The sequence below is a fragment of the Canis lupus genome, chromosome 2 (assembly GCF_003254725.2).
Source record: "Canis lupus dingo isolate Sandy chromosome 2, ASM325472v2, whole genome shotgun sequence".
Taxonomy (NCBI): domain Eukaryota; kingdom Metazoa; phylum Chordata; class Mammalia; order Carnivora; family Canidae; genus Canis; species Canis lupus.
In genome coordinates, this window is record NC_064244.1 from 52,909,074 (window position 1) to 53,483,669 (window position 574,596).

At 41.3% G+C, this 574,596-nt stretch overlaps 15 protein-coding genes, 4 long non-coding RNA genes, 2 other non-coding genes and 3 pseudogenes across 57 annotated transcripts; 15 read left to right on the forward strand and 9 right to left on the reverse strand.

The window, feature by feature from the left end:
- The first annotated feature begins 434 nt into the window (after positions 1-434).
- Positions 435-31,375, forward strand: CENPH (centromere protein H). Its single transcript, XM_025448278.3, has 9 exons — positions 435-651; positions 16,152-16,207; positions 20,466-20,514; positions 20,894-20,968; positions 22,695-22,751; positions 26,214-26,277; positions 26,478-26,529; positions 26,978-27,141; positions 31,165-31,375. The coding sequence occupies exons 1-9, from the start codon at positions 509-511 to the stop codon at positions 31,255-31,257; spliced, it is 753 nt and encodes a 250-aa protein (XP_025304063.1). The 5' UTR covers positions 435-508; the 3' UTR covers positions 31,258-31,375.
- A 4,189-nt stretch (positions 31,376-35,564) lies between these two features.
- MRPS36 (mitochondrial ribosomal protein S36) lies at positions 35,565-44,333 on the forward strand. The gene is made up of 4 exons (XM_025447712.3): positions 35,565-35,752; positions 40,741-40,804; positions 42,394-42,581; positions 43,343-44,333. Exons 1-4 carry the CDS (start codon positions 35,711-35,713, stop codon positions 43,358-43,360), a joined length of 312 nt encoding a protein of 103 aa, XP_025303497.1. The 5' UTR covers positions 35,565-35,710; the 3' UTR covers positions 43,361-44,333.
- Positions 44,334-49,845: 5,512 nt separating this feature from the next.
- CDK7 (cyclin dependent kinase 7) lies at positions 49,846-113,498 on the forward strand. 10 transcript variants are annotated; one of them, XR_007406955.1, is made up of 13 exons: positions 49,850-50,056; positions 50,378-50,437; positions 57,507-57,540; positions 58,435-58,502; positions 59,852-59,920; positions 62,115-62,225; positions 63,255-63,373; positions 66,386-66,485; positions 77,836-77,922; positions 80,010-80,159; positions 82,489-82,636; positions 87,562-87,687; positions 113,173-113,498. XR_007406955.1 is itself a non-coding variant. In XM_049103651.1 (12 exons), exons 1-12 carry the CDS (start codon positions 49,991-49,993, stop codon positions 102,348-102,350), a joined length of 1,311 nt encoding a protein of 436 aa, XP_048959608.1. In that variant the 5' UTR covers positions 49,846-49,990; the 3' UTR covers positions 102,351-110,064. The 10 variants fall into 10 exon arrangements, 7 of the variants coding, with proteins under 7 accessions (XP_048959608.1, XP_048959612.1, XP_048959616.1 ...); XR_007406956.1 differs by lacking the exon at positions 113,173-113,498 and adding an exon at positions 97,761-101,283; XR_007406950.1 differs by lacking the exon at positions 113,173-113,498 and adding an exon at positions 88,764-92,501.
- Positions 68,387-69,249, reverse strand: LOC112660269 (40S ribosomal protein S3a-like). The gene has a single exon (XM_049103700.1). The coding sequence runs from the start codon at positions 69,225-69,227 to the stop codon at positions 68,436-68,438; it is 792 nt and encodes a 263-aa protein (XP_048959657.1). The 5' UTR covers positions 69,228-69,249; the 3' UTR covers positions 68,387-68,435.
- Positions 77,144-77,240, reverse strand: LOC112660720 (U6 spliceosomal RNA; annotated as a pseudogene).
- Positions 84,927-109,228, reverse strand: CCDC125 (coiled-coil domain containing 125). Of its 2 annotated transcripts, none has more exons than XM_049103645.1 (11): positions 108,925-109,228; positions 106,379-106,437; positions 104,719-104,805; positions 102,585-102,662; positions 101,816-101,901; positions 95,752-95,834; positions 93,716-93,831; positions 92,841-92,948; positions 91,524-91,683; positions 87,796-87,926; positions 84,927-86,759 (listed from the first exon to the last, which is right to left on the reverse strand). In XM_049103645.1, the coding sequence occupies exons 1-11, from the start codon at positions 109,226-109,228 to the stop codon at positions 86,454-86,456; spliced, it is 1,518 nt and encodes a 505-aa protein (XP_048959602.1). In that variant the 3' UTR covers positions 84,927-86,453. The 2 variants fall into 2 exon arrangements, with proteins under 2 accessions (XP_048959602.1, XP_035569628.2); XM_035713735.2 differs by having other exon boundaries at positions 91,524-91,698.
- Positions 100,520-100,716, reverse strand: LOC112660728 (U2 spliceosomal RNA). The gene has a single exon (XR_003137165.1). It is a non-coding gene; the product is annotated as a U2 spliceosomal RNA (small nuclear RNA).
- Positions 113,499-122,792: 9,294 nt separating the features above from the next.
- On the reverse strand, positions 122,793-139,398 carry AK6 (adenylate kinase 6). Its single transcript, XM_025447610.3, has 5 exons — positions 139,273-139,398; positions 138,259-138,351; positions 127,660-127,718; positions 127,202-127,347; positions 122,793-123,549 (listed from the first exon to the last, which is right to left on the reverse strand). Exons 1-5 carry the CDS (start codon positions 139,298-139,300, stop codon positions 123,357-123,359), a joined length of 519 nt encoding a protein of 172 aa, XP_025303395.1. The 5' UTR covers positions 139,301-139,398; the 3' UTR covers positions 122,793-123,356.
- Positions 136,266-139,322, reverse strand: TAF9 (TATA-box binding protein associated factor 9). The gene is made up of 3 exons (XM_025447608.3): positions 139,273-139,322; positions 138,259-138,351; positions 136,266-137,303 (listed from the first exon to the last, which is right to left on the reverse strand). Exon 3 carries the CDS (start codon positions 137,284-137,286, stop codon positions 136,489-136,491), a length of 798 nt encoding a protein of 265 aa, XP_025303393.1. The 5' UTR covers positions 137,287-137,303; positions 138,259-138,351; positions 139,273-139,322; the 3' UTR covers positions 136,266-136,488.
- Positions 139,399-139,600: 202 nt separating the features above from the next.
- RAD17 (RAD17 checkpoint clamp loader component) lies at positions 139,601-170,271 on the forward strand. 3 transcript variants are annotated; one of them, XM_035713933.2, is made up of 18 exons: positions 139,601-139,754; positions 140,059-140,379; positions 140,941-141,044; positions 144,084-144,332; positions 144,838-144,921; positions 150,532-150,688; positions 151,388-151,524; positions 152,600-152,652; positions 152,733-152,858; positions 152,949-153,018; positions 155,012-155,123; positions 157,938-158,123; positions 159,996-160,081; positions 160,201-160,347; positions 162,565-162,714; positions 164,446-164,566; positions 166,929-166,986; positions 169,515-170,271. In XM_035713933.2, exons 3-18 carry the CDS (start codon positions 141,003-141,005, stop codon positions 169,777-169,779), a joined length of 2,043 nt encoding a protein of 680 aa, XP_035569826.2. In that variant the 5' UTR covers positions 139,601-139,754; positions 140,059-140,379; positions 140,941-141,002; the 3' UTR covers positions 169,780-170,271. The 3 variants fall into 3 exon arrangements, with proteins under 3 accessions (XP_035569826.2, XP_048959570.1, XP_048959574.1); XM_049103613.1 differs by lacking the exon at positions 157,938-158,123; XM_049103617.1 differs by lacking the exon at positions 164,446-164,566 and having other exon boundaries at positions 169,515-169,606.
- Positions 170,272-170,541: 270 nt separating this feature from the next.
- Positions 170,542-191,364, forward strand: MARVELD2 (MARVEL domain containing 2). Of its 3 annotated transcripts, XM_025447007.3 has the most exons (9): positions 170,543-170,649; positions 173,114-173,165; positions 173,318-173,428; positions 174,289-175,437; positions 178,719-178,754; positions 184,710-184,858; positions 185,120-185,291; positions 188,718-188,768; positions 189,588-191,364. In XM_025447007.3, exons 4-9 carry the CDS (start codon positions 174,304-174,306, stop codon positions 189,708-189,710), a joined length of 1,665 nt encoding a protein of 554 aa, XP_025302792.3. In that variant the 5' UTR covers positions 170,543-170,649; positions 173,114-173,165; positions 173,318-173,428; positions 174,289-174,303; the 3' UTR covers positions 189,711-191,364. The 3 variants fall into 3 exon arrangements, with proteins under 3 accessions (XP_025302794.3, XP_025302792.3, XP_035569827.2); XM_035713934.2 differs by having other exon boundaries at positions 173,114-173,469; XM_025447009.3 differs by lacking the exon at positions 178,719-178,754 and having other exon boundaries at positions 170,542-170,649; positions 173,114-173,428.
- Positions 191,365-193,969: 2,605 nt separating this feature from the next.
- LOC118354115 (uncharacterized) lies at positions 193,970-201,797 on the forward strand. The gene is made up of 3 exons (XR_004814110.2): positions 193,970-194,542; positions 194,657-194,714; positions 199,415-201,797. It is a non-coding gene; the product is annotated as an uncharacterized LOC118354115 (long non-coding RNA).
- LOC118354116 (uncharacterized) lies at positions 201,223-225,533 on the reverse strand. 2 transcript variants are annotated; one of them, XR_007406970.1, is made up of 3 exons: positions 224,663-225,533; positions 211,059-211,141; positions 201,223-201,640 (listed from the first exon to the last, which is right to left on the reverse strand). It is a non-coding gene; the product is annotated as an uncharacterized LOC118354116 (long non-coding RNA). The 2 variants fall into 2 exon arrangements; XR_004814111.2 differs by lacking the exon at positions 224,663-225,533 and adding an exon at positions 217,563-217,639.
- Positions 204,081-206,129, forward strand: LOC112660434 (MICOS complex subunit MIC27-like; annotated as a pseudogene).
- A 3-nt stretch (positions 225,534-225,536) lies between the features above and the next one.
- On the forward strand, positions 225,537-280,323 carry OCLN (occludin). 9 transcript variants are annotated; one of them, XM_025447363.3, is made up of 9 exons: positions 225,537-225,687; positions 232,724-232,841; positions 236,745-237,420; positions 240,083-240,244; positions 260,246-260,391; positions 268,723-268,938; positions 273,264-273,435; positions 274,718-274,759; positions 277,398-280,323. In XM_025447363.3, exons 2-9 carry the CDS (start codon positions 232,792-232,794, stop codon positions 277,497-277,499), a joined length of 1,566 nt encoding a protein of 521 aa, XP_025303148.1. In that variant the 5' UTR covers positions 225,537-225,687; positions 232,724-232,791; the 3' UTR covers positions 277,500-280,323. The 9 variants fall into 9 exon arrangements, with proteins under 9 accessions (XP_025303148.1, XP_025303145.1, XP_025303146.1 ...); XM_025447360.3 differs by lacking the exon at positions 225,537-225,687 and adding an exon at positions 225,763-225,863; XM_025447361.3 differs by lacking the exon at positions 225,537-225,687 and adding an exon at positions 225,780-225,875.
- Positions 280,324-286,223: 5,900 nt separating this feature from the next.
- GTF2H2 (general transcription factor IIH subunit 2) lies at positions 286,224-312,233 on the forward strand. 3 transcript variants are annotated; one of them, XM_025447436.3, is made up of 17 exons: positions 286,224-286,330; positions 286,955-287,206; positions 289,301-289,383; positions 290,028-290,105; positions 290,647-290,683; positions 290,936-291,022; positions 294,161-294,211; positions 294,497-294,551; positions 298,109-298,214; positions 299,569-299,659; positions 299,826-299,913; positions 300,561-300,668; positions 302,666-302,729; positions 305,058-305,161; positions 306,133-306,235; positions 309,560-309,599; positions 311,630-312,233. In XM_025447436.3, the coding sequence occupies exons 3-17, from the start codon at positions 289,328-289,330 to the stop codon at positions 311,747-311,749; spliced, it is 1,188 nt and encodes a 395-aa protein (XP_025303221.1). In that variant the 5' UTR covers positions 286,224-286,330; positions 286,955-287,206; positions 289,301-289,327; the 3' UTR covers positions 311,750-312,233. The 3 variants fall into 3 exon arrangements, with proteins under 3 accessions (XP_025303221.1, XP_048959642.1, XP_025303222.1); XM_025447437.2 differs by lacking the exon at positions 286,224-286,330 and adding an exon at positions 286,444-286,583; XM_049103685.1 differs by lacking the exon at positions 286,955-287,206 and having other exon boundaries at positions 286,254-286,330.
- An 8,438-nt stretch (positions 312,234-320,671) lies between these two features.
- On the forward strand, positions 320,672-328,580 carry LOC118354118 (uncharacterized). Its single transcript, XR_004814113.2, has 2 exons — positions 320,672-320,948; positions 328,097-328,580. It is a non-coding gene; the product is annotated as an uncharacterized LOC118354118 (long non-coding RNA).
- On the reverse strand, positions 328,519-370,289 carry LOC112660143 (survival motor neuron protein). Of its 4 annotated transcripts, XM_025447539.3 has the most exons (10): positions 370,010-370,167; positions 357,027-357,098; positions 355,109-355,228; positions 353,568-353,768; positions 353,256-353,411; positions 350,764-350,853; positions 349,053-349,163; positions 341,465-341,516; positions 336,119-336,142; positions 328,519-328,871 (listed from the first exon to the last, which is right to left on the reverse strand). In XM_025447539.3, exons 1-10 carry the CDS (start codon positions 370,079-370,081, stop codon positions 328,813-328,815), a joined length of 957 nt encoding a protein of 318 aa, XP_025303324.3. In that variant the 5' UTR covers positions 370,082-370,167; the 3' UTR covers positions 328,519-328,812. The 4 variants fall into 4 exon arrangements, with proteins under 4 accessions (XP_025303324.3, XP_025303325.3, XP_048959692.1 ...); XM_025447540.3 differs by lacking the exon at positions 336,119-336,142; XM_049103735.1 differs by lacking the exons at positions 336,119-336,142; positions 341,465-341,516 and having other exon boundaries at positions 370,010-370,289.
- A 10,163-nt stretch (positions 370,290-380,452) lies between these two features.
- On the reverse strand, positions 380,453-387,783 carry LOC112674967 (small EDRK-rich factor 1). 5 transcript variants are annotated; one of them, XM_025472369.3, is made up of 4 exons: positions 387,503-387,683; positions 386,279-386,527; positions 383,822-383,930; positions 380,453-380,711 (listed from the first exon to the last, which is right to left on the reverse strand). In XM_025472369.3, exons 2-4 carry the CDS (start codon positions 386,325-386,327, stop codon positions 380,639-380,641), a joined length of 231 nt encoding a protein of 76 aa, XP_025328154.1. In that variant the 5' UTR covers positions 386,328-386,527; positions 387,503-387,683; the 3' UTR covers positions 380,453-380,638. The 5 variants fall into 5 exon arrangements, 4 of the variants coding, with proteins under 4 accessions (XP_025328154.1, XP_025328879.1, XP_048959717.1 ...); XR_007406987.1 differs by lacking the exon at positions 386,279-386,527 and adding an exon at positions 387,361-387,416 and having other exon boundaries at positions 380,688-380,711; positions 387,503-387,783; XM_025473094.3 differs by lacking the exons at positions 386,279-386,527; positions 387,503-387,683 and adding an exon at positions 384,850-385,022.
- Positions 385,067-386,900, forward strand: LOC118354120 (uncharacterized). The gene is made up of 3 exons (XR_007407006.1): positions 385,067-385,327; positions 385,441-385,517; positions 385,760-386,900. It is a non-coding gene; the product is annotated as an uncharacterized LOC118354120 (long non-coding RNA).
- A 257-nt stretch (positions 387,784-388,040) lies between the features above and the next one.
- On the forward strand, positions 388,041-476,671 carry BDP1 (B double prime 1, subunit of RNA polymerase III transcription initiation factor IIIB). 4 transcript variants are annotated; one of them, XM_025447331.3, is made up of 39 exons: positions 388,041-388,252; positions 391,565-391,841; positions 393,426-393,535; positions 394,836-394,895; positions 396,637-396,765; positions 397,968-398,101; positions 399,173-399,267; positions 406,360-406,414; positions 409,895-410,038; positions 412,921-413,202; positions 415,310-415,457; positions 418,711-418,869; positions 419,576-419,735; positions 421,661-421,752; positions 423,049-423,247; positions 424,009-424,121; positions 425,580-427,170; positions 428,337-428,518; positions 428,959-429,181; positions 432,381-432,559; positions 434,168-434,372; positions 435,393-435,532; positions 440,796-440,994; positions 441,271-441,461; positions 442,289-442,676; positions 446,308-446,430; positions 449,802-449,838; positions 450,316-450,408; positions 451,955-452,180; positions 453,332-453,489; positions 458,971-459,121; positions 459,348-459,528; positions 462,327-462,387; positions 462,707-462,893; positions 464,125-464,332; positions 468,389-468,428; positions 469,050-469,317; positions 469,963-470,209; positions 473,876-476,671. In XM_025447331.3, exons 1-39 carry the CDS (start codon positions 388,041-388,043, stop codon positions 474,005-474,007), a joined length of 7,779 nt encoding a protein of 2,592 aa, XP_025303116.3. In that variant the 3' UTR covers positions 474,008-476,671. The 4 variants fall into 4 exon arrangements, with proteins under 4 accessions (XP_025303116.3, XP_035569832.2, XP_035569833.2 ...); XM_035713939.2 differs by having other exon boundaries at positions 393,429-393,535; XM_035713940.2 differs by lacking the exon at positions 469,963-470,209.
- On the forward strand, positions 431,623-431,769 carry LOC112660699 (U4 spliceosomal RNA). The gene has a single exon (XR_003137143.1). It is a non-coding gene; the product is annotated as a U4 spliceosomal RNA (small nuclear RNA).
- An 8,207-nt stretch (positions 476,672-484,878) lies between the features above and the next one.
- Positions 484,879-558,169, forward strand: MCCC2 (methylcrotonyl-CoA carboxylase subunit 2). 2 transcript variants are annotated; one of them, XM_025447332.3, is made up of 17 exons: positions 484,879-485,212; positions 494,724-494,790; positions 501,292-501,376; positions 503,255-503,356; positions 509,634-509,761; positions 511,527-511,639; positions 523,631-523,744; positions 532,099-532,163; positions 538,096-538,195; positions 538,307-538,402; positions 542,665-542,737; positions 546,305-546,381; positions 547,049-547,115; positions 549,296-549,452; positions 550,338-550,452; positions 553,085-553,170; positions 556,089-558,169. In XM_025447332.3, the coding sequence occupies exons 1-17, from the start codon at positions 485,084-485,086 to the stop codon at positions 556,204-556,206; spliced, it is 1,692 nt and encodes a 563-aa protein (XP_025303117.1). In that variant the 5' UTR covers positions 484,879-485,083; the 3' UTR covers positions 556,207-558,169. The 2 variants fall into 2 exon arrangements, with proteins under 2 accessions (XP_025303117.1, XP_048959715.1); XM_049103758.1 differs by lacking the exon at positions 523,631-523,744 and having other exon boundaries at positions 484,913-485,212.
- On the forward strand, positions 505,508-509,594 carry LOC125753970 (ATP synthase subunit g, mitochondrial-like; annotated as a pseudogene).
- Positions 558,170-574,596: the final 16,427 nt, after the last annotated feature.

Below are 574,596 nucleotides of genomic sequence, written 5' to 3' on the forward strand. Positions count from 1 at the left end.
CTATGACCCGCTCACCACTCACCTGAAATAAAGCTTCACTGGGACACAGTCGACAAGCTGACGCCTGGGGCTCGGCTGCGAGTGCGAGTCTCGCCGACGGCGACGTCGCCAATCCCGGGTGGGCGTTGCGAGCTCGGCTCCAGCGGCTGCTCCAGGCCACCCGCCCGGCACACCGGGGCCCAAGGCCGCCAACATGGCTCAAAACACCCGCCGCCCCGCAGGGGCCCGGTCCCAGCGCCGGGCACGAACGACCATATTTGTCCGAGTTTTCCCTCCAGGCGGTTCCCGGGAGCCGCGGAGCGTCCCCAACGGCTGCAGCCGAAGCTTAAAACCTCAAGTCTTAACAGTGGTCGTCAGGATGGGAGGAGTAACCACGGCGACCAGGGCCGGGGCGGAAGGGGCGGGCCGGAGGCCGGAAGGGGCGGGGTGAGGCGGGAAGGCTTTCCGGGCCACGACTCGGTGGCGGGAAACTCGAGTCGGCCGGCGGTTTCTCTTGGCGCGCGTCAGAATGGAGCGGCGGCCGGGAGAGCAGGCGGCCGGCGAGCCCGCGGACTGCGGCGCGGGAGGCGGGGAAGGCGGGGACGACGAGCCCCCGCAGGGCGCCGGCGCCCAGGCAGCGCGTCCCGAGGCCCGCCTGACCCTGCTGCTCAGGTGCTTCCCGCGGCCGCCGTGGCCCCGAGCGCGCCCTTTGCCCCCACCCCCGGGGCCCGAGGCCGTCGGATTCCGCCGCGGTGGCTTCGTGGCTGCGTCCCTGCGTCGTCGAGGCTCCGTGGGCGCCGGCTCCATCCTCGCGGCGGAGGTTTGCTTCCCGGGACGGCCGGCGGGGCTCGGGGCTCGGGCTGCGCGGCGGCGAGCCTGCGGCCTAGTCCCCGCTCTGCTCGTCCACGCGCGCCGCGCGGTCCTGAGGCGCCCGTGAGGGCCCAGCCGCCTGGGAGACCTCGCCCCGCCCTCGTGATTTACGGTCAACACCCTTTTCGATCCAGAAGTTTCTTTTGTTCTATTTCCTGCCAGGGGGTTGATGTTTATACTGTTCTACTAAGCCTGGTGTGGCCCCTCAAGCTCAGAAGAGGTGTTTTTGTTTTGTTTTTTTTTTAAGATCTTATTTATTCATGAGACACACAGGCAGAGGGAGAAGCCGGCTCCATGCAGGGAGCCTGACGTGGGACTCGATCCCATGACCCCGGGGTCACGCCCTGAGGCGAAGGCAGAAGCTCCACCGCTGAGCTCCCCCCTCCGGGGGCCCAAGCGGAGAATAGTTTTTCTGTTTGTAAGGGTTTGGGATTGAAAAAAAAAAAAATTCCCGGGGGCATATTTACTAACACGTGAAAACGATACAAAATTCAAATTTCAGTGCCCTTACGGAAAGGTTTCTTGAAACACAGTTTTCCTGCCACAGGGTCGGAGTTGACAGTGACCGTGTGAATCATATATTTGTTGTTTTCCTCCTTTACAGAAAAAAAGGAAAGAGGAAAAAAAAAAGACTGTTCTAAATCACAGGGGATTTTTTTTCCCCTCCCTCCCCGAAGCATTGTGACTGTATTTCAGCTTTACCGCTACTGTAAAAGGTCTTGGCTAATCAACCTCACAGTCTCACTTTTTTTTTTTTTACAATGTCACTTTAAAAATTGTCTCCTACCTCCCGTATGACGTAAAATATTAAATATATAGGATCACCTTTCTTAAATCTCAGCTAAAAGGGAAAACTTTTTTTAGAGTGTGTTTTAAAATGCCAGCCTACTTTCTTAACCTGTAAGGAATTGTTCTTTTCGTTTGGAATTTCAAACATGAGGATCTTACACCATGATGCTTTAAAAATCCATCTCCTGCTACTTAGCTACTTACATAGGTCTCAGAGTCACTGAGCAGTTTCAGAATTATGAAACTACATGCAGCGGACAACAGCTAGTTAGCATTTTATCCATCAATTTTCTACTTGTTTTATTTATTCATGAGAGACACAGAAAGAGGCAGAGACCCAGGAAGAGGGAGAAGCAGGCTCCATGCAGGGAGCCGGATGGGGGTCATGACCTGGGCCCAAGGCAAACACTAAACCGCTGAGCCACCCAGACTGCCCATTTTCTTATTTTAATGTATGACTTTTCAATTAGTTACAATCGTAGGACAGCTAGGAAACCATATGAATGATGTATCCAAGGATTCGTATATTTGTTGTTTTTCTGTATCTCCTAAGAATGTTATAAACTTTTTAAACTTCTTAGAGTTAAATGTTATAGTGTTTGCAGTTTTTACCAGTTTAATGTTTTTTTTTTTTTTTTATGTAGCCCATATTTCTTCCAGTGTGGCATATTTTAAAAATCAGGATTTTAACTTTTCCTCATAATTGCTATTTTCCTACTGGAGTCCATGTTGCATCTTCCTCTGAGGCTTTTTTTCTTTTTTTTTTTTTTTTTTAAGATTTTATTTATTCATGAGACACAGAAAGAGAGAGGGAGGCAGTCTCCATGCAGGGAGCCTGATGTGGGACTGGGTCTCGGGTCTCCAGGATCACACCCCGGCCGGAAGGTGGCGCTAAACCGCTGAGACACCCCCCCCACCCCCCCCCCCACCCCCCCACCCCCCCCCACCCCCCCCCCCGCCCAGGGTGCCCTGGAGATTTCATTTTTAAACAATCTCTACACTCACTCACTGTGAGGCCCCAACTCACAGCTGGAACTGAGCCAGCCAGGAGCCCCATAAGTTTGGAGCATAGTTGACACAATGTTAGATAAGTTTCAAGTGTACAACTTAGTGATTTGAAAAGTTTATACATTTTGCTATGTTCCTGCATCTCTCCTATTGCATCACTTTTACAACATCATGGATTGTATTCCTTATGCTCTTTTTATTCCAGTCACTTAGTTATTCCGTAACTGGAAGCCTGTACCTCCCTCTTCTCTTCCCCTGTTTTGCCTATACACCCCACCCCCACCCCATCTTCTGCCTCTCTGGCACCTATCAGTTCTCTGGATTTATAGTGTTGATTCTACTTTTTGTTTACTTGTTTTTTAGATGCCATTTATATGTGGAATCATGGAATTTGCCTTTCTCTGATTTACTTAGCATAATACCTTCTAGGTCCATTGTGTTGTCTCAAATGACCCGACCTCATATTTTATGGTTGCATAATATTCCATGGTGTGTGTGTGTGTGTGTGTGTGTGTATATATATATATATATATATACCCAACTCTCCTTATCCATTCCAACTACTGATGGGTATTTAGGTTGCTTCCATGTCTTGGTTATTGTAAATAATGCTGCAGTAAACATTAGGGTACATACATCTTTTCAAGTTAGTATTTTTGTGTTCCTTCGTAAATGCCAAGTAGTGGAATTACTGGATCATAGAGTAGTTCTATTTTTAATTTTTCTTATCTGTTTTTTTGTTGAAGATTTTATTTATTCATGAGAGACACAGAAAGAGAGGCAGAGACAAAGGCAGAGGGAGAAGCAGGCTCCTCACAGGGAGTCCAATGCAGGACTCGATCCCAGGGCCCCAGGATCAAACTCTGAGCCAAAGGCAGATAATCAACCACTGAGCCACTCAGGCGTCCCTGGTTTTACTTTTTCAAGGAACCTCCATACTGTTTTCCAGAGTGGCTGTACTAATTTATATTCCCACCAATAGTACAGGAGGTTTCCTTTTTACTCTGCGTCCTTGCCAATACTTGTTTCTTGTCTTTTTATTTTAGCCATTCTGACAACTGTGAGTGATATCCCATTGTGGTTATAATGAGCATTTCTCTGTTCATTAGTTATGTTGAGCAGTATCTTTTCAGGTATTATTGGTCATCCATATGTTTTCTTCAGAAAAATGTCTATTCAGGGCAGCCCCGGTGGCCCAGCAGTTTAGCACCGCCTTCAGCTCTGGGTGTGATCCTGGTGACTGGGGATCCAGTCCCGCGTCGGGCTCCATGCATGGAGTCTGCTTCTCCCTCTGCCTGTGTCTCTGCCTCTCTCTGTCTCTGTGTCTCTCATGAATAAATCAATAAAATCCTTAAAAAAAAAAAGAAAAGAAAAATGTCTATTCAGGTCATCTGCCCATTTCTAAATCAGACTTTTTTTGATGTTGAGTTAGATAAGTTCTTTATATTTTTTGGATATTAACCCCTTATAAAATAAATCAATTGTAAATATCTTCTCCCATTCAGTAGGTCGTCTTTTCGTTTTGTTCATGGTTCCCATTGCTATGCTAAAACTTTTTATTATGATGTAGTCCCAGCAGTTTATTTTTGCTTTTGTTTTCCTTGTCTCAAGACACACACACACACACACACACATATATATATATATTTTAAGATCTTATGTATTTATTCATGAGAGACAGAGAAAGAGGCAGAGACACAGGCAGAGGGAGAAGTAGGCTCCCTGTAGGAAGCTGGATGCAGGACTGGATCCCAGGACCCCAGGATCACAACCCAAGCCAAAGGCAGACGCTCAATCACTGAGCCACCCAGGCATCCCCCCTATTGTATATTCTTCCTTTTTTTTTTTATTTTTTTTTAATTTTTTATTTATTTATTTATGATAGTCACAGAGAGAGAGAGAGAGAGGCAGAGACACAGGCAGAGGGAGAAGCAGGCTCCATGCACCGGGAGCCCGATGTGGGATTCGATCCCGGGTCTCCAGGATCGTGCCCTGGGCCAAAGGCAGGCGCCAAACCGCTGCGCCACCCAGGGATCCCATTGTATATTCTTCCTTTATCATAGATTAATTGACCATATTAATATGGGTTTATTTCTGGAGTCTCTGTTCTGTTCCATTAATCCATTTGTCTATTTTTGTGCCTGTACCATAATGTTTTGATCTCTCCTGCTTTATAGTATATCTTGAGATACGGAATCTTATACGGAATCTTGATAGTTCCAAGTTCATGCTTTGTTGTCAGGATTGCTTTGGCTATTTGGTATCTTCTGTGGTTCCATACAAATTTTATTTTGTTTTATAAGATTTTGTTTATTCCCTTGAGAGAGTGCAAGAGAGCACAAGTGGGGATGAGGGGGAAGAGGAGAAGCAGAGGGAGAAGCAGACTCCTTGCTGTGCAGGGAGCCCGATTTAGGGCTTAATCCCAGGACTCTGATCATGACCTGAGCCGAAGGCAGATGCTTAACTGACTGAACCACCCAGGTGCACCCCCACCCCCACCCTGCCACCGCATACAAATATTAGCGTTGATCGTTGTAGTTTAGTAGAAAGTGCTATTGGTATTTTGGTAGGGATTACTTTGAATCCGTAAATTGCTTTGGGTACTATGGATATTTTGGCATTATTCTTTTAATACATGAACCAGGACTATCTTCCCATTTGTGTCATCTTCATTTTTTTTCATCAGTGTTTTATAGTTTTCAGAGTACAGGTCTTTCACCTCTTTGGTCAAGTTTATTCCTGGGTATTTTATTTTATTTATTTTATTTTTGGTGCAATTGTAATGGTGGTGGTTTTTAAAATTTCTCTTTCTGTGACCTTGTTAATATATAGAAATGCTACTGATTTCTGTGTATGAATTTTGTACACTGCCACTTTTCTGAATTCATTTATTACTTCTAGTATATTTTTTGGTTGAGTCATTAGGGTTTTCTGTGTATAGTATCATGCTGTCTGCAAATTGTGACAGTTTAACTTCTTTACCAATATGGATGACTCTTATTTCTTGTCTGATTGCTGTGGAGAGGACTTCCAGTACTATGTTGAATAAAAGTAATGAGAGTGGAGGTGCCTAGGTGTGTCAGTCAGTTAAGCATCCAACTCTGGCTCAGGTCATTTCAAGCCCTGTCAAGCTCTAAGCTGAGCAGGGCGTCTGCTTGAGATTGTCTCTCTCTCTCCATCCACCCTCTAGCCTGTGCTTGTTCTCTCTCTCTCAAATTAATTCATTACTTTTTTTAAAAAAGTGGTGAGAACTGACATCCTTCTCTTGTTACTGACCTTAGAGGGAAAGCTCTCAGTTTTTCACCATTGAGTGTGATGTTAGCTGTGGGTTTTTTTTATATAAGGCCTTTATTGTGTTGAGGTATATTCCCTCTAACCCCATTTTGTTGAGAGCTTTTTTTTCTTTTTTTTTTACCATGAATGAATGTTGAATATTGTCAAGTGCTCTTTCTGCTCTATTGAGATGATCATATGATTTTTGTCCTTTATTTTGTAGGTGTGATATATGACATTGATTGATTGGCTAATATTGAATTACTCTTGTAGAATAAATCCCACCTGATCATGGTGAATTATTTTTTTAATGTGTTGTTGTATGTGGTTTGCTAATATTTTGTTGAGGATTTTTGCATCTTTGTTCACCTGGGATATATTGTAATTTTCTTTTTTTGTGGTGTCTTTGTCTGGTTTTGGTATCTGGGTAATGTGTCATAGAATGTATTTGGAAGTTTTCCTTTCTCTTCTTCTTCTTTTTTTTTTTTTTTTTGGATACTTTGAGAATAGGTATTAACTCTTCTTTATTTTTTTTAAGTTTTATTTTTTTATTTTTATTTATTTTTTTAATAAAATAATTTTTTATTGGTGTTCAACTTACCAACATACAGAATAACAACCAGTGCTCATCCCGTCAAGTGTCCCCCTCAGTGCCCGTCACCCACTCATCCCCACCCCCCGCCCTCCTCCCCTTCCACCACCCCTAGTTCGTTTCCCAGAGTTAGGAGTCTTTATGTTCTGTCTCCCTTTCTGATATTTCCCACACATTTCTTCTCCCTTCCCTTATATTCCCTTTCACTATTATTTATATTCCCCAAATGAATGAGAACATACACTGTTTGTCCTTCTCCGATTGACTTACTTCACTCAGCATAATACCCTCCAGTTCCATTCACGTTGAAGCAAATGGTGGGTATTTGTCGTTTCTTTTTTTTTTTTTTTCAATCTTTTTTTTTTTTTTTTTAATTTATTTATGATAGTCACAGAGAGAGAGAGAGAGGCAGAGACACAGGCAGAGGGAGAAGCAGGCTCCATGCACCGGGAGCCCGACGTGGGACTCGATCCCGGGTCTCCAGGATCGCGCCCTGGGCCAAAGGCAGGCGCCAAACCGCTGCGCCACCCAGGGATCCCGTATTTGTCGTTTCTAATGGCTGAGGAATATTCCATTGTATACATAAACCACATCTTCTTTATCCATTCCTCTTTTGATGGACACCGAGGCTCCTTCCACAGTTTGGCTATTGTGGACATTCCTGCTATAAACATTGGGGTGCAGGTGTCCCGGCGTTTCATTGCATCTGAATCTTTGGGGTGAATCCCCAACAGTGCAATTGCTGGGTCGTAGGGCAGATCTATTTTTAACTCTTTGAGGAACCTCCACACGGTTTTCCAGAGTGGCTGCACCAGTTCACATTCCCACCAACAGTGTAAGAGGGTTCCCTTTTCTCCACATCCTCTCCAACATTTGTTGTTTCCTGCCTTGTTAATTTTCCCCATTCTCACTGGTGTGAGGTGGTATCTCATCGTGGTTTTGATTTGTATTTCCCTGATGGCAAGTGATGCAGAGCATTTTCTCATGTGCTTGTTGGCCATGTCTATGTCTTCCTCTGTGAGATTTCTCTTCGTGTCTTTTGCCCAATTATTGGATTGTTTGTTTCTTTGGTGTTGAGTTTAAGAAGTTCTTTATAGATCTTGGAAACCAGCCCTTATCTGATACGTCATTTGCAAATATCTTCTCCCATTCTGTAGGTTGTCTTTTAGTTTTGTTGACTGTATCCTTTGCTGTGCAAAAGCTTCTTATCTTGATGAAGTCCCAATAGTTCATTTTTGCTTTTGTTTCTTTTGCCTTCGTGGATGGTTCTTGTGGCCAAGTTCAAGAAGGGTGTTGCCTGTGTTCTCCTCTAGGATTTTGATGGAATCTTGTCTCACATTTAGATCTTTCATCCATTTTGAGTTTATCTTTGTGTATGGTGTAAGAGAATGGTCTAGTTTCATTCTTCTGCATGTGGATGTCCAATTTTCCCAGCACCATTTATTGAAGAGACTGTCTTTCTTCCAATGGATAGTCTTTCCTCCTTTATCGAATATTAGTTGACCATAAAGTTCAGGGTCCACTTCTGGGTTCTCTATTCTGTTCCATTGATCTATGTGTCTGTTTTTGTGCCAGTACCACACTGTCTTGATGACCACAGCTTTGTAGTACAACCTGAAATCTGGCATTGTGATGCCCCCAGATATGGTTTTCTTTTTTAAAACTCCCCTGGCTATTCGGGGTCTTTTCTGATTCCACACAAATCTTAAAATAATTTGTTCTAACTCTCTGAAGAAAGTCCATGGTATTTTGATAGGGATTGCATTAAACATGTAAATTGCCCTGGGTAACATTGATATTTTCACAATATTAATTCTGCCAATCCATGAGCATGGAATATTTTTCCATCTCTTTGTGTCTTCCTCAATTTCTTTCAGAAGTGTTCTATAGTTTTTAGGGTATAGATCCTTTACCTCTTTGGTTAGGTTTATTCCTAGGTATCTTATGCTTTTGGGTGTAATTGTAAATGGGATTGACTCCTTAATTTCTCTTTCTTCAGTCTCATTGTTAGTGTATAGAAATGCCACTGACTTCTGGGCATTGATTTTGTATCCTGCCACGCTACCAAATTGCTGTATAAGTTCTAGCAATCTTGGGGTGGAGGCTTTTGGGTTTTCTATGTAGAGTATCATGTCATCGGCGAAGAGGGAGAGTTTGACTTCTTTGACAATTTGAATGCCTTTACTATCTTTTTGTTGTCTGATTGCTGAGGCTAAGACTTCCAATACTATGTTGAATAGCAGTGGTGAGAGTGGACATCCCTCTCTTGTTCCTGATCTTAGGGGAAAGGCTCCCAGTGCTTCCCCATTGAGAATGATATTTGCTGTGAGCTTTTCGTAGATGGCTTTTAAGATGTCGAAGAAAGTTCCCTCTATCCCTACACTCTGAAGAGTTTTGATCAGGAATGGATGCTGTATTTTGTCAAATGCTTTCTCTGCATCTAATGAGAGGATCATATGGTTCTTGGTTTTTCTCTTGCTGATATGATGAATCACATTGATTGTTTTACGAGTGTTGAACCAGCCTTGTGTCCCGGGGATAAATCCTACTTGGTCATGGTGAATAATTTTCTTAATGTGTTGTTGGATCCTATTGGCTAGTATCTTGTTGAGAATTTTTGCATCCATGTTCATCAGGGATATTGGTCTGTAATTCTCCTTTTTGGTGGGGTCTTTGTCTGGTTTTGGAATTAAGGTGATGCTGGCCTCATAGAACGAATTTGGAAGTACTCCATCTCTTTCTATCTTTCCAAACAGCTTTAGTAGTATAGGTATGATTTCTTCTTTAAATGTTTGATAGAATTCCCCTGGGAAGCCATCTGGCCCTGGACTCTTGTGTCTTGGGAGGTTTTTGATGACTGCTTCAATTTCCTCCCTGGTTATTGGCCTGTTCAGGTTTTCTATTTCTTCCTGTTCCAGTTTTGGTAGTTTGTGGCTTTCCTGGAATGCGTCCATTTCTTCTAGATTGCCTAATTTATTGGCGTATAGCTGTTCATAATATGTTTTTAAAATCGTTTGTATTTCCTTGGTGTTGGTAGTGATCTCTCCTTTCTCATTCATGATTTTATTAATTTGAGTCTCCTCTCTCTTCTTTTTAATAAGGTTGGCTAATGGTTTATCTATCTTATTAATTCTTTCAAAGAACCAACTCCTGGTTCTGTTGATCTGTTCCACAGTTCTTCTGGTCTCGATTTCCTTGAGTTCTGCTCGAATTTTAATTAACTCTCTTCTTCTGCTGGGCGTGGGGTCCATCTGCTGTTTTTTCTCTAGCTCCTTTATGTGTAAGGTTAGCTTTTGTATTTGAGTTCTTTCCAGTTTTTGAATGGATGCTTGTATTGCGATGTATTTCCCCCTTAGGACTGCTTTTGCTGCATCCCAAAGATTTTGAACAGTTGTATCTTCATTCTCATTAGTTTCCATGAATCTTTTTAATTCTTCCTTAATTTCCTGGTTGACCCTTTCATCTTTTAGCAGGATGGTCCTTAACCTCCATGTGTTTGAGGTCCTTCCAAACTTCTTGTTGTGATTTAGTTCTAATTTCAAGGCATTATGATCTGAGAATATGCAGGGGACGATCCCAATCTTTTGGTATCGGTTCAGACCCGATTTGTGACCCAGTATGTGGTCTACTCTGGAGAAAGCTCCACGTGCACTTGAGAAGAATGTGTATTCAGTTGAGTTTGGATGTAAAGTTCTGTAGATATCTGTGAAATCCATCTGGTCCAGTGTATCATTTAAAGCTCTCATTTCTTTGGAGATGTTGTGCTTAGAAGACCTATCGAGTATAGAAAGAGCTAGATTGAAGTCAACAAGTATAAGTGTATTATCTAAGTATTTCTTCACTTTGGTTATTAATTGGTTTAAATATTTGGCAGCTCCCACATTCGGGGCATATATATTGAGGATTGTTAAGTCCTCTTGTTGGATAGATCCTTTAAGTATGAGATAGTGTCCCTCTTCATCCCTCACTACAGTCTTCGGGATAAATTTTAGTTTATCTGATATAAGGATGGCTACCCCTGCTTTCTTTTGAGGACCATTTGAATGGTAAATGGTTCTCCAACCTTTTATTTTCAGGTTGTAGGTGTCCTTCTGTCTAAAATGAGTCTCTTGTAGACAGCAAATAGATGGGTCCTGCTTTTTTATCCAGTCTGAAACCCTGCGCCTGTTGATGGGGTCATTAAGCCCGTTCACGTTAAGAGTTACTATTGACAGATATGAGTTTAGTGTCATCATGATATCTATTCAGTCCTTGTTTTTGTGGATTGTTGCACTGAACTTCTTAAAGGGATTTTAAGAGTCCCCCTTAAAATTTCTTGCAGAGCTGGTTTGGAGGTCACATATTCTTTCAGTTCCTGCCTGTCTTGGAAGCTCTTTATCTCTCCTTCCATTTTGAATGAGAGCCTTGCTGGATAAAGTATTCTTGGTTGCATGTTCTTCTCATTTAGGACCCTGAATATATCCTGCCAGCCCTTTCTGGCCTGCCAGGTCTCTGTGGAGAGGTCTGCTGTTACCCTAATACTCCTCCCCATAAAAGTCAGGGATTTCTTGTCTCTTGCTGCTTTAAGGATCTTCTCTTTATCTTTGGAATTTGCAAGCTTCACTATTAGATGTCGAGGTGTTGAATGGTTTTTATTGATTTTTTTGGGGGGGGGAATCTCTATTTCCTGGATCTGAATGCCTGTTTCCCTTCCCAGATTAGGAAAGTTTTCAGCTATGATATGTTCAAATACATATTCTGGCCCTCTGTCCCTTTCGGCCCCCTCGGGAACCCCAATTAAATGTAGGTTTTTCTTCCTCAGGCTGTCGTTTATTTCCCTTAATCTAACCTCATGGTCTTTTAATTGTCTGTCTCTTTTTTCCTCAGTTTCCCTCTTTGCCATCAACTTGTCTTCTATGTCACTCACTCGTTCTTCCACCTTGTTAACCCTTGTCGTTAGACTTCTAGTTTGGATTGCATCTCATTCAATTGATTTTTAATTTCTGCCTGATTGGATCTAAATTCTGCAGTCATGAAGTCTCTTGAGTCCTTTATGCTTTTTTCTAGTAGCTGTATGATAGTGCTTCTGAATTGGCTTTCTGACATTGAATTGTAATCCAGATTTTGTAACTCTGGGAGAGAGGACTGTTTCTGATTCTTTCTTTTGAGGTGAGGTTTTCCTTCTAGTCATTTTGCTCAGTGCAGAATGGCCAAAAAGAAGTTGTATTGGGAAAAGGAGAAAAAGAGAAAGAAGGAAAGAAAAGAGAAAAAGAAAAAAGGAAGAAAAAAAAAAGAAGAAAAAGAATGAAAGGGAAAAAAGGGTGGGGGAAGCAAACAAATCAAAAAGCAAAAAAAAAGCCACGGGGGAGTATCTTCTGATTCTGTATACTTTAAGTCCCTTGACTTCCCCTGGAACTTGTCCTTCTAGCTGGTCTTCTGGGGGAGGGGCCTGTTGTGCTGATTTTCAGGTGTTAGCACTTGGGGGAGCTGCTCTGCCCCCAGCCTGGTGCGGGGCTCAGTGGGGGTTGTTTACCCCGTGAGGCCCCAGGAGGAACAACCGCAGTGGCCTGGCCAGGTCTGGAAACCTGGATTCAGCTCCCACAGGAATTCCGGAGCTCTCCATCTGCAGGGCCTGGAGGCTCCGGGGCGGGGCCGCTGATCTGCTCAGCTTGGGGCAGGAGCGTCCTTGCTGTCCTGAGCCCTCCCGGCCTTTGCCTGTCCCGGGGGGCGGCCGGATCCTGGGCTGTGTCCCTGCGCCCTGTGCTCCCGGCCTGCGCTGTTGGATTCGTGCTCCGGCCGTGCAGCCGCCTCTCCCCGGAGCCGCCGCCCGAGCCCCTCCAAGCTGCTCTGGTCCCACCGTGCGCGCTACAACCCTTAGGGAGCTCGGCGCACCCTCCCCGGGGCGCAGGTGTCTGTCAGTGTCCCAGGGAGCCCGAGGGCACCCCCGCCCTCCTGGGTCCTGCTCCAACTCCCCGTGAGCCCCTTTCCGCCCGGGAAGGTTGGTGCAGCTCCTGCGTCTCCGGGACGAGGCTCTCCTGTCCTGGGGACACTCGCCCCGGCCTCAGCCCGGCTCCTCGCGGGGCCCCTCCCCGTTGGAGGCCTTTTGTTTATTTCTTTTTTCCTCGTCTTCCTACCTTGATAGAAGCACGAACTCTTCTCACTGTAGCATGTCAGCTGTTCTCTCTTTAAATCTCAGGCCAAATTCGTAGGTTTTCAGGATGATTTGAAGGTTATCTAGGTAATTTGGTGAGGACAGGTGATTTGGGGACCCTACTCTTCCGCCATCTTGCCCCTCCTCCCTAACTCTTCTTTAAATGTCTGGTAGGATTCATCTGTGAATCGCTGTAGTCCGAAATTTTTTGTTTTTTTTTTTTCTTCAAAGATTTATTTACGTATTTGAGAGAGAGAAAGAGAGCATGATTGGGAGGGGCAAAGGCAGAAGGAGAGAGAATCTCAGGCTGACTCGACACTGAGTGGAGAGCCCGATGTGGGGCTTGATCTCACAACCCTGAGATCAGGACTGGATCCAAAACCAAGAGTTGGACACTTAACTGACTACACAAGCCAGGCACTCCTTTTGGTAGTTTTTGATTACCAATTCAATTTTCTTCTTTCTTTTTTTTTTTTTTTTTTTAAGATTTTCTTTATTTATTCATGAGCGACACAGAGAGAAAGAGAGGCAGAGACACAGGCAGAGGGAGAAGCAGGCTCCACACAGTGAGCCCGACATGGGACTGGATCCCCGGTCTCCAGGATCACACGCTGGGTTGCAGGTGGTGCTAAACCGCTGTGCCACTGGGGCTGCCCCCAATTCAATTTTCTTATATTGTAATTGACCTATTAAGGATTTTTAATTTCTTCCTGGTTCAGTTTTGGAAGATGTGTGTTTTGAGGAATTAGCTATTTCTTTTAGGTTGTCCATTATTTTGGCATATAATTTTTCATAGTATGCTCTTATAACCTTTTGTATTTCTGTGGTGTCGGTAGTTACTTCTCTTGATTCTGATTTTATTTATTTGGATCCTTTCTCTTTTTTTCTTGATGAGCCTGGCTAAGGGCTTATCAATTTTGTTCATCTTTTCAAAGAACTAGTTCTTTGGTTTCATTGCTTTTTTTTTTTTTTTATTGTCAGTGTGTCATTTACTTCTGCTCTGATCTGTATTATTTCTTTCTTCTACTCACTTTGGATTTTGTTCTTTTTCTTCTTCTTTTGCTCTCTTTCTTTGTGATTGATGAATCTAGTGTTTTGTTTGGCTTTTTTCTCTTTATTTTTTGTGTTTCTATCATTGTGGTTACCATGAGGTTCATATATAAGATCCAAATAAATAGCAGTCCATATTAATTTGGTGGTCATCCACAAGTTCAAACACATCCTAAAAAAAGCAAAAACATGGGGATCCCTGGGTGGCGCAGCGGTTTGGTGCCTGCCTTTGGCCCAGGGCGCGATCCTGGAGACCCGGGATCGAATCCCACATCGGGCTCCCGGTGCATGGAGCCTGCTTCTCCCTCTGCCTGTGTCTCTGCCTCTCTCTCTCTCTCTCTCTCTCTCTCTGTGTGTGACTATCATAAATAAATAAAAAAATTTAAAAAAAGCAAAAACAGTAAAAGAAAAAATCTCTTTTCCCCCTTCTTTCCCCTTTTTACTGCCTTCTCCACAGTTTATGTATATGTTGTCTTATTTTACATCTTCTTATTCATCTTTTTTTATGTCTAATTTGGACATTTCTTTTCCACTTAAAGAAGTCCCTTGTAACATTTCTTACAACACTGATTTAGTGGTGATAACTTCTTTATCTTTTGTTTGTCTAGGAAACTCAATCTCTCCTCAAATCTGAGTACCTTGCAGGTACTTGGTTGTAGTTTTTTTTTCCTTTCAGCACTATGAATTTATCATGCCACTCCTTTCTGGCCTGCAAAGTTTCTGCTGAAAAATCAGCTGATATCTTCATGTTTTCCCTTCTAGGTACTTTATGTTTTTTCTCTTGCTGCTTTAAAAATTCTCCTTTTATTTTTAAACTTCGACATTTCAATTTTTATGTGCTATGGTCTGGAACTCCTTGGATTTACCTGGTTTGGAACTCTGTGCTTCTTGGACTTGGATATCTATTTCTTCTCCTAGGTTAGGGAAGTTTTCAGCTATTATTCCTTTACATAACTTTTCTACGCCTTTCTCTCTCATCTTTTTCTGGATCCCATTAATGTAAATGTTTGCTTGATATTGTCCAAAAGATTTCTTAATCTATTTACATTTTTGAAACTTCTTGAGTTCTTCTGTTTGTATGCTGTCCATTACCCTGTCTTCCAGATCACTGATAGATTCTTCTGATCCTTTCATCTACTGTTGACTTTCGTGTGTGTGTGTATGTATGTGTGTGTGTTTTCAGTTATTGCATTCTTCAACTCTCATTGGTTTCTTTTAATATTTTCTGTCTTGTTATTGAAGGTCTCACTGAGTTCTTCCACTCTTTTCTCCAGCCCAGTGAGTATCTTTAAAATCATTACTTTAATTTTTTTTCAGGCTTACTGTTTACCTCTGACGAGATTGGGCGCGTTCAGGGTGGTATAGCCATAGACTACTGTTTACCTCTGTTTCATTTAGTTCTTTGTCTGAGTTTTCTTGTTCTTTCTTTTGGAGCATATTCCTCCATCTCCCCATTTTGCTTGAGTTTTTATGTTTGTTTCTATGGAGTAGGTAAACAGGTACTTCTCCTAAACTTGAAGGAGTCATCTTGTGTATGGTATCCCCTGTGCAGACTGTGTGTTTGGTGAGTTTTGCTGGCTGACTAGAGCTATGGCTGTATATATTAGTTACTTTTTCAAAACATGGCATGTTTCCATCTCTCTCCCTGTTTTTCTGTTCTATCTATCTTTGGTTATTCATTAGTGTTTAGTCAGCCCTTAGTTCTTCAGGAGGAATTGTGCAATTAATAGATGTAATTTGGTGTGTTCTGTGGAGAGGGACATAGTTTTCCTACATCACCATCTTCAACTGGAACACTCTATACCCACTTTAAATAAATTAGATCGGGCAGCCAGGGTGGCTCAGCGGTTTAGCACTGCCTTCAGCCCAGGGCCTGATCCTGGAGACCCAGGATGGAGTCCCATGTTGGGCTCCCTGTGTGGAGCCTGCTTCTCCCTCCCTTGTGTCTCTGCTTCCCTCTCTGTGTATCTCTCATGAATAAATAAAAATTTTTAAATAAATAAATAAATAAATAAATAAATAAATAAGGTCAAACTAGAAGACTTATTGCTGAGTTTACTTACACTCATTTTATTACATGAACTTCTGAAAAAGGTGAGTTGGTTTATCATATAGTAAAGAGTAAAACCTCTATAAATACTTTCTAGGGCATCTGACTGGTTTAGTCAGTAGAGCGTGCAACTCTTGGTGTCAGGGTTTTGAGTTCAAGCCCCATGTTTGGGGTACAGTTTACTTAAAAAAAAAAAAAAAAAAAACGGATACACAGGTGGCTCAGTGGTTAAGCATCTGCCTTTGGTTCAGGGCATGATCCTGGAGTCCCCGGATCGAATCCCACATCAGGCTCCCTGCATGGAGACTGCTTCTCTCTCTGCCCGTGTCTCTGCCTCTGTGTGTGTGTATCTCTCATGAATAAATAAATAAAATCTTAAAAAATATATATATATGACTTCTCTTTTCCAGGCTAAGAGCACAGACAAAACAACAACTCTTGGAATATAAATCAATGGTTGATGCAAGTAAGTATTTTCATTTTCAAATAAGTTTTTATGAGCGTGGTGATGAACAGTATTCTAGAGAAAAGAAAATCAACTTTACAAAAAGTTGCTTATTTAGGGAATGGGAGTGTCAGCATAATGCTGTACTATACTATGTAAGAAGCAAAAGACAGGCTTGCCCTGTCCCTTAGGAACTTGTTAGGAATTCAGGAAATAGAAACCCTAAATAATAATGCAAGACAATTAGGTTCTGTTAATCAGAGAATGGGAAATTTCTGTGGGAAGGATTCCTAGAACTTTATTATGAACAGCTTGGAGATTAAATTAGATCAAATGATTGTTAAGCCAGTGATTTAAGATCTATACTTTGAGAAACACTGGAAGATAGGAATGAGAGGCAGATTAGCTTAAAGATATGAATGATAATTTTGATTTTAAACCCTGAAAAAATTAAATTTTTAAAAAAATTTTATTGGGATCCCTGGGTGGCTCAGCGTTTAGCACCTGCCTTCCACCCAGGGCATGATCCTGGAGTCCTGGGATCGAGTCCCACGTCGGGTTCCCTGCATGGAGCCTGCTTCTCCCTCTGCCTGTGTCTCTGCCTATCTCTCTCTCTCTCTCTCTCTCTCTCCCATAAATAAATAAAATCTTAAAAAAAAATTTTTTTTTACTTATTTATTTGAGAGAGACCAAGAAAGAACAAGTATGAGGAGAGAGAGAGGGATACGCAGACTCCCCACTGAGCAGGGAGTTTGATGCAGAGCTCTATCCCAAGACCCTGGGATTGTGACCTGAGGTGAAAGCAGACTCTTAACTGACTGAGCCACCCTACCCCTGGAAAAATGTATATTTAACTTTTAAAATCCAGAAGCTTAGGGAGCAAGACAGTAGTAAAATAATGGTTTAAGGCTCTAAAGTAATAACTATTATTGTGACCTAATTTTTAAGCCCTTGGATCACAAAGAGAGGTTTTGTTGACTCTTTCTCTGTGAAATAGACTTAAAGAATAAATCCAAATAATACTTAGGTTGAAGCAAGAATTGCAGAAAACCCAAGGAGGCCACATAGATGATTTAGTCACTTCACCTGAATACATGTTTAACTTAGGAACTTTTTGGGCTCTGCTCAGATTCTTTTATAAGGCCATAGATCCAAAGGCAGTTCTAGTGTGTTGTCCATTTGATATTCCAGGCTTTCTAGTCTTTTTTATGCAAAACAACAACAACAACAAAAACCAGGACTATGAGAAATGGGCCCCCTGGCCTCTTTTCTGCTAGTATTAACTAGTAATTTATGAAACTGGCATATGAATCAGGCCTTCCTGTCTCCATTTTTTTTTTTTTAAGATTTATTTGTTTGTTTGTTTATTTATTTATTTATTTATTTATTTATTTATTTATTTATTAGAGAGAGAGAGAGAGGGACAGAGACACAGGCAGAGGGAGAAGCAGGCTCCTTGCAGGGAGCCCAATGTGGGACTCGATCCCGGGACTCCAGGATTGCGCCCTGGGCCAAGGCGCTAAACCGCTGAGCCACCCAGGGATCCCCGCCTTCCTGCCTCCAAAGCCATGACCTTCCATTATATCAATAATGCTTTCATCAAAAATGACCAGTAGGTCACTGCCTTCACCTGGAGGAATTAATGGTTTCGTTTCCAAAATCCATGCTTTTTGTATTAAACTATGATGTTTCATCATAGATGAAAGGTAGGATATGGCCAAATTCTTTGCTGGCATGGGAGCTCACATAATAAAAACAGAGTATCTTCTTAGAGGACAAGGTAGAGGGGGAAAGGTAGAAAGTAATTTGGACCATTGAGAAATTGTCTCTGTACATATTCCTGCATTCATTCAAATCATTTTTAAAGTATTCATTATGTCCTTGCTAGGGACACTTAACTAGGCATGGAGACGTGTTGAATAAGCCAGAATTTGCCTTAGTGGAGCTTAAGTTCTATGTAGCAAAACAGGTAAGGAAAGAAACCTTGGAAGATCATTATTAAGTGTGGTAAATGTGATGAAGGAAGTAATGGTGTGACAAGGAGGGGTTCCTTTAAATATTTTCATCACCAATGGTGTCTTTGAGATGACATGAGAATAAAATCCAAGTGTTAAGAAATTCTCCACCTTCTCATATAGTCCTTGTTTTCCATCTATATATCATCCCTTTTTTTTTTTTATATATCATCCCTTTTTAAAGGAATTATGAAATCTGAAAACTTGAGTAGGCTTTATAGCGCACACTGTAGAGTTTCTACAACTAAAGGAGATTATAGCTTCAAGGCAAGGAGTGAGGTTGTAATCTTCGAAGAAAGATATCAAAAGTTTGGGCGGCCCCCGTGGCGCAGAGGTTTAGCGCCTCCTGCAGCCCGGGGTGTGATCCTGGAGACCCCGGGATTGAGTCCCACGTCAGGCTCCCTGCATGGAGCTTGCTTCTCCCTCTGCCTGTGTCTCTGCCTCTCTCTCTCTCTGAATAAATAAATAAAGCTTAAAAAAAATTACTTTACCCTTAAAAGAATATGTTACTTTATTGCTTGAAGGATTTTTTTTTACAGCAAGTGTATCCATTTTCAGAGTACAATTTGTTGAATTTTGACAAATGTATATATCAATATAACCATTTCCATAATCAAGATATAGAATATTTCTGTTACACCTCCCTTGTTTGACTTCACAGTCAGTCCCTACCCTTACCCCCAGCAACCACCATTATAATTTCTGTTATTATAGATTTGCTTTCTAGAGTTGTGCTATTTAGTACAGTAGCCATTAGTTACATGTGGCCTTTAACTGTAGAGTTAAATTAATTAAAATTAATATTTTAAATTCAGTTCTTTAGTTACTCTAGTTACATATCAAATACTCAAAAGCCACATGTGTCTAGTGACTACCCTGTTGGCCAGCACAGATATTAAACATTTCTACCATCGCAGAAATTTCTCTTGGACAACACTGTTCCAGAATTTGATGTAAATAGCATTGTATGATATGTATTTATATGTGTGGTGTGTGTATCTGACAACTTTCTTTTAAATATTTATTTATTTATTTTTTTATGATAGTCACACAGAGAGAGAGAGAGGCAGACACACAGGCAGAGGGAGAAGCAGGCTCCATGCACCGGGAGCCCGACGTGGGATTCGATCCCGGGTCTCCAGGATCACGCCCTGGGCCAAAGGCAGGCGCCAAACCGCTGCGCCACCCAGGGATCCCGACAACTTTCTTTTAATAAGAGATTTAATTCATATAATATAAAATTCATTTTAAAATGTACAAGTTAAGGGGATCCCTGGGTGGCTCAGTGGTTTAGTGCCCGCCTTTCGCCCAGGGCGCCGGAGTCCCGGGATCAAGTCCCACGTCGGGCTCCTGGCATGGAGCCTGCTTCTCCCTCCTCCTGTGTCTCTGCCTCTCTCTCTCTCTCTATCATAAATAAATAAAATAAGTAAATCTTTAAAAAAAAATAAAAAAACATAAAATGTACAAGTTAAGTAGGTTTTAGTATATTCACAGTATTGGTAATTATTACCACTATCCAATTCCAGAACAGTCTCTCATGAATAAATAAAATATTTTAAAAAATAAAAGTCTTGAGATATAGAAATTTTAAAAAATATATCCTTAAATATTTCATATTTTTGAAAGTAATTGTACATTGTAATTTTACCTTTTGATTTCCGATTGTTTCTAACATATAGACATACAGGTGATCTTTTTGACATTGCTCATGTTAATATTTTACTCCTTTTCTATTTTCCATTATTCTGAAACTACCTTGTCCATATAGCAACTAGCTCCATGTGACCTTTGAACACTTGAAATGTGGTTAGTCCTTGAAAAGGACTATAAATGCAAAATACAGAAGAAAGGATTATAAAATATTTCATTAGTAATTTTAAATTAATTACATAAATAAAGATTTTATTTATTTATTCATGAGGGAGAGAGACAGAGACAGAGACACAGGCAGAGTTCGTGAAGCAAGCTCCATGTAGGGAACCCAATGTGGGACTCGATCCCAGGTCTCCAGAAATTAGGCCCTTGATTGCTAAACCGCTAAGCCACCTGGGCTGCCCTAATTACATATTTTAGATCTATTGGTTTTATGAAATAAGTTACATTGAAATATTTTTACTTGTTTGTTAATATGGAAATTAAAAATTAAAGTGTTGTTTACATTTGTAGCTTACTTTTTTTTCCCCCTCCCTGTGGCTTACGTTATATATCTTTTGGACAGTACTTTTTTAAACTCTTACTAACTTCAAAAAATTATTTCTTTGTAGATGAAGAAAAAACTCCAGAACAACTCATACAAGATAAGCATATTGAAGCGTATGTCATATTTTTGAATTTTGTTTTTTACTAACGTTTGATATTATTATCCATCTTATACCATTACCTTTCTTTATTTTTGTCTTTATTTTTCCAAGTAATTTTTCATGCATATACTGAGAAGTTGATACAGGGGATGGACTTAACATGTATCTGAGTGGTCACATTAGCTTCTGGCATTCCCCTTCACAAGATGACTAGTTAAGTATCTCAGAGGCATCTGTTTACCTAATCTATAAATGCATCAGGGTGGGGAGCCTGTAGAATAATTTTATCTGGATAGGGCCATTTTACTTTTTTCAAAGGTTTACTTTCTATATTTATGCCAACAGGGAATTTTTTTGATATTGCTGAAATTTTTTTGTTTATGCTTCGATAGTAAAATTGAAGACCTGGAAAAGGAAGTTGAAGAAGTGAAAACTGCTTTTGAAATGAAAAAGCTTGCATTAGACAGGTAATTATTACATTTTAGATATAAGCATTGTGAACTGAATGCAAAATGGGTATGATTTGAGGTGGAGGGAATATTTTAATTAGTCTAAATGACTCATCAAGTGAAATGATCATTAGGTAATGGGTAAACGAATTTTGTGCCCTGAGAGAAAAGTTATGTCATTCATTAATACCTTCATTTGAAGTAGTTACATAAGGTTGACTTAATAAGAAAATATCAGTCAAGGAAATAGAAGGGTGAGTTTAAATTTCATCCAGTGTTTCAAAGGATTATATGGATTCGATTATTGCAGTAACTATTAATCAAGTAAAAGAATTGTCACCAAGTTTAAATATATACATTTTCCTATTTTTTTAGAAGATTTTATTTTTAAGTCCTCTCTTCACCCAACATGGAGTTTGAACTCACAACCCCAAGATCAAGAGTCTCATGCTCTACTGATGGAGCTAGCCAGGCACCCTTAATATATTTTTATTTTTATTTTTTTTATTTTATTTTTTTTTTTAATAAATTTATTTTTTATTGGTGTTCAATTTGCCAACAAATAGTTAATATATTTTTAATACAGGTTTTGTATCTGTATTTTAAAATTCATTCAACAAATATTTGAGTTTCTACTATCTCTTAAGCTTTGTGGTAGGTGTTTGTATACATTCATTAATAAGACGTGATCTCTTAGATGTGTGATCTGAATTAATATCAATTAAGTGAATGACTTAAAATTACTTCCTTGTGTTTCTGGCCTTCCCAGATGAATTTCTTTTTTTTTTTTTTTTTCCAGATGAATTTCTTATTTAATTGAAAACTAGTTAAAGTCCTCTTGATTGCTTCTAGCAGTGAACATTTTTCCCTCTATCATTATATAGATAATATGTATTTTTCATGAATTTGTTTTAAGTAATCTCTGTGCCCTACCTGGGGCTTGAACTCACCACCTCTAAACCAAGTGTTGCATGCTGTAGAGACTGAGCCAGCCATGTGCCCTAGATCATATTTTTAAAGATGACTTCAGAGCTATTAAGATATCTCATTTTAATGAATTCATTTTTTGTGTGTGACAGAAAGGAAGAAGTGACTCTAACCTTTTCATTATTACTTATTAGCTATTTGGATTTAAAAGTAATTTATGCAGTTTGTTTTTATGTAGGTATCCTTTAAAGTTTACATTCAGGTATGGCTTTGTATTCCCCAACTCCATTTCAGGCCTGTGCTGATCTCTGTGGTGCCTTAATGCTTCCTCTCAGCCCTGCACGAAGGTGGATGGGTTGGAGAGCAAAGCTCAGGCTGATTTCCAGTCTAATCAGTCCCTCAGCCTAGCCGTGCACAACCACATCTTGTTATTTTTCCATTTCTGTGACTTCTTTATCAAAGTATTTCCCATACAGTAGTGTTTAAAAACCTTCTTATGGTTTACGTTACATTTAAAAAGAAATCAAAAGGGCGGTCCTGGTGGCTCAGCGGTTTAGCGCCTGCTTTCCGCCCAGGGCGTGATCCTGGAGTCCTGGGATTGAGTCCCACGTCGGGCTTCCTGCATGGAGCCTGCTTCTCCCTCTGCCTGTGTCTCTGCCTTGCTCTCTCTCTGTGTCTCTCATGAATAAATAAATAAAATCTTTAAAAAAAATAAGAATAAATCAATCTTTAACTTGTCATGTTTACATTTTTCTTTTCAATGAACCACAAGTGTTATCCATGTTTTAAAATGCGAGCTTTTTTCCTTGCATTGTAGGATGCAGCTCTCGATTGCACTTCAAAAAAACCTGGAGAAAATTGACCCCAAGACTAGGTACGTTTTTTTTTTTTCTCTTTTGTCTTTTTTTCTGAATTTGTTAAAGCTGAGAATAAGATGGGAGATTTGCATAATGACTTGAGTTTTCTGATTTTTTTTAATTTGCTGTCAGTGCTAAACACCTTTTTCTGGGGAATAAGAAAATTGACAGAATTTTAGTGGGTCATATTCCGCATTATAATTTTTACAGTCTGGCTAACCTTTTGTTTGGATTGCAACACTAAGAAGCAATGGAGATTTTTAGCCAGCTAGTTTGAAAAAAAAATTTTTTTTAGTTTTTTAGTTTTATTTATTCATGAGAGACACAGAGACAGAGAGAGAGGCAGAGACACAGGCAGAGAGAGAAGCAGGCTCCATGCAGGTGGCCCGATGTGGGATTCGATCCCGGGTGTCCAGGATCAGGCCCTAGGCTGAAGGCGGTGCTAAACCGCTGAGCCACCCGGGCTGCCCTAGTTTGAAAATTTTGAAGGAATATTTTGAAAGTTAACTTTTGTTCAGTATTTACTGTAAAACAGGAATAGGGCTGTCTCATTTGTCCAATAACCCAGTGAGAGGAATGAGACAAGAAGTATATGCCTCGTTTTTCACTGGCAGAAATGAACTTGTATATGTTACAGTATTTGCCAAGGAATATAAAATTAAACTCTGGCAGTCAAGGTTCTCTATAATCTGGTCCTTTGTGTCTGGCCTCAGGGGCCTTACCTCCTTACCTGTGTTCTTATTTCTCAAAGTTCTAATAAAATCTTGTGATTAGGGATCCCTCAGTGGCGCAGCGGTTTGGCGCCTGCCTTTGGCCCAGGGCGCGATCCTGGAAACCGGGGATCGAATCCCACATCAGGCTCCCGGTGCATGGAGCCTGCTTCTCCCTCTGCCTATGTCTCTGCCTCTCTTCTCTCTCGTGACTATCATAAATAAAAAAAAAAAAAAAAATCTTGTGATTAAAAGATTCCCTACATTGTATCGTAAAAGTGCTAAGATGCATCTGGACACTTCCCCTTCCTGAGTATTTTAGTTCAGGCTGATAATGCGTTCTCCCTATATTCCATTTAACTCCAGGAATACATAAAACCTAAAATCTGAATTTGAGACCTCTAACAATTGCTCCTCCGTAGAGGGTGAGGTTTAAACAATCTTGAGTTAGGGGCGCCGGGATAGCTCAATGGTTGAATGTCTGCCATTAGCTCAGGTCATGATCCCAGAGTCCTGGGATCAAGTCCCACATCAGGCTCCCCATGGAAAGCCTGGTGTCCCTCTGCCTATGTCTCTGCCTCTCTCTCTCTCTAATGAATAAGTAAATAAAATCTTTTTTTTTTTAAGATTTTATTTATTTATTAGAGACACACAGAGAGAGAAAGAGGCAGAGACACAGGCAGAGGGAGAAGCAGGCCCCATGCAGGGAGCCCGACAATGGGATTCAATCCCAGGTCTCTAGGATCACACCCTGGGCTGAAGGGGGCGCTAAACTGCTGAGCCCCCGGGCTGCCCAGTAAATAAAATCTTTAAAAATAATGAATTAAAAAAAAAAAATATGAATTAAAGAGGTACAGGATTGACACCCAAAGGGAACAGAAAGGCCAAAAAGGCTGAGGTAGTGCCTTTAAGCAAGTTTTTTTTTTTTTTTTTTAAGATTTTATTCATTTATTCATGAGAGAGAGAGACAGAGACATAGGCAGAGGGAGAAGCAGGCTCCATGCAGGGAGCCTGACGTGGGACTCGATCCCAGGATTCCAGGATCACACCCTGGGCCGAAGGCAGGTGCCAAACCTCTGACCCACTCAGGGATCCCCTTTAAGCAAGTTTTTAAGTTTACAAACCAGTATAGCTGTAACTAGTAGAAAATGAGTTTAGCTTTCCCAGGTCTATGCAGAGATTCACATTTTCAGCCTCCTCAATAAACTTGTGCAGTGTTTCGTGCCTGGCTGATTATCAGAATGATTAGTATTTTTTTTTAAAGATTTATTTATTTATTATAGACACAGAGAGAGAGAGAGGCAGAGACACAGGAGGAGGGAGAAGCAAGCTCCATGCAGGAGCCCAACGCGGGACTCGATCCCAGGTCTCTAGGATCACGCCCTGGGCTGCAGGCAGCGCTAAACCGCTGCGCCACCGGGGCTGCCCCAGAATGATTAGTATTATCATGGTGATCACATTGCTGGTCCCATCCCAAACCTACTGACTCAGTCTCTGAAGACAAATGGGCATAGTCAGGGTCACCTGGTGATCCACATTTAACATCCTCCCAAGGGATGGTGGCACTTTGAAGTATAAGAGCCATTGTTCTTACCCAGTCTTATTTCACACTGTTTGGCTCCAGTTATACCAAACTAGTTGATGTAGGCAATCCAGGTAATTATTTCATGTGTTTAAGATCAAGGGTTTCCCTTGTTCTACTCTGTGCACAACTCTTTAAGTGGTTCATATTTATTACTGGTTATAATGAAGCCATATTATAGTTGTGGATTTATTTTTCTCTTTCAGCAGATTCTTTCCTCTTGGTGTTTTATTTGTTTTACTATCTTGGTCCCTGGCATATGTCTAGCATGTAGTAGGTACTCAGAAATACTTGCTGAAGACATGAGGGTAAAAAGCAGCTTGAATATTCAGTGAAACTATTATCTGTGGTGCTATAATGGTGAATACATGTACTATTATCTGTGGTGCTATAATGGTGAATACATGTCTTTATACATTTGTCAAACCCATAGAATGTACACCACCAAGAATGAACCCTACTGTAAATTATGGGATTTGAAAAAAAATAAAAATAAAAAATAAATAAATTATAGGATTTGGATGATAATATGTTAAATGTAGATTCATCATTTGTGATGAATGGACCTTTCTGGTGGAGGATGATGATAATTGAGGCTGTGTGTGGTAGGAGTCAGGGGCCTATGGGCTTACCTTCCATTCAGTTTTGGTGTGAACCTAAAATAGCTCTTAAAAATAAAGTCTATTATTAGGATATTTTTAGAAAGGTTCATACATACCTAAATTTCAGATTTTTTATTTTTCTAGGGAACTGCATCTCTAATTTTATTTTTGTTAATTTATTTTTTGCATCTAATTTAAATATTTATTTGTTTATTTGAGAGAAAGCACGAACACAGTGGGGAGGGGCAGAGGGAGAGAGAATCTTAAGCAGACTCTGGGCTGAGTGTAGAGCTCAATATGGGACTTGATCTCATGGCCCTGAGATCATGACCCAAGCTGAAACCAAGTCAGACACTTAACTGACTATGCCACCCAGGTGCCCCTGCATCTCTAATTTTAAACAGAAATTTACTTTACATCAAAGTTTTCTTAGTTTATTTTGTTAAAAGATAATTTTCTATTGAAGTATATAATAAATTTCATGAAAGGAAATATATAATTGATTTGTTCATTCATGATAATATTTACTTTTTTAATTTTATAATTTTAATTAAGGTTAACAAATCATTTTTTATTCCTTTTCAGTGTGCTCATGGATAACATGAAACATGTATTAAAACTAAACAAATTAATAATGAAATCACACCAGGTAACTGCACATTGGGTTGCTTATGCATTCTCATGATTTCAGTAACCTGTTGCTGGCAACTATATTGTATATAGTTATTTTTTGGTATGGAAATAAAGAGATTAAAAATTGGAGGTTGGGAAAACATGAATTAATAGATAAAATTGAGTGATGTAAGTGTTACAGGTTTGTTCTTAGGTAATGTGCCTTCACTTTTTCAGGAATCTTGGGATTTGGAGGAAAAACTGCTTGATGTTAGAAAGAAGAGATTAGGTATGTAGAACAGTTTTGTTTTTGTTTTCTGTAGAAAACATTTTCACTTACTGTAGAGATTGATAAGGCCAGTTATCTCAGCCATTGAGAAATTTCTTAATTTTCAAATTTTCTTAAAATTTTGCACATGGTCTCTTTAAAAATAGTATATAAAATGTATTTTGCTTGATTCAATTTTATTGTTTTAGAACTTTAAATCACAAAATTAATATATTCTCAGGGGAAAAAATCAAATAATACAGTAAAGTATAGTGTCAAAGTCAAAATATTGGTATTTTTCACCAAGCAAGTCATTTTCAGATCAAAATGGAACTGCAACCTGAAATGATGCCTATGAAATATTTTCTGTTGACTGAAACAGTCAGGAGCTATTCTGCTTCACTATTTTTCCAGACTCTTGTTTGTAGGAGTTGTTATATATAGTATCTTTTTTTTTTTAATCTAATAGAATTAAAACAATCTTCAGAAAATAAACTGTTAGAAATACAGACTGAAAAGAACAAACAGAAGGATGATTTGGCCAATATGGAAAATTCAAACAAGATAAAGGCCATGCAACGAAACCTGAAGATGGAGATACAAATTACTACAGTTATTCAAAACGTGTTCCAGGTAACATTTAGATAAATTAGGAAAGGAGGTAAAGAACTTGTTAAAAATGATGGTTCTGGGCAGCCCCTGTGGCCCAGCGGTTTAGTGCCGCCTTCAGCCCAGGGTGTGATCCTGGAGTCACGGGATCGAGTCCCACATCCGGCTTCCTGCATGGAGCCTGCTTCTCCCTCTGCCTGTGTCTCTGCCTCTCCGTGTGTGTGTGTGTGTCTGTCATAAATAAATAAATAAATAAATAAATAAATAAATAAATAAATAAATAATAAATAGTCTTTTTTTTTTTTTTAAAGATTTTATTTATTTATTCATGAGAGACACAGAGAGAGAGGCAGAGACACAGGTAGAGGGAGATGCAGGCCCCATACAGGGAGCCCGACGTGGGACTCGATCCTGGGACCCCAGGATCACGCCCTGGGCTGAAGGCGGGCGCTAAGCTGCTGAGCCACCCAGGGATCCCCCTAAAGTCTTTAAAAAAAATAAAATTGATGGGGACGCCTGGGTGGCTCAGCAGTTGAGTGTCTGCCTCCGGCTCAGGGCGTGATCCCAGCATCCTGGGATCGAGTCCCACATCGGGCTCCCCACAGGGAGGCTGCTTCTCCCTCTGCCTGTGTCTCTGCCTCTCTCTGTGTCTCTCATGAATAAATAAATAAAAATAAAATCTTAAAAATTTTTTTGTTAAAAAAATGATTGTTGGGATCCCTGGGTGGCGCAGCGGTTTGGCGCCGCCTGCCTTTGGCCTAGGGCGCGATCCTGGAGACCTAGGATCGAATCCCACGTCGGGCTCCCGGTGCATGGAGCCTGCTTCTCTCTGCCTGTGTCTCTGCCTCTCTTTCTCTGTGACTATCATAAATAAATAAAAATTAAAAAAAAAAAAATGATTGTTCTGTTACTTTCAGATTTGCTTTTAGTTAATCTTTGATCCTGAAAAAAATCATGAATTCAATACTAGATAGTAGTCTGTTTACATATATTTAGAACTTATGTGTACTTAATGTTCAAAGCTTTGACTTTTCATTGTGATTACATCTTAGGCATTTATAAGTGGGGTGATTTTTATCAGCTCTGTGGAGATAGGTTTAATGGTGGGGTGGAGAGTATTAGAACTTGAACTTGGAAGGTAAGGGAAAACATGGATGGAAGTGATGGGAATCTAGAATTATGATCCTACTGCAACTTAATAGTTGCAAATCTTGAACAAATTATTATTAAAGTTTTCTACATATCAGTTTCCCTGTTTAGAAAGAGAGCTTGTAAAAGCTAAAGAAGAGGGATCCCCGGGTGGCGCAGCGGTTTAGCGCCTGCCTTTGGCCCCGGGCGCGATCCTGGAGACCCAGGATCGAATCCCACGTCGGGCTCCCGGTGCATGGAGCCTGCTTCTCCCTCTGCCTATGTCTCTGCCTCTCTCTCTCTCTCTCTGTGTGACTATCATAAAAAAAAAAAAAAAAAAAAGCTAAAGAAGAGAATTCATGTTAATCTGTTTAGCATAATGTCTGGTCCAAGTAAATTCTCAGTTAATGTTGGTAGTTGTTAGTACATCACCTCTTAAACTTTATGTGTTCCTTTATTCTGAAGAGTTTTCATTGCTCTTTTGAATTATAAAATATCTCAAACTATAAAATACTTAAATTACCAGATTTCAATGATGAAGATATACAGTTAAAATTGCCTATTATCCGTGGAGCAAATATTATGTGTGAAGCATATCCTTGTAGAATATGAATTCTTTTATCTGACCATAAGAAAATCTTCCTAAAGTCTTTTTTTTTTTTTTTTTTTAATTTAAGAGAAGTGAACATAACCGGGGGGTAAGGGAGGGATAGCAGAAGTAGGGGGAAATAATCTCAAGCTAACTCCACACTGAGCATAGAGCTGTTGTGGGCTTGATCTCATGACCCTAAGATCTTGACCTGAGCGAAAACCAAGAGTTGGACACTTAACCAACTAAGCCACCCAGGTGCCCCTCTTCATCAGGTCTTAAATCTACTTTTTAATAGTAGTGGGTTACTAGGAGTAAGGAAGTCCACCACTAGCCTCCAGTGGAGGATTGCATTATAAGTACAGGATCACTTTAATTTTCTTTGGCATGTTGTTCCTGCTGCTTTGGTACTTGTATTATTTTGTCTTTTTTTTTTTAATTTTTATTTATTTATGATAGTCGCACAGAGAGAGAGAGAGAGGCAGAGACACAGGCAGAGGGAAAAGCAGGCTCCATGCACCGGGAGCCCGACGTGGAATTTGATCCCGGGTCTCCAGGATCGCGCCCTGGGCCAAAGGCAGGCGCCGAACCACTGCGCCACCCAGGGATCCCTATTTTGTCTTTCTTTTTTTTTTTTTTTTTTTAATTTTTTAATTTATTTATGATAGTCACAGAGAGAGAGAGAGAGAGAGGCAGAGGGAGAAGCAGGCTCCATGCACCGGGAGCCCGACGTGGGATTTGATCCCGGGTCTCCAGGATCGCGCCCTGGGCCAAAGGCAGGCGCCAAACCACTGTGCCACCCAGGGATCCCTATTTTGTCTTTCTTAATTTTTATTCATATCCTCTTAGTGTTAATTTTGATTTAGTGAAATCATTACTTTGTTAAGCAGAGTATAGCTTTGGCTACATAAGGAGCTCATGCCCCTAATGGGTTCAGTCATATTTGAATGCTTACTTCCTCTTGCTTTTGTAAATTTAATTAGATTTATATACACTAGCCCTATAGCAAGAATGTGCCATGTGTAGGCCAAAGGTTTAAATACTTTTATACATAAAAATACAATTCTAAAATCTATTTAAACAGAATTTGAATTAGTAACTTGGTATCAGGGGGATCCCTGGGTGGCTCAGTGGTTTAGCACCTGCATTTGGCCCAGGGCGCGGTCCTGGAGTCCTGGGATCGAGTCCCACGTCGGGCTCCCGGCATGGAGCCTGCTTCTCCCTCTGCCTGTGTCTCTGCCTCTCTCTCTATCTCTATCATGAATAAATAAATAAAATCTTAAAAAAAAAACGTAACTTGGTATCATTGAGCCATAGTTTTTTGTTGTTTTTTTTAATAAATAGGGCATAACAGTATGTTTAAACCATTTTTCACTGTAGAAGTGCAAACTGACTGAACCATAGCTACAGTCTTTTTTCTTTAATCTAGAATACATTGCAAAAATCCTTACTATGTAAAAGCTATCTACAAAAACTGATGCAGCCAAAAAAAATATTTTAAACATTGTACATGTTCCCTAGCATTATGGGGATTAAGGCTAGGCCCTTATTGAAAGTGGAAATGAGGATACAAGAATGTATTTTTTATTTTTTTAAATAGATTTTATTTATTCATTTATTTGAGAAAGAAAGAGAGCATGCATAAGTGGGAGGAGGGGGCAGACAGAGAGGGAGAGGGAATCTAAAGCAGCAAACTTCACTGAGGGTGGGCTGAGGAGGGCAGGGGTGGTTCTGTCTCACTACTGCAAGATTAGGACATGAGCCAAAACCAAGTCAGACCCTTAACTAACTGAGCCGCCCACATGCCCCAAGAATGTAAGTTTTTCATGGAGTAGATACCTACACCTAGTTTGGTAAAGATAAATTTGATAAGATTAGTGAAAAAAGGGGCCCCCGGGTGGCTCAGTCAGTTAAGTGCCTTTGGCGCAGGTCATGATCCCAGGGTCATTGGGCTCTCTGCTCAGTGACGAGCCTGCTTCTCCCTCCTCTTCCCCCACGCAATGCACAGCATTGTGATTATAGGTAACAATATTATTATATATTATATCCTTCAAAGTTGCTCTCACCACAAAAAAGAAATAATTTTGTGACACAATGGAGATGTAAGCTAATGCCATGGTCATCAAATCAACCCACTGTACACCTTCAACTTATATGAAACTGTGTCAATTATATCTCTATTAAAAAAATACAGTGTGTGTGCACATGTGTGCTCTCTTGTTTTCTCAAAATCTTTTTAAAAATTTAGTGAAAGGATTTTTAAAAATTTTGTTAAATTTTTAAACATACTTATAACTTTAAGATAATTTTTTTTTCTTTTTTTATTACAGAACCTCATATTAGGAAGTAAAGCCAATTGGGCAGAGGATCCTACCTTAAAGGAAATTGTTCTACAGCTTGAGAAGAATCTCGCCACAATCTAATAAGAATTGTGCTTTGACATTTTTGTTTCAGTCTTTGGTATCTCATTTAAGTGGCATATTTCAAACAAAAATCTTTTTAGTGTTTTTTAACTAGTATCATAAATCTTTTGTAGCTTAACACTATAACTTGGAATTTGTTCTTTTAAATATGATAAAGTGACTGGCATTCTCTAAAAATATCTGAAAATCTTAGCCTTGCAAGGGTCCCAAAAGACATGAATGTGGACATTTTTTTCTACGACATTCCTGGCGGTTCCAACTCTCATTTGGAGTACTTTTTCTTTTCTTCTTTTTTCTCTCCTTTTTTCTTTCTTTCCTTCTTTCTTTTTTGTAGTTTCAAGTTTTTATTTAAACTCCAGTTAGGGGCAGCCCCGGTGGCGCAGCGGTTTGGCGCTGCCTTCGGCCCAGGGCGTGATCCTGGAGACCGGGGATCGAGTCCCACATCGGGCTCCCTGCGTGGAGCCTGCTTCTCCCTCTGCCTGTGTCTCTGCCTCTCTCTCTGGGTCTCTCATGAATAAATAAATAAAATCTTTAAAAAAATAAAAATAAAAAAAATAAACTCCAGTTAGTTAACATACAGTGTAATATTAGTTTCAGGAGTAGAAGTCAGTGATTCATCACTATAGAACACTCCAGTGCTAATCACAAGTGCTCTCCTTAATACCCATCACCCATTTAACCCGTCTCCCCGTGCCCCATAATTTGGAATACTTCTGTGCGCTTTTGAAAAAAGTATCCACATCTTTGTTTTTTCCAACTATCAGTTGTATTTTATTGAAATCTCATTTTAGTTTCATCTCACCACAGATTATTTTTTCCCTCTCTTTTTTAAAAATATAGAGATATAATTGACATAGCTTCATATAAGTTGAAGGTATACAGTGGGTTGATTTGATGACCATGGCATTAGCTCACATCTCCATTGTGCCACATAATTATTTTTTTGTGGTGAGAACATTCTCTTCAAAGTCTCTTAGCAACTTTGAAGTATATAATATTGTTACCTATAATCACAATGCTGTGCATTCAATCTTCAAAAACTTACTCATCTTCTAACTGCTGCATGTTTGTACTCTGTGGCCAACATCTCTGCAAGTCCCTCATATTCCATCCACATCTTTATTTATTTACTTTCCCATCCACATTTTTTTTAAAGATTTTTATTTATTTATTCATGAGAGACACACAGAGAGAGAGGCAGAGAGAGAGGCAGGCTCCATACAGGGAGCCTGATGTGGGACTCAATTCTGGGACTCCAGGATCACGCCCTGGGCCAAAGCCAGGTGCTCCACCGCTGAGCCACCCAGGTGCCCCCCATCCACATTTTTAAACAGAAACCCAAATAAAGTACCTCAACCTTGAAAAATAAAAAAGATAAACCTATCCAAAGGGCTAATGCCTGTGGTTCTTGTAGAGTAATTGTGAATTTTTTATTTTGTATTTCTGTATTATGCTTTACTTTTAGAAGTTAAAAAGTAAATGTTACTTTGTCTTATGAAAAAATAGAACTTGCTGGCTGGCTCAGGTGATCACGTGACTCTTGATCTCGGAGTTTTGAATTCAAGCCCCATGTTGGGTATACAGGTTACTAAAACTATATATAAGTAAATTTAAAAAAATAGAACTTGCCATTTTTTACAGCATCCCATTCCTTTTTGGAGAAAGTTCTGATTTGAGTTCTTTATTACTTTGGAACTGTTGATCATTTTTATAGACAACGTAGTGTTTTCAACATTGTTTTTCTTTAAGATTTTACTGATTTATTAGAGAGAGAGAGAGAGAGAGAATGAGTGGGAGGAGAGGGAGAGGGATAAGCAGACTTCCCAGTGCACATGGAGTCCAAAGCAGGGCTCTGTCCCCCCACCCATGAGATCATGACCCAAGCTGAAACCAAGAATCAGAGGGTTAATCAACTGAGCCACCCAGGCAGGTGCCCCAACAAGTTATATATTTATTATGGAAAGGCATTCTGGAAAATACCTTCCTGATACAAAGATTCAGCATCATCTAAAAAACTGCATTTTCCTGAAATGATTTTAAAGTTTCTACTTGAGGGGTGCCTGGGTGGCTCATTAGGTTTAAGCATCTGCCTTTAGCTCAGGTAATGATCCTCCAGTCCCGGGATCAAGCCCCACATCTGCTTCTTCCTCTGCCCCTCACGTTGCTTGTGCTCTCCCTCTCTCTCAAATAAATAAAATCTTTTTAAAAAAAATAAAGTTTCTGGGGATCCCTGGGTGGCGCAGCGGTTTGGCGCCTGCCTTTGGCCCAGGGTGCGATCCTGGAGACCGGGGATCGAGTCCCACATCGGGCTCCCTGCATGGAGCCTGCTTCTCCCTCTGCCTATGTCTCTGCCTCTCTCTCTCTCTGTGTGACTATCATAAATAAATAAAATCTTTAAAAAAAAAAATAAAGTTTCTACTTGGGAAAGGTGTACATTATTTCCACGAAGGCTAATTTCACCAAGCCAAACATCACTGGGACAAGAAAGTATACTCCCACAACAGGGGAATGCTAGGTTTCATAGTGGGGGAAAGAATATGGGTATCTGCTGAAAAGCATAAAGTCCACCACAGTATGAAGTCTTGGTCTTAAATATTAACTTCCTTTTTGCACATAGAAGACACACTTCCCAAAGGAAAGTTAACAGTCTCATTCAGTCATCACAGTTTCAAAGTTCAGGATCTCACGATAGTCTTTCACATCAGGTCCAAATGTGGCTTTTCATGATCTGGAGATTAATGAACTGAATAAGACAAATTCTGTTGCTTCACACAGCCAGCATACTATACGGGACAAGGTTAGCAATTCTGAAATACTGCTTGGCAGATGATAGGAGGTGCCCTTTCCGAGGCAGGGGGAACACTTTTTGATTCGGTTCTTATACTGCTCACTGGAAGAAGGTTTTTGTTTTGTTAAGATTTTATTTATTCATGAGAGACACAGAGAGGCAGAGACACAGGCAGAGGGAGAAGGAGGCTCTCTGGGGGGAGCCCGATGTGGGACTCGATCCGGGGTCTGCAGGATCACACCCTGGGCTGAGGGCGGTGCTAAGCCGCTGAGCCACCCAGGCTGCCCTGGAAGAGGTTCTTTTGTGCTTTTTGACTCTGCTCTTTGCTAAGTTCTCCCTTTCCATTATTGGCCTTGGCCATATCTGAAGAAGGTATTAGAACTATGTCCTGAGCAGCTTTCTCAGCTGGGCACCCAAATACCATTTTACATCTCAGTCCGTCTTAAATTCTGGGCCTGCGGTGCTTTTGTTAGTATATTTTACTAACAGATTATTTTAAATGTGATTATTTTAAATGTGATTGGTGGTGAGGCTCAGTTTCTTCGTTTGGCTGGTTCATCTATATCAGAGGCCAGCAAACTATGGCTTACCAGCTGGCTGTTTTTATAATTGAAGTTTTATTGGAACAAAGCTTTGCCCATAGATGTACATATTATCTATGGCTGCTTTCCATTAACCCTAGCATATTTGAGTTGAACTGAGCGTCAGAGATTATATGCACTGGCACCCTATTTTTGTTTTTACAGTCACTGACTTAAACCAGATGACTTGTACAAAGTTTTCTATTAGGACTTGTCTCATTGCTTCCTAGTAGCTTATATAACTTTATATATAAAGATCTGTATTCTTAATTTTTTTACATCTGTATTCTTTATTTTTTGAAAAGCTTATTTACTCATGAGGGACAGAGAGAGACACAGACAGAGGGAGAAGCCGGATGAGGGACTCCATTCCTGAACCCTGGGATCAAGACCCGAGCCAAAGGCAACCACCGAGCCACCTAGGCGTCTTCACACCTGTGTTCTTTAAACTAGAAGTTAGATCTGCTTTATTACATGTAATTTCAATTTTTTTTTTTTGTAGTTTCAAATTTTTTTATCAAGAAAATTCACAAATTGTCTTAGGTACTTTTTACTGAATCACAACAAGAGGCCATCATGCATGGTGAGTTTTGCCTAAGGGTCTACAGCCAATGACAGAACAGGGGACCTGGAACTAGAAGGGAGTCAAAGGCCAGGTAACTAGGGACATTAAGAACCATAATACAGGGCAGCCCCGGTGGCCCAGCGGTTTAGCGCCGCCTTCCGCCCAGGGTGTGACCCCGGGGTGCCGGAATCGAGTCCCAAGTCCCAAGTCCATGCATGGAGCCTGCTTCTCCCTCTGCCTGTGTCTCTGCCTCTCTCTCTGTCTCAAAGTAAATAAATTATTAAAAAAAAAAAAAAAAAAAAAAAGCTCTCCGGGGAAGGAACAGCTGACACAAAGTCAGCAGGGGCAGGTGGGAGGGGCACGGGGGCGGGGCCAGCCCCAGCGGAGGAGGAGCCCGCTCGGCGCCGCTCGCCCCGCCCCGTGACGTCACGGGAGGCCCGCCCCCCGCCGCCCGCCGCCCGGGGCTCCCGTTATCCCCGCGCGGAGCGAGCGCCCCGGAAGCCTCCCCAGCCTGGGGTCATGATGGGCAGCAAGATGGCGTCCGCCAGCAGGGTCGTTCAGGTAAGGCGACTGGGTCGCTTTTTCGCGCCGTGGGCGGTAGGGATGGTGGCGATTATAGCAATGGCGGAGGCGGAGGCTGCGCGGTGACCCCGGCCCCCCCCCCTCCGGGTTCTGTGTGGGAACTGGACCTGTGGCCGTCGGGTCGGTCAGGGAGCCGGGGCCTGGAGCTGAGGGTTCGAGCCGGGCTGCCGGAGCGCGGGGCCCGGAGCAGCCGGGGGGCCCGGACCCGTACCCGCCCGGGGGCCCGGAGCAGCCGGGGGGCCCGCAGTCTGCGGGCTGGGCTGCCCTGGCCGTGGTCCGGCCAATGGGCGCGTGGCGCTGCCTGGACCGCCCCCGAGCAGCCAATGGGAAGGACGCGAACCCCGGGTCTGACCCGCGTCCCTTCAAGGTCTCGGGAATGGCCGGAGCCCCGGCCTGCCAGCCGCGTGCCCCCCGGCGTCGTCCTCAGCGATCCGAGCGTCCGGCTACCGGCTGGACGGGGGGACGGGGGACGGGGGGACGGGGGGGCAGAGGTGTTACTTAAGTGCAGCTGTCACGTCTTAACGATGCAGGTGTTGGTTTCCCAAGCTTGCTTTCTTTCCCGCTGAGTTTACTTCGGTAGCTAGAGGAGCCCTTTAATCCCCACGCCGCTCACGGCCGCTCACGGACTCCCGACCGCTTTCGTGTTCGCTTCTGCAGCGGTGATTGGGCTTCAGGGGGCGAAGCGGGCGAGTAAAGGGACCCCACGTCCACATTCGCGGTGGTTTCGCACAATCTGCTTTCAGCTCTGAAAGCGTATTATTGCATGGTTTTTGACTTTGATGTGAGACGTGCATTTCCCTCTTGCACAAGCACATCTCTTAGGACTTGTTCTCAAAGCTTTTTGAGTCTGGAAGATAATTCCAGATCTCAGCCTTCAGCCCCTCCGCAAGGAATGATCCTCACTCATTCCAGTTGGTAGATATTGAGCCTTGACCGATTGTCCTGCGAGGACAGGGAAGACCCCTTACAAAGGGCTCGTATCCATTATGTACAACCGTACCTATCTGTAATATATAGCTCAACTTAAAAACGGGTTAAAGAGTTGAAATTGCACAACACAAGACAGACAAACGAGCGATAAGCCTGTGAAAAGACTTTCTACTTCATTACTTAAAATACAAATTAAAATCAGGAAGTACTACTGCATCTCTCAAAGTTAAGCAAATTTTAAAAACTGCCCATACTAGGAGAGGACAGTGTGAAGAACCTAAAACTCTCATACATTGCTGGTAGGAGTATAATTATCCTCTAGCCACTTTGGAAATCTGTTTTGTGAGTCTCTAGTAGTTAAACATATCTACCTTATGACCTAGGAGTTTTACTCACAGGTTTATTACCCAAGAGAAATAAATGCATATATCTACAAAAAGACTTCTATAAAATGCCCAAATGCCAAGCATATATATTTGATGTTTGGGTTGATCATAATCAGAAAGATGATTTATCATTTACAAAATCATTTGACTGCATGAGATATGGGAAGAAGATGGGTAGTTGGATTCATTCAGGATTTGAGATTTACAGGTAAGGTGAAGATAATCCTCCAGCAAGGAGGTTGAGAGTGCTAGTAAGAGGACATTGGGTTCAAAGCTAGGTAAGAAAGGGGGTAAAGTCAGGGTGGAACCAATTGACTGGAATAAGGAACAATCAAGGAACTGAAGGGTTTGGTGAAGCTTACAATGGGAAGTAACAGAAAAGAGTTACACAGAGTTACGGAGTTAAAAGGTTGTAGTTGAGGTTAGATTTTAGGTTAAGATTTTAGGAACAATGCAGCTCCGAACTTAGTGAAGAACTAAAAGAGCTTTTCAAAAGTAAATACTGAAGTACAAGGAATGAAGAGGTAAATAGGCAACTCAAGTTTTGCTAAAGGAAATAGTGCATGAAAAGAGGAAAATGAAAAAAAAAATCACAGAACAATGAAGGAAAAGATTAAAAGGGTTCAGAGAAAGTCATAGAGGTAGAGAAAAACAGGAGGATGCAACTTTTGTATACTAAGTAGTCTCTGAAAAAGCAAATAGAACAAGTCTCAAAACCTAACCTAACCTAAAAGTTAATAAAACTTTCCTGATGTAAAAGAAGACTTAAACCTTTACCTTAAGCTTGAGAGAATTAACCAAGTGTGGTTGACCAATGGATGTATTCTGTAGATTCTTTAGATTTCTTTTTTAAAATTTACTTATTTATTTTAAAGATTTTATTTATTCATGAGAGACACAAAGGGGGGGGGGGCAGAGACACAGGCAGAGGGAGAAGCAGGCTCCCTGTGGGCAGCCCAAAGTGGAACTTGATCCCAGGACTCCAGGATCACGCCCTGAGTCAAAGGCAGTCCGTCAACTGCTGAGCCACCCAGACGTCCCTTACTTATTTATTTTAGAGAGAGAGAGAGAACACAAGTGCATGGGGGTAGCAGGGCAGAAAGAGAGGGAGCCTGTCCCATGCAGGACTTGATCCCAGGGCCCTGAGGTCATGAGCTGACACCAAGAGTTAGTCGCCCAACTGACTTAGCCACCCAACGGTCCCTAGAATCTTTAGATTTTAAAGGAGAAAAATAAAAAAAAATTCTTGGGTGATCCAGGCAACAAGATCAAGCACTTAGAACAAAAGTTATCAGTTTTCAACAATAATAGCTCATAAAAGAGGACACGTGGATAACATATTTAAGGTAGTTAAGGAAAGAAAAGGTGAGGAGGGCACTTGTGTGGCTCAGTCGGTTAAGCGTCTGTCTTTGGCTTGGGTCATGATCCTGGGGTCCTGGGATTGGCCTGAATTGGGCTCCCTACTCAGGAGGGAGTCTGCTTCTCCCTCTGCCCCTCCCCTCAGTCATGCTTCCACACTCATTCACGCTCTCTCTCTCTGGAATAAATAAGTAAAATTTAGAAGAAGAGATAAACCACAGATACATCCAGCTACACTGACCTTCAAGTTGTAAAGGCCACAAATCTTCTACACCTTTAATAACTCAGGGAATATTGTTCCCTGGTGCCCTTCCTACTAGATCTCCCAGAGAATGAGAGACAGCTGAGGAATACTTAGTTATACCTGGAGTTGTTTCAGTATAGGAAATGGATATGAACATTGAAAGTATGTGACTGCAACAACTAAGATTATATAATGGAGATACAGGTGAAAGACTTGTTGATAATATTATTCTGACTGTTTGGCTCTAATACCACTTTTAAAATGGAGGAATAAGGGGAAGAGTATACAAAAGGTAGAATATGGGACACTTGGGTAGTTCAGTGGTTGAGCATCCATCTTCGGCGTGATCCCGGATCCCGGGATCCTGAGCCTGCTTCTCCCCTCCCTCTGCCTGTGTCCTGCAGTACCTGGTTTCCAAATTGCTACATTTATGCAATTACCCATACCAACCTACTCAGTTAAGAAGTTAAAGATTTCTTAGTGTTAGTATTATTATCATTGCTTTTAGACTAAAGTATAGAGTCTAAGCACTATGAAAGTTACTTGGATTCGCCTTTTTATTCCCTTAGTTATGTTACCAACTCATATACAGTAACAGTTGCTTCTATGTGTTTATATTTAGAGTTTACTCTATTTTTTAAAAGATTTTTTGTTTATTTATTCATGAGAGACATAGGCAGAGACACAGGCAGAGAGAGAAGCAGGCTGCATGCAGGGGGCCCGATGTGGGACTCCATCCCCAGGCTTGGGATCATGACCTGAGCCGAAGGCAGACACCCAGCTGCTGAGCCACCCAGGCGTCCCTAGAGTTTTGTTTTTTAACATGAAAGACTTGAGTGTGCTCCTATGCTGTGGGAGACAACTCTATTCCAGCATTTTCTCACAGCAGCACAATTATGGTGGTGCTTTCAGGCCAATCCCAACAAGCCTATTTACTTCTGTACTCATATAAAATATATGTACTACGTATATCTAAATATTTTGCAGATAAACACACACTTCAATATACTAGTTACAGAGCAACTTAGAGATTACCTTAGGTGCAAATAGTACTGTTTTTGAGTCCTAGCATTGTCTCAGAAAATTTCATATTTAAAGGTCCCTATAAGTTCCTTCCTATAGTTCCTCTGGAATTTTAGGGATAAAACATTAATAGTCTGCAAATATCTGTTATAAATAGTATTCTAAAAATACATATTTCTGTGGGAATAGCCTTCAGACCAAAAGTGTTAACAAATGTTTAAATCTGTTTTACGTGGGTTTGGAGATTATAGTGTTTTCTTATTTGTGCTTTTTTCCGTTTCTTCCAAATATCTGCTAGTTATTGACATAATAGGAAAACAACACTCAATACAAGTCAGGATGGGGCACCTGGGTGGCTCAGTGGTTGGGCATCTGCTTTGGTTCAGGATATGACCCTGGGGTCATGGGATCAAGTCCCCTCAGGGAGTCTGCTTCTCCCTTTGCCTGTGTCTCTGCCTAATAAAATCTTTTTAAAAAAATAAAAGTCAGGAAACTTCCAATTCTTACCAAGCAGCTCAGCAATATATGTTATATAACATAAATGTATATCATCTTTTTAATAGGGCTGTTTTGAGGTCTGTTGGTAGTATAGTAAAATGTCTTATAATGTGTAAAGTCCAAAGTTATTATGAAGAGCAGATAAGATAAATGAATTAATAGTTCATAGACCAGTTTTCCTGATTGGAGAAGAGTAAAATAGTAAGATTTAAAGTTGCTGTTAATGGGGCGCCTGAGTGATGGGCAGTTGAGAATCTGCCTTTGGCTCAGGGCATGATCCCAGGGTCCTGGGAATGCGGGGAGTCTGCTTCTCCCTCTTCCTCTGCCCTCAACTCCCAAGCTTGTGCTCACTCTCTTGCTCTGTCTCAAATAAATAAATAAAATCTTTTAAAAAATAAGGTCGCTGTCAAATACTAAGTTTATTTTAACAAAGGTATCTATGAAGTTCAGTAGGTTGTTTCTTTTATAGTAAATGAGTCTATTTTAGTGCCTCATCTTTTTTTCCATGTATTTTATTTTCCCTTTAGGTAGTCAAGCCACATACACCATTAATAAGGTTCCCTGACAGAAGAGACAATCCTAAACCTAATGGTAAGTTGTACTTCAGATTTAAAAATAAATAAATAAATATGTACAGGCATATTTATATATGAATATTCTGTTACAGGCATTATTTCCCATTTTATTTTTTGTATTTTTTATTTTTTTATTTTTTATTTCCCATTTTAAAATCAGGGAGAGACCATTGTAGCTTAGATCACAATAGTATGCTAGGTGGCATGCAAGTAGAAATTAACTTGCTACCTCCATTTAAAAAGGTGGTGACTCAACAGAACATGTCTCTGAATTTTTTTTCTTTTTTCTTTTTTTAAGATTTTATTTATTTATTCATGAGAGACATGGAGAGAGAGAGAGAGAGAGAGAGAGAGAGAGAAAGAGAGGCAGGCAGAGGGAGAAGCAGGCTCCATGTAGGGAGCCCAGTGCAGTACTCGATCCCAGGACTCCAGGATCATGCCCTGGGCGGAAGGCAGATGCTAAACCTCTGAGCCACCCAGGGATTCCCTTTTCTTCTGTCTTGTTTTTTTTTCTTCTTCTTTTTTTTTTTTTTTTTTTTAAGATTTTATTTATTTATGAGAGACAGAGAGAGAGAGAGAGAGAGAGAGTCAGGCAGAGGGAGAAGCAGGCTCCATGCAGGGAGCCGGATGCGGGACTTGATCCCGGGACTCCAGGATCACGCCCTGGGCGGAAGGCAGACCCTAAACCTCTGAGCCACCCAGGGATCCCCTTTTATTCTCTCTTTTCTTTTTTTTTAAAGATTTTATTTATGAGAGACACAGAGAGACAGAGACACAGGCAGAGGGAGAAGCAGGCTCCATGCAGGGAGCCCGACGAGGACTCGACCTGGGTCTCCAGGATCATGCCCTGGGCCGAAGGCAGCGCTAAACTGCTGAGCCACCCAGGCTGCCCTCTTCTGTCTTTTTTTTTTTTTTTCTTCTGTCTTTTAAAAGACTCTCCCGCGTTTAGGTTGGGAGAGAGATTGTGAGGAACAGTATTTTTCTGCCAGCCGAACTTTTCTTTCATTCGCTTATTTATTCATTCATTCAGTAGGTAAGACTGCCTTACCCTGAGCAATCCTTGCCTATAAAGTAATTGAAAATCTAAACCAGTCCTATTTTCCTCTTACCCCTCCCTTTTATCTGATCTTTTATTTTATCCCTGTGTTTTTTTTAATTCCAGTATAGTTAACTTAGAGTGTCCAGTATAGTGATTTAACAATTCTCTACATTACTCAGTGATCATTATGATTATCCCTGTTTTTATTATAAGATATTTAATCATTAATTCAGGGAGGAGTTTAACAATTTTTTTTGAGTGTAATAATTTTTAACTGTAAATGCCACCATATGACAAAAGTTAAGTAATGTAGATGACCCATATGGGTTAAACTCCATTATCTAGAAATTTTATTATTTTACAGACTTGTTTGATTTAGTAATTCATTCACTTAAAGCTACTTTGTTTTATGAAATTAAATATAGCTACCCAACTGTTACTCAGTAACACCTCTTAGAACTACACTTAGCATTTGAAGAATGACTTGCTTGTTCAATAATAGATAACTCAAAGTAGTATTTTAAGACACCTGAACAATTTATTTCTCTAATTACTTTTTTTTTCAGTATCAGAAGTTTTGAGATCAGCAGGACTACCGTCTCATTCTTCTTCAATTTCACAGCATTCTAAGGGAAGTAAATCACCCGATTTGCTGATGCATCATGGTCCACCAGATACTGCAGAAATCATAAAAACATTACCTCAGAAATACAGAAGGAAACTTGTGTCTCAAGAAGAAATTGAATTTATCCAAGTACGTCATTGCTCTTTATCTTAGTACCTTGCAAAACACGTGAACATTTTTGGCTTTTGGAATTTCATAGACTGATTTACTTGCTCTTTCCATCACCTTGTCATGGCGGGTCCGTAGTTAAAACTAAGATAGTCAGGTTGGCCAAGACTATAAGAAATACACCATGTAACAAGCCCTCAGTAAAAGTACATGAAGGAATATATGTGTGGAAGTATAATATGGGAAGTAGCAATAGCTATAGCCACATGAAAAAAGCTCGGTAAAAAAAAAAAAAGAAAGAAAAAAGCTCGGTAGAGTCCTTGGTAGTTTTCCAAGGCAAGGTGTGAAGGGCTGCTGAGACCAAGAAATTTGAGGACCATCAATCAGGGTCAACTTTTGAGTCCCTTCCGGATCAGAAATTGTTTTTCCTTTTTTTTTTTTTTTTTTTTTAATTTTATTTATTTATTCATGAGAGACAGAGGCAGAGACACAGGCAGAGGGAGAAGCAGGCTCCATGCAGAGCCCGATGTGGGACTCGATCCTGGGACTCCAGGATCGTGCCCTGGGTGAAAGGGAGGCGCTGAACCACTGAGCCACCCAGGGATCCCAGAAATTGTTTATAATATTGATAGGAGTGCTTAAGAGGAATGAAAAACTGAAATCGTTTTTAAATACCTAAAGATCATTTGCTTAAAATGGTGTAAACTTGTATAGTGGCTGTGAAAGCATTTCTTCTGTAAAGTTAATACCTAATCTTTTTGCTTTGTTTTTTTCATTTTCAGCGTGGAGGTCCGGAATAATCACTGACAGTGTGGCTGCTGTTTGTCATCAGACAAAAGAATAGTCTTTACAATAAAGAACTTCCAAAATGGCACATGAGAAATTATACAGTAAACAACTTGAATAAATACTCTGTTAAAAAAAAAGAAAAAAAATATAGAAAATTTAGATGGACACTTGTATCTTCTAATATATGTTATCTTGGTCAGTTTCTTCACAAGCTTACCTAATTGCTTATATACTTATTAAAGTATACATTTTTAAATGTTAGCCTATTAATTTACTCTCGATTATCAAGTATTACCAGTGTTGAGCTATTAAAAGCATACAATATGTAGTAAACTATCATAGGTTTCCCATAATTTCACTTTTGTTTCAGACATGGAAAGATTTACCATATAGATTGCTGCTTTGGGGGAATGATTTTTCCTGAAACTGGATAAGGATTAGTGAAAGAATGACTCCATTATTTGTTCTTTATTTTTTTAACATTTTTTCATTCACAAAGTTACTGGAGTATAACTAGTTTAAAAAGCATATCCTACACTAGATGATAAAAATACAGTTAAGGTAAAACAGGGAACTTTGTGGTATTAAAACTGGGAGTTAACACAAAAGATTATTTGTAACCTATATTCAGAAGAAAATACCAGAGTTTAAAATGGAAAATAAGAGATCAAAATGAATATAATCTAGGAAGAGATGTTTGATTAGAAATTGCAACTTACTAGTGTTATTAAGGGTGTTAAGTCTTAAAAAAAAAGGGGGGGGTGTTAAGTCTTACTATTTGATTTATTTTACTGTTTTGTCATGTATGCAAATTCTGAAAACCACTTTCTCAAACTTAATGTCTGAAAGCCTCTTAAAATCAACCTAAATATTTACCTTATTAAAGCTATTTATGGAACTTTAGGGGCTTACAGTGCCAAGGGTATGCATTATTGTGAAACTAAAGCGTCACAAAGCTAAATAAATTTTCTTCCATACGTTGAATGATATCTAGAATATGCTTTAAAGAAGTCGTCCCTAATAAATAAAATAAATAAAATAAATAAATAAATAAATAAATAAATAAATAATAAAAAGTCATCCCTAATAGTAAGGGTAGCTTGTGGGCATTAGAGTCAAATTGTTATTGAATATTACTCAGTTGCCTGTGGATTAAACTTTACTTTTTTTGTTATTTCATAGTTGATCTGCTTTTCTTATAAATTCTCTATCGTGGCCTAGTATAAATGTTGCCCAAGTCGAATACGAAATAGGTGTTTGGTGACTCAGCAAAACAATGTGACTCATTATTTTTCTGTTATTATTTTAAAAACTTATTTGGAAAATATTCTAAAAGATTAGCACTATTTTCTTCTTTCTCCTTTTTTTCACTTCACTAAAAGGAAGCCAAGGTCGATTTTTTTGCTTTCCCAAACAGAGTGGGTTCAAGCAATGAAGAATGATTTGTGTGATACTGTGGGCCAGCAGTCAGAAACCCCATACTAGAACTGTCTGAAGGTCATCTTCATTACAGCTCCTACCATGAATGGTGCAATGAAAAACTATCACATTTACAGAATTTGTCAACTTAACTATGGCAAAAAGGCATCTTCAGTAGGAAATGGTGTCATAGGATGAGCTCCCAAAAAGGATAGATTAATAGCCAGTATTTTCACTTAGGAGTTAAGCACTTAAATGTACATAACCATGAGAAAATTGCCGAATTTGTTCAAGTTTCCGTTTTGCTCCCTAACAGTATATAATATAGGCAGGATCAATTATTGTGTATTATTCTGTAGCAAATCAAAACTTAATGACTGAAAACCCAAAATGTGGCTAAAACAATAATCACTTATTAGCTCATGATATCTCTGGGTCTGGAATTCTGGAGTAATTTGGCTGGACAGTTATGCTCAGTGTCTTTCAGAAGGTGCAGTCGGACTCCAGCCAGGGCTGCAGTTACCGAGGGCCTGCTTGGAGCTAGATGCTCTACCTCCAGGGTGGCTCACTCACTAGACTGGCAAGTTGATATTGGCTGTTGGCAGGAGGCCCCAGTTCCTCCCCACATAGTCCTCCTCACGGGGCGGCCTGATTGAATTCATGGCTTGATGGCTGATTTCCCCCAGAGTGAGTCATCTAAGCATGCAAGGCTGAAAGAGCAGTGCCTTTCTACCTAAGAGTTAGAAGCCCTGGGGCAGCCTGGGTGGCTCATTGGTTTAGCGCCGCCTTCAGTTCAGGGTGTGATCCTGGGGGTCCCGTGTCGAGCTCCCTGCATGGAGCCTGCTTCTCCCTCTGCCTGGGTCTCTGCTTCTCTCTGTCTCATGAATAAATAAATACAATCTTAAAAAAAAAAAGGTACATGCACTCAATTCTGACATATTCCACAAGTCACACAGAACAGTCTGTTTCACTGTGGGAATAGACTACACAAGTGCCCTGACAGCAGAAGGGAAGACGCATTGGGCCATCTTGGAGGCTAGCTAGTGCTCATATGTGCAAGTGCTTTGTAAACTGGACAATGCTATACAGATGCTGAATGGCATTTTATACATACGGTGACCTAATGAACCCAGAATAACACCTAAATAACTATATTTGTTACCATACTTAAAATGTCCCCAAATAGGAACTTATTTAGCATAGTCTAATGCAGTGATTATGAGTTCATTTGCCATAATACAGTTTGGAACCTCTAGCCATCACATTTATTTTAAAAAAATTTAATTTTTTTTTTAGATTTTTATTTATTTATTCATAGAGATGCAGAGAGAGAGAGAGAGGCAGAGACACAGGCAGAGGGAGAAGCAGGCTCCATGCAGAGCCTGATGTGGGACTCGATCCCGGGTCTCCAGGATCACGCCCTGGGCGGCAGGCGGTGCTAAACCGCTGCGCCACCGGGGCTTCCCAAAATTTTTAATTTTAAAATAAATTTCTGTGGTTTTGTTTCATTTAGTCTTGAGAGTCACAGAGAGGCAGAGACATAGGCAGAGGGGGAAGCAGGCTCCCTGTGAGGAGCTGGATGCAGGACTCGAGCCCAGGACCCCAGGATTAGGCCCTGAGCCAGATTCTCAAGCACTGAGTCCCCCAGGTTCCCCTAGACATCACATTTAGCTCACTATTTAGCTTAGTAGAAATCATTTGGTAGAAATAATTTCTACTACAAGTGAGGTTAGATTACCTGTTTATAAAGTGATGCCTTTTCAGAAGGAACTTTGACCTAAGTTCTATGATAACGTGTATCATTAGGTACATCTAGGTACCGTTAAGAGAAATGATAAAGATGGTATGCTTTGTGTCATGTATGAGGATTTTGCCTATGAAAACGTCAACTCAATAAAGACCCAAGTGGCGGGCAGCCCCGGTGGCACAGTGGTTTGGCGCCGCCTGCAGCTGGGGGCGTGATCCTGGAGACCCTGGATCAGTCCTGCGTCAGGCTCTCTGCATGGAGCCTGCTTCGTCTCTGCCTCTCATTCTCTCTCTGTGTCTCTATAAATAAATAAATAAAATCTTAAAAAAAAAAAAAGACCCAAGTGGCAAAGAGTTGGAAGGTGACTAGTAATAGTTATGTGATAACAAACTTAGCACTGTAAACATTATTCTGGGGGTTTTGTAATTGTAAAGCACTTAAAGCCTTGTGGCAACCCTTTCAGTAGTCCTATTACAAATGAGGAAACTAAGAATAAAGTCAAAGATTTTGCTCAAGTAGTGAGTCCGGTGACTGAATGCTCGTGAGGCCAGTATGCAAATATAAGTAGTCTAGATACAGAGCAAGAACTTACTCTGTATTACCTTGACTAAATCATGAACCTTAATATTCTCCCTTCAACACCTCTAACAATGAATATTCTCAACTCTTAGAAACATCAGATGCCTCAGCTCAAAACCTTGCAAGTATCATTTTTTCCTCCACAACCCATATCCAGTTTATCAGCAAATCTTTTTTTTAATGCCTTGCTTTTTTTTATTATTTTTTTATTTATGATAGTCACAGAGAGAGAGAGAGGCAGAGACATAGGCAGAGGGAGAAGCAGGCTCCATGCACCGGGAGCCCGACGTGGGATTCGATCCTGGGTCTCCAGGATCGTGGCCTGGGCCAAAGGCAGGCGCTAAACCACTGCGCCACCCAGGGATCCCTTATCAGCAAATCTTATTGCCTAGAAGCCAAATTGATAAGACATATAGCCATCTGGATAACTGCAATTATTCTTTCGCTGGCCTTGCTTTTTCTTGCCTAAGTCTATATTGTGGTCTTACAAAACAACCATAGTGAATTTTCTAAAACATTAAGTCAGATCATATCACTTTGCTAAAAAGTCTGCAGTGGCTTTTTCTTTTCTCTTTTCTCTGTCTCTCTTTGCAGTGTCTTTTTTAGTGATGTCTTTTAACACTCAATTTTTTAAATTTAATTAACATTTAATGTATTATTAGTTCCCGAGGTATAGGTTAGTGATTCATCAGTCTTATATATATCCAGTGCTCATTATATCATGTGCCCTCCTTAGGGTCCATCATCAGGTACCCCATCTCCCCACCTCCCACCCCCTTCAGTGACCCTCAGTTTGTGTCCTATGATTAAGAGTCTCTTATGGTTTGTCTCCCTCTCTGATTTCATCTTGTTTTATTTTTCCCTCCCTTCCCCTGTGATCATTATGTTTTTTAAATCTCACAAAAGTGAGATGATTATCTTTCTCTAATGGATTTCACTTAACATAGTACCGTCTAGTTCTATCCATGTCACTGTGAATGGCAAGATTTTTTTGATGGCTGAGTAGTATTCCATTGCATATATACACCACATCTTTATCCATTCATCTGTCGATGGAGAGCTGGGCTCTTTCCATAGTTCAGTTATTGTGGACATTGCTGCTATAACCACTGGGGTGCAGGTGCTCCTTTGGATCCCCACATTTGTATCTCTGGGGTAAATACCTACTAGTGCAATGATGAGTCATAAGGTAGCTCTATTTGCAAGCTTTTGAGGACCCTCCATACTGTTTTCCAGAGTGGCTGTACCCAGTTTGCGTTCCCACCAGCAGTGTAAGAGAGTTCCCCTTTCTCTGCATCCTCACCAACATCTGTCGCTTCCTGACTTGTTCATTTTAGTCATTCTGACTGGTGTGAGGCAGTATCTCATCGGGATTTTTATAGTTCCCTAATGCTGAGCGACATGGGGTATTTTTTCATGTGTCTGTTGGCCATCCATATGTCTTCTTTGGAGAAATGTCTGTTCGTGTCTTCTGCTCTTTTTTTTTTTAAGATTTTATTTATTTATTCATGAGAGACACAGAGAGAGAGGCAGACACACAGGCAGAGGGAGAAGCAGGCTCCATGCAGGGAGCTTGATGTGGGACTTGATCCTGGGACCCCAGGATCATGCTCTGGGCCAAAGGCAGGCACCAAGCCGCTGAGCCACCCAGGCACCCCTTCTGCTCATTTCTTGATTGGATTATTTGTTCTTTGGGTATTGGGTTTGATAAGTTCTTTACAGATTTTGGATATTAGTCGTTTATCTGATAAGACATTTGCCAATATCTTCTTCCATTCTGTGAGTTGTCTTTTGGTTTTCTCAACTGCTTTCCTTTGCTGTACAAAAGTTTTTCATCTTGACGAATTCCCAATAGTTCATTTTTGCCTGTTTCCCTTGCCTTTGGACACGTGTCTAGCAAGAAGTTGCTACTACCCAGGTCAAACACCCTATTTAAACTGCAAGCCCTTCCCAATCCCCTTTCCCTGCTTTATCTCTGTAGCACTTCACTGTATCCATCATAACACATTTTATCTCCTTCCATTGGAAAGCATGGATCTTTGTCTTTTTCCCTGCTGATCTGTCAGTCTACAACAGAGCCTGGCACATGGTAAGCACTCAATACACATTCCATGAGTAAGTGCGTTAATGTGTTTAATGTGTTGATTTGCATGAAAACAGGAGAATCAAGTTTGAGTACTGCTCATAGTTCGCACTCAATTGAGCACTTGGTATGTCTAAAGTTTCTGCGTGTCTCGAAACCAGTTATGTTCACAACCAGTTACGATGTGGCCTATTATTTCCATTTTACAGAGTGGAAAACGGATGGCCAGCAGTCTGTTCCACAGCACGAACTGCTTCGGTTGACCTGGATTTTGCTTCCTCGGGCCTGCACTGAGGTCTCCGGCCCAGCCCCTAACCACTGGGCTCTCCGTCTTCTAAGTAACCCGAGATTGTTGCAGCTCTAAGCGTCCATAGCAACAGCGGCGACGGAGGCCCCGGAGCAGGCTCCAGGAAGCCAGAGCGGGGATAGGTCAGGACTTCCGGTCTCGCACGCCTACTAAGCCCCGAGCCCAGAGCACCGTCTCGCCACGCTGACCTGCCCGAGGCAGGGGAGGAATCACCTGCGCTGAGAAGTTCTCAAGGTGACAAAGACACCTGCGCCAACGCTCCGCTCCCGGCACCAACCGGCTGCGGCGGGACAGGGCGGCGACGGCCCCGAAAAGCCAACGGACCTACGTCGCGCAGCTTCCGCCGGAACGCGCGGCGCGCCAGCCCAGACCGGAAGTGGGGGCGGAGCTACTAAAGCGCCGGCTCGCGCTCAGCGGAAGTGGCTGTTGGGGGCTTTAAGGTGGCTTTAAATTCCCGCCGTCTGGAAGGCTCTGCCCGGTCGGTTGGGGTCGGCTTCGCGCGCCGGATGGCGGTGGACGTGAAGTCGCGAGCGAAGCGTTATGAGAAGCTGGACTTCCTCGGGGAGGGACAGGTGAGGCTCTCGGGCGGGGCTCGGGGGGCCCTGGACCGACAGGACCCTGCGCGGCTTTTCGGGCGGGGGCGGGAGGCCTGGCCTGGCAGCCCCTTCGTGCGCGAGGCCGCCCCGCGGGCCCTGGAGCGGGGGCGGGGGGGGCGAGGATCGGCCTGGGGCGCCCCGAGGGTCGGCCTCGCCCCTGCCCGCCGCCGCCGGGCCGCCCCTAGAGCCCTGCGGGCCCGGTCCGAGCCTCCCGGTAGCTCAAAAGGCAAAAACACAGACCCCCCCCCCCAAAAAAAAGCCCCCAGGCACTTAGATGAGTTCTGTTTTTCTCTCTAGTTTGCCACGGTTTACAAGGCCCGAGACAAGAACACCAACCAAATTGTCGCCATTAAGAAGGTGAGTGACCGTCTGTGGTTGGCGCTCGGGTCTCGGAAGGTCGCACGCGCCGTTGTGTGGGGCCCCGACCTCCCCTGGCGCCTGTGTCCGCCACGCCTGCGCCCGCTGCTCGCGTCGGGGTTTCCTTGGAAGGCCTGCGTGAGCGTTGACGTTGATGTGTGTTGTTTAAGAATGATTTCGTTTTATTTTTGAGATGTTTTTTATTTATTCATGAGAGACACAGAGCGAGAGAGAGAGAGAGGCAGAGACCCAGGCAGAGGGAGAAGCAGGCCCCATGCGGGGAGCCCGACGTGGGGGTCACGCCCTGGCCGAATGCAGATGCTCAACCACTGAGCCGCCGGGGCGTCCCTAAAAATATTAAGTAGGGTTTTTTTTTTTTTTTTTTTTTTACTTGCATTCATTCAAGAAACTTGGGTCATATGTCGCTAATGTGCCTACCTGTCAGATGCTTTCCCTTACCCTGTTTTATGTTTTGTGGGGGTTTTTTTGTTTTTTTCATTTAGCCCTCCACCTGGCCGTGTGACGTGGGTAAAGGGTGTTTATTTTGCACCGGAGGTAGCTGAGACTAAGAGAGAGCGAGTAACTTGTCAGAATGACGCACATGCTAATTGCTCAAACTAGAATTTAAGTCCAGGCGTTCTGCTGCCAGGTTCTGGTTCTTTCCTGTGCTCCTGAAATTAGTGATCCTCTCGGAGAGAGACGGTTTTTGTCACATCTCCAGGCCTGTTTAGTGGGTGGGGTAGGTGACTTCTGCCTCCTTATGTTTATTATTATGTTTATTATTCCTCCTCTTGCTGTTTGAACCTGTTTCTCCTTCAAAATTCCTGACCCCTTTGAAGCCTATCCCCCTGATTCACCTGCACCTGACTCCTTGTTGTCCTCTCCATAATTATTCCTGCTATTAATATCTTTTTACTCTTTTTTTAAGAGTTTATTCAGGAGACAGAGAGAGAGAGAGGCAGAGACACAGGCAGAGGGAGAGGCAGGCTCCCTGTAGGGACCTGATGGGGACTCGCAGAACTTCAGGGTCATGTCCTGAGCTGAAGGCAGTCGCTGAACCGCTGAGGCACCCGGGCTGCCCTCTTTTTACGTTTTCTGATGTCCCTCCTCTCATTTCCAACTTGAATTGTGTCATCCAGCATTGTAGTTACTCCTGTGTAAAAGCCTTGTCTATTCTGACCCTTTCTGAAGTTAACTTTTCGATTCTACCCATGGTTCACTATATTAGCCACACTGACCTTTTTGTCCCCTGACAATTTAAATTCAGTTCATTCCTGGGATCATTAGATTTGCTTGCCTTCTGGTGAGTATATATTTCTCTAAAATTTGGCAAGTTTTAGATCTCATTCGACCATCTCTCTCACATAGAGGCCTCCACTAATTCCTATAGGTGTGCCTCCCTACTTTCAGAGTTCCTTGTTGTAGGTCTCCATTATCTTCATGACGTTTATCAAAATTTGAAATCCTCTTACCTGTAAGCTTATTGTCTGTTTACTTCCACTCAAATTATACTTAGAACCATGTCCAGTACATTTGTAGATATATGTTAAAAATGTACTACTTGGGACGCCTGGTGGCTCAGTGGTTGAGCGTAGGCCTCATGGGCCTTCGGCTCAGGTCATGATCCTGGGGTCTTGGGATTGAGTCCCGCATGGGGTTTCCTGCTCAGTGGGGAACCTGCTTCTCCCTCTGCTGCTCTCCCTCCTTCTGCTGTCTCTGACAAATAAATAAAACTAAAAATATGTGTTAACCTAGAAAAAAAAGTGTATTAACCTGACTGGTAAAATCTTTCCAGTGTTGTCATACTGAGTTCTGTAGTTGTCTGAAAGTCCTAGGGAGTTTGTTTTATTTTGGGATTTTTTTTTTTTTTTTTGCTTGTTTTTAAAGTAAATTGGGATTTAGAATTCATCTTGTTTCTTTTTGTAACATTTAAAAAAATGTTTTTATTTATTCATTTGAGGGGGGAGTGGCAGGGGGAGATGGAGAAGCAGGCTTGCCACTGAACAGGGAGCTATGCTAGGGTGATCCCAGCACCCAGGACATCATGACCTGAGCCCAAGGCAGACATTTAACCAACTGAGTCACACAGGTGCCCTTCCTGTTTCTCTTTGATAGACTTTTACCCCTTGAAGGTTACTCAAAATGGAATCTTCTTTTACATTTAATTTTTTTTTTTTTTTTAATTTTTATTTATTTATTTATGATAGGCACACAGTGAGAGAGAGAGAGGCAGAGACATAGGCAGAGGGAGAAGCAGGCTCCATGCACCGGAAGCCCGATGTGGGATTCGATCCTGGATCTCCAGGATCGCGCCCTGGGCCAAAGGCAGGAGCTAAACTGCTGTGCCACCCAGGGATCCCTACATTTAATTTTTATGTCAGATATGTCATCATTGTGGTTTTAATAAAAGTTAAAAGGCCTAGGCTTTTTAAGGTACTTGACTCTTAGCCCTGTCTTTCACTCCTTAGGGCAATCACTTACAACTCCTATAGTTTTCCTCTGGTATTTATTTATTTTTCATTAAATACTATGCTTATATCATTATTTCTTGAGTGCTCGCCTCTACTTCATTTTAGACATTATCTAGTTTTTTTTGTTGTAGTTTTATACTTGTTCATTTACTACTAACATTTAATGTTTAATTTTACAAGTAATGTATATTCTGTGTTCTTTCATCTATTGTATCTTAGGCTTTTAAAATACGTTTAGGGTAAGTGGAATATTTCATTTCTACTGAAATTAAAATTTTTTAAGGTTTTATTTATTTATTCATGAGAGAGACAGATCGAGAGGCAGAGACACAGGCAGAGGGAGAAGCAGGCTCCATACAGAGAGCCCGATGTGGGACTCCATCCCAGGTCTCCAGGAGCACGTGCTGGGTCAAAGGCAGACGCTCAACCGCTGAGCCACCCAAGCGTCCCTCTACTGAAATTTATAAAAAAATAAAATATCATTGATCTCTACCTCATCTCTTTAAAAAGATCATATGAAATTTATGCTGCCTGATTTATTTAACCAGTCCTCTATTGGTGGCCTTTTAGACTGTTTCTCTCAATAGCTAGCTAACTGACCCGCCATATATAAATATTCTTTTTTAGTTTGTTTTTCTGAATCAGTCTTATTTCTGGAATCTTCTACATGAAAACATGTAGATGTGGTTTATTTATGATCATCGGTGATTAGAATCCATCCTATAACTACGCTAAAATTTGTCCAAATTCTTGATACACCTTTAGGCTATTTTACTGTTATTTTTTATGTTTTCCCTTAATACAGTTCTACAGACATGCCTATTCGTGTGAGTTTCTTTAGAGAATATATCCATATTTGAAACCAACTGTAAATTATTGCTGTTTTAGGGAATATTCAGCATCAGCCTCCTCACGTATTGTCAGATTGTTCTTCAAAGTGGTTGGACTAATCTCCCTCGACTTTCTTACTATGTTTGTATTGTCAGATTTTACAACATTTGTCAATTACCTGGATCAAAATTGGCATATGATTATTTCAGTTAATATTTTTCTGGATACCAGTTGGATTGATCGTCTTTTTTTAGATTTATTGGCTTTTTAGACTTTTTCCTATCAGTTTTTCTGTTAGGGTGCTTGAATTTTTTTCTTCCTATTTGGTGGAATTTTTTATTATATTCTGGACATTGATCCTTTGTCAGAAATATTGCACTGCAGGTATCATCTCCCAGTCTTTGGCTAGACTTTTAGTTTATTATTTATTTATTTATTTATTCATTCATTCATTCATTCATTCATGAGAGACACACAGAGAGGGTACAGACACAGGCAGAGGGAGAAGCAGGCTCCATGTGGGGAGCCCGACATGGGACTCTATCCCAGGTCTCCAGGATCATGCTCTGGGCTGAAGGCGGCGCTAAACCACTGAGCCACCGGGGCTGCCCTGGACTTTTAGTTTATATATGCTGTCTTCTGGGGCACAGAAACTTATAATCCTGTTCTGACTGAATTTACCCATTTTTTTCCTTTATGGGTTTCCTCTTTGTCTGCTTGCCTATCTCCAGTTTTTAAAGTATTGCTTTTCACATTTAGGTCTTTATTACATCTGGAATTAAGTTTTCTATTTTGTGTAATATGAGGATTCAGTATTTTTTCCTTGTTGTGCCAGCATTATTGATAGTCTGTCCTTTACCTGGTGAGTTATGATGCCAAGTTCTCATTTAGTTGTAATGCCAGGTTCCAGTATGCACTTGGATCCATTTCTGAGCACTGTTTTCTTTTTTTTAAGATTATTTATTTATTTATTTATTTATTTATTTATTTATGATAGACATAGAGAGAGGCAGAGATACAGGAGGAGGGAGAAGCAGGCTCCATGCCGGGAGCCCGACCTGGGACTCGATCCCGGGACTCCAGGATCGCGCCCTGGGCCAAAGGCAGGCGCTAAACTGCTGAGCCACCCAGGGATCCCCTGTTTTTTTTTTTTTTTTTTCCCCATGGATTGATTTTTTTTTTCCTATCCCTGCTCAAATACTATAGTGTATTTAATTACTACTGTGTTTCAGAAGTCTTGAAATCTGATCAGTTTCACATACCTGTTTTTCTTCAAAATTACCTTGGCTACTTTATCTGCCATTTGGGAAATTTCAAACAATCAGGAGAAAATTTTTTTTTTCTAAAGATTTTATTTATTCATGAGAGATATAGAGAAAGAGGCAGACTCCATGCCGGGATCCCGATGTGGGAGTCGATCCCGGGACTCCAGGACTGTGCCCTGGGCCAAAGGCAGGCGTTAAACCGCTGAGCCATCCAGGGATCCCCAATCAGGAGAATTTGATATGAACTGATATGATACTAATAATGATAAACTGCTATGTCATTATTAATTTTGTTAAGTATGAAAATGGCATTTTGAATAAGTAAGAAAATATGTACTTTTTTTTTTTTTTTAAAGATTTTATTTTATTTTATTTTATTTATTCATGAGAGACACAGGCAGAGGGAGAAGCAGGCTCCATGCAGGGAGCCTGATGTGGGACTCAATCCCAGGACTCCAGGATCACACCCTGGGCCGAAGGCAGGTGCTAAACTGCTGAGCCACCTAGGGAATCCTGAAAATATCTACGTTTTAGAGATGCCTACTTAGGTACATGGGGATGAAATCTCATGAAATCTGTGGTTTGTTATAAGAAAGGGAAAGATGAATAATGAAGTAAGTGTGGCAAAATATTGATATTTAATCCTAGTGGTGAAGTAGATGGCTTCATGAAACTAATATATTTTTATTGTGTTTAGAGAATTAAAAAATTTTTAAATTGTTCTTAGCCCTTTATATTTCTGTGTAAAGTTTAAAATCGATTTGTCAATGTTCTTTAAAAAATGCTGTTGAGAGGAACGCCTGAGTGACTCCGTGGTTGAGCGTCTCAAGGCATGATCTGGGATCAAGTCCCTGCTTTGGGCTCCTCACATGGAGCCTGCTTCTCTCTCTGTGTCTCTCATGAATAAATAAATAAAATCTTAAAAAAAAAAAAAGTAAGTGTTTGTAGTATATTGCTGGGAGATAATCTGTAATTTATATCTTTTAATCTATTTTTATCATTATCAGGAATCTTATTTTTTAAATTTTAATTCCAGTATAGTTAACATATAGTGTTACATTAGTTCTAGGTCTACAGCACAGTGATTCAGCAATTCTGTACATTACTCAGTGCTCATCATGTGTAATCTTAATCCCCTTCACCTATTTTCCCTATCCACCTCTCCACCTGCCCCCCTGATAGCCATCTGTTTGTTCTCTATGGTTAAGAGTCTGTTTCTTGGTTTGTCTCTTTTTTCTTTGTTGGTTTGTTTGGTTTCTTAAATTCCACATATGAATGTAATCATAGTCTATTTGTCTTTCTCTTATTTCACTTAGTGAAATAAGATCCATGTTGTTGTACCTGGTAAGATTTCATTCTTTTTTGTTACTGAGTAATATTCCTGTGTATGTGTGTGTGTATATAATATCTTTATCCATTCATCTATTGATGGACACTTGTATTGCTTTTGTAGTTTGGCTTTTGTAAATAATGCTGCAATGAACATAGGGTGCATGTATCTTTTTGAGTTAGTGTTTTTATATTTTTTGGTAAATACACAGTAGGGGAATTACTGAAACCTGTGGTAATTACATTTTAATTTTTTGAGGAACCTCCATACTGTTTTTCACGGTGGCTACACCAGTTTGCATTTATCTGGGAGATATTTTTAAAGGTAGAATAGCTGTGTTTTTCCAGAAATAAATTTTGTTTTGGGTATTTTTGATTATGATTATATGTAGTCATTGTATAAAGCAGTGACTAAGAGACTGGTGTAAGCCTAAACCTATTAATGAAATTTCTTACGCTTTGTGTGTGTGTGTGTGGTTTTTATCTGTATTAATGGTGATGACAGTTTAGCCATTTTTTGTATCCATCATAATTTGCAATTTTTTTTCAATTTTTTTTTTTAAAGATTTTATTTATTTACTTAGAGCACAAGCAGGGAGAGTCTCAAAGAGGGAGAGGGAGAAGCAGACTTCCTGCTGAGCAGGGAGCCTGATGGGGCGCTTGTTCTCAGGACCCTAGGATCATGACCTGAGCTGAAGGCAGACACTTAACCAACTAAGCCAGTCAGGTGCCCTTGTAATTTTGCTTTTTGAAAATGTGTTCCTTAGGAGCATATTATGGGGCATAATAAACATGTAATTTTATGTTTATAACATCATTTATGTCCTCCCAAGTAAGCTAACTTGAAACAATTTTGTTGTTAATGTGCCCTCAGTTACAGTTCTACATTTAATCTTGCAAAGATAAAGGAGACCTTTATTTTCTTAATTCAGTTATTTGAATGTGTAATTGAAAAAGTTAAGGGGCAAGGAATAGTAGGTACTTGGTCCTTTCTTATATTGTTAATTTTGCCTTTCAAATTCATGATTTCCACTCCCTCTTTGTTTACTGGTTACATATAAGTCGCTACATGTTTTTGCTGTGGTCACATTTCTGAAGCGTTTATATGTTATGCGTTAAGTCTAAATAAGCTAACATATTTTTAATGTGTTGGTTCCTTCCCCCCTTTGCCAGATTAAACTTGGACATAGATCAGAAGCTAAAGATGGTGAGTATTTAATATAATCTGACAGAGCAGGAAAAGTTTTTATTCTCACTAAGGAAATAAGCAAAGTATTGGAATTATGAGAGATTCTAGATGGAGTTATTGCGGGATGCTGGAATAGTAAACTCAGGGTGGAGACTGAGGATAGAGACAGGATATTTGTGATACCCACCATTTGGATGTTAAGAGTATGTAAGTCATTCAAGTCATCTGAGTAAATGGAAGGCAACAAGGTTATAGTGGCTTGTCTTGCTGTTTTCATTACTCTTTAAGATGTTGTTTCAAGCAGTTTTTTATTTTTCTGGCCTTCTAATTTGAAAAATCAGGATACAAGGTCATGGAAGTACAGAAAGCTCACACTGAAATAGATGATGAATGGAAGAAAACATGTTTTTACCCTTCTTCCAAAGCCTTGTGTGCTAAGTCTTGTTTAGTCATCAAGAACTAGTTTTTATAAAACAGAACCCATCATCTGTCTATATATAATAGGCAGTACCAGAACTTATTTTTGAGTTCTATCCTTTGTATTGGGAAAGGTACTGTCTTACCACTATTTTGCTGTTAGCATCCAGAATCTGTTCCTAATATAACTGCAAGAAAGAGGAAGCTATTGACTTATTCCTTTAATGTTACACACTGACACATTGTTATTCCAGCAGTCTTCTCAAGTGATATGCTACAAAATGAATAATTATCATGGTCATTGTTAAGCTATTTTCAAAATAAAGCAATATAAAAGAAAACCAAATGTCAAACAATTTGTCCAATAGCCTGTATTTTTCTATGGAGTACTCACTGCCATTTCCTGAAAGACTAACTTGTCCCAAAAAATATGCTTGTAAGGAGATTTGAGATTTCAGAATTATTTTTCACATTTTGCTTTGCTTTTTCATCTAGGTATAAACAGAACAGCTTTAAGAGAGATAAAATTATTACAGGAGCTAAGCCATCCAAATATAATTGGTGTGAGTATGATATGAGTTGTTTCTGGGATCTGGGACCCTGCCATTTCTGAATGAGGTAGATATTGATTGAATGCTGAGCAAGATGAATTGTTTTAGGTTAGCCTTGCAAAAAAGCTTTACAGTTTATCAGGATAATATGTATTTTCTATTCTCTTTAGTCCTGTAGGCAGTTGTCTTAAAAGCATTAAATATTAAAACATTTAATATTGGCATATAGCCTAATTATGTCAAAAATCATTTTGAAGCCTAGAGAGCTTTAGCATGTATAAGACCTTGAGTAAGCTTCCCTATAACTCAGGTGCCATAATTCTTACCTCATAGGGTTGTGACAAGACTAGTTGATTTTTTTTTTTTAAGATTTTATTTATTTGAGAGAGAGAGACAGAGAGAGAGAGACAGAGACAGACATCACAAGCAGGGAGATAGAGGGAGAAGCAGACTCCCCACTAAGTGGGGAGCCTGATGCAGGACTGGGCCCCAGGATCATGACCTGAGCCAAAGGTGGATACTTAACCAACTGAACCACCCAGGCACCCCAGACTAGTTGATTGAATGCATATAAAGTACCTGGAAATAGAGCCTGACATAGAGAATGCATATATTGAATGATAGCTGCCATTGCTGTTTATAGGATTTTCTTAAAAACTGAGCACAGAATTGAAGATTGAGGTGAGATTTTCAATTATTTGTTTCTTAAACATAGCTCTCAAAATTTGGGGGGCGAGCTTAAGTATTTAGTGACTTTTTAAAAATAGTAAAGTTGAGGCGCGCCTACGTGGCTTAGTCGATTTCGTTTCTGACTTTGGCTTAGGTCATGATCTCCAACTCCCGGGATCTCCTGGGATCAAGCCTGGAGTCTGGCTCTCTGCTCAGCAGGGACTCTGCTTGTCCCTCTGCCTCTGCCCTTCCCCTTGCTGTGCTCTCTGTCTCTTAAATATTCTTCTTCTTTTTTTTTTTTTTTTTAAGATTTTATTTATTTATTCATGAGAGACATAGAGAGAGAGGCAGAAACACAGGCAGAGGGAGAAGCAGGTTCCATGCAGGGAGCCCCTTGTGGGACTCATGGAACTTCAGGATCATGCCCTGAGCTGAAGGCAGACACTCAACCGCTGAGCCACCCAGGCGTCCCTCTCTTAAATCTTAAAAAAAAAAAAAAAGTTTTACACCTCAAATTACTAATTCCTAGCAAGAAAAAGGATAAATGTCAAATTTAATAAAATCAGATTTAACAGTGTATTATCAGCAGTCTTCATGCTTGTTTAAATTTTTAAAAATTAGTTGGTACAGTATTTTCAAGTACTTTATAGAAAATCACATTATTTATTTATTTTTTGAATTTTGCTTTGCAGCTCCTTGATGCTTTTGGGCATAAATCTAATATTAGCCTTGTCTTTGATTTTATGGAAACTGATCTAGAGGTAAGATTAAGATTCCTAAGAGATTTTTTTTCTCTTTTTATCAAAAGAGAACCTGTTTATTTCCTACTTTCGAAGGTACTGTTATTCAAAGGAATATTTAATTTTTTTGGAATGTGAACGTACTCCTAAGTAAAGGATCTTCTGAATCATTTAGCCGTATTCCCAGTGTTAGATACAGAGATTTGGATTTCAAAACATTTCTATCTACCAAGCTCCCTCTACCTTATTGACATTATTTTTAGAGAAATGAGTATTAGGCCCTTGAGAATTTAGAGTTTCTTTTCCATATTATCACAGAATATCATCCTTTTGACAGCCAAGTTTTTTTTTTGTTTGTTTGTTTTTTTTTGAGAAAATGAGATCTTAGGCTTTTCCTTAATACTAATTAAGGAACCTCGAAAACTAACAACAACTGGAATTCTCATACACCGCTGGTGAGCATGCAGAATCGTACAGCCAGTTTGGAAAATAGTTTGGCAGTTTCTTAAACAGTGAAATACACTGCTAAAGAATGATCTAGCAATATGACTGCTAGGTATTTAAGAGAAATAAAAATATGTCTACCCAGAAATTAATTGGTACACAGATGTTCACTTTTGTTCATTATTGCCCAAACTTGAAACAATCCAAATATCTTTCATCTAGTTAATATAGAAACAAACTGTGGTACATCTTTAAAATGGAATACTGTTTGGGGATAAAAAGAAATAAATTGCTCATATATGTATATAACAGTAGAGAGGAATCTCATTACATAGATTGTGCTAAATGAAAGAACTCAGGCTCAGTCCAGGCTGTGTATTATATGATTCCATTTATATGATGTTCTGGAAAAGGCAAGAACTAAAGAAACAGAAATCAGGTCAGTGGTGGTCAGAGTTGGGAGTAGAGGGAAGTATTGGGCATAGAGGGGCCTGGGGCGATTGGGGTATGGGTGAGAGTTAAAAGAACTCTATCTTGATTATGATAATGGTTACACAACTGGATGTCTTTGTTAAAACTCATGGAACTGTGCACTAGAAAGGGCATATTTTGCCTAAATCTGATTTTTTTTTTTTTTTAAGAAATGGGATTGTTCTCTTAATTTCTCTGTTACTTCATTATTAGTATATGAAAATGCAACAGATTTCTATGTATTGATTTGTGTCCTGCAACGTTACTGAATTCATTTATCAATTCTAGTAGTTTTTTGGTGGAGTCTTTAAGGTTTCTTATGTATAGTATCATGTCATCTGCAAATACCAAAAGTTTACTTCTTGCCAATTTGGATACCTTTTATCTAAATATGATTTCCTTTTTTTTTTTTTTTTTAAGATTTTATTTATTTATTCATGAGAGATGCAGAGACACAAGGCAGAGGGAGAAGCAGGCTTCATGCAGGGAGCCCGATATGGGGCTCAATCCCGGGACTCAAGGATCATGCCCTAGGTCGAAGGCAGGTGTTAAATCACTGAGCCATTCAGACTGCCCCTCTAAATAGGATTTCTAAAAAAAGAAAATGATAACTTCTAGCTAACATATAAGCTTAGGAATAAACTGGCTTTTTTTTTTTTTCAATAAACTGGCTTTAAGCACAGTTCTCAAATAATGCATGAGAACTCAGTTGTGCACTTTAACTCAGCTCTATTTTCTTTGTTATCTTCCTTCATGGGCATAATTTCTCAATATAGTGGCTTATATCCTTAGAGTTTAATAATCTGTAAGGAAAGAAGGTGCTTTGTTCCCCTTGATTCTAGAAGTATTTGGCCTGTTTGATTAGCTTGGATCACATGTCCAACTCTAAAGCAGTCTTCTGGACAGCAGGCTTGAGTATGGTGGTTGGCTATGCCTGGGTCATGTATCTGCCTCTAGAGGCCACAGGTAGTGGTCAGTCCTGTTTTAAACAGGTGGTTTCCCAAAGGAATGTTGAATGCTATTATCAGAAGGGCTGTACATCCTGGGGCAAGCGAAACAACAGATGTTCACCATGTTAATGCCTTTTAAACAATGAAGTAGAAGAGAAAAAGCCCCAGCAGATACTTTCCCTAACTGGAAAATTCTGTTTCTGGAAATTCTGACACTGCTTCCTAAGGAGAGTTAGGCAGTGTTTCTTCAGATTCTCCCGTATGATGGATAAATTCATTATATGTCTGTGTGTGATTCTATATGATGTAATTTAATTGGAATAATTGTATTTTATATACTGGATTTACAGGTTATAATAAAGGATAATAGTCTTGTGCTGACCCCATCACACATCAAAGCCTACATGTTGATGACTCTTCAAGGGTTGGAATATTTACATCAACACTGGATTCTACATAGGGTAAGGTTTTTAACCAATTATGATTGACTTTTTACATTTTAGTCAAGTTTTATGTAACCAGTTATTACATAAATATTTGGTCTAAATACGTATATTATTAAAAATAAAGCCGGACCATTTTATCCCGTCTTCCTCTGGGTGTTCCCTTCAGTTATTCCACCAGGTGGTGCTAATGAGGACTGTAAAATACTATGTAAAATTTAGAAATGCAAGAGGCCCGGTTCTTCATTTTTTTCCATAGATGAATAGCTAATTTGCTGTGTCACCTGACCGAGGTTATAGTTTTTTCAAGGTCAGTAGCTGATAACCAACAGAGTATTAGAATCTAGGTCTTTTGGCTTTAAGTCCAGTATTCTTTATGCTATACTGTTGTGACAGGAAAAAAAAATACAGTGAGAGACTGGGTTAAATTATACATTGCTAAAATATTTTTAGAACAGCAATATTTCAGTAACTCTAAAATTCTGTGAAGTAATGAAATAAAGTTTCTGAAATGATTGAGTCAGTATTAGAAATATTTAGCTATTGAAACAAGGCTGACACTCTCTATAGGTAGATATTTTTAGGCACTCTATTTAGATAAATAGCTAAGAATATATAATTTATAGTCAGTAATTCTCGTACCTTAAACTTGGAATCCCTTTTAGGTTATTGCTAATATCTTTTTAGTATAGATTTTGAGGAATATGTTCCTCATTCTCTCTAAATGCATAATATTTTTATTTACTGAAGTTGCTGTGTATTACTGTTACTAAATTAATAGCAGCAATTATTTATTGAATTCCTCATTGTCATAGTAGGCTCGTTACAAAAAACACTAAATTTAATCCTCACAACAACCCTGTGAAGTAGGTAAATCCAAGGTCTCACTAAGTAATAAAACCAGTCTTTTGCTGTGGTAAGATTTTATATCTGATATGTTTAAATTTGAGGTTTTACCCTGTTTTGTTTTGTCAAGCCAACTAATTGTATTTTTATGGTATTCTCTCCCTCCTGCTTACTTGTTTATTTAAAACCTCCATGATACAGGATCTAAAACCAAACAACTTGTTGCTAGATGAAAATGGTGTTCTAAAACTAGCAGATTTTGGCCTGGCCAAATCATTTGGGAGCCCCAATAGAGCTTATACACATCAGGTTGTAACCAGGTAAGAATCACTTAAAAAACTGAAAGTTTATATTTTGCAGGATTAGTTTTTGTTTTTTTATTATTTTTTATTTTTTATTTTTATTTTTTTTTAGTTTTTGTTTTTTTAAAGTAAGCTTTTTGTAGGCCTAATAACATGGGGCTGAACTCAGGACCCTGAGATCTTGAGTCACATGCTCTACTCACTGAGCCAGCCAGGTGCCCCTATTGTATAGATATGAATCCCAAATGAGCATCGTTTGGCTTCTCTGAAATATCCCAGTAGAGTTAGGAATTGTTGGTGGTGTTTTACTAAAAATATGATTATGTTATGTTTATTTAACCACAATGAAATAATTACAGACATTTTTTCAGATGGAGTTGAACTAACTCAGTTTTCAGGCATTTGTCTAATAACTTTTGGGACTAATTTATACTACTTCTACAGTTTAGTTAGGTAAGTTGGAACTATAGTGGCTATTCTTTTACATATTCACCTGATTTGGGAGACCTGTGTTTATTTTATTGGTCAGTCACTGATTTATTTCATGTTTTATTTCACTCTGTGTGAATGAAAATGGTCTAAATAGAGCAACCCTGTCGGGACCTCTCTCACCCCTGAGAACTTTTTCTGTATTTAATAAAACTGTTACTGCTTTATTAAAAAAAAAAAAAAAGAAGAAGAAAGAAAAGTTTCTGAATAAAGCAGTGCATTGATATTTTGGTTTATCTTATTATTTGTACTTATGTTTTCTTTTATACTTTCTATGTAAAAAATAAAAAAAATCACATGAAATATATATGGACAGTAGGTTTTATAATTCTAGTCAGAATGTTTTTTTTTTTTTTAAGATTTTATTTATTTATTCATGAGAGATACACAGAGAGAGGCAGAGACATAAGCAGAGGGAGAAGCAGGCTCCATGGAGGGAGCCCAAAGAGGGACCCAGTCCCCAGAACCCAGGATCATGCTCTGGGCCAAACACATGTAGGCCTCAACAACTGAGCCACCCAGGCATCCCCAAATGTCATTTATTTATTTCCAAGATTCTTTAAGGATCTGAGAAGATCTTTAAATATTCTGTTCTTTTTAATAACTTTGTCACCTGGGGCACCTAAGTGGCTCAGTCTCAGTTAAGTGTCTGATTCTTGATTTTGGCTCAGGTTGGGAACTTAGGGTTGTGAGATCAAGCCCTGAGCCCTGCTTTGGGCTCTACCCTCAGTGGGTAGACTGCTTGGGAGTCTCTCTCTCCCTCTGCCCTACCCCTTGAGGTTTCCCCTCTCTCTCTCTCTGCCCCTCTCCCTACTTGTGCATGCATGCACGTGTGCGAGCTTGCTGTCTCTCAAAAGTAAATAAGTAAATCTCTCAAAAAAAAAGATAAATAACTTCGCACTTTCAAAATAGATCTCATTGGGTATCAATCACCTGAGCCTTAAGTAAGAAGTAAAGGATATAAGTGGTTATTGATGTACTTGATGGAGAGATACAGCACATTATTTAGGAACTCTTGGAACTGAAGAAAATGGACCCACGTATAAGTATTGTATACCAGTGCTTTATTTTTTTTTCTTTTTTAAAAGATTTTATTTATTTATTCATGAGAGAGAACAGAGAGAGAGAGGCAGAGACACAGGCAGAGGGAGAAGCAGGCTCCATGCAGGGAGCCCAATGTGGGATTCGATCTCGGGTCTCCAGGATCATGCCCTGGGCCAAAGGTGCTGCTAAACCGCTAAGCCACCCCGGGATGCCCTACCAGTGTTTTTCATATACCAGTTTCTGGTGTGTGTGTGTGTATGTATATATATGTGTGTGTGTATATATATATATATGTGTGTGTGTGTGTGTGTATTACCAAGTGCTAGTAATAGGTCAAGTTAAAATGAAGACTGAAAATTGTTAAATTATGATTTGGACATCACTAATCACCTTGACAAGAGCAATTTTGGTGGAGTAGTAGGATTAAAGCCTAATTGAAAGTTTTTTTTGTTCTTGTTTAAATTTAATTTTAATTTAAAACATTTTTATCTTAAGTAGACTTGCCACCCAATGTGGGGCTCGAACTCATGACGCCAAGATCAAGAGTCACATGCTCTATCAACTGAGCCAGCCACCCGCTGAAAGAGTTTAAAAAGATAAGAGAATAGTAATTGGAGACAGTAAAAACAGGCAGCTTTTCAGAATAACCAGAGAATGTAGAGATAGCTGCTAGAGGAAGTTGGGCCTAAAGAAGTTTTTGTTTGCTACTTTAATTTTTTGGTTTATTTTTTAAGACTGAAGAAATAATGGTATGTTTGTACGTTAGTGGGAAAAGTCTAGTGAAGAAGAAAACATTGATATTGGAAGAAGAGAATTTCAGTATCTTTGGAAATAGGCAAGAGAGCATGGTACCTAGTGCCCCAAGTTGACATACTGGCATTACAACAGTCCAGGACAGTTCATCTGTAGTTACAGATGAGAAGGCAGATGGTATAAATACAAATGACCATAGGTGAGTCCATGGAATTGTTTTTAATTTTTCTTTCTTTCTATTACTTGGATTCTTTTTAGTAAAGCTGGAAATAAGGTCATTGGCTTAGAGGATGAATGGTGTTGTGAGTTTCTGGAGGAAGTAGGCATTAATCATCAAGGAATGGGAGAGTAAATGGACCAAGGATGTGTTTAATTTCTAGTATGAAATTGCTTGGTTTTATAGCTAGTTTATCTTGAGTTAATCTATCCCTCAAAGTGAAGTTGATCAGTAGGATGATGTTTTGCTTAGGAGTTTTCTACAAGAAACACTTCAATAATTCCATTTTAAAATTACAGTTTTTTGGGGTGCCTAGGTGGCTGAGTCAGTTAAAGCATCTGCCTTTGGCTCAGGTCATGATACCAGGGTCCTGGGTTCAAGTCCCACATTGGACCCATGCTCTGTGGGGAGCCTTCTCCCTCTGCCTGCCACTCCTCCTTGTGTTTTCTCTGTCAAATAAGTAAATAAAATCTTTAAAAAAAAATAAAAGTAAACATAAAATTACAATCTTGCTTTTTGTTCTTCAGATGGTATCGGGCCCCTGAGTTACTCTTTGGAGCTAGAATGTATGGTGTAGGTGTCGACATGTGGGCTGTTGGCTGTATATTAGCAGAGTTGCTTCTAAGGGTAAGTCTAGGATTGATGTATATACTACAATATTGTAATAGGTATTTGTATAACTTGTGTAAGATTATCTTCCCATAGATAATTCTCAGAGAGGAGCACTGGTTTTCCAATAAAAAGCCAACAATAGACCAGTTAAAAAAAAAAAAAAGCTACCTCGGGGCACCTGGGTGGCTCAATTGGTTAAGTATCTGCCTTTGGCTCAGGTCATGATCCCAGGGTCCTGGGATTGAGCCCTGCATTGGGCTCCCTGCTCTGCTCAGCAGAGAGCCTGCTCCTCCCTCATCTGCTCTCCTTGTGTGCGTGCTCTTTCTCTGTTGCTTGTGCGCGCGTGCTCCCTCACTCACTCTGTCAAATAAATTTTAAAAATCTTAAAAAAGGGATCCCTGGGTGGCGCAGCGGTTTGGCGCCTGCCTTTGGCCCAGGGCGCGATCCTGGAGACCCGGGATCGGATCCCACGTCGGGCTCCCAGTGCATGGAGCCTGCTTCTCCCTCTGCCTGTGTCTCTGCCTCTCTCTCTCTCACTGTGTGCCTATCATGAATAAATAAAAAAAAATAAAAATAAAAATAAAAATCTTAAAAAAAAACAAAGCCACCTCCTCCATTGAAACTTTATTGGTTAATGTTAATGTGAAATGTGAAGACCTCTCATTTAGGACAGTAAAGATTTTATTATAGATCATTTCTGTAATCTGAAGTATAACTGTAATAAAACTCATCAGACTTACTAGCCATTGGCACTGTTGATTAAATCATTGTTAAAGTGGGGCACCTGCGTGGTTCAGTGGTTGAGCGTCTACCTTTGGCTCAGATCTTGATCCTGGGGTCCTGGAATTGAGTCCTGCATCAGGCTCCCTGCAGTGAACCTGCTTCTCCCTCTGCCTGTGTCTCTGCCTCTCTCTGTGTGTCTCTCATGAATAAGTAAAAAAAATTTTTAAAAAATCATTGTTAAAATTATGAGGAATTTGAAAGGCAGCTCTAATTGGTGAAGAATTATACCATTTTGCCATACTATTTGTCCTGAACGATTGAAGCTATTTCTTGTTTTATTTTTTTTTATTTTTTTTATTTTTTTTATTTTTTATTTTTTTAATTTATGATAGTCACAGAGAGAGAGAGAGAGAGGCAGAGACAGGCAGAGGGAGAAGCAGGCTCCATGCACCGGGAGCCCGACATGGGATTTGATCCCGGGTCTCCAGGATCGCGCACTGGGCCAAAGGCAGGCGCCAAACCGCTGCGCCACCCAGGGATCCCTTGTTTTATTTTTTTTTAATTTATTTTTTTAAATGTTTCCTGTTTTAAACTGTTCCTGTTTAAACAGGAAATGCTCTCCACACAGTTCTGAGTCTGTGGTGAGATCTTGCCATCCAAACAGATAATAATTGAATGCAGCTTAGTTCAAAAGGTTTGCTTTTATCAGCATTCAACCTTTCTTAAAGTGTTATTTTTCCTTCATAAATATTTTATAGCTTGAAAGACTACTTAAACTAGAAAACAGGAACAACAATAAATAAGCCTAATATGAAACCAAAGTATTCAGTATAGTTTGAATCATTTTGGAAGCAAATTGATCTACATTCTTAACATCCTCTGGATTGTTAAATGAAAAGGAATACACAAATGCTTATACTGGTGGATTGCATAAATCTGGTACTGTGTCCTTAAATAGCACAAATATACGTTTCAATTTATGATCTTTTTTTTTTTTAAAGTTTCCTTTTATTAACCATCTAGAACACTTCCATCCAGATCACTACAGCTTAAAATAGATCACTACCCTTTTGCAGCTATTTAGTAGCCAAGAGCAATGGATAAGATCCATACAATAGTTCTGAAAAGTTCACACGGTCAGTTCAAAACATCTGCTTCACCGAGCCTGATTATTTAAAAAGAATGATAAGAAATTAAACATCACAAATATGTTTTTATTGGTCACCATTAAATGTCTGAATTTTAAACAGATTCTTGGACTGGTGGTTCATATCCATCAGCTCGTTCAACTTTAGCACCGGTCTCATCCCCCGTAGCTTTTCCAGAACTACTACCTTCACCATGAAGCTCCATGAGTTTTCCCAATTCAAACTTGGGCTTCTTCAGCATTTTTACTTTTCTAACAAAAACATGGAGTGGATAAATAGACTGACAAGCTTTTTCTATATCTTTTCCGATGTTGTCTGGAATCAATTTATTGACCACTTCTTTCAAGTCATTTGTTTGCACCTCTCGGGTCATGATTTCCATCATCTTTTTCCGGATTTGGCGGACCTGTTGGTGCTGAGCGTAAGAGGTCTTCCGAATCTGATTATTGCGTTTTTTAGTAAAACCAACACAAAATATACGAAGCAAATAACCATCGGTAGTCTTTACATCAACATGAGCTTCAATCATGGTCTGCCATTTTTTGACCATGGAGCACATTTTGTCACGGGTAAGATCCATGCCATGAAAATTAGTCAGGCAGTTTTTGCCCTGCACATCCTCAGTGATTAGCTTGAATTTCCTAAATGCAACTTCATCATTCTGCAGATCAGCAAGGCTAACTTCAAAAACCCGACCCTTGAGACCATCAGACGCAATTTTGGTTCCTTGAGTTCTTGTGACTAGTGTTTTTCCAATATTTCTTATATTGAACATAGCTGGCGCTTTCACATCATACCAATCTTTCTTAGAAAATGGATCAACCACTTTCTTCTTGGCTCCCTTTTTGCCGCCTTTCGTAAGGCGCTTGTTCTTGCCGACCGCCATGGCGCTGCTGCGGGAGCCAAAAGGGTCAATTTATGATCTTTTTACATCCTTTTTCTTTTTTTTTTTTTTTCATCCTTTTTCTTAAACATACTTGGAGGCAATGACTAACAGAAAATCTAAACTTGGGTATTGGGGATCCCTGGGTGGCTCAGTGGTTTAGCGCCTGCCTTTGGCCCAGGGTGTGAACCTGAGTTCCCAGGATCGAGTCCCACATTGGGCTCCTTGTGTGGAGCCTGCTTCTCCCTCTGCCTGTGTCTCTGCCTCCTCTCTCTCTCTCTCTCTCTCTTATGAATAAATAAATAAAATCTTTAAAAAAGGGCAGCCCTGGTGGCGCAGCGGTTTAGTGCCGCCTGCAGCCCGGGGTTTGATCCTGGGGACCCTGGATCAAGTCCCATATCAGGCTCCCTGCATGGAGCCTGCTTCTCCCTCTGCCTGTGCCTCTGCCTCTCTCTCTCTTTCTCTCTCTCTCTGTCTCTAAGAATAAATAAAGAATTTATATTTAAAAAAATCTTTAAAAAAAATAAACTTGGGTATTATTTACTGAGCAACTGCCTTATATCTGGTCTACACAATTTTTTTTTTAAAGATTTTATTTATTCACGAGAATACACAGGAGAGAGAGAGGGGCAGAGACGCAGGCAGAGTAGAAGCAGACTCCATGCGGGGAGCCCGACGTGGGACTCAATCCCGGGTCTCCAGGATCACGCCTTGAGCTGTAGGTGGCGCTAAACCGCTGAGCCACCAGGGCTGCCCTGGTCTACACGATTTTAAAGATACCATTTTAGTTTATAAACAAGAAGTCTATAGTTTAGGGAGGACAATTTATGCCTTAGAGTAAGGTCACCTGGGCATCTTTCAGACCCGTAGTAGAGCCTTCTTTAGAGATAATATGGTGATACAAAAGTTTGATCAACCAACATGTGCCTGCCTGCCTTTTATTTCATTTAAATGATCAGGATGCAGAATTAATGTTTTGACATATGGTTGATCTTCAGCATGCTGTCATTCCAGTACTTGATTTTGGCTGTATCAGCTCAGACTGCAGCTTCCATTATTTGGTTTGGCATAGGCTCCTTGATACACAAGGTGCTAGAGGCTAAAGTGTTCCGGTTATTTAAAAACTATATTGTTAAAAAATAAATAAATAGGGCAGCCCCGGTGGAGCAGTGGTTTAGCGCCACCTGCAGCCCAGGGCGTGATCTGGAGACCCTGGATCGAGTCCCACGTCAGGCTCTCTGCATGGAGCCTGCTTCTCCCTCTGCTTGTGTCTCTGCCTTTCTCTCTCTCTCTCTGCATCTCTATGAATAAATAAATAAAATCTTAAAAAAAATAAAGAAATAAAATAAATAAATAAAAACTATATTGCTATCGCATTAAAAAATTACTGATTTTCTAATATTTGCTTTATGATTCCTGGCTCCCTATAAAGACATGAAAAAGAAAAAATAAATTTCTACAATATCAAAATTTTTTAAAGAGATGAATCTGAACACAAAAAGATTTATGAATGGAGTCAAATTTAAAAGAACCAGAGAGAAGTTCCTCTTGGTTTCCTTACTCATGGTACCCTTAAATTCAGTGTCTCTCTTCCTTTTAGGATTAATTTGATTCTTTTTCCTAAAACTAAAAAGATTTCATTCACATACTTAGTCATTTTTACTTTACTGTGTTGGTAAAATTTTGGTATCCTCTAGGAAGTTGTTGAAGAACAGGAAAAAAATAAGCACAGGCTCTTTCTTTGGTAATGCTTCTGTTTGCAATAATATGTGGATATGTTACTTGAACATGATTCACTTATGTTAACTAAATATGGATGACTCCCTAGTCCAAATTCCATATTTAGCAAATGCAAATCAATAAGACTATTAGTTGTTACGAATGAGATTATGGGGGACGTCTGGGTGGCTCAGTGGTTGGGCATTTGCCTTTGGTTCAGGGCGTGATCCCAGAGTTCTGGGATCGAATCCTGCCTTGGGCTTCCTACAGGGAGTTTGCTTTTCCCTCTGCCCGTGTCTCAGCCTCTCTCTGTCTCTCATGATTAAATAGATAAAATCCTTAAAAAGTGATTATGGAAGAGCCCCATTTGAACTTAAATATGTTATACAGATTATTAAATTTAACCATTCACATTACTAAATGAAAATTAAAAGTAGTTATTCATTACTAGAAAAAAAAAGTTTGTCTTGGGTTACATACTATATCTAGTACCTGCTGAGACATGCAGTGGATTTCTTCATTAATATTGCTTTGGTGTGGGCAGCCTTGGTGGCCCAGCGGTTTAGCACTGCCTTCAGCCCAAGGTGTGATCCTGGAGACTCAGGATCAAGTCCCATGTCGGGCTCCCTGCATGGAGCCTGCTTCTCCCTCTGCCTGTGTCTCTGCCCTTCTCTCTCTCTCATAAATAAATAAATAAGCAAATAAATACTTAGTGAACTTAAAACGAATTTAAAAATATTGCTTTGGTGCTTAATAGAGGGAAGACATTTTCAAAATAAAGTGATAATTGTATCTTAAAGATTTCAAGATGGCAGGGCAAGCACCATCCCCCATAAATTATCTCTAAAAAGATAATTTAGAGATGGCTCGGCTTTGAGCGCCTGCTTCAGCTCAGGGCATGATTCTGGGATCCTGCATCTAGTCCCACATTGGGCTCCTTGCAGGGAGCCTGCTTCTCCCTCTGCTGTGTCTCTGTCTCTTTGTGTGGTGTGGGGGTGTGTGTGTGTGTGTCTCATGAGTAAATGGATAAAATCTTAAAAAAAAAAAAAAAAAATATATATATATATATATATATTGCCATCTTTGAAACTAGGAGATGCCCTAAATACTATGCCAGCAGATGTAAAACCAGAAATTAAGAAGGCTAAAATTTTACAGAAAAAGATGCCAACTAAAGGCAGTTGTGGCTCGGCACACAGAATCCTGAAGGTGCTCAGTTATTGAGAAACACCTATGATCACTGATCATTGATGATGATAATGAAGTATAGGTCTAAAAACTTGGTCGAAAAAAATTTTTTATGGGCAGTTAATACCAGGATCCCCCTACACAGCCAGGTCCCTTCCCTTTTCCACCTTTATTGCCACCTGACTTATCCCTCTTCTAGAAAAGAAATTGAAACACAAATCTCCACGCATCACCATCTCAGACACAGTGGAGAATGTGAGTAAAAACATGCAGATGATATGAAAGTCTGTATGCTGAACTGTGAAACTTTCAATTTAATTCCCTGCCCAGCTCCCAGAACCCTTTAGCCTCGTAATACTCTGTAGTAACTCTTTAACGCAGACCAAAGAGTAGAGGATCCATTACTGGAAGAACTGAATGACCCCGAGAATAGACCCACAAATAATTGGCATTAAATTCCTCACCCAGTCTTTCTAGAGAAGGCCTGTGAGTTGTAATCGACGTTTTTAGTACCTTAACCTTGAGTATGAATAGTTAGCGATTACCACATAGTTATCAGGGATTTCCAGATATTTAATGAGTGCTTCCATCCTGTTGGAATTACCAGGTAATCAGCAAGGATCGTTAGATATTTGATGAAAGCATCCCACGTCAAAGACTAACTTAAAAAGAACCTTGGGAAAAATAGCAGAAGAAAATTAACTTTCCACCCTCGCCACATCTTCAGAAAACTAAGAGAGTATACTGCACCTGTAAAACAAGAACAGGATGCTCTATTACTAAAGGATCAAAGAATAAAAGATACTGAAGAATTTTCACATAGGATAACTAAAAGAAAATGAAAACAGGGGAAAGTATTCTTTTATCAAATAGGACCAAAAACTAAAACTAGCTGATTGATCCAGGATTGATCATAGAATATAACAAAAAACAGAAGAAAATGTAAGGACAGGAAATTCACAGGAAAATAGCCCAGCATTGATGGATGTAAATTGACTCAAAGTGCAAAAAGACCCATCCCAATACATCTTGAGAAATTTCAGAGTACCAGAGTTTAAGAAAAATATTTTATTTCCACAGAGAGAAAAGAGAAGTTACATAGAAATCATAATGAAGGTTTAGAGAAGAGAATGGCATCAGGCTTCCCAAAAGCAGCACTGAAATCTGGAAGGCAGTAGAATGCATTTTGAAGGAAATAATTTCCAACCTAGAATTGCATGCCCATTTGTATTTTCAGTTAGCTCTGAGAATAAATAGAATTTATTACACTAAAAATTTTACACCTTCCTTTCTTAGGAATTTCTTGGAAGCTGTGCTCTACTATTACATGAGAGTAAATCAAGAGAAAGATATGGGATTTAGAGAACATGAGATTCAACACAAAAAGGGGATGAATAGAATTCCACACCTGCAGCAGCTGTGCAGCAGGCTAGAGAGCAACTAGTCAAGATTGAAGCAGGAGGGACAAGAGCTTTAGCAGGGGAGTCTTAGGGGAAAAATGATCCTCAGTGTGCCTACCAACCAGCTGCAGCAGTTTTTAACACATGACCAGCTTTATTTTATAATTCTCTCACACCACATTTTTTTTCTGCCACAAATTCCAGACATGCCATCTTATTCATATTACTATTTCTCTAAAAGATAAGAATTTTTTATAATTATGATACCATTATTCTCTGAAGAAAAGGAAGTATAAATCAACATCTGGTCTATGTTCAGATTTCCCACTTTTTATCAGAAATGTGTTTTATAGTTGGTTTATTTTTGCAAACTTATTTGTAGAAATCCAAGTTCACACATTAAGCAGCTCATTATAATCATGGGGTGCCTGGCTGGCGTGGTCTGAGGAGTGTGTGACTTTTATTTATTTTTTTAAGATTTATCTCTTTTAGAGTGAATAGGAGGGGCAGGGTAAGAGAGAAAGAGAATCTCAAATAGATTCCACTGAGTGCAAAGCTTGATATAGGGCTTGGTATTATGAACCTGAGCTGAAACCACGAGTGGGACACCTAAATGACTGCAGCGCCCAGGCACCCCAGAGTGTGTGACTCTTGATCTCAGGGTCATGTGTTCGAGCACCATGGTGGGTGTAGAGATTACTTAAATATTTGGGGATCCCTGGGTGGCGCAGTGGAATATTTGGAAAAAAAATTTTTTGTACATCATACCAAAACACCCATTTTTTTTTTAAGATTTTATTTATTTAATCATGAAAGAGAGAGAGAGAGGCAGAGGGAGAAGCAGGCTCCCAGAGAGAGGCAGAGGGAGAAGCAGGCTCCCTACAGGAAGCCCGATGTGGGACTCGATCCCAGGACCCTGGGGTTATGACATGAGCTGAAGGCAGATGCTCAACCAGTGATCCACCCAGGCGTTCCCCAAACACCCATCCTTAAAATCTGATTAAATTGCTAGCTTGCCCAGGAAAGTAAGGTTATAATGATGAGTGTCCCATTCTTCAGATCTTACAGTATAATTTATATTAGTAGTCTGCAAAGTAGGAGATAATCTTTTCAGTATGAGAAGGAAATGTTAGGATGCCTAAAAATATTCATGCAGTGTTACTTAGTGTAACTTCAGGTTTCTTTTTTTTTTTTTTTTTTAAAGATTTTATTTATTTATTCATGATAGTCACAGAGAGAGAGAGAGAGAGAGAGGCAGAGACACAGGCAGAGGGAGAAGCAGGCTCCATGCACCGGGAGCCCGATGTGGGACTCGATCCCGGGTCTCCAGGATCGCGCCCTGGGCCAAAGGCAGGCGCCAAACCGCTGCGCCACCCAGGGATCCCTCAGGTTTCTTTTTTTGGATGTACATTTCATATACATAAATGGTCCAGTATTATATATAAGGATTGTATTAAGTCTGGATCCAGTCAGAAAATAGAAACCATACAGTGAAGAGAGGAAGTTTATTTTTTTTTTAATTTTTATTTACTTTTTAAAAGATTTTATTTATTCAGGAGAGACACACAGAGAGAGAGAGAAAGGCAGAGACACAGGCAGAGGGAGAAGCAGGCTCCATGCAGGGAGCCCAATGTGGAACTCGATCCCGGGTCTCCAGGATCAGGCCCTGGGCTGACAGTGGCGCTAAACCTGCTGAGCCACCCAGGCTGCCCAAGAGAGAAGTTTAATAAAAAGAAATATAAGTGATTGCAATAATGAATGATTGACTAATAAAAAGTAAAGAGAACGGTTCCTGGGTGGTGCATGTCTGGCTCTTGGTTTCTGCATAGGTCATGATCTTTGGGTTGTGAGATCGAGCCCCCCCCATTGGGCTCTGTGCTTGGTGCAGCATCTGCTTAAGACCCCCTCTGCCCCTCCCCTGCATACTGTTTATCTGTCGCTCTCTCAGTCTTTTAAAAAAAAAGAATTTTAATACAGGAATAGACAAGGAGCAGCCAACCTAAGACTGAGACAGCACCTACGGCAGAGGACTCTGGGACTGAGAGCTATTCTTTGAAGAGAGCACAGCGTGGCTTGCTGGATGACAGAAAAGTTCCTATAGAGCTGTGTTGGCAGACTGTGTTGAAAATCTGTCCTCTTGCATGCAGAGGAAAGCTCATCCGGGGCCGGGGGTTTCTGGAGGCAATCTTCTGTACAACCATCTGTAGAGGGAAGCTGCTTGGTGCATTGGGCGCTGAAAGAACTGCCCACAGGTGTGGGAACCTGTTGCTAGAGGAGCCGAGAGTGCTCCAGGAGCCGGCTGGTCGAGCCAGCTGGACCCAAGAAGCAAAAGTCTTCTCCTGTAGTGTTTCTCCAGCAGCTTCTGTTGACAGAGCTTCAGCTGGCAAAAGAAAAACATTTAAAGCCCCAAATGTGTTTTCTCATAAAAGGCAAGAAGGGTGAGATTGGAAAAAACTGATACTTGGCAGGGCTAAATGCTTTTTTGGCAGGGGTTGTTGGGGGTGGGTGGGAGGGGTCCACAGTAATAGAAATTTTGGAGACCTCGTACTTAATCTCATCTTCTCATTGAGTTTATAAACTTTTTTTCAAGGCCTCTAATAGTGTGAAAGTCCTCTTATTCACAGTGTAAACTCTTTTTTACCCTATTATTTACACAGATGTTTGAGAATGAAGTGGAAAATGTTTGTGTGTAGCAAGGATTTTTATTTTATTTATTTATATTTAAAAAAATTTTTTTTAAATTTATTTATGATAGTTACACAGAGAGAGCGAGAGAGAGAGAGGCAGAGACACAGGCAGAGGGAGAAGCAGGCTCCATGCACCGGGAGCCCGACATAGGATTCGATCCTGGGTCTCCAGGATCGCGCCCTGGGCCAAAGGCAGGCGCTAAACCACTGCGCCACTCAGGGATCCCCTATAGCAAGGATTTTAATTATTAGCATTTAATTTTTAGCTTGCGGTCACTTAGCCTTTTAAAATTTGCCATCCTACCTCTTCAAAGAAATAGAACGCCAAGATATTACTTAAATAAGATTTCTAATATAGATAGTGTTCTGCCTTCTAGCCTTTGCTCCTGTACTTCAACTAGAATAGTCTTCCTCCACCTTACACATTGCCTCTGGCTAATCTTCATCTTTCAACTTTCACTGCTGTTCCCCTAGGAAGCCTTCCTTGACCTGTCTGGAGTGCGTTAGGTGCTGTTCTGTGTGTGCTAGGACCCTGTGCTCTCAGTGAAAATGTCTGGTAAATGTCCCTTTCATGGTATTACCAGCATTCTCACATCCACCCTTGGGGAGAGCCAGGATGGTCTTGTTACCTTCTTTTTTTTTTTTTTAAAGCTCATGAAAGTCATTTAATTTCTTTGTGAAAAATAAGACATCAAAGAACAGATTACAGAAATGATGAGGTGGAAAAGGCTGAACCTATTTTAGCTGTTCTCCGGGGGCACAGGGGTGCTGGACGTGATTTTCATATGTCACCCGCCTCCCTGTGCCCCAGCAGGCCTGAGCTTGTATGAAATGGGACCATTTCCTTGGGTCCACCCGGCTGAGGGGTTCCCTCCCCTAGGTGCCTGACTTTCCCCCCTCACCACACTCCGGTTCCACATGGCGTAAAAACATGGAACGCTTCGCGAATTTGTGTGTCATCCTTGCCCAGGGGCCATTCTAATCTCTTTTGTATTGTTCCAATGTGCTGCCGAAGTGAGCACATTTTTTTTTTTTTTTTTTTTTGTAAATATGCTCCACGCCCAGTGTGGAGCCCAATGTGATGCTTAAACTCTCCACCCTGAGCTCAAGACCTGAGCTGAGATCAAGACACTCAAGCGACTGAACCATCCAAGTGCCCCTTTCTTGTTCCCTTCTTTAAATGCTTAGGGTTTAATTAATTAGCACAGTGCCTATTACCTGGTGTTTTTTTTTGTTTTTTTTTTTTAAAGATTTTCCTTACTTATTCATAAGAGACACAGAGAGGCAGAGACACAGGCTGAGGGAGAAGCAGGCTCCCTGTAGGGATCCTGACGCGGGACTTGATCCTGGATCCCGGGGTCACGCCCTGAGCCAAAGGCAGAGGCTCAACCACTGGGCCACCCAGGCATCCCTGCCTGGTGTTTACTAACGATTTGAGGAGTGAATAAAATGGGAAGCATGGTGGTAGGTTAGTAGTGGTAGGAGCTAATGCCACATCTAGTATGCTTCAGAGTACATTTTGATTTTTGTTAGTTTAGTTTTTTTGTTAAATTTATAATATTACTTGTATAACTATTACATACTACATTGAAATAACTGCATCTTACTCTGTTTCAGGTTCCTTTTTTGCCGGGAGATTCAGACCTTGATCAACTAACAAGAATATTTGAAACTTTGGGCACACCAACTGAGGAACAGTGGCCTGTAAGCCTTCATACATGTTCTTTGAAAGTTAGTTAGGATTATGTATGTTTCTGTCATGTAGGTATTACTTAAATGTATTCTTTGTCTTAATTTACTAGTAATATATATTCTGAAAAATTTATATCAAGTAGAAAGTTAAAACCAGTATACTGTCCAGCCTCCTTTGTAATGTTGCCCTTTCTCTATCCCAGTAATTCCCATTCCAGGTTAATCACTGTCAGTTTGCTGAAAAGTCTTGCAATGAGGATACATACACAAACCACATACACAGAGAGTTGCATCTTTTGTCTTTTCTTTAATAAAAATGGGACCATACCATATAATTTTTTTGCACCCAACTTGCTCTTTTTAGTTAGTATTTATTACTGATTTTTTTAAACAGCCTCATAATACTTCATTTGATGGGTATTTGGTGTTTGATTATCAACATCTTGGTGGATTTAGAGTATATTTCTAGAATTTTCACTAACAATTAAGATGTGTCAGTACTATAAATATATTTAACCCATTACATTGTCTACAAAAAAAGAAATCTGGGATCCCCGGGTGGCGCAGCGGTTGGGCGCCTGCCTTTGGCCCAGGGCAAGATCCTGGAGACCCAGGATCGAATCCCATGTCGGGCTCCCGGTGCATGGAGCCTGCTTCTCCCTCTGCCTGTGTCTCTGCCTCTCTCTCTCTCTGTGACTATCATAAATAAATAAAAATAAAAAAAAAAAAAAAAAAAAGAAATCTTAAATCTTGGTTAAAACTTACACCAATTTAAGTTGCTAAATTTTATGTATTGTAGTTCAGTAAGATAATCCCACTTGTTTATTCGTAAATAAAATTGTAAATTTTTAGATTTACATTTAATATACATTTAGAATAATGTGTGTAATAATTTTGTCAGAATTTTGGTAGGAATTGTATTACAGAGTTGAATCTTCAAATCCTTGAAGAAACCGGTCTCCTCATTTATGTAGAACTTTGATTTACTTTGCATAGTTGTATAGTTGTGGATTTTTTTTTGTTTGTTTTGTTTTGTTTTTTAAGATTTTGTTTTTAAGTAATCTCTACACCCAGCACGGGGCACAAATTTAAAACCCTGAAATCAGGAGTTGCACACCTCACTGCCTGCACCAGCCAAGTGCCCCAGTTGTGTAGCTTTTAGTATATGTGTCCTGCATGTTTTGTTAGATTTTCACATATTTCGTTGTTCAGTTATTCTTTTTTTTTTTTTCTTAAAGAAAGAGTGGGAGAGAGAGAGAAAGAGAGCACATGTGTGCAGGAGAGGGGCAGGGCAGAGGGAGAGAGAATTCTAAGCAGGCCCCACACTGTGTGGAACTTGATGCAAGGCTTGGGCTCCCAACCCTGAGATCATGACCCGAACCAAAAACAAAAGTTGGTTGCTTAACCAACTGGGCTGCCCAGGTGCCCACCCCCTTTTTTTTCTTTTGAGTTATTCTGAATGGCATTTTTAATTTCAGTATTCACTTTTGTTGGGCAGCCCGGATGGCTCAGCGGTTTAGCACCGCCTTCAGCCCAGGGCCTGATCCTGGAGACCCAGGATTGAGTCCCACATCGGGCTCTCTGCATGGAGCCTGCTTCTCCCTTTGCCTGTGTCTCTGTCTCTCTCTCTCTCTCTTGTGTCTCCCATGAATAAACAAATAAAATCTTAAAAAAAAAAAAGTATTCACTTTTGTTATAGTATATAGAACAAGTTGTTTTTTTGTATGTTTATCCTATACCATGTAACTGTGTTCTACTTAGTAGTTTTAGGAGTTTTTAAATAGATTTCTTGAAAATTTTTTTTTTTTAATTTTTATTTATTTATGATAGTCTCACAGAGAGAGAGAGAGAGAGGCAGAGACACAGGCAGAGGGAGAAGCAGGCTCCATGCAGGGAGCCCGATGTGGGATTCGATCCCGGGTCTCCAGGATCGCGCCCTGGGCCAAAGGCAGGCGCCAAACCGCTGCGCCACCCAGGGATCCCGATTTCTTGAAATTTTCTATATGGTTCATCATAGCCTCCATTTGACAGTTTTAGTTCTTCATTTGAGAACTATATGCCTTTCAATCTTTAAGTTTGAATTATAAATATTTTTACAGGACATGTGTAGTCTTCCAGATTTCGTGACATTTAAAAGTTTTCCTGGAATCCCGTTACAACACATCTTCATTGCAGCAGGAGACGACTTGCTAGATCTCATACAAGGCTTATTCTTATTTAACCCATGTACTCGAATTACGGCCACACAGGTATTTTAGCATGTATTTCTTATATTAGGAAATAAGGGGATAATCTTAATTCTGGCACTGATAAAATAAAAATGGAATTTAGTAAGATTTTCTAATATTCTTTAAATACTGTAAAGATGTGTTTTTGTTTTAAGGAATAACAAATTTTTTCTTGTCCTTAAGCTTACAAACACTATTCAGACTGGTATTTTTTTTTTTTTTCCAGACTGGTATTAAATTATATCATGCACACACGATAATGGGAGAATTTACTTTTGTTAAAATATGTAATATAAATACATATTTATTTCATAATTAATTGGCTTTTCAGGTAGTTTACCTAGAGAATAAAAAATAAGAAGTATTCTGTACTTGTTGAGATAATGGTATTTCAATTAGGTTTGTGCTAATCCTAATACCCAAAGTGTTTTGTTGTTTTTTTTTCCCCGTGAAATGCAATCCCAATATGCTTGCTGATCATTGTCATAGTCAAAAAATTATAATGGAGAAGAAAATAATATAGTTCTTTTTTTTTGCTTTTCTTTTTTAAAAATTTTATTTTTAAGTAATCTCTACACCCAGTATGGGGCTTGAACTTAAAACCCTGAGATCAGAAGCCACATGCTCTTCTAACTAACTGAGCCAGGGACCCTAAACATTGTATAGTTCTTCTTTTTTTTTTTTTTTTTTTCCATCGTATAGCTCAATACAACTATATGCTTACAAGAGATTGAAAGATAGTCTAAATAGAACAAACATTGATACCGACCCTTGTTTAAGGGAAATAAAAATCAAACTCAAAAAAAAATTACAAAGATCAAGAATATCTGCTCTTCAAAAAGAAGAAATGTTACCAAACGCAAAAATAAAAGACCTATAGATTGTGGGGGGAAACTCATTTTCTTTGTTTTAAATACAAGCACAAAACAAAAAAAGAATAATGTCACAAACACTTAAAATTAAGGCAGGGCAAAGCAGAAACGCAACACAGTACAATGATTTGGCTTCATAAAGTAAGACCCTGATTAAAATGAAATTTCACAAGCCTTCATATCTAAGAAACCATGTGTTAATGTACAATAAATATACCAAGGATACAAAGTGGAGTTTTTTTCACTTAAGTTTATTACAGAATACCAAATGATTGTCTAATGCATTCACTTTTATAGACCATCTCTTTTTGGCAGTACATGATGCTGCATTAATACAGCAATTGCATTGATACTTTACCATTAGAATGACTTTTCTCATTTCAAACAAGTACCTCATTGTTCTCTTTCCACCCATACACATGTACTTCTTACTTCTATCATAAGAAATTTGAGACTATTTCAGATTACCTAGAAAGTTGTTTTCATTAATAGTAAAAACTCAAAATTTATAGAAAAATACTAGTTGTGACAACTTGAGTTGTATTTTGATAGAATACATTTTAAAAAATGGGTTCTGGCTCATGGATATCTGTCTTAAAGTTGGAATGAGATAATCTTCCATTCTTAGATCTCTGATAGCTCAGAATAAGCTTAATTTAGTTATAGAACTATTATGATTCAGAAGCAGTATTTTAGAAATAGAACTCTTGAAGTCAGGAATGTCTTAAATAATGTGGGAGGAAATGCTTGAAAAGTTTATATGGGTTTAAGTTCCTAAAAGGAGTATCCAAAAGGAATATTGTAGTTACTGAACTATACTATGATGCAGATAAAGTAGAACTTGACAAGTTTGTCATTTGAAACTATTTTTATTGGAATTTTGGACCAAAGTAAAGGAAATATCTCATTGAACACTGAGCAGGTAATATATAGAAATAACTTTGTGCAGTTCCTTCCAAGTAAAATTTTTATTAATTTGCAGTGGATTGTTAAATTTTAAAACATCGTTTTCAACCTTTTGCATTTTTTATAAAACTATTTTAAAGAATTTTTATTTACATGATTTGGCATTCGAATGCATACAGATGTGACAAACGTTTTTTTTAAAACATGTTGTTTAAACAAAGTTTTTTTTAAAACATGTTGTTCTCTTTACGTGTTGAACCAGAGCCCCAAAGTGTAGAGTGCTGAATTATACAGTATCTTACTAAGGATATTTCATATAGTATAGGCTGTTTTAATGTAGAAAAGTTAGAAAGTAGTGTGTTTTTCTTAAGGTAATGAAATTATTAGCCGATCTTAACCTGTTACGTATTTATTTGTATAATTGGCTCATCGAAATTCTTGAAATTTCATTTTGGAAGTGGGGTATTCACATAGTGTTTTTAATGTTCCCAACAATTCTGGAGGTTAGATTTTCTTAAACACAGTTCACATATGTAAAACCCTACTTTCCTTGGTATCTTTTCTTTTTCAAGGCATTGAAAACTAAATATTTCAGTAATCGGCCAGGTCCAACACCTGGATGTCAGCTGCCAAGACCAAACTGTCCCCTGGAAACTTTAAAGGAGCAGTCAAATCCAGCTGTAGCAACAAAACGGAAGCGAACACAGGCCTTGGAACAAGGTAAAACTTTCATTTTCATAAAAAATGAAATAAATTCAGAAAACTCCCAAGTAGGTAATGTATAGCTAATGACCAAGGGGCAGCTAAGAAATGTAGGTTGTGAGCTATTTACTTTTCTCAGTGTGGTAGAGAATGTGTTATTTTAGCAATATTAGTTTCCATTGAAAATAATTAAATCAAGCTTTTTGAAAGGACGTGGGCACTTTTGGGTACACCTCAGAGTTGTGAGAACTTACCGTGTATACCTTATTTTCTTCATAAATTTTTACTAGTATACCGTATGCTTAATGTTTAATAAATTTTATTAGTAAATCAAAGCAAGTGAAATGAATGTAGTTGGAATGCATTGATTGGTTAGAATTGCCAAAAGATTAAATGTGAACCACCTCATTTTTTTTTCACCTAGGAGGATTACCCAAGAAGCTAATTTTTTAGTTACAGAGATCACTGGACAGTATTTTACTACTGAAGGAAATAGTCAAAAAGGCCAATAATGGAAAAATAGTAAACGTTAAGTAAATGTTATAGAAAGAATTTGTAAATATTCCACACATGTAAAATATGTAAAACTGGATTATTTTTATTAAATGTATTTTAAAACAAACAATTCTGATTTTTCTGATGAGAGTGCAAAAGTAAAATTAAAAGTTCAATTCTCTGAAATGTAGAATTGAAAATGGTTGAGGAAACCTTAATAAAAATAATCATCAGTTACATTGGTGATCTGGCCCATTTAGCATCACAGATTAAAAATAGAAGCAGCAGTAGTAGTAGCATCTACCTACTACCTAGAGTTAACAAATGTTAATATATACTAAATAGGAAAAAAAGAAAAAATTAAAAATGAAATTGAGGTCCCTTTAACATGTCATGCCATTCTTTTCCTTTTCACCTTCCCGAAGGGAGAGTGACTCTCAGGAAATGAGTGTGTCCTTCCATGATACTATACTGCTATTTTATAAAAATACATGTAGTAATACACAGTATTGTTTGGGGTCTTAAAATTTTATATGAGTCATAGACTGTATATCTCACACTTTTTTACTCAAAACTTTTTAAATTCCTTCCATGTTAATACATATAAGTGTAAGTTTAACAGCCATTTAGTGTATATATATACATATATATTTTAAATTTATATAACACTACATATTCTTGCTTTATTTATGGACTGTTATTTTTCTTTTGCTGCATAAAAGTTATAAATGTAGCAGCTTGAAATAACATAAATTTACTACCTCACAGATGTGTAAGTCAGATGTCTGACTTGGCCCAACTCTATTTTTTGCATAGCTTAAAATCAAGGTGTCAGCTGAACTGAGCTCTTATCTGAGTTTCTAGGGAAGGATATTCTTCCAAACTCATTCATTTCATGTAATTTTAATGCACATGCTTCCTGTCCTTCTTAGCTGTCAGCCTGGGGCCTTTCCCAGCTTCTTAAGACAGCCCATAGGCCTGGTCACATGGCGTCTCCCATCTACAAGCCAACAGCTATGCTTAGAATCTGTTTGGTTTCCTTGTTTGCTACCAAGAGAGAAACTTTAATGAACTTGCTTTCATTAAAAAGACAAAATAGACACCAAGATTTAAAACTTGTATGTATCAAAGGAGTGTGATAAGCACAGGGTGAAAACAACAGGAGAAATTATTTGCAAATCCTATATCTGATAAAAGATAGCTCAACAATAAAAAAAATTATAATAAAAAAATGGGCAAAGGACTTTAGAATAAACATTTCACCAGTCATTAGGGAAATGCAAGTCAAAACCACAATGAGATACCACTTCATACCTGTTAGGATCACTACTATCAAAAAAAAAAAAAAAAAATCGCAGAAAATACCAAGTGTTGGTTAGGATATGGAGAAATTGGGATCGTTGTGCACTATTGGTTGGAATGTAAAAGTGTCACTGCTTTGGAAAACAGCCTTTCCTTAAATTTTTAAAGAGCATCTTCATATGATCTGGCAATTTCACTTCTGAGTATATATCCCCCAAGATACACACAGCCATCACCAGTCTATGAAAGGATCTGTTTCACCCCATCATCTCTGTCATTCACATATTTTGTGATCTTTGCTAATTTGGTATCTCATTCTAATTTACATTTTTGAAATTTCTGTATGATTGAATAGTTCCTCACATTTGCTAAACCATATATGATCTAACTTGTGAACATGCTGATTTAGATTCTTTTGGAGTGTTCCAAATTTTATGTTTATATGAATTTGCATTATACACGTACATATTATACACACACATTAAAAAAGAACCTTTTTTTTTCCTTAAAGATTTATTTATTCATGAGAGACAGAGAGAGAGAGAGGCACAGACACAGGCAGAGGGAGAAGCAGGCTCCATGCAGGGAGGCTGATATGGGACTCAATCCTGGGTCTCCAGGATCACGCCGTGGGCTGCAGGGAGGCGCTAAACCGCTGAGCCACCTGGGCAGCCGTATTTGATTTCTTTTTTACACTTCCTGTTGTGGAACATTGCCACATCTTTCCCTTTTCTTACCTATTATTTCACATTAAGTTGTCATATGTATTAAATCTGTGTGTGGTCTTTATCCTATTCCATTGACCCGCTGGTTACCACATTGTTCTAAATAACGTAGCTTTATATTACTGTCAAGACAGTGCATTCTTAACATCTAGTAACAGTAGTTCCTCATCACTACTTCTTTCAAAATTTACTTGCCAGGTTTTCATCTTTTATTAGTATTTATTAATGCCAGTGGTGTTGCTTTAACACAACTATAAAACAGTTTATATTTTCTATTCCCTCATTTTGCCCTGTTGTTACCTCATCTACTTAAGTAATATTCAACACAGCCAAGCCGTGCATCTTCTTTTACTAGAGATCCTAACTAGATAAAAGTTTCTGATAATGTAATCCATTTCCTTTGACATGACAGTGATGTTATTAATGTAGCAGCATTCCCAGAAGGTTTTTTTTTTTCCCAAAGATTTTTATTTATTCATGATAGTCACAGAGAGAGAGAGAGAGGCAGAGACACAGGCAGAGGGAGAAGCAGGCTCCATGCAGGGAGCCCAATGTGGGACTCCATCCCGGGTCTCCAGGATCGCGCCCTGGGCCAAAGGCAGGCGCTAAACCGCTGTGCCACCCAGGGATCCCCCCAGAAGGTATTAAAGATCTTTACTATGTAACATTTATAGAAAGCAAGAAAAAATTAAATGGCTTAAAATTTAGCATTACAACAAGAAGTTAATTAATTCATAATGGTGCGAGTGCTAGAATTCTGTGTAGTTCTAGCTACAAAGTGCCACTGCACCAACAAAAAAAAGTTATAGAGGTAATTAACGGGGCTTGGAATATAGTTCTGCCAAAGTCCCACCATAATAACTTCATTGAAATTGAGGAAATTATTAGTTTTAAACTTCCTGTGACAAATGAACAATCCTGAAAAATACGATAAAACAAGATACACATATTTCAAAAAATTAAGTCACTCCTAGGCATTGCTATTTCTTAGAGCATTAATTTATATTGTTGCTTATGACAGAGATCCCTTTAAGTTAATCTAAAGTTAAATAACTTTTTCTTAAAAATCATTTTTGTTGTTTTTAAGATGTTGGCAAACACTGAAAATTTAAAATTTCCAAAGTATAGTAATGTCGTCAACACGATACTAATAAGTTTCTTGTAGAAAATGAGTATCTAAGTATTAAGCTGCCTTCTAAAACTTAAAAATACCCAGAAAATACAAAATTTCTGAAGATATTGCAACATTTGTACAGTCTTTTAAAGTCTCTCGATAGAAATAGCTCTTGGTTCTGATTTCAACTGGTTTATCTTCAAAATATGATATTTGATGGCAAAGAACAGGATCTCTTGAGAGTTCTTGTGCAGTTTTGAACTCTGTGAGGGTGCTGGATTGAACAAATGCAGCCCACGGAATTTAAAATTTGAACGCTTGAATATACAGGATCATGCAGTACAGGGAATTCTGAAGATTTCCCCCAGGACTTTAATGCAAAATTGTCTTTCATGGGATTTTTTTCCTTATTCACATTTGAGGTGGTGTTTTTCTCTTCCAGTGCCCGAGCAAGCATGTAACTAACTTTCCTTTGATGAGCCAGAGCTTCTTCTTTATCATTCAACTGCACATACAGAAAATAAAATTATGCCAGTTAGGGGTGTCTGGGGGAATCAGTCCTGTAAGTGTCTGACTCTTGGTTTCAGCTTGGGTCATAAGATTGAGCCCTGAGCCCCATGTTAAGCTCTCACTGAAGAGTCTGCTAGAGATTTTCTCTCCCTCTGCCCCTCCCCCAACTTGCACACACAGGGTCTCTAAAACAAACAGTCTTTAAAAAAATAAAAATATACCAGTTAATCAAAATCACATATTGTAGAGCTATAGTCAGAAGGATTTTTCTCAAAATGTTCTATCTTCAACCTGTCAGGTCCATCAATGAAAATACATTAATTAGGTGTCTACTGATCCCAAATAACATGCTACACATTCTAAGGATTTTTTTTTTTAAAGGAACAGAAAGCTTTCCTTATGCTCAAACTTTTGTAGGTCATCCGAAGAGGGGGAAAATATATGTACATGGTGCGTGTGCAGTATATGTGTATATAATATTAACATGTACTTATGTCTGTAAGAGAATGAAGTTATTTATGTGAAATTGTTTTTGTATATTTATATGAGAATAAACAACTTAAACACTTCTATAGATAAGTATGTTCATATAGCATGAGTCTTTTTAGTCATTCACGAAATGGGGATAACAGGACTGATTTTCAGGGTTGTAGTGATGATTAAAGGATATAATGTGTAAGTTGCCTTGTACACTTTAAAAGTTCCTAAGTAAATAGAAGGTCTTGTCGCGGATTGTATGTATAAGTGCAGATGACAGAGGTGCCTGCAGTTAATTACAGGGAGCCCCCTCTTTTCAGAGGTGAAGCTTTAAACTTGTGCAGGAAGAACATGGATGGGAGAAGTGGGAAGAGCATGCAGGGAATTTAAGGAGATGAAGATCAAAACTGGAGGATGGTACCTCAGCTGGGAAAAGGGCATAAAAGGCAAGTATAGAGTGCTAAAGAATTACATTTTTAAAAAGTTGAATTAATAGGAAGCAAAAGGACTAGCTTAACCAAAACCTCTAACAAAAGGAAAGCAAAGATACTAACCAACTCTATTAGCATCTTAAAGACTTGCTCAGGGTTATTCTGGTCATCCACCTTCTTAGAACTGTTTTCTGAAGGGAGCATCCCCAACAGTTTCTGCCCTAAGGTCTTCTTACTTCCTTGTGATGATAATCCTAAAATTGAACATGCAAATCCAACTGAGACATGAAAAGATACTTATTAATGTACTTCCAGGAAGAGAGGTAAGTATGAAGCAGGGATAATTCATTCGTAAATCAGCCAGAAGGTAGTTCTCTTCGTGAGTCCAGCATTACAGTGTAATGGGAGAGGAACGCAGACGTTAGAGCCAGGATGGCAAACGGAGGCTGAGAGGGTGGGTGCACAGCGTGAGGACCCAGGGCAGTGCCCTGCCGGCCACTCTGTCTCATCAAGCAGCTGCTCCCCAGAACAGCACGAAGCCCACGTTATCATTTCAGTCTTCAGAGGAGGCAGCAATCCAGTTACGTATGGGAAGTCTCCCAGTGTTGAATGTCATTTGTTATTTGAGAGCACAGTGCACAGCCAATAAAAACATGGCCTCAGAACTATGCAAATTCTGCAGAGACCTGGACTTGAATCCTCATTTAACTGCGTACTAAATGATGTTGGATAAGGTCTCTGAGCTTTGTTTCCTCACCTCTAGAATGAGAATAATAGCACCTATACTTCAGGATTGCTGTGTCATTAAATAACAAGAGCACAGCGGGTGGGGGTGGGGAGGAGTTGCTGGGAGAAGGGAATTTACCCATTAAACGGTCTGGGAAGATGAAAAGAAATGTTCTAGAGATGAAGGGTCATGATGGTTAGAAAACAATGTGGATGTAGTTAATGTTATTTAAAAATGGTTAAGATGGTAAATTTTATTTGTATTTTGTTACAAAAACATAGCACAGTTATGAAAACTAGCCCAGGTACCGATACGTTTAAAAATCCATATCCTGAAATGTATACACTGACGATGTTCTTCATAGAAAAACTGCAGATTTAAACAAACATCAAGAATGCCTTTGGAATGCTCCACAAATGGTCTTATGGAAAACTGAGAACAGATAAGAGACCTCTCCCTTTCCCCCTAATTCTGATAAACCACAGGGACTGGCGCTCACTCGTGACCTCCTCCAGCAACTGTGGCAAAAGGAGAAAAGCCAGACAAGCTGTGCTCATCAGCTTTGATGAGTGGATGAATCTGTGTCTCTGTGTGCAGTGTCTCTGTGTGCAGTGTAGAAAAAGAAATATGCTTATAACCTCTCTCAGAACTCCTCTAGGCTGCGTATCAGTGAGAAAAGTTGATGCCGCCTTCACATATTAACCACATAGAAGAAAATGACCTGTGACAGTCCTCCTGTTCCTCTTCAGATCATTGAACCACATGAATAAAATCAGTCTCATCACTAGGAAACTGACCAAAAAGCCGTTGACGCTTGTATGGACTTGGAAAGGCCTTTCCCAGAGGAATCAGTTACTAGGACTTCTGCTTCCAGTTTCTTCAGGGCCGTAATGGAAAACAGATCGAGAGCTTTACATATCAAAGTGTATTTTTTATGGAAAAGTTCTTAAGGTTCCTATCAGCTAAGGCAGGAGTTCTGGAATATGAAATGAATACATACTCAGGTACTGAAATGTCTATGAATCTACATGAATCCACCTCTTAGGGAAAACCCAGCTATTTTTCTACCAACCACTACCCTTGTGGCAAACTTCCATGCACAGGGGGTGGGGGTGGGGGTCCTTCTGTACAGGTGACAATGGAGCAGACTCCCTAAGATTAAGCATGCCTTTTCCTTCCTTTTCATTCTCCCATAATGCTTTTCCTTAACTTCTGTCAAAACAAGCAGTTAAGATCAGATTTCCAAAGGGATTTGACTTCACCTTCTATCACAGAACACCAAGGCTAGCCTCAAAACGACGATACCTTTGAAAATTTAGCAATCCAGCTCCTACTAGTTTAGAAGAGGTGCCCACAGGCACCTGGGCAGCTAAGTTGGTTAAGTGTCTGCCTTCAGTTCAGGTCACCATCCTGGAGTCCTGGGATCGAGCCCCACACTGGGCTCCCTGCTCAGAGGGAGCTCTCGCTCTCAAATCAATAAATCTTTAAAAAAAAAAAAAAAGTTGCCCGAAGATGACCTACACATTTGTTGTCCTTAACAGGACTAGATACTCTTCCATCGATTCCAAAAAGCTTAAGTATATGGACTGTGTGTGCTTATTTCTCTGGACGACTCACCCACCTTGAGCTGGACATTGAGGCCATGCATTCAGCTTTGACCAAGGCGTTAATTATTATAAGTATCAGCCATATAAAGAACTGATTTTGTATTTACCATAAATGACTGTTGGGGGCTGAGACATATGTTAGCCAGCGCAGTGATTTCTTTTGTAAGTCTCATGTCAGAAAAACTCTTACAGAAACTAATTTCAGGACGACGTGGACTGTCTCTTTAAGAAGGAATGTTCAGAAATAGGTTTTCCTGTGTTGCTCTGACTTCTATCTCGTGAAAAGTCTGTCCATAGCGCCTAACGATCTCCTACTTTCACAGTTCTTGTTTACTGCTTCTAATTTATTATCCCTGTAAGCTTAGCACTTTTTACCATTTCAACAAAGAGAAGGTAAAGTTTAGTTAAACTAAAATTTCAAACGCTTAACCAGTATACTGTAAGAAATACGTACTACTTGGAAAATAGGCATCTATTATGAAAAGTTTGATTTTAATATTATAAGATTCTTATTCCCCAAATTCATCTAAAAATGAGAGATACTGGAATTAAGATAATGGATTTTGACATATTAAAAAAATATTTAGAAATAGTCATCTCAGAATTTTAATACTAAAACATTTAGGGCAGCAGTTTAGTACTGCTTTCAGCCCAGGATGTGATTTTGGAGCCCCGGGATCAAGTCCCACGTCGGGCTCCTGGTGCATGGAGCCTGCTCCTCCCTCTGCCTGTGTCTCTGCCTCTCTCTCTGTGTTCCTCATGAATAAATAAAATCTTTTAAAAAAAAAATTTAAACTTACAAGCTTCACTGTAATTTTCTTGACTAATAAGTCTGAAATTGAGAGTTTTAAGTTGAAGCAATAGGAGCTGCAGTGAATAATATAAAAACTGGTATTGACCATTTAGAAAAACATTTCTAAAAAATAACAGCTGCTTTGATTATATTGAGTGATTTACTTCAACTGTAATTTTATTCTTTTATGCCATTTTTATAGATTTTGTTTACAATACTCAAAGATGACAATGAGCTTTTGATAGGTTTGTGAATCTAAACCTTAACTTCTGTTTCATTTTTATTTTATGAGCATTTTATTAGTATTTCCAACTTAAGATTTCTTCTTCAACCCCTCAGTATCTCTTCAGAATCACACATTTCAACAAAGTTTAGTTAGATATATTTAATGTTGGGTCTATTTTCATTATTGCCTCCTAGGCAGTTTCCCTTTAGTCACCTGGCACTCTAGAAACTTTTCCCATGAAATACAGTCTGGTTTAAATGAGACAAATGAGTAGTAAAAAAGAGATTCTACTGTTAATTTAAGGTTTTGGTGATCCTAATACCTCATCTGCATGTGTTACATTTAGTGACCCCATTCTTCTGTAATAAATCACAACTATCTTGCAATATTCAATTATATTCTCCATTGCATCAACTGTGCTTAATCAACTTTGATTATATCGAAAACAAAATTACACCCGATTATTGCCATAATTCATATTTAATAATTCATATTTACCATCCTCTTTAAGGTGCTTCCAATTTATCCATTTTGTTGGTTTTTTACACATTTTATCCATTTGTGTCAATCTTAGTGCCTGGTCATTTTTCCTCATTAATTGTTGCTCAAATGCAATTCTGAATGCATCTGCCATTATGTAAGCTTCGTCTTTACTCTTCTGTAAAAGTCCCAACTAGTTTAGAAAGAAAGTTTGAGAGGTTTCAGAAGCAAAACGTTAACAATTCTTGCCTGAATGCGGAGTCAGACTAGCAAATGTAATCTCCCCACCCGGCATGGGTCTGGTGCTGTCTGACCTCTTTCATCTGCTTAAACTAATTAGTACTCGCTGATTCCCCTCCATCTACAGTAGCCACCCACTCTGAACTAGATTACCAGAACTTTCCCGTGTGGTGCCTGACCAGTCCTTGTTATCCATTTCTTGGACTTCACCACATTACCTAGCCAGGCCCCGTGCGTGTCCTGCCCCAAGAGGGCTGGCATGTCAGTTCCGCCCTGGGCCATTCCAGACATCACTGAAAATAATTACAAGTATCACCTTTAGATACCTGCCATAACTGACCCGGACTGTGATCCATGTAGTCAATGCTTTTCTTAATGAATTGCTAATGTTTAATTGTTATTTTTCCTATATCTAAAGACTAAATCCCATACTTAAATAAAGGGAAAAATATTATTAAAATTATGTTCCATATGCTGTATTTATTATTATAACTAAAGATAATGGCAAAGGTTGTTTGTTTAAATGCCAAAGGTTGGTTGTTTAAAGGCATCTGCATGGAACTGCTAAACATTAAATGTCTGCTTCCTCTTTTCACAACAACCTAATAAGTAGTTATTAGTTTCTGTTTAACATGTGTCCATAGCTACACAGCTGGAAAATTCTAGAGCTAAGACTCAAAACCTAGGTTTGCGGTACTAAGGTTCCTTCCACTGTACCTTGCTGCTTTTCTAATAAACTTTATGTTCATCTCCCCATTTATCAGTGTTGTGGATCCTAGTGGCTTTAAGCATGAGTGTGATTTTTCTTCTAATAAAGTAATTTTTACATCTATTTATAGAGAAAAATATAAATTTAGGAAATATTAACTACAAACTTAGGCAAACAACTTCACGTTGCCACCTTATTGTACCAAGTGCTATTTGTATTTTGCAACCATGTGAATAAAATCCAGTTTATAAGTTAATTCTAGGACATAAAACTAAGTATAACATCCAAAGCTAATGCCTCCTAAAATGAAGCTAATTATTGCAGATATTTTCCTTTATTACTAGAGAAACAAAACCAAAGCTTTTAGTGTTTTGATAATACGATACCTCCTGTTTGAGTTTAAGAAGCATTTTCCGAGCAGATGCTGCCATTTGGGCACAGGCACAGGGACTCCCTCTGAGACCATGGCAGAGGCAGGATCCCAGCACAGCAAGCTGTAAATGCAAAAGTGTTACTCCTGTTACCAAGTGCCATACGGGGCCTGGCTGCACACAAACACCAGGATGCATGCACACATGCGCATTTCCATTCAAGCATCTAATTCAAAGAAACTGGAAAGAAAAATACAGCTAGAAGAAAGTGGAGACAAGGATTTCAGGAAGCAAGTGGAAAGTAACTACAAATGAAGAAAGAACATTATTACTTGCAATAAAACCATAAAGGAATTGTGTCTTGCTGCTTTTCCTTCTCCAAAACCTTAAGTTGGCACCAGTTTTCTATAGTTCTGTGTCCCTGGCAGTATTGTGACCTGATAAAGTAATATTAACACCGGGTGTTAGTTCTTGGGACTGAGCGTGGTCCTGCTGCCTAGCACGTACTCCTACCAGCTCCCACCAGAGAGGCGTGGATGCTCAGAGATGATGAATGACTTAGAATATGTCAGGAGAATAATCATCCTTCCACTTGTAAAAAATACCTGTGATCATGTAATGTGAGACACGGCTACCACAGCTTCTGCTAAAACTATGAAAATAAGTAAGAGGGGCAGGAGGTGGCCCACACATCCTGTGTCCCAGAATATAATGCATGCGCAGGTATGGTGCCAGTAAGGCTGAAGAACGGCCCTGGGGAAACATGGGCCTCTTACCCTTAGTCTCAAATTGCTAAGTATAATGCTATTCTAGAACATGTAGCAGATGGTGATGGGGAAAAGGAAAGTAGAAAATTTCCCTCTTTTCAACTTTCATACAGGCTTACCTACCTCAAGACTTGAAACCTCGGTAAAACCACTTTTATCATGGCATATGTTTTCCTGAGCTACCATCTGCTGTTTGACCTCAAGCATGGCAAGGGCCTCCAAATACTGTTGATTTAAAACTAGGAAAGGCCAAAGAAGAGAGCGTTAGTTATGAAATTACAGCAACAACATACACTCACTTCTAAGCAGTGCATATACACAGACATTGCCTATTAAGACGGGCCCCATCAAAAAAATCTGATGGAGGGCAGCCCGGGTGGCTCAGCGGTTTAGTGCCGCCTTTGGCCTAGGGTGTGATCCTGGAGACCCTGGGATCGAGTCCCATGTTGGGCTCCCTGCGTGGAGCCTGCTTCTCCCTCTGCCTGTGTCTCTCATGAATAAATAAATAAAAATCTTAAAAAAAAAAATCTGATGGAATAGTGGGTATCCAGGGAGATAACGTACATGAAACACTGGATTAAACATTACCATTTTTAACATTGAAGTATCTTCATTTTTGCAACTAAAGTCTGGTCTTCGTTTGCGCAAAGAAAATTTGTAGGATTTTCAAAGAGAAGAAAAAAATGCAAATTATTTGCCTTTGCTGGATAGGAAGACAACCAGATGCCGAGATCCCATACATCAACATCAGATGTACCAGTTACATAATTTTAGCTGACTTCACAAGAGGCTCTCAACCAAACATTTAGAACAAGAAGGGTACTGCTGTCTACTGAGCAGAAAATAACTTTACCCCCTCTTACTGCAGGATGAGTTGGTAGAGGGGGAGGGGATGTGGTCATGGGCACCTTCTGTCCTGAGCTCACCCAACACAGGAGAAGCCCCCCCATCTGCTCAGTCACTGCTGTTGAGAAGCACCATCTTCTGTGTGCAGTTCTCACCCATGGGCTCTGCCATAGTTCACTTACTGAACTACAGAAAGTGCCCATGACCTGATTTAGAACCTTGTCCCCTTCAAGCCACTACTTTAAAAGTTTCTGCTAAGAAGGAAGAATCAACATTTAAAATTTTATAAAAGGAAAAAAAATAAAAATAAAATTTTATAAAAGGGATCCCTGAGGGGCTTAGCAGTTTGGCGCCACCTTCAGCCCAGGGCGTGATCCTGGAGACCCGGGATCGAGTCCCACATCGGGCTCCCTGCATGGAGCCTGCTTCTCCCTCTGCCTGTGTCTCTGCCTCTCTCTGTGTCTCTCATAAATAAATAAATAAGATCTTTAAGAAAATAAAATTTTATAGAAAGTTGATGCCATCTTAATATTAAAAATACCTTAACTTTTCACATATGGTGGCTCATAACAAGGGATGTGTATATATACACATTTGTAAAAAATTTCAAGTTTTCAGAGTCATCTTAAAAATTTCTTAGTAATAAAGTCACAAGACATTTTTGAAAATACTGAATAATTATACAGTTACATACTTTTTCTACTAGTGTTCCAGTAAAACATATACCTACTCAGATTCCTCAAACATCAGGTGCTCTACCGTTTTACAATGAGTATAAAAACTAAAGGGTAAAGGGAGGATGGGGGGGAATAATAGATACAGGGTTTTGTTTTGGAGTGATGGAAATCTTTTGGAACTACATGGTTGCAAACGTTGTGAATGTTATGAATTACTTTTGAATGGTTTTGTTATTTGAATTTCACCTAAAAATTTTTCTTTTAATTACAAACACCCCAAATGATGCATTTCTTCTATTATCCTTACAGTGTATTACTTCAAAATAAGAGCACCTTGTCTATCATTATGTATGTTCTTAACAAGGGGCACTCTATTTAAAATTGATCTTTTATTTATTTTTTTTTTTAAAGATTTTACTTATTCATGAGAGAGAGACACGAGAGAGAGAGAGGCAGAGACACAGGCAGAGGGAGAAGCAAGCTCCATGCAGGGAGCCTGATGTGGGACTTTATCCTGGGTCTTCAGGATCACATCCTGGGCTGCAGGCGCCAGGGGCTGCGCCACCAAGGCTGCCCTAAAACTGATCTTTTAACATACTATTTTAAACAATCATCAAAGTATCACTCTCCACTTACGTGCATTTTCTGACTTGAGCATTTTAATTTCTTCTGTTTTCATGTTCAAAGCTTCTTGGAGGACTGCATTTTCACAGTTTAGCCTGGAAAAAAGTACCCTCCAAATAACTAAAACATTAACATTTCATGGTTGAATGGCAATATTTTTATCCTATAATTAAAACACAAAAACCCGAATAAAAATTTTCCTACTTCAAAACAGTGTAGAACTTATGTGAGTCACAAAACAAAAACAATTTAAAGGAGTGTGGTAAGATTTTGAACACACTCTTAATTCTCCTATATATTTAGCTGAGAAAGAATCAGAGGTATCTCAAATTAAAAAATAAAAAATAAAATAATAAAAACAGGCGGGGGCAGGTCCCTAGCTGGCTCAGTTGGTAGAGCATAGGACTCTTTATCTCAGGGTTCCTCAGTTAAAGCTCCACAATGAGTGTGGAGCCTGCTTAAAATAAAATAAAAATAGGGGAGCCTGGGTGGCTCAGCAGGTTAAGCATCTGTGTGACTCCTGATTTTAGCTCAGGTCATGATCTCAGGGTTGTGAGATCAAGCTCCATGTCAGGGTCCATGCTGGGCATGGAGCCTGCTTAAGATTATCTCTCTCCCTCTCCCCCTTAATTAATTAAAAATAATCAGGGGCACCTGGGTGGTTCAGTTAAGCATCTGACTTGAGGTTATGATATCAGGGTCGTGAGATGGAGCTCTGCGTCAGGCTCTGTGCCTAATGCGGAGTCAGCTTGGAACACTTCCTCACCCTCTGCCCTTTTCCTCTGCTCGTTCTCTCTCTCAAATAAATCTTTAAAAAAAAAGAGTTACTAAGAAAATAGATCTTAAAAGTCTCATCACGGATCCCTGTGTGCGCACGGTTGCGCCTGCCTTTGGCCCAGGGCGCGATCATGGAGACCCGGGATCGAATCCCACATCGGGCTCCCGGTGCAATGGAGCCTGCTTCTCCCTCGCTGTGTCTCTGCACCTCTCTTCTTCTCTACTATCATAAATAAATAATTAAAAAAAAAAAAAAGTTCTCATCACAAGAACTTTTTGTTCGCTATGTATAGTGACAAATGTTATCTAGACTGATCATTTTGCAAATATAAACAAATACTGAATTCATTATGGTGTATACCTGATACAAATATATCTCAATTATATCTGTTTTAAAATCAAGAAAGAAAAAAACAAAACAAGAAAGGAAAGATATGTGGGGGAAAATATACTGAATAAAAATGGGGGGTGGGGCAACTGGGTGGTTCAGTCGGTTAAGTGGCCAATTCTTGATGTTGGCTCAGGTCACGATCTTAGGGTCTCCGGGTCCTGACATAGAGCCCGGTATCTGCCTTCCTGCTGAGCAGAGTTTGCTTGAGATTCTCTCTCCCTCTGCCCCCCCATCCCAATAAATAAAATCTTTTTTAAAAAAAAATTGGGAGTTACTTACAAGAGTTCTAAATTGCCCAGTATTAGAGGCTTGATGTTTTTGTAATTGAAAACAACAGTCAGATTGGTCATTTTAAAACTTGATAGGTAAAAGTATCAGGATACTTTGTGGGGCATGTTATATGCGCTGCTCATAACTAGCCTTAGATCTTTAAAACAGTGGTTGGTCATGAAATTAAAGCTTTTCAATTAAAAGTGAAATGTAGATCTAAGGCATTCATTTTCCATGAATTACTTAACCAATTGATAAAATGTGAAATAGGTTTCTCAAGCAAGGTCTGCAGCACCTTTGTTAGTACAAATTCTTTTTTTTTTTTTTTTAGTACAAATTCTAAGACTGAAAATTAAAGACCGAGTGTCTTTAATTTTCAAACTGAATTCTAGTAGCTGTAAGGCTATGAGAAAATTCTTCAGGTGCTCACAAACATTTTACTAGATCCTCTTTAGCTATCTTATATATTATAGTTTTTAAATACCCACTTAGTCAAAAGTAAATAAATAGATAAAATTAAAAAAAAATCCTACTCAGTCAAATGCATTAACTTTTCTGTCTGGTTCACTCTCTTCTTGTGCAGACTTCATCATAAAGTATCTGTTGTCCTCTCTGCTTATTGGAGAATATACTAGAAGACAATTACTGACAAGTACAAATGTGTGTGTCTGAATCAAGATTTTTCTGGGTCTGTGCAGCCAAAACAAAATACGTAAACCAAGACAAAACTAGCAAATTGATAAAAATTAATATTTATGATACATTCTCTTGATGAGGCGCTTTTCATAGATTGCTGGTAGGCAAGTGGAGTGGTACAAGCCTCATAGAGAAGCATGTGATAACATCTCATAAATATACATATGAATTTACCTTTTGACCCAGCAATTCTGCTTCTAAGAATTTACCCTAAAAGTATGTCTCACAAAAGTATATATGTCAAGGCTGTTTATTGGAGCACTGTTTATAATTGCAAAATACTGGAAACAATCTAAGTGCCTATACATTGGAGAATGGTTGAGTACACATGGCCCACCCACACAGTGGGGTGGTTTCCCAGGATAAACTCTACTGTTAAGTAGAAAACACAGTGCAAAAGAGTATCTACAGCCAACCAACCATTCTTTGGTGTAAGAAAGAAGTTGTTAGAGAACAGACACATACGCACATTTCTGTTATCTACAGATGGTGAGAAAAGGAAGGATGGCAGGACATCGGGAATGCGGGGAGTAGGCATGCAGGGAGGAGGACATTCCTGAGTATACCTCTCAGAATACTTCTGACTTTTGGAAGCATGTCAGTGTTTTACAAAGTCAAAAATAAACAATATGAGTAAGTAAATCAAGAAGAATGGCAGAGAAAGGGCAGCCCCGGTGGCGCAGCGGTTTGGCGCCGCCTGCAGCCTGGAGTGTGATCCTGGAGACCGGGGATCCAGTCCCACATCGGGCTCCCTGCATGGAGCCTGCTTCTCCCTCTCCCTCTCTCTCTCTGTCTCTATGAATAAATAAATAAAATCTTAAAAAAAAAAAAAAAAAAAAAAAAAAGAATGGTGGAGAAAAGCCCAGAACACAGATAGAAACAAATAAATGAACAGTGTAACCATACTGAAGAGAAAAAAGAAACCAAATAGGTCTTAATTTTTTTTTAAAGAGTTATTTATTTGAGAGAGAGAAAGTGCAAGCAAGTGGGGGTGGGAGGGTAGGGGCAGAATAAGACGGGGAGAGAAGCTCAAGCCAATGACTCCTTGCAGAGTGCAGAGCCTGACGTAGGGCTGGATCTCACCACCCTTTTTTTTTTTTTTTTTTCAATCTCGCAACTCTTGAGATCATGACCGGAGCCAAAAACCAAGAGTCAGACCATCAACCAACAGTGCCTCCCATGTGCCCCCCACTTTTTTTTTTTTTTAAGGGAGAAAGTCTTAAGCAGACTCCACGTTGAGCATGGAGCTAGACACGGGGCTCGATCTCACAACCCTGAGATCGTGACCTGAGCCAAAACCAAGAGTCAGACCGTAACCCACTGCACCCTACCCAAGTGTCCCCCAAATTGGAAAATTTTAAGCAACAAGAGAAGTTATGATAGTAATGGCTTTTAACCAGCTGAATAATGCAAGAATTCATGAATCCATTTTGGTATAAATAAATGGGAGGAAAAAAAAGCCCTTTCTTGGAGTAAAATGCCAGCAAGTAAATGCAGAAGGACTAAGAGAATTAGCAAATTACCTTTTGGTAACTATCATAGTAATGACTGCTTCAGGCAGAAAAATCTGTGGATATAAAGACTAGTGGATGAAAATCTGATAAATCACAATCTCAGAGCATCTCCCCACAGATGCTGATTAATCACAAGGGGAATAAACAGTGACTTTATAGTGGAGAGTGAGGGTACACACCACACCTTAACCAAGTAGTCAAGATTCACAGGCTAGGAATGGGATAGATCAGCTTCACCGGCCTTCTGAGAACACAACATTGCTTCACTAATAATACTGCTCAAAATGCATGAACTAAATTAAATTCAGAAATATCAGAAATCTCCAATGTGGGATATGTAACCAGCCTGTCCTCAACTAATGGCGAGGACAAAGAAACACCGAATAACTACTTCAGATTTTTTTCTCCTGCCCCTCACTGTGGCCTCCCTCCCTCCTAATTGTTTCAGATTAAAGGGGACTCAAGTTTAGATGGGACAACCAAACGCAGTGCTTGGTTCTGGACTGCCTCCCAGAACACAGGAATGTTTTTTTTCTCTTTTGCTACAGGGGAATTTTTTTTAAGATTTTATTTATTTATAATAAATCTTAATGCCAAGAGACACAGAGAGAGACAGAGACACAGGCAGAGGGAGAAGCAGGCTCTATTCAGGGAGCCTGACATGGGACTCGATCCCGGGTCTCCAGGATCATGCCCTGGGCTCAAGATGGCGCTAAACCACTGAGCCACCCGGGCTGCCCAGCTATAGGGGTATTTTAATAGAATAATTAGCGAATCTAAATAAGGGCTAGAGATTAAATAAGTATTGGATTAATATCTTAATTTTGATAATTTTAGTATGATCATAAAAGTTCCCTTTTGTAACACAAAGTAAATATTTAGAGTAATGAGGCCTTATATGCAACTTAGTCTTAAATGGCTCAGATATCTTTATATGTTTAACTACAAAGAAAGAGGGAATGATAAATGTGGTAAAGAGTTCTACTTTGAAGAATCTTGGAGAAAGATATACAGGAAATCTTTGTACTATTCTTGCAACTTTTCTGTACGTGTTCAGTTCTCTTGTATTAAAAGGTAGTAATGAATTAAAAATTAGGTGCTAAAGTTATTTATAATAACCCCCAGTTATCAAATTAATTTCTCAATTTATAATATGTGTATCTTATAATTTAAAATTACCTAATAAATTCACACTAATAAAAACTGCCCAAAAGATTTGTTCGTAAAATGCCAGCACTACAATAACTTGGAAAACATGGCTCTTAGACTGCTTCTTACTGAGAAGAACAGATACTACACTTTATCTTAGCCAAAAGGCCGAGAAGCTATTACAGTGCTTTTTATTTTTTTATTTTTATTTTTTTACAATGCTTTTTAAAATAAAGTTTATAAGGGGGGACACCTGGTGCCTAGTCTGTTAAGCACCTGCCTTGGGCTCAGGTGCTGCATCAGGCTCTCTGCTCGGCGGGGAGCCTGCTTCTTCCTCTGCCTGCTGCTCTACCTACTTGTACACACACATGCTCTCTTTCTCTCCCTCTCTAATAAATACATAAAACCTTTAAAAAATATATAATATACACAATAAATGCATAATTTATAGAGGTGCCTGGCTGGCTCAGTTGGTATGCATACAACTCTTGATTTCGGGGTTGTCAGTGCAAGCCTCATGGTGAGCATAAAGCCTACTTAAAAAATATATAGTTTAGGGACGCCTGAGTGGCTTGGCGGTTAAGTGCCTGCCTTCGGCCCAGGGCGTGATTCTAGGGTCCCGGGATTGAGTCCCACATCGGGCTCCCTGCATGGAGCCTGCTTCTCCCTCTGCCTGTGTCTCTGCCTCTCTTAAGTGTCTCTCTCTGAGACACATAAAATTAAAGAGACATATAAAATTTAAAAAAATATATATATATATATATATAGTTTATACTATATTTAAAAAAAATACTAACAAAAATACGAAACCGGTATAAGTGGAAAAGAAGACTTTCATAATATTCACAGCTCACAAAAGAACACCTAAACTGGGATCCCTGGGTGGCGCAGCGGTTTGGCGCCTGCCTTTGGCCCAGGGCGCGATCCTGGAGACCCGGGATCGAATCCCACATCGGGCTCCCGGTGCATGGAGCCTGCTTCTCCCTCTGCCTATGTCTCTGCCTCTCTCTCTCTCTCTCTCTGTGACTATCATAAATAAAATAAAAAAAAAAAAAAAAAAAAAAAAGAACACCTAAACTATATTTGAATTCTACATACTTCATGGGGCGCCTGGCTGGCTCAGTCAGAAGAGTGATTCTTGACCTTGGGGTTAAGAGTTTGAGCCCCATGAGGGGAATAGAGATTACTCAAATAAACAAATATTAAAAATAATAAAAATATAAATTATACACACTTTAAAGATTTCCAAAGAAAAACTATAGAATAAGAATATACAAACCTGTCATATTTTTGGGTCCATGATTCCTCTATACTTTTAAATCTATTCTGATCAAATTCTATTTCCCACTGCAAGGCATTTACTTCCTATAGAAAGAAAATAGCACTTTTCATAAAAAATTACTACAAATCACTTTAGGACATTGTGAATAGCTGAAATAAATCACTTAACAGGAACAGGTTAAAGAGAAACTATTCAAAAAGAGTCTATGACATCTATAAACACCTATCTCACAGGCCACACATACAGCAGTCAAGAAAAGCTTGCTTCCTATAAGAAACTGCTCCAAATGTTACTGCGCAGAGCCTGGATTTCTCACGGCCGCCACCTGCAACCCATTTCAGACCCACAAGCAAAACACGCCTCGGAGTTTGAGGCCAGGACACTGCCATCAAGGGAAAGTACAAGAGGCAAAGGTACAAGCCCTTCCATGGGGATTCCTTACGACCATCTTCGTGATGATGTGATGGTCAGAAAGAGGCAGGCTCTGACAGGCAAGCAGAGAACGAAAAGAAGGAAAAAGAAGAAAAAGTGACGACCTGGCAAGCCTCCTACTGCCTTAGAATGAGGAAGTAAAAAATCTTAATTCTTGACCCTGTGTAACAACAGGTTTGGATTGGCTCCAAAAGGGAAGGGACTGTGTAAAACAGAAGCACAACCAACAGAGGGAATACACGAATAACATACCCTGTAGTGTGGTGACTTCTAAAGGAAATCCTATTTGAGACCTTAGTGGATAAGTCTACACTACACTAGAAGTGGCAAATACCTTCTCCAAGGATCTCTTTTGTTCCATAGTTTTTTGAAGCACCACTTGAGTGTGACTTGTGGCTTTGCCAAATATTGCCTAGGAAAAAATAAAAATCATTACCTGTATAAATTAAATTTCTCATTATTCCTTTTGCACAGTAAGGGTCACATTTTTATTTTAAGACCATAGAAAACACAGAATTTCCACAGAGACCACCTTTTATGGAAAATTTGATAGTTCCAGGGTCAGAAGATCTTGGTTTAAAAAAAAAAAAAAGAAGATCTTGGTTTGACTCTGATGAATAGGAGAATGAATGAATGAACGTTCCACACAAAGACTGGTGCATGAACAAATACAGCAGTGTTATTCATAAGAGCGCAAAAGAGGAAATAGTGTAGGTGCCCATCAAATGGTGAATGGATAAACAAGATGTGGTCTATCCATACAACGGAATATTGAACAATAAAAAAGAAGAAAACACTGACACATGCTACAGTATGCATGAGCCTCAAAAACATGTTAATTAAAGAAATCCAGACTTTTTTTTTTTTTTTAAAGAATCCAGACGCATATTAAAGCATTCCATTTGGGATCCCTGGGTGGCGCAGCGGTTTGGCGCCTGCCTTTGGCCCAGGGCGCGATCCTGGAGACCCGGGATCGAATCCCACGTCGGGCTCCCGGTGCATGGAGCCTGCTTCTCTCTCTGCCTGTGTCTCTGCCTCTCTCTCTCTCTGTGTGACTATCATAAATAAATAAAAATTTAAAAAAATAAAAATAAAAATAAAGCATTCCATTTATATGAAATAGAAAACACAAATCCGGGCAGCCCGGGTGGCTCAGCGGTTTAGTGCCACGTTCAGTCCGGGGCGTGATCCTGGAGACCCGGGATCGAGTCCCACGTCTGGCTCCCTGCTTGGAGCTGACTTCTCCCTCTGCCTGTGTCTCTGCCTCTCAATCTCTGTGTCTCTCATGAATAAATAAATAAAATCTTAAAAAAAAAAAAAAAAGAAAACACAAATCCAAAAGACAGGAAGGAGATTAGTGTTTGTCTGGGGTCGGGGATGGGAATAGGGAATGACTGCTAATAGGTTAGAGATTCCTTTGGGGAAATATTGAAAATACTCTAAAATTAGATCATGGGGATCCCTGGGTGGCTCAGTGGTTTGGCCTGCCTTTGGCCCAGGGCCTGATCCTGGAGTCCCAGGATCGAGTCCCACATCAGGCTCCCTGCATGGAGCCTGCTTCTCCCTCTCCCTCTGCCTCTCTCTCTCTCCTTCTGTGTCTTTCATAAATAAATAAAATCTTTTAAAAAATAAAATAAAAATAAAAATAAATAAAATAAAATAAGATCATGATGATAGTTATGCAACTCCAAGTTTAGCAAAAATATACTGAAAACAATTGAAATTCATGGCATATAAATTTCACCTCAATAGAAACTTTAGAATCTACACCTCAATAAAAAACAACTACATTAAGCACTGATGCTTTTATTGTTTTGTTTTGTTTTTTAATTTTAATTTATTTATGATAGTCACAGAGAGAGAGAGAGAGGCAGAGACACAGGCAGAGGGAGAAGCAGGCTCCATGCACCGGGAGCCCGATGTGGGACTCGATCCCGGGTCTCCAGGATCGCGCCCTGGGCCAAAGGCAGGCGCCAAACCGCTGCGCCACCCAGGGATCCCTTTATTGGTTTTTTTTAAAGATTTTATTTATTGGAGGGCAGGCCGGGTGGCTCAGCAATTTAGTGCCACCTTCAGCCCAGGGTGTGATCCTGGGGACCCAGGATCAAGTCCTGCGTCGGGCTCCCTGCATGGAGCCTGCTTATCTCTTTGCCTATGTATCTGCCTCTCTCTCTCTCTCTCCCACCCCCCCCATGAATAAATAAATAAAATCTTAAAAAAAAAAAAAAGATTTTATTTATTTGAGAACAGGAGCAAAGGGGGGTGTGGCAGAGGGAGAAGCTGACTCTGCTAAGCAGGGAGCCTGATGCAGGCCTGGATCCCAGGACCCTGGGATTGTGACCTGAGCAGAAGTAGACGCTAAGCAAACTGAACCACCCAGGTGCCCCGATGCTTTTGTTTTAAAACATAAAACCCTGTTACCTATGATTCGAATGTGTAAGTGACCAAATTTGAAAACAATTTCTTACCATGCTCTGAAGAATTTTCAGTGCTTCCTCTTTACCTTCAAGCTGTCTTTGCGATGCCTCAAGTTCAGTTTTTAAAATTTCTACCTCCTGAGGAGAGAAGTAAAAGTAGTCTACATATCTGTAAGATATGCAAGCCCAAAATGATCCATTTGGATAGTTTACATGTAAGCTCAACGTGCACTCTGACTCTAGGCACTCTGGCCTTACAAAAGAGGCTGGAAATTACTCCCAGCTTCCTAAGCAGCCCAGGCAGGCTTTAGACTGAGACTCACTGTCTGGCACCAGTTGTGACTGAAAGCCCAGATCATTTGCTTTTGCCCTTCTAGACCACACAGCTAATAATCTGAAAATAACCTTTAGAGCACCTAAAATAAGCTCATAATCATCCACAGAGCTACAATAGCTACTATCAGTTGGATTATGTCCTCCCCACCAAGTAAAAAGAAGTCCAAATCCTGACTCCTGGATTTGCAGACAGGGTCTTTGCAGACACAGCCAGATTACGGTTGGGTCACACCGGATTAGGGCAGGCCCCAATCCAATGACTGGTGTCCTGAGACAGAAAAATTTGGTCACAAACACACAAGGCGGCCACGTGACAAGAGAGGCAGAGACTGGAGTGATGCACCTGTAGGCCAAGGAATGCCAAGATCAGCAGGGCAAACACCGAGGCTTTGAGCTGTCAGAGGGCACATGGCCAACTGACACCCGGATTTCAGGTTCCTGGCTTCCAGAACAGAGAAAGGATACATCTCTGTAATTTAAGCTGCCTGTTTGTGGTGCTTTGCTACAGCAGCCCTAAGAAACAATTACAGTAGCTTACTGGCTTTCACTGGAAGAGTTACACATTAAGATGGGCTTCTCATTTCCCAGAAGACAGAGACCCCTGCACAGAAACTCCTACACCCGGCAAGCTGGACTATGGGTGCCTGGGATACCTGCTGGTCTCCTGACTTCAAAGAGGTTAAATTAAGTCCGTTTATTGCAAGCCACACACCCAGGGAAGAACGATAGAAGGAAGTGTGTAACCCTTTTCTCCAGGAGCAGATTAGAGAAGTGGTAAAAGATGAGGGGCGAAAGGCAAGCTGGAGGGCGTGCTTCCCTGAATGGCTCTCTTGAGAGATGAGAAGAATGAGAAATGGAGGAGGCCAGTTGAAAGTTAAGAGCTCGATATTGTGGCTCAAGAAATATCTGGAAAGCCACAACTGCCTTCCAGACAATTTTAGTATTACTTAAAGTATCAGTGGGCTTTGTTCACTGGAGAATTTTTTTTTTTTAAAGATGTCATTTAGGGCAGCCCCAGTGGCTCAGCAGTTTAGCACTGCCGTCAGCCCAGGGCGGGATCCTGGAGAACCAGGATCGAGTCCCACGTCAGGCTCCCTGCATGGAGCCTGCTTCTCTCTCTGCCTGTGTCTCTGCCTCTCTCTCTCTCTCTCTCATGAATAAATAAAATCTTAAAAAAAAAAAGATTTTATTTATTTGACAGAGCACATGCGAGGGGAGGGGCAGAGGGAGAAGCAGATTCTCCACTGAGCAGGAAGCCTGATATGGGGCTCAATCCCAGGCCCCAGATTATGACCTGAGCCGAAGGCAGATGCTCAACCAACTGAGCCACCCAGGCACCCCCACATGAGAATTTTTATTTAGCCAAAGTACTTACCTCTAAAGTATCATGAAGACGTTGCTTTAATTCGGCGTTTGACAATTCTGAATTTGAATCTATTAGGGAAAAACAAACAAAACAAATTTTTTTTAACTAGTTGAACACAGGACATCTGTTTACAAAATATCAAATACGATTTTTTGTCAGGAGGGAAGAATTGGAATAAACCAAATACTGATTAAAAAAAATAGGTTAAAACACTGCACTAATGAAAAGACACAAACTTTTGAAGAAAAACACTCTTTAAAAAAGGACGCTAAGAAAACTGTTAATGAACTGGTTAATTACTACATGCAAAACAGTAATTAACGTTGGTGAGTGAAGTAAATTTTGGTGTTTGGCTTAAGTACAATCAATACAGTGATATGAATATCTAAGAAATAACCTGAATTTAGTTTCTTTCCAAGGAGAATGACTAGAAGTCTCCTGTAACTTCAATTATTCTCTCCTTAATGTGATCAATTGAGACATTACACTGAGCTTCCCAGGAGCTTCATTTTCATTGTGGTCTCACTGGCAATAGAAAAACATGAAAGTGATAAATTACAAGCAAGATTAAGAAGAAGTGAAAGGAAGAAAAGATTTTTTTAGAAAGAGTATGTTGAGGGACATTAAAAAGTTTCAAAACCGTTTTTTCTTTGCTGTTCTGAACTCTCCATATGATGGTATCAAGGCAAAAACTAAATCTTGTTTTTACTCTGATGACACAAGGTTCCAGAGGGACAGGTGACACTGGGTTGGCAGTGACCAGTTCCGCTGTCGTAACACATGTGGTAGGCAGAATAATGGCCCTAACCATGAGCACACCTTAATCCCCAGAACCTGTGAATACATGGCAAAAGGGACTTTGTCCGTGTGATTAAGCTAAGGACTAGGGGTTTATCCTGGATTAACCAGGTGACCCCACCGTTCTAACAAGAGTCCTTCTAAATGAAAGAGGCAGGAAAGTCAGCGTCAGGGTGAAACAGCATGAGAAAGACTTGACCAGCCATGGCGGGCGTCGGAGATGGAGGAGGTTGGCCACAGACAAGGAGTGCATGCAGGCTCTAGCAGAAGCTGGAAAAGGCATGGGACTCTGGAGTCTCCAAAGGAACTCCAGGGGAGTTCCTCCAGGCGCAGTAAAACGTGTAAGATAATAAGTTATCTTATTATTATTTACAGTTGTGGTAATTGGGAAATTACCTATTAGCCATAAGAAACCAATAACAATATCCTTATGTAGGATGACACTAAGTTGAGATAAAAGACCCAACAAGACAGGAGCTCGTATCTCTACTGTTACATCTTGTTTATACCCCAGTGGTTTCCTCAGTTCTCATAAAGGCATCTTAGCATCATGTGCCGTTTTCAACATCTTGCTTGCAAAACTGAGCCCATCCTCTATGCATGATAAGGAACTGCAAGAAAAACAAGTAAATAATCCCATCATAATTTCAAGGATTTTGAAAGGTGGAGAAGATCCTCATGAACAACATAGTTTTTTTTTGTGAATCTGAAAAACATGTTTCTTAAATTATTCTCATGTTGTTCTAATTTGTGCTTGTTCCCCTTTGATGAGGGAACTTTTACAACATGGATTATAAAAGATTCAGCCAGACAAGAGCTGTGCCACCAAAAAAAAAAAAAAAAAAAAAAAAGGGCTGTGCCACCAAGGAGGCATGGAGTCACCCCGGGTTCCCAACCATTTTGGAGTTGTAACATTCTCTCACAATGATTCTGAATTTTATTCTTTCCTTAATATATAGCATAATTTTATATTTGGTTATGATAATCTTTTGAGGGCATCTAGCTGGCCCACTCAGTGGAATGTATGGCTCTCGATCTCAGGGTTACATTACCCCCATTGGGTGTAGAGATGACATTTGAACAAGATTAATCTTTAGGTGGAGGATTTCATGACATTCCTAAAAAAAACCCCAGAGGTACACATTTGCCTGGAGCACACCTTTCCCAGATAAGTATCAGGTTTGGACATCAGTTCATTCTGGGGCTCAGAAGCCACCTCTTTAGAGGTACGCCTGGCCCTTGCCTGAAATAGCATGCTCCCACCCCTCCAAATACTCCATGTCCCAGCACTTAGGACTGCCTGCTGTTACACAGCTGTTGACTGGTAGATTAATTTTTTCTCTCCTCCACTAGAATGTCAATTTCATGACACGGAGACTCTGTGGTTCATTCATGTACCCAGAGCCTCCACAGCCTCTGGCATCTAACAGGTACCCAGTAACTATATGAATTAAAAAAAAAAAAAAAAAAAGGCTGAGGCATACCGCTGAGTCATACACACACCAAGAGCAAGGTAGGTAATTGCTGGTATCACCAACATCTGTGTTAATATATGGAGTAATCACTATACTTCAGCATTTGTACAACACTTGGAAATAGAAGCACGGGCTACTTTTGTGTTGTCATCAATCCCGAGAGGTGAATAGAGATGAATTTCCAAACTCCACTGCAGTCACCTTTACCTTGTGCTGGAAGGGTGGAAGGACAGGGGATTCATAGGACAGGAGGGTCAAGGAGAGGGCACGAGGCATTCTTACCACTGCTACTCTGGCGTCCGTAGTAGGAAGGCCCGGATTCTTTAGGGCAAGTATCCTGCAAGCTCTTATGCCTAGAAGACTGAAAACTGGCCCTTCTTTCTTCCCCCTTTCCTGGAAGCGGGAGAGGGCTAAAGTTCTTTCCATCAGATCTTTTGCTAGATGTCGACAATTGGGAAACTTGCGCTTGGAAAACCGCACCAGGCCTCCTCCCGAGGCCATACCCTAAATCGCCATCCGCCAGGTCGTCCTCAGTTTCCCAGGGCTGCACCTCCGCCTCGCTCGGCAGCCTCGCCAGCCTGCTCATCGGCCAGATGCCTTAGTCACATAAGGCAGAACAGGTCACCTGCGGTTCAGAAGAGCACTTGTTTAGAACCATCAGTATGACAGGCTGGCCCTGGGGAGGGTGGGGAGGGTGTGCCAACTAGGCGGGCAGGCCTGTCCGCTTCAGGGTCTCTAACAGGTGAGGGCCTTGCAGGGAGGAAGAGACCCAGCCCTCCGATTTCAGAGGCTGCAGGGCACTGCAAGGAGGCAGGGAAGGCCTTGACTGAACCGCCGCTGATCAGGGAAAAGCGGCTCAGCCTTGGCCCAGGAAAGAGGAGGGCCGTGGTCTTGACAAGCCTGACGGCGGGAGGAAACTCAGGGCGGCCCCAGAAACCGGACATGCAGCCACTATGGAGCCCAGCCAGCCATGGTTCCCTCATGGCCCTTGTGCAGGTTGGGGGCGTGTGGCTCTCAGAGCCTCTCCTCCGGCTCTGCCCTGCTCATCCTGCTTCCGTGGGGGGTGGGGGGGCTCAGCAGTGGAGCGTCCGCCTTCAGCTCAGGCCGTGACCCCAGGGTCCTGGGATCGAGTCCCATGTCGGGCTCCCCGCAGGGGGCCTGCTTCTCCCTCCTGCCTGGGTCTCTGTGTCTCATGAATACATAAAATCTTTAAAAAACAGGGGGATCCCTGGGTGGCTCAGCGGTTTGGCGCCTGCCTTTGGCCCAGGGCGTGATCCTGGAGTCCCAGGATCAAGTCCCACGTCGGGCTCCCGACAGGGAGCCTGCTTCTCCCTCCTCCTGTGTCTCTGCTTCTCTCTCTCTCTCTATATATATATGTCTATCATAAATAAATAAATAAATAAATAAATAAATAAATAAATAAATCTTAAAAAAAAAATCTTAAAAAAAAAAAAACCCTTCCATATTTTTCCAAATCAGGCCACTAAAAGGGGGAAAGGTAGTGGGAAAGTGGGAGCTGAGTAAAATAGGAGTGGGTTCTAACCGGCCTATGATGCCTCCCCAAAGGTAGGGCAACCTGAAACTTCTCCCATGCTGGCGCCCAGGCCTGTCCAGTGGGCCAGCGTAGAAAGTAGGCTCTGTAAGAATAGAGAATTTTGTCTGTTTGCATCATCACTGCATTCCCAGTGCCGAAAACAGGATCTAAGACATCACTGGTGCTCAGAAATACTTCGTAAATAAGTGAGTGAAGGAAGGAATAAACAAATTGAAATCCTCGCCTACGGGGCAGAAAAACAGTCACCCCAGCAAGACTCCACTCTGAACACCGTGCGGCTAACTGCCTCCTCTCTTCCCAGAGGAAAACATTCCAGATCAAAATGCCATACAAGGGATCCCTGGGTGGCGCAGCGGTTTAGCGCCTGCCTTTGGCCCAGGGCGCGATCCTGGAGATCCAGGATCGAGTCCCACGTCGGGCTACCGGTGCATGGAGCCGGCCTCTCCCTCTGCCTTTGTCTCTGCCTCTCTCTCTCTCTCTGTGACTATCATAAAAAAAAAAAAAAAAAAAAATGCCATACAGTACACTGAGCCCTCCCTGTGTGCAGATCCCCGGCCCCTGCAGGCACCTGCCTGGTAGCTGGAGAGCATCTTAATGCTCAGCCTTGTTCCTCTCGTACCGACTATAGTTGAGAAGAACTTTCACCACCAGCCCTTTCAAAATAGCTGTTTTGATGTAGTTGTTTAGAAACATCTCATCCTTTTCTCAAGACTCAGGAAAAAAAAAAAATCTCTTCTAAATACCCTGCTGTTTAAATAATTGTTCACCAGGACTTTCAAAAATAATTAAGTCTTAGTCTTGCATTTTTTAGTGAGATGTTTCTTTTAATCTTCCACTATTATAACCACACAAAGATGCCAGGTAAATTTGATCATGTTTGAAGGGATTTCTGTTGTTTTTAGGATTAAAGTACCATATATTTCCTTTTTTTTTTAAAGATTTTATTTACTTGAGAGAAAGAGAGACAGCATGAGCAGGGGGAGGCGCAGAGGGAGAAGCAGGAGCCCCACTGAGCAAGGAGCCTGACGTGGGGCTCGATCCCAGGACCCCGGGATCATGACCTGAGCCGAAAGCAGATGCCTAACCAGCTGAGCCACCAGGCACCTCAGTACCATATATTTTCAATATTTGAAAGCAAAGACCCTTAAAGATTTGAAAAGATAACATCATAAAAGAAGGTACATGGATGGAAAGATGCTCAGTGTCATTAGCTGTCAGGGAATTGTACATTTAAACTACAGTGAGATTCTGGTGCATACCACTGTCAACTCTAAGTGCTGCTGCGGATGTGGGTACACAGAACTGGCAGAGGTGTAAGACGGTATGACTACTGTGGGAAAGTGTGACAGTTTCTTTGAAACAGGTGATCCAGCAATTGCAGTTCTGATATTTACCCAACAGAAATGGAAACATGTTCACACAAGGATGTATGCACAACTGGTCACAGCATTCCTCAAATTGGAAACAAACCCGAATGTCCATCAACAGAAAAACTGTATGATGAGTCCATACAATATAATATCTTCAGCAATAAATAATGAATGCCTAACGTATGTAACAATGTAAATGAATCTTAGAGTCATTATACAAACAGGAAGCACATGCCATGCAAAATCCTGGACAAACTAATATACCTAACAGACAACAGATCCTGGTTGCCTAGGGTGGGTGACAGGCTGACCTCAGGGAGCATGAGCAAACTCTCTGGGGGTGATAGAAGAGTCTTCTATCTTGACTGGATGAGATGGTTTGTCAAAACTCATCATCCTCACAATGGTGCATTTACTGTATGTAAATTATATCTCAATAATATGAAAAAAAAATTTAAACAAATAAGGGACCTTTATCTGGATTAGGGGACAAGAAGAGAAATGTGTTCATCAGTTATAAGAATATAACTCATAAATAGGAAAATTATTGGGATCCCTGGGTGGCTTAGCAGTTTAGCGCCCCCTTTGGCCCAGGGCATGATCCTGGAGTCTGAGGATCAAGTCCCACATCAGGCTCCCTGCGTGGAGCCTGCTTCTCCCTCTGCCTGTGTCTCTGCCTCTCTCTCTCTTTCTGTGACTCTCATGAATAAATAAAATCTTAAAAAAAAAAAAAAAAGAAAATTATTAAACTAGATGCTTTTTTTAAATATATTTTCCTTCTTTTTAAAAATTTTTAAATTTAGAGGCAGAGGGAGAAGCAGGCTCCATGCACCAAGAGCCCGATGTGGGATTCGATCCCAGGTCTCCAAGATCACACCCTGGGCCAAAGGCAGGCACTAAACCGCTGTGCCACCCAGGGATCCCCAAAACTAGATGCTTTAAATCAGCACCGGTTCTTTTCCAATGATGTAATAATAGCACGTGTTGCTTATTTTCTGTGTGCTAGGCACTATTTAAGTGTTTTATTTAGATCATCCTATTTAATCTTGACTTTGCAAGATAATACTGTTACTGTTCGGGGCAGCCCCTGTGGTGCAGCGGTTTAGTGCCGCCTGCAGCCTGGGGTGTGATCCTGAAGACCTGGGATCGAGTCCCACATCGGGCTTCCTGCATGGAGCCTGCTTCTTCCTCTGCCTGTGTCTCTGCCTCTCTCTCTCTCTGAATAAATAAATAAATAAATCTTAAAAAAAAAATACTGTTACTGTTCAAGTCTAGACAATTACACTTAAGCACAGAGAAGTTAAGTAATATAGCTAACAAGAGAGAGAACCAAATTCTGAATCTTGATCCCTAATGTCAGAGACTGTGACATTCTTAGCTGTCATTTGAGGAATGTGAGCTTAGTATCAGAATAAGCCACGTTCCTATTACTTATACAGAACTGAAAGTCATTTTTTCCCCCAAATTTTTTACAAAACCATCTTGGCTCCTTCACAAGTTCATTTCCAAAATAAGTAAGTCTATTTTTATTTGTCAAGATAGACAGGAAGTTATTTCCTGACTCAAAGGATAATCCCCTAAGAAGCTGTGCTTTACCTCTGGCAGATTCCTGCTCATCAGTGCACTCACACGCCAGTTAAGGAGGTGCAAGCAGGGCTAGGCAGCCGGCAGTGGAGAAAATGGAATTGGTCAACTCAAAGGGAAAAAGCAGCAAGAGGAAAGAGTAAGCAATCGCAGGATGAGCTAAGAACCTTTTGTGATGTGTCACATAAATTCAGGTATCTGGGTTCACGTGGCACACAGTGAACCTCCCATGACCCCAGTACTCTGCCGCTTTGAAAACTGTGACTTTGGGAACTGCTGGCTGTGTACTCTTACCACGTTTTACGTGCTAATATTCATATGTAATACAGACGGACTGACTTTTAGAACACATGCCTTCTAAGAAAGGGAAAACGTCTGAAATTACTGCTGTTCCATTCATTCCGTCCGTTTTAAACGTATTGAACGTTGACCACCAAGGGGGGCAGCAGGATGTGTGACAGAGAAGGTCTGAGTTCAAAATTTCATTCCACCACCCACTGCTCTGATCTTGGGCAGGTCCCTTAACTTCTTGGAGCATGTTTTCCAATCCCCAAAATGGCTTTAAACATTACTACTTTATAGGGTTATTCTGGGTGCCATCGATATATTTGAAGCTAATATTCAGTGAATTAGAGTATCAGTTTGTTAAAGGGGAGGCTTGGATAGGATGATGCTTTGGTGCTTCGGGGCTCCAAGATTCTAGACCAATACCGGCATTTCCCAGTGTGCCCCAGAACACTAGTTCTCACTGTTAGCTGTTGCCAGGAATGAGGGGGCCTGTCAGTTTTACTCTCCATGCTGGACGAGCTATCCACGACTTCCTCAAGTCACGCGGGCAGGTGGTCACCTGGGAAAGGCTAGAGGAGGAACGGCCTGCAACCAGCCGTCCGACTTCTGCGCCGCACAGCTCTCTGAGAAGTGACGGCCGAGTCCAAGGCCCAGTCTGGCTCCTCAGCCCGTCCACCCCGCAGGACTGACCGACGGCCTCACGCCTGCCTGTCAGGCTCCTCCTCCTCCCTGCCTGCTGGCCATGCTTGGCTGCCACTGTCAACACAACTGCATTCACGCTTCCAGCTGGATATCCTGCCAGCAACTCAAACACGGGCTTCAAAACAAACGCACTAAAAAACAAACAAAAAGAACAACGCACTGCCCACCCCCCCCCATCCCGAGTCCTCTGTCTCTGCAGGTGCCGGACCAGGCCAGAACGTTGGGATTGCCCTTGTCCTTGATCCCTTGAGCTGCCGTGCTCCAGGCCCACAGAATATCTCCAAACCAGATCCTTCTTTGGATATGAACTTTGCAGTCCCCACTGAGATTCTTGTCTCTCCTGGATCTAGCCTGCTGCCCCAGGCACGGGTCCAGTGGTGCCCCCTCTCTCACCCTAAGACACCCCGTGGCTCCCACGGCATAAAAGTGTCACCCTGAGACTCCAGTTCTGACTTCCCATTTCAGCTGTCACTGCTTCCTCTACAGGCCCTGTGCTGCCTTGAGGACGGCACCTGCACCCAGGCCTCGCCAGGGCAGCCCCGCTCACGCCTGCGCTGCTGCCCTTCACCCTGGGAATGCTGCGTCCTCAAGTCCCCCTCAGCTCGTGACAGCCACTCCCTACAGCAGCTCTCCTGACACCCCTGGGCCAGACGTGGCTTCTCCTACCCCTGCAGTGTCCCTTTTTATTTAATATTATTTTTAAGATTTAGAGAGAACGTGCAAGTGGGAGGAGGGGCAGAGGGAGAGAATGTTCGGGGAGACTCGGGGCTCAATCTCACGGTCCATGAGCTCATGATCTGAACAGAAACCAAGAGTCAGGCACTTGGCCACCCAGGCGCCCCATTTAAAAAAGTTTTTTTTTTTTTTTTTATTTAGGTCAACTCTACACCCAACATAGGTCTCAAACGCACGACCCCAGGATCAACAGTTGCGTGCTCTTCTGAGCGAGCCAGTCAGGCAACCCTGTACCTTTCCATTTTCTTAAAGATTGTATTTATTCCTGAGACACAGAGAGAGGCCGAGGCCCAGGCAGAGGGAGCAGGAGACGCCCGCGGGGTCCCGGGACCCGAGGCGGGACTCGATCCCGGGGCCCCCCGGTCACGCCCTGGGCGAGGCAGACGCCCAACCGCGGAGCCACCCGGCGTCCCTTCCCTGCACCTTTCTAACAGTCCTGCCTGGTATTTTTATTGCACTGGCCCCTCTGCAAGGAGTATCCTGGTCTCACCCGCCCAGAGACAGGCGTCGGGCGGAGCTGACAGGAAGCCGGCTCCTGCCCAGGGCGCTGGCGCTGGGAGCGTCCACACCCACCGGTGCTCACACGCCCGTTCCTGTCTGGCTCGGCAGGGGCGGCCCCTCGAACCCCCGCTGCCCGGCGAGGACCCGCCGCACCGCCCGGCCCGGCCTTTGTTTTTCGACTTTTTGAGAACCATGGCCTTAGCTGGCCGTGGAGCTGCAGAGACGGCGCCGGCGCGCCCGCGCTGACCGGAGGGCCCGCTGACCCAAGCCACGGGCACGGCCGCCACGGGCGTTAGCCGGGCTGCCCTGCGGCCCTCGGGGCGCGGCAAGGCGCTTCCCGCGCCGGGGCCCGAAGGCTCCGCACCAACAGGAGGCGGCGGCACGGCGGGAACAGCACCGCTCCCCCCCACTCCTGGCTTCCAACGTGAGAGGAACTCATGGCCCCTCACCTGGGGAAGGCGGCCCGAGCGCCAGGACTCCGCTCGGGCCCGTGCCCCCAGAGCGCCCGCCGCGGGGACCGGGTACCCCGCGCCCCCCGCTCGCCCCCAGCCCCCGGCGCGCCCCGCTCACCTGGCGCCCAGCCGCTCGCCCCGCGCCCCGCCCTCCTCCAGCCACGTGACCGCTCGCCCCGCCCATCCGGCCACGAAACCGCACCGACCGCCCCCGCGCCTCAAGTCACGTGACCGTGGGCAACCCACCCCCCCCTCAGCCGCTTGCCGCGCCCCCTCCAGCCACGTGACCGCGCGCCGCCCGGAGTGGAAGGAAGGGTGGGGCCGCCTGGGACGCCGCCGCCCGCCCAGCCCGGGGTTCGCCCCCCACGAGGGACCGAGTTAGGGACGGGCACGAGGCTTAGAGGGCGAGCGAGAGCCTGTGTGCCTCGACAAGGTAAAATGAGGCGGTTTAAACCAGAAGCGTCTATGGGGCCCGTAGGAGGAAGCCGCAGGCGAGCGGAAGTTTAGCGGCGCCCGTGGCCCGGGAGCGCGGGCTTGCTTCCCGCCGCGGGGCGTGAGGGGTGCGAGGGGGGCGGGGATGGGCCCTCGGGAGCGGCCCCCGGGAGCGGTGCCCACGGCCCTCAGGACGCGCGCCCTCGCGCCCCACCGGCCGCCGCAGCGGAGAGGATTTCCACGGTTATTTACGAATATCCAACGTTCACGCAGAAACTGACGGACGTGGCGGTGTCCGACCCTTGGCAGGACTTGAAATTTACTCGGCGTTGGAATAAACGAACAAGCCCCTTCTCCCCAGGAGCGGACTCCGTTTATCCCGCCTCGCGTCCGGACGCAGCCCGCGGGGCCCCGAGCGCGCGCCCAGCCCCTTCCGACTGGCGGAGCGCACGTGCGGGCGGGCGGGGGCCGTGGGGGCGACCCTTGCGAGCCGGAAGTGGCGTCGCTCACGTAGACCGGTCGCCTGGTCGCGGCAGCCGCCTTCCCGCTGAGGGGCCTCAGAACCGCACCCCCGGACGGACCCTGGCAGTGTTCTGTCAGACCTCCAGCGGGCGGAGCTTGGGACGCAGCCGCACGGAACGTTTACTTAAAAAATACCCGACTTCGTTTGCAAAACTGTGCGCGATGCTGCTGAGCCGTCGCATAACAAATGTGTGCTGAACGCCTTTAAGAACTCGTATCTGGGGACGCCCGGGGGGCTCAGTGGGTGAGCGCCTGCCCTCGGCCTGGGGCGTGACCCGTGATCCCGTGTGACGGGATCGAGTCCCCGCTTCGGGCTCCCTGCATGGAGCCTGCTTCTCCCTCTGCCTGGGTTTCTTCCCCTCTCTTTCTCCCCCTCTCTCATGGACAAATAAATAAGATCTTAAAAAAAAACAAACCTTGTATCTGTCCCTTTGAGTACTTCGAACCTAATATGTATTTTTTTATTTCCTAAAGATATTTATTTACTTGACAGAGAAGGGCAAGAGAGCAAGCGAGGAAGAACCACCCCAGGACCATGACCTGAGCCAAAGGTGCCCCTGATATCTGTTATTTAACAGCTTTATTTAGCTATTATCCACGTAGCATGCAATTCAAAGTATAGGACTCTGTGATTGTGCGCAGCCCTGGTGGCGCAGTGGTTTAGTGCCACCTGCAGCCCGGGGCGTGATCCTGGAGACCCGGGATCCAGTCCCGCATCGGGCTCCCTGCATGGAGCCTGTTTCTCCCTCTGCCTGTGTCTCTGCCTCTCTCTTTCTGTGTCTCTATGAATAAAAAATCTTTAAAAAAAAAAAAAAGGACTCTGTGATTATTAGTGGTTCACGGAGATGTGTAAGCATCAACACAACCAATTTTAGAATATTTCCATCACCCCAGAAAGAAACCCCTTATCCATTAGTAATCACTCGTCACTCTCCTTCAACTGGACCAAGCCCTGGAAGAACCACTACCCTCCTGTCTGCCTCTAAATAGCTGCCTGTTTTGGACATTTCCTTTTTTTTTCCCAAAGATTTTATTTATTAATAGAGACACAGCGAGAGAGAGAGGCAGAGACACAGGCAGAGGGAGAAGCAGGCTCCGTGCAGGGAGCCCGACGTGGGACTCGATTCCGGGTTTCCAGGACCGCCCTGGGCCAAAGGTGGCCCTGAGCCGCCCGGGCAGCCCTGTTTTGGACATTCCTTAAGTGGAGTCAAACAATTTAAAGTGTTTTGTGACTGGCTTCTTTCACCTAGCATTATGTTTTCAAGGTTTACCTATACTTCCTTTTTTTTTTTAAAGATTTAATTTATTCTTGAGAGACCGAGAAAGAGGCAGAGACACAGGCAGAAGGAGAAGCAGGCTCCATTCAGGGAGCCCGATGTGGGACTCGATCCTGGGCCTGGGGGATCACGACCTGAGCCACAGGCAGATACTCAACTGCTAACCCACCCAGGCGTCGCAATACTTCATTCTTTTTATGGCCAAATAATATTCCATTTTATGGATATACCACTTTTATTGGCCATTCATCAGTTGATGGACATTGGATTTTTTTTTTCCAGTTTATGGCTATTATGAATCACGCTGCTTACCAGGGACATGTGGGGCTCCACCCCAGGACCCTGAGATCATGACCTGAGCTGGAAGCAGTCACTTAACTGACTGAGCCACCCAGGTGCCCCTCTCCTTAGGTTTATTTTAAATTAGTCTTTTTATTTTTTATTTATTTTTAAATATTTTATTTATTTATTCAGAGACACAGAGAGAGAGAGGCAGAGACACAGACAGAGGGAGAAGCAGGCTCCATGTAGGGAGCCTGACGTGGGACTCCATCGTCTCCAGGATCACATCCCAGGCTACAGTTGGCACCAAACCGTTGTGCCACCGGGGCTGCCCTATATTAGTCTTTTTAATAAAAAAGTTAAGTAGGTTTGAATAAAACCAAGCAGTAAATTAGGTTATTTCTAAGACCTTCTTCAAATAACTGTAAGATGTTTAAAGAATTGTCAAGTTTCACCTAGGATTGAAATTAGTATATTTACAAAATTCCCAAAAGGTGTTGTATAGGTCCACATTAGACTCTCTATTAGATCATAATCTCCCTTCCGTTGAAGGAAAACTTATGATGAGTCAATTTCAGTGTTAAGATAATCAGCAATCGAAAAAAAAAAAAAAATAATCAGCAATCAGGATCCCTGGGTGGCTCAGCGGTTTGGCGCCTGCCTTTGGCCCAGGGCGCAGTCCTGGAGTCCCGGGATCGAGTCCCGCATCGGGCTCCCGGCATGGAGCCTGCTTCTCCCTCTGCCTGTGTCTCTGCCTCTCTCTCTCTCTGTGTGTCTATCATAAATAAATAAATTAAAAAAAAAAAAGATAATCAGCAATCATTTTATAATTCATTGAATCCCAGTAACGAATACTGTCTTTTCAAAACAGCTATTAGTTTCACTAAAAATAGTAACAAACACATATATGGTGCTAAGTATGTGCCAAACACCATTTAATCCTTACAAGAGTCCTATGAAGTAATTATCCTCATTTTTTGTGATATGACTCCAGGTAGTACTGGATAGCACCTTTGTAATATTATCCTAATCCGAGTTCTCTTTCTTCTCTACCTCCATACTCATTCTTTTTTTTTTTTTATTTAAAGATTTTATTTATTTATTCATGAGAGACACAGACAGAGGGAGAAGCAGGCTCCATGCAGGGAGCCCAACGTGGGACTCGATCTGGGGTCTCCAGGATCATACCCTGGGCTGCAGGTGATGCTAAACTGCTGCGCCACCGGGGCTACCCCTATACCCATTCTTCAAAGCCCTGCATCCTACATCATTTGTTCTTTTCTGATATTCATAGTCAGGAAGAGTTCTGTCTTTTGTCCTCTCCTGCTGTTAGAATCTCCAGTAAGGCACTTGCCACCATCTACCCGATTTGTTCAAAGTGTCCATTTGCTTGTATATATTCCTTGTATACTAGGTTACAATGGTCTGCAGGTCAAGAACTTACCCTGGGAGGCACTGCCCTTCAGTCATTTTTGGGGAATCTTGCACATATATAAGACAACCTATGGTTATTAAAATGAATCTGCTAAATGTTACGTTCCTATGAATTTTATCCAGAAATTGATTTGACAGATAGAATTGCTCATATGCAGAGTTCCATGTACATTAAGCAGCATAACTAAATGGGGTAGAGCCTGCTAAGGTAGAGTCCTGACTCTTGATACTTTCTAGCTGTGATCTTGGCTAAGTCACTGAAGTGACCTGGTTCCATCACATGTACTGGAAATAATAATACTTCAGATGTGTACTGAGAGAGTTCACTTTTTTTAAAGATTTTATTTGAAAGAGAGAGCATGGGGGAGAGGCAGAGGAAGAAGCAGACTCCCCCGTCCCCCCGCAATGATGTGGGATGTGGGGCTCAATCCCAGGATCCTGGCATCATGACCTGAGCAGAAGGCAGATGCTTAACCGACTGAACTACCCAGGTTCCCTGAGAGTTTACTTTTGAAATGTGAGTGTTGGACAGCCCAGGTGGCTCAGCAGTTTAGTGCCGCCTTTGGCCCAGGGCATGATACTGGAGACCCTGGGGTCAAGTCCCAGGTCGGGCTCCCTGCATGCAGCCTGCTTCTCCCTCTGCCTGTGTCTCTGCCTCTCTCTCTCTCTCTATCTCTCATGAATAAATAAATAAAATCTTTTAAAAAATGAAAAAAATGTGGAGTGCTTGTTATATGATAATATATATACATGCTATTCTCTTACCATTCTTGGCAACATTGTAATAGTAAAAAGCTGGAAACAACCTTAATGTCCATCATCAGTAGGGAACTGATTTAACCGATTATAGCCATCCTAAGTGGACTTCTGTGCAAATATTAAAGATATTAGGGATCCAGGGGCACCTAGCTGGCTCAATTGGAAGATCATGGGACTCTTAATCTCAGGGTTCAGTGTGACCCCCATATTGGGTGTAAAGATTGGTTAAATAAATAAAAAAAAAAAAAAAAAAGAAAAGGGATCCAAAGATGTAGGAATGACTGACTAATAGGTGTATGAAAACAGGCTCAAGGTGTATGGTGGTTAAGTAACTTAAACCTCTGACTTTTAATTTTGCCTCAGTTCATGTTCTCAGGGTCGAACTGACTTAGGATTCTCTCTCTCTGCTTCTGCCCCTTCACCCTCCCAGCCCGCCCCCAAATGAACCAAAATGAAGACCACTGAAGACAGAAATGAAATATGACTATTTTGTCCATAGGATGGCTACTAGACAGTAGCAAGTGTTGGCAAGGATGTGAAAAAAATGAAATCCCTATTGCATAGATGGTGGGAGTTAAATAATGCAACCACTTTGCAGAAACAGTTTGGTATTTCTTCAAAACGTTCAACTCAGTTGCAATATGACGCAGCAATTCCACTGTATACCCAAGAGAATTGAAAACCTACATACACAAAAGAACCTGTACACATATATTCGTAACATAATTCATAATACCCAGAATGGATACAACCCAATTGTGCAGCTGATGGAATGCGTAAACAAAATGTGGTACATACAGTGGAATATTATTTTTTAAGACTTATTTATTAAAAAAAAAAAAAAAAAAGACTTATTTATTCATGAGAGGCAGAGAGCAAAGTAGGCCCCCCGCAGGGAGCCCAATGCAGGACCTGATCCCCGATCCCAGGATCACGCCCTGACCCAAAGGCTCAACCGCTGAACCACCCAGGAGTCCCAAGTGGAATATAATTTGATCATAAAAAGGAATGAAGTGCTGTTCCAGCCTACAACATGGATGACCTTGAAAACATCATGCTAAGTTAGAGAAGCCAGACACATATTGTATGATTCCTTTTATATGAAATTCCCAGATATGCAAATCCATATAAACAAAGTAAATTCATGATTCCAAGGGGCTAGGAGAAGGGAAAAATGGGAAGTAATTGCTACTAGGACGGGACTACTTTTGGGTGTGGTAATAAAACTGTCATATGGAGTTAGGTAGTGACAGTTGATATGTAATGGCTGTACAATCTTTTTCTTTTTTTTTTTTTTTTGTTAAACATTTATTTATTCATGAGAGACAGAGAGACAGGCAGAGACACAGGCAGAGGGAGAAGCAGGCTCCCTGCAGGGAGCCCAATGCAAAACTCGATCCTGGGACTCTGGGATCACGCCCTGAGCTGAAGGCAGACGCCCAACCACTGAGACAACTAGACGTCCCATGGCTGTACAGTCTTATGAGCAGAATAGAAGCCAGTCAACTGTGCACTGTTAGATGGTGAATTCTATCTTAATTTAAAAGAACAGGGAGGTCCGTATGTTCTGGGATGATATACTCTAAAATACATTAAATGAGAAAAAATACATAACAGTGCACACAGTGTACTACCACATGCTTAAAGAAACTAATGTACACACAGTTCGCAGGCATAAAATCTCTGACATGGGAAAACCAGTAACATTACTCCGAAAGGGAGGGGATCTGGGTGGCCGAAGAATAGGGGTGGCCTGGAAGGGAAATGAACCTTCCCAGGATACCCTTTTGTATCTTTCGATTTTTTTTATTTTTATTTTATTTATTTTTATTATTTTTTCTTTCGATTTTTTTAGAAGATTTTATTTATTATTCATGAGACGGAGAGGCAGAGGCAGAGGAGGAAGCAGCAGGCTCCCTGAGGAGCAGGGAGCCCGATGCAGGACTCAATCCCAGAATCCTGGGATCACAACCTGAGCCACTCAGGTGCCCCACCTTTTTATTTATTTATTTATTTGTTTGTTTGTTTTAAAGATTTATTTATTTATTTATTTATTTATTCATGATAGACACAGAGATTGAGAGAGAGGCAGAGACACAGGAGGAGGGAGAAGCCAGCTCCATGCCAGGAGCCCGACACGGGACTTGATCCCGGGACCCCAGGATTGCGCCCTGGGCCAAAGGCAGGCGCCAAACCGCTGAGCCACCCAGGGATCCCCCTTTTTATTTTTATACAGAATATAAGTATTACCACTTGCTTGTGTGTTTTTATTTTTTTATTTTTATTTTTTTAAGATTTTATTTATTTATTCATGAGAGACACAGGCAGAGGGAGAAGCAGGCTCCATGCAGGGAGCCCAACGTGGGACTCGATCCCGGGGCTCCAGGATCATGTCCTTGGCCGAAGGCAAGCGCTAAACCGCTGAGCCACCCAGGGATCCCCCTGTTTCTTATTTTAAGGAAAGAAAGATGAAAAACTCTGATTTATCATTAGTCTTAAGGTTTTTTTTAAGGGATCATCTTCATTTTCTTCTATAATCAGCTGAGGAGATAGCCACCCATTTAGTCAGGTTTATTTATTCTTTAGCCGTTGAAGCATTTAAGATGACAGTTTTTACTCTAGATACTTAATGATACTGTATACACTATACTTGAGAATGTTTTGCTTTCTCATGGAGAAAGAAAGCCTAAATATAAATCTCTAGACTATCCATCTAGTAGTCCTGCAACACAATTTTAATAAGTTTTACTGATAACTGAACAATTCATTCAATATGGCAGGGATATGACAACCGTGGTTGTAAAGTAGCTGGTCTTGTAAGTCAGGAGCTATGATCCTTCACCCACTGCTCAATCCACTTCAGTATCTGATTGATGTTATCTTCTAGATCTTCTGGTTTATTACTGGGCAGCTGATGTACTATTTCTTCTTTGTAGGATGCTAATGCTTCCTCATAAAGAACTTGAAAAATTTCACACTGAATATTGTCTTTTAGTTTCTTCTCATTATAACCCCTGGAAGGCAATGAGAAGGTAAGAAAACAAAAAGCAAACTGAATGACATTAACTAGAATTTTAGGAACACACTAGAAACTGGACACATTTAAATACATGAAAAATCATGCAAAAATACTTCTTGTAGTCTATTTACCTCGAGAAGACGACTGGCAGCTGTATGAGTGACTTTTTTGGCAAGAGGGTTAACTAAGGTCCAGTGTTTACAGTTATCTTAATTTGCCCCCCACAATTTGTCGTCCACTCGATTAGCAAACATACCTACCCACCTCGTCAGATATTGAGCTATGAGATAAATATGTCTACAGCTGTGGTCCTAGATTTCAAAAGAATTAGAGTAGTTAAAATATAGATAAAATAACTAGATGGCATATAAAAATGAAATATTTGGGACACCTGGGTGGCTCAGTGGTCAAGCGCCTGCCTTTGGCCCAGGGCGTGATCCTGGAGTTCGGGATCGAGTCCCACATCGGTATCCCTGCAGGGAGCCCGCTTCTCCCTCTGCCTGTGTCTCTGCCTCTCTCTGTCTCTCATGAATAAATACGTAAAATCTTAAAAAAAAAAAAAAAAAAGAATCATGGGAGGCGACTGGCTGGGTCAGTTGATAGAACATGTGACTCTTGATCTTCGGGCTGTAAATCTGAGCCCCACATTGGGTGGAGAGATTACTTAAAAATAAAATCTCTAAAAAAAAAAAAGGCATATTTATGATAGGAATGCTATATATTAATTGGGTACTTGGTCATACAGATACATGTATCTACGCTTTCCCAATTCCAAAGATATTAAAAAATTAACACATGATCTTTACGCAGATATATTAAGCAACTAATTAGCTAATGAAAAAGATAAAAAAATATTCAAATTCAACTTTTGACAAGATTAAAATGAATTACTTAAAAGGTGATTAACTTTATGAAAACATAACCACAATGAGAGAAAACTTTTGCACATCATGTATCTGATAAGAGATTTGCATCTGAAATACAAAAAACTTATAACTTAATTAAAAAGGAAGAATAACCCAATTAAAAATTGGGCAAAGGATCTGAAGGGCTCTTTCTCCCAAGAACACATATAAAAATGGATAATACGCATATGAAAAAATGCTCAACATCATTAGTGAACAAGGAAAAGCAAATAAAAACCACAATGAGATACTACTTCATATCCACTGGGATGGCTACTATCAAAAAGACAAAACAGTGAGTGTTCACAAAGATGTGGAAATAAGAGTCTTCATACATTGCTCTTGGGAAGGTGAATTGGTACAGCCACTTGGAAACACAGTCTAACAGTTCCTCCAAAGGTTAAACATGGAGTTACAGTAACACCCAGCAGTCCTATTCTTAAATTCCATATCCAAGAAAAATGAACATATTATGCCCATACAAAACCAGAGGCATGGATGTTCATAGCAGTATTATTTATAACAGCCAAAAAAGGAAATTCAGACATCTATAATCTGATAAATGGATAAATAAAATATGGCATATCCATACAACGGAATATTATTTGGCAAAAAAAAAAAAAAACCAATGAGATACTGATATGTGCTGAACCCTGAAACATGCTAAATAAAAGAAGCCACGAAAGACCACATATTGGAAGATTTCATTTATATCAAATGTCCAGAACAGGGAAATCCACAGAAATAGGTAAATTAGCAGTTGCCTAGGACTGAGGGAATGGGGATATATGAGGGATTTTGCTAATGGGTATGGGTTTTTTGGGAGGAGGGGGACAGTGAGCTTTTTCTAACATTGGTTGTAATGATGGATGCATAATTCTGTGAATATACTTAAAACCATTGATTCGTATACTTCAAATGGAATTGTATGTATGTGAACTTATCTAAATAAAGCTGTTTTTTTAAAGGTGATTATTTGTAACTTTTTCAGTGGCTAAAAACAACAAACCCTAGCAAAAACAAACAAACAAAAAAACCCCAAAAAAACCCTAGCGCACTCATAGTTTTTTCAGACCCTAGTCAGTCTTGGCTATTTACATAAAACAATAATTTTAATATTTTATTTTTAAGTAATCTCTACATTCAAAGTGGGGGTCAAACTTACAACCCCAAGATCGAGTTGCATGCTCTACCAACTGAGCCAGGTGCCTCAAAACAGTAATTTTTCTAAAAGATTGTATTTACTTATTTGAGGGAGAGAGAGAGAGAATGAGGGGGGGATGGACAGAGGGAGAAGAAGAAGCAGACTCCCCACTGAGCAGGGAGCTGCATGTGGGACTTGATCCCAGGACCTCAAGATCACAGCCTGAGCCAAAGTCAGATGCTTAACTGACTGAAGCACCCAGGTGCCCTCCAAAATAATAATTGCTAATAAAAACTTTGAATTGCCTTGAGAAAAGGAATGTGTACCATTACGGTCTCTGTTAGTTCTCATTTAAAATACTTTTAATGGAAAAAAAATAAAATAAATAAAAAATAAAATAAAATATAAAATAAAATAAAATATTAAAATAAAATAAATAAAATACTTTTAATGGCTTTTCACTGCTGAAAGATTAAAGTTTTAGGTATAGCTCCAACGTTCCCTGTATATTTGCTGCCACACTCCTTGCTGCAAGGATTTTGCAAATATCCCATGCAGTGATGGCTAGTCCAAGCTGATTACCACCAGTGAGACCTACAAATTCTACACCTGGACTTAGAGGCAAACTTTTAGAGCTTTCCTTCTGAGACTGCCTTATAAGTCCCTCTAGAATCTCCATCTTACCCAGCTTGAATCAAAACACAGTGGAAAAATGTTTCCCATAAAAATATCTCTTTTTTGGTTATTCTGGATTAAGTCTGATGCTCTCGTGGAGGGACCAACTCAAATATATTTTAAAGGTTGTGGAATGTTGACATGTCATGTCTGTTTTTCATAAGCTCCCCTATTCACGTTGTGGGGATGATATGAGAGGTTAACGTTCACTCAGGAGTCAGAGTATGTTATTGGCTTCGCTGTTTTCCCAGCAAGGTTTTACACTGAGGAAAGAGCGCGATTAAACAGGGTTGCTGTAGGGACGCCTGGGTGGCTCAGTGGTTGAATGTCTGCCTTCGGCTCAGGATGTAACCCCAGGGTTCTGGGATCCCCCACAGGGAGCTGCTTCTCCCTCTGCCTGTGTCTCTGCCTCTCTCTCTCTGTGTCTCTCATGAATAAATAAAATCTTAAAAAAATATAGGGTTGCTCTATAGTATATTTTACTGAATCAAACTGTCAACTGCACTATTCATGTACCCAGTTATAAACTACTGCCTGTGTGTGTGTGTGTGTGTTTTAAATATTTTGTTTATTTACTCATGAGAGACACAGAGAGAGAGGCAGAGACACAGGCAGAGGGAGAAGCAGGCTCCATGCAGGGAGCCCGATGTGGGACTTGATCCCGGGACCCTGGGGTCACGCCCTGGGCTAAAGGTGGTGCCAAACCGCCGAGCCACCCAGGCTGCCCCTTGCCTGTGTTTTACACACACATCTTTTTCTCAAGAATTCAAAACCTTGGTACCATACAGACTTGGTTATATAACAAGACACAGAGAGCCAAACTTTCAAACAGAATCCTTGATCATGGTGGTACTAGCCAATTTCAGGAATCTGAATAAAGGTTTATATCATACTTTACAAATTCAGTGTTTTTCCTTTCTTACCTTGTTTCTAGTCTTTTGTACAGTACACTGTTATCTGCTTGCAGCACAAAAACTATATGGAACCAGCGTTCAGGGAAGAAATCACAACCATGGTAATCAACAATAACTCCACCTTCACTCATTTGGTTTTCTAATTCATCAACTACCTGTAAGAAAGGGGAAAAAAGAATGCTTAAAAAAAATGTCAACCTTCCTATTAAATTTTAAGTATACTTTATAGGGGCACCTGGGTGGCTCAGTTGGTTAAGCATCCAACTTTTGATTTTGGCTCAAGTAATGATCTCAGGGTTGTGAGATCAAGCCCTAGGTTTGGCTCTGTGCTGAACATGGAGTCTGCTTAAGATTCTCTCTCTCCCTCTCCTTCTGCTCCTGTCCCCCCGACCCCAACTCGTGCTCACTCTCTCCCCTTTAGAAACAAACAAGAGAAGTGTACCTTATTTTTTTAAAATTGTACTTACTCTGTCTTCATCTAAAATGGGGCAATCATACTCTTCATCGTAGCCATCATATAATTGCCCTAAAAGAGATTTACATTGGCTTACTAAAGTATTATTTACTAAGTAACTTTCAGAAGTCTTCAATCAATTTTAAACTCTAGGGAAAGAAATACATCAATTACTCTTTTATTTTTTTTTAAGATTTTATTTGTTCATGAGAGACACAGAAAGAGAGAGGCAGAGACACAGGTGGAGGGAGAAACAGGCTCCATGCAGGGAGCCCAACGTGGGACTCGATCCCAGGTCTCCAGGATCAGGCCCTGGGCTGAAGGCAGCGCTAAACCACTGAGCCACCCAGACTGCCCCAAATACCCTTTTAGAGACTGAGGAGGGCGCTAACATGAGAGCTATCACCTGGAGACCACATATAAAGAGCCCTGGTGGCGCAGCGGTTTACCGCCGCCTACAGCCTGGGGTGTGATCCTGGGGACCCTGGATCCAGTCCCACATGAGGCTCCCTGCATGGAGCCTGCTTCTCCCTCTGCCTGTTCCTCTGCCCCTCTCTCTCTCTGTCTCTATGAATAAATAAATAAAATTTTTAAAAAGTGCGATTCTGATAAATTTGAATTTTATCTAGAAGGAAATTGAATAGCAATCTATCTTTTACCAATTTTAGCTATCAAAATATCAAATTTATAGTATCAAATTTGTAAGGCTAAGGAGATGGAACTGAGTAAAAGCAACAACAGATTCTAGATTCTAAAAATGAACCTTCTGTCACAGAAGTCACATCTTCATAAGGTCTGGGTAAGGAGAGTCAAAATCTAGGTGTTCCTGAACAGTATTGTTACTTCTAGATTTCCAGTATCCCCAAAACCCACAGGTTAAATAAACATCTTACTTCAGGAGGCAAAACAAGAATAATGGGCAGTTATAAAGAAGGCAGATTTAAATCTCACATTAGAATTTTCCAACAGGGATACCTGGGTGGCTCAGTGGTTTAGCATCTGCCTTTGGCTCAGGGAGTGATTTTGGGTCCTGGGATCGAGTCCCGTATCGGGGTCCCTACAGGGAGCCTGCTTCTCCCTCTGCATGTGTCATCTCTGCCTCTCTGTGTCTCTCGTGAATAAATAAATAAAATTTTAAAAAAGAATTTTCCAACTAATCGAAACTGGCTTTCAAAGGAAGTCTTGCGGGCAGCCCAGGTGGCTCAGTGGCTTAGCGCCACCTTTAGCCCAGGGCCTGATCCTGGAGACCCAGGATCGAGTCCTGCGTCGGGCTCCCTGCATGGAGCCTGCTTCTCCCTCTGCCTGTGTTTCTGCCTCTCTCTGGGTCTCTCATGAATAAATAAATAAAATCTTAAAAAAAAGACAAAAAAAAGTCTTATTTTAGAAGGTGGGACACAGGGGCACCTAGGTGGCTCAGTTGTTTGAGCGTCTACCTTTTGCTCAGGTCCTGATCTCAGGGTCCAGCCCTGGGTCAAGCCCCACATCCAGCTCCCCGGGCTCCCTGTTCAGCAGGGAATCTGCTTGCTCTCTTCCTTTGCTCCTCCCTTCCACCCCTGCTTGTGCTCTCTCAAATAAATAAATCTTACAAAAAAAAAAAAAAAAGGGTGAGACATAATCCAACTCTAACCTGAATCTCTAAGATACATGCAGTAAGGCAGGCTTAGACCATCCTTTTAGCCATCTTTAAGAGCATGCTGTGGTCTTCCCACATCTTTCCCTTTGATATTTTGGCGAAAGTTAGGGGTGCCTAGGTGGCTCAGCTGGTTCAGCATCTGACTCTTGATTTTGGTTCGGGTCATGATCTCAGGGTTGCTCAGCAGAGTCAGCTCAAGATTCTCTGTCTCTCCTGGTCCCACCCGCCTTTATGCACATGCACACATTTTCTATCTCTAAAATAAATAAATGAATAAAATCTTAAAAATATTTTGGTGAAGGTTGAAATTAGGTTAAAATGAGTATGAAAAAAAAGGGAAAAAAATAAAAATAAAAATAAAATGAGTATGAATTCTAAAGTGACTCATGGGTAGTCCTGAGGACTGGTGGGAGGCACAGAGCAGCTGCAACTCTTTGTCCTGCCTGGAGGGTCTATGGACTGATTCTGGGCACACAAGCCACCTCCAGGCACCTTAGTCTGGCCTTTGCTTCCTAGATTATTGCTCTACTACCAGAAACTCTAGCTAAAACTGAACTGTCTTCATATTGGGAAAACTGGCTAACAGTTTAGAAAACTGTACCTATAAAGTAGGTAGATCAAAGAGCTAATTTTTTTAATTCCAAAGAAAACTTAGTGGAAAATTGAATCTTCATTTTTTTTTAGTTTCTTTTCTTTTTCTTTAAATTTTTATTTATTTATGATAGTCACACAGAGAGAGAGAGAGAGAGAGAGAGGCAGAGAGAGAAGCAGGCTCCATGCACCGGGAGAGAGAGAAGCAGGCTCCATGCACCGGGAGCCCGACGTGGGATTCAATCCCGGGTCTCCAGGATCGCGCCCTGGGCAAAAGGCAGGCGCCAAACCGCTGCGCCACCCAGGGATCCCCGAAAATTTAATCTTTAAAGGAATGATTCATTTGAGTCTGTGAATGACTGAATAAAATACATAAAATGTTAAATCTCTGTTCAATGAAAAAATATACCAAGAAAAATAACAGAAATTTTTGTAGTAGGACAAGATACTGAAACGTAGATTATATACTGACCTTCAAAACCCAGATAAAAATATGTAACTTAAAAAATAAGAGTTCACACAGGATGGAAAAGATATCTAGTAAACATACCATGAAAAATGTTGGACTTCCCCAGCTATTAAAGAGAAGCAAATTAAAATGAGCCTTTTTATGCCGGTTGCATTAATTACACAGTACACTGAAAATGTATTTTTAAGATAATTATAAAAAGAAAAACATTGTACTCATTCAGAGTTTCTCTACCATTTAACTTCTCACCTAAAAAAATTTTAAGTGATGAAGTGATAAAAAGCAATCAATAGGGAAATACTTAAATCTCAGTTTTCTAATTGGATGAAATATTATGTAATTAAAGTTAAGGAAATAAATATTAGTATTATGTAGCATAGACTAGATTGCACATGAGAAGTGCTTATGACACAAAAGGTAAAACAAAAAGCAGAATTCAAAGTTGTATGCCATAGGACCAAGGATTAGAAGAAAAACAAAAGGAAATGAATTAGGATTTGAAGTACTTTTTCTGTGTATTGTTTTTACAATGCCACAAAACCCAATACCTACTGCTGATTCTGTACTACGTTGGAATCCCTTTGTTCCTTCATATTTTAAACCCTTGACTCTCAAGACTAGTGAAATCATTAAAAATCTATGCTGTCGAGAATAAGACAGCTACTGCAATATTAACTTAGAATTAAAGTTTTTATACTGCAATGCTGAAATGCAGTATTTCTTAAATCATGTTAATGTAGTTGAATAATGTAATCCAAGCTTTCAAACATTCATTTAAAAAACACTTATCAAATACCATGTACAAGTGTCTGTAGACGTAGTAAGGATTTACTACTGCTCATTATGACCAAGGAGGCAAACAGTCTTTCCCTCAAAGAGTTTACAATAAAATGAAAAAGGAGAGATTAGATCAGTAACCTGGAAATTATACTAGGATAACATTTTAATGTTATGATTCATCATGTTATAAAAGCAAAAGCATGGACACCTATTATGTGGGAACATAAATATGGAATATTAGAGGAGGCTTCCTGGAGGAAGTGACTTTTAAGGGGAGACCAGAGCAGTTACCGGGGGAAAAAAGGTAGAGAAGACTATTTCCAACAGAGAAAAAAGATACGCAAAGCCAGAGAGGGTGGGGAAAAGTCTTTTAGACTAGTTAGAAAATAGGTGATAAAGGGTCAGGTTAATTGAAGCCAGATCAAAAAGGGCCTTTAAGGTTGCAGAGTTAGACTTTATTCTAAGGCAAAATAAAATCATTAAAGCAGATTAAGCATGAAATGACATTATCAATTACAAATATTTAAAAATAGTTTTGGTTTCTCTGCAGAAAATGAGTTGAAAGAAGGCCAGTCAGGAAGCAGGAATACCAGATCGTGGCTACTGCAGAATTTTAGGTGACTGATTATTACCATCTGTACCACAATGAGTGGAGAACTGGATTGTCAACTTCATTTCAAATTTCCCCAAAAAAGGGAAAAACGTATGTTACTTTAGAAAGTTTCAGTTGAAAGTGAAATGTAGAGTTGTATATGTATAGAGTCCTAATTTTAAAAAGATGAAAAGGCTTGAATTGATTAAATGACCAAAAGCTTAGAAAATTAAATCTATTTTCTAAACAAAGTTTTATGTTTATTTAAAGAGACCTTAGTTGTAGAAGAAAAATTGATTGTGGGACCAGAGTTAAATGGTAAGTTCTGGGCAGCCTGGCTGGCTCAGTGGTTTAGCGCTGCCTTCAGCCCAGGGTGTGATCCTGGAGAACTGGGATCAAGTCTCACATCAGACTCCCTGCGTCCCTGTGTGGAGCCTGCTTCTCCCTCTGCCTGTGTCTCTGCCCCCTCTCTCTCTCTCTCTCTCTCTGTCTGTCTCATGAATAAATAAATAAAATCTTAAAAAAAAAGGTAAGTTCTTAACTCGAAGATCTTTCCTGCTGTTGTTAGTCAAGCTATAAAAATCATTACATTTTCTTTAACTGCAATCCAAGAATTTATAAACTCACATAAAAGCTGTTAATGATATTGGGATGCTAGCTATTTTGATGCTGTTGCCACTACTTAAAACATTTTCAGATTTCTTACATTATACAATATTTTTTAAAGATTCTATTTGAGAGAGTGAGCGAGCTGAGAGCAGGAGCAGGGATGGGACAGGGGCCAAGGGAGAGGGAGAAGCAGACTCCCTGCTGAGCAGGGAGCCTGATGCGGGGCTCCATCTCAGGACGCCAGGGTTATGACCTGAGCCGAAGGCAGACTCTTAACCGAATGAGCCATCCAGGAGCTCCCCCCATGCCTACCATGGGACCTGAACTCACAATCCTGAGATGTGAGTATGCTCTGTTCACTGAGCTAGCCAGGTGCCCTCAGATTTCTTACTTTGGAAACATATTTACCACATTTACCTCAATCCAAGTTTTTATCTATAATGCAATTACCACAAGAAGTTAGTGGATTTAGAAGTTCTCAGTGCTTTGCTATCTGACCTTTTATTGTTTAGAGAAAAGCACAATGAATTCTACTTAGAAAAGTGAGCACTAAAGATGAGACATTTGAGTTGGGCCTTTTATGTATTTTTTAAATTTCTTAAAAGACTTTATTTATTTATATATTTGAGAGGGAGAGAGAAAGTGGAGAGGAGCAAGGGGAGGAGGGGCAGAGGGAGAAGCAGACTCCCAGCTGAGCAGGGAGTCCAATGCGAGACTGATTCCAGGACCTGGAGATCATGACCTGAGTCACCCAGGCGCCCTAGTTGGGGCAAGTTGGGGCCTTTTAGAGTTGTATATATACTAAATAAGGAAAAGCATCTATAGGTAAAGGGAATAGTACATATAACGACATGGAGATCAGTTCCCTTGGCTGAGGAACAGTAAGTGCGCTGTGCATAGACTGAAAGGGACCTCAGGGACTGGCTGCAGGGAAAGCTGAAGGTAAACTATGACCAGTTCATCAGCTATGTCATTATAGAGGATGAACTTTATCAGAAAAAAGTTCAAGTCTTGTTTATTCCTTCTCCTTTTTTAAAAAGGATATAATGAGGAGGGAAGGAATAGTTACTGAAGAGTGTAAGACTCAGCAGAAATGGGCTTGAAGATGGAATGGGGTACCATAGCAATTTTTCAGGCAAACCATCAAGATTTTCAGGGCAAGTGCATCTGTGTAGCGTTAGAATGCGTTTCTATGTGTGGGGAACAGGAATCAAAAGTGGGCAGGTAAGTATATGCTTCTTTTTCAGCCTATTAGTCTGGCAACTACCAAGGTAGTTGCCTTTAGTGGGTGTCTAGAAACTAGCCTCTTTTAAAAGGGAGTGACTAGTCTAGAGTGAAAGAGATTACTAAAGGGAACGGCAAAATCACAACACAGCTGGCGTGAAGTCAGAAGGAGGTACAGGGTGGGAGGGAGAGGATCACATGCAGACTGGGAGACAACAGCTACTGGAAAGGGTAGTTTCAAAGCCTTCCAAGGAAGGTAAAAAATTAGATAAAGACGAGGTTAGAGTGGGGCTGGCAAACTTTTTCTGTTAAAACGCCAGACAGTAAATACTTCAGGCTTTGTGGGCTAGTCTTCAGCTCACGTGGTTCCTATAAAAAACAGCAGCAGCTTGCCAACTTCTGGGGTAGAAAAAGATCACAAATTTAAGTGTTGAGGGCTCAGCTATGGTTTACAACCAGTTTCCAATGGATCCAAAGTTAATGTGATACTTTGTCTAGACCTGTGGGACTCCTGGGGTTTACCCACAGGGGCTGAAAACTGATAAACATGTGTAAGGAAAATTAAGGGTGTTGTTGCTAAGTGATTACATATGGGAAAGGCTATCAAGTGAGGAAGAATCTGAGACTGGAATAACAAAGGTAAAAAAAGCATTCTTAGCCACACCATATCAGGATTCCCAATATTATTGAACTAAATTCCCCACCTAATTTTTCCTGCCTTGGTTCCAAATGGCCTAAGAATGGTCTCTTACAAATAATACAGCAATTCAACAGGATTACTAGACTGGCAATAAACTCCATTTGGATAGATTTAAAACGAGGGTGGTTTTTGTTTTTGGTCTTTTTTTTTTTTTTTCTTTTAAAGATTTTATTTATTTATTCATAGAGACATAGCTAGGGAGAGAGAGAGAGAGGCAGAGACACAGGCAGAGGGAGAAGCAGGCACCATGCAGGGAGCCTGATGTGGGACTTGAGCCCGGGTCTCCAGGATCACGCCCTGGGCTGCAGGCGGCTGCCCTGGTCTTGTTTCTTTATACCAGGGTGTCCCAATCTCACTACTACTGACATTTTGAGCTTGGTAATTCTTTTATGGGAGTGGAGGATATTCTATGAATTGTAGGATGTTCAAAAGAATCCCTGGCCTCCACCCCAGTCTGACTATCAAGCCTCCAGAAATTGCCAAATATCCCCTGAAGGGCAAAATCACACCTGAGAGCCACTGCCTTATAGATGATTACATGGTTTCCCTTAAAATATATCACTATTTTTTTTTAAGATTTTATTTATTTATTCATGAGAGATACAAGGAGAGAGGCAGAGACATAGGCAGAGGGAGAAGCAGGCTCCATACAGGGAGCCTATGTGGAGCCTGATGTGGGACTCAATCCCAGAACCCCAGGATCATACCCTGGGCCGAAGGCGGATGTTCAACCACTGAGCCACCCAGGCATCCCAAAATATATCACTATTTGAGAAAAACGAGGACAGGTGTCTCAGTGTATTTTCTTTTTTTTTCTCAGTGTATTTTCTAATTAAGATTTTATTTTGGAATGTTCTATGGTTAAATTTTCAGATATATTCAAGTGGCATCCGTGAACAAAACCAGCCTGGTACATTATGAAAAACCTTATAAAGAACCACATCTAACACATATTAAGTCAGGCAGAAATCTTTCATATGGTATTGTTAAGGGGGGAACCCCAACTTTTCCTTTAAGGCTTAGATTCTAACTCATTAAATAATTTCAATAAAATCTAGAGAATGTTGGGTGCCTCCGTGGCTCAGTTGGTTAAGCATCTGCCTTCAGCTGGGTCACGATCCCCCTTTCATCGGGCTCCCTGCTTCTCCCTCTCCCTCTGCCCCTCCTCCCACTAGTACCCAGGCTTGCTCTCACATGGATAAATAAAATCTTTAAAAAAAATAAATGCTTTAAAAATACAGAGGACACCTGGGACTATACACCCTAAGGTGTACACACTGGCTAAAACAGTGTTGAGTACATGTATGAAAGGAACCAAACGTCTAGGGTTACTGTTCCTCTCAGTACTACTCATGATAGATTATACCAACTTCATTAAGTTTAGAAATGGTAAATTCAGGGGGTAAGATAAACAGGGAAGCTGAAATTGACAACTCTGTGACTCTGAAATCACTTGTGAAAGACGGAGTTCAACAGACAAAGGAAGAAAACCAGATTTTATACAGGTATAAAACGGAGACTGACTAGCCATGTAAAACAGCAAAAAAAACCCTAAATTTTAACTATACTTAAATACCAGACCTGGACTAAAAATACGAGCATGATACTATCAAATACATGAAAAAGCCAAGATGTACAAAAATAACCTGCAAAATGGGATAATGGGAAAAAAATTTTTAAGTTTTAAAATGGGGACATACTGGGAGGCATGAAGAGTCCTTAAATATAACCAGAGATAAATAGGACCTAGGAAGAAACTGAGTAACTGAAGAGAAATCCAAACAAATGAAGTGGACTCTCCAAAAAAGACACGGTTAAACTTCAGCAATCTCAATGAGGCCCTAAGAGTGATTTATACACCAGGGATGATACTGTGATCTAAATATCTGAAGGTACTAGAAGTACCGCTCTAGTGTTTATGAATAGACCACAACTTAAGTTGTCGTCACTGCTATTCCTGCTGGTGACACGTAAGAGAACTGCTTCTAAAAACATAACTGCCAAAGTACCAACGACCAAACTGATGAACAACAATTTTATTTTTCACACTTAAAGGCTAATGAATAACCATTACTAATCCTATTAAAGAAAACCCAACATCTCAATAGGAAAGGATAACTATATTTACTCATTAAATACCATTTAAGTTTTCTACAACACAACTTCAAAATACCCAGCATGCACGTTTAATCTCAGTACAATGGATTTAAGACCAAGTTTACAGGTTACAGCATCAAGGCTAGATTACAAATTATCATAGTCATCATCGTCATCATCATCGTCATCATCATCATCTTCTCGTTTTCTTTTCAATGCATTTGATGATTCATTGGAAGTATTTTGTGATGACACCATGTTTGTAGTGATAAGAATGTTTTTGGACCCAATTAATGATGGATTAATCAGAACATTCTGAACTGCGGATGTGGCAGGAATTGATGCTTTTACAGTTGGGGACTGTGATGTGGGCATCTGTACTGTAAACCTCTGCCCTGTGAGGGACATGGGAGTCCCTACTTTAGTTGACACTGACATGGTTTGTGGGGTTGGTGTACCAAGAGTGGGAGTACTTGGTCGGCTAGTAACAGAACCAACACTTAACCGTGGAACTGTTATTCTTCCCGCAGAAGTTGATGCCTTTTTTTGTAAAGACTTAAGTCTATAGTTTGGAGCCGTCAAGCAATATCTATCAGGTGGCAGCCTGGGGCCTGAATATGGCTTGATTAATGGCAAAGGAGTTTGATTTCTTTGCCTTGCAATATCCAATAAAAAATCTCTTGGGGGAGGAGAGGTAAAAGACTGATCAGCACGACACTGAATGGCAAGCCGCACATCGTCTGCATCAACAGTAGCCTTCTTAGCATGGCTTGAATAAATTTTTGCATCATCTAGGATTGTGGTCACATATCGGAACGCAAACTCCAACATCTGATTTATAACTCTTGGTTCATATTCTGTAATCCCCATATCCTTCAGGATTTGTGCCATCATCTGTGCATCTTTCGGCATGCTCTTGGGAGAAGCCATCTTGCCAGACTCCATGATATCTGTTGATCAGACTTTAGATCATTTGAAAAAAATACGTACATTAGATCAAACCTGAAATAGTTACTGTAGTAGCAACTGTCAGGAACTTTAAAAATTTTAAATACTGTTAAATTTTTGAAAATATATTTAAAATTTCTTAATGTCAAATCTTTTTAATGAGGCACACATCGAAGTTACCTTTACTTATTGAATTTCTATTCTGTACAAATCACAGAATAAAAAAAAAAAAACTAAAGACACAAATAAGGAGGTGACAAAAGAGCAGTGGAAAACTGGGTAAAATAAATAAAAACATTTATCACTGTAGAATAATGTGCAGTTGTGGTGGGCATGCAACTATCTAATCTGAAAAGAAACTGCAGAAATGTCATGTCGTACTGAGCTCCAAGTAACCTGTCCTTCCAGTGATATCTCTACTCATTGTCTCCACAGGTAGGCTTTGTACCATGCAAACCTTTATGTGTCTGCCCACCTCAAAAACATTCTCCCCAAGTCCCGTCCGTCTCTTTTAAGGAAGCCTTCCCAATTACTACCATTCAGAAAAACTCCTGGCCAATAGGGTGGGGCAGGATGAGGGATCAAGTTCAACATCACTGGGACAGAGTACCACACACTTTATTATTTTCTCTTTCCAGGGATCCCAACGGAGTATGGATTCCTTAACGGCACTCTATCTCAGCTTTTCTTTTCTTTCTTTTTTTTTTTTTAAGATTTTATTTATTTATTCATGAGAGACACAGAGAGAGGCAAAGACATAGGCAGAGGGAGAACCAGGCTCCATGCAGGGAGCCCGACGTGGGACTCGATCCCGGGACTCCAGGATCATGCCCTGGGCCACAGGCAAGCAAACTGCTGGGCCACCCGATCTGCCCTGTCTCGGCTTCTTGTGTCCCCTCACAAGGACAGCACCAAACACTCTACCATTGACTCTTGTTTGAAAAAAACCAACACCAAAGTATCCCTTACCTTCTTGAGCTAAATCACCCACATTAATGTATTTCAATCCTGATCTCGATGCAAGTTCTTTGCCTAGTGTGGTTTTTCCAACCCCCGGGGTACCTGTAAGACAAGCCACAGGACACTACTTACTGGTCGTGAAACATGCTCCTTAGACTTTACCGACCCATCTCCCCTTTTTAAGGTCTTAAGAAAAAAAAAAAGAAAAAAAAAACACTGAAATGAAAAATGTCCCAATTAATCCTCTGTGAACTAATACACTCTGCGGTCTTATCAAACGGCTCAAAAACCTGCCGCCTAACAGGATCTCACCGAGTGTCAAATGGTTTAGCACGAGGGGGGCCTGGGTGACTCGGATACCGACTTGCAGACCCGCCCGCCCCGAAACAGATTCTCCCAGAATCCCAGCTATCTCAAACTAATATCGTTTATTTGCTTTACTTTTTTTTTTTTTTTAGTTAAGAACTTATTCATAGAAAAAAACGTAACCAGTATGGAAGACAGCTATCGCCCCGGGAACTTCACAGTCGGAAAGCTTCCGATGCCAGCTCAACACACGAACACGCTGAAGATAATCGCCCTACGTTCATAAATATCCGAATCCTCTGACCCAAAAGCGACCGTCGGATACAAAGGGAAATGCAAAACGGCCCGGGAAGGCCTAAGGGAAGGCGCCGAGAACTAAGAGACCGGCCAAGGGTCGGCCCGGGCCTTACGTCATCTCGGCAAAAAAAAAAAAAAAAAAATTTACAAACAAAAACCAGAGTAGGTAAGATCCGGGAGTGTCCAGAAAGGGGACCCGGGCCGGTCCGCGCCCCCGAGCGGCCTGGAGCCGCGGAACCCCCGCCCCCACCCCCGCCCCGCAGCGGCCGGAGGACCGCCCAGCACCCCGGGACCCAGCACCGATCGGCACCCCCGGGGCGCCCCCCGCCTGCCCCCCCGCCTGCCCCGCCGCCCCACGGCACGCGGCGCCCGCCGCCTGCCTCGCCTGCCCGCCCCCCGCCAGCCCCCCGCGCGCCTGACCGGTGAGCAGGATGTTCGGGAGCAACATGGTCCTCGGCGCGCTGGCTCCGGCCGCCCGCGGCTGACGCACGGCACGCACAGCGGGAGGGGCCGGAAGGGGCGGGCTGCGGCGCGCGCCCGCGGCCCACGGCTCTTCACCGCCTCGCGCGGCGCTCGCGGCCCCCGCCCGCCGCCCGTGCCCGAGTGCCGCTCCGCGAGCCCCCGAGCGCACGCTGGCGGCGCGGACGCCGAGGCGCGGGGCGCAGGCCGGGGCCGCGCTCCAGGTCAGGCAGTGCGGGAGACGCCCCAGCCCGGCTCCGTCGGAGGCCGCCCTTCTCCGCGCGTCGCGGAAGCGCCGGCCGGCCCCGAAGGCCCCCGGGGGGCGGGACCTCCGACAGGCTCGGCGCTGGGCCCGAGCGGGGCCGGGAGCGGGTCCTTGGGCGGGAGCAGAGCCCGGGCTCGTCCGCTCCTCTCCGCCCACGAGGGGATGCAGCTCCCGGAAAGTAAGGCCGCCGCGGCCGCGGCCCCGCCGTGAATCCCGTGTCCGCCCCCGCGCCGGCCCGCGTCCCCGGCGCCCCTCCTCCGAGCTGCCCTTCCCTCCCCTTGCGGCCGAGCGGTGGGAGTGCACCCTGCTGGCCGCGGTCGGGGCTCGGCTCTCGCCGCCTCGGGGCCCCCGGCGGGCAGCGCCCGGGCCTCGGCTCCGCGGCGCGAGGGGGGAGGGGGTCGCTTCCACCGCCGGAACCTGACGTCACCCGGGACCCTCGGCTTCTTTCTGAAAGGAGGTAACTGTCGGTCTCGCTTTCACAGAGCGACTGGCGCCCCGGCCGTGAGAGCAGCCCTGCCGGCGGCGGCTCCTCCGTACGTGTTTTGTGCACCTTCAGAGCCGAGGCCCCTCGCACCGCGAGCGCTTGGTTTGGTCGCGCGTGGAAGCCTGCACGCCCTACACGCGCCGCCCGAGCGTCTCCGCCGCGGGTGCGCACCTGCCGGCCCCACGCCCCGAGCCCCCGGCTCAGCCCCCGGCTGCTGCGGACGCCGGGCTCGGTCGGGGTCGGAGACCCAGCGCGGCCCGCGGCTCTCCCCGTCGGTCACAAGGGTCATGAACGGTCAGGTTTAAAGTCTTTTCCCAAAGTAAGTACAAGTGGATTTGTTACCTGGTGAGGTTGCTGTTTGGGGTTGCTTTTTTTTTTTTTTTTTTTTTTTTGAAATTTTGCGGGGATTTGGGTAACCTGGAACTGTAATTTAAAATGAGGGAAATTAAAAATAAATAAAATAAAATGAGGGAAATTCAAACTTTCAGCACAGGAACCACGCAGAGAGAATTGTCTGGTTTTCTCACTGGTGACATGCCGAGTTTTTTTTTTTTTTTTTTCCACTTTCTCTAATACATTATTGAGTTCACGTGCTGTTGATACCCCTTGGGGGTTGACTCATTTATAGTAATTAAAAGTAGACTTTATTTATTTATTTATTTTTACTTATTTTTTTTAAAGTAAACTTTATTTTAGCATTTTGGACTCCTTCACCTATGCTGACGTCATCTCACTAGTTCTTTTTTTTTTTTTTTTTTGTCTCACTAGTTCTTGAGCCTTTATCATACTGCATATTAGGTTTATATCACTATATTTCTGTTTCCTATTTTTTCCTCATTTGAGTTTTTTTTTTCTCTCTCTCCTCTTTTGTTTTCCTTAGGTGAATTATACTTTAATGTACTACAGGTTGCATACTACGGATGGGAGCTATTACAGTTTATAATGTCAAAAACTTTTCTTAGACCAAAGGTATCTTCCACAAAGGTATGATATGCTAAAATGGCTATGTCATAATTGTCTCCAAATAATGATTTTTCTGCATGTTCTTAATGCCATTAAAGTAGCGATGCCCAGTAACGTTCTAATTAGTGGTCTAAAAATTGTAATAATAAATCGTGAAATGACTAAAAGCACGTTAATTTTTAAAAAATTTTTATTTATTTATGAAAGCCACAGAGAGAGAGAGAGAGAGAGAGAGAGGCAGAGACACAGGCAGAGGGAGAAGCAGGCCCCATGCACCAGGAGCCCAACGTGGGACTCGATCCCGGGTCTCCAGGATCACGCCCTGGGCCAAAGGCAGGCACCAAACCGCTGTGCCACCCAGGGATCCCAGCACAACGTTAATTTTTGAAAAAGTGTTTGCCATCTCTGTCACAAAGAAAGGCTGAAATCTCTTGAATGAAAAATCAGTAAAAAGAAATATATGAGTCACAGGTAGTGTTGATGCATGACAACAAGAGGTGTCGGGACAGGGGGAGGGAGGAGGGGGAAGCTCAGTGAGTTGAGCATCAGACTCTTGGTTTTGGTTCAGGTCATGATCTCTGGGGTTGTGGGATTGAGCTCTGCAGTGGATTGTGTGCTCAGTGCTGAGTCTGTTTAGGATTCTCTTCCTCTCTCTCCCTCCCCCTCTGCCCCTTTCCTCCCTGTCTGTCTCGCTCTTTCTCAAATAAATGAATAAGGAAAATCTTAAAAAAAACAGATAAAAATAAAGCTTAACCACAAGCCCTGCCTCGTAAAACTCATGTTTTATCAGCAAGGCTAGTGGTAGAGTAGGATGGGGGTCATTCAGTGTCATGGTCATTTACAGGGTAGTTATTTTCCTAGTGGTGGGTCCCTTTTTTCTCTGATTCTAAGTAAATTATTAAACTTCACTGTTTCTCCCTCCCCCCTCCCCAAGTAAATAGGAGTCCACGTTTATGTAAGAAACAAAATTATAAAATGTATAAGTAACTTGAGATCAGAATTGCAAGATCAGATTTGCTATCAAAAGGTTTAATATAACATATTTTTACATACTCTTTTTTTTTTTTTAAGATTTATTTATTTATTTTGAGAGAGTTTCAGTGAGCCAGGGGAGAGGCAGAGGAAGAGAGAGTCTTAAACAGGCTCTGCTCAATCTCACGACCCTAAGATCACCACCTGAGCTGAAACCAAGAGTCAAGGTTCAACCGTCTAGCCACCCAGGTACCCCTGCATACTCTAATTTTTTTTTTTTTTTTAAGATTTTGTTTATTTATTTGAGAGCGCACCAGCAGGAGCTGGGGGAAGGCAGAGGGAGAGGGAGAAGCACACTTCACAGGTGGGGCTCCATCCCAGGACTCTGAGATCACCACCTGAGCAGAAACTTAACCAACTGAGCCACTCATTCTTAAAAATGCCCGCATATTCTTAAAAATAGAAGAAAAGAGCCAAAATTGTAGTATTATGGACAGTCTTGAAGAATAAGAAATTAATTATTTGGCTATGACTGAAATTTTTCCCCATAGGTCTTCATTTCTTTTCTCACTGACAAGAATATTCTTAACCTTCTCTCCTTAAAGGGGGTGTGAAGTGTGACTTTCATTCCTAAAGTAGTTCTAACCCCCAGCTTGCTTTTCCTCAGCATTGTGTAACAAATCGTTCACAACTATGGTTGAGTATTCTTCAGGAGAAATATAATCTTGATTCCTCCCTACTAGCCAGCCAAGGAATTTCAAAATCCATGTACTAAGCTAAATTTTTAGATTTATAACATGGGAATGTTAAGAAAATTCATCTTAAAAATTTTAGTTGCTGGGGATCCCGGAGTGACTCAGTGGTTTAGCACCTGCCTTTGGCCCATGGCATGATCCTGGGGTCCCGGGATCGAGTCCCACATCGGGCTACCTGCATGGAACCTGCTTCTCCCTCTGCCTGTGTCTCTGCTTCTTGCTCTCTCTATCTCTCATGAATAAATAAATAAAATCTTTAAAAAAATAAATTTTTTGCTAAAAGAAAAGTTTTTAACACTCCTAAGTAGTTTTGGGTTTAAATTGTTTGATTCATCATCTTTCTCCGTGTGTATTTTGAAAGGATTCTTTAAAAAAGGTAATGATGGGGATCCCTGGGTGGCTCAGTGGTTTAGCTCCTGCCTTTGGCGCAGGGCGTGATCCTGGGGTCCCGGGATCCATTCCCGCGTCGGGCTCCCTGCATGGAGCCTGCTTCTCTCTCTGCCTGTGTCTCTGCCTCTCTCTCACTCTGTGTGTATCTTTCATGAATAAATAAAGAAAGAAAATCTTAAAAATAAATAGAAATTAAAAAATAAAAAAGGTAATGTTAGAGGGAAATGTAGAGAAAGATCAGCAATTTCTATAGACCAGAAGAACATGAGGTAGGACTCACTGACTTTCCTGCTCTTTTATCCCAGTTTTGTTTTCTTAGATGAATCTGGTAAACAAATCATCCTCCCTGGAAAGCCTGCTTCCCTTTTATGAAAATAGTATTTCCTTTATGGGCTGAAGAGTAATATAATCATGATTTACAAAATATTCATAGCATTAGGATTCTTAGGCTTTATCTTCTCCAAGTCCTAAAGATGCTAGGGATTATTTAGCTATATGCAATGGTTCTTGGTTTGTGAATGTATTAACCAGGACAGGGCAGGTTTACTCTTTGTACAGTTATATGTGGTTAAAATATTGTATTTCTTTGTTTTGCTTCTTTTTTGGTACATAATTTTAATATTCATGTTTCAGTCCTACAAATGAGCTTAAGAAGAATCAGTCTGTTTTATACTGGGAAGATTATTAGTAAAAAAATTAAGTTTGTATTCTATATTCCTTTATATGGCATTTGTCTTTGCCCTGGTCAAGTGGACAAATATGTATATGTACCAACCATGAAGTAAAAAAATAATATGTACTGTGGCAGTCTTAATTTAAAGAACTAGTTTCTGAGGTTTTTATTTAAAATGTTGCAAATATGTCAAAATTTTTTTTTTTGTAGAGTACTTATGTAGGGAATAAATGCAGATAATGTAATGCTTATATGATTTCTTTTTTTCAGGTAACAGACTGGGTAGACCCATCATTTGATGATTTTTCAGAGAGTACGTGCATCTCTATTACTGCCACATCATTAGGTGTGAATAATTCAAGTCACAGAAGGAAAAATGTGCCTTCGAGATTAGAAAGTAGCAGATTTCCAGCTAGAAAAAGAGAAAAGCCATCAGAACACGTTTATGGTCTCGAAAATTCAAAAGAATATCTGTCTGAAAATGAACCATGGGTGGATAAATACAAACCAGAAACTCAGGTACTGTATACAATGCAAACAGGCATACATAATTTAATTTCAGGAGGGAGAAGATTGTACATTTTTAGATTATTACTCATAAAAAGCTTTGAATTAATTAGAAAAAAGATAATTCCTAGTTTTTATTATGTTCTGTTTCTCAGCATTTCTCAAGTTACTTTGAAATTACCATTGGATATTTGTCTTAGATTTAATTTAATCCCAACACAGAATTGATCTGTTAATTTTTTTCTTAAATGTAATATCTTTCCCTATTCACATCCCAAAATGTATTTCAGGATTTCAAAAAATTACATAATTCCAAACCTGCCCCAAAGTCTCATACAATGGTGTCAGCATTAAGAATAGAATTTTTCAATATACAAAAGTGTAATAATAAAGACTGTTTCCCATAGCATGTTGTTTGCTAGTTTTTTCATTTAAAATGTTTGATTTAGATTAATATGTGCTGCTATATCAAAAATCCTTGAGTTAAAATGTTTTATTTTAAACTTGAAATTTTTAGCATGAACTTGCTGTGCATAAAAAGAAAATTGAAGAGGTTGAAACCTGGTTAAAAGCTAAAGTCATAGAAAGGCAACCAAAACAGGTAATTCAATAAGAAATGTGTTTTTAAAATATATAACATGACGTGTGTTTCTCTGATTTACAGGGGGTTGTAAGAAGCTAAGTTTTTTTTTTTTTAAGATTTTATTTATTTATTCATGACAGACACACAGAGAGGGAGAGAGAGAGGCAGAGACACAAGCAGAGGGAGAAGCAGGCTCCATGCAGCGAGCCTGATGTGGGACTCGATCCTGGGTCTCCAGGATCCGGCCCTGGGCTGAAGGCGGCGCTAAACCACTGAGCCACCCCGGCTCCCCGAAGAAGCTAAATTTTTATGGTGATTTTGTTAAGTCCAGATCACCTAAGATAAAAAAAGTTTCTGATTTGCTACTATAAACTTTGCTAAAGACTCAAAATTTTTGAGATATCTCCTTTACTTGTACCTCTTTTTCCTGCTTAAGTCTTATCATCATTATAAAGCATAATATGCCAGTTAGGGTGCTAGTATATTTAGCACATCAGATTATCTTACGCTGAAGCAAGCAGGCAAATTACATATTAGTTTTTGTACTAAATACAGCCTAAAACAGTCATCATTCATTTTAAGGCTGATGTTTTTTGTTTCACTTCCTAATTCTGTGATCACTCTTAGCCTCCAAGCTAGAATATTCTTTCTCTCTCTTAAACTTAACTTTATTTTGAGATTCTTCAAACATAAAAGAAAATAGAATAATAAATGAATACTATAATGCCCATTATGTACCCATCATTTCCACTCTTAAATATTTCGAAGTATTTATATAAAGTATTTTAAAATACGAATATGTGACATTTCTTTCAGACTTCTGGAAACATTAGTATGCCACTTTTTTCTTTTTTTTTAAGTAAAGCACTTTCATAATCAACTGTACCCTTATTCTGTCTAACAAAATTAATTATAATTCCTTGAGGTTACCTAATGTTTATTTCATATTCACATTTCTCCATTTGTCTGCAGAATGTTATATGTAGTATAGATTTATTATATGTAGTATAGTATAGTATAGATTTGTTACAACCAGGATCTAATCAAGGACCACACATTGCATTTGATTGTTAGATTTCTTAGGTCTTCTAAAATCTAGAATGGTCCCCTTTTACCCTCTTTTTCTCTAAGACATTGCCTTACTGAAGAGGCCAGCCCAGGTGACCTGTAGAACTGTCACATTCCAGATTTGTCAGGTTTCCTCTTGATGACTAGCTTGTTCTTCTATCCTGTATTTCCTATAGCCTGGAAATTTGACTCAAGGGTTTGATTAGACTCAAGTTGAACATTTTTGTAAGAATACTTTTAAAATACTATGTATATTTTATATTGTACCATACTATAAAACAGGTTTGGTTTTCCTGCTGTCTTTCATATTAAGTTTGATCACTAAATTAAGAAAATAGAAAACTTCGTCGTGAAATTATTTTCCCTGCTGCCACATAACATATGGGGAGTTAATTTGACAATGTTAAATGTCTGTTTCCCCAGCAGTCTTTCATGTAAGTGTAAGTGCTTTAGCATCCATTTTCAGTCCTTGCTTGAATTCAGTTATTTTGTTAAGATTGTGATGTGGGGGCAGCCCAGGTGGCTCAGCGGTTTAGCGCTGCATTCAGCCCAGGGGGTGATCCTGGAGTCCCGGGATCAAGTCCCACATTGGGCTCCCTGCAGGGAGCCTGCTTCTCCCTCTGCCTGTGTCTCTGCCTCTCTCTCTCTGTGTCTCTCATGAATAAATAAAATCTTAAAAAAAAAAAAAAGATTGTGATGTGGCTTTTTTTTTTTTTTTTTTTTAAGATTCTATTTATTTGGGCAGCCCTGGGTGGCTCTGTGGTTTCGCGCTGCCTTCAGTCCAGGGTGTGATCCAGGAGACCTGGGATCGAGTCCCATGTTGGGCTCCCTGCATGGAGCCTGCTTCTCCCTCTGCCTGTGTCTGTGACTCTCTCTCTCTCTCTCTCTCTCTCTGTGTCTCTCGTGAATAAATAAGTAAAATCTTAAAAAAAAAAATTCTATTTATTTGAGAGCCAGTGAGCATAAATGGTGGGGAGGGGGACAGAGGGAGAAGCCAACTCTGCTGAGTTAGGGAGCCCAACTCAGAACTTGATCCCATGACCCCAGGATCATTACTTGAGCAAAGGCAGATTCTTTTTTTTTTTTTTTTTTTTTTCAAAGGCAGATTCTTAACTGACTGGGCCACCCAGGCGCCCTGTGAAATGGTGATTTTTAAATTTTACTATTCTGTAATTGTTAGCTGGCATCTATCTTTTTCTTTCCCTTCCCTTCCCTTCCTTTTCTTTTTTCTTTTTTCTTTCTTTTCTTTTTTCTTTTCTTTTCTTTTTTTTCTTTTCTTTTCTTTATTTTTCTTCTCTTCTTTCTTTCTTTCTTTCTTTCTTTCTTTCTTCTTCTCTTTCTTTCCTTCTTCTTTCTTTCTTTCTTTCTTTCTTTCTTTCTTTCTTTCTTCTTTCTTTCTTTCTTTCTTTCTTTCTTTCTTTCTTTCTTTCTTTCTTTCTTTCTTTCTTTCTTTCTTCTAATTTTATGTATTTATTCATGAGAGACACAGGCAGAGGGAGAAGCAGGCTCCATGCAGGGAGCCCGACGTGGGACTCGATCCCGGGTCTCCAGGACCACACCCCGGGCTGAAGGCGGCGCTAAACCACTGAGCCACCTGGGCTGCCCATCTGGCATTTTTTTTTTTCTTTCTTTTTTGGCATTTTTCTATGAAGAATAGTTTGCCATCACTAACGGGCTAGTTACCTTTAAATACAGTTCCAAATGGAAACACAGGATAGATTTTAATTCATTGCCTTTAATTTTCAACTTTGACATGAAGGAGTTAGTGTTTTAGTTGCCTTTCATGTTAACAGACCTTTCTCTTTTTTAAATCGAGGTATTTTTCTGTCTGGTCTGTGGATTTAACCATTTGGTTTAGGGTTTAGATAATGTATTTAAGGTTGATTTGCAGTGTCAGCATTGGTATCCCTCCACTGGCTCATAAAAATCTCCCTTCTGTGAGTAGATTCTTGGGCAATTTCCCTGATGCACTTACATCCAGGCATTTTCTTAGCTCAGCTAATATTTTTATAATTTCAGTGTTCACTATGTTTTCTTACTTGCCAGTACCTTTTAAGTATAAACATTATCATGTTCTAAATCTATACATGTTATGGGATCCCTGGGTGGCGCAGCGGTTTGGCGCCTGCCTTTGGCCCAGGGCGCGATCTTGGAGACCCGAGATCGAATCCCACGTCGGGCTCCCGGTGCATGGAGCCTGCTTCTCCCTCTGCCTGTGTCTCTGCCTCTCTCTCTCTCACTGTGTGCCTATCATAAATTAAAAAAATAAATAAATAAATAAATCTATACATGTTACTGTTAATATTCTAATAAACTTAGGTGTGTGTGTATATGTTGGCATTTGGGAAAATATTTCCTCTACGGTTTTAAAAGCTTTCTTCCTCTAAGAATTTGGAATCTCATCAATCATATACTCTTTTTTATATAAAAATTCAATGATGTCAGTAATCTTAAGACATTTTATTCAAAAACATGTTTGATAACTTCAAGAATTTTCTTTGGGAAGCTAAAATTATTTTTTCTTAAATGTATTGTAAGTAAAAAAAAATGTAAGTACTTAAAATATTCGCTGAATTTAATTATTCAGGGAAACATCTTTCAAAATATAGTAAAACTATTATAATTTGATGGAAATGTACAGCATAAGGGATACAGTCAATATTGCAAGTGACTGTGTGGTGATACATGGTCCAGACTTACCACGATAATCATACTATAACACATAAAACTATCGAATCACTATGATGTACATTTGAAACTATCAGGTTGCTATATGTTATTTATATTTCACTTTAAAAAAATGAGGAAACTTAAAAAAAGGAAACTATTATAATGTAGATGATAGAAACATTAACAAAAGTCTTCATGTTTTAGTGTTGTGATAGACTATCTCCCACTTCTCTTACTGGAAGCAAAACTTACTATGTGGCTGTACTCACTATGTCAGAAAACAAGATGCTTCACTCTGTTATCTAAGAAACATATGTGGGTGTGCAGGCTTGATCTTCATCTTTTTTTTAAATAAAAGACTACTGCTTGAAAGTAGTCAGTTATCATTATTTACATTAGGTGTGTCCTGTAAAGTTACAAGAAACAATAAGCAAAGAGTGAATCATAGTTCCTAGGAGAAATAAGGAGTAAGGTTCCTACCAATATTTCTCTGTCCACATTTACCTCAAGTCATCAAAATATAAACTTGTTGGGCAGCCCCGGTGGCATAGCGGTTTGGCGCCGCCTGCAGCCCAGAGCGTGATCCTGGAGATCCAGGATCAAGTCCCATGTCGGGCTCCCTGCATGGAGCCTGCTTCTCCCTCTGCCTGTGTCTCTGCCTCTCTCTCTCCAGCTCTGTGTCTCTCATGAGTAAATAAAATAAAATCTTTAAAAAAAAAAAAAATTTATATATATATATATATAAACTTGTTTTATATTTGTTTTTAAAGAAACCATATTTGATATATATTATTGAATCATTAGTCATGGCCGGTATCACTATGACTCATGCACTCATACATTTTAAAAAGTGAGACTGGTTCTCTTCTGGGGCCAAGTACTAGGGCACTTATTTATAAGTTAGTAAAGGTAAACAGTTGAGCAAGGATTTCCTCACCAGAGAATGTAGGAAATCTTCTGATATTTTTTTAGCTTTAACTTTTTGTTTTTTAAACTTTAACTTTTTTTTAAGAGATTTTATTTATTCATGACAGACACACACAAAGAGAGAGAGGCAGAGACAGGCAGAGGGAAAGGCAGGCTCCATGCAGGGAGCCCGATGTGGGACTCGATTCCAGGTCTCCAGGATCATACCCCGGGCTGAATGTAGCGCCAAACCGCTGGGCCATCGGGGCTGCTCAAACTTTAACTTTTTTATGTGATTTATTATACAAGGAGATACTATTGTGACCTATAACCTATATAGTCTCTTGGAGTTCTAGCTCTGTAAAGTATGTTTCTTAATATACATTTCTTAAAGAATCATATTCTAACATCCTCCTGTAAGAATATTATACTTGTTTAGTACTAATGCATATAATCCAAAGAGATCAGGACTCCTGGTTGGCTCAGTGGTTGAGTGTCTGCCTTTGGTTCAGGGCGTGATCAAGTCCTGCATCGGGATACCCGTGGGGAGCCTGCCTCTCCTTCTGCCTGTGTCTCTGCCTCTCTCTCTGCCTCTCATGAATAAATAAAACCTTAAAAAAGAAATTCCAAAGAGATCTGTATTAAGGTAGAATTTTGAATTCAGGTAACGTCTATAAATACTTTATTCAGACATTACTTCCTTAATATAGCTGAAGTTTAGTTGTTTTGTCTAAGTAGTCCTTGGGAGGGACATAATATAAGAATTGAAGAATTATCAGCAGCTATGCTTAAAGTTTAGGAAATAAGATTATCCTGTTTTATCTAATGCTGGTATAATCCAGCTAACATCAGTGAAATATTAGGATATACCAGAGATTAAGTAAATATTTATAGAAGTAACTAGTATTTGAAAGAAAATTCAAACATAATAGTCTAGCATTCCAGTTACTTTGAATTTTGATTAATGTTTGTATTTGGTTTTAGGGTGGATCTATTTTATTAATAACAGGTCCTCCTGGATGTGGGAAAACGACAACTGTAAAAATACTATCAAAAGAGCATGGTATTCAAGTACAAGAGTGGAGTAATCCAATTTTACCAGACTTCCAAAAAGATGATTTCAAGGAGATATTTAATCCTGGTAAGGTTTGCTATGAAGGTAGTGGAAATAGTGGGAAAAGTATGTTTAAAGGTTTGAGACTTCCCATCTATATTCTTGAGATTCCTAAGATCCTTTTTTTTTCCCTAAGATCCTTTTGGGTATATGTTTTTATGAGGAAAATCCATGTTGTCACTCCTTTGCTAGATTGGCTTCTGCCCACTATCAATAGCTTCAGAAAATAGGAATAGCAGTCAAATGAAGCCATATGAGAGCATTTTCTTTCATACTTACCCATTTCAGAGAAAAAATTTCAGGAGAAGAGGGGAAGCTTTCTTCCAGTAGAGGAGAATGGGATTCTTTGAGAATTAAGTCTGACATTGATTCATCGTCAGCATACTCATTTGGAGTATCTTCATTGTGTAGGCAAAAACATATAAATGTTGTTACCAGTTGTGTGACTATTATATTGACAGCTGTTTCATGAAGTCAGTTAATTCTATATTATATTCATTGGTATAGAAAATACATTGTCCATGATGACTCTTGTCTTTTGAAATGAATATCCTATTTTAAATTTCTGCAGTTTTGCCTAAATAGAAAAAATCTACACTGTTGTGAGCTCCTTCAGGTATATGCGAATATGTTTAGAAACATGTGTTTACATACATATGTGTAATATGTATACATAATTTGTTGAAAGTGTTAAATATGTTTTTTTTTGTTTTGTTTTGTTTTCAGAATCAAGCTTCCATGTATTTCCCTACCAATCTCAGATAGCAGTTTTTAAGGAGTTTCTACTTAGAGCAACAAAATATAACAAACTACAAATGCTTGGAGATGATCTAAGAACTGATAAGAGGATAATTCTGGTTGAAGTATGGACAAATTTTGAGATCCTGCTGTAGCTATTGAGTAAATAATTGCAAGCTATATCTTACCGATAGTAGCATTAACTTTCTCCCTAGTATTAATGGTAGTAAAATATAACATGAAGGCTCCCTGATAGCAGAAACCTCAGGTCTTTTTCAGTAAACATGAATAGAGTGGCTATAGATTAATGAACTTTAAAACTATAATGGCTTAAGTGTAGAAAAGCAATAATTTGGATGTCTTAGTGAAAATACTGTAACTAGTAGTGACCCTAAGAAATTTGATCTGAAAATTGGGTTTCCCATTGATGCATTTTATTGTTTAAGATACCTACTTTTTCACATTTTCCTTAATTTCTATAAAAGTTTTAGTTATAGTACATTGAATAGGAAACATTTTTTCCCTTAATTTGGTAAATATGAATCTTGTATAAATTCACACAAGGAACAGCCCGGTGGCTCAGCGGTTTAGCACCGCCTTCAGCCCAGGGCCTGATCCTGGAGACCCAGGGTTGAGTCCCACATTGGGCTCCCTGCATGGAGCCTGCTTCTCTCTCTGCCTGTGACTCTGCTCCCCCGCCCCCCGCTCTGAATAAATAAATAAAATCTTTTTTTTTTTTTAAGATTTTATTTATTTATTCATAGACACAGCGAGAGAGAGAGAGAGAGAGAGGCAGAGACACAGGCCGAGGGAGAAGCAGGCTCCATGCAGGGAACCCGATGTGGGACTCGATCCCCGGTCTCCAGGATCACACCCCGGGCTGTAGGTGGCGCTGAACCACAGCACCACCAGGGTTGCCCTAAATAAATAAAATCTTAAAAAAAAAAAAAAAATTCACACAAGAATAGGGACACCCGGGTGGCTCAGTGGTTGAGTGTCTGCCTTTGGCCCAGGGCATGATCCTGGAGTGCTGAGAATGAGTCCCACATCAGGCTCCCTGCATGGAACCTGTTTCTGGTCCCTCTGTCTGTGTTTCTGCCTCTCTCTCTCTGTGTCTCTCATGAATAAATAAATAAAATCTTTAAAAAAGTTTTTTTTTTCCACAAAATAATAGAACTAATACTTACTATTTTTTAATAGGATTTACCTAACCAGTTTTACCGAGATTCTCATACTTTACATGAAATTCTCAGGTGAGTTTCCGTGAAGTCTCCTCAAACGTTGAATTAAATGGCAATAGTTTATAGTTCAACATTGCTGTATTTTATTTTAGGAGATATGTGCACACTGGTCGATGTCCTCTAATATTTATAATTTCTGACAGTCTCAGTGGAGATAATAATCAAAGGTTACTGTTTCCCAAAGAAATTCAGGAAGAGTGTGCTATAGCAAACATTAGGTAAGAGTAAACTTCTGCTTGTAGTGTTCATACATTGTATTTTTAAAATAATCATGTAACCACTACCTTTCTTCATAAAACTTTTGACAGTTTTAACCCTGTGGCACCAACAATTATGATGAAATTTCTTAATCGAATAGTGACAATGGAAGCTAACAAGGTAAGCCTCTTAAGAAACTAATTTGAATCTTATATTGTAATTTTATTTATTTATTTTAAAGATTTTATTTATTTATTAGAAACAGAGGCAGAGAGAGAAGCAAGCTCCATGCAGGGAGCCTGACATGGGACTTGATCCCAGGCCTCTAGGATCACACCCTGGGCCAAAGGTGGCACCAAACCGCTAAGCCATCGGGCCGCCCCTTATATTGTAACTTTAGAAAGCCACACTTGCAGAGTTAGAAACATATATTATTTCACTTTTTAGAATTAAAATACTTGATTATATTCAACAGGCCTGTCGTTCTAGAAAAGGCAGGAAATATTGATTTTAAAAATCCTTACCCTTTCTCTATTAAACCTAGCTTTGAAAAAAAAAAAAAAACCTAGCTTTGTCTTTCACATTGAGATAAATTTGTCTTTGCTTGACTTTAGTGCTCTAAATTGTGTCTACTATCAAGAAAATGTTTCCTGGCATCTAGGTACCTCATCAACAGTCCTACTCTACTTTTATCCTATTGTCAGGTTTTTTTATTGTGGTAAAAAAAACATACATAAAATTTACCATCTTAACCATTTATTTTCTGATGTTGTGGAGATATACTTATCATATAAGTTTAAAGTGTACAGCATATTGATTTGATATACTTACATATTGCACAATGATTACCACTGTGGCATTACACAACACCTCCATCACTTAATGTAATTACCATTTCTTTTTTGTGGTGCGAAGATCTACACTCTTAACAGTATTATTTAATATTTAATAATACAGTATTACCAACTATACCATCTTAATTATTTTTTAAGTGTACAGTTCAGTGTTCTATATATTAACATTGTTGTAAAACAGCTGTTGTCTTATTTATTTATTTACTTACTTAATTACTTATTTAATTTAAGGAGAAGCAGGTTCCACACAGGGAGCCCGATATGAGACTCGATCCTGGGACCCCAGGTTTATGCCCTGAGCCAAAGTCAGGTGCTCTATAGCTAAGCCACCCAGGTGTCCCGCTGTTGTTGTCATTTTTATTTATTTTTTTTTTTATTTTTTTTATTTTTATTTTTTTTTATTTATTTTTTATTTTTTATTTTTTTATGTTGTCATTTTTAGTGCATCATTTTTTTTTAAAGGTTTTATTTATTTATTAATAGGCACAGAGAGAGAGAGAGGCAGAGACACAGACAGAGGGAGAAGCAGACTCCATGCAGGGAGCCCGATGTGGGACTCGATCCCAGGTCTCCAGGATCACACTCCAGGCTGCAGGCGGCGCCAAACCGCTGCGCCACCAGGGCTGCCCTTCTGTCTTTCAAATAATGATGGAACTTCTCCCAGCAGCATGGTTCTAGGGGGCCCTACTGCTACAAATCGACTAGATGTTACATGAAACGGAATTTTTTTTTTTTTTTTTTTTGCACCCCTCAGATAGTAACTGAAGGAAATCTCCAAGGGAGTGGTTACTTTGAGGATTAAACAAAATTATGTTATGTACAACACTTAGTGGAGTAAATAAAAACTATTAATAGTAAAAAATTAGAAACAAATGGAGTCCAGTAATAGAAGAAGCAATTATTATGGTGCGGTATTATATCATTAGTGTTGTGAGAATATTTAGTAACGTGAGAAAATACAGTTTAATGTCAAAAAATAACAAGATGCAGGGGTGCCTGGCTGGCTCATTTGAAGATCATACAACTCTTGAACTCGGGGTCTTGAGTTGGAGCCACCACGTTGAGTGTAGAGATTACTTTAAATAAGTAAGGGCAGCCCCGGTGGCTCAGCGGTTTACCTGGGCTTCAGTCCAGGGCCTGATCCTGGAGACCTGGGATCGAGTCCCACATCGGGCTTCCTGCATGCATCCTGCTTCACCCTCTGCCTGTATTTCTGCCTCTCTCTCTCTCTATCTCTCATGAATAAATAAATAAATAAAATCTTAAAAAATAAAAAGACCTAGAAACTAGTTTTTTCAAGCTTTAATCTTTCATTTTAGAATGGAGGAAATACTATTGTCCCTGATAAAACTTCTCTGGAGTTGCTCTGTCAAGGATGTTCTGGTGATATCAGAAGTGCAATAAATAGCCTCCAGTTTTCTTCTTCGAAAGGTAACTGAAAGATAAATTTTTACAGCATTATTTGGGTAACTAACTTCCTCTTAATTGTTTGTGAAATGAAAATAAACCATTTTAACTTTTAATTAATATATATCTCCATCTACTGTTTGTTTTGAGACTTCTATAAAATCATGTATGTACTCATGCATACACGCACCCCTGTTAACATGTCATTGTATGTATCTGTATACCTGAGACAAAACCTGATGGTTTTGCTACTTTACTTTTTAAAGTTAATTTGGAGGGCAGCCCGGGTAGCTCAGCGGTTTATCGCCGCCTTCAGCACAGGGTGTGATCCTGGAGACCCAGGATCGAGTCCCACGTCAGGCTCCCTGCATGGAGTCTCCTTCTCCCTCTGCCTCTCTCTCTCATTCTCTCTCTCTCTCTCTCTCTCTGTGTCTCATGAATAAATAAAATTTTTTTTAAAAGTTAATTTAGATGAGACTTCTTGGGTGAAAATCCTCTGTCATTTACTGGTGATTAATCTTGCAAATGACAATCATTTTGTGTCTGCATATTCTCATCTTTTGTATGAGAACCTCTCTTAGAGTTGTGTGAAAAGTGAATGTGTATTCCAGTGGTTGATATAGATTAAGGAATGGGAAAAAAAAAAGGAGTCAATAAATGGTCAGCTATTAATGAATTTTATTTTTTTAAAGATTTTTTTATTCATGAGAGACACACAGAGAGAGGCAGAGACACAGGCAGAGGGAGAAGCAGGCCCCATGCAGGGAGCCCATTGTGGGACTCCATCCCAAGTCTCCAGGATCATGCCCCGGGCTGCAGGGGGGCACCAAACTGCTGTACCACTGGGGCTGCCCTGTTAATGAATTTTAATAAGTATTGTGCTAAGGGGCTCCTCGGTGGCTCAGTAGGTTAAGCATCCAACTCTTCAGCTCAGGTTGTGATTTCAGGGTTGTGAGATCAAGCCCCAGGTGGGGCTCTACACTGGACATGGAGCCTGCTTAAGGTTCTCTCTCTCCCTCTCACCGTCCCTGCTTTGTGCACGTGGGCATGCTCTCTCTCCAAAATAAATACATTTTTTAAAAAATATATAGTATTGTGTGTAGGTAGGTTTGCTTTTTATTTATTTTTAATTTATATATGATAAATTTAGCAAATTGATTTACCTTTATTGTAAAAAAGGGTGCAGTATCATGCCGTATAGAGATAGCATAGAGGCTCCTTAGTGGCTCAGTTGGTTAAGTGTCTGACTCTTTTGTTTTTATTCATGAGATAGACAGAGAGAGAGAGAGAGGCAGAGACACAGGCAGAGGGAGAAACAGGCTCCATGCAGGGAGCCCGACATGGGACTCGATCCTGAGTCTCCAAGATCACACCCCGGGCTGAAGGCGGCGCTAAACCACTGAGCCATCTGGGCTGCCCCAGTGTCTGACTCTTGATCTTAGTTCAGGTCTTGATCTCAGGGTCCTGAGTTCAAGCCCTGTGTTAGGCTCCACATTGGGCATGGAACCTACTTAAAAACAAAAGGGAACCTGAGTGGCTCAGTAGCTTGAGTGACCAACTCCTGGTCTTGGCTCAGGTCATGATCCTCTGGGTCATGGAATGGAGCCTCATGTGGGGCTTGGCACTCAGGGAGTCTGCTTGACGATTCTCTCCCTCTGCCCCCTCCCCCCACTCGCATGCTTGCATGCTTTCTCACTCGCTCTCTCAAATAAATCTTTAAAAAGTATATATAGAGAGATAGCACATGGTTTCTTGAACATTGTCCTCATCAGAAAACATTTAACCAAGCACCTTACTTGATATTTCACACTGAAGAATTGACCTTGAAAAATTAAAAGCCATCTTTGGAGCTCTCAAAATCTATTTGAAATCCTAGTATCTACCTACAAGTGAAACTTGTTTGTTTAGGTTACATCTTTCCTTTTCAAAATAACTGAGAGAAAAGTAAATAGGCAGCATAATACAACTGAAACTGGAATTCTCATTCAGGCACATAAATGTAAGTGGTGTTTAGTTCACTATTGGAATTATGGGTTGAGAAGTCTGAAGTAAGCCAATTTACAGTCCTAACTACCATTTATAATGTTATTATTCTGAGCTCAGAAATTTTGAAGGGAAGAAAATATTTTCTGAGTGGGTCAGGAACTGTATTTGCAATCATATATTTTCCCATTTAATTCTTGACCAGCTTAATGAGATAGACAATAAGAAAAATAAAACCCAGATCCTATGTTCTGTCTGCTCTTCCAGGTTACTTAAGTGATGCATTCTGGGTTTTGAAGGGTAGATTTACGAATGAAATGTCAAAACAGATCTATTCATAAATTGAAGACTGCCCAAATGAGTAGAGAGGTAATACAGAATAGCTGTTGAACATGCACTACAGAACTGTACGGCCTGGATTCAAATCACTCACTAGCTGATGATCTTGAGGCAGTTACTTAATCCCTTTATATCTCCTATCTTTAATGTGCGTAATAATAGTTCTCCCCTAATCAAGTTGTTTTAAGGATTTAATTGGCTAATACATATCATGCACCAAAAACAGTTCCTTGCACAAGCAGTACCATGAGAAATCAAAATGATAGGCCTGTATTAGAGAATATATCATTTCTATGTGTGAAACTTTGAAATCTATGTTGTGAGAGATTATATTCCATTTTAATAGCATAGCAACTCAAAGCCAACTCTTACTCAGTTCACATACTTTATAATTACCATTTATTAGAAAAATATATTTTAACTAAAATACTTAGTGTTACTGTATATAAAATATTGTCAGTTTTTTCATATTTTAATTTTATTTTCAATATTGTCTCTTGGGTGTATATTATTTAGGAGCAAACAGTTTATGGCCAAGGAAGAAAGGAATATCTTCAATAAAATCAGATGCTATGCTGTCAAAATCAAAACGAAGAAAAAAAACTGATACGATTTTTGAAAACCAAGAAGTCCAAGCTATTGGTGGCAAAGATGTTTCTCTCTTTCTCTTCAGAGCATTGGGGAAAATATTATATTGTAAAAGTAAGAGAATCCTATATGGTTTTTTTTTAATCTGTTAGTCTTACAACTGACATTAAATACCAATTTTTGAAAATGTCACTTATTTGGCAGGTAGGGCTAGGTCTGACACTGTTGGGCAAGGGCTAAGACAGAGCAGGTGAATGTATTTAGAGTATTTTTGGACTATGGACAGGATTAAATCTAAAAGCTGTAGACTCAATCCCTGACTGTAAATCTTTAAAAAGATAGTTTGCTGCAGGTAAGACATCAGGTTCTCTAGAATTTTAGCAACAATTGGTGGTAGTCCAAAGCACCCTTAGAACTGAACTCTGGACACAGGACCCTAGGCAAATTGTCAGGTAGCTTCAGGCTACTTTGTATCTCTTTACATTTCTCTTCACTATTGGCTCTGTCCCCCAACCTCCTGTTTCCCTCCTGTCTTTAATGCCTGCTTCACCTCAGTCCTTCCACCTGGATCACTGATGTCTAAGCTTCCAAATTGTTTCTCCTTTCAATAAAATCCCAAACTGGTTTTTTTATGTGGAAAATAACAGTTCTCAGGATGCCTGGGTGGCTCAATGGTTGAGCGTCTGCCTGTGGCTCAGGGCGTGATCCCAGAGTTCTGGGATCGAGTCCTGCATCGGGCTCCCCGCAGGGAGCCTGCTTCTCCCTCTACCTGTGTCTCTGCCTCTCTCTCTCTGTAGAGTCTCTCATGAATAAATAAATAAAATCTTAAAAAAAAAAAATTGTTCTCTATCTGCTGATCCTGAAGAAAGAGAATTAGGATTGGGGTGGTGGGGTCAGACATGCTTTTGTATCGATTGAAACAATTCATACAAAATTTCGAAGGAAACTATTGCCATAGTTGGGAATCGTTTTACCTGTTACAGCACTGAATAAATAATCATAATGGACCATTGAGAAAAGTTCTATGTGTACAATGTCCTTGATTTTCTCCCAGGTAGTTTTTCATACCTCTTGTAGAATAGCTGCTTTCCTGGGTCACAAATAGTATGTGAACCAAGCATTCACTGAAGTTTCATGTTTATCACACTTGTTCTTATCTGAGACTATTTTCTGGTTGCCAAAAACCCACTTGTTCTAAATGACTGTTTTTAATCTTCCTATAAAACTCTGGGTGCCTCCTATACCCATTTTCCATATTCTCATCTTCCTTGCCTCTTTGTCCTCTATTGTCTCTCTGTATTTCTGCTTCATTGTCTCTTCACTGCAGGCATCCTTCTTGTTTTAGGCTAATATTTCTCAGTTTCTTCTTTCCAGATGGTTGAAAATTTGGGATTTCTATATGGAAAACTTCATGCCACCCGAACCAAATGAAACAGGCATCACTTAGGTGAAAGTGAAGACATACCCCTGTCCTTGGATCCTCTTACCTCTGAATAGCCTCAGTGGCTATTCCCACCAATTATTTTCCTTCTACTCTTTGTTTTCCTTCTCAACATTCATTATAACTTCTTGTATCAGGGAACAGGGTTCCTGTTCTCTCATGCAGAAAGCAATCTCAGCCTACATAGTAGAGAAAACAGTAAAGATTTTTATATTGAGACTGAGGATCAAAGAAGAAAGCAGCTCAGAGCTGAAAAGGTGAAATGCTGCAGAGCACTTTGAGAATTGGAATATTTAGTTTAATAATCCAGGCATCAGAATTCTAATTTGAGTTAATAGTGATAATGAGGCAACTCACTGTATATATAGTAGCAAGGCACGGTAATAGTGAAGCAACTCACATAAGCCTCCAGTTACTTTGTTTTTTTAACATCTTAGTGTGTTTGGTATTATGTGCCTAAAGTGCTGAAAAAAATCTTCATATGGGTGGTTCTATGTAACTATAGGGTGGTGGTATTTTTAGTAATTCTAGAAATTTTTTTACAGGAGCATCTTTAACAGAATTAGATTCCCCTCGATTGCCTTCACATTTATCAGAGCATGAGCGAGATACCTTACTTGTTCAACCTGAGGTACAGTCTTTAATAACATTTAGTACTTCGTAGAGGATATATATTATTTACATTTGTGGCTATATACATTTAACCCCTACATTTTTAGCTAACTTATATGTTTATGCTTCTTTTTATAGGAAGTGGTAGAAATGTCACACATGCAAGGAGAGTTATTTAATTTATATCTTCACCAAAACTACATAGATTTCTTCGTGGAAGTAGATGATCTTGTGAGAGCCAGTGACTTTCTGAGTTTTGCAGATATCCTCAGCGGTGACTGGAATGTAAGACCATTTGAATTAACTGTTTTTGGTTATGAATGTTTCCTCAGATTTGAGAAAGTTTGCTTTTATTTCTCATTATTTGACATCTTACATAACATAATAATGAAATTAATTCATCCATCCCAGTGTTTGACAGTGGTCAATTTGACTTTCTTGGTGATAACACCAATCTTTTTTTTTTTTTTTTTTTAAAGATTTTATTTATTTATTCATAGAGACACACAGGCAGAGGGAGAAGCAGGCTCCATGCAGGGAACCCAACGTGGGACTCGATCCCGGGTCTCTAGGATCACACCCCAGGCTGCAGGCGGCGCTAAACCGCTGCGCCACCAGGGCTGCCCCACACCAATCTTTTCTAAAGTTATTTTCTGATTATAAAATTAATATATAGATTCAGAAATTTTGACAACCATTGGAAAGTAGAGGGAGAAGAAATATGCTTTTTATACTTTTACTTTTTAAATAATTTTTTTACAAATTTGAAATAATTCACTATAAAATTTGTGTTATTTCTTAACATTTTAGCACTGCTCTGATCAATGCAATAGCTACTAGCCACATATGACTATTTATATTAGGTTAAATTTAATTTTAAAGTTCAGTTTCTCAGTCACATTGGCCACATTTCCAGCATTTGATAGCTACCTGTGGCTAGCAACTACTGTGTTGAACAGCTACTGTGAATAGTTTATTAAATAACAAATATTTCTGTTATAGAAAGTTCTTTTGCATAACACTGTTTTGATAATGTTTCTGTGTTATAAATATTGAAATAGCATTAACAATTAAAATTAGGAAAGATATAATAAAAAACATGTATGATATGGTTTATTATATTTAGAGTTTCATTATTCAGCAGTTGCATTTAATTCTTCTTGTATTCTTTTTTACTTTGAAATTTTCTAACCTATAGACAAATTGAAAGAATAGTATGATGAATGTTTATATACTCTTAGCTTTTGCTCACCAGTTTTTCACATTTTACCACATTTGCATAACCTCTTTGCGTTTACACACTTGTTTTGGCTCAGTAGTTGGGAAAATATTGCAAACATCAGATCACTTAATGCTTAAGCATATATAAGGACATTGCCCTTTTTACAACCACATAGCATTTATCACACTTAAGAAAAATAACATTCATTAAGTAATATACGGTCCTTATTCTGACTTCTTTAATTGTCTCAAAAATGTATTTTAAGGGGCACCTAGCTAGCTCAGTCAGTAGAACATGCAACTCTTGATCTTTGGGGTTGTAAGTTTGTGCCCCACATTGGATGTAGGGATTACTTAAAATATTAACTTGATCTTGGCCAAAAGGCTGAGAAGCAATAAAAAATAAAGTCTTGGGATCCCTGGGTGGCGCAGCGGTTTAGCGCCTGTCTTTGGCCCAGGGCGTGATCCTGGAGACCCGGGATCGAATCCCACGTCGGGCTCCCGGTGCATGGTGCCTGCTTCTCCCTCTGCCTGTGTCTCTGCCTCTCTCTCGCTCTCTGTGACTATCATAAATAAATAAAAAATTTTAAAAAAAAAGTCTTTAAAAAAAATGTATTTCAGGCAGCCCCAGTGGCGCAGTGGTTTGGTGCCGCCTTCAGCCCGGGGTGGGATCCTGGAGACCCGGGATCAAGTCCCACGTCAGGCTACCGGCATGGAGCCTGCTTCTCCTTCTGCCTGTGCTTCTCTCTCTCTCTCATAAATAAATAAAATCTTAAAAAAAAAAAAAAATATATATATATATATATGTATATATGTATTTCAAGTTGTTTTCACCATCCACATTCAAAATCCAGCCAGAGTTCAAAAGATGCTACACAATTGATTGTTGTGGTTCAATTGAATTTGATTTAGGTAATTTTATAGCATATTATTTTTAGGGGTGTGGTAATACTAGAAAAAGGAAACATACACAAGGGGTATCTGGGTGCTTGGTTGGTTGAGCATCCAACTCTTGGTTTCAGCTTGAATTTGATCTCATGGGTTACCGGGAACCCTGCATCTGGCCTGCAGTTGGCAAAGAGTCTGGATTCTCTCCCTCCACTCCTCCCCCTACCCACGTGTGTGTGTGTGTGCGTGTGTGTGTGTGTGTGTGTGCTGTCTCTCTAAAATAATTTTTTTTAAAGTGAACATAAGTAAATATGATTAGCGGTTCTTTGACATCAGCAATACCAATTGTAAATCTCTTATTTTCTTTATTTTACACTTTGTCTCCTTTTTTAGACACGTTCTTTACTCAGGCAATATAGTACATCCATAGCTACGAGAGGTGTGATACATTCCAACAAGGCCCGAGGATTTGCTCATTGCCAAGGAGGAGGATCAAGTTTTCGACCCTTGCACAAACCCCAGTGGTTTATCATAAATAAAAAGGTAAAAAAAGAATTATATACTTTTCCTTTTTAAAGATTTTTTATTTATTTATTCATGAGAGACACAGAAAGAGAGGCAGAGACACAGGCAGAGGGAGAAGCAGGCTCCTTGCAGGGCGCCCAATATGGGACTCAGTCCCTGGACCCTGGGATCATGCCCCAAGCCGAAGGCAGATGCTCAACCACTGAGCCACCCAGGCATCCTGAGTTACATAACTTTTAATAGGTGAACTTCATGGTATGTGAGTACATCTCAGTAAAGTCATTTTTTTTTTAAGTTTTGAAAAAGTGTTTTTTTATTAGTAAGAAATAGTTGCTAACACCCACAATTTTCTTAGAATTATAGTAAGACATATAAAGGACACTCTTCTTAAATGCCTCATTATTAAGGAAAAAAACACTCAAAATTTGCAAGCACATTATTTATTGGTTGACTGTTACTGAGTTCATACTATCATTATAATGATCTTTTAGTTTTAGTTGAAAATAGGGCACCTGGCTGGCTCAGTTGGAAGAGCATGTGATTCTTGATCTCAGGGTCTTGAATCAAGAATCAAGTCCCCATTGGGTGTAGAGATTCCTTTTTTTTTTTTTTTTACAAAAGAAAGAAAAAATAAAGCCTTGCTTTACCTCTAACCATCTGGACAGGATATTTATCTAATGTGCACTTAGTTTCCACAGCTTTAAATGTGGAGGATTGGATTAAAAATTTAAAAAGTAGCTGGCCCCAAAGTTGAATACTGCACACAGGAAGGTGTTTTTTTCATAAATTGTCAGTCTTTAAAAAATAAGTATAATAATTCAGATATGGATTTCTAGCTCAGAATTCCTGGACTCTCCTGAAAATAATGCAAAGTAAGGCAGCACTGGTCTGTATTTTTCATGGCGGCAATCTGATGAAGCCAAGTAGCATCTGTCCCTTGAAGGTGGGAGTGGTGGGTACTCCCCTCCCCAGCTGTCTCACTGGACTGATTTATATATGTGCCTGTCGCCTCCAGCATCTGAATTTGTGGCCCCTGAACTACATCATCTCTAACATGTCTTCCAAGTCATAAATCATACAGTTAAATATGAGCCTCTAATTCATTAACTGAGACATTTTTTCCAACAGATTTCTTCAAGAATCTCATGACGTGTAACAATTTATGTCCCTTATTGACTTGCTTTTCTCTTTACAGCATGTGTATTAATTTTGCCTTGTATTAATTTTGCCTTGTAGGGTTTTTGTTTGTTTTTTTAAAGATTTTATTTATTCATGAGAGAGAGAGAGAGGCAGAGACACAGGCAGAAGGAGAAGCAGGCTCCCTGTGGGGAGCCCAATGTGGGACTCAATCCCAGGACCCCTGGATCAGGACTTGAGCCAAAGGCAGATGCTCAACCACTGAGCCACCCGGGCGTCCCAAAGAAATTCTTTTACTGAGAAACAATATCCTCACATAGTTTGTGGTTATCCTTATAAAAAGAATTTCTTCGATTGTTAAGGGTTTTTTTTCCTTCTACCTTAAGTCTCTTAAAAAATTCTGATTGCTATTATGTAAAATATGGAATAGTCGTGTAGGTGGAATGCTTTATTATAAATAAGCTTAGGATAGTTACAAAAAAGATAAAGTCTTAAAAGTATGTGTCATGTAAACACACTTTGTAATATAGTAAACTTAGTGTTTCTAGGAATACATCTCCACGTTTTTTAATTTTATTTTTTGCTTCATCTTTTTTCTTTTCTTCTGTACAGTATCGAGAAAATTGCCTGGCAGCAAAAGCACTTTTTTCTGACTTCTGCTTACCAGCTTTATGCCTCCAAACTCAGCTGTTGCCATATCTTGTCTTGTTAACCATTCCAATGAGAAATCCAGGTAATAACATGAGTTTTTATTTATCCCAAGAAGTAGTGTTTTATAATTTTATCCTTCTGTAGGTCAACTCATTGCTGTATTCTAGTGAGGCTAAGTTGTTTTCCCTTCATTTTTTAATCCAGAATTAATACATGTTTTTGATTTAAAAAGGAAGGAAGAAGTCAGTACAGAAGTATATAAAGTAAAAATTACAAGTCCCCTATAACTACTGGCAATTCCTTTTGAAACATTGGTATGAACTCTACCAGACTTTTTTCTGTACAGAAACAAGTATTAGGCATACGCTTTGACATATATCACTTACCATGGATAGCATTCCATATTTTATAAGTGCTCAATCAGCTCCGGAGGTTGGGAAGTCCAAGCACATCTAGTGTCTAGTAAAGGTCTCCTTCCTACCTCACAGCCACCCTCTTGTATTCCTACATGGAGAAAGCAGAGCAGAGAGCACTCTCTCAGGTCTTTTTCATAAATATCAGAAATCCAAGGATCATTTTGTACTTTCTTTGCTCTAGTCCTGGAAATAGGAATTTCAAGGAGTGTTTGTTCCTTTTAGTGGAAGTGGTATTTAGAACTTGAGATCTGGCGGTGCCTGGCTGGCTCAGCCAATAGTGAGTGACTCTTGATCTAGGGTCTAGGGGTTGTGAGTTCAATCTCCGTGTTGTATGTAGAGCGTACTTAAAAAAAGAGAGAGAGAATTTAGGATCTGGGCACTAGGTATGTCATTGCTCCTAGAGTATCATTGTGTCTGAGCTGTTTCAGTGGAACAAAGCGGGAAGTGTGTATGTATAAACCATGAGTTCACACCAGGACATTCAATTTCAGTCCAACACCACAGAGTTTATTCTCACCTTCCCCAGTTTAGTATCTAGTACTGGTTTAGACTACCTTACATTGGAATTATCTGGAGAATCATTTACCCACTGGTTAAAAATTCAGATGATAGGATCGCAACTTAGTTTCCCATATCAAAAAGCTCTTTTTAAAAAGTCCCAATTCTGTTCTGTAGTGGATCTTTAAAAAGGTAAGTATTCAAGGTCAATCTCTACAAACTTTGAAAGTTTATAAATTCTGCAAAAAATAAGATGTTTTGGGAGTGCCTGGCTGGCTCAGTTGGTAGAGCATGCAACTCTTTTTTTAAAAAGTATGTATTTATTTATGAGAGAGAGAATTTGTACACACAAGACAGGTGGGGAAGAGGGGCGGGCAGAAGGAGCGGGGAGAGAGGATTTTAAGCAGACTCAGCACTGAGCACGGAGCCCTCGGGCTCCATCCCACAACACTTGGCATCATGACCTGATCTGAAACCAAGAGTCCGACGCTCAACCCACTGCACAACCCAAGTACCCCAAGAGCATGCAACTCTTGATCTTAGGGTGGGAGTTCAAGACCCACATTTGGTGTGGAGCCTACTTAAAAAAAAAAGACGTTTTAGTTTTTCTTTGTATCATTTCATGCCATTTCTTTATTTACCGTGTCATTTTCCCTGTCATTTTAGACATTTATTTTTTACTCCTTTCTCTTTGTCTTACACTCTGGTCCTCTGTTAGTGTTTGCTGGAATGCTTATAGCATTCCTCTGATAACTTTGTTCATTTTGCTCCATTTTCTCTTCTCTTGGATTACACAGTATTTATCAGTCTTGTTCAGGTTGACTGACTTTCTTCTGCCAGTTCAGACCTACTGTTGAGCCCCTGTAGCATGTCACTGTTCTAGGCGAGTGCTCACGTGGAGACGGCCCCTGATCATCACGGCTGGGCCCCTCTGCCCTGTGCGGGAGCTTGGGCAAGGGCCAGTGCATTCCAGGAAGAGGCAGGATTCTCAGCCTGCTGTGCTACTAGGATAAAGCTTCGTGCTACGGTTGGACAGAGGGAGTCCTGAATTCCTGGCTAGCCACAGGAAGTAGGGGGTCCTATGGGGCCTCGGCTGCACCCCCCACCCCGAGTGAAGTCTCCCTAGAAAATTACTCTGTAAGACCCAGCTGTCAGTTCTTTTGGGTGTATGTTCAGAAGTGGAATTGCTAGATCATATAGTAAATCTGTCTTTAATTTTTTGAGGAGCTACCTTACCATTTCTGTAGTGATTACACCCATTTTACATTTCTACCAGCAATGTCCAAGGGTTTCCGTTTCTCCATATCTTTGCAAAACCTTTTTTTTTTTCCTTTTTTTAAATAACAGACACCCTAAAGGATATGAAATGGTATCCTGTGGTTTTCATTTGATTTTTTTCCAGGGATTTATGATTTTGAGCATCCCTTCATATTTTTGTTGGCCTTTTTCTTGGGAGGGGGGGCACTTGTATATATTCTTCAGAGAGATGTCTTTTTAAAGTTTTTTTTTGTTGTTAATCTCTTGTTTCAGCTCAAATTTCTTTTATTCAAGATATTGGAAGGCTTCCTCTGAAGCGACACTTTGGAAGGTAAGCTGATTATTTTAATTTTCAAAGACTTGTTACTGAAATGTCCACTGACAGTTGTTCATTCAGTATACAGCCAGTAAAATTTATCTGTAAAATCTAAGAAATACATATTATTCCCCGTGGTTAATGACCATATGATTGCATTGTAGACCCATCATTTTATTACATGTAACAGCATATTTTCACTCACAAAGGAATATCAAGCCAAATAGAATCATGGAATCATAAAAGCAAAGGAATCTTTATGATCTTCCATTTAATAAATCTTGCATATCTAGAGACCCCTTTTCACCTTTTCTGCCCAGAGGTGTTCGTAGCCTGTGTTTAAAGCCTGCAGTGACCAGGAGCTACCACAAAATACTGCCTTTTTTTTTTTTTAACTTCTTTCTCTTAAAAGATTCAGACAAATTTTGTTAAAAAAATAAACATAAAAAAAAGAAAAAGTGGGATCCCTGGGTGGCGCAGCGGTTTGGCGCCTGCCTTTGGCCCAGGGCGCGATCCTGGAGACCCGGGATCGAATCCCACATCGGGCTCCCGGTGCATGGAGCCTGCTTCTCCCTCTGCCTGTGTCTCTGCCTCATTCTCTCTCTCTCTCTGTGACTATCACAAATAAATAAAAATTTTAAAAAAAATTAAAAAAAAAAAAAAAGAAAAAGTAAACATAGAGAGGTAAATCTGTATCTGTGCTGTTCATTTTATTACAAATCACTTCTAGGCTAATTTCAGTGATTAATACAACACCTATATTTCATTTCTACCTTGGTTATTTGTAAGGTCAAATTATATACTCAGGCTTTTGAAAATGTTTAATAAAAGGGCTTTTTAACTGCTATTACTGGTTCAACTACTTGATCTAACTTGGGAGACAGGATTTGTCAGTGCTTCTAATTGCAGTCATTCATGATGACCATATTTAGGGACGCCTGGCTGGCACTGTCAAGATAGAGTATGAGACTCTTGATCTTGGGGTTGTGAGTTCAGGCCCCACATTGGGTATAGAGATTACTTAAATAAGTAAATAAACAAACATGATTACCATATTTAACATCAATGATTCATGTTAATGATATTAAATATTAATATTTAGCTTGATAGGTTAATACTTAATAGTTCTATAGTTTCCTATAATACAACCTGTACCTTATTTTGTATATTCCAACTTTATCATAGTTTTCCTTGTAGCTTTAATCATTTTGGACATCAAATGCTATTTACATAAGATGTATTCCTAGAAATAAAGTTGCTAATCAGCAGATACACACTTTTCTGAAGCCTTTGCTGGATACTGCCAGATTGTTTCCAAGAATATTTTATCAATCTTATGTTCACTTACAATGTATCAGTATATTCTTTTCTCCTAACTCTTGACACTGCTGGGTTTTTATTAAAACCTTTTTAAAAGGTTTTGGGGTGCCTGGCTGGCTCAGTCAGAGGCGTAGGCCATTCTTGATCTCAGGGTTGTGTGTGTGAGCCCAATGTTGGGTTAAGATTACTTAATAAATAAAACATTAATAGGGGCACCTGGGTGGCTCAGTTGGTTAAGCACCTGCCTTTAGCTCAGGTCATGATCCCAGGGTCCTGGGTTTTAGTCCTTACTCCAAGTCCCTCCACAGCAGGGAAACTGCTTGTCTTTCCTCTGCCACTCCCCTTGTTTGTCCTCTCTCTCTCTCTCTCTCTGCCAAACAAATAAAATATTAAAAAAAAATTAAAAGTCACTGCCACTTTTAAAGATGATGGTAAAGTAATGATAGTTCATTACATTAACAGTTTTTAAAATTATTATTATTATTATTTTTTTTTTTTAGTTTTTAAAATTATTAATTAGGTTGAGCAATTTAGTTACCATTTGTATTTTTTATGTAAGTTGTCCATGTTTTATACTCCTCTTTCTATTTCTTTAGAGTGTGCAAGCGCATCCATGCTCACAAGGTTGGGGAGGGGCAGAGGGAGAGAGAGAGAGGGAATAATATTAAGAGAATATTAAAGACTCTGAGATAATGACCTGATCCAAAATCAGAAGCCCGTTGCTTAACCATCTGAGCCACCCAGGTGCCCCTACCCATTTTTCTATTCAATTTATTTTTTTCTTTTTTATTTGTAAACATTCCTTAATAAAGACGTTAATCAAGTCATTTGTTTTGTAAGTTGTAATGATTTTTTCATTTTGTCATTTACCTTGTGCTTTTGTTTATATAATTAAACTAAAGGGCTTGGGGCACCTCCGTGGCTCAGTGCTTGAGTGTCTATCTGCTTTTGGCTCCAGTCGTGATCCTGGGATCGAGTCTCGCATCAGGCTGATGCCAGGCAGGGAGCCTGCTTCTTCCTCTGCCCATGTCTCTGCCTCTCTCTGGAAGAAATAAATACTTTCTAAATAAGTAAATAATAAACTAAAGGGCTTGGCTAAACAGTGAGCAGAGTCCAGATAAATGAATGACTGGAGAAAACTTCATAATTCTCACATGCATGGTATAATTTAAAGGTATCCCCTTTTTTGGTTATTATTAATGCTTGTATTCTGAATCTGGCAGGTTGAAAATGGAAGCCCTGACAGACAGGGAACACGGACTGATAGACCCTGACAGTGGAGATGAAGCCCAGCTTAATGGAGGGCAGCCTGCAGAGGAAGCCCTGGGCGAACCCACTCAGACCGCTGAGCCTGAAACGTGCTGTCTGCCTTGGAGTCAAAATAGTGGAAGTGAACTGCCCGCCAGCCAGCCTCAGACGTTTTCAGGCCAAGGAGACGTGGAAGAAGAAGAGCTGGTAATAGAAGACTATGAAAGCGATGGGCCGTAGAAGCCGGCCTGCTGCTAATGGTGCCACCGGCAGATTCATGTTCATTTTACTCAGTTGTATCTGAACAAAGATAATACACTTTTCAAGTGAATGACAGTTTAATTCTCCACTCTTGTAGTATTTCAGCACAAGAAACTGACTTCTCTGTCATTTTGAAGTAAACAGAAGATCAAGCCTCAAATTTTTTTTCTAGTATTTATTTAGTCTTGTGTCTGGTGTTGGGAGAGGTCAGTGTGAATGAAGTGTGTTTGAACATTATGCCAAATATAAAAAAATGTGAAGGAATAATTTAGAATACTAAGACTTTATGGGGTTGTAAATACGAATTATGAAAGTTTAGTATGCAATTGAGTGTAAATAAATCTTGTGCCTTATCCAGTTTCTCTATGGTCTCTGACTTCTCAATACCATTTTTATATGCTGTACAGTGGACTACTTTAGATGCTTTTTGGAAAGTATTTAATTTATATCAAAATTAAAATGTTGAATTTCTTTTCGTTTCTTCTTTTAATATTTCCTAATATGTATTGCCGGCGAGGTATCATTGGTCATAGTGCATGCGTCTCCTTTATCCATTGTTAAGTTTTCAAAAAACCGGGAGAAACGGCAGCCTTGCGCCGGGCACTCCGGCAGGGTTAGGCCCACCTGTCCGGGCCTTTCCGGGGTGCGTGGGCGGCGCCTCGGCGGGCGGAGCTGGGCCCGGCGCCGCCGCAGCGAGGTGCGGGGCGGGCCCGCCCCTCCGGGCCGCGAGCGAGCGGGAGTCCGGCTGACAAAGCCGGGCGGGGCGCCCTGGCCTCGGCCCCGCCCCGGGAGCGGAGCCCGGTTTCCGTGCGGCGGGCGGCGTGCGCGCTCCTCCCGGCGGCCGCGCAGGTGAGTGGACCCGGGGGGAGGGGCCCGGCGGCCCCCACAGGTGCGCGGGTGGGGACCAGAGGCCCGCGGCGCTCGTCCCTCCGCCCCGCCGTAGCCTGCGGCCGAGGCCGGTCAGAGGGGAGGCCCGGGGGAGCGGGGCCGACGCGCAGGGGCTCCCGCAGCCCGCCTTCGCCGAGGAACGCGGGCGGGTGCGCGGGGGTGGGGGAGCCCGGCGCTGGGGGCAGGTGCGAGGGGCGGGGGGGGGAGCCCGGCGCCGGGGCAGGTGCGCCGCGGGCAGGTGCACGGGGCGGAGATCCCGGCGCTGGGGTCCTGGGATCCCGGCCTGCGCGCCGACTCAGTTCCGTTCGCTTTGGGGCGTCCCGTCGGCTCTGCAAAGGGGCTGGTGTGTGGGACGCGCGGACCCCAGGGTCCTGCCGATCGCGCCTGGGCCGTGAGCACCCCCGGGGCCTCCCGCTGCCCTGGGCCCTGCGGAGCCTCACGGCGCGCTAACCCGCCCCTGGGTCCGTGCGGCCTCCGGCTCCGGCTCCGAGCCCGGCGTCCCCGAGGAGGGCAGCCCGGTCCCCGGTGCCCGCCCCGACGGCCGCGGTGAGGGCGGGGTGGCCGACCCGTCGAAGAGCACGTCTTTTGTTATTCCATGATTCTTCACATTGACTTTCTGCTTTTTATTTAAAAATCATTTTTCTCCCTTAAACCTCGATAAGGTGTTCTAATCCAGATGCGCCACTCTGCACAGGTGAAGATAAGGTGAATCCATTAGAGCCCGGAGCACTCTTTTTTTTTTTTTTTTTTTTACTGGTGTGGGGAAGTAAGCGATGGGATCTCCTTTAGACGCATGTGCGTCAAACAGGTTGACGTCTGTAAGACTTGCTCACCTTACTTCTGTGTTTTTGGTTCGACTTTTCATAGCAAAACCGTATTTCAATTATTTATTTACCTATTTATGATAGTCATACAGAGAGAGAGAGAGAGAGGCAGAGACACAGGCAGAGGGAGAAGCAGGCCCCATGCACCGGGAGTCTCACGTGGGATTCGATCCCGGGTCTCCAGGATCACGCCCTGGGCCAAAGGCAGGCGCCAAACTGCTGCGCCACCCAGGGATCCCCTGATTGAAATTTTCTATAATTAAACCTTTCTAATCCCCTGCGTTAAAAAAAAAAAACCCGAATTCTTTCTATCTCCATTGCTACCACCATGGTCCACTGGACCAAGTCAGAGGCCTCTTGGCCCCTTGTCTCCCGGAGTATGCTGTGGACATAGCATCCAGACTGATCCTGCTAAAACACGTCACATCGTGTCACTGCTCTACTCAGAACGCGCTGTTGACTTCTCTCACTCCCAGCAAAAGCCAAAACCCTTCCCATTTGTTTTCGAGGCCCTAATAATTCAGGTGGACTTAATTCTGCCAATTACCCTCTCTCTCTCTGCTCTCCCCCTGGCCTGCAGGGCTTCATAGGTCTTGAACTTGCCAGGCACTCCTGCTGCAAGGCGTTTGCACTAGCTTTTCCATCTGCCTGGATCACTTCCCCTGATGCCTGCCTGGCCTCCTCCTTCCCCCCTTCATTTCTACATTCAGACGTCACGTTCTCTATGAAGACGTCCCAGGTCATTCTATTTAAAATTGTATAAACCCTGCCGGCAAAGTGCTTTTCTTAATCAGCATTCTTTGTTCCTTACCGTCCAGTCGGTGTATTTCATTTCCCTTATCTGTTTATCTGGAATCCTCCCTCCATCCCCCATTGAGATTTAAGTCCCATGAGTGCAGGAATTTCCGTTGGTTTTGTTCATGGATGCACTTTTAGGACGTCTGGTGTAATGGCAGGTGTTTGGTAAATATTCGTTGAGTGATAGGTTCCCATCTTACAATGTGAAACAAAGCCTTAGTGGGGCACTCGAGCTGGTCATGATCTCAGAGTTGTGAGATCCGAGCCCCACATCGGGCGTGGAGCCTGCTTAAGATTCTCTCTCTCCCCCTCCCTCTCCTTCTGCTCTCTCTCTCTCTCTCTCAGTTAAAAAAAAAAAAAAAAAAGCAAACAAACAAAAAAACCAAAGCCTTAGGAATTTCTAAGCGGTTCAACACCACAAAGGTGAGATGCTCCAGTTAAACTTTGAGACCTTCATGGTGCCAAGTACAGTGCTACGTGCCCAGTGCGTTTTCAGTAAGTGCTCGCTTCTAAGCAACGTGAGAGAGAAATTCATTGTGCCTTAAACCTCGTAGTTACATTAGCGAAGAGTGTCCTTCTTTTTGTCGACAGAAAGTGGCTGGTTTTGTGAAGGAAATCAACAGGTGTAGGAAAAGTGCTTTTTCTCTGCTTTATTTTTTATTTTTTATTGCTTAAAGCACTTTTTAAATTTTTTTGAAAAACAAGATGTGGGTTTTTTTGTATATTTTTTTTTTACTGGAGTTCGATTTGCCAACATATAGCATAACACCCAGTGCTCATCCCGTCTCTGCTTTATTTTTTAGGTGGATCAAAGCCCCTCTGAGATACTTTTGAGTGTCACCGTGCAGCAACAAGGTGCCTTTGGGTGACTGCTCTATAAAGATTTCCACACGTGATGTACATGGTGGCTCTGTGTTGTACTTTTGTGGAATCTTAACCTTCAGTGATTTTTTTCCCCCTCTCACAATTCAGTTTTTTAAATCTAATATCAAGTATTCATATTTTAGAGGGGAAGCCACAACTCCCCTAAACGGACTTTCCTGACTTCAGAAAAAAGGGCTTCAATCCCTGTGTGTAACGGACCGCGTCTCCCGGGCCATTCCAGAGCAGGATTTGAGGTGAGGGGAATGAAGAGTATTTGCTGACCCATCAGACTCTGGTATGCTCAACTATTAAATATTTTGATTTCGATGTTTCGGGAAAGGATTCTGCTTGGGGGTGTCTTGGGATCCTGCATTATTAAAATTCAGCTTCTTGTATGGTTTCTGCCCTTTGTTGTTCATAGGGCTCACAGGTAAATTAGACTTATCAATGTTTTCACTCAGAACTAAGATCTTGGGGATCCCTGGGTGGCTCAGCAGTTTAGTGCCTGCCTTCAGCCCCGGGTGTGATCCTGGAGACCAGGGATCGAGTCCCACATTGGGCTCCCTGCGTGGAGCCTGCTTCTCTCACTGCCTGTGTCTCTGCCTCTCTCTCTCTCTCTCTCTCTCTCTCTCTCTCTCTCTGTGTCTCTCATGAATAAATAAAATCTTAAAAAAAACAGAACTAAGATCTTAATTTTGACTGCCCTTAAAATCATAGAGAACAATGATGATATCCCTGGCTCCTATGTGAGGTATGTTTAAAATAGTTTATGTTCTCATTTTTACATGTCTCGACACAATCAGACATGATCATACTGGTTCCCTAAATATGGTCGTCTGCCATTAAGTGAATAAAATCAAGGGGATCCCTGGGGGGCTTAATGGTTTAGTGCCACCTTTGGCCCAGGTCGTGACCCCAGGGTCCCAGGATCGAGTCCCACCTCCGCCTCCCTGCATGGAGCCTGCTTCTCCCTCTGCCTTTCTGTCACTCTCTCTCTCTCTCTGTGTATCTCTTGTGAATAAATAAATAAAATCTTAAAAAAAATGAATAAAACCAAGCCTACCTGAAAGAATGACTCACTGGGCATGAGCGATGACTTTAATCTCGGCCACAGGTGTAAAGGTCACCAATGTCATCGGATGATGGAAGGTCCAGGAGTCGGGACAGGCACTACGATGGCGTCCCAAGGGAGTCCCCGTCCGGCGACGGCCCCACAGGTACCCTGCGGACGCTCGGCGACAGCGAGCTGGCGGTGAGCGCCGATCCCTTGCCGCCGCCCCCTCTCCCATTACAGCCGCCCTTCGGCCCAGACTTCTACTCAAGTGACACGGAGGAGCCGGCCATCGCCCCGGATCTCAAGCCCGTGAGGCGCTTCGTCCCGGAGTCCTGGAAGAACTTCTTCAGAGGGAAGGCGGCCCCGCGGTGGGGCAGGGCGGGGTCTGACGTCGGGTACATCTCGGACGGAGTGGAGTGCTCCCCGCCGGCCTCTCCTGCGAGGCCCGCCCGGCGGCCCGGCCGCGGCTCCCCGTCCCCGCCGGGCCCTCGCGGGGCGTCCCACGGAGACGCCGGCGACGCCGAGGCCGCCTGGGCCCCCGACGCCTGCAGTTGGCCGGGCGGCCGCGCGCGCTCGAGCAGCGAGCGGGAGGAGGACTTGCGCCTGAGGTACTCCTTCATGAAGTCGTGGGCCGGCCTGCTGCGCGTGCTGGGCGTGCTGGAGCTGCTGCTGGGCGCCGGCGTGTTCGCCTGCGTCACGGCCTACCTGTACAAGGACAGCGAGTGGTACAACCTGGTGGGCTACGGGCAGCCCTACGGCCTGGGCGGCGCGGGCGGCCTGGGCGGCCTGGGCGGCGGCTACTACTACGGGGGCCCCAGGACCCCCTTCGTGCTCGTGGTCGCCGGCCTGGCCTGGGTCAGCACGGTCGGCGTGCTGGTGCTCGGCATGACCACCTACTACCGGGCCATCCTCCTGGACTCCAGCTGGTGGCCCCTCACGGAGTTCGCCCTTAACGTCGCCCTGTTTATCCTGTACATGGCCGCGGCCATCGTGTACGTCAACGACACCAACCGCGGGGGCCTGTGCTCCTACCCGCTGTTCAACACGCCCATGAACGCGCTGCTCTGCCGGGTCGAGGGGGGCCAGGTCGCCGCCCTCATCTTCCTCTTCGGCATCACCATCGTCTACCTCATCGGAGCCTTGGTTTGCCTGAAGCTGTGGAGGCACGAGGTGGCCCGGAGGCACAGGCAGTACCTGGAGCCGCGGGAGGTGAGACCTGCGGGCCCTTCCCCTTCCCGGTGGGCCGCTCCCGCGAAACGCCTCGTCCTCAAGACAAGGTGTTTATAAAAGCCCTTGTGTTATTTTATTTCGTTTTATTTATTTTATTTGTTTATTAATTTATTTTTATTTTGTTTTGTTTTAATTTTATTTTACTTTATTTCATATATTTTGTTTTATTTTACTTATTTATTTGCTTTATTTTACTTTATTACATTTATTTTATTTTATTTGCTTTATTTTATTTCATTTATTTTTTTATTTTTGTTTTATTTGTTTTTTATTTATTTTATTTTATTTGCTTTATTTTACTTTATTTTACTTTATTTGTTTTTTTTATTTTATTTATTTTATTTGTTTTATTTTACTTTATTTTATTTATTTTATTTGCTTTATTTTACTTTGTTTTTTATTTTATTTCATTTTATTTGTTTTATTTTACTTTATTTTATTTTATTTGCTTTATTTTACTTTTATTTTATTTATTTCATTTCCTTTATTTTACTTTATTTTATTTGTTTTATTTTATTTTATGTATTTTACTTTATTTTATTTTATTTCATTTATTTTATTTTACTTTATTTTATGTTTTATTGTACTTTATTTTATTTGTCTTATTTTACTTTATTTTATTTTACTTTATTTTATTTATTTGTTATTTTATTTATTTTATCATTTTTAATTTTTTTTAAAGATTTTATTTATTTATTCATGAGAGATACAGAGAGAGAGGCAGAGACACAGGCAGAGGGAGAAGCAGGCTCCACACAGGGAGCCCAACATGGGACTCGATTCCGGGTCTCCAGGATCACGCCCTGGGCCAAAGGTAGGCGCCAAACTGCTGAGCCACCCAGGGATCCCCTCATTTTTCTTTTCTTTTTTCTTTTTAATTTTAATTTTAATTTTAATTTTTATTTTATACGATCTGAAATTCGAAACTCCTAGCTCCCCGTATCCAACCTGCTTTCCGTGGGACGGCCCATGCCACTGCCATGTCACTTGTCGTTGACACCCCAGGCAGGTCCCAGATGTGTAATCCGATCTATGGTTCATTGGCTGCACCATTGCCGCCGCGATGCCCAAGGGGAGCAAAACGGCTACCCGATTTCTGCATCGGAGAATAATACCGTTTTCAGTACAGTAAACGTGTCCTCGTGGAAGCAAAAGGTTGAAGACAGCGTGGATGCTTGAGTGCAGCAAAGGTTAATTAAAAATAAATTAAAAAAAAAAAACCTTTTCAGTTATCGGAGGAAAGTGTTCATTTACAGGTTACGATGAGTGCCGCTCTCTTTCGGTGACTAAAATTAAGAAGAATACAGGGATCCACATTTTTTCTTTTTCTTTTTTTTTTTTTTAAGATTTTATTTATCCATTCATGATAGACAGAGAGAGAGAGAGGCAGAGACACAGGCTGAGGGAGAAGGAGGCTCCACGCAGGGAGCCAACACGGGACTCGATCCCGGGACTCCAGGATCCTGTCCTACGCCAAAGGCAGGCGCCAAACCGCTGAGCCACCCAGGGATCCCCTTTTCTTTTTTTTTTAAGTGTTGAGGGCTGAGTTGCAGTGAACATGCACTGTGAACACTTGCCCAGGCATTTGGATGTTTTATTCTTATTTGGGGGTTGGGGGAAGATGAGTGTACCCAAATTAGAATGGGAGCCTGGCACTTGTTTTTATTTCTGGATTTAACTAATTAAATAGGAGAAATAATAATAATTAGTAATAATAATAATAATAATAATACCTGGAGGATCAGATTCTACAAAAGCCATATTTAAAATTATTTTATTTGAGTGCTCGCTTCGGCAGCACATATAATAAAATTATTTTATTTGAAGAGTAGCAAAAATGTTAAGAGTGTGTTCTTTTAGCTTCATTATACCCTGAAATAAGTTAATGTTTTGTTTTCTTCTAAGGAGGAGTGTGTAGCAGTAATTTCTTTCTTTCTTTTTTTTTTTTTTTTTAAGATTTTATTCACGGAGACAGAGAGAGACAGAGATACTGGCAGAGGGAGAAGCAGGCTCCCTGCAGGGAGCCTGATGGGGGACTCGACCTCAGGACCCCAGGATCACACCCTGAGCCAAAGGCAGATGTGCTTAACCACTGAGCCACCTAGGGGCCCCTGTATCAGAAATTTCTATATTACCAAAAATATCTTATTAATTTTTTCTTAATTTTAAGTCAATATATTGTGTGCGTTTTTCTTTTTGTGCTTTTCAAAGATTTCCTACATACTGTATAATTATAAATTTTATATATATATATATATATATATATATATATATATATAGGCAAACCTGTAGATAAAAATGAAATCCTGTCTTTATTCACTCAGTAACCTATTTATTTACTCACTGACCTATACATTTTGTGTCTAATCTTTTGCATGAATCTTATGCATAACAAGGAAAAACTTTCCTGGTTGTATGAAAGATACTTTAATGTGTTATAGGAAGAACCTCAACATTGTTTCAACGTGATCCATGCTCTCTTGTCACAAAATATATTAATCCCAGTAGAACTCCACATAGAATCAAGTTATTTCTAAAAATTCATCGCAGCACATTAAGCCTATTTCTTAAACTCACCTCTGCATACACAAAATAAAGAATTTAAAATTTTGGGACGCCTGGGGGTGCTCAGTCGTTGAGCCTTTGGTTCAGGGCGTGACCTCGGGGTTCCAGGATCGAGTCCCGCATCAGGCTCACTGCATGGGGGCTGCTTCTCCCTCTGCCTGTTTCTGCCTCTCTCTCTCTCTCTCTGTGTCTCTCATGAATAAATAAATAAAATCTTAAAAAAAAAAAAAAAGACTTGAGTTACCTCTCACGTGGGAGCTTGTGCCAGTCTCTGTGTTGCTGTGACTTCTTAAAAGTGAGAACTTATAACGGCCTGTAGGGTTTTTTTCCCCTATTAACTTTATGACTATGACTGTTTCAAACTAATTACACAAGGTAATAGGAGCCAAGAATAAATGTGGCCTCCAGCTGATTCAACGCGATTTGCCTGGTAGTCAGTCCCTGTCCTGTGTGTGATTCCAGCTGTGCTGTGTGTTCCCGCCTGGCAGGGAGTTAGAGTGAACCCCCACCCTCCACGTCTGGTAGCCCCTTGGACGACACCGGGATCCAGAGGAGTAGCGTCTGTCAAGTAGAGAAGCAACGTCTGTGAAATGGCAACTGGGCTTTAAATGCAAATGGATGAAAATATTTCCAACCAGCCCCATACCCTCTGAGAAAATCATTTTAACTCTTTTTTTTTTTTTTTTTTGTTCTAGGTAAGTGAACCATCATTGCCATCAAAAAGGAAAACGGTAAGAATAAGGATCGCATTATATTTGATGTCTAGATTTGCTAAATACTTTCTCCCCGGTCTGTTGACCTGTGGAGCAGATCCTCACTATGTCTCTGAAAGCGAATCTGTTACACTGAGTCTCGAACTGAATGTTGAGTTCAACTTTGAGCTTTTTTTCTCATTGTGAAAGGATCAAATTAGACATAAACACAATGTATATTGGGCAAGACCGTAAGTTCTTATACTTCTTGTAGCTTCTTTTCATTCTCTGGGTTAAAAAGATTATGCACATGAGCAATTGGCTCTCTTTATATTTAATACTTAATTTTTTTTAACTGAAGAACTGATTCTCTCGAACTTTCCATAGCCTTTTTAAAAGTTCTTTGCTGTCCTTTGCTGTCCTTTGCTGTCCTTTGCCGTCCTTCTCAGCTCACTTCCAGATGATGCCAAATTCTGTTGTGGCAGGAAGAAAATTCCTATTCCAGAATTGACTAACAGCACAGCAGTGGTCAAGGTATCTCACTTTCCTTGCCTTGATTTCTTGTCAAGTCGGAATAATAGCAATAAATCCCTACCTCACATGTCTGTTGAGAGGATTACATGAGATGCTGTCGTTACAATTATTTATGTATATGTAAATGCCTAATATATCTTAATCAAAATTTCACCTCATTGAAAAGTCCATTTTTTAAAATATTGGGCGTTATTTCTAAGTAAGAGGTTGAGAATCCAGCCTTTGGAACTTTTTCTTTGGAAAGGGAGTGCGTTTACTTGGTTTAGAATTCAAAGGGTCTCTAGTCCGAAGTCTTCTCTCATGCCAGTTCCTCAGCTTTACAGCTCTCCCGACTGGAAGGAACTGGTGTCATCAGGGCCTTGTGGTTCCTTTCAGATGTACGTTCATATTACCCATACGTGTAAATATATGCATGCACACACAGATGCTAGTACCTCATACACATGGATATGGCCCTTATATTTTCTTTCGTAACACTATGTTTCTAAGCTGTTTCCTTACTGGTACATAAAGAACTGGATTCTCTTTTTATAGCTAAATAGTATTGCATTGTATGAATGTGTACGCTTGTTTTGACTGCCAGGTTGCCTCATAGGTGAAAAACGATAATATCTAAGGTAGTTATAATGTGCATTTTTCTTATAAGGAGTGAGATTGAGCATTTTTCATGTATTATGTTGGCTTTTCCTTCCCTGTTAACTTTTTTGTATCCAGTCCATTTTTTTATTGAATTGCTCGTTTTTTGTTTTTGTTTTTTTAAGATTTTATTTATTTATTCATGAGAGGCACACAGAGGGGCAGAGACACAGGCAGAGGGAGAAGCAGGCTCCCTGCAGGGAGCCCGATGTGGGACTCGATCCCAGGACCCCGGGGTCATGCCCTGAGCCAAAGGCAGACGCCCAACTGCTGAGCCACCCAGGCATCCCTGGATTGCTTGTTTATAAAGTCCTTTAAGTGCGTACATTTTGAAAATACCTTTTATAGGTGGTTTTTTTTTGTTTTCAACTTTATTCTCCAGCACAAATATTATATGAAAATGTTTGGTTCACAGTAAAGTGAGGGATTTCTGGAGTGGACAGATGACACTTTGTCCAAGGGATTGTGGTGAATACATCTGTGTCGACATTCATTCCTTGAACAAGCTATGTCCCAATTAGATGGTGGGCTAGTGATATGAATACTATGTGGTGCATCATCTCCATTTCCTGGGAGTTTACAAATCTAGTGGAAAAGAAAACCATAGACAAAGTGTCTGTGTGTGTATGTGTGGAATAGAGAGTAAGCAAGAACTACAAAACTAAACTTGTTTCTCAAAAAAATAAAATAAAATAAAAGATTTATGTTCCCTGCTATTTCCTGGGGAAATCAATTTATTGATGATAATGTCTCAAACTCAGCATTTTTAATTGTCAGAGCATCTTTTGGGAATTGTAATTTTGTTTTAAAGATTTATTTATTTATTCATGAGAGACACACAGAGAGAGAGAGAGAGGCAGAGACACAGGCAGAGGGAGAAGCAGTCTCATGCAGGGAACCCGATGCGGGACTCGATCCCAGGACCCAGGGATCACGCCCTGAGCCGAAAGCAGATGCTCAACCACTGAGCCTCCCAGGCATCCCTTTTGGGAACTGTAATTAGACAGAGTTTTTAATGGGTCAGTTGCCTTAAATTACTTCTGACACTTAGGTTATCTGAATTGCAGTTTGCAGTGGAGCCTTGCCGAGATCCATAAATCTTTAGAAATCATGATACTTGAGCAGCCTTGACTAACCAAGGATGGGATAAATGAGGCTGGGCTCGGGTGGTCTACAGAAGACTGAGGACTTCCTCTATCCCAAGGCAATATGGACCTAGAGCTACACGCCAGTGCACTATGCATATTGTTCCTATGGTTACAGTGGTATTACTATGTGCCTGTGGCTTTTTCTTTGATCTTATTGTACTTTGTTTTAACTTCCTGATTCCCTTGTGCGTTAATTTTTGATATTTATATATTATTGCTGTCAGGATGTGCATTTCAGTTAGGCTTGTTGTAACTCAGTGGTACTCAATATCAGAGTAAGCTAAACGGATGCTCACTTTTAAACTATTATATAACAGGTAGATAGGCCAACAGACAGTAAGAAAGCAGCTGCCTTTAGGAGGGCCACCACCTAACTGTGGGAAGCCAGGGGAGAAGGAGACTTAACTTTTCATCATATACCCTATTGGCCTTTCAAATTATATGTCAGGTGTATGTATATATTACCTTTTCAAAAATTTTTTAAGTTTTTAACGATTTAAATTAATAAACAACTTCAAATAAAATTGACAAGCAAGGTAGAGCATATGTTTAAAGCATTAATAATACTAACCCTTTGAGATTTAAGCACAGCTTCCTTAATTTACTCTATGGCTGCCTTCCAGTATTAGTACAAAGACCTAGGTGAAGTTGACCAAATGAAGAGAGCCCTCCTCCCAGTTGGGAGTCATCATGGGAATGGCTTGGTCAGATGCTGGCCAATACTCATTCCCTGTTGCCAGTACTACTGCCTTAACCCTTCAGTAACTCCTGCCTCTCAGAGGGACTGACCTGGAAACCCGTGAACCCACCCTGGCCGGGAATGACCGTCATGGCTGCATGGCAGCCCGGTGAGAGTCCTAAAATAATGCTGATTGCGTGGAAAATACCCAGCTGAAAAGGACTTTAGAAGACAGTCCCTGAGGATGATATGAAACCTGCTTCCTCATGCTAGCACTCTGACTTGCTAACCCTGACATCAGATTATGCTATCACCTATTCACAAGACTTTCTAAAAGTTGACAGACAAATCAAGGCGTGACAAGTGAGTTTCAGGCGTACAACATGGTGATTCGACTTCTCTAGACGTTTATGCCGTGCTCACTGCGGCTGTAGCTGCCATCCGTCCCCACACAACTCTTACACGGACTACATTCCTTACGCTGGGCTTTTTATCCCTGTGACTTAAATAAGTTCACTGGAAGGGGACCCCCACCCCCCCCCCGCCACTCACTTTCACCCATTTTGCCCAACCCCCAACCGCCCTCCTCAGCGTGTTTGTTTTTTCTTTTTCTAATTTGAAAAGCTTAGTAATTATAACCATACCATTACTTAGCCTGGTGCTTAATTACTCTCTCTTACCCCCCTTGAGGTTTCCTTGATACCTGCTGACAAGACTCGTTTTCGCTAGAAGCAAAGAAAGGTCCCGTGAAACCTGGGGCTGTGTGTTTGTAGTCGGGAATACTGTTTGAGAGGGGCGCGTCCCAGGGCTGGAGCCTAGTGCAGCCTTCCAGGAAGAGCCTAAAGAGGTTTTGATTCTTTTGTCTTATCTGTACTTTCAGATCTTTTTTTTTTTTTTTTTCCTCAGTGAGGATTTCTGAACTGATGATCGGTGATATTTCACCCAAATACAGTGGAGAAAAATCTTAAGAGCACAAAAACAGAAAAATTTAAAGCAGATAAAATAGTCCCGGTGAAAATCATCTGACTTCTTAAAGCTCCCTTTTTATTTATTTATTTATTTATTTATTTATTTATTTATTTATTTATTTATTTTATTTATTTATTTTTTTTATTGGTGTTCAATTTACTAACATAGAGAATAACACCCAGTGCCTTTTTGTATTAAAAAGTGAATCTTAGAATCAGGGCTGGGCAAGTAAAGAAGATGAAGAGTTCCTGCTTGAAAAACTTTACCTAGGGGAAAAAAATTTTACCTGGGCAGAGTTTATGATTTTGACCCAGAAATCTGAGCTTGACACCTGGGGCTGCTGCCAAACTCAAGAGGGTTGGCTTGCTCCCTAGTGGCTCCCTCCACCAGCTGTGTGGCAGGTGGATTGTTAAATATTTAGAAGCTAAAGAGGGATGCCTTGAAATAGAAATCCATTTATTGAAGCCAAGAAGAGGCTCCCCTCATTTTATTTTACTGTTAAAGATTTTATTTTATTTGAGAGGGAGAGCACGAGGCAGCAGGGAGTGGGGGGTGCAGAGGGAGGGAGAAGTGGGCTCCCCACTGAGGAGGGAGCTAGATGCCAGACTCGATCCCAAGCTCCCAGGGTCATGACCTGAGCTGAAGGCGGACACTTAACCAACTGAGCCAGCCACCCAGGAGCCCCGAAGTTCTGGGTTTTAACCATGGCTTTTCCACTTCCTGGCTGTGAGGCCCTAGAAAATTTACTTAACCTCTCTGAATCTTACTGCTTCCAGCGTAAAATGGAAACCCCTGTCCCGGCTTCCACCAGCCTCACCGGTGTGGTTGGTGTTCTGGGCCCTGCCCATTGGGGTCCCTGAACAGCCTTTCCCCAAAGCTGCACATGCGTATCAGCCTGCCCTTTCCAGACTGGGTTCCCCTGGGTGTTGACACTCCTGCTTCCTGTCCGTCGGTATTTTAGCACTTGGAGGCCAGTGGCCCACAACTTCCTCTCCGGGCCTTTTCATCTTGTGCTATTTCTCCTGTTTTGAATGTACCATTTTTTAAAACAGATTTTTTTATTTTATTTTATTTGAGAGTGAGAGAGAGAGCGCGCACGCACAAGCAGGGGGAAGCAGCACAGGGAGATGGAGAAGCCGACTCGGGCTCCATCTCAGGACCCAGTGATCGTGACCTGAGCTAAAGGCAGATGCTTAACCAACTGAACCCCATAGGCACCCCTTGAATGTACCATTTTTTACCAAAAAGACCTCAAGGAACTTTCCCGTTGGGCAATCGGGGAGACTTCAATCAGAGCACCACAGGTTCAGGACTCTTGGAGAACTGAAAGGCCTCCACTGCCTTTCCTCCGGGTTGGCTTGCTTTCCTTTCTCAGGCAGTGAGAACAGTGTAACTTGCCTCCCTTTCCGACCTACTTGGGGACTCCGTGGGGTTGGTGCATATGCAGCTCCCCAGGACCCTTTTTTTCCCTCTTTCCACTTAAGGAGCCTTGTTCCACTCTTTCCCCTGAATTTCTATTTTTTTAAAAAGATTTTATTATTCATTCATGAAAGACAGAAAGGCAGAGACACAGGCAGAGGGAGAAGCAGGCTCCACGCAGGGAACCCGACATGGGACTCCATCCCGGGACTCCAGGATCACGCCCTGGGCCAAAGGCAGGCACTAAACTGCTGAGCCACCCAGGGATCCCCCTGAATTTCTAATTTTGAACTACGTTTTGTATTATCTTATAGCTAGTTGGGGGTATAAATCCTAAATAAAGTGTGTAAGACCCCACATTTAACATTTCATCACCCGCATGTGACACACACACAGCTGTTTACCTGTCAGGTGGTCCCCCTTACCTGCCACGAAGGCATTCAGAACAGCTTTGTGACCATAAAGCATGCGTTTCGCAAGTGAAATACTAATCGTGGCTTCCACCTTCTTCCCACTGTTTTCGTCTAAGAATAAATTCGTGGGTCTTTTTTTCCCCTTCTCCCTCTGCCTCTGTTTACAAATAAATCCTCTTTTTCTCCCAAATTGTAGTGTGAAGTGGCCATCACCGGTGACAGACAGAGAGACCAAGAGGTTAACTTCAAGGAACTGAGACCAACAAAAATGAAACCTGAATTCCTGAGTGGGCACATCCCTCCCGGCCACATCCCTAAACCCATTGTGATGCCCGACTATGTGGCGTGAGTGTCCAAACCCTTCTTCGAGGTAGAAAGAGAGAAACACCCCCACATGGGCGTTTCATCTTCCTGTTGGTCTCTAAGGCCATGCCCTCTGCTTAAAATCATTTCTATATAAACAGTTGTCTGTTGCCCAGGAGGTAATATATTGAACTGAAGATACTACTGCGTGGCCAGGGAGGAGCAAGCTAAGCTTGTTGCTGGTTCAGCCTGTTTTCAGTGAAAAAGTTACAACGTTGGTTAACTTTTCTCGCCCCCACTCAGAAAATACCCTGTGATTCAGACAGAAGATGATCGGGAGCGCTATAAGGCTGTGTTCCAAGACCAGTTCTCGGAGTACAAAGAGCTCTCTGCCGAAGTCCAGGCGGTCCTGAGGAAGTTTGATGAGCTGGATGCGGTGATGAGCAGATTGCCGCGTTGTTCAGAAAACCAACAGGTCAGTGCCTGCAGCCACCTGGGGGGAGCCGCCAGAGGAAGGATCGAATCTGACCTTCCCATGGGTGGCAGGGAGGCCACACGAACCCTGTGCCTTTGCTGTCTGTCTAGGAAAGTTATTTGAGATCCTCAGGGGCACACGAGTCAGGATTACGATTCACATTATGTAGTTTCCTGTCTTTTACCCTCAATTATTATTATTATTTTATAAGATTTTATTTATTCATGAGAGACACAGAGAAAGAGAGGCAGAGACACAGGCAGAGGGAGAAGCAGGCCCCCTGCAGGGAGCCCGATGTGGGACTTGATCCCAGGACTCCAGGATCACGCCCTGAGCCAAAGGCAGGTGCCAAACCGCTGAGCTACCCAGGCGTCCCTTTACCCTCAATTATTAAATAGTTTAAATAGTCATAAAACAATTGTTTTCTTTTTATTTTTTTAAAGATTTTATTTATTTATTCATGAGAGACACAGAGAGAGAGAGAGGCAGAGACACAAGATGAAAGAGAAGCAGACTCCATGCAGGGAGCCCGATCTGGGACTCAAACCCAGGACCCTGGAGTCATGCCCTGGACCAAAGGCAGACGCTCAACCCCTGAGCCACCCAGGGATCCCCTATTTTCTTATTTAAGTAAACTATGAGTTTGCCTCAGATGCATACTGAGTCTATCAGGGTCCCCAAGGAGACCGATGGCACGCTTAAACTAAGATCAGTCAAGAGAGATTTATCCACAAAGGGGGGAGCATCCAGTGGTCATGCCTTCTCTGCATTGTCCAGGGCTAAGTGATGGCCAAGTGGTCACTGCCCCAGATCCAAAGAGCGCATGGTACGTGAGGATGGATCATAGATCTGAGCTGCTGGGCCCAACCAGACTGGTCGCCGACATGGTGGCAGAGGAAACCAGGGGCTCCCTCCCTTTCTGTCCCGTTCTGGAGTTGGTGGGGGGTTTCTCATCTTAAGATTTCTGAAATGAGGAATGCCCTGATAATCAGCGGCATTTTTTTTTTTTTATCAGATGTACGTTTTTTTACTGAGACACAGTTCACATACCATAAAATTCACCCATTTATTTATTTATTTATTTGAAATATTTTATTTATTCATGAGAGACACAGAGAGAGGCAGAGACACAGGCAGAGAAGCAGGCTCCCCGTGGGGAGCCCAATGTGGACTTGAACCCAGGACCCTGGGGTCACGCTCTGAGCCAAAGGCAGACGCTCAACCACTGAGCCACCCAGGTGTCCCTTCAGTGTACATTTAAATCACTTTAAATTACAAAGTTCTCGGGATCCCTGGGTGGCGCAGCAGTTTAGCGCCTGCCTTTGGCCCACGGCGCGATCCTGGAGACCCGGGATCGAGTCCCACGTCGGGCTCCCGGTGCATGGAGCCTGCTTCTCCCTCTGCCTGTGTCTCTGCCTCTCTCTCTCTCTCTCTCTGTGACTATCATAAATAAATAAAAATTTTTAAAAAATTAATTAAAAAATTACAAAGTTCTCAGGCAGCCCAGGTGGCTCAGTGGTTTAGCGCTGCTTTCAGCCCAGGGCATGATCTTGGAGACCCGGGATCGAATCCCACGTCGGGCTCTGTGCATAGAGCCTGCTTCTCCCTCTGCCTGTGTCTCTGCCTCTCTCTGTGTGTGTATTCTCATGAATAAATAAATAAAATCCTTTAAAAATAAATAAATAAATTACAAAGTTCTCTAAGCGAAAATACCTAGACTAGTAGCATTTTCCCAATCTTGGAGCAAAGGAACGGTTTTGTCTATGAGACGCCAGTACCAGGAAGCAGGAGAAATCCAGCAAATATTGCAGGTCAAGGGTTGCTTAGTACCATTTGAAGGGTCAGTAAGGTCCACAGGTCCAAAAAGGTCCCCCAAATTTATAGGCCCTCAGAGGAGTGCAGGAAGGATTGAGCAAGGCTGTAGGAAACCGGTTGGGCCCATGCTGGGGAGAGCAAGCTGCTTAACAGACATGTCATGGAGCAATCCAATCGTGCCATGTAGTTTGAGCCTAGCCCACGGGGCTCTGGTTTGTGGGCTCTGTGTAGTAGACAAGGTCTCGGGCATGCGGGTCTGTCTTTGAGGACTGCCAGGGTCCCCATTAGAGAGGGGCTGAGACTGGGTCCTCCCACAATATTTCTATACAGCATCAACAACCGTCGTTTCCTCTGGTTTGCACACAGCATGGTAAGTACCTAAGTAGCCAAACGCGAGGGCCACAGCGAGTCTCAGAGTCTCATCACGTACGTCTCTAAAGTAGAGATAGTGACTATATCACGAAAGCCAACTTCTCATCAGGCATCCGCTGCAGCTGGCAAGGCCCATTCATTTCCTAACGGGGCCTCAGGAAGGTGTTCAGCACAGCGGGCTGGTGTGGAGGCACAAGTTCTCTCACAAACCTGGTTGTGTGCCCTTGAAAAGTTTACCGCATGACTTTCCTAAGCCTATAAAATAGGAATATTGCTTAAAATCATCTCTCTGGTCCTCGCTGTCTTTTTTTTTTTTTCTCCTCGCTGTCTTAAATTCAGTTTCTCTGACAGACTCTAGGAAAAGTTTTGCCGCCCTTACCTCTGCCTGCGTCTCCATCACAGCACCCCCTGGCCCCAGGCAGCCCGCCCACTCCCAGTTAAGGGCCTCTTCATACAGGTGACAACTGAATGAGCAGGGTCATTCTTGATGCTGGCATCGAGATCAAAGCACAATGAAGCTCACGCAGGAGGCTTTGAAGAACTAAAATATATTGCAAAAAGAATGTTGGGTGGGTGATGAGAAATGTTCTCAGGGTAGGCTTGTAGAACTAAAAATATTATATTTTATATTTTATTTATTATAGTGTCCGACAACTCGAGCGCACAAGTTTCCTTGGATAAATGAGGGCCTTGCTCTAGTAATCTGCTCCCTTTGGATAGACTGTTCAATCCATTAATAAATCTCATATGTACCGTAAAACTTAGAAGGAACCTTACTAGTTATTTTTTGAAAGTCGAATAGTCTCAACCGCTTAATCCCCGTGTGTAATGTGGTTATGACATACCAAGGACTGTACGAGGACCATTTCAAATATGTGAACCTTCTCACCACTTTATGAAGCACTTGGGGTTATTATTTCCACCTCAGTAAGGAAACGGAGTCTTAGGATAAAAGGCTTGAGCGTCAGACAAGTGGCAAGCAGTGGCCCTGGGATTCAGTTCAGGTTTCACGCGGGCGGGTCCTTCTCTCTTGTTCACCCCTAGATCCCAGTGCGTGGCGGGTAGTAAGCCCCCTAATCGTCATCCAGTTCATCGAATTCTAGTGCATGAATATTTTCATTATAGTCTTCAATACAAATTATTCCCTGTTTTAATTCCCAGTGTACGCTGAGATACTAGGAGACAATCTGTGTAAAAGCAAGTGTCTTAATTCAAGTATCTACAATATGTTATTTTTAGGAACATGAGAGAATTTCAAGAATCCATGAAGAGTTTAAGAAAAAAAAGAACGTGAGTAAAACCATTTTCTTCGGGATCCCTGGGTGGCTCAGCAGTTTAGTGCCTCCCTTCGGCCCAGGGCCTGATCCTGGAGACCCGGGATCAAGTCCCACAAAGTCCCACATCGGGCTCTCTGCATGGAGCCTGCTTCTCCCTCTGCCTGTTGTCTCTGTACTCCCCCCTCTACATCTCTAATGAATGAATAAATACAATCTTTTTAAAAAAATCATTTTCTTTTCAAAGTATGTTCCTCTCCAGATACAGTGATGTCAGCTGACAAACCTTAGAGTCTTTCAGCTAAAGTCGTTTGTTTTTAGTATTTCTTCAGATGCTACATACTAGAGAATAGGAGTGGCTCCTGAATGCTTTTTCTTCTCCTCTCTGTCCTGAACACATTCTGTTATAACCTGGTTTCTAGCAACCTAGAGAAAGGAGCACCAATATAGAACTTTTCACTGCCACTTCCTTCAAAAAAAATTATTTTATGTTTTTTACTCCATCCTTAATTGCATAGGTCAGTAGAGGCTGGAGAGAGCTTTTATTCATCTTTTCCGTATGTATTATTTGCTTTTAATATATTTTAAAGTACTGAAGGTTAAAGTTGTCTCAGCTCTCTGTATTTCCTACTCAACTTTGCTGTGAAACTAAAAGTTTTCTAAAAAATAAAATCTACTTTAACAATGCAGAGAGCATAACTGTTATTAGGAAGATTTTCAAACCTGTTGTAGAAAATCTGCTATGAAGGGTCAGTTTCTGGATGATAATCTACATTTTCTAGGTTCTTCACTGAGGAAACTAGAGTCTAAAATAATGGCTGTGTTTCTTTTCCAGGATCCCACGTTTCTGGGAAAAAAAGAACGCTGTGATTATCTGAAGAATAAACTTTCTCACATAAAGCAAAGAATCCAAGAATATGATAAAGTAATGAATTGGAATGTACAAGGTTATTCTTAAACCTTATTTGAAACCACTTTTTTAATATTAAGCTTAATATTTATTTACTGTCCTTTTCGTGCCAGTCTGTGCTGAGAAGCAAGTGCTTCCTGCATCGGCTTCTAGTTGATTTAGCTGGTATATCATGCCATGTTTGTACGATTTCACTTCAGACATTTCAAAACAAATTCGTATTTACCGAGGGCCTTTACTCAGGATGGAAGAAATGCTACATCTGTGTACGTTTTATATCTATCCTATTAAAATTTGTTTAGAGATCACATCCTCACAGCATGATGAGCACACAGAGTATCACTTCTGGTGCTGCTTTTTTTCATCTTTAACTCGGGCAGGCTCCTGGGATTTCTCTAGAACACATTTCTCTTCCAAGCCAAGGTGTCCTGCCTTCTCTTGAAAGGGCTTTGAATCCGAGATCAACATTTTCAAGTCTTATGATCTCAGGCAAGTTACCTCATCTCTCTGTGCCTATTTTCTGTAAAAATGGACCTAAGAGGAGTACCTACCTTGGAGAGGGTTGTTCTGAGGGTGAAATGAGTCCTGTCTGGAAAGCACTGAGTGGAGACCCCAGTACATTATACACAGTCCATCAGAGGGTGCAGACTGCAGAAGCGATCGTCACTTGAACAAACTGCCAAGGAAGGGTTCTTAATGAGCAAGCTCCAGCAGCTACCCAGGAGGCCCATGTGTCTCATGGATTTCTTTTTCTGCGATCGAGAACTCTTATCACCTGTTGCCAGAGGTGGATGCTTCCCTGTGGTCCTGGGCCCACTGAGGTCAGTATCACAGAGGTCCCCCGACCCCACAGCCTGGCCGTTCCTGTCCACGTCCAGGACAGGGATTGTGTGACCACTGTTGCCTCTCCTGCCCCTGTTGGCTGAGACTCCGTAATCCTACATTTACTTAGAATGTCCTTTTGATGTATTGTAATGCTTCACCTTCCCAAGCATTATCTTGGCTGCGACGCTTTATCTGCAAGAAGTGTTTTGTTTCTATTAGTACGAACAATGGACTACCTTAAAAAATGTTTTTAAAACGTCGTTGTTAATGGATCCTATTCGGCGGCATCTACCTTGCGGACAGATTCCTAGGCACAAAAGTATAACATAGCTGCCATCTGAACAATTACTGTTTAAATAATTTTCTAAAGCAATGAAACCAAAGAGAAGCAGTTGGAAAAGCCAGAGGCCTAAGAAGTGTTGGATATTGAATGGACTTCCTAGTTTTTCTTTATCACTGAAATCTCATTTAGTGTTTATTGTTGATATTTTAATGCAGCGGCTCTCAGAGTAAGCTTACAGCCCTAAGTGTCTTGAGAGGTGACCCCTAAGAAAGTGCAAGGCCCCTCTAGAAGCCCCTTAACTGAAACAGCTTCACTTTCTTTTTTATATGTTAGGGCCGCATGTTAACATTTCACTTAAGCACACCAATACTTTTTAAAAAGGGGAAAAAGAAAAAACCCAAAACCATGAAATAATGCCATTTTGATAGATTCTAAAGAGTTAGGTTCGTATAGAAATGAAGTGTTAAAGAAGTTTAACTTTGTGAAGCTTGATTCTACTATAATTGTAAGCGTTAATCTTTGAAAACTAATGTTGTAACTTTTTAAATTTTTTCATGTCAGTACCTGGGCATATTAAAATTTCGACGACTTGTTTTTTCTGCGTACCCTTTATTGTTTGTTTTTCTAGCATTCCTATGTTGACTGGGCATGTTCTGGAAAATATTCCCCATTATCAGAAAACAAACTGAAAGTCATCGGAAACCTGTAGGTCATGATGTTCAGGTGATGATTTCCTCCTCCCCCATTATTTGCAAAAATTCAAAGCCAAGGCCACTGTGTACCGCAAGCCGAGAGGCTTACAACAACAGACACGTATTGTCTCATGGTTCTTGGGGCAGAAGTCTGAAATCAAGGTGTCAGCAGAGCCAAGCCCTCTCAAACCTTATGGAAGTTACTTTGCTGGCAATCTTTGACGTTCCTTGACTTGTGTGTTTATCGCCCCAGTCCTCCACGTTCACGTTGCCTTTTCCCTGTGTCTCTGTCTTCACATGGCTGTCTCCTCTTAAGGACAGCAGTCATATTGGGTTACCCACCTACCTTCTGTCCAATGACCTCATCTTAACTAATCACTCCTAGAAACACCTTATTTCCAAGTAACATTCTTAATGTGCCAGAGGTTAGAACTTTTTTTGCGGGGGAGGATACAACCCAACCCAACAGCCACCATTAGCATGTTGTGAGATCCAGAAGCAAAGATAATATCCCTGTACATTTTTCTTTCTTGCATATGACTTTAACATGTATCCTGACTTTAAACTTAATATGAGAATGTGTCAATATACATAAAATTTAGAAGGAAGAGAAGTACGTATTCTTCACGCATTCCTTTGCCAGTTAGGTGCCAAATGCTTTTGTTGGCCAGATGCCGTTCTAGCACTGAAGATACAGGAGCTGGTGACACAGAGAACCTGAGGCTATTGTCCAGGGGGATCTGTGTGAGAAGAGCACGGCTTGGCGATGAAGCACCCGCTTTGGTTATGTGCATTTCTAGAAATGGTTTGTGTATTCAACCTGATGTTGAGATGCGCCAATGTTCAAAAGGTAGGCAACATAGGAAGAATCTGGAATTTTTTTTCTGATTTGCACCTTAAAAAAAAAAAAAAAACTATTGTAGAAAAAAATTTTAAGGGAAAGAAAAAAAGCTAGTAAGTAGAAAAGCTTAGAAAATAAAGAAGTCCCACCACTTTTGGGGCACCCAGCTGGCACAGTCAGTAGAGCATAGGACTCTTGATCTCAGGGTCGTGAGTTCAAGCCCCATGTTGAGGATTTATTTAAAAATAAATAAAGTCCCACTACTATCAATTCAACTCCCTGGTGGGATATACTGTTGGGAATATAACTTTCTGGGCTTTTTACGATACATATAATCATTTTTAAATTGTCTACTTTAATACTTTAAATGTTCTTTTTTTTTTTTTTTTTAGGATTTTATTTGAGAGACAGTGAGTGAGAGAGCCCACCAGCAGGAGCAGAGGGGGAGGAGGGAGAGGGAGAGGGAGAAGCAGGTTCCCCTCCTAGGCAAGGAACCTGATGTGGGGCTCGATCTTAGGACCCCAGGATCATGACCTGAGCTAAAGGCAGACTCGTTACCGGCTGAGCCACCCAGGCATCCCTTTAAAAGTGTTTTTAAAGAAAAGTATCTGAGAGATGACACCAGCATGTGATAGAGCAGTTCTCCTGCCCTAGAAAAGCTGGGAGTGGTCAAAGGTAGGAGGGATGGTGCAGCCTAGCAGATGGAGAAGGTGGACTTTTGAGCTCGCTACAACCAAGACTCCGTTCCTTCCTGTGTGATCTTGACCGTTGAACCTCTCGAAGCATCAGCTTCCTTATCTGTGACATGGTGATACCACTACTACCCGATGAAACTGTTGTAAAAACTAGAGCGATGTATGTCAGATACCAGGGAGGTGCTGGTTGGATAAGCCGTGGCTGGATATTCAAAATAAACTTTTCATTGAGTTTCATTGAGGTAGGTAACGAGTTGGCTGTTTTAAAGGTACAATATCAAAGTGACCATTTGATAATACCAGTAATAAAAGGCTTTTTCAGACAGTATATAGGTCGTGAGTTTATTGTCGAAAATTTAGAAAATGAAGCTAAGCTCATACTTCCCCTTCCAAACACACACAAAATTGCCAATACTTCTACCCCAGAGATAGTCCCCGGTAACACTTTGGAGCATATCCTTCCATTCTCATCTCACTCGGGCATGTACTTCTATACATACATAAAGAGTTTTGGTAGCCACAAAATGTTTTTTTGAATTATATAATATGTTGTGTTTTAACTAATAATAAGCCAGCTGATTCCATTTTTCTGAATTTAGAGTTTTTGTTCTCCATTTTAATGCAATTCATAATTGTTTTAAAGTTTTTGATGTTCACATTATAAAAAGCAAGGAATGGGCGTTAAATCTAGGTTCAAGCCGTGCAACTTTAGGCAAGTCACTTAACTCCTCTGAGCAATGGGAGCCGATGAGATTTAAAAAAAAAAAAATACCTGAAATCATACCGTGAATGAAAATTCTCAGACGCCTGGGTGGCTCAGTGGTTGAGCATCTCCCTTTGGCTCAGGTTATGACCCCGGGGTCCTGGGATCGAGTCCTGCATCGGGCTCCCTGCAGGAAGCTGGCTTCTCCCTCTGCCTGTGTCTCTGCCTCTCTCTGTGTGTCTCTCACGAATAAATAAATAAAATCTTTAAAAAAAAAAAAAGGAAAGAAAGTTATCTGTGAAAACGTTGACATTTAATTTTACATTTTTGGTTCTGATAATGTAGTTGGTAAGAACTTTTCATTAGCAGAAGTACAGTTTGTTATCAACAACGAGCTACTGATGAGTGCATTGATCCTATAATCCAGGCTTCTTTGGAAATCTGTATATTCTGGTGCAGCCTTTACCATCTCTACAATGGCTTTTGAAACATTCAAATAACATTTCCATTTCAACTGTTTGACTTGACAAAGCCACAAGGTTTGATGCCAGTTCCAAAGAATGAAAAGAGACGAGAAGGCTGGAGAACGGGAGACGTATCTTCCAACTAACACGGTGTAGATTTGGCACCTTCCTCTCTTCTTTACACCAAAGGGAAAAAAGGCCACCAGATATAAGAAGCTTATCACGCACCTCACCCCCGGATACGTATTTAAAGACGTAATTCTGTTTGCCCTGTGATTTGTTTAATGGATAACCCTACCGTTTCACTGCTTTGGAGAAATTACAAGTTTTGCAAGACGTTAGACCCCTCCTAGGCATTAACCAGGACAGTTGGGATTGTAAGTAGCGTGCAGTTTCTCTTTTTACACCCAGCACCCTTTTGTGCTATCAAGGAAAATGATATATCTATTTTTAATGTTTATTAGAAGTATCGTTAACATATGATGTATTAGTTTCAGGCGTACAACATAGGGATTCAGCAGTTTTAAACATTGCGGAATGCCTTCCATGGTAAGTGCAGTCACCACACAAAGTCACTACAATATTACTGACTTCGTTCCCTATGCTGTCCTCTTCATCTCTGTGACTTCTTTGGTTTCTAATGAGGTTTGTACCCTTATTTCCCCTCACCTATTTTGCCTATCCCCTCACCTCCACTCCCTGTAGCAACCACAAGTTTATTTTCTATATTCATTAGTTCCTGCTTGTCTTTAGCTTTCTTTTTTTTTTTAAGATTTTATTTATTTATTCATGAGAGAGAGAGAGAGAGAGAGAGGCAGAGACACAGAGGGAGAAGCAGGCTCCATGCAGGGAGCCCGACGTGGGACTCGATCCTGGGACCCCAGGATCATGTCCCGGGCCGAAGGCAGGCACCAAACCGCTGAGCCACCCAGGGATCCCCTTGTCTTTAGCTTCCACTTGTAAGTGAAGTTTTATGGTATTCTATGTCTTTCTCTGACTTAGTACACTTAGCATCATACCCTCTGGGTCCACGTTGTTGCAAATAGCAAGATTTCATTCTTTTTTTTTTTTTTAATGGCTGAGTTATATTTCGTTGTACATGTACACCACCACGTCTTATTTATCCATTCATCTATCGATGGACCCAGGTTGCTTTCCTATCTGGGCTGTTGTAAATAATGTTGCAATACATGTAGGGGTGCATATGTATTTTCAAGTTGGTGTGTTCACTTTCTTTGGATAAATACCCAGCAGTAGAATTATTGGGTCATATGGGACTTCTTTTTTAAAGATTTTATTTACTTATTCATGAAAGACACAGAGAGAGGCAGAGACACAGGCAGAGGGAGAAGCAGACTCCCTGTGGGGAGCCCAATGTGGGATTCGATCCCAGGACCCCAGGATCACACTGTGAGCCGGGAGGCAGACGCTCAACCGCTGAGCCACCCAAGCATCCCATGAGGTTTGTAAGTTTGAACACCATGATGGGTGTGGAGACTACTTAAAATTTTTAAAAAATTTTTTTAAAAGTCTATTCAGGTTCTCTACCCATTCTTAATCAGATGATTTGAGGTTTTGGTGTTGTATGAGTTCTTAATATATTTAGGATATTTACCCCTTTTCAGCTATATCGTGACTAAATATCCTCTCCCATTCAGTAGGTTGCTGAATTGCTGCTGAATTTAGTAGGTTTTCATTTTGTTTATGGTTTCCTTCACTGTGCAAAAGTTTTTTAGTTTAACGTAGCCCCAATTATTTATTTTTTGCTTTTGTTTCCCTTACATGGGACATATCCAGGAAAATATTGCTAAGGTCAATGTCCATGAGTACACTGCCTATGTTTTCTTTGAGGAGTCTAATGGCTTCAGGTCTCATATTTAACTCTTTAATCCATCTTGTGTGTATTTTTGTGTCTGGTCTAAGCGGTCCAGTTTCATTCTTTGCCTGTCGCTGTCCAGATTTCCCAGCACCACTTTTGGAGAGACTGTCTTTACTCCCATTGTATATCCTTTTTTTTTTTTTTTTAAGATTTTATTTATTCATGAGAAACACAGAGAGAGAGAGAGAGAGAGAGAGAGACAGGCAGAGGGAGAAGCAGGCTCCACGCAGGGAACCCGACATGGGACTCGATCCCGGAACTCCAGGATCATGCCCTGGGCCGAAGGCAGGCGCCAAACCACTGAGCCACCCAGAGATCCCCCTCATTGTATATTCTTGCCTTCATTGTCACAGACTGGCCATATAAGTGTGGGTTTATTGGGCTCTGTATCCTATTCCGTTGATCTGTGTATCTGCTTTTCTGTGCCAGTACCATCCTGTTTTGATTATCATAACTTTGTAGTATGGCTTGAAGGCTGGTGTTGCGATTCCTACAGCTTGTCTCTTCTTTCTCAAGATTGCTTTGGCTCCTCAGAGTCTTTTGTGACTTCGTAAGGATTTTGTTGTTATTGTTGTTCAGTAAAAACAATAGATATTTGTAATCACCATTTAAGAAAATTTTTTATTTATTCATGAGAGACACAGACAGAGGCAGAGACATAGGCAGAGGGAGCAGCAGGCTCCCCGCAGGGAGCCCGATGCGGGACTCGATCCCAGGACTCCAGGATCACGCCCTGGGCCAAAGGCAGACACTCAACCACTGAGCCACCCAGGTGTCCCCCTGTAATCACCATTTATGGGAGAATTTGGTTAGGAGGAATTAGCAGCCAGAGTGTTCTTAGTTGTAAGTGACAGAAACCAAAGTGGGTTGCTTTAAGGATAAGAGGAATTCACTAGCATCTGCTCTGTAGCTTGCAGCGTCGCTGGGATGGCTCAGGAGATGAATCGGAGGCTCTGCAGTAGGAGCAATGTCCAAAATGTCACCTCCCGTCCCCTCTGCTGAGCACAGCTCTGCTGCTCCTGATGCCCTGTGTGTGCCAAATGCACCACCAACTCTGCCATCCGTGGATGCCGGAAGGACTCGTGACTCGGATCCAGGTGATTCAGAGGGACAGGTGGCTTGAGGCAAGCGAGTCACGTGCCCTGCTCTGCTTACAAAGGAGAGACTAGGACAGCAAGGGCCGTTTAAGTTTCAGTACGTGGGCTGGGCCTCCCAACAGAGAAGCATCACTTGGGAAACTCGCCAAGTGAGTGAAGGGATTTGGATGCTGACAGCAAAGGAAAACAAATACCACCCACAGAATAGTAGTTGTCCTAATTGTGGACGTAGTCAGGGACTTACCCTACTATTTATGAATCATCCAGATACACAAAAGATGGCCAGTGCCAGGATGTCTTTAACCTTAGTGCTTCCAGGACTGAGAGAAAAGGGAGGAAGGGTCCCCACTAATTTCCTAGACATGGGAGCTGTGTTCCTGAACTCTAGGTTTGAAAATCAGAAAACACTATCACCCAAAAGGCATTTTAGTGCAGTAATTTCCTGGCCTTGCCAGAACAGGTCAAAATTTTCCTATTATATGCTCCAACACACCTGTACCTCTTGTGAAAACGAGTAGGAACGTTTACCAGAAGACATGTCCGAGAATGTTCTCAGCAGCTTTATACAGGGTAGCCCGAAACTGGCACCAGCCCAGATGCCTGTCAACAGGGGGGCTGTGGAGGGGCTCCTGGGCGGCTCAATCCTCTGAGCGTCCAACTCTTGCTTTCGGCTCAGGTTGTGATCTCGGGGCGTGAGATGGGGCCTCACCCTGGGCTCCCTGCTCATCAGGGAGTCTGCTTGGGATCCTCTCCCTTCGCCCCTCCCCTCACTCACATGCACTTTCTCTTTCTCTCTCTCTCAATAAATCAATAAAATTAGGGAAAAAACCCAGTAGAGTCGTGAAAATAAGAATAAATTATAATAGGGGCACCTGCATGGCTCAGTTGGGTAAGTGTCTGCCTTTGGCTTAGGTCATGATCCCAGGGTCCTGGGATGGAGTGCCCAGTCGAGCAGGGACTCTGCTTCTCCCTTTCCCGCTGCTTCTCCCTCTCCCTCTGCTTCTCCGTATCCCTCTGCTTCTCCCGTTCCCTCTGCCCACAATCCCGGCCCACCCACCCCCCACACTCTTGCACACGCATATGTTCTCTCTCTCTCACACACTCACTCAATCTATCTTGAGTAAATAACTAAAATCTTTCTTAAAAAAGAATAAATTATGATACAGTCATAGGATATGACTGAGCAATAAAAAAAAGGGGACGAATGCCTGTTACATGTAAAACACGACACACTGTTGAACAAAAGCTGGACAAGCATGCATGCTGCACAATTTGATATATCTAAAGCCTCCAAACGTGCAAAATTAAACAAGGATGACCTATAAATAGGGATGACTTCAGGAAAGCCAGTTATTTAATTTATTTATTCTTTGAAGTAGTCTCCACACCCAACCTGGGGCTTGAACTCACAACCCTGAGATCAGGGTCACATGCTCTACCAACTGAGCCAGGCAGGCGCCCCTTTAAAAAAAAAAAAATTTGTTTCAAGAGAGCCTGTTATTAACTGGAAAGGGGTTGGAGGGAGCATTCTGGGGTACAAGAATGTTCTATATACTGTTCTTGACGGTAGTTACATGGGTGCATATGTATTCAAATATTTATGTCACTCTACCCTTGAGGTTCACTCACTTTTTTTTTTTTTTTAAGATTTTATTTATTTAGGGGCAGCCCGGGTGGCTCAGTGGTTTAACGCCACCTTCAGCCTGGGGTGTGATCCTGGAGACCCGGGATCGAGTCCCACATCAGGCTCCCTGCATGGAGCCTGCTTCTCCCTCTGCCTGTGTCTCTGCCGATCTCTCGCTCTCTCTCTTTGTGTCTCTCATGAATAAATAAATAAATAAAATATTTAAAAAATAAAACAGGGATCCCTGGGTGGCGCAGCGGTTTAGCGCCTGCCTTTGGCCCAGGGCACGATCCTGGAGACCCGGGATCGAATCCCACGTCGGGCTCCCGGTGCATGGAGCCTGCTTCTCCCTCTGCCTCTGTCTCTGCCTCTCTCTCTCTCTCTCTCTCTCTCTCTCTCTGTGACTATCATAAATAAATAAAAATTAAAAAAATTTTTTTTAAATAAAACAAACCAAAAAAAAAGATTTTATTTATATGGGACTCGATCCTAGGTCTCCAGGATCACACCCCGGGCTGAAGGTGGCGCTAAACCGCTGAGCCACCCGGGCTGCCCAAGGTTCACTCACTTTTTGCAGATAACTTAATGTCTGTTCTATATTGATAAAAATAATTATTTTAAAATTTTAATCTCTGCTGGTGGAATTCAGAATGGAGATTACGTCTAAGAGATGGTGACGGCTGGGAAGAGTCATGACAGAGCCTCCTGGGGGTTACGCCTTGATCTGGATGCTTAGACCTGAGTATGTACCTGGATAAAAATCCATCCGGCTGAGCCCCTAAAATTAGCTCTTTTTAACTGTACCTACGCAATACCTCAATTTTTAACAATCATGTGTGTTTGAAGAAAAATATGTTCCCACTTTAGAGCATCGATATAAACGTAGAAATGCAATCCTTTCATAAAGTGAACTCTGCTTGGCATCCTGCTTGGTGTCCGGAGAGCATTTATAGCTACAGCAACACCCTAGTCTTACCAGTGTCGGCGTAATGGGTCCTGCTTGAAATCCAAGATTGTGTTTGTGACCTTGAACCAAGTCCCACCTCTGAGATGCCAGATACCAACCATTCCCTTCACCTTCTCCTCCAAAGCAGCTCCCAGACAGAAGACTCACAGACGAACGAACCTAAACATCCTTTCTCTTCGGACATTATGGTATCGGGGCCTGTGCGGTATCTCTGCGCAGTGTCCCCGACTGTCCGTAAGGAGTGAGAAGCGGCAGCCCCCTCGCCACCTAAGTCCTGTTTGTGTGGGAAGCCCGCCAGCGTGGTTGGTGTGCAAGCATGCAAGCGTGTCTGCGGGCTGCTCTTGCCCCAGGCAAGCCCACGGGACCAGGGGGCACGACTAGGCCCCGTGACCTTCAAAAGTACTTGGAAGGTGTGTTCCTTGACTGTGACTCAAGCACCTCCCGTGTACAAAGCAGAGGCTTTGCTCACACCACTTGTGAGACCTCTGCATGTTTCTTCCTTGCACGGAAGTCATTTGTGCGCCTTGTGCCCAGGAACTTTGTTGGAAGCTGCAGCAGAATGACTGAGTACCGGGCCCAAATCCTGCCAAGGCCGCTTACTTGCTGTGTGACCTTAGTGAAGTGACTGCACCTCCTTGTGCCTCAGGTTCCTTAATGTATAATGAGAATACGATCACTTTCCCCTTAAGGCCTTTGCAAAGATTAATTGAACTAAAATACGTGAGGCACACTTAGGACAGTGTCTTCATACATGGTAGTGGAGAAAACATTGATAAATTATTATTTTTCATAAAATGTGCTTTTTTTTTCTAACATTGTCTTTATGCCAATGAATTCTCTTTGCTCGTGATGGGGTACTTGCTTATTCACTCACCTGTTGCTGGATGCGGATTATTTCCATCCCTTGGCTATTATAGTGAATAATGTTACTATGACTATTGAGATGTTTGAATCCCCACTTTCGCTTGTTTGGGTTTTATATGTAGGGATGAGATCACTGGATCATACGGTAATTCTATGTTTGATTTTTTTTAGGAACCACTAAACTATTTTCCATGGTGGTTGCACCATCTTGGATTCCCACTAACAGTGCATGAGTTCCAATCTCTCCACATTCTTACCAACACTTGTTGCTTTATTTTTTCTTCAAATGGCCATCCTATTGGGTATGACGCAATATCTCATGATGGTTTTGATTTATGTTTCCCTAAGGGCTACTAACGTTGAGCATCTTTTCATGTGCTTATTGGTCACATGTGTATCTTCCACGGAGAAATGTCTGTTTAAGGCCTTTGCCCCCTGGCAGCCCGGGTTGCTCAATGGTTTGGCACCGCCTTCAGCCCAGGGCCTGATCCTGGCGACCCGGGATCGAGTCCCACATCAGGCTCCCTGCATGGAGCCAGTTTCTCCCGCTGCCTATGTCTCTGCCTCTCTCTCTCCCTGTGTCTCTCATGAATAAATAAATAAAATGTTTAAAAAAAAAAAGGCCTTTGCCCCTATTTTATTGGTTTGTTGTTGTTGTTGTTGAGTCATAAAAGTTCATTATGTATTCTGGACTTGATTTAGTTTTGAACTTGGCTGAATCCATACTTGTTCATCATAAAATCTATAAGACTCCAGAAAATACTCTTAATTATATTATCTTTAGAAGCACAATATTAAATAATATAATCTGATGGGTACCTTCAGACTCTGTGTTTCCTGTGTACCATGGTGCCCAAGCCTGCGGTTGGCCTCTGTACTCTAAGCTACATGTACTCAGTGTCCAAGAAGTGGTACAAAATGAAGGGAGAAGTTTCAGAGGTGTTCCCAGCTCAGAGTGGGCGAAGGAGTGCCCCAGTGTATTATTCAAAGGTCTTGTAGGTCAAAAGAGTCTGAAGCAAATAGAGTCTATGCTTGGTGAATATCCTGTAAGACATAAGAATGAAATTAGGAGTCCATTGTGGCAGAGCGCTTTCAGAGACATTGAGGGATGGACATTTAAATATATAAATATTGGGGATCCCTGGGTGGCTCAGCAGTTTAACGCCTGCCTTTGGCTCAGGATGTGATCCTGGAATCCCAGGATTGAGTCCCACATCAGGCTCCCTGTGTGGAGCCTGCTTCTCCCTCTACCTGTGTCTCTGCCTCTCTCTCTCTCTCTCTGTGTTTCTCATGAATAAATAAATAAAATCTTAAAAAAAAAAAAATATATATATATATATATATATATATATATATATATATATATATATATATATATAGACGCCTGAGGGGGCACAGCAGTTGAGCGTCTCTGCCTTCGACTCAGAGCGTGATCGCTGGATCTGGGATCAAGTCCCACATTGGGCTCCTTGTGGGGGGCCTGCTTTTCCCTCTGCCTGTGTCTCTGCCTTTCTCTGTGTGTCTCTCATGAATAAATAAAATCTTTTTTTTTAAATAAAATCTTAAATAAATGAATATATACATATTGACTAAGAGAATATGAAAGTAGTTATTCAGAAGTGAGTATTGGGGGCTAAAATTTAAAAACTTTAAAAAAATACCCAATTATCCTTTTCACCCTTGGAGCTGGATTTAGAAATGCTGTCTTTCTTTTCTTTTTTTTTTAAAGGATTTTATTTATTTAATCATGAGAGACACAGAGAGAGAGGCAGAGACACAGGCAGAGGGAGAAGCAGGCTCCTCGCAGGGAGCCCCATGGGGAACTCGATCCCGGGTCTCTGGGATCACACCCTGAGCCAAAGGCAGACGCTCAACCCCTGAGATACCCCGGCGTCCCTAGAAATGCTGTCTTATGGGAATATTGCAGGTGGCAGAGTTATTTTAAGAGGCAATGTAAATATTTAGTTTGTGCTGTGACCTTTGCCTTGTTTGTAGTCTAGTTTAAGCCTTTAGACTGAAGACAAGATACAAGCATTTAAGTGTTGAGAGAGCGGCGTGAACGTTACGGATAACTGCTGCGCAATGCTGACAAAGATGGACCCTTTCAAAATAGCAACACAGAAATTGGTTATATCTAATTTTATAGAAAGCGATTTTTATCTAGCTATTTCATTAGAATCATTCAACATCTGTTCCAAAGAAGAAGACGGAAAGTGATTTAAAAACTCTACCAAGGGGATCCCTGGGTGCCTCAGTGGTTGAGCGTCTGCCTTCAGCCCAGGGCGTGATCCTGGAGACCAGGGATCGAGTCCCACGTCGGGCTCCCTGCATGGAGCCTGCTTCTCCCGCTGCCTGTGTCTCTGCCTCTGCCTCTGTGTCTCTCATGAATAAATAAATAAAATCCTTTAAAAAATTTAAAAAGGACTGAAATCTCATGTATTTGTCTATCACGTATGCACTTTAATATATTAAACTGTAAAGAGAAAAGTGGAGTGGGGACAGAAGGCAAATATTTACTTATTAAATCTTTGCCAGGAGGAGGCTGAGAAGTAGAAAAAGCTCTGTAAATGTTTGTTTTTGTTTCCATTTAAAATCCCCAAACTTTGTTACTTTGCCAGGTTTGAAAGCATGCCTTTTCTGAGGGGCTGGGGTGGTGGAAATCGGAGGGTAAGGCCCGCCAGTTCAAAAGACCCGGAGCAGTGTTATTTCCTTTTCTTCACAAGCTTTAAAATCTGTGGACAGCTAACATGAGTTCCCAAGGCTAAAGAGAGGATGTGGCGTCACTACTTTTATTCTCCCCAACATCCAGTAAAACGAGTACCAGGTTTTCCATTCTCAATATTTCTCAAAACCCTCGCCTCCAGAGGCCTTCTATTCATTTATTCAGTCAATTTATTGACCACCTGGGCAGCCCCAATGGCGCAGCGGTTTAGTCCCACCTGCAGCCCGGGGTATGATCCTGGAGACCTGTGATCGAGTCCCACGTCCGGCTCTCTGCATGGAGCCTGCTTCTCCCTCTGCCTGGGCCTCTGCCTCTCTCTCTCTGTGTCTCTATGAATAAATAAATAAAATCTTAAAAAAAAATTTATTGGCCACCTACTCTGTGTCAGGCTCCAGTAGCCACTGGGGACCCTGGTAAAATCAGACTCTGGTGGAGAACCCAGTAGAGCTTAACGTTCCAGTTGATGGCTCCCCAAGGAAACCAAACCCAAAACACCATCACTCCACATGGCACCCATCATCCCCCCTCCCACCCCGCAGCACACACACTTCTCCCTTTAAAAAAAAAAATTATTTATTCATGAGAGACACAGAGAGAGAGGCAGAGACACAGGCAGGGGGAGCAGGCTCCATGCAGGGAGCCTGACTGTGGGACTCGATCTCGGGTCTCCAGGATCACGCCCCGAGCCAAAGGCAGACGCTCATCCACTGAGCCACCCAGGTGCCCCCACACTCCTCCCCTTTTTACAGATGAAGACGCACAGAGTTGGAATCGCTACATAACGAGCCTTAGGTCACAGAGTCGGCAATGGGCTGGAACTCTTTACAATTTTTATCCCTTAATCATCCAAAGAGTGTGGATCATCTGCCATCCGCTGGGCATCTCCCCAGGATACAGTGGTGAGCAGAAAGGAAAAGGTTCCTGCTGTCACGCAGTTTGTATTCGAGTGAAGCTAACCAATAGTAAATAGAGTATCAGAGAGGAATTGGGATGGCAGAGAGAGCAGCTGCATGGCTACCTAACACCGGGCCACTTTACACAATTTTTTTTTGTTTTTTTAATTCCAGGAAATTAACATCCAATGTTATATTGGTCTCAGGTGTTCAGTACAGCGTTCAGCCTTTCTCTTCAGTGCTCAGTGCTCATCAGGGTAAGAGTACTTCTAGGCAAGGCCACTTGCAGCCTCTGAACCTCTGTAAACGTACCTTGTGTTTTACACCTCAGTGCATTTTCCCGGCCGGAGTGATTAAGAGCAAAACCTTCAGTAGGATCAGACTACTTTTCCGGAACAGGCCAGAAAAGAAGCTGGATCTATTCGTTGTAATAAAGTACTACACACTGAATGGCTTAGAACAACAGAAATGTATTGTGGCGCAGCTCTGGAGGCTGGGCGTCCAAAATCAACGTGACCGCAGGGCCATGTTCCCTCTGAAACCCATGGGGGGGGAGTCTTTCTTTGTCTCTCTCCTCGGATCTGGTGGTTTGTGGCAATCCTGGGCCTTTCTCGGCTTCCAGCTACCAGCTACAGCACATGGATTTCCGCCTCTGTGGTCACATGGTGTCTTCCCTGCATCTCTATCTCTGTCTCGTCTCTTCTCATAAGGACAGGCAGCCGTGTTGGGTTCAGGACCCACCCGACCTAGTAGGACATGATTTTATCTCAACTCTATCTACAAGGTCTCTATTCCCAAATAAGGTTACATTCTAAGGTACCTGGAGGTTAGTCCATCCAATGTTGCCATGAAGATATATCTTATTTTCATATAGTCAAATTTATTGGTCTTTAGGAGGTTTTGACTCACTCTTAGAAAGGCCTTCCCTGATATGAAAATCTAGATGGAGAAGGTCACAGATATGGTGGCTGTTAGGATGGGAAAGCTGACACCCGTACCTGCAGGTCTGATATGTGCATCTATAACTGTGCATGCGGCTGAAGAAGAAGGATACAAAAAGCAGCTAGTAAAACCAGAGCAGCTCCCATATATACTGTACCACCTCTCCAGTCTAAATACATTGAAGAGCAGCCTGGTCGTTTACAAATGGGCTTTGCATCCATCTGCACTACAACTAGTCATCATATTGGCTGGTGCAAGGGTGCTTATGGGTTTGTGAAAAATGCGATAATGGATTCAGTACAATTTGGAAAAGATGTGTATGTCTATCTGAAGAATCCACCTCGAGATTTTCTTCCAAAAATTGGAGTGATTACTGTTTCAGGATTGGCAGGCTTGGTTTCAGCAAGAAAAGGTTCTAGGTTTTTTTTTAAATTATTATTATTTAAGATTTTATTTATTTATTCATGAGAGACAGAGAGAGAGAGGCAGAGACACAGGCAGACAGAGAAGCAGGCTCCCCACAGGTAGCCCGATGCGGTACTTGATCCTGGGACCCTGGGATCAGGCCCTGTGCCAAAGGCAGGTGCTGAACCACTGAGCCACCCAGGCATCCCAACTGGCTACTTTAGGAGCAGCTGTTTGCTCCTCCAGTCCAGTCAGTAATAATTGCAAAGGTAACTTGGAAAAAGGCATACACTACAAGTGAGCCAATTTATGAAGCAGTTAAATCATTGTGGACAAAAATCAACAAAAAAGAGTCCTTTCCTAAACCTAAAGAAAAATCTAAGTTAGGAAATTCTGCTGAAATAGAAATACCTGCAAAAACAACTGACAGCCTGAAATACTCAGTTTCTTTGCCAATTGAACTCATCTCCGAAACAGAAAATCAGAATCCACCTCAGGTGCTACACAGTTTATGCCTGACCCCAAGCTCATGGATCACGGGCAGTCCCACCCAGAAGATGTAGATATGTAAGGTACTAGAAGCTGAATAGTCTGCACAGAGAGCTGCAAGATGTATGAAGTTGAAAATAATGAAAAAAAAAATGATGGGGATCCCTGGGTGGTTCAGCAGTTTAGCGCCTGCCTTTGACCCAGAGCGTGATCCTGGGGTCCCGGGATGGAGTCCCACATCCTGCTCCCCATACGGAGCCTCCTTCTCCCTCTGCCTGTGTGTGTTTGTGTGCCTCTCTCTGAGTCTCTCATGAATAAGTAAATAAAATCTTTTTAAAAAATCATGTAAAGGGCAACTGTAACAGAGAGTATCACTTTTTTTTCCTTAGTATAACTTTTAAGCAAAGTTTTTCCTTCACATCTTTTTTTTTTTAATTTTTATTTATTTATGATAGTCACACAGAGAGAGAGGCAGAGACACAGGCAGAGAGAGAGAAGCAGGCTCCATGCACCGGGAGCCCGACGTGGGATTCGATCCCGGGTCTCCAGGATCGCGCCCTGGGCCAAAGGCAGGCGCCAAACCGCTGTGCCACCCAGGGATCCCTCCTTCACATCTTCTAATACAATGTACAGTTTGACCAGTCACATAAGGATTAAAACACAAATTGTAAATTTAATCCAAACAATATTAAATGGTTGGTGAAGAGGCAGAAGTAGAAGTTTTGGGATGGATTTCATAATTTTTAAGAATTTTTTATTAAAAAAATAGAGTGAATAGATAGATACTGATGAAATATGAATGTGTGTATATAAATGTTTATACAGATACACATACTTATTTGTTTTAGATTTTTCAAATTACTGTTACTTAATTAGAATGGGGTATAGAAGGACCATTTCTTTTTCTTTTCCTTTTTCTTTTTTAGGACCCTTCATTTTTCATCCCTCAGAGCTGGAATAAAATATCCATATTTTATGACCAAAACAAAAAACAAACAAAAAAAAAAAAAAGAAAGAAAGAAAGAAAAGAAAAGAAAAGAAAAGAAAAGAAAGAAAAAAAAGAAAGTCCTTCCCTTCTTTGAGACTAAAATAAAATTTTTCCATGGTTTATGTTTATGTTGTCATTTTTTATGAGTAATTCTGTGATCCATCTGAAATTTATTTGAGTGTACTGTAGCTCAACATATGCAATACCCCATGTCCCCCATAACCCCCCAAAACAAACACCAAAGAGCAAAAGAAAAGTGACAGATGGCAAACCAGGAAAAAAAATCTGTTACTCATAGTGCAAAGGGCTAATTTAATTAACATATAGAGTCTCTATAAATCAATAAAGATGAATAACACGATAGAAAATTTGCAAAGGGTTGGGGTTGTTCACTGAAAAATAACAAATGGCTCTTAAACACATGCAAAGATGCTCAGCTTACCTCACTGATATCAGATAATGCAAATTAAAATTATACCAAAATGCTATTTTGTCATTTATCAGAGTGCCAAAGATTTGATAACCCATTGGGTTTTCCCAAACGCAGAGTTTGGGAAACTGTCATTTACATTTTTATCAAAAGGAGTGCAAATCGCTATATCCTCTACAGGTGGCAATTTGGCAATTTCAATAAAAACTAAAATTGAACATATTCTCTGGGTGTCTAGAAGATGCCCTTGCAGTACCAGGAAGGAGAGCACATTCTTATCAGTGAAGATAGAAAGTTGATGCCAACGACGAGTCTGCACAAACAAATTTTACTATAACAACCCTTATATTCCATATTTCCCCCCACATAGTTCCTAGGTACTACCGCACAATTTACCACCCCTAGAAGGCCAAACTCCTTTCTTTACTCATTACCCTACAATTTATCATACTTTGTTAAAATTATATAATAAGAGGGGTGCCAGGTGACTCAGTTAAGCATCTGCCACAGGCTCAGATTGTGATCCCAGGGTCCTGTGGGATCAAGCCCCACATCCGGCTCCCTGCTCAGTGGGTTTTCTGGGGTTGTTTTTAGAGTGGATATAAGGTGGTATCTGTCAATTTGACTTGCATTTCCCTAATGATGAGTGATGTGGAGCATCTTTCCATGTGCATATCGGGCCATTTCTGTGTATTTGGCAAAATGCCCTGTGAAGTCCTTTGCCCATTTTTTAATTGGATTGTTTGTTTTCTGTTGTTGAGTTTTAGGACTTCTTTCTATAATCTGGATATTAGTCCCTTATCAGATCTACATTTCACAAATATTTTCTCCCATTCCTGGGTTGCCTTTTTACTCTATTGCTAGTGACCTTTGGCTCACAAAAGGTTTTAATTTTAATGAAATCCAACTCACCCATGTTTTCTTTTGTTGCCTATACCTCTGGTGTCATAGCTAAGAAACCACTGCCAAATCCAACGTCGTGAAACTTTTCTTCTATCTTTTCTTCTAAGTGTTTTGTAGTTATAGCTCTTATTTTCAGTCTTTCATCCATTTTGAGTTATTTTTTTTATATAGTATAATGTAGGCATGCAACTTCATTTCCTTGCCTATGGATATCCAGTTTCTCAATACCATTTGTTGAAAAAACCTTTCTTTTTCTTTTTTCTTTCTTTCTTTCTTTCTTTCTTTCTTTCTTTCTTTCTTTCTTTCTTTCATTTTATTTATTCATTTGAGATAGAGAACACAAGCAGGGGACAGAGGGAGAGGCAGAAGCAATCTCCCCTTGGAACAGGGAGCCCAATGCAGGGTTCAATGCCAGGACCCCGGGATCATGACCTGAGCGGAAGATGCTTAATTGACTGAGCCACCTAGGCTCCCTGAAAAGACTGTCCTTTCCCCGGTAATTAGTCTTGATGTCCTTTCTAAAATAGCAATATATTTTAAACAAAAAAATAAATGTCAATATTACATCACAACATGATACCACACTATAGACTAAGGGTATCATTAATATGCTTTTCCTCATACACAAATTAAGGAAGATATTTGCTAGGTACATAACATAAAATCACTTAGCATTTATTTGATAACGGAAGAATATGAGTTTGCTCACATTGATTTTCTATTGTAAAACAATGTCTTCTAAATTTAAAAATAACCCAGTGGTTTCGTTACATTTAATCTGGATCCCAGGTCATGTGTTATACAAGTAGCACAAATTCATGAAAAGCATGTAAACAATGAAATGTCATACGCACATTTCTAGGGAATTACCAAAACATCTGATTTAGCCATACAGGTGTAAAAGAGTTCTATTAGAATGCAAACCATACACATCTTAAAATCTGGTTCCTTGAAAATTATGTCTCCAAAATGTTAGTGGTACAAAAAAAAAAAAAGCCTTAAAAAACTATATGGTTAGCAAAGCAACACACAAAATCGACAATGATAAAGCTAGACTAGCAATAATTGACATTTCAAGGAAAGACTAAGCCAACCTAATACCTGGAGACCAGTCTGAGTCAACATTGATAATGCACCCTAACAAAACCTTCTAGCTGGAAAACTAAGGAATTCCAACTATCCGGGTAATTGCATAGTGGGAGCTTTGCAAATTGGCTGGCAACTCAACTGCTCAGCATGATGCTGGATCAAGTTCTGGGTAAACTTGAGTGAAGGGCCAATACTCTGGTTTATGAATAGCAAAGATGAGTTACCTTTAATTATTCTAATGACTAAACAATAAAAAATTCTGATGACTTGGTGTTCTACAAAAATTTACTCCTTAAAAAGAAAAAAGGAAGTCCTGCATTTTTTTTTTTAATTTTTATTTATTTATGATAGTCACAGAGAGAGAGAGGCACAGAGACACAGGCAGAGGGAGAAGCAGGCTCCATACACCGGGAGCCCGACGTGGGACTCGATCCCAGGTCTCCAGGATCGCGCCCTGGGCCAAAGGCAGGCGCCAAACCGCTGCGCCACCCAGGGATCCCCGGAAGTCCTGCATTTTTGAACGCAGGAATTTGGGATTAGTGGACACCCCTGGTAGGAGGTGCACTTAAGAGAGCAAAAGGAACTCGGAGAGGGTGTGTGATGTGGGGAAAGAGGAGGGAGTGGAGGACAGAAAAACAAGGTCGACTCTAAAGACCCTTCGAGAAGGATGAAGTAGCCTAAATAGTCTCAGTAAAAAACAGAGCTCTGTTGAGGCAAGCCTGAAAGAATGTGAAGGCTACACAGGGTGTGAGGATGCTGAAGTGCGCTAGGGTAGCAAGTAGAGTGCTCTTTGGAATTTAAAGCTGTTTGAAAAGCATTTTTAGGGGGAATGATGAGGGAATGTATTTAACAACTCGACAGATACCATTTTTACTTTTATCTTCCTTTCACAACAGATACTTTTATATTTATGTGATCCTTGTTTTTTTTTTTTTAATTTTAAGATTTTATTTATTCATGAGAGACACACAGAGAGAGGCAGAGACACTGACAGAGGAAGAAGCAGGCTCCCTGGGGGGGCCATTCGGACTGGATCCCTGGACCCTCGATCCAGGCACCCCCTGGAGTCACTACTTGAGCCAAAGGCAGATGGTCAACCACGGAGCCACCTGGGGCCCAAACTGTGTGTTCCTATCAGAAGCTAGAGGCGCAGGAACCACAGGCGCCCGTGGCATAGATCATGCGTTCATTAGTCTTGTATTCCCCCCAGACTGAGCTACATGAGCAGCTTAGAATTAAATATTGCATAAATAACTACTACTGGCACTTTCTACTTTCCAAACCTTTTATAATAATAATGGACGTTTCAATAAATATATAGTAAAAATAATGTGTGATAAAACCTTTTAATATAATAGACATTCTTTTATCATTACTGGTAAAGACAGATTAAATGACTCGCTTAAAGTCACATAGCAGGTTTCTGGAGCACCTGGGTAGTTCAGCTGGTTAAGCGACCAACTCTTGGTTTTGGCTCAGGTCAAGCTCTCAAGGTGCTGGGCTAGAGCACCACCCCCCCTTCTCTCCTTCTCCCTCTCCCTTTGCCCCGCCCCCAGCACACCTGCTCTTTCTCTTAAATAAATAAAGCTTAAAAAAATTACCTAGCTGGTGTAACTGGGTCTCCTGGCTTCTAGTCCAGTTCCCATGGGAAGTCTTCTTCTTTTCTTCGCTCTTGCTGCCGTGACTGATGTCACAGGGGAAGGAAAGGGAAGGGAGACGGTTCAGTCATCATTTCACCACTTCTTAGGAGGCCTAATATGGTTTTGTCCCTCGAGGATCCTGGTAGTGGTAGGTCACTAGGTGCGTCTATCTTTCAGCAATTGTATGTGTGTATAATGGATTACTCTTACCCATGTGTACTCTTACTTTGTTGAGTCATGCAATCCGCCAAAGGAAACCTCACATATTGTCTTCTTTCTTAATTTTATTTTTTTTAAAGATTTAAAAAATTATTTTGAGAGAGAGAAGCAGTGATGGAGAGGGGCAGAGGGAGAGGGAGAGGCAGACTTCCCACCAAGTGGGGAGCCCAACACGGACTCGATCCCGGACCCTGAGATCATGAGCTGAGCTAAGGCAGTCACTTAACCAACTGAGCCACCCAGGCGCCCCTCTATTTTATAGGTATAATACAAATCACACTCTAGAATAGTTCTCTTCTTGAGCTGTGATCCAGCTGGAAGCTGGTCACCCTGCTCCTCGGTAGTCAGCACCCATCCTACAACCTCATATCAAGTCCACACCCCGAAAAGGCAGAGCCAACAGGGCCAAGAACTGGAGCCTAGAGCTCACTCTGTATTTCCAGTTATGTGAGATAAAACCCTCTCTCACTGCCATATTATTTCAAGTGCTTCGAAAATGATGTGGTTGCATGGAGCTGAAACGGTCCTGATAGAGGCAATACACACACCTAATAAATGTCCGTTGATGAATATTTCTTTTGTGCCAGGAATAACCCTTCCAGGGTGGGAATCATCACCCTCATTTTCTAGATAGAGAAATGAAGCCTCAGCAGGTTAAGTGATTTGCTTCAGGCCACAGAACTGCCATATAGTGAATTTGGACATCGAACTAGGATCTTGTGGTGCTGTGAGTCCCTTACCTGCCACACAAGTGAAGGGAGGAAGGTCCTCATTTAGGACCAGTCCAGCTTCCAGCTGGTGGCTTGAGGTGTGAGTTCCTGAGACAATCATTGGCCAAAGAACCGGGATTATATTTAGCCATAAACCACACCCCGGAAACTGGGCTGGAGGCAGCCTGTCCTGAAGGCTCTAGCTGCTGGGGAGCGGGAACGGAAGACTGAAATAGATGTTGAGTGAGCAAAGGAAAGGAGTGACGAAAACTGGGAAATACTCGATTCTGTTTGGTGTTCCTGCACCAGCCACTGTGGTGGGTGTTGTGGACCTAAGGACCTCACAGTTTTGTAGAGGGGCAGGCATCTAAAAGGCACGGTCCCAGGGCCCCAGGGGGGCTCAGTCAGTTAAGTATCTGCTCAGGTCATGAGCCTGGGGTCGAGTCCCTGGTGGGGCTCCTTGCTCAGCAGGGAGTCTGCTCCTCCCTCTCTCTCTGCCCCTCCCTCTGCTCCAGCTCTTTTATGCTCTCTCTCTCAAATACATTTTTTTTTTTTTTATAATAGTCACACAGAGAGAGAGGCAGAGACATAGGCAGAGGGAGAAGCAGGCTCCATGCACCAGGAGCCCGACGTGGGATTCGACCCCAGGTCTCCAGGATCGCGCCCTGAGCCAAGGCCGGCACTAAACCGCTGCGCCACCCAGGGATCCCTGTCAAGTACATTTTAAAAAGATCTTTACAAAGCACGGTCCTATGATGATGGCGTGGATTTGGGTCAGAAAGGAGTGTATTTTTGAACCCCAGCCTTTTTTTTTTTAATTTTTTATTTATTTATGATAGTCACAGAGAGAGAGAGAGAGAGAGAGAGAGGCAGAGACACAGGCAGAGGGAGAAGCAGGACTCCATGCACCAGGTAGCCCAACGTGGGATTTGATCCCAGGTCTCCAGGATCGCGCCCTGGGTCAAAGGCAGGTGCCAAACCGCTGCGCCACCCAGGGATCCCTGAACCCCAGCCTTATCTAGCTGTGTAATTTGAAGCAAATCTTTATCATCTATGAAACTAGATTTTCTTATCTACAAGATGGGGTTAATATTTAACTCGTGATGTTGTAGTGACACAGAAAAGTTGGTTGATAGCACCTGCTATTTCTCTCCTTACAATGCCCAAGATGTACGGGGGCACAGAAAGAAAGGAAGTCATCTCCCGGCAGCCGAGTTCCGGAATCACAAGTTTGAGAGCACAGCCTCCAGGTGACACTTGGAATAATATCTACTTATTTCTGTCAAAAGGCTGTATTTTTTTACTTGACCTCATGTCAATAAAAATAGCCAAATTGCCCTACTGAAAATTCTTAAAGCTCAAAGCAACTTTGATTGTTGCAAGTGGCACTCTGATGACCTAATATTGTGCATAATTCCCTTGTACGGAAAGGAACAAATATTTGATATTCATCTTCATTGTTTGCTGTGGGTTGGTTTCCTGTTATTTTTTTCCCTCTGTCTAGAGGAAGGGAGTAAAGGAAACTTCCTGGTTAACTTGCTACTGTAAGGAACATGTTTGGAAAAAAAATAAGCACAGAGGGCAAGAGTAGAGTTTCTCTTTGCGATCATTACCAGGATAGTAATGGGGACAGTTTTTTGAAGTGTTGACGGTTGTCCATTTACTCAACGTAATAGAAGTGCAAAGTACCAGAAAGGGTGGCCCACCGGGAGCCCAGAAAAGTCAGAAGGGGAGCTCCCCTCCAATCCGCGTACAGTCTAGAAGGATGGGCCTCAGCATGTAATCCAAGTTAGAGAGTGATTTAACACTCAACAGCCCAAAGATTTAGGTACATTGAATTTTGGAATGTGTGCCGAATGGGGAGAAGCCACTTTTTATTTTACTTACTGATTTTTCTTTTTCTTTTCTTTTTTTTTTTTAAAGATTTTAATTATTTATTCATGAGACACACACACACAGAGAGAGAGAGAGAGAGAGAGAGAGAGACAGGCAGAGGGCAAAGCAAGCTCCATGAAGGGAGCTCGACGTGGGACTCGATCCCAGGTCTCCAGGATCACGCCCTGGGCTGAAGGCAGGCGCCAAACCCTGAGCCACCCGGGCTGCCCTTATTTTTATTTTCTTAAAGATTTTATTTATTTATTAATGAGAAACACAGAGAGAGAGGCAGAAACATAGGCAGAGGGAGAAGCAGGCTCCATGCACAGAGCCCGACGTGGGACTCGATCTTGGGACCCCAGGATCACACCTTGAGCCAAAGGCAGGTGCTCAACCACCTAGCCACCCAGGTGTCCCAAGAAGCCACTTTTTAAAGAAGAGGAGAAATTAAGGTTTGTTTGTTTGTTTGTTTGTTTGTTTTAATAGAACAAGTGGTAGCTCAGTCTGAAAGCCATGGCAGTGTTTTAATACATGAACCTGCAGACACAAGGGCAGGAGGAGAACATTCCAGAAAGAGGAATTAGGGTGAGCAAAGGGCAAGTCACAGAGACAGAGTAGGAAGAGCACCTGGGCGCCAGGTGAGCAGTTGCACCTAGAAGAGTGTTCTTAGGGGATCCCCAGGTAGCTCAGCGGTTTGGCCTCTGCCTTTGGCCCAGGGTGTGATCCTGGAGTCCTGGGATCAAGTCCCACATCGGGCTCCCTGCATGGAGCCTGCTTCTCCCTCTGCCTGTCTCTCTACCTGTCTCTCTCTGTGTCTCTCATAAATAAAAAGATAAAATCTTAAAAAAAAAAAAAGAAGAGCGCTCTTACCTTCAGCGCTCACACAGCCCTTACGTGTCCTTTTATTTTATTAGTTTTTACTTGTGTAAGTGTACATCTCATCGCCTGGGCTGCGTGAGGAGAGCCCCATACAAACCTACGCTTTGCTCTCTCCCAGCATCACCTGCCCTCCTCAGTAAGTAAACACTCGGCACCTATATCATGCAGGTAAGGGAAGTGGCTGACTTTTTAAAGGCAGCACAGAAAACAGTTGTATCACAAAAAGGAAACTTTCTGGGGTACCTGGGGGGGCTCAGCAGTTGAGCGTCTGCCTTCGGCTCAGGGTGTGACCCCGGGGTCCCAGGATCGAGTCCCACATCGGGCTCCCTGCAGGGAGCCTGCTTCTCCCTCTGCCTGTGTCTCTCTCTCTCTCTCTCTGTGTCTCATAAATAAATAAACAACAACAAGAATTTTTTAAGGGAAGGTACCACCTGATGCAAAGTTAGCATCATTCCTCCTGGGACAACTTCACAGCCTCCACGCCTCATGGTGACGTGGGGCACGAAGTCCAGGACACCACCTGTCTAGTGTTGTTGCCAATGAAGTTTCCTCAAATCTAACATTTGGCCTGAGGGAAGGGCATGCAAATCCCAATGGTGCGACATTCAACAGGACAACTGGACCAGATTCTTTTTAAAAACAACATTGTCACGAAAGACAAAACTGTTAATGAGACTGTTCAAGAATTAAAGAGACTGAAGAGACAGGACAATGAAATGCAAGGAATGATGGAGACTGGCTCCGGCATTTAAAACAACATCAGCGACAGGGGCGCCCATGTGGCTCAGTGGGCTGAGTGTGGCTGAGCTGGTTGAGGGTGGCCCAGGGGGTTGAGCGCCCCACTCTTGGTTTGGGGTCGGGTAGTGATCTGCATCCTGAGATGGGCCCTGCACCAGGCCCCGTGCTCAGCTGGAGCCTGCTTTTCTCACTCTCTCCCTCACCTTCTCCCCCTCCCGGCTCACGCCCGAGCTCTCTCTCTTTCTTCCTCTCAAATACATAATAAAATCTTCAAACAACAACAAACCATAAAAGACATTTTTAGAACAACTGGAGCTACGTGGGCCTGTCCTACATATGAGATAAGATTATGTATTAGTGTTCATTTTCGGGGGTCTGTTAACAGTGGGGTGGTTGTTGTGGTCTGAAGGCTTCTCTCTCCCCACTGGCCCCCCCCCCCACATTAAAAAAATCCTAAGCAACCTAGTGGTGTCGGGAGGTGGGGCCTTCGGGGGGGTGACCAGGTCTTGAGGGTGGACCCCTCCTGGATGATGAGCCTGCCCTCCCAGAAGGCCCCAGAGGGAGCTCGCCAGCCCTCTTCACTCCACCAAGAGAAAGCTGCTATTGGCAACCAGGGAGCCGGTTCTCTCCAGAACCTGACCTGCCCCTCTCCCCTGACCGTGCTGGCGCCCTGATCTCAGACTTCATGCTCCAAACCTGAGAAGTAAACTTGGGTTGTTCATATCACACCCCGTCTAGCGTACCGTGTCACAGCAGCACACCTGACTGTGGCTGTACATGTAAGACAACGTCTGGGTTCTTGGGGATTCTTGCTCAAGTTTGCGGGGTATACCACCCCCCCGTCTGAAAGTAAGTTTTAAGAGGCTGAACCAAAAAAGGATCAACAAGTATCAGTGGTTGAGAAAAAAATTACTATGCGTACATTAGCGTGTGCGTGTGTGTGTGTGCACACGCGTGCCCGCAAGGGCAAATATCAGCAGTCTTAGCAACTGGTGAATTTAGGGGAAGGCTATAGCCCATGGTGCTATGTTCTCGACTTTTTTGTTAGTTTGAATTTTCCAGCACGGTCACTTAGGAGAAAAGGAAACTCTTTTTTCTAATTGTCAAAAAGAACACATGCTCATTCACTGAGAAATTTCAAAAAACATAGAAAAAGTGTGAAAAATAGTCATATGATGATTGCAGAAGTCCCCTTGCTGTCGCCCTCTCGAGGCAGCTCGCACCAATCTTTCTAATTAAGATGAGTGTAGGAAGAGAAGTAGGAGGCGGTTCGCATTTCTGGAGATCCTATCCCTTGGTTTCCGATGGCCCTGGCCCTCTAGTTCGGTTTAGTCCTTTCTGTTCAGAAGCTACGCATTTCAAAGAGAAGCCCTCAAGTGTTACCCAAAAGTATTTTTAAAAAACCAAAAAACAAGAAAATGCTTACATCGACAATTACAATTCCCCCAAATGCTAAAACATAAATTTCTTGCTCTGAAAGAAAGCAAGAAATTTGCCTAAAACACTCCAAAGCCTTCCCGGTGGGTTAGATGAAAACACCCTCCACCTCGCACAGGCCTCAGCTCCCCTTCTCCTGGTCTCCTGTTCTTTGAAGGTGTAAAATGGCCCTCGATTTTGGTTTTGCCTTAGGATATTCCTGGCCCAGACCTCTGTAAGGCTGGCTCCTTCTCATCATTAAAGTCTCAGCTCAGATGTCACCTCCTCCAGCCACAGGTGTCCAGCCATCCTAGGTAGCTCCCATGCACTGCCTTTCCCGGCCTCTCTGTCCCTTCGCCCGTCTCACTTCCTCTTCCTCTTCTTCTTCTTCTTCCTTTTTTTTTTTTTTTTTTTTTGTTTTAAGTTAGTTAGCTAGTTTATTTGTTTATGTAAGCTCTACCCCCAAAGCAGGGCTCGAACTCCCAACCTGGAGATGGAGAGTCACATGTTCCTCCATGAAGTGAGACAGGTGCCCCGGCCCCTTTCACCTCTTTGTCTTCATCACTATTCGACATTATTCTCTTGTTCACTTTTGGTTTAATCATCTTTGCTTTAAGCCTTCTCCTACCTGAATGTCAGCCTCCGTGAGGGGCCCTGTGTGTCTTGAGTCCATTGTATCTCCAGGGCTTGGAACGGGGTCTGGTGTATAGTTGGGAGTGAGTAAATTTTTTTTTTTTTGAGTAAATATTTTTGAGTGACTACATATTCCCTTCCACGAACAGTTCGCAGACGTGCCACCCGGGCCACACCCTGTGTGGGGTAGTGCCAACATTTCAGGAGCCGTAGTGTTCCTGTCGTAGGCTCCTAAAGTTTCTGCTAATTGATCCCCAAACAAAATCAGAAAAGCTGCCCAGGAGAGGCTCCCAAACCGAATAAAAGGAGAATTGTAACTCATCGCCAACAAAATGTCAAGGGAAGCTTGTGATCGGCTAAGAGTTCCATCTCGGTTCCAGTGACCTTTCTAGGATTAGGATTTCTTGTGATAAGTTAAGGACTATTTCCAGTGCCTTTTTTTTTTTTTAAGATTAATTTATTTATCCTAGAGAGAGAGCATGAGTGGGAGGGGTGGGGGGTGCAGAGGGAGAGGGAGAGAACCCTCAAGCGGGGTCCCTGTTGAAAGCGGATCCTGACTCAGGGATGGATCCCAGGACCTCGAGACCACAACCTGAGCCAAAATCAAGGGTCAGACGCTCAACCCAGCGAGCCCCCCAGGCGTCCTTATTATTGGTATCTCTTTTAAGTTTGGGGACACAAGAGGTAAAGAGGCCCATGAAGTTACAATTAGATATAAGAACACAATGTTTGCAGTATTTGGTTAATGTTTACTTTTTCCTCTTTCTTTTTTTGAGCATGAAAGATTCAGGAAGGTCAGTTCCTGAAAGAACCTGCAAGACCAATTTCCCAGGGCAATGGATGACCGATACGGTTAAAACAGTAATCAGCCAAAAAAAAAAAAAAAACAAAAACAAATCAGCCCCACGTCTCTTTTCTGGCCTCCTCCGCATAATTGTGGCAGCGCTCTGTCTCAGATTGACGCCCTCCCTCTCTCCCTTCAGATGATGGTCTCAATTTACCCTGATCCTAGAAAGTTCTTTTCTGCTTGTATTCGAGGAATTTTTTTCACAAAACAAAACAAACTAAATGTAGGTCTCCAACCAACTGTTAAGAATGCCTCTAAAGTATTCTTTAGAACATTCATTATTGGGGCACCCGGGTGGCTCAGGGGTTGAGTGGCTGCCTCGGCTCAGGCCGTGACCCCGGGGTCCTGGGATCGAGTCCCGCATTGGGCTCCCCACCTGGAGCCTGCTTCTCCCTCTTCCTGTGTCTCTGCCTCTCTGTTTCTAACATGAATAAATAAATAAATAAAATCTTAAAAAAATAAAAATAAATAAAATGTTCATTATGGAAGATAAAGTCTCCACAAAAAGTGCATCGAACATACCTGTAGTTTTTGATAAATGTTATAAAAGTAATAGCCATGTGGCTTGCACCTGAGTAAATGGAATATTGCCAGCACCCCAAGCACATCTCACTCTTCTCTTCCACTCTTACCTTTATTTTCTTAAGAAAGATAACAATGAAAAAAAATTTTTTTTTAAATTTTAAAAATTTAAAAAAATAAAAAAAGAAAGATAACAATGTCTTTGCTTTTCTTTGTATTTTTGCCACTTAATGTTTAGAATTCCCAAGTGATACAAGGTAGTTTTGCCTGTTTTTGAACCTTATATAAATGGAGTCATACTGTGTTTTTTTGAGCGAGGGTTGGCTTGTTTATTTTGTTCAATATATTTGAAAGACTCAACACATTGTTGGAAGAATTGCTAATTGGCTCATTTTTATCCATAATACTCCATGGTAGACATTTTTTTAGGGTTGGATTTTTTGTTTTTTGGGTTTTTTCCCCCTATAGCTGCAACTCTGAGGTCTTTCTATGGGTAGGTGGTTTAAAGGAATTTGAGTATTTTTTTAGAGAGGAAAAAATAAAGCAGTTCTAGAGTATAGTAACACTGTTAAGACATTAGTTCTGGAATTAGATTACGTGGGCTGAATCCCAACTCTTAAAATTAGCAGACGTTTTGAGTAGACGAAGGAAAATTTCTGAGCTTTAGATATCTCCACACGGGGGAATTACTTGTAGCATAAGATCGTTCTAAGGATTAAAAAAAAAAAAAAAAAAAAAAGAAAGTCCATAAAACGGAACAGAGCCTGGCACAGGATAGTGATGGTGTTTGCAATTATTGTCACTCCACTTGTTGAAGTTCCCATCCAGGTACTCTCTCTGTTTAACCTTGGATCCTTCCAGGAGGATCTTGCTTAATACATAGGAATTTAGGCAATAAAGCTTTACTCACCATGTCTCATCATCCTCTCAGAAATTGCCTTCCCAGTGACTTCCTCAAGAATTCCTCCATAAATCTGTCCAAGGAAACCACCCTCCAGGGCCTGGGACTCTCATCATTCATGATTGGATGGGGAACCTAGAGGCCCTTTAGGCCAGGCCCTCACCAACTCCAGACTGAGTTGCCCTTGACCAAATGCCAATCATCGCATTCGTGCACTAAGCAGGTGAGGCATAGGAGAAATATTCTAATCCTGCTGTCTTCTCTCCTCTGAAACCTAGTTCTAGGGATGTAAGCCTTGAAATGCTGTGAAGGAATGTGCTGTTTTCAAGTGACAGGACATTATCTGAAAGATGGGCATGGCTCATGGCTCCACAGGTGTGTTAGAATGGGGAATCAGGGTTGTATTCATTTGCTCATCCAACAAATATTTATGGAAGAATCATGTGACAGGGATTGTTTGGGGCAGATGAGAGACAGCAATGACTTGTTAAATTTATGGAGACTCTCTTGTGGCCCAGGATATGATCTGTCTTGGTGAACGGCCCAAGTGCTGCTCAACAACCTTAGGAAGAGGGGCAGCCCGGGTGGCTCAGCGGTTTAGTGCCCACCTTCAGCTCAGGGCGTGATCCTGGAGACCCGGGATCAAGTCCTACATCAGGCTCCCTGCATGGAGCCTGCTTCTCCCTCTGACTGTGTCTCTGTGTGTGTGTGTCTCATGAATAAATAAATAAAATCTTTAAAAAATAATATTAAAAAAAGAATGTTTAAAAAAAAACAACAACCTTAGGAAGAGAGTGCTATATACCATCTATCCCATGTTTACAGTGGAGAAAAAAAGAGGCCTGTGAAGTTTAATTTCCCTGTGTGTTCATCTTATCCAGCTACTAAGTGGCAACATTGAGATCTGAACTCACATTTCTGATGCCATATTTTGAGCTCTGAACTTTCTCCTTTACAGAAAAGAAGGAAGAAAAATTGTTTTTTTTTAAATCTTATCATTCATTTGATTGCATGTAAAACCAACAAATTTCTAATCATAGGTCTTCCGAGAATAATATTTACTTGGTTTCTGAGTCATGAGAATTTTCATCAAATAATGTTCAATAGTGTACGATAGTTGAAAAACACTACTGAGTTGCGGAAGGAATAGTTGATCAAAAATAATTAAAACATTGCCACAACTTATGATCGCATGTCATGATTACATTGAGCATGGCATCGTGCCCCATTTAACAAACTTTATCTTGCTATTGAAGAATGATGTGTTTAAGTTTTCAGGCTGGCTTTTCTTTCTGAACATTTTCAACTACTAACTAATATGCACACCATTAGGAAAGAGTTAAAAGAACAACGTCTTTACATTTTTCAATGTTGTGAGTGTTGTTTGGGAAGTTAACCTGAATGGAATAAAAACACTACACAATATTTCTTTTTAAAAAAGTGTTTTATGGGATCCCTGGGTGGTGCAGCGGTTTGGCGCCTGCCTTTGGCCCAGGGCACGATCCTGGAGACCCGGGATCGAATCCCACGTCGGGCTCCCGGTGCATGGAGCCTGCTTCTCCCTCTGCCTCTGTCTCTGCCTCTCTCTCTCTCTCACTGTGTGCCTATCATAAATAAATAAAATAAAATAAAATAAAATAAAAAGTGTTTTATTTATTCACTCATGAGAGACACAGAGAGAGAGGGGGGCGGGCAGAGACAGAGGCAGAGGGAGAAGCAGGCTCCATGCAGGGAGCCTGATGCGGCACTCGATCCCAGGACCCCCAGCATCATGCCCTGAGCCAAAGGCAGATGATAACCTCTGAGCCACTCAGGAGTCCCATACACAATATTCCAATAGAAATTTAGCTCAGTGTTAAATTGAACTATATGAAAATGCCATTTTGTAGTTTAAAATGTTGATAAAACTTACCAATTCGTATAGTTTAACTTAATAAATCTGATTATTTCATTATCATGAATTCAGCAGTCACTGAAATGTAAGCTTTGCCAAGACAGGGACTTTTGGATTTTGTTCACTACTGTTGACGTGGTAAGCCCTCAGAAACTGGTTGGTGAATTAATTTGGGAAGCAAATGAAATATGGCAACTAACCCTCCACCCTAACACATGCCTTTGGGTTCAGGTTTAGTGTGGGAATAAGAAAAATAATATTTTATGCATAAATTAGTCCCTTTAAATTTTTTAAATTTATTTGAGAGAGAGAGAGAGAGCACAAGCTGGGAGGTGGGTAGAGGGAGAGGGGAAGCAGACTCCCCACTGAGCAGGAAGCCAGATGTGGGGCTCGATCCCAGGACCCTGAGCTCACGACCCAAGTGGAAGGCAGATGCTTAACTGACCGAACCACCCAGGCGCCCTTAAGTTAGTCTCTAAAAATAACAAGAAGTTTAATTTAAAAACCTAATTCACCCAAGAGAATTGAAAACGTATGTCCACACAAACACCTGCGTGTTCATAACAACATTATTGATAATGGTCAAACAATAGAAATAACCCAAATGTCCATCAACTGATGAAAGTTTAAACAACAGTGGTATATATCCATGCAATGCAATGAAATGAAATATTATTCAGCCATAAAAAAGGAATGGAGTACAGGCGGGTCCTGTAACATGAATGAACCTTGAAAACATTATGCTAAGAGGCCAAAAAAGGCCACTCTTGTGTTATCCATATAAAATCACATTATTGTATTAATGTATTATCCACATTAATGTATTACCCTGCAAAATGTCCAGAGTAGATAAATCAATAGAGACAGAAAGAAAGGTAGTGGTTGCCAGGGTCTGGAGGCAAGAGGCAATGGAGTGACTGCTAATGGCACAAAATTTCTGGAGTTATACAGTGGTGGTAATTGTACAACCTGCAGAATGTACAGAAAACCAGTGACTTGTATGAACACCTTTAAAAAATTCAGGATGAATTTTATGGTATGGTATGAGAAATACATTGCAACTCTTAAAAAGTGGGAAAAAAAACCCTGTAAGTTCTCTTCAGAACATGTCAAAGTACGCTATAAAATAATAGACGTGTTTATAAATCTGAGAGTATTAGGAAATGTTCCCTTGTTTAATTATAAACTGAATGGAATGTTTGGAGATTTCAGTAATCTGACAGCGAACATTAAGAGGATTAACCTGACTTCCCCAGTGTTAACAACACCAGTTTAAACTGCATCATTCAAAACCTACATGGTCATGCTAAAATAATTGTAGCACTGGCTTACACACACATACACACACACACACAATTAGATTAATTACGCATTAAGGCTGTCATCATTTCAAATACCTTATATTTATATTATGCTTTTACTTCCTTAAGTATTGAATTGTGCCTAAAGATCTGCCTATGGGAGAGTCACATCTGTAACCACTTAATTAAAGGCAGAGAAATGGGTGGGATTGGACAAAAATTAATTAGCAATGCTGACATTCCAGATTGGAACACAAAGCAGAGCAGGAATTTAAGAGACCTATATTCTAGCCTGAGAGTTAAATGCGAGAACTAAAACTGCAACATTCTGGAGTATAATTTTTTAAATTTAAATTTTAGGTAATAAATAAATAAATAAATAAATAAAATAAATTTTAGGTAGTTAACATACAGTGCAATATTGGTTTCTGGGGTAGAATTCAGGGATTTGTCACTTACGTACAACACCCAGGGCTCATCACAAGGGCCCTCCTCAATCTGCATCCCCCACCTAGCCCATCCCCCACTCCCCTCCCTCCTTCAACCTTCAGTTTGTTCTTTATCGATAAGACTCTCCTATGGTTTGTTTCCTTCTCTTTTTTTCTTTATGCCCTTCCCATATGTGCCTCTGTTATCTTTCTTACATTCCACATAGGAGTGAAATCATCTGGTATTTGTCTTTCACAGACTGACTTATTTCACTTAGCATAGTACCTCCTAGCTCCATCCATGTCGTTGCAAATGGCAAGATTTCATTCTTTTTCATGACTAGCAATGTTCATATATATATATTTATATTTCACATCTTTATCCGTTCATCAGTTGATGGCCATTGGGGCTCTCTCTATGGTTTGGCTATTGTTGATAGTGCGGCTGTAACATCAGGGTGTGTGTATCCCTTGGAATCTGTATTTTTGCATCCTGTGGGTCATTATCTAGTAGTGTCGTTGCTGGACAATAGGGTAGTTCTGTGTTTAACATTGAGGAACTTACAGTACAGTTTTATTTTTTTTAAAGATTTTATTTAGGGACGCCTGGGTGGCTCAGCGGTTGAGTGTCTGCCTTCAGCCCAGGGCGTGATCCTGGAGTCACGGGATCGAGTCCCACATCGGGCTCCCTGCATGGAGCCTGCTTCTCCCTCTGCCTGCGTCTCTGCCTCTCTTTCTCTGTGTCTCTCATGAATAAATAAATAAAATATTTTTAAAAAATAATAAAGATTTTATTTATTTATTCATGAGAGAGAGAGAGAGAGAGAGAGAGAGAGAGGCAGAGACGCAGGCAGAGGGAGAAGCAGGCTCCATGCAGTGAGCCTGACACGGGAGCCTGGGGCCTCCAGGATCACACCCTAGGCCTAAGGTGGTGTTAAACCCCTGAGCCAGCAGGGCTGCCCCATACAGTACAGTTTTAAAAACCAAATTGATATACTATATATATAAATAAAAGGATACATGGGGTGCCTGGGTGGTTCAGTCCTTAGGCTTACTGCCTTGGCTTAGGGGTCCAGGGATCAAGCCCCTCACTGGGGTCCCTGCCCAGCCGGAAGTCTGTTTCTCCCTCTCTCTCTGCTGTTCCCCCTGCTTGTGCTCTCTTGGTCAAATAAATAAAATCTTAAAAAAAAAATGCACGTTACCTGTTAGACCATGAATTTTCTTAAGTGGACACTCCAAGGGAACCAGCCTCCAAATCAAAAAATAAAACCTAGCACACAGAACGAGGGTGTTTTTACTCCCAAAGCCAAGAGAATATTAAAATGGTTTAAATCCCTTGGCGGGGGTGGGGAGAGTTTGCAACCTTGAGCTGGTGATAACGTGAACTCCAAAATGCACTTTATTTTGAGGGCAAATTTACCGAGGACACTGTATTCCTTCTCCACTTCATTTAACCACTGTGAGCGCTGCTCCGTTTGGTCTGGCTCTAGGATTCCGAAACAGTTCCTTAATTCACGAGCGACTTTTGAGATCTCCCAGTTACGGCTGCTTCTTTCCAACAAGAAAAAAATTTTTTTTTAGTTTGTTTGTTTATTTATTTATTTCACACACAGAGAGGCAGAGACACAGGCAGAAGCAGATTTTAACCAAAGTTTCAGAGCAGAAAAGTGTTGGGCACGGTCGTGCCTTTCGCGTCAGGAGGGCGCAGGAGGGCCGAGCACCCTTGGACCCCTGCAGGGTCGGTCCCCTCCGTCGGCCGCCCGGCGCCAAACGCCCCTCCGCCAAACGCCGGCCGCGCAGCCGGGGGTGCTGGGGGGTCACCCCCACCTCGGGAGCGCTTGGGGGGAGTCTACCCCCACCTCGGGGGCGCTCGGGGGTTCCACCCCCACTTTGGGGGCGCTCGGGGAGGCACTCCCATCTCGAGGTCCACCGCCACCTCGGGGGCACTCGGGGGACCACCCCCACCTCGGGGCGCCCGGGCCGCCAGGCTGCGCTGTCCCTTTAACTGCACCGGGCGAGGGTGTGCGGCGCAGGGCGGGGTCCTCCCGCCTCCTCCCCCACCGCTCCCTTCCCCCGCCCACCCGAGTTTCAGGTGAAGGGGTCACGGAGGGAGGAGGCGGCGCCCCGCGCTCTCCCGCCGGCGGCCACCGCCCCCTTCTCCGTCCCTGCGGGAGGCGGCGGGGCTCCGGGGTGCGGCCCGAGCGCAGGGGCCCGCGCGGCGCAACAGGTGAGGCGGACGCGGGGCCGCGCGGCTCCAGGTCGGGCGGGGCGCCGGTGCGCATGCCCGGGGACGGGGTGGGGGGGGGGAGGGGAGGGGGCGGGGGCGGGGGCCGGCGAGCGCCGAAGGGCTGGCCGCATTCCTCGGCTGGCTCCCGGCTGCGTGCGGGCCGCGCTCGGCGTCAGGTGCGCCGCCAAGTGAGCTGCGGGGCGGGGGCGGGGGGCGCGGGGCGGCCGGGGTCCCCGCGCGGGCTCGAGGCTCGGGTCCCGGAGGGGCGGGGGTGGCGCCCGGCGCGGGTTTCGGTGGCGGTTTCGCCTCCGGGCTGGGACTGGCGGGAGTCGGGGGGAGCGGGCACCCTTGGGCTTTGTGGGGGGCGGGCGGGCCGGCAGCGCGGTCGGCGGGCAGAGGGCGCGCCCGCCTCCTCGGGGTCCCGAGCGCGGGGCTGCAGCCGGGGGTGCGCTCGCCGGCCGGGGCGACCCCAGCGAGCCCGCCGCACCCAGCCGCGGGGCGTCGCGGGGGGAGAGGGGCGGCGGGCTCCGTCCGGGAGGCCCTGGAGCCGGGCCGGGCCGGCGGCGTCCGGTGGTGGCCGCGCCGCGAGCCCGCGTCCGTTTGAGCCTGGGGGGGCGGGGATTCGGCTCCGAGCGGGGCTGCGCTTCGAGGGAAGCTGTTCGCGCCGCGGCCCCGGAGCCGAGAGCCCGCCGGCGGGGCGCGCACCTGCCCGCGGCTGCGATCCCTGCGGCCCCGCCGCGCACCTACCTCGGGACGGCCCGGCTGGCCGTGCACCTGCCCGGGGCCGCGCACCTGCCTCGGGGCGGCCCGGCTGGTCGTGCACCTGCCCGGGGCTGCGACCCCTGCGGCCCCGCCGCGCTCCTGCCTCGGGGCGGCCCGGCTGGTCATGCACCTGCCCGGGGCCGCGACCCCTGCGCTCCCGGCCCCCAGCGCCCTGCAGAGCCCCGAGCCCCCGAGCCCGGGGGGCCGCCCACCTGGCCGAGCAGCCGCTGAGCCGGGGCGGGGAAGGGGCGGCCTTCCAGGGCCGCGGTGGCCCTCAGGCACAATAGACGTATTATTGGGATCCCTGGAAAAGAGGAACCTTCCCGTTAAGGCACTTGGGGCGATTGTTGCTGTGATTGAAAGTAGTCCTTTCAAGGACAGGTCGGTTTCTCAAGCCCCCCCCCCCCCCAACTTTATTTCGTTTGCACAGTACGAATGAATCGTGTGTTTTGTCTTCCTGTTGATTTAAGGTAGACCTTGCAAATGGCGCGACCACAGGAAGAGCGTCTGCCCCAAGCAGCACCTGCGTGGGGGCCTTGGCATTGATTTAGTAGGTGCTGCCCTGGTGAGATGATGGAGGGGAGGCTGGCAGGGGAGCGCCGGGCAGTCCTCCTCAGAGCCAGGCCCAGTCCTAAAAGACGCTTGTCCTCTGTATCCTTTCATGATCCAATTCTGAAAGGTAGATCTTACCAGAACTCCAGTTTACAGGTAAAACACCGCCAGGGGAAATACTACAAATGGTGTGGCTTGAAAATTGCTTCAGCTCCTCAGGGAGGCTCTGCTAGGAAAGAAGCAGCCCTTGAAATTCCACACCAGAGCAACTTGGGGCTTTTCTAGAACTCTGTACCTTTGACTAGTCCCTGCGCTCTCGTAAAATACTTCCATGTCTCGTTTGAGGTGACGGTAAACGTCCTGTTTTTCTCTTAAGGATCATGTTGGAATTACTGCCCTTTCAAAATTACAAGAGATTGCTCTTGACCACATAAATTAACTGATAGAACATCTTTGACCTGCCCAGAAGGGAAGTTTTCTTCAATTGCATTTTAAGGCTTACTTGATTAGAGTCCCGTGCAGGCTTTTTTCATCCAGGTTATTATTTATGGGAATACTGGGGTAAAAAGACTTGTGGAGTTTTGTTACAGCTTTTGTTTTAGCCTGGAGGCTAACCCCATGCTTCCTAATCTTGACTATGGTATGAATCACCTGGGGGTTTTATTAACACAGATTCTGATTCATGGGTCAGATGTGGGGCCTGGAATCCTGCTTTTCAACAATCTAACAAGTGATGTCCATATGGTTGTGTGTTTCACTCTTTTCTCTCCTTGAGATTCTAAGCACTTAACTAATCTGGTTGAGCATACAGGATTGTATTTAGCGAGCGCTAGTGTTGTGAAGAACCTAAAGGCATTCACAGCCGTGTAGAAATCCCATCTGGACAGTGTGGGCTCTTCGTTTTATAAATCAGATGTTGGTTGATCAGTCACTTTGTGCCAGGGATTTTAGTGACCAGGTGGAAGAGTAATGATCAAGACAGACATCCAGATGCTTGGTTTTTGTTTTTGTTTTTTTTTAAATATTTTATTTATTCATGAGAGACACAGAGAGAGAGAGAGAGAGGCAGAGACACAGGCAGAGGGAGAAGCAGGCTCCATGCAGGGAGCCTGATGTGGGACTCGATCCCGGGACCCTGGGGTGATGCCCTGAGCCGAAGGCAGGCGCTCAACTGCTGAGCTACTCAGGCATCCCGACATCTAGGTGCTTGTAAAGCTGTTATTCCAGTTGGGGTGGAGATGGTGGCCGTTTAAAAAATTTAAAAAAGAGAGAAGGAAAAAATAATAATAATTAGGAGGGAATTTGCTCTGAAAATACAGTGGGTTTGGTGGATGGAGTGGGTGACCGGGAGGGCACCTCTGAGGAGGGGGTATTTAAGAAAAGAGCTAAACAGCAGGTGTCTGCCCATTTGTAGATAGGGAATGTCAAGATCAAGGCCCTTCTGGGATAGATGCCTTTAATCAGGTAGCGATGCTGAAAATACATGGTGTGCTTAAAAATCATCTGGAGAGTTTAAAATGCAGGTTCCCATACAGAGCTTATCTATTGCAAAAGCTGCCTAATCTAAAAATTTTAGATAGTTTGCTAATTAGGTGCCAAAATATAAATAGAATCATTTAATACTAGGCACAACTTTTACAAATTTCTTTTCTTTTCTTTTTTTTTTTTAAAGATTTTATTTATTTATTCATGAGACACAGAGAGAGGCAGAGACACACACAGACAGAGGGAGAAGCAGGCTCCATGCAGGGAGCCCGATGCAGAACTCAATCCCAGGACCCCGGGATCACGACCTGAGCTGAAGGCAGATGCTCCACCACTGAGCCACCCAGGTGCCCCTAAAAAACTTCTCAAAGGCAAATTATTTGCTGTGTGTAATTGAAAAGAAATAGGCTCTTAAATATGATAAAGTTTTATCTTTTATTTAGTTGATTTAAATAAGTATTCAGGGGCATAGCATTTTCAGACTTTTGTCTTAGATTTCTTCTAGGACTGCTTTGGCCAGTAAACATTTTCAAGAGAACTTTTTTTTTTTTTTATGTTTTAACATTAATCTACTTTACATGTTTACTAAGAAGAGCCTCCTGTATCCCTTAAGCTCCTCTTAGTCAGCTGTTTGACTTATGTCCCTGTTACTCACATGGTACAGGTTCTGTGACCATGGCCATTGAGCCCCTTAGGCCAGGTCCTGTATCCTTTTCATTCATTTAGTTTTATCTTCCATTCAACATACATTTATTGAGCAAGTAATGTTAATATTGTCCTACTGGAGATTGGATAAGTCTGTTCTTGGTCTTTTTTTTTTTTTTTTTCCACCTTTGGCTGTGACTGTAAAGCACAGTCCCATACTGCCTTGAAGGAGACATCAGAGTTCCTTCATGCAGCACAGTCTCTCCAGACTATCAAACAACTTGAGCTTTGCATACATGGCCTGAGATCAAATTGTTACTTGTTATTTTTGAAGGGTGTGTGGAGTCAGGGTAAGGGAGAGGCTTCCTAACATTGATGTGAAATCTGATCCTGAGTATCTTTTCTTCAAAGAAAGGTTTGTAGGACTACAAAGACAGCTCTGCAGATACTTAAAGGCTGCTGTAGTGGTCCTTCTAATGTTGATTTGTCCAGGCCAAACATTTCCTGTTTTTTCAGTCATTTGTCTTAACACATGGTTTTTCTGGTTCTTGGTCAGTCAGTCTGTCACCCCCTGGAGAGGCACCTAGTTGGAACATGATGTACAGATCTCATGGTGATGCAGAAGGTTTGTTTTTTCTAGATCGAAGCGCTGTATGTGAATACTGCCAAAGTTTGGGGTAGCTTGTTAACTTTGTTGGAATTCTTACAAAGAAATGCACTTTTAAAAAATGAGTCTATGTTTGTAAAAGGATTTATTGGTGTCACCAGTATTTGAAAATGGATACAATGTACCTAAGTGCCTAAACACTGAAAAATGTCTCACTTTGAAGATAACCACCTTGCTGTGAATATTTTTGCTCATCTTTCTTAATATATCATCTTTTTTAATTATTCCAGCCTGGAGGTCAGGCTTATCCCCTGCGCTTGGGGATAGGAGAGTAGTGAGGTTCAAGGAAGAGAAGTAGAATTTGTCCCCACATATTGTGAGCTTTTAAAACCACTAGGTTGGGACGCCTGAGTGGCTCAGTGGTTTAGTGTCTGCCTTTGGCCCCAGGGTGTGATCCTGGAGTCCCTGGATCAAGTCCCACATTGGGGTGTCCGCAGGGAGCCTGCTTCTCCCTCTGCCTATGTCTCTGTCTCTCTCTCTCTGTGTCTCTCATGAATAAATAAATAAAATATTTTAAAAAAAAAACACTAGGTTTATTTTAGCTCATTGTTCCAGCCCTGCAGAGGATGTGATGTGCCTGCAGCCGGTGAGTTAGTTATCCTTTCTGGTGTTTTGTCACCTGCAGATCTGGGTATGCCAGCCCACCTTGTCTGTGGTCACCAAAACGACCTCCCTCTAGGTGGACATAAGTGGTCTGTTCTCTTGCCCTATTTCGATTCCACTCTTCAGTCCCAGAGGCGTCGGCCTGACCATGCCGTCTGTGCACAGGGATGTGCGGAAGATTCTCAGGCTTCATCTACCAGTTTGTTAATCTAGGAAAAGGACAGGAAGCCGATATGGCGTGACCTGTTCTTGATAAACTTCCTAAAGTTATTTGCTTCACGATATAAAATCTCTAGTGTTAGAGGAGATATGATGACTAACCTCTGAATCCAGGAAATAGCAGTTTGGAAAGGGATTTTGGTGTCTGAATTTTTGACAAAATTTGAACTTCATCCTTAGTCTGGATTAGTTTAGAATTTCTAAGAACCACCATGGAGGGGCGCCGGGCAGGCTCCGTCAGTAGAGTCTGTGACTTTTTTTTTTTTTTTTTTTTTTTTTGAGTCTGTGACTTGATTTCAGGGTGGTGAGTTTGAGCTCCACGTTGGGCATAGAGATTACTTAAACAACTATCACGGGGGCACCTGGGTGACTCGGTGGTTGAGTGTCTGCCTTCAGCTCGGGGCGTGATCCCAGGGTCCTGGGATCGAGTCCCACATCGGGCTCCCTGCGTTGGAGCCTGCTTCTCCCTCTGCCTAGTCTCAGTATGTGTGTCTCATGAATAAATAAATAAAATCTTAAAAAAAAACAAAACACAAAACCTACCATGGAGCCTGGAATTTTTGGCACAGTCTTGAATGAGTGAGCCCTCGCTACAGGGCTCAGATTCCTCTAAGGTCAGTTTGTCACTATTTGACATTCAGCTTCAGAACTGAAGTTGTACATTTAATATGATTAAATTCAGTTTTTCTTTTTAAAGATTTATTTATTAGTGTCCGTGCGCCCCTGTGCTCCTGAGTCGAGGTGGGGGGCAGAGGGAAAGTGAGAGAGAGAGTCTCAAGCGGACCCTGTGCCAAGGACAGAGGCTGACCAGGGACTTGATCTCCTGACCCTGAGATCACAACCTGAGCTGTGGAAGTCCAGAGTCAGTTGCTTAACCGACTGAGCCACCCCGATGCCCCTAATAGTGTTTAAATTCAGTGGTTTTTTTTTTTTTTTTTTTAATGTTCTTTTTCTGAACATCGTATTGGAAGCCAGTCTGGACTTTTACTCTTGCTGAACACTGTAACGTGCTAATGGCCAGAGTTGCCCATTTGTGTGTGCATCTGGGTGCTAGTTACACCCAGATCTTGGTGTCCCTAACATTCATAGATTCCCATCCTTGAAGTTTTACCTAATTACATTTGGGCAGTATTTTATCCTGAGAAATTTGGAATTGACTGTCCTTACGGATGTGAAGGATAGTTGCCATCGATTCTAAAGAACACAATTTAGAGAGTTTGAATTTCTTTACTTTTCCTAACAGAATACCTTATTTGCATGAACCTTATTTGAGAAGGAAAAAATATCCTACTGTTTAATATGCTCAGACTGTAGGTCTTGCTCAAGTGACCCTCGTTGCCCTCCACCCCCAGCTTCCTTCTCTATTGCTTTAAGTCTTGGTCCTTCTCTGCTTATCTCTGTTCTGTACTTGATCACGTAGCCCTAATAACTAAATAACTGCCTGTTATAGTTGTTTCTTTTTTGTGTGTGACCTTTCAAAGTACTTCTGCTGGTCCCCATGGTATAGTGTAGGTGCTTAATAAGTACTTGTTGATGGGGATGCCTGGGTGGTTCACTGGGTTGGTTAAGCACCCGACTCTTGATTTCGGCTCCGGTCATAATCTCAGTCATGATGTCAGGCTCTGTAGGGAGTATGCTTGAAATTCTTTCTCTCTCTGCTTCCCCTATTTGCATATGTGCTCGCTCTCAAAACAACAAAAAAGGTAAATACATGGTGTTGCCAAAAGTTTAAAAAAAAAACAATATATTTTAAGAAATATCTTTTATATTTCTTGTCCTTTGAAGGAATAGTTTGGAAAAATACCATTTTTTTAAATGTATGCTGTAAAAACTTAATGAAATTTTTATTACTACAACTTAGTAATTAAAGTCAGTATTTGTATGCCAGTGGCGTGCGAAGCATGGTGCTTGGTGCTGTGAGGACCACCAGGCCGGATGGTTCCTATGTACAGTGATTTCCTGTACTCAAGGAATTGATGGTCCCATTTGCAAGGATGGCAGTGAGAAGGACAAGAGGAATAATCAGGAGAAGTTAGTTGAGATATGGATCAGCAGGGAAACTGAGCTCAGTAATAATGCTGTTCCCCTACTTCCATTGCTTAGGTTGGCTTATTTTGGGGAGCTCTGGGATCCTGCTCGTCCTGAAGATCGGGTGATCATTGACATCAGCCATGTCATCGAGGCCTTTTGAGAGTCCACCTCCGTATAGACCTGATGAATTGTAAGTAATTCTTTAGTTTTTGTTGTTGTTATGAAGTCTGTCATATGTAAAAAAAAATATGTATAGTTGAAACATTCATCTGTTAAGTGTTTGCTGTATTGGGACACCTGGGTGGCTCAGTGATTGAGCATCTGCCTTCAGCTCAGGGCGTGATCCCAGGGTCCTGGGATTGAGTCCCGCATCGGGCTTCCCACAGGGAGCCTGCTCCTCCCTCTGCCTGTGTCTCTGCCTCTCTCTCTCTGTCTCTCATGAATAAATAAATAAAATCTTTAAAAAAATGTTTGCTATATTAATAACGTGTGTTTGTAAATTTAGATTGAAGCAAAGGGCATGAAATGGAAGTGCGTTTCCCTCTGAGGCTTAATGCCAGGATGCCACTGTTTGTCTGCAGAGGCGACTCTTGTCGCCTGTTGCAGTTGTTTGCTTCTGTATAGCTTAGGCTTAAACTCGTGTGTATATTTATTCCTTTTTTTTTTTTTTTGTCACAAACGATATGAAGCTTCTGTATTAATGCTTTGTTTAGGTGACTGATCCTGAAATTCACTCATTTTACTTTTATTGACATCCAGTTCACACACCACCCAATTCACCCATTTGGAGCAGACAGCTCAGTGGTGTTAGTGTATACGCAGAGTTATACGACCATTACCATGTCAATTTTATTTTATTTTTTTTATTTTTTATTTATTTTTATTTTTTTATTTATTTATGATAGGCACACAGTGAGAGAGAGAGAGGCAGAGACATAGGCAAAGGGAGAAGCAGGCTCCATGCACCGGGAGCCCGACGTGGGATTCGATCCTGGGTCTCCAGGATCGCGCCCTGGGCCAAAGGCAGGCGCCAAACCGCTGCGCCACCCAGGGATCCCACCATGTCAATTTTAGAACATTTTCATCACCCCCTTCCCAAAGGAACCCCTGTGGACTAGCACTCACTCCTTGTCCCATTGGCCACCATCACCACCCCAACCCTGCCCCAAGTACTGGGCCATCACCGATCTACTTTTTGTGTCTAGATTTGTCCGTTTTGGACACATTTCCTCTGAATGTGATCATGCAATATGTGGTCCTCTGGGGCTGATTCTTTTACTTGGCCTAATATTTTCCACATTGTCAGTTTTAAGAGTGATTCCTGCCATTATACAAAGCAAGAAGCAACCCTGAGGGTTCTTGGTGTCCCTAGTCATTTGGAAATTTAACAGTGAAAAATTTGAAATGGGTTATCACACGTTGATGGGGATTTTTTTCATTCAAGTAGTGTGTAGCCTCCACTCTTTGATGGCTGTCGTGGGAGTTATGCGTCTGTTACGCTGCCTCTTAACACCTGAGCATGGTAGGGACCCAGTTTGTGATGATGTGGTCTCAAAGTCATGCTAGAGAACATAGTAATCGGGCAGTGCTCTGTGAACCCCAGACTCCTTTTGTGTTGTTTTTGTAAACACCGGTGAAATACAACACACACATCAAAAAGAGCACAGAATGTGTGTATGAAATGATGAATAAAGACAAAGCAAAATCATCAGTGGAGAAAGACATCTCCAAGTCCTTCCGTGTGTCCCCTCCTTTCCCTGGAAACCACTGTTGTGACGAATGGCCAGCACTTTTCTCTCTTTTTTTAACCGTTTTATATATACTAAACAGTACATTTCAGTTTTACTTGTTATTAAATGTGGTTTTTTTTTGCCTCAGAGGAGTGCTACAGAAATAAAATGTGAGGGGCACCTGGTGTCTCAGTGAAACATCTGCCTTTGGCTCAGGTCATGATCCCGGGGTCCTAGGATGGAGCCCCATGTCGGGCTCCCTGCTCATGCACTCGCTGTCTTCTTTCTCAAATAAGTACATAAAAATTGAGAAATAAGAAAACATGAACCATATGTATAGTTTTGTTCTAACCATATTAAAAACACATTCTAATAATAGTTTTACTATTTATATAATATGTAATTGTAATATTTAATATTTAATGTAATATATACAGAATATCATTTCAATGTGTGATATGAACACTGACTGAGATAGTTTGCATTCATTTTTTTAATAGTTGGGTTTTTTTTTTTTTAAGATTTTATTTATTTATTCATGAGAGACACAGAGACACAGGCAGAGGGAGAAGCAGGCTCCCTGCGGGGAGCCCGATGCAGGACTCAATCCCACGACTCCAGGATCACAACCTGAGCCAAAGGAAGATGCTCAACTGCTGAGCCACCCAGGCATCCCTGTTACTGAGATCCTAAATGATACAATCATTTTTTAAAAATGATATAACCGTTGTGGAGAACATTTCCATATTGTCTCATTGAGCTCAAGGTAAAAAAAAAAAAAGAAATTGACTCAAAAATTCTCCTGTATACATAGCTTAGGAAGAGAAATGCTGTGTGTATGAGGACATGCATTCAAGGATTTTCAGAGCTGCGTTGTTCGTGACAGCTCCAGATGGAGACATCCCAAATATCCAAGTAGAATGAGTTATCGGATTTTCATACGTGCCATCTTCAAAGACCAGCTTATCAGTGTTCCTGCCAGTTTCTCCATTTCCTTGAATTCTGTGGTTGGCAGCCCCTGGTAGTAAGATGTCTTGCTTTTGAAAGAGAGAGAAGTGGCCCCAGGAAATAATGCAAAAACCAAAGGGGGTGAGGTGAGGTTAGGAATTGAATTTTGTTCCACCAGGACCCACATTTCTTAGATTCAGTGTGTCACACGTCAATGTGATGTTTATGGTTAAGTCACCAGAGTTGGAAAGGTATTTTTTTTTTTTATAAAGATCCAGTTAGGCATTGCCCTGATGAGCCCTCATTGAATATTTGATTTACTTTGTAGCTCTTAATTCACTAGAGATCTTGTAGTGACTTGTTTAATGTCTTATTGCCTCGCACCTGTGAAGGGCCTGGGTGAGACCCTCCTGTTGATTGTTGTGTCCCCGGTGCTTAGTGCACACATTAGCCTGGTGGTTCCAACCAATAGCTGTCACGTGGATGAATGAACGAATGTGCTTTCTCGGGTAGGAGGCTGAGGCTGCCAGGAATTGGACATGACCCTGGGCGGGCCACTGCAGTTGTCGTATCTGAAGGCACCGGTCTCAAGTCACACAAGCAGAAGGGTTGACATCATTGTTCTAAACTGCTTGGATCCCCTTCCCAAGGATTACAATTTAACTGGTGTGGAGTGCTCCCCATGGGGATTTTACACATTTCTCAGGTGATTCGAATTTGCAGAAAATTCTAGAACCTTTACTCCATAGACATTAGAGTGGTCCTTGTCCACGTCTGGTCTCTCAGACTCGCAGCAGCAGCCTCTGGAAACTTGTCCTACTCCAGACCTGCAGAATCAGCGACTTGGGGTAAGGGACCCACAATCTGTGTTTTAGCAAGTCCTCCTGGTGATTCTGACACACAGAAACCTTTCCTGTTGAGTGAGTGTCTCCGTAGCTTCAGGGAGCCATAACAGAGGACTGCAGACTGGGTAGCAGATAAACATGAGTTTATTTCTTACACTTGAGGCTGGAAGTCCAAGAACAGAGGCCTGCGTGGTAGGTTCTAGCGCAGGCTCTCTTCTGGGTTGCAGACTGCCAACTTGCTGTACCCTCACGTGGTGGAAGGGCCAGGACAGCTCTCTGGGGTCTCCTTTGGGAAGGCACTGTTCCCATTCGTGGGGGCTGCAGCTCATAACCTCGTCAGGACCTGCTTCCTGACACCATCATATTGTGGCTTAGGGGGTCGACATCTGAATATGGGGGGACGTAAAGTGTCCCATTGCACTGGGGTGGTCTTAACAGTTGTTGGGTTTTTGGTTTGTTTTTTGTGTGTGTGTGCCAATGGATGGTTTAAATTATTCCGCCTGTGTTATATGTGTTTTCTGCTTACCTCAAAACAATACTGACAGGAAAGTGTTTTCATGTGCATTTCAGCAAACCCAATCATTATGCACCGAGCAATGATGTGTACGGTGGGGACATGCACGTCCGACCCATGCTCTCTCAGCCGGCGTATTCTTTCTACCCAGAAGATGAAATTCTTCACTTCTACAAATGGACCTCTCCTCCAGGAGTAATTCGGATTCTGTCCATGCTTGTCATTGTGATGTGCATCGCCATATTTGCCTGTGTCGCGTCCACGCTCGCCTGGGATAGAGGCTATGGAACTGGCTTAATGGGTGGTAGCATAGGCTACCCTTACGGAAGTGGCTTCGGGAGCTACGGGACTGGCTACGGCTACGGGTTTGGCTACGGCTACGGCTACGGCGGCTACACGGATCCCAGAGCAGCAAAGGGCTTCCTCCTGGCCATGGTGGCCTTTTGTTTTATCGCTGCATTGGTGATATTTGTTACCAGCGTTATAAGGTCTGACATATCCAGAACCAGAAGGTACTACTTGACTGTAATAATACTGAGTGCCTTCCTGGGCGTCATGATGTTCATTGCTACAATTGTCTATATAATGGGAGTCAATCCAACTGCCCAGGCTTCTGGGTCTTTATACAGTTCACAGATATATGCCATGTGCAACCAGTTCTATGCATCTACAGCTACCGGACTCTACATGGATCAGTATTTGTATCACTACTGTGTGGTGGATCCCCAAGAGGTATGGGTGTCTTTGGTTCCCTGCTCCTGCTTTGGGTACAGGCTCTCGGGATGCTTAACAGAATCCCTTTGGGAACTTTTTAAAAAGGAGTGATGATAAGGCCTTACTTGTATTTAAATCAGAATCTGGAGAGGGGCTGGGTGTCATTATGAAGGTAGTATTAACATGTCCTATAACTCATCCACTTGAAATTTGGTTCAGAAATTTTAGTATGTTCAGAGTTGTGCAGCCATCACCCATAGTCGGCTTTAGAACATTTTCACTATCCTCAAAAGAAACCTCGTACGTGTTAGCAGTAACTTCTCATTTTTCTCTAACCCTTCCCAGATCTAGGCAACCACTAATCCTATTCTAGATTGGCTTATTCTGGATATTTCATATGTACAGAATCACACAGGATGTGGTCTTTTATAATTGGCTTCTTCCTTTTTTTTTTTTTTTTTTAAAGATTTTTATTTCTTTCTTCATGAGAGTCACACAGAGAGAGAGAGGCAGAGACACAGGCAGAGGGAGAAGCAGGCTCCATGCAGGGACCTGATGCGGGACTCGATCCTGGGACCCTGGGATCACGAGCTAACCTGAAGGCAGATGCTCAACCGCTGAGCCACCCAGGCGCCCCCCCCCCCTTTTTTTTTTTTTCTAAGTTTTATTTACCTCTGCACTCATCGAGGGCTTTGAGCTCACAACCCCAAGATCAAGAGTCACACCTCCCCGTGACCAAGTCATCCAGGCTGCCTCCATGATTGGTTTCTTTCATTTCACACTTGAGTTTTCAGGGGTCATGCATGTTTTGGCACATTGTATCAATTCCTTTTTATAGCTGAATACTATGCCATTATGGCTGCACCATAGTTTATTTATCCTTTCATCATTTGATGGACGTTCGGGCTACGTCCATATTAACTATTATGAATAACGCTCCGAACATTTGTATACAAGCTCTTGTGCAAACCCATATTTTAATTTCTCTTGAGGATATTCCTAGGGTAGAATTGCTGGGTCTTATGGTGTCTCTGTGTTTAAGCTCTTGAGGAACTGCCAAACCGTTTTCCAAACTGGTTGGTCTGTTTTACATTTACCAGAAATGGGTGAGGATTCCTGTTTCTACACATCCTCACCAACATTCTTTTTGTCTGTTTGGTTCTCTCCATGCTAATTAGTTAGTTAAGTTGCTAATATTTTCCTGATGGATTTCTAGTCTTTTTTTCCTACTGTTTTTTTTTTTTTTCCCCTCTCCTTCTACTGACTCAGGAATTCCTACTCTTTTACCTGAATGAGTCATTTTTAGGGGGGGTTAGATCATCTCCAGTAATTATCATTTATTTTGAAGGCTGAAATGTTTTCCCTCCATATGTAGGCTTTTCAGAATGTCTGTCATTGACATTCAGATCTTATCTCTGGTGGATAGGGCTGAGGGTTGGTACTCCTGTGTCACCACACCCCCTTCTCTCTTAGTCCTCTGAATGCCCCAAAACCTGTGTTCGCTGAAAAAGGGTACCACTTGTAGACAGCTGCACAGAGACCCACCTGGTGCTGTTAGCAGAATCTAGGCCGGGATCCTGGTGTCGGGCTCAATTTCAAGTGTCTCTAGGCCAGTGGGCCACTTCACATACTTAGCAGACCTTGGGAGAACTGTCAGGAGGAGGGTTTCCTTGTCACAGGGCCCTTCCTTGTATGCACACAGAAGCCTCCTACAACAGAAACCACCTGCCAGACCAAATGAATCATTCATCCATTTTCTCTCGTTCATAGTGTGGTTAGATCATGTCTGCATAATTTATGGTAAGGCACATCCTCTGTCAACTGGCACCCCATAAACGTGGTCATGTACTTAAAGCTACTTCTGAGAATAACATTTTCCAAGCCCTTTAGAAGGATACCAATGATTGAGTTAATTTACTGGCCATTTTCATCTGTTTATGAACATAAGGCCACCTGGTGCTCCAGTGTTGAAACTAGATTTCTATAACTTAAGATGGATTAGGGCGGCGGGGGGTGCTCAGTCCCATTCAGCGTCTGCCTTTGACTCAGGTCATGATCCTGGGCTCCTGGGATCGAGCCCCACTCAGGCTCCCTCCTCAGCGTGGAGCCTGCTTCTCCCTCTCCCTCTGCTACTCCTGCTGCTTGTGTGCTCTCTCTCTCTCTCTCTGTCTCTGTCTCTCTGTCAAATAAATAAAATCTTTAAAAAATATTTTTATATAAAAATTATTTATATTTTAAATATAAAAATATATTTTTTAAAGATTTTATTTATTTATTCATGAGAGAGAGAGAGGCAGAGACACAGGCAGAGAGAGAAGCAGGCTCCAAGCAGGGAGCCCGATGTGGGACTCGATCCCAGGACTCTAGGATCACGCCCTGGGCTGAAGGCAGCGCTAAACCGCTAAGCCACCCAGGCTGCCCAAAATCTTAAAAAATAAAATTTAGGTACAGTTAGTACCTAACTGTAAGCCTGTTCTGAGTATTGAGTCAAGTTGTGTATGTGTTGCTAGCCTCAGCCCAACTGTTGTGGGCTACCTTTTATATTTCTAAAATGTAACTCTATCAGTTGTATATCGCTTGAACTGCAGATAGGTTTTTAGGTTTTTATTGAGGGTGGATTAGGATAAAGTAAACAATTAGAATCTAACTAACTGTGTCAATATCCTTAATCTCTTTTTAGGCAATTGCCATTGTCCTGGGATTCATGGTGATTGTGGCTTTTGCTTTAATAATTTTCTTTGCTGTGAAAACTCGAAGAAAGATGGACCGGTATGACAAGTCGAATATATTGTGGGACAAGGAACATATTTATGATGAACAACCCCCCAATGTTGAAGAGTGGGTAAGTGTTAAAAAAAAAAAAAAAAGAGCAAATGTCCCATCTTTTATTAAACCCCCTCCCCCACGTTTCTCCCTCTAAACCTGACTTTTAGTGCTTTGTGAAACTATGTGCTTGGAATTATTGTTTGTATACATTGCAAAAATTGTGGACTCATGTTTTACTCAGAACTTAAGGAGGTGGGATGATAAGTGGAAATTGTTTTACTGCAAGGTGAAATCAGATTTTTTTTTTTTTTTAGATTTTATTTATTTTAGGGGGAGGGTAGTGTGTGCGAAAGCAGCGGTTGGAGTAGAAGGGGAGAGTCTCAAGCAGTCTCCACACTGAGCCCCTCAAGGTGCTCGATCTCATGACCTTGAGATTATGAGGTCAGTCAAATCAAGTCCGGATGCTTAGCCAACTAAGCCACCCAGGTGTCCCAGAGATCTCTATTTTTAGGAGGTATGCCTCCACACTGAAAAGAAGTGGCTTCTAAAGGAATCACACAGAAAGAACATGGTCTTGGCAAAACGAAACAACTCCCCTTCCCCTTTTATTTCCCTGGTTATCATTTTGGAGGAGAACACTTGCTCAGGGTGCTCGCTGTCTTGAGTTAAGAGGGGTGTTTCTGGAGTGGTAGCAGGTGGCATACGTCTCAAGTTTTTACACGGACGACAGCCTGACAAGTCACAGTGACTACTTCTGCGTGGATACTTACGGCAGACAGAGATTAGAGCAGTTCCCTTTTTTGCATAGACCGTGCTGTTATTTCTACCAGTATGTGTAGATGTGATTTGCAGAAAGTTTAGCGAGCCCCTCCCTCCAAAAAGAGCTTGGAAATTAGCTATTTAGCACGGAAATAGCAGGTGCGGATACCTCACGCGTCTTTAGAGATGTCTGGAATGAGACTTTATTTCTCAGGAACCTTGTTAGCAAGCAGTTGGAAGCATCCTCAGGAACTACCATCAGAGGTTTCTTTGCACAGACTGCCACAGAGGTTGGTGGGGAATCCTGGCCGCAGCTTCCAGGGTAGGTTTGTTCTGGCCAGTGGGAGTGGAGCAAAGAGGGCCAAGGGGGCGGGGCGCCCTGCTGGTCAGGTCAGGGTTAAAGACGCTGCTTATCTGGAAGCTTCTGTTAGCTCTGGCATTCTGTATGTCTGATTTTAAGAAATCTAGAACTGCAGATGAGATTTTCTTCTTGTTAAGGAGCCAAAACAAAAATAGTCTTTGAAAAATCAGGTGTGGTGTGTATAGGCTGCTTAGAGGGTCTTAGAGGGTGGGGCCTGGTTCCTGACCTTGCCTGAGGCCTGCCTGGGGTGTTTTTTTTTTTTCCTCCTCTGTTTCCTCCCCGGTAAAGCCTGAAGGTGTTAGGGAGTGTTTTCTTTCGACCTTTAGCTCCAGGCAAGGCCACCTGTAGATGGAATAGGACCGTCTATTGTGAATGGTGAAGTAAATGTTTCGCAGAGAGTTTCTGGGTGTGTCAGTTTTCACTGGCTGTTGGATTTGTTTACTTAAGGTTTCGAGAGCCTTAAAAAAAAATCCCCTAAACTAAAGAGAGACTAGTGCTGGTAAGATTGGAGTTGGTGGTGAACTTTGGCCTCTCATCTGAATTCTTTTTTACTGTCCTACGGTTTTAATCAGTTCTCAGTGCTTTTGATAATTGGGCAACAGATAGCCATAACGATTTATGGACATGATAATGATGATGAAGCAGCAAGGATTTTACTTTTATTTATTTGTTTATTTATTTATTGGATTTATTATTCTTAGTTTTATTTTTCAAGGATTTTGGTTATTTTTAATTTTATTTATTTATTTATTTTAAAGATTTTATTTATTCATGAGAGAGAGGCAGAGACACAGGCAGAGGGAGAAGTAGGCTCCCTGCGGGGAGCCCAATGTGCGGGACTTGATCCCAGGACTCCAGGATCATGACCTGAGCGGAGGGCAGACGCTCAACCACTGAGCCCCCCGAGGAGTCCCAACGGTTTTGTTTTTATCCCCCCCCCCTTTTTTCCCAAGATTTTATTTATTTATTAATGAGAGACCAGAGAGAGAGGCAGAGACACAGGCAGAGGGAGAGGCAGGCTCCATGCAGGGAGCCCAACGTGGGATTCGATCCCGGTACACCAGGGTCACGCCCTGAGCCGAAGGCAGATGGTCAACCGCTGAGCCACCCAGGCGTCCCAGGATGTTGTTTTAAAGTCATCTCTACACCCACTGTGGGGCTCGAACCCACAGCTGTAAGATCAAGAGTCACCTGCCTGCTGACCTGAGCCAGCCTGTCGCCTCAGCCCTGGCTGGTTGCTCACGTCGTTGCACCTTCTCGTAGATTCCCCAACAGAAATGCTTAAGATGTGTGCTATTAGAAATAAGCTCTTTGGAGGTGATTTCAGCCACAGGGTGTTTGGCTTTTCTATCCATTGTCCCCTCACCTGCCCAAGTGTGCTTTGCCGAACTCAGGACTTCCTTGTTTCTTCCGTTTCTTCCGTTTATTCCCTGTGCCCTCTTGTGCCATTCTGCTCACACGCATTTCACTCTGTTCACGTAGTAGATTTGTGTCCCCTTAGTTCCCGCGCTTCTGGGTCAGGCCACTTCGAAGAGTGGAGAGGTAGGTAGACAGGCTGGAGTGGGGCAGCAAAGCAAAGTTTATTGAACAAGAGTACAGAGCTCCCAGAGAGGAAGGGGGGACCCCCCCCCCTCACGGGTTACCCTCAGAACTTCTAAGTTTAGGGATTGTTATGAGCTCTTTGGTGGAACTCCGTTAAGCAATCAGGGCTTTGGTCACGTATGTGTCCACCTGTGGTTAATATCTCTTGTGCTGATGGTTTTGGGGTTTTATTTCGTGACATCTTAGGACTTCTGTCTTAACTGCCCCTTTTCCCATGAAATTGACAAATGCTTTGTGGTTCATTGTCTTATTTTAGGACATTTTGCAGAAGTCATTTCTGCAAAGGTTGCAAAAAATGGAATGCTAGTGCAATCCTAAGCCGCAGAACAGGTGTCAGCACTCTTACATTTTAGCTGCCCTGACTCCCTATCTGCCTCCTGGGGGTGCTGGCCCTGACCGCCTCACTGTCCAACCAACTCCTAACAATAGCTGCCGAGGTGAAAACGTTTGATGCTACATCTAAAGTGCCTGGTAGGATTCGCAATTGTTCTTCCTTTTGGTTTTTAGAAATCAATATCATAAAAAATGATCTTCTCTTAGAATAATAGAAAGAGGGCAGCCCCGGTGGCCCAGCAATTTAGCGCCGCCTTCAGCCCAGGGTGTGATCCTGGAGACCCGGGATCAAGTCCCAGGTTGGGCTCCCTGCATGGAGCCTGCTTCTCCCTCTGCCTGTTTCTGCCTCTCTCTCTCTCTGTGTCTGTCATGAATAGATAAATACAATCTTTAAAAAAAAAAGAATAATAGAAAACCTAGCATTGATTACTTGTACTAAGTGAGGATTAAAATGTGAATCGTAGGAGCTCCTAGGTGGCTCAGTGGGTTAAGTGTGTGCCTCTTGATTTTCTGACTTAGGTTAGGATCTCAGGGTTGTGAGATTTGAGGCCCACGTGGGGCTCCACACTGAGGGTGGAGCCTGCTTAAAATCCTCTCTCTAAAAAAGTTCTTTATCTTAAAAAAAAAGGGGGGGGGGATCCCTGGGTAGCTCAGTGGTTTGGTGCCTGCCTTCGGCCTAGGGCATGATCCTGGAGTCTCGAGATCGAGTCCCACATCAGGCTCCCTGCTTTTCCCTCTGCGTGTGTCTCTGCCTCTCTCTCTCTCTCTGTGTCTTTCATGAATAAATAAATAAAATCTTTAAAAATAAGTAAATAAAAATTAAAAAGTTTTAAAAAATAAATAGAAATATAAAATTTGAATTCTAATTGTAGGGAACTAAGATAAGATTTCTCTATATAGGCAATAACGGGATTTTTGTGTGTGTCGGGAGGAATGAGGAAGAAAAGCTTACGAGAGGAACAGTTAATTAGCTACTGAATATTAGTTTCTTTCTTCCCTATATAGTGGGGTAAGTCTAGACACACATTATTTTATTAGATCTTGCTACCTTTCCTGGATTTTTAAAATCTTTAGAATCAGACTCTCAAAAAAAAAAAAAAAAAAAAAGAATCAGGCTCTCCAGAGCAAAGACACCTCAAAAGTTGAGCCTTAAGCGTTTTAAGCACGTTTCGGCGCTTCAGTATTAATGTGTGGGGAAAATGTGCAACTCGCTCATTTCCTGCCTCTGAATCTCAAGCACAATGGTTTTTCTGCCTTCCTAGGGAGTCTTGGGGTTGTTGTTGGTTTTTTTTTTCTCCTTCCCTTTGCTGGATATCTTGTACTTTGTAAAATAAGCAGGCCCTGTTTGCACACAGTTGTGGGTGTTAACGTGGCCTTTGTAGTCAATCACTTAAGTTTGTACCAACATTGTTGTATGTTAGATGTTTGAAGTTCTTTTAATTAAAATTGCAGATGCTAATTTTTTTTCTGTTATACCCTCAAAATCCAGATTTAGATGGTGCTTTTTCTGAATTAAAAAAATACATTTAGGGGCAGCCCGGGTCGTTCAGCGGTTTAGTGCCACCTTTGGCCCAGGACGTGATCCTGGAGACCCTGGATCGAGTCCCTAGTCGGGCTCTCTGCATGGTGCCTGCTTCTCCCTCTGCCTGTGTCTCTGCCTTTCTGTCTGTGTGTCTCTCATGAATGAATAAATAAATAAATCTTTAAAAAATACATTTATTGGGGCGCCGGGGTGCCTCCGTTGGTTAAGCGTCTGCTTTATGCTCAGGTCATGATCCCAGGGTCCTGGGAGTGGACCCTGAATCAGCTCCCTGCTCAGCGGGGAGTCTGCTTGTCCCTCTGCCTCCCCAGCACTGGTGCGCTCTCGCTCTCTTTCTCTCTCTCTCAAATCAATAAAATCTTTAAAATACATATATTAATATTTATTTTTTAATGTATTTTTAAATTTTATTTTGTTTGGTAACTAGAAATTTTGAAAATACAGTGCAGTATAAGAACATTCTCCCACCCTGAGTTCCCATTCTGGTGTATTTTCTTTAATTCCTTCCCCCCAACCCCCACCCACCTTCTTACTCTAAATCAGAAGAAGTATGATTATGTTCCTTCTCAGTATAAAATCCTACTTTTTGATTCAACATCATGTTTTAGGCTTTTAATCACATCCTTAAATACTCCTCAAACGTGTTTTGATACTATTGACTTTATTGAAGTACAACGTGACTCTATCTGCACAGAGTAAAGTACAATAGGAACACCCAACTACAGGGCTTGGTGAATCTTTACACATACACATAACTCACCCAGATCAAGATATAGGTGATTCCCATGTCCACGGGTTCCTCCTGCCTTATCTCGGTATCTCCTGGAGGGTGGTAACCCCTCTCCTTCCTGTCATATCAGTTTTTTTTTTTTTTAAGATTTTCTTTATTTATTCATGAGAGATGCAGGGCGGGAGGGGGGGCAGAGAGACACAGGCACAGGGAGAAACATGCTCCATGCAGGGAGCCCGACGTGGGATTCAACCCCAGGTCTCCAGCCCTGGGCTGAAGGCGGTGGTGCTAAACTGCTGAGCCACCCGGGCTGCCCCACATCAATTGATTTTGTTTGTTCATGAACATCGGTAGGAATGAAATCATATAACATGTGCTTTTGTGTCCACTTAATGTAGTATCTGTGAGATTCGTTTTTGTTGTTGCATCTGTCAGTATGATACTGTTTTAATTTTTGTTTTTTTTTGGCAAGGTAGAAACTTTCCTGATTATCCCCCTTTAAAAAGCTTGGGGAGGGGCACCAGAGTGGTCCAGTTGGTTAAATGGCTGACTCTTGATCTCCGCTTAGGTTTTTTTTTTTTTTTTTTTTTTTTTTAAGGTTTTATTATTTATTCATGAGAGACACACAGGGAGAGGCAGAGACATAGATAGAGGGAGAGAGGCAGGCTCCTCTGGAGCCTGATGTGGGACCCGATCTCGGGACTCCAGGATCATGCCCTAAGCCGAAGGCAGACACCCAGCCACTGAGCCCCCCAAGTGTCCCTCCGCTTAGGTCTTGATCTCAGCTTAGGTCTCGATCACAGGATTGTGAATTCGAGCCCAGCATTGGGCTCCATGCTGGGCTTAGAGCCTACTTTAAGAACAAAGCAAAAGAACCAAACCAAAATGAGAAACCTGAGGTTAGAATGATTATTAAAAACAAAAAAACCAAACAGGTTTTCCCAAAGAGATGAAAGACCTGTACTCTGAAATATAAAACATTGATGAAAAAAATTGAAGTTGACACAAAGAAATAGACATTCCACGCTTATGAATTGGAAGAACAAATAATGCAAAGATGTCCGTATGACCCAAAGCAGTCTACACGTCTAATGGAATCTCTATCAAAATACCAACAGCATTTTTCACAGAAGTAGAACAGATAATCCTAAAATTTGTATGAACCCACAGAAGACCCCAGAAAGCCAAAGCAATCTTGAAGAAAAAAGACACTGGAGGCGTCACAATTTCAGACTTCAAGTTATAACTACAAACTGTCATAATCAAAACAGCATGATACTGGCCCACAAAATAGACCCATAGATCAATGGAACAGACTGGAGAGAGCCCAGAAAGAAACCTATGATTATCTGGTTAATTTATCTTCAACAAAGGAGGAAAGAATATGCAATGGGAAAAAGACAATCTCTTCAGCAATTGGTGTTGGGAAAACTGGACCACTTTCTTAAACCATACATAAAAAATGGTTTAAAGACCTAAATGTGAGAGTCAAAACTATAAAAATCCTAGAGGAGAACACAGGCAGTAATGTCTCTGACACCGGCTGTAGGAACATTTTTCTAGATATGTCTCCTGAGGCAAGGGAAACAAAAGCAAAAATAATTATTGGGACTATCTTAAAATAAAAAAGCTTCTATACAGTGAACAAAACAAAACTAAAAGGGAGCCTACAAAATGGGAGAAGATATTTGCAAATGACAACTGATAAAGTATCCAAAATCTATAGAGAAATTAGAACCAAAAAATCCAGTTTAAAAATGGGCAGTAGAGGTGTCTCGGTGGCTCACTTGCTTAAGCATCTGACTTTGGCTCAGGTCATGATCTCAAGGTTCAGAGATTGAGCCCTGCTCTGCGCTCAGTGTGGAGCCCGCTTCTCCCTCTGCCTCTGTCTCTGCCTATCTCTCTGTGTCTCTCATGAATAAATAAATAAAATCTGAAAAAAAAAAGCCTACAATGAAATATTATCTCATACCTGTCAGAACAGCTAAAATAAAAAACACAAGCAACAGGTGTTGGTGAGGCTCTGGTGAAAAAAACCCTGTTGCACTGTTGGTGGGGATGCAAACTGGTGCAACCATTGTGGGAAACGATATAGAAGTTCCTCAAAAAGTTAAAAAAAAATACAGCTACCCTATCCAACAATTGTACTACTGCGTATTTACTTAAAAAATACAAGACCACTCACTAATTCAAAGGGATACATGCGGGCAGCCCAGGTGGCTCAGCAGTTTGGCACCGCCTTCGGTCCAGGGCGTGATCCTGGAGTCCTGGGATCGAGTCCCACGTCGGGCTCCCTGCATGGAGCCTGCTTCTCCCTCTGCCTGTGTCTCCGCCTCTCTCTCTCTCTCTCTCATGAATAAATAAATAAAATCTTTAAAAAACCCCAAAAAACAAAGGGATACATGCACCTTTATGTTCATAGCAGCATTATTCACAATAGCCAAGATATGGAAGCTGCCCAGATGTCCATCTATTGAAGGAATATATGTTATGTATGTGTACACACAGGAATATTATTCGGCCGTAAAAAGAATGAAATCTTGCCATTTGCAATAATATAGGTAGAGCTAGAGGGTATAGTGCTAAGCAAAATAAGTCAGAGAAAGGCGAATGCCATATGATGTCATGTGGAATTAAAAAACAAAACAAATGAGCAAAGGGGAAAAAGACAAACCAAAAATGGCTATTTAAAAAAAAAATTGCAAGAGTATTTATATCTATATTTATATAAACATATATTTATATATTTATTGCAACTGGGTGTTGTCTGGAAGTCTAGAATCACTTTTTTTTTTTTTTTAAGATTTTTTTATTTTTATTTTTATTCATGAGAGAGAGAGAGGCAGAGATACAGGCAGAGGGAGAAGCAGGCAGGAAGCCTTATGTGGGACTCGATCCCGGGACTCTAGGATCATGCCCTGGGCCAAAGGCAGGTGCTAAACCACTGAGCCACTCAGGGATCCCCTTGAATCACTATATTGTATTCTTGGAACTAATATAATATTATATATTAACTAACTGGACTCAAAATTAAAAACTTAAAAATAATAAATAAAAATTTAAAAACAGGGTTTCAGGAACTCTCTCCTTTCCATCCTTGTATTCCCATTTGCTCATTTTTAGGTATCTTTCTCCACCCTTTCTCACTCCTTTTTTTTTTTTCTTTTTTTAAGATTTTATTTATCCAGCCCTGTCAGTTAGTGTTGTGAAACCTGGCAATGTCTTTGCTGTCTTTAGAGTTTCGCCATCTCTAAAACGGAGATGATCATTGTGCCTACCTCAGGGTGTTGTTCTAATGACTTAAATTTGTAAATACTTAGAATAATTAAGTCTGTCAGTACATAACACCTTTACCTAATTGCTTTTAGCAGCCGTATGGTATTACATAGGGATAGGATACCAGGATGCATTCCCCTATCTGTGGACATTTTGATTACTTCCAGTTGTTTGCTCTTAGAGTTAACAATGCAGTGAACATTTGAACACATGTCTTTATGCACTCTTGCTGGTATTTATATGATAGATTTTTTAAAAATTATTTATTTATTTATTCATGAGAGACACAGAGAGAGAGGCAGAGACACAGGCAGAGGGAGAAGCAGGCTCCATGCAGGGAGCCCGACATGGGACTCGATCCCAGGTCTCCAGGATCACGCCCTGGGCTGAAGGCGACGCTAAACCACTAAGCTGCCCAGGCTGCCCTATATGATAGATTTTGAAAAGTGTTCATCGAGTCTGCGAATTTTAAATTGTCAGGTACTGGGGCACCTGGGTGGCTCAGAGGTTGAGCGTCTGCCTTCGGCTCAGGTCATGATCCCGGGGTCCTGGGATCGAGTCCCACATCGGGCTCCCTGCAGGGATCCTGCTTCTCCCTCTGCCTATGTCTCTGCCTCTCTCTGTCTCATGAACAAATAAATAAAATCTTAAAAAAAAAAGTTCTTAGATCTAAAATTTTTAAAATTATAAAATCCAGAAATAGAGGAACTTTATACCAATCAAGGATGAGAAAACATTATGAACTGACATATGTTTAACTCAGCCCTCTGCACACGTTCGATCCACAACAAAAAAATAAAAATTTAAATATGGAAAAATCTTTTTATTTTTAAAAAATATTTATTTTTGAGAGAGAGCGAGTGGGGACAGGGGCAGGGGGAAAAGGGGGAGTGGGGAGCCTGATGCCAGGCTCGATCTCATGAACCCGAGATCACAACCTGAAACAAAAACCAGGAGTCAGATGCTTAACTAAATTCACGACGAGGTGCCCCGAAACTATAATTCAGACCTCAAAGATGTGAAAAAACTCTCTAGGAACAACACACAAAAAATACAGAAGCCATAAGCATACAAACGGAAAAATAGAAACTCTTGAAAAATAAAAACACTGTAAAAAAACAAACAAACCAATGATCTGTGAAGAAATATTAGCAATATATAAGACAAAATGTTGATATTCACAGTATGAAAACCTCTAATAACGGTGGACAAACCAAAAGAAAAACGAAGCCATGTTACAAATCAAGTAACAAAAATACAAAGTAGCAGATCACAAAGTTTTTAAAGTTAAAACAAAATTCAATTTTCAGTTATCAGATTGGTAAAAACTAGACTGGTAATGTCCAGAGCAGAGCAAAGGCAAAGATGTTGAGAAATGAGCTCTCTGATATACTGTCAGCAGAACAAAACAGCTTTTAAAAACAAGGCAATGTGGCCGTACCTGACTATTTTTTTTTTTTTAAGATTTTATTTATTATTCATGAGAGAGACAGAGAGAGAGGCAGAGACACAGGCAGAGGGAGAAGCAGGCTCCCTGCGGGGAGCCCGATGCGGGACTCAATCCCACGACTCTAGGATCACACCCTGGGCCAGAGGCAGACACTCAACCGCTGAGCCACCCAGATGCCCCTGAGTTGGTTATTTAGCTTTTCTCTCTCTTTAAAAAAAAAAAAAGAAATATTTTATTTATTTATTCACCAGAGACAGATAGAGGGAGGCAGAGAGAGGCAGAGGGAGAAGCAGGCTCCATACAGGGAGCCTGATGTGGGACTCCATCCCGGGTCTCCGGGACTCAGGGCATGCCCTGAGCTAAAGGCTGCGCCAAACCGCTGAGCCACCCGGGCTGCCCTGAGCTTCTCTCTCTTCTAGAAGTTTTTAAGGCTCTGACGTGGTGTAGTTTCCAGCATTTACCTATCAGTGTAGGAATTAGTGAGGATTATCTGGCCGGGGGTAGGGAAAGGGGTGGGATGCCTCATGTGTGTGCATCCTGTTACCTTGTCCTGTGTCATCAGCGTTGGGTGACTTTTGGCTTCCTTGGACTCTGATGAAGGTAATCACTTTGCCCGGGATGGCCTTGTCTTCATTTCATAGCTTCTTCATATGTAAGTGAAAGTAAAGTTTTTATCTACAGATTAAGCAAATGCCATGATGACTAGAGGGTTCAGGTCGGGACCAGCACGTAACTTAGTAACATATAGAAAATTTTAGTGAGAGTGAGGCGTGTGGTCAGGTGTTGGCAGTGCTGAGCCTGGCTAGGGAAGCTTGGGTAAGACTACTCAAAATATAAATATATTTAATGTTGGTTCTTCTCCTTCTTGGTGAGCTTGACACAAGATAAAACCGCACGTGCTTTCCCGAAGGTTGGCAGGCAGGCTCTGCATGTTATCTCTCTGCACAGAGGAGTGGCGGGGCAGGTGGGTGTGGGGCAGGTGACTGGGACAGGGTGGCACTGGTAATCAGCATTAGACATCTGAAGAAACTTGAATAGCTTTTTAATTTTTTTTAAAAGATTTTATCTATTCATGAGAGACACAGAGAGAGAGAGAGAGAAAGAGAGAGAGAGGCAGAGACCCAGGCAGAGGGAGAAGCAGGCTCCATGCAGGGAGCCCGACGTGGGACTCAATCCTGGGACCCCAGGATCACACCCCGGGCTGAAGGCAGGCGCTAAACCGCTGAGCCACCGGGGCTGCCCACTTTTTAATTTCCAACCAGTGCCAAGTTTCTTTGAGGCACAAGCCGTCCTGTGGGCTGCGGACTATGGGCATCCGAGGTTCTCACCCCAGGGACGGTTCTGCTGTCACCTGTGGCCTCAGAGTGAGCCAAATGTAACAAAAGCAGGCGAGCCCCATCCGTCCGGCACCAGGGTGCGTGACAGCGGGTCGGCGGGCAGGCCGGGGCATCCTGAGAGCCACGTTAGGGGGCTGCAGCGAACGGCAGGGGGGAGTAGAAGGTGCTAGAGCTAGTGGAGGCCTTCAGGCTGCCTGAAAGCAGAGATCCGTCCGTTTCCAGGGCTTCGGTTAGTGTGAACTGAGGGTATGGTGGCCTGGACGGGACAGTTGACGGTGACATGGAGGAAAAGTGTGAGCGCCCTCAGTGGTTTGCCACCCAGCAAGCCTCAGGGTCTCGTGGCAGGGGGGCAGTTAAGACAGCCTGTTGCCCTCCTCCCCCCCCCCCCCCCCCCCGCTGCCCGTGGTTTCTCGTTCTCAGGAGCCCTCACGTCTCCCCTACCAATGATGATGCCGCCGGGCACCCCGCTGAGAGCCGCCTGTCTCGGCCGAGCTGCGGCTCTAACACTGCAGTAGAAGGTTTCCTACCGCACCCCCAAGTGTGAACAGTCCTCGGAACTAAGGGAGCTGCAGAACTCCCTGGGCGCCCGGGGGGCTCAGTCGGGCAAGTCTTTCTTCCGGCCCATGATCCCGCGGTCCTGGGATTGAGCCCCACGTCAGGCTCCCCCAGGGCGTCTGCTTCTCCCTCTGCCCCGCACCCCGCTTACATTCTCTCTTTGTCTGAAATAAAATTGTAAAAAAAAAAAAAAAAATCTTGCCCGTTGGGCCGCGCGCGGTGGGTAGGGGACATCATGTTGGCTGCATCCTCGGGCCGTCGACGAAGATAATCAGACGCACAGGCCTGGTCCACGTCCTTCATCGGTGGGGTTCGCTCCCTGTGCAGCACCCGCCTTCCGCCCGCCCGGAGTGGACCGACAGCTGCTGGTACTTTCCCGAAGCAACTTGAGGTTCTGGTTGAGGGAGCGTCTGGTGTAAAGGAGCAGGAAACAGGAAAAACGAGTCGGGCCCCTTACTGTTGTGAGGGCGAGTCAGCCCGGGGGTGGACCTCAGGCAGCCAGAAGTGGAGGTGGTGCCCCGAGGTTGGGGTGCTGCCGCTCTGCTGTCTGCCGGGCTCCCCCTCCTAGTGCCCGGCAGGAAGGGCTTTCTGTGGCCCTCTGGACGGTGGTGCTCCCCCGAGGCACCCGGGGATGAAGCCCGTATGCCTTTCAGGTGGAATCCACGGTGATCGTGTGTCAACAGCAGCCCTAACAACCTTGCCCGAACGGCCGGGAAAGCTCTTCAGGTGGACCCGCCAGCAGCCCGGTGGGGCGGGGGGAGCAAGGGTGAGCCGACCCCCCCCCCCCGCCACGGGATCGTGGTGCCCGCATGGCGCGAGTACGCCCATGACCCAGGGGGCGTTTGTTGTGCCACAGGGAGTTTGTGCGGGGCGCCGGGGACTCAGAGTCGGGCGCCTGCCCTCGGCTCAGGGTGTGACCCGGGGTCCCGGGTTCAAGTCCCGCTTCGGGCTCCCCGCGTGGAGCCCGCTTCTCCCCCTGTCTGGGTCTCTGCCTCTCTCCCCATGTCTCTCATGAGTAAATAAATAAAATCTTAAAAAAAAGAAAAGAAAGAGCTGGTCTTGGGAGTCACGGGGACCAGGGTTCCCACCCTCCCTCTGCCATGTCCCCTTCCACCGATGAATTTGGCCTTCGAGGCTCAGTTTCTCCGCTTGAGTGCAGGGATGATCCTCTGTCTCCCCCATCCGGGGTGCCAACACAGTCAGGTTGTGTAGGCACGTGATCGTGACTTGGATGAACTTCCCCTTTCGTTCTTGGAGGTGGGGGACTGGTCATACTGCCACCACCCGCCGATGCAGGTTGCTGATTTCTTTTTTCCCCTGTGTCGTGTCAACGGGGAATGAAGACGGGGCGGGAAGGAAGGTGGAAGTGGCTGTCATTGCTCCTTTTTGGTTAATCCCAAAGGACACAGATTTCCGTGAAGACTAGCGTTCTCTGTATCCTTCGTTTTGGGAGAGAGAAGGTTCTCTTTCTGCGTGACCTTAACCTACCTTAACCTTATTGCGCCATTTGCGAGGTCACCAAGTCAGGGTGGGGGAGACAGTGGGGGAGGCCGCTCATAACCCAGTAGCTTAGGTCCCGAGATGGTGGAGACGGTTTGGTCACAGTGAGGAGGCCATGAGGACGGCCTCCTCCCAGCGGTTTAGCGCCGCCTTCGGCCCAGGGTGTGATCCTGGAGACCCAGGATCCAGTCCCACTTCGGGCTCCCTGCAGGGAGCCTGCCTCTCCCTCTGCCTGTGTGTGTCTCTCTCTCTCTCTCTCTCTCTCTCTCTCTCTCTCTCTGTCTCTATCGAATAAATAAATAAAATCGTTAAAAATAAATTTCCTGCAGGTCCTAGAACTGTGGGTTTCGTTCGTTTGTTCGTGGTCAGGAACCTGAGCTGCACATGGGCTGGCTGGGAACTGACGCCGTGACCCCACTGACGCTCGGAAATCCTGTGCTCGCACCAGGAAACACAGTCTGAGGACGCCTTGTATAGGCCCCTGATCCCTGGGCAGGCCCCACGGGGCTGCTGTCCCATGAACGCAGCAGGTTCTATGCTCACCTGGCGTGGGTACCACGAGAAAAGTAGGATTTTAGCTTCTTTTGGGAAAAATGAAGCGTAGTAAGGGGGAAAAAGTACCTTGCTCCTTGTTTTACAAACATATTTTGCCTCCGCTTCTAGGTTCTTAAGGTCCTTTTAAGGACAAAGGCTGCTGCTTATTTATCTTTCAGTCTGGCTGGGGAATTGGTTTTTTTTTAATCTGCAAGGCATCGTAAGTTTGCATATCATTCTCGGGGTGGGGGGGCATGTTAATAATTAACCTTCCCTGCATTGTTTGAACTTCAGTATAGGTCCTGCCAAAGCAAGCACTGCCTTGGAATTTTCTGTGCATGTGCATAAAAAGGGTTTGAGAAACAGGGGCCCCGTGCTTGTGGGTGACCTTAGGGGTCAAGCTGTCCAGTTCTGCTGACTCTGGGAGCCAAAGGTCAGCTCAGAGCAGCTCATTCGATAAGATGCTCTGATACCCACAACACGGAAGTCCGGCAGGAACAAATGAGGTCACTTTATGCAGCCAGCCCTGGGCTCCTGATAGGGCCTGTCCTGCGCTGGGCTCTGGAGACCCAGGGGAAGGGGGGGTGGTTGGGGGAGGGTTTAGCGGCAGCTTTTGCAAGACAGCCATGTATGTATGTATGTGCGTATTTATTTATTTAGATTTTTTTTTTTTAATTTGAGAGAGCTCGTGCATGCAGACATGAGCAGGACGGGCAGAGGGAGAGGGAGAGAATCTCATCAAACTCCACGCTGAGCGCAGAGCCCGATGCGGGCCTCAGTTCCCAGACCCTGAGTCGGATGCTTCGCCGGCCACACCCCCCAGGCACCCCTGAGCTGTGTATTGAAGTCCCATGCTCCCTTTTCCCTGGGGTAGGTCCTTGGAAAAGTTGTCGAGCTCCCTGAGTCATAGCTTCCTCATTTCTTCTTTTTTTTTTTTTTTTAAAGATTTTATTTACTTATTTATCAGAGCCACACAGAGAGAGGCAGAGACATAGGCAGAGGGAGAAGCAGGCTCCCTGCAAGGTGCCTGATGTGGGACTCGATCCCGGGACCCCAGGGTCATGCCCTGGGTCAAAGGTAGATGCTCAACCACTGAGCCCCCCAGGTGTCCCAGCTTCCTCATTTCTAAGAGGAGAATAATAGTATCTGCCTGTGAGGTGCCAACGGAGTGATCTGTGGTTTCATCGTTGGGCATATTGTAAGCAGGCGGGGAGTCGTGGCTTTCAGAGCAGTCCCTTGCCCCCCTGAAGTGAGAGACGCGGGTGCAGGCTGTTATCCTGGATGTGAACCATGGCTTTGCAGGCCTCGGTGCTCTGGTGGGAGGTTTGTGCACAGGTGCCCAGCGAGATAGGAAGACAGTGGGTGCCTCACCCAGCAGAGGCGTGTGCGCAAGTCCCCCAGGGGGTGTTGGCACTGCCACTGCTTGGTAGTGAGCCGGGACTGGACGCCCAAGTACGGATTCGCTAGCAAAGGAGGGGCACAGGGCAGTAGGGAGTCTGCAGGGACGCCCGGGCATCTGTTTTGCAAGATTTGGATTTGGGATTTGCCGCAGTCAATGGAGCTAGGTAGCTCTTGAGTTCAAGTTGCGACGAGGAAAAATGTGGAAGAGTATTATTAAATGGGTTTTTTAAGCAAAAGAAGTCTTCTTAAATTCCGTTGAAGTGTCCAGAATAAAAATAGGCCTTTGACTTGGCGGAGCATTTGCTGGTGAAGCTTGGCAATGGTGTGGAGTCTGTAGGAATTCAGTGGGAGCCAAGAGTGGGTCCCTCCCGTCTGTCCCTGCTGTGATGACATCCCAGCACACTCCCTCGCAGCCCACCCACTAACTGCCCCATTGCAGCCAAGCTCCACTCTCAGAAAGAATCGGTCCCAGTGCTCTCTGGCTTGAGGGACTCCATAAAGGACGCATCGTGTACTTCACGTGCTGGGTCAACAAACATCTCGGTATGTGTTCCTGCGACGGTAGGAAAGGAGCAGGGCGTGTTCCCGAGCGATGCTTGTCGGAAAACCAGGCGTACAGTGTGCGTGGTGCAGTGCGTGTTGATGCGGAACCTCACCGTGAGGATTTAATAGCAAAATAATCCCAATAGGAGTCTGCTCTCACCTTCAAATACTTAAAAGTCTTTGTGCAGACCCACTGGCTCAGATTTTGGAATCCTGCATCTTCTGAATTTTCACTGTGCCCACCGAGGTCCTGTGCTAAGTACAATATCATCGCATTGGACTGTAAAAAGAGCTTTCTGACAGAGTAGGTAGCTGGGCATCCGCCCGCCACGAATTTTTAGTTGTTGTCTAATTCCCGTATAGTGTTATATTAGTTTCAGGGGTACCACTTAATGATTCGGCAACTCTATATACATTACTCAGTGCTCACATCATAAGTAAAGCCACCCAACAACATTATTATGATCTAATTGTATTTTCTGTGCCGAACTTTCCATCTTCACGACTTATTTTGTAACTGGAAGTGTGTACCTCTTAATCCCCTTTATTTCACTTATTCTCCCCACCCACCCAGTCCCCTCTAGCAACCACAAGTTTGTTCCCTGTATTGAAGAGTCTGGTGTTTTTGGTCTCCTTTTTTTGTTTGTTTGTTTGTTCCTTGGTTTTACTTCTTAAATTTGATATATGAGTGAAGTCATATGGTATTTGTCATATGGTATGGTCTCTCTCTCTCTGATTTATTTGACCTAGCTAGACTAATAGGACTAGCATGATGCCCTCTAGGCCCATTCATGTTGTTGCAAATGGCCAGATCTCATTCTTTTTTTGTGGCTGAGTGATATTATTCTGTTGGATATATATATATATAGCCTCTATCTATCTATCTATCTATCTATCTATCTATCTATCTATCTATTTATTTCATGAGAGTCACAGAAAGAGAGGCAGAGGCACAGGCAGAGGGAGAAGCAGGCTCCCCATGGGAAGCCCAATGCAGGACTCGATCCCGGGACCCCAGGATCACACCCTGAGCCAAAGGCAGACGCTCAACTGCTGAGCCCCCCAAGCGTCCCCCACATCTTCTTTAATCCATTCATCTATCAGTTGACACTTGGGTTACTTCCATATCTTGGCTATTGTAAATAATGCTGTAGTAAACAGGTGCATATATCTTTTCAAATTAGTGTTTTTGTTTTCATTGGGCAAATAGCCAATAGTAGAATGACTGGATCATATGGCTTTTTGAAAATTCTTTGAGGAACCCCCATATGTTTTCCATAGTGGATGTACCAATTTGCGTTCTCTTCAGCAGTGCACAAGGGTTCCTTTTTCTCATCCTTACCAATTTCTTGTCGTCTTGGTTTTTTATTTATTGTTGTTATTTTATTATTTCTTTTTGATTTTCACCATTCTGGCAGGTGTAAGGTAATACCTCATTGTGGTTTTGATTTGGATTTCCCAATGAACAGTGATATTGAGCATCTTTTCGCGTCTCTTGCCCATCTGTTTATCTTCTTTGGGAAAATGTCTATCAGGTCCTCTGCCTGTTTTTAATCAGATTATTTGTTTTTTCTTGAGATTATTTTTTTGGATATTACTCCCTAATCAGATGTATCATTTGCAGATGCCGTCTCCCATTCAGTAGGTTGCCTTTTTGTTTTGTTGATAGTTTCCTTTGCTGTGCAAAAGTTTTTTTATTTTGGGATAGTCCCAGTAGTCTTGTTTTTGCTTTTGTTCGCCTTGCTTTAGGAGACACGTCTAGAAAAATGTTTCTATAGCTGATATCAAAGAGATTACTGCCTGTGTGCTCTTCTAGGAGTTTTATGGTATCCGGTCTCACAGTGAGATCTTTAAGCCTTTTTGAGTTTATTTTTGCGTTTGGTGTAAGAAAGCAGTCCAGTTTCATTCTTTGGATCATAGCTACCCAGTTTTCCCAGCCCTGTTTGTTGAAGGGTGACTGTCTTTGTCTCGTAGATTGACCATATAAGTGTGGGTTTATTTCTGGCCTCTCTCATCTGTTCTGTTCTACATGTCTGTTTGTTTTTTTTTTTTTTTTTTTTTTTTAAGATTTTATTTATTCATGAGACACACAGAGAGAGAGGCAGAGACACAGGCAGAGGGAGAAGCAGGATCCATGCAGGGAGCCTGACGTGGGACTCGATCCTGGGTCTCCAGGATCCCACCCTGGGCTGAAGGCGGCGCTAAACCGCTGAGCCACCCGGGCTGCCCTACGTGTCTGTTTTTATGCCAGTACCATACTGTTCTGATTACTTAAGCTTTTTTTTTCTGGATCTTGAAATCCAGAGTCATGATTCCTCTAGTTTTGTTCTTCTTTCTCAAGATTGCTTTGGCTGTTTTGGAGCCTTGGTGCCTCTATACCAATTTCAGTATTATTCTAGTTCTACAAACAATGCTGTTGATATTTCGATAGGGATCACATTACATCTGTAGATGCCTTTGGGTTGTATGGACATTGTAACAATAGTAGTTCTTCCAATCCATGATCATGAAATATCTTTCCATTTGTTTTTGTCATCTTCAGTTTCTTTAATCAGTTTTTTATGATTTTTGTAGTATGGCTCTTTCACCTCTTTGATTAAGTTTATTCCTAAGTATTTTATTCCTTTCAGTGCAATTATAAATGGGATTGTTTTCTTAATTTCTCTTTCTGCTGCTTCATTATTCGTGTATAGAAAGGCAACAGATGTCTATGATGATTTTGTATCCTGTGACTTTACTAAGTTCATTTATCAGTTCTAGTAGTTTTTGGTGGTCTTTAGAATTTTCTATATATAGTATCTTGTCATCTGCAGATAGTGAAAATTTACTTCTTACCAGTTGAATGTCTTTTATTTGTTTTTCTTGTCTGCTGCAGCTAGGACTTCCAGTACTATGTTGAATAAACATGGTAGTGTCCTTATTTCTTGAAGAAAAGAGATGGAGGCTTTCTAGAACTCGTAGTTGGCAGATGTAGAGTGAACCCAGGTAATCTCATGTCATTGTTTTCATTACCAAGCTAAACCAGTCACTTCCTTCTTATTTTTGAAAAGTTGTTCTTTTCCACATAAATATTTTTTGTGGAGTTATTTTTAATTTTTTCCCTACACCTTACTTCTGCTGCTTTGCAACAACTCAGTGACTTATCTGGCCTTAGCAGGGGTTTTTTTCGTAATCATTTGCAGAGTAATATCTAATAACATAAACATTATTAGGTGAAATTGAAAGTGTTGGATCTACCACATGAAATCTAACAGTTAATGTTGGGAATCTAGGGGTGCCTGACTGCCTCAGTCAGAAGAGCATGGCGGGCTCTTGATCTCAGGGTTGTGAGTTGAGCCCCGTGTTGGGTACAGAGATTACTAAAAAAATAAATTAAAAAAAAATGTGGGGAATCTAATTGGCTATGCTTGTGATATTTAAGATTTTCTCCCAAAGGTTCTTTGGGAAGTCTTTCATATTAGCAATGCGTTATCTCTAGTGTATAATACCTCTCAGGACAAAATCACTTACATATCAGAGTGGAATAGGAAGGAAAGCAGAGAGGGCAGACGATGATATTGTGACTTCACTGTGTAGGCTATTAGGAACAGAGCCATTGAGAACGCATGTTAAGGGAGAATAAACAAATGTCTTACTAAAGAACTATAGCAGAAATGAGTTTGAGCATCTTAAATTCTTCTGTGATTTTTAACATTCCATGTGTAGTGTGGCTGGATTAAGAAGAACTAGTGTCTTTTGTCCTAGATGAGTTGTTTTCCGAGGGTGGTGCCCAGACTGCAGCATAAGCATTACCCGAAAACTCGTTAGAAATGAAAATTCTTGGGGCGCGTGGGTGGCTCAGCGGTTGAGCATCTCCCTTTGGCCCAGGACGTGATCCCAGGGTCCTGGGATCAAGTCCTACATCTGGCTTTCCACAGGGAGCCTGCTTCTTTCCCTCTGCCTGTGTCTCTGCCTCTCTCTCTGTGTCTCTCATGAATAAATAAATAAAATCTTTAAAAAATAATAGTGATTTGACTGTTAATTCTAACAGTAACAGGACAGGTTAACAGTATTTAATGAGCCCAATAACTATTAGGTAATTCTCTATATATTAGTTATATATTATTATGAGTTACAGGCTCAATAATAATTGTGTCTCTCGGGGCTGTTTCTCTAGGTTAAAAACGTTTCTGCAGGCACACAAGACATGCCTCCTCCCCCTTCTGACTATGTGGAGAGAGTGGACAGTCCCATGGCGTACTCTTCCAATGGTAAAGTGAATGACAAGCGGTTGTATCCAGAGTCTTCCTATAAATCAACACCGTAAGTAGCATCTTCCTTCTTCAGATAGAATGACTCTTAAAAAAAAAAAAAAGAATATTTCCATATGTTGATAAATCTGTTTCTGTTTACCATTTACTTTAAAAAAAATTTTTTTAACATTTTCCAAAGGCTGGAACCTGATCTTTGGCATAGTTGGTGGAGACTTAGAAGATGAGGAGGGTGGGACTGTCAGCTGGTGGGATCTTCTTCCCCTTCTAAGCTGAAAGTGATTCTTTTCTCTTGCTGGTTTAATAGGAAAGGGGTACATTAGATTTTTTCTGCTCTAGAAAAGTTCTCTTTCCCATTGCCAGTTTTGAGGTTGAGGTGAGAGTGAAGGACATTACTGATACAAAGCAGAGCTGTGTGCGGTTTTGTTTCTTCTTGCCTGTAACTAGTAGATCTCATTAATGGAACCGAAAGATTGCTGGTTGATCCACCCCTAGCCACATACATTTTTGTGTAACTAGAAGCTTTGTTTGAATTCAGGAATTCTGAGATCTCACCTGCTGAGCTAGGTTCTTCACATTGCTGAAGGAAGTGAAACTGATAAAGCCTCTAAGTATAGATTTACAAGTAGTGTGAATAATCTCACAGTGAGTTTCTGGCCTGCAGTGGGTGCCATTATGGTTATTGAAATGGTGTCCCCATTGTGTTTTTTTTTTTTAAACATTTTATTTATTCATTCATGAGAAACAAAGAGAGAGAGAGAGAGAGAGGCAGAGACACAGGCAGAGGGAGAAGCAGGCTCCATGCAGGGAGCCCGACGTGGGACTCGATCCAGGTCCCCAGGATCAGGCCCTGGGCTGAAGGCAGCGCTAAGCCACTGAGCCACCTGGGCTCAAAAATTTCATTTTTAAGTAATACCTATACCCGCCATGGGGCTCCAAGTCATAACTGTGAGATCAAAAGTTGTATATTCCATCAACTGAGCCAGGCAGCCATCTCATATATAATTCTTGAACTCCAAATTCATTTGTAGACCAAAAGTAAAAAATAAATGTTCCCTATAACTGCTTTGATTGTTTCAAGGTAAAGGTGTATCTGCTGGAAAACTTTGTGTTGCTTCAAAGTTTTATCTCCCAACTCCTACCCTCCCTCCCCTTCCCTCCCATTTAGTGGTCCAGTTTATATAGAGATCCACCCTGAGTGCACAGTAGTTTGGGCACCTGGAACCCCTTAAGATGACACCAGCAGCTAACTTAATTATGGAATCAGTTTGAGACAATAGATTTTATTATTACCCTGGAATGGAATTTGGAAACAGATGACAATATATTTGGTTTTGATCTTCAGGCTTGACTTTGCTGTTGGTTTCTTTCTTTCATTGTTTTCTTTCTTTCTTTTTTTTTATTTTTTGTAAGATTTTATTTATTTATTCATGAGAGACACAGAGAGAGGCAGAGACACAGGCAGAGGGAGAAGCAGCCTCCATGCAGGGAGCCCGACATGGGACTGGATCCTGGGTCTCCAGGATCACACCCTTGGCTGCAGGCGGCGCTAAACTGCTGAGCCACCCAGGCATCCCTTGCTGTTAGTTTCAGTTGTGAATGATTTGGAGGAATTGGATTGGATTTTGACAAAAATGCAGAGCCCTTGAGGCTGTTAGAGGCAAAGGTATACATAGTAGAAGCACAATCCTTGTAAAAGTTTAAAGGTATGATTTGCACAACTTCCGTGCATACATAATACATATTTATAATGCATCTTGTCATCAGCCGTGCCTCCAAACTAATTGTAAAGCCTGAGTGACATAGCATTCTACATGTTGTCTCTTTTCATGAAAACCTAGATATTTTCACAAATTCATTTGGAACAATTTAAAAATCTTATTCTTAAAAAAAAATAAAATATAAATAAATAATAAATAAATAAATAAATAAATAAATAAATAAATAAATATCTTATTCTTGAATAAGCCAGTACATTTGTAGCATAAAATTTAAAAGAGAGGGGATCCCTGGGTGGCTCAACGGTTTAGCGCCTGCCTTTGGCCGAGGGCACGATCCTGGAGCCCCGGGATTGAGTCCCATGTTGGGCCCCCCCGTATGGAGCCTGCTTCTCCCTCTTCCTGTGTCTCTGCCTCTCTCTCTGTATGTCTATCATGAATAAATAAATAAATCTTTATTTATTAAAAACAAATAAATAAATAAATATAAATCTTTATTAAAAATTTATTTATTAAAAATAAATAAATAGGGGATCCCTGGGTGGTGCAGTGGTTTGGCGCCTGCCTTTGGCCCAGGGCGCGATCCTGGAGACCCAGGATCGAATCCCACGTCGGGCTCCCGGTGCATGGAGCCTGCTTCTCCCTCTGCCTGTGTCTCTGCCTCTCTTTCTCTCTCTGTGTGACTATCATAAATAAATAAAGAAAAAAATATTAAAAATAAATAAAAATAAATCTTTATTAAAAATAAATAAATAAATAAAAATAAATCTTTATTTATTAAAAATTTATTTAAAAAAATAAAAATAAAAGAGGGCAGCCTGGGTGGCTCAGCGGTTTAGTGCTGCCTTTGGCCCAGGGCCTGATCCTGGAGACCCGGGATCGAGTCCCATGTCAGGCTCCTTGCATGGTGCCTGCTTCTCCCTCTGTTTGTGTCTCTATTTCTCTCTCTCCTCTCTGTGTATTCTCAGAAATAAATAAGTCTTTTGAAAATAAATAAATAAATAAATAAATAATAAAATTTAAAAGAGACAAAGGGATAGCTTTTGTCCCCAGCTACCAAGATTCCTATTCCTAGAGGCAGCTGGCTTACCACTGTTTTTTTTGTTTGTTTGTTTTCAAGTATGGGGGTTGAAATTACAACTCTGAGATCAAAACCTGAGCTGATATTAAGAGTCAGACACTTAACCGACTGAGCCACCCAGGCGCCCACCAATTCCTTTTATAACTTTCCAGGGTGCCTAAATGGCTCAGTCAGTTAAGCGTCTGCCTTCAGCTCAGATTGTGATCCCCCTGGGGGATCCCTCTTCCTCTCTGTCTCTCAGGAATAAATAAAGTCCTTAAAAAAAACTACCTTCCAGAAGTTATTTTTCAATACTTATGCTGGCCAAAATGTACATTCGTTATATCTTCCTTTAAGAAATACTAGCACATTAAATGCATTATTAGCACTATGTCTTTGAGATTGTGCATATTAGTATACAAAAAGTTTAAGGATCTGTTTTATAGCTGCATGATATTCCACCAAATGGATATAGTGTAACCTTTGGGTCTCTTACTGATGCATACTTTTGCCAATGGTTTGATATTACACATTGCTGTAGAGAATAAACTTGTGCATTTATCTCTTTATATATGTGTGAATATATCTGGAGGAAAAAAAAATTTTTAGATTTTATGTATTTATTCCTGAGAGACACACAGAGCCAGAGACACAGGCAGAGGGAGAAGCAGGCACCCTGCAGGGACACTGATGTGGGACTCGATCCCAGGACCCAGAGTCACACCCTGAGCCAAAGGCAAATGCTCAACCACTGAGCCACCCAAGTGCCCCTGGAGGACAAATATTTAAAACAGAAGTGCTAAGCTGAAGGAAGTTTCCTATTTCAATATGAAAGTGTACTAAAAAAAAAAATCATACTCAAATTGTAGCCCCCTAAGGGGTATACCAATTTGTATTCCCAGCCTACACCTCAGAATTTTCTTGAAGGTCTGGAAAATGCACATGTGATGCTTAGTTTCAAAATCCAGAAGGAGAGGAAAATGGTGCTAAGGGATGTGGATGAGACATTATCTCCTGATTTATGTGCGCGAATGATGGAAGGAATTTGGAGCCTCTCGGGAATAATAGAAATTGCCAGGCATTACCCAAGGCAGAGTATCGTGTGCTCTGGAAGATTCAGAGCACATCCACTTGGTTGGAGTAGGGCTACACCTTCAGTCATAGGCTGTGTCTCCCCAGGCTTTCATAAAGGTGCCCACGAGTGCCTCTCCATGCTGTCATAGTGGATAGAGCAGAAGTTAGAACAGGAATGTTGTGTCTCAGGTCCATGGTAAGGATGAGGTCCTCAACACGAGGACTTCTTTCCCCGAAGCATAACACACATCCAGTAAAGAGTACTCGTCTTGGGCATACACCTTGATGGTTTTTCACGTGTGAACACTGAAGTTACCACTGCCACGCCAACAGAGAGATGTACAAGCACTCTGAACGGTCCTTGTGTGCCCTTCCTCACTGATATCCCCGTTCCCCTCCACCACAGTTTTGATGCCTTTAACTACCTGTTAGTTGTGTTTATTGTTGGGACTTCTTAGAAGTGGAATTATATGGTAATTACAGTTGCATCTGGCATCTTGCGCCTATCATCAACATGCCCTGTATCTTAGAATTTCAGTGCAATTAGAATTAATACTGGGTTAGGAGATGGCAAAATATAATTGAAAATGGTTTCTTTTCCACTTTTTCTAATTAAATTTAGGCAATATCCCCCTGGTAGGTACATTCTGTACTATTCTGTCCAAATCCAGGTGAATACATTGTTATAAGTTAAGGAAATTGGTCTTAATTTATAAGTATAAGCCATCCGGGTGGCTCAGTTGGTTATGCATCTACCTTGGCCTCAGGTCATGATCTCAGGGTCCTGGGATCGAGGCCCACCTTAGGCTCTCTGCTCAGCAGAGAGCCTGCTTCTCCCTCTCCCTCTGCATCTCCCTCTGCTTGTGTTCTCTTGCTCGCTCGCTCTCTCTCTCTGTCAAATAAATTAAATCTTAAAAAGTCATGGAAGTTGAATGTCAACATGCCACAGAGCCTTCAAGGCAGGCTGATACCTTGCCAATGAAACCTTGTATGGTGGCAGTAAATATGCAGCTAGCAGGATAATCTGTTAGGACTTTTATACAAGTCATAGGAATTCACTGGTTCCCATTAGGCCGAGGGATGGTCGAAGTTCAGGCATGGCATGAGCCAGGAACTCAGTAGGTGTCAGGGCTCCTGTTACTATGTGGGCTTTGTTGTTGGTACAGCCTCTATTAAAGGAAGACGGCAAAAAAAATAAAAATAAATAAAAAATAAATGAAGATGGTCGTCCACATTTTCCGGGCTACATTGAACTTCTGGCACAGGACATAGAAAATGGCATGTCCTTTCCCAAAGCTAACGTGTAAAATCTACTGAAAGATTCCTGATTGGCCCTTTTTGGATCATTGTTGTTCCCAAGTCTAGGGAGACAGTGTTCTTTGACTGACAGGGCTTAGATATTCCCCCCAGTAATGATGACAGTTTCAGAATACCATGTAGGGGTGCCTGGGTGGCTCAGTTAAGCATCTGACTTTGACTCAGGTCATGATCTCTGGGTCCTGGGATTGAGCCCTGCTCTGCAGGCTCAGTCGGTTGAGCACCCACTCTTGATTTTGGCTTTGGTTGTTGTCTCAGGGTCATGGGATCAAGCCCCATCTCCGGCTCCCCGCTTGGTGGGAAGTCTGTCTCCTTCTCCCTCTGTTGCTCTCTTGGTCTCTCTCTCTCAAATAAATAAATAATTTTTTAAAAAAAATTAAAAATAAAATAGTATGTACATAATGGACATTATTCTGATAGGACACTGATGTTGATCATGCCTTGTTTATCTTTCCTCACTGTTACTGGGTGTCATCAGAAAGCATTCCTGTGAATGTATTTTCAATTCAGTAATTATCTTGAACACCTGCCAGGTACACCGTAGTTGGCTAGGTGCCCTGGGAATGCCGAGTTCTTGTTCTCATGGAGGTGGCAATCTACCAGGGGCAGAAGACCGCACACAGTAGCTACACTGAGAGTCCGGGCAAGGTAGGAGCACCGATGGCATGTGCAGGTGTGTGTGTGTGAATAAAACAAGTGAATAAAAAAGAAAGACGTTGGGCAGCCCTGGTGGTGCAGCGGTTTGGTGCCGCCTGTAGCCTGGGGTGTGATCCTGGAGTCCCGGGATCGAGTCCCACATCGGGCTCCCTGCATGGAGCCTGCTTCTCCCTCTGCCTATGTCTCTGCCTCTCAGTCTCTCTCAGTCTCTCTCAGACACTCTCTCTCTCTCTCTCTCTCTCTCTCTCAATAATGAATGAATGAATCTTTAAAAAAAAAAAAAAGGGCTGTGAAAGGGTGAACTTTTGGACCTGGAGACTGAGGTGGATACCAGGGAAAACATGCAGCTGGTTGCCTCTTCAGGGTCGTGAGTATTATGACCTCATAGAATTTGTATCTAAGGGACGCCTGGGTGGCTCAGTGGTTGAGCATCGGCTTCTGGTTCAGGGCATGACCCCGGGGTCCTGGGATCGAGTCCCATATTGTTTTCCCTGCAGGGAGCCTGCTTCTCCCTCTGCCTATGTCTCTGCCTCTCTCTCTGTTATTCTCCCGTGAATAAATAAATAAAATTTAAAAAAAAATTTAAAAACCTGCACCTTACTGAAGTGTTAGTGCAGTCTTAAAAAAAGAAAAAGATTTTGTATATAAAAGTAGGTTCAGGGGATCCTTGGGTGGCTCAGCTGTTTCATGCCTGCCTTTGGCCCAGGGCGTGATCCTGGAGTCCCGGGATCGAGTCCCACGTCGGGCTCCCTGCATGGAGCCTGCTTCTCCCTCTGCCTGTGTCTCTGCCTCTCTCTCTATATATATATATATGTCTATCATAAATAAACAAAAATAAATCTTTAAAAAATATTAAGGGGATCCTTGGGTGGCGCAGCGGTTTAGCGCCTGCCTTTGGCCCAGGGCGCGATCCTGGAGACCCGGGATCGAATCCCACTTCGGGCTCCTGGTGCATGGAGCCTGCTTCTCCCTCTGCCTGTGTCTCTGCCTCTCTCTCTCTCTCACTGTGTACCTATCATAAATAAATAAAAAACAATTTAAAAAAATTAAAAGTAGGTTCAAAGATTATTGACAGTATACATAGCCCCGGAGGAAGCCTGCCTCTCCCTCTGCCTGTGTCTCTGCCGCTCTCTCTGTGTCTCTCATGACTAAATAAATAAAATCTTTAAAAACAAATTATGAGAGGAGGCCTGTCTTCATGTTTTAGGTTTTGGTTTTTTTGTATTTCTATTGCTGGGTAGCTTCCTCCCTCTCTAGCCCCTACTCCCTTAAACATACCTACTGCATTACCAACGTGAGAAGCGTAATACCTGGCAACTTTGGCAGAGTGTCTAGGAACTTGTTACTCATTGACTCGTGGAGAAAGTCACATTTTCCGTCCTTTAGATGTAGCATTGATACAGCGCGCAGGCCATGATAACCTGAATCCATTCAGGACGAAGACCTAAATCACAGGACCACCCCCACACCCCAACCACGCACATGCGTCCCAAAGCTTTAGGATTCTGTAAGAAATCAGGAAGTGTAATTTGAAATCTGAAGACTGTGACAATTTGAATCAAGCAGTTCTGGATCACCTAGAAAACAGAGCATATACCTCGTAGACAGAGCTCAAGATTATAGTTCCTGTAAGTCGAAAGCCATGAGACAACGTTTTCTAATCTTCACACGTTTTTTAATAGTTGATTTGAGTAGCAAGGCTGATGTTGGACAGTCTCGGGCATGTCCTTTGCCTTCCTTTCATTGCTCTTCTTTCTTTAGCTCTGCGACCAAGGAAAGTTAAGCTGTGCGTCACTGTTACTCAGAAGTACTTTACAGTTGCCATATTCCATGTTTGGCTTCATTTTCATGCTTGTGGCAGAAACATATGCAATGAAAAATCTGATGCAATATTAAGTAATTACACTAGGAAAATAAGTCTCATGGTAATCCTTCCATGCCATTCGGTCTACATGGCCATAAGATTAGCAAAAGCAGTCGTTTAAATGTTTAATATTTTAGTTTTCCAAGCTTGTATCTTGAAAATTGATGTAGAGGAGTCTAAAAATTAATACTTAAAATGCTTACCTCTGAGAACCAGCTTCTGAAGGTAGACGGGTACAGGTATTTGTCTTCACCACCCAGCATTCCAGGAAACTGGAAGAACCTGTAGAAAAGAATCCTGAGCATTCTGTTCCCCAACCACTTTTGGAGGGTTCAGTCCCTGGCTCAGGTCAGGTAAACACCTCCTTCAGATCAGCCTGGGCTTCCTACCTTCAGATCAGCCTGGGCTTCCTAAAGTCCCATCTTGGATCCATCTTGCTTAGAAGGTTCTACAAATGGGCTCCCCATACCCTGGAACCTTCAAGCTAGTGGCGCGTCCTAGAGGACTCGAGTGGGTGCCAGCCTGAACACGGGGACGTGCTGTGTGTTGGGTCCCTGAAGTGGTGAGTGAGAGCACCAGGGCCTACACGTCTCCTCGTGCTTCCTGTGCTGCTCTCTGGGCTCGCTCTGCCCTCCCTGGCCAGGGGCTGCAGCATACCTCGTGGTCCCTGAAATCTGATTGCTGTTTCGCTAGGGTCCCCGAAGTGGTGCAGGAGCTGCCCGCCACCTCCCCTGCGGATGACTTCAGGCAGCCTCGCTACAGCAGCAGCGGGCACTTGGAGCCACCTTCGAAGAGGGCCCCCTCGAAAGGAAGAACGGGAAGGCCCAAGAGGCTGGAGCAGGACCACTATGAGACAGACTACACGACGGGCGGCGAGTCGTGTGACGAGCTGGAGGAGGACTGGATCAGGTAGTGGGGGGCCTTGTGCTGGAGCCGCCCTGGGCCAACGCTTGCCGGCTCAGCTGGGGTCGGGGGGTGCGGTGTCATTTTGACAACCAGGACTGGGGAGGATTTTTTTTTTAAGATTTTTAAAAACTTATTTATTTGTCAGAAAGAGAGAGCGAGAGAGAGAGAACCCAAGTAGGGAAAGCAGCAGGCAGAGGGAGAAGCAGACTCCCCATGAACCTGAAGGCCGATGCAGAGCTCGATCCCAGGACTCTGCGATCATGACCTGAGCCAAAGGCAGATGCTCAACCATCTGAGCCACCCCAGTGTCCTAGATATTTTTATTCATTTCCAGAGAGACAGACAGAAAGCACAAGCAAGGGGAGAGGGAGAGGGAGAAGCAGACTCCCCCCTGAGCTGGGCGCCCCACATGGGGATCAATCCCAGGCCCTGAGCCAAAGGCAGATGCTTAATTGACTGAGCCGCTCAGGCGCCCCTGGAGATAATTTTTGGTTAGGTTTTTTTCCGTAGTACTCTTTTGAAATAAAGACTGACGTGGAGGGGATATGTTTGGCTGTGACTATGTCTTAAAGATACTTCGAGCGTCTTCCACAAAATGACCGATGAACTTCACCAGTGCTTTTACTCATACCAGTAGGCACCCAAGAAAGGTCTTCCAAATAAATAAGACACCAGTGTAGAGGAACTTCTGTTACTGATTATAAAATTCCCAGAGCAGTGCTATGGCTTTGTTTTGGCATTTACTTTTAAGTTAAGGTTTCACAATGAGACCAGAGATCCTTTTAAAAGTTTAATCCAGGGGCGCCGGGGTGGCCCAGTTGGTTAAGTGTCTGCCTTCAGCTCAGGTCCTGGGCTCAAGGCCTGTGTTGGGCCCTCTGCTGCTCCCCCTGCTTGTGCGTGCGCATGCTCTCTCTCTGTCAAGTACATAAATAAAATATTAAAAATAAATAAAATAAAATAAAATAAAATAAAATAAAATAAAATAAAATAAAAAAATAAAATAAAATAAAAAGTTTAATCCGGGAGACTTTGGCAAATAATTTTCTAAACAATTAACAATTTCGAGTTCTGGCCAAGGTTGTGGTCGAGTTATAATTCATCATCACCAAACTATACTCCTGTGTGATGTGTAGCCAGCCCTTTTATGCCCAAGTATTCTGAGAAATGGAATACCAATCAGAAACATTTGCAGTGTGAATGGTGGTTAATCAAAACATTGCTTCTCAGGGTGTTTGGAGGGATGAGTGGCGTAGTATAGTTTGAAATCTCCTCATTGGTGGTTCTCATACCTCACTTTCCCCTCTTCCCACAGGAATTCTCAGCCACGGACACCTGAGTAGCTCAGTTGGTTAAGCTTCTGACTGTTGGTTTCAACTCAGGTCACGAGATCGAGCTTCACACGGGGCTCCCTGTTCAATGGGGAGCCTGTTTGAGATTCTTTCCCTCTGCCCCTCTGACACACACTTAAGATAAATAACTAAATTTGCAAAAAAAAAAAAAAAAAAGTTCTTGGCCACGTTCAGCCATCTAGCTATAAAATATTTTCTTGTATCATGGAAGAAAAAAAAAAAACCTTTAAAAAACCTGATTCATATTTCTCTTTTGAGCAAATCATTTCATTTCTCTCCCTTTGTAAAATGAAGATATTAGGCCAATTTAGATGTAAAAGTTGAAATTCCATCTTGCTATAAAGTTCATTAGTCCTATGAAACAATTCAGAGTATTTTTTTCAGTGGATTATTAGGTAATAGCCTCACCGTGATCTGTAAAGAATAGCTAGTATGTTGAGAGATACAAATTATACAGAATTTGAGGGCTTTTTTCTTTTCTTTTTTTTTTTTTTTTTTGATGGTAATGTTTGCTTTATTTTTTTATAATAAATTTATTTTTTATTGGTGTTCAGTTTATCAACATAGAGAATAACACCCAGTGCTCATCCCGTCAAGTGCCCCCCTCAGTGCCCGTCACCCATTTACCCCCACCCCCCGCCCTCCTCCCCTTCCACCACCCCTAGTTCGTTTCCCAGAGTTAGGAGTCTTTATGTTCTGTCTCCCTTTCTGATATTTCCCACACATTTCTTCTCCCTTCCCGTATATTCCCTTTCACTATTATTTATATTCCCCAAATGAATGAGAACATATAATGTTTGTCCTTCTCTGATTGACTTACTTCACTCAGCATAATACCCTCCAGTTCCATCCACGTTGAAGCAAATGGTGGGTATTTGTTGTTTCTAATGGCTGAGTAAAAGGGCTTTTTTCAATTTAATGTATTGCCATATTATTTGTACAATGAGCATATATTTTTGTACACGTACATTTTTATTTTTTTATGTACATTTACATTTTAAAGTCTACTTTTATTTTATTTTTTTAAAGATTTTATTTATTTATTCATGAGAGATACAGAGAGAGAGAGGCAGAGACACAGGCAGAGAGAGAGAGGCAGGTCCACACACGGAGCCTGACATGGGTCTCGATCCCGGGTCTCCAGGATCACACCCTGGGCCGAAGGCAGGCACCAAACCGCTGAGCCACCCAGGTGTCCCTAAAGTCTACTTTTATAATCAAAGGACTTAAACTATTTCTGCTCAGGAAACAAGATCAATTTTTTAAAAGTCTAAAAACTGTACTTGGTAGCGGAAGACAACCAGCTGTCAGTAGCTGTTCTCCCCTGCAATGATGAAAATGTACTTTGTGTTCCAGAATTCCAGTTTTAAGACTTGAAATATAAATATTCTATTATCATGTGGTGTTGTATATTCAGAATGAGTTCCTATGACTTGGACCTTAAATTTCATAAATGATTTTCAGTTTTCTTTGTTTTTGAAGAACTTATTTATTTATTAGAGACAGCACAAGCAGGGGGAGCAGCAGAGGGAGAGGGGGAAGCAGGCTCCCCACTCAGAGCAGGAGCCTTATTCAGATCTCAATCCAGGACCCTGAGATCATGACCTGAGCTGAAGGCAGACACTTAACTGAGCCACTTGAGGTGCCCCTTCTGTTTTATTTCTAAAAATTATTTAAGCATAGTATTTATTTTTAAAGATTAATTTATTTTATTTATTATTATTTTTAATTTCTTTTTTTTTAAGATTTATTTATTTATTCATTCAGAGAGAGCAAAGAGAGAGGCAGAGACACAGGCAGAGGGAGAAGCAGGCTCCATGCAGGGAGCCCGATGCAGGACTCGATCCTGGGTCTCCAGGATCACACCCCGGGCTGCAGGCGGCGCTAAACCGCTGCACCACCGGGGCTGCCCTTATTTTTTTTTTTTTAAGATTAATTTATTTTAGAGTGTGTATATATGGATTGGGGGTGGGGCAGAGTGAGATAATCTCAAGCAGACTCCCCGTTGATTGTGGAGCTGTGACAGGGCTCCATCACAGGACCCTGAGATCATGAGAACCTGATCCAAAAATCAACTGGTGGCTTCTTAACTGACTGGGCTGCTCAGGTGCCCTCCCTCCTCCCCCAAGCATAGTATTTTTAAAACCATAAGCAGTGCTGTATAAAGTATAATCCTTTTTTTTTTTTTTTTTGAGAGAGAGACCGACCGTATGAACAAGGGGGAGGAGCAGAAAGAATGAGAGAGGATCTTAAGCAGACTCTGCTAAGCATGGTTCCAGAAGGGGTTTGATCTCACAACCCTGAGATCATGACTGGAGCCAAAATTAAGAGTTGGATGCTCTGGCAGCCCCGGTGGCACAGCGGTTTAGCGCTGCCTGCAGCCCGGGGTGTGGTCCTGGAGACCCGGGATCAAGTCCCACGTCGGGCTCCCTGCATGGAGCCTGCTTCTCTCTCTGCCTGTGTCTCTGCCTCTCTTTCGCTCTCTCTGAATAAATAAATAAATAAATCTTTACAAAAAAAAAAAATAAAAATGTGTTTTCTTTAAAAAAAAAGAAAAAAAAGGAGTTAGATGCTCAACTGACTGAGCCACCCAGATCCCCCTAAAGTATAATCATTTTTTTTTTTAATGATTTTACTTTTCTATTCATGAGAGACACAGAGGGAGAGGCAGAGACACAGGCAGAGGGAGAAGCAGGCTCTCTGCTGAGCGGGGAGCCTGATGCGGGACTCGATCCCAGGACCCTGGGATCACGACCTGAGCCAAGGGTAGACACTTAACCCCTGAGCCACTCAGGCATCCCAAATATAATCATTCTTAAGAGAAAACTTATTTTCATCCCACCTTCCCTCTCCCTGTATGCAACAGAAACAGGAGAATGTCATTTTCTACATCCCAAGAGCTCATTTTCTTTGATGATTAAACACTGGATTTTATGTCTGCCAGAGTCCTAAGTAGTCATTTTCTAACTCAATTTTTAGGGAATATCCACCTATCACTTCAGATCAACAAAGACAACTCTACAAGAGAAATTTTGACACTGGCCTGCAGGAATACAAGAGCTTACAAGCAGAACTTGATGAGATCAATAAAGAACTCTCTCGCCTGGATAAAGAATTGGATGACTATAGAGAAGAAAGTGAAGAGTACATGGTAAATTCAAACCTGAAAATTATATATTACATATGATATGATTTAATCTATGAAGATATCATGTCCTTTCTATTGTTGATTTAAATTTTGCTGGTCACTCTCAAATTGGTTTCATTGAATAATAACTGAAATCCAATCTTGGATGTGAAAGTCTTTCCAAATTGAAGAGTGCACTGATGTAGTTAACAAGTACAAAACAACAGGCTATGTACATATATCCCTTCCTACTTACAAAAACAAAAGAGCTATATTACTTTTTCTATTTTTAAACACAGGTCATTGTTTCTGTAAGATATTACACATTATAGGATTGTGTACAGAAAAATAAACTACCTTAAATATTGTCACTTGGTTGTCACCAAATATGAGTTGTTAAAATATCCCCTTCATGCAAAAATGCACCTAGACATGCACCATCTTTGATGAAAAATTATCTTATGTTTTACTTGCATCCTTATTGTTTTCTTACTCAACGGTAGTTTATGGTGGTGGTTTTTTTTTTCCCCCACTTGGCTGAAGTAATGTTTGTCCGTGAAAGTTACTCTTTTTAATCCCTTTCTATACTATACTCTTCAGGAAAAAAGTCACTTAAGGAATGGGGAATTATGCTTCAGCTCTTTAAAGGCAGTGTACTCACATACATTATTTAGAATTCTTGTGCATGAGAAATTGGTCCGTTCCTCCTGTTTATCTTAATCATTCATATATGTCACTATTGACTCAGTAGACGTCTATTTTATACTTTGGGTTATAATCTGCTACTTTATTTTGTTGGTCAAATTATTTTATATATACGTACTATATTAGCATGTATATAATATGGCAAATATGTATGTGATTAATATATACATGATAAATATGTATGTATTTTAGTGGGTGTGTATGTTAGTATATATAAGTTAATGTATATAGTAAGTTAGTTACTAGGAAGCTCAGACCAGTTTCATAATCTTAATGGGGTATAACCAGATGAGCGCTGTGCCTTACAGAAGGTCTCTCTGGTGTCGGCATGGCACCTGCAGCAGCCTGGGGAGAGATGAGAGGCAGCAAAACAAATAGCTACGGCACGGGAGGTATAAGTCATACATTTCTCTTTGCTGGCTTCCTTCAGCCCCTCTTGCTACCTATACTAGTTTTAAGAGCCTAAAGACTTAGTTATTTTAATTTCCTCTATTTGCGGCATTGTTGGCAGTTTTAGCCCCAAAATATAACCTCAGGCATGTTACTTTTGAAAGAGAAAATGCCCCTGCTAAACGTGTTCTATTGTGTTTCTCATTAATAGGCTGCTGCTGATGAGTACAATAGACTGAAGCAAGTTAAGGGAGTAAGTATCACATATCTGTAAGATTCCCTTCAGGAAGAATTTTTCTGTTATGTGTTTTTTTATTTAACCTTTGGAATGACTATGAGTACGGGTACCTTGTCACACAAACACTGGCTATGACAAAAGGCCCTAAAACTGCATGGTGAAAATGGTAGCAGAAATTAGAACCTTAATTTCTGTTGTTTGCAGCTACTTTAAACTTTTTTTTTTAATTTATCTTATTTTATTTATTTATGATAAGCACACAGTGAGAGAGAGAGAGAGGCAGAGACACAGGCAGAGGGAGAAACAGGCTCCATGCACCGGGAGCCCAATGTGGGATTCGATCCCGGGTCTCCAGGATCGCGCCCTGGGTCAAAGGCAGGCGCCAAACCGCTGCGCCACCCAGGGATCCCCTTTTTTTTTTAAATTATACATACAGAAACTTGCACGAGGCTACAACTTGGCAGATTTTCACCAAACGACCATATACCTAGCACTCAGATGAAGAAATGTATTTCTTAGAGTACCTGGAAACCCTCTCTTGTTGCCTCCTCCCAGTTTTTCCTCTCCCCACAGATAACCCCCATCCCAACTTCTAACATCATAGATGAGGTTTGCCTATTTTGAACTTTATGTAAATGGAATCATATAGTAGGGATTTTTTTAAAGGTTTTATTTATTTATTTATTCATGAGAGACACAGAGAGACAGAGACACAGGCAGAGGGAGAAGTAGGCTCCCTGTGGGGACCTGATGTGGGACTCGATCCCAGGACCCCGAGATCACACCCTGAGCCAAACGCAGCCTCTCAACCACTGAGCCACCAGCTGCCCCTAGTATGGGTTTTTCATGTGTCATTTCTTTCCTTTTTTTTTTTTTTTAACGATTTTATTTATTTATTTGAAAGAGGGAGTGTGCAAAAAAAGCAGGGGAAAAGGCAGAGGCAGTGGGAGAGGGACAAGCAGGCTCCATGCTAAGTGTGGAGCTCAACAAAGGGCTCGATCCCAGGACCTTGCTGGGATCTATCTATCTCATGACTTGAGCTGAAACCAAAAGTCGGATGCTTAACCGACTCAACCATCCGGGTGCCCCATATGTGATGTCTTTTGCTCCTTCTGAATATCCATTCATATTTTTTTGTGTGGCTATGGTTCATTTATTTTTGCTTTGTGAATAAAAGGTAACTTATTTATCCATTCTTTTGTTTGTCAGTGTTTGGTTTGTCCTCAAGTTAGGGCTTTTACAACTAATGCGGCTTTAAGTGTCTGTGTACGTGTGCACATGTTTGTTAGGTGTATACTTGGGAGTGAAATTTCAGGGTCATTGGGAAGTATCTGTCTAACCTTTGGTAAGTAGTGTCATAGTGTCAGACAGCTCTCCTGCTTTGCCACTTTATATTTCCAGTGAGCTGTGTAGTTTCCTTTTGCTCCATATCCTTGTTAATACTTGCCATTCATTATCAGTCATTCTTGGTTTATAACTTTTTTTCTTTAAAGATTGTATTTATTTGAGTGAGAGATTGAGAGAGAAAGAGCACAAGATAGGGGAGTGTCAAAGGGAGAAGCAGACACCTCACTGAGCAGAGACCATGATGCAGGACTCAATCCCAGGACCCTGGCATCAGGACCTGAGCCAAAGGCAGACACTCAACTGATTGAACCACAGGTGCCCCTAAAACTTTGTTTTTAAAAGATTTTTATATAAAAATTTTTAAAAATCACAAAACACCATAATTTTCAATGCAAGAGTTTAAAAGTATATACAGTGGGGGGCAGCCCCACTGCTAAACCGGGTGGCTCAAGTGGTTTAGTGCCACTTTCAGCCCAGGGCCTGATCCTGGGGACCTGGGATCGAGTCCCACGTCAGGCTCCCTGCATGGAGCCTGCTTCTCCCTCTGCCTGTGTCTCTGCCTCTCTCTCTCTCTCTCTCTGTCTCTCATGAATAAAAAAAAAAAAAAAATATTTAAAAAGAATATACAGTGGGGCACCTGCCTGGCTTAGTTGGTAAAACATGAGAGTCTTGGTCTCAGAGTTTTGAGTTCAAGCCTCACGGTGATTGTAGAGAGTACTTAAAAAATAAAAAACAAAAAGGAAAGAAAAAAGTGTCTTGTTCCCCATTTACCCATTTATTGTTTCCCAAGTCAACCAATATCACCAGTTTTTGTTTTACTAATTTTATTAAAGATTTTATTTTTAAGTAATCTCTACAATCAGTGTGGAGCTTGAACCCCCAACCTCAAGACCAAGATTCACATGCTCTACCAACTGAACGGGCCAAGCACCCGTGTTTTACTGATTTTTTTTTTAGATGATGTGTTAGCAAAAAGGTCAGTAAGTTTTTTGGGTCACTTTAGAAATCACTAGAAATAAGTGTATGCTTTGTAAAACTCAGGTTAGAAGATATGATTCAGGGTTGCCTGGGTGGCTCAGTTGGTTAAGCATCTGACTCTTAGCTCAGGTCTTAATCTCAGGGTCATGAGTTCAAGCCCCATGTTGGGCTCCATGCTCCATGTAGAACCTACTTCTAAAAAAGAAGAAGATAATGATTCAACTCCGTTGAAAAAAGAATCAACTGCCTATATGCCCAGAGAAACTGCCATATTTGTTTTTATTTTGTTAAATTTACCTTATTTATTTCTTCCTTTTTTTTTTTTTAGTCTCCAGATTACAAAAATAAGAGGAATTATTGCAAGCAGTTGAAGAGCAAATTGTCCCACATCAAGAAGATGGTTGGAGACTATGATAGACAGAAAACATAGAAGGCAGATGCCACACAGTTTGAGAGATTGTGAAGTATTTGACATATCTGCAACGTTGTCAGAAGGCAGAATGACTTTGGATTTCGAACCCAGGAGGCCAGATCTTTGTGATCATTACAAAGTTTTGGTAGCTTTAATATCATCAGTATTGAAGCATTTTACACATAGCTTTTGATAATCAACTGGGCTGAACACTCCCGATTAAGGATTCTGTGCTTTAGACTTTGGCTGTTGTGCTAAAGGACTGAGTATAGGTGGAGGTTTTCAGACCTTGGAAGAAGGTCCCACGGTGAACTTGTGCTGTGAACTTGCACACTTGGGGCAGTCTTTCCTTAATACCTAAGTGCACTCATTAGTTCGCGTAGGTGATCTCTCCATTCCTCCCAGAACTCTGCCTTCAGAACTATTATTTATCACCATTCCTTTTTTAGGTAAGGGAACCAGGTCCCTTCAGGGAAGTCTCGGAAGTGAAACTGCCTGTTTCCTGGCCTGCAATTTTGGTTATTAAGTCTGTTTTGTGACTTGAGTCCACAAATAAAGTCCCAGGCCTTCCATATGTTACTTACTATGGCTACTGCCTTCTACCAACCTCCCCGCTGATTGTTTTTTTTTCTCCTGTGTGTAAATGGTGTTAAAAGAACTTTTTATTGTTTTATGTTATCCAGATAATAAAGATCACATAAAAACAACAAATTGTGAAATTTAAAGATTGTAAATATGTGCTCACCTATTAAGAATCAAAATTTAAACCTCCTGGTTAGAATTCTGTTGTGTATTTTAAAGTACTTTGTAATCTTTTATGGTTTACATGCATTTTTGTTTTGTTTTGTTTTTAACCAACTAGACTTTTTCATTATATCAGAGTATTTGATGACATCGCTAATTCAGTTGTGACTTGAATTGTATCTTACAACAATGTTCAAGGTCTGTACATACTTTATAAGGTATTAAACCTGGTGTTTTCTTTCTTTCATACACCTGTTTGACATCAGTAGTGCTATTAATATTAAGTTTTGGAAAATTACACTCAGTTTTATCTGTTATTGTTTTCAACTATTTTGGGTGCTGTTGCTAAATCTCCCAGTCTTTTGGTTATCAGAAGGCTGATTTGTCTGGAAATAGAGTGCAATAACCTAAAATGTCAAATTATTTCAGATGGTGCCCTTGGTTTACCACTTTTTTTTTTAGTTTAAATTTTTATTAGTAAAGTAAAATGAGCTGATAGTGGTGGGCAGATAGCTAGTCCAGTTGATTGTGATTATCACCCCAGTTTAGAACTGTTTTTGTGAAAAATTTTGAAGAATAATCTTTAAATAATTTTTAGCATACAATTCAAACATTTAAGTATATATATATGTCTGAATCATTTTCCAAAGGTAAACCTTAAGATGTTTTCTATTATAACATTGATTCATTTCTTCAAATTGAAGAAATTCTTAATTGTCCATGTGCTGTACATATTACAAAAGGGAATCATTTGCAGTTTTCATACTTTTGGATTCACACCAAATGGTAAAGACTCTCGAGCAACCTAACTCCTTTTTTATGTACGCTAACATCTAAATTTCTCTGTTCTTGGAAGTCAGCGTACTTGGATTATGAAAGCGGCAAGCTTGCCAGTGTTCTGACAAAACTATTCAGCTGAATGAAGAAAATCAAATAGCATGAATTTCCATTGTAAAATTGTGTCATAAAATTGAACTTTGTTTTTTTTTTTTTTTATAAAATTGAACTTTGAATATAAAGCAAAATCATTTCTCAACTGTGGTACTTAAAGACCACTTGGGATTAATCAGCTGGATGTAATTTTGGCGAACCACTCACAGATTTCTGATTTGGAAAATAAAAGGTTAAGGTTAGGTGTCAGAGGTCTCTTTCATCTCTGACCTGAGATTCTTTAAAAAAAAAAAAAAAAAAAAGATTTTATTTATTTTTTCATGAGAGACACAGAGAGGAGAGAGAGAGAGGCAGAGGCACAGCCAGAGGGAGAAGCCTGCTCCATGCGGGGAGCCTGATGTGGGACTGGATCCCGGGACTCCAGGATCACACCCTGGGCCAAAGGCAGGTGCTAAACCTCTGAGCCACCCAGGGATCCCTGTGACCTGAGATTCTTATGTCCGCATTCAGCTTCCTACTATGAAGGATTGTTCCAGAAATTCCATTTTGAAAGCATGTGGTCCCGCTTATAAAGGTTAACTGCAGAGTGTGGTTCTTTTACATAGGTGATTCTGCATTAAAAGTAGGTAAGATCAGGGGCAGCTGGTGGAGCAGCAGTTTAGCGCTGCCTGCAGCCCAGGGCATAATCCTGGAGACCCTGGATCAAGTCCCATGTCAGGCTCTCTGCATGGAGCCTGCTTCTCCCTCTACCTGTGTCTCTGCCTCTCTCTCTCTCTGCATCTCTATGAATAAATAAATAAAATATTTAAAATAAAAAAGTAGGTAAGATCAATATTTTAATTTCTATTTTAAGAAACTTAAATATAGGAAACTATAAACATATGTCCACCCTTCAGAACAGGTGTTAGTTTTATCATATATGCCTTGTATTTTTGGAAATAGATTTAAGCCTATTAGCATTTATAGTAAAAGTTACATTGTATACACACACACTTATATGAAATTATTTAATCCTTATCACATTCTGTTGACATGTAATCATTTCTCATGTTCATTTAACAGGAAAACTGAGGATGTGCTAGATGAACTGGTCTGTCACACAGTAGCAAATGATTAAAGTAGGATTGGGATCTTGGTCTGTTGGAATATTTAGATTCTGTACTCCCACTCTAGGTTGACTATCAATAAATTCATGGGTTGAGTAAGATGGGATTGCTCTGTCTGGTATTAATAAAATACCATATTTTAAGTACATTTAATTGATGTAAAATGCTTCATATGAAATACTGAAAGTATATGTAAAGACCTGAACGAGTGTGCATGTGCACAGAAGGGTAGGAGCAGAAGAAGAGTTCTCCAATTGTGGTTTTCCAGCTGTCGGTTGAGGCTTTCAGAGTTCCTGACACAGAGACATCTTCCCTGCCTCATCACTGAGATATGACGTATCTCATCTGGACGTTTCTAAAGGCTCAGCTGGAGAAATCAGGATTGAGATCCAATCTCCTGGCAGCCTGTGGTTCTGCACTAATGTGACTTCTCTTCTGTGAAAGGATAGATGAGTCTCTCCTCCTGCATTTCCTATTGTTCATGTCCTTTAATGGGAACAGTTTTTATGAAGAAAAATGCCCAAGTAACCTGGGTAGTTTTTTTGTTTTTTGTTTTTTTAAGATTTTATTCATGAAAGACACAGAGTGGCAGAGATCCAGGCAGAGGGAGAAGTAGGCTCCCTGCAGGGACCCTGGGATCCCACCCTGAAACAAATGCAGATGCCCAACTGCTGAGCCACCCACACATCCCTAACCTGGGTAGTTTTTATTTTTTTTTATTTAAAATTTTTTTTCCTGTGTGGGTAGTTTTTAGATAGCACTGTTAAGAGTGCCATTTTGCAGTTAGAGAAAAGCATGGAAACAACCATGATTTGCAGGGGTGCGAGGGGGAGCAGGACTACCACAGAGTGTATGTGTGTCGTCCCCCCCCAAGATTTCTAGTTGCTGCCCCAGGACCTGCTGGCTTTTCCCAGCATGTGCTGTCCTGCTCTTGCTTTGCCCTGTGGCAGGTACTTGCTGCGTGACCTTGGACAGATTGCTAAGTCCTGCAGTTCACTTATTTGTGTGGGAGCTACTTGTACCTGGTATCGTAGTTGTTTTGAAGGTAGTTAATGTAGAACTTAGGACAATAGTCCTCGTCAGAAAGTAATAGACGTGGCAGTTACGCCTCTTGCCGAGAGCTGGAATGTCGAGACTCGAAAAAGCTTTTAAAAAGCGAATTATGTTTTAAGAGTCTATGTATCATCCCAGTCCTTGGTCTGTGCTGGGTGCAGTGTTTAGGGTATAAATTCTAGGGTTTTTTTTTTTCTTTTTCTTTTTTAATAATCTGAATTTTATTTTATTTTTATTTTTTTAGTTTTTATGATAGTCACAGAGAGAGAGAGAGAGGCAGAGACACAGGCAGGGGGAGAAGCAGACTCCATGCACCGGGAGCCCGATGTGGGATTCGATCCCAGGTCTCCAGGATCATGCCCTGGGCCAAAGGCAGGCGCCAAACCGCTATGCCACCCAGGGATCCCTCTTTTTTTTTTTTTTTTTTAATTCTAGGTTTGGCACCGTTGACTTGAGAGACGATAAACAAGTGCTTGACATATCAAAATAAGGATTATTCTATGCTGTTAAGAGCAATGGTGGAGGTTTTCAGTGAGTCTCTGCAGCGATTGAGGTTTCATCTAAAGGTATTGGAATAGGCGGGTTCGTCTCTCCCAATCTCCAAAGTTGTGCCCCCTGAATTCCAGTTTAGCAACACTGGCTGAGCTTTTCATCAATTTATTAACCCTGGGGTCTGTGTCCAGATACCCACGGGGAAAGAACACACCATTCATTTTTCACAGTTGTCCCTTAGTTCTACTAGTTAAAACATTAGGCTTGGTTTGATCCATTTCTTCTACCAATTTGTACACAATTAGAGTACTGTGGCAGGCTTAGTCATGGCAAGGGATTACCATGGAGTTACGCATGTTTTGCTTTGTTGCCACTCTTAGTTAAGATCTATGACTAGGCTAGCCCCGGTGGCGCAGCGGTTTAGCGCCGCCTGCAGCCCAGGGCGTGATCCTGGAGACCCTGGATCGAGTCCCACATCAGGCTCTCTGTATGATGCCTGCTTCTCCCTCTGCCTGTGTCTCTGCCTCTCTCTCTGTCTCTATGAATGGATAAATAAAATCTTTAAAAAAAAAAAAGATCTATGACTAAAATCTATACAGAGGAGAGTGAACTTCACAGTTGTGAGTTTGAACAATTCAGCCTCCACAAATAAACCTTACTGGGGACTTCTGTCTTTTCCCTGGTTTTTCATTAAAAAGAAAAAAAGGCCTTCCCTCGGGGTGCCTGGCTGGCTCAGTCGGTACAACATGGGACTTTTGATCTCTGGGTCCTGAGTTCAAGCCTCACATTGGGTGTGGAGCCTACATAAAATAAAAATAAAATGTTTAATTAAAAAAAGCCTTCCCAGACTGATGGATAGTGAAGATACACAAGATACATACTTGGGGCTTGGGGTTGTAGCCAGCTGTCCCATGGGAATGCATCCTGTCTTGGAACAGGATGGCCAACCAGAATGGAGGAAAAGAAAAAGGAAAAAGAGTTTGTGGAAGAAAGGGAGGATAGCAGGAAAGTAGAACAGGTAAGGAGAAAATGTGAGTCCTGTGAAGTCAAAGGTGTAGGGGAGGCAAAAATGAAAGATGACTGGCATTGGGAAAGAATCAGCAATGCCAATTTCTCTTCTTTTTTCTTTTTTTAAAATATTTTATTTAATTATTCATGAGAGGCACAGAGAAAGAGGCAGAGAAACAGGCAGAGAGAGAAGCAGGCTCCATATAGGGAGCCCGATGCAGGACTCGATCCCAGGACTCCAGGAACATGCCCTGGGCTGAAGGCAGGTGCCAAATCGCTGAACCACCCAGGTGTCCCAATTACTTTCCTTTTGAAGGACAACACGGAAAATAATAAGGCCTTTGTCTTGGGGTGGGGGAGGAAAACTAGCTGCTAACAGGGTCGCCACTATGCAATGTGCAAGCCCTGTAGGGTAGGTGAAGGCATCCCCATATTGTACATGGAACTTGCTTGTGGTCACCCAGCTAGTGCGGCAAGGCCTGATTTTATTTTATTTTTTATTTTTTATTTTTTTTAAGGCCTGATTTTAAACCCAGGTCTGGGGCAGTCCCGGTGGCGCAGCGGTTTAGCGCCACCTGCAGCCCAGGGCGTGATCCTGGAGACCCTGGATTGAGTCCCACGTTGGGCTGTGTGGAGCCTGCTTCTCCCTCTGCCTGTGTCTCTGCCTCTCATTCTCTCTGTGTCTCTATGAATAAATAAATAAAATCTTAAAAAAAAAAACAACCCAGGTCTGTTCTTTCCAGTATTAGGCAGCATGGCTTGTGTTTATGTTTTTGAAGGGAGCAGAACACAAAGGAAGATGTTGGCACCAACAAAGCAATAAAGGCAACACAGGGGGAGCCTATGCTGATGGGGAAGTAAAGAAGCTCCAGTTCTTGCCCTTCCTCTCCTAGATGTAACCTTTTCCTGATGCTCTGGATGCACTTTGCCTCTCCATTTCTCAAGTGTGGGAAATGCTAATGTATCTGCAAAAAAACCAAAAACACAACCCCCCCAAAAAAACCCCAACTTCAAAGTAGGTTAGTAAATGCATTATTTATTGTCTTACTGGAAACAGTATTTCATACTGTTCCAAGCTGCTCTGAAAGTTAGCTTCACAGGGGGGATTAGATACACAAAAATGGGGCGACAGGTAGCAACAGGTACACGTGCTTGCAAGCAGTTCTCGGATATACAATTATGTGTCACGCGGTATAATCAGTCTGTAAAAATTCAGCCTCATGCATTCCCATGTAGACGGGTGGAAAATCCCTTAGGTCATCTGAATCCACTGGGTTTCTGTCGTATTTGTTAAAAAATATTGCCCGCGGGCCTCTGACTGGTTTTCCACTTCTTGTTTGGCTTCTCCTTGAGGTCGCCTCAGCCAGACACCGAGGCTGACATCAGTAGAGCCTATTTTAAGGCACTGCACTTTGCACGCACAGGAGCAATTCCTGATCTGTCGGGGTCTCAAGCATCTCCAACCTGCCCCACACTGAGCCCCTCTTACCCCACCTCAGCCTCTTGAAGGTGCAGCTCTAACCTTTCCGTTGCTCCACTGAAAGCTTCTGGGTCTTGGATCCTTTTCCCTCACAGGCATCTGGCCCACCGACTGGATCTGGGATCCACCCTCCTCCCCGGCTGCCCTGCCTTACTACCCTGGTCCCAACCACCATCCTCCCTCCGACGTTGTTACACCCTTCAGAGCCCTCCCCCCGCCCCGCCCCATTTCAGCAGCCATCACCCCACCCGTCTTCTCAAGCAGTCCCAGAAGCACGTCCCTGCGTGTGCAGCCCAGGGCCTGAACTCCTGCGGCTCCCTCTGCCTGGGAGCTCCCGCCCTAGGGGTCAGAAGGGCTGATGCCCTTCCTCCGTGGGGTCGTGGTGCACCTGCCCTCCCAGTGAGGCCTCCTCCCACTACCTTCCTCTAGGCTGGGACCTTGGCCCTTCTATGCTCCGCTCTTCTCTCCTGGCTCTAGCACTTGGTGCAGGACGTTTTCCTCCATGAACATCTTCATGGCAGAAGAATTCCACGAAGGCAAGGATTAGCTTCTAAGTGCTGTGTACTCAGTGCGGAACTGGATCAGACCCGAAGCCGGGGCTCTTTTTTTTTTTTTTTCTTCCTTACAGCTCCAGCCCAGAGCAGCCCTACCTAGGAGCAGCCCTACCTGGAGCAGCCCTACCTGCAGCAGCCCTACCTAGGAGCAGCCCTACTTGCAGCAGCCCTACCTAGGAGCAGCCCTACCTAGGAGCAGCCCTACCTGGAGCAGCCCTACCTGCAGCAGCCCTACCTAGGAGCAGCCCTACCTGGAGCAGCCCTACCTGCAGCAGCCCTACCTAGGAGCAGCCCTACCTAGGAGCAGCCCTACCTGGAGCAGCCCTACCTGCAGCAGCCCTACCTAGGAGCAGCCCTACCTGCAGCAGCCCTACCTAGGAGCAGCCCTACCTAGGAGCAGCCCTACCTGCAGCAGCCCTACCTGCAGCAGCCCTACCTAGGAGCAGCCCTACCTAGGAGCAGCCCTACCTAGGAGCAGCCCTACCTGCAGCAGCCCTACCTAGGAGCAGCCCTACCTAGCCCGCCATGACCCAGGGTAGAGGCGTGGCCCAGCTCCCTCGACCGCCCGCCCCGCCCCTGGGGAGGGACCGGCAACAAGACCCCGGCCACATGCACTGGGCCCTGGGGACACAGGAATTCCCAAAGCAGCCAGCCTAGGAAGCAGCAATCAAGGGCCTGGGCAGCGGCAGGTGCCTGGATCTCGGGCGTTGGCGCCGACCTGGGGTTTCCGAGGGGGGGACGGCACCTGCCCCCGGGGGCGGCCGCAGGGCCTGGGCTGCGGGCCGGGGCAGCTCGCGCGGCGCTCCCAGCTGTCATCTCCCCCCGCGAAGGAACAGGACCGTGAGGGGAATCGAAATACCTAATCTGAACTCATAGCGCCTAATTGCATTATATATTTTGATTCTTAAATTGGACTAAAAACTATGCCGCGAAACCCTTGTCCACGTTTCACGGACCACGGCCCAGCGGGTCCCTAAGGAAGCGGCCGCGTGGCACAGGTGATCCTGCACCGAGACCCGGGAATACAGAGGCCCCTCTCCGGGCACCGCGTTCCCGGTGCACCCACAAAACAAAACAAAACAAAACAAAACCCAAAAACACCTGCAGGAGCAGGAGCAGGAGCAGGAGCAGGAGCAGGAGCAGCGGAGGAGCCCCCAGGGAAGCGCTGCGCGGCGAGGGTCTGGCCGAGGGTCAGAGGGTCGCCGCCGCGGCCGGAGACCTCCACGCCGACGTTTTAGGAAGAATACACAAACACCAAGGTCCTCAGATCCCGGGGAGCCCACGCTCCCCGCGGGCAGGAGGCGGGACAGGTGGTCCCTAACCCGGCCCGGGGATGCTCGGCCCCCTGCGCGCCCCGCCCCCGCGGCCCACGCTCGCGGCCCCCGGAACGTTCGTGCGTCGCCGCGGCGCGCGGGGGCAGGACTTCCGCGGCGTCCCCGGGGCGGCCTGGGCGGGACTTCCGGCAGAGCGGCGGCCTCCGGGAGCGGCGGGGCCGCGGCGGGAGCTGCCGGCGGAGCGGAGGTGGGGGCCGCGGTCGCGGGAGCGCGGGGCGGGGGCTGAGCGGCGCTACTGGAGTGCGGGTTGAGGGCGCGAGGGAGCGGGCGGCGGGGCGGGGGGCGGCAGCTTCCGTCGGCGGCTGCGGAGAAGCACCTGGCGCGGCCGCCCGGGGAACGGCTCTCCCCTCCTAGAGCCGAGCTCCAGCTTGGGGAGCTGTGGTCCTGGGTTCGAGTGTGACCGCGACGCCGTGAAGCTGCCTCTTGAGCCTCGGTTCCAGGTGGGGCAACAGGGATCGTGCGCATGCGCAGCAGGGCGCGGCCGGGCGGGGCGGGAGTGCGCGCTTGGCGGCGGGCGGCGTTGCTGCAGGTGTGGTTGGCTTGCAGCAGCGTCCTGAGCTCCCGGAGGTGACTACACCTAGGTAGGGGCTGCTCCAGGTAGGGCTGCTCCTAGGTAGGGCTGCTCCTAGGCTTGCGCTGGGGGCCGGAGCCCCGGGAAACGGAGCAGCTCTCGGAGGAGATGCGGACCTCAGGTCACCAAGGTCCTCTTTCCCCAGGAGGCTTACCTTCCTTCCAGCTTCCCTTGGAACATCGGCACTTCTGGGAGCTCAGTACCTGGGTCCTTATCCCTGTGGTTTCCCATTCATTGCAGGCAGCTCTAACTCGGCAGTCCTTGGATGCATCCGTGAGCGAGCCAGGAGTCTTCCTCTTTGCAGTTTCTGCTCATCGGTTCTCACTGGGTTGATGGACTTTCAGAAAATTAAGAGCAATAAACTAAGAATAAAATAACAGGTTGAAAATAAATAAATAAATAAATAAAACAGTTTGAATATTGGTATGATGGGGTGGCAGTAGTGACTTTCTAAGGATTTGAGTCTAAAAAGCATCAAGAACACTGTGTAAGGTATGTCCTTTTTATAATTCACGATAAATGCAATATCTTGTATGGAGGGTCAAAATGATCAATTTAGGGGCAGCCCGGGTGGGTCAGCGGTTTAGCACTGCTTTCAGCCCAGGGCCTGATCCTGGAGACCTGGAATCGAGTCCCGCGTTGGGCTTCCAGCATGGAGCCTGCTTCTCCCTCTGCCTGTGTCTCTGCCTCTCTCTCTGTGTCTCTCGTGAATAAATAAAATCTTTAAAAAAAAATCTTCAATTCAATCACTATTTGCTGTTACCACGTTCATCATCAAACTTACAAGCACCAGCACAGTGTGTTGAAATAACACAAATTTTGTGATTAAGTCACTTGTCATCATTTCAGACAGTCTACCAAAGAATATACTAAAGTAACTCACCAGAATTCCTGGAGCGAATAGATCTCTTTCAGTGCCAGGAAATGATTTGTCAATCCGTTGAGAGAGATAACGGGACTTTAGCAAGTAATACCTGATTTTAGCAGGTGCCGCAGAAAGCAGGGATGCCGTAAAAGCAGTCTCCAACTTGTCAGTAGATTTCTATTACGGAAGTCCGTTAATAGGTCAGTTCTTTAGATTTTAAAATGGATTTTTCTTTTTTAAAAGAAATTTTAAAAGATTTTACTTATTTTGAGAGAAGGAGGATGAGGCCAAGCATGAGCAAGGGGGAGGGTCAGAGAGGGAGGGAGACAGAGACCCTCTGTTGAGCAGGGAGCCGGATGTGGGGCTTGATCCCAGGATCTTGGGATCGCGACCTGAGCTAAAGGCCGATACTTAACTGACTGAGCCATCCAGGTGCCCTAAAATGTATTTTTCTATAGAAACCATGATGTAAGTGGAAAGTAAGGTCTTGCTTATGGTCGTTATTACAGAAATTAATTTTGCTCCTGTCAGTGATGGGATTTGTTTTGTCCTTAATGTCTTCTTGGCCCTTAGGATTCCTTTGATCCTTCATTTATGGAAGAAGGAAGCTGAAAGAAGAGTGTAGGTTGGGGAGGGAGATTCCATTTAGGAAGATGGAAGTGTGGATGTGACTGGGATGTTTATTACTTGGCTATGGTTAATAGAGTTCCCCACCACCAGTTTTATCCCTGATTGTTAAAGAAATACATGTTCATATGAAAAATACAAAAATACAGAAAGTAATAAAGAAGCAATAAACCAGTCACCCTTCATCTAGCTGAAACCATGTCCTATTTATTGAATTACTGAACATTTCCCTTTTTAATAGTTGAGTTTATAGTGTATGTTGAATATTGTTGTTTGAATTATTAGCTATAAGCATTTACCATTTATAAATAATAAATTTCCTTTTAAAACTCATGATTTTCATGGGGCACCAAGCTGACTCAGTCATAGAGCATGTGACTGTTGGTCTCAGAGTTATCAGTTCGAGCTCCACATTGGGCATAGAGCTTACTTAAAAAATTTTTTTGATGATGAGAAAATTCACACATACACAAAAGTGGACGGTACAGTGAGTCACCATGAGTCCATCACTCAGCTATAGTAACCATCACTTGTAGCTAATCTTGTTTCATCTATATCTTCACCACTTCCCGCAATTCTGTGGTCTTGTCCTATGACTATAATGCATTTTTGTTTTTAAAAATTGTAAAAAGAGGGGATCCCTGGGTGGCTCAGCGGTTTGGCGCCTGCCTTTGGCCTGGGGCATGGTCCTGGAGTCTCAGGATTGAGTCCCGCGTTGGGCTCCCAGCATGGAGCCTGCTTCTCCCTCTGCCTGCGTCTCTGCCTCTCTCTCTATGTCTATCGTGAATAAATAAAATCTTTTTTAAAAATAAATAAATAAATAATAAAAATTGTAAAAAGATGTTTATCTCTCGATGCCCAACTTGTGTGTGAATGTTCACATATATTTTTTAGGAATGGGGAAAAAAGTTCCATAAGGATTTTGTAAAGTATTTTCATTCAACAATTATTGAATAAATTGCAAAGAATTAGATGACCTTACATTCTGTTTGTTTTTTACTTTGTTTGCTTCCCTGTCTTTACTTTTCACATTGAAAAGTACGAATTTGGTGACAAGTATTTGTAGTAAACCCATAGTCTAATGAATTTTACAGGATATTGAATGATACATTTAAGAAAAAATGGATGAAGAACCTGAAAGAACTAAGCGATGGGAAGGAGGCTATGAAAGGACATGGTGAGTAGGGCATTATTACCCTCTTTTTTACACATTGTTTCTTATTGTTGTTCTACACCTTTATTTCTTCTCTTTCAGTCATTGGTTCTTTTAAATAAATTCATTAAAATATATTTAAGACATATTAAAATTTACCTGTTTCCAATTATAAGTCATTGATTTTTAGAAAATTTACTAAGTTGTGCAATCATCACCATAACTCATTTCTAGAAAATTTTTACCACCCCATTAAGATCCTTCATGCCCATTTGCGATCAATTTCATTCCTACCTCCAGCTGTAGACAACTACTAATCTATTTTTTGTCTCTACGCATTTGCCTTTTTTAGATGTTTCATGTAAATGTAATCATGTAATATGTGACCATTTATGTCTGGCTTCTTTCACATAACAGTATTTTCAAGGTTCATCCAAGCCGTAGCAGGGATCAGTAATGCATTCCTTTTTATTGCTGAATAACATATTGTATATCATGTTTTCATTCATCCACTCACCGGTTGATAGACATTTAGATTGATTACAACTTTGGGCTTTTACGAATAACATAGCTGTGAACATTCAGGTGCATATCTCTGTGGGGACTTGCGTTTTCATTTCTCTTGAGTTAATACATTTCTGGATTTTCAAACAAATTATTGCTTACAGGGAGATTCTTAAAGAAGATGAGTCAGGATCATTGAAAGCTACAATAGAAGACATTCTCTTCAAAGCAAAGAGAAAAAGGTATGTAACCTTTTTTAAGTGTGTTACAAAAAGTAAGTTATTATTATTATTTTTTAAGATTTTATTTATTCATGATAGACACAGAGAAAGAGAGAGAGATTGAGAGAGAGAGAGAGAGAGAGGCAGAGACACAGGCAGAGGGAGAAGCAGGCTCCATGCAGGGAGCCTGATGCGGAACTCGATCCCGGGACTCTAGGGTTGTGCCATTGGCTGATGGTAGGTGCTAAACTGCTGAGCCACCCAGGGATCCCCGTAAATTATTCTTTTAAAGCTTTCTGTCCACCTATACACACTCCTGAGTACTTCATTTCAGCTCTGTTCCAGGGAAACTGACCTTTAAACTCTTGAATTAGGGGAAGGGACCAGCAGCCTAGCACCTCAAAAGGGAAATGGGTCTTCAGGGACTATCCAAAATGCCTGTAATTATGTGGATCCCGTAAGTTAATTTACTTCACTAAACAATGCAGGTTAGTTGAAAAGTTACATTAGTTTTTTGGGTAATAGAGGACCTTCCATTAAACCGTTTGCATAATTTTAACAGAGTATTTGAACACCATGGACAAGTTCGGCTTGGAATGGTATGTTGATATTTTTTTTCTTTACCAGTACAGAACTAGATGGGTTAGAGAAACATTCTGTCTTGACAGAATTAATGTTAGTAATACAACAAACATTTTCTTTTTTTTTTTCTTTTTTTTTTTTTTTGACAACATTTTCAAAGAATATATTAAAAATATGTGTCTAGAATATGTAAGTAATAAATGCCATTTTTACTTTCTGGTCAAAAGTGTATTTGAAAATTGTCCTTATTTGTGGTTTATTTTTGGTAGATGCGTCATCTTTATGTGGTAGTCGATGGATCAAGAACAATGGAAGACCAAGATTTAAAGCCAAATAGATTGACTTGTACCCTAAAGGTATAGTAAAATGATTTTAATTTATACTAAATGTGAGAAAAGACACTGAATTCTAAAAGAAGTTTATTTTACTGTAACATCTTTATTAAGATACAGTTCACCTACCATAAAATTAATTTATTTAAAGTGTACTGTTAAAATTTCTTTCATATTACAGAGTTGTGCAACATTATTGCCACAATCAATTTTAGAGCATTTTTATCATTACAAAAAGAAAATGCAGGGGGGCCTGCCGGGCTCAGTCAGCAGCGTGAGTGACTCTTGATCTCAGGGTCGTGAGTTCGAGCCCCACGTCGGGTTTAGAGATTACTTAGATAAATAAAACTATAAAGAAAAAGAAAAAAACTATAACAAACTTTCTGTAATTTTGCCAAACAGTATTCCACTGTATACAACTTTGGGTTGTTTCTACTTTTGGGGGCCATAATGAGTAATGCTGCTGTGAGTATTCATGAACAGGTTTTTGTGTGGATCATGTTTTCCCTTCTAAAGTTTGATTTTAGCCTGGGTACTTGTGTTTAATCCACTTTTCTGTGACCTAAGAGAATAGTAGCTGGGATGACTTGGTGTGCACCAAAGGGGGGAAGCTCAGCATGGGTGGCGTGCAGACTCCATTGAACTTACAGAGCTCCATTTTATCTTCTGACACTCTATTGACTGGTCTGTGTCTCGTTTCACTAACTGGGCCAGGGAGGGAGGATATGATGCATTTCCATGAGGAGATAGTCCCAGACTTTGAACTCTTTCCATTAATTATGAAGCATGAGGCACCTGCTTCACAGGTGTTTAGTGGTTGAGCACCTGCCTTCAGCCCAGGGGGGGATCCTGGAGATCCGGGATCGAGTCCCACGTCTGGCTCCCTTCGAGGAGCCTGCTTCTCCCTCTGCCTGTGTCTCTGCTTCTCTCTCTCTCTCTCTCTGTGTCTCTCATGAATAAATAAATAAAATCTTAAAAAAAAAAATTAAGTGTGAAGCTTGGATTCTTCCCTTCTGACAAGGAATGTTAGTTCCTGATTTCTTTCCCTATTCATTCATAACTCCTGGCAGAAGAAGAAAAAGATAAGATATACTCTCTCTCTTCACTTCTCTACCAAAGTAAGAGTATTAGCGAGATTTCTTGGAACTTTTTTCAGTGAGGAATGGGGCTTCATGGGAATAGGATGAGGTAGAAGCCAGGTCCTACTCCCGGACTCCATTCTGCTCCAGATTCCTCTGCTGCTGCTCTTATACACAAGTTTTTTAAATTTACTAGGTTAGATTTGTGCTTTATGTTCTCTCTTGGTAAATGTGTGTGTTTATTGCAGTTTTGATCAATTCTCCACAGTTGAATGACAGAGCATTCTCTCTTTAACACACTCCAATTGGAGTGTTATCTACAACTACTTTTTCAAGGTCCACCATAACCTCCAGAATGTGAAATTCAACTCCTTTTTATCTTTAGCAGCAAGTAGTTGACCGCTCCTTCCTTCCCGAAAGGGACCCTTCTTTTGTTTTTTGTCTGTTTTTGTTTTTGTTCTTTTTTTAAGTAATCTTACTGGTGCTGTGGGGCTGGAGCTCACAACCCCGATCAGGATTCGCACAGTCTTAAGTATTGAGCTACCCAGCACGCCACCATCCTTCTTCTGACTTTGGTTACATGGAGTCTCTTTTATTTTCACCTCAGGCTCCTCTCTGCAATTTTAGCATGCTGGAGCGCCCGAGGACTGGCCATAGTTCTTTTTTTCTATCTCCCCTCCTCCCTATACCTTCCCATGAAGAAATGTTTTTACAGAATGCATTTTTTTGAGTTAATACAAACCAGAGCTAGGTAGGTGTTTAACCACATCATTTAGGAAAATGATACAACAAAAGGCTATTTATGCTCTTTTTTTTAAGTAATTTGTTTCTCTTTTTTTTTTTTTTTAAGATTTTATTCATTTATTCATGAGAAACACACAGAGAGAGGCAGAGACACAGGCAGAGGGAGAAGCAGGCTCCATGCGGGGAGCCTGATGCAGGACTCCATTCTAGAACCCCAGGATCACACCCTGAGCCAAAGGCAGACGCTCAACCGCTGAGCCACCCAGGTGTCCCTATTTATGCTCTTAATTTCTGTCCTCCCAGCCTAGTCAGGGTCTTGCTTTGTCACATGGTTATCCCTTTTCATTGTGTTTGGATTTACTCAAATCAGTCCCCTAATTAATAAACACATTCAAATTATTCCTAATTTATCAAAACCCATCGTCACTTCTCATTCTTGTTTCTGGCTTCATTGGATCTTTCCATGTTTATTTAGACTGATTGACTGATTGATTGATGAGAGACAGAGAGAGAGAGAGGCAGAGACACAGGCAGAGGGAGAGGCAGGCTCCATGCAGGAAGCCCGATGTGGGACTCGATCCCAGGACCCTGGGAACACAACCTGAGCTGAAGGTGGATGCTCAACCACTGAGCCCCCAGGTGTCCCAGATCTTTCCATGTGTAGATTATTTCTGTCTCATGTCCAAATGGTTCCATCTTTTACTTATCTTTTTATTTCTTTGAAGATTTATTTGAGAGAAAGCTAGTAAGAGAGTCAAGGAGGGGTAGACAGCATCTCCAGCAGACCCCCACCCAACACAGAACCTGACTTGGGGCTCAGTCCCATGACCCTGAGATCACCACCTGAAATTAAATCAAGAGTCAGACACTTAACCACCTGAGCCATCCAGGTGCCCCAGTTCCATCTTTTATTTTATTTTATTTTTTTAAGATTTTATTTATTTATTCATGAGAGAGAGAGAGAGAGAGGCAGAGACACAGGTAGAGGGAGAAGCAGGCTCCTCAAAGGGAGCCTGACGTGGGACTTGATCCCAGGTCTCCAGGATCACGCCCTGGGCCAAAGGCAGGCGCTAAACTGCTGAGCCACCCAGGGATCCACCCGGTTCCATCTTTTAAACCCAGTTCATAGCTTACCATTTTATATTCAGGCTTATTTAATATTGTGATTTTTATTTATTTGAATATTTTCAAATTTATTTTTGTTTATTTAATATTTTTACTAAATATTTGAACATCTCTAAGCCTAAAAATCATGATAAATGATAAATAGGTTTCATAAAACATATTCTGTATGGTTATTATTTTGCCCTTATCTAGTATTTTTGCTTTCTTTAAACAGTTGTTGGAATACTTCGTAGAAGAATATTTTGATCAAAATCCTATTAGCCAGGTATGTAGATAAGCGATGGAATTCAGAATTAGATTTCTGATATTACTGCCAGTTATATTTATTTTTAAAATGGTGGGCATACATTCTATGAATTATTTTAAGTGATCCATATTGTGTACCAGTTTCTGGTATATTTATCAACGAAAAGCAAGGCAACTCTAAAAGTTAAATAATGTACAGTGAACTCCTAGTTAAATTTCTGTCAAAGACATCATGAGAAAAAGTTTCTTACATGTTACTTATGCCTTTTATAATTAACTAATTTATTTTTGTTTTTATTTTGAGATTGGAATAATTGTAACAAAGAGTAAAAGAGCTGAAAAACTGACCGAACTCTCAGGTATGCATAAAATTACCTTTATAGGACTCAAGGACTCGGCTCTATTTATTCAACCTTGTAACCCTGTTCATAAGGTTGCCTAATAAGTAAAATGAAGACTTCTTTTATGCTTTCCATGTGAAACTTAATAACCTCTCCATTATATCCTCCATTAAATTCTTGGTATCTAAGATGAACTGCTTTAAATTCTGTACAGTAATGAACACTACTGCAGTGAATGTAAATGTTTATGACTTACACATTCTTATCCTGAAGGTATTAAGATAAAATTATTTTAACCATTCCCAAAATACACTTAGTCTTAAAAGTAATGTATTAAAAGTCAAATCTCAGGCAGCTCCGGTGGCGCAGCGGTTTAGCGCCCCCTGAAGCCCAGGGCGTGATCCTGGAGACCCTGGATCGAGTCCCATGTTGGGCTCTCTGCATGGAGCCTGCTTCTCCCTCTGCCTGTGTCTCTGCCTCTCTCTCTCTCTCTCTGCATCTCTGTGAATAAATAAATAAAATCTTTAAAAAAAATAAAAAAAATAAAAAGTCAAATCTCTAAAGAGCAAAGGGTTTAAAAATTGAATTGCAGTTATTGTTAATAATTCAGTTTTTCTGTTCGCATGACATGCCTAATTGAATTTTATTCTCTTCAAAGATAGTGCAGATTTTATTTGCTTTGGTATATGTGCTGTAATAAGTTCACATGACTAATTCTATTTTAGTTTCTGTGAAATACACTATCCCTTAAATCCAGTTCTCATCCTTTCATCCTCACCAGTACAGATTAGTGCAAAATGACATATATTCGACAGTAATGGTTGTTCACGATGGCAGTAAGGATTGATATGTATGTTAGGCTGCAGTGTTCAAGAAATTCAGTTGTGAATAACCAAAAAAAAAAAACAAAAAACAAAAACACACTAGCTTTATTTTTTTTTTATTTTTTTTTAAATTTTTATTTATTTATGATAGTCACAGAGAGAGAGAGAGGCAGAGACACAGGCAGAGGGAGAAGCAGGCTCCATGCACCGGGAGCCCAACATGGGATTCGATCCCGGGTCTCCAGGATCGCGCCCTGGGCCAAAGGCAGGAGCTAAACCGCTGTGCCACCCAGGGGTCCCTCACACTAGCTTTAACACATAAGGGAAATGATTGGCTCATCTCTGAAGGAGGGCTGAGTTCACCCATAGTCTTTTCCGGGGTTCTTGGCTGTTTGGCTTCATTCTCTGAATGTTTTCTGAGGTAAAAAGAAGTCTGTTATCAGCTCCATGTCCACATAACCCTTGTAGTCCTTAGCTTCAGCACAGGCCCCACAGGTCTCTGAATGGCCCTGCTTGTGATCTATCTGCCCATCGTTAAGCAAAGTGGCCAGAGGAAAGAAGTATTTTTTGGTGGGCCTGGGTTATTTGCCTGTACCTGCAGCAGGAAGGAAGCAGTGTAAGCAGCAGGATTATGATACTGTGAGGAAAGGATGGTTTCCCTAAGGAAGGGATGTATGGCCAACCCTCCTGCACCCTTCCCACATTCAGAGTAGTTTTTTCTGGATGCCAAGGAAGTCCTATGTAGAGGGATGCAAAATCCTCTGGATGTTCTGATAGGCCTGTTGATGGCACCCTTTATCTCTCTGATAGAATCACTGCTATAAACTACACCGATAATAACGTAGTATGTTCTTTTCCCGGACTTCCCGGACTTACAATACAATAGGAGAGGAACAAGATAGTTTGTATGGTACAGTAGAAAGAAAACTAGTAGGTAGAGAGCCAAGAGACTTAGGTTTAAGTGCTGATCTTGCCAATGGTTGGTATTTGTCTTTAGGCAGATCTTTAACTTGTTAGAATCATTTCTCACTTATGAAATGAGGGATTTGGACTTGGTGAGGTACTTTTCATTTCTAAAATTTTATGATTCCAAGAATAAATACTTAAAATGTGTATTAAATAATGGCAAATGCTTATTAGTATTTTAAAACTCTCTCATAAATAAGAACATGAAGAAGCTCCAAGTAGATGAATAGACAAAGATAATTCATACCAGGATAAAAACAGAAACAAAGAAGCTATTAAAAAAGAAATTTTAGCCAAAGAAGTGATCAAAAAAACAAAGCAAAACCGCTCAACAGTTTATTATTTTATATATTTTAAACGCACAAAATGAAGTTTAAAAAGCAGTGTATTGCTTGTGGATCCATGGAGAAACTGGTATTTATAATGCTGATAGATTGATGAATTTATTTTACATTTTTTGGAAAATATAAAAAAATAGTTGTTCCTTGGAATTTATACTTAAGAAACATGAAAGAAGAAAAATTCTCATTCTACAAATGCACTCTTTGTACAGTAGTGAGAGATTGGGAAATGTTCAACAGAGGGAGAGACAGAGAAAGAGGGAGAAAGAAGCAGGCTCCCTACTGGGAGCCTGATGCGGGACTCCATCCCAGGACCCCAGGATCACAGCCTGGGCCTAAGACAGATGCTCAACCACTGAGCTACCCAGGTGCCCCTCTAATGCTTTTTTTAATCCCCTAAAGAAAAATAGGGAATTGCAGTCATTCTTCTATCAGTGAATTTTTGCTTCACTAATAATAAATTTATACCTCCCTGCTCTGCCTCTTACTTTTCTACATAGAAATATAACCTTTTTTTTTTTTAAGATTTTTATTTATTCATTCATGAAAGACACAGAGAGAGAGAGAGGCAGAGACACAGACAGAGGGAGAAGCAGGCTCCATGCAGGGAGCCCGACGTAGGACTCGATCCTGGGTCTCCAGGATCAGGCCCTGGGCCGAAGGTGGTAAACTGCTGAGCCACCCAGCTGCCCGAAATATAACTTTTTGTAGTAAAAACCTTCTGTAGACACACTTGAAATGGCAGTTAAACTAAACATGAATAGCACAAATAATGTACATTATGGAATTGGAACAGCTGACCTCAATGGCCATTTGTAGGTTCGCATGTGAGTGGACAGCCACGTCTGTGTCACAACAGCTCCCTGGCTGCCAGAGTGTAAGATACAGCGTCATTTCAGGGATGTTAAAATGTAAAAGTATATGAGTCTGGAAAGGAAAAAGTTTTGTGCTTTAATAATATTTAAAATATCGGGGATCCCTGCGTGGCTCGGCGATTTGGCGCCTGCCTTTGGCCCAGGGCATGATCCTGGAGTCCTGGGATTGAGTCCCGCGTTGGGCTCCCTGCATGGAGCCCGCTTCTCCCTCTGCCTCTCTCTCTCTCTCTGTGTCTCTCATGAATAAATAAATGGAATCTTTAAAAATAATAATAATAATAATAAAATCAAACATGTGCTAATAGGGCACCTGGCTGGCTCAGTCAGTAGAACGTGCAACTCTTGGTTTCGGGTTCATGAGTTAAAAATAAAAAGTGTGCTAGTACATAGATACAGATCATTTTTATTCTATCTTTCAGTATGCATAAAAGTGCAATTTACTAAAAACATAAATTGAAGAGATTTCTGTTCTTTAACAACATATAGATAAGTAAATTTGGGGAGAAACAAATTTCTGTAATGTATATATAAAATGTTATTATAAGTAGATTATTCCATTTCTATTTTAGGAAATCCAAGGAAACATATAACATCTTTGAAGAAAGCTGTAGATATGACCTGCCACGGAGAACCCTCTCTCTATAACTCCTTAAGCATGGCTATGCAAACTCTAAAGTTGGTATTTTACATTTTTTATTTGTAATTGGTGTCAAATTTTTTTGAATGAATTGAGATGATAATGTATTAATAGGTGTCTCCATAAACTGAGCTGTAATGAAACTTAAGAGAAATAGGTAATGTTTCTGATGTTTAGTGTGGTGTCGGTTTCTAATTTTCATTTTACGTCTGAGTTAATAAGATTCTTGAAGGTTTTAGAAAAGTATAATTAAAACTGTAGCTATATTAGTTCAAAAGAAAATGTTGATGAAAAAACATATATATATATTTTTAAAGATTTATTTATTTATTCATGATAGAGAGAGAGGCAGAGACACAGGAGGAGGGAGAAGCAGGCTCCATGCTGGGAGCCTGACACGGGACTCGATCCCGGGACCCCAGGATCACGCCCTGGGCCAAAGGCAGGCACTAAACTGCCGAGCCACCCAGGGATCCCCTGAAAAAATATTCTGTTAAAAATTCATTGTATATGAAATTTAGTATGATTTAATAATTGAGTTTGTTGTAGATTTATTGACTTTTAACTTATTTTGTAGTACCTCTGCAAATCAATAGCACTTTTCTAGCAAGTTCAAATATGTGGAATATAGCTAAGACCAAAATATTCTGTTAGTGCTAGCTTATATATTTTTATCCCTGGATAGTGTGTCCTGATTTTTATACCTTTATATAACAGACGTTTTTCTAGTTTTGAAGTAGATGAAAAGGAGATAGCACCCACGTTAAAGGTAGGCACAAGAGCAGCATCCACAAATGAATTCTGAGAGCCCAACGATACAGATATTAGCAGGAAAGCTGTAAACAATTGAAAATTGCTCCAGAAAGCATAGAAAACAGTTCATCACATCTTAAAGTCTTATAAATTATGATATAATTGAATGATACACAAACACTAATGTTTATGAATGTTATGACTCTGAATCATCATGAGGTTAAATTATAGCCTTTAAAAAAGACGTATGTTACTATTGTCAAGACACACCTTAAAGTTGATCCGTGCAATATTGTTATCCTTTCCAGTGTACACTTTAGACTTCATACAAAACGAATCTACTAATTTGTAAGTTTGATTATGTCAGGAACCTTATTCATTCTTGCTTAACATTCTAGTCCCAGAACCTAAAAGAGTATTCAGTAAGAATCTATGGAAAGAATAAATGAATCAATATTTTTTGTAGCTTATTTTAGAAAAATTTACATTAGCACATTTAGAGATACTCAATTCATTCCTTTGTATTATTAAAACAAATGAGATATTCTGTGGTCTGAATATATAAACCACATGTACTGTTTGGGTAAATTTTTTATTAATTTGTTATACCTCATTGGAATATATTTTATCTTTCTGTAGACACATGCCTGGACATACAAGTAGAGAAGTCCTAATCATCTTTAGCAGCCTCACAACTTGTGATCCATCTAATATCTATGATCTAATCAAGGTAGAACCACTACATTTCTTTATAATCCAAACCAGATTTATAGCTCTGAAGAGAATTCGGTAGTGAATTTATTACTAGTTTTCAGAAAATTATTTTCTCAAATATACTAATTTTTGCATGTCTTTTTTCTGCCCCCAAACCCTTCACTTACATGGATTTTATGAAGACCCTCAAGGCAGCTAAAATTAGAGTTTCTGTCATTGGATTATCTGCAGAGGTTCGAGTTTGCACCGTACTTGCTCGTGAAACTGGCGGTATACATCTATATTCTTCAGTATTTATTTATAATTACTATGTAAGATGTAGCAGTTTATTAATTAGGATGTTTTCATCTGTTTTAAGGTACTAAACTTAAATCACTTCATGTCCTGAAATCTATAATATGGATAGTCCTCTTAAATGTATCACTGATTCTATAAGATATTGTCTCACAATGCATGGATTTTTTTCAGTAGTTATTTCAGTGTTTAGAGCATGCATTAATAACGTTTGAGACACTAGAAATGTCACTAATATGTAATACTTTGTAAAGATCTAATAACTTGGCTTTAATTCAATTGTAATTATAGTTATTCCCAGAGAAGTCAATTTAGAGATGTCATTTAAAGGATGTTTTTAAAAAATGATAATTTAACTTAAATACTCATTTTGAAAATGTACATTTTCAGATGTTAAAACTTTTATAGAATAACATAACTAAAATTATGAACTAAATTAGGAACTAAAATTGAGGGGTGCTTGGCTGGCTGAGTTGATAGAATGTGCAACATTCGATCTCGGGGTTGTGAGTTTGAGCCCCAAGATGGGCATAGAGATTACTTAAAATATTTTCTTAAAAAAATTACAATCGATACTTATGTTTGGAAAACTGATTTTTTTCTTTTACTTTTCATCTAATTAGGCACATACCATGTTATTTTAGATGAAAGCCATTACAAAGAATTACTGACACATCACGTTAGTCCTCCACCTGCTAGCTCAAGTTCTGAATGTTCACTTATTCGCATGGGTAAGTGTTTATTTTGTGTTATTTTCAAATGAATATTTAGGGACACTTTGGTGGCTCATTTGGCTAAGCATCTGACTTCTGCTCAAGTCATTATCTCCAGGTCCCCAGGTCAAGCCTGTGTTGATCTGAGCAGGGAGTCTGCTTGTCCTGTCTCTGCCCCTCCTCCTGCTCTTGCTCTTTCCATCTCTCTCTGAATAAATAAAATCTTTAAAAAAAATAATAAAATAAAATGGATATTTATTTTTAAAGATTTTATTTATTTGAGAGAGAGTGCACATGCAAGCACAGGGAGGGGCAGAGACAGAAGGAGAGAATCTCAAGCAGACTTCACACTGAGTGAGGCCGATCATGGCCCTGAGATCATGACCTGAGCTGAAATCAAGAGTTGGACACTTAACCAACTGAGCCATCCAGGTGCCTCTACTTAGTTGTTTCGATATGTAGATAGACTTAACATTTTATGTAATGAAGTTGTTTTTTATTTTTATTTTTATTTTTTTATTTTTAAAAGATTTTATTTATTCATTCATGAGAGACAGAGACACAGGCAGAGGTAGAAGCAGACTCCATGCAGGGAGCCTGACGAGGGACTCGATACCAGGTCTCCAGGACCAGGCCCTGGGCTGAAGGTGGCACCAAACCGCTGAGCCACTCTGGCTGCCCTGGTTTTTTTTTTTTTTTCTTAAGATTTTATTTATTTATTCCTGAGAGCCATAGAGAGAGGCCAGTGCGGGGGCGTGGGGGCAGAGACACAGGCAGAGGGAGAAGCAGGCTCCATGCAGGGAGCCCGATGTGGGACTCGATCCCGGGTCTCCAGGATCATGCCCTGGGCCGAAGGCGGTGCTAAACCGCTGAGCCACCCGGGCTGCCCTGAAATTTCTTTTTTATGGTTTCTGCTTCTTTTGGACGTGTTTCCAGAATTTAAAAATATGTATGGAGGGCGCTTGGGTGGCTCAGTTGGTTAAGCGTCTGCCTTCAGTTCAGGTCATGATCCCAAGGTCCTGGGATGGAGCCCCACATGGGGCTCCCTGCTCGGTGGGGAGCCTACTTCTCCCTCTCCCTCTGCCACTCCCCCTGCTTGTGTTCTCTTACTCTCTCTCTCTCAAATAAATAAGTAAATAAATAAAATCTTTTTTAAAAATTTGCATGGAAAACCAAGTACATGGGTTTAGGCATTCCAAAATTTTAAACGTAGAAGTATAGCTTATATAAAACGAAAGTGGACAACCATGTAATAGATCCCTGCATTGTGTCAGAAGTAGTTAAAAATTACCCACATTTTCTTTTTAAAAAGCACTATGTGTTATTTTATTTTATTTTTTTTTAATTTTTTTTTTTTATTTATTTATGATAGTCACACAGAGAGAGAGAGAGAGAGAGGCAGAGACATAGGCAGAAGGAGAAGCAGGCTCCATGCACCGGGAGCCCGACGTGGGATTCGATCCCGGGTCTCCAGGATCGCGCCCTGGGCCAAAGGCAGGCGCCAAACCGCTGCGCCACCCAGGGATCCCAGCACTATGTGTTATTAATTAGAATCTGTGATCTTTAGATCTAAAGATCTTTAGATCTGTAGACTCTGTGATCATATGTATGGATGGATCTTTCCTCCACATTCTCCACTTTTAATTTTTCTTTTTTTTAAATTAATTTGTTTATTCATGAACGATAGAGAGGGAGAGACACAGGCAGAGGAAGAAGCAGGCTCCATGTAGGGAGCCTGATGTGGGACTCGATCCTGGGTCCCCAGGATCACACCCTGGGCTGCAGGTGGTGCTAAACAGCTGCGCTACCCGGGCTGCCCTCTCCACTTTTAATTTTTCACATAACCTGGAATTACAGTCAATTTGACCTCACTATAATAAACAGATCTGAAGGGCAGTAGAATACAAGAAACGTACAATTTTGTGGGCTTTCTGGTAGGAACATTTTTAGGTTCCTAGTTCTAGAATTTTGATATTTGCTTGAAAAAAGAAAGTAATACATTTTCTTCTATCAAGGATTTCCGCAACATACCATCGCTTCTCTGTCTGACCAAGATGCAAAGCCCTCTTTCAGCATGGCGTAAGTAAAACCCTTAAAACTGTCAGTGGTTATGTTTTGACACTTTCAATTCTGTCCTGTAAGTTATAAATTTAAAAATATAAACTGAAGTTGGAGGGCTCGGGGTGTAATGGCGTATGTAAGAGGCTACCTTCTATGTAGCACTAGCAAGGAGTACGGACTCTGTCTGTAGAGTAATCTTTGGCAATTAGTGCTAAGTAAAACAGCAAGGTAGAGAAAAATGTGTAGTATGCTACTACTCATCTAAGAAGAAGGTGGAGACTTTTTTTTTTTTTAATATTTTATTTGGGCAACCCCAGTGGCAAAGTGGTTTGGCGCTGCCTGCAGCCGGGGGAGTGATCCTAGAGACCTGGGATTTAGTTCCACATCGGGCTCCCTGCATGGAGCCTGCTTCTCCCTCTGTCTGTGTCTCTGCCTCTCTCTCTCTCTGTCTCATGAATAAATAAATAAAATCTTTTATTTTAAAGATAGAGAGAGAGAGGCAGAGACACAGACAGAGGGAGAAGCAGGCTCCATGCAGGGAGCCCGATGTGGAACTAAATCCCAGGTCTCTAGGATCACTCCCCCGGCTGCAGGCAGCGCTAAACTGCTGAGCCACCCAGGCTGCCCAGAAGGTGGAGACTTGATTGAATATAATTATATGTTTATATTAATGACAAAAATAGTAATGGAAATAGAAAGTAAAATAAAAAAATGTATGCCTGGCTAGGGCATGGAGAAAGGCAAAGGGATGGCTCCTTGACGTTTCTGAACATACCTTGTTTTAACTTTACATAATCATAAAACAAAATTAAATTAAAGAAAGTAATTCTTAAAAATCACAAATAAGAGTTGTGTCCCCAGTTATCGGGGTACCATAGAGACTGAATGTCCCGTCTTCCCTCCTGCCACAAAACCAGACAAAGTACATGAAATAGTGATTTTCAGATGTGGACAACAGCCAGTGCAGGTAATGATCCTTGAAACACATGAAGTGGCCCCTGTGAGTGCAGCTTACTGCCTGGAGAGAATTTCCAGGCTGCAGTGCAGGGAGGGAAAATCTACTCAGAGCCTGGATTTCTTGCTCAGGTAAAGAAACAGAATTCAGAGTTTGGGGAGGCTGAAATGGCTGTAGTTTTCCAGGCACAGTACTAGAAAGTAAGGAGCTATACAGAGAGCTCTTGAGACCACAGAGAGACTTCCCCATGAGTCATCAGCTGAGTTATGATCGTCACATTCGTGTGGAAGCTACCTGAGGCCCACGAAAGAACCCCTGAAGAGGAGAGAGGTGGCCTAGTCCGTGGAGCTCACAGGAGGCATGCAATAGTTCATGTTCCCCCCAGTCAGTGTGGAGGGATCTCTTAACATTGGGCATTGAACAGAGTCCACAGTGAGGGAACCAAAATGACCCTAGACTAACAGCTGTTCTGGACAGCCTAATGAACTCGAAAGCAAGTTTTGAACAGATCAAACTATTTCCAAGTTACTTAACTATATTCTAGAAAAAGCCCCAACATGTTTAAGGGAATACCAGAAAGTCCAGCACCTAAAAGAAAGAAAAATTCATAATGTCTGGCAGCCAATCAGAAATGACCGGGTATGCAGAGAAGGTGGAAAATATCCTCCACAAGAAGGAGAGAATCAAAGAACAGAAACATACCCAAGAACAACACAGTTGATAGAATTAGTAGACAAAGTATTAAAACAGCTATTACGGGGGGGGGGGGGGAACCCAGCTATTATGAAAAAGACCTGAATCAAAGTTCTAGAGACAAATACAGTGTCTGAAGTGAAAAATATACTGGATGTGATTAACAGCAGATGTCACTAAAGAAAAGAGTGAATTCAGAGACATTAATGCACTTGGGGCACCTGGCTGGCTCAGTCGGGAGAGCATGAGACTCTTGATCTCAAGGTCATGAGTTTGAGCTCCACATTGGGCATGGAAATTACTTAAGAAAAAAAAAAAACAGTAAAGACATTAATGCAAACTATTTGAAACAAATGCAGAGAGGAAAAAAGGTAAAGAATGAACCTCGCCTAAGTAAGCTGTCAAACAACTTGATGATTTTATTTTATTTATTTAATTTTTTTAAAAAGATTTATTTATTCATGAGAGACACAGAGACCCAGGCAGAGGGAGAAGCAGGCTCCATGCAGGGAGCCCGATGTGGGACTTGATTCCCAGACTCCAGGATCACACCCTGGGCCGAAGGCAGGCGCTCAACCACTGAGCTACTCAGGGATCCCCAGCTTGATGATTTAAAATCAGGGTAGCATACTTTTTTTTTTTTTTTTTGCTATAACCATTCACATCTTTTTGTATCACTTTAATGTTTCCTCCCACAGGCACCTGGATAGCAACACGGAGCCAGGACTTACATTAGGAGGGTATTTCTGCCCTCAGTGTCGGGCAAAGTACTGTGAGCTTCCAGTTGAATGTAAAATCTGTGGTAAGAGACCAACTGTTCTCTGTCTAGTAAATTAATCTTGAATAACTTCTTACCTATATTGCTTTTTTTTGTTTTTAAGACTTTATTTATTTATTCATGAGAGATGGAGAGAGAGAGAGAGAGAGGGGCAGAGACACAGGCAGAGGGAAAAGCAGGCTCCACGCAGGAAGCTCGATGTGGGACTCAATCCCGGGTCTCCACGATGACACCCCGGAGCCAAAGGCAGGCACTGACCTGCTGAGCCACCCAGGGATTCCCTCCCCATATTGCTATTAAAGTAAATGTAGGGGATCCCTGGGTGGCTCAGCGGTTTAGCGCCTGCCTTTGGGCCAGGGCGCGATCCTGGAGTCCCGGGATCGAGTCCCACGTCAGGTTCCTGGCATGGAGCCTGCTTCTCCCTCTGCCTGTGTCTCTGCCTCTCTCTCACTCTCTATGTCTATCATAAATAAATAAATCTTAAAAAAAAAAAAGTAAATGTAAATGTTAAACTCCGCCTGTGTTTCTCAATTTAATCTGTGAGAATAGAAATGGCTAACTTTTTTTACTGAGTGCCCAGTACTCCATTTCTCAGAATAAACCTGGTATTCTGGAACAGTTTTCTGATTATCTTTCTGAAATGAGTATGTTCTTTAAAGGCTTTGCAGTAGATCTTATTGACGTTTCTGCAGCTCTTACCTTCATAAAATAAGTATATATAAGGGCAGGGAGGAATTCCAGGTAATAGAATTGTAGAGTTTTGTTTCATTTTTAAGGAAGCAAGTGGCCAACAGAGGTCACACAGTTAGTGACAGAAGTACGACTCTATCCTGGAATTTTCTTTTTAAAGCAATATGTAAATGAGGAAATGCATACCAGCAATCTTAAAAAAAAAAAAAGCAACCTTGAAAATATTTAACCTCTTATTTGACATTTCAGGCATTGTCTTAGTGAGCTCTGGACTATTAAACATGATTCCCTGCTTCATTTGTTAGGTCTTACTTTGGTGTCTGCTCCACATTTGGCAAGGTCTTACCATCATTTATTTCCTTTGGATCCTTTTCAAGAAATTCCTCTAGAAGAACATAATGGAGAAAGGTATATGAGTTTTGATTTCTATCTGTTACATGTGATACAGTAATGTTTGAATGCATTGTTACAACATTAAAAAAGATAGTCATATTAGGGATCCCTGGGTGGCGCAGCGGTTTGGCGCCTGCCTTTGGCTCAGGGCGCGATCCTGGAGACCCGGGATCGAATCCCACATCGGGCTCCCGGTGCATGGAGCCTGCTTCTCTCTCTGCCTGTGTCTCTGCCTCTCTCTCTCTCTCTCTCCGTGTGACTATCGTAAATAAATAAATTAAAAAAAAAAAAAAAAGATAGTCATATTGGACAAGACAACTTTTTTTTTTTTTTAAGATTTTATTTCAGAGAGGAGAGCCAGAGCATAAGCAGGGGGGAGGAGATAGAGGGAGAAGGAGAAGCAGACCCCCTATGGGGAGCCCGATGCCAGGCTTGATCCCAGGATCCTGGATCATGACCTGAGCCAAAGGCAGAGGCTTAACCAAGTGAGCTACCCAGGCGCACCACCCCCTCCTTTTTTTTTTTTTTTTTAAAGATTTTTATTTACTTATTTGACACAGAGAGAACCTGAGAGCACAAATGAGGGGAAGAGCAGAGGGAGAGGGAGAAGCAGACTCCCTGCAGAGCAGGGAGCCCCATGGGATGCAGGGCTCGTTCCCAGCACCCTGGGGTCATGACCCGAGCCAAAGGTGACACTTAACTAACCAGCTGAGCCACCCAGGAGCCCCAAGATTACGTCTAATATGGAAAATGAGATGGTACAATGCCTTGGTTATGACTGAAGTGACTCATTGCTAAACAGATCTGGATCTCTAGAAATCTATTAATTTCCCTAAGCCCATCTCTGTATATAGTACCTGTAGTTATATGCTGATCAGTCGGCTCTCCAAAACAACGAGAAAGCCCTGATTTGCAGCCTTAGGTTATTTCCGTGGTGTAAAACCATAGGATTTATTCAGAAGGTCTAGTATTAGCATAATAAGAGAAATAGAAGTTCAAATAAAGCGTAGGAAAGAAATAGCTAAAGGATATTTTCTACTATTGAAGGACGAAGCTTTGTAGATTGGAAGGGACCGTCTGGTGCCCCACACCATTAGGGAAAACAGACCCACACTGAAGTTCATTGTTGTGAAATTGTAGAATATGCAGCAAAACTCTAAACATTTCTAGATGAGGAAAATTAAGTCCCATATTCTGGAATTAAAATTGTTTTGCCTCTCAGTAATACTGGATACTGCCAGGGAGCGATTTCCTTCCAAATGTGGAGGGATGGTTGTTACTAATTTAAATTACAGGCCTAGGGGATCCCTGGGTGGCGCAGCGGTTTGGCGCCTGCCTTTGGCCCAGGGCGCGATCCTGGAGACCCGGGATCGAATCCCACATCGGGCTCTCGGTGCATGGAGCCTGCTTCTCCCTCTGCCTGTGTCTCTGCCTCTCTCTCTCTCTCTCTGTGTGACTATCATAAATAAATAAAAATTTAAAAAAAAATTTTATAAATTACAGGCCTAGCAAACCTATCAATTAGATGTAGGTAGAATAAAGACATTTTCAGATTTGTGAGGCCTCAAAAAAGGGGCTTTCTGGAGAACTGTGAAAGAGATGATTCAAAGAAACTGCGAAAGAGTATGACCTGAAGAGAATAGGAACATTGATCTAATTCAGATGTGGCTAGGATGATGATAAAAGGAGATTCCAGAATGATACTTTTATGTCAGATATGGGGAATAAATAGTCCAGCTTGGAGAGGGTCAGAATGTGCCAGGAGAGATGTCACCAAGAGGGTGAAAACTAGAATTTCTGATGTAGGTAAACACGTGAGGAGGTTTTTTTTTTTTTTTTTTTTGGTATTTTTTTTTATTGGAGTTCGATTTGCCAACATATAGCATAACACCCAGTGCTCATCCTGTCAAGTGTCCCCCTCAGTGCCCTTCACCCAGTCACCCCATTCCCCCCCGCCCCCCTTCCACTACCCCTTATTCATTTCCCAGAGTTAGTAGTCAGAGAGAGGACATTTTGGATTTCTCAGGGAATGGTTGGGGCTGAGTTGGCAACAATTACGTAGAAAACTAAGCAACAATATAGTTATTAACAACAATATAGTTATTAACTTCAGGAAAAAAATATGTTGAAGATGGGAAGAATTGTGTTATGTGGCTCAGCTGAATGTGTTTATATAGTCTTAACAAACTAAATGTAATGTTCTTCTACTCAAAATGATTTCATTATATAGAATTAAGAATGGTGTTAGTTATGTGTGTGTATATGCTATCGATTCAAGAGGGTTAAAAGAAAATTAAATTCCCATCTTCTACATTTGGAGGTTTACAGCCAATGCCAGAAAAAAAGAAAAAAAGCAATAGCACTGTAAACATAGGTAACTATCAGACTTTTAAAAGTTTTCACTGTTTGGGGAACTGGAAATGCAGTGGGAGTGGGTAGGGAGAGAGCTGCTAATTTTGTAAGCTTTGAAAACTTTTAACTTTTTAAACCATTCCTTCAACGTTAAGCCCTTAAGCATCCACACATAATTTAACTTCTCTTCTGTCCGTCTAGAATTGTACCAGCTGTCTGCTCCTCACTCTTGAGAGTCGCAAAGTGGTTGCTCAGATTATTTTCTTTTCTTTTATTTTGAAGAATATTTTTTTTATTTGAGAGAGAGCAAAAAAGAGACCATAGGCTGAGGGAGGAGCAGAGGGAGAGGGAGAAGCAGACTCCCTGCTGAGCCCCCCAACGGCAGGGCTCATCCCAGGACCCTGGGATCAGAACTTGAGCCAAAGGCAGACACTTAACTGACTGAGCCACTCAGGCGCCCCCCAAATCATTTTCTGTAAGGCTTTATTGCCTCACAGAATCCCAGTAGCGAAAGCATGCTCGTATTTAACCTTGAGGGAAATAATTTTTTTATTTTTTATTTATTTTTTAAAAAAAGATTTATGTATTTATGTATTTATTTATTTATGATAGACAGAGGGGGCGGGAGAGAAAGAGAGAGAGGCAGAGACACAGGAGGAGGGAGAAGCAGGCTCCATGCAGGTAGCCCAACGTGGAACTCGATCCCGGGACTCCAGGATCACGCCCTGGGCCAAAGCCTGGTGCCAAACCACTGAGCCATCCAGGGATCCCTGAAAATAATTTTTTTAAGTAGAATTTTGCTTATGAGATGTCCTTGGGATATACTGTAGAATTTTCTTAAGTTACTGGTATTCTTAATTCTGTCTTTCTCATAGAAGTTGTGTGTAAAGATAATTGTTAATTATAGGATTCTTGTTACTGAGATTTTGCTGAGCTGTTTTAATGAGTGAATTCCTAATAAAATGATTCTTAAACTTTCTTTTTCAGATTTTGTTATGGATGTCAGGGGGAATTGAAAGACCAGCATGTAAGTTCATGTGTTTTCTAAGTATTAAATAATTGTGTTTTTTTAAAGATTTTATTTATTTCTTCAGGAGAGACACAGAGAGAGGCAGAGACCCAGACAGAGGGAGAGGCAGGCTCCCTGCAGGGAGCTTGATGCAGGACTTGATCCCAGGACCGGGGTCACGCCCGGAGCCAAAGGCAGATGCTCAACCACTGAGCCACCCAGGCCTCCCTAAATATTAAACATTGTACAAGAAATATTGAGGAAATAGCATTAGAAGTTTTTGGTGCATTATTGAAAACCAGGCTCCTATCAGGTTATTCCTCGGAAGTATGATAACAGTAGGGAAAGATAAAATGGGAGCAAAATGGTTTCAGTAGTCTGCTTTATAGTTCTGCATTTTAATTTTTCTATAACAGTATTTTAGTACTTTAAACTGTCTTTTGTCTACAGGCTAAATGGTATTTAGTTTGAAATTAAAAGCTTGTTCTCCAAAAAAAAAAAAAAAAAAGCTTGTTCTCCGTATTGTGTTTTAGGCTCTGTCACAATTCATTTTTTTTTTTAATTTTTATTTATTATTTATGATAGTCACACGGAGAGAGAGAGAGAGGCAGAGACACAGGCAGAGGGAGAAGCAGGCTCCATGCACCGGGAGCCCGACGTGGGATTCGATCCCGGGTCTCCAGGATCGCGCCCTGGGCCAAAGGCAGGCGCCAAACCGCTGCGCCACCCAGGGATCCCTGTCACAATTCATTTTTAAGTTAATATTTAAGGTAGCTACTACAGACCAAAGGCTGTTCCCTCCCAATGTGCCAGTGAGAATATTTTTTAAATTTTTGAAGGGGACCAATTTGAATGTATACACTTATGTAAAGATGCAAATTAGACCACTATCTAGCTTTAAATTCTTATTAATTTAGTTAGGTATCCATATTTAAAACTATACTTTGTGCACTGTATAAAATATCGGTTGGAAGGATTGCTTGCTTGGTCTACTCTCACATTTCATAAAACAATTTTAGTAAGTTTCACATGCCCCTTTGACATCAGTAGCTTTATCCTGACTAGAGCCACCTTTGACTCATTTGACATTTCTTAACACATTGTTTTTACTTCTGTGCTTTTTGAGATGTAATAATTTTTTAATCTCTGTATGATGCTGCCTTGGAAATTTCACCCCAAGGCACAGTATCCAAATATGTAATATTGATAAAATAATGGGTTTTTTCTTTTTGCCTTATATGTGTCTTTTTCCATATTCTTTAATTGTTAAATAAAAGGAGAATATAACTTGTGCAGTTGTGAGGTCCTCTGTTTTTTTTTTTTTTAAAGATTTTATTTATTTATTCATGAGAGATCCAAAGAGAGAGAGAGAGAGACAGGCAGAGGGAGAAGCGGCTCCATGCGGTGACCCCAATGCAGAACTTGATCCCAAGTCCCTGGGATCACAACCCAAGCCGAAGGCAGATGCTCAACACACTGAGCCACTCAGGCATCCTTGTGCTTTTCTTTTTAATCAAATCAGAGAAATGACGTAAGCATTTGAAGTTAGCACTAGGGCAGCCCCGGTGGCGCAGCGGTTTAGCGCCGCCTGCAGTCCAGGGCGTGATCTGGAGACCCTGGATCGAGTCCCACGTCAGGCTCTCTGCATGGAGCCTGCTTCTCCCTCTGCCTGTGTCTCTGCCTCTCTCTCTGCATCTCTATGAATAAATAAATTAAATCTTTATAAAAAAAGAAATAGCACTAATTTCAAGCTCATGTATCTTCCTCAGATAGTTAATTAAAATGAAGTAATTGAAAATACCTTACAATACAAGAGACTTTAAGGAGTCAAAAACAAGGTAATTTTCTCATTTGTAAGGAATAGCGTTTTTTGGGGGAAAAATAATCATCTTAGATTTGAGAACAAATAGTACATTGGAAGTAATTAGGTAGATGCGTGGGGAAAATTGATAGAGAAAAGAACAAAGCAATTTGAATGTCTTCTAGCTGTGTGGTACTTAACTTTTGGAAACTCCTTTTTAAATTTTCTTTTCTGTTTTTCACTGCAGGTCTATGTTTGTGCCGTGTGCCAAAATGTTTTCTGTGTGGACTGTGATGTTTTTGTTCACGACTCTCTCCACTGCTGTCCTGGCTGTATTCATAAGATTCCAACATCTTCAGGTATTTGATTCCAGCAATTAGTAGACAGTGGATGCAATAAAAGGACATTTGCAACTGTAAATAAAATGAGTCTTCAGAAGAAGCTCCAATTAAAAATATGAAGATGGAAAATCTGATTTAAGAAGCTGTTTGGTAAGAAGACTTAGGATTGGGGTGCCTAGCTGGGTCCTTCATCAGAGCATAAGACTCTTGATCTCAGGGTTATGAGTTTGAGCCCCTTGTTGGATTACTAAAATAAACTTTTAAAGAGGGGAGGGGCGGGGGGAAAACAAAGAAAATGTGGGATTTTACTAAATTTTAAAATTTGTGTCCTTCACAGAAATGCCCAGAATACAATAGTACTTCACTTTTAATTTGGTTTTCTGTTGTTTTGAGTTATAATGTTTTCAAAGTCATTATACATTATTGTTTTTAAGTTACTTGTAATAATTAAATTGGTACGTTAATTTCATTGCTTTATAATTAAATACAGAATTGTTTATTTTTCTTCAATTTTAGTGTAAAAGGAAAATTAACTGTAAGTTCATAGGAGATGAAAATTAAGCAATAATTAGGCAATTATTACTGTTCCACCCACCTGAGGGGTCTCTGAGCTTAACTAAAGAATCATAATATACATCTCGTGCATCTACGACTATTTCATAGCTGTGACCAAAAGGGGTCTTTTTAGGTCTAAACATTCAGTCACAAGATGACCGCGGCCGCACATGGCACCAGTATACTGCAGGGGATATTGAAGAGGAGCCGCGGGCGGCCGGGAGGGCAGCATGGAGCAGTGCTCCTCAGCCGCAGCCCTGGAGCAGGTCACCCGGCTGCAGTTCAGGTGCCAGGTGACGGGTCCTTCACAGGCCGCCAGGGCCACTGTCTCTTGCATGAAGTCCCTGAGTACAACTTCCAGGGGCCCTACAGGGGACGTGTCTGTTTTGAGAGACCCCCCCCCCCCCTCAGAAGAGCCCCAGGCATGATGTTCCCAGCAGGTATTTATGGTACCTCCAGCCCAGATACACTTTAGTAGCCAGGAGTCATTTTACCACAGTTAAGTTGCCCGGAACCTAGGTGACACTCCTGTGTCCTTCCTCAGTTACCATGAGGGCTTAACTGAAGGGGACACTGGCAGTGAAGGAAAAGGTCTTGTTAACCCTTCCCTTCCCTGAGGTAGGCCTCTTGCATCCTCTGTGATGACTGGTTAAGTATTTTACGTAATGGAGCGTATCTACTACCACCGTGTTGTGGATTTGCCATCTGACCCTGGCCTACCTCTTCCTTCAGGCTAACAAAGTCAGAGTCGTGGTGTCTGTCTCCAGTAGCGTCACTAAGGCTCATAACCAGGGGCCATTTAACTTAATCCCCCTCAATTTTGCCACTGTTTTCACCAGAAAAACTTAGATGAGGATGTATGATAAGGTCCCTGTTTTGGGTTCAATTATAGGCAGAAATCTTTCCAGGGTATATCCCGTTGAGAGTACTTAGGTTTCCATAGCAAAGGTCTATTTTTTTTTTTTAAGATTTTATTTATTTATTAATGAGAGACACAGAGAGAGAAAGAGGCAGAGACACAGGCAGAGGGAGAAGCAGGCTCCATGCAGGGAGCCCGACGGGGGACTCGATCCGGGGTCTCCAGGATCATGCCCTGGGCCCAAGGCGGCGCTAAACCGCTGAGCCACCTGGGCTGCCCAGGTGTATGTATTTTAAATCTACAAACTTTACTCTAGATTGAGTTTCACTATGATGTTTATAATTTTATAAATAACAATTCTTAGTGAAGAACATTGTCAGAAAAGACACCGTGTAGGGCACTCGGGTGGCTCAGCGGTTGAGCATCTGCCTTCAGCCCAGGGCGTGACCCCGGGGTCCCCGGCGAGTCCCACATTGGGCTCCCTGCAGGGAGCCTGCTTCTCCCTCTACCTGAGTCTCTGCCTCTCTCTGTGTCTCTCATGAATAAATAAATCTTTAAAAAAAAAAATCAAAACAATGGAACCCTACCCTAGTGTGTATTCACAGATCCTGAACTGAGCCCAGACATACCCATTCTCAGTTGCAGGTGCATGCCCGCACGCACAGAGATGTAATGTGGCCAAATGAAAGTAAGAGATCCCTCTCCCATGAGTCCTCCTCTCAGCCTGGACCTAATGCTCTTTATGTGGAAGCAGCTTGCAGCTTGAGGTAACCAGGTAACTGCTGGCTTCCCTCCTCCTGTTCTGTCGGCAGAGGTTCGCAGGGGCTTGTAGGAGATGCCTTCAACGAGACCACCTGATTTAGAAGAATGGCCCTGAGCGGTCACCTCTCGCAAAGTTGCATCTATTAGAGACACCGCCTCCGTCCCTTCTCTAAAGGGGACATTGTAGAGAAAGTACTGGCTTGTTTAGGATGAAGGAACAGCCGTGGTGATCTGAGACTGTTGGTTCTGGTCGTTGTTTTCCCCCTCGGAACTTCACAATATACAATAGTGAAGGCGACAAACATTAGAGCTCCTCCTGCAGGGTGTGGCTTTCTCAGCTCAGCTATTGAATTCAGGAAGAGATTCCTTAATGCTTAGCATTCATTATGAAAAGTAGATTTATTTTAAGGACTTTTTAAACACCTACCTTTGGGATCCCTGGGTGGCGCAGCGGTTTAGGCCTGCCTTCAGCCCAGGGCGTGATCCTGGAGACCCGGGATCGAGTCCCACATCGGGCTCCCTACATGGAGTCTGCTTCTCTCTCTACCTGTGTCTCTGCCTCTCTCTGTGTCTCTCATGAATAAATAAATAAAATCTTTAAAATAAATAAATAATAAACACATACCTTTTACTTCATATTCTTTTCTTTATTTGGCCTGACAGTCATCATCCTTTAATTGAAGCATTGTAGTCCTTTTGTGTTTAATACGCCTGCTGATATATTTGGCTTTACGTCAACCATCTTACTCTGTGCTATTTGTTTCAACTATTTCTTCTAACCCTCCTTTTTTTTTTTTTTTTTTTTGTATTGACAGTCTTCCACCATTTTATGTCTTATGTAGTTTGGAAATTGTATGCTCTATTTTTATTCTTTTATCCTAAACTGTATAACACACAGCATCACTTCCCTAGGTCCTCTAGAAAGTAGAACCTGAGACAGAAATGGACATATTGGGAGGTGCTGGTCCAGGGACGTGAGTGTAGGGAAGTCAGGCAGGTCCTGATGTCATGTGACCCAGCATCGCCAGACCTGGTCCCGAGCTGTGAAGTCCTAGGTGTCCCCCAGCTTGCAGCGTGGAGTCAGAGTGCGGGACTTCTCAGGAGGTTTATAAAGAGAAACTGACCCTCTGAGCGGTCCTTTGAAGGGAAGAAGGAGGGCCGTGTGATTTCCTAACGTCTTCATCGCGCCTTACCCATTGGCCGAGGCCTGCCACACACAGCTGGGCCATTGTCGTCCGGCAGCTGCTCAGAAAGCCAGAGCTCGGGATCCCTGGGTGGCACAGTGGTTTAGCGCCTGCTTTTGGCCCAGGGCGCAATCCTGGAGACCCGGGATCGAATCCCACATTGGGCTCCCGGTGCATGGAGCCTGCTTCTCCCTCTGCCTGTGTCTCTGCCTCTCTCTCTCTCTCTGTGACTATCATGAATAAATAAATAAAATCTTTAAAAAGAAAAAAAAAGAAGAAAGCCAGAGCTCATGCCCAGGGGTGTGGCTTGGCAGCTGACTCTGGACGGTGGAGAGACAGCCGGGACACATAGGCGGGGTGTACTTCGATGGGGAGGCGGGCAAGGGCTGGGAAAGAAGTAAGCAGCCACCAGAATGTGAGGAGGCACCAGAAATTTGTGTTCTGGGGTACCTGGGTGTCTCAGTCGGGTAAGCATCCGACTCTTGATTTCGGCTCAGACCATGATCCTCAGGGTTGTGGGATCGAGCCGCGCGTCAAGTTCTGTGCTCAGTACAAAGTCTGCTTCAGATCATCTTTCCTTGTCCCTCTGCTCGCTCGCTCGCTCCCTTTCTCACACACACACAAAAAAATGTATGTCTGATACGTATAACATCAAGACTCCAAAGTTGATATATTCCCCCTCCCCTCCCCCAGGTAATACACCAAACCTCATTTACCTTTCTCCTCATTTCTGTATTATTGTTACTGTATATATAATGCTTTCCTTTGTTATTTGTATTATTACTTGTGTTAATCAATGAGTGTTTATTAAAATCTCACACATAGGGCAGCCCGGGTGGCTCAGCGGTTTGGTGCCGCCTTCAGTCCAGGGTGTGATCCTGGAGATCTGGGATCGAGTCCCATGTTGGGCTCCCTGCATGGAGCCTGCTTCTCCCTCTGCCTGTGTCTCTGCCTCTGTCTCTCATGAATAAATAAATAAAATCTTTAAAAAAATAAAATCTCACACATAGGCAGCTCTTTGTGTCCATGGGTCCTGTCCCCATGTTTTAATAAGACCTCCTTTTTGCATCCCCCCCAGGACATATTTACATATTTGAAAAAACATATTTACCACTTTTGTGGCTTTTCATTTCTTCCTACATCTCAGATTTATTTAGGATCATTTTCCTTCTACCTCAAGTACATCCTTTAGAATATACTAGGTAGTGCTCAGAGTATACCATGTGCTACCTGTTAATGTAAGGAAGAAGGAAAAATAAAATTATATGTTTGTATTAGTGCAAGGAAACACTGGAAGACAATAGAGAAAATCAGTAAACCCAAAAATTGGTTCAACAAACTCAACAAATCTTTAGCTAGATTGACCAAGAAAAAAAAGTCAAATTACTAGGCTCAAGCATGACAAACCTCACGTTGGGCATAGAGATTACTTAAAAAACAAAGAAACCAAAAACTATATTTTGGGGCACGTGGCTGGCTCAGTCGGTAGAGCATGTGGCTTGATCTTGGGGTTGTGAGTAGGCTTTTTTGGACAAAAAAGAAAAAGATGTCATCACTCTGGACCTGTTGAAAATAAAGATCGTACCATGAGTGCTGTGAACAGCTGGGACAACGAGCGACTGTTAATGGGCATACGGCCGCTTTCTGGAACGATGGAAATAATCTAAGACGGTGGTAGCAATGACTGTGCAACTCGGGGAGCCGACTAAAAACTACTGAATTGTACGCTCTGCTAGTCCAGGTGTGTGGTATGTGAAGTTTCTCTCAATAAGGCTCTTAAAAAACAAGATACCCAGGGAGCTCGTAAGGGTGGTTGTCTGAGGTGGTGCAAGGATGAGGGTGAGAATTCTTAAAAATGGTTTTATAGAGTTCAAGTTTTATGAGCCATATAAGCAAATTAGTCAAGAATAATGAAGTGTGTGGCATTCTGGGAAGCTGTAGTGAAGCCAGTGAAAAGAATGTAGTTGAAGGGGCCGAATCCTCACGCCAAAGCCCGCGCTCCTGGAGTAAGGGAAGAGGCGCCTTTCCACGTTCTCCCCTCCCCCCCGGGGGCGCCCTACTGCAGGGGTGACGGGCCCGGTGGAGGCTTTTATGAGCTTTAAATTCTTTATTTCCCCTGAATAAGTTGCTGTTTGAGACCCCTCAGGCCAGGGTCCTGGGAATCCGGCCCAGCCGCGTCGTTACTAATCCTCTAACCCTGGCACTCGGCCACCTCCCTGGGGCTCCTGGGCGTTGGGACGCGCCCCGAGAAAGGGCCACAAGCCCTAACCGGGGTCAGTGCACCCTCGGGCCCAGTGGCAGCCCTGTGAAGGGTAATGACGTGGCGGCGCTGAGAATGGCCGGAGGAGCTGGGAGGCGGCCGGGAGGTCCCCTCAGGGTCCCCCAAAGGCACCGGGCGCCGGGGTCCGGCTGAGGCAATGCCGCGGGCCTAACGGGGGCGGCGGGGACGCTGAGCCAGGAGGCCGAGAGGCTCGCGGGGTCCTGTGTGCCTCGGGGATTCTGTAGGTGCGCGTGGGTCACCCACGGGGTTTTTAGGGGAAGTGACAGTACTCAGCCCAGGCCTTTCTCGTCTGGGAACAGAGTTCCCCTCGTGCCATATATTTTGATGCTGAAACTGGGTTTTTAAATGAGTTCTAGGGGTTCCCGGGTGGCTCGGTTAAGCGCCCAGCTCTTGGTTTCAGCTCAGGTCATGACCTCAGGATTGTGGGGTCTGCTTGAGATTCTCCTCCTGGGGGTGCTGGGTGGGGTATGCAGCTGCCCTCGGCTCAGGTCAGGGTCCCGGGGTCCCGGCACCACCCGCATCGGTGCCCTGCCCAGCGGGGAGCCCGCTTCTCCTTCTGCCTCTGCTCTTCCCTGTGCTCCCGCCCGTGCTCTCTCGCTCGTGCTCTCACGAGTGAGAACTCGTTCACTCTCAAATAAAATCTTGTAAGAAGGGGATCCCTGGGTGGCTCAGCGGTTTAACGCCTGCCATTGGCCCAGGGCACAGTCCTGGAGTCCCGGGATCGAGTCCTGCGTCGGGCTCCCTGCATGGAGCCTGCTTCTCCCTCTGCCTCTCTCTCTCTCTCTCTCTCTCTCTCCCCCCGTCTATCATAAATAAATAAATCTTAAAAAAAAAAATCTTGTAAACGAAACAAAGGTTTTGCCTCTGCCCCTCCCCCCACCACGCTCACACACTCTCTCTCTGAAAATAAAATCCTAAATGAGTTCTAAGTGTCAAATAAGACACTGTATGACAACTATACTAGAATTAAAATAACTTTAAAAAGCCTGGAACTCATTAGGGAGGCCCGTTCTCGGCCGTCACAGACCTGCATCGGCCCCTGGGCTCGGGCCGCAGGTGGCATCTCTGCAGGTCCTCCGGGGACTGTGATCGACGCCGAGGTAGGAAGACCGCTGCCCCTCGTCGTGTAGCAGACGTGCCCAGAATTTAAAAGCAGGTTTTAGGGGATCCCTGGGTGGCTCAGCACCTTAGACCTGCCTCCGGCCTGGGGCGGGATCCTAATGTTCAGCGGATACAAGTATGTCCTTATAATAGACAAGAAGGTTCACAATCACATGTTAAAAACGGACCAGAAGGAATCGTGTGTCATCAGTAAATATGTAGAAGGTAGAATTTTACATTTAAAAGGATCCAATCCGGGCTGCCTGGGGGCGCAGCGGTTGAGCAAGCGTCTCCCTTCGGCCCAGGGCGTGACCCCGGGTCCCGGACCCTTCCCCGCAGGGAGCCTGCTTCTCCCTCTGCCTGTGTCTCTGCCTCTCTCTCCCATAAATAAATAAAATCTTGAAAAATAAAAATAAATAAACGAAGTTACATGCGTGTGACTTGAACCTACCAGGCGCCTTAGTGGGGAACAGACCGGGAGGCCAACGTCCACCCCGGACAAGCCCGCCCTGTTTCACGAACATCTCAGGAAGTGAGTTCAAGTCCCCTGCAAAGACGGAGCCGGTAGCTGAAGGATGTGGGGCATCCTGGAGTGTGACACGGTCACCGCCGGAGTCTGGGGCATGGGTGTCCACACTGGCTCCTCCAAGGCAGTTGAAACACTTCATTCACTGTATTTTTTTCCCAAGAGAAGGATCAACTGGGCCTGGGGCCAGCCCGTCGCAGGTCCCTGGGGCCTGGGCGGTCAGCTGTGGGCGCCGCTGGCTCGCTGGCCCGGGGTCCGCAGGGCTCCTGCCCCACTTGGGTGGTGCGGGCGCCAGGCCTAGCCCCAATGGGCCCTCCCGGCTGCGCCCCCCCCCCCCGCCGACACCCCCCCACCTCTGTCCTCAGGGCCCAAGGGGCTCGTGGGGTAGGTGTCTGGAGCCCAGGAGCCTGGGGAGCAGGTGCCGCAGGTGACAGATGGCCATGCGGGGCAGCGGCCTGCAGCGGACACCGGCCCGCCAGCTGGTGGCACCTGCGGGGATGGGTGCTGCCCCCGCAGGGAGGCTGAGACACTGAGCCCAAGGCTACCGCACTAGACCCGGTGTTAATTTTTTTTTTTTAATTTCTTCATGAGAGACACACAGAGAGAGGCAGAGACCCAGGCAGAGGGAGAGGCAGGCTCTGTGCAGGGAGCCCGATGTGGGACTTGATCCCGGGTCTCCAGGATCAGGCCCTGGGCCGAAGGCAGGCGCCAAACCGCTGCGCCACCCAGGGATCCCTAATATTATTATTATTATTAAAGATTTTACGTATTTATTCCTGAGAGAGACAGAGCGAGGCCGAGCCCCAGGCAGAGGGAGCAGCAGGCGCCCCGCGGGCCCCGACGCGGGACTCGAACCCGGGACCCGGGTCACGGCCTGGGCCCCGCGCGGGCAGCCCAGGAGCCCCGAAGACTTTTGGTGGATCGATTTCTCCCCCGACTCCTCAGTCGTTCTCGAGGCGCGGGTCCTGGAAGCGCCCGGCCCGGTGGGCGGAGGTGCCCGGCGGCCCCTCGGTCCCCGCCCCGGGCTCGGTCGTGCACCGGCTCCACCGGCTCCGCGCGGGAAGGGGCGTGGCGGGGCGGGTCCCCGCGGGTCAGTGGGGCGCTGGTTCCGCGGGCGCCGACGCCACCCTGTCCCGGGCGGCCGCGCAGCCTTCGGGAAGCCCCGGACCCGCCGGGCCGCGCTCCGGGCACGCGGGGGGGGGGGGGGGGGCGGGGGGCGCTTTCACACCTCGCCCCGCTCCTCCTCCTCCTCCTCCTTCCTCCGTTTTAGAAACCAGTGTCCTCTGGGAGTGGAAAGGAAGGGGGAGGGGAGGGGGAGCGAGAAGGGAGGGGGGCAGGGGAGAAGGGAGGGGGGCCACGAGCCGCTCGCGATGCTCTAGTGCCGGGGCGTCGGCGTCGGGGTGTCAGACTGGACGCCACCTCCTGCTCGCCCTCTCCGTCCTCCTCATCCTGCCCCGCCCTCCCCGCCCTCCTCCCCCGCCCTCCTCCCCGCCCTCCCTCTGCACGGCTGGGCCCTGCCTGCGCTCGGCCTTCCTGGGGCTCGTGTCTCCGCGCCTCTCCCGCCGCGCCGTGACCTTGGGCGGAGGGCAGGGTGACCTTGGGCGGAGGGCAGGGTGCGCGGGAGGCGGGGAGGCGGGGCGGGGGGGCCGCGGGGGGCCGCTCCCCTCCCCGGCCCTGGGCGCCCCGCGGCCCCTGCAGGGTTCTCCGCAAAGCAGGGGGAGGCGGGCGCGGGGCGAGGGCGCGCGCTGGGCCCAGGGCGGCGGGGCCGGATCGAGTCCGTCGGCTCCCCGCGGGCGCCTCTGCTCCCTCTGCCTGGGCCCCGCCCCTCTCTGCGTCTCATGAATGAAAGAAAATGTATAAACTACCCTTGTCGCTGCTTCTACAAACGATGGACAAAGTGCGTCTCCCCGCACACCTACCGGGCGCCGCACTCCCAAGAGCATAAGGTGGCTCGAAGGTAAGGCCTGGGGAGAGCGCCCGGCCCCGGTGCCTCGGAAGCCTGTGGGCGGCCCCAAGCACGCGGCCGGGACACCCGGTGGCCAGGCCCCCCCACCCCCCCACCCCGGACACCCCGACTGACCCGGGCCTCCAGAGGAGGTGGCCGACGGGCAGCAGCGGATCACCCAGGTCCTTCGCATGATGACCACAGAAGGGTCACAGCCCACCCGTGGTGGAACTGGGCCTGACGTCCCTCGGCTGCCCAGACCACTTGTTGCTCTACCACCACTCAGAAGGAGCCTTAGTTTTGAACTAGAGTTTATCTTTTAAAAATTTTAAATAAAATTTTAAATTACAGTGTTTAATTTTTTATATATATATTTAAAGATTTTATTTATTCATGAGAGACCCAGAGAGAGAAGCACAGACCCAGGCAGACGGAGAAGCAGGCTCCCTGCAGGAGGCCCGACATAGGGACTCAATCCCGGGACCCCAGGGTCACGCCCTGAGCCCAAGGCAGCCACTGAGCCCTCCGGTGCCCCTCAACTTCCATTTGTAGGGAGTTCTGTTGTTTTGTTCAATAGCTGAAATACAAGTATCCCACTTCTCACAAGCCTTCATCCTCATCAGTCCTACAGAGGCCTCCATCACCACCTGTTTCTCTAACCTGTAGACCCCTGAGGTGCCAGTGGCCTAGTGGGTGAAGCAGCCGACTCTTGATTTCAGCTCAGGTCATGACCTGAGGTTGCAGGGAGCACTGAGCCAGGCTGCACCCCAAGCAGGGAGTCTGCTCCCCCCGACTCTCCCACAGCTTGTGTGCACTCACTGTCTCACTCTAAAATAAACACCTCTTAGAAGATCCAGGGAGGGGATCCCTGGGTGGCTCAGTGGTTTAGCGCCTGCCTTTGGCCCAGGGTGCGATCCTGGAGACCTGGGATTGGGTCCCACATCAGGCTCCCTGCATGGAGCCTGCTTCTCCCTCCTCCTGTGTGTCTCTGCCTCTCTCTCTCTCTCTATCATGAATAAATAAATACAAATAAATCTTAAAAAAAAAAAAAAAAGAAGAAGAAGAAGATCCAGGGAGGGTTTTCACTTTTACAAAGAAAGGAACAAAGATTGCCCAGCCTGCGTACCGCAGCAAGTCCTCGCGGGGCCGCCCAAGCTGAGAGGGGCCCCATGCGGAGTCCCCTTGGGCCATCAGTGGGCGTCTGCCCCCCACCCCCCCATCTGTTCTGCACTCTCGGTAGCAGGAGGTGATCCGAGCAGCCTCACAGAGGTCGTCTCTGGGGTCTGAGGAAGCTCAGAAAGTTTTCCATGTCGATCATTTGCTTCTTTGCTTTCTGCTGTTTTGGTTTATGAAAATGGGCCTGCTCTACTTTGGAGCAGCACAGGAAACCTGCATATTATTTTTTTTATTATGATTTCTCTGCTTGCCAGTAACTTAGTATAACTGATGTAGGAAAGACGTTGGGGTTTTGATCTGATGGCCAAGAAAGAATTCCTGAGACGTCTTTGATGCAAAAGGCTGTTTTGCTGTTGTTGTTTTTTAAAGATTTTATTTATTTATTCATGACAGAGAGAGAGAGAGGCAGAGACCCAGGCAGGGGAGCAGCAGGCTCCCCGCTGACGGCCCCTGGCAGCCTTTAGCCCGCAACGGACCGGGGGCCGGAACCTCCGCGATGTCCCTGCCGGCCACAGGACCGTGTGCTCTGCTCCTCCTCTCTGGTCCCGTCTGCACGGTGACATTCAGGACAGAACGGGGTGTCGTCTGATGGCGAGCAGGGACCCCGGGGACAGTGACCGCCCCAGGCTGACGGGGCAGCTTGGAGCTGAGGGGAGAAACACACGGCGACTCCTGGAGGCCGGGGCTCAGCAGCACCCGAGCGGCCTCAGTTTACAGAATGTGCCGTGGTTTGCAAGAAATAGGCGATCTTCCCGGGTCCCGACTTCTGGGGGCAACTCCCTACGGTCGTGCTGTTAAGGCTCCTCCAGAGGGAAGGACGGCTCAGCTGCGGGAGGCAAGGCCTCGGACCGGGCCCCGACTCCCCGGCCATCTGCCCACCTCGGGCCCTGCCACTCAACAATCTTCGGCCGTGAGTTCAGGCCTCACCCCACCAAGCGCCACCCCCTGTACCCCCCAGTCTCGCCCACCTAGGCCCCTCCGGGAGCCCGGGGGGATCAGAGGAGCCCGTTCAGGCGGTGGTGCCGGCTTTGCCAACACGGGCTGCTAGAAAGATCTCGGGCGGAGGAGCTGCCAGCAGCTGGGCGGGAGGGGCGGTGCTCGCTCCTTGGGTCTCACCAGGACCCCCAGTGACCAAGCTTTCCAGGTGCCTGCTGGGGCGACAGGTCTCTACAGAGCCCAGATCTACTACTGCAGGGAAGGTGGTGAAGGGGGCATTTGGACATGAAAAGCAACCACCTGATAAAACTAATACTTACTAAATAATTCAGACTTAAAGCAAAAAGAACCTAGAATTTTAAGCTTGACTGATGGGGTATACGCAAGCGCACGTTACAGCAAACTTCTCACATATGATCTACAAGACGGGTAGTGGCTGGTTTCCAGGAGGGGGCCAGGAGGCCGCGGATAGGAAGGGCAGGTTTGACTCCTCTTTCTCTTGCAGATCTTAAAAGTGGTATTTTAAAAACAAATAGAAAAAAAAAAAACAACAAATGTCAATAATCTCTCTAAAGCTTCCGACGAGGGCTTCTAGGGTAAGACAGGGCAGCAAAGTATGGCCTGAGCCTGTGCAGTCTGCGCTACGACTCTTTTTTTACATTTTTACATTTTTACATTCAAAAATAGGTGACAGAGACTATCCTAGATAACCTGCAAAGCTAAAATAACTCCGGCCCTTTACAAACAATGGAATACGGCCATGACAAAGTATTTTTATTTTTATTTATTTATTTATTTATTTATTTATTTATTTATTTTTATTTATTTATTTTTTTTAAAGAAACCAACCCCATCAACATCTTTTTTTTTTTTTTTTTCATTTATTTATGATAGTCACACAGAGAGAGAGAGGCAGAGACATAGGCAGAGGGAGAGGCAGGCTCCATGCACCGGGAACCTGACGTGGGATTTGATCCCGGGTCTCCAGGATCACGCCCTGGGCCAAAGGCAGGTGCTAAACCGCTGTGCCACCCAGGGATCCCGACAAAGTATTTTTAGACTAGAAGAGTACTGGGCCCTTTTATTCTAGTCCACATTGTTTCCACAGGACACCCAGGCCATCCCTCCGTGCCCTGGCGCTCAGCCTGACGTTTCTAAACTTCTCCCTTTCTGATCACATCTTCCAATCCTCTCCAACTCCCTAACCTTGCATGGTACCCACGTCGAAACATCTCCTACGATCCTCAACCTCTTATCCAAACGATACCTACAATTTCTCATTCTAACTCCATATTTTTCAAATTTTTACCATGACTTTCATTTCTTTTTATTTTTATTTATTTATTTTTTAAGATTTTATTTACTTATTCATAGAGACACACAGAGAGAGGCAGAGACCCAGGCAGAGGGAGAAGCAGGCTCCATACAGGGAGCCTGACGTGGGACTCGATCCCGGGTCTCCAAGATCACACCCTGGACTGCAGGCGGCGCTAAACCGCTGCACCACCAGGGCTGCCCTCATTTATTTTTTTTAAGATTGATTGATTTATGACACACAGAGAGAGAGGCAGAGATACAGACAGAGGGAGAAACAGGCTCCATGTAGGGAGCCCGACGCGGGACTTGATCCCGGGTCTCCAGGACCAGGCCCCGGGCTGAAGGGGGCGCTAAACCGCTAAACCAGCCGGGCTGCCCTACCATGACTTTCTTTTCTTTTCTTTTTAAAATTTATTTATTTATTCATAGAGACACACAGAGAGAGAGAGAGGCAGAGACACAGGCAGAGGGAGAAGCAGGCTCCATGCAGGGAGCCCGACACGGGACTCAATCCCGGGTCTCCAGGATCACACCCGGGGCTGCAGGCGGCGCCAAACCGCTGCACCATCGGGGCTGCCCCCTACCATGACTTCCAGTAAGAAATTTCATCTAAACAACTGACACATTCATAAACATGTATACAAATGGACCAAAGTTCACAAAAACTCTAAATGTTGTAAATGATTTTGCTAAAACCAAAATATAACCAATTCAGGAAAACAAAATTTCTTGAGAGGGATGCCTGGGTGGCTCACTGGGTTAAGCATCTTGGGGTCCCTGGATGAGTCCCACATCGGGCTCCCCACAGAGAGCCTGCTTCTCCCTCTGCCTGTGTCTCTGCCTCTCTGTGTCTCTCATGAATAAATAAAATAAAATAAAAATCTTTGAGAGAGTTGTTCGTATGGGGCTATATTCAGTTGTTCTTACGTTCTCTCCCACAAGGCTTTTCCCTTCATTCCACCTAAGCAGCTCTCAGGAGGGTTACCGATGAGCTCGACATCGCTCAATTCAATAAATACTTCTTGCTCCTCATCCATTACTTGTTAACAACAGTTGACCCAGTAGATGTGGCCCATCACTCCCTCCTCAAATGCTTCATTTGGCTTCCCGGGGACCCTTTCTGGTTTTCTCCTAACCACCGAGACTTCCTTCAGTCTCCTTTACTGCTTTTTCTCATGTCTGACCTCTGAACGCTAGGGGTATTCCAGAGTTCTCTGACATCTCTACGTAAATACCCTGCTTGGGAATCCCTGGGCGGCTCAGCGGTTTAGCGCCTGCCTTCGGCCCAGGGCATGATCCTGGAGTCCCGGGATCAAGTCCCACATCAGGCTCCCTGCATGGAGCCTGCTTCTCCCTCTGCCTGTGTCTCTGCCTCTCTCTCTCTCTCTCTGTGTCTTTCATGAATGAATAAATAAATAAATAAAATCTTAAAAAAAAAGAAAAGAAATACCCTGCTTGGAGATGTGGTCCTGATGAACAGCTTGAAATTCCAAGTCTATGCTAACTTAACTTCTACATTTTCATTTCTAGCCCAGTTCTCTCCTCTGAAATCTTTTATTTTTATTTTTTATTTTTTGGAGTTCAATTTGCCAACATATAGCATAACACCCAGTGCTCATCTCAAGTGCCCCCCTCAGTGCCCATCACCCAGTCACCCCAGCCCCCCGCCTACCTCCCCTTCCACTACCCCTTGTTCGTTTCCTAGAGTTATCTCCTCTGAAATCTTGAGTCATATCTAACTTCTCGTATTATGAGTTTCGACTCAGATTTCACCTGTCTAAACCCAGCTCCTATCCTTCCTTTCCCACAAGTACCCTTTATGCCAACTTCTCTATTAAATTCCACCTTTGTTCTTCCACTTGTTGAGGCCCCAAACCTAGGGAGTCATCCTTGATTTCTCTTGCTTCTTCCTATGTCATCTACTGGCAAAGGCTGAGCTCTACTTAAAAAATACACTCAGATCCAACCACTACTAAACACTAACCAGTCAGCCTGCTGCCTCTCTTGATACTTATGGTCTATTTTCAACACGTAGTAGTCATAAGACATTTTAAAATAAATCAGATCATGCTATACTTTTGGTTCAAAACTTTCCAATGGGGACACCTGAGTGCCTCACTGGTTTAGCGTTTGCCTTCAGCTCAGGGTGTGATCCCAGGATCCAGGATCAAGTCCTGCATCGGGCTCCCTGCAGGGAGCCTGCTTTCCCTCTACCTGTGTCTCTGCATCTCTCCTCCCTGTGTCTCTCATGAATAAATACATCTAAAAACAAAACAAAACTTTCCAATGGATCTCAGATGAATATAAACACAAAAGACCTTACAATGGCCTACATGTGACCTGACCCCTAGTTACCTCCCGTAATTCCAACACTTTAATCTCTCCTCCTCGCTCACTTCCATTCCAGCCACACTGGTTTCGCCATTCCCTGAACATGCCAAACTCACCCTTAGGGCCTTTGTACTTGTTTCCTTTGACAGAGAGGTGCTCTCTCTACTTATGTGAATGGCTCTCATTTCCTTCACATCCCTGCTCAGATGTTACCTCAGCTTCCCTGGCCATTCTTTTTTATGAATTTATTATTTTGGATTTTATTTATTTATTCATGAGACACACACACACACACACAGAGGCAGAGACACAGGCAGAGGGAGAAGCAGGCTCCATGCAGGGAACCCGACATGGGACTCGATCCTGCAGCTCCAGGATCAGGCCCTGGGCTGAAGGCAGCGCTAAACCGCTGAGCCACCCGGGCTGCCCTTTAAAAAAAAATTTTTTTAAGTAATCTCTACTACCAAAATGGGCTTGAACTTACAACCCTGAGATGAACAGTCACATACTTTCCTGATATCAGAGTCACATGACCGAGCTTGCCAGGTGCCCCTTGGCCATTCTTTTAAAAGCATCCACATTCCAACTGCACTCTGCCTAACGTCTTTCCCTACTTCATTTTTTTCTATAGCATGTATTACTATCTGGCACCTTATACATTTCACTTGTTTACCAGTGGTCCCGACCGCTGTAAGCAGGAACTTTCATCTTTTTTTTTTTTTTAATTGCTATCTCCAAGCATGTAGAAGAGTACCTAGCACATAAAACTGAGTAAATAATTGCTGAAGTGAATGACTTGCCTGAACCTACAACCACTTTCCAACTGTATTAGGTATTCTAATAGGGCTTCCCTGTAAGAGACTCTTAATCATAAGAAACAAAGTGAGGATCACTGGAGGGGAGGCGGGTGTGTGGATGGGGTAACTGGGTGATGGACATTAAGGAGGGCACATGATGTCATTAGCACTGGGTGTTACTTAAGACTGATGGATCCCTGACCTCTACCTCTGAAACCAGTAATACATTCCATGTTAATTGAATTTAAATACACACACACACACACACACACACACACACACAATAAAAGGGTTTCTAAAAATGTCGGAGAACGCAAGTAAGCTATCCTTGTAACTAAATTTAAGCTGGCACACTTACTTAGGCAATGAAATAAGTTTAAAATACTAGGTGTCAAGTAAAATAAAAATCTACTCACCTGTACAACAAGAAAGCTTAAGCTATAAAACACCCCACCCTGTGAAGTTTACTTACCAGGAATTGAATATTCATTTTATTCAACAAATGTGTACTGGGCAGCTACAACTATGTTAGGTACATTTAGTTTGTCTGGGTGAAACTTCTGAAGGAAACAGAACTTTTTATATTAACAACTTCTCCCACAGATAAAAAGGCGACAGAGAATCCCAGGCGCACGGATACCAAGCCTCAGACTCAACTGAAGCAACAGGATTCTCTATCCCTCCTGAGACTCTGAACTGATGGAGATACTGTCAAATGGACCATGGATGGAACTGCAAGGCCGTGGCGAAAGCACAAAAGCATGGGCAGCGACGTCAGGCAGGCATGATGACAATCTGACAAGATGACTTCCAAGAAGCAGAAAAGAGCCGTGGTCCCCGACTGGCTGGGTCCACCCGGCTTCACATGAGCTTTGTTTCCCAACCTTGGATTATCAACAACATTGCTTTATAATTGCTTATATCTTTACACTATTATCCCCTACCTAAACATGTTCGAGTAGTTCTCTTCCTATGTTTTTATACAGATTTGTCTCACCAGATATATTCTAAAGAAAAATACTCAGTCAAGGTTAAAAAAATTTATCATTTATTTTAAAGGCATTAATAAAAAGCTTAACACACTTTATACTAGGGAAGTTACAATATACAAATGTGCTGAGTCGAAATTTTCACAGGTTGACTTTTCTGTACTACATGTGACTGAGTTAATTACTCACATTTCCATTACTGAGTTATAACTGATGATTCCCTTGAAACACACAGCTTGTTATTTAAGCATAAGTCGCATACAACATGCGGAAATACAGGTGACTGTGCCACCCAACCAACTCTTCATGAAGAAAAAGATGAAATTTTGTTCACATTGACCGTGGCGCATCAAAATACCATTCTCCTTGGGAGAGAGCTGCACCTGAATCTGGGGGTAAAAAAGATCTAATATAAGTATGCAGTTTCAAAATCTATTTCTTATAAAATCAAAAGAAAAACAAAGCAATATACTCATCAAGATAAATAAAACTAGAAGAAAATATGCTAATATAAAGACTTAATGCAATACTAAATTCAATCTTTATGGGATAATTACACAAATTGTGAAATTCATAGAATATGCAAAATTATTCAAAAAAATTTAAGGAACACTGGTTCCTGTCCTAACAGGATTAAACACATTTATATAAAACAATGATCAAAACTATGTATTAAAGGGGAGCCTGGGTGGCTCAGTCAGTTAAGTGTCTGCCTTGGCTCAGGTCATGATGATGCCAGAGTCCCAGGATAGAGCTGCGTCCACTTTCTGCTCTGCAGAGAGTCTGCTTTTCCCTCTCAGTCTGCCCTCTCCCACTGCTTTGCCTCTGCTCGCGCTCACTTTCTTGCTTATTCTCTCTTTCAAATAAATAAATAAAATCTTTCGGGGGAAAAAAAAAATCATGTATTAAAAACAAAAAAACCAGGGCGCCTGGGTGGCTCAGTTGGTTCAGCATCTGCCTTTGGTTCAGGTCATGATCCTGGGGTCCTGGGATTGAGCCCAGAGTCCGGATCCCTGCTCAGTGGGAAGTATGCTTGTCCCTCTCCCTCTGCTCCTCAACCACCCCATCCTTCCCCTGCCCCCCGCTTATGCTCGCTTTTGCTCTCTCAAATCTTAAAAAAACAAGTGATTACAATACAAACATCATCCAACTATAATACAACTGGTAATTAAACCTAATCACCAAGAAATTAAAATACACTTTTCTAGAGTTGAAAACAAAACTCAAAGTTTTAGAGTACGTAGAAAATGGTAACGATTCTACGTAACAGAATCTACAGAATACATCACTGTCCAGAAAAAAATTCATTGTCCTATGATAATCTTTTAATAAATACATAAGAAGGAATCTGTAAATTTATAAGGAAAGCAAAAAGAGGAAATTAATTCCTGGTATATCATCTGGGTCCAATGGGTCCTATCTTAGTTTTTGAGTTTCTGTTTTGAGCAGTTCTAGTAACAATTTGTAAGGACTCATGACTCACTCTTTGTTAGAGGTCTGCCAAAGAACAGAGAAACTTTACTTAGAATAATAAACATAGGGCAGCCCAGGTGGCTCAGCAGTTCAGCGCCGCCTTCAGCCCAGGGTGTGATCCTGGAGACCCGGGATCGAGTCCCGCGTCGGGCTCCCTGCATGGAGCCTGCTTCTCCCTCTGCCTGTGTCTCTGCCTCTCTCTCTCTCATTGTGTCTCTCACGAATAAAAAAATAAAATGTTTAAAAAATTTTTTTAAAAAAAAGAATAGGGATAAAACTCCTTTTTTTTTTTTTTTTTTTTGGGATAAAACTCCTATCTTGCAATTATGCTATAATGCTACTGGATTCTTTTATAAATCTAAAATATAGAATTTTAGTGATTTTATCACTTATCTTGAATATTTTATTATTCTTCATCTCTGTATTTATTTTACTGTAGCTTCATTGTGGTAGCGAGCCTTTAAGATTGTCCCCAATGATACCTGCCTTCTGGTATGCATGCCCTTGTATACTCCCCTCCAGTTGACAGTGTCATCCTATTCCCGTGACTTCAGTGAGTTGGACTTACTTCTAAAGAATAGAAAAAGGTGGAAGGGACAGGGTGTGATGCAGAAACTGAGTTATTAAAGTGGGTGTGGGGAAGCCTGAGTAACTCAGCAGTTGAGCATTTGCCTTCAGTTCAGAGCATGATCCTGAAGTCTGGGGATCGAGTCCCGCATCGGACTCCCTGCATGTGGCCTGCTTCTCCCTCTGCCTGTGTCTCTGCCTCTCTGTGTCTCTCGTTAGTAAATAAATAAAATATTAAAAAAAAAATTTATAAAGTGGGTGTGGTGTTGCTCACTCTTTATCGGGTCACTCACTCTGGGGAATCCCGCTGCCATGATGTGACTCTCAGGCTGAGTATGGAAAGCCCCAAGAAGCTAGGGTACTCAGGTCTCCAAACAAAAAGGAGTGAGTGAGCTTGGAAGCAGATCCTCCAGCCCCAGCAAAAACTTGAGATGGCTGTAGTCTCATGAGAACCACCCAGCTAAGTGCTCGCTTCGGCAGCACATATACTAAAATTGGAGAACCACCCAGCTAATAAGCTGCTCCTGGACTCCTGATCAACAAAAACTAGAAATAATAAATGTGCCATTTTAAGGTGTAAATTTTGGGGTATTTTGTCATGTAACAATAGATAACATTCACTGATTATCTGCAGCTATGATTTTTAAAAAAAGACTGAAATAGTAAGAACATGCAAGGACAGAGTTCACCTAAAACAATGATGAAATAAATCATCACAAAAGATGATCATTATTGCATCATCCTTCCGTTTTCTTATTCTGTTGCCCAAAGTACAGATTTTCTTTCAAGAAGAAGTTTTAACAGAAGTAGGGAGACATTGTCCTTCATCCTTGTGGTCTTTTTTTTTTTTTTTAAGCCCTCCTTGAAAACAGAATTCAGACTTTTTTTTAAAGAATTTATTTAAAAAAAAAAATAAAAGAATTTATTTAGTTGAAAGAGAGCGAGTGAGCATGAGCACAAGCAGGGGGGCAGTGGAGGGGAGCAGAGGGAGAAGCAGACCTCCTACTGAGCAGGGAGCCCAACTCGCTTGATCCCAGGACCCCAGGATCATGACCTGAGCTGAAGGCAGATGCTTCACTGAGCCACTCAGGTGCCCCAAAAGTTCAGACTTTTTATTCTCTATAATAGCATAAAGAACAAAATTGGCAAAGGAAATATTTTCATAATTATTAAACCAATTAGAAGACGAATATGAAGAGACAGCAACATCTAGACCAGCAGTTAGAAAACTATGGCCTAATGTATTTACTACCCAGTCCTATAAGAGAAAAAAAATTTTTTTAAGAGAAAAAATTTTTAATTATTTCTCAGTCTTTTTATTATTTTAAAATATTTTATTTATTTATTCATGAGAGACACACAGAGAGAGGCAGAGACAGAAGGATAAGCAGGTTCCCTGTGGGGAGCTCCATGCGGGACTCGATCCCAGGACTCCGGGATCACGCCCTGGGCCAAAGGCAGAAGGCTCAACCACTAAGCCACTCCAGGTATCCCTTTTTCTTTTTTCTTTTTTTCTTTTCTTTTTTAAGATTTTATTTATTTATTCATAGAGACAGAGACAGAGAGAGAGAGAGAGAGAGAGAGAGAGAGAGAGAGAGGCAGAGACACAGGCAGAGGGAGAAGCAGGCTGCATGCAGGGAGCCTAACGTGGGACTCCGGCCTCCAGGACCACACCCCAGGCTGCAGGCGGCACTAAACCGCTGCGCCACAGGGGCTGCCCTATTTTTATTTTCTTTAAAATTTTCATTTATTTATTAGAGAGCACAGCAGGAAGGAGGCTCAGAGGGAGGGGAAGAAGGAGGCTCCCCACTGAGCAGGGAGCCCTATGTAGGGCTCGATCCCAGGACCCCAGGGTCATGACGTGAGCTGAAAGTAGACGCTTAACTGACTGAACTCAGGCATCCGTATTTTTAAAATTTTTAAAGTAATCTCTACACTCAATGTGGGGCTCAAATTCACGACTCAGATCAAGAGCCACATGCTCTTCTGAGTCAGCTGCCCCTAAGGAAAATTTGTGACCCCTACTGTAGACTAAGAGTGGTGGTGAACTTGTCCCTATAAGAAAAATCTCAGATGATGAGTCTTCAAATGGTATATACTACCTAGGTGCATTTTCTCCCAACTCAAGAAGTGATATATTTCTGAGGACAAAAAAGGAAGTACAGTAGTGTCATTCAATCCTTCAACAGGAAGGATTTCATTGTAATATTTTGTGGTAAAAATGTGAACTATCTTACTTTGTTAAAAAACATGATAGTATTCATCTTTTTTCCTGCCCCCTGCCAGTATTCACCTTTTATGATGCCTGTACACCCAAATTCACTTAATAAAGTTTGTGAGTGGACAAATATAAAAGACAGATGTGTATACAGAAGTAAATGGAAGCTAACAGATGTTACAGAAATGAAAAACAGTAATTAGACTGATCATTCTTACTGGTGCTAATGTAAAAATGAAATATTTTTGCTGTAATCCAACAAAGAAGGTAGCTATAATCTGTCCACTTAAAATTATGAGCCATGAAATTTCAAAAATGTTTTGATGAAATCCGTGAACAATCATCAAGGTAATGATAAGCTAGAACACAGTAAAAATGTACCTGAAATCTGGAATCAATATTTAGAAGATAAATATATTATAGGCTCATGTATAACAACTAGTGAACAGTTAGATGCATCCAAAGAATGTTACCCATTTGTGATACACACACATATTAAATATCGGGAAATATGGAATAAAAACTTGGGTTTGCGGTTTCTGAATTCTCACTGGAATTGCTAACAAAGTTATTTTCATTATCTCTATTCTTGGGTAAACTGCTTATAAAACAACTTAAATGCACTTGATTCTCATTATTCCTGGTAGTCATGTTCTAAAAAGTCATTTTGGGGGGTCGGGGTGGCAGGCTCCAGTGGAGCCCAACGTGAGGCTTGAACTCACAACCCTGAGATCAAGACCTGAGCTGAGATCACGAGTTGGACAGTTAACCAACTGAGCCACCCAGGTGCCCCTAAAAAGTCACTATAAACAATGAATCTGTGGGGTGCCTGGGTGGCTCAGCTAGTGAAGCATCTGCCTTCAGCTTAAATCATGATCTCAGGCTCCTGGGATCGAGTCCCATATCAGGCTCCCTGCTTAGTGGGGGTCGTTTTCTCCCTCTCCTTTTGCCCTTCCCCTCACACTCATACTCTCTCAAATGAATAAATATAATCTTAAAACAACAACACAACAATAAACTTGTGAATAATGAGCCATTGCTTTTAGAAGATATAAAGAGCTACGTTCAGGCAAGCCTCTAGTCACATTTCTATCAACTGATAAAAATACCTTTTAAAATGTTGTGTTTCTGTTGAAAGACACGTTACTTTATACTGAGGATTCATTAACACTGAATCACAGCCAAAAGCACTATAACTTATGCCTGAATAAAGCTTAACCAACACATGTATTTTTCTCTAAGGCACCTCACAGCCTTCTTGCACTTGGGAACATAATGTACAAAGTTTGGGGGTCACCTTAAAGAGAGAAAAGGCACAGAAATGTGAAAAATGTAGCACTAAAAAGCTGTGCAAGGAATGCTGGTTTATAGTATGAGATGAAAGATGGTGACAGCGGATCCCTGGGTGGCTCGGCGGTTTTGCGCCTGCCTTTGGCCCAGGGCATGATCCTGAAGTCCCGGGATGGAGTCCTACGTCGGGCTCCCGGCATGGAGCCTGCTTCTCTCTTTGCATCCCTCTCTCTCTCTCTCTCTCTCTCTATCATAAATAAATAAAAATAAATCTTTAAAAAAAAAAAAGAAAGATGGTGACAGATGGGTGCCTTGGTGGCTCAGAGATGAATACGGAGCGGTGCCTTGGTGGCTCAGTCAGTTAAGCATCCGACTCATGACTTTGGCTCAGGTCATGATCTCACGGTAGTGCACTGCACTCAGCGTGGAGTCTGCTTGGGATCTTCTTTCCCTCCCCTGGTGCACACGCACACTCTTTCTCTCCCTCTCTCTCTCTCCAAATAAATAAATGAAGTCTTTAAAAGAAGAAAGATGAAGACCAAGCACTGCTCAGCTCAACTGTGAATGTCTGTGTCAGAGGACTCCAATTTCTTGCCACTTTGCACTTGTCTGCAAATGATGGCAAAAGCAATGATTATTGATTTGGGCATTATAGATAAATTTCAGCAAGCAGGCAAATTTGCCTATACACAACCTGTGAATGAGAATCAACTATGTAAAATTTGAAAAACAAGAATTATTATTTTTTAAGATTTTATTTATTTATTCATGAGAGACACACAGAGAGAGGCAGAGAGACACAGGCAGAGGGAGAAGCAGGCTCCCTGTGGGGAGCTCAAGCGGAACTCGATCTCAGAACCCTGGGATCACAACCTGAGCCAGGTGCACCGAATAACAAGAATTTATTTATTTTTAAATTATTATTATTTTTTAAAGATTTTATTTATGAGAGACACAGAGAGAGAGAGAGAGAGAGAGAGAGAGGCAGAGACACAGGTAGAGGGAGAAGCAGGTTCCATGCAGGGAGCCTGACGTGGGACTTGATCCCAGGTCTCCATGATCACGCCCTGGACCGAAGGCAGCGCTAAACCACTGAGCCACCCGGGCTGCCCGAAAAACCAGAATTTAAAGAGAGTAAACAGAAATATGTAAAATTATAAAAGGAAAATAATCATATAGATATAGGAAATTAAACATTTCTGTCAAGATGGCAACAACGACTACACCAAAAATAAGATCAATAAAAGATAAACTAGAAACAAGTATTTGTAACTCCTATCCCAGTGGAATGGTTTCCATAACATATCAAGAATTCTTGCAAGTCAAAAAGGAAAAACATACATCCCAATTAAAAAGTGGGCAAAGGGCAGCCCTGGTGGCCCAGCGGTTTAGCACCTGCCTTCGGCCCAGGGAGTGATCCTGGAGACCGGGGATCGAGTCCCACATCGGGCTCCCTGCATGGAGCCTGCTTCTCCCTCTGCCTGTGTCCCTGCCTCTCTCTCTTGTGTCTCTCATAAAAAAATAAATAAAATCTTAAAAAAAAAAGTGGGCAAAGGTGACATTCATAAAGTTTTCAGCAAAAACCTATAGCTCTTAAACATATGAAAAGATACTGAACTTTATAATCATAAAAAGTTATAGTTATATAACCATTTCCAACTATTAGATTGACAATGATCCAAAGATTTCAGACATTAAATAGAATGTGGCCAAGAGCTTTTAAACAACATTGGTAAGAATATTAATAGTCTCTACTGAGAGTAACATGGCAAAAAACTATTAAGATTAAAGATGCATGTTCTCTTCAATCTAGCAGTGCTAATTCTAAAATCTAAATCTAGATTAGAATCCTAGATTCTATTGAGGTAATCCTAAATCTACACAAAGAATTGTGTAAAAGAATACTAACTGTGGCATTAAATAGCAAACAATTGGGAACAACCTAAAACTCCATCCATAAGAGCTCAATTAAAGAAGTATATAGTACACATCTCTATATAAAAAGATCATGCAATTTTAAAAAGCAAGGCAGTTTAATATGCTGGTATGGAGTATTCTCCAAAAAAACATGGAGGAAAACGCACTCACCACAGAGAACACTGTATGAATTACCTAGAAAAATGAAAAATTTACAAAGTTGAAAGATGTGATGATAGAAACATCTTAGATTATTTCAACTACGTATCATTTATTTTTACTCTCACTAAACATACACAGCACACACATACATACAAACACAAAACTTCGAAGGGTATGCTGTGAAATGTCCCTTGCATATGTACCCTTTAGTCCCACTTCAGAGCTACTTTGAGTATCACCTTGAGGTAACCATCAATGCACAGATGTATATGTATACAAACATTTACTTACATAAATGGCAGGTAGCCTAATATATTTCTGCACTGTTCTTCATTTACACATATCTTCCTATCAAATTGCTCAACATAACAAGCAATGATGTAGTTTTTTATTTATTTCAGAGACACAATGAGAGAGAGAGAGAGCGTGCGCGCGCGAGCACATGCGCAGAGTGCATGAGCTAGGAGGAAGAGCAGAAGGAGAAGGACAAGCAGACCATGTTGAGAGCAGAGCTCATCCCCATGGCCCCAAAATCATGACTTGAGCCGAAATCAAGAGTTGGAGGCCTAACTAAGAGACCCAGGCGCCCCAACAATGTAGTTTAAAAAATAATAATAATTAAAAGAATAAACTGAATACAAGTATCTCCATGCTTTTCAAAAGTTTGTGGTAGGCCACTCCGCTTTGTACTGAAGACCTACACTAGTAGCACCTGTTTTCACTAACCAAAAGAAATCCAAAGAGGATTTACGTTTTTGTGAAAAAGGCAAAAAACAAAAATCATGTTTGGCATGTGTTTTGTAGAGGCTGTTCTAGGGGCACTGCCAGGCTCCTTCCCAGGCATCTCAGTCAGCATCCAGCTGCTGTATTTATGAACTGTGAGCATCCGCGCTCCATTTAGTCTGTGCATCCGATAGCAAGTTGTGTACTAAGATACCAGAAAATCCTGAGTGGTTATTTTTGTCATTTAGGATACTAAAAAATTTTCCATTTAAAGTAATGGTAAATGGTAATTGCTTCTTGGCTTTATGCCATTTCAGATCATGAAAGGTTTCACAGAAATGCTCTACTTTCAGGTATTGGGGAAAACCTGTAATATGTTCAAAAATAGATTCAAACTACTTTAGATCATGTATTTTATAAATAACAATGGAAAAAGAAATAACTCTTAAATGATAACAAACATATTCTAGCAATTAGATAAGTGGGAAGAATAAAGGCATTATTAACTAGTTTATTCTTTGGGGAAAGCAATATGACAGCATACAGTGATCTCTACAGAATAAACTTAAGGGATACCTGGGTGGCCCTGTGGGGAGCCTGATGTGGGACTCAATCCCAAGACCCCAGGATCACGCCTGAATCGAAGGCAGATGCTCAAACACTGAGTCACTCAGGCTTCCCTCATTTCCTCTTTCCTATGACATCCTCTTGTCTATGCTCTAAGCCCATCCTAGACTTGAAGAACCTGTGCCAGATATCAAAGAAATAATTAAGACTAAGATGTAGTGCCTTGCCTCTAATGATAGAGGAAAGACGCATGCATAAATAATAACAGAAATAACTAGAGAGCAGACTCAAAGGGAGGAAATTACCATGGATGGGGGTGGATAATAAGGAGGCCAAGTGACATGAGGAACAGGGAAATGACAGTAGATCCACTTAGGCCTTGAAATACAATGACCTACTGGTCGGTCCGGCTTTATACAATCTCTGCCTGGAACATTTTAGCCCATTTAGGCCCTAATTTTGCCATTTACCTCTTTAGACTTGGCTGAATAACCTAGCTAAAGAACTTCAACTCAATGAAAACGCCTTTAATCAAAGAATGAATTATGGGTAACTATCCTTAAAAATTTTTTTTTTTAAGATTTTATTTTTAAGTAATCTCTATACTCAACATGGGGCTCGAACTCACAACCCCATGATCAAGAGTCACATGCTCTACCAACTAAGCCAGCCAAGTGCCCCTGGGTAATTATGTTTTTAAGTACGATGATTTATGTAATTTTAAAAATACTCCTCCCAGGAATGCAATGCTTGTTTTAAAACTTAAAAAATATTTTTCAAAATCTGCTTCTCAAGCAACATGGAAATATCCATCAGGAACCATAATGTCTACAATCTTCCATTACATAGTCCCAACAGACATTTACCGGAAGGCTATGAAAGAACAGAATCACATATAAAAAAGTACCCACTGCAACGTTATCCAGAATGCTAAAAACTACTAACTAAACAAACAGCGGCATAACGTGTAGGCAAACAATCCAACAGAAATAACATGTAAAAAACATTAAAATGTCATGTTAAGTGAGGATATAAACGTGTGCACAAAATGCTATGATGACATCTGTATAAAATATAGATGAATATGGACTGAAAGCGTAAGATAATCTGTGAAAAAGGAATGCAATGATAGACACACAGCTTTTACTAATTTAAAACACTGAACATTTTTCTTACATACTTTTCTTTTCTTTTTTTTTTTCTTACATACTTTTCAAACACAGAAAGCAGAAAAAATAGGACAATGAACACCCATGTGCACAGCACAAAGATTCAACAGTCATATATGCTTCCTGCACATTCACATACATTTTGCTAAACCATTTAAAAAGATATTCAAGACATTGTAACACTTCACTTATAAATACTTGAGTATATAAATTACTTTTATAAATTACTTTTATATTACTTATAAAATACTTTTATAAATTACAACACCCTCATCATAGCTTGTAAAATTAGCAATAATTATCTTATTTAATGAAACAAATGTGGCTCTATCCCCAATTATTTCCAGTGAAAGGAAAAGTAGATCTTTTCCCTAGATTCGATTAAATTCCACTTAAACTCTTTTGATCAAAACACTTCATAGATAATTCAGTCTATTTCATACTGAATCACAAATAAAAACCAAGTCTGGCTGCCCCACCACAGTGGTGCAATCTCATCGCTAATTCTAAGGATCTCTCTACCATAAAGATGTTTTTCTTTCCAAACCACTATTTGCTAAGATGATACTTTGACATCATGAGAGAATGTAGATCAACTTTTTATCAAATTGTTTTGACATCAAAATGTATTTAATACTACTAAATATAGAAAACCCTAAAGACTACATCACAAAACTACCAGGATTTATAAATGAATTCAGTAGTCACAGAATACAAAATCAATGACAGAAATCTGTTGCATTTCTATATGGTAATAATAAGCTAGCAGAAATACAAAATAAGAAACAATCCCATTTACGACTGCACCAAAATCAATAAAACCCTTAAGAATAAAATTAACCAAGGGGATTAAATAGATCTGTACACCATAAACTATAAAAAACCGATGAAAGAAATTGAAGATCACGCAAATGATCCATGCTCATGGACTGGGGGAATATATATATATATATATTTTTTTGGACTGGGGGAATATTAAATGTCTACACTACCCAAAGCAATCTATAAACATAATTATCAAAATATATAGCATCATCCACAGAACTATAACAAATAATCCTAAAATTTGTATGGAAACACAATAGACCTTGAATAGTTAAAGCAATCTTGAAAAAGACAAATCAAACTGGAGGCATCACAATCTCAGATTTCAAAACAGACTACAAAGCTGTACTGATCTAAACAGTACTGTACTGGCACACAAACAAAACACCAATGTCAATGGAACAGAACTGAGAAACCAGAAATAAGCCCACACTTACATGGAAATTATTATTTGACAGAGGAGGCAATAATATACAATGGAGAAAAGTCAATCTCTTGAACAAATGGTATTGGGAAAATGGTATTGGGAAAATTGGACAGCTATATACAGAAGAATGAAACTGAAGAATTATACTATACACAAAAATAAACTCAACACGAATTAAACACCTAAATGTGAGACCTGAACCATAAAATTCCTAGAAGAAAACAAAGGCAGAAATCACTCTGACATTAGGTTATAGAAACATTTTTCTAGATATGTCTCCTTTGGTAAGGCAAAGAAAAACAAAAATAAACTACTCAGATTACAGCAAAATAAAAAGGTTTTGCACAGTGAAAGAAACCCAACAAAACAAAAAGGAAACCTACTGAATGGGAGAAGATATTTGCAAATGATATATTTGATTAAGGGTTAATATCCAAAATATATAAAGAATGTGTACAACTCAACACACACACAAATCAAACAATCCAGTTGAAAAATGATAAGATGACAGGAAGACATAAAGATAGTCAACAGACAAATGAAAAGATGCTCAACATCACTAATCATCAGGGAAATGCATTTCAAAACCAGAATGAGATGCACCTCATAGCAGTTAGAATGGCTAAAATAAAAAACACAAGAAATAACAAATACTGGTATGGATGTGGAGAAAAAGGAACCCCCATGCACTGTTGTTGGCACTGCAAACTGATACAGCCACTATGGAAAACGGTATGGACATTCCTCAAAAAATTAAAAATGGAATTATCACATGATTCAGTAAGTCCACCGGTAGGTGGTAACCCAAAGAAAATGAAAACACTGATTCAAAAAGATATATGCATCCCTATGAATATTACAGCATTACCTACAGCAGTCAAGATATGGAAGCACCTTAACTGTTCATTGATAGGCAAAGGCATAAAGATGATGTGGTGCATACATACACACACACAATGGAATATTACTTGGACATAAAAGATTTCACCATTTGAGACAATAATGATGGATGTAGAGAGTGTAATGAGAATAAGTGAAATAAGTCAGTTGGAGAAAGATAAATACCATATGATTTCACTCATATGTGGAATTCAAGAAACAAAACCAATGATCAAAGAAAAAAGGAAACAAAAAACCCCACTTAAAAAAAAAGATTTATTTAGTTTAGAGAGAATAAGAGAGCGAACACATGAGCAAGAGGGGAAGAGGGACAAAGAGAAACTCAAGCAGACTGTGCACTGAACAGAGCTAGACATGGGGCTCGATCTCACAATCCTGACCCTGAGATGATGACCTGAGTCTAAACCATGAGTCAGACGCTTAACGGACTGTGCCACCCAGGTGCCCTAAAACAGACTCTTAAATATAGAAAGCAAACTTGTGGTTGACAGGGGGGTGGTTGATAAGGCCATGGGTGAAATGACTGAACCTGTGATGAGCACTGAACAGTGTGTACAATTGTTGAATCACTGTTTTACACCTGACACTAATATAACACTGTATGTTAAATGTACTTTAATTAAAAATGTATTTAAGTTTTCTTATTAACTTCTCCATTTTTTAACACTTCAATTTTTAAACATGTTTTCCACAAACTGTGAAACTTATATGAAAGATTCACTTTTATAATGATGGTAGACTTACTCCTTAATTGAAAGTGTGAGCACCTTCCTTCTTTTTGGTTTTGTTTGAAACCCTGTAAAGGCAACATAAAGGAATTTAAAACAATAGTATACACATATTATACAGATGTAAATAAACACTTTGTTCATATGACATTTTACTAACTCTATTTAACAAAGTATTATCAGAAAATAAGTTAACAGCCTTCAAATGTACTTCAAAAGTGATTCCAGAGCTAACAATTGGCCTGTAATTAAGAAATTTTCTTTCACATAGTCCCATGAAGTTCCTGAGTCAACTTACTAATTCTGTCAAGTAAAATACACACTGCATCATACTTGTTTACTAAAATAAAGCCATTGGAGAATACTACATACGAAACAACAGTTTAGAAATGAAAAAAAAGCAGGACATCTGTGTGGCTCAGTGTTTGAGTGTCTGCCTTCGGCTCAGGGCATGATCCCGGGATCCTGGGATGGAGTCCCTCATCGGGCTCCCCGCAGGGAGCCTGCTTCTCCCTCTGTGTCTCTCATGAAGAAATAAATAAAATCTTAAAAAAAAAAAAAAAAAAAAGCAAGATCAGCACTCAAATATTTGTTTTACCTGGTCAGACCTGATCCAAATGTCCTATTCCTCTCTTCTAGCTTCCAGGTCTCCTATGAGCTTCCCACTTTACTATTAATCTATACCTTAGAGGCTATAAGATATATTAAAAATAATTTGTTCTTAATAAGTATCCAAGTTATAGCCTATTTTGTTACTCTTAAGTCACTTGTATTCTGCTTGGATTTCTAGATTTCTAGAGGTTAAGAGGTGGACCCAAATCTTACCTGGCTGCTTTACTGGGAACAGGTTGCTAACGCAAAAGTTGTCTGGCACGTGATTCTGTAAAGCAATGGTTAAGTACTGCTTGCTGAAGAGTGCCTGGGTGACTCTCAGTCAGCTGAGTGTCCAACCCTTAATTTCGGCTCAGGTTATGATGATCTCAGGGTCATGAGATTGAGCCCTGTATCAAGCTGGGAAGGTAGTAAGGCCCAAGGCTCCCCCATGGGTCCTGTTCTCTGGGCTTTAATAAAACCACCTTTTTGTACCAAAACAAAACAAAACTAGCTGAGGGCAATGGTGGGTAAAAGATATTTAAGCTGTTAGAAAACATAATGAGCACTGGCTGCTTTATTTTTTAATTTTAATTTAATTTAAAAAATTTAAAAAGATTTTATTTATTTATTCACAAGAGAGACACACACACAGAGAGGCTGAGACACAGGCAGAGGAAGAAGCAGGCTCCATGTAGGGAGCCCGACGTGGGACTCGATCCTAGGTCTCCAGGATCACACCCTGGGCTGAAGGTGGCGTTAAATCGCTGAGCCACCCAGGGATGCCTTATTTTCTTTTTAAAAAATATTTTATTTATTTATTCATGAGAGACAAAGAGAGAGGGAGACAGAGGGAGAGCCTGGCTCCCCAAGAAGCATGACCTGAGGTAAAGGCAGATGCTTAACTGACTAAGCCACCTAGGTGCCCCTTATTTTTATTTTTTAAAGATTTTATTTATTTGATGGAGAGAGAGTTTGCACGTGGGTGAGAGAGCACAAGCAGGGGGAGCTACAGGCAGAGGAAAGGGAGAAGCAGGCTCCCTGTTCAAACCTAGGGACTCGATCCTAGGACCCCAGGATGATAACCCAAGTGAAGGCAGACACATAACACATTGAGTCACCCAGGTACCCCATGGCATTTTTATTTTTAAAGATTGTATTTATTTCTTTGAGAAAGCACAAGCTGGGGGGCGGGGAGGGCACTGAGGGAGAGGGACAAGCAGATTCCATGCTGAGTATAGAGCCTGATGCAGGACCCTGGGACATGACCTGAGTGGAAGGCAGACACTTAACCAACTAAGCCAGGCACCCCAATAATACTCCTAAAGGTAAAGATCTTTTCTTAGGAACAATTAGTCATAGATTGGTCCTTATTTTGTGGCAAATATTCTGGACAAGGTTGTATTCCCAAGTGTTGCTTGAACTCATGAAAAAAAACCTATAACATCTGCAATTTAATGGTTATCATAGTTAAACATCTAGAAAAAAATCTGCTAGGTTTTAATAATAGTACAATTAAGTACTTGACATAACGGTGCTTAAAAATATAATTTAACCAAGTCTAATTTTCATTCATGCCATACTTCAAGTTAAATATATTCAAAATGTTGGGAAGCCTGGGTGACTTAGTCGGTAAGTGTCCGACTGATTTTGGCTCAGGTCATGATCTCAAGATGACAGGACACTGAGCCCTGCATTGGACTCTATGCTCAGGGAGAAGTCTGCTTGATATTCTCTCTCCCCCTCTACTCTCACTTTTTAAATTTTTATTTATTTGAGAGAGAGAGAGCACGCGAGCATGAGCAGAGGGAGAGGCTCTATTCCAGGACCGAGATCATGACCTAAGCTGAAGGCAGATGCTTAACCAACTGAGCCACCTAGGCGCCTCTCCCCAAACAAATAAATAAATCTCTTAAAAAAAAAATAAAAAGGTTAGTACACTCATATTTTAACGGTTGCTAGATCTATCAAAATAGAAAATAAGACCGTAACAGTTTAAAGCTATGGGAAAATACCTATTTTGAAATGTCAATACATATGGAAATAATCATGGAAAGCCAGTCAGCCATCTCAAAAGCTATTAAAATGTTTATAGTTTTTTTTTTTTTTTTTAAGATTTATTCAGAGAGAGAGAGGCAGAGGCACAGGCAGAGGGAGAAACAGGCTCCATGCAGGAAGCCTGACATGGGACTCGATCTCGGGTCTCCAGGATCACGCCCTGGACTGAAGGTGCCACTGCACCACCGGAGCTGCCCAATGTTTATACTTTTTGATGAAATAACAGTACTTCTAGATATCAAAAGGAAATAATCTATAAGAAGTTTCATATATAAAAATGTTTATCTAATTATCAGAGGAAAAGCTTGCTAGTGTTCAGCATTCAGCTAACTATGAACTTTCTCTGAACCAGACATAATAGGAATCAGGCACTATCTCAGATACTAAAAGGAGAAGGAGAAGCAGGCTCCCCACTAAGTGCAGAGCAAGGACTCAATCTTACAAACGTGAATCATGACCTGAGCCCAAATAAGGGTTGGATGCTCAACCAACTGAGCCATCCAGGTGCCTCATAAGATGTCTTTATATAAAGAGAGAGGAACATAAACAATACATTTTCTAACACCACTCATACATACTTGAAGACAGAGAAATAGATTTGATAGGCTATAGAGCAAACTAATTTTAGTGGTGACCTATGGAAAAGGGTAGGAAGTGGGACTGGCTTTGGTCACCAATGGGATTTTTGTCTTATTTGTAATTTGTGAAATATAAAAAATTTATTTATTAAAAAAGATGTATACAGGGATGCCTGGGTGGCTCAGTGGTTGAGTGTCTGCCTTCGGTTCAGGGCGTGATCCTGGAGACCGGGGATTGAGTCCCACATCGGGCTCCCTGCATGGAGCCTGCTTCTTCCTCTGCCTGTGTCTCTGCCTCTCTCTCTGCCTCTCATGAATAAATAAATAAAATCTTAAAAAAAAAAAAGATTTATTTGAGAAAGAGAGCTATCACAAGGAAGGGGGGTAAGGGCAGAGGGAGAAACAGACTCCGCAATGAGCAGGGAGCCCAATGTGCGATGCCATCCCAGGACCCTGGGATCATGACCTGCACCGAAGGCAGACACTTAACCAACTGATCTACCCAGGTGGCGTAATTTGTGCAATTTTTAAATGACTTTATTTATTCATTCATGAGAGACACAGAGAGAAGGCACAGAGGCAGAGGGGGAAGCAGGCTCCCCACAGGTAGCCCGATGTGGAACTCAATCCCAGAACTCCGGGATCATGCCCTGAGCCGAAGGGAGACGTCCAACCACTGAACCACTCAGGCATACCTAATTTGTGCAATTTTTAGAAGGTAATGTGTTCATGTATCATTTATGATTAAGAAATACATATATTCTTTAAAGATATAAAACAAAGTAAACGGTATGAGAACAATATAAAAAAAAATAAACCATGTAATAAAGACTCCAGACAGAGGACAATAAAATATAACATGTGGCCCTGGACTCAATCCTGTTGCAGATGCAACACAGATGCATCTAGAAAACATTACGTTAAGTGAAAAAAGCCAAACACAAAGCACTATATATGGTATAATTTATTCAAAATGTCTACAACAAGCAAGTCCACAGAGAAAATAGGTCAGTCATTGCCTAGGCCTGGCAAAGTTGGAAAATAGAGTACGTGTTAGTATTTTTAGGGGAGGAGGATACATTATGAAGACATTCTGTAACTGACTGTAGTCATGGCTTTGTAATTGTGAACATACTAAAAACCCAAATCACTGAGCTGTACATTTTATAAGGTGAATTGTATGCTATGTAAACTCTATTTCAATAAAGCTTAAATAGAAAAAAAAATCAGAGGATATTTTCCAAAATGGATATTATACAAATGTCCATCAATGGTTAAAATAATAAATAGATTATGGTGAATGCAACAAAACTATAACTATAAACAACGTGTATTACTCTAAGTGTTGAGCAAAATAAGCCAGTCACAAAGGAGTTGTATATGTAAGTCTAAGTATAAAAGTTCCAAGAAGGGCAAAACTGATCTATGACGTTAGAAGTCAGAATATTCATGGAGATCCCTGGGTGGCTCAGCAGTTTAGCACCTGCCTTCAGCCCAGGGCATGATCCTAGAGTTCCAGGATCGAGTCCTACATCAGGCTACCTGCATGGAGCCTGCTTCTCCCTCTGCCTGTGTCTCTGCCTCTCTCTCTGTGTCTCTCATGAATAAATAAATAAAATCTTAAAAAAAAAAACAAAAAACGAAAATGGCTATCCTTGGGAAAGGGATTGGTAGTGACTAGGAGACATAAGGAACTTTAGGATTATGATAATATTCTTTTTAATCAAGCTGTTCACTTCTAATATATGCACTTTTCTTTTTTTTAAAAAGATTTTATTTCTTTATTCATGAGATAGAGAGAGAGAGGCAGAGACACAGGCAGAGACACAGGCAGAGAGAAGCAGGCTCCATGCAGGAAGCCTGACATGGGACTTAATCCCAGGACCCCAGGATCAGGCCCTGGGCTGAAGGCGGCATTAAACCGCTGCCCTATATGCACTTTTCTGCATACACATTTCAATAAAAAGTTTACAATACGACCAAATAAAACCTGAACCTATGCAAAATATGAAACTGAAATAAGTCAAAATATGGTGCATCTGGGTAAAAGAGCTCTCCTTTTAAAAAACTGTAAAGTAGGACAGTCTGGGTGGCTCACCGGTTTAGCGCCACCTTCAGTCCAGGGCGTGATCCTAGAGTCCCAAGATCGAGTCCCACGTCAGGCTCCCTGCATGGAGCCTGCTTCTCCCTCTGCCTGTGTCTCTCCCTCTCTCTCTCCCTCTCTCTCCCTCTCTCTCTCTCTCTCTCAATCTGTGTGTCTCTCAAGAATAAATAAAATCTTAAAAAAAATTTTGAAAAGTAAACACAAGTTACATCAAAAGTTTATGTATTACACATAATATATATATATATATATTTTTTAGATTTATTTGAGACAGAGCAAGTGAGAGTGTGTGTGCAAGCAAACACAGAGGGGAAGGGCGGAGAGAGAGGAAAAGGAAGGAGGTGGGAGGGACGGAGGGAGAGGGAGAGGGAAGGGAGGAGGAGAGAGGGAAAGAGAGAGAGAACAAATGAATCCCAAGCAAACCCTGCACTGAGCCTGATGCAGGGCTCAAGACTACAATCTGAGGTGAAACCAAGAGTCTGCTCCGTAGCCAACTGTGCCACCCAGGTGCCCCTACAAAATACTGTTCAAAGTATTTCATAATAAAAAAATACATGCAGGGAAAGGTGAAGTGGAGATAAGGGAAGCTTAGCAAGTTAAGTGATTGGTCTCAAATTACAAACTGTTAATTTGTCACGTTCCATTATCTTTTTGGTCATTAAAAGGGGAACTGCATCATACAATACAAACATATCAAGGTTACACAATAGCTCAAGATTAGCTTTTATTTTTTTTATTTTTACTTTTTTAAAGATTTTATTCATTTATTCATGAGAGACAGAGGAGAAAGGCAGAGACACAGGCAGAGGGAGAAGCAGGCCCCACGCAAGGAGCTCGATATGGGACTCGATCCCGGGTCTCCAGGCCCAGGCCCTGGACTGAAGGCGGCGCTAAACCGCCGAGCCACCCGGGCTGCCCCAAGATTAGCTTTTAAATAACAGTATTAATGGGAGCATGTACAGGTAATACATTTAAGTTACCTGTTTATTTTCTTTTACATATTAATTAATTATAAATTCAAGTACCTACAATATCATAATCTCAGCATGGTATAACAGCTTCCTTTTATTCATTCATTCATTCATTCATTCAACAGCTTCCTTCTAAAAAATTTATAAATTGTCGCTACATTGAGACACAAATTATGTTTCCATACTTGCTGTGGTGAAAATGAGACCTGTAATATTTTCTGCTAGGCTCATGGAGTAAAGAGAAGTAGTAAGACTTTGAATATTAGAAAAAATTAAGGAATAAAAATTTTAGATCACTTGACAAAATAGCTATCAGTGTATTTCCTTCAATTTGACTTCTTGGTTACTGGAAGGGAATTTATGAAGTATTTCTATATTCAAGTGGAGATCAAAGAAGCCCAGCTGAAAGAACTCCAGGCTGACAGCAACAACTGTGGACTGAACAAAAGTTCCTTCTAAAAGGGCTATTCTGAAGATTATGATTCTGACTTTGGAGGAAGTATGGTGATTAGCAGTGGAAAAAATCACATGTAAAATTCCTTAAATAAAAACTTACTAAAAAAAAAAAACTTACTGACTTTATTTACGTATTTATTTTTTTAAGAGATTTTATTTATTCATGAGAGACACAGAGAGAGGCAGAGACACAGGCAGAGGGAGAAGCAGGCTCCATGCAGGGAGCCTGATGTGGGACTCGATCCCGGGACCCCGGGGTCACGCCCTGAGCCGAAGGCAGGCGCTAAACAGCTGAGCCACCCAGGGATCCCCAGCTTATTGACTTTAAATTTAAAAAACTAAAAATTTCCTGCTAAATCATAATACAACATGTCTGCCACAGATTGATGTATAAAAGGACAAGTTTGGAGCTTCGGTCCCTAAAGTTCAGTTTGGGTTTTATCACCTCAGACCCTTCTCTATGCACAGAAACTCACACTCTTTGTCTTCTTTCTCTATCTCCTACAATGTATTTTTATTTCAAATTGAAAGAGAAAGACTAATGAGATTGGAAAATAATTTAGAAAGAGTATCATTAAATTAGAAAATGTATAATCACAAAATAACAAAATGAAAAAATTTTAAATGCGCTACAATTACACTTAGCAGGTATAATACAAGAATAATGTAAGCCTTAAATAACTGTATAGTTTTAAACTCAGGGGTAGTTTTCAACGCTTAGGATTTGTCAAACTTAACAAACCATTTTTAGTCACAAACAAAACAAAGTCAAAACAAACAAGCAAACAAAACAAAGTCACATAATCACAATGTGACTGTCAGAAAAGATGCTCAGTGATCACTTACCATATAGTAACCAGTATGATAGCCACTCATGTACCAAGAGATTAACATACTTCCCAAAGCATCAGCATCATCAAGAGAATCTGGACATATCGGAGGTGGTGGAGGAATTATCTGGAAATGGAGAAAGTCAATATTCTAAAGTCAATAAACAACTGAAGTCTGGACATCCATTTTACATAGAGAATGCTGGATTAGTGGTATCTTTTCCTACATTTCATGCCATTTCCTACTTAAAACTTAAAAAAAAAATCTGACATTTTGAAAAAGCTAACCAGTAACAACACAAAAGACCCAACAAAATTTAAATGAGTTAGAATCGGGACACCTGGGTGGCTCAGTGGTTGCGCATCTGCCTTTGGCTCAGGTTGTGATCCCCAGGTCCTGTGACTGAGTTCCATATCAGGCTCCCCATGGGGAACCTGCTTTTCCCTCTGCCTCTGCCTCTCTCATGAATAATAAAAATCTTTTTTTTTTTTTTTCCAAAGAAAGAATAAGAGGGCAGCCAGGTTGGCTCAGCAGTTTAGCGCCACCTTCAGTCCAGGGTCTAATCCTGGAGACCCAGGATGGAGTCCCGCGTCAGGCTCCCTGCATGGAGCCTGCTTCTCCCTCTGCCTGTGTCTCTGCCTTACACACACACTCTCTCTCTCTCTGTGTGTCTTTCATCAATAAATAAATAAAATCTTAAAAAAAAAAATTCAAAAGACAACAGATCACATAAAATGTTTAGATACTTTCATTTTTCAATTATTATCGTTCCATTACGAAGCTATGGGTAAAAGACCAAGAATATTATACTTTTGTCCCCCCCAAGATTTTATTTCTCTCTCTCTCTCCAAATAAATAAAGAGCATATACATGCATGCGAGTGGGCATAGGGGCAGATGGAGAAGGAGAGAATCTCAAGGAGACTCTGTACTGAGCATGGAGCCCATGAAGGGGCTCAATCCCACGACCCTGAGATTGCGACTTGAACCAAAATCAAGAATCGGATGCCCAGCAGACTGAGCCATCCATGTGTCACAAATATACTTTTATGGTTTTACTCGAAAAATACCCATACAACATTTTTTTTTCCCCATACAACATTTTAAGTAAAGGTCCTGTGTTGCTCCCACTGGAACACAAAGCATCTTATATCTAGTCTATCACTGATAACCAGAAGTCTACCATTAGATAGCCAAATAGTCTATGTGAAGTTAACATCCAAGCATATCTGGAAAGAGCAAACTATTAATCCTTTTTTTAAAAAAGATTTTATTTACTCATGAGCAACACACAGAGAGAGGCAGAGACAGGCAGAGGGAGAAGCAGGCTCCACAGTGGGAGCCTGACATGGGACTTGATCCCAGGATCACGATCTGAGCCAAAGGCAGATATTTAGCCACTGAGCCACTCAGCTGCCCGCTATTAATCCTTATTTATGGTGTAATTAAATCCTTTCAAATAGGAGTTACCTTCGTACAGAATGGGAAACAATTTCTGAGAGGAAGGAAGCAGGCAATATGGGCCTCAGAGTTGGGGCCAATAAGAGGACTGAGTCTGGGTAGCAGACGGGCATTAAAAACAAAAAACTGATGTTTAGTTCAAATTTTTACCCATTAGAATGTGACCATAGGGATAGTCTAAAATGACATTTCCCAACAACCTATGTGCTGCTAAATCCCCAAGAATGTATGAAAGCAAAATTTAATCTGAATCCTTTTGCACTTACTGGTGGTCCAGAAGGAAATGGAGGCAGCCAGCATGATAGGAAGTGTGGTGGTGGTGGAGGTGGTGGTGGGCCACTGAATTTTACACCAGGCTGTAAAGACAATTTCAAAGGAAGATTAATTTACCAATTTACACATGAAAGGGGGAAAAAGATTCAATACCACAGAGTCAAATAATCACCCAGAATAATATACATATCAAAAAAGATGAAATAGTTTCATATATCAAATAGTAAAGACTTACAAATCTAGATTTTCCTCATTTCCTTTCTATACTAAACATTCAGAAAGTAGTTCAAAATAAGAAAGATTCCTAATTACCTCATAAATCAGAGACAGCGGTATTTACTTATTCATTTATTTTAAAGATTTATTTATTTATTCATGAGAGAGAGAGACTGAGAGAGAGAGAGGCAGAGACACAAGCAGAGAGAGAAGCAGGCTCCGTGTAGGAGGCCTGATGCAGGACCTGATCCCAGATCCCAGGATCACGACCTGAGCCAAAGGCAGCAGCCCAACCGCTGAGCCACCCAGGTGTACCCCCCAACCCCCTCCTTTTTTAAAAATAAGAGACAGTGGTATTTAGCAAGATATTTCAATCATAAAAGACTATAGCGGGATCCCTGGGTGGCGCAGCGGTTTGGCGCCTGCCTTTGGCCCAGGGCGCAATCCTGGAGATCCAGGATCGAATCCCATGTCGGGCTCCCGGTACATGGAGCCTGCTTCTCCCTCTGCCTGTGTCTCTGCCTCTCTCTCTCTCTCTGTGACTATCATGAATAAATAAAAACGTAAAAAAAAAAAATAAATAAATAAAAAAAAATTAAAAAAAAAAGACTATAGCCCCTCACAATTTTGCTAATTAAGTTGTATAATCCTTTTTTTTTTTTTTTAAGATTTATTTATTTGACACACAGAGAGAACACAAGCAGTGGGAGCTGCAGGCAGAAAGAGAGGGAGACATAGGCTCCCTGCTGAGCAGGGAGCCTGATGTGGGGCTCGATCCCAGAACCCTGGAACTATGACCTGAGCCAAAGGCAGATACTTAACCAACTGAGCCAACCAGGCCCTAAACTGTATAATCTTTTTATGGATATCCTTTGAGTTACATATACTACTGTAAATCATATATTGTACAAAAATTAGTAAATCCCTCATTTAAAATTTTTTTTTTTTATTATTTATTTATGATAGGCACACAGTGAGAGAGAGAGGCAGAGACACAGGCAGAGGGAGAAGCAGGCTCCATGCACCGGGAGCCCTACGTGGGACTCGATCCTGGGTCTCCAGGATCGCGCCCTGGGCCAAAGGCAGGCGCCAAACCGCTGCGCCACCCAGGGATCCCAAATCCCTCATTTAATAAGAAAGATCAGCCCTCTGAAACCAATGAAGTATGATATATAAACCAAGAAATTTAATCATTCTCGAAATTGTAATATAGTATAAATCTAATAAGAAATCTCTCACACACACACAAAAAAAATCTCTCACAGAAAATCTTCAGAAAAAGCTTTAATAAGTTGTGATTTTTAATTTTATTTATTACTATTACTGTCTGAATACTATCACTGCCAGGAAGAAATCAATGCTTTATACAAAACAACTGTATAAACACACCTACTTGGGTTCTATGATATAACTTAAAAATCTTTTGTTACTTAAAACCAAAAGAACCATAAAGGAAAACAATATTTACACTTTCCTCTATAAAACAATCTGAGAGCACCTAAGGATTTAATCTATATATTAGATGTAAATATTGTGTTTTCTTCCAATTTTAATACACTTACTGAAGTGATGTGGAGAACTAGAGTATAACACCTAGACGGTAAAACACCATAATAGTTTCTAACTTAAGTTCACAAATTTATTAGTCTAATACTCAATCCTCCATAAAAAAATAGTTGGGAGGGACACCTGGGTGGCTCAGCTGTTGAGCATCTGTCTTTGGCTCAGGCCATGATCCTGGGGTTTGGGGATGGAGTCCTGCATCAGGCTCCCCACAGGGAGCCTGCTTCATCCTCTGCCTGTATCTCTGCCACTCTCTGTGTCTCTCATAGAGTAAGAATAAATAAATAAAATCTTAAAAAAAAAAAAAGTCAGGAAGGTATTTCAGTATAAACTACTCTGAATTACTATCTCATTTCCTTTGTAAAGAATTTTCAAGTGTGTGGATGCCTGGGTGGCTCAGTGGTTGAGCATCCGCCTTTGGCTCAGGGTGTGACCCCAGAGTCCCAGGATCGAGTCCCACACTGGGCTCCCTGCATGGAGCCTGCTTCTCCCTCTGCCGGTGTCTCTGCCTTTCTGTGTGTTTCATGAATAAATAAATAAAATCTTAAAAAAAATTTTTTTTTCAAGTGTAGATTTAGAATACCTACAAAAAACTACAAAAGTTTCATAGAAAAGCTAAAACTCATTTAATATAGTATTTTTTTTTTTTTTTAAGTTCTAGAATTATTAACTATTTTCTGGGAAACCTTTTCTGGGTAGAAATTACCTTTCCTGGTCCCAGTCCCGATCCTGACATTGGGGGTGGTGGAGGGAGAAAAGAGTTCCATGGAGCAGCTTTTGACTTGATGTTATTTGGTTTATTTCCAGGAGACCTGGAGGAGTTCTCACTTTCATCTGTTGAAATTTGACTTTCATTTTCATTCTTTAAAAAGAAAAAAATAGACGTATTCTTGTTATAAAGGTATCATTAAAAAAAATTAATGCTCAGTAGATCAAACTAACAACTAATTGTTTAATTTCTCATGCCCTCTTGCTTCTAAGAATTCTTTTTTTTTTTTTTTTTCTTCTGTATCCTTACCTCCTGAGTATCCTGTTCTACATTATTTGCTACTTCACAGGCTGGGGAAAGTAGATCAGACACATTTTGCTCCTCCCTATTTCCATATCCAGTATAAACCACAACGCAGGTTTCTCTCTTAAAATCAATTGAAGCAATGGTAGCTGGGTAAATGCACCCGTCTTCTGACCAAACAGCAGAACATTTGTCACCAACTTTCCACTAAAAAAGAAACCAAAGATATATACATGTACATATCTCTTTTAAAGAGGATAAACTGCAATCTTGTTTAGGTAGGGTATAGCAGGTTGTGGAGGGGACAGTCTCTGGCTAACTGATCTGGAAGGCAGAATGACATAATCAAAAAGGCTTGGGAGAAAAAAACAAATCTAAATTTCCCATATAAATATAATTGTTTACATACTCATGCCACATATTTGCCATAAATACAAATTCTGCAATTTTTATAATCATGGATAAGTTTCTTAATCTCTTTAGGTCTCATTTTCATCTGTTAAGTAATTATAATAAAATCTACCTCATATATATTTGCTGTGAAGAAAAGAAAGGGGAGAAAGTGTCTAAAGTGTACTACACTCTGGCTCAGCACATAGCGAGAGCTTATCAAAGTTACCTTTCTTCCCCCTTAGTAATGATAAAACTAAAGGAACAGATGAGACATCAAAATATTTAGCTTTCAGGTCCAGTGTTTTATTTTTATTTGTTTTAATATTTATTTATTTATTTATTTATTTATTTATTTATTTATTTATTTATTTATTTATTGAGAGAGGGGGGGGGAGGGGAGAGGCAGGCTCCATGCAGGGAGCCCAATGTGGGACTCGATCCCAGGTCTCCAGGGTCACACCCTGGGCTGCAGGCGGCGCTAAACCGCTAAACCGCTGCGCCACCAGGGCTGCCCAGGTCTAGTGTTTTATTTTTTAATTTTTTAATAATTAATTTATGATAGGCACACAGTGAGAGAGAGAGAGGCAGAGACACAGGCAGAGGGAGAAGCAGGCTCCATGCACCAGGAGCCCGACGTGGGATTTGATCCCGGGTCTCCAGGATGGTGCCCTGGGCCAAAGGCAGGCGCTAAACCGCTAAACCGCTGTGCCACCCAGGGATCCCGGTCTAGTGTTTTAAATAACAAAAGATTCTCCCCGATTTTTGGTTCCTGAATATTAGTTTAATGGTTTTTGACGGAAAAAAGAAAAAAAAAAAAAAGCATGGCCATCTATCAGTTTAAGCAGAACACTGCCAAGTCAGTTTCAGGCCCGAGTTTCAGGCTACTCCTCCCAAATAGCACTGGGTTCCTCAACCCCACCCCTCACAGAAAGTAAACACGATCTTCAATGTATCATTCCCACTTACTTCATTATATTCTTATTAACATGCATGTTTCTAAACTATAGAAAGTTTAATAGCTATCTTAGAAATGCTATGATTACATGTCAATGGAAAACATCATACTAATCATTTAAGTTAAAGAGATTTTCACTATTATTAAAAACAGTAACAAGAAATTCTTTGAAGTTCAAACTCAATGTTTTAAAAATAACCTGCTTCAGGGCTGTGGTAGCATTCTTTTTTTGGCTTTTATTCTTCTTAGCAGGCTTTCTTTTAGGTGTGCTTTTTGGTTTATCTGAAGCTTCAGAAATGTCACCATTCTTTAGCGCATGCTATGAAAACATGAATAGAAAGGTACATGTTAAAGGGTAAGACACGAAAGAAGTGTAACAATATAATCCGGTCACTGCAAGCTGATCTCAAGGCCCCATCAATTCAGACAGCCTCTATTTCCTCTTTTCATCTTCCCACATGCTACAGAAACTATTCTGGAGGGAATCATATATCCGATCAGCAGCCCTAAGGACCCTTTTAATCAAGTCCTCACTCTCAACCTTTTTGTAATATTATATTCTGTTGATTGTCTTGAAATTCATGACATTTTGGATGATATAGCAATGCAGAACTTCAAAACTTTATTACCTCTGTGATTGAGTCTTAAACTTGGGCATTCCCCAAAACAACTGTCCATCCTTCTTTATTTGCTTATGATCATCTATTCCTATCAACTATTATAACTTCTATATAAGCAGACTTTTTTTTAAAATTTAATTTATTTATTCATGAGAGACACAGAGAGAGAGAGAGAGAGAGGTAGAGACACAGGCAGAGAGAAGCAGGCTCCATGCAGGGAGTCCGACATGGGACTTGGGACTAGATCCTGGGTCTCCAGGACCACACCCTGGGCTGAAGGCGGCGCTAAACCGCTGAGCCACCCTGGCTGCCCTATAAGCAGACTTCTAAAACTATTATCCAGCAGTCATTTCTTCTTTATTAATCCAACATCTCCAAATACCAATTTCATATCTTTACATTTACTTTAAACTTAACACAATTAAAAGTAAACTATCGGGGTGCCTGGGTGGCTTAATTGGTTAAGTATCTGACTCTTGATTTCAGCTCTGGGCATGATCTCAGGGTTGTGAGATAGAGTTCCACATCAGGCTCTGTCCTCAGCATGGATAGAGTCTGCTTGGGATTCTTTCTCTCCTTCCCCTTTTCCTTCCCTCTGCTCGTTTGCTCTCTTTCTGAAAAAGTAAATCTTTAAAAATAAATAAAAATTAACTATCTTTTCCTCTACTCAGACTACTTCCCTCTGCAATATTGTCAATTCCATCCAATGCTGAAACCCACTTTAATCTGCATTTTACAGAACCTTGTATTAGCATGCTTCTACTCTAAGGGTATATAGAAAAGCATTACTGACAAATCTGAATTCCACTTCAAGGATAACATACAGGTTTGATCTTTACCTCATGAGGGAAAGAAGTGGACTTTCTACTTGGTGCTCTCTATGAGATTATGCTCTTTTCTTGGACTATTGATGGTCCATGCATCATGCTCAAAAAACTAAATACCTCGCATGGTAGGAAAGGGATGACGCTGGTCAACTGTGTAAATGTCTTTTTTGAGCCACAACAACAGAACTCATCCCCTAAAAGAATTGTATATTCCTATCATAATGAACTCACAGGATTTGGGGAGGATTAATTTAAGTAAAGCACTTAGAATGGTGCATAATATGTTGTAAACATTCTACAAGTGCTAATTATAAGACTATTGGTATTATTATTATTTCAATGAAGGCTTGTTAAATGAAAATTATAACTCAGGCTTCCCTTCCACTAATCTGAGTTAGAGGACTTCTATAGTTTGATACAATGCAAACACATTAAAAGTAATTAATGTTTAAAATTCTACTTCAGTTGCCTTTGTGAAAGGGATGACATCCAGAGAGCCTACCAACTTCTGAAGGAAGATGATCAGCTAAGTTAACTAACCAATGATATCTACTGGTCTTCAAAATTACAACTGAATAATATGTACTTTGACATCTAAGTATGTTATCAGTTAATTTTTTTCCCAAATGATTAACATGAGGAAATAAGGAAAAGAATAAATATTTCATACCTTAAATGAAGCCACAGCTTTATCATAAGCTTTTATCAATGCTGTATCATCCCAAATGTCAGAATCATCACTCTGGGAAGGGTAAAGAACAAAAATAATTAGTGTTTAAATGAATTTCATCAAAAAATGTACATTAGATAGCATCAAGAGCCATCTTACCCCACACATAATGAAATTACGCTACAAACAGGTATTTTAAATCCTAAATAAAACTACAAGAAGCCTACCTACTGGGATCCCTAGGTGGCGTAACGGTTTGGCGCCTGCCTTTGGCCCAGGGCGCGATCCTGGAGACCCGGGATCGAATCCCACATCGGGCTCCCGGTGTATGAAGCCTGCTTCTCCCTCTGCCTATGTCTCTGCCTCTCTCTCTCTGTGACTATCATAAATAAATAAATAAAAATTTAAAAAAAAAACCCTCTTATTTAAAAAAAAAAAAAAAAAAGAAGCCTACCTACTTAGAAAGTATGTGACATTATCCTCAAAGCTAGACCTATGTCAATGTTCTAAGATATATACTGAAAAATGAATGCTCCACAATTTAATGAGTAAGTCGATCTGACCAAGGGTCCATGTTTCAATCTTTTCTAAGAGCTGATAAAGGGTTTTGTTTGGCAGTGTGGGAAAATATCTGGCTATTCACTTGACTTTATACAGACTATAGTAATGTAATTCTGACCACAGAGTCTGTGGTCTAAAGAATATTCTTTTCCCCTTCATTTACACTATGTCTAGATCATTCAAAGAATTCCCAAAATGTTCAGGGGATTGCAAATTATCAATAGTGATCAATCAATTTTCATTTTTTAAAAAAATTTATTTATTTATTCATGAGAGACAGAGAGAGGCAGAGACACAGGCAGAGGGAGAAGCAGGCTCCATGCAGGGAGCCTGATGTGGGACTCGATCCCGGGGCTCCAGGATTACACCCTGGGCCCAAGGCAGGCGCGAAATCACTGAGCCACCCAGGGATCCCCCTCAATTTTCATTTTAAACAGGAGTGGTATTAAGTAATCTGGAAAACACTCAGGTATCAGTAATTCCTATTTTTACTTAAATTTAATTCAATTTAAGAAGTACTATTTTTGAATATCCATTATCTCCTAAGCACTGATTGCTGAGAAATATATGAAATCATCCTTTTTTTTTAAATATTTTATTCATTTATTCATGAGAGACACAGAGAGAGAGGCAGAGACACAGGCAGAGGGAGAAGCAGGCTCCATGCAGGGAGCCCGATGTGGGACTTGATCCCAGGTCTCCAGGATCACGCCCTGAGCCAAAGGCAGATAGATGCTCAACAACTGAGCCACCCAGGGATCCCATCCTACCTGTTCTCAAGAGAGATGGTCTAAATAGGAATTTAAAACAGTGTCACAAAAAAAAGAAAGTCACATGAAACAAAAAGAAAATATAAAACATATGATGTAATACTATGATGTGAAGTACAACAATAAACGTCTGAATTAAAAGAAACGAATTTTCTCTGTTTCAAGATACCAACTTAGCAAGGTCCTGAACTCATCTGCCAACACACCAAAAAAAAAATTTTTTTTTCAGCACACCAAAATTTACAGCTACATATGGAACAAATTCCTCTAAGGAGAAAACAATAAAAAGAAATACACCTAAAAACTAGTTAAGCAATTCCCATTAGGCAAATATGGAAAACAAACAAACAAACCCTACATTGAAGTGGTAAAAGAAACGGAGACACAGCCTTGCCATAAACCCCTCCCTGGTGCAGGGACCCATAATAGAGAAGAAACTCAAAACCCAGGGCTTCTCCCTGAAGGGCAAAGAGTTTGAAGCCCAAACTGAGCACCTCAACTTTTAAGACCTGCACCTGAGAGATGAGCCCCCAAAACATCTAGCTTTAAAATCTCGGGGAGGGTGGTGGGCTGCCTGGGTGGTTCAGCTATTAAACGTCTGGCTCTGATTTCAATTCAGGTCATGATCTCAGGGTTGTGAGATCAAGTCCCAAGTTGGGCTCTGGGATCAGCAGAGATTCTCTCCCTCTCCTTCCATTTCCCCCTCCCCTCCTCACCATGCACATGCTCTAATTAAAATGAAACAAAATGGGGATTCATGGAGTGCCTGGGAGACTCAGTTGGTTAAGTATCCAACTCTTGATCTCAGTTCAGGTCTTGATCTAAGGGTTGTAAGTTTAAGTCCCGCATTAAAAAACAATAAAGCACTCAGGTATCAGTTATTCCTATTTTTACTTTAATTCAATTTAAAAAGATATATTTTTGAACATCCATTATCTCCTAAGCATTCATTGCTGAGAGAGATATTTTTATTGGGGCACCTGGGTGGCTCAGATCATGATCTCAGGATCTAGCTCTGCACTCAGTAGGGGGGCCTGCTTGTGGATTCTCTCTCCCTCCTTCAATGGTTAAGGGGATAAATTCTGTTAGGTGTGTGCTTTTAAACCACAATTAAAACAATGTATTTTGATCTGTGAGGCTACAAGTCCAACTAGAATCAGGTTTATTCTATATAACAGCTTAAGATAAGTTTAGATACATAATGTTGGTAATGAGAAGATAAGTTACAAAACACCTGTAGTACCTAGGATTTGGTACAATGTTAATCAAGGAGTTCTAAAGAAGTCTGTAATAAAATTCATTTAGCTGTAAAACTAGTTTAGGGGATCCCTGGGTGGCGCAGCGGTTTGGCGCCTGCCTTTGGCCCAGGGCGCGATCCTGGAGACCCGGGATCGAATCCCACATCGGGCTCCCGGTGCATGGAGCCTGCTTCTCCCTCTGCCTGTGTCTCTGCCTCTCTCTCTCTCACTGTGTGCCTATCATAAATAAAAAAATAAATAAATAAAAAAAATAAAACTAGTTTAGGTGACTTTCCTGATAATATCCATTATATTAAGAAAAATAGGTTCCATGTAAAACTGTTAATCTCACTTAAAAAAAAAAAAAGATTTTTATTTATTCATGAGAGACACAGAGAGAGGCAGAGACACAGGCAGAGGGAGAAGCAGGCTCCCTGCAGGAAGCCCAATGCAGAACGCAATCCCAGGGCCCCAGGATCACAACCTGAGCCAACAGTAGACACTGAACCACTGAGCTACCCAGGTGTCCCTAATCTCACTTTTTGATATAAGTCTTTAAAGAAAATCATTAAATCATGGAATGCCTGGGTGGCTCAGCAGTTGCACATTTGCCTTCAGCTCAGGTCATGATCCTGGGGTACTGGGATTGAGTCCTGTATTGGGCTCCTTGCATGTAGCCTGGTTCTCCCTCTGCCTGTCTGTCTCTATCTCTGTGTCTCTCATGAATAAATAAGTAAATAAAACCTTTTAAAAAATCATTAAATCTTTGTGTAGATAAGAAAAGTAATCACAGAGGTAACTGATTTGTCCAAGGTTACACTTGGAGAGGGGAGATGTTCCTTTGAGATTTGGTGAAGGGCAAGAAAGCAAACAGAAATTAAGGATAATGAAGATATTTTAAAAAATCACATAATTAGAAGACATACCAATTTCCCTGCAGCTGCAAAATGTAGTTCTGATAAAGAAAATTCCACTGTATCAAAAGAAGGCTTTTTTTTTTTTTTTTAAAGTGAGCTCCATCCAATGTGGGCCTTGAACTCACTCAAGACCCTGAGATCGGGATCCCTGGGTGGCGCAGTGGTTTAGCGCGTGCCTTTGGCCCAGGGCGCGATCCTGGAGACCCGGGATCGAATCCCACGTCGGGCTCCCAGTGCATGGAGCCTGCTTCTCCCTCTGCCTATGTCTCTGCCTCTCTCTCTCTCTCACTGTGTGCCTATCATAAATAAATAAAATAAAATAAAATAAATAAAAAATAAAAAAAAAAAGACCCTGAGATCAAGACCTGAGCTGAGATCAAGAGTCAGACACTTAAATAATTGAGCCACTCAGGCACCCCAGGAGAGGGCATTCTTAAAAGTGAAACACAAACAACTCAAAATCTTCACATCACAACGGTTATTGTCAGATCAGGGAAAACAGGATATTTCAAAATGAAAAGAAAAGTCACTGCAGTTTTATACAAAGCTGTTATAACAAAAAATATTTTAGCTGATAAAACTTCCCAAATAACAATTACAAAAAGAAAACAGAGGCAGCCCAGGTGGCTCAGCGGTTTGGTGCTGCCTTTGGCCCAGGGTGTGATACTGGAGTCCCAGGATCAAGTCCCACTTCGGGGTCCCTGCATGGAGCCTGCTTCTCCCTCTACCTGTGTCTCTGCCTCTCTCTCCCTGTGTCTCTCATGAATAAATAAATAAAATCTTAAAAAAAAAAAATCAAGAAAGAAATGGAAGAAAAAATAACATTGCCTACAAGGTACCCAAAGAATACATTTGGCTGCAAATTTAAGAGGTACTGAAGAAAAAACAAAACAACAACAACAAAAAAAGAGGTACTGAAGAAAAGACATAAAAGAAAGAAGAAACAAGTGAAATGATAAATATGGATGACTAGCAAAGAATATTTAATGTGTATATAAATGGGGGTCCCAGAAGTATAAGAGCTTAAAAAACAAAAAACTCTAAAAAAATTTTTCAGAGCCTCATAACAAAAAAGACCAAGTCAATTACAAAATAAAGAAAATCAGTTATTATTAGACTTTCTCATAAAAATGTATGGGAAAAAATAGGAGTTGAAGATTTTGTGATGTACCCTACCTGTCCTTTGAGTACCAAGACTAATTTACAATGTGCAGAAACACTATACTCACTAGTGTTTGCAGAAAAATCTACTGAATATAAGCTTTATTTATTATTTTTTTTAAAGATTTTATTTATTTATGACAGACATAGAGAGAGAGAGATGCAGAGACACAGGCAGAGGGAGAGGCAGGCTCCATGCCAGGAGCCCAACACGGGACTCGATCCTGGGGCTCCAGGATCATGCCCCGGGCCAAAGGCAGGTGCCAAACTGCTGAGCCACCCAGGGATCCCCTGAATATAAGCTTTAATCAACGAAGATATGAATAGAGAAATCTTGGGTTTAAAAAGAAAAAATCCAGGGGGAATCCCTGGGCGGCGCAGCGGTTTGGCGCCTGCCTTCGGCCCAGGGTGTGATCCTGGAGTCCTGGGATCAAGTCCCATGTCGGGCTCCCTGCATGGAACCTGCTTCTCCCTCTGCCTGTGTCTCTGCCTCTCTCTCTGAATAAATAAATAAATAAAATCTTTTAAAAAAATTAAAAAGGGATCCCTGGGTGGCGCAGCGGTTTGGCGCCTGCCTTTGGCCCAGGGCGTGATCCTGGAGACCCACGATCGAATCCCATGTCAGGCTCCTGGTGCATGGAGCCTGCTTCTCCCTCTGCCTATGTCTCTGCCTCTCTCTCTCTCTCTGTATGACTATCTAAATAAAAAAAAAAAATTAAAAAAAAAATTTAAAAAAAATAAAGTAAAAAAAAAATAAATAAAAAAAATAAATAAATAAATTAAAAAGAGAAAATCCAATGCTGGTTAGCAACAAATACATTTAATTGCAGTTCTAAGAGAAAAGTAAAGTATATTTGACCCTTGAACAATGAAGGGTAGAGGGTAAGGGGCGCTGACTCCTCCCTAAACCCTCCCCTCATTCAAAAATCTGTGTAGAAAAAATTTTTAAGTGGGCTCTATACCCAACATGGGGTCGAAATCATGACCCAAAATCCAGAGTCACATGCTCTATTGACTAAGCCAACCAAGCACCCCTCTGTGTTTAACTTTTGACCTCCCAAAACCTTAACCACTAATAGCCTACTGTTGACTGAAAGCCTTAAGAGATAACATAAACATCCCATTAACACACATTTGGTATAAGTATTATACACTGTATTCTTACAATAAAGAAAATGTTAAAATCCTAAGGAAAATACATTTATAGTACTGTACTATATTTATGGCAAAAAAATTCACATATAGGTGGACATGCACAGCTCAAACCAGTGTTGTTCAAGAGTGAACATCTATTAAATTAATGAGCTGATTGTAAAACTCATATGGAAATACAAAGGACTAAGAATAGTCAAAACAATTTTGAAAAAACAAAGTAAATCTGGAGAACTTACATTATCTGACTTTCTAGAGGAATTTCTTTCCTAGAAAGATGATGTTAAGAGACTGAAAAACCACACCACACATTGGGAGAAAATATTTGCAAATTACCTAATTGGTAAAGGTTTTGTATCTAGCTAGCATATTTGAAGAACCTGCAAATATTGACAAAAAACAATCTAATTTTAAAATGCCAAAAAACAGACAAAAGGGGAAGCCTGGGTGCTCAGTGGTTAAGTGACTTCAGTTCAGGTCATGATCTCAGGGTTCTGAGATTGAGCCCCCTTAGGCTCCGTGCTCAGTGGGGAGTGTGCTTCACTTTGCTCATGCTCTTATATACATAGTAAGAGATAAAAAAATAACAAAAGATCTCAGTACTTTGTCAAAGAAGATAGTATATGCATAGTAAATAAGCACATAAAATGGTGATCAATATCACCAGTCATTAGGGAAATAATAGCAAAATTCCTGACACAGGGGTGCCTAGCTGGCTCAGTTCATGGAGCTTGCAACTCTTGATATCCGAGTTGTGAGGTGACCCTCACGTTGGGTATAGAGATTACTTAAAAAACAAAAACAAAAAACCCCACAAAACTTAAAAACAATAAAATCCTGAGATGGCAGTAACATCTGTTAGAATGTCTAAAATTAAAAAAAAAAAAAATAGAATGTCTAAAATTAATGAGAATAACCATTCCAAATATTAACAAAGATGTGGAAAAACTGGAAACATCACACATTGCTAGTCAAAATGTAAAATGGTACAACCACTTTGAAGAGGGGCTTGGCATCCCCCTACCCCCTTAAGGTTTAATTGGATTTATTTAATGGGTAGCATCCTATTTAACAAAGAGAAGGGTACTCCTAGGCAGCTTTTTTTAAAAGTGGGACACATCCAACACGGTGTTTGAACTCATGACCCTGATATCAAGAGTTACACGCTCTAACTGGTCAGCCAGGTGTACCCCCCAAGGCAGCTTCTTACTAGAGTTAAAATACAACTACTCCATGAGTAGATTTCCAAGAGAAATGAAAGCCTATGTCCATACAAAGTCTATTCCACTAATACAGCAGCTCTATTAGTAACAGTCCCCAAATGAAAACAATCCAAATGTCCTCAAACAAGTGAATAAACAAATCATAGTATATTAATGCAATGGGATACTATAGTAGTAAAAAGAAATGAACTACTATGTACAATTATTACTGTTTCAAGCTACTGAGTTTTGGGTGATGTGTTACACAGTAGCCAGAACAGGCCATGACACTGCCTTTACATTTCTGTTGCTTGGTCAGCACTAGTGGCCTCAGTTTCTCAAGTTCTGCCATCTTCTACAATTCTCAATAGCTGACACTTCTGCTGTGAGGTCTTCAGTAATCAGCAAATCCTGCTTCCAATATCTTTAACCCTTTATCTTCTTGCTTTAAAATCTAGCTTTCCCCAAAGATGCCTCTTTCTCTGCAGACATCTCAATGAAATATTTTCTCAATATCCCTCAAATCATTGTACCACAGATGGGAAAGCAACCTTCCTTGCTCCTCACATCCACTTTCAGAATTTTCTCTATCCTTCCTTCTTGAACAGTTTTCAAAATCCTGTTACCAGACTCCACTGTCTACTAATCTTCATGCAATCATCTACAGCCATCTGAGCCATCTTTCCTCATTCCCTGAGATTTATATGCCAGTATGCTCTCCAATGTTATTCCTATCATTCCTGATTATTTAAAAACCCATGGAGATGATCCCTGCAATACCCTATCACTGCAGGTCTTTAAACTCCTCCCTACCAATGATCTTGCACATCACTCAATCGCAGCTACTAACTTCTACGGTCCTTACTTACTGTAATCAATAACTATAACCCTTCCAAAAACTCAGTTTAAAGAATTCTACTCTCCTGGGCAGAAAACACGAACAGGTATTTCTTGGAAGACACAGAGAGCCAAAACACACATGAAAAATTGCTCAACATCACTCACCAATAGGCAAATGCAAATCAAAACCCCAACGATGTATCACCTCACATTCATAATGGCTAAATGAAAACCACAAGAAGCAAGGTTTGGTGAAGATGTGGAGAAAAAGAAATCCCCATGCACTGCTGGTGGGAATGCAAACTGGACCAGCCACCATGGAAAACAGTATGGAGATTTCTCAAAAAAGTTAAAAATAGAGCTCTTTCCCTCTCCCCAACCCCATGCCTCTGACAAAAAGAACTATCCTATGATCCAATTATTGCACTAGGTATTTACCCAAAGAATACAAAAAGACTAACTTGAAAGGATATATGCACCCCTACGTTTATTTTAAAAATCATTTTACTGGGGTGCCTGGGTGGCTCAGTCAGTTAAGCATCTGCCTCGGCTCAGGTCGTGATGTCAGGGTCCTGGGATGGAGCCCCACATTGTAGGGCTCCCTGCTCAGTGGGGAGTCTGCTTGTCCCTCTGCCCATTCCTCTGCTTGTGTGTGCATGTGCTCTTAAAGTCTAAAAAAAAGTCATTTTACTTCATCATAGGTGCACTCTTTAATCCCCATTACCACCCACCTCCCCTCTCATAACCATCAGTTTGTTCTCTATGGTAAGAGCCTTTCTGGGAGGGGAACTCTCTTACGCTGTTGGCAGGAATGCAAGTATAGCCACTCTGGAAAACAGTGTAGAGGTTCCTTGAGAATACCCTATAACCCAGCAACTGCACTACTGGGTATTTATCCCAAAGATACAGATGTAGTGAAATGATGGGAAACCTGCACCCAATGTTCACAGCAGCAATGTCCACAACAGTCAAATTGTGGAAGGAGTCACGATATCCTTCGACAGATGAATGGATAAAGAAGACATGGTCTATATATACAATGCATTATTACTCAGCCATTAGAAACGACCAATACCTTTCATTTATATCCATGTGGATGGAACTAGAGGATATTATGCTGAATGAAATAAGTTAATTGGAGAAAGACAATTATCAAATGATTTTAGTCTTATGTGGAATATAAGAAATAATGAAAGGGACCATAAGGGAAGGGGGGGGGAGAACTGAGTGGTGAAAAATTAGAGAGGAAGACAAACTATCAGAGATTTCTGACTCTGGAAAATGAAGGGTTGCAGAAGGGGAGGGGAGTTGGGGGATGGGTTAACTGGGTAACAGGTGTTAAGGAGAGCACATAATGTGATAAGCACTGGGTGTTATACTATATGTTGGCAAATTGAATTTAAATAAAAAATGGGACGCCTGGGTGGCTCAGTGGTTGAGTGTCTGTCTTCTGCTCAGGGCATGATCCCAGGGTCACAGGACTGAGTCCCACATTGGGCTCCCCGCATGGAGCCTGCTTCTCCCTTTGCCTGTGTCTCTGCCTCTCCCTCTCATTCTGTGTCTCTCAGGAATAAATAAAATCCTAAGTAAATAAATAAGAGCCTTTCTTTTTTTTTTTTTAATAAATATTTATTTATTTTATGATAGAGAGAGAGAGAGAGAGAGAGAGGCGCAGAGACACAGGAGGAGGGAGAAGCAGGCTCCATGCCGGGAGCCCGACGTGGGACTTGATCCCAGGTCTCCAGGATCATGCCCTGGGCCAAAGGCAGGCGCTAAACCGCTGAGCCACCCAGGGATCCCCAATAAGAGCCTTTCTTGATTTGTCTCTTGTTTCCTCTGTTTTGTCTTCTTCTTTTTTTAAAGTAAAAGGAGCTAGGTGTGGAACCCAATGTGGGGCTTAAACTCACAACTCTGAGATAGAGAACTGAGCTGAGATCAAGAGTCTGAAACACCCAGGTCCTCATTCGTTTTCTTAAATTCCATGTAAGAGTGAAATCATATGGTATCTGTCTTTCTCTGACCAATTCACTTAGTATTATACTCTCTACACCTACCCTTGTTGTTGCAATGGTAAGACTTCTTTCATTTTTATAGCTGAATAATACTCTGTTGTATATATAGCACATCTTTTTTTTAGTATATGTGCTGCCACAGTGAGCACAATACCACATTTTCTTTATCCATTCATCAGTAGACATCTGGGCTGCTTCCATAATGTGGCTACTGTAAATAATGCTGCAATAAACATAGAAGTGAAACACTGACGAAATAAATTCAAGATAACACAAAGAAATGGAAAAACATTTCATTTCATGCTTATGGGTTGGAAGAACAAATACCGTTAAAATGTCTTTACTACCCAAAGTAATCTACAGATCTAATGTAATCCCTACCAAAATACTAACAGAAAAAAAAAAAAATATCAACAGCATTTTTCACAGAACGAGAACAAACAACCCCAAAATTGTATGGTACTACAAGAGACCTTGAATAGCCAGAGCAATCTTGGAAAAGAAAAAAAAAAAAACAAAAAACTGGAGGTATCCCAATTCTAGATTTCAAGTTATGAAACAGAGTGGTAATAATTAAGACAGCATAAACTCACAATTGTGTGGTCAATTAACCCTTGACCAAGGAGAAATGAATATACAATGAAAAAAAGACAATCTCAAGATGCCTGGGTGGCTCAGCAGTTGGGCCTCTGCCTTTGGCTTAGGGAGTGACCCTGGGGTCCTGGGATCGAGTCCCACATTGGGCTCCCAGCAGGGAGCCTGCTTCTCCCTCTGCCTGTGTCTCTGCCTCTCTCTCTGGGTCTATCATGAATAAATAAATAAAATCTTTAAAAAAGAAAAAAATTGGGCAGCCCAGGTGGCTCAGTGGTTGAGCGCCTGCCTTCGGCCCAGGGCATGACCCCAGGGTCCTGGGATCGAGTCCCACGTCAGGCTCCCTGTATGGAGCCTGCTTTTCCCTCTGCCTCTCTCGCTCTGTGTGTGTCTCTCATGGATAAACAAATAAAATCTTAGAGAAAAAAATTAACTAGGGATACCTGGGTGGCTCAGTGGTTGAGCGCCTGCCTTCGGCCCAGGGCGTGACCCCGGGGTCCTGGGATCGAGTCCCATGTTGGGTTCCCTGCATGGAGCCTGCTTCTCCCTCTGCCTGCGTCTGTGCCTCTCTTTCTCTGTGTTTTTCATGAATAAATAAATAAAATCTTTTTAAAAATTAGCTAAAAACTAAAAAAAGAATGGGTGGAAGACATGAACAGTCATTTCTCCAAAGACAGATGAGGGATATGCAAATCAAAACCATAATGTGTACTGTGTGTGGCTAGCTCAGTGGGTAGAGTATGTGACCCTGGATCTTGGAGTCAAGAGTTTGACCCCCACATTGGGCATAGAGTTTACTTAAAAAACAAAACCATACATACAATGAGGTATCACCTCACCTGTCATTATCAGCTAAAATAAGAAACAGATGTGGGTTAGCATGTGCAGAAAATGGAACACCTTTGTACTGCTGGTGGGAATGCAAATTGGTGCAGCCACTATGGAAAACAGAACGCAGGTTCCTCAAAAAATTAAACAGAACTACCTTATGATCTGGGAATCACACTACTGGGTATTTACCCACCAAAATACAAAAACTCTTAAGTCACGGGAATACACGCACTCCTATGTTTATAGGTGCACGTATTAAAATAGCAGTATTTACGCTAGCCACACGGGAAGCGGCTCAAGTGTCCACTGATGGATGAACGGATAAAGAAAATGTGGCACGTATACACAGTGGAACATTATTTAGCCATAAAAAAGAATGAAGTATCAGGAACGGGGGCACCAAGCTGCTCAGTCAGTAGAAAATGCAATTCTTGATCTTAGGGTAAGGAGTTCAAGCCCCATGTTGGGCATGGAGCCTACTGAAAAGAAAACAAAGAACAGAGGAAAAAAAGGGACAAACCAACAAATAGACTCTTAACTATTGGGAACACACGACGGTTACCAGAGGGGAGAGGAGTTGGGGGATGGTGAAATAGGGGAAGAGGATGGACAGTAAGCTTACTGTGATGAGCCCTGAGTAAGGCAGAGACGTGCTGAACCCCTATGTTGTACAGCTGAAACTAATACAACACTCCATGTTAAGGACACTGGAATCAAAATAAAAAACTTAAAAAAAAAAATCCTCCTCTTTAACCATCCATCACCTTATAGCCTCTGCAACTTACGTCTTCTAGCAGCCGCATGATGTCAATCACTTCACTTCACTGGGACAAAACACTGATCCTCCAGCTTTTTAAACTCTTACTCTATCCTAAGGTCCTCACTCCGTCTCTTAGCTTAAATTCCAGGGTCGATTCTTCTTTTTTCTAGTTATTTTATTTTATTTTTAATTTATTTTATTTTAAAGATTTTATTTATTCACGAGAGGCAGAGAGAGAGAGAGAGACAGAGGCGGAGGGAGAAGCAGGCTCCGTGCAGGGAGCCCGACGCGGGACTCGATCCCGGGACCCCGGGAAACTTCCCGTCCTTACCGGATCTTTCCCACGGGCCCACGAAATGCTGAAACAGGCTTCTATCCTCTTACGAACAAGAAACTTAATTAGGAACCGCGTTTATTTCGCTCCCCCTCCGTCTATTGGCCAGTTCCTCTACCTTCAGGCTACAACTCGAAGTATTTACAGACGTTGCCCCAACTTTGTCCTCTCCCAATCCGAATCCACTCCAATCAGATTTTACCCAAGGTCGATCTTCCCCCTTAGAAACCCTTCTCCACCTGCCGTCTTCCCTGGCACACCTCAGTAAAAAGCAATTTCATCTTTTCAGCGCTTCAAGACAACCCCGGAGTTATCCCTAACCCTCCTCTCCATCATTTCAACGGCCTGCCTCACCGCGGCCGGCCCACGCACACTACACGCTCCCCGGTCAGGGAGAAGGGACACAAGGAGGTGGGGAGTCGGCTCGTGGCTACCAGGGAGCCCAAGGGGCACGAGGGGGCAGCTCGGGGCTAATGCTCCCAAACGTGTACAGGTGCAGCAACCGAGAAGGCCGCCGCGGCTGCCCCACCGCCGGGCCCGCGCGGGGGTGGGCGGGGACCACCGGGAGCCCGCTCGGGGCTCCCGGCCGAAGGCGGAGCCGTCGGAGGCCTCACCTGGCCAGTGCCGCGCCGGAACAGCACCGAGTCCTCGGGCTCCGGCAGCCCGCCGCCTCCGCCCATCGCCATGGCGCGGACACCGCCGGGTGCGCGGCGTGGGCTGCGTCTCCCTCGCAGTGACAACTTCCGGCGCTCGGGCCTCTGGGAGCGGAAGCGGAGGACGGTGGCCTGGGGGAGCCACGCGGCGTCCGCGTCCTCGTCCGCCTCCGCCCAGGTAGGAGCGCTCCCGCCGCTCCGCTCGGGCGCGTTGCTGTCCCGCCCCCTTTCAATTGCTTGATTTCACCGTTTCCTATGTTGGTAGAGTGATGCGAACAGGGTGTTTCTGTTTTAAACAAATTTCCAAAGAAAATAGTGTCCAGGCCCCCCCCCCCGCCCCGGGGCTCAGCGGGTGAGCACCTGCCTTCCACGCAGGTCGTGACCCCAGGTCCTGGGATCCAGTTCAGCGTTGGGCTCCCTCCAGGGAGCCTGCTCCTCCCTCCGCTGGGCCTCTGCCTCTCTCTCTCTCTCTCTCTCTCTGCGGCTCCCATGAATGAATGAATGAATGAATGTTTTTGTAAAGGAAAATAGTGTCCATTGCGGATAAATTAGGAAATATGGGTAAGAAATACAGAAGTTGGTTCACAGGTAACCTATAGCTACCATTTTTTTAAAAAAGCACTTTATAAAGTTTTATGTTAATTTTTGCAACCCCATAAAGGAAGGATTACTATTCCCATTTTAATGATAAAGGAAATTTACTGTGGTGCAGGTGTAACATAGACTACTACTCAGCAATTAGGGCAAAAAGGAATGAGAGGCCCCGGGCTGGCTCCATGGGTAGAGCGTGCAAGGCTGGATCTCGGGCCTCTGAGTTAGAGCCCCACCTTAGGTGGTAGACATTACTTTAATTTTTTTTATTTTTATATATTTTTAAGTAATGAACTATTGATGTCCAAAAAGAGAGAGAGGAGGGAACAGGCACAGAGCATCTACACAGCTGCCCGGATTTGAAATAGACTTCATGTCTTTATCCACTTCTTAACCCTAACATTTATGCTAATATCCGTTCTCCCAAGTCTTCTCCAGTAAATATTTAAAATTTAAAAAGGGGTCAGGAATCCCTGGGTGGCTCAGCGGTTTGGAGTCTGCCTTTGGCCCAGGGTGTGATCCTGGAGTCCCAGGATCGAGTCCCGCATGGGGCTCCCTGTGTGGAGCTTGCTTGTGTCTCTGTCTCTCTCTCTGTCTTTCATGAATCAATAAAATCTTTTTTTTTTTTTTAAAAGGGATCAAAATAAACAAACGGAACTGCAACGAGCTTTGCGCAATGAAGGAAACCAACAAAAGGAAAAGAAAACCTACCGAAAGGGCCTAGACGTTCTCACGTGATTTATCTGATGAGGGGTTAACATCCAAAATCTATAAAGAACTCCTACAACTCAATGTTAAAAAAAAATCACAAGCAAAAAAACCCAGAAATCCCATTAAAAATATGGTGAGGCAGTGCGTGGACATTTTTCCAAAGAACACCTACAGATGTCAACAGGTACATGAAAAGGTGACCAATATCACCAACCATCAGGAAAATGTAATTCAAACAAAAATTGAGCTATTAAAACAAAATAGCTATTTTCATTTATTTATTTATGATAGTCACACACAGAGAGAGAGAGAGAGGCAGAGACACAGAGGGAGAAGCAGGCTCCATGCACCGGGAGCCCGACATGGGATTCGAGCCTGGGTCTCCAGGATCATGCCCTGGGCCAAAGGCAGGCGCTAAACCGCTGCGCCACCCAGAGATCCCAGAATAACTATTTTCAAAAGACAAGAAATAACAAGTGAGATGGGGCACCTGGGTACTCAGGCGGTTAAGCGTCTGTCCCCGGCTCTGGTCGTGATCCCAGGGTCCTGGGATCCAGTCCTGCATCAGGCTCCCCACTCAGCAGGGAGTCGCCATCTCCTTCTCCCTCTGCCCCTCCCCCTGCTCATGTTGTCTTTCTCTTAAATATATATATATATATATATTTTTTTTTTTTAAGATTTTATTTATTTAAAGAGAGAGAGACAGAGACACAGAGGGAGAAGCATGCTCCATGCAGGGAGGCCGACATGGGACTTGATCCTGGGTCTCCAGGATCACACCCTGGGCTGAAGGCAGGCGCTAAACCGCTGAGCCACCCGGGCTGCCCAAATACGTGTATGCATGTATGTGTGTATATATATATGTATATATATATATTTTTTAAATGAGAGTAAGGATGTAAGAAAAGGGAATCTGGTGAGAATATAAATTGATGCAAACACTAGATGAGTGGATAAACATGTGTTTATACATGTATGCCTGATGGAATATAATTCAGCCATAAAAACAATGAAATCTTTCCATTTACAACAACATGGACAGACCCAGACAGTAGTACCATGCTAAGTGAAATAAGTCAGAGAAAGAAATACCACATGACTTCACTTATATATGAAAGCTAATAAACGAATGAAACATTCACAGAGAACTGACAATTGTCAGGGGATGGAGGGGAGGGGAGTATGGGGATAGAAAATGGTATAGAGAAGAAAAATGGGATCAAATGTCCCATGTTTAAGGAGGTGCATATTTCCCCCCTATCTTTACACGGATCAAGCAGGATTTTAGATCTTAGTAGGAATTTATCATTTACTTTTCCAGATTCTTTAGGTACTTAAGACTGCCATGTAGATTCCATGTACTGGTAATTTTTTTTTTTTTTAGTAATTTTCTTTAAAAAAATCTACCCAGGGCAACCTGGGTGGCTCAGCTGTTTAGCACTGCCTTCAGGTCCGGGTGTGATCCTGGAGACCTGGGATCGAGTCCCACATCGGGTTCTCTGTCTGTGTCTCTGCCTCTCTCTCTCTGTGTCTCTCATGAATAAATAAATAAAATCTTTAAAAAAAATAAAAAATCTACCCAAGGAAATTTGACAGCTTCCCTTTGGCTTCTATGGAGATCAGAAATACATGTGTTTTACAACCCAGCAATTGCACTAGGTATACACCCCAAAGATACAAGTGTAGTGATCCAAAGCGGCAGTGCACCCCAATGTTTATTGCATTAGTGCCCAAAATAGCTTTAAAATTCTTTCAACAAAGAATCTGCCATTCTAAATTTATTAAAATATTATTCCTCCTTGAAAACTTTATGCTAAGAGAAAAACCCAGACATCAAAGGCCAGATATTCCATTTACATAAATATCCAAAATAAGTAATCAATACAGATAAAAAGTGATTAGTTGCGAGGGGATGGGAGGAGGGAAAAACAGGGACTGCTAATGGGCACAAGGCTTCTTTTGGGGTGATGAGATGTTCTAGAATTAGTGGTGGTGGCTAAATAACAGGAAGAAGCCTGAGAAAAAAAGGCTATGTGAAGATGGAGATAGGAGTAATGCTGACACAAGCAAAATAATGCCCAAGGCTTCTGGAAGAGGCAAGCAAAGATTTTCCCATACAATCTTCAGAGGGCATGTGGTCCTGGTGACAACTTGCTTTTGGACTTCTGGCCTATAGAACTGTGACAGAATAAATTTTTGTTGTTGCAAATCACCAAGTTTGTGGTAATTATGACAACCCAAGGAAATTCTCCACATCCCTTAGTTATATGTTTGTTTACAAATGCTTACTTAGGTGAGCATTAAGAAAAACTATACAATTTTATACACTCTATGACCCAGAAATTCCACTCTTAAGTGTGTATTAGAAATAAATATTTATTTATGACCACTGAAAGATCTATCTATAGCATAATTATTCTTAAAAGCTCCAAACTAAGAGCAACCCAAACATCCACGAAAAGTAGAGTGGCGGGATCCCTGGGTGGCGCAGCGGTTTGGCGCCTGCCTTTGGCCCAGGGAGCGATCCCGGAGACCCGGGATCGAATCCCACATCGGGATCCCGGTGCATGGAGCCTGCTTCTCCCTCTGCCTGTGTCTCTGCCTCTCTCTCTCTCTCTCTGTGACTATCATAAATAAATAAAAATTAAAAAAAAAGGAAAGTAGAGTGGGTAACTAACTTATGGTATATTTATTTAACAGAATACTACACAGCAAAGAAAAAGATGGAGCTATAGACACACAAAAGACAAAGCATTCTCACAGACATGATGTTAAACAAATGAAACCAGACTCACCCTAGTGCATACTGTAGGATTCCACTAATGTGAAAATAAAAAATATGCAAAGCTAATCTTTTTTTTAAAATTATGATAGTCAGAGAGAGAGAGAGAGAGGTAGAGACATAGGCAGAGGGAGAAGCAGGCTCCATGCACTGGGATAGTCAGAGAGAGAGAGAGAGAGAGAGAGAGAGAGAGGCAGAGACATAGGCAGAGGGAGAAGCAGGCTCCATGCACCGGGAGCCTGACGTGGGATTCGATCCCGGGTCTCCAGGATCGCGCCCTGGGCCAAAGGCAGGCGCTAAACCGCTGCACCACCCAGGGATCCCTGCAAAGCTAATCTATAGTGATAGTCACAAGGGAGCCTGCTAGGGTGATAGAAATGCCTATGGATCTTTTTTCTAAAATAAAGATTTTATTTATTTATTCATGAGAGACACACAGAGAGAGAGGCAGAGACACAGGCAGAGGGAGAAGCAGGCTCCATGCAGGGAGCCCAATGTGGGACTCGATCCCAGGACTTCAGGATCACACCCTCAGCCAAAGGCAGATGCTCAACTGCTGAGCCACCCAGGCATACCATGTCTATGGATCTTGATCTGGGTAGAGTCTAGTACAAGTCAATAAAAATGTATACTTAATTATGCTCTTTATTATCATTTCACTGGGAAAAAATATCCAGGAACACAATTACTGGATTATATAGTATGTTTAGTTTTCTGAGTAACTAATTCATGGCTAAAATTATTACAGCTCATTTTCCCCAATTTTTTATAATGAGTTGGCACTGAATTTTTGGGGTTTGAAAGCTGGTAGAAAAAAAAAAAGCTGGTAGAAGTATGAATGGCATGAGCTTCATTTTACACTTCAGAACTTTACTCACCACCTTCATGATTTGCCTTATCATTCATGTATCTACATTTTTTAAATTTAATTTTAGCCTTGCAATGAGAGTAGTGGACTCTTTTAGGCTGCCCAGCATCCATTCACCCCACTTTCTGGCAAGAGAACCCCAGATTTGTTAGAAGAACCACCTATTCCTCACTGGATACACTCTTGGTTATATCATCTCAGATGCCTGCCCTCCCCTTTTTGAAGAGTAGGCATGTAACCCAAACAAGTTCATTTGGAGAAACTCTGAATGACATAAAGACTGAAAATAGTTGTCAAAATTTCACCCTGATAGCAACATTGTGAAAAAAAAATTCTCATAGTTCCTGGAGCTGTTCTAACTCTTGATCTTTCCAAAGCCTTGAGTCTTCAACTTTTCCTTAGACTCTGGAGTCTCTCATCCACTCAACTGTTGCAACTAACGTGTTTATTTATAATTAATGATTATTTGCAACTAGAAATTTCAATATATCATCAAATCACAGGGTTTTTTTTTTTAAAAAGATTTTTATTTATTTATTCATGAGAGATACAGAGAGAGAGGCAGAGACACAGGTAGAGGGAGAAGCAGGCTCCACCCAGGGAGCTCAATGCAGGACTCGATCCCAGGACCCCTGAATCTCAACCTGAGGCAAAGGCAGATGCTCAACCACTGAGCCCCAAGGTCTCCCAAAATCACGGGTTTGATGTGCTTGTATTTTTTCATACATTAAAGTACATAATCTACGTTAAATGTCCATTCATAAGCCACCTTAATAGTCATCTTGAGCAGAACAAGGCCAAATGAGCTTTTTGACCAGTAACTCCCCCCATTCCAATCCAAGGCCTTCACAAAAGCCTTACTCATGAAATGTATGTTTATAAAAACAAGTATTCAATAGGAGTTTGTCTCAATTATACTCAGGTTGGTAGCCAATTTCTTATAAACTAAAAAACTCTGTAGGGGCGCCTGGATGGCTCCAGTGGTTACTTTGGCTTGGGTCATGATACTGCAGTCCTGGGTTCAAGTCCCACATCAGGATCCCTGCTCAGCAGGGAGTCTGTCTCTTCCTCTCCCTCTGTCCCTCTCCCCTGCTCATGTTTGAGGGCTTGCTATCTCTCTCAAATTGAAAAAAAATAGTTTTAATTGTGTAAAAAAACTCCATTCAGTAATACTCAAGGAAATGTTCCCAGCATGGATACAATGGCAAGCAGAGTCATGTCCAATTGATAAAGTAGCATGGATGGTATCTGGCATGGAAAATATTTCTGTATGTTATAATCAAAATCAAATTTTGAAAACCTCGATTTTCCTGGGCAAATCGTTTAAAAGCAGGCTATTTGTGAACTTTTCATGCTCATTTTGTGGTATGTAAGAGTTTTTTGTTTTTAAGAAGCAAAGTTGTAAGGAAAAGCCTATATGAAGTTTTAAACCTTGCCGCGATTTATGGGAAAGTACATTTCAGCAACTTAGAGTCATTCTTCTTTTCCCACTGACATTTTCATGACTTGGCCATCTGTAAAGATAATTTATTCCAATAAGTGTTTACTAAACAGCAAGTACTTTAGTAGGTAAAGTCGCAGGAAGCGACTTTATTTTTTATTCAAAGATTCTATTTATTTATTTAATCATTCATTCATTCATTCATTCATGAGAGACACAGAGAGAGAGAGGCAGAGACCTGGGCAGAGGGAGAAGCAGGCTCCATGCAAGGATCCCAATGGGGGACTCGATCCTGGAGTCCTGGGATCAAGTCCTGCATCGGGTTCCCCACAGGGAGCCTACTTCTCCCTCTGCCCAGGTCTCTGCCTCTCTCTGTGTTTCTCATGAATAAATAAAATCTTAAAAAAAAATTTCCTTACTCCATTTTGTTCTAATGAAAAACTATGGCTGACAAGTTCATAAAGTTAATTTTTTCAATTTAATTAGGTTTTTTTTTTTTAAGATTTTATTTATTTATTCATAGAGACACACACACAGAGAGGCAGAGACACAGGCAGAGGGAGAAGCAGGCTCCATGCAGGGAGCCCGATGTGGGACTCGATCCCGGGTCTCCAGGATCACACCCTGGACTGCAGACGGCGCCAAACCGCTGCGCCACTGGAGCTGCCCAAATGTACGCATCTTAAATTCTGCCTCCCAAAGTCAATTTTATATTAGGTTTTCACTTTAGGGATTTTTACCCTCCTACTGCTTCATCGAGGTATGATTTACCAATAAAATTGTATATATTTAAGGTGTATGATGTATTTGACATATGTATACATTGTGAGGGGAGAGGCCTATTTTTAAAATATTTATTCATGAAACACAAAAAGAGACAGAGACATAGGCAGAGGGAGAAGCAGGCTCCATGCAGGGAGCCCGATGTGGGATTCAATCCTAGGACCCCAGCATCATGACCTAAGCCAGAGGAAGGCACTCAGCCTCTGAGCCACTCAGGCATCCCAAGGAGGGATAGCCTTTTTAAGGTTCAATAGTTTTTTGTTTTTTTTTAATATTTTTAAGTAGTCTCCACACCCAACATGGGGGTGGTATTCACAACCCTGAGATCAAGAGTCACATGCTCTACTGACTGAGCCAGCCAGGTGCCCCTTCAATTGTTTGTTTGTTTGTTTATACACATACACACACACACACACACACAGAGGCAAAGACACAGGCAGAGGGAGAAGCAAGCTCCGTGCAGGAAGCCTGACGTGGGACCTCGATCCCGGGTCTCCAGGATTACGACCTGGGCTGCAGGCGGCGCTAAACCACTGCGCCACCGGGGCGGCCCCCCTTCAATAGTTTTCAAACAGCTTTTTGACTCAAAGCTAAGGGCAGCTGTATGACTCCTGCCTTGAAACAGAAAAACTCTATACAAGGTACACTTGAAAATAAGTAACGATTCTCTTTCTACAAGGGAGTAACCTCTTCCCATCCATAAAAACATCCAGAAAAAGAACAAAATAGGGCAGTCCGGGTGGCTCAGTGATTTAGCACCGCCTCCAGCCCAGTGCCTGATCCTAGAGACCTGGGGTCGAGTCCCACGTCAGACACCCTGCATGGAACCTGCTTCTCCCTCTGCCTGTCTCTGCATCTCTCTCTCTCTGTGTCTCTCACAAATAAATCTTTAATATATATATATATATTTAAAAAGTCAGAAAACTTATCAACAATCAGCTACATTTTTCAAAAATGAGCTATAATGTAAGTGGGTAACAATTTCTTACACATACAATAGAAAAGATATTCAAAAGCGATCAAGTAATTGAGAAGCTGACCTGTTAACCACCTTGGGCAGTAGAAGCCGCTCCCTCTTATTTCTCAGCAGAACTAATGAAGATTGCTAATGCCTAAAGGGTGTTCCATGGAATTCAGTATTTTCTAAACAACATTGTAAAGCCAGCACTACTTCATCTAAGTAATTTTATCTTGCTTTAACAACATGCCAAAAGAATAACCTAAAATTCGTGCATAACTGACTGGAGGCCTGTATTTTCCCTTAATATCTCATTTTTCAGATATTAACAGAAATATCTTGACCAGTTACTATCTTTAGAAGTTTACCTATTTTAGTTACCTTGCTTAAATATACTACAAGAAACTAAAGTGTCAATATATTACATAATTATTTTTCTTCCTCTCAGATAAGTCTTCTGTCTGCCTTGAGGAAATATGTGGTCATGTTTTAGTTAAAAACCAAATGCACGGGGCAGCCCTGGTGGCGCGGCAGTTTAGTGCCGCCTGCAGCCTGGGGTGTGGTCCTGGAGGTCCGGGATCGAGTCCCACGTCGGGTTCCCTGCATGGAGCCTGCTTCTCTTTCTCTTTCCTGTGTCTCTGCCTCTCTCTGTGTGTCTCAATAAATAAAATCTTTAAAAAAACAAAACCAAATCCTTTATCTTAACAATTAATTCATTGTTAAGATGTAGTTTGGATTTAAGTCTTAATGATTAATTCCAATGTAGAGATCTTTCTTATCCTAATATCCATATTGTTTTGGAAATTATAGTTTTCCCCAGATTTGTAAGGATTACCTTTTAAAAGTTTAAAATTATTTCACTACATAAGGTATTTTAAACATAGAAATTGTGGGGCACCTGGGTGGTTCAGTCAGTTAAGCCTCTGCCTTTGGTCCAGGTCATGATCAGGAGTCCCCTCTCAGTGGGGAGTCTGCTTCTCTGATCCCTCTCACCTCTCATGTTCCCTCTCTCTCTCTCCTCAAAAATCTTTAAAAAAAAAAAAAAAAAGGAAATTGCTTTTTTTGTGATGAATATAGTATACAGCTGAAAGCATAACAAATTCTTTGTACTCATGACTTATCACTGTAGAAATTCTTGAGATAAGATTACAGAAATCAGATCCATAAAAAATCTTTGTGGTACAGACTTCATCTTTTATTGGAAAGTAACTTAAGCTGTTGTAATCCTTTTGCTCTTATTACTACCATCATATAAAGTTTGAAGACTTAACCCCAAAAAGTAGAACAAAATTTTACTTTAACTGAAAAGCTGTACCTAATGTGAAAAACTTCACATTTGCGTCTTTAAGTATTAAAGACAGTTTGGATTCCACTCCATTAATGGGTGGTATCATTGCTAAGTGACGTATCTCAAGATTATCAGGTTAATGTACTTCCATTTTTTTTTTTTTTTTTTTTTTTAGATTTTTTAATTTACTCATATGAGAGAGAGAGAGAAAGAGAGAGCCTGAGACACAGGCAGAGGGAGAAGCAGGCTCCATGCAGGGAGCCTGACGCAGGACTCGATCCCAGGACCTCAGGATCACACCCTGGGCCAAAGGCAGGCTCTAAACCACTAAGCCACCCAGGGGCCTCGTACTTCCATATTTTTAACCCTCAATTTTTTTTTTCCAGAGTCTTAGAACAGCCTTAGAAAATGGCACTCTTAAAACACAAAGAGTGAATCCTTTGTACATTGCACTAATAAACTATGTACTTGGGCAGCCTCGGTGGCTCAGCAGTTGAGCTTCTGTCTTTGGCTCAGGTCATGATCCTGGGGTCTAGGATGGAGTCCTGCATTGGACTCCCTACAGGAAGCCTACTCCTCCCTCTGGCTGTGTTTCTGCCTCTCTCTGTGTCTCTCATGAATAAATAAATAAAACCTTAAAAAAAAAGGCACTTATTCTAGACAATTTTAAAGCTGTAAGCAAAACTCTCACTGAGAGGTTTCTCAGTAAGTTACTCTTCATTTAGTTTGTATTCACTTAGTTGCTATTCCAGGTGGGACTGCACTATCTTGTAAATTCTTCAAGCAAACTAGTTAATTACAAAGCAACATGAGATAAATGTATTTTAAACTCTATTATACAATCAAGTTGACTTTAAGATTTACTTTAACAAAGTTTATGACAAAGATTCTAGATTTATAGGAGATTCTATTATCTCATCAGATTACTTCTCTATTAAATTATATAAATGCTCACTGATTAAAAAAAACATTCACCAATATGTCACATGCACAGTTAGTGTTTTATTATTTGAAGAATGCTTATGAAACATTACACTAAGTCAGGCTGAAAGGTAAAGTCTAAAATAGTTTTGTAAGGATATAACATATGATTGTTCGCTCCACAAAATTTTGACCTTAGAGCCTGATACACCTAGTTGGCAGTAGCACCCAGGTTTTTCCATAGTCATCATTTTTCTCTTGTCTGCATAGACTTCTTCTCATTAGCTGCCTTCTGCTTTTGTTGCATTATCTCAGAGTCCCTAAAATGGGGGAAAAGGGCTGTTAGGTTGTTATAGAGAAATTGGTTGTATGTTGTCACTTGTTTTCTATACATAACCCATTAAGCATATTAAAAAAACAAATTAAAAGATATAAAAGATTCATGTCTTTCTGTTTTCATGGCAACAGAATGGGAAAGCAAGGAATAGAAGGGCTCTGAAGCCACATCTTATTTTGAAAACCATCTCTATTGCTACCACATTCTTGGGCAAATAAGGACATTTCAAAATTAGAACAGTACTTATTTGGGTTGTTTTGTAAAATAGCTATCAATATATACATCTGACATTAGGTAGCTATCTACAGAAATAATGGCAATTACTCCTGGTTGTCAACAAAGTTAATGTTCTCTATTTTTCCCTGAAAGAAGAAGCATTTAAGTCTCATAGAAGAAGCATTTAAGTCTCATAGATATCCAAAATGGTACCCAGCGTTAGGATATTGCCGTAAGAAACTGAATTGCCTCATAGCAAACCTAAAAGCCTGATAGCAAATGATTTAAAAATGGGTTACACTAAAAAACAAAGGATATTAGGACATTTCCTTAACCTTTTGTGTCTCTGGCTGAACCTCCATATATCATATTAACTGTGAACTACAACCAGACTACCTGGGCTAGATGGTCCAGGAAATCCTTATTTTAAAAAATACATGAAATGGGGATCCCTGGGTGGCGCAGCGGTTTGGCGCCTGCCTTTGACCCAGGGCGCGATCCTGGAGACCCGGGATCGAATCCCACATCGGGCTCCCGGTGCATGGAGCCTGCTTCTCCCTCTGCCTGTGTCTCTGCCTCTCTCTCTCTCACTGTGTGCCTATCATAAATAAATTTAAAAAAAAAATAAAAAAAAAAAAAAATGTTTATAAAAAATACATGAAATGACTTTGTAACCAATCCCCACTATGTGCCACTTTGCTGGCTCTGGATTAAGTCCTATAGCAACTCTGTTATTATTCTCCTGATTCAGATTTAAAAAAAAAACCAAACTAAAAGCTTAGAGCTAAATAATTTGCCTCAAATCACATAAAATTCAAGTCTGTCCAATTTCTTCCTTTCCTTTTCCTTCCCTTTCCCTTTTCTTTCTCTCTCTCTCTCTTTCTTTCTTTCTCTCTCTCTTTCTTTCTTTTCAAGATTTTACTTATTTATTCATGAGAGACACAAAGAGAGAGGCAGAGACACAGGCAGAGGGAGAAGCAGGCTCCATGCAGGAAGCGCGCCATGGGAATCCATCCTGGGTCTCCAGGATCACACCCTGGGCTGAAGGCGGCGCTAAACCTCCGAGCCACTGGGGCTGCCCTTGTCCAATTTCAAAGTTCAAGCTCTTCCCAAAAATCACACAGATTTAGTTTAAGATTTTAATTCAGGGTGAGTAGCTCTGTCCATGACAGTAGACATTTCTGTAAAGCCAATAGCAAAGAGAATGAAGGAAAAACAAGACTACAAAGAAATGAAGTATCATGGAAAATAGTGATAGCTATTTTTCTGTTTGAAATGGAGCTCTGTTGTGCTTGCTGTACTCTTAGCAATGTTATTGAAGTTCAGAGCCTCAGCTTCCTATTCTATACATTGAGGCTAATGCTGCTTTTCAGGATAACAAGAGAGACAATACACGTAGAGTAGCCAGCACAGAGCTTTCTAACCTGTGGATATCCTTTTAACAGGGACTATTACTGAGCCAAGCTGGACTAGGGTTCTCCATTAAAAATTTCATGTTCATTGATTTGTACCACGCTCATTTTTACTCCAGTGTGGGTAAACAGAAATTGAAGGCAAACCTCATCACTTTAACATAGAAAGAGAGGTGATCATTAACCCAATGTGGGGCTTGAAGTCAGGCCTCAAGAGTTGCATGCTCCACTAATTGAGCTAGCCACGCGCCTCTAAACGATGATTCTTAACTATAGGTGCCCATCAGCATCACCTGAGGAGCTTTTTCTAAAGGCAGGTTTAACTTAGGCACAATAAGATATACCTAGAGCACCTGTTATGCCCAGCCCCAGACCAATTAAACCAGAACTGGATTTAAGGCACAGGCTTGAGTAGCCCTCAGGGTTTCCCCAGGTGGTTCTAATACGCAGGCTCGCGGACAACCGAGAAGCCCCACTGAAGCATGTCTGGTCAATTCTTCAAGTGACCTCCAAGTTGCACATAGACAAAATTTGATTTTAGAATAAAATTAAACTCGTTTATAAATATGCATTGAAAAAATTCAAGCTATACTCCCAAGGTATTTCTGTAGCAGTTTTGTATTATTTCTCACAAGTAATCATATATCAAGGCTGTGCACCTGCATTTTTCTCCAACACAAAGGATCTTCGGAAGACAAGATAGCTACATATACTTGTGTTTTCTTCAGAACCTTTATCCCTATGATTGAGTCAACCAGTCATCTTCACTAGTTTGGGTAGGGTGTCCACTTTGAAAACACTGTATCCCTAGCACTGAACAAGTGCCCTCCATAGGCAAGGCATTCGACTATTTTGCTAAATGAAGTTCTTAGGGTTGTAGTGATGAATCAGCATGAGATTCTCCTCAAGACTATAGTTTGAGGGACGCCAGGGTGGCTTAGTGGTCTCAGAATCGAGTCCTGCATCGGGCTCCGCATAGTGAGCCTGCTTCTCCCTCTGTCTTTCCCTCTGTGTCGCTCACGAATGAAAAAATAAAATAAGATCCTAAAAAAAAAAAAAAAAAAAAAGACTAGGGCAGCCCAGGTGTGCAGCGGTTTAGCGACGCCTGCAGCCCAGGGCATGATCCTGAAGACCCTGGATCGAGTCCCACATCAGGCTCTCTGTATGATGCCTGCTTCTCCCTTTGCCTGTGTCTCTGCCTGTCTCTATGAATAAATAAAATCTTAAAAAAAAAAAAAAAAGAAAGAAAGAAAGACTATAGCTTGAGAGCTGGCAATTTTTCACCCATGGTTCGGGATGGCTACATAATTCTGGCATGCGCCGCACAGATGTTCCACTGTCTACCCCTCTATGCAGGCTAAGACTAGTTCTACCAAGGACGGGGGGAAAAGAAAAAACATTTCTTTCCATTCTCCAAAATGACAGCTTCAGTGACTTGAAAATCCCATTAGTGTCACTCACTTACCTCTGCTTTCTCTGAGAGGTGGTCAAGCTATCTTCTTTTCTTTTTCCCTTGCTAATTTCCTGGGATTTCTTCATGTTTTTCTGGCGGGCGAGTTCTCGCTGGTTTCCTCCTACAAAAGTCAAACAGTCCTGCTCTAATTTTCCCATCTCAAAACTCCACACGAATCCCGTTAGGCCGCTCGTACTTTAGGAGATCCCTGGGTGGCTCAGCGGTTCAGCGCCTGCCTTTGGCCCGGGATGGAGTCCCGCATCGGGCTCCCTGCATGGAGCCTGCTTCTCCCTCTGCCTCTTTCTCTCTCATAGGAAAATAAATAAGAGTTTTTCAAAAAACAAAAAACCACTCGTTTAAAAACGCATCTGAAGTTGTAGCTGTCGAGCAGATGCGCCCGTGGGGTGGACGCCTAAGGCGAGTTATCCCGCCTGGCGGCGTGCTCTCGGGCTGTAAGCACAACGGGCATTCCGCTCCTCGGTCCACATGGCTCGCTGCTTCAAACTAAGCTCTAGTTTTTTTAAAAGATTTTATTTATTCATGAGACAGCGAGAGAGGCAAAGACCCAGGCAGTGGGAGAAGCAGGCTCCGTGCAGGGAGCCCGACGCGGGACTCGATCCCCGGACTCCGGGGTCACGCCCTGGGCCGAAGGCAGACGCTCCACCGCGGAGCCCCCCGGGCGTCCGCAGCTCTACCTTTTTGAAACGCGTGGACGGGAAGGAGGACGGACTGAAAGGGCCAAACAAAAGAACCAGGGAGCGGGCTCCGTCGGGGCTTCCCGTCCTTAAGGCCCCTCCGGGGCCGCGGTCCTCTAGTCCCCCCCTCCCGGGAGCGGCTCTCTACCGCGGACGCTCGCACCCCGGCAGCGGCGGCCCACGTCGGAGGCGCGGCCGAGGCTAAGCGTCCTGGTCCCCGGCGGACAGAGGACAGCGTCCCCCTCCCCAGCCCCCGCCAGCCCCGGCCCCCGCGCCCCGCCAGCCCCGCAGCGAGGCTTCCTCCGCGGACGCTCCCCGCCGCCCTCCGCCCGCCCGCACTCTCACGGGCCATGCCGACGGCGACCCCGCCGGGGAGAGAGCTCCGCGCGAGAGCAACCGCCTCCAGGCACGCTCAGCGGCCGTCCGCACCCGCCGCCCGGGAACCCGGAGCCCGCGCAGACCCTCCGCCGGGCTCCGCCCCCCGCGCCGCCCGTGGCCCCGCCCCCGCGCCGATCCTCCGCCGGGCCCCGCCCCCGCCGTCCGTGGCCCCGCCTCCCGCGAGCAGGGCGAGCGACTGCGCGTGCGCCACGGGGAGGCGGGGGCAGCCCCCGCCGCGGAGCTGGGGCTGGGACCTGCAGGCTCGCGGCGAGACGAGTCCGCGCCGGGGGCGCTCCCTGGAAGGCGGGCCGGGCGTCCGCGGACGTCACCCGCTGCGGGCCGAGCGCTGGTGCCTGGCCAGCCCTCATTTGTTTGCTAACGACAGAAACCACACTAAGTGCTGCTGTATCTAAGGGTTCGACGGAGGACGTTAACTTTCTCTCGAGTATGCCTTGCAGAAGCGGGAAGAGCGGGAAGGGGGCAGGACAGATTGAGGGGGACTCTGCAGCAGGCAGCTGTGGCTCTTGACACGTTTTCTTACGCTATTCCTACATCAAGCCTGTAAGGTAGACCTCATTGTTCTCATTTTACGGAGGAGATGGAGACCCTGAGACTAAGAGCGAGCGACCTAACAGGTAGGGACTCGTACAAGGGAGATTCAGATTTACGACGGACTCTTGAATCTGCTCATTTTCCCATTTGACCCCAGGGCCTTTGTCACGGTCGACACGACTTTGGGAGTTTTAGGTTACTGTCTCTGTGCTCGGTTGTGTGATGGGAAGGGAATGTGGGATTGGAAGAGAAGTGGCAGCGTTCTTACTTCTGTATGTGGTCTTAATGTCCAGTCTAATTGAGTTTTTTTTTTTTTTATGGCAAGTTGTTAAGGATACAGCTGATGTACACAAGAAAAGTTGGGATTGTCTGCCAGAGAAAACTGAAGATTTTTGAAGTTACTGTGATGCCATTATGAATTTACTCCACAAACTTGGGAGTGTAAGAAATACCTTAGGACTTTATTTTAAAGGATTTTGTTTATTTGAGACAGAGGGTGGGGTGGGTAGAGAGTGAATGTGCAGAGGGAGGAGCAGAGGAAGAAAGGATAGGTGGACTCTAAGCTGAGTGCAGAGCCTCCATTCCGGGCTGGACCTAATAACCCAGAGGTCGTGACTGGAACCAAAATCAAGAGTCTTTCGCTTAACCAACTGAGCCACCCAGGTGTGCCTGACTTTATAGTTCAATAATAAAATGAAATCCGACTTTGTTCCCATCCTGATACTAATGAGAAGTTAAATCTTTGTCATTGTCCTCTGCCTTAGCTATAGAATTGTGGGAATGCCCTAGAGTGTCAGGTGGAATCGGAATGTTTGGGGAAAGACAATGCATCATCAGAATATACCGTACAAAGCCCTGTGGTCCTGTCGGTGGTTCCAGGATTCCTGAGACATCTTCAGTAGGGGGTTCCTTTGTCTAGTTGTTGAACTTCTTTAAAAGCATCTGAAGTCCTGTTCACTCCCTCAGGGTACCGGAGGGAGCCCACAGAATCCAGAGACCTCTATTTTCTTTCCAGTCTTAGAGGAATCTCTTCTCTCTCCTATGCTTTCATCCTTGTTATTTAAACTTTGAAAAGCCCTTGTCTTTCTCCTGTCTTGATGACATAGCAAGGATTAATTAATAAAGGATTAGATTCCTTTGACATTTTGTTATTAACAGGATATTCTTGTAAAATCTTGTCCTTCAAAAAAAAAAAAAAAACAAAAAAAAAAACAAAAAAAAAACTTGTCTTTCCAAGAAAGAAGTCAGACCTGTCTGTTGCAATTGCAATGAGTCAGGGGATTTATATAGCCGGCAAGAACTGGCCCATACTGTGTAAAACCGATGTCATCTATGGCCATTTTTCCTCTCCTTATAGAAACCTTCCCTAACCATCCTACTAAAGCAAGCCAGCCTTCCCTTAATCTCTGTGATACTATCCTTTACGTTTCTTTTATAGCATTTAATAAATTCTTAAGTTATCTTGTTCTTTTGTTGTACTCTTTTTCCCTCCCCAACCCAGAACGCCTTGCTTATGGCTCCACTGCCATCTCCCGAAGCAGATTAGGGAATACTTATGTTAATTTACTACATAACTATATACTTTTAGCTATAATAATTTCTGAACAGGTACATTAAAAAGTAAACAAAGGTACAAAGTGAATGGTCTTCCTCCCATGACATGTTCCTCTTGGAGGAGGTCACTTACCAATTCCTTCACACCTGAATTTGTCATCTATGTTCTACTCACTTTAGAATATCTTTTTTTTCCTTTTTTTTTACGATTTTATTTATTTATTCATGAGAGAGAGAGGCAGAGACACAGGCAGAGGGAGGAGCAGGCTCCATGCAGGGGGCCCCATGAAAGACACCCCCCCCCCTCCAGGATCAGGCCCTGGGCTCAAGGCAGGTGCCCAACCGCTGAGCCCCCCAGGCGTCCCTACTCACTTTGGAGTTTCTAAGTTCTGGGGATGTGCTGGTGAACAGGCGCTACTCTGCAAGACCTTATTTTTGTAAAGTAAAAAAAAAAATTTTAAGTACTCTAACACCTCCCCGCCCCCCCCCCCCCAGGCGTGGGGCCTGAACTCACGACCCCCGGATCAAGAGTCCCACGCTCCTCTGGCTGAGCAGGCGGGCGCCGCCTGATTGCACCGGTCTCCTCACGGTTTGCGCCCAGCGGCTTGCAAGACTCCCTCTCTGCGCCCCCGCCAGTAACTCGCAGGGATTCCTGCGGCGGGGGTGGGACGGAGGAACGCTTCGCCGCGCAGTCCCATTTCCGGTTTGCTGGGGCCCCTGTAGCTTGACAGTTACCATGGCTCCGGGAGCCGTGCGTCTGACGTCCTTCCGCGGCGCTGGCTGATGGCGTCATCAGTTCCGGCTCCCCCCCGAGGGCGGGGAAGCGAGGTACGGCGGAGACTTAGCTCTCAGTGTGGCAGGGTCATGAAGAAGAGGCGGCGGCGGGAGGAAGGCGGCGGCGGCGGGGGTGCGAAGCTGCGGTAGCTGCCCGCGGGGCTGGTGGCGTGGCCGCGTGGAGAGGGCGTAGCTCTTAATCCCTTCCCCGGGCAGCGGCCGGGGCTCGGGGCTGAGAGCGGCCGCGGGGCCGCCTCCCCGGGCCCCCTGGCTCCGCCATGTTCCGCAGGGCACGCCTTAGCGTGAAGCCGAATGTCAGGCCTGCCGCAGGCGCCCGGGCTTCCACCGCCCCCACCGCGCACCGCAGGCCGGAGGCGCCCGGGCCCCAGGCCCCGGCGGCGGCCCCTTCCCCGAAGCCCGCGGAGTCCACGGATGTGCCGGCGGCCGCCTGCGGGGGGAGCGAGCCCCGGGCGGAGGCCCCCCGGAGCAGGTAAGCGCGCGCGGAGGGGCGCACCCCGGCGGGCCCGACCCGCGAGAGCCGACCGCAGGCTGCGCGGTGGAGGACTCCGCCGCCGGCACCCGCGCGCGGGAGGCCCTGGGAGCCCGCCGCGAGCTGCAGTGTGTGGCTCCGTCCGCAAGGCGTGGGCTGTGTGGTCGGGAGCGGCCCGCGTCCTCCGCAGCGGTGGGAGCTCCGGAGGGGACGACTTGGAAGCCCAAGGTGCCCACACGTGCTGTCGTTCATGGCACGGCTCGGGCGGCCTTCCCGTCGTTTCTCTCCCGCTGGAGTCCTCGGCGAGGAGCTGTAGTTCCTACAAATTTGAAAACACTCATTTCTCCCTAAAAGACCAGTGTGACTTCGGCTCTGCTGATTTGTGGCCGTGGAAGGGAGATGTTCCTTGCCTTTTTTTTTTTTTTTTTTAAGATGTTATTTATTTTTTAGTGAGAGACAGAGAGGCAGAGGGAGAAGCAGGCTCTCTGCGGGGAGCCCGATGTGGGACTCCATCCCGGGATCCCGGGGTCACGCCCTGGGCCGAAGGCAGGTGCTCAACCGCTGGGCCACCCGGGTGTCCCAGGATATGGATTTTCACTTTTTTTAAAAAAAGATTTTATTTATTTATTCATGAGAGAGACAGAGAGAGAGAGGCAGACACACAGAGAGAGAGGCAGAGACCCAGGCAGAGGGAGAAGCAGGCTCCATGCAGGGAGCCCGACGTGGGACTCGATCCCGGGACCTCGGGGTCACGCCCTGGGCTGAAAGGCAGGTGCTCAACCAATGAGCCACCCGGGTGTCCCAGGATACGGATTTTCACTTTTTTTTTTTTTTTTTTAAGATTTTATTTATTTATTCATGAGACACACAGAGAGAGAGGCAGAGACCCAGGCAGAGGGAGAAGCAGGCGCCATGCGGGGAGCCTGACACGGGACTTAGTCCTGGGTCTCCAGCATCAGGCCCTGGACTCAAGACAGTGCTAAACCGCTGAGCCACCCGGGCTGCCTCTTGTTCCTTGCTTTGGTTTGAGGGCCTGCCCCTTTAGAGTGGCCTTTCCGAAGGGAAAAAACATGTGCCAGGACCACATTTGGATTCAGGGTGTTTTTGTTTTTTCTTTATTTAACCGTTTACTAGACGTGGCCAGGCAGGATTTATTTACCTGTTAAAATGGAGATAACATTACCTGCTTTGGAGAGTTGTCGTGGAGTTTTAGGAAAAACCTGACAAGCTGTCTTGTGTAGGACCTTGCAGAATAGTTGTGTACAAAAAATTCATTGTTTAAAGTAAATGTGATGGTAGTGATTAACAAAGTAATTAAAGGTAAGACATGTTGGGCTATTAATAGCCTCTCTTTCTATAATATATACGTGAGGAGAACAATAAAACCTGACCCTATTAAATGACAATGAGATGGTGTAAATTCTCTGTATGCTCTGACAGGAAGGTGAAGATTTTATTCCTTTTTTTTGTCCAATCTTCCTCTGTTCGCCTAAACTGGTGCTGGGTACGGGGTGTTATTTTGCTAGCTTAGTGATGCTTTAGAGATTTCCAGGTTTCTTACATGAATATTTCTTTCAAACTTCTAAAAAAGGAAATACAGGTATTAGTCATTGTTAATAAAGTTGGCAGAGATCCTGTTAATTACACATTAGTGTGTGATGATTGTAATTTAATGAATTACTGAGGTTCTGTATTCGAGACATTTGAGGTTGAGGATATTTGGTTTTTGACAGTGGGCATTTATGGAGTACTTTAGATTTTTTTTGTTGTTTAGTATGGTGTTTTGTGTGTGTGTGTGTGTGTGTGTGTGTGTGTTTGCAGTTATAAATGTAAGTGGTAAAAACAAGAATGTAAGTTTTGTCCTTAAAGTTTCAATGAAAAAAAAAAGTTTCAATGAAATTGAGTGAAATGGCACATGATGCAAGGATCAGGTTATAAAGGCTGAGATAAGAATTTAAATTGGAGATTTCTTTGGGTGCCTGGCTGGTTTAGTAGGAAGAGTATGAGACTCTTGATCTTGGGATTTTAAGTTTGGGTCCTACATTGAGTGCAGAGATTACGGGGGGGCGCGGGGGGGCTTTCAAAAAGGAAATTTCTTGGAAAGGTTATTCTATAGTTTTAGGCATTTTCCATTTTTATATAAAACTAATTATAACATGAAAAATGTAGACTGCTTTTAATTCTTATCTAATTATCTCTTTGACTTAATTTGCTTTCAGGCCTTTTTGTTTTCTTTTTTTTTTTTTTTAAAGATTTTATTTATTTATTCATAGACAGAGACAGAGAGAGAGAGAGAGAGAGAGAGAGACAGGCAGAGGGAGAAGCAGGCTCCACGCAGGGAGCCTGATGTGGGACTCGATCCCAGGTCTCCAGATCAGGCCCTGGGCTGAAGGCGGCGCTAAACCGCTGAGCCACCAGGGCTGCCCCCAGGCCTTTTTGTTTTCTTTTCAAAGATTTTATTTATTTATTCACGAGAGACAGAGAGGGAGAGAGGCAGAGACACAGGCAGAGGGAGAAGCAGGCTCCATGCAGGGAGCCTGACGCGAGACTTGATCCTGGGACCCCAGGGTCACGCCCTGGGCCCAAGGTAGGGGCTAAACTGCTGAGCCACCCAGAGATCCCGTTTTCAGGCCATTTTTGAAATATGTATATCCAATCTGAGCTACATACCTAATATGTAATTTGGAGTGACTGAGTATTGTTTTTAAGTGGAGTTTGATAGCTGTGTGAGTAGTTATGCCCAACCAAAGATAAATGATTTCTGCCTCAGACATGTTTGGCTTGATTAATGTAGCTAAATGTATATTCTCAAATACTGCAGTAGAGATATTTTAGAAGTTTGAAGTTTTGTATATTTGGTTTGACTGATCTTAGGTTGATAGAGTAAAATTTCAGTAATTTAGATCAGTTCAGGGGGATGTCAGTATAAACTTTCTAGAAAAATGATTGTCAGTTATCTCATGATTCAAAATAGGGTGATTAAGCTTTAATTTGTAACTTGGCCTTTTGTTTTTCTTGAAGGAGTTAACACGAGCATGAAATTATATGTTCTAGTGCCCTAGGGGACTTGAAGTTCAAAAAAGATTAATAGTCTCTTTTTAGAATTTACATATCTGTTAAAAACATTTACTAAATACAATTTTTATTGCAGTCGTCAATCTGTATCTCAAGTCACTGATTTTTTTGATAATGAAATTTTACTGTTTTAGGTTTTCATTTGATTAAAAAAAAGATTTTCATTAGATTAGTTTTTGAAACTAGAATATAAAAGATCCATGGTGCCCTTTTTTTTCTTTTTTTAAATTTCAACAGTGATGAAAAGACTGACAGTGAGAATTATGTTGAAGAATCCAGTAAATCTTCCTCTACTGTTTCACAGAGAAGAAAGCGAATATCAAGTCCTCCTACTCTGGTTAAGCCTGGTGTCAGTGTTCCTTCAGAATCTCATCCCTTATCTACAGTTAATCAAGAAGTTCCACAGCCAAATCCTGTTTTAACAAAAGAGAAACAGCCATGTTCAGACAGATACCGAATTTATAAAGCTCAGAAACTAAGAGAAATGTTAAAAGAAGAATTGAGAAAAGAGAAGGTAAGGGAGAAAAAAAATTACTTTCTTGGCTAGAATTCCGTTTATATGTTCGTCAGGCATGATTTGGAGAAAAAATATCTATAGCATTTAATGGCGCGTAATCAATATCTCGTTAATTGATTAATAAGAACAATAGACTTAATTTCTCTAGTATGTTAATTTTTATATATTCATCTATATCTTTATTGTTTTTGGTGAAGGCCACAGATAGAAGTTGTGTACACACAGACACATGGAAAGCATACAAAGCATATTTATAAATTAAGCCTTTAATCTGATTTTTCATGATGTCCTAAGTGACACGAGTTATATTAATTTGAATTAAGATAGGTATACTTGAGCAGCGTGAATTCGTAATATTTTCTTAGGTGGCAATATGGAAATTATAAACGGCAAGAATTTGCATGTATGTGTATAGTAGAGTCCATCTTCTTTTTACCCTTGAAAATGGATTTTTCTGAGAGAACATGGTACCAATAGTGAACATGTAAGTCTACAGTTAAATACTTAGGATTTGAATCTTAGAGTCATCCTGTTATGGGACCTGTGCATTTAATTAACTTTTCTGTATCTTCATCTGCAAAGTAAGACTGAGGATGGTATGTATCTTATTGGAGGGTTGTAAAGATTAGATGACTTAATACATGTCAAACATATTTAGACTAGTGTCTGGCAAATAGAACCCAACACATGTCAGCTCTTTATTATAGGATGCCCTTTTTAATTAAGAGGAAGACACTTAGTCTGGTACTTTGTTTGTTATTTAATTCTATCATATTTGTGAAGTAGACGTCACTTTTTACACAGAAATAGCTTCACGGAGGTTATTTGCTTTTTATCAAACATCAAGGGGTTTTGAATGTATAACCTCTAAAATCTAAGTGTTTCAAGATGTTCTATGTTTATAGAATATGCTTAGGTAGATTTGTTCTGGGGAATTAAAAAATTAAAAATTTCCTTCAAGAATTTCATAAAATTCACAGAAATCCAGTTCATTACAGGGTCAACAAAAGCTATATGTTTATAAATTCTCAGTGAACTATTGTAGTTAGAAGACATTAGGGTGATTTTATATAATGAGGGTTTTTTACTTATTTTATTATTATTATTTTTATTATTTTTTTATATAATGAGCTTTTATCCAGTCCTAGACACTTTAGTTTTTAAGGTTTCTTTTCTATTCTTTTTTTTTTTTTTTTTTTTTTAAAGATTTTATTTTTTTTCTTCATGAGAGACACAGAGAGAGGAGGCAGAGACATAGGCAGAGGGAGAAGCAAGCTCCATGCAGGGAGCCCAATACAGGACTCTATCCCGGGACTCCAGGATCATGCCCTGGCACACAGGCAGGTGCTAAAACACTGAGCCATCCGGGCATCCCCCAGTTTCTAAGGTTTCTTGATGTTCTACAACTTCTTTATATTCAGTTTAGGAAAACTCTTCCTTAAATTATGAATGATTATGGTAGGAATAACAAATCACTTGGAATGAATGCAATAGTGGGCTATACCTTACATTCTAGTACATGTGAATTTCTTCTATATTTGTAAAATAAAAGTAGGTCTTCATTTGTGTTTGTGTGTCTAGAAGCAATGGAAAAACAAATATGCCATAAATGAAAGTCAGAAGCCACCAGATCGTTCAAAAATGACTATGAGAGATTTCATATATTACCTGCCAGATAACAACCCAATGACGTAAGTAAACTTTACTTGTTTTCCTTTCTTTGCGTGTGTTGTGATGTAAGTACCACTTTTAGAGTACAGTTTCCGTGTTTTCTAAAAGTGTGTTGACAAAATTTATAGCACATACCATGTTCTTTTAGGTAGAATTTTTTTCTTAATTTTATTTATTCATGAGAGAGACACACAGAGAGAGAGAGAGAGAGGCAGAGACAGAGAGAGAGAGAGGCAAAGACACAGGCATAGGGAGAAGCAGGCCCCTCTCAGGAGCCCGATGTGGGACTCAATCCCGGGTCCCCAGGATCATGCCCTGGGCCGAAGGCGGCGCTAAAATGCTGATCCACCCGGGCTGCCCTAGGTAGAATTTTTTAACAAAGTTTAGTGGTATTTCAGGTAACTTCTTTCTTGGGTTGGTATCCATCACCTCTGAGGTTAAAAATAAGTTTCATTATATTCCTAAGCTGTGTAAGACCAACTAAACAACTTTTCTCTAATTGCTATTACGGTTTCCATTCTTTATATACTATATATAACCCAATTCTAAAGGAATGGTCTAATTTTTATGTCCTATCTCCTAATTATAGTGGCATTTGATTAACAAATCCTCCAAGAAGAAAGCTTTTTTAACTAATTAATTTTAAAGATTTTATTTATTTGACAGCGTGCACACAAGCATGGGGAGCGGCAGGCAGAGGGAGGGGAGAAGCGGGTTCAGGGAGCCCAACTTGGGGCTCAATCCCAGGACCTTGATATTATGACCTGATTTGAAGGCAGATGCCCACCCAACTGAGCCACCCAAGGGCCCGGAACAAAGCTTCTTTAGTCAGAGTTAGCCTGTCTCATTGTTATGTTTGGTGGTTTTGTAGATGATGTAGGAATAGTAGCCTGTTTTCACTGTAGGCTTTTTCAGGTTTATCAGGTCTTTGGCCTATTGAAGGAAGGGCCAAACACCTAGGTTTTGAGTTATTTGACGTCTAGGATTTGGGAGACAAGCCATGTAAGTTGCTTTAGGCCTCAGGACTGGGAGAGACTCCCTTTACTAAAGAGTGGAGAGTAAAAACATTACTTACTTAGGCTGTTGCATATTATTTACACTTGAAGATAAAGGTTTTTGACTAAGAAATTGACTCCTGGACCATCCTGTCATTAATAATGATGTTATGGTGTATCATTTTATAAAAAGTAAGTTAAAATTTCTTTTTCTGTTGCTGGATGGAATAGGCATGATGTAAATTACCTTAAAATATTTTTTATGTTAAATATTAAATCTTTTACATATTTAAAAAAGAATATTCTTTCTTTTTTTTTTTTTTAGTTCCTCACTGGAGCAAGAAAAGAAAACTGAAAAATCATTGACACCAGTCCAGACAAGAGAGTAAGTGTTTTATCTTACTGTTTTTTTAATAAAATCTTTGGTGGGTAGAGTTTTTTTTTTTTTTGTTTTTTTTTTTGGTGGGTAGAGTTTTTAAAAAATGAAATCAAATGATATTTTTTGTTACAGTCAAGTTACATGTGCTAGGAATATTTAAATAGAATCACAAGAGTTAAAGTTAATGTGTGATTTAAATCAAGATGAAAGGTCCACACTATTTGTGTATTATATATGGAAATGACCAGTCATATGATTTCAGTTAAAGCTTTTAGTATTAAAAAGGATTTTGTTTTGTTTTAGAATAATACAATGGTACAAAACCCAAAAGGAACAAAAGTAGGCCTAGAAAAGTCTTCCAACTGTTTTCCGGTCATCTTGTTCTTCTATGGAGGCAACAAATGTTACCAGTTGTTTAATGTATCATTCTTATCCCATTCTGTGTCTATCCAAACAAGCTTCTATATATTTTGCTTTTTCCTTTTCTTTACCTTTCTTTTTATAGTTTGATGCCACTAGAGAATCTGTTTTTTTGGTATGAGCTTCTTGTTGCCTTCCACACTGCCCTGTAATGTTAGCTTACCACTAAGAAATGTCTCCAAGAGGCTTCCTAGGAAGTTACTGTAGTTTTGTAATTCAAGATGAAGGATTATGGAAAATTGCCAGAAACATTGGGATTTTTTGGTTGTTACTTCAAAGGTTATTAAGTAATGATTGCTATTTTGCTTAGAACTTATATTGTTTTAAAGCAGAATTCTCAGACTTTAGCAGTTAGTTGCATTTTTATAGATTAATAGGTTATGTTTGCTTCTGTGAAACCCCAGGAAAACCATGTAGTTGAATGGAAGGTAATTGGGAATCAGAGTCATTATTTGGAAAATTGTGTTTAGCTTCTTGCTATGCCTTTACTGTTGTGTAATCTAGAGCAAAGATTATTTATTACTGCAGACCTCAAGTGTGTTTGAAAATACCAATGCCCAAGAGTTGTTATGAAGAGTTAATAAATGATCTGGAAACTAACGCTTTATAACTGTAAGGTTTTTTTTTTTTTTAATTCCCCAATATCTGTTTGGTTTATCTGATACTCTGTTGAGACAGAAAGAATGAGAATTTAGACAGCCTGGGTGGCTCAGCGGTTTAGCACCACCTTCAGTCCAGGGCGTGATCCTGGGGACTAGGATTCGAGTCCCACATCGGGCTCCCTGCATGGAGCTTGTGTGCTTCTCCCTCTTCCTGTGTCTCTGCCTCTCTGTCTCTCTGTCTCTCTTGCTCTCCCCCTCTGTCTCTCATGAATAAATAAAATTTAAAAAACATTTTAAAAAAATGAAAATTTAATTCTCTATTTTCTTTTTTTTTTAAAGATTTTATAGACACACAGAGAGTGAGAGAGAGAGAGAGAGAGGCAGAGACAGAAGCAGGCCCCATGCAGGGAACGCAATGCGAGACTCAATCCCAGATCTCCAGGATCACGCCCTGGGCCGAAGGTGGCGCTAAACCGCTGAGCCACCCAGGCTGTTTAATTCTCTATTTTCAAAAGAGAATATAGAGTTCTTAATAAATGCTCCTGGATAGAATTAGAGAAATTCTTCTAGTCCTGTCCTTACCAGGTAGGATCTTTAATTACATTTTAGGGAAAGTTGGAAATAAATAGAATATTGGATTTGAAGTAATTTATTTCATGAGTTCATAGTATTCAGAAAATACTTGTCATGGATATATGAATTAACCTATCTTTTACATGTGGTAGACAAGAAGGTAAGAGTACTCCTGATACTGCAGATAATGAAGTACCAGAAGATGATGTGGATGATGGACCATTGCTGGTTCCTCGAGTAAAAGTGGCAGAAGATGGATCCATTATTTTGGATGAAGAAAGGTAAGTTAAAACAAACACAGATTGTGGTTTCAAACCTGAGAATAAATGTGCTTTGTCTAATCAGAGAGAGTGTTTCCACATCAGTTATTGTTGCTTAGACACTGATGTTTATATTTTTCTAATGGATGTTGTAAATGGAAAAGTGAGTTAGATTCATTTATAATTTTTAGCTGTTTTTATGCTATGTTTTATATGAGAAGACTGTACTTTTGACCTATCATCCATTAACCAACCACCATTGTTTTACTAACTTTACCGATAATTGAGATGAACTACTGAACTAATCATATGCTGGCCTCTGCTGATGGATAGGTATCAAAAATTGAGTCTCAAAGTCAAAATTCATGTTTTCATATTATTAACTAATACCATACTTTGTTGTCTGGAAATAAGTAATGAAAATGCAATGAATCATGGGTTTAATATTCTATAATTTCTGTTTTGACAAAGTTTAATTCACCTTGTAGTTTCATTTCTCAGTTACAACATTAAAATTTTCAAATTTGGCATTGTGAAATTTGTCCAAAGTATGTTATAAAAAGAAGATTAATCATAAGTAAGTAAATAAAAAAGGGTGATAGAAAGTCTTCTTACAGTTGGTTAAAATATCTTTTTTTATAAAAAAATCTTTTTTATAAATATAAAATTCTTTGATTAAACATTAAAACATTAATGCAATCCTATTAGTAATTATTTCTGTGTTTTCTCTTATATTGTGATGATATACTGGTCATTAAATAGTTAAAAACATTTAACTTATTTGTGTGCAGGAACATAGAACATAAATATCAGGTGCTTATATTCCTTTTTTTTTTTTTTTAATTTATTTTTTATTGGTGTTCAATTTACTAAGCTTATATTCTTGATATTCTTCTGGGTCTAGCATGATATGAAAATATATATTAAATATAGGAGACATGCCCAAGTTAATAAAACAAAAAATTTTTTTGGTGGCCCAAAGATAATTTATAAATTTTATATTGCTGTTAAGAATTTTGAGAAAGTGTTAGCATTTATTTTTATTCCTTGGCAATCACTTTTTAAGGGAAAATTAGCGGATTCTTAGAAAATATGCATACCTCATATATATATTATACTTTTGATATGAGTCTGCCATGGTAAATTTCAAAATATAACTATTCGAATGTCATTTTTTTTTCTTGTTTTTAGTGCAGATCTATTTAAAAATGTGTTTCTTTCAGTTTAACTGTAGAAGTTTTAAGGACAAAAGGACCCTGTGTTGTTGAGGAAAATGACCCTATATTTGAGCGTGGTTCTACAACTACATATTCCAGCTTTAGGAAAAACTATTATTCTAAACCATGGTCAAATAAAGGTAACTAATTTCATTTTAAATTGTGTAGGTTATTTATTTGAAATAAAGTGAATTATTTTCTTAAAGTAAATAAAATGCAAGCCATATTATTTTCTCTTTAGCTAATTTTATTGGTACCTTCCAGTGGGAACCCCCTCTCCTAATGCTTTGGAACACCAAATCTCTGGCTTTATCTTAGTACTCTTTTTAAGAATTAGCATTATGGTCATGCTGGAGTATTCCTCTCTGTCAAATCCTTATTTTATGGAAAATTAATATTTTTAAATACTCAATAATGTTATACTTTTATGGCATAATAAAAATTTTAAGAATAAAGACCAGGCTGTTAAAAAAGCCTGTAATACCTATTGAATGGTATTGCTTATTATTTTTACGGTTTTTATTTGAGGGGGAGAGAGAGAGAGAGCAATCAAGCAAGCATGAGCAGGGGAGAGGGTCAGAGGGAGAAGCAGACTCCCTGCTAGCAAAGCCTGATGTAGGGCTCAATCCCAGGACCCTGGGATCGTGACCTGAACCGAAGGAAGATGCTTAACTGACTGAGCCACTCAGGTGCCCCCTGGTATTGCATATTCTTATAAAAATAATTCATTTGAGGGGAAAAAAACATAACAGAATAATGAGGGCAGCAAGAAAGATTCTATGCTTTCTTCCTCTGACTTCCTCGATCCTATTCTGTTTGGGTTTCTTGTGTGTTTTTCTAGCTACTTTCTTACACATACTAATTAGCATATCTTGGTTGCTTCCATTAAAGCAGTAATATACTGACTGTGACTGACAGTTTTCTTAAGGACACTTTGAAACCAGAAGGCAGAATGTTGTCGTCATCTTTATTTTTTTTTATTCCAGTTGCTTTGGTATGAGTATACAAATTTCTTATATTAATTTCTGTATGAAAATTTAGAAATATTTTAAATTCTTGAAGTTCTTTGCAATAAAATTCACTAAATATTTCCTAAAGACTATTAAGTACTCTCATTTATTTTTAACCCAAAATGTATACTTAATCTAAGATTTTTTTCCTCTGAATCATTGAGTTTAATTTCATTCTTTGTAAATCTTTTATTTTTACAGAAACAGATATGTTTTTTTTAGCCATCAGCATGGTAGGAACTGACTTTTCTATGATCGGACAGCTTTTTCCTCACAGAGCAAGGATAGAAATTAAGGTAAAGTACACCCAGGATATTTGTTGATTGGAAAAGGACCAAAAATTACTAGGTTTTTTTTTTTTTTTTTACTTTTATGTAAACCTCAGTCAATTCTTGTTGTCTACTATGTTTTGGGTAGATCTTTCCCTTTTCATAGCTCAGAAAGTAATGCAGTATTACTCAATTCTAATATGAGTACAGTCTCCTTAGCTTTAGCATATTATTTGTTTTCTTGCCCATTTCTAAAATGGATTTGAGGGAGTACCCCTAAAACCACCAAATATAAGATAAAAGAAGAGCTGAATATTGGAGAGGGAAGATAAATGTACTAGAATTTTTGGGTTAAGAATGGCTTCTGAACACAATGTATTTCTGAATTTCCTAGGAAGGCATGAAGAGAAGTACGCTAAGTTAAATAATTCTTATTATCTCATCTAACCATTGTTTTCCTATGCTGCCTTAACTTTTGTTAAGTCAGTCAGGGACACTATTAACAACAATGATGCAAGTTAGTGCTTTATTATGTCTGAAAGAATGAGCATTCTCTATTTTATTCTTTTGGAGTGCACACTATGTTGCTGTAATGCATTTCTAATTTATGGTGAGATCTTTATTCAACCATGGGTTTTTTGCTTCATTAATTAAAAGAATACTATGAAAGATTTTTTCTTGAACTAGACTAGGCATGGATCCTTTACTAGTGGACCATTGTATAGTGTAATTGTTATTCTGTTTCTGCAAAAGATGAAGAATTGTTTATATTATTTATGTTCTTTTCCTAATGTTGATCTTTATAAAGAGAACAAAATGTTAAACTGTGAAGGCTAGAAATTGATTGTCTAGGGAGCTTTCTGATCTGAGTAATTAATGATAAATTTGTCACTAGACTATTTTTCTCAAATTATTTAGATTCCTCTCCTAAGGTTGGTGCAGTTCCAACAGGTCTTTGGGCAAAAGTATAGAAGAGTAAAAAGTAAAAATGGACTAGTCAGTTATATTGATTTTCAAATGTTGAACCAAAATTCTATTATTCCTTTGGTATGTTTAATTTTATTGTATTTTCGTGAGGGCTTTTTGCATATTTGTTTATGAGAAATATCTTGTAATTTTGTTTTTTTCAAACATTTTGTCTGTTTACTCCTGAGACACACAGAGAGAGAGGCAGAGACATAGGCAAAGGGGAAGCAGGCTCGTCACGGGGGAGCCTGATGCGGGATTTGATCCCACAACCCTGGGACCATGGCCTGAGCTGAAGGCAGATGCTCAACCACTGAGCCACCCAGGCATTCCTGTAGTTTTTTTAAATACCTTTGTCTAAAATGTTTTGGATTATTGTGGGGATAGAAATTGAGTTGGAACATGTTCCCTCTTTTATGTGAACAAATTTAAGATTAGTGGTATTTCTCCTTTAATGTTTGATAGAATTCAACAGTGAAACCATCTGGGCCTGTAATTTTCTTTGCAGGAAGAATTTGATTATACATTCCATTTCTTTAATATCTATAGGTATATTTAGATTTGCAGTTTCTTGTGTCAGTTTAGATGTTAAGCTGCTGAATTTATAGGCATGAAGTTTTTCATACTGTTTACTAATAATTTTAATGTTTTCCTCTTTGATTGATAATTGATATTTTCCTTCTCTCTCTCTCTCTCTCTCTTTTTCCTTTTTCTTGCTAAGGGTATTTTGACTTCCAAAAGTATTTTTAATGAATGACTTTTAACTATAAGTTTTTAGTTGCTTGTGTATTTTTATTTTTTTTAACTCTTTAACATTTCCTTTCTTTTATTTACTGTGCCTTTAATTTTCTCTATTTTTCTTGCTTCTTAAGATGAAAATTTGGAAAATTGATTTTAACCCCTTTTTCTTTTCTAATTAGACGTTCAAAGGTATACATTTTTATCTGAGCACTGCTTTTGTTGCATTTCATAAATTTTGAGGTTGTTTTTTCATTATTAAGTTAAAAGTATTTTCTAGTTTTCCTTGTGATTTCTTTCCTATTTTTTTTTTTTAAGATTTTATTTATTTATTCATGAGAGACACAGAGAGAGAGAGGCAGAGACATAGGCAGAGGGAGAAGCAGGCTCCCTGTGGGGAGCCTGATGCGGGACTCGATCCCAGGATCACGACCTGAGCCAAAGGCAGACATTCAACACTGAGCCACCCAGGTGTCCCCTTCCTTGTGATTTCTTTACATGTCAGTTATTTAGAAGTGTGTTAATTTCCAAATATTTGGGACATTGGTAAATATCTTACTGTTTTCTACCTTAATTCCATTGTGAGTGTGAAATAAGACGATCTGTAAGATTTCCATTTTCTGAGATTTATTTTAGAATCTTTTATACTTATCTTGGTCAGTATTCCTGGTGCACTTTAAATGAGTGTGTCCTCTAGTTGTTGGATGTTTTATCTAGTTCTCTATCAGTTAACTGAGAGAAGAATTGACATCTGCAACCATAATTACAGATTTGCCTGTTTCTGTGTTTATATCTATCAGTTTTTTTTGTTTTTTTTTAAGATTTTTTTTTGTTTTGTTTTGTTTTTAAGATTTAAAAAAATTTTGAGAGTGAGTGAGCAAGCACGAATGACGGGGAAGGGCAAAGGGCGAGGGAGAAGCAGGCTCTCCTGCTGAGCAGGGAGACCCAACGCAGGGCTCAATCCCAAAACCCTGAGATCATGACCTGTGCAGATGCTTAACTGACTGAGCCACCCAGGTGACCCTATTTATCAGTTTTTAATATATATTGAAGTTCATGTATATTGAAGTTCTTTGAGTGCATTGGCTTTTAATATTTTATCGAATTGATAATACATCATAAGTCCTTCTCTGATATATTTCACTTGGCATAACGTTTTCAGTGCCAATTCACGATGTTACAAATGGAAGGATTTCTTTACCACTAATATTCCTATACACACACCTATATGCCATATTTTCTTTATTCATTTGTCACTGGACACTAGATTGTCTTGGCTTTGTAAATAATGTTACAGTGAATGGGGGATAGTATATCTTTTCAAGAAGATGATTTTGTTTCTTTCAGGTAAAGATGCAGAGGTAAGATTGCTGTATCATGATAATTTTGTTTTATTTTTTTGAAGAATATCCACACTATTTTCCAGTGGCTACAGCAATTTATCCAGTTCTGATGCTCTGCTTTTTAATTTAATTTTGTTATAGGTTGCATTTCTGGCATGAAAAAATGTTAATTGAATTCTTACGTTGACCTTTGATTAAAAATAGCATGAGATGTCTGTTGTACATTTCCATGTAATAATTTAGTTCATTTACTTTAATGTAATAATTGATATGACTGAGTTTACGTCTGCCATCTCAATATTTTCCTCTTATCCTGTTTTTTACTCCTTGTTTGCTGCCTTCTTTTGGGTTATTCAGATAAATTGTATTTAATTTTTTCTTTTGTACAATTTCATTCTTTATACTTCATATTCCACAAGTAATAAACTCTTAAAAGTATATTCCAAAAAAAAATAAAATAAAATAAAAGTATATTCCATTTACCCTTCAGCCTTTGTGCTATTGTATATTTCACTTTTTACATAACCTAGTTTTATGTCGAACTTATTTTAAAGTCTTTTATCTTTAAAGGAAATGGAGTAGAAAAAGGAAACTAGTTTTAGTACATAGCCACGTTTAGTATTTAGCCACCATTTTTTTTTTAATTTTTATTTATTTATGATAGTCACAGAGAGAGAGAGAGAGAGAGAGAGAGAGGCAGAGACACAGGCAGAGGGAGAAGCAGGCTCCATGCACCAGGAGCCCGATGTGGGATTCGATCCCGGGTCTCCAGGATCGCGCCCTGGGCCAAAGGCAGGCGCCAAACCGCTGCGCCACCCAGGGATCCCTAGCCACCATTTTTTATGCTTATAATGTCTTACAGGTTTGAAAGGCAGATCTGCTGTTGAAAAATTCTCTCAACTTTGATTTATCTGAGGTCTCTATTTCAGCTTCACTTTTGCAGGATATTTTGCTGGATAGCCAAGTGATTTAACAGGATTAAAGGATTTTTCCTTTCAGTGTTTTAAAATTGTCATTCCATTGTACACTGACTTCCAGTGTTTCTGATTGAAGAATCGGTCATATTTATGTTATTCTTCCTCTGTGTGTGATACATTGTTTTGCTCTCTCTCTGGGATCCCACTTACATGTGTTAGTGTACATAAGATTATACTTCAGGGTACTACTAAAGCTCTGTTAGATTTTTTGTTGTTGTTATGTTTTGTATTTAACTTGGTTAGTTTCCATTACTGTATTCACAAGTTGACTGTCTTCTACTTTCTTTGATCTGCAGATAAGCATATTCAGTGAATGGTTCGTTTCTCATGTTCTATTTTTTATTTCTGTAATTTCCACTTGGTTATTTTTCTTAGTTTCCTTTCTTCTGCTGAGATTTCCCTATCTGTTCATTCTGTTATTTTCCTTTAAATCATTGAACACATTAATAACAGCTACTTTAATTTTTTTGTCTGCTAATTTCAATGTTTATGTCATGTTGAGATCTATTTCTGTTGAGTCTCCTTTTTTTTCCTCGTGTATCACATTTTTCTGTCTTTTCTCATGTTATGGAGTTTTGTAAATTGAGTACTAGACATTGTGGATGATATATTTGATAATGTCTGAATTATGTTTGTTTTTTTCCTTTAAGGAGTGTTAAATTTTATTCTAAAAGGCAGCCAATGTCTTCCCAGCTCTCCTTGTTCCTGTCAAGGCTTGGTTTTAGGCTTTAATAAGGCAAATCTAGATTGATCCTTATTCTGGGTTTCTCATCTGAACCATCAAAAAGAATTTGAATTACTTTTTTCTAAGTTCTCCAAGGACTGTCATATTAGTACTGTTCTAGGTGCATGGAAGAGAAGGTGACTCATTACATATAGTGTATTCTATAGGGGATTAGGGTCTAATTCTCATGGCTAGAACCCCAGTTGAGAAAGGCTGCTCCAAGACTGGTCCTTATCTCTAAGAGGTGGCTCTTCTGGTATCTGAAGTAAAGGTTTGGGTTTTAACTTTCCATTTGTGTGGGCTAGAATTCTGTTACCTCTGTGTGTTATGCTCTCATTCCTGGAGTTCTCTACTAGGCCACATGCTGTGGCATGTGGAACCCAGATGTAGAATAAGGACCCATGAGATACTTCTCCTGGGCTTGTGAGGCTCCCCTTTTATTTCCTTTTTTTTTTTTTTTTTTAATTTATTTATGATAGTCACACAGAGAGAGAGAGAGAGGCAGAGACACAGGCAGAGGGAGAAGCAGGCTCCATGCACCGGGGAGGCTCCCCTTTTAAATAGCAGTCTTTCTAGAATTCCTAATGATTCTCTACTTCCTTAGCTCAGTGAGAGCTCTCCTCTCTTTGACCTTTATTTCCTCTTCACTGTTTAGGAAATATAGCCCAGTCAGAGAGCCAGGGTGAATGTTGGTACATCTTAGGTATTTCCGTTCTCTCCGGAAATATGGGGTTGTAGTTTTGCTCTTGCTATTGTCCAGGGTTTGGAAATAGTTGATTCATTTATTTTGTTCAGTGGTAAAGTAATTTTTGGTGTGGCTGGATGTGTTGAGTAAGTCTATAACCAATTATTTTATCAGTGTTAGGGTTGGATATAATGGGATTTATTTTACAATCATGGAATTTAGTCTGGAAGAGTTTCTGTCTATAAATTCAATGAATAATAATACATTCTTTAAAAATGTCTTAAAATGTTATCAATTATATTCCCATTTAGGTAAAATATGCTGCAATATTGTTTTAAAATTGAATAATACCTAAAGCTTACTGACATTTCTCCTAGAATATTTAATTTAGTGATGATAGCCTGTCATTTGTGGAAGTAACTTTCAAGGAGTTTTTTTTTTTTTTTTTTTCAAGGCGATGTTTAAAGAATAATATCTTTGTAGGAGAAAGATGATAATTTTTGAAAAGTTGTATGTTACTTGGTAGTAAGATTTATGAAGAAAAGACTGGGAAAAAAGAGTAACAATTAGATAAAAAGATATTAAAATCCTGTGAAGTTGTTAGAGAAATTGGTGATTCTTCTCTCCAGGATATATATGCATGATTAGACATTCTCAAACACAAGTGTATACTCTCACACTTCATAATGACTTCAGGATTGATTGAACCTTAAACTTTAACCATCTCCATCTTAATGAAAGTAATCTGGAGTGCAACTTAGAATGGTGTGATCGTTTATTTTCAGAAAATCAAGAAATGTGCCTTAATATAAAGAAGACTCAAAAGATAAACTTAGCCTTACTAAAAATTATTTTGCTTCTTTACAGTCTCTCCTCAATGCCATAAAAATCATTAGAATAATAACATATTTAACTTGATGTGAAGAATATATTAGTTTTTAAAGTGCTAATACTAGTTAGCTTAATTGATAGTTTGATTTGTTACTAGGCTAGTTGGCTTTATTTTTTCGTATCTTCTATAAATCTAGCTTCCGTTGCTGATTTATGCTGTTGATTATAAGGAGGTTCAAAGAGTTCAGTATAAATCTTCATCCCTATTATTAAAACACTGAAGGTTTAAGTTGCTTGCCTATTGGCACAAACGTTATTTAGAAGAGAACCATTTGTTATTATAAGAATTTGTTTTAATACTTACTTTTAAATGTAATCTGCTTTTTTTTGAAGATCTTCAGATCTTTTTTCTTTTTAATGAATTTACTGATTTGAGAGAGAGATTACAAGTAGGGGGAGTGGCGGAGGGAGAGGGAGAAGCAGGCTCCCTACTGAGCATGGAGCCGGATCCGGAGCTCCATCCCAGGACTCTGACATCATTACCTGAGCTGAAGGCAGATGCTTAACTGACTGAATCACCCAGGTGTCCCATTTTTTATTTTTTTGAGAGAGAGAGAGAGAGAAAGAAAACGTGTGAGTGAGGAGGGGCAGAGGGAGAGTGAGAGAGAATCTCAAACAGACTTCACGCCCAGTGCAGAGCCTGATATGAGACTCTCTCTCATGACCCTGAGATCATGACCTGAGCAGAAATCAAGAGTCAGATGCCTAACCATTGAGCCACCCAGGCACCCCTATAATCTTCACTTTTTTAATGGGAGAAAATTACTATAGGCTTTTGTCTTCTTTTATTAACAGAATAAATTTAAACGTGAAGAGAAAACAAATGGATGGAGAATAGACAAAGCCTTTCGTAAGTATTAAGACCTCTTTTGAAACATTATCACTTGGAGATCTTAAAAAATGACCAATCTTTTATCTTTGGATTCATTGTGTTTTAGATTTGTTTTGTCTCTTTATTGTCATAGGAAGAATGAGACTGGAGATTTTTCTCTTCAGCAGTGCAGGTCTGGGAGCTGATAACAGATCTATAGGCAAGGGATTAGCTAAAACATCAGGAAGCCCAAGTAAGCCGAGTTCTGAGTTCCAGAAGTTAGAGGAACTGAAGATAACTATTTCTTTTTCTTTTTCTTTTTTTTTTAAGATTTATTTATTTATTTTAGAGAGAGATGGAGAGAGCTTCTCTAGGGGAGGGGCAGAGAGTGAGGGAGAGAGAGAATCTCAAGCTGTCTAACCCAGTGCTACCTTCCAGAACCCTGAGATCATGACCTGAGCCAAAATCAAGAGTTGAATGCTCAACTGACTGAGCCATCCATGTGTCCCTGAAGACACCATTTCTAATTTTTTTTTTTTGAGGGATCTGTATTCAAGGAGTTGTTTCTGAAGAACTTATACTATAGATGATTCCTTCTAGTGGTCATTCATTAATTTAACAATACTGAACACCTCCTGTGTGCTACTTAATGTTCTAGGCAGAGGATGTAATGGTAAACAGGGCATTTGAGAAACCTGTTTTAGATAGCTGAGAGGAGAAAATAAGCATGGTTAACTGCAGAAAGTGAGTAATTTCTAAGAAGAAGAAGAGGGAGTGAAGAGTGGATGTATAGATTGAGTGGTCAGGAAAGTTTTCTCTGAAAAGATGGCATTTTAATTTTGACCTGATTTGAAAGAGTGCTATACATTTTTCAGCTTTTAAGTAATAGCCTCATTAAAATTAACTTTTTTTTTGTCTGTTTGAGTCCAGAGGAAAACGTTAAGGGATCTGTACAGCAAAACAAAATTGAATGCATTGTTTAAAATAGTACCTATAAGGATGCCTGGCTAGCTCAGTCAGAAGAGCATGTGACTCTTGACTTTGGGATCATGCCTTAGAGCCCCATGTTGGCTGTACAGATTACTAAAAAAGTAAACTTAAAAAAAAAAAAGATTTGACACTTATTTAAAAAAATAATAAAGTAGTACTTATATTCTTTGTGTGGAAGACAGTTCTCAATGTTTCATTATAAATAAATGAACTCCATGTCCATTTGCTATAGTGCTAATCTGAGAACAAAACTTCTACTGAGGATTGATGTTATATAGCATGTGTGTTTACTTTATGAGTAGACACTAAGGTAGATGACTAGACTCTACACCCAGTGTTGTACGGGATTCTCAGGGACACCCTTCCTGGAGTGGCTCCTGGAAGAATTGTTTTGGTCCTCACCCCTCTCCATTTTGGAGAGGTGGTCCTGAAACTGTGTATTATGTTCAGTGCATTATAAGAAAAAAAGAATCCATATATCTGTAAAGGCTTTATGGGGTGTGGAGCCATTGTTAAAACCGTTATTGTAGCTACATTCACTGATTTGGGTGCTTTGTAGTGGAAAATTAAAAAAAATTAAGTCCCCCATTTTTTTTTCTTTTATAACTTCTGTGTTCAATTCCTTTGAAAATTATTTTATTTTTTAAAAGTTTATTTATTTAAGCAATTTCTAGTCCCAACGTGGGGCTTAAACTCCAACCCCAAGATTAAGAGCTGCATGTTCTACTGACTGAGTCACAGCCAGGTGCCCCATCCTCTGAGAATGATTTTAATGCTGTATTTTTCAGAATCATTGTTGTGGAGGGTCAGAACAGAAAAAGGCTGAATCCACAATAATCAGGGCCTTCAGGAATCCCAGGTTTGGGGTTGGTTTCTTGAGGCTAATTTACTTTTTTATGATATATATATGTTTTTGAGGCCATGTTGTAACCATCTTGGAATTAAACCAATCTTGGGGCTTATGTGTATAGAACATAATTTTCTCTACATTCATTGTAATTTTAGATGTAGATGTTAGACAAAGATTTGACTCCTGTAATGTTTTGATTCCTGATTTATTCATGGCTCTCTCTTCCTCTCCTCCGTCTTGTTCTCCTCCTCTCCTTCTCCTTTTTTTTTTTTTAAATGTTTTTTTTTTTTTTAATTTTTATTTATTTATGATAGTCACAGAGAGAGAGAGAGAGAGAGAGGCAGAGACACAGGCAGAGGGAGAAGCAGGCTCCATGCACCGGGAGCCTGATGTGGGATTCGATCCCGGGTCTCCAGGATCGCGCCCCAGGCCAAAGGCAGGCGCCAAACCGCTGCGCCACCCAGGGATCCCTCCTTCTCCTTTTTAAAAAAATTTTTTTAAAATATTTTATTTATTTATTCATGAGAGAGAAGCAGAGACATAGGCAGAAGGAGAAGCAGGTTCCATGCAGGGAGCCTGATGTGGGACTCGATCCCGGGACTCCAGGATCACACCCTGGGCCAAAGGCAGGCGCTAGACCACTGAGCCACCCAGGGATCCCTAAAAAATTTTTTTAAAGTAGGCTCCACACGTAACACGGCCTTGAACTCAAGACCTTGAGATCAAGAGTCACATGACTCAGTCTCCTGACTGAGCCTGCAAGGCACCCCATTCATGGCTCTTCCTTATGTAATGGATGTTGATAGGTATTTAGTAAATGTGATTCTGATCGCAATTCATTTGTTTACTTGTTTGCTTATACATGGGTAAATAGTGAAAGGGGTGTAATGAACAGAGGCCATGTGGTGGTGGAGAGGCTTTTGAGGAATTAGTCATCTAAGTTGTCTTAAAGTTGGTTGATAATATACTTACAGTGCAATTTATATTTTGAGTTTTGACAAAGAGTATACCTGTGTAACCACCACCTGAAACAAAGGTATGAAACATTTTCACCACTCTAGAAAGGCCCCTTGTATCCCTTTCTAGTCAGTTTCCACAGCCATCCTGATGCAGGGCAACCATCGTTTTTATTTGAATCATCATAGGTTAGTTGGCTTAGCCTGTACTAGAACTTCTTATTCATGGCATCGTACACTATGTACTCTTTTATTTTTTTATTTTTATTTTTTTGTACTCTTTTATATCTGACTTCTTTTAGCATTTTTAAGATTCTTACAATATCACTTATATCAGTATGTAGTTCCTTTTTAATTTTTTTTAAAGATTTATTTATGATAGAGAGAGAGAGAGAGAGATAGGCAGAGGGAGAAGCAGGCTCCATGCCGGGAGCCCGATGCGGGACTCCATCCTGGGACTCCAGGATCGCGCCCTGGGCCAAAGGCAGCTGCCGAACCGCTGAGCCACCCAGGGATCCCCCTTTTTAATTTTTTTTTAAACTACTGCAGCTTATTCCTCTTTATTGCTCAGTTTTCCTTTGTTTGACTGTAGTATAGTGACTAGAGTTGGTTATCCATTCTCCTGCTCATAAGCCCATTTGCTTTTGATGTCATATCATGATACTTTAATTCTTCTTTAAAAATAAAAACTTGAAGTTTCTTTTTCTTTCTTTTTTTAAACAGAGGAAAAGCGCCCTTTTGACTTCGATTTTTTTGCTCATTTGCTTCAGAAAGTTCTTGCTGAAGAAGAGAAAAGAAAACAAAAATCTGTTAAAAATCAGAGCGTAAAGGAGAAGAAATCCTCTAAACCACGGAAAAATGTAAAAGGTAGAGTAAAAGAAAGTGTGTTCTATTACTTAATAATAGACTTAGAGTCTTATCACTCAAGTCTTGAGCATTCCTTTGTAGTTCAGGTAGTTGAGATCATTAGGGCATCCAATAGGGGAGAATTGATTTTTCTTGGCTTTCGGTTATCTGGCCCAAAATAGTACTTCTTTGTAAATTTTATGATTGGCATGATGGGGTTATTTGTACATCTTTCTTGAACTAGAGTGTAGTTGTAGCTAGTAAAAGAGCATTGGAATTTGGAGGTGTCATGTTTGGTTACTTACTGTCATTTTCCTTTATAAAACTTGGTACAAAATTCTAATATTTAAAAACTGGAACTCCGATACTTCTGCTTTTGACTGAATTGTATTGTTTGAGTACAATTTATATCTAAGGGTTAATGTTGACCTATACTAGGTAGAAACTTGTTTATATGTAGGTTTTACTATTTTTAAACATATAATTTCTTAATTATTTGAATTGTGATCTAAGAGGACAGTGGTTATATTCTAGAGCTTTAAAGAATCATGGAACTGTAGAGAATTTTGTATGTTAGGTAGTCTGCATTCCAGACCCTTTCCATTTGTTGTCACTTGGAAATAGCCCTGGAGATATTGTTCCTTTTTCCTTGTGTCTCACAGTTTTAGTAGTGGCAGAGGCAGGACTTGAACCTGGGGCCGTAAGCGCCTGCTCTGGGGGTCTGCAAGACTACTGCTAGGTTTGATTTTTTGCTAGTAGACTCATAAGATCCAGCATATGGTTATACAGACAGCTGAGATTTGTTACAGTGAAAGGATATGGAATAAAATCAACAGAGAGAAAAGATGTGGCTCAAAGTCTAGGGGAATCTAGGTGCAAGCTTACAAGAGTCCTTTCCCCTAGAGTCACGCAGAATGTGCTTCATTTGTATAGCAGCAAGTCATGAAGAGATATGTAGCAAGTTGTCTATCAGCAAAGCTTGTTAGAAACTCAATATCCGGGCAGCCCGGTGGCTCAGCGGTTTAGCGCGCCACCTTCAGCTCAGGGCGTGATCCTGGGACGCGGGATCGAGTCCCATGTTGGGCTCCATGCATGGAGCCTGCTTCTCCCTCTGCCTGTGTCTCTGCCTCTCCATCTCTCTCTCTATATATATATCTCATGAATAAATAAGTAAAATCTTTAAAAAAAAAAAAAAAAAGAAACTCAATATCCAAGATTTTTATTGGACACTGGTCATGTAGACACCGTCTCTGCCTTGTACATACAGGAATTTGGAACTCGGATCCCTGGGTGGCGCAGCGGTTTGGCGCCTGCCTTTGGCCCAGGGCGCGATCCTGGAGACCCAGGATCGAATCCCATGTCGGGCTCCTGGTGCATGGAGCCTGCTTCTCCCTCTGCCTGTGTCTCTGCCTCTCTCTCTCTCTCTCTCTCTCTCTCTCTGTGACTATCATAAATAAATAAAAATTAAAAAAATACTAAAAAAAATATTTAAAAAAAAAAGGAATTTGGAACTCGCAGAACAAAAATAATTGTTTGGCATAAACCACATTGTTGGTACGAACATTTTATTTTATTTTTTATTTTTTAAAGATTTTATTAATTTATTCATAGAGACACGGAAAGAGAGAGGCAGAGACACAGGCAGAGGGAGAAGCAGGCTCCATGCAGGGAGCCTGATGCGGGACTGGATCCTGGGTCTCCGGGATCACACCCTGGACCGAAGGTGGCGCTAAACTGCTGAGCCACCGGGGCTGCCCAGTATGAACATTTGAGGCACAGTGAACCACTTTTGTGAATTCTCCTGACCTTACCTTTCTAGGCACAGCCCAAAGGCCAACCTTTTAAGCAGGTCTTTGAAGGGATAGCAGTGAGGTCTGCTGCATTAACTCTCTTCTACACAGAGTAATCCAGCATTTCTTTTTTCTGGAGCTTGATGTCTGTATCATTTAAAAAATAGTATTGGTAACTACAAAATTATTTCATTCTTTAGTCGTTTCTTTGACTTACTATATTTGGCTATGGGAGATAGATATATTAAAATAGATATATTAACATCATCCTATTACAGGTGATAGCATACATAACTCATTGTATCTTAATGTGAGAATTTTGAGATATATTATTGTAAGTCTCATAATTTCAAAATTACTGTTTATTACTCTGATAGAGAATCCAGTGTTACCTTTTCAGTTTTAAAATCTTGTTATGGCTTTTTTTTTCTTTTGAGCAAAAATAAATGACATTGAATTTTATTATTTTTTAAATTAAGTATTTTTAGAGAAGATGTCTTGGTTGACTGTGGTTGTGATGTTAAGTTTGCTTTTGATTGATGTCTCCATGGTGCTCTTTCTTACTTGATTTTTAAAAATTTATTGTTTTCATCTTTTGATACAGTTAACTGTTAATATCCCTTCATAAAAAGGGCACTAGAAATGGTTTAAAAATATTTGTTAGAAAGATTATTCATTGAAAAATAAATGATGTGGAAAATAAATTTGTTGAATTCTCTATTGTATCCTGCTCTCAAAATTGTCCAGATTTTCTAGGAATAACTATGAGTAAACACTTCTGTTCAAGTGTATGTGTGTCTTAGAGATATGTAATTATTTTTGCTTAATAAAAATGGTATCATACTATGTATATCTTCTTCTGCAGCTTGAGTTTTTTGTGCAACTATAGATTTTGAAATCTTTTACGTTACTGCTTATAAGTATACTTCATTATTTGTTGTGAGAAGTTTTATAGCATAAGTATATTAAAGGTTCTTGAGTCATTTCCAGTTGGCTGTTTTAGGTTGTCTTCAAACTTTTGCCCACATATCCTCGAGTATTTATCTTCTCCATCTTTAAGAATTTTTCTGTAGATTATTTCTATGTTTATAACAACATCTCTTATTTTCAAAGCGAAAAAAGTTGCCAGCGAAGGACGAAATGATGATCCAGATGTATCTCTGAGCACCAAAATTTCAGACCCAGAACCATCTCAAAAGGATGCTCAGATAGTTGAAGGACAACAAGAGTCTCAGACTTTAACAGGACAGGATTCAGAACAGATTGCATTAGAACCAGACCTAAATCAAAAGAAAAGAAGAAGAAAGAATCAGGATGAAGTTGGCAAACAAGTAAAAAATCTTCCAGAAAGTCCCACTGTTCAATCAGGTCATTCTACAGGAGAAAAATGCAAAAGTAAGTTTTTTAAATATATTAATAGTCCCTGTATTACTTAAGAAGATGTGTATTGTAGTATGATGTGTAATTTAAATACTGCTGGGTAGTAGCAACTAATAACGCTTAAATTTTGTATTTTATATTCATGTTACTGTGTTAAATCCTTGGGTTTTTTTTTTTTTTTTAAGATTTTATTTATTTATTCATGAGATACACAGAGAGGCAGAGACACAGGCAGAGGGTGAAGCCGGCTCCATGCAGAGAACCTGATGTGGGACTCAATCCGGGGTCTCCAGGATCAGGCTCTGAGCTGAAGGTGGCGCTAAACCACTGAGCCACCCAGGGATCCCTTATTTTTATTTTTTTAAAAAGACTTTATTCATGAGAGACACAGAGAGAAAGAAAGAGAGGCAGAGACACAGGCAGAGGGAGAAGCAGGTTCCATGCAGGGAGCCCGATGTGGGACTCGATCCTGGGACTCTGGGATCACACCCTGAGCCAAAGACAGATAGATGCTCAACCGCTGAGCCACCCAGGCATCCCTGGTTTTTAGTTTAAAGGAAAGAAGTTTATTGTCGAGTGGTAAGGAAACCAAGTAAACTGGGGAGATTTTCCCTAAAATATGTTTCTGGAGCCCAGGTGGCTTAGTCATTTAAGCATCTACCTCTTGATTTCAGCTCAGGTCTTGATCTTAGGTCTTGATTTTTTTTTTTTAAGATTTTAATTCATTCATGAGAGACAGAGACATAGGCAGAGTGAGAAGCAGGCTCCCCACATGGAGCCTGGGATCCCCACATTTTTTATTTTTTATTTTTAGTTAAAACCAAACAGTGATTAGAAATCATAACAGTGTATATAGTTAGCTGTATATTGCTTGTGTCTCTTAATAAATCATAGGTGTTCATGTTCTGCCTCTACAGAGCACCTCAGAGTCCACAATGAGTTGTTTAATTTCTCTAAAAGAACTACTAGAATAAGCTTTCTTTTCCTTCCTTCCTTCCTTCCTTCCTTCCTTCCTTCCTTCCTTCCTTCCTTCTCTTCCTTCTCTTCCTTCTCTTCCTTCTCTTCTCTTCCTTCTCTTCCTTCACTTTTAAATATTTTATTCATGAGACACAGAGAGAGGCAGAGGCATAGGCAGAGGGTGAAGCAGGCTCCATGCAGGAAGCCTGATGTGGGACTTGATCCCAGATCACGACCTGAGCCAAAGGATGACACTCAAGCACTGAGCCACCCGGGTGCCCCTCTTTTTTGTGTTTTTTTCTATTAAAGATATTACATAAAAAGCAGAAAAGCTCAGTAATTAGGAAGTTGGATTTTGGAAATCAAATAGACCTTGGTTTAGATTCCAGCTCTTTTATTTGCTAATTATGACCTTGGATAAGTCAGCTAAGATCTTGAACTCAGGTTCTTTTTCTCTGTGATGGTTTTTTTTTTTTTTTTTTTTTTTGTGATGGGTTTAACACCTTTTAATAGGTCTATTTTCAGTATTAAATGAGATAATGCATTTGTTGGACTTAAAATTTTTATCACTTAGTAAGTAATAAATGATAGCTCTTCCTGTGTTATTAATTACGATTCTTCAGAAGGAGAATAGGCAAGTCCACCTGTAGCTTCCTAACCATCTATATAGAAGTCAATTTAACCATTTAAAATTTAAGGAAGATGAAAGGAAAATGCTGCAGACTACCGAGGGAATTTGGGCTGATTCTCAAAACACAGTTACAACTTACACAGTTCTATGTTGATTAACTTTTCATTAATGTTCTAAAAATCGGGCAGCCCCGGTGGCGCAGTGGTTTAGTGCCGCCTGCAGCCTGGTGTGATCCTGGAGACCGGGGATCGAGTCCCACATCGGGCTTCCTGCATGGAGCCTGCTTCTCCCTCTGCCTGTGTCTCTGCCTCTCTCTTCGCTCTCTCTGAATGAATGAATAAATAAATCTTTAAAAAAAAAAAATGTTCTAAAAATCTCTGCGTTGCATATAGGAACTTAAATGTGGAATGGATGAATAATTTGTAGGGAAAAAGACCATTTTATATAACTTCATTTATGCTTTAAAAGGTAGACGTTAAAAAAAAAAGGTAGATGTTTTCATTTTTTAGAATAACATGCATTTTGTATTTGTAGATAAAGGTCAGTCTTTAAGGCCTGAGATAAATGAAGATGAAGGCAATAAGGAACAGAAACTTCCTTGCATACAAAACATTGATGACATTGTGGATTTATCCTCCATTGAAAAGGCTGAGAACAGAACTGACCCTATGCTTTTATCAAGGTATTTTTCTATACCCTTACTGGCTTCGTTTACATCTTCTGTTACTGAGAGGGGAGTGTGAAGTCTCCAACTCTAATTATGAATTTGCCTGTTACTCTTTTCTGCTCAATTTTTTTTTTCATGTCTTTTGAAGCTCCTGTTAGGTACCTACATATCTAAGATTGTTGTATCTTGATGAAATCACCCTTTTATCATTCGTGTGTGTTATTTGATATTGCTGTTTGTTTTCGTGCTTACTTTGCTACAGCTGTTGTCTTATGGTTGTTAGTGTTTGCATGGGTTTCTTTTTCCTTTTCCGTTTCCTTTTCCGTTTCCTTTTCCTTTTCCTTTTCCTTTCCTAGCGAGCACAAGGGTGGCACAAGTTAGAGGTGGAGAGAGAGGAAGAGAAAATCCCAAGCAGGCTCCACTCTCAGCACAGAGCCCGACACAGGGCTTGATATTATGACCCTGAGATTATGACCTAAGCTGAAATCAGAAGTGGGATGCTTAACCAGCTGAGCCATGCTGGTGCCTCTGACTGGCTTATTTTACTTAGCATAATGTTTTCAGGTTTCACCTGTGTTGCAGCATATGATGATGTTTTCTTCTTTTTTTATGGCTAAATAATATTCCATCGTGTGCATGTATCACATTTTCTTTATTCTTTCATCTGTCAGTGAACATTTAGATTGTTTCCATCTCTCAGCTCTTTTAAATATTACTCTAATAAACATTGGAATGCAGATAGCTATTTGAGGTCTTATTTCCATTTCTTATAGATAAATACCCAGAAGAGGGATTGATGAATCATATAGTTCTGTTTTTAATTTTTTGATATTTTATTATTTTTTTAAGGTAATCTCAACCCCCATTGTGGGGCTCATACACACAACCCCAAGATTGAGAGCCACATGCTCTACTGACTGAGCCAACCAGGCATCCCTCTATTTTTAATTTTTTGAGGAGCCTCCCTGCTCTTTGTCACAGTGGCTATGCTGTTTTACCTTCCCATCAGCAGTGCACAGAGATACCAGTTCTTTTTTTTTTTTCTTAAGATTTTATTTATTTATTCATGAGAGGCAGAGGCATAGAGAAGCAGGCTCCATGCAGGAAGCCCGATGTGGGACTCGATCCTGGAACTCTGGGATCACACCCTGAGCCAAAGGCAGACGCTCAACTGCTGAGCCACCCAGGTGTCCCAGATACCAGTTTTCCATGTCCTCACCAATACTTGTTATTTTCTATTTTCTTTGTGTTTTGAAAACGGTTATTCAGACCTGTGTGAGGTGATACTTCATTGTGGTTTTTGCTATGTATATATTTTTATTTAATTTATTTATTTATGAGACACAGAGTGAGAGAGGCAGAGACACAGGCAGAGGGAGAAGCAGGCTCTTTGCTGCCGAGAGCCTGATGTGGGACTCGATCCCAGGACCCCAGGATCACGCCCTGAGCCAAACGCAGGTGCTCAACCACTGAGCCACCCACGTGCCCCTTCATTATAGTTTTGATTTGCATTTCCTTAATTAGTGATATTGAGGATCTTTACATATACTTATTGGCTGTTTGTGTGTTGTCTTTGGAGAAATGTCTCTTCATTTCCTTTTCATATTTTTAATTAGGTTATTTTAATTGAATTATAGCATTCCTTTTATATTTTAGATATTAAGCTTGTGTCAGATAGTTTACAAATATTTTCTCCCATTCCATAGGTTGTCTTTTGATTTCGTTGATTATTTCCTTTGCTGTGCTGAAGCTGTTTAGTTTGATATTGTCCCACTTGTCTCTTTGTGCTAGTTTTTTCATCAGTTTGGAAGATTAATAGTTTCTTTGAAGCTGAGCCATGGACCTTGGGTCCTTAATTTGCTAAGTGATGGACATCTAAATTATGACTTCAGAGATACAACTAATTTCATAAACTACATGCAAAAGATACTATGCCTTTTTTTTAGGGGAAAAACAACCCTGTAGTGACTAATATCCTAACTGGTTTTATAAAACAATGAGCTGATTCTAAAATTATTAATCACACAAGAGCAAAGGGTCATGAGTAGTAAATACAATTTGAAAAACAATATTTCTGAGGAGGAAATACATTAATACTCTAAAGCTAGAGTAAAAACATATATATATTTTTTAAAAGTAAAAAAACAAAAAAAAAAGCTAGAGTAATTATAGCAGTGTATTACTGACCCAGGGACAAATTGACACAGGAAAACTGAATATAAAACCTAGGGAATAAAATGTAGGAATCTGTACATAGCAAAGATAGCAGTAGAAATTAGTGAATGAAGATTGAGTGAACTATTCATTAGATGTTAGATCTATCTAATATTAAGTAATACTAAATAATGTTAGATCCTTATTTCACCCTGCATGCTAAATTTCTGATTGATTAAAGGCTACACGTAAAAGGCAAATCTTTAAAACTTTTAGAGAAGGTGTTGGGAAGTATCTTTCTAAAGTCAAGGATTTCTTAAGATATAAAAAGCAAAACTTTAAAAGGTAAAATTGACGAATTTGATTGCAGTAAACTCAGATATTTGGTAAAAGTTTTTATAGAGAAAGTGAAAGACAAGCTACTGTTTGGGATTTTTTTTTTTTTTAATTTTTATTTATTTATGATAGTCACAGAGAGAGAGAGAGAGAGGCAGAGACATAGGCAGAGGGAGAAGCAGGCTCCATGCACCGGGAGCCCGACGTGGGATTCGATCCCGGGTCCCCAGGATCGCGCCCTGGGCCAAAGGCAGGCGCTAAACCGCTGCGCCACCCAGGGTTCCCTGTTTGGGATGTTTTATGGGTAATATCTAATCAAAAAATAATACTTAAAGAGCTCTTACTGATTAGTTGGGAAAAGACAATAGAAAAAATGAGGGGTGGGGAGTCATGCCCATTACCCTATTACCCCATTCCCAGTCCACCTCCCCTCTAGCAACCCTCAGGTTGTTCCCTATAGTAAAGTATTGTCAGCAGGCTCCATGCTCATTCTGGAGCCTGACTCAGGGCTCGATCTCATGATCTTGAGATATGATCTGAGCCTAAATCAAGAGTTGGATGCTTAACAGACCAAGCCACTCAGGCACTCCTGAAGGTACAGTTTTTAATAACATGGTACAAGATGGATCATAGAAAAGCCAAAATATTGATACTGATAATTCTAAAATATGAAATATCATTTTCCGAAGTGGCTTTATATATTAGAAAAGTATTTTAAGTAGTAATAAAACATGTATTACTAAGGATTCTATTCTTCCTGATGTTTTCATCTACTTAGTGGTCAACAAGATGCTGTGTCATCAGCAACTGAAGCTTCAGAATCAAGCCCTTCAGATTTGCCTTCATCAGAAGCTGTAATTAGTGCACTGTGTGAAGTGGATAATGCTGAAAGTAATTGTACAGAAGAAAGCAGTGTTGACCTAAAAAATAAATCACTGTAAGTATTTTACATGGTAGGATTTTAAAATTTATTTGCAAAATTGTAATGATTTCTTAAGAAATGATAATGTTTTCTTTAGGGATTAGAAAGGGATGGTACACCATTTAATGTATAGTTGTACCGTGGTCTGATTGTGACATAAAGGGTTATCACTTTATATTTGATTACAGAAAATTTTCTTTAATATCAAATGTATAATCATGATAGGAATTTTATGCATAGTGGTGACTTACACTGAAATTCTAAAATAATCTGCCTACAGCTCCCCCTGCTTATGTGTGTGCGTGCTGTCTCTCAATAAATTTAAAAAAAATTTTTAAGATTTTATTTATGTATTTGACAGAGAGATAGTGCTCAAGTAGGGGGAGTGAGAGAGGGAGAAGAACCTTGGGATCATGACCTGAGCTGAAGGCAGATACTTAACCAAATGAGCCACCCAGGTGCCCCTAAGTAAAATCTTAAAAAATATTGATGCTGAATAGCTTGTTTTTAACATCTGATAGAATAAATTAGTTACCTCTCTTGGCTCTTTCAGTTGTCTTTGCTATCCTTATTGTAAGTAAGCTTAAGGGACTTCTTTTCTACTTTTGAGTGGGTTTTTAAAGAATTATTTTGAGAATTTTGTTGGATTATACCTGCATATTAGTGCAATTTATTACATAATGTTCATTTTAAATAATGATAAATAATAATTGTTTTTTAGGGAAACTGATCAGTCCAGAAATGTTAAACTGGTAGGAAGAAGACAACTACAGAGACCTAAACCCAATTTATCAAGGGCAGTTGGGAAGAAAACTGTTCTTTCACAAGATAAAACAGATGCAGAGACCAAGACGTTACATGCAGAAACATCAAATGAAAAGGTACGGACTAAAAAACACTTTATGGAAAATAAAATCACAAAAATTTTTCCTAGTTGGGAGTAAAATTGTGTAACTTAAAATAAGTACATGGTAGTGTAACTGATACTAAAACAAAGATACAAGAACTTACATATGAATATTAAATGTGTCTTAATTATTTCCTGTTGATGCATTTAAGAACCTAGGACAAATCATTTCAATTATACTCATTAGCAACAGATCTCTCTCATTTATTTATATAAACTTCGTGTTAAAAACATTTTTAACCAGTTTTTACATAAAATTATATCCACAATCATTTCCCCAAACACAGACGTCCTTTATCCTTCACATAAACTTTGTCTTTCTTTTTATGTATGTAAACATTTTTGTAGTTTTTAATCATAACACAAAATATTTAAAACTTCTTTCTCTGAAACTACTTAATTAACATTTTCTTGGGCTTAATCTTTTAATAGCTGTATCAGATTAACACATTACTGATTTACCTAAGCATTTTTCTAATGGTAGTCATTTAATTTGTTTCCATTTTTTTAACTCCCATAAATAAGAGCAAATGATTTTGTAAATAGCAATTTCTTTTTTTTTTTTTAAGATTTTATTTATTTATTCATGATAGTCACAGAGAGAGAGAGAGAGAGAGAGAGAGAGAAAGAGAGGCAGAGACACAGGCAGAGGCAGAAGCAGGTTCCATGCAGGGAGCCCGACATGGGATTCGATCCCCGGTCTCCAGGATCGCGCCCTGGGCGAAAGGCAGGCGCTAAACCGCTGCGCCACCCAGGGATCCCTAAATAGCAATTTCTTTAGGAAAAAGGCAGAAGATAAATTTCCAAAGGAGATGTGATTAATGGGTCAGAGTATTTTAAATTTATTTGGCTTTTGTTATTGTCAAATGACAGTAAAAAAAAAGAATTTATTTACATTGCTATAGGCACTAAATGAATGTTCCTGTTTATGTATATTTCTGCTAGCATTATATTGTTTAAATTTTTGCTAAAATACATTTTAAAATACTAGCTTTATCCCCTTGTATGTGAAGTATCTTTTTTATTATACTTTTTATAATAAAATTATATTAGTATAATTTTCTGAAAATCAAGAAAATTGAGAAACTACAGATTCATATAAAAATTTTTTTTAAAGATTCATATAAAAATTAAGACAGGGCAGCCCCGATGGCTCAGCGGTTTGGTCCTGCCTTCAGCCCAGGGTGTGATCCTGGAGACCCGGGATTGAGTCCCATGTCAGGGTCTCTGCATGGAGCCTGCTTCTCCCTCTGCCTGTGTCTCTGCCTCTCTCTCTTTGTCTCTAATGAATAAATAAATAAATAAAATCTTAAAAAAAATTAAGACAAAAATTACTTGTAATTTCATTATCCAGATGCAAATAACCTTTTAGCAAATGTCCTTCCAGCTTTTCTATTACAAAATTTAGTATTGTTAATTCAGTTTTGTCCCCTTTGGTGCTTAACATTTCATGAATATTTTTCCATATTATTAAATATTCTTTGAAACTATGGTCTTCAGTGACTTCATAATAGTCTGTCAATGGGTATAACTGAATTTAACCATTTACTCATTATTGGATATTTTGTCTACTCCATAGTGTTTGGTATTTTATATAATGTTCTCGTGAACATTCTTGTACTTTGTCTGAATATTTACTTAGAATAGAGTCTTAGAAATGGTATTAGGGAATGAACATTTTTAAAGCTCTGGAAAGCAAAAGGCTTTCCAGAAAGGGTAGGCCAATTTTTGCTCCTGTCAGTAATAGATGGGATTATGTGTTTTATAATATTCACAACTGCATTGATGATTTTTAAAACTCTATGAACAAAAAATGAAATTCATTGTTTTTAATTTCCATTTATCAAATTTGGACTTTTCTATGTTAAGTTGATAAAATGTAAAAAATTGAATTTATAGAATCACATGGAAAAGGATAAAGTCAATACATTGGACATTTCTGGAATGGATAAAACAGAGAGAGAGAACCCAGAAGCTGAGACTGTTTCTAAGTAAGTATTTAGAAGTAGAGAAACTTGTAGCTTTTAAGAGTGATTGTAATAACTTCTCTACTGGATAATGTCTGAATTTTATTTCCAGTTAGTGTACTTAAGTCTTCTTTTAGGGGCACCTGAGTGGCTCAGCAATTGGGCATCTGCCTTTGGCTCAGAGCATGATCCTGGAGTCCTGGGATCAAGTCCCGCATCGGGCTCCCCACAGGGAGCCTGTTACTCCCTCTGCCTGTGTCTCTGCCTCTCTCTGTCTCTCATGAATAAATAAACAAAATCTTAAAAAAAAGTAGTCTTTTATTTATTTTTATTTTTTTATTTTATTTTTTATTTTTTTAATTTTTATTTATTTATGATAGTCACAGAGAGAGAAAGAGAGAGGCAGAGACATAGGCAGAGGGAGAAGCAGGCTCCATGCATCGGAAGCCCGATGTGGGATTCGATCCCTGGTCTCCAGGATCGCGCCCTGGGCCAAAGGCAGGCGCCAAACCGCTGCGCCACCCAGGGATCCCAAAAAAGTAGTCTTTTAACTATAAGTGTATTGAAACATTTCAGTAGTGTTCTTTGTGTTACTGGAGAAATAAATTATGATACAAATCCATTGAGTTAACAATTAAATTTCTTCCTCTACTTATTAACAAGATTTTAACAAAGTTTTGTTAGCTTAATTAATGGTTATGCTGGGTAGTTTTATTTACAGCAGGAGATGTCAAGAGGGAATATTTAACTTGGAATGTAGATTCTTATTCTAATATGAATCTGAGCCATTGGATTCTGGACTATATTTATGATCTTTGTGTAGTACCCTGGAGGTATACATGAAAAACTAGTATTCTTAGTGGAGAATAGTATTAAATATGTGTCAGGTATAGATTTTTTTCAGTTTTGTGAGCAAGTGATTTTTATATTTAGGGTTCCGGGATTATGTTTGTTCCAAAGTATTAGGGTATAGAAATGTATCTTTTTTTTTAAAAAAGATTTTATTTTATTTTTTTATTTATTCATGAGAGACACAGAGCAAGAGAGAGAGAGGCAGAGACACAGGCAGAGGGAGAAGCAGGCCCCATGCAGGGAGCCCGACATGGGATTCGATCCCGGGTCTCCAGGATCACACCCCGGCCTGCAGGCGGCACTAAACCACTGCGCCACCAGGGCTGCCCAGAAATGTATCTTTGAAGATGTTTTTGAGGACACTTGTTATTATATTTGTTTTCCAAATTGTTTACTTATACCTTGGAGAATGGAATACTGAAAACAAATATGGGATTTCAGAATAACCATGATTTTATTCTCTTGTAGTTCTAGCTTGAATGAAAAACTTTGTGTGCAGGAAGATGATCAAACAAAGGCTCTCAGACCAGCACGACTGAGGGGCCGATTGCAAAGGCCAAAGCCAAATGTACGTAAAGCTGCTGAAAGAAAAGAAATTCTTGCATCACAGGAAAAAATTGAGGCCAACGTAAAAAAGAATGAAAGTGAATCCTGTATTGCTAGAGAGGTAAGTACTCTGATTCATACCAGTTTTTTTTGTAAAACAACTGCTTAAGCCTTCTTTAACCCCCACCCATTTAAACCGCAAGACTATACAATTGTGTACATTGCGTATTTAAAACTCTCAGAGCCAGTAGCTCTGCTACTTGTAAAGCCACTTAATCACAATCTAGATTTTGAGTATTTTCATAATGGAGCATCTGCTTTGATGATACCTTATGTTTGACTTGACTCCCCCCCGTCCATCATTTAGATGTTTGAATTACACTTCTTTTTTGAAAATATAGCTAGGTAGGTGAATTTTAACTCTGGCTTAAACAGCTTCCTTCTAAAATAGAATTCCAATAACAAAGATTATAAATTTTAGGTTATTTACATAGTAACTAGTTTTTGTGTTAAGAGTAAGAATTCAGGTCATAGTTTGAGATTTGAATTTCTTTTGTTATAATTCTCAAAGTCTATACTGTAATGGTAATAATCAGAAGATAGACCCCTGGGAATAATTCTAACAGATGAGACTAGAGTGTGTAGTAACTTGTTTCTGATTAGGAGAGAAAGGATGGGGGTTTTGAGATAAGGTAGAAGGTGGCAGCTTATGAAATTTTTAAAGATATTTAAGTAATATTAAAAAGTGTCCCTTGAATATCATTATATAGTTTTGAAATGTTCAGCATTTTCCCTGTACTCAAATTGGATAAGATTTTCAATGCAACTTTTTTATAAATGGGTGGCTCATTGTGAAATCTTAAAAATATGTTTGTTATTAAGAGTCCTGAACAAATAGAAGATAAGTCAAGTAAAGATTTTGACTTTGAAGACATCATATCACAATCTGAGAAAGAAGATGATTTTTTTCAGATGAATGTTAATGAATGTCTAAGGTAAGCATCAACTTATTGGTTATGTAATCTTTGAATTTTGTATAAAGTTTTAGAAGTATTTGATTTGTTTATTAAAACAAAAGCAAGAAAAAATAAAAGCAAATCATACTGATTTGTTATCTGTATCAAATTACATAATATTCACAAATATAACTTCATTTTTCAAGGCAATTTATGTCATAGCTTTCATGCTAATTTCTGTTATGTGTGATTTGATGAGTTAATTTACTCATAAATTAGACCCGAATTAAAAAAAAAATTAGACCTGAATTAGCAATTAACAGTATCAGTTAACATGCATATTAGATTAAATGTATATGTCCAGATGTGAAATGCAGCTTATTATATTTGCTTCTTTGGATTAGATTGATCTACATATGACCTTTATTTAAGGTTCACAGAAATTTTATGTAGAAACTCATACGTCTCTTAGCCACATGTGGCTCTTTATATTTGTTATTTCCCCTCTGGATGGTACCTAACAAAATCAGTGGAACTATTAGAATACTTTTGAAAATGTCTTTGGAATGTTCAATGTATACAAAAGTAGTGAGAACAGAATAATGGGACTCTCACAAACTACTATGCAGTTTCAACTATTACTAGAATTTTAAGAATCTTTACATTTAAAGTCTGGGCTTTCTTATACTCTCTTGTTTATTTTTTTATTTATTTTTATTTATTTTTTACTCTTTTTTAAATTTTTATTTATTTATTTATTATTATTATTTTTTACTCTCTTGTTTAGATCATACTTCCTTCTATCTGGCTATTTGAGATGCTGCTCAAATCTGGCCATTTAATTTTGTTGCTTAACTCTTAAGACAAGGCATATATCTGGATGAAGGATAATAGGGGCAAAGAGGTAGGCATAGTAGGCACAGATTGGTCCAGCTCCAATGCAGAGGACTGGAGACTTGGCCAGTATTTGGGAAGGATCATATGCATGACAATTAGAAACTGTTCAGAGCCACTTGGCCACTACTCTAATTGACCTTACTGATTTCTCTTTATACATATCTCTGTATGAGTAGGTATATTTATTTTATTTTATTTTTCATTAAAGATTTTATTTATTTATTCATGAGAGAGACCGGCAAAGGGAGAAGCAGGCTCCTCACAGGAGCCCAGTGTGGGACTTGATCCTAGACCCAGGGATCACTATTCCCTGAGTCAAAGGCAGACACTCAACCGCTGAGCCACCTATCAGCCACCGTCCTGATATATTTATTTAAAAAATTTTAAATTTCAAAACATGGTGTTCCCCCCTCTTTTAATTTTTAGGTTTTACCCAGAGCTGCCTGAGGCATTAATTAATTAATTAATTAATTAATTAATTAATTAATTAATTTTATTTGAGAATTCCTGGTCTTTCAGTAGTATTTTCCCAACCATTCTCTCTTCAGCTGGCAATATGGTTTAAAATTTGATTGTGTGTCTTTCTTTTTTATTATTTAGTATTCAAGAGGATAATAAAGTCCCAGTTCTAAAGACTCGATTTCAGAAACCAAAACCAAATATAGGAAGAGGAGCTAGAAGAAGAGAAGTTTTCTCAAAGGAGGAGGTGTCAGAGGAGATTGTTGCATCTGAGCAGTTCACGGCACCTTTGAGGGAAACTGTGAGAGTGGAAGAAACCTTACCAAAGGAGAGAGTATCCGTAGAGGCTAGTACTACTAATACTACTAAGGAAATGGAGTCATATTTAAAAAAAACTGGAAGAGACAACTCTCCCAGAGAGAAGATACCAGAAATAATGGATAATAGTGTGGAAATGGAGACAGATTTGAAAGAAACTGGAAGGGAAGTTTCCCCAGGGGACAGTGTATCAGAGGTGTCTGATGTCACTGAGGAAAGAGTGATAAATTTGAAAGAAACTGAAAGAGCGGTTTCACCAAGAGATACTACATTGGAGGTATCTGAGCTCACTGAGGAAAGAGTGATAAATTTGGAGGAAACTGGAAGAGAGGTTTCCCCAAGGGATATTACATCGGAGGTATCTGAGCTTACTGAGGAAAGAGTGATAAATTTGGAAGAAACTGGAAGAGAGGGTTCCCCAAGGGATACTATATTGGAGGTATCTGAGCTCACTGAGGAAAGAGTGATAGATTTGGAAGAAACTGGAAGAGCGGTTTCTCCAAGGGATAGTATATCGGAGGTATCTGAGCTCACTGAAGAAAGAGTGATAAATTTGGAAGAAACTGGAAAAGACGTTTCTCCAAGGGATACTATATTGGAGGTATCTGAGCTCACTGAGGAAAGAGTGATAAATTTGGAAGAAACTGGAAAAGAGGTTTCTCCAAGGAATACTATATTGGAGGTATCTGAGCTCATGGAGGAAAGAGTGATAAATTTGGAAGAAACTGGAAGAGAGGCTTCCCCAAAGGATACTATATCGGAGGTATCTGAGCTCACTGAGGAAAGAGTGATAAATTTGGAAGAAACTGGAAGAAGAGAAATATCCTTACAGGAAAATGCACCAGAGGTCAGCACTACAGATGAAGTAGAAACAGGTTTAGAAGAAACTAGAAGCGAGATTTCTATAAGGGAGAATGTTCCAGAGATGGTTGATGCCACTGAGGAGAGAGAAATACATTTGGAAGAAACTGAAAAAGGAGAAATAGACATAGAAGGAGAAGTCAAGACTCAAGGTGAAATGGAGACAGACTGGAAAGAAATTGGAAAAGAAACTTCCCCAAGGGAAAAGGTACCAATGGATATCAGTGCCATAAGGGAAAAGGAGATTGATTTGAAAGAAACTGAAGAAAGAAACCTTTCTCTGATGGAAAAGGAATCAGGAAAGATAACTGCTATTGAAGAAACAGAAGCAGATTTGAAAGAAACTGGAGGAGACATTTCCTTGAGGGAAAGCAGATCAGAAGAGATTAGTCCTCCTGAAGAAATGGCTGCAGATTTGGAAAAAACTGGAAAAATAGACATTTCTTTAAGGAAAAATGGAGCAGAGGAGACTAAGACCTCAAGACAAACTGAGACTGGTTTAATACAAAGCAATAGTAGTTGCTGTAGCACTGTGCCTTCACTAAATATCAAAGTATGTATTTTTCTGGTCTTTATAAAATTTTGAACACTTTTTCATAGAAAATTATCAAAATGAAAATTGTGATTATTGCTTTTAAATCCCACAACATTTAAAATCTCTAAAAGCTTAAAGTCTTTCTCAGCTGTAAATTCTATGTTTTAGGACCTTAAACTATGTATCTTTAAAAAAATAATTTAAAATATTTAATTATGGAGAAGTAAACCATTCTTAATGTAAGTTTGAAGTTATTCTTTTAGCTAAAAGGAGTGTAGGGGGTTGGACTGAATTTGTGCTAACGCTAGTATGAACATACATTAGAATTATTTCTTTTGACCACATCTTTCTAAGTTTTTATTTATTTAGAGCAAGGGGAAGGAGTAGAAGGAGAAAGACAATCCCAAGCAGACTGCATTGAGCAGGGAGTCCAATGTGGGGTTCCATCTTATAACCCTGAGATCATGACCTGAGCCTAAACTAAGAGTTGGATGCTTAACTGACTGAGCCACTCAGGTGCCCCCCTACTCCACTTTTAAATTTTCTTATTTAAAATTTTTTTTCAAATTTTATTTTAGAAAGAGTGAGAATGAGTGTGAATGGGACAGGGGCAGAGAGATACAGAATCTCAAGCAGGCTCCATGGTCATCATGAAGCCCAGTGTGGGGCTTGATCCCACGACCTCGGGATCATGACCTGAGCTGAAATCAAGAGTTGGACTCCCAACTGACTGAGCCCCTAAAATTTCCTTTTGTTAAAAGTTTCCAGTTGAGGTACTTGGTTATTAGCTCAGTTGGTGGATCAATCATACAACCTTTTTTTTTTTTTTAAGATTTTATTTATTTATCCATGAGAGACACAGAGGGACACAGGAAGAGGGAGAAGCAGGCTCCATGCAGGGAGCCCGACGTGGGACTCGATCCCGATCCCGGGTCTCCAGAATCACACCCTGGGCTGAAGGCGGCGCCAAACCGCTGATCTACCCAGGCTGCCACCCCCCCTTTTTTTTAAGCATGTGACTCTTGATCTTGGGGTTGTAGGTTTGAGCCATATGTTGAGTATAGAGATTACTTAAAAATGAGATCTTTAAGAAAAAAAAGTTTCCAGTTACTGGAAGTTCACACTGTTGTGACATTTTCCATTTGTGCTGATTTACTTTGGTTGATTTCTATGACTTCCTCCAGAACATTAGCAGTGAAGTACTGTCCATGGTGCATACACCTGAAGAAGAAACAAATTCTGAAAAGGAACTATCAGATCACTTGAGCCGTTTGAAAACTTTGCAGATTTCTGAACCTGATAAAACAGAAGACCAGGGGATACTATCTTCAGATGTTCCAGAGCAGTTTTCAGATACTAATTTAAGGTACAAGTGTATTGATCTGTGTGCTTTTAAAGACAAAGCGTTTAGAGTTATAGTTTCAGATTGTGTGAAACTAAGTAAGGTTTTAAGACCTATCCTCTATAGCATAGTGTTCTAGATTTTAAGCTGGGTTTGGGATGATTGGAAGGGAATTTTAAGGTCGTCGTGACAGTAGATTGAGAGAATTAACTAACATCGGAATTTTACGTTATACACAATCCTATGTCAACGGTGTGAGAAAACCTGTATTTTTGCAAAGATGTTATTTGTAGGCTTATATTTGGATTGTAGTCATGTTTTTCAGGATCTACCAAATAGTCTAGTTTGTTTTCCTGTGAAGAATTAGAATTAATATTTACTGCTAGTTTCTCAAGTTGTCCTTCAACTCTGTTCTCATTGCCCCTTCAACTCATTCTAAAGGTTGATAATCCTTTTTCCAAAAGCAAATCTCTTCATCAAGAGCAGAAGCCACTTGAAGTTAGACCAGCACCTTTTGTGAGAAGTCGATTCAAAAGACCAAAACCAAACTTAGCAAGAGCAACTTTAAAGAGAGAGACTACAGAAGCAGAAAAACATGTACGTGGGAAGAAATTGGAAACTGATAAAACTGAGATAGTTGTGGTACCACAGAGCAGTGAAGAGATGAATACTTCCCCTTCTCAACATGTGAGTACTATTCAAGGTGGATGTTTTTTGTGTTAGCTCTTATGGTTATTAAAGTAAAAGAACTGGGAGTAACATTTCACAAATATTTTCTCTTGTAATTTCTGCTGCCTGTGGTACTGTTCTTGCTGTACTTAATGTCCCTCATATGCCATGTGGTTTTATAAGAATCTCGTAGGTCTCACAATGGGCAGATATGTCATGGGAAGGAATTTAAGAAGCCTAGGCTCCAGTTTTGACCCTTTATTCATCATGTGACCGTAGCCAATGATGCGGCTGGCTTCTTCACAGGAAAAACTGAGATTGATAGTCATTCTTTATTTTACTTGGTTGTTAAGGTGAAATAAAGAGTTAGAAGCTTGATGGGAATTAAAGGAGATATTTTATTTACTTTGTTAACTTGGTCCATAACAAATTAAGATCGTGTGATACAATATCATAAACTTTGAAAGGAAGTGTTAACACTCCTAAGTTGATTGTTCTAAGCATGTAAGTACTTTTTTTGGCCATATAGATGGAAACAGGTACATGAAGAGATACTCAACATCGCTGATCATCAGGAAAATGCAAATCAAAACCACAATAAGCTATCATCTTACATCAGACAGAATAATATCAGAAAGACAAGAAATAGCAAGTGTCGGCAAAGATGTGGAGAGAAACTGTCATGCACTATTAGTGGGAATGTAAATTGATGCAACCACTGTGGAAAACAGTGTGGATATTCTTTAAAAAATAAGGATCCAGGAATTCTAGTAGTGGACATTTGCCCAAAGAATATGGAAAGAGGGATCCCTGGGTGGCGCAGCGGTTTAGCGCCTGCCTTTGGCCCAGGGCACAATCCTGGAGACCCGGGATCGAATCCCACATCGGGCTCCCGGTGCATGGAGCCTGTTTCTCCCTCTGCCTGTGTCTCTGCCTCTCTCTCTCTCTCTCTCTGTGTGACTATCATAAATAAATAAATAAAAATAATAAAAAAAAAGAATATGGAAAGATTTGGGCAAATGTCCACTACTAGAATTCCTGGATCCTTATTTTTTAAAGAACATCCACACTGCTTTCCACAGTGGTTGCATCAATTTACATTCCCACTAATGGACCCTTATGTTTATCATAGTATTATTTACAGTAGACAAGATAGGAGGGCAACCGAAGTGTCTACCAATAGATGAATGGATAAGGAAAATGAGTTATGTATGTACAATGAAGTGTTACCCAGCCATTAAAAAAAAAAAAAAAAAAAGAGAGATGTTGCCATTTACAGTAACATGGATGGGCCTAGGAGTCCATTTTGCCAAGTGAAGTATTATGCTAAGAGAAATAAGCCAGACAGAGAAAGGCAAATACCATCTAATTTCACTTAACATGTGGACTCTAAAAAACAACAAAAAACCAGAAGCAGATTCAAATACAGAGAATAAACTGGTGGTTGCCAGAGGAGAAGAGGGTGGGAGGATGGAGGAAATAGGAAAAGGGGATTAAGAGATATAAACTTCCCAGGGCTCCTGGCTGACTTAGTTGGTAAACCATGCAACTCTTGATCTTCGGGTTATAAATTTGAACCCCATGTTAGGTGTAGAGATTACTTAAAATCTTCAAGAAGTACAAACTTTCAGTCCTGAAATAGGTCACAGAGAAAAAAAAGTATAGCATAGGGAATATAGTTAATAATATAGTAATTGTGAATGGTGGCAGGTAGTGACTATACTTACCATGGTGAATATTGAGTAATGTAAAATTGTTGAGTCACTGTGTTGTAAAACTAATAAAGCATGGTATGTCAACTATATTTCAATAATTAATAAAGACTAGTTCACAAAAAATAATAAAAGAATGAATTTTCTAAAAGTACCATTTTGGAGGATGGCTGGGTGGCTCAGTGGTTGAGCGTCTGCCTTTGGCTCAGGTGGTGATCCCAGTGTCTTGGGATCAAGTCCTGCACTGGGCTCCACAAAGGGAGCCTGCTTCTCCCTCTATGTCTCTGCCTCTCTCTCTCTCTCTCTCTCTCTCTCTCTCTCTCCCCGTGTCTCTCATGAATAAATAAATAAAATCTTGAAAAAAATGATTGTAGAAGAACCATTTTGGATTAAAATTCTTTTATGGTTTTATTTTGTTTTTTTAAAATATTTTATTTATTTATGAGAGACAGAGAGAGAGGGAGAGAGGCAAAGATAGGCAGAGGGAGAAGCAGGCTTCTCACACGGAGCCCAGTGTGGGACTCCATTCCAGGACCCAAGATCATGCTCTGAGCCGAAGGCAGCTGCTCAACCCGCTGAGCCACCCAGGCGTCCCAAAATTCTTCTTTTATGTTTTAAAGTAGCTTATTAGTTCTGGGGCTCCTGAGTAACTCGGTTGTTTAAGCATCTGACCCCTGATTTCAGCTCAGGTCTTTATTTCAGGATCGTGAGTTCAAGACTGGTGTGGATCTTACTTAAAAATAAATAAGCTTTGCACAATGGCAGTATCATAGCCAGTGAGGTTTATCTGAGGCGTGATTATTGCTAATTGAAATATAAAATAGAATAGCTTAGCTCTTACTATGTTTGACAATTTGTACTTTTTCTTCTTATATGTTAAGAGGTATAATTTTTTTTATTATTTTATCTGATTATAAAAATTTCCAATTGAAAAAATTTGTAATCTAAAATACGAGAGTCCATTGTAATGTCCCATTTCTCTCTCCCAAGCTAATCAATCATGTAGCTATTTTGAGTATATCCACCCAACCCTTTCTGTATAGGAATTTATATATAAATAATAAAATGTGTTGGTATTTTCATTGTTTTCCAAAAATGGCATAATAACTTTTCATTTTTTCACTTAATACAGTATTATTTTTGGATCCGTATATACAAATTTATCTTCTAAATGGCTCTGGACTTTTCCATTATAAACAAATTATAATTTATTTAATACTCTACTGATAGGTTTGTCTTGTTTCCAGTTTTTTATTTTGTTCTTGCTTTTTTGGAGGGCTATTAAATCGGTATAGTAAATATCCTTGTGTATAATTTTCTGTATACTTGAGTATTTTTATAAGATACATTTCTAAAAGTAGAAGTGCTGGGAATTAAAACTTTTGGTGGATACTGTTGTCTTCTATATAGACTTGACCAGTTTATTTTGCTAGTAGTATATAAAAGTTCTTGTTTCCCTATATTTTTATCAACCCTTGATGAAATTTTTCTTACCGGCCTTCTAGGGTGTGGCTTCCCTAACGACATCAAGAGAAAAAGACAAATCAGGTTACAGGCAGGAGGAGGCTGTGATATTACCATGTATACAGACTGAAAAGGACCTTTCACCTGCGAGTTCTTGTGATCCTGAAGAGAAGGCTCAGCCTACAAAGGCCCAGGAAAAGGAATTAGTTGTTTCTATGAGGTAAACAGTGATACTTCGAGAATCTAAACTATACTTAAAAAAAAAAAAAAAAAAAAAAAAGAAATTTGAGAGAGAAATCTTTCAAGTATTTCTTCTTTTTTTTTTTTAAAGATTTATTTATTCATTCATTCAGAGAGAGAGAGAGAGAGGCAGAGACACAGGCAGAGGGAGAAGCAGGCTCCATGCAGGAAGCCCAATGTGGGACTCGATTCCGGGGTCTCCAGGATCACACCCCAGGCTGCAGGCGGCGCTAAACCGCTGCGCCACCGGGGCTGCCCTATTTCTTCATTGTTATTCAGATCTGTTACTTTATTTCATTTCATTTATTTCTTTTATTTCTTTTACTTTATTTTATTTATTATTATTATTTTTAAAGATTTTATTTATCCATTCATGAGGGACACAGAGAGAGGCAGAGACACAGGCAGAGGGAGAAGCAGGCTCCATGCAGGGAGCCCGATGTGGGACTTGATCCTGGAACCCCAGGATCACACCGTGGGCTGAAGGCAGATGCTCAACCGCTGAGCCACCCAGGCGTCCCATGTTACTATATTTTAAAAGTGAATACCAAGCATACTTGACTGACTTTCTTTCTTTCTTTCTTTCTCTCTCTCTCTCTTTCTTTCTTTTTCCTTCCTTCCTTCCTTCCTTCCTTCCTTCCTTCCTTCCTTCCTTCCTTCCTTCCCTCCTTCCCTCCTTCCCTCCTTCCCTCCTTCCCTCCTTCCTCCTTCCTTCCTTCCTTCCTTCCTTCCTTCCTTCCTTCCTTCCTTCCTTCCTTCCTTCCTTCCTTCCTGATTTATTTTTTTGAGAGAGAGGTAAGTGCTCAGGGAGAGGGGCAGAGGGAGAGAGTCATAAGTAGACTCCACGCTAAGCTCAGAGTCCTACATGGGGATTGATCTCTTCACCCTGAGATTACAACTTGAGCTGAAACCAAGAGTTGAATGCTTAACTGACTGTGCCCCCCAGACGCTCCAAGGTTACTTCATTTATTTTTATTCATATGTCAGACTGCCTAAAATAGAAAACACATTGAGTTACACTTTTTAATGCTTCCCTGCTTGTATTCACTGTTAGCTACTTAAGGATTTATACAAATCATTGCATTTAAAAATACATGTTTGTAAGGATTATATTCATTATCTTCTTAAATATTGTAGTAGAAGACTTATTTACCATTTTAACCATTTTTTATGTATGTTATCTAGTGGCATTATCGTACATTTGCATTGTTTTGCAACAGTTACCTCATGTATCTCCTGAACATTTTCATCTTCTCAAACTAAAACTCTATCCATTAACAAGACCACCTCATCCCTCCTCTTCTATTCCCTGACAGCTACCTTTGTACTTTCTGTCTCTGTGAATTTGAATCTTTTAGCTACCTCATATAAATTCATAGCCTTTTGAAAATTAACTATTTTTTATTTTTATTTTTTTTTTTGAAAATTAACTATTTTTTAAATAAAAGAAGATATACTTATCAATATAATTTGGTTTTCCTCTAATTGCACAAAAATGTATAGTTTATGAAAGGAGACTCAAGTTTTATGATTTTAGTTTTCATTTTTTTACAATCTAGTTCCCTCTCTCCCTATCCTCTTTTTTTAGGGCTCAAAATACAAATACTTTCCAGCAAGAAGTGAAGGAAAGCATTATCCCACCTGCTCGAATAGTAAGGAGCCGACTTCAGAGACCCAGACCAAACATAAGAAAGACTGGACAGAGGCAGATAGGAAAAAGTGAAGCTGAAGGCATCCTTAAGGAAGAAAGAACAATTGTACAAAAAGATGAAACTAAAAAACTCTTGACTGTGGTGAGTTATTGTTACATAATTAAATTGAGCCTTTTAATGCATTTTGAAACACAAAATGACAACTCACACTGGGCTTAGAATATAGGTATCTGACACCTCTGCTCAATGAGTATATAACATACCTAGTTCTGTTCCAGATTTACCATTCTGGATTTTTTTTTAAAAGTGAAAATAGATATATTTTTTCCCTAACTAATGAACCTGTTCATTGTGAAAATGTTCAGTTAGTACAAAATATAATGATTATCCTGGTCATAACACCCTTAGGTAATCACTGAAAACCTTTTGACGTACCTTACTAGGTATATCTCCATGCATACATGTGTGTACACTAATGTAACTTTAAATAATAAAATCACTGGGGCACCTGGCTTACTTAGGTGGTAGAGCATGCAACTCTTGATCTTGGGTTTGTAAGTTTAAGCCCCACTGGGTATAGACATTACCTAAACATAAAATATTTTAAAAATTAATAAATAATTGTGTGCATGTTATTTGACTTATTTTTTACTTAATATATTAAATGACTTTTTATGTCAAGAACTATGGAGAGTACATCATTTTTCATTGCTGCATAACAGTTTGCTCTTTGATGGTTAAACCAATCTTTTATTGATGTATGTTTTGATACACATCAAAGTAGTGTAATGCCCTTTTCAACAGAGCTTGTTTCTTTGTCCTTTTTTAATTTACCAAGGGAAAATCTATATCTAGAGTGATTGTAATCCTTGTTTGGACCCTCTCTTACCCCTTGGTGGCAGGGTGGAGGGGGTCAGTGGGTGTTCACAACAGTTAGTTATTTAGTTTTTAAAGCATTGTGTAAAGATAGTAATTGCAGTAATTGAAACTTTTTCTCTGAATTAGACCATTTTCTTTTGGACAGCAAAGAATGAACAGTGCATACCTAGTTTGACTCCCAGTTTTGAAAAAACTCAGTACCATTCTTAATGATTGAAGTATTTTAGGAGATATGTTCATTTGTTAAAACAAAAACAAAAACCTATTTTTTTGTCATTTTAGCCAAATTCTCCAGTTGGAACTGAAATCGAAGTTGTATCCTCTAAAGTTTCAGAAGATAGAATTTATGAAAACCAGAGTCACATGGTTCCTGTAGAACCTCTTCATCTTAACAAAGTAAATGTTTTAGATGAAAAGATGAGGTGAGTTTGCTTTTTTTTTAAATTTTTTTTATTTTTTTTATTTTTATTTATTTATGATAGTCACACACAGAGAGAGAGAGAGGCAGAGAGACATAGGCAGAGGGAGAAGCAGGCTCCATGCACCGGGAGCCGACGTGGGATTTGATCCTGGGTCTCCAGGATCGCGTCCTAGGCCAAAGGCAGGCGCCAAACCGCTGCGCCACCCAGGGTTCCCGTGAGTTTGCTTTTAATCAGAAAAGCATAAAACTTTTTAAAGATCAACTTTAAAGATAAAGATAAAATTTTACATCAAGAAAATATTGTGAAAGGGTAAAGTAGTAGTTAATTATGAAATTGAATATTTTGGGCAGCCTGGGTGGCTCAGTGGTTTAGCGCTGCCTTTAGCCCGGAGCCGGATCCCAGAGAGATCTGGGGGGAAAATAATTTTTTTTAAAATATGCTTCTTCAGGGATTCATGGGTGGCGCAGCGGTTTAGCGCCTGCCTTTGGCCCAGGGCGCGATCCTGGAGACCCGGAATCGAATCCCATGTCGGGCTCCCGGTGTATGGAGCCTGCTTCTCCCTCTGCCTGTGTCTCTGCCTCTCTCTCTCTCTCTGTGACTATCATAAATAAATAAAAATAATTAAAAAAAAAATGCTTCTTCAAATACTATAAGAATTGTATGATTGATACTCTTAATTTATAATTTCTCCACAGTTTAGTGAGCATCTTCATTTTTTATTTTAAAACTAAATTCTTTTAAACTAAATTTAATAGGAGACAGAGGTTCTGTTTTTGTTTTGTTTTTTTTTTTAATATTTTATTTATTCATGAGATACACAGAGAGAGAGGCAGAGACACAGGCAGAGTGAGAAGCACCCTCCATGCAGGGAGCCCAATGTGGGATTTATCCTAGAACTCCAGGATTGTGATCTGAGCCAAAGGCAAATGTTCAACCCCTGAGCTACCCAGGCATCCCTAGACAGAAGTTCTTAAGTTCTTTGTATATTTACAAATTACAAATTTATATCCTACTTAAATTCATGAATAGGAAGTACTATGAATTACTTAATATATGCTGTATTTAGAATTGTGTCCCAAACCAAATGGTAAGAATGGTATCTTTTTTTTTTAAGAATGGTATCTTTTATTTTTTATTTTATTTTACTTTATTTTTTATTTTTATTTTTTTAGAATGGTATCTTTTAAATGAGTTACACTAGAAAGGTGTAGTTCAGTACTACCACTTTTATTTATTGCTTGTAATTTGCTTTATTATTATTGATACTACTTTAAAAAAAAAAAAGATTTATTTAGCATGCTCCTGTGTGAGTGAGTGGGGAGAGGGGCAGAGGGAGAAAAAGAATCTCAAGCAGATTCCCCAACGCAGAGCCCCATGCAGGGCTTGGTCTTACAACTCTGAAATCATAACTTGAGCCAGAATCAGGACTTAGACTCTTAACCAACTGAGCTACCCAGGTGCCCTGATACTACTTTTTGTTCAGCAGTGATCAAAGAATGCCTCATTGCAAGGGTACCAATGGAGAGAGGACCCCAAAAAAGTGAAGGAATAGCAGGTCCACGGGATGTCTGGGGGAGAGGGAACAGCAGTTCCAAAGTACTTAAGGCAAGAGCATGCCTGGCTTGTTTGAGGAATAGTAAAGGGGCTAGTGTGAAACAGGGAAAGAGAAGGGAGAGTAGTAGATGTAGGAAGGTGTAAAGGCTGACCGAGGAGAATGGCAGATGATATAGGACCATTGTAAGGAATTTGATTTTGACTCTAAGTGAGCCTTTAAAGAAGCAGTGACCTTCAAGGTCAGCCTTTCATATACTCTTATTTATAATTGACTAGGGAGACCTAGAGGATTTAAATGGCTTTTCAAAATAACATTGCCAAATTAGTTTTTAAACTTAAGTTTTTAGGATTTATGACTTTCAGACCAGCAGATTCCTGTAGTTACATAGGCAGACTATCCTAAAAGAAACTGCATATTTCAAGAGATTTTATTTTGAACTTCTGTGTCTTTTAATGAGAGAAATCAAACTTTTCAACACATTTTTAATTTATTTATTTTCTTTTTTAATTTTTTTTTTTTTTTAATTTTTATTTATTTATGATAGGCACACATTGAGAGAGAGAGGCAGAGACACAGGCAGAGGGAGAAGCAGGCTCCATGCACCGGGAGCCTGACGTGGGATTTGATCCCGGATCTCCAGGATCGCGCCCTGGGCCAAAGGCAGGCGCTAAACTGCTGCGCCACCCAGGGATCCCACACATTTTTAATTTAAACACGGTATTATTAGTTTTAGAGGTAGAGGTCAGTGATAAGTCTTATATCACACCCAGTGCTCATTATATCAGGTACCCTCCTTAACGCCCATCACCCAGACACCCATCCCCACACCCACCTCCCCTCCAACAACCCTTAGTTTGTTTCCTATGGTCAAGAGTCTCTTCTGGTTTGTCTCCCTCTCTGATTTCATTGTGTTTTACTTTTTTTCCTCCCTTCCCCCATGATCCTCTGTTTTGTTTGTTGAATTCCCCATATGAGTGAGATCAGATAATTGTCTTCCTCTGATTGGCTTATTGCGCTTAGCATAACACCTTCAGTTCCATCCACATCATTGCAAATCACAAGATTTCTTTTTTTTTGGTGGTGGAATAGTAGTCCATTGTATACACACACACAAATAACACACACACACATCATATCTTTATCTGTTCATCTGTTGATGGACATCTGGGCTCTTCCCCTAGTTTGGCTGTTGGGACATTGCTGCTATAAACATTGGGGTGCAAGTGCCCTTCAGATCACTATATTTGTATCTTTGGGGTAAATAACCAGTAGTGCAATTGCTGTGTGGTAGGGTAGCTCTGTTTTCCAGAGTGGCTGCAGCAGCTTACATTCCCACCAACAGTATAATAGGGTTTCCCTTTCTCCGCATCCTCACCACCGTCTGTCGTTTCCTGACTTGTTAATTTTAGTCATTCTGACTAGTGTGAGGTGGTATCTCAATGTGATTTTGATTTGTAGTTTTCTGATGCCGAGTGATGGGGAGCATTTTTTCGTGTGTTTGTTGGCCATTTGTATGTCTTTGGAGAAATGTCTGTTCATATCTTCTGACCATTTCTTGATTGGATTATTTGTCCTTTGGGTGTTGAGTTTGATAAGTTCTTTATAGATTTTGGATATCAGTCCTTTATCTGATAAGATATTTGCAAATGTCTTCTTCCATTCTGTAGATTGCCTTTTGGTTTTGTCAGCTGTTTGCTGTGCAGAAGTTTTTTCTCTTGATGAAGTCTCAATAGACGAAGTCCTAGTAGTCCATTTTTGCCTTTGTTTCCCTTGCCTTTGGAGACATGTCTAGCAAGAACTTGCTACAGTCAAGGTCAAGAAGGTTGCTGCCTGTGTTCTCTAGGATTTTGATGGATTCCTGTCTCATATTTATATCTTTCATCCATTTTGAGTCTCTTTTTGTGTGTGGTGTAAGGACTTAGTCTAATTTCGCATGGCTATCCAATTTTCCCAACACCATTTGTTGAGAGACGTTTATTTCCATTTTTTCCATGGGATGTTCTTTCCTGCTTTGTCAAAGATGAGTTGACCATAGAGTTGAGGGTTCATTTCTGGGTTCTCTGTTCTGTTCCATTGATTTGTGCATCTTGATGATCATGATCTTGTAATGTAGCTTGAAGTGAGGCATTATGATGCCATCAGCTTTGGTTTTCTTTTCCAGGATTCCTTTGGCTGTTCATGGTCTTCTGGTTCCATACAAATTTTAGGATTATTTGTTCCAGCTCTGTGAAAAAGTTGATGGTATTTTGATAGGGATTGCACTGAATGTATAGATTGCTCTAGGTAGCGTAGACATTTTAACAGCATTTGTTCTTCCATGAGCATGGAACGTTTTTCCATTTCTTTGTATCTTTCTCAATATCTTTCATGAGTGTTCTATGGTTTTCTGAGTACAGATTCTTGGCCTCTTTGGTTAGGTTTATTCCTAGGTATCTTACGGTTTTTGGTGTGGTTGTAAATGGGATCGATTCCTTAATTTCTCTTTGTTTTGTCTCATAGTATATAAATGCAACTGGAAGATATCAAACTTTTAATTTTTTATGGAAAACCACACTCCTTTTTTTTTTTTTTAAGATTTTATGTATTTATTCATGAGAGACTCAGAGAGGCAGAGACACAGGCAGAGGGAGAAGCAAGCTCCCTGTGGGTACCAATGTGGGACTCCATCCCAGGACCCTGGGATCACAACCTGAATCAAAGGCAGACACTCAACCACTGAGCCACTCAGGTGCCCAGAACAACCTTTTTCTCTTCATGAAATTTATACCACTTATTTGCTTTATCGTGAATGGTAATTTCTTCAGAGTAAAAATCTTTATAGTTTTAATGTTAGATTGTTCCTAAGTTCAGTATTGTCTTGTTCCTTTTGTTGTCAGTAGCATGTTAGGTTTATATATCTATTTTATTCTTATTTGCCTTTGTAGAATTGCACTTAAGATTAGTCTCTAGCATATATCTTTCATTGAACTCTTGATATGTATATACCTAATTTTCTTTATAATATCCAAGTTTATATTGGTTTTAAGCTTCCCAATTCAGAATTCAGATTCTTGTTAATTGTTAAAATATTTTCCAGGAAAATATTTTTAGCTGTTTAGGGGTTGTTTTGGGAGTTATACCTATTCTGTTGAAAGTCAAACCTTGTCTTTCTGATTTGGCAGATACGAATAGATTATTTTGAGATCCTATGACATGGCTGTCTGTAAACCCTTTTCCATAAATGAAAGGCCTGTGATGGAAGAACAGATTCTGGCTTTCAAGCTTGGTCTTGAACCAGAAGGGCCAACGATATTGTGACCATTGTATATTTGCTCATGCTTCAGAGCCCAGTTGAAGATACTTGTTTAAAGTGACTTTATGAAATCCATGTTTAACTACTTTCATTTTTTTGGTATCTAGTTGTTTCTTTGAAAAATTACATGAAGTACTATGATGCTACACACCAGAATCAATTAAAGTTAAAAAAAATATTAGTATTACTGTAAAACTATTTCCCAGACTCTACAGAAAATGGAAATTATAAAGGCTTTTGGAGTTTTTATATCAGCATGTGATTTCATTCTAAGTGCTTGGTTTTAAAGCCAATTTATATATAGTTGTTTGAAAATAGTATTGGTTTGTGTTCAAAATTGTTTGATATAACAGCTGTTACATCAATAAGGAATATTCTGATTTTGGTTTTTCATCATAATTTGTGCTTCATTTTAGAGATGAACCTAAAAGTTCGGTTCCTAGTCCAGCACATTTGGTAAGAAGGCAATTCCAAAAGGTTAAGCCAAATTTGGGAAGAGCACATGGTAAGAAAGAGGAACCAGACATTGGAAGAGACAGAGCAGATCAGAGTGAGGCAAGGAAGCCAGAAAATATTTTGCTGCAGCCAAGGGATTCTGACACCCATCTTCAAAAAGTAAGTTTGAAAAAAATACTTTTTTATCATTGGGTTCTGTTTTGTCAAGATCTTAAGAAGAAAATTTTTAAGAATACAAATTTTGTTTTTTGTACTGTAAATTTTATAAAAGTAGAATGACCTTCTAATATTATAAAAAGTTAGAAACCAGTCACACGTGTGTGTGTGTGTGTGTGTGTGTGTGTATAAGCTTAGAGCTTTAGGCACAGCTACTGAACCAAATTATCATAGAGATTGTTTCTATGGTAACATTAGCTGTTTCTTCTTAAATTTAAGGAAAAGGCTGGTTTTCTGATATCTTCGGAAGTTTCAGCAAGAAAAGATTGTATAGATTCCAAAGAGGCTAGTTTGGCAAAAAAAAATGCTCATTCAGAAGCTGGACCATCAGGAAGTGTTGGAGAAAAAACTGGAAGAGATAATTCTGTGTCTTTAGTTGTTGAGGAGCAATGTGTCAGTAAACTATCAAGGTAAAGTTTTATTTAACAAATACTTTCAGAATAAGAAATAAAAATAACTTACTCTTTATAGATATCCTACCTTAACTTATTGATAGAGTAAAAAGATCTGTTAACAGAAATGTAGATGGTTTTTTATTTACAGGTCTGTTCCTTTCCCACTTAGGATTTTTATTTACCTAAAGTTTACCTTTTTCTGATGTTCTTAGGAAGATATTTCTTTCCTACATTTACAGTTTCTGGATATTAAGTGTATTAGACATGAGCAGAAAAACCTGACCAAAGTAGTATCTATTCCCTAAATAATTAAGGTGATAGTTTGATTTGGGCCATAAACATAGGTGAAGGGTACTCATGTTCTATAGTTTTTAAGGGGAGTGAAAAGGAACTTAAATTCTAAAAAACAACTTTGTTCTGATGGATTTTCTGCCTTCCCTTCTTTATTTTAACCTGGTCTGTTTACCCACTAGGATACACCAATATCACTTTTTGATCCCATATTCTGTTTTACTGGATCATTTTCCTTTTCTCATTTTCTTCTAATAATTTCTAGTCTCATGTCTTATCCTCATTTAAATAGCAAGGAAAAAATGGCCCCAGAATTAAAAACTTACTATGAAAAATGTGTAGGTAGAACTAAGAATGAACTCTGAATAAGAAACTAGTAGTAATAGTACATTTCTTTCTTCATTTCACAGAGTAACTTTGACATAATGGATTGTGGGTGTTTTCATTTTAATGGCTTGAAGTGGGACTTCTTTCTAAGATTTGGTTTTCATTACAATATCTTTCTCCTTGTGCCTGTAATGACTATACTGTTATTTTGATTAAACGTCCAGCTCTCCACAGCTGTTAAAAGAATCAAATTACTCTAAAATTGGTCTGGAACGAAGAACAACTATCTCCTCTGCTTCAGAGTGTGAGGTAGATCATAGTGGAAGGAGAATGCATCGCAAGATGAAACCAAGTGTCACCAGAGGGCGTGGATCTAAACGAGTTCGAAGTAAGACCTCTAAGAAGGAACCTCGTGCTTCTAAGGCCACGCTGGTGACTCTTCGGGCTTCACAGGAAGAAGATGAAGATGATGCTGAAGATTTTGAGCCTGATTATGAAGACGAAAGTTACCATCTTGCCCCAGAAGAAGTAAACAAAGCTCCAGTGTTTGTTCCCATTGGTCTCAGATCTCCAGAACCTGTTTCTGCTCAAATAGAGGAAACAATGGAAGAGGTGGTTTGTTTTTTTGAATTCTTGAAACTTTGTCTTTTTTTCTTATAGTGTGTCTTATAGTATTGTTTCTTCTTAGTGATTATTTTGATTTGAAAAGTTTGTTCTCTAAATAACCTCTACTGTATGTAATTTATTTGAGGCCTGGTGGATATCTGAAGGAATAAGTAGAAGGAGGCTCCTGTGGTTACTTAAGCTTTATGACCCAGGCCCACTGTGAGGTAGTATAATAATAAGGAACAATTAGTTTCATTTAATATGTGGAAGTTGATTAATCTACTTTCTGATTAAGTTCTCTTTTTCATTTTGACAGGTGTTTTTTGTTAACTATCTGATAGGCTGAGGCTAAGTTTTAGTTGGTAAAGAAAGTAGAAGGGACGTATTACTTTTTTTTCTTTTTTTAATTGTGGTAAAATACACATAACATAAAATTTACTATCTTAGCTATTCTAAAGTGTGTAGTTTAGTGGTATTAAGTGTATTCATATTATTGTGCTGCACCATCACTACCATCTATCCACAGAACTTTTTTGTCTTGCAAAACTAAATCTTTACCCATTAAACAATATATTCCCATTACCTCCTCCCTTCTTGCTTATGGCAGGCACTATTCTATATTCATCTTTAGGACTTTAGGTACTTCATGTAACTAGAATCATACAGTATCTGTCCTCATCCATGTTGTAGCATGTGTCAGAATGTTCTTTCTTTAAGGTTGAATGATATTTCATCATGTACTATGCCACAGTTTATCTTTTCATCTGTCAATGGACAGTTGAATTGCTTCCATCTTTTCGGTACTGCAGAGAGTGGTGCTATGAACATGGGTGTACAAATGCCTTTTCTAAACCCTGTTCTCAGTTCTTTGGGGCATATACCTAGAAGTGGAGTCACTGTATTATATGGTAAAGTGTACACCGATTTTTACTCTTTTGAAAAACCTCCATACTGTTTCCATAACAGTTGCATCATTTTCCCTTCCTATCAGCAGTGTACAAGGTTTCTGATTTCTCCACATTCTTCTTTCTTCTTTCTTCTTTCTTCTTTTTTTCCCCCGGAGTAGCCATCCTAATGGATAGGAGGTGGAGGGACATAATATTTTAACTTATTTTGTTAAAAGAGCTCCTTTTTTGGCTTCTTGGATCTAGTATTCCAGCTTTGTTTCTGCCTCAATTTTCAGTAAATTACTCAGCTTAAAGAGCAGCGCAACTGCATGTCTTCTGTATTAAGGATTTGTGATAATTTCTGAGTCATTTGCAACAGAATTTGGAGCTGAGATAGTTGTGATGATGATAATAAAAGATGTAGGAGGGATCCCTGGGTGGTGCAGCGGTTTAGCACCTCCCTTTGGCCCAGGGCGTGATCCTGGAGACCCGGGATCGAATCCCACGTCGGGCTCCCGGTGCTTGGAGCCTGCATCTCCCTCTGCCTGTGTCTCTGCCCCCCCCCCCCCCTCTCTCTCTCTCTCTCTGTGACTATCATAAATAAATTTTAAAAATTAAAAAAAAAAATAAAAGAAGTAGGAAACTTAAACCAATTTAAGTAATGTTGAATCCAGAAGTAATAGATTATTGAACCTGTAAGTTCATATTTATGGTAAATGGAAGTCCACAGCCACCTTTATTTATTCACTGTTAATAATCACAAGGACAGCTGATTAATACTGCATAAAAAATGATTTAGCTGTATGTTTTGTGTTTTACAAATTTCATTGGTTGAAAGGCATATTGTTAAGTGAAAGAAGCCAGTTGCAAAAGAATCACATATAATTCCATTCACATGAAATGTCTTAAACAGGAAAATCTGTAGAGACAGAAAGTAAATTAGTGGTTTGGCTTAGGGATTTGGAGATGAGGGGTTAAGAGAGTGATAACTGGGGACGCCTGGGTGGCTCAGTGGTTGAGCATCTGCCTTGGGCCCAGGGCGTGATCCTGGAGACCCGGGATGAAGTCCCACATGGGCTCCATGTGAGAAGTCTGCTTCTCCCTCTGCCTGTGTCTCTGCCTCTCTCTCTGTATCTCTCATGAATAAATAAATAAAATCTTTAAAAAAAAAAAAAAAAAGTGAGGGCAGCCCAGATGGCTCAGCGGTTTAGCGCCGCCACCTTCAGCCCAGGGCCTGATCCTGGAGACCCAGGATCGAGTCCCACATTGGGCTCCCTGCATGAAGCCTGCTTCTCCCTCTGCCTGTGTCTCTGTCTCTCTTTCTCTCTGTGTCTCTCATGAATAAATAAAAATAAATAAAATCTTAAAAAAAAAGTGATAACTAATGGATATGGGGTTCTTGAAGTAATGAAAATGTTCTAAAAGTGGAATATCTACAATATTTCCATTTATCATTCATTCTCAACTCTTCAGAAAAATTTTTTTTCAAGTCACTTGAACCTTTTCATTGATCCCAGGTCTATAGAGTAGCAGCAAAGATTTTCTCTAATATTTGCTCCTGAAAAAAGGACGCATAAGTGTTACTATAGTAATTATATCATGAAGGCAGATTTTCATTCTTTTTTTTTTTTTTTTTTTAAGATTTTATTTATCCATTCATGATAGTCACACACAGAGAGGCAGAGACACAGGCAGAGGGAGAAGCAGGCTCCATGCAGGGAGCCTGACGTAGGATTCGATCCCAGGTCTCCAGGATCGCGCCCTGGGCCAAAGGCAGGCGCTAAACTGCTGCGCCACCCAGGGATCCCCAGATTTTCATTCTTGACTCTTTACTTTGTTTCTGTTGAATTGTACTTTTTTTTTTTTTTTTTCAAGATTTTATTTATTTGACAGAGCATGAGCAGGGGGAGTGGCCCACAGAGGGAGAGGGAGAAGCAGGCTGCCATTGAGCAGGGAGCTTGATGCCAGACTCGATCCCAGGACCCTGGGATCATGACCTGAGCAGAAGGTAGACGCTCAACCACCTGAGCCACCCAGGTGCCCCTGAATCATGATTTTTTTATACTTCTCTGTTAATAAGGGAGTAAGAGCCAGACTGTCTTGTATACAGTCAGGAGATAAATCTTAGTCCTTTAGTCCCCAGATTATAGGGGCCTTTGACCAAAAAGACTACTAAATGAGTAAATGTGAATGAATTCATTTTTTTCTTTTTTATGTCCATTGCTGTGGCTATCCTGGAGTTGTGGGAGAGGATAGTTGCCTTGGTGCAAGGGTGGGTTTCAACTTCTCTCTCTTAAACCATTGAGGAATGTATATAGTTAGATAGTTGCATGTCTGTTTTTCTCGGATTGTGAGTTCCTTGAGAGCAGAGACCAAACTTGCCTTACTCAGCTTTGTATCCTTGTATCTATTGCCCTCTAGTTTTTAGAAAGCACTCCATAAATAGATTGATGAGAGAAATTATGGGTAAGTAGACCAAAGTGGGGATAGTAGAAGTGAAATGCTAGGTACTAAGAAAATTGCCTTGGAAATTTTGCCTACTGTTTGTAAGGATCACAGACCCTTTGAAAACCTTAAATGTTTTAACTTTTGCCAAGTTGATGTCAATCTAAGAATTACTGTATTTCATTTTTAAATTGTGTATGAATGTGGATTGTTTCTTCAGTTTAACACTTTATTTTATCTTGTCATGGTGTTTTACTGACTGTGGTATGCCAAAATGAAATAATGAAACTTCTTGTTTTTGACAGCTTGAAATAACCGTGAACGCACCAGATATAGGATGCATAGCTGTTGTTGAACATCCACTCTCAAACACAGATGTGACTACTCAGGAAATGAAAGAAGAAGAAAGTTTAAAGGCATTATCTGTTGTAAGCATCCATTTTAATGTGTTTTGTTTTAACTCTTTGTTTTATTTCAAATGAATGGAAGTTTATTTTGAAAGCTTTAAGTTGGGCAGCCCCTGTGGCTCAGCGGTTTAGCGCCGCCTGCAGCCCGGGGTGTGATCCTGGAGACCCTGGATCGAGTCCCACGTCAGGCTCCCTGCTTGAAGCCTGCTTCTCCCTCTGCCTGTGTCTCTATCTCTCTCTCTCTCCTCTCTGTGTATACTCATGAATAAATAAAATCTTAAAAAAAAAAAAAAGAAAGCTTTACGTTTACAAACCATTCTTACTATAATTTCTGTCATTATAGGGAGCCATAGTAGAAACTGGTGAATAATCATGGATTTTGTATTTCGCTTGAAAGTATTGATTTTTGGTGTATGCATGAATAACTCTTAATATCCTTATAAACTGAGGTAAAGGTTCTGTTCCATTAAATCCATATTAAATACAAATTACTTAAAATATATTTAGTTGCATTTTGTTTGGTACTCTTCCTTATTTGATTAGTATTTATCTTGTTTTTGGAAATGAAGACTGGGAATTATACTCTTTAACAACTATTAAGATACAACTCACACACCATATAAGTCACCCATTGAAAGTGTACAATTTAGTGGGTTTTGGTATATTTATAGATATGTGCAAACATTGTCATGGTCAATTTTAGAGCATTTTTGTCACCTCAGAAAGAAACCTTGTGGCCACAAAGTAGTTGCTCCCTATTTCCTCCTACTGGTTACTAGATAACCAGTAATTTACTTTTTGTCTCTATAGATTTGTCTGTTCTGGATGTTTCATATAAATTAACTCATATGGTATGGACTTTTGTGCCTGACTTTTTTCACTTGGCATAATATTTTCAAGATTCAGCCATGTTCTAGCATGTATTAGTACTTTATTCCTTTTTTTGGTCAGGTAATACTCCATATGGATAATACCACATTTTGTTTATCTGTTCATGTATTCATGAACATTTAGGTCATTTCCATCTTTTGGCTATTATAAAGAATGCTACTGTAAACATTTATGTAGAAGTTTCTCTATTGACAGTACATTTTCATATTTCTTGGATACCTTCCCAGGAGTGTAATTGCTGGCTCATATGGTAACTCTGTGTTTAATAATTTGAGGAAGTAGCAAACTGTTTTCCAAAGCTGATGTACCATTTTAACATTCCCACTAGCAGTGTATAAAGGTTCCAATTTCACATCCTTGCAAACACTTTTTATTTGACTTTTTGGATCTAGCCATCTTTAGTGAATATGAAATGGTACCTTCCTGTGGTTTTGATTATTTGCATTCCCTAATGGCTAATGACATCAAGCATGTTTTCATGTGCTTATTGACCATTTGTAGATCATCTTTGTAGAAATGTCTATTCATAGCCTTTTCCCATTTTTTAAAATTCATGGTTTGTCTTTTTATTATTGAATTGTAAGAATTTTCTTACATTGTCTGGATACAAGTCTTTCGTCACTTACATGTTTGCAAATATTTTCTCCTATTCTGTGAATTGTCTTTTCATTTTCTTGATGGTTCACTTTATTTATTTATTTTTTAAAATTTTTATTTATTTATGATAGTCACAGAGAGAGAGAGAGGCAGAGACACAGGCAGAGGGAGAAGCAGGCTCCATGCACCGGGAGCCTGATGTGGGACTTGATCCCGGGTCTCCGGGATCACGCCCTGGGCCAAAGGCAGGCGCCAAACCGCTGCGCCACCCGGGGATCCTGATGGTTCACTTTAAAGTACAAGATTTCAAGCACCCGAGTGGCTCAGTAGTTGAGTGTCTGCCTTTGGCTCAGGTCGTGATCCCAGGGTGCTGGGATCGAGTCCCAGATTGGGCTCCTCACAGGGAGCCTGCTTCTCCCTCTCCCTTTGTCTCTGCCTCTCTCTCTCTTTGTCTCTCACAAATAAATAAGTAAAATCTTAAATAAAAAAGTTTTTAGTTATGAAGTCCAGTTTATCTTTTTTGTTTCTCATGCTTTTCTGTAATATCTAAGAATTCTTTGTGAAAGCCAAGGTCCTCAAGATTGACTCCAATTTTTCTTCTATTAGTTTTACTTATTTTTTATTTTTTTAGAGAGCACGCCTGCCGAGTTTGGGGGGCAGGAGCAGAGGGAGAGAGAGAATCTTAAGCTGGATGTAGAGCCTGACATGGAGTTCAATCTCACGACCCTGAAATCATGACCTAAGAAATTAAGAGTCAATGCTCAACTAACTGAGCCATCCTAATAGTTTTATAGATTTTCCTATAGTTTTTTTTTTTTAATCTATAGTTTTTTTTTTAAAGATTTTATTCATTTATTCATGAGAGATACACAGAGAGAGAGAAGCAGAGACACAGGCAGAGGGAGAAGCAGGCTCCATGCAGGGAGCCCGACGTGGGACTTGATCCTGGGTCTCCAGGATCACACCCTGGGCTGCAGGCGGCGCTAAACCTCTGCGCCACCAGGGCTGCCCAGATTTTCCTATAGTTTTACATTTAAGTCTAATCAATTTTGAATTAAATTTTGTATATGGTGTGAGGTTAGAGTCCTTCTTCATTGTGTGTAACTGTACAGTTGTTGCAGTATTTCTTTGAAAAGACTCCTCCTCCATTGAATTATCTTGGATTCGTGTCAAAAATCAGTTGACTGTATATCTGGATTCTCAGTTCTATTCCATTGATTTATATGTCTATCCTTGTACCAGTGATGCTCTATTGATTATGGTTGCTTAATGTTTTGGAATTAGAAAGAATATGTCATCCTACTTGATTCTTTGTTTAGGATTGTTTTGGCTGTTGTGGAGCTCTTGGCAATTCCATATGGATTTTAAAAACTTGTCATTTTGGCACATTATGTAAGATTCTGATTAGGATTACATTGAATCTGTAGATCACTTTGTGGCGGGGGCTAGTCCCCTCTTCACAATATTGTCTTCCAATGAATGAACATGAGTTTTTGCCCATTTACTTAGGTTTTGATTTTTTTCAACAGTGTTTCATAGTTTGCACAGTATAGACTTTGCACTTCCTTTGTTAAATTTATTATCAAGTATGTTATTTTTGATACTGTTGTGAATGGAACTGTATTTTCAATTTCGCTTTCAGGTTCTTTATTGCAAATGTAGAGAAATATGATTGATTTTTGTATATTGGTCTTACATCCTGGAACTTTGTTGAACTCTTTAGTTCTAGTAGCTTTTTTAGTTTATTCCTTAGACTTTTCTACATATAAGATCATGACATATGTTTAACAGTTTCCACTCCTTTATAATCAATAATATTGAAGAACTGTAAAAATCATGGTTTTTGAGACAGAACATATATTTGGGAAAATATGTAAGACATTGTTTATCTTTTCCTCTTTTAGGAAGTGAACACAGGTGAACATATCCAAGATGAAACAGGTAACTGTTAATAAGGGAACTGCTAAAACTACTTGGATAACACTAACAGGGTGATTTTGTATTGGTATTTGTTAGCAAATGAATCATTTTACTGGAGAGTTGAACAATATGTTCCACTGTTGAATGTGTTATATCCAGGAGAAACTTGGAATTCTTGGAATAATTATGAAGTGAGTTAAGAATTAAATGTTTAGTAAAGAAATATTACTTATTTCCTCTATCTGCACAGTTGTACTTTCTTTGAAGGTAGGAAGTTACTTAATGAGAAGGAGGCATTTTCAATGAGTAAAAGCTAACAATCAATGATTTCTTTTTTGTAGTAACAAAACATTGCCCTAGTAAGACATTAGTGGTATGGAGGATATTGAAACTTGTTGCTAGAGGATAAATATTTGAATTAAAAATGTTTTCTAAGTAAACAAACTTCAATTTTCAGCTTCATTTTTCTATTTTAATGTTGGTATATTTCCTCACAAGGTACCAATGATGGAAGCACTGAAGCTGCTATAACTTTACTTACAATGGGAGATCTAGTGTTGCAGTCAGAGATCGGTACAGAGCAGAGTGATGGTAAGGATGAAATATAAGTCCTACCAAAAAAAGCCTTTTATTTTTAAAGATTTTATTTATTTGAGAGAGAGAGAGAGAGAGCACGAGAGAGTGAACATGAGGGGGAAGGACAGAGAGAGGGATAAGGAGGCTCCCTGCTGAGCAGACAACTGGAAGCAGGACTTGATCCCAGGACCTTGGAATCATGACCTGAGTCGAAGGCAAATGCTTAACTGACTGAGCCAGCCAGGTGCTTCAAAAAAAGCCTTTTTTGGCTTTTAAGAAATTATACCCACATTTGACTAATAAGGCAGTATCTGCTTTTTACATTTGGCATAATTTTGGTTTTTTTCCAGAAAAAGGTAATATGTGTGTATTGATCCATCTAACTTACCCCTTTAGATGTAGTAGCCACCATTTCAAAGTAGTACACTTGGTTTATTTTAAAAAAGTTTTATTCCTGGAATAATACAGTGAGTCTTACACTTTATTCATCATAAACATGATAAACATAAGCATCATAAACATGGGTTAACTGATCTCATTGGTCACTGATCACTTTATACATGTTTACTTTAGCAAAGGAGTTCCTGCTTTGGATTGTCTTCACAGTTACCTGACAATCGAATATAGTATGAAGGGACAGTAGCAGTCATTGAAATAATCTAGTTGTGACTATTCTGTTACTTTGTACTGACCCAAAATATATGTCAACCCATAAGTATTAGACTAACCTTACGGAGAAGTTATTATCTTTACTGTCTGAGGACCCTTCTAGTTTACGTATACTAAATGGATAGTTATGCTAATTATATTCGTCCTCATTATTTTGTCTGGAGATGAGTTGCCTGCCATTTATTTGAGGCTTTAGACTTCTAGACCCATATCTATATATTTATCAAGGAGTTTTCTCGTTGGTTCCTTATATAGACTTATTTACTCTCTCATGTTTGTTTTTTTGTTTTTGTGGGTTTTTTTAATTTATTTTTATTTTTATTTATTTTATTATTTATTTTTATTTATTTACTTATTTACTCTCTCATGTTTGTTTTTTTGTTTTTGTGGGGTTTTTTTTTTGTTTTTTTTTGTTTTTTTTGAGTAAATTATACACCCAGTGTGGGGCTCAAACTCATGTCCCCAAGATCAAGAGTGACATATTCTACCAACTAAGCCATCCAGGTGCCCATATATAGTTCGTTTCTCAATGACAGAGTATTACTTTGGAGCTTGTCACAAATCTTTAGAAAATAATATGCAGGTTTTGAAAAATTGTAAATGAAGATAATCCTACCTTGAAACTTATTTGAGGCTATGTAGTTACTGAAGGTAACAGATTCATTTTTCCTTATAATAGCACAAAAATTATAGTCTTTAAGAATTATTAGGCTTAGAACAAGTCAAATCTCTGGCATAAAATATATGATACTATATTTAAATTTGGAGCCAAAAAGAGTAAACTTTAAAAATAATATAGAATTTTACAGTTGCTTAATGTAGAGGGATTTATTTTCTTTGGACACCTACTTGTATTGGGTCATTTTTAATTTTCTCTTTTTTTCTGTAATAGGAGTATGCGTACTTCTTGATGTTCATTCAAAGGATAAAAGCTGTGTTCCTTTTAGCCCACATAATGTAAATCACAAAATTATTCCTGAATGTCAGGAACTTTCTTCAGCTGTCAGTACTACATCTCCATCATCATTAGAAGAAAACAAGATTGTATTGGAAGAGCAAAGTACTAAAGAAGAAACTGATTTAGTGGAGAAAGTAAAGGAGAACGCTATATCAATCAGGTTTATTTTGCTTTCTTAAACTCTTGAGTTTTATAGTATGCAATTAATAAATACATTTTTAAAAAAGATTTTTATTTATTTATTCATGAGAGGCAGAGACATAGGCAGAGGGAGAAGCAGGCTCCCTGCAGGGAGCCTGATGGGGGGACTCCATCCCAGGACCCTGGGATCATGACCTGAGCCAAAGGCAGATGCTCACTCAACCAATGAGCCAACCCTAATAAATACATTTAAACCAACTATCAATTTAGTTAATAGCTTTTGAGTAATACTTGTATAAGTATGAAGTAGGCACTGCTAATTTCTCAGCCTTTAAAGTGAGGATTGGCTGGTTTGATTTCAGTGTAATGGTTTGCATTTTTTTTTAAAGATTTTATTTATTTATTTGAGAGTGTATGAGCATGAGCAGGGAAAGGGGGACAAGTGAGAGGGATAAGCAGACTCCCTGTTAGCAGGGAGCCTGACGGGGGGCTCGATCCCAGGACCCTGGGATCATGACCTGAGCCTAAGGCAGATGTTTAACCATCTGAGCCCTCCAGGTGCCCCTGGCTTGCCTTTTTTTTTTTTTTAATTTATTTTTTTAAAATAGACTCTACACTCATCATGGGGCTTGAATTCATGACTTTGAGATCAGAAGCCACAGTGTCTACCCACTGAGCCAGCCAGGCACCCCTACTGGTTTGCATATTAAAGTCAATGCAATGTGTGCATCTTTGAAGCTTTAGTGAAATAGTTTTATGTAAATATACTCTGTTTTCCAAATTTGGTCCAGATTCTCTTCCCTTCTCTAGACTTTTTTTTTTTTTTTTTAAGATTTTCTTTTCTTTACTCATGAGAGACACCGAGAGGGGCAGAGACAGAGGGGGAGGGAGAAGTAAGCTCCTTGCAGGGAGCCAGATGTGGGTGGGACTCGTGCCTGGACACCTGGATCACACACTGAGCTGAAGGCAGACGCTCAACCATTGAGCCACCCAGACATCCCCCTTCTAAATTTTGAATAAAATTACTGCTGTGTGTTTTCAGCATTAAAAAATGAACACTTAGAGATACTGTGGCACCTGAGTAGGTGACATATAACTATCATAATGTATGAAATGAGATGGAGTTCTTACATGGTTGATGAATTTTTCTCTCTTCCCCTCTTTTTCTAGGAATACAACTTCTGATGTGACCAGTAATTTGAGAATGAGAAGTAGATTTCCCAAGCCTAAACCAAATCTTAAGGCTTTGAGAACGAACAGGTTGAATGTTCATCAGGAAGTTCCCAATTTGTTTGTAAACAGAGGAGAAGTAATAGAAAGTCAAAGAGGTAAATTTTATTCCCTTAAATAGCTACAAAATTACTTTTACAAGAGAAATTGCATTAACATTTCAAGTGGAATATTCGGTTAAAGTTATCTTAATTTAGTATTAAAAGTTTCAAAATGGAGAGTGAACTATAAGATAAACACCAATAATTGCATCAACTAGCTTCATTATCATTTTGTGTTTTGTTGACCCAAAATAACACACGTTTGAACTGCATGAGTCCACTCTTCGTGGCTTTTTAAAAGTTTTTTAAAAATCTATTCATTTGAGAGAGAGAGAAAGCACAAGCAGGGGGAGGAAGAGGCCGAAGGAGAGGGAGAAGTAGACTCTGTGCTGACTTGGGAGCCCACTGTGGGGCTTGATCCCAGGACCTGGAGATCATGACCTGAGCCGAAGGCAGATGCCCAACTATCTGAGCCAACGACACACCCCAGATTTTTAAAAAGATTTTATTTATTTATTTAGAGCAAGAGTGGAGGGAGCAGGAGAAGGAGAGGGAATATGAGAATCCCAAGCAGACTCCATATGGAGTGTGGAGCCCCATGTGGGGCTTGATCTTGACCCTGAGATCATGACCTGAGCTGAAATCAAGAGTTGGATGCTTAACTGACTGAGCCACCCAGGTGCCCTTATACATGGATTTTTTTTTTAAATAAATGCAGTATAGTATTATAACTGTATTTGCTCTCTTCCTTATGATTTTCTTAACATTTTATTTGTTCTAGTTTACTTTATTGTAAGAGTACAGTATCTAATATACTTAACATGCAATTATGTGGTGGTTGACTATTTATGTCACCAATAAGGCATCTGGTCAATAGTATACTATTAGTGGTTAGGGTTTTTGAGAATCAAATATGCAGATTTTTATACTGCATGAGAGGTTTTCTGCACTCAAACCCCATGTTTTTCAAGAGTTAGCTATATTTACTTGATTAAACATTTTCTTGTGTATTTTTTTTTGTGTACATGAATATTCAAGCAAACATTTTTTTTTTAGAAAGATAAACGTGTGTGGCAAAGAATAAGACACTGTCCACAGGTTTAAAATTTAATAAACTTTGGTTCCCAGTCCCCTAACCTTATATCTAGTAGTAAACTGCCTTTATGTTTTTATTGTAGACTTCCAAAAGTGTTTTATACGTATAAGCATCTAAATGTGGGACCGGGTACAGTAGATACATTCACACGCACATATATACACACACATACATGTATAAAAATATATGTGTATTCTTTTCAGAACAAAAATATAAGCATACTATATCATACATTATATGTTCAGCACTTCTGTTTTATTTTAATTAATTAACTAATTTTTAAAAGATTATTAGAGAGAGCAAGCATGGGATCAAGAGGCAGAGGGAGAGGGAAAGAGAGTCCCATGCAATCTCTGGGCTGAGCATGGAGCCCTACACAGGACTCGATCCCATAATTTCAGGAGAATGACTTGAGCCAAAACTAAGAGTCAAACACTTATGCAACTGTGTTAGCCAGGCACCCCTTGTTCAGCTCGTAAAAATAACCGTTTTACTGAGATAATTCTATATAGTTAACCCATTTGAAGCGTATACTTATGGTGTTTAAAAGTTATGTAACCTTCACCATTAACAGTTGGAGCATGCACTCCCCATATCCTTCAACCCTTTTCTTTTTTTTTTTTTTTCTTCAACCCTTTTCAACCCTAGGCAACCAATAATCTACCTTCTGTAGCTTTGCCTATTTGGGACATTTCATTTAGATGAAATCATATAATATGTGGCCTTTTGTGTCTGGTTTCTTTTACTTAGCATATTTTCAAGGCTCATCTATGTTGTAGCATGTGTCAAATAGTCCATTTCTTTTTCTTGCCAAATATTCCATTATATAAATATACTACTTTTTGTTTACTCATTCATCTGTTGATGGGCATTTAGGTTGTTTTTTATCTTATGGCTATTAGAAGTAATGCTGCTAAGGACACTCGTGTAAGTTTTTGTGTGGACATAAGATTTCATTTGTCTTGGATTTATACCTACAAGTGGAATTGCTGGATCATATGGTAATTCTGTATTTCACTTTTTGAGGAACTGCCATACTGTTTCAAAAGAGGTAGCAATCAAGAAGCTTGGGTGGCTCAGTGGTTGACCACCTGCCTTTGGCTTAGGTGGTGATCCCAGGGTCCTGGGATCAAGTTCTGCATTGGGCTCCCTGCATGGAGCCTGCTTCTCCCTCTGCCTGTGTCTCTGCCTCTCTCTCTGTGTTTTCATGAACAAATAAACTGTTTTAAAACACAAAACACACCAAAAAAAACCCCGAAAGTAGCAACATTCTGTATTTCCTTTGGTTTTCTTTTTAAAAATATTTTTTTGTTTTATTTTTAAGTAATCTATACCCAGTGTGGGGCTTGAACTTGTAACTCACATCAAGAATCACATGGTCTACCAACAGAGCCAGCCAGGTACCCCACCATTGTCTGTTTTCACCAACATTCTGTGACGGTTTCAGTTTCTATATCCTCCTAGACACTTGTTATGAGATATGCCAGGGGACTTAAACTAGTATCTCATTGTGGTTTTGATTTCTATTTCCCTCATGGCCAATGATATTGAATATCTTTTCATGTGCTTATTTATTTTCTTTCTTTTTTTTTTAAGATTTTATTTATTCATGAGAGACAGAGAGAGAGGCAGAGACACTAGGCAGAAGGAGAAGCAGGCTCTATGCAGGGAGCCTGATGGTGGGATTCGATCCCTATCCTGGGTCTCTAGGATCACACCCCGGGCTGAAGGCGGCTCTAAACCACTGAGCCACCCAGGCTGCCTTTTGTGTTTTTTTTAAATTGAGTTCTTTATATAGTAGCACTCTGTATTTAAAGATTAGTATATTTTAAAAATCTTTCTGTGTGATCACCTAGTGCTTTCATTTTTTTTAATAGCCTCACTGTCTTGTGATGTACGTGTGGAATCCTACTCCTATACCAACCCCCACCATCTGCCAAGAGCCCAACTCTTTTATGTGCTAGTAAGAGCAGGACAAACAGTGCACTTAATAAGTTATCTAGATTGTCTTAAGCCCTGTAGGTAGAAGATCTGGATAGTTAGCATCATCTTTTCCCTACTTTGTGGTTCCTGATGTCTGGAATTTCCTTTCAACCAGGAACTCTGATGATTCAGTTAGTTAATTCATTACTTACTCTTAGTTCAGAAATACCCAGAAGCTATTTCAATGTGCAGGCTGAAGTTACCTTTTATATTTTTATTCAGTTTTTTAAAAATTTGAGTGTGGTCGATACACAGGGTTACATTAGTTTCAGGTGTACAATGTGGTGATTCAATAAGTTTGTATGTTATGCTATGCTTACACAAGTAGAGCTATCATTTCTCACTATATGATGCTATTACAATAACATTGACTGTATTCCCTATGCTATGCCTTTTATTCTCATGACTTATTCATTTTATAACTGGAAGCCTGTATCTTCCACTCTTTCACCCACTTTATCTATTCTCCTACTTCTTCCCCTCTGGAAGCCACCAGTTTGTTCTCTATTTGTAGATATGATTATGGTCTTCATTTGTTTCCTCACTTGCTTTTTTAAAGATTCCATATATGAGTGAAATTATACCGTATTTATTTCTCTGACTTACTTCACTTAACATAATACCTTCTAGGTCCATCCATCTATAGCTGTTGTCACAAATGGCCCAATCTCATCCTTTTAATGGCTTTGTAGTATTCCTGTTGTTTCCCATTTTGTGTAGATATCCCATCTTCCTTATCCATTCATGTGCTAATGGACACTTGGGTTGCTTCCGTATTTTGGCTATTGTAAGTAATGCTACAGTAAATGTCGGGGTGGTACATATATCTTTTGAATTAGTGTTTTTGGTTTCTTTGTGTAAATACCTACTAGTGGAATTTATTGAATGATATGGTATTTGTATTTTTAAGTTTTAGAGAAACAGCCTTACAGTTTTCCACAGCAGCTGCACCAATTTACATTCTCACTAATAGTACACAAGATGCCTTTTTTTCTACATCCCTATCCACACTTGTTATTTCTTGTGTGTATGTGTGTGTGTTTGTATTTAGCCATTCTTGTTGTGATATCTTGTGGTTTTGATTTGCGTTTCCTTGATGATTAGTGATGTTGAGCATCTTTTCATTTGCTGTCCATCTGTATGTCTTCTTTGGAAGAATGTCTGTGCAGATCCTATGCACCCCCCCCCCCTTTTTTTTTTTAACTAGGCTCCACTCCTAGAATGGAGTCCAGTGCAGGGCTTGAACTCATGACCCTGAGATCAAGACCTGAGCTGAGATAGTCAGACATTTAACCAACTGAGCCACCCAGGTGCCGCATCTGTGCCCATTTTTTAATCAAAATGTTTTGTTTTTTGCTGTTAAGTTGTGTAAGTTCTTTATATATGTTGTATATGAACCCCTTATCAGATATGCCATTTGCACATTTCTATTCAGTAGTTGACTTTTCATTTTGTGAATGATTTCCTTTTCTGTAAAGCTTTTTATTTTGATGTAGTCCCAATAGTTTATTTTTGCTTTTGTTTCCCTTGCTTCTGGAGACATATCTAGATAAATGTTGCTATAGCTGATGTAAGAGAAATTATTGCCTGTGGTTTTTTCCTAAGATTTTTATGGTTTCATCTCACATTTAGATCTCTAGTCCATTTGAGTTTACTTTTTGTGTGCAGAGTTAGAAGGTGGTCCAGTTTCATTCTTTGGCATGTAGCTTTCCAGTTTCCATTTCCATTTACTGAAGAGACTGTCTTTTCCCCATTGTATATTCTTGCTTCCTTTGTCCTAGATTAATTGGCCATATAGCTGTGGGTTTACTTCTGGACTCTTTTTTTCTTCCATTGATCTACTTTTGTGTCTTTATAATACTATTTTAATTACTATAGCTTTGTAGGATATCTTGAAATCTGTGATTGTCATACTTCTTAAGTTTGTTTTTCTTTTTCAAGATTACTTTGAGTCTTTAGAGTCTTTTGTGGTTTCATACAAATTTTAGTGTTATTTGATACAGTATTGTGATAATTGCTGTTGATATTTTAATAGCAAGTTGAAAGTAACTCTTTTATGTAGAAATCTTTTTTCTTCTTTTTGGGGCATTCTTTGCAAAATAACTCCCTCCCCAACACTTTGCCCAAGGTAGAACTAGCCAGACCTCATGTGTACCCTCCTCTAAACTTGTTTTGTAGGTGGATTTGTAATTACATTACTATCACCATAGAGTGGACATAAAATTGTTGTGGCAGCCACCAGTGAAACGTGCAGTGTAGGATTCATTAATCATCTGCTTTAACAATCTCATTGGCCAGTACCACTCTTCTTCCATGTGGATAAGCTTGATTTTTGGATTAAGAGAAATTTGGAAGAGCCACTGTATAGTGATCTGTCTTTGAATAGAGAACTTATTTCTTATATTGAGGTTTTAGCTGTATTACTTTAGACTACATCTTAAGTGTGTTTTTTGTTTAAGAACCTGAGAAAAATGTTTCTGAAGCAACGGAATTACAAGATAAAAGCCTTGGATCACTTACAGCAGCGGAAAATAAGGAGCAGAATAAATTGGCATGTGAACATGGTATTGAAGAGACTACTGTTTCTCAGGAAGCAAATCTAACTGAAAGGTAAAAGAGGTTCTGGGATTTTGTTTCAACTATAGTCATTAGCTACAGCTGTAAGAATTTGATTGGAAAAAGGGGGTTCTGTTGCATTAAAAATATTTTAGAAATTTGAACATTAAATCTTTGACTCACTTAGCTCTAAACATTATGCTGTAGTTGTCCACTTGATTTCAATACAGAACTGGAATACATACTCTGAAAGTCGAATATATATTAATTTCTTTTTCAGAAATGATGATCAAGAAGAGGAATCTCAAAAGGTTCAGATATTGTCAGTTGCTCCAGTTGTTTCCCCTGAGACAAGGCCCCATACTCTTGGTTCAGATATGGGTCTCACTGAGAGTTCTATCAAAGAGCCCCAGAGAGAGGACTCTGATGGAGACAGTATGCTTACATTTCATGTGTCAGAGGTAAAAGAATACCAATATAACATGGGGTGGCTGGGTGTTTATTCTCCATTTAAAAAAATATTAAGGTATAACTTACACACAGTAAACTTCACCCTTTTTAGTGTGTACTTCTACAAGTTGTGACAAACATATATAGTCATGTAAGCAACACATTAACAGTTCCATCATCCCTCAAATGCCCCAGGGCCCTTTTTAAGTCACACACTCCCTTGCCACCCCCACTGCTTGGCAATCATGGATCTGTTTTCTTTTCCTATAGTTTTGCCTTGCAAGAATGTATTGTGACTGAACTTTTATTGAGTGTGTCTTTAGTCTTTGGAACCTAGATAAAATAGCCAGTGAAAGTTATGAAAAAGGAAGTGTTTGTACAGAGTATTTACCTCCTGCTTGCTTGCCACTGAATCTGAGAAATACAGTCATGTTGCAGGTATTATTTTGAGATGTTACTACTACATGTTCGATACTGTGTAAGGTAGTGGGGAGGCAGAGTTGTGGGAAAACAGATTAGTAAATGAATGGTTGCTAAATGAATAGGTGCTATGAAGGCAAGTTGCATAAGACTGTAAAGGAGTGGTCCTCAACCCAATCCAGTAAAATCAGTCTCTGGAAGTAGGGTGTAGGCATTTGCTTTTTGTTGCTGTTAAAGTTACTCAGGTTATTCTGATGTGCAGCCAGGACTGAAAGAATCCTTGATCTAGAAGAACAGGTATGAATTAGCCAGGAAAAAGGAGAGGAACATATGTAAAAAATATGTAAGAAACATCATTTCATTTCAGGGACTATAAATAGTTATGAGTAGGATATAAATGAAGTAGTTCGAGGTGAATGAGCTGGGTAGCCTGGGAGCAGACCATAAACGGAATGTTTAGGACTTGTTACAAGAGTTTGGGCTATATCCAGAGTTAAGGGATTTTCCCTGACCCGCAAGTTGTTTATTTTAACTTTTTTATTTTGAAATAATTTCAAACTCATAGAAAAGTTGCAGAGATCTTATATAGAATTCCCATATATGGGAATCCTGGGTGGCTCGGGGCGTGATCCCAGAGCATTGGGCTCCCTGCAGGGAGCCTGCTTCTCCCTCTGCCCGTGTCTCTGCCTCTCTGTGTGTCTCTCATGAATAAATAAATAAAAATCTTTTAAAAATAAAAGAGAATTCTCATATGCCCTTTACTTAGGTTTGTTAATTATTAACATTTTACTTCATTTGCTTACTCTGTCTTGCTCTCCATTTATATAGATACATACTTGTAAGAAACTGAACCATTTGGAAGTTGCAGACATGAGCCTTTACCTATACATACTCCAGCTTATATCTAATATCAACAAGGATGTTTCTTACAGAGAAATGATAGTACTGTTGTCACACTCAGTATTACCATACTATCTAACAAGGATTTAAAAATAATATGTAATAACATAGTTTCAGTCAAGGCTCTCACATTGTACTTAGTAGTCCTCCTTATTCTCTTTTCATCTAGAGTAGTTCTTCCTGCCCTTTACCTTCTTTTGTGAACTTGACATTCCAGGGTAATTCACAATCTGGATTTTTGTGGTTGTTCCTCAGTATTAGATTCAGATTGAACATTTTGGCACAATTACTATTTAGTTGATGTGTTCTTCCTTTTGTATTACCTCAATAGGCATGTAAATGTCAGTTTGTCCCATTTTTGGTGATGTTGACTGGCAAGCTGGGCCTGCCAGATTTCTTCCAATAACAGCATGTTTTATGCACTGTGTTAGTAAGTAATTTGAGACTCGACAATCTTATACCTAGTACTTCTAGTATCCATTGATGATGCTTGCCGGAATCAGTTACTGACTTTGTTGGTTACAAAATGAAAGTTTTCAGATTTAAGCAGTGGAAAATTATAATAAGAATTGCAAAAAAAAAAAAAAAAAGAATTGCATTTTAGGGCAGCTCTGGTGGCTCAGCGGTTTAGTACTGCCTTCAGCCCAGGGCATGATCCTGGAGACCCCTCAAGTCCCACATCAGGCTCCCTGCATGGAGCCTGCTTCTCCCTCTGCCTGTGTCTCTGCCTCTCTCTCTCCCTGTGTCTCTCATGAATAAATAAATAAAATCTTTAAAAAAAAAAAAAGAATTGCATTTTAGAGAATACAGTGTTTGCAATTTTGTGGATAACAGATCGGAAGGAGCAATGCTGGAGGCAAGGAGAGACAGTTCGCTTCCATTCTGGTGTCACCTACTGATAGTACAAGAGCTGCTGTGCTGGGGATAGAGGGAAGGTTGAGGGGTTTGAATCTCCCTTTCTTGTTACTTTGAAAAAATTTCATAAAATTCACATATTCAACAATTTAGTTGTAATCCCTTTATGCATATATATGTTTATTTAAATGAATCAAAAGTGAGGTGCCTGGGTGGCTTATTTGGTTAAGTGTCTGCCTTCTGCTTGGGTCATGATTTCAGGGTCCTGGGATCAAGCCCTGCATCAGGCTCCCTGCTCAAAGGAGAGCCAGCTTCTCCATTTCTCTCTGCCTCTCCCCCCTGCTTTGTGCATGTTCTCTCTCTCTCTTTCTCTCTCTTCCCTCCCTCTCTCTCTCTTGCTCTCAAAGAGATAAATTTTAAAAAACCTTTAAATGAATCAGAAGTTACTGGTACAATTAAAAAGTTTCAAAACACTTGGAAAATTGTATATGGTTAAAGAGTTGCTGAGTTTTGAAACAATTCTTACTATATCCAGTTGTCTGGAAGACTTTTTAAAACTAGAATTTGGAAAAACAAAAACAAAAAAAACAACTAGAATTTGGTCTGCCTCATTCCTGCATTTTAATTTTTTTAGGGTACACCAACTATGCCAGAAATACAACAAGAGAATGTAATCAGTTCTCAAGACTTAACAGGTATGATAATTTGCTTTGATAAAGATCACAGAAGCGAATAGTTTGGCTTTTACTCCCATACCCCATTTGACTATGAAAAACAACATAATTTTTTAGTCTATGACAGTCTTAAAAACAAAAAAAAAATTGTTATTCAGAATTGCACATCCTCTCTATGGTTAACCATCTTATCCTTTATTAAATTACTTTTTATTTTTGTGGGTGTAATTTGTTTTTTATTTGTGGGGGTAAGTTATAGTGAGACTTTTTAGAAATGTAATAAATTAACAAATTAATGATTTTTATAGTTCATCTTTTCATTACTATTAAACTTTGATAGTGAATCTAGTTGCTAACGTACATCAAGATGGTGAGGATGAACAAGCGTTCATTTTAACTCTGGTGGAAATTCCAACCAATGCTGTAGAAGACTTTAATGATACCACTGCACAGTTAATGCCAAACCCTTTACTGCCAGCACCTATATTGATCAAATCCGTGAATACAGAAGGAAGGAGTGACTTGAGGTAATGATTGAGCTAAACTATTTTATTTTTTTTTATATTTTTTATTTTTTTAACTATTTTATTTTTTATTTAAATTCCATTTAACATACAGTGCAGTATTAATTCCCAGTGTACAATATAGTGATGTACACTTCCAGATATTACCTGGGAGTTAAACTGTTTTTACTAGGAGGAAAGAATTCATTACTTTATGAATTGAATAGTATTGACTGAATAAGCCATTCACAAGCATTATTGTAATTGTCCTGAAGATCTTATTTAATAGTTATGTGATAAGTTAGAGAAGAAGTTGTTGATTTTGTACCTGATAAAGCTGCCATTTAAACGTATAATAGTTTTGTATGAAACTTGTTTGGTATCTTAAATATTTTGAAAGCTAAAAAAAATTAGCAGTTGAGCTGAAGGCGGCGCTAAACCAGAGCCACTCAGGGATCCTGGGCTTTTTAAATTCTTTACTATAGGGCACCCTGGGTGGCTCAGCGGTTTAGCACCTGCCTTTGGCCCAGGGCATGATCCTGGAGACCTGGGATTGGGTCCCATGTCGGGCTCTCTGCATGGAGCCTGCTTCTCCCTCTGCCTCTCTCTCTCTCTCTCTCTCTCTTTCTCTTTCTGTCTCTCATGAATAAATAAATAAAATGTGTTTTAAAAAAACATATACTGGGATCCCTGGGTGGCGCAGCGGTTTGGCGCCTGCCTTTGGCCCGGGCCGCGATCCTGGAGACCCGGGATCGAATCCCACATCGGGCTCCCAGCATGGAGCCTGCTTCTCCCTCTGCCTGTGTCTCTGCCTCTCTGTCTCTCTCTGTGTGACTATCATGAATAAATAAATAAAATCTTAAAAAAAAAAAAAACATATACTGCATATAAAAAAATAAATTCTTTACTATAGAATTGATGTATTAAGACAGTCACTGGTTTAGGACACTTAATTGTCAAGTAGCATTAGATGTTGAAGTGTGTTTTTTTTTTTATAAGACATTTTAGATTAAAAGTTTAACTTGACAAAGAAAATGCTATTTCTATACCTTGGATTTAATTCAGTATTAATGGAATTCAGGTTGTGAGTTTTCAAGTATGAATTGATTGGAAAACTAACATTTTTGTGACCTTGGCTACATATATATTAATTACTTGGAAGTTTTTTGGCAGTTTTCTTTCGAATAGCTCAGCCTTTAACCTCATTAAGTAGATTCTAATTTGCTGATTTCATATGTATGCATTTTCTATGCAGTATGAATTTTCCAGTAACTTCATTTGGTCAAGATGCCATGTGTTTGTCTGATTCTGGAAAAGATGGTTCTGAAAAGCCTCCTCCTGCTAATTTGGATCTTACATCTAGGAAGAGATTTCACTGTACACTCGATGAAAGTGACCATGTTCCTCCTGCCAAGAAAACTTCACTCACTTCAGGAGATGATTGTCAAAATTACACCTCTGAGGTAAGAGAGAATCATCAAGCAAATAAGATGGCTATATTATAAGAGGTCCGTTTTTGTTTCTTGCTTAAGACTCTTTATATAAAGATAGTTCCAATACTTTTAACCATAAATAATCCATCTAAAACCAGTTTTGGATTATCACTTTCAACCAGTTCTAAATGAAAATTGATGGACATTAATCGGAAAATCCATCCCCAGTTCTGTTATTAGCTGAGAACAAGGCCAGAAGTGTCCTATAGGGGGTCCCTGTGTGGCTCAGCGGTTTAGAGCCTGCCTTTGGCCCAGGGTGTGATCCTGGAGTCCTGGGATCAAGTCCCACGTCGGGCTCCCTACATGGAGCCTGCTTCTCCCTCTGCCTGTGTCTCTGCCTATGTCTCTGCCTCTCTCAATCTGTGTCTCTTGTGAATAAATAAATAAATAAAATCTTAAAAAAAAAAAAAAGTATCCTGTAGAATTGGATCTTGGCTATACCCTTGAACAGCTGTGGGACCTGAGTAAAGATATGTTCTCTCCGTGAATGAGTTTCCTATTGTGTAAAATAGTAATAGTAGTATCACCACCACTGTTACCACAATGCTTAAAGCTATCCCTTGCTCTTAGGAAGAAAACCAGAACCTGTTTCTGTCTCTGATCTTACTTTGTCCCTCACTCTCTAACCATATTGAATTGATAATCTTTCCATTTTTTTTTTTTTAAGATTTTATTTATTCATGAGACAAAGAGAGGGGCAAAGACATAGCAGAGGGAGAAGGGGGGAGGCTCCCTACAGGGAGCCTGATGTAGGACTCAATTCCAGGACCCCGGGATCATGACCTGAGCCAAAGGCAGAAGTTCAACCATTGAGCCACCCAGGTGCCCCCATCTTTCAGTTTCTTGAATGCACCATACTTCTTCATGCCCCAGCATTATTTTTTTGGTCTCTTTCTGAGACATCTCTTTGCCAAACACAAACTTCTTTGTGTTTGACTAGCTAGTCATCACTACCTCAGAGATACCTGAAGATACTATGTAGATTTGATCAGCAGCCACTATGTTAACGGTTTCTTAGCACCTACTTGTTTTTGTTTCCAGTATGCATAATAATTTATCTCACTATGTAGCTACACTGTGGAAAAGTTAATTAACTTATTTTCGGAAAAGTTGATTTAGAATCTATATTCTCAGGGACAGTTGAAGACCAGACAACAGAGGCAGTGTATCCTTGTATATCTGATAGGTGGAAGATGGTATCCCAGAATGCTTTTAATTTCTCTTACTATGAGTAAGGTTGAATGTCTTTCATATGCTTAGGAGCCATTTGTATTCCTTTCTCAGTGAAATGACTCTATATTCTTTACCCACTTTTCATTTGTGTTGTTAATCTTTTTCCTAGAGGTTTAGAGGAACTCTGTGTATCGTATGTCCATGAACGAGTTGCATATATTTTTTCTCGGTTTGTCTTTTAACTACTTTTTGTGAATTTTTCTTCTTGCATACTTTTTTTGGTTGATTTTGGTTGGGGGGGGGGCATAAGATTTTATTTTCAAGTAATCTCTACGCATGTGGGGCTTGAATTTACAACCCCGAGATAAGAGTCTCATGAGCTACCCACTGAACCAGCCAGATGCCCTGATTTTTTAATCTGAAAAATTTCAAGCATTTAAAAGATAGAGAAGTATAATGTATCCCTGTGTATCAGTTAACCCAGTTTGATCAGTTTATCAGCATTCCTTACAAACATTATTATTATTCTCTTTTGTTTTAAAAGTATATTTAATGACATGAGAAAAGGATCACAGTACATTACTATATGCAAAACTAGGCCCCCAGTTTATAATATACCTTTAAAAATGATAGATATACGTTGATGTGACTATGTAAGAACAGTATAATGTCTTTTGATCTTGTGATTTTTATTTTTTAAACTTTGTTTTCAGCATTCTAACAATAAAAGGATGCTTATAAAAGGTTGAAGTTACAATTGTAAATTCTAGAATGCACACATACTGCATTCACATACACATACAAACTTTTTTTATTTTTATGTAATCCCATTTTTCAGTCTTTATGGCTTTAGGGGACTTTTTGTTATACATTCAAAGTCTGCCTCAAGATAAGTATAAATTCTTAGAGTTAACATTAATGATTTGGTTAGAATTTATTTTGGTGTTAGGAAGAGTGGAACCAACTTCATGTTCTCCAGGTGCCTACTGAATTGTCCCAGCACTCTTTGTTGAAAAACTCATCTTTTTCTCCACTGATTTAAAATTATACTTACTGGATATTAAATCCCATATTTGGGTATATTCCTGAATTTTCTTCTACTTTGAGATTCACCTATTTGTTCTGGGGCCAGTATCTCACTGTTTTAAGTTACAGTTTTTAAATGCTTTGCTATTTTATTCAGTTTGTTTGTTTGTTTCTCTTTCTTTCTTTCTTTCTTTCTTTCTTTCTTTCTTTCTTTCTTTCTTCTTTCTTCTTTCTTTCTTTCTCTTTCTTTCTTTTTTTTTTTAAGATTTTATTTATTTATTTATTCATGAAAGACACACAGAGAGAGAGGCAGAGACACAGGCAGAGGGAGAAACAGGCTCCATGCAGGGAGCCTGATGTGGGACTTGATCCCGGGACTCCAGGATCATGCCCTGGGCCAAAGGCAGGCACTAAATCCCTGAGCCACCAGGGATTCCCTGCTTTGCTATTTTAAATGGAAAGTTTCTCTGTCCCCTCCACATGACTTTTTTTTTTTCATGTTTTTCCTAGTTGGGTATATATTTCTAAATTTATATTAATTTTAGAATTCAATTGTTCTGAGCTTGAAAATAAAAAACCGTTTTGTTACTTATATTAGGATCATATTAACTTGACCAATTAACATAGAGAAAATTGGTGTCAGATTTGTGATGTTGGATTTTTTTAATCCAAAAACATAGTATGACTTTCCATTTGTGTAATTATTCTTTTATGTCTCAATGGTATTTTCAGCTCTTCTTTAAAATTCTGGTCCAGGGGTGCATGGGTGGCTCAGCAGTTGGGCATCTGCCTTTGGCTCAGGGCCTGATCCCAGGATCCAGGATCAAGTCCTGCATTGGGCTCCCTGCGAGGAGCCTACTTCTCCCTCTGCCTGTGTCTGCCCCTCTCTCTCTCTCTCTCTCTGTCTCTCTCTCATAAATAAATCTTAAATAAATAAATAAAATAAAATTCTGGTTCATTTCTTATTAGGTTATCTCCTAAGGAGAATTTTATCTTTTTTGTTGCCATTATCATTGAATTCTTTTCTATGTAGAGAGCTTACTGAATTCCCCTTATATACAGTACATTTTCACTTGATTCTGCTGGGCTTTCTAAGTAAATAGTCATATATCATCTGCAAATACAGTTTTAATTTGTCTTGTGTACTTTATATATCATTAATTTCTTTCTTTTTTCTATATTGCCTAATAAACTAAAAAAAATGTCAGAAAATAGTCCTGATAGTAGACATCTTTTTCTTATTCCTAATTTAAAAGGGAATATTTCCAGTGTTTATGATGTGGGATTCTGGTTTTTGAATTGTAGTAATTATAGTTTATGGTGTTAAGAAAATGCCTTTTTTTCAAGCATGAACATTTTTGGACACTTTCCCTACATTAAGACACTATTTTCTCCTCACTTCTTTTGAATTATATTAGATTTCTCATATTGAATCATCTTTGCATTCCTGAAAAAACTCTGCTTGATTATCATGTGTTAGTGTTTCGATGTGTTGCTGAATTATGCTTGTACTAATTCATTATATTTTTGTACTGGTTATAATTGGAATTAATATTAATTGGAATTGGAATTAATATTAATCTTGGTTTATAAAAAGCATTTGGAAATTCACCCCTCCTTCACTGTGCTCTGGAACAGTTTCAGTAACAGTAGCAATGTATTCTTCGTATATGTTTGGTAGAATTTCCAGGAGATATCTTTTACCCTATAGCTTTCTGTATCTCACATGCTTTCTTTATTTAAAAAAAAAAAAAAAAAAAAAGGCAAGAACGATTTACATGATAAATGGATTTTTAAATTATTTTTTTGTAAATTTACTTAAAACAGGTGTGCTCAAAGGAAATGATAAATGTTTCCGAGGAAACAGGTAAGTGAAATAAATTTTACTGTGATATTTTGCTATTTTTGGATTATTTTTGATGCATCTATTCAAATTTGGAATTAAAGAAGAGTCTTGCTTGCTTTCTCCAAGAATCTTGCTTTTATTATTAGAAGTTTTTCTTCTTAGCTGAGATCTTGGATTTGGCACTTTCATAGTCATAAGAAGCTACTTTAATCTTGTAATTAATAGAAAACCATGTGGCTACAGGATTTTCTATAAAAGCTTAACTATATTTTAGGAATTAGAAAGCTGAGCATAAAAAAGTTTTTATAGTTCTTTAGGTTTATCTAGAGATTAGAAAGTGATAACTCTCATTTTGCTAGTTGAAGATACATTTATGGAGAAAGATTTTCCAGATCAAAATATGTTGATATGTTGATACGGTTATTTTTTATCTGAATGCAGAAACTGTAACCATACTTTTTTTTACCAGCTACAATGTTCTTAATAGATAACTTACATATTAATTTATCATTTAGCCTACTCTTACTACAATAGGTTTATGGAAGAATGTCATGATTTTTCCTTCAAATGTTGCAGTTCAATTGGATGTATAAATTTCAGTATGTGTTCTCTGTGCTTACCAGTTGTCTTCATTTTTTGAAGGGGAGTCTTACACAGCACAAGATACCTTCCCTACCTCAGGAAGCACACATACAACTCCAGAACCTCAGAAAGAACAACTTGAACCAACTTTACAGAATATAGGATCTGGATCTCCTGATAAAGTAACAGATACACATACAGAAAAGAGTACATCACAGTTACCTCAGGATGAGAGGATTGTGTCTGATAAGGAAGAGAAAACTTGTGCTGCTTCAAAGTCTGAACAAGTGACTAGCATCACATCATCTTCAAAAACCCCATTAACCAGGTACCATGAGATTATCTTTAACAAATGTTTCTCTCCTTTTCTCTTTCTCAAAGCGTAAATGTAATATATATGCAACAGATATGACATATACGTAAAGACTAAGTTCAGTACTACGGATAGTGTTTTCTAAACATACTCCTCGGGATCCCTGGGTGGCGCAGCGGTTTAGCGCCTGCCTGCCTTTGGCCCAGGGCACGATCCTGGAGACCCGGGATTGAGTCCCACGTCGGGCTCCCGTCCCGGTGCATGGAGCCTGCTTCTCCCTCTGCCTGTGTCTCTGCCTCTCTCTCTCTCTTTCTGTGTGTGACTATCATTAATAAATAAAAAATAAAAATAAAAAAAATAAATATATTCCTCTGTCAGTAATGTAAAGGGAAGGAGTTTCATCTAAGGAAATTCAGTAATGTCAACATTTTGATAAGACTCTTCAGATAAATACAATATTCCATATAATAAGAGCTTGACTTTAACTGAGACTAACTTTTTAGATAGAAACTCTACATTGGCAGCTACTGGTACAATGATCAAAATAATAATGATATTTAGAAGATACGCTGGTGCCACTAAGGTGGTATCTGTCACATGTGCCATTTTAACCATCATGGAAGAAGTTGGTATTAAATATCTTTACGTTTGCATTTCTAGGCCTGGCAGGAGGCCCCTGGGATTCTTGTCTTTAATATGTTCAAGGAATAGTTTGGAGTCTGATGAACCTACTCATGTTTCTAATAAGAAACGCCTAAGGCCTCTTATACCTGCACCAAGACAGAATCTGAAAAGATCAAATCCACTCCATGAAAGCCAGAAAAAAGTCCATGAGTCCTCTGACCCGCTTCCATCTCCAAGTGTTGTGAATACTCAGTCTGAGAGTATTGACAGTTCAGCAGCTCAGGTGCGTGGTAACTGTTCTGTGTTACTATTTGTATGGAATGGGCTAGAAATCATACGCAACTAGGAAACACATGCCAATTGGTACTTTCATTTGGATGTCAGAAGTTATTTCAGAGCATCTCCTGTTTATCTCCTCCCCATCATACCTCACTATAAGAGAAGAAGATAAGCTGCTGAGGTAGGAAGTTCCAGCAGCTCCTTTAATATAAGGTCGTTTAAGCTAGCCATAAATGGATGCTGAATTGCCATTCCTTTAATGCAAAGAACTTTCTGACCTGTGGAAGCAAAACAGAACAGTGCTAGAGTTTTATTTGCATTTAGGGAGATGTCCTGATACCCATAAGAATTCAAGGAATGGGGGCAGCCCCGGTGGCTTAGCAGCTTAGCGCTGCCTTCAGCCCAGGCCGTGATCCTGGAGACCCGGGATCGAGTCCCACATCGGGCTCTCTGCATGGAGCCTGCTTCTCCCTCTGCCTGTGTCTCTGCCTTTCTCTCTCTCCCTCTTCTCTGTGTGTCTCAAATAAATAAAATCTAAAAAAAAAAAAAAAAAGGCAAGGAATGGTAAAGTTAGAATTTGTTTGCATGTTTCCTTTCTCTGCATTCTGAAGATGTTCATATGGCAATTTGTGGGAAGGAAAAATACATGAGCTAGTATTTCAAAAACTTTGAAAGAATATGGGTGTTGGTTACGTAGGATCTCCATGCAGAAAAGGCTGGTGACCATCTCTTGGATAGCGTGAGCCTCAAGAGGAATACTTGTACTTAATACAATAATAGAGAGTGGAAATGTAATTTCATTTGTTTAATTTGCACCTCTTTAGTTATTAGTGACTAGGTTTTTCCCATATGTTTACTAGGTTTTTTTCTCTTTGTTTTCTTTTTTGTTCCTGTCTTTCACTGATTTAGAGCTTTTGGGATCTAGGTAGTTTTCTTTACCAATTTATGTGAGATTCTTATGTAAGAAAGCCACATACCTCTTAGCTCTTTACTGCAAGTAATTTTTAAAAATTCATTTACTTTTTAATTTTTGTAGGGTTTTTAGTATATACATAAGCTTTATTTATTTATTTGTAAGACTTTATTTATTCATGAGAGACACAGAGAAAGAGAGGTACAGACACAGGCAGAGGGGGAGAAGCAGGCTCCATGCAGGGAGCCCAACATGGGACTCAATCCCGCGTCTCAAGGATCATGCCTTGGGGTGATGGCGGTAATAAACCTCGGATCCACCAGGGCTGCCCTACACATAAGCTTTAAATGTTTAGTCAGATCTGTTTTTTTCTTTACACTTTCTTTTTTTTTTTTTTTTTTAAGATTTTATTTATTCATGAAGGACAGACACACAGAGAGAGAGGGAGAGGGTGAGAAGCAGGCCCCATGCAGGGATCCAGACGTGGGACTCGATCTCTGATCTCCAGGATCAGGCTCTGGACTGAAGGCAGCGCTAAACCACTGAGCCACCCGGACTACCCTTCTTTACAATTTCTTATATTGCTTTTATGATTAGGAAGGTTTTTCTCCATAGATAATAAAACATTTAGTAATCAGTTTTAAAGCTAACCCTGTTCAGGGGTGCCTGGGTGGCTCCTTTGGTTAAGTGTCTGACTCTTTGTTTCAGTTCAGGTCGTCCCTCAGAGTCCTGAGATGGAGCTCTGTGGAACCTGCTTGGGATTCTCTCTCCCTCTGGCCCTGTCCTGCTTCCCTGTCTTGTGTGTGTGTGTGTGTGTGTGTGTGTGTGTACTCTTTCTAGAAAAAAAAAAAAAAACAAAAAAATCATGGTTCTTGGCTTCTGTAAAGAGTATGAGGCAAGACTCTAAACATTATTCTCAAATTGCTATTTTACTATTTTTGAAATAAGTAATGTATTCCAAGGTTTAAAATTCATGATTTACCAAAAAAGTTGACAGTATGAAGTTTTCCACGTCTGTCCTTTAGCTTCCTAGTTTCCCCTTTTTATAAGTGTATGGTATTAATCAGCTTCAGGTTTACTTTTCCAGACATACAATATGTGTATACAAATATAAATATTTTTTTGGATGCCTGGGTGGCTCAGCAGTTGAGCGTCTGCCTTTGACTCAGAGCGTGATCCTGAGGTCTGGGATCGAGTCCCCACATCGGGCTCCCTGCGAGGAACCTGCTTCCCCCCTCTGCCTATGTCTCTGCTTCTCTCTCTGTGTGTCTCTCACAAATAAATAAATCTTTAAAAATATATATATATAAATATTTTTCTTTTTTTCATAAATAATACCATACTGTTATCTTCCTTGCTGTTTTCACTATAACACTATGTCTTGGAGATCTTTTTTTCACTTTTGTCATTCTTCATAGATTTAATGAGCATATGAATGAGGTTGAGTACGTCTTCATATATTTGAATCATTTATGCATTCTCTATGAACCATCTGTCCAATATGTCTGATTTTTTTAAAAAAATTACATTATTACTCTTTTCCTTGATGATCTGTAGAAGCTCTTATATTAAAGAAAACCCTTGTGGGTCGCCTGGGTGGCTCAGTAAGTTAAGCGTCTGCCTTCAGCTCAGGTCATGGTCCCAGGGTCCTGGGATCAAGCCCCATATTGAGCTCTCTGCTCTGTGGGGAGCCTGCTTCTCCCTCTGCCTGCTGTTCCCCCTGCTTGTGTGCCTGCTCTCTCTCTGTCAAATAAATAAAATCTTAAAAAAAAAACCTTTGTGATAAAGATTGTAATTTTTTTAACCTATATGTCACTTGTCTTTTGATTTTATGTACAGTAGTTTTTGTCATGCAGAGATTTTTAAAAAATTTTTACATAGATGAATTTATTTTGGTGAGGTACAGGTTTGACTTTTTTTTTTTGAGATGGTTATACAGTTGTCCTACATTATTTATTAAATAACCTAACTATTCTCAGATACTGAATTTGCAGTTATATGCGTGGGGGTTATTTCTAGTCTTCATTTTTCATTAATACATAAGTCTGTTCTAATGCCAATACCACGTTGTCTTAATTTTTTTATAGATTTCTAGATAGGCTAACTTTTGCGACGCCTGGGTGGCTCAGCGGTTGAGCATCTGCCTTCAGCTCACGGTGTGATCCTGGAGTCCCGGGATCGAGCCCCACATTGGGCTCCTTGCATGGAGCCTGCTTCTCCCTCTACCTGTGTCTCTGCCTCTCTCTTTCTCTCTGTGTCTCTCATGAATAAATAAAATCTTAAAAAAAAAAAAAAGGCTAACTTTTGATAGGATTGCTTTATTTTGTAGTTGCCTGGGGATACTGTTCTGTTTTGTGGGTCTGTATATTCTTATGCAGATTATTAAAATTCTTCATTATAGTTTTGATAGTGTTACATTTTTCTGTATTAAATTTTTTTCATGGAAATTAGGGTAAAATAATGGATCATGTGTACACTATAATCTAATCGTGCCTATTATCATGTCCAGGCTTGTTGAGTCCAGTTTTGTTATTTTAACTAATGCTTCAAAGGTTATCTTATTCATAAAATGTTTACTATGTTTAGTATTATTTCCCTAACAGCATAGACATGAAATTTTTGGGTTAAAGCATATGAACATATTTAAAGCTCTTAATATTTATCACTGTATTGATTTTCAAAGAGAGAATCAATTTAGATGATCACTATCCAATACATAAATGTTATATTGCATATTTTTTTTAATTATCGTTTTAGGTTTCTTGTGATCGTCCCTTACCAAAAGAAGAATGTAAAAGTGTCCAAAACCGGGTACCTGAAGAGGAGCCAACCACAGTCTCTGAATATTTCTTTAATGATATCTTTATTGAAGTAGATGAAACAGAATAAAATTGTTTGTTTTTTTTTTGTTTGTTTTTTTTGTTTTTTTTTTTTTTTTGGTTTGGTTTGGTTTGGTTTGGTTTTGGCTTTGGTTTTTATATCTAGGATTTCCAGAGTCAAATTATCAACTAAGCAGTATTTAGAAAAGAACATCTATGGCTGTTTTTCTTTAGATTGATTTTGAATATTTAATGAACTTGATTTGAAGCTTTTATAATCAGTGGAAAACATTGCTGAGGTTCCTTTCATTCTGATTGATTTAGCATTTTGGAAATACAAAGCAATTAATAAGACTGTTCCTGAGACAGAAATAGCTTCTCTTGTTTACATTTTGACTCTTCCTGTGCTGAACACACATGGACATGTTGGAATATTATGGATAAATGTCTGTATAAATCACAGTGCCGACATATTTGGAGGTGGGATTGTATTTAACATGTAACAAACTTCTTTGGTAAAGGTTTTTTTCTGTTTTTTTGGTTTTGTTTGTTTTGTGTTTTGTTTGTTTTGCTGAAGGCCTTTTCAGTTGCCTCTCAGTATACGAGAGCATATTGTGAAACTCCACTTTAGTATGGTAAATGTTAAAAATTTTCTATTATCAGCTATTTGACTGGAAAATATGTATTTTTCTAATTCATGTTGATGTAACATTAGTCCTAATTGAACAAGTAGTATTTAAACTTATTTATAAAAATGAAACATCAAAAAATTTATTTATTTTTAAAGTTTTTTATTTAAAAGAATATTCAGTTTTAATTATTTTCACCACTCAGATTATGGGTAAAGAAGACATTGACAAATTTATGTTTGTCCCTTTCCCTCTTTAATTTTAAAGATATTTAAAGTTATATCACTAAAAGTATTTGGATAGTATATATGTTTTAGATGCAATTTTTTTTCTCATAGTTTAGTATATTGAATTTGTACTGTGAAGTTTTGTTTTTCTTGTTTTTTGGATAATCTCAGGATTTGTATGGGGAAAAAAACCTTTAATTTATGAGGGTGATTCACATAGAAAACTCAGTCCCTTTTACACACGTATACACTCACACACATTCCTTTTTTTAAAACTAATTTCTTGATAGCTTTTTTTATCCCCATTAAATTTTGATTAGGGAACACATAGGCCTTTAAGCACAGAACATAATTGTGATGTTAAAACAGAAAATTAAAAAAAAAAACAGAAAATAAGATGATAAGACTTTATTTAGTACAGTGATTATCATCAGTATTAATTTAAGGGTTGTTTTTAATTTTCAAATATTGTTATTTACTTATGTAATTCCATTTTCCACCCAAGGAAATCTTCGGTGGTTCCAATCAAACTTCTTAAAAACAGATTTATTCTTTTATTTGAAAAGCCTCAGAGCAGGAATCAGAAACATTTTCTGCAAAGTATTTTTGAATTTGTGGGCCACATGGCTTCTGTGGCAACTGTTCAGTTCTGCTGCTTCAGTGTGAAAACAGCTACAGACGATACGGAAGTGGTTGACATGGCTGGAATGGGCTTTTTAGTTTGACCCCTACTTTGGATGGTAATTTTCTTACCGTCAGGTGCTGACATTTTATCTATGACATATTATTTGTCATTGACAGTTATAAGTTGTGCATCACAATTAAAACTGTTGATTTCATTACAAAATGATCAGTATTTTAACTGGGAAAATATTTTAATGTTTAGATAATTGTGTTTGTATATTGAGAAAAATAGTGGCCAATTTTCAAGTTCATTAGTAAAATAGGATATGGCTCAGCAAGTGTAACAATAATCCTAAAATTGCTATCAAAGCATTTCTTATTCATTACTTTATAGTGAAATTTACAATTTAACTTTTTTGTCATAAAGGAGGATCTATAAATCTGAGTGGAAATTCTCAATTAGGTATGTGTTAATTTATTTCATGTGACTAATATGTCACAAAAATCATGGTAGTAAATCACATTACTATTTTAATGCCCTGTTTTTATAAATTTTTTAAGGTCTCATATTCTGAAAGAGTTTCTTTCATTTAATGTTAGTTTGGATGTTAGGTTGCCACAGTTAAACTATTATTTTATCCCTAGTGTAATATTTATTTTTTAACTTTGTTAATATCCATCTCTTGCTCATCTACAATGAATTAATTTTATGGAAGATGTAACTTCTCACTATATAAGAAATAATTCTATCTTTGGGCATTCATTGTGTAAGAGAATCAAGTCAGCCAAGCTAAATTGTCCTATCATATCCTTAAAGCTAATCTGGGGAAAATGAGAAACTCAATTATTGTATTTACTTTATAAGGTGGAAAGAATTAGCCACACCCTTTGTTTATATCTGATTCATGTAAAGATGATGTTGTGAAGAATTATTTTGTAAATCTTAAAGGAGGTATGAATAATGGTGTTTGTTTTCTTGACTTTTTGTCCTGAATACTTATATATTAGCAAGTGATCAACATGATGGTTTTAAAAGCCTAATTGTTGGTAAATGATTGAGGCACAGATCATACATAATACGAATATTCACTGTTTACCACCACATTATTTGAAATAGAAGTGACTATGTATACTCTTACTTGAAGGAGTTTTTGACAAAAAAGCAATATCTGTCATTTGTAAATTTTCTTGTTCTAAAGAAAGCAGTTATGTTCTATAGATATAAATTATGTAAATAAAAGTTATTTTATACTATTTCTGTTTTTTTCTTTTTCTTTTCTAATGACTTAAAGATATTAATGTTTAACCAAAACTCGTCCATTTTTCTCCTATAGTGTATACTTCCTTCCTTTCATAAAAATAGAACTGAAGAATTAATCTTTTGTCTTATATGCATGCTGTGAAGGAAATTTTTTTGATCTTGCAAGAGTAAAGAATAGACTTCCCCTCCGTCCCATTTAGGACCTGTGAAGGGTTGCTTTCTTGTTCATTTATTCCTTATATCATGAATTTTTAGGTAAAAGAACTCAATCTCTTGCTCTTTTTTCCTCCTACTTTGTTTTCTCTGTAGAGAAAGATAAATGGGAAACTTTAGTCCTGGATATAATAGAATCCTGGACTTTTGAAGTCGACAGAATTTTTATCTTGAATTTGGTCAGATTATCAGAAAGCTATATATATGCGCTGCCTCCATTCTGTCTGCTTGTGTTGAGGGACTTTACGTGAAATAGAATAAAAGCCTAAAGAAATTGTTATTTTTACTATAATGATATTACAGAGTTTTAAAAAATTATTTCACCCAATATCTTATGTATGAGAATCTATAGGAAATATTTCTCTTTGGCTTCAGTGCCAGGAATAACTGGGCTTCTGTACAACTGGTCTGATTTTTTTTTTTTAAGATTTGTTTTTTTTAAGTTTATTTGACAAAGAAAGAACACAAGCAGGGGGAGCAGGAGAGGGAGAAGCAAGCTCCCCATCAAGCTAGGAGCCGTACAGAGGGCGTGTTCCCAGGACCCTAAGATCATGACCTGAGCTGAAGGCAGATGGTGAACCGCCTGAGCCACCCAGGCACCCCTGGTCTGACTTTTTAAGAACTCACTTTTTTAAAACAACAGGCTGCCATTTATTATGTAGGCATGGTACTGACCTTTTAGTAATGCATTATTTCGCATTTTAAAAAATTAGTATACATGGCTTAAGTAGTGCTAGATTTCAAACAAGCTGTTTCTTCTGTTATTACCTACTTCTAAATATGGTTATTCTGTTATCTCTTGTTCACAAATATGAGACATTACATTGTTAATTGACTGTCACTGGTACTTAAGATTTTTGGGTTTCTTAAAACTCTCCCCTTCCTATATGTTAATCCTAAGGTTTAATCCATATTTGTTGTTACTGTATTAATCGTAATTATTCAGTGCTGTACCATTTTATGTACTAAGGTGACATTTATGGGACAAGCATTTGTTTTTCTTGGAGTTAATATTTGTTTCACTCTTTAATTTGCTTTTTTTACCCTCTTTTAACTTTCCACACCCTCTAGCAAGTCTGTAAAATGCCTCTGCGTATAATTTTGCACATAGTCAAACCATCACTTAAACTGTTTTCTCCTTTTTTTTTTCCTGGAAAACTTTCTAGAGATTGCTTTTCCTGTTGTGAACTAGATTAGGGGCTTTCCAGGTCTCTGTGTGCAACACAGCTGTCATCATGAGACTTCTCTGTGCCATTACTCTGTGAACCTCCTGCCTCTCTTTCCTGGTTTAGATGTTGTGTCTTGAGCCCATTTCACTGTCATTCCTTATTTGTTTGGGGAGGTACATGTTCCAACTATTTACTGCAAAAGGGTACATGGGTGGTAACATTACTTAATGTCTGAAATTTATTCTACTCTTAGTTGGGCTATGAATAGAATTCCTAAATAATTTGAAAATAATTTTTATGTCATTTTGAAGGCATGTTCCATCGTCTTCCAGTTGTCCGTGTTTAAAAGTTTCGTGCCATTCTGATTCTCTCTCCTTTGAATGTGGCTTGCCTGTTTACAGTGTTTTGACCTGCTATATTCTGCACACTAATGAACTTTGGTGTAAGCCTGTCCATCTTTCCTGCCCCTACATTCATGCTGCTGAATACTAATGGACCTTTTTAATAGGGAAACTCATTTACTTCCCTTCTGGGAAATGTTCTTGTATTATTGTTTTGATAATTTTGTCCCTTCCATTTTCACTGTTCTCATGTCTGTCCTTTCTATTAATCATTTTTTTTAGCACTTTTATTGGGTCTGTAAGTTATCTTTTCTATACTGTTTCCCATTTCTTCCTCCCTCTCTCCTTTCTTTTCTTCACTTTTGTTGTTGTTATCCTGTTTTGGGGAGGGGAAGAGTGTCTCAATTTTGATTTCTGGAGAAAAATGTAAGCATCTATTTCTTTTCAGAAGTGACTTTGGTAATCACAGAATGGGTAGAAAGAAGGCCAAGACAGTCTTGATGCTTCTAACACATTTGTAGAATTAAATCACAGAATGAGCCATCAGGTAAAACCATCATCCTTTGACTTGGTTCATAATTTTGAATCAACACTGTTTTCTTTATTAGTGTTTTTAAGGCATAGTTTGCATTTATTATTTTTTAAAGAAACATATTTATTTATTTGACAGATCGAGAGAGCACAAGCAGAGGGAGCAGCAGAGGAGAGAGAGAAGCAGACTCCCCTGCCGAGAAGGGAGCCTGATGTGGGGCTTGATCCCAGGACCCGGGATCATGACCTGAGCTGAAGGTACACTTCACTGACTGAGCCACCCAGGTGCCCCAGGCATAGTTTACATTTAATAAAATATACAGATCTTACATGTTCAACACCCTAGGAAGTTCCCTTAAACCCCTTCTCCTTGGTCATCCACAAAGAGTAGTTTCACCTGGTGTTAAACTTTGTGGAATCACATATGATGCATTTATTTTTTTTGTATCTGATTATTTTTGCTCAGTATGTTTTTGAGATTCATCCCTGTTAGTAGTTCTTTGCTTTTGTTGCTGAGTTGTATTCCATTTTATGAATATAACATATTATAATATGATCACACCGAATTTTCTTTCCATTTTCCTGTGGGATTGTTTGCAAATTTGGCTGTTTTTTTAAATAAAGCTATATAAACATTCTTTTGTAGACATGTTTTTATTTCTCTTATGTAAATACATAGTATCACCTCATTTGTGAGATACACTCCTAAGTACTTTTTTTTTTTTTTAAGATTTTTAAGTACTCTCTACACCAACATGGGGCTCAAACTTACAACCCCAAAATCAAGAGTTGCATGGTCTACCAACTGAGCCAGCCAGGTGCCCCAGTACTTGGTGTTCTTTGATGCCATTATAAATGGTCTTTAAAATGTTTATTTTCTAATTGTTTATTGCTGAGATATTAAGAAATAATTGATTTTTTTATTACAATTAAGATTTTAACAATGGTATTTTCTATAACATCCATTCATAGTCTTATGTTTTCAAACCAAGCCTGGCTCTATTAAAGCAGGCCTTTCAATATTATAGAATGCTATTTGACTATAGCAAACAGATTTAGAAACTCAATTATAATAAGATACACAGGATAAGCATAAACTATTAAAATTTTTAATAAGTATACATTAGATATAAACTTAAATTTAATGCCAACCAGGAAATAATTGCTAACCTCTCATTTAATAAATTTGGTGGCTAGCAGAGTATCTAGTCTCCTTATAACATGTTTTCCCATCCTAATAATTTCTCATTAAATGTCTACAAAGCTTGTAATCTCTAGCTTTGATTACATTTTCTAGCCAAAGTTTATTTTTTTAAAGGATTTTATATATTTATTCATGAGAGACATAGTGAGGCAGAGGCACAGGCAGAGGGAGAAGCAGGCTCCCTATAGGGAACCTAATGCAGGACTCGATCCCAGGACCCTGGGATCACAACCTGAGCCGAAGGCAGCTGCTCAACCACTGAGCCACCCAGGCATTCCTCTAGCCAAGGTTTAAATTGGAAATGAGGCTTAAAATTTTATTTCCACATTTCCTTCCCTTTTTATAGATTTAAAAAATTCTTAATCTCATTTTTACTTCCAAAAGCTTAGAAATTTTTTCATAATCCTGTTCTTGTTTCACAAGTGCAATGTTTTTTCATTTCTCTAAGGATGTTCCAGTTGCTTCTGTTCCTTGTACTGCTGGTTTCTTCTGAGGTTTTCTTGGTTGTGTTGGGGGTCTTTTTCATTTTGAAGACTTTGCTCCAATGCCTGTTGATCCTTGGCTATCCATGCATATGTTAGAGAAAGTTTCTAAAAAGTTGGGAGATTTTACAAGCTTCCTGAAGTGCAGATAGGACACGTTAATTTGTAGATTACACTGTAGGTGTATTATTTTCCAAGGTGCTTCTCCACTGGGAAGCCTCAAATATCACTCTATCCTTTCTGTGAGGTGGCAAGGTTTCTCCAGATGCCTTCCTATTAAAACCCAGTAGCCAACATTTTAGAACTCGGAGGAAAACGGGCATTGGGGAACAGAGCTTTCTTGACTTGGCCTCCAGACTTTTAGTTAATCTTGGTGATTTCAATCTGGCGCTTCACTCTTGCCTACTGTTCCTGTATTTGGAACATCCGAGGGCAGCCCCGGTGGCGCAGTGGTTTAGCGCCGTCTGCAGCCTAGGGCGTGATCCTGGAGACTGGGATTGAGTACCACGTCAGGCTCCCTGCATGGAGCCTGCTTCTCCCTCTGCCTGTGTCTCTGCACCTCTTTCTCTCTCTCTCTCTCTCTCTGTCTCTATGAATAAATAAATAAATTATCTTTAAAAAAAAAAAAAGAACATCCGAGATTCAGTTTCTCCAGATAAAATATATCTCCTAACTTCTGGGCAAAGTGGGAGTGAAAACCTAGGGTTCTAACTGCTTCTGACACAGATTTTCAAGTACTTTCATTGTTTCCTGGTTTCTACCACTGCTCCCCACACCCACCCACACCTTCCTCTTTTTCCAGTACCACCAATTCCCGAGCCTTGTAGGGATTTCCGGGAGGCAAATCAACTTGTTTACTTGTTTTTTTAATCTTCCAGTGCAAGCACTTAGATATCAGCTTCCTCTTTTCCTTCTAAATTTATTTTTCTGGGGATCCCTGGAAAAATATTTTCCGGGGATCCCTGGTGCTCGGCGGTTTGGCACCTGCCTTTGGCCCAGGGCGTGATCCTGGAGACCCAGGATCGAGTCCCGCATCGGGCTCCCGGCATGGAGCCTGCTTCTCCCTCTGCCTGTGTCTCTGCCTCTCTTTCTCTCTCTGTTTCTATCATGAATAAATAAATAAAATCTTTGGGGAAAAAAATTATTTTTCCTATTTTTTTGCCTGCTGTCTTCATATATCTCCATTATTATTATTATTATTATTATTATTATTATTATTATTATTATAGAGAGTGTATGTACCTGTACCTGTAAGGGGCAGGGGAGCAGAGAGAGAGGGAGGGAGAATCCCAAGCAGGCTTCATACCCAGTGTGGAGCCTGATGAGGGCCTGAATCTCATGACCCTGAGGTCATGACTTGAGACAAAATCAAGAGTTGGTCAGTTGCTTAACCAGCTGAGGCACCCAGGCATCCCATATCTCCTATTTTAATTGAAGGTAGGATATGGATTCTTTTTTATATTCCTTTGTTGCTTTGAGATCATTTATGAGAGAAAGAGGTAAAAACATCTTTATTTCCATTTTGTAAGTTGACATACTGTATTCCCTAAAAGAAAAAGTAAACTGAACACTATGAACAACTGTACGCCCACAAACTGGGTAACTAGATGAAATGGACAAATCCTACCAACACAAAAATCTACCAAGACTATTTCACAAAGAAAAAATTCGAATAGATCTATGGTAAGAAGATCGAATCAGTAATCAAAAACAATAACAATAACAACAACCAACACCAAAACAAAAGCCTCCTGACAAAGAAAAGCACTGGACTTTATGGCTTCACTGGTAAATCTTACCAAACATTTAAAAAAGAACTAATACCGAGGCACCTGGGTGGCTCAGAGGTTGAGTGTCTGCCTTCAGCTCAGGGTGTGATCCTGGGATCCCAGGATCCAGTCCCACATCGGGCTCCCAAAAGCATTCTTTGTTTCTTTTCCAAGATGATGATAATTCTTCATAAATTTCCTTTCTCCATATGGGCACCTTGGCTTTTAAAGTATCAATGGCAGGGCAGCCGCGTGGCTCAGCAGTTTACTGCTGCCTTCAGCCCAGGGCCTGATCCTGGAAACCCGGGATGGAGTCCCACATTGGGCTTCCCCTCTGGAGCCTGCTTCTCCCTCTGCCTGTGTCTCTGCCTCTCTCTCTCTCAGTCTCTCATGAATAAATAAAAATGAAATCTTGAAAAATAAATAAAATATCAGTGGCATAGCTCACAGCCTGGAGGGATGAGGCCCTATGGACCGAGGACACAGTAAAGATAATGCTCGCTTCTGATACTGGAACTAAGCCAAGTCTATGAAACACTGCTATGTGTTTGGCCATTTCTGCCTAATGTCACTACAGATCTTTCTGATTTCATTTTCTGCCATCGGTAGATATGCTTCATATTCTAAACTAATGAGTTTTTTTTCCCTTCAAAGTTGTTTCTTGTAGTCCCTACAAATAGACTGCACCACACAGTGAAGAAATCACCAATTGTGAGACTTCATCTATGGAGAGGTTCTCAGCAGTGAATTTTATTATATCTTTAGGTTTCTCTTCAACTTCATTCAGATCTTTCCTAAGTGGCTCCAGAGCACTACCCTCCACTAATGGGGGAGATAATGGCAATTTCATCTTCTGACTGAAGGTGGAGGAGCTGATCTCCAAGATCGACATACTCTTTTTTTTTTTTTTTTTAATTTTTATTTATTTATGATAGTCACAGAGAGAGAGAGAGGCAGAGACACAGGCAGAGGGAGAAGCAGGCTCCATGCACCGGGAGCCCGACGTGGGATTCGATCCCAGGTCTCCAGGATCGCGCCCTGGGCCAAAGGCAGGCGCCAAACCGCTGCGCCACCCAGGGATCCCTCGACATACTCTTGATGGACAGCAAATATCACCTAGTCAGAGCAATTAGGGAAGAAATAAAGAGAAATAAAAGGCATTCAAAGCGAAAAGGGAGAAGTAAAACAATCACTTTGCAGATGACAAATATGTAGAAAACCCTAAAGAACCTCCCCCTCCAAAACTCTATAACTAATGAACGAATTCAACAAAGCAGCAGGATATAAAGTCAACACACAAAAATCAGCTGCATTCCACACTAGTAACAGGTTGAAAAGGAAATTACGATGATAATCCCACTTACAACAATACTCAAGAGAATAAAATAGGATTAACCAAGGAGGTGTAAGATTTGCATGATGAAAACCACAAAACATTATGGAAAGAAATGAGACACAGGGGCACCCAGGGGGCTCAGCGGTTTAGCGCTGCCTTCAGCTTAGGGCATGATTCCCGGGGTTCTGGGATCGAGTCTGGCATCGGGCTCCCTGCATGGAGCCTGCTTCTCCCTCTGCCCGTGTCTCTGCCTCTCTCTCTCTCTGTCTCTCATGAATAAGTAAATACAATTAAAAAAAGAAAAAAGAAATTAGACACAAATACATGGGAACACATCTCGTGTCCATGGATTGTAAAACTTAATACTGTTAAGATGTCAACACTAACGATGGTGAGCAACAGATCAATGTAACCCCTATCAAAACCCGAGTGACTTTTTTTTTTTTTTTTTGCAGAAAACAGAAAAACCCATACTAAAGTTAATACGGAATCTCAAGAAGCCGATCGTAACTAGCCAAAAACAAAAACAAAACGAAACAAACAAAAACACTTGAAGACGAAGCTGGAAGACTCGCCAAGTTGTTAAGACCCAGCGCCAGAAGAGCAACTGACACAGGGGACACGGGAAAAAAAACATTTGTTGGATGAGTAAATATGCATCTCCTCTAAGGACTTTTGTTTCTTAGGACAGCCTGATTCCTGTTCGGTTGCCAGCTCTCCTATAAGGGTAAGATTTTTTCAAGTTCCCAGTCCCCTTCTATTAAGAGGGCAAAAAGGGCGCCTGGGGGGCCCAGAGGTTGAGCATCTGCCTTGGGCCCAGGTCGTGACCCCGGGGTCAAGTCCCGCATCGGGTTCCCTGCAGGGAGCCTGCTTATCCCTCTGCCTGTGTCTCTGCCTCTGTGTCTCATGAATAAATAAAATCTAAAAACAAAACAAAACAAAAAAAGGACAAAAAGAAAACAACAGGTAGAAAATGAACCCAAAGGGCACACCTAAGAAACGGAAGCCCGCCCCTCCAGCCCTGCCCTTCCGGAGGCGCAGCCCCGCCCGTGGCCCCGCTCCCGGGCCGCGCAGCTCCGGAACTCGCGTGGCGACCGGATCTCGCGGGACTGCGCCTCTGCCCCTGATTGGCCGAGCTCAGGGGGCGTGGCGCGCAGCGACGACCTTTGACGCCCGGCGTGCGCAGGCGCGCGCCATGGCTGGCGGGAGTCCGGGAGCGGTGTGGGTCGGCGGGGGCCGCGGGGAGGCTCGGTGAGGGGCCGCCTCCCGGAGCGGGGCAGCCGGAGCGGGGGAGGAGCAAGCGTGAGGCTGCCCGGGCGGCTCTGCGGCTAGCGCTAGCCGTCGCTCCGTGCCGGCCGTCATGTGGGCTGCCCTGAGGTTGGCCCCACGGCCGTGCGCCCGCGCCCTCATCCCCCGGCCACGCGCTTATCACGGCGACTCTCCGGGCAGGCTGGGCACCCAGCTAGACTTGGGCTCTGCCGTCTACCAGGTAGGCTGGGTCAGCGACCCCGGGGTCCCCGCCTGCACTTGTCGGCTTGCCCGGCCCTGTGCGTTGTTGCGGATCCCGCGTCGTGGTCCTGGGGCGCAGGGGCGGCCCTTGCAGTCTGCAGAACAATCGCAAACCCCGGGACGTTAGCCCGGGACGGTGTTTGCCTCTTGTTACACGTGCCGGCTGCCTGAAGCCTCGGACCCCGGACCTCCGGGGGCTCGGTGTTGGCGTTGCCCCGAAACCCCGGGACGGCCTGGCTTAGCCCGGGTCGCCCCGGGGTGCGCTTAATTGACGTCAGTTGAAAAGCTGTTCGTAGAACAACATGCTTATCTTTGAGCGGCCTTTCTTGGAACTGGTGTGGCAAGGTCAGAGACACAGCTCGTGAAGTATCCGAGCTGGAAAGTTTCAGTCCGTGTCCAGGGAGCCTTGAAGTCGTAACGGGCCGGGCAGCCCGGGGGGCTCAGCGATTCAGCGCCGCCTGCAGCCCAGGGCGTGACCCTAGGTCCCGGGATCCAGTCCCGCGTCGGGCTCCCTGCGTGCAGCCTGCTGTTCCCTCTGCCTGTGCCTCTACCTCTCTCTCTCTCTCTCTGTGTGTCTCTCATGAGTAAATAAATAACATCTTTAAAAAAAAAATCGTAAGGGTCATTTTCAGAAAAGATGTTTTACGCAGTTTCCTTAAATTGAAAGAAGATAGGCAGGGCGAGACAGAAACAGTACGGGAGAAGAGGCTTCCAGGAGTCTAGATTTTATTTATTTATTTTTGGGGGGGGAGGGGTCAGGAGAGAATGTTTAATTCGGAAATACTAAGTAGTGTCTGCGGTCAGGCAGTATGTTAGTTTTTTTTTTTTTTTTTTTTTTTTTAAGATTTTATTAATTCATGAGAGACACAGGCAGAGGGAGAAGCAGGCTCCATGCAGGGAGCCCGATGCAGGACTCGATCCCAGGACCCTGGGGTCACGACCTGGGCTGAAGGCAGGTGCTCAACTGCTGAGCCACCCGGGCTGCCCTATATGTTAGGTATTTGGTGTAGGTGTGTAAGCATGGAATTAGGTGCCTACATGTAGGGAGGATGGATAGGAAAGCAGGTGCATTGCGAAGCACAGCGTCTAAAGCTTGAAAAGGGAAGTTACAGAGAGCTGCAGGTTGGGGGCGATGAGTGAGTTGGATCTTGGTGGTTGGGCTGGCCAGCCTCCAGGCAGGGGAGGAGAGGCAAGACTGACCGGAGTCATGAAAGTGTCTAGTAGGTATGAGGACTTGGAAGTCATCACCAGGGTGTGGAATTGATGGAACAGATGAGATGAAATGGTGGAGGGCCTTGCTCTGCTGAAGCCACATTCAAATTTCACCTTGCAGACTGCTTGCGAAGGTACATAAGTAGGGAAGTAGCAAGATCCTGTAGATGTGTTAGGATCACCAGCGTGGAGGCTGTTCAAAGGATAGATCTCCCATTTTGAGCATGGCTTCTTGGCTGGGTGTTTTCCTGGTTGCCGTAGGCCTTTGGCTATTTTTTTTGGAGCTCCTGTAAGGTTGTTTTTGCTAGTTTTTGATCCTGTGGGGATGTCTCTGTGGGAGAATGAGGGCCTGGAGCTTGAGGCTCTGGAGCTTCACAGTCTGCCATTTCTTTTGGCTTCAGGTTAGGGCCTATGTTTTTGATGATGGCTGTTAACTAGGGATTAGGGAGTGTGGGCCTGAGTGTCAGGAAAGACAGAGAGTGCCTTTCTCTGTGTCAAATAATGTTCTGATCCATTCTGTGCCCTCGCAGTTGGAGGAGGGAAGTAGTTGTGGTCAGATGGAAAAGGCATTGGTGGGCAGCCCGCGTGGCTCAGGGGTTTAGCGCTGCCCTTGGCCCAGAGCCTGATCCTGAGGACCCAGGATCGAGTCCTACGTCGGGCTCCCTGCATGGAGCCTGCTTCTCCCTCTGTCTGTCTCTGCCTCTCTCTCTCCCTGTGTCTCTCATGAATAAGTAAATAAAATCTTTAAAGAAAAAAAAGAAAAGGCATTGGTGTAGTATTTCATGCTTGTTAAAAACTACCAACGTATTTCCACAGAGGAAAGAAAAAACCTGGAGGGAAATAACTTTTCCTTCTCTCCACATTGTCATCTAAGGATCTGTTTAGCCGGCCTTTGCTTCAGCAAGAGACGGCCCCAAGATCTCTGTGTCCGAAACAACAAATATTTCCTTTTTGCCATGCCATCTGTAGGTTGGCTGTGGCAGTTCTCTCTAGGCAGTGCATCAGATTCAGGTCTGCTCTATTTGTTTTTTATTCCAGATCCCAGACTGAAGGGACAGTGGCTACTGAGGGATGTTCCTCTCGTTATGGAAGTCTGAGGACAGTATGGAAACACTGTCCTTCTCAGAGCCTCTGCTTGCAGTTAGTACACTGTCACTTTTGCCCACATTCCACTGGTCAAAGCGAGTACAGTGGACAGATTTATAGACTGGAGGGGGGGGGAGTATAATCTCACATTAAACCTTAGCAGGGAGGGGAGGGATAGAAGAAATTTGAACAAGAAGTACTTTCAGCCTCATGCCCTCGAGGTGGCTGCTTAAGCTCCACTTATTAGGTAAGAGTTCAGGTAAAGGAGGAAGAAGGTGAGTAGGCAAAAGGACACCTTCACCTGCTTGTTCTCTTTTTTAAGAAGCCTTTCTAGAAGTCACGCCTAACAACTTCTGCCTCCATTTCACCAGTTAGAAATTTTTTTTTAAGATTTTATTTATTTATTCATGGAGAGAGACAGAGGCAGAGACACAGGGAGAGGGAGAAGCAGGGACCCCGATGCAAGACTTGATCCCGGAACCCCCGGATCATGCCCTGAGCCCAAGGCAGATGCTCAACCACTGAGCCACCCAGGCGTCCCTTCACTGGTTAGAATTTTTTTTTTTTTTAAACATATTTATTTATGACAGTCACAGAGAGAGAGGCAGGGACATAGGCAGAGGGAGAAGCAGGCTCCATGCACCGAGAGCCCGACGTGGGATTCGATCCCGGGTCTCCAGGACCGCGCCCTGGGCCAAAGGCAGGCGCCAAACCGCTGCGCCACCCAGGGATCCCCTTTCACTGGTTAGAATTAAATCACATGGCCACACATGTCTATGGAAGGAGGGCAGGATATGTTACTTTTCCAGCTGGGCATGTTCAGGGCTAGGGAGGAGAGGGCTTAGGGATTTGGAGATGACGGGTTAAGAGATGGGGGTACCTGGGTGTCCCAGTTTTCTCAGTGGCTAGGAATCTGTCCTGCCCACTGTCACTTCTCATGGCCGTGGGCCTTAGAAAGCCTTGGCAATTAGTGACAGTTTCCTTTATTTCTTGACTGGGAGGCTGGCTTAGCTAGGGTAAAGATCCCTTGTGTAACTAGCTGTAATTTCGATTGACTTTGTTCTAGATTGGGCAATGTTCTAGGCTGTAGTGGTGGTGTCTTGGGTGTGAGTACACTTTAGTAGAGCGTTACTTGTTTCCTTTGTGCCTGTGGGAACCACTTTTCATCACTTCTAGAACTCTGGTGCCTGTGTTTTACAAAGTTGATGGGAAACTGGGAGGTAACAGTGCGGGTGGAGGAGCTCAGCTACTTCTTGATGGGGGGAGGTGGATGATGATGACGACAAAAGAAGCTAAAGGCACAGCAGAATCCTATCAGCCTCTCCATCAGCAAGGGAAGGAGGACTGGTTAAAGGACACTGAGAGGACACACTTAGCATAGTGGGAGAAACCTATGGGACACACAGAACCTATCAAGACCAAAAAAGGTGGGAGAACTTACATTTCAGAAAAGACTTAAGAAACATCATCCACCTGTGGGTATATGGACCTTCCATAGAATCCTATTCAAATAAGCAAACTAAAAAAACATCCATCTGCCAGTTGAGGAAATGTCTTCACTAATGGATATTTGATGTTATTAGCAGATTATTGATAATCAAGAATGGCCCTCATCTTTTGGAGATTTGGAAACACTGACTACGGATGGAGTGCTATGTCTAGGATTTTCTTCAGAATAATTCAGGGTGGGGTGCCTAGGGGCTCAGTGGGTTGGGCATCTGGCTTCAGCCCGGGTCGGGGGATCCTGGGATGGAGTCTCGCCAGCTGGATCAGGCTCTCTGCTCAGTGGGCAGTCTGCTTGCCCCTCTCACTCTGCTCCCCCCACCCCCCTTGTGCTCTCTCTCTGCCTCACTCACTCTAAATGAATGAATGAATGAATGAATGAATGATTCAGGGTGGGGGGCAAGAAAAACAACTTCGGCCTTATATGGGTAATTGTTGAATGACATTGGCTGCATTCCATGCTAGTCTTTTTGTTTTTGTATATGTTTGAAAATTTCCATGGAAGAAAGTTAACTTTAAAAAAAATATATTTCATTTACTTATTTTCAAAGATTTTATTTATTCATGAGAGAGAGGTAGAGACACAGGCAGAGGGGGAAGCAGGGTCCCTGTGGGGACTCAATCCCTGGACCCTGGGATCATGCCCTGAGCCGAAGGCAGACGCTCCACCACTGAGCCACCCAGGCGTCCCTATTTATTTATTTGTAAACCCAGGCATCCCAGCGTTTTTCCATTAACAGTTAAGAACTCCATTTAAGAGGAGCGGAATATGTTAGCGAAACCCCTGCGTCTTTGCTTTGCCATGCTGTAACCTGTCTTTGTTTCCTAGTGTGTTGGGCTAAGCAGGGCTGAGCAGACGATAGAATGTCATAATGACTGGATGGACTAGCTCCAGAATTAGCCCCATATGTCACTGGAAAAAACCTTTTTTTCTTCATTTTATCAATTTTAAACTAACAGTAGGATTATTCCTAGGTAAATGTGTTACCCTTTCACATACCTTGTTGAGATAACAGGTATTCAGATTTTTTTTCCATTTGCATTACATTCCATTTATTTATTTATTTATTTATTGGGGGGGGCAGAGGGAGACAATCTTTATTTTAAAAATTTGTTTTTATTTTTTAAGTTTAAAATAAATTAACATATAATGTATTATTCATTTTAGAGGTAGAGGTCAGTGATTCATCAGTTGAATAGAACACCCAATGCTCATCACATCACATGCCCCCCCCTTAATGCCCATCACCCACTTAACCCATCCCTCCCACCCAACCTCCCCTCCAGCAACCCTGTTTGTCTCCTAGACTTAAGAGTCTCTTACGGTTTATCTCTATCTCGTCTTGTTTTATTTTTCCCTCCCTTCCCCTATGTTCATCTGTTTTATTTTGTTTTGTTTTGTTTTTAAGATTTTATTTATTTATTTATGATAGACATAGAGAGAGAGAGAGAGAGAGGTAGAGACACAGGAGGAGGGAGAAGCAGGCTCCATGCCGGGAGCCCAACGTGGGACTTGATCCCGAGCCTCCAGGATCGTGCCCTGGGCCAAAGGCAGGCACCAAACCACTGAGCCACCCAGGGATCCCTGATTCTGTGATTTTTGACAAAAGACTTGCTCATTGTGAGCTTAAGGCATTTGTGGAAATGAATCTCATCCAAACTGTTAACCTTGAATCTCTTTACTTGCTAGTGGTTGGATTAAAAAATAATCTGATAAATACATTGTATGAAAAGGCAGGCCATGTATATTGTTCAATATGTGACTCCAAGTTCAATGGAGGAACTTAATGGGGCACCTGGGTGGCTCACTCAGTTAAGCATCCAACTCTTGATTTCTGTCCAGGTCATGATCACGAGGTTGTAAGATCAAGCCCCACATCAGGCTCCACACTGGGCACAGAGCCTGCTTAATTAAGATTCTCTCTCTCTCTGGGGCAGCCCAGGGGGCCCAGCGGTTTAGTGCCACCTCAGCCCAGGTTGTGATCCTGGAGTCCTGGGTTCAAGTTCACCGTTGGGCTCCCTGCGAGGAGCCTGCTTTTCCCTCTGCCTGTGTCTCTGCCTCTCTTGCTCTATGTTTCTCATGAATAAATAATAAAATCTTTTTTTTTTTTTTAAAGCTCTCTCTAAAAAAAGAAAGATTCTCTCTCCATTTAAGAAACAAAACAGGGACGCCTGGCTGGCTCAGCGGTTGAGCGTCTGCCTTCGGCTCAGGGCATGATTCCACGGTCCCAGGATCGAGTCCCACATTGGGCTCCCTGCATGGAGCCTGCTTCTTCCTCTGCCTGTGTCTCTGCCTCTCTGTGTCTCTCTCATGAATAAATAAATAAAATCTTTAAAAAACAAAACAAAATAGGGGATCCCTGGGTGGCTCAGCGGTTTAGCGCCTGCCTTTGGCCCAGGGCACGATCCTGGAGGCCCGGGATCAAGTCCCACGTCGGGCTCCCGGCATGGAGCCTGCTTTTCCCTCCTCCTGTGTCTCTGCCTCTCTCTTTCTCTCTCTCTGTCTTTCATGAATAAATAAATAAAATCTTAAAAAAAAAAATCACAGAATCAGTCAGTCTGTGAATTGAAGAAATTACTGAGCTGAGAGTGGCAGAGAAAGTAGAATTCCAAACAATAGAGCATTTGGGAAGGCTGCCTCCCTGATGAAGGTGCTTCACCATCTGTGGGGATTCTTAAGATTAGGGTTCCTGAGGGGCGGGTGCCTGGCTGGCCTAGTCAGTACAGCATGCAACTCGACCCCAGGGGTTATGAGTTCAAGCCCCATTTTAGGCTGAGAGCATACTTTAAAAAAAGAAGGTTTCTGAAACAGCTACCTACGAGGTGGATTTTTAACCTTAGAATAAAGGTAGAAGTTGACAAGATGGACTTTAAGCAGAAAATAAGCAAAAAATGACTTTCCCTGGGCAGTGGAGTGATCTGCTTCCCTTTCTATTTGGCAACATGGTGGTGAGATCTTTTCCTCACCCTGTGTGCTGAGCAGCAGGTAGACTGAGGCCAGAGTAGCACCCATCTGTGAGCCCCAGGGTGGCAGTGGCAGCTCAGGGTCAGGTGAGAGAGCCCCACAGAGAAGATGCCCTTTGGCTCCAGGTAGGAGCTGCCCCCTGATTCTGTCCCAGAGCTCTTCTCTGCCCCTTGGTTTTGTTTATATAAGGCGCCCCTTCATTTTAAACGTTTTCTGCTGGGTCTCGCAGATGACAGAGGAGTTCAGGATGCAGCCCCCGCTTACTAGGACTAGTTCTTAACCCAGGAGGCTCTCCATACAAAGGTGGCTCCCTTTAGGCGTGAGATGTTAGGCTGTTTAAGTCTCTTCGTTCACGTCAAGTGGCACTGTACGTGTTGCTCTAATGCCACCTCTTGGTGACAGGCTGAACAGACATGCTTTGGTGCAAGAGCTTTGTTTCTTTCTAAGGCGATTCATAAAGCTAGGGGTTTCTGAATTTTCCAAATGTGAATGAAAAGGATCTGTATCGTGGGCTCAATAGGTGAGCAAAGTTCTTGGCTTCCACTGCTTCATGCTATTCATATCAGCAAACACTATGGTAATCTGAAGAGGTTCTGGTGATGAAAGAACTCTTGGCCTATTACCAAACCCCCTTTTGGGGTGGGTTTCCAGTTTGCCTTGAGTCGAACTTAGAAATGGAGACTATGGGCCAGTGTTTCTCTATTTTTGGTTGGCCATTTGAATCCTTGGGGAACTTTTATTTTATTTTTATTTTTAAAAAGATTTTGTGTATTTATTCATGAAAGACACAGAGAGAGGCAGAGACACAGGCAGAGGGAGAAGCAGGCTCCCTGCAGGGAGCCTGATGTGGGACTTGATCCTGGGACCCCAGGATCATGACCTGAGCTGAAGGCAGACGGTCAACCACTGAGCCACCCAGGCGTCCCTCTCAGGGAAATTTTAAAGTGCCTAATGCCCAGGCCATATGTGTGAATGATGACATCAGAATCTCTGAGGGTTTATTTTTATTTTTCGAAGCTTCCCAGTGATTCCAGTGTCCAGACAAGGTTGCGAAACAATGTTCTAGGCAGATTCTGGAGTTTACTCCTGGCAGGCTATCTGCCCTCAGACAGGGCTTGGGCCTGGAAGAGAAGTGATCACAGGGTGAGTAGACAGGGCTTTTTTTTTTTTTTTTTTTAAGATTTATTTATTTATGAGAGAGAGAGAGGCAGAGAAACAGCAGGAGGGAGAAGCAGGCTCCATGCCGGGAGCCCAATGTGGGACTCTATCCCGGGACTCCAGGATCATGGCCTGGGCTAAAGGGAGGCGCTAAACCGCTGAGCCACCCAGGGATTCCCAGTAGACTGGAACTGTTCAGGGGTTGGGACTTCCCTACTTAAGGGCAAAGATTCTTTCCCTTACAATATGCTGCTTCTCTCTTTTGTTTTCTGGATTTTGCAGAGCAAGAGAATGTAGCATAAACTTTGACCTTGGGAGCTCTTAGAGCTGTAGGAAATAAATAATAGAGCTCTACTATGCAGACTGTAAATTCATGTAATTTTGAACAGCTGGGGGACACCTGATTGGGTCAGCGGTTGAGCGTCTGCCTTTGGCTCAGGTCATGATCCTGGGGTCCTGGGATTGAGTCCCACATCTGGTTCCCCGCAGGGAGCCTGCCTGTGCCTCTGCCTTTCTGTGTCTCTCATAAATAAGTAAATAAAATCTTTTTTAAAAATTTTATTTTGAACAGCTGGAAGGCTGCTTAGTATCACATCATGTAAAAGGAACTAAACCACCAGAGATGTGAAAGACATGGTGGGAAGCAAAATGTGTTAGTGGATTAAACTCTGAATATTCAAAAATAACTAGCTACTTGTTTTAAAAGAATGAGCTGATCAAACAAAATTTACAGAACGGTGATGTGTTAGGCCCTCTACCCTTTTTCCACCTCTCACAGTTTATATTTTCCTGTATATTACTCTAGAAAATTTTTATTTTTATTATTTTTTAAAAGATTTTATTTATTCATGAGAGAGAGAGAGAGAGAGGCAGAGGGAGAAGCAGGCTTCATGTAGGGAGCCTGATGGGGGACTTGATCCCAGGTCTCCAGGATCACGCCCTGGGCCAAAGGCAGGCGCTAAACCACTGAGCCACCCAGGGATCCCCTAGAAAATTTTTCAAGACATGCAAACATAGAATCTTGTTCCTTTTAAAACAAAATAGGATCTGTTGTTTTCTTTGGGCTCTGTTTTTTAAGTATAATTTGTCAGTGTTTGTGCATTGGTTAGAAACTCCCTCAGGGCAGTGATTGATGGGACACAAAAGGTAAGATGGCATTCTAACTCTCAAAGGGCTTATGTTCCTTAAAACAGGGAAACAGAAATCAATTAACTTCACTTGATGCTTACGGAAAAAAGATGCTAAAATGAATAGGAGTGACCAGAAATGGGGTTAGAGATGAGAGGGAACATGGTGTCTGATTCAAAGAGGGTAAGATTTGGATTCATGGACCAGAGAGGGAAGGTAGTGGTGAAGAGGAGCTTGGGCAGAAATGGAGAGGCGAGAATGCCTCTTTCCCATCCGATGGAGTGACACACGATGGAGGCCACATGGGTGGCAGGTGGCCCCACGTGAAGCCACATGGAGTTGGCACATGATGTTCTCATCAACTCTTACTATGACTGGAAAAGAAAAGATAATCGTTTTCTAATATTACTCTCCCTTTCTGTCTTTGTTTCTGTTTTAGGAGAACTATGAACAGATGAAAGCACTAGTAGATCAACTCCATGAACGAGCAGAGAAAATAAGATTAGGTAAGCACTCAGTTATTCTTCATTTTATGCTGTTAATGAAGATGCTCCTTGATAGTTACTGGTTTTAGGAAAAACTAGTAGCAGCAGGCTTTGACTCTGGATGTTGCCATTTTATTTTTTCCTCTTACTTGGCCAATTTTTCTGCCCCTATAGCATTGCCACTATCTGGGGAACAGTAAAATATCAGGTCCATCACTTTTTAAAGTATTGCTTCTTGCAGTTTTATTTCAGTGATAGCATCCATTGAAATTTTTGTTTCTCCTGAAGCACTGGAAATATTTTCTGTTCGTTGTTTTTATTCATCCTATATACTAATTTTGTCTGATTATGCATTTTTTGCTTTGTTATATAACTTGGAAATAATTCTTATATGGGTTTATTGCTAATGAGATAAGAACTTTGCGGTGTCATTATTTTCTGTTTTTTTAGTTATCATTTTATTTTATGTATTTTACATTTTTTAAAAAAGATTTTATTTGTTTATTCATGAGAGACACAGAGAGACAGAGGCAGAGACACAGGCAGAGGGAGAAGCAGGCTCCGTGCAGGGAGCCCGATGTGAGACTCAATCCTGGGGACTCCGGGATCACGCCCTGAGCCGAAGGCAGCGCTAAACCACCGAGCCACCTGGGCTTCCCAGCATTTGTTTTTATTTAAGTTCGATTTGCCAACATACAGTATAATACTCAGTGCTCATCTCGTGCCCTCCTCAGTGCCTATTACCCAGTTAACCCATCCTCCACCCCACCCCCCACCTCCTTCTGCAACCCTTTGTCTCCCAGAGTTAGGAGTCTCTCATGGTTTGTCTTCCTCTCTCATTCTTCCCCACTCAGTTCCCCTCCTTCCTTTATAGTCCCTTTCAGTATGTCTTATATTTCACATATGAATGAAACCATATGATGACTGTCCTTCTCCGACTGACTTCAATCAGCATAATACCCTCCAGTTCCATCCACGTTGAAGCAAATGGTGGATATTCATCGTTTCTAATGGCTGAGTAATATTCCATTGTATACATAGACCGCATCTTCTTTATCCATCATCTGTCGAAGGATGTCGTGGCTCCTTCCACAGTTTGGCTATTGTGGACATTGCTGCTATAAACATTGGGGTGCAGGTGTCCTGCTGTTTCACTGCATCTGTATCTTTGGGGTAAATACCCAGCAGTGCCATTGCTGGGCCGTAGGGTAGCTCTGTTTTTAACTTCTTGAGGAACCTCCACACAGTTTTCCAGAGTGGCTGCACCAGTTTGCATTCCCACCAACAGTGCAAGAGGGTTCCCTCTTTTCCATATTTTCTGTTTTTAAGTTGTGAACATAATAGACCTCCTTTTGCTTGGAAGAAATTGCATCATGTGGGGAATGTAAAATATTAATTTATAAACAAATACCACATTGAACTCTACAGTGCCATATTGGTCAATGTGACAGTTTACTTTAGAAGCGTAGGTGACTTTGGGCAGCCCCGGTGGCTCAGCGGTTTAGTGCCGCCTTCAGCCCGGGGTGTGATCCTGGAGACCCAGGATCGAGTCCCGCATCAAGCTCCCTGCATGGAGCCTGCTTCTCCCTCTGCCTGTGTCTCTGCCTCTCTCTCTCTCTCTGTGTTTCTCATGAATAAATAAATTAAAAAAAAAAAAAAAAAAAGAAGCCTAGGTGACTTGAAACTGAAAGCCATTTCCAAAATAAGTTTCTTAATATATTATAAGTAGCTAACTTAGGGAGAGCTGTATGAATTTTATAGCCTTCATTTAAAAAGAGCTCTAGAGTGGGAGGATGGGGTAACTGGGTTATGGACATTAAGGAGAGCATGTATTTTAATGAGTACTGGGTCTTACATGAGACTGATGAATCTCTGACCTCTATCTCTGAAACCAGTAATACATTATATGTTAATTAGTTGCATTTAAATTTAAAAAATGAAACATGAAAAAAAGGAAAACTAAGTCACCTACCCACAGACCCTTCTTGATGATGCTTACCTCCTAATGCCTCATTCTCTTATGCTTTTTTCTTCAACACATTTATCACCACCTAATACTATATTGTATATTGACCTGCCTATTTCTTTTTTGCCAGCCTCCCCTTAGTGATAACATGCCCACAAGGAAAATAATTTTGCCTTGATTTCTCCTGGATTGTCCTTTTAGTTCTCAATGAGTGTAAAATAAATAAATGAGTAAGTGAGAAAAAAGAGTAAAAGAGTTCTTCCCAATGCTCTCAGAGATGACATCTGTTTTATATGTAAACCTGTGATTTAATAGTACTGTTGCCTTCTTAGGTATGATTTTATCACATTTAGAGGATACACTTCCAGGACCAGTCATTAGGGAATTAATTTAGAGAAATCTTGAGTTTCTCTTTAGCTTAAATAAAAATGTTATTTATATCATTTTTTTCTGTGAGGATTTTTTTTAATGATTTTTTATTTATTCATGAGATACACAGAGAGAGGGAGAGAGAGGCAGAGACACAGGCAGAGGGAGAAGCAGGCTCCACGCAGAGAGCCCGACACAGGACTCGATCCCAGGACTCCAGGATCATGCCCTGGGCCAAAGGCAGGTGCTAAAGCCATCCAGGGATCCCCCTTTCTGTGAGGATTTTGAGAGTGGAGGCAAGGTAATTATTTAATGGCAGATGGACAGAGAGCCCATCTACATAAAGTTGTCTATCCATTTGTGTAGTTTATTATTATTATTTTTTGTTTTTTTTCATTTGTGTAGTTTATTGGGGAAGAAATAAGATCAGTATTTTGGTCCTTTAGAATTTGAGAGTGAGCTAGACGCATTTGTTGCTCTAATAATAAAGCAACTTTGATCCACTTATTTAATCTTTCCTGTATATTTTAAGTAGTTCATTTGTAACTTGAGATTTAGGAGTGAATGTATGAATTATAGACATTACTCCAAACACACAATTTTGTCTTCTTTTGATGTAGTATATTAATCAGAATTAATTGAAAATATCCAAGAGTGGACACCCGGGTGGCTCAGTGGTTGAGCATCTGCCTTAGGCAGGTCGTGAACCTACAGTTGTGGGATGGAGTCCCACATGGGGCTCTCCACAGGGAGCCTGCTTCTCCCTCTGCCTGTGTCTCTGCCTCTCTCGGTGTCCCTCATGAATAAATAAATAAAATCTTAAAAAAAAAAAAAAAGAAAAAAGATCCGAGAGGAAACACATTTGGAATATCTTGATCTCTGTCATTTTTACTATAGCAGTTTAGATTTTCACATTTCTTCTCAGGAAACTTTCATCTCCCTTTTTGTTCCTGTATGAGCAAGTAGAGTTGCAGGAGGAGTGTGGGTGGACATTTGTGTGGGTGGACAAAGGATTACGCCTTTTACTGTGTATTTCAATGATATCCAGACTGAATACATTGATTAACAGAAGTTAATCAAAGGGCTATTATGAAAGATTCAGAAGTGCCTAGTTCTTATAAAGCTGGGTGATAATTACTTTATCAATATAGAAAAACACAAATAGTTTTGGTGACTGAAACCGGGTCTTTTAATGCCCTAAAGATAAGGCTTGTGTAGTTTTTTGTTTTGTTTTGTTTTTTAATTTTTATTTATTTATGATGGTCACAGAGAGAGAGAGAGAGAGAGAGAGAGAGTCAGAGACATAGGCAGAGGGAGAAGCAGGCTCCATGCACCGGGACCCTGACGTGGGATTCGATCCCGAGTCTCCAGGATCGCGCCCTGGGCCAAAGGCAGGCGCCAAACCGCTGCGCCACCCAGGGATCCCAGTTTTTTTTTTGTTTGTTTTTTTTGTTTTTTATGATAGTCACAGAGAGAGAGAGAGAGGCAGAGACACAGGCAGAGGGAGAAGCAGGCTCCATGCACCGGGAGCCCGATGTGGGATTCAATCCTGGATCTCCAGGATCGTGCCCTGGGCCAAAGGCAGGCGCCAAACCGCTGCGCCACCCAGGGATCCCCCTTTTTTTTTATTTTTTTAATTTATTTATGATAGTCACAGAGAGAGAGAGAGGCAGAGACACAGTTTTTTTTTTTTTTTTTAAGATTTTATTTATTTAATCATGAAAGAGAGAGGCAGAGGCACAGGCAGAGGGAGAAGCAGGCTCCATGCAGGGAGCCCGACGCGGGACCCGATCCCGGTTCTCCAGGATCACGCCCTGGGCTGAAGGCAGCGCTAAAACGCTGAGCCACCTGGGCTGCCTGCTTGTGTAGTTTTTGAAGATATTTAATTTAATTTTTTCAAAGATTTTATTTATTTATTAGGGCGGGAGCATGAGTGGAGGGAAGGACAGAGGGAGAGGGGCAAGTAGACACCCCGCTGAGCAAGGAGCCTAACTCAGGGCTCGACCCCAGCACCCTGAGCCACTCAGGCACCCCCGAAGACATTTTAAAATGGAAGTTAACTCACTCTGTGCATGTAGTTCTAGCAATGCGTGTAGCACAGTTGAAGTGACATTTGTGCTGTGTTGCCAGAGGCAGGCAGATGTGTTGTGACTGTCCCCTGGTAACAGCAATGAAAAGATCCCATAAACTCCAAAATGCTTCCTGATTTCAGGGATGTTAAAATGTGAACAAAATGTATGTATTGGAATCAGTATAATATGCTGTAGGAGATTGAAGGAAACTGGTTTTCCTCCTGTCTCCAAGTCTGTGGGAATAGGGACGGTGTAGGGTCTTTAAGAAGAATCTTTGGAAAACGAATGTGCTGTGTCACACTATTATCGTGGCTGCCCACATACCCTAGGCTAGTTTAAAAGCCAGAGGAAGGAGCTTAATTCTATGATATGAGAATCTGTATCAAGGATGACCCTCTTTCTGATTTTTCCTAATAAAACTGGAATTCACTAGCTATTCCAAATTGCAAATTGGAACTCTAGGCAGAATTAAGGAAAAGTGATATTGTCTTAAGTTGTTGCAAAAGAATGTGTGTGTATCTTATCACCTCAGTGATATGCCACCCTCTCCTGCCACCCCTCCCCTCCTGTCCTCTTTGTAGGCATTTATGTCACCCAACTCCCCAAAAACCCGCACCAAGGCCTGGCTTTCCTTTCAGTGCCTTAGGTTCATTTTTTCTTTAAATATTATTATTTTTTTAAAGATTTTATTTATTTATTTATTCATGAGAGAGACAGAGAGAGACGCAGGCAGAGGGAGAAGCAGGCTCCCTGCTCATGGGGAGCCAGATGGGAGACTTGATCCTGGGACTCCGGGATCACTCCCTGAGCCAAAGGCAGATGCTCAACCACTGAGCCACCCAGGTGCCCCTTAAACAATATTGTGATTTGACCTCATTACACTCTTTTGGAAGTAAAGTTTTGCCTCCCAGAGTTATTTTCATTTTAAAAGAAGGTGAGATGTGTGATAGAATTTTCTTGGTAAGCTTAAGGCAGATATAGTCTTAGAACTATGCCATCTTTCTCTTCAGGAAAAAAAAAAAAAAAAAAAAAAAAGATCCCCTGGATAGAGTAAAGAAGCCTGGTTTGAAAAGCAAGGTAATACTTGGGAGCTTGTTTTGAAAAAGACAAGAACTCGTTTTCTTTCCTAAAAAATAGAACCCCAAAGAAGTAGCTTTCTTAAATAGCCAAACACTTCATTAGCATGAGAGCACATTAAGATAAAATTCGTAGGCAGCAGTGAAACTGCACATACTGAGGGACTGTATGATCCTTCTGCTTCTGGTCTGATCCCTTGGCTTGCTGAGAGTGAGCTGTCCATATTCCTGAGCCAGTGAGCCAGCGGCCGTCCTTGTGGCCGGGTGGGCTTTGGTGTGCTGTGCACCTAGGCAGAGCCTCCCTGGTTACCCCGGCGGGCTCCTCACCTGCCCTCATGTCCTTGGTCTAGAACAGCAGGAAACCCCAAAGACCATCTGAGTGAAGATGCTAACACAAGTGGACTAAATTTTAGTTGATGTATTAGGTGTGCAACTGTCTCCCATTTGGAGACCGTGTGAAACGTGGGCCTCGTGCCTTTAGGCAAGTCCTGCGGTGCTTGTCGTGGAGGTCATTTCTAAAATAGTGCTTTTTGCCTGGTATACATGAAGGTTGGAATTTTTCAAATTTTGTAGTATGTAGCAGAGGCTAGGTATTTGTGATAGGTACTTAATAAATAACCACGAGGTGAGGAGGTATTTACAATGTGTTTACAACTTAGGAGTTGCAGAGAAGATAGTATGGTATTTAGGTAATCTATGCTATGACTTACTGTTATTTATTTACTTATTTATGTTACTACTTAAGTATTATGTTGTTTAAGTAATTTCCAATGAATTCAGAAAATGTATGAAATCAGAGATCAGTTTTATTTATTTATTTTTGTTTTTTGTTTTGTTTTATTTTTTTAAATTCCCATTTGTGTATATCAGAAAATAAAGCTTGTAAGTTGAGTGGATCTGAAAATTAGCCATTTCTCAAAAGACACTTTGAAGTTTTAAAATCGTGCTCTATTTGGTACTGTTTTATGTTTTTCTGGCCTTAAATTAATTGGAGACCTTACATGATGTCAATCTAATCGAATCATGCTTTTTATCATAGGAGGCAGCCAGAAAGCCCGAGAACGCCACATATCAAGAGGAAAACTTTTAGCCAGAGAAAGAGTGGACAATCTCATAGACCCAGGGTTGGTAAAGCCCGAGTGCTTAACTCCGTGTTCTCTCGTCTGTGGTACTTGCTTAGACAGTTTTATAAATAAATGATTTTAAATTCTGGTTCTTTCCGTAAGATTTGACAGTAAATGTTTATTGAGAGGCTACTAAGTGTCAGGCACTGTGCTAGGTGCTAGTGATAGGTCAGTGAACAAAACGGACAAAGGTTCTTGCCTAGATGCAGTTTACATTGTAGCAGGAGGGGATGGAAAATAAATGATTATTGTGGTAAGTTACATAGTATAGTAGGTGATAAATGTCATGGGGAAAAAGCAAGAACAGAGTAAGGGAAAGATGAGGGTCAAGTGGTAGTTTTAAGTAAGTTGGTGAGGGTATAGGCCTCATTGAGCAGATGACATCTGAGTAACAATTTGAAGGAGTAATGAGAGAGAGAGCCCTGAAAATACTGGTGTAAGGGTGTTACAGACAGAAGGAATGGCCAGTGCAAGGCCCGGAGGTGGGACTGTGTGGGGTATGTTGATAGACTCGAGAACCCTGGGTGCCAGTGGGTTAGGGGTTGAAGGCACAAAGGGGAAAGTAGTAGGAGATAGGGTTCAATTCTGTAAGATCTTGTAGGTCAGTGTAAGAATTTCAGCTTTTATCTGGGAGAAGTGAGGAGACTCTGTGGGGTTTTAAACAGGAGACTATTATGATCTATCTGACATGAATTTGAAAAGAGTTATTGTAGCTGCTGTTTTGGGAGAATACTGTGGGCAGCAGGGGTGGAAGCACCAAGATGAGATTAGAGAGCACTGTGGCAGTGATTTAAAGAAGATACAGTGATGACTTGGATGAGGGTCATAGTAGTGGAGGTGATGAGAATGTTAGGGACTAGACATGTTGTCAAGACAGAGCTAACCCAACGGATTACCTGAAGGATTGGAATGGGAGGTGGAGAGTGCAGGTGGAGAAAAGGGAATGAGGACCCCAAAAGAATTTCTTACGACATGTACCCGTACTCCCAACCTGGAGACGGGCACTGTTAACACGAGGTTTATATCCTTCTAGAATATTCTTGTGTGTATAGGTGTTAGACACATTTTCTAAAAAGACTTATTTATTTGCGAGACAGCACGAGCTGGGCGGGTGGAGGTGGACTCCCTACTGAGCAGGGAGCCTGCTGTGGGGCCAGTCTCATGACCCTGAGATCATGACCTGAGCCAGAACTGAGTTGAAGCCAGGAGTCGGTTGCTTAACTGACTGAGCCACCCAGGTACCCCTTTTTTTTAGACACTTTTTTTTTAACTAGAGAAACAGAATCATACTAAATGTGATATTTTATAACACCTTTTTCCTCCTACTTGCTGGATCTTGGACATTTAAGTAAGTGAAAGGCAGAGTAATAAATTGGCAAAGAGCCTGGTCTTTGGGGTTAAATTGCTTATTAAAACCCAGCTTTGCCACTTACTAGTTGTGTGACTTTAGACAAGTGACTTAATTTCTGTGCTCTAGTTTCCTCATGCATCATTGGGGATCATGATAGGCTCCACCACAGGCGGTGGTTCTGAGGAACAGATGCGTCAGGTTTCTGGAGCTCCTAAAAGAGAGCCTGGCGTGGGGTAGGAGCTTCCGTGAGTGTTAGGTGCTGGTCTCTTTCCCTACTAATAAACACATTTGTACAACATCTTTTAAAAATAGGTACCTCGTGTTCTGTTGTATGGCTATAACATGTAAATCCTCAACATATTCACACTAGATTTTGGGTCAATATTCTTTTTTTTGTAGATTTTGTATGTGTACAGCATGCATGCTTGAAACATTGGCTCATCACTCTTTTCCATGTATAACTGTTTAAATATGCTTTTTTTTTTTTTAATGACTTTAATTCAAGCGATATCCTTTCTTCCCTTCAGGTCTCCGTTTCTGGAATTATCTCAGTTTGCAGGTTACAAGTTATATGTTAATGAGGAGGTCCCTGCTGGTAGCATTATTACAGGCATTGGGAGAGTATCAGGGTGAGTATTCTACTTCAACTCGATAATGCACGTCACGGCTTTGCGTATGAATGTGCAAGTTTTCTGCTGTTTGTATTTTGTAGGACTAAGGCTTTCTACCCTGACGTGTATTAGATTGACCTGTGGAGCTTTAGAGACAAAGATTGAAGGAGGGAAAGAAAACCCAGCACAGGTCCTGGGTCTTGAATCCCAGCCTTCTTCCTTAATCAGAATCTTCAGGTGTGGGCTTGGCTTCTATCATTTTTCAAGGATCTCTTGCATATCTAGGGTGAAAAACCAGTGTCATAGAGAAGTTGTTCTTCAAGTGTGGCTCCCCAGGTAGCATTGGCATCACCTTAGAACTTGTTAGAAACATAGATTATGGTGAACTAGAAGTTTCTGGAAATAACTTTGCTGATGTTTGCTCTATCTCATTAAAGAGAGACCCCCCCTCCAAAGAAAATTTTGTCCTATTTACCGAGCACAGGATACCGAGGGGGATAAAGGAGTTCGCCCACGGTACATGCGCCCAGAAACGCAAAATCGCAGCCTGGGTGGCTCAGTGGTTTAGCGCCGCCTTCAACCCAGGGCGTGATCCTGTGGAGACCCGGGATCGAGTCCCAAGTCGGGCTCCCTGCATGGAGCCTGCTTTTCCCTCTGCCTGTTTCTCTGCCCCTCTCTCTGTGTTGTCTCTCATGAATAAATACATAAAATCTTTGGAAAAAAAAAAAAAAGAAACATAGATTACTAGGTCTTCTCATGAAGTTACCAAATTAGGGGCATGTAAGTGGCACAGTTGGTTAAGTGCCCAAGTCTTGATCTTAGGTCTGGTCTCGATCTCAGGGTTGTGAGTTCAAGCCCTTCATTGGGCTCCATGCTGGGAATGGAGCCTAGTTAAAAAGAAGTAACTAGGGCAGCCCGGGGGGCTCAGCGATTTAGTGCCGCCTTTGGCCCAGGTTGTGATCCTAGAGTCCTGGGATTGAGTCCCACATCTGGCTCCCTACATCGAGCCTGCTTCTCCCTCTGCCTGTCTCTGCCTCTCTCTCTCTCTCTCTGTCTCTCATGAATAAATAAAATCTTAAAAAAAAAAAAAAAAAAAGTAACTAAACCAAATTTTGAGGGTGGAACCAAGCAATCAGTGCTTTTAATAAGCCCTCCAAGCTTCTCGAATGCTAACATTTGAGAACCACTGTAGACTTAGGAAATCTTGATTGCTAGAAGTTAAATTTACTCGTGTATATTTATGTACGGCCTGACATTTACCATCTCAGGATAGCACGGCAGGCATTGTAATAAACACTTCCCACTGGTTAGTTGTAACCATCACCGCAGCTCTGTGAGAATGGGTATTATTGTCATCATCACCATTAGGCAGGTAAGGAAGCCTGGTAAATGACTTAGCAAGGTAAATAACTTACCTGAGATCAAGCCACTGGTGGAGCTCAGCTTGGACCTCAGGTGGTTGGATCCTGAGCCTGCTAAAGTTATATTTGACACAGATGGTGGTTTATGGTGTGTGTTCCTCCACCTTCTTCCTATGATTGGTGCCTTCGGGGGAGGTACAGCTACAGCCACTGGCCATTGTAGCTTCTTCCTTCCTGTATCCCCAACACTCCTCCACAACTCTTTGCAAGCTATGATTTGCTTAATATTCACCCAGCGTGAAGACTTTTTTTTTTCTTAGAGTCTTAGGGGATGCTTACAAATAAACCTTTAAAAAAAGAATAAACTTGGGAATCCCTGGGTGGCTCAGCCGTTTGGCGCCTGCCTTTGGCCCAGGGCGCGATCCTGGAGTCCTGGGATCGAGTCCCACATTGGGCTCCTGGCATGGAGCCTGCTTCTCCCTCCTCCTGTGTCTCTGCCTCTCTTTCTCTATCATAAATAAATAAATAAATCTTAAAAAAAATAAACAATGCAGCGCTAAACTAAATTCATAATCATGAAATAACTAAGTAAGTAGGGTAGGTACTGTGAATTCTATTCTCCAGTGATGATGATGGTCAACATGTTGGAACATGCCCTTCTACTTTTCCTGTGCATGTACTACTATTTCATTATTATTGATGCTTTTTGTGTTTTTCATGTTCATTTTTTTTTTCTTGGTGCCTTGTTCTCAGTTTATAAGGTTCTCAGTTTGGAAGGAAATTGAATTGCACTTAGGAATCGTATGAGTTCAGGAGTTATCAGCCTCAGTTAGAATCCTGGCTTCAGCATTTTGTAGCTGTTTCATTCACCTTTAGCAAATTCCTTGACCACTCACTACCTTGGTTTTCCCATCAGGAAAATATGATTCGTTATAAAATGAAACAGTCATAGTAGCTACCATTAGAGGGTTGTCCTGAAACAAGAGGAAGAAACGAGGAAACGAAGAGAAACACCTCTGTCCTTTAAGAGATTTACAATACAGTTGATACTCTTGCCACTGAGGGTAGACAGGCAGTTGTGGATAACAGAGTAGATAGAAGCTTTCTTCCTTGCAGCCTGGAAACTTCATAGAGCCAAAGCTATTTGGAAAGTCATTAAAAACTTTTATACCTTTATTGCTCTTTTTATATATTTTCCAGTAGTGTTAGGTATATTGATACAGGCTCCATGATCCATCCTTCCTTCCTTCCTTCCTTCCTTCCTTCCTTCCTTCCTTCCTTCCTTCCTTCCTTCCTTCCTTCCTTCCTTCCTTCCTAAGATTTTATTTATTTATTCATGAGAGACACACAGAGGAGAGAGAGGCAGAGACACAGGCAGAGGGAGAAACAGGCCCCATGCAGGGAGCCCGATGTGGAACTTGATCCCGGGACCCCAGGATCACACCCTGGGCCAAAGGCAGGCACTAAACTGCTGAGCCACCCACGGATCCCCTCCATGATCATTTCTTAATAGACCCCAAGAAATTTATTTTTATTTTTTATTTTTTTTAACATGTTTTTGTCTTTTTATTTATTTTTTTTAAAGATTTTATTTATTTATTTATGAGAGACATAGAGAGAGAGAGAGAGAGGCAGAGACACAGGCAGAGGGAGAAGCAGGCTCCATGCAGGGAGCCTGACATGGGACTCGATCCCGGGTCTCCAGGATCAGGCCCTGGTCCGAAGGCTGCGCTAAACCCTTGAGCCACCCGGGCTGCCCGACCTCAAGAAATTTAATGAGAAAACTTGTATAGAATTTATTTATAAACCATCTTAGTTTCATATTGAGCGTATGCATTTTTCCCACGAGACTCCTCTCCATTTTGGCCCAGGCCAAGGAAAGACTTCCCTTTTCCCTAGAAAAGGGGCTGTGCTAGTAGTGTTGGATATTATGACTGAAAAAGGTTCACTTATTTACTAGGTGTAAAGTCGCAGTTCATAATAGTTTAAATGGATCTTTTTTACGTAAATAGTGTGTTTGTATGTATCGTCACCACTCTTTCTCTGGCAAATGGTAGATGCTCAAACTAGTTTGAGGAAAACGAGGGATTTATTGACCCTTAACTGACAGGTGTGGGTATCGCTGGAACTTAGGAGTTCAAACAGTGTTGTCACAGACTGGTTTTTGGTTTTATTCCTAGATAAGCTTTTTAAACCCAGAGACAGAGCTAGCCATAGGCATTCCTGGTTTCTATTCCGGAGGATCAGTAGCTGAAGTAGGAGAGCTCGTATGGGGTTAGATTTGGGGTCCAAGCCCATTACTGAACCACAGGGTGGACTCTGGGTAGAAAGGCCTGGTTCTTGGATATACCTTTGAAGATAGGCTTTGGGGGTCAGTCCACATGAATTTGGTAAGAGGCAGTTTCTGAAAGAAAGTTTAGGGGATCCCTGGGTGGCGCAGCGGTTTGGTGCCTGCCTTTGGCCCAGGGCGCGATCCTGGAGACCTGGGATCGAATCCCACGTCGGGCTCTCGGTGCATGGAGCCTGCTTCTCCCTCTGCCTGTGTCTCTGCCTCTCTCTCTCTCTGTGTGTGTGACTATCATAAATAAATTAAAAAAATTATAAAAAAAAAAAAAAAAGTTTAGTCCTGGGGCAGCCCAGGTGTGAGTTCCACGTCACACTCCCTGCATGGAGCCTGCTTCTGCCTCTGCCTGTGTCTCTGCCTCTCTCTCTCTCTCTCTCTATCATGAATAAATAAATAAAATCTTAAAAAAAAAAAAGAAAGTTTAGTTCTGTCACCAAAGTAGTAGATCCTGGGTAGGTAGAACCAATAGGTGTACAGTGCAGGTCTTTTTGTGGACTCATTTTATTTTTCACTCTGTAACATGTCTGTGACCTTTTCATAAACAAGTGGCTCCGTCTCTTACGGAAGGTCACATGTCTAGCAAGTGGCAGAGCCAGAATTTCACCACAGCTTTTCTGACTCCATAGGTCCTTTCTGGTATCAGAGCTTGGTGAGCTTTTGCAGGGCCCCACCCCCAGGGCGGGAGAGCGTGAATATGCTCTGGGGGTATGAGATGATAGCCTTAGCAACCACTGTAAGCTTAAATTCCCTTTGAAGTCTAGTTTGTTTACTAAAGTCATGAAGAATTGGCATTCCACTTTAAAATATTAACTATAATGTGGATAAATGCTTTATAGTGGTTAACATTGGTGCTCTAATTGGCCACACACCCTGTGAGGGGAGCACAGTGCTACCTCAGGCCACTATTCAGCCACTCTTCCCTACTTTCTTTGCAAACAGGGATTCAATGACTTGATTTTTACAATTAAAAATAATATAAAGTGAGAGTTTTAAAAATAACCATAAATAGGGGTACCTGACTGGCTCAGTTGGTCGAGCATACGACTCTTGATCTCGGGGTTGTAAGTTTGAGCCCCATGTTGGGTGTAGAGATTGCTTAAAAATAAAATCTTAAAAAATAATAATAATATTGTAAACATAAAGAAGATTAAGTTTTATAAAGAACACACTGTTCACCCAAGTTTCCAGGCAGCCCCCTGACCTTCCCGTCTCCTGGCAATGGTAAGCAGTTTCCCTTACAGGTGGTCTGCGTTCACCATTCTGCTCTTTATGTGGTGTTTGTGGGTGTAACACTCAACCAACTGGTCTTGGTGAGAAAGTACCATTGATGATGCATTATAGTATATGTTTTCAATACACTCTTCTTATAGTTTTCTTTTATTGCTACTTTAAGCAAGATACTGTATTTTAAACATCTTTTAGTTTTATAGAAAAGCATGTGGTAGTAGCATTGAAAAACTTTTGAAAATGTAAAAAAAATAAATTCCTTTGGTGTGTCAACTTTCATTTTTGCAAAATAACCTTCCTACAAGGAAATTTAGTGGTTTACTATGATGGATTTTCTCACTCTTGAGACTTGGATTTTTTTTTTTTTTTTTTTTGTATCATTATCTTACTGTAAAAGAACCTTTATGAACTGTGGCTGAGGTTGTTAGTTTTTCACAGCTAATACAGCACTGATGACTGTTTACTTTTTAGAGATTATTTGAGAGAGAGCAAGCACACAAGCAAGGGGAGGGGCAAAGAGGGAGAAACAAACTCCCTGCTGAGCAGGAAACCTGACCCAGGGCTCAATCCCAGGACCCCAAGATCCTGACTTGAGTCAAAGGCAGATGCTTAATGGAGAGAGCCACTCAGGCACCCCCAGGACTGATGACTTTTTAAAAATCAAGTGTGAGTTTGTAAAGTTGTTCATAGTGATCATTTTTTATTACATAAGTGAGTGTGTGAACTGTGATTAAAGCTTGTTTTTGTATCATGAGATTGTCTGCTAATGATTGTCATTGGTGGAATGTACTAGAAGTTGAATGTTGTATTGGGGTGTCTTGTAATGAGATGTAATTGGCCTTTAGACTTTGAAAAAGGTCTGGGGTGACAGAACTTCCATCCTGGAACCATGGCCCAGTTCGTCCGTAACCTCGCTGAGAAGGCTCTGACACTGGTGAATGCTGCTGTCACTTACTTGAAGCCTCGATCGGCCACATTTGGGCACTATGCCAGGGTTGAGCTGGTTCTTCCAACCCCTGCTGAGATCCCTACAGCTATTTCAAGCTACAGCTTGAAAAAAATAGTCAAGAGTGCTCAAACTGGTAGCTTCAAACAGTTCACAGGGAAGCTCTGCTGAATGATTTGGTGGCCACCGAGGTGTGGATGTGGTTTTATGTCGGCGAGATCATAGGCAAGTGTGGCATCATTGTCTGTAATGTTTGAAGACCAATCTTTAACATCTCTATATGGCTTATTATTTGAGTGTTTTGGACCATGTGTGATCAGACTGATATTTGAATAAAATAAGATAATGTATTAAAAAAATAAGTAAACTTTGAAGAAGTCTCTCCTATTCTCTTCCTAATCAAATTCTACCTTTCAGAGTGGAATGCATGATTATTGCCAATGATGCCACCATCAAAGGAGGTACCTATTACCCAGTGACTGTGAAGAAACATTTACGGGCGCAAGAAATTGCAATGCAAAACAGGCTCCCCTGCATCTACTTGGGCAAGTCACAATAGTTATAAAATGAACTATTTTTAGCTGGTAAAATACAATACTGTTTAGAAGGTTATATATGATATCAGCAATGGGTATTTTTTAAAAACTGTTGATTTATTCCATAATTACAAAAGAAATAATTGTTCTTTGAGAACTAGTCCTAGTAAGCGGGGGCTGCGTCCTGAACTCCTCTGTCATCTGTGAGACCCAGCAGAAAACGTTTAAAATGAAGGGGCGCCTTATATAAACAAAACCAAGGGGCAGAGAAGAGCTCTGGGACAGAATCAGGGGGCAGCTCCTACCTGGAGCCAAAGGGCATCTTCTCTGTGGGGCTCTCTCACCTGACCCTGAGCTGCCACTGCCACCCTGGGGCTCACAGATGGGTGCTACTCTGGCCTCAGGCCCTGGCCTCCGTCTACCTGCTGCTCAGCACACAGGGTGAGGAAAAGATCTCACCACCATGTTGCCAAATAGAACCCATAATAACATCACAGGAATAACCTCTGACAGTATTTTCATGTATGCCAGTTTTTTCTTTACATGTGTGTGGATTTTTTCCTTCTATGTATTTTGTTTTTGTCTTAACCTTAAGGAGTTCAAACTATGAAAAAAATAATAGCTAATATTTATGTATCTCTTGAGTGCTAGGTACTTTGTTAAATACTTGAATAATTTCAGCAAATGCAGTTTAAAGAAATTAAATTTTTAATGAAAATAAATTTATATTTGAAATTAAAAATACATTTAAGTCTAAGAGTATTTCAAAAGCAACATAAAAGCAAGGCAGTTTAAAACTGATACCGCCTGGATATTGGATATTGGTTTAGGTTGATGAAATGCCAGCATGTGTATATTATTCATTTGTGTGGGTATTTAAACAGTCCTGACGTAGAGATTTTTTTTTTCCTGCAAAAGTGTATTTACCTGGTTGACTCACAATGTGAATTCTTTTTGTACGTGTAGAAAACAGCAAATGAGGCCCTACTGCTTACAGGTGCTGGGCCAAACTCCATAGGGGATGTTGTCTCTGTCTTGGGTAAAAGCTTGAATGAATTGGAGACAGCATGTCATGTATTAAATAACAATGAAGGTCTTAGTGTACGTAGGCAAGAGTAGTAGGCATTGGAACTAGCTAAGTTTTCGTAGCATTGCTATGTGCACTCACTCTGGGCTGAACTAGGTGTTTTACATACATTATTCATGTCATCCCAGGAACAGCTCCCTGGGAGAGCTAGTTTTGTCACTGTCATTTCACAGGTGAGGAAAGCGAGGCATAGGATGGCTAGGAAACATGCCAGTAATCATACAGCTATGAAGTCATCATGCTCTGTTCCAAATTTAGCAGACGCTCTTATCCCCCTCTCCGCTCTGCAGTAAAAACAGTCCCATGGCCAGTTATATGATAAATTTTCCCATGAATTCCGTAGGTATTTTTGTAGTGGTTTAAGAGAGGGAAAGTCACTTTTTTAGCTGAACTGGTTAAGAATATATGGTGTTTCTGAGGCTTGCACCCTCAAAGGAGAGAGTGTCCTAAACCTTTCAAGTGGAATTTTGCACAGGGAGGAGAGCCTAACAGATTTGGGGAAAACAGAGAAGTTTTTGGCTGTGTTGGAGAACTGAAGAAAGTTGCTGTAATAGCTTAGAATGGTGGGGCATATTTTTGGTGAATGTGATTAAGAACTGTTGTTGTCATTGACACATGTCTCTCTATGTATAGGGTATTTTGTTCACTCAGAGATGTACTTACTTCTGTCATTTCCCTTGTCTTCAGTTGATTCTGGAGGAGCAAACTTACCTTTCCAAGCAGATATATTTCCAGATCGAGATCACTTTGGCCGTATATTCTATAACCAGGCGATTATGTCTTCTCAAAATATTGCACAGGTAACTTATCATTAATGTACTGCTTTTTGTTCTAAATGCTTTTGCTAACTATGTTTGCTGAGATGACTTAAAACAGAACTTAATTATGGGCACACTTTTATACTGTCATAAAGGCTGTTCACCATAGGAAAAGAAGTTTTCAAAAGAAAGGGCACTGAGTAATTGCTTTTTTAGGATTATGCTCTGAGACACTCTAGTGCCTATATGAGGAGATAGGTGCAAGGAAGATTGCTGTAGCATTGACACAGCAAAAGTTAACAAACAATCTAAGTGGCCAGTATTGGGAGGTGAGTAATACAATTTTTAGCCGTTAAAATGAATGATGTAGAATTGCATGCATCAACATAAGTCTCAGAAAATAAATAAAAATAGAATACATAGTCACTTGCTTTGTATGTAGACAGTCACTGCCTGTCTCTCTCTGATTCTCTTTTATTTAATTTTATTTTATTTATTTATTCATGAGAGACCTAGAGAGAGAGAAAGGCAGAGACACAGGCAGAGGGAGAAGCAGGCTCCATTCAGGGAGCCCGACCTGGGACTCGATCCCAGGTCTCCAGGATCCCGCCCTGGGCCGAAGGTGGCACTAAACCGCTGAGCCACCAGGGCTGCCCTCTCTCTCATTCTCTATGTATGTCTTTCATGAATAAATAAATAAAATCTTAAAAAAATTTCTTTTTTAATAAATAAATAGAAACTTCACCTGTGCTCACTTTTGCACAGAGGGTCCTTCCATTACCTGATATGAGATTCTTACCGTGATCTTTAGAGAGGAAACCAGCCTATTTAATCTGGTATTATAACTTGTATAGTTGTATGGTCCTTGTGTTAGTTTCCTAGGGCTGCCATAACAAATTGCCACAAACTGAGGGGCTGAAAATAACAATTTATTCTCAAGTTTAGGAGGTTGGAAGTCTGAAATCAAGGAGGCATCTGTGCTGGGCTCTTTCAGAAGACTTTAGGGCAGGGGATCCCTGGGTGGCACAGCGGTTTGGCGCCTGCCTTTGGCCCAGGGCGCGATCCTGGAGACCCGGGATCGAATCGCACGTCGGGCTCCCGGTGCATGGAGCCTGCTTCTCCCTCTGCCTGTGTCTCTGCCTCTCTCTCTCCATGTCTATCATAAATAAATAAATCTTTAAAAAAAAAAAAAAAGAAGGCTTTAGGGCAGATTGTGTTCCTTGCCTCTGCCAGTTTCTTTTCTGGTGTTCCAGGTGTTTCTTTGGCTTGTGACTCTGTGGCTCTGATCTCTCTTATAAGGACACTTGTCATTGGATTTCAGGCCCACCCATAGAATCCAGAATGATCTTATCTCAAGATCCTTACCTTTATTACATCCTCAAAGACTCTTCTTCCAAATAAGGTCATAATCAAAGGTTCTAGGGATTCAGGTGTGGACATATTTTTGAGAGGCCATCATTCAATCCACTATAGACCAGCCACCCTGCATGCTTATTCTTTGCCCTGTCTTTCCACTTGTGTAGCTTGTAAACGGCCTACTGTAAACCAAGCACTTTTTTGGTAAATAAAACCAGGTAGGATTTCTGCTCCCGTGGAAGCTACAGCTTAAAGTGCTTTAAAAAAAAAAAAGGCTTTTTAAAATGAAAATGTTCATATATTTTTGAATAAGCAGTACCTGACCTGCCTATGATAAAAAAAAAAATTAAAAATGTCTAAAGGGCATTTGAATGCTTTCCCTTTTCCTGTTTTATTTTTGTTTTTTTTTTTCTTTCTTTTAAGATTTATTTACTTGATAGAGAGTGAGAGTGAGAGCATGAGTGGGGGAAGAGGCAGGTGGAGATACTCCTAGGACCTCAGGATCATGACCTGAGCTGAAGGCAGTCGCTCAACCACTGAGATACCTAGCGCCTCTTAGGTTTTTTTTTTTTTTTTTTTTTTTTTTTTAAAGATTTTTACTTATTCATTCATGAGAGACAGAGAGAGAGAGAGAGAGGCAGAGACACAGGCAGAGGGAGAGGCAGGCTCCATGCAGGGAGCCCGACATGGGACTTGATCCTGGGACTCCAGGATCACGCTCTGGGCCAAAGGCAGGCGCTAAACCGCTGAGCCACCCAGGGATCCCCTTAAACATTGTAATATCAGTATTTCTTTAGTTTAGCCACTTCTCTTATCATATCTTTTTTCTATTTCACTCTAGTAGGAAGTTTAGGGTAAAAGTTTACCTTCCTTATTCTGATGAACCTCTTGGAATTTGAGGAAAATTTCCAGTTGCTATTGTGAACTAGTCTCCATAGTGCCTGTTCTGATCTTTTCCTGAGTAGGTGACCTCTAACCCTCATGTCTGCACTGAAGCTCTTGCTTCTACTTCATTGAAGAAGTCAGGCTGTGTGTGAGCACTGTTGAACTACAACACTGTGGCTTTGCCTTCTTTTATCCCAGAAACAACTGTCCCTCTTCCTCTCCGAGCCTGAACTCGTCCTTTATGACCCTAATGCCAACCTCTCCTTTGTGCCTCATCATTTATCCCTTCTCTCTCACTTTAATTTTTTTCTCATCCACCTTTTATTCCCTCACAGCCAATAAACTACATTGACTTCTTCTGTTTTTAAAGGGTAAAGAAAAAGCATAAAAAATACTGCCAATAGAACAGAACCTTAACAACTGGCCCAGGACCTTTGTTTCTGACTGCTCACTCTCCCGCTAGCCTCCTAGAGACCAGATTCTCACTCCATGTGCCCCTTGGTCTTGTCATTTGCTCCCTTCCCAGAGATCCTCCTTAGGCTTCAGGCCTCTGGCCTTTCCTTGTTTCCCGCTGTCTCCATGTCATCCTCCCCACCCTACCCCACCCAGGAACTTGTCCTGAACAGTTTTATAAACGCTCAGGACCTACCTTTCATCTCCATGATCTTTGCTGACCTCCCATTTCACCTCTGCTTCCCCTTGGGTGTTCTGTCTGCGTGGATTTCCCATTAATACTTACAGGCTCAAACTAGACTTTGAGCACGTTTGCTTTTTCACTGACTGGTTCCTTCAGCCATGTCCCTGTTTTGTCTTGATGGTTCTTCCTTCTTGGTCTTATCCCTAGGATTGAAGCTTCAATGGCTTCCTGACTTCTGTTTCTGCCCCTACCTTATCCTCTCAGGTTAAAAATAAAAAAATCTATCTGTCTTCCTAATTTTTGTATTCCCAGGAGCTCCTTTGGTGCTGAGAGATAATCAATATATAATACACCTTGTCCTCTCTACTACATTCCTACTGCCATCACCACAGGTAGTTCAGAGCTGCGCTGCCAGTTATGCTGTGGCACTAGCTTCGCCTGCCCTATGTCCCCGACTACCTCATGTCTCCTTTTCTGTCCATTGTACGTGTTAACTGGAAAGTTATTCTTCATCTGGTTCCCTGGCTCTAAACCACAATTTCTACAAAGCAAACTTCAAATTTATTAGCCTGATACTTAAGACCCTTTGTGATCTGGTTCCAGTCATATGTTCTAGCCTTATTGCTCACTGTCAAGGGCTGTTGATCAGAACCAGTCACTGTAATTCACATGCCCCATGGCCTTTTGTGACTACCACTCAGGTCCATGCTGGGCCCTCCCTCCTGCATTCCTTACAGTCTGAGTTACTCTTCATTTTCCAAGTGCATCTCAGATGCTGTCTTTTCCAGGAAGACTTCCTAGAATCCCTTCCTGGAAGTAATCTTTTCCTCCCAACTCCCATAATTTCTGAGTTATACCTTATTAATGGCATTTATTCATTTTATATAGATGTGTCCTGACTAATTTTTTTTTTTAATTTATTTATGATAGTCACAGAGAGAGAGAGAGGCAGAGACACAGGCAGAGGGAGAAGCAGGCTCCATGCACCGGGAGCCTGATGTGGGATTCGATCCCGGGTCTCCAGGATCGCGCCCTGGGCCAAAGGCAGGCGCCAAACCGCTGCGCCACCCAGGGATCCCTGTCCTGACTAATTTTGCTGACTTGACTAAGCCACTTGAGATAAGAGACCATATCAGAAGATACTTCCTCCATATTTATTAAAAGAGTGAAATTCTTTGTAACTATTCAAGTGATACCTGACATACATACTGAGTACTAGTTCTTAAATTTTATTTTATTTTATTTTTTTTAAAGATTTTTATTTTTTTATTTTTGGGATAGAGAGAGAGAGGCAGACACACAGACAGAGGGAGAAGCAGGCTCCATGCAGGGAGCCTGACATGGGACTCGATCCCGGGACTCCAGGATCAGGCCCTGGGCTGAAGGTGGCGCCAAACTGCTGAGCCACCCGGACTGCCCTAGTTCTTAAATTTTAATGTATGCTTTATTATTTACTTAAAACTTTGACTTAGATGGCTTGATAAAAACAAGTTTTTATACTTGATTATTCCTTTTAAAGTTTTTGTTTATATACTTTATTACATAAAGCAATCACTTGTTGTTATTTTTTTTTTTTTTAATTTATTTATGATAGTCATACAGAGAGAGAGGCAGAGACACAGGCAGAGGGAGAAGCAGGCTCCATGCACCGGGAGCCTGACGTGGGATTCGATCCCGGGTCTCCAGGATCACGCCCTGGGCCAAAGGCAGGCGCCAAACCCCTGCGCCACCCAGGGATCCCAGCAATCACTTGTTGTAACTCCAGTTATGTTATATGTGCATTTTGGGTTTTGTTTTGTTTTTGTTTTTGTTTTTGAAAAACACTTGTTAGCATTTAGTGAGCCGCCCGCCTTGTGACTTCAAGCTACTAAGAGGCACACCCTTAGTCTTCTCCTCAGCTCTTCTACTGAAGAATTTGGCCTTCGTGATGGAAGAGATGCTTTTGGGACCTTTCCATTTCTTAAAACTCTGTAGTAGCCCAATCACACCACATCAGCGATAGGAGCAGTTCCACTCTGGTTTTTAGCAGCTTTTACCCATGTCTCCTCACTGATGAAGGTCCTCAGTTTATGAAGGTTGACAGTTGCACAGACGCTCTCATTCCTCTTTAAGTGGTAATGTCTCGTACCAGCTTCTTCGTGGTAACCTGGGGGTGAGATTTGTCTAAGGTGACCCTGTGGTGATACGTGCCACCAGCATTAGCCCAGCCTCCTGAGTGCTTGCCGATGTGGCTCTGGCCACAGCTCACAGGGCCCTGAAGTATCTGGGTCTTCCTCAGTCTAGATGTCGTGTCAGCAGTCCAGATAAAAGAGGGAGGCCGTCATGTGTGCATATTGATAGGGAGCACTAGCTTCCTTACTCATTCAGTTCCTGCTTTCCTACCCAAGGTTGGTTTTTGTTAAATGTTATTAACCTTTGCCTATTGTAAATTCACTTATCCACTTCTAAGATGTATGTATCTTGACAGCCCTATCTCTGTTGTTCCCTATATCTTTGCAGTGGTAAAAATGTAGACAGATTCCTACAGACCTAAAAGGCTTAACATTTTTGATTTTGCTCTCCAGGAGAAAAAATGGTTATATAAGGTACCTGCCTCTATTTCTCTTCTGTTTCATCTTTCCTTCCTTTCTGGTATGCTTTAGGACCTGTTTTTTTGTTTTTGAAGTTTAAAGATTTGGCATACTGGTGTCTGGTGGTCTTGCTTAGAGTCTCCTGTCCTGAGGAGACCTTCTGTGGGCTTTCTGCAAATCCATAGTGATGTCTTGATGATCTTGGGAACACACTTCTTTTATTTTCCAGACTATGGGTCCATGTTGCTGGCTTTTGAAGTGTGAGACTTCTAATTCTCTTCAGAGGTGGAATCTTTGTTTTCTTTAGGTCTCACATCACCATTAACTTTTAAAATTAGTAGTGGTCTGGTCTAGATGCATCTTTGCCACATCACCTCTTGTCCTGTTTGACTGTAATCTTTTAGTGCACCAGGAACAGAATATTCTTGATTTCTTCTTTCCTTCCTTCCCCTCGCTTCCCCCCTCTTGGCTTCAATCATTATTTTTAAAATTTATTTTCTTTGCTTCAGATGATAGTAATTGTTTTGAGGGGCTTAGTTAGGATAGGCATTGTATATCGCTATCTTTTTTTAATGATTTGTGTGTGTGTGTGTGTGTGTGTGTGTGTGTGTGAGAGAGAGCGAGCAGGGAAAGGGCAAGAGAGAGTGAGAATCTCAAGCAGACTTTGCTGAGCACAGAGCCCTAAGTGGGGCTTGATCTCATGACCTGAGATCAGGACCTGAGCTGAGATCAAGAGTTGGGCGCTCAACTGACTGTGCCACCTAGGTACCCCTGTTTTATTTTTCCTGGGTGCAAAAAAAGTTGGTTTTATTAAAGCACAAGGACAGGACCTGTGGGCAGAAAGAGCTGCTCATTATTTTTAAAATGCATTCCTGCCCATGAAGTCAGATAAGGCCTGCGGGGGATGAAATCACTCTGATGGCTTTGAGGCTGACAAACAGATTGGGGAAGAAACAGGACGTTCTGGGTAAGGTGGACTTTGTTTTCTGTGCACATTTCAGCCTATTTAGCACAGATAAGTACGAGTACTCCAGAATCAGTGGTGTGATCAGTCAGTATAATTGATAATGTTCTTAAATTTTGGACAGCTGTTGAATTAATGTGTGTATTTTGTGGCTTTTATTTTTTAATGGAGGCTCTGTAGGTAGGCGAAGGAAACAGTGTGATACAGGCATAATTGCTTTCTGCATTTGCTTTTAAAAAAAAAAGACCTTATTTAATTATTTGAGAGAAAGAAAGACAGGGCAGGAGTAGGTGTAGGGGCAGAGGGAGAGGGAGAAGCAGGCTCCCTGCTGGGTGCAGAGCCTGATACAGGGCCTGATCCCAGGATCCTGAGGTCATGACCTGAGCTGAAGTCAGACGCTTAACTGACTGAGCCACCCAGGCACCCCTACATTTTTTTTACAAATATTTATTTATTTATTTTAAAGAGTGGGTAAGGAGAGAGAGCAAGCAAGAGGAGGAACAGAGGAAGAGGGAGAGAGAGAGACTCAAGTAGTCTCCTTGCAGAGCCCCGAGCCCGATGCTGGGCTCAATCTCACAACCCTGAGGTCATGATCTGAAGTGAAATCAAGAGTCGGACACTTAACCTACTGAGCCACCCAGGCGCCCCTAAAAACATACTCTATTTTTTTTTTTTTACATACTGTATTTTTAATGGCTTTTCCATCAAGCAACTGAGACCTTCCTCCCTCTAAGTTCTATTACATTTATCATAACGTACCTTTGAACTGGAGGGTCTTATGCAATTTTTCAGTGGAAGGATGGAGGTCTAGAGTTCACATAGCTTTTCAGAATTAGGTATAAAACCTCTTGACTCTCTCAGAGACCCTTTCTATAGGGCAGGCTGCTGACCTACAATATGTAATTTGGTTTTGGTGCAATGAGAATCAGTCTCTATTTGTTCAGGCACGACCTGGAGGGTAATGAGATTTTGTCGAATGTTTTTGCAGACTCTTACCTCTGTGGTATAGTACCTTGTTTCCTTTTACTCAGAATTTCTGTGTGTTCTCTCTGTGGCAGTGACAGCAAGTAGTGTAATGGTCAGAAACACTGCACTCTTAACCTTCTTGCTGCTGTCTTGCTCTCGGTGCAAGTCTCGAATCACCTCACCCTGGTGAAATTTGGAAGTTTTTGGGTTCATCAGCCAAGAAGGAATTCTTGAGATGTCTTTGGTGCAGAAAGGTGGTTTTATTGAAGCCCAAGGACAGGACCTGTGGGCAGGAAGAGCTGCCCTGGGAGTGCGAGGAGTGACTGATTATGTACTTTTCCATTAGTAGGAGTGAGGGAGAGCATAAGTCTCCAAGGACTCTGGAAGGGAGGCTCTCAGGACCCCAAGGGGCTAGCTGCTGCCAAGATAAGGTTCCCTTTAAACATGAGGACACTAAGGCTGCCCCGAGTTCTCCAAGGAAGGTCATGGCCTGTGTGTCTCAGGATCTATCAGTGGGCTGCACGCTGTGAGGAGATTTAATTTAAGCTACATCTCTCTTGCCTTTGTTTCCCTCATCCACCCTGTTAGAGGGATCTCTTGGTTTGTACATGTCCCAGGAAGCCCTGCTCACAGGTGCCTGGGGGAGCTGTCATCTCTCAACAGAGTTCTTGGGGCTTCCCCTTTGTTCTGAAGCGGATAAGAAAGTCACTGTCCTGGGTCTCCTGATTGGGTGCCTGTGCTGAGCCTCCATTGCAAGCCAAATCTCTCCCCTGAGTGTGTGCAGAACAGGTGATGCCCTTGCACCTTACTTATGAACTTTTCATGTCCTCTTAGTAGACAGAGCAGCAGGATTTCCCTTCTGGGGTCCCACATCATTTGTCCAGTGTGGCTCAGCCTGTGAGATCTTTGTTGTACCCTAGATGAATGCTTTGGGACACAAAGTTATTGGAGCTGTTTGGCCCTGGGGTTCCTGTGCTTTGTGAGAAGAAGGAGCAGAAACAGTGGTCGGGCTCTTCTTGGGACATATTCACCCAGTTTCATGAGTGAGCATCTGCTTAGAATTAAATGATGAGAAGAGGAGATTCTGTAACAGTGGTGACTAATCTCTGTTCTTTTATTTCCTCTTTACTTCTATTGTCAGAATTTGCTTTAGAGATTTTAGTGTTTATGGGACACTCATGTCCAGAGTAGCCTGTTTCTTCTTGATGAAAAGTTTGAGAATTTTGAATGTTATATACTTAGTAATTCCAGCTCTTGTTTTTTAAATTTTATAACAGCTTTATTAAGATCTAATTCACACACCATACAACTTGCCCACTTAATATGTACAGTTCAATGGTTTTTAGGATATTCACAGAGTTCAGTCAATCTTAGAACATTATCATCACTCCAAAAGGAAATGCCGTATCCATTAACAGTTACTCCCCATTTCTATCTAATCTTTCCAGCCCCAGGAAGCCACTCATCTACATTCTGTCTCTACGGATTTGCCCATGACATATTTCATTTGAAAGGGATCATATAATAAGTGGTTCCTTTCATTTACTATGATGGTTTCAAGGTTTACCCATGTCTCTTCGTTTTTCATTACTCTCTGGGATTATGGTCTGTCTCCCCTCTGGAACAGAGGAATAATTTATAACAGATGTGCTGCAGAACAGCAACAACAGAGTACTTCTAAACAAAGATTGTCCCAAGGCTTCAGATTTGCCTCTGTTGCAGTTACTTAAGGTAGATGGTTTTTTTTTTTGTTTTGTTTTTTTGTTTTTTTGGTTTTTTTTTTGGTAGATGGTTTTTGATCTCTGTGTTAGTTATCTATCGCTGCAAAACAAATTAATCCCAAATTTGGTGGATTGATTGATTGATTTGAGAGAGCAAGCAAGCACAAACAGACTGGGGAAAGGGAGAAGTGGACTCTTCACTGAGTGGGGAACCCCATGTGGGGCTTGATCCCAGGACCCTGAGATCATGACCCGAGCCAAAGGCAGACGGTTAACCAACTGAGCCACCCAGGCACCCCCACAATTGGTACTTTAAAGTGCAGTTTATTACTCCGCAGTGTCTGTGGCACAGCTGAGCTGGTGTGGCTGCAGTCCTCTCCAGGCTGGACTGGGAAGGACCTGCCCCAGCTCTCTGCAGGCCTCACTGGGTTCCTTACGAGCTGTTGGCCAAAAGCATCCCTAGCTTCCTTCCCAAGTGGGCACCTGTATATAGAGAGCAAGTCAGCACGTGGTAGCTGGCTGCCTCAGAGCGAACAAGCAAGTGGGCAAGAGAGAGGGATGGCAAGGTGCAAGATGTGGTCTCATAGCTGGAACACCACAGTGACACTGGCTATAATCTGTGGGCTAGAAGTCTGTTACCCGATCCACCACACCCTAAGAGGGTGGGATTGGATGGACATGACTACTGAGAGCCAGGGATCATTGGGGCCACTGTCGGTGTGTGTGTGAGAAGTGGATCGTTGAGTTCCTTGGTTTTGGGAGTACTTGTGGGGGGAAAAAAAAAACCTATGCGAAGTGCCTTTAGGAATATGGTAAAATTTCCCTGGCGTAGATGCACTAATGTGTAAGCTCTTCACTTGTGAAACTTTTCTACTAAATTGGTAAATGTTTTCTCCCCCTGTGATAGCATGGCACTCAGCTTCATTTCCCTCATTATTGTCTTAGTACCTTTCAAAACCTGCATTCTTTTTTCTTGGTACCTCACCCACCCCACCTCCCATCCATCCTCTGAATATTTGCTGACAGTTGCTCTTTTTTCCTTTTGCTTTCAATTTGCTTTCATGGAACCTTGCTATGCCTGTTTGGTTATTTAGGTCTTACTTTTGAAATTTGTCCCTTTTTAGATTTTTGCCTCACTATAACTCTTCTCTATTTCCTTGCTTTTTTTGGTACTGAAATAGTTTGAGCTGTATCTGCTGTTCTTTACTCCTCAAGCCTTAAAGAAAAAGCCCATGAAATATTTCAAACATGCAGAAAATGTAGAGAATAGTGCAGTAACAATGGAACACTCGCGTACCCTCCACTGGGATTTACATAAAGTGTTTGCGTTTCATTTGTTTTTTCCCTCAGATTTTTAAAGAACTTATTTATTCACAGTTCATTGATTCATTCAAAATGATGTGTTGATGGATGTGTTGATTATTTGCATATCTTCGCTATTGTGAACACTGTTACCGTGGATATTTCCTGTGCTCCTTTCCTTGTGTGAGAGTTTTTCTTGCCATAGATATTTTGAAAATAAATTTCTGGATGATTGATAAGCAGAAACTATATGTGATAAGCATGTTTGTGATAATGTTGACAGTGAAATGTTGCAGCCATTTTTAATAACATACGTGAAGTAGAGAAGAATGCTTTTTGTGACAGCCATTTTGATAGAAAAATGTTAACTCCTGCTGTCCTGCGTCTTTGGATTCATACTATGTAGCATTTTTATTTCAAAATGGATCTTTGTATGACCGTAAGAAAACTGTTGGAATATTGGAATTAGTAGCAATAAGTGCTTTCACGTGGTAACTTAAAATAACCATTACAGGGGACCCCTGGGTGGTGCAGCGGTTTAGCCCCTGCCTTTGGCCCAGGCCGCGATCCTGGAGACCCGGGATCGAATCCCACGTTGGGCTTCCAGTGCATGGAACCTGCTTCTCCCTCTGCCTATGTCTCTGCCTTCTCTCTCTCTCTCTCTCTCTCTGTGTGTGACTATCGTAAATAAATAAATAAAAATAAATTAAAAAAAAAGAAAATAACCATTACATGTTTTTCTTATTTTTCTCTGATATTATTATTATTATTATTTTTTAAGATTTTATTTATTTATTCATGAGACAGAGAGAGGGAGAGAGGCCGAGACACAGGCAGAGGGAGAAGCAGGCTCCATGCAGGGAGCCTGACATGGGACTTGATCCTGGGTCTCCAGGATTACACCCTGGGCTGAAGGTGGCGCTAAACCGCTGCGCCACCGGGGCTGCCCTGATATTATTTATTTCTGCCCAAGGGTAATCAGCCAAACCTATATTCATTATTCTTTGTGTCTTACTAATCTCTAAGCAGGAGTTTTGTTTTGTTTTTTTTTTAAAGCTTTTTATGTAACATTTTAAATATATGTAAAAGTAGAGAAAACAGCACTGTGGACTCTCAGCATATGCATCACTTAGGTTCCACACAGCTGATTTGCTTTTGAATGCGATTTTCAACTGTATGCAGACGTTAGTTTTATATTTAGAACATACCATATTCTGGGTAACACAAGGTATTAACACTCATTTGGAGAATTATTTCTGTATTCTTATGAGGTAAGTGGTAATTATCGAGAAGGGTTATTATTAGTTTCAACAGAGTTTTGCTGACCTGTGGGTGGATTGCAGAGTTTCTTCTCTCCATTAGTTGATCAGGCTAATGTCCTAAAGAGCCAGTCTTCTCTCCAACAGGGAGACTGTCCATAGATTTTGTAAAAATGTGACCTAAATCCTTCAGAATGCTTTGGTAAAAGTAGTTAAGAACATACTCCAAACATTTAGAGGACCATTTTAAAAATGAAGTATAGGGACCAGCTAATAATATCCTCTGGTACTGCAACATTTATGGCTCGATAGACCCAGAGACTATAACTGTTTAAGCTGCACTTCATGGGTTTCTTGTATGCTTGGATTTCAGATAGCGGTGGTCATGGGCTCCTGTACAGCCGGTGGTGCTTATGTCCCTGCAATGGCTGATGAAAACGTCATTGTACGCAAGCAGGGTACCATTTTCTTGGCAGGACCCCCGTTGGTAAGAACATGGTCTTGATTGAGTGAGTGAATGAGTGAAGTTAAATATACATAATATAAAATTTACCCTTCTAACCATTTTTTAAACCAGTTTTAAAAAACAAAACATTGTTTTCAAAGATTTATTTATTTTTTATTTTTAAAGATTTTATTTATTTATTCATGAGAAACACAGAGAGGAGAGAGAGAGAGAGGCAGAGACACAGGCAGAGGGAGAAGCAGGCTCCATGCAGGGAGCCCGATGTGGGACTCGATTCCAGGTCTCCAGGATCACGCCCTGGGCTGAAGGTGGCGCTAAACCGCTGAACCAACCGGGCTGCCCTATTTATTTTTTTAGAGAGAGAGAGAGAGAGAACACAACCAGGGTGTGGCAAGGCAGAGGGAGAGAATCCTCAAACAGACTCCTCACTGAGTGCAGAGCCTGACATGAGGCTCGATCTCACAACCCTGAGATCATGACCTGAGTGGAAACCAAGAGTTGGATGCTTAACCGACTGAGCCACCCACACATCCCTATTCTTTTTATTTTTTATTTTTAAAGATTTTATTTATTTACTTATTTACTCATGAGACACACACACACACACACAGAGAGAGAGAGAGAGAGAGAGACAGGCACAGGCAGAGGGAGAGGGAGAAGCAGGCTGCCTGCAGGGAGCCTGACACGGGACTCGATCCTGGGTCTTCAGGATCAGGCCCTGGGCTGAAGGTGGCACTAAACCGCTGAGCCACCTGGGCTGCCCCCACACATCCCCATTCTAACCATTTTTAAGTGCACAGTTCTGTGGCACTAGTATATTCACATTATTGTGCAACCATCACCACCATCCATCTCCAGAACTTTCTTATATGCTCCAGCTGAAAATCTGTGCCCATTAAACATTAACTCCCGGGATGCCTGGGTGGCTCAGCGGTTAAGTGCCTGCCTCTGGCTTTTAAAGATTTTTAAATAAAATCTTATAAAAAACCAAAAAACATTAACTCCCTATTCTCTCCAATCTCCACTGCTCCTGGCTACTATAATTCTCTTTTTTCTATGAATTTGATTACTGTTAGGTACATTGTATAAGTGGAATCATACAATATCTATCCTTTGTGATTGGCATATTTTACTCAGGATAATGTCTTCAAGATTTACCATGTTGCTGCATACATGAGAACTTCCTTTTAAGGCTGAATAATATTCCATTGCATGTATATACAACATTTTGTTTATTAACTCATCCATGAGTGGACTTTTGAGTTGCTTCCAATTTGGGGCTATTATGAATAATGCTGTATGAGTGTTCAAATATATCTGTTTAAGTCCCTGCTTTCATTTTTTTGGGTATATGCTCAGAAGTGGAATTGCTGGATTGTGTTTAATTAATTATGTGTTTTAATTTTTTGAGAAGCCACTCATTTCATTTTATTGCTGAGTAATATTTCATTGTATGGATAGGCAGCATTTTGTTTATCCATTTATCATTGATAAATCATTGGGGTTGTTTCCAGTGTTTGGATATTATGAATAACGCTGCTATGCACATTCATATCCAAGTTTAAGTGGGTATGTTTTCCTTTATAATGTTTATATACTAGTGTGTACGATTGCTAGGTCACATGGTTTTTTAATATTTTATTTATTTATTCATGAAAGACAGAGACATAGACACAGGCAGAAGGAGAAGCAGGCTCCCTGCGGGGAGCCCTGATGGGGACTCAATCCCAGGACCCTGGGATCATGCCCTGAGCCAAAGGCAGACGCTCAACTGCTGAGCTACCCAGGTGTCCCTCATTTAGGTTTTGATTTGCATTTCCCTAATGTCTAATGATGTTGAGCGTCTTTCACGTGCTTGTTGGTTGTTTGTAGATCTTCTTTGGAGAGATATCTATTCAGCTCCTTTGCCCACTTTTTTTTTTAAAGATTTTTATTTATTTATTCATGAGAGACACAGAGAGGCAGAGACACAGGCAGAGAGAGAAGCAGGCTCCTGTAGGGAGCCTAATGTGGGACTTGATCCCAGGACCCTGGGATCATGCCCTGAGCCAAAGGCAGACACGCAATCACTGAGCCACCCAGGCATCCCCTTTGCCCACATTTTAAATTGGGCTATTTGTTGAATTGTGAGAATTCTTTATATGTTCTGGATACAAATATTTTCTTTCTGAGAATTATCTTCACTTTCTTTAGCGGTATCTTCCTTTGAAGCATGAAAATGTTTAATTTTGATAAAGTTCAGTTTATGCATTTTTTTCTTTGCTGTGCTTTTGGTGTAATATCTGTGAAAGTTTTGCCTGATGCAAGATCATGAAGATTTAATACTTTGGTTTCTTCTAAGTTTTAGCTCTTACTTTTAGATTCATAATTCATTTTTAGTTAGTTTGGGTAGGTTTAAGGAAGGAATCCACCATTGTTCTGTATGTTGATATGTAGTTGGCCCAGTATCATTTGTTGAATGGCTAATGAAATAAACTTTTACTTACTTTTTCTTCTACCTCAATTGTGCTTTTGTTTGACTCAGGGTCACTAGAAGTTGGTAAACAAGGTGCTTGCACATACTATGTCAACTTTTGTATAAAACGGGGCAGATTATACATTTGTAAGCTTGTGTATGCATAAAGAAACTCTGGAAAAGATACAATAAACATAGTTTTAATGCAGAGGAGTTGAAACAGGGCAGGAGAGAGACCTTTGCCTTTTTGTGTGTGTGCTGAACATAAACATTTTGAGACCTTTGACTTTCTGAGTCTTGTGAAAACATTACCTTTTCAAAAAGGTTAAGTTAAAAAAAAGAAGGAACAAGTTAGAATAGCTATGAGAAGTGCTCTAAATTTCTGATCCTAGTAATCTTTATGAATCACTGGTAGGGCAAGCTACATAATTTGCAGACCGCAGTGCAAAATGAAGGTCCAGGACCCCTTGTTCAAAAAGGAGGAAAAAGTACCTGTTAAAGGTACTAAAATATAAAACATTTTCCTTCTTTGGTACCTTTACCTGTTTTTTATTTGCTATTTAAGTACATGCTCCTTCAAGCATAGACTACTCCCCTTCTCAGGCATCTGTGCTTTCAGTGGGCCCACCATTCAACTCCTGGTGGACATGTGACCCCCCCAAGGATATGCAGCCTCCATGTTGGGTTGTGCTTGATATCCAGATGGGCAAGGGACGAAACGCTGTCCCTTAGCTCCCACCCGTACCTCCACTGAGTCACATGCTGGAGAATACACCTCAGCACCACCAGCCCAGGAAAGGGATGCTGCTGCTGTGCTCCACCGTGAGACACCAGGGAGTGCATACCTGATTCTGATCTTCCCTTTGCCCATACCAGGCCCCCATGGGGGATAGGTGTAATAGTTGCAAGACAGGGATGGGGAGGAGCAAATAGGACAGAGCCCTGGACCTAGGCACCAGATGGCAGGGAAGCAGGGGGCCAAGAACCTTTTACAGAAAGATGATGGGAGGCAGATGAGTAAGAGCCAAGGCTCTGAACCCCAACACAGACTCCCCATTGTGCCATCAGATTTCATTTACAGAACACATATTTAAAGATAAGATTAGGATTTCAGTAGGGTAACCATTGACCATTAAACGCCAAGCACAGAGCCCTTCTGAGAGTGAGATCCTGCAGCCTTACTGGTGAGCTACCTGTGTTGCAGGACTGAGGAGTAGATTATGTAATCTTGGGCTCTTCCCCATCTTCTCTTTGGTCAGCTCCATGCTGGTGATGTTCAGTAATGCCGTCTTTGCTATGCTTGTGTCACTTCAGTTGGATAAAGAGAGGGTAGATGAAGCCACACGTAATTACTACATCATACAACAAAATGTCCCATTATTTAAGTGAAATCTAAGAATATTATATAGGTAAGAAGAATGTCAAGGGTATTATAAAACCGTAATATCCACACAATGGAATATGGAAAAGAATGAAGTTCTGACACAACTACAGAACACAGCTACAACATAGATGAACCTTGAAAACATTATGTGAGACACAAAAGGAAAAAATATTGTAAAATTCCACTTCCGTGATATATATAGAATAAGCAAACTCATACAGACTGCAAGTAGGTAAGTGGTTGCCAGGGACCAAGAGGAGGGTAGAATGGAGAGTGACTGTAGTGAGTATGGGCTTTCTTTTGGGAGTGAGGAAACTTCTGGAATTAGGTGGAGTTGGTAGTTCCACAACCGTGTGAATATACAAAAAAAACCCCACTGAATTGTATTCTTCAAATGTGAATTTTATGGTACATGAATTGTCTCAGGAAGTAAGCTTATTGCTTCAAAAGTCTGACAAAAAAGTCACCTTTGGTTTTGGAATAGTAACACAAATGTATTAAAAAGTATGTTAAAAAGAGTTTGTGCCTGCTTTGATGTGAAGTATGTGTATTTTCCAAATGATTATGTTCATTTTAAATTTTACTGAGGATCAGGTAAGTTTGAAGAGCTGCCATTTTATTTTATTTATTTATATTTATTTATATATATATATTTTATAAATTTATTTTTTATTGGTGTTCAATTTGCCAACATATAGAATAACACCCAGTACTCATCCCATCAAGTGCCCCCCTCAGTGCCCGTCACCAGTCACCCCCACCCTCCGCCCACCTCCCCTTCTACCACCCCTAGTTCGTTTCCACGGTTAGGAGTCTCTCATGTTCTGTCTCCCTTTCTGATATTTCCCACTCATTTTTTCTCCTTTCCCCTTTATTCCCTATCACTATTTTTTATATTCCCCAAATGAATGAGACCATATGTTTGTCCTTCTCTGATTGACTTATTTCACTCAGCATAATACCCTCCAGTTCCATCCACGTCGAAGCAAATGGTGGGTATTTGTCGTTTCTATTTATTTATTTTTAAAGATTTTATTTATTTATCCACCAGAGACACACAGACAGAGCCAGAGATACAGGCAGAGGGAGAAGCAGGCTCCATGCAGGGAGCCCGAGTGGGACTCGATCCCAGGACTCCAGGATCCCGCCCTGAGCCAAAGGCAGATGCTCAACCACTGAGCCACCCAGGTGTCCCCAAGAGCTGCTATTTTAAATGTGATAAGAGTTTCAAGGCATTATTCAAAAGACCTGTGGTATCAGTTATTCTTTGATATTTTTCTAGCTATGAGTGATACTTATCATTGGTTAATGGTAGGAGAATTCATTTGGAATTTACCTTTGTCTAGTGAAGGGTACAGACCTTCAGTAGTTTTTAGGTGTTTTTTCTTAAGGAATGAGTAAAGATAGGACTAAAATTTGAACACGTCATTTTGGGACTGTGCGTAGCATCATAATACTGAAATAACACTAGCGGTTTTCAAGAGAAGAGTTTGTGGAAAGGGTGCACTTGCAGCCTAAGCAGGCTCCATGCAGTTTGGTCAGTGGATGCAAATTTACCTTAGCAAGGAGCAGTTTAGCAGCCAAAGTCGGCAGTCTTCCTAGACAACTGAACTCTGTTGTGTAGCCTACACTGAAAGACCATGTTTACAGGTTAAAAAAGAAAAAAAAAAGGAAGCAGCAGCAGAAATCTCATCTATCTGCTTGAGGCTTCTAAATTTTGACACTTGTTTTACTGAAAATTGCAAAAGATTCCATGCATAACGTCTGGTTGAGTTGTTATAGCTTTCCGTTGCTTAAAGTGGTTGGAAAAATGCATACCAATAAAACAAGCTTTTTTTTTTTTTTTTTTTTTAAGACAAGCTTTTGAAGAAGCTTTTTGTTCCTGTGTCTTCTGAACTTGTTTTGATATTTATCATCTTTGCACCTGTCACAGTATCAAGCATGTTGTGGGTGGTCAGTAAATATTAACCAATGACAAATCCTTATTTTATCAGTTGATATTAGTCAGATCCTTAGAAATAAACAGTCTATTGGTGCCTTATTCCTTTATACAACTTTAAATATCCAAACACCTCTTACAATTATTGTCTGGGCTGAAGGCTATTTTACACTGAATATTTTGGGAGGAAGAGAACCAAGAATTCAGTTCTGTGGGTGGAATAATTGGAGGTGAAAATTTTAATTGTTTCTCTGTGTGATAATATTTTGTTTAAGACAGAGTTTTTTTTTTTTAAGATTTTATTTATTTATTCATGAGAGACACACAGAGAGAGGCAGAGACACAGGCAGAGGGAGAAGCAGGCTCCATGCAGGGAGCCCGACGTGGGACTCGATCCCGGGTCTCTAGGATCAGGCCCTGGGCCGAAGGCAGCGCTAAACTGCTGAGCCACCCGGGTTGCCCAAGACAGAGCTTTTGATGTAGTGAATAATAAGTCCTTTCTGTGCTGCAATTTAGATAAATGTTCATTGTTCCAAAAGCTTTTCCTATTTGAAGAATAAGAAATCAATCAACCCAAAGAAGTAGGAATCAGTAAGCAACTCCTCTAAGGGGTCAGGTTGGCATTTGTTACTAAATGGTTTTTCTTTCTTTTCTGTTAGAATTTCTCAGGCTCTGATGAAGTCATTCTTAATATAGTACTTGAGGTCTTTCATTTTGATCATTTTCTGCTGAATCATTTTTTATTTTTTAAATTTTATTTAAATTCGATTAATTAACATATAGTATATTATTAGTTTCAGAGGTAGAGATCAGTGATTCATCAGTCTTGTATCACACCAGTGCTCATTATAGCATGTGCCCTCCTTAATGCCTATCACCCAGACACCCCATCCCCACATGCACCTCCCCTCCAGCAACCCTCAGTTTGTTTCCTATGATCAAGAGTCTCTTCTGGGGCAGCCTGGGTGGCTCAGTGGTTTGGCTCTGCCTTCAGCCCAGGGCGTGATCCTAGAGACCCAGGATCGAGTCCCGCATCGGGCTCCCTGCGTGGAGCCTGCTTGTCCCTCTGCCTGTGTTTCTGCCTCTCTCTCTCTCTCTCTCTGTTTCTCTTGTGAATGGATAAATAAAATCTTAAAAAAAAAAAAAAAAAAAGAGTCTCTTCTGGTTTGTCTCCCTCTCTGATTTCATCGTGTTTTATTTTTTCTTCTCTTCCCTTATGATCCTCTGTTTCTTAAACTCCACATATGAGTTAGATCATATGATGATTATCTTTCTCTGATTGACTTATTTTGCTTTGCATAATACCTTTTAGTTCCATCCATGTCTTTGCAAATGGCAAGATTTCATTTTTTTGATGGCTGAGTAGTACATTGCATATACACACAGACACACCACACAATACCACATCTTTGTCTGTTCATCTGTCGATGGACATCTGGGCTCTTCCCCTAGTTTGGCTGTTGGGACATTGCTGCTATAAACATTGGGGTGCAAGTGCCCTTCAGATCACTACATTTGTATCTTTGGGGTAAATAACCAGTAGTGCAATTGCTGGATCATAGGGTAGCTCTGTTTTTCAAAGTGGCTGCAGCAGCTTACATTCCCACCAACAGTATAATAGGGTTTCCCTTTCTCCACATCCTCACCAACATCTGTCATTTCCTGACTTGTTACTTTTTCTGCTGAATCTTAGATGTGGGTAATCTTAGAGATTTTTTGGCATCATTAAAGGTATTGCACTTTTAAGAGTTTGTGATAGTTACTGCAGTTTTTCCGGATGGTCCAAAAAAGGCATTAATTCATTAAGGGTACTGAACTTTTAGGGACGAATACAATACAGTTCCTGCCATCAAGGAATTCACAGTAGAAAGGAGCCAACAGAGGCACATGCAGATTACTGACATGCACAGTCTGCAGATGCCCTGTTGGAGGCGCATAAGGAGTATTCTTGGACCACAGATGAGCAAGCATTGTTCTCTTATTGCTTTGGAGTGTCATTAATGATGAAAAGTCCTGCACAGGTCAGGAAAGGTCACATGGGTTCCCCAGGTGAGTGACAGGGAGCAGGGAGCGCAGGCAGTGGGAAGAGCATATGCATAGCACAAAAGCTTTAACATGCATAAGGTAGGAGAAGGAGAGCAGGCAGTTTAGCCTGGAAATACCCCGATTCACTTCAGGTTCCATTGTTGCTCTGGAGCTGTGGGGAAGTTCCTTAGGCTGGCTTCAGATTTTTCATCTGTAGAGTAGAGACAGTTTTTTCTAGGTTTGCTGAGTAGTAGGTGGAATAAGAAAACAAAATCTGGGGGTGCCTAGGTGGCTCAGCTGGTTAAGTGTCCTGTCCACCTCTTGATCTCAGCTCAGGTCTTGATCTCAGGGTCTTGAGTCTGATCCCTGCACTGGGCTCCATGCTGGATGTGGAGCCTACTTAAAAACTTTTTTTTTTTTAATGTAAAAAAAGAGAAAGAAAATAAAACCTCTAGCTCTGTGGAAGAGGGAGTGGTAATAAGCATAGGCAGGTTAGAAGTCGTGCACGGTAGGTAAGCATTTTTACGTCTCAGTTGGGCACAACTCACCATGGACTTTTATCCTTGCTGTAGGTGAAAGCCGCAACCAAGGAAGAAGTGTCAGCTGAGGATCTTGGAGGTGCCGATCTGCATTGCAGGTGAGACTGAAGCACTTGTTTCTTTCAAGGATTCATTGCCATCTCTTTGTTGAAGAGAGAGTTTGATTATTTTTTCTAAGAATTAAACTTGCCAGATCCAACCGCAGTTTATCTGTTCTTGAGCTATTGTTAGGGTTCAGTTCTTTGAATTGTAGAGTTGTATTTCTAAGCTAGAACATCAGCTTTTACATTATAGCCTAAAAAGACTGGGGAGACAGGTATCTCCTTTCTTTTTTTTTTTTTAAGATTTTATTTATTTATTTATGAGACACCCAAAGAGAGAGGGAGTTACATAGGCAGAGGGAGAAGCAGACTCCCTGAGGGGAACCCGATGTGGGACTCGATCCCAGACCAGGATCACGCCCTGAGCCAAAGGCAGACGCTCAACCACTAAGCTGCCTAAGCGTCCCACATTTCTCATTTCTTTAACAAATATCCATCAAGCACCTGTTATGTGGCAGACACTGTTCTAGATGTTCAAGGTTATATGATAGACATTGTCTTTGACCTCAGGGAGCTTAACATGCTAGTCAGGGAGGTGGCTGATAAATAATTACCAAAAAATGATAAATGATATGTGTACATGTGTTAAGGCCTGTAAAGAAGTATAGGGAGAGCATATAGAAGGTCGATCCAGGAGATCCCTGGGTGGTTCAGTGGTTTAGCCGCTGCCTTTGGCCCAGGGCGTGCTCCTGGAGACCTGGGATCGAGTCCCACTTGGGCTCCCTGCATGGAGCCTGCTTCTCCCTCTGCCTGTGTTTCTGCCTCTCTCTCTCTCCCTCTGTATGTCTCTGATAAATAAATAAAATCTTAAAAAAAAAAAAAAAAAAAAAAGGCTGATCCAGCCCACTGGTGTGCAGGTCTTATGACTTTGGTTTTTGGGGTTTTTTAAAAGATTTTATTTTATTTTTAGAGAGCACAAGTAAGGAGGGACAGCAGGAGAGGGAGAGAGAGTAAATCCCAACCAGGCTTCATGCTTAGCATGAAGCTTGTTGTGAGGCTCAGTCTCATGACCCTGAGATCATGACCTGAGCCGAAGTCAGGAGTTGGATGCTCAATTGACTGAGCCACCCAGGAACCCCATGGCATTGTTAAATTAATATTTGTTAAGTGGAGCACAGAGTGCTGGATGGTGAGCAACAACAGACCACAGGAGAAATTGAAATGGACAAGTTTATTACTCACAGAACCTGGAGGAAGTCCATAGCATGCCTCGAGGGGCTACGCTGGGAGCTCAAGGCAGAGTACAGACAGGCAGAACCTGCGCACATTTTTCTTCTTCGGGTCTGTTATTGGAGCGGAGTGCCTGGGGGTTCCCAGGCCAAGGCTAGTTTAGTCAATTCAAGTTAAAAGATTGATATTTTGTTTGGTTCCCCATGGGTCTTATGCACATAAGGCATACAGGGAGGAGCTGGGAGGCAGAGGAGACTTGCTCACAAGGGTTGTTCGGGAAGTCACATGAGGACTTGGATGTGCTGGGAATCTGTGGCTGCTCTCTAGCACATATGCTTACACAAGTGGGCTGGAGGCAGTTGAATGTGCCTGCAGTCCGCTCAGCCAAACAACAGATGCTGAGGCAGCTGCACCATGGAGCGGCTTAGCTAAATGCTCAACATCAGGTAAATGCAGAAAAGCTGGTTCTCTGGGGAAGGAAAAAGTCCTGCTTTGTGGCATCTGCCAATGCCTATGGTGTAAATGATCCCACCAAGGCTGATTGCAAGGCCCCAGCAGGACACCACTGAGTGTGGAATCAGCAGGAGGTGCACACAGTTGGCTCTCATGAGTCAGTCCTGAGCTGGCTCCATCGTGTCCCTGGCCCATTCGTTAGAGGTTACTATTCAGGGGGTACAAAGACCTAGAGTTCTGTGAGGATTAAATGAGATGATAGGTGTAAACTGCTTGAAACAATACCTGCTTTAAATAAGTACCTATAAATCTTAACTGCCATTATTTTTATTGTTGTTGTTTATCATAACTTGTCATTAAAGAGTGGACTTATTTTTTTTATATAAATTTATTTTTTATTGGTGTTCAATTTGCCAACATATAGAATAGCACCCAGTGCTCATCCCATCAAGTGCCCCCCTCAGTGCCTGTCACCCAGCCACTCCCACCCCCCGCCCACCTCCCTTTCTACCACCCCTAGTTCGTTTCCCAGAGTTAGGAGTCTCTCATGTTCTGTCTCCCTTTCTGATATTTCCCAAGAATGGACTTATTTTTTTAAGAGCAATTAGGAAACCATTGAAGAGTTTTAAGGAGAGATGTGCCATTATCAAATATTTCATTAGAAAGTCACTCTGGCTGTTAAACAGAACATTTAGGGAGTTGGCATGAGTCTGCCTGAGGGACCAGTCAGGGAGTTTTATCAGTGGCAATAGGTGAGAGATGCTGGTGGCTTAGATGGTTCTGGTGGTAGTGCACGTATGGAAAGTGATCAGTTTTGAGCTCTGTTTTAGAGATAGGTTTGAAGGACTTGTTGGTGGATTTCATACAAAGGCTGTAGGAAAGTGAGGTGACAAAGATTTCACTTCCTAAGATTGGGAGGATGGGAGGAGGAGGAGATCTGGGGATGGGGTGGGGGGATCAGGTGTTTCTTTTGGACCTGATATATTTGAGGTGCTTGAGACATCCAAGTAGGCATGCTGGCTGAGTGGGCAGTTAATTGACGAGTCTGCAGCCAAAGTCAGTGCTGGATATCTTTTTTTGGGAATCGTCAGCATAGAAGTAGAATTTGAACCTATGGGAATAGATGATCTAGCTTACCTCAAGCTAAGTGTAGATAAAGAAGAGAGCCTTGGACCGTCCCTGAAGAAGCCAGGCATACCTGGCAAGGAGATCTAATCATTGAGCTCTGTGGCCTGCAGGTGCATAAACCTCTTTTTGTGCTGCCAGACCTCAAACCCAGGGAGGCAGGTGACTGTGGGAGCAGCCTGGTAGGTAGGTAGGTAAGAGAGACAGGTAAAACATTCTACTTTAGCATCAAAGAACACTGCTACGCCTTTAGAAACGTTATTTGAGGGATCTACACAAGCCTCAATTTTCTCTTCGTTCCTTTCTGAGTGTTCACCGTGGGTAAATTGATGGCACTAAGTATTGTGAGTAACATGGAACAATTTTACACCTGGTGTCTGCCCTCAAGGATTAATAATTTCATTATACAAATAAGAGAAATAAACAGAACTAAAAAACAATTACAAAAGTGAATCTGCTAGCATGCTGTCATTTTCCAGTTAGGAGAAGTGGTTAAGGGACGTGGCGTTTAGGTTGGCCAGGAAAAGCTCAAGGTGAGCCTGAGTGTGGAACAGAACACTTGTTTATTTACAGTGAGCAGAAGTGTACAGGTGGCCACACTGCATTGCTCTGATCACACTGACCATGGCAGGGATACAGTGGCTTGGGTGTTTCAGCTTAGAGGGACGAGAATGCAGGGAGAGTAGGGTGAGTGGGGTATGGGACAAAGTGGGCTGCCACTGCTTGTGGTTGCTTAACGAGGACGAGATGAAAGTATTTGAGGAGCATTAATTTAAAAAATTTTATCTTGACTATTCTAACAAAAGTCATCTGGTGCCCATAAAAGCTGTCGGCGGTATACCGAGTTAGGGGGGTAGCTTCTGGAATTCGTCTTCTGTTTGCTTTACTTACTACCTTGTGGCTGGACAAACTAGTTAACTTCATTGAGCCTCATGACTTCACATGCAAAGTGAAAATAAGAACAGTCCCCACCTCAGCACAGTGTCTGGTGCCTGGTAAGTGCCCTATTACCACTAGCTATGATTACTCATAATAACCTGTTTAAAATCACAGGACAGTGATTATGTGGTTACAGCTTTTTTTTGAACAGTGTAATAAGATTTAGTAGTCACAAATTGCTTTGGGTTTCTTCTCTTTCTAAATACATATTTAAGCCTCTCTCATTAGCCGTCCTGAGGAATTAATTTGACACAAAGACTTCCATAATACAGTGTTTCATCAGAGGCTTCCCTTTCCTGCTGTTTTGGTAAATACTAGGCAGTTTTTAAAAGAAAGCGTTTTCTTTTAAATATTGACTGATTTGCAAAGTAGTTCCTTCTGCTTCTGTTTGCTTTCTGAATTACTACAGTGTAGCTAGAGGTCTGCAGTTATAGCTGGTATGGTGTATGAAGCATTTAAAGGTATGGTTAGTCATAAAATGTCATGTTAAGTTCGAAAAACTGAAGGGCCTACCATTTGCAAAATGTTGCAGGGCTATAGCAAGGAGTAAACATGGTCTTTACTCTTCATTTAGAAGCACCCAATCCAGAGGTGGAGAGTGCCCTCAAACCAGCATGAGAACCCAGTCCTACGAAACCGCTGTCAAGGCATTTTCCCTAGACGAGACATCACAATTTAGATTGCAACAGATTTGTCCTTACTCATAAAATGAGCCAAAATTCTATTTTTTTCAGATAGATATTTTTGCCTTTACAGTCATTTTATTGATTTATTTTTTTAAAAGTTTATTTTTAAGTAATCTTTATCCCCATAGGGGGGATAAAGTGCGATTTGAACTTACAACCCTGAGATGAAGAGTTAGTTGCATGCTCCACTGACTGAGCCAGCCAGGTGCCCCTACAGTTACTGATTGATTAGTTGATTTTAGAGAGAGAGAGTGCGTGCACATGCACATACAAAGGGAGGAGGGGCAGAGGGAGACAGAATCCCAAACAGACTCAATCCCATGACCCTGAGATCATGGCCTGGGCCAAAACCAAGAGTCTGATGCTCATTCAGGTGTGCCACCCAGGTGCAGTTTCTTTTAATACCATATTATAGAATCGGTAAATCTCCATATGAGATAAAAAGCCATGTAATCAGAACAAAACTAATAACCAGAGCAAGCCCATGCTTCATTCACAGTGAATTTGAAATTGAACAGGAACGTCTGTGGCCCTTATCACAGTTCTGTTTTAGTGATACTCATTTTTGCCATTGATCTGAGAGACACAGTCTTCAAGCCTTTAGTTACCTGTGAAAGCTTACCCTTAAGGTGTAACCTTGTAAGGTAGGGACCTCAGCAGTCTCTCTGAAATGAGAGACCATAGTTGGATCTTTGTTAGGAGCTCAGTTAGTTACAGACCCTTTGTAGTTATGGACTACATCATGGAAGTGTGCCATCTGTGGTGTTGAACTGCCATCATATACAGTTTTGTTTGAGGTGCATGGGATGCACATTGAATAGAAGTCCTCGTCAGCAAGGCTCTCTGGTCTAGTAGAAGAAGGTCAATATTGAGAAATAGAAGGTGTGGATTCTTACACAGCTAGCTACTGGTAGTCCTAGGGCAAGGTACTTAATTTATGTAGACCTCAAGTTTTCCTCTTTGTAATAAAAGGATAATACTGTCTTGCCAGGGACACGATGAGAATCAAATCAGGTGATGTATGTTTATTTTATTTGTTTATTTTTTAAGATTTTATTTATTTATTCATAAGAGACCTCAAAGAGAGAGGCAGAGACACAGGCAGAGGGAGAAGCAGACTCCCTCTGGGGAGCCCGATGTGGGACTCGATCCCAGGACCCCGGCATCACACCTTGAGCCAAAAGCAGACGCTCAACCACTGAGCCACCCAGGCATCCCAAATTAGATGACATTTATTAAAGTATTTTGGAAGTAAAAATGATGTCATCTTTAGATGAGAGAGGGTCTTTGGGGTTTAAGATATTTATTTTCGGGGATCCCTGGGTGGCGCAGTGGTTTGGCGCCTGCCTTTGGCCCAGGGCGCGATCCTGGAGACCCGGGATCGAATCCCACATCGGGCTCTCGGTGCATGGAGCCTGCTTCTCCCTCTGCCTGTGTCTCTGCCTCTCTCTCTCTCTCTCTGTGTGACTATCATAAATAAATAAAAATTAAAAAAAAAAAAGATATTTATTTTCCTTTTTCCTGTTCTGATTATTTTAGTGTGCTTTACTCTGCAGAAAGTCTGGAGTAACTGATTACTATGCTTTGGATGATTATCATGCCCTTCACTTAACTAGGAAGATTGTGAAGAATCTAAATTATCAGAAGAAATTAGATGTGAGTTGGTTATGTTCTTGTATCTTTTATTTTCTTGAAAAGCATTTTGGCTTATGTTACCTTGAATTATGTCTTTAAATGGATTAATATGATTGTTTTATATTTCTGCAGGTTACTATAGAACCTTCTGAAGATCCTTTATTCCCTGCTGATGAATTGTATGGAATAGTTGGTACAAACCTTAAGAGGCAGTTTGATGTCCGAGAGGTGTGTCGTGTGAACTGTGAGCTATAAACCCTGCTGTCTGTCTCTTTATATTTGTATCCATCTTTTTTTTAACGTGTATCCATTTTTAAGGTTGAAATCGGTTTCCATACTTTCCTGCCTAGAGCCCCTTGTGGCTCTCAGTAGGGAGTGACATGTAAGGGGCAAGATCTCTTACTAGAAGGAAGAGGGGGATAAAAATCTCTTAATGGTTGGAAAGTTTTCGTTGCACAGTGGTGACGCTTGCTTTGTTCATCAATAGGACTCCCTATTCCTGTGGACGTTAGGAATGATGTAGGCAACTTTATTAATTTTCATCTATTTCTTTTTAGTGTTCTTATTTTGGGAAGTGGACGAAATGTCATTAAGTTGTTGAAAGGGAAAAAACGCACCCTTTCAGATCAATATGACCTTAACAGAGATTAGACTTTTGATGACACCTGAAGATGTTGCTATGGTTACAGATTGCTGACATGGTCTTCTTTGGTCTCGATTAATAATTTTCAGTGCATGCATATAGCATGTAGTCTTATTTTGTTCACTATCCATATCTGACAGTACTTTTTAAATGGGGAAATAATCTTAGTATCAGGTTCTGTGCCTTAATATTTGTTAGTTTTCCCTTTGACTATAAAACTATTGTGTGTTATTGTGTGAAAAATTATAGAAAATGCAGAAAAACATAAGATTGCTTATGATCCCACCCTCCAAAGAAAGCAGCGAATATTTTGGTGTTTTGGCTTATTGTGTATGTATACATTTTTACATAGCTGTGATAGTGTATACATACAAACATATGCATGTGTATTTTTATTTGTTTTTTAATTTTTTAATTAAGGTTTTATTTATTTGAGAGAGAGCACAAGAGGGTTGGTGGGGAGGACAGAGGGAGAGGGAGAAGCAGGCTCCCCACTGAACAGGGAGTGCAATGTGGTACTTGATCCCAGGACCCCGAGATCATGACCTGAGCCAAAGGCAGACTTTCAGTTGACTGAGCCACTCAGGTTCCCCCACATGTGTATTTTAAAAATTCTTTTTCCAGTTTAATTTATAAACATTTCTCTAATATTTAAAAGTTCTTCATGAAGCCTTTTACCATGACTAGGTCTTATTTGCTATAATATTACCTGGTGACACGGTAGGCACTCAGTAAATATTTTTTTTGAACAAATTGATGAATGTAATATCCCACCTGTGAATGTGCACATTTATTTTAGGCAATACCCCTATATTGTGGGTTCTTAACATCCTGGATTTTTATGGAACTCCAGCTGGTATTTCACTTTAGGAAGGTGACTTAGTTAATTGCAAGCTATAGAATTAGGATTTTAGCTTGCCTCTTCAGTTAATTACAGGCATAGAGAGTTTGGTACTTACAATCCAACGTGCTTGAAAAATGAGTTGTTGCAGATAGCCAGGTTTTCTAAATGGCTAAGAGTTCTTAGCTAAATGGCTACGAATCAAGCATAACCACTTTTTTCCATTTATTTGACAGTATTTATTGAATGCTTGTTCTGTGAAGGTATTGTCTGAGACACCAGGGGTACAGAAATCAGTAAAGCAGATGCAAATCCATGCCTTTATGGTAGTTCCATTTCATTTACATGGAGGTCTTTTTATAAAGATAGACTTTTTACCTTTTCTTTGTTCTTTTTTTTTTTTTTAAGATTTTATTTATTTATTCCTGAGAAATACAGAGAGAGACAGAGACATAGGCAGAGGGAGAAGCAGGCTCCCTGTGGGAAGCCCAATGTGGGACTTCATCCCTAGATGCTGAGATTAGGACCTGAGCCAAAGGCAGATGCTCAACCACTGAGCCACCTAGGTGCCCATCTTTTCTTTTCTTCTCTTTTCTTTTCCTTTTCTTTCTTTCTCTTTTCTTTTTCTTTTATTTATTTATTAGAGAGAGAGAGAGGAGGAGAGAGCACAAGCAAAGGGGAGGGACAGAGGAAAAGGGAGAAGCAGACCCCCAGCTGAGCAGGGAGTCTGACAACCTGGGGCTCTATCCCAGGACTGACTGAGTCACCAGGCGCCCCTAGACTTTTACCTTCTTAAATAGTATCCTAGACTTTCTACCTTTTGCTGATTCATATTCATCATTGTGATGATAATATGCTATGTTTTCCTTTTTCTTTTTTTTTTAAAGATTTGTTTATTTATGATAGACATAGAGAGAGAGAGAGAGAGAGAGAGAGGCAGAGACACAGGGGGAGGGAGAAGCAGGCTCCATGCAGGGAGCCTGACGTGGGACTCGATCCCGGGACTCCAGGATCGCTCCCCGGGCCAAAGGCAGGCGCTAAACTGCTGAGCCATCCAGGGATCCCCTATGTTTTTCTATAATTGCAAATAAGCCTTGTATGGAGGTCTTACTATGGAGCTAGAACTGTGATGTTCATTCAGAAAGCTGACTTGTAGTCCTTGTTTCCCTAGTCAGTGGTTCTGGATGGGACCTCTCTGAGCATTGCTTTCCACTTCTAGAAATAGGTATAGTACCAAATGCTATGTCTGTTCCCTGAAGTTTGAGTCTTTGTGAAGACGAGTTAATGTATCATATGTGGCTGGGTGGTGGTCATCCTATAGCAAATAGAAGATAGTTTCATACTAAGTGGCCCTAGTTTGCTGTGCTCTTTGAGTGGCTTTATTATTTATTTTTGTGTGAAAGAATGGTAGTTGTTATTTGTTGATTGTGTTTTAGAAGGTACCATTTTGGAGATACATAGTGTTTAGAACAGATAACTTACATTCCTGTTACATTATCGAATCTTTTAGAAAATAAAAAATAATTCCAGGTAAGCTCTTGCTTTTTGGAAAGAATGATGTTGGGAAGAATTCATTCATCATTCAGCCTTTGAATGTTAGAAACAAGGCTTTGATGGGGTTAACAGGAAAAAGGAAGTTTGAACTAAATAGAAAAATGGTGTGTATCATCAAAAATAGTTTCTGAACAAATCTGGAATATGTTTGGAACTCTTTGAAATAGTCCTGATGTATATGATGAGTCCCAAGGATAAACTGGTTAGTAATTACTCCTTTTAGATTAAATATGTATATATGTGGGATGATCCTTCAAGTATATCAGATACAGAATCAAGGAACCCTCATTGAAGCCTTAATAATAATAGCTACTTTTCAGTGAGGGCCAGGTGGTGTGCTTTAGTTAGCACTTTTTAAAGTATGATCCTTTTTTTTTTTTTTTAATTTTTATTTATTTATGATAGTCACACACAGATAGAGAGAGAGAGGCAGAGACACAGGCAGAGGGAGAAGCAGGCTCCATGCACCGGGAGCCCGACGTGGGATTCAATCCCAGGTCTCCAGGATCACGCCCTGGGCCAAAGGCAGGCGCCAAACCGCTGCGCCACCCAGGGATCCCCTTTTTTTTTTTTTTTAACTTTATAAGTTTTTATGTGCATACCACATCTTCTTTATCCATTCATCAGTCAGTGGCCATTTGGGCTCTCTCCATAGTTTGGCTATTGTAGATAATGTTGCTATAAACACCAGAGTGCACGTATTCCTTCGAATCAGTATTTTTGTATCCTTTGGGTAAATACCTAGTAATGCAATTGCTGGGTCATAGGATAGTTCATTTCTAACTTTTTGAGGAACCTCCATATTGTTTTTTAGAGTGGCTGCATCAGTTTGCAATCCTACCAACATTGTAAGAGGGTTCCCCTTACCTTTTTTTTTTTTTTTAACTAGATGAAAAAACTGAGGCTTAGAGGACTTTAGGGAATCAGCCTATGATTCTAGTTTCTCAGCAGTAGACCTGGGTGTCAGAGCTGGGTCTTCATTATCTTTTTAGGTTCATCACATCCTTATAACTTTGTCCCACCTTTGCAGAAGTGAGAACTGAGACTCTCTCTAGGACCACAAATCCTGTGTGATCCCTTCATTTGGAGGCTAAGTCTCCTCACTCTAAGCCTATACCTTGCTTTATGATTGAATCCCTGACCCTTAGCTAATATTTTTTAGTAGTTCCTGAAGCTGTGAGTCCACCTTCCAGCCCTTATAGTCTCTCTGATTTTCTGGTATGTTACATGGTTCTGTGGCTCTTACAGGGCAGTGTAAAACCAGGGCCCGGAGTGACTTGAGAGGATTAACCTCATGTATAAAGTGAAATTCTAGAGAGAAGACTTGCTGTGTAGGGTAAAATTCTGTGAGAGTGACAACTTAACAGGGAACTTGTTTTCCTTATGAATGTCTTAATGTAAAAATCTTTTTGTAATATGACCTTTCAGGGACATTGTTATTTTTCTTCTCAGGTCATTGCTAGAATCGTGGATGGAAGCAGATTCAGCGAGTTCAAAGCCTTATATGGAGACACTTTAGTTACAGGTATAAAGGAAAAGAGTTGAAAATAACATTTTTTTAAAAGATTTTATTTGTAAATAATCTCTATCCCCAATGTTGGGCTTGACCTCACAACCCTGCGATTAAGAGTCATATGCTCCACCGACTGAGCCAGCGAAGTACCCTGAACATTTTCTATGGCTTTGAGAATAGGTGATCTCTTGTCTCAAGGTATTGATGTACTTGGCGTGAGCTTTGTTATTTAGAGCAGCACAAGTGTGTGGGTCCTTATTCAGAAGGAGTTGTTTTGTGAAGGTTATGTGTAGCTCAATGGTTTCATAGATCGAGAGGGTTTATGATGATGACAGCTAGATGCTGTGGGATTGGACCTTGTCTGGGGCTTGGCATTCACTGTATAGAAAGCTTATTGGGGGGCCCTGGGTGGCTTAGTCGGTTAAGCATCCAACTCTTTTTTTTTTTTTTTTTTAGCATCCAACTCTTGATTTTGGCTGAGGTCATGATCTCACGGTTGTGAGATGCAGCCCCACGTCAGGCTCTACTGGGCATAGAGCTTGCATAAGATTCTTTTCCTCCCTCTCTATCTGCCCCTCGCCCCACTTCTCTCTCCTCTTAAAAAGAAAAAACAAGATTCTTATCACAGTAAAATTAGCAGAAATAATTGTAGTTCTTTTTGTTTCTCTGGATAATTTGTAGTATTTTTGAAAATTTCAGCACTGTTTCCTTGGTTCTTTAGTCTTTAATTCTAGCAGATTTTATGTGATGTAAGCTTCCTAGAAGGATGTAAAGTGAGCTACACCTTCCCATAACCTCTATGTAGGTCTAACAGTGAATCGTGTAAACACTAGATTGAGACTATAGGACAGAAAACCAAATCTGAAAAAAACAAAACGTTTTTAAAAGTTTATAAAAAGTTCATTCATCTAAAGTGTTGAGTTTGTAGGCTTTTGAAGAAAGGTATTTGAAACTGATGCTAGGCCCATAATAATCTATCTTGGCCAAATGGCAAAATGAATTTTGTGAATCTTATTAGGTCTTATGAAAGCTAGAAAATGTAGTAAGTAACCTGGAGACAACATATCAGAGGAAAAAAAACCTACAAAAAATCCAAATTGCAAATATACATTGAGGCTTAAGGATAAATCACAGCACTTTCTCCTGGTCTGATTTATGAACAACAAAAGGCTTCACACTGGGAGTGGAATTTATGTTTTTGTATTTGAGGTGTTTAAGTGATTAAAAGCTTTTTGTTTGATACATAGTCAGGATTTGTGACCAAACAGTTCAGGATGTAACCCTCATCCTGCAGCAGTTGGAAACAAGTCAGAGCTGTTTCTGCTTCTTTCCCAAAGATGGGTGAGGCTGTCTCTGCTGTCTGTTTTTATGAATTTGCCCCAGACTTGCTGACAGACTTGTGGTACCTTTGTCCCCTAGAGTACTTAAGGATATACGTAGCGCCTGTGCCCCTCCTTGACTGTGCTGGAGTTCAGATAAGATCAGAGAAAGGGAAGAGGCGTGAGGTGGAGAAGAGGGGCGCAGGGGGTGGTGAGAGGAGCAAGTATTGGCAGGGAGGGAGAAGAATGGATTTTCTGAGGATCAGGTATGTCTGGCAGCTGTAAAGTTTCCTCCTGCCTCTGCACTTACCTCACATAGGCCCTAGTAGTTTCTTGGACATTCTGCTTTCCATTTTGGCCCGAAGGAGTTTGGTGAAGGTACTTCCTCCGTGTCCCTGATATAGTGGGGCATGTTTCCTCCTTAGCAGGCCCTGTGCCTGGAGATCCTAGTCCAGGCTGAGGTTAAAAGTCTAGACAGCTCACAGGGCAGTAACACTTTAGGGGCAGTTACCACACTGCCAGGACAGGTGCAAGATTCCTCACTTTTTTTTTTTAATGGATTTTTTTTTTTTTTTAATTTATGATAGGCCCACAGTGAGAGAGAGAGAGAGGCAGAGACACAGGCAGAGGGAGAAGCAGGCTCCATGCACCGGGAGCCTGACGTGGGATTCGATCCCGGATCTCCAGGATCGCGCCCTGGGCCAAAGGCAGGCGCTAAACCGCTGCGCCACCCAGGGATCCCTCCTCACTGTTTTTGTGGGATGAGGGAAGTCAGAGTGGATGGCTAGACCTTGGGGGATCGTCACCCCTCTGTGTTGCCTCCGTGAGTGGCATTGCTGTTTAAGATGGACAGCGTTGGCTTTTGGCTGGGATTTTAGGACAGAAAGACCAAGAAAACCAAGACAAGGCCAGAATAAAGAAAGAAAACACATTTTTAATGACTCAGTGTTTCTGGTACATCAGTAGATTGACATTCTCTCTTGTCCATTAATTTTTCTTCAACAATTTTTTGAGCACCTGCTTTGTGTCACGTATCACACATGTGTCAGTGGCGGCCTGGACCTCCTGAGCTTGAAGACAGAGCCCGGTTCTGGGCCCTTTGGTTGCGTGCCTTCTTGGACCTTGGCTTCCAAGTATTTGACACCTACCTAGAGTCCTAAAGAGGCTTGTTGAAATTCAAGATCTCTCTAGCCACAGTGTTCAGGTTCACAAAACCTCCTGAAATTGCCTCGAGTGTCTCCCTCACATACTGACTACTGGTTCCCTCCCCCCCCCCCCTTTTTTTTAGATTTTTGTTTATTTATTCATGAGAGACAGAGAGAGGGAAAAGGAGACTCCTTGCAGGGAGCCCGATGTGGGACTCGAACCCAGATCCCAGGATCGCACCCTAAGCTAAAGGCAGACACTCAACCACTGAGCCCCCAGGCGTCCCCAGTTCCCTTCCTTTCCTTCTCCCTTACTCCGTGTGTCTGTGCGAATGGGCAGCGGGTGTTTGCAGCAGCGATGGGACTGGGAGTGACATTCATTCTTCTAAGCTTAGCCATTTTTTTACTTGAAACTCATGACCCTCTGGGCTTGACTGTGTTCCTGCCCTTTTTTTTTTTTTTTTAAAGATTTTATTTATTTATTCGTAGACACAGAGAGAGAGAGGCAGAGACACAGGCAGAGGGAGAAGCAGGCTCTCCATGCAGGGAACCTGATGTGGGACTCGATCCCCGGTCTCCAGGATCACACCCTAGGCTGCAGGCGGCGCCAAACCGCTGCACCACTGGGGCTGCCCTGTGTTCCTGTTTTTAAAAGCAAGTCTGCCTTTGCTGGCTTTATCCCCTTTACCACAAGTGTGTGTCATCGCCTCAGGCATTTTCAAGCAAGCCACTTACCTGAAACTGGTGGAGAGCTCTGAATGTGGGCCTTGAAGGGCCCTCCGTCTGGGATCCATTGCATTCCAGAATAGCCTCCGTCTGGGACTGAGTGGACATACGTTCCATGAATGGGCGACACCCTAATCCCATCATCTAACCAAACCAGCCAGTCAGACAAGTGACAGCCTTACCTGTGACACATCCAAGGAAGCAAAAAACCTAGACTCCAGGGCCTTAGAAATAAGAAACTGTGACAGGAGCTGTTCTGTACCCTAGATATGATCTCTACATTTTAAACTTTGAACTTTGATTTGAAATTACGGAAGCATAACCATGTCTGTCAGCTGTGTATTAAAAGCTCTCAGAAAAAATAAATATTTTTTCAATTTTCTTTTGAGGATTTGCTAGAATATTTGGATACCCCATAGGTATCATCGGAAATAATGGAGTTCTCTTTTCTGAATCGGCAAAAAAGGCAAGTACTGTTAATGTTAAACGTGTTGCAAGATTTTCTGTTTTAATTGAAACATAATTAACTTTTGAAGGTCAAGTAATGAATGAAAGTTTATGGCCTAAAAGCTTTAAAACTTTTAACCAAATGCCTTAGTAGGCTGAACACTGTGTGAACGTGCATGTGGACGTGTGTGTGTTAGTGTTTGAAATAGTTCTTACAGACATTTATATTAACCTGTCTTATCTAAAGCACTATTTAAAAAATCAAATGTCTTAGGAAAGTTCTTATGAGATCCTTGAATTACAAGCGCTGCGGATGACACGCACACATCCTTAGGCTCTGAGAATACTGTGGAGATTTGAAGTGGAAAACTAAAGAATTGCCTTGTAGCTCCCACAGATGAGCAGTTCTTCTCTTAGGTCTTTGGGTTTTAGTTGCAACCTGTTCAGAACACTAGCGATTGACCTTGTTCCTACAGCTGTGTGCCAGTGATCATACAGGTGACTGCAAAACAAGCGCAGTACACCAGGGTCACATGTGCCACTGACGGTGGGTCTGCGTGGTCGTATTGCTACTAGCCAAGCACAGGGGACTCTGTTATTGTTGACCCAAGTATGGTGTTTGCAGGGTGCATGCTTGGATGCAGGTTTGTTAACTCCTTTAAAAAGATGATCTCATGTGCTTACAGGGGGCTCACTTCATCCAGGTATGCTGCCAAAGGAATATTCCTCTGCTGTTCCTTCAAAACATCACTGGTAAGACAATAGCTTAATCAGTTTTGTTGCGTTATCCCAGAGCTGCACTGTGCATGCGGTATGACTCCGGTATTGGACCCTGTAGACCCAGGATGGTTCTGTCATAACAAAAAGGTCTATTGGATACTTTTCATAGAGTCTCTTTCAGGGTTAACACTTCATGAATCAAATATATGAGAAGTTTATCCGTATTTGGATAAAGCAGTTTCCGAGTTCCGCGTCATACAGTCTGGTGGCCTCCCTTCACCCCTCCACACGCATACCTGTCCCTCCAGCAGCAGCAGTAGCAGCAGCAGCAGCAGGGCTCTGTTCTCCGCCAGGAACGTTCTCTGATCTCACTGCCAGAAAGTGTTTTCTGACCCAGCTCTTTCCTAGCATTTTTTTTCCCAAAAGGATTTCAAGCACATGCTGTGGCTCCCCCTTTCCCTCATTGTTTTGTGTAGTTAATTCTGCCCTAGGTGACATATTATAAAAGGTCTACGCCCATCCTGAACAACAGTCTGGGGATTTGAGTTTGGCCTCCAGAGAATGGTATGATCAGTATCACCTCTCTGGATTTCATGTTTCACACATGATCTTAATGGGGTGCATGAAACGATCTTGAAGGTTTCTTATGGTTGTAGATTTCTTTTTCCCCAGAATTCTCTTGTTCTACTATTTGTATTGTATGTTGCAGTTAGATAATTGGTTAGCTGACCCCCCCCCGACCCCCCCCCCATCTTCTAAGTGATTCATAGTTATCTCAGGCTCAAAGGAAGGAGGGCTCTTAATTACTTGTTAGAATCAGGGAAGCCTTCACCAAAAAAAAAAAAAAACAACAACAAAAAAGAGTGGCTCATAGCAGTTAGCAGGGCTTTAAACCGTCTGGTGCTGCTCTTAAGTTTATGCTACTTGGTTAGATGAGTTTTGAGAGGCGTCATATCCAGACAGCAGCCTGAGGGGGCCTTAGGTGCCAAACCTTATTAAAGGGCAGATAAAAAGGATTCTGAGGCTTCACTAGTCCAGGAGCCTCGTTTCTAATAATGGTTCATGGTTTATTAACCAACAGTAAATTAATTATCTTCTTGGAAGATACACCTACATTGTGGTTTTTCGGTTTTTCAGTTCGATGGGGGCAGAGAACAGAGGTTGAGTTTGATTCTGCAACCTTGCATTTGAGAGACTTGTGTGACGTTCACGGAACTATGTATGCAGAGGGCAGTTGAATAAATCTTGAGCGCAGAAAATGTGTGTCAGCTGCAAGGTGAAAATGTAGGCGACCTCAGAATGTGTAGATGTTACTTAAAGCTGTGGGAAGAGATAAGAACACCCCGAGAGGAGAGAAGAGGGCTCAGCGACAGTGTTTGAGTAACTCTGCTTCCTTCCAGAGATGGGAGTAGAGGAAGGGAGCTCAATTGTGGTGTTTTTAACACTGGGAAGGGTTGGAGAAAGACAAGGGAGGTGGCACCGTCTTCTTGGAGGCAAAATCCTCCGCAGGGAACAGAGAGGCTGTGGGCTGCTGGGTGAGGGATGAGAGCTTGAAGATAGCTGGTGTTTAAGGTGGCTTTCTGTTTTTTTTTGTTTTGTTTTGGTTTTTTTAAATTCAATTTGCCGACATGTAGTATAACATCCAGTGCTCATCCCATCAAGTGCCCTCCTCAGTGGAATGTTTCAGGGAGTCAAGACAAGGCGGAAAGAGAAGCTGTGAGCTCTAGTGAGAGCCCTGCTCAGAGGGGCCGCAGGGAAGCACGTCGGGCCCGGCGAGGGCGAGGGCTGTCCCGTCAGTATGGTGGTTTCCGCAGCTTGTACAGGTGTCCCATAACGAGTGAGTCTGATGGGGGTATTGCGAGGGGAGGAGGAACGTGCCCAAGACCCAGAAGGCCCAATGCGGCCAAAGAGCAGCTTCAGCGGAGTCGGGAGCTTGAGGAAGTAGAGGAACCTTGTCATTGTGAAAAATTCTTGTACCTGGTGGTGGAGCCCCTGGCAGAGGCTCTTAGTGTCTCTGAAACATTGAAGTTTTAAGGCAGCACTCCAGAAGGAGCAGTGTCTGTACTGAAGCAGGCCCGTGAGCACCAGGCCTCAGAGCAGGGCTTGCCGCGGGCCTTGGTCTTCGGCTTGCCGTGTCACATTCTTTGATCACCAAGCCCCTGTGCTGAGACAATTTGTTGAGGATAAGTCTCTTTTCCTTTTGTCTCTCTTAGGATTTATGGTTGGTAGAGACTATGAAGCTGAAGGAATTGCCAAGGATGGTGCCAAGATGGTGGCCGCTGTGGCCTGTGCCAACGTGCCCAAGATAACTGTCATCATTGGAGGGTCTTATGGGGCTGGAAACTACGGGATGTGTGGCAGAGCATATAGGTTGGTGGTTGTCATGGTCTTCTCTGAAAGAATGAATCACACCTCAAGCATAAGTATAAATGGTCAGTTTGTTACCAGTTTATTTGAAACACAGAATGACATTCCCAGATCTTGATCGGTTATACAATAATTGGTATCATCTGGAGGGGTGAGATGAAATTTTCAGGCTAAATGTGCTACTTGGAAGAAATCCACAACAGGAATCAGGAAATATTTTGAAATGGCTGCTAATGACAATACTACATATCATAACTCGTGTGATGCAGCTGAAGTCTTGCTTTGTGGCGGGTGTGTAGTAGACATAAGTATATATATTGGAAAAGAAGGAAGGCTGGAAATCAATGAGCCAGGCAGCCAGCTCAGGAAGTTCAAAGAACAGCATGTTAAATGCAAGAAAAATAGAAAACAAGATGTTATTAAGATAGAACAATCAGGCCCAGAGTTGTCGTGTTTATAAAGATTAACAAATTTGGCAATCTCTCAGTAAAACTAAAAAAATAAAACAGAAAGGCTTTATTTATTTATTCTTTTTATCAGAAATGGAAAACAGGACATGACTGCAGATAACAAGGGGATAATTTGAATGTCTTTATGCTCAGTAAATTGAGATAAAATGAGAAAATGAAATTTATCAAAGCAGACAGCGCAATCACCTAGAGAATGTAGAAATCCCACTACATTGAGGCCGCACCTCTGGAGATGAGCCTGGGGTGGGTTCCAGGCTTGGGTGTGTTTTTTTGTTTTTTGATCCCCTTGTAATGTCCAGCTAGATAAAAGAACCACTCATTTAGAAGTAAACACAAGTTTACTGTGTTAATTCTAACACAGAACCTGTGCGAACCTCCATGAATTAATCTGATAGTTTTTTCTTCTGTCTCCCCACAGCCCAAGATTCCTCTACCTGTGGCCAAACGCTCGCATCTCAGTGATGGGAGGAGAGCAGGCGGCCAGTGTGTTGGCCACAGTAGCAGAGAACCAAAGAGCACTCAAAGGGAAACAGGTAAATGCCATTTCTCCTTCTTGTCTGGGTTTGGCCCTTAGCACCGAGCGCTCTCGCGGCCGGGGGCACATGCCCGGAACCCCCCGTGTTCAGGGGTGAGGGTCTCACGCCGGGGCCTGGCTTCCTTTAGAAGATGCTGACCTTGAGCAGTGTGACTTACATATGCTCTGTCTCTCTTCGCAGAGCCACCGTCTTTGAGGTCCCTTCATGTAATTTTTTCAGAATTTCCAAGAAAACACTTGAGAAACCCTGCCTGTGAGCACCCGAGGCATAGAGACGTTTGACTCTGAGTCGTTTGCAGTTAGTGAGACTTAAATAAATGTGACTTACACCTTTGATTTTATGACTGAGAGGAGTGGGACTTTGTTGTTTCAGTGTCTCCCTCACAGTGTGTTTGTGTGGGAGGGCTCAGTCCTCCAAGTGAGAAATGAGTGATGTTATCCTGTGCATATGATGAATGAAGGATCGCGGAGAGGTCACTGGCAGCTTGATGACAGGCAGGTCAGCAAGCGGCTTTTAGTTTCACTGTGTGTTAATGGTAGGCTCTTTAAGGGATTATTTTTTAGGTCTCGTCAGCAACATCAAACAAAAGGTACTGAGCACTCCACAGGGCCCGGCGTGCTCCCAATCACCCTAGAAAATTGACATGACTCAGAGAAAATGTGGTTCCTGCCCCCGTGAGGAGCTGACATCCTGGGGGCTGACACATTACAGTCTAGGGGTTGAGTGAACAACAAGAAAATTTATTAAGGCAAATTCTTCACTGCAAGTTTTCAAAGGGGATTCTTTTGTTTGTGTCTCAGAGATCCTTCTGCAGTTCCGAGTTCATTAGTTTTGTTTCTGAGAGAGCGCGTGTGTGCGTGAGTGCAGTGGGGGATGGGGAGGAGTGGTGGCCGGGCAGAGCCGAAGAGAATCCCAGTGCGGGGCTCAGTCCCATGGTCCTGAGATTGTGGCCTGAGCTGAAATCAAGAGTTGGAGGCTTAACCTACGGAATCACTCAGGTGCCTCTTCATTAATTTTTATGAGTTATAACTTAAAAACTATCTTCTGCAAGTATCGCACGTTCCGGTGGTTGGTGCGTGTTTCTGGAATGGTTTAGGTGTGCTGTTTTACCGTAACAGGGCATAGCGTGGACAGGGCTTTTCCTTCTAAGGCTGTCATTCCTCCCTTGAGGGATCCTCCAGTCAACTGTCCAGTTTGCAGAGTGGGGATAAAAGAAGGACAGGGCAGGGCTCTGCCTCTCTCAACGCATCCCACCCGTGCCCCACTTCCTCAGTTGTCTTCTCCAAGCGGCAGGAACTCTGCAGGCTTCACCCGAGGTTTCATACTCACTTCAGTACCGACTAGTATCCAAGCAAAACGAAAGGTTTCCGTGTGTGCGTGTGTTAGGGCTCGTGGGGGGTACGAAATGCTCCCGGATACATGTATCTCTAAGGATTTCATTTAGAGAGAGAGCATGTTAGCGTGAGTGGTGGGAGGGCAGAGGGACAAAGAGTCTCAAGCAGACCTGTGCTGAGCGCAGAGCCTGATGTGGGCTCCATCTCATGACCCTGAGATCCTGACCTGAGCCCAAATCAAGAGTTGGGCACTTAAGGGACTGAGCCACCCAGGCGCCTCTCTACCTGTTATTTTAAACCATATAGCCCAGTGCACTAGTCTCTCACTAACAAGTTCTTTGATTGCTTTGACAGACCAATATATAAATCGTTCTATTTTTATGTATGAAAGGAAAGTACAGGACTTTAGTGGTTCTCTCTCCAAATTCTTGACATATTAATGATATTAAACTATGAAGGTACATGAAAGAAGGTTGGATTTATTGAAATAACTCATTTGTTTTTGGTGTGAAATACTTTTTTATGTTGAAAATACTTTTTAGGGGGATGCCTGGGTGGCTCAGCAGTTGAGCATCTGCCTTCGGCCCAGGGTGTGATCCTGGAGACCCGCGATCGAGTCCTGCATCCCTCTGCCTGTGTCTCTGCCTCTCTCTCTTTGTGTATCTCTCATGAATAGATAAATAAAATCTAAAAAAAAAAAAAGAGAGAGAAATAGAATATATTTCAGGGTTTCAAAATTAGTTTGCATAAAGATTTTTACATCTGAATTAATTATCACTTGTTTCTGGCAATACTGGTGAGCAAGCCACTAAATTTTTAGTTAGGGAGAAATACCTCTCATCTATTTGGGTTTATTCAAGTTGTGGTTGATGTTTTACCCTTTAGGCCTTAAAATTCTTTGAATTTGGCTATTTTGAATGAAAATTCCCTACTTGGCCACCTTCAAAAGGAAGTGCTACATGTAAGGTCCCCCTTTCACTATGCTGTATAATTCACATCCATTGCTGGAGCCTGCTAGAACACAATACCCGTGGTTTTGAGTCTTACCCTAAAACGCCTCAGGCTGTTGTGTCTGGTAAGGGGGATGTCGCCCCAGACTCTCAAGTCTCAGGTAAGGGCCTGAGTGTTCGGGCATCTCTTATACTCCACATCTGTCACTGTGCAGATGTTGGTTGTGACATGATTACTCATGAAATGCTTGGCGCTTTTTTCTTGAGGTTCTCCTGAGTGGGTCTGTTGTTTTATTACAGTGGATTTACTTATGGCTTATGGTCCTTTTTTTTTTTTTTCTTCAGTTGTCCAGTGCTGATGAAGCAGCTTTAAAAGAGCCCATCATTAAGAAGTTTGAAGAAGAAGGAAACCCTTACTATTCCAGTGCAAGGTGGGGCCCAGGGCTGGGGTTCAGGGCAGCAGCCTTACACAGATCTGGGCAGTTGGGCTGGTCCAGCCTTCATGGGAACCAGACAGGAACGTTGGGACACATTTAATTTTGTACTGTGACCACTATCATGGGACTGTCTGCTGAGATACCACCCCTTCTCCTGGGCTGGGCTGGGGATCCACCATCATTGGTCTGATTCTGCAGTCTCCCCACCCATCTTCCTCATCCCACTTGTAGGTGAGGTCCCTGGACCCACAGAGGCTGAAACCTTTAATTCATTCTTCTATAATTTTTGCTTAAACACGTGGATTCCCATCATACCACCCCCTTTGATTACTTCGTGTTTACCCCATTTTGAATGTGAGAATGGTTGGACACTTGTTGGCGCTTGCTGACAAGGGTGTGTGTGTAAAGGGTGTGTGTGTATTCAGAAGGTGATTACTCACGGCCAGGGTCTGTGTGTCAACACCAAGTAATCCCTTCACATGCTGTTGTGGCTCTTGGTTCTGTTTGTTTCTTGCACGGCTCACCGAGGTAATCAGTGATCGTGGCCGGCCCGGGCTGGAGACTCGCTGGCGTGTGTGCACTCAGACTTTGTTTTCAGCAACGTTCATGTTCTTCATTCTGAGGCATAATCTCAGCTTCCTATCTTCCTTTTATCCCCTGGGCAGGTGGAATAAAGCATATAACTATTTGTGTCTTTTAAAATTGGGTTATGCGGTGATTTATGTCATTTACTGGTAAACCAAACTGGAAAGAGAAAAAAGAAATTAAAATTTATTTGAGTCATCTGAACACAACGTCTGTGGCAGGCGCTGCTCCTCGCGCTGGGGGCACAAGGGCTGAACATACTTATTCTCAAGAGTATAATCAAAAAAAAAAAAAAAAGTATAATCAGTTTCAGATTCAAAATAACACCATTTGACATCTTCAGAAAGCCCATTTCTCTTCCTATTAATATGAATTTTGCCAGCAAATTTATGGGTATATTTTGTTGTTGTAGGTCATTGATTCATTTAATTAAGATCAAAGTATTTTATAGTCTTTGGGACATTAAACACATTCTTTTTACCATCACTTAAATAGACTTCTGTAGTAGCCAGTAAAAGCAAAGAAGATATAGAAAAACCCCCAAAAAGGTATAAGAGAAAATAATAAATTGTAAGCTCGCCTATAGTTTTTTGTTTCTGCAGAAGATTTTGAGTAAAATTCACAAGGACAGTTGAAATATTAAACTTTGAAAAATAGTGCATCTTTTTTTTCAACCCAGGCTACGTCATCTTTTGAGAAAGACTGAATCCCTTATTATTTTCATACTTGCGTTAGTATTATTTTAATGGACTGTATTCAAGGCAGAAGAGCAAATGGCCTGGGTAGATTTATCTTTGGAGACAAATATCAGACACTAAGGTTTTCCTCTATAACCCAAAGATGATGAACCCTTCTGTGGAAACCCTTGGCGGCACGGGGACAACAATTTTCTTTCAAAATGAAAGGATTTTCAAGCCAGTTTATGACACCTTTGTTGGGTTGAATAAATCTTAGCTTCTCAATAAAATTCTGGTCTGCTTGGGCTCTGCTGACCAGAGGGTTGGAACCATCTTTTCAGAGAGCTCGTCTGTGATGAGCTACTGTGACCTGGGTTTCTCTCCATCCTTCATGTACATGCCTGGTTTCTTCTGCTAACTTCTTTTTATGATCAGAACTTTTTCAGGCATTTGATCAGGTCCTTTTACCCCTCTTACCTGGAGTGGTCTTTTTTTTTTTTTTTTTAAATTTTTATTTATTTATGATAGTCACAGAGAGAGAGAGAGAGGGGCACAGAGACATAGGCAGAGGGAGAAGCAGGCTCCATGCACCGGGAGCCTGATGTGGGATTCGATCCCGGGTCTCCAGGATCGCGCCCTGGGCCAAAGGCAGGCGCCAAACCGCTGCGCCACCCAGGGATCCCTGGAGTGGTCTTTTTAACGACCACCCCGAAGCAGCCCCGGCATCACTGTGCCTGCTGTATTATTCTGCTGTAGGCTTCAGAAGGGAGTGTCATCAATCGACCTGGTCATGCATGGCAACCATGGCCTTTCCTTATGGGCTGTTGATACTTCAGGGTCCCTATTATGAATGTTTTATGAGCAAAGATTTGATTCATGGCCTGTCGATGTAAGTATGGTTTAATAATTGATGCTATTGTCCAGATACCGAAGACAGTTTGTTTAAAGAAAGCCAAACTGCCACCTACTTAATGACCTTTAAAAAACAGTATTTCTCATTCGTGTTTCTTTATAAAATTGAGGTTGTCAGTGAAAAGCAAACACATTCCTACCTCAGAGTTTCTTTTGTAAGCAACTTCAAGCGACAACTTGTTTTCCTCTTGTAGCAAAAAATAAAGAACATATACAGAAGGTCATTTATTAAGAAAATGTAGTGGAGTCTATTCAGTAATTTTCATAGTTTCTTAAAAGTTTGGGAGTTTGGGGAAGATACACCTTTCCCAATAGAGACTTTGGTTTAAAGTTATTACCTGGGTTCATGTGCCTCTCCGTGTTACTACCAGGAACACAGGCAACTTGTACCCGGGTATGGACAGAAGAGGCACAGCAGGCATTTTCCTGGAATAAGTAAAAAAAATTTTTTTTTTTGTAAAAATGTTTTAAAATCAAGGATTATTTTGAGGTTCCTTGAAGCAGTTCCCAAAGTCAGAAGCTCACCCTGATGTGCTGGGAGGGCCTGGGATGAAAGTCCTGTCATTTTCCTTTCTCTCTCCTCCTCGTCTGAGTGTGGCCTCAGTCGTGAGAATGTAGCACACCAAAGTAGGTCCCTATGGTACCTGAGGAATAACCTCTGCAGCTCTGGGCATAAATTGTGCAAATGGTAATTTGGTGATAAATTCCTAATGACTTGTGTTTTGTTCTTTTTATCAGGCTATGGGATGATGGGATTATTGATCCAGTGGACACCAGACTGGTCCTAGGTCTCAGTCTTAGTGCAGCCCTCAACGCACCGATCCAGAAGACTGACTTTGGCATCTTCAGGATGTAACTGGAACATACGGCGTCTTCCGCTGGACATGTACCAAAAATTAATAGACTTAGTAGCCTTAAAATTTTAGACTTCTCCAACATGTGGCTATAAGAGTAAAATTGCTTTCTTAACACAGTACATTGTATTTTTCTACCTTAAAAAAAAATCAGTGAAGATATTTATTTGATGAACTTCAATTCCTTGTCAATTTTCCCAGAGAAATTTTTCTATGGTTCACCTTTGCCCCCCATAAAATGAAGAGAATGATTTACAGTTACCCTTCCTCACCCACGCATAGTGGGGAAAGTTCTGTAACCTATAAATTGCAGATATGATGGAGATTATTCACCGAAAGTTGCTTTTCCACTGAAATGAATGTTTTGCTGATTGTGCACGATGCGATTTTAACACAGTTTTTAAAAGCATCTGTTACTTTGCCTTTCAGCCATCATCCCACTCCTTCCCGTAACAGTCAGATTTGTTGCTGTCTGCGCTCGGGGTCCTGTTTGCTCCCTTCTCTCTTCATCCTCCTCCTCCTCCTCGGTTTCTACTGCCAACAGCTGCCTCCAAGGCTGACCTCCACGTTGCTGAAACCAGTGGGTTCTTTCATGGTTTTATTGGACTGAACTCTCTGCGCCATTAAGAGCGGTGGAATGCTTCCCCCTAGCAGCGCTCTCCTTAGCGTCCGGACCGTAACTCTAGGTTTTCTACCAACCTCTTAGGCCTTTATTGTTCCATCTCCTTTGCCAGGCCCTGTTCCTCTACCGATTTCTCTTACACTCCCTTTACCGTTTATCCTGATTTTTCACTAGTAAAAGATGAACAAATTCTTTAAAAGGTACAAAAATAACAGGGAAGTATCTCCTCATCCTTTTTTTTTAATTGTGATAAAATGTATGTATCATAAAATACAGCGTTTTCACCCTCTTAGGTGTTCTGTGGCCTGAAAACATTCACACGGTTATGCTACCATCGTCCGCATCCATCTCCACAACTTTTCAACATTCCGAGCTGAACGTCTGTTTTTGGTAACTCCCCGTTCCCTCTCCCCCAACCCCCGGCACTTTGCTCATTCTTAAATATATGTGTTTCTCATGGTTTGGTTTATTCTCGCTGGGTTGGTCTAGCCCTTTCTGGCTTTGGTTGCCGCCTGAATGCACCTGATTCCTGCCTCAACACATCTCCCTGAGCTCCAGACCTGTATGTCCCCTCCTGGTTTTCTGCACAATGATGGTCTTACAGGAGCCTCAGATTCAATCATCAGGGTCTGTTGATTTTGCCTCCTGTCTCTTGAATTCCCCATCACTTTTGTTCTCTGCCGCGGTGGGCTTTAGAAGCGGTCTGTGTCCAGTCGTAGCTTGCACTGCCTCTCCGTCGTGGGGAGAGTAGCTGGCCATGCTAGTCTCATTCCAAGTGCATGTCTGGTCAGGCTATCCCCTTGCTTCAATGTCTCACTGGCTCCCGGTGGAAATGCGAGACCCTCCATGGTCTCCAGGATTGTGGCCATCATGTCCCTTCGTCTGTCTCATCTCTTTGACTCTTCCTCACCCTTGGTGCTCCAGCTGCTCTGGACTTCTCATTCCCTGAACCTACAGAGTCGTCCCCCCCCCAAGGATCTGTCTGCTTGCACCATTCTACTTCCCCTTAAACATTTACCATTTTGTCCATGACTTCCCCGGGCTGGGTCAGACAGTATGTGCTCTTGTAAAACACCAGCCACTCTCTCTGTCTTTCGTATTTATGAGAAACACAAACATTTCTTTAATATTGCCCTCCTGTTAGGATGTAAGCTCTCTGAGAGCAAGGATCTCCTGCTTCGCCTGCCCCTCCAGTCCCTAGCACTTGTAGGTGCTTACATGATATGGTGAATGAATGAGAAATCCATACTTTAATGGATGTCATCAGACCACATTAAAATTGTGTGATTATATGATATGATGCAACTATCAGGTGCTTTCCTAATAAAATATTTCAAACATTGTGTGTGATGTTCCATTTAGGCAGCATTTGTGTATCAGAAGTCAGTTTAGGTTTTTTGAGATGTGCCCAGATAAGTGTTCACAGTTCAGGGGCAGGCCACATTTTCAGAAGGATATCGGAGGAGGTCCCCGAGAAGACCTGACTAGAGGACCTGACTGCTTCTTCACTCGCTAAAGGGAACAGTGCAGTGGGCGGCTCCACGCCCCTCCCCTTTCCTTGGAAAGCTCGTTCTGTAGAGGAAGCCATTTCAAGAGCGTAGCCTTGGGAGAGAGTAAGGCGACGTGGAGACCATCTGAACACAGTTGAGGCCTCTTTATAAAGAAGATTGGCCTGTGCGTGTGCGCAGAGGTGATCTCCTGTTGCTCAAGAGCGCTCTCCTCGCTCACCACTGTGGCATGGCCTGCTTCGCTCTCCCCTGGCCTCCCTGTTCTGGGGCCAGTTTTTGAATCAACAGAGTGATGTCGTGGGATGCCTGGGTGGCTCAGCGGTTTAGCGCCGCCTTCAGCCCAGGGCGTGATCCTGGGGTCCCCGGATCGAGTCCCACATCAGGCTCCCTGCATGGAGCATGCTTCTCCCTCTGCCTGTGTCCCTGCCTTTCGTGAATAAATAAATAAAATCTTTAAAAAAAAAAACGTGACGTATTTTAAAATAGGAAATTATACTAGAGTTGCAGTTAAAATTTATGTCCTTGTCAGAAAACGAAAATTTTCAAAAATCCGGAGTAGGCAATATTTATTGGTTATGAATCATCAACAAGTCAGAGATTGATGGATTTTTTTGGAATGTTTTTACCTGTCTAAAAATAGTTTCCTCTAAAAAGATTACAGTCCTCACCAATACCACAGCTAAAATAGTTAAATTATGTTAAATAGCTTATCCATATCCAAGAAAAAAAACTGTTCACTGAAATAGGCAGCATTTCTTGTCTCCTCCCTTGAAACTTTATCGAGACACAACTGACATCACAGGTAAGGAGAAGGTGTGCAGTTGTGATGATTCATATTTTGTGAAATGGTTACTACAGTGTGGTTACTTAACACGTTCACGTCCCGGAACTTTGTGTGTGTGTGTATAGGGAGAGTATTTTTGTTTTCCTACATTTCAGTTTTTATAAATGAGAATTGCAGTCGGGATAATAGGAGTAACTTAGAATTTTAAGTAGTATGCAACTAGTTAATTTAAATGAGCCACTGTAGCTACGTACAGAATCAGAGACAAAACTGCTTGTATTTTTCAGTTTTCAAGAAAAAATTTCAATTTAGAATGTGTTGAAATGTGTTTTTTTTTACACTATGAGAATGCGTTGTTGCATGGTGCTGAATGTGCAAGTAAAAAAATTACCATTTGCCAAATGTGCATGTTTATGTGTAAGGCACAACTAGAAAGGCTAGATATTAGCTTTAGAGGGGTAGTTAGGTTTTTTAATGATTTCGTAAGACTTTTCTGGGGGGAGAGGTCACGTAGACCTTGTTAGCTCTGAAATGTGCTCGGTATCCTGGAATGATGATTGCTGATTTTTCTGACCAAAACCAGTTCTTGCAAATCTTAATTACTGGTTCTGAAATTCAGTATTTGGAAAAACAGCTAGAGAATGGTCTCTGGTTATTTACAACATTTCTTCACAAATGTTAGAAATTAATGATCAGCATCCAATAGTGACAGGTTTTTATTGTCAACAGCATCTAATAATGACAGGTTTTTGTTGTTTTGACAAAAAGTACCGCCAACTACTTGAAAAAACATTTTTTAAATTCAAAGTGCCTCAAATTTGCTTGTATATAGAATTGGAATGCTGAGGATAAAGTTGCTCTTGGAGCTAAATGGAATTTCTATCCACCTTTGACCTTTCTAGGCAAAGGTGAGGTTTGTAATCCAGGTGAGGTTTGTAATCAAGTGTTAATTGTAAGACGTGAACTGGCCGTTTGGGCTAATTTCAAGAGGTTTCTATAGGAAATGTATCCTACATTTTCCAATAGCTTCATCGTACTGCTATGTTTTAAGGTAATTAAAAATAACGTTTGTTTTGGAATTCGTTATGATTTAAAATCCAGCATTTTTTTTTTTTTTTTTAGAAAACTTAGAGACAGTTAAGAAAGTGAAAATTCTCCATAATTTAACCACCCAGAGATAGCCGCTACTATTACTAATTTCATGGATAGACTGTACTATTATTTTTTTCAATCCTTGGGGATTTTTTTTCCACAAAAAAAATGTTATCTTCGTTTTCACAGAATGTAATGTAAATATATTGACATGTTTCCATGTCATGTGCCACTTCATCTACAGTTGTGATGTTGCATGATACTACGGTGTAAGGACGTCCTGTTTGATTTAACCTCTTCCGCGTTGTTGGGTGCTTACGTTGTTTCTGGGTTCTCACTGTGATGGGTAATGCTGCACTAAGTACCCTGTGGGGTCTTTACATAACTGATAATTCATATAAATTCTTAGGCCTGAGATTGTTGGATCAAAGTGTGTGTAGACTTTTAAGACCTATTGCTGGATTCTGTTCTACAAAAATATATTTGTGGTACACGTACTGCTGAATGTCATGATGACGCTGGTGCTTTCAGATGCTGCAGTAACTTCCAGTAGAATTTAACTTTTTAGGAAACTAGCATTATCGTTAAGTTTTAAAAGTTGTGCCTAGGTAACAAGGTCACTTTAGCAACAAGCCGCGAAGACTCCGCATAAACGTGTGGATGGCGTCACAGTTGTGGAAGGACTGGGCAAAGACAGGGAGGAGGCCAGCTGAGTGCTAGTTCTGCTACCAGAAAGTTCTGTGACCTTGAGGACGATGGGCGGGGACCAAATTCAGCCCCTCTGACCTAGCATTTGTTTCCTTACATCCCTCCAGTTACTCAAGTTTTCTCTCCACCTCCCCAGACCCCCCTTTATTGCTGCTACTTACAGAGGCGAGTGGGCTGAGGGGTGAGCACTGGAGGCAGGGCAAGGCCCTGGAAGGTGGGGATTTAACAGAACTTGAAGAGAAAACATGACCAGACCTGTTAGAAGTAAGCTGGGGAAAAAACAGGGTGTGCTAAGAACAATTATTATTATTAAAGCTTTTGTTTTAGAGAGAGAGCGCGCACTCTGTCCAGGACCCCGGGATCACGACCAGAGGCAGACACTTAGCCCACTGAGCCGCACAGGTGCCCTGTTCCTACGCAGCAGCTGGCCTGGTGACAGTGAGCTGCGGACCCTGCGCGGGAGGATGGGCTTTGTCAGGGTTTAGTTTTTTCAAATGAACACACTACTGAAGGCCTGCTGTGTCCGGCTCCGGGTGAGGGCGGTTCACACGCAAGGTAGGTGCGGCCTGGCCCCTTGCTGTGGAGCCTTGGGTCGTTCGTAACGGGGCTGTTGTCGCCTGCTCTGTGTCCCCACCCCACCCCGGGGTGTTAACCCTCTCCAGTGCCCTTCGTCAGACGGGAACAAAGAGCTGGGCCCTTGCTGGGGCCTGGCCCTGCCGACTTGAGCGGAAGGAGAGGGGGAGGCAGCGGCCGAGTTGGTCGGTGGCCGGTTAGGGGGTTAGAGGCCTGCGTCCCCGGCGCCTCTCTGGTTCCTAAGGCTCTGGGCGTGCGGGGCCCTGGCGCCTTGTATCCTCCGGTCTCTAAGTGAGCTTGCTGGAGTCAGGCTCCAGGGCTTGCAGCCACAAATAGGAGCTGGTAGCCTGTCCCGCAAGACAAAGGCTGAAATCTAAAGTTACTCTCTTTTCAACTGTGACGAAAGCTTTACTGCCTGTGTTTCAAAGACTTTTCAGGAGTGAAACCAGTGGGATATTGAAGCATATCACGTCCCCTGAGAAGTAGAGGGTATTGGCTTTCAAGTAAGAGCATAGTCAATCCATCTCACTGCCAGTGGGTCCAGTGTTAAAACTGCTATAAGGGAAGCTCCACTTCAACGTTTTGATCACTGAAATGTGTTGCTGAGCAAGATTTTAGGTTACTTTTAACTGAAACCTGGCTAAAATATCTGACAGGCTTCCATCGGCGATAATTTAAGAACAGCCATCCCAAAACCCAGAAGGCTGAACTGGGGATATCTTAAAGACCTGTATGATCTGTTGGGGAGCTGCCTTCTCCTAGGAATGCAAAACACTGTCCATAATCTCTTTTTTGAAATGTTAACAAATTTCATGTATTATGTGGATGTTATGTAAATGCTTGTGAGGCTCCTGTTTTTATTTTGGAGCGATTGGCATTTTAATTTTTACCCTGTCTTGATTTTGATGTGGTTTGTCTTCTAAGCCTCTCCATCCACCATGAGGGACATAGGCAAGAGAAGCAGAGGATCAAGTTCCTGGGCCAGAGCACTATCATAAGTAAAGGAGCAATGGAGTGTTTGAAGGAGTCATAAGTTACATCCATACCAGAATGGACTTAGTATTACTTACTGGACGCTGAGCTCAATTTGGATTTACGGGATCTGGGTTCTTGTTCAGATGGTGACAAACTAATCTTGAACTGGTCTTCTTTGCTTGTCTCAGTACAGGGTGGGACTTAATTAGTTCTCTACCCTGATTTCACATTAGAATTAGCTGAGGAGATTAAAAAAAATACTTGAATCGGAATCTTTGTGGAGTGATGGGATATTTTTGTAAAGCTCCCCCATCACTGCTCTAGAACAATGGTCCTCAAAATTCAGCGGATACCAGAATCTCCTGGAGGGTTTCCTAAAACACAGATTGCTGGATAAAGAACTAAATGACCGATTGCTGGGCTCCACCTCAGATTCTGCATTCCTAACACATTTCCCGCTGATGCTGATCATGCTTTGAAAACCCCTGACCAAAAAATAAAAGGAAAAGAAAAGAAAAGAAAAAAAACCCCTGACCGCGCCAAGTAGTCTTGATGTTCCTTCCTAGGTTGTAAAACATTAGGATTCTAAGATCAATTTCTGCTTTGGTAGTCTTCTCACTCTTGTATATTTTGGGTTAGGTCATTATCTCTCTCGTGCTCATTTTCAGGGTAGAATGAATTTGTCTTAAGAGCTTGGTTACTGGTTCGAAGCCAAGGCAAAGCATTAGAATCACCTGAGGAACTTGGCTTACAAAAAAAAAAAAAAAAATCCTGATGCCCGCACGGGACTCCAGGTTACTAAATCAGGCTCTCAGGGTGGGATGCAGTCATCAGTGATTATAGGTCAAAGCTTGGGGTCACGTCACAGGGTGAAGCTACATCAGGGGATTTCTAAATGGAGCAGCTGTTCATTTCAAAACACTTGCATGGATTTAAAATCTTAAATTTTAGTTTGTAGAAACATTTTTTTCAAGGTACGATTTACGGCCCCAATAAAGATTTGCCTTATTTTGACTTTGGTGCGCACCTCATGTTAGGCTAGCTGCTGAAAGTACTTAAACAGAAGATTCTAATGAGATTGATTCAAGGTGATGGAAAGGCGTGAGATGAGAGTAAAAACATACAAGCAGAAGGAGGAAAAAGTATTTTTACGTAATGGGGTATAATAACAGCTGACATTTTGCTTCCACAGAATTGTTTTCTGAATCATCTTTTTATGCCCTGATGCCTTTGATGTAACTTCTCAGTGAATTAAACAGAACATTTAAGTCTCTGAGGACTTGCCAGTTCCTCACTCCCCAACTAAGCTTAACCAGATAAAAAGGGAAAATAATGATCAACATGGATGGTTGATAACTTGAGATTACATTTAAAACACTTTGTTATTGTAAAATATAACAAGAATTTCCATTGTAACCATTATTTTTTTTAAAGATTTTATTTATTCATGAGAGACACAGAGAGAGAGGCAGAGACATAGGCAGAGGGAGAAGCAGTCTCCATGCAGGGAGCCCGACGTGGGACTCGATCCTGGGACCCCAGGATCAGGCCCTGGGCTGAAGACGGCGCTAAACCGCTGAGCCACCGGGCTGCCCTGTAACCATTCTTAAGGGTACAGTTTGGTGGCATTAAGTACGTTCCCATTGCTGGGCCACCATCCTACCACCTGACTCCAGAACTTACTCATTACCCCAAACTGAAACTCTGTACCCATTAGACACAAACACCCCATTCTTCCCTTTCCCCAGCCCCTGGCAACACTATTCTGCTTTCTGTCCTTATGAATTTGTCCGTCCTAAGTCTCTTATATAAGTGGGATCATAAAATATTTATCCTTTTGTGTCTGGCTTACTTCCTTTAGCATCATGTCTTCAAGGTTCATCCAGAGATTATAATTGATGATTATCTGTGTCACCACTGAGTTAGGTGCATAAAGGTTATCAGTCCTGTTTCAATCAAACACATGGGTGTGGGAGGGTGCTCCTGTCCCCCTGGAGCCTTCAGGCAGTCCTGTGGGTGGGCTGAGGTGGTTTGTTTGCACTCGACCCTGCTCTCAGCAGCCACGTCCTCCTCTGTGCCCAGCCCAGAAACAGGGGCGTCATCATGACTTTTCACTCCTCCTTACACTGACATGCAATTGCCCAATACACCTTGTTGTCTCTGCCTCTCAAAGAGCTCTCTAAATCCTCCTCCTTTATCCCTGACCTAGTCTCGTCTCAGACCTTCATCTGTTCTCCCTTGGATAAGTATCCAACGAGTCTTATATCGGTATCGCTGCCATCAGTCACTATTTCCTTAATCCATCCAGCAAGTATTATGTTACCTGAATGTTGCTTGTTGGGCATTGAGCGGGCCTCTTAAGTTACAAGGACATAGCCATTTGGGCCATTTGTCTCCAAAATCTGATTTTATCCAAGCACGTCTGATTCTAGAGTCTAACTTTTCTGAGTCCATTCATTGCTTTCCAATAAAGGATGGAATAAAGATCCAGAACTAGTGGCAGTGACAAATCAAGGATTCAAAACAAGTGGAATTTTAAGAGGACAAAGCACAGAGTTTTAAATCTAAATTCAGGAAAATAGGAAGCTTATGCATAGAACTAGGGAAACCTGACTTTGAAACAACTCATGGAGGGAGGCGGGGAATAGATGCTGGATTTTTGGTTATCAGCCAGCTTGTAGAGGTTCACTGTGATGAGGCTCTCTCAAAAGAGCTGGCCACATTTTAGGCTGCACTAATTAAAATAGTATGTTCTGATCATCGGCCATAATAATGCACATACTTTGGCTTGACCATCGTCTTTAGCTCTATGAGGGCATGTGGGGCGTTGGTCCTGAGTCCTGAGATCCATGCATCTGGAGTATGTAAAATATAGATTCCTGGGATCCACCCTTGGATATTTTCAAGTCATTCTGATGCACATCTTAGGTTGGGTACCACTGAGATGGGACACACGAACAGCATGATCTAGGAAATATTGGAGGATGTGGGTATTTAGCTTTGAGAGGACTATGGGGAGATGAAATACGTGTTTGCAAAATTTGAAGGGTTGTTTATAATTGAAACGGCAGACTGAGGGGAAGGTGTAGAATGATCAGGGGAGCTCTAGTAATAATTTACTGAGAATGAGAGCAGTGTGGTTATAGACCTGCTGTCTGAGAAAAGATTAAAGAGGAGCCCAGGTGTCAGCGATGCTGTGCAGCAATACTTCAAACTTCAGGGTGCATCTGAATCACCTGAGAGTCTTATTAAAATGCAGATGCTAATCTAATAGATTTGGGGGGGGCCTTAGATTTTGCATTTCCAGGAGGCTTCCACCGATGCCAATGCCTCTGGTCTGTGGACCACATTTTGGCAGAAGGCGTAGGGGATTCTGGCCCAGATTGGCCAGATGGCCTAGATGAGCTCTCAGGTCCAGGTGGGTATTCGGCAAAGGTTGATCAGTTGATGATCGAGGAAAACAAGTGACCAGAACTGCGCTGGAATCCTTCAGAACTCATGATGTGGGACATACTTTCATTTACTTAGTCAACGCTTAGATTTCTCTACAAACTAGGTATTATAGATGAGTGATCAAGAGCATGAGCTTCAGAATCACATAAACCTGTTCATGTCTTGCTTTGCCCATTAGTAGGATTATAAATCGGGCGAGTAACCTACCTGCGCCTCATTTTCCTCATTTCTAATAACCTCTCACTGGGTTTTCATGAACATTTCATGGGTTAATGTATGTGAAGTGCTTAATGCAGAGCACGTACTTGATACATGCTGTCCCTGATTATTTTGTTATTAACTTACTCATTTAACCATGCCCTGCTACCCTTCTGACAACTCCTAAATCTTTGGAGGATTCCTGAGATCTCTGAAAGTGTCATACAACATGCCAGTGAGCTCTTAAAGTGCAGGCGTTCTCCCCAGATTTTGGTGAGATGACTGGAAATACTTCTTTCGAGGGTCTCATGTCTTCCCTGTTGGCATTTTTTCCTTTTCTTTCAAGATGTTCTTTAAATTCAAGTCAGTTAACAGATAGTACAGTATTAGTTTCAGGGGTAGAATGTAGTGACTTATCAGTTGTATAAAACACCTTCTGCTCATTTCATCACGTGCCCTCCTTAATGCCCATCACCCAGTTACCCCATCCCTCCATCCCTCCTCCCCTCCAGCAACCCTGTTTGTTTCCTAGAGTTACAAGTCTCTTATGGTTTGCCTCCCTCCGTTTTTATTATTTTTCCTTCCCTTCCCTTATATTCATCTGTTTGGTTAAATTCCTCATATGAGTGACATCATACGGTATTTGTCTTTCTCTGACTTATTTCACTTAACATAACAGAATCTAGTTCCATCCGTGGCATTGCAAATGGCAAGATTTCATTCTTTTTTTGGCTGAGTAATAGTCTTATCTATATGTAAACATAAATATATACGTGTGTGTGTGTGTGTGTGTGTGTATAATCACCACATCTTTATCCATTCATCAGTTGATGGACATTTGGGCTCTTTTCATGGTTTGGCTATTGTGGACATTGCTGCTATAAACATTGGGGTACAGGTGCCCCTTCAAATGACTACATTTATATCTTTTGGATACAACTGCTGGGTCATAGGGTGGTTGTATGTTTACCTTTTTGAGGACCCTCCACACTATTTTCCAGAGTGGCTGCACCAGTTTGCATTCCCACCAACAGTGAAAGAGGGTTCCCCTTTCTCCACATTCTCGTCGGCACTTGTGTTTCCTGAGTTGTTAGCATTAGCCATTCTGACTGGTGTGAGGTGGTATCTGTGGTTTTGAGTTGTATTTCCCTGATGTTGAGTGATACTGAGCATTTTTTCATGTGTCTGTTGGCCACGTGTATGTGTTCTTTGGGAAAATGCACGTGTCTTCTGTCCATTTCTTAACTAGGTTTTTTTGAGGAAGGGTGTTAAGTTTGGTAAGTTCTTGATAGGTTTTAGACACTTGCCCTTCGTTCAATATGTCATCTGCGAATAGCCTATTCTGTAGGTTACCTTTAGTTTTGTCGACTGTTTCCTTTGCTGTGCAAAAACTTTTTATCCTGATGAAGTCCTAGTAGTTCATTTTTGCTTTCCCTTGTCTTTGGAGATGTGTCTAGCAAGAAGTTGCTGCAGCTGAGGTCAAAGAGGTTGCTGCCTGTGTTCTCCTCTAGGACTTTGATGGATTCCTGTCTCATATTTAAGTCTTTAATCTATTTTGAGTTTATTTTTGTGTAGTTTAAGACTGGTCCAGTTTCATTGTTTTGCATGTTACTGTCCAATTTTCCCAGCACCATTTGTTGAAGAGACTGTCTTTTCTATTGGATATTCTTTTCTGCTTTGTTGAAGATTAGTTGACGTGCCATTTTTTCCCTTACCCTCACCTCCTCAAATCAGGAACTTAATATTTTCTCTATTCCTTTTGACCAAAATTTTAATTTTTTTTTCCAAAATTTTAATTTAATATAATTTGATTTCCTGATCTCCTAAGTCTGGAAGTACTTGTGTTAGATATTATAGTGGATGCTGCTGGGTATCTATCCCGCATCGTTCCCCTGTTGTCTCTCCTACAGAACTATAGTTTTTTTGTTGTTTGTTTTTGTTTTTTGTTGTTGTTTGGTACTTCAGTTTTTTCTGCTTACAAACATCCATGTGCTTCAGGGAAGCCAGTCAGCCCGCACCTCTGGGTGGGCCTGACTGGTTTAAAGTGTTTCTTGTTCCCTTTCCCAGGAATGAGCCCAGGGGTTGGAATGGGAGGAAGTCGGTTGAAGGATGGTTCTAGGAGATATATCTTTGTCCTGGGGAAAAGTGAGAGCATTTTATTTTTTTGAGTTCCTCTGGATCTTGTCATGTGAGGATGTGACTTGGGATCCGTGGAGCCTTGTTGCTGTCCATCAGGGGATGAAATTGCTATTGAAGGTGCCAGAGCACCATGAAAGAATCTTTGGTCATGTCATCGAGCCACACACAGAACCACTATTTGAAGCTGTTTCTACCTCTCTTCATCCATTCATTCTGCCATAAACATGTGGGGTAAAATTTAATAGGAAATCTTTTAAAATATGATTTGCCAATTACAGATGCTTTCAAAGACGGAGTATGTTCAACCTGGATTACCTCCCTTGCAAGTCTCACGTGTGTGTGCCAGCAGAGGACTGGGCATGGAGGTGTTTGCAGGGCCCCAGAGGAGACACGTGGTTGCCATCCAGACCCTCATTCTGTCCATACCACTATCATGTGGTTGTTAAACCTCAGGTGTCTGTCCTCTTTAGGTTCCTAATGGAAGTTTCTCTCCTCGATTCATCCATACTGGGTCCGCGTGTAGTATAGGGCCATAGGCAGGTCTTCATATCCCAAGGTGATAAAGATACCTGATGGACTAATGAATAAAAGAAAAGGCCTGTAATCGTGTGCTGTCTGCTTGGGTGAGTTTATGTAGCCTCCCTGCTGGAACTCGAAATTGCAGGTGAAATAGATTCTGAACTGTGCTGCTATGGAAACCATGCATGTGGCAAGTTTCCCTCTGACCAGTCTCCATACACCCTATGCCCCACTCCTCCTATAGGCCTTAGATATACACTTAAAAAAAATCTTTACTTTTTTCCAGTTTTATTGGTATGATTGACCCTAAAAAAATTGTATATTCTGAAAGTGTACAACATGTTTTGATAAATGTGTACACGGTATGATTACCACGACCAAGCTAATATCCACTCCCTCACATAGTTATTTTTTCCTTTCTTTTGCAGGTGTTAAGAGCACTTAAGATTTACTCTGTTAGCAAATGTCAGGAATAAAGTACATCATTATTAACTATGGTTGCAATGTTCTACATTAGGTCTCCGTGGTGCATTTATTTCTCACTGAAAGTCTGTGCCCTTTGACCAGCATCTCCCCATTTCCCACCCCCATGCCCACCCCTTGGCCCCTGGGAACCACTATTCTACTGTTTCTACAAGTTTAACTTATTTAGATTCCACATAGAACCTAAAGAGTGATACAGCCAACCCTGCTGACCTTTTTAAAAAGCACATTTCCATCATACCACTCTCCTAAGTACTTTTGTTGGCTTCCTATCACTTAGGGTTGAAATTTAAATATCTTTCCTTGGCATACCTGGGTACTCTGGGCCTGGCGTACGCTCTTTAGAATAAAAAAAAAAAGTCGAATAATATTGCCAAATGGTTAAAGAAGAAATAGAACCAACAAAATCATCATAGTCTGCTGGTTCATGTTTGTCGTCCATCCACTATCCACAGGGACAGCCATGTTGAAACAGTTTTGTTTTGTTTTCTTTTTTTTTTTTTTCAGTTTTGTTTTCTTCTTTTGGGGATATCCCTCTATAGGGGCCTGCTTTATAATTTTCTTTTCAGCTTTGTCTATTCTTGCTATAAGGAATAAAAAATTTAGCTCACTCCCATAGCCTCTTCTCTCCTCAGTGTGGTTTCTCTTCCCTTCTCCCCACATTTTCAGAATCTTTTATAGTTCAAAAAAAATCAGAAAGCTATGAAATTTGAAGACTTCTTTTTTTTTTAAGTTGGTGTCAAAACCCACTTGGTGACAAATTCAGTCTCTAAACTATCTCACACCTGGTTAATTGTGATGAAGCATCCACGGAAGCCAGTAACTTTGGGGAACCAATGGCTGCTGTACTCTTGACCACTGTGGCAGCATGGATGGCTGAGGTCAGTAGCCTGGGATGGATCCTTCTTGGTACTTTGTGATCCAAAGTAAGAGAAAGAAAATGACAAGATTGGAGGTTTCATTTCTAAGCTCTAGTCATAGAGAACCTAGAAGCTTCTCCGGTAGCCAGTCTTGCTGAAAATGAAACACAAACTTTTTTTTTTTAATATTTTGTTTATTAGAGACAGAGCATGAACCGGGGGTAGGAGGCAGAGGCAGAGGGAGAAGCAGACTCCCCGTTGAGCAGGGAGCCTGATACAGGGTTTGATTCCAGGACCCTGAGATCACGGCCCAAGCTGAACGTAGACTTATTCAACTGACTGAGCCACCCAAGTGTTCCCAAAACTCAAACTTCTACTGAATTCATAGCCCTGCCATGACTCTCTTGGGACAGCTAGAACATTGAGAAGGAACGGGACCTTCAGTCTTAGAACGAGGACCTCTGATGGGCTCAGATAGAGCTGACCGTGCTGAATCCCCAGTTACTCAGAACTTGACTTGGTGGTGGAAGGAGGCTATTTTTTCTGCATCTGGGTTGATTAGCCTCTGGCTTGAAGACTAATCCTTTTAGTTGGGGAAATTGCCTTATAAGTGGGTGCCCATTGTCCTCAAGAGTCACTTTAGTCTCTTCTTGTTGTCATTGGACACATAATTAGGGAAAGAAACACAAAATGCAGCAGTAAAAAGTGAGGGAAGAAAGAGCCAGTACTGCAGAGGAACGTAGTCCCTGGTACCTGGTATGCAGACAGTGGCTCAGAAATTTTTTTTTTCTTTATCAATTTGCAAATAGCACCAGAAGCAGTTTGCTTCTATCTAGTGCAACCAACAGCATCTGGAAGCAATTTGCTTTATTTATTTTTAAGTAGGCTGCACGCCCAACATGGAGCCCAGCGCAGGGTTTGAACTCAAGACCCTGAGATCAAGACCTGAACTGAAATCAGGAGTCAAGATGCTTGACTGACTGAGCCATCCAGGTGCCCCCAGTGGGTCACTATTTTCATGACTATGTTAATTAGATCTGATGAGCAGAAAGAAGCAAGGACTTAAGATGCCTTAGTGATGAGACATCACTTGTAGGTGGCCCACAAGGTGGGGGAGCATATGATGATCGAAGGGCCTGTCTTCTTAGTGAAGTTTGGGGGGGGCACCAAGGGGAGGGGGAAGGGTGTCCGGCTGGGGCAGCCCCTGCAAGGTGCACAGTACATTGCTGTACCTTGCATGGTCTACCGATAAAGGGCACAATCCCTGACAGGCCTTTTAGAATTTTGGAGAAAACCTATTTGGATTTCAGTTTGGGTTGGATAATAGGGCAAGAGCAGGGCCATCATTCCGCTGCACAGGCCGCTGCACACGGGAGACGGTTCGCTGGGGGGCCTGAATTTGCGTTCATCCCCGGGGCTTTGCCGGGTGCAGGGCGGCCCTGAGGTGCTGGTGGCCTGATGCCCCGGGCAACCCTGTTGGAGGGAGGGAGGCTTTTTAAAAACGATGTTATTTATTTATTCATGAGAGACACAGAGAGAGAAAGGCAGAGGGAGCAGCAGGCTCCACGCAGGGAGCCCGACGTGGGACTCGAACCCGGGACCCTAGGGTCGCACCCTGGGCCAAAGGCAAGTGCTCAACCCCTGAGTCTCCACGGATCCCCAGGAGGGTGGTTTTTAACAAATCTTTCAGCTCTAAAGTGGACCTTGATCCCCCCCCGCCCCAGGATCCCCAGTTGGCCACAGTGGGAGCCTTCAGGTTAACCGCACTCTGCGGCCTCTTCTCCCTCTCTCCATCCCCTGCACCCACCCTGCTTTTCCAGGAGCACCTCCCAGACAAGCTCCCTGCACACCCACCTTTGGCCCAGGGCGTGGCTTGGGGCACTTCTCGGCCAGGTGGCTGCCAGGGGCGGGGTGCAGCATCCCAGGCAGCCCTGGGTCTCCCTCCTGTGCGCCTTCCCCCGGCCCCCTGGGGGGAAGCGGGCCCCCCCACCCCCCACCCCCCACCCCCCGCTCTGGGCCCTTCACTGCCCACCTCGGGCCCTGGAACCTCAGGTCAGGTGCCCTCCGGTTACACTTCCCGGGCTTCCCTCTCCCTTCCGGTTGGAGTCTGGTCATGGGTGGAGGCTCTGCGAGGCCAGGGCCTCTACTGCTTGCTGCGGCCCGGTCTTCCCAGCGCCTGGCTCCGGCTCTGGCTCCGGCTCCGGCAGGGCCCCAAATCGGTGCTCGACACATCTGCTGAAGGAGCACACGAAAACATTCCCTAAGGGTAAGGAGGTTGGCTTGGCTGGACTCGCCAGCGCCTGGACAGGGACCTTGCCCCCACTGGTTAGCTTTACAATTTGGGGGCAAGTTTTTCAAATTCTCTGTCTCAGTTTCATTATTAAGTGAACATTATACATTATTATATATATTTATAACAATTATGTATACGTACTATACACAGTCACTTAGAGCCCATGGAGGGCACAGTTAGCCTCAAGTGTTAGATATTAATATAATAATGACCAGGTGACTAATGTCAGATTTTAGGTCGGGCAGCTTGTCTAAAGCCACAAAGAAAGTCTGGGGTGGGTCTAAGAGTAATAACTGTATATTATGAGATTCAAGGACAGTTTTTTTAAAAAAAAATCCCCATTGCCAGAGGCCTGCAGCAACTGTCTGCATCTCCCTGAGCAAGAGGACTTGCCAGAGACACTCAGAGCTATGCCCGTATCCAGGCAGCAGCAGGATGGGATGATTCAGAAGGTCTGCTTGATTTCCGTCGCTGGAGCTCTGATAAGTGTTTGGCATCAACAGCTGGATGTTCCCTAAAGGGCTCGTTCAAGCCCAAGTCACTGTGGTTTTGTGTCTGTGGACGCAGGGAGGCAAAAAGGAACTGAGCCTCAGAAAAATTGATCCCTCGGTATCGAAATACCAGTGTGGTTCCACTTGGGTTATTATGCATCAAACTGTGTTACAAAGTGAAACTGAAAATGTCTCTTTGATAGTGATGATGCTAAAATGGAAATTAGGAGGATAAATGTCAAAGCTTCAGGATCCAAGCTTCGCTGGTTAGCTCTTGTGTTTGTGAGGAGGCTACTTGGATTTGGTCTAGTTCAGTTCTCTGTGGCCTGTTGGTCTCTGTCCAGTTTCTTCAGCAGTTTGCTCAGGTGGATGTGGACGCCTCTTTCTTTCGAGTTGAAAGGTGAGATGAAGGAATGAAGCCAGAGTTGAATTGTTTGAGGGTATTTTCATTTCTGGAAGAGCAACAGTTGAAAGTAGTGCAGCAGTCCGCCTGGACCTCTTGGTGACGGGCCCTTCCATGTCCTGACACACCAGTTGTTGGTTTGCTGTGCACATCTTGTCACATTTTCCTGCCAGTAACGTTAAAGCACTTCATGACAGAATTAAGCACCTTTCCCCAGTTTGCTCCCATCCTCTCCTGCCATCTTCTGTGCTATTGTTGCCATGTGTTTTAATTTTACATCTGTTATAAAACCCACAATATGGGGATCCCTGGGTGGCGCAGCGGTTTGGCGCCTGTCTTTGGCCCAGGGCGCGATCCTGGAGACCTGGGATCGAGTCCCACGTGGGGCTCCCGGTGCATGGAGCCTGCTTCTCCCTCTGCCTGTGTCTCTGCCTCTCTCTCTCTCTCTCTCTCTGTATGACTATCATAAATAAATAAAATAAAATAAAATAAAAAAACAACCCACACTATGTTGTTACTCCTTTGGGCTTTAAATTGTAAGTTATTTTTTATAGACCTGTAAAAAAAAAAAAACAACCAAAAAACAACCCAACAACAGAAAAGTTGTTTTACCCACATATTTACCATCTGATGCTCTTCCCTCCTTTGTGTAGGTCTGAGGTTTCCATCTGGAATGATTTTCCTTCAGCCACAGAACTTCCTTTAACATTTTTTTGGTCATGCGGGTCTGCTGGCAACAGATCGTCCCCAGCTTTCATTTTTCTGAAAAAGTCTTTTAACTTTTGTGGGGGAGGGGGAGGCAATAACCATTGGGTAAAGATGTGCATCGAGAGAATAAAATGGACACAACTGTTTAAAATGCAGAAAAAAATGTAAAGACATTGGGTCTGTATTAGTGGAAAATAGCAGTTTATGGAGAGAGATACCTTATAATGTCATTTTGCATCCAAATTCTATGTATATTTAATCATAAGAGACCCTGGAACAACAGACCTAGGAACACAAACAGTGATGTAGCAGCAGAGTGTCGTCTTCTTGAGGATATTGGAATTTTCTGAAGTTGCAAAAATAACCTGCATTACTTTTACCAGAAGAGAATAAAATATATTTGTTTTAACCTTATTTGGCTTCTTCCTTCTAATAGTCTCACACCATTAAAATGCGCAGCTTAATAAAATTTAAGTAAATGTCATTTAAGCTGTATCTTAATAATGCAAATGCTAATAGATAAGATTAAAGCATGTTTGTGGTTTCTGGACTTTGCAAATATGAATGATGGGAGGAAATAAGT

Coding starts and splice junctions, on each gene's coding strand:
- CDK7 (XM_049103651.1), top strand. CDS start 49,991: ATGGCGGTGGACGTGAAGTCGCGAGCGAAGCGTTATGAGAAGCTGGAC. Junction 50,057..50,377: donor ACTTCCTCGGGGAGGGACAG/GTGAGGCTCTCG, acceptor TTTTCTCTCTAG/TTTGCCACGGTTTACAAGGC. Junction 59,921..62,114: donor TTATGGAAACTGATCTAGAG/GTAAGATTAAGA, acceptor CTGGATTTACAG/GTTATAATAAAGGATAATAG.
- AK6 (XM_025447610.3), bottom strand. CDS start 139,300: ATGTTGCTCCCGAACATCCTGCTCACCG. Junction 127,719..138,258: donor GGGTGATTTAGCTCAAGAAG/GTAAGGGATACT, acceptor AATCTCTTTTAG/GGCAATTATATGATGGCTAC. Junction 127,348..127,659: donor CCATTTTAGATGAAGACAGA/GTAAGTACAATT, acceptor CCTTTCTTACAG/GTAGTTGATGAATTAGAAAA.
- MCCC2 (XM_025447332.3), top strand. CDS start 485,084: ATGTGGGCTGCCCTGAGGTTGGCCCCACGGCCGTGCGCCCGCGCCCTC. Junction 538,403..542,664: donor GGCAGTTTGATGTCCGAGAG/GTGTGTCGTGTG, acceptor TTTTCTTCTCAG/GTCATTGCTAGAATCGTGGA. Junction 547,116..549,295: donor GTTCCTTCAAAACATCACTG/GTAAGACAATAG, acceptor TGTCTCTCTTAG/GATTTATGGTTGGTAGAGAC.
- MARVELD2 (XM_035713934.2), top strand. CDS start 174,304: ATGTCATCGGATGATGGAAGGTCCAGGAGTCGGGACAGGCACTACGAT. Junction 185,292..188,717: donor GTTGTTCAGAAAACCAACAG/GTCAGTGCCTGC, acceptor TGTTATTTTTAG/GAACATGAGAGAATTTCAAG. Junction 188,769..189,587: donor AGTTTAAGAAAAAAAAGAAC/GTGAGTAAAACC, acceptor TTTCTTTTCCAG/GATCCCACGTTTCTGGGAAA.
- MRPS36 (XM_025447712.3), top strand. CDS start 35,711: ATGATGGGCAGCAAGATGGCGTCCGCCAGCAGGGTCGTTCAG. Junction 35,753..40,740: donor CCGCCAGCAGGGTCGTTCAG/GTAAGGCGACTG, acceptor TTTTCCCTTTAG/GTAGTCAAGCCACATACACC. Junction 40,805..42,393: donor AGACAATCCTAAACCTAATG/GTAAGTTGTACT, acceptor TTTTTTTTTCAG/TATCAGAAGTTTTGAGATCA.
- LOC112660143 (XM_049103735.1), bottom strand. CDS start 370,081: ATGGCGATGGGCGGAGGCGGCGGGCTGCCGGAGCCCGAGGACTCGGTG. Junction 353,412..353,567: donor TAGAACAGGATACTCAGGAG/GTAAGGATACAG, acceptor TTCTTTTTAAAG/AATGAAAATGAAAGTCAAAT. Junction 328,872..349,052: donor ATCATACTGGTTACTATATG/GTAAGTGATCAC, acceptor TTTTACCCCCAG/ATTCAGGTGCAGCTCTCTCC.
- BDP1 (XM_025447331.3), top strand. CDS start 388,041: ATGTTCCGCAGGGCACGCCTTAGCGTGAAGCCGAATGTCAGGCCTGCC. Junction 399,268..406,359: donor GAGCAAGGATAGAAATTAAG/GTAAAGTACACC, acceptor TTTTATTAACAG/AATAAATTTAAACGTGAAGA. Junction 459,529..462,326: donor TTACATTTCATGTGTCAGAG/GTAAAAGAATAC, acceptor TAATTTTTTTAG/GGTACACCAACTATGCCAGA.
- TAF9 (XM_025447608.3), bottom strand. CDS start 137,286: ATGGAGTCTGGCAAGATGGCTTCTCCCAAGAGCATGCCGAAAGATGCA.
- CENPH (XM_025448278.3), top strand. CDS start 509: ATGGAGCGGCGGCCGGGAGAGCAGGCGGCCGGCGAGCCCGCGGACTGC. Junction 20,515..20,893: donor CAAGATAAGCATATTGAAGC/GTATGTCATATT, acceptor ATGCTTCGATAG/TAAAATTGAAGACCTGGAAA. Junction 26,278..26,477: donor TAATAATGAAATCACACCAG/GTAACTGCACAT, acceptor TCACTTTTTCAG/GAATCTTGGGATTTGGAGGA.
- LOC112674967 (XM_049103760.1), bottom strand. CDS start 387,781: ATGACGCCATCAGCCAGCGCCGCGGAAGGACGTCAGACGCACGGCTCC. Junction 387,417..387,502: donor GGACTCTTGATCCGGGGGTC/GTGAGTTCAGGC, acceptor TACAAAAATAAG/GTCTTGCAGAGTAGCGCCTG. Junction 383,931..387,360: donor CAGAACTTAGAAACTCCAAA/GTGAGTAGGGAC, acceptor TGACTTTTGTAG/GAGGAAACCAGCGAGAACTC.
- GTF2H2 (XM_025447436.3), top strand. CDS start 289,328: ATGGATGAAGAACCTGAAAGAACTAAGCGATGGGAAGGAGGCTATGAA. Junction 289,384..290,027: donor GGAGGCTATGAAAGGACATG/GTGAGTAGGGCA, acceptor TATTGCTTACAG/GGAGATTCTTAAAGAAGATG. Junction 305,162..306,132: donor AGTTGAATGTAAAATCTGTG/GTAAGAGACCAA, acceptor TTCATTTGTTAG/GTCTTACTTTGGTGTCTGCT.
- OCLN (XM_049103620.1), top strand. CDS start 235,869: ATGACCCTGGGCGGGCCACTGCAGTTGTCGTATCTGAAGGCACCGGTC. Junction 237,421..240,082: donor GTGTGGTGGATCCCCAAGAG/GTATGGGTGTCT, acceptor ATCTCTTTTTAG/GCAATTGCCATTGTCCTGGG. Junction 240,245..260,245: donor CCCCCAATGTTGAAGAGTGG/GTAAGTGTTAAA, acceptor CTGTTTCTCTAG/GTTAAAAACGTTTCTGCAGG.
- LOC112660269 (XM_049103700.1), bottom strand. CDS start 69,227: ATGGCGGTCGGCAAGAACAAGCGCCTTACGAAAGGCGGCAAAAAGGGA.
- CCDC125 (XM_035713735.2), bottom strand. CDS start 109,228: ATGAGCAGGCTGGCGAGGCTGCCGAGCGAGGCGGAGGTGCAGCCCTGG. Junction 101,902..102,584: donor AAAAGAGATCCTTGGAGAAG/GTATTTGCCACT, acceptor TTCTTTCTATAG/GAAGTAAATGCCTTGCAGTG. Junction 92,949..93,715: donor CCGAGGTTTCAAGTCTTGAG/GTAGGTAAGCCT, acceptor TTGCATTTACAG/CTTGCTGTGCTGGGATCCTG.
- RAD17 (XM_035713933.2), top strand. CDS start 141,003: ATGTCAAAAACTTTTCTTAGACCAAAGGTATCTTCCACAAAG. Junction 150,689..151,387: donor CAAGGAGATATTTAATCCTG/GTAAGGTTTGCT, acceptor TTTTGTTTTCAG/AATCAAGCTTCCATGTATTT. Junction 158,124..159,995: donor GAAAATATTATATTGTAAAA/GTAAGAGAATCC, acceptor ATTTTTTTACAG/GAGCATCTTTAACAGAATTA.